At 36.6% G+C, this 576,716-nt stretch overlaps 3 protein-coding genes and 2 pseudogenes across 6 annotated transcripts; 3 read left to right on the forward strand and 2 right to left on the reverse strand.

The window, feature by feature from the left end:
* The first annotated feature begins 8,175 nt into the window (after positions 1 to 8,175).
* SMPX (small muscle protein X-linked) lies at positions 8,176 to 59,996 on the forward strand. Its single transcript, XM_037127688.2, has 5 exons — positions 8,176 to 8,398; positions 12,031 to 12,087; positions 24,811 to 24,897; positions 30,766 to 30,914; positions 59,564 to 59,996. Exons 2-4 carry the CDS (start codon positions 12,043 to 12,045, stop codon positions 30,898 to 30,900), a joined length of 267 nt encoding a protein of 88 aa, XP_036983583.1. The 5' UTR covers positions 8,176 to 8,398; positions 12,031 to 12,042; the 3' UTR covers positions 30,901 to 30,914; positions 59,564 to 59,996.
* LOC119037865 (uncharacterized) lies at positions 49,858 to 49,980 on the reverse strand (annotated as a pseudogene).
* A 51,216-nt stretch (positions 59,997 to 111,212) lies between the features above and the next one.
* Positions 111,213 to 114,193, forward strand: KLHL34 (kelch like family member 34). The gene has a single exon (XM_037127564.2). The coding sequence runs from the start codon at positions 111,221 to 111,223 to the stop codon at positions 113,177 to 113,179; it is 1,959 nt and encodes a 652-aa protein (XP_036983459.2). The 5' UTR covers positions 111,213 to 111,220; the 3' UTR covers positions 113,180 to 114,193.
* Positions 114,194 to 115,633: 1,440 nt separating this feature from the next.
* CNKSR2 (connector enhancer of kinase suppressor of Ras 2) lies at positions 115,634 to 429,044 on the reverse strand. 4 transcript variants are annotated; one of them, XM_037129063.2, is made up of 22 exons: positions 428,517 to 429,044; positions 373,462 to 373,625; positions 362,611 to 362,813; positions 348,336 to 348,423; positions 313,856 to 313,897; positions 287,894 to 288,013; positions 273,175 to 273,234; positions 268,935 to 269,003; positions 251,445 to 251,591; positions 241,447 to 241,580; positions 235,207 to 235,418; positions 217,740 to 217,829; positions 215,979 to 216,193; positions 191,943 to 191,991; positions 179,497 to 179,669; positions 175,778 to 175,851; positions 175,430 to 175,501; positions 169,455 to 169,522; positions 161,168 to 161,268; positions 158,208 to 158,763; positions 118,946 to 119,142; positions 115,634 to 116,672 (listed from the first exon to the last, which is right to left on the reverse strand). In XM_037129063.2, the coding sequence occupies exons 1-22, from the start codon at positions 428,578 to 428,580 to the stop codon at positions 116,457 to 116,459; spliced, it is 3,114 nt and encodes a 1,037-aa protein (XP_036984958.2). In that variant the 5' UTR covers positions 428,581 to 429,044; the 3' UTR covers positions 115,634 to 116,456. The 4 variants fall into 4 exon arrangements, with proteins under 4 accessions (XP_036984958.2, XP_036985085.2, XP_036985027.2 ...); XM_037129190.2 differs by lacking the exon at positions 251,445 to 251,591; XM_037129132.2 differs by lacking the exon at positions 217,740 to 217,829.
* Positions 429,045 to 468,276: 39,232 nt separating this feature from the next.
* LOC119037683 (uncharacterized) lies at positions 468,277 to 468,386 on the forward strand (annotated as a pseudogene).
* Positions 468,387 to 576,716: the final 108,330 nt, after the last annotated feature.

The raw sequence follows: 576,716 nt of genomic DNA on the forward strand, positions 1-576,716 counted from the left end.
ACCAAGACACACCATAATTAAAGTACCAAAGGTTAAGACAAAGAGAGAATGTTAAAATCAGCAAGAGGAAAGCAGCTGGTTACCTACAAGAGTGTTCCCACAAGACTGTTAGCTGATTTCTCAACTTTGTAGGCCAGAAGAGATTGGCAAGAAATATACAAAGTGATTACAATCAAGGACCTATAAGATTTCTCTACCCAGCAAAATTATCATTTAGAACAAAAGGACAGATAAAGAGCTTCCCAGGAAAAAAAGTAATTAGAGTTTATCACCATCAAGACAGTATTACAAGAAATATTAAAGAGTTTTGTTTAAGAAGGAGAAAAAAGAAAACAGATGAATAGTAAAATGGCAATAAATACATATCAACAATTATTTTCAATGCAAATGGATTAATTTCACCAATCAATAGATATATGGTGAAAGAATGAATAACAAAATAAGACTTAAATATGCTGTCTACAAGAGACTCACTTGAGATCAAAAGGCACACACAGACTAAAAGTAAAGGGATGGAAAGCAATATCTCACGAAAATGGAAAGAAAACAAGGCAGAAAAAAAAAAGCTGGGGAAGCAATACTTATACCAGACAAAATAGACTTTAAAACAAAGGCTATAACAAGAGACAAAGAAGGACACAGAAATTCCAATTCTGGGTATTTACTGGAAGAAACCCAAAACAATAAATTGAAAAGCCATGTACATTCATATGTTCACTGTAGCATTATTTACAATAGCCAAGATAAGGAAGTAACCTAAGTGTCCATCAATAGATAAAGAATAAGTGATGCCATATATAGAATGGAATATGACTCAGCCATAAAAAAGAATGAAATCACCCTGGCTGGTGTAGCTCAGTGGATTGAGCACTAGACTGTGAAGCAGAGGGTCGCTGGTTCGATTCTCAGTCAGGGCACATGCTTGGGTTGCAGGCCAGGTTCCCCAGTGTGGGGAGCACAAGAGGCAACCACACATTGATGTGTCTCTCCCTCTCTTTCTCTCTCCCTTCCCCTCTGCCTAAAAGTAAATTAATTAATTAATTAATTAAAAAAAAAGAATGAAATCTTGCCATCTGCAACAACATGAATGGACCTAGAGGGTATTGTGCTGAATGAAATAAGTCAGATAAAGACAAATTTCATATGATTTCATTTATATGTGGAGTCTAAAAACAAACAAAGAAGCAGGATAGAAACAGACTCATAGATACAGATAATAAACTGAAGGTTGCCAGATGGGAGGAAAGTGAGGAATTGGGTGAAAAAAGTGAAGGGATTTAGAAGCACAAATTTGTAGTCACAGGAATGTAAAGTACAGCATAGGGAATATAGCAAATAATATTGTAATAACTATGTACGATGCCAGGTGGGTACTAGATTTATTGGGGTGATCACTTTGTAATGTCTAATCATGGGGTTGTACACCTGAAAGTATTATTGTACATCAACTGTAATTTAAAAATAAAAAACAACAACAAAAAAGAAATGACTAATAAGAAACAGACAGGCTCAACATTGCAGTAATATAACTTTGTAAGGTTGTTTCAAATGAATTAGGCTTTTTAGAAACAAGATACCAAATGTAGTTCGGAACAACTTCACAGATGCCTATATGCCACAATGGATGGTGATGTTGGTGCAGACAATGGCCAATGTTCAGCCCAGATCCCCTCACATCCCCCTTTACTGCGCTCTCTGCTCCTGGACGCAATGGGCATTTTCTTCCAACACTTTGGCTCTCTTTTGGAGGCCTGAGCTAGTGCTTCTTGAGCATAACTTTCCAGCTGGTAAGGAGAGCTAAAAGCCCTGAGAATTTGTGCCCCTGGGCAGCCCTTAAACAATGACAGACAGGTGCTGGGGTATGACAGCCCCACTCCTTTGCCTGGATAAGAACAATTCTATGGCATAATTTATACTCCAGAGCTCCCCTGTGGGATCAGACGAAAGATTCCTTCTGTGGGACTTGAGATTGCACCTTTGTTCCCCAGTTTTTCTAGAAACATTTTCTTAATAAATCATGTATACACAAATCCTCATTTCAAGATCTACTTCTGGGAGAACACAACTGATGACAAATGTTCTTTAGAACCAACACCCCACCATATGCCCGGCAGTGAAGTGTCCAACCTCCACAGGGCCCTCAACACTGCAGGGAAGCATTTTTAGCTTTTCCCTGTTCTCTACACATGATTTTCCCTTTGAGACCCTCAGAAAAGTGAGGCAGACTATCCAGTGGCCTCTGTTCTCCCCATTCCTCTTCCCTCTGCCCCACAGACCTTCTTATAAACTCAGTTCTTCTTGGGAAGGTGCTACTCCTGCCACCGCCCCTCTCTTATTCTCTCCCTCATTCTTCTGTTTGTGTGTTTTCATATCGCTTATTCGTATTTATAATTATCTTGTTTATTTGTTCACTTAGCTGTTTCAGCCTGCACCCTGAACCGCCACCCTGTAAACTCTGGGGGCAGGAACAGGCCTATTCACTGTTTTCTCTCGTGATGCTAGAACAGGGCTGGCATTTTAGTAGACGCTCAGAACATTCAACTCAAACATATCCTCTGTGAAGCCCTCAGCACCAAGGGAGAGGTAGAGGCACCTTTCTCAGAATTCCTATAAGTGTGTGTATAGCACATAAAACCAATAACCATATTTTTATTTATGTGTTTGTTTCTTCCATCAGAACTTGTTGAGTAGGCTCCTAGAACACATATGTTTTTTAACTCATTTTTAAACCCTCAGTATCTAACACAGGGCCTAAATCATAGTAGGCACTTATTTAAAAAAGTGATGAATGATTGTGTGAAATAGTATTCTCAAGGGAAAGGGTGAATTTGCTAAATTTGGGAGTGACTAGAAGATGGATGCCAACAATTTCTCTGAGGACAAAAGAGCAGATACCATGTTTTTGGAAACAGAGGTCTGAATTAACTTCTGAGGCCAGAGAACTCCTTTATTTTGGGGAGGAATATACTTTAGGGGGAAAAAGTTGTTGAGCTACATAAAGGTGAAATAAGGTCGCTTTTTGAAATGGGAGGTTTGTAGGCCATGTGATGCTAAATTCTTCTAATTATGTAAAAGTTATTTTCCTTGTGGGTGGATATAAAACTCTGCAAATTACTTCTTCTTAGAAAAACTAGTCTTTTCCTCTCTGTGGGTCCTATGGAAGTAAGCTAAATTACAAAGGAGAGAGAGACATGGCTATTACATCATGGCCTAGGACCGGGGGCTAAGGAGAGAAGTGGGTTGGCTCATGTAATCACAGAAGGAAGTAAGTCATCACAGAGTATGCATTCCATGGGACAAATGTAACTTGTCACCTGCTCTTCTGCATTAAAAGCAAGCATGGATTTGTTCACAGTTATGGTGTTAAAGTTAAAATTTAACATAGAAGTAAATATTATGGGAAAATAAAGTGTTTTCATTGGTCATACCTTAGTGTTTTTTATAACTCTTTCTTCCTGGCTAATCATTCTTCATTTGTTAATTTTTCTTCTGTCTGTCACCATATACTTTTTTGGGGGAGGAGGTTATATGTTTACAGATAATGTTACAAATAATTATGTATTAATTTATTTAAACATTTTAATAATATGATTTATTTTACTCTCTACTCCAACTATAGGCAGATCTAGGGGAATAGAACCAAGCAAAGAGGAAGACAAAAGAAGCCTGTAATTTGGAGCTCATGATAACAGTCCTATCCATGAGGGCATTCAGGGATGGGGCAATGGGATGAGTAGCCTGGCTCTTGGTTGGCTTGTGCATTGTTGAACAAGGGAAACCCTGCAATTTGGAGCCTGCAGACCTGGATTAGGGTTTTGACTAGGACACTTCTTGAGCATGTGACTTGACCTTTTTTAGGATGTTTTGTTATTTATAAAATGGAGGTAAAAACATCTGCTTCATAAAGTGGTAGGGATAAAATGAGATTATGTGTGGGAAAGCATGTTTTCCACTATACACCTCTTTATGTATCTTGTCTACATAACTGCCATTCTCTGTCTTCTTTGCTACTCTACTCTATTCATCCCCTGCCATTTTAAAATTTTTCTTACCCTCCTTTGCAGCCATGAGGCCCAGTTCTAGCCAACAAGATATAAGGGGAATTCTGCTAGGACCAAGAAGAGGAAAGCCCCCTTTCTCACCATCATTACCATTTCTTATTTGAATACTGGTGGAAGATCTTGGTTTTTGGAGCTGCGGCAACCATATTGAGACTATGAGGTAAGATGCATGAGGGTAAAAGCTGACTGTTGACAGTGGCAAAGTAGAATTATTGGAAATTACTTGGGTCTTTTTGACTTCACAAAATTTGTGGACCAATCTGGAACTTCTTCCTTTCAAATTTCTGGGTGTGTGAAATGGTTAAATGACTTTACTGATGGAGCCACTGCTGGTTAGGTATTCTGTTACTTGCAACAAAATGCATCCTAACTGATATTATATATATAGTTCTTATGCAGTGATGTGCATGTGTGTGTGCTACCTTTAGGTCATTATGGTATAACAGGAGAGAGGGCTAAATATGAGAGTCAAAAGCTGGTGATAACTGGCTCTGAATTAACACTCTGAGCCTTGACTTACTGATCAATACAATGGGAATAATATCATTTAACCTGCAGAACTGTTGGGAGGACAAAATAAAATAATACAAATGAAAATGCTTTGCTAACAATGTATAAAAAAGGATATGAGCTTACTGGAGAGAATGGTAGACATGCTAGTATCTTAATCTTTTTAAACTGGGAATCAAGAGACACCATCTAGGGGTGGTAAACATACAACATCATACACCAAAAAACCATATAGTCTTATCAACCAATGTCACCCCAACAACTCAACAAAAGTTTTGCCTTTTTGTTGAATTTATTGGGATAACATTGGTCAACAAAATCATACAGGTTTCAGGTACACAACTCCACAACACACCACCAGCACACTGCACTGTGTGTTTACCATTCCAAGTCAAGTCTTGATCCATTGCCATTTATCCCAACTATACCCTCCGCCCCCTTCCCCCACCTCCACTATCACCACACTGTTGTCTGTGTTCATGAGTTTTTTTCTCTTTTTTTTCAGTCCCCCCACCCCACACCTAGTGCCTCCAGAGCTGCCAGCTTGCTCTCTGTGAGTCTGTCACTATTTTGCTTGTTAGTTCAGTTTGTTCATAGAGTCCACATATGAGTGAGATCATATGGTACTTGTCATTCTTTGACTGGTTTACTTCCCTTAGCATAAATAGGTTATTCTAAAAGTTAAAAATAGATTTTTCAGAAAAAATGTTTTGTAATTCAACAAGGGCTATACAGGGTGTGGAAAAAGTAAGTTTACAGTTGTTGATATGAAAAAGAATATAATAATAAGTCACAATACAAGAATAAACTCTGTTTTGTGTACTCACAACTGTAAACCTACTGTTGCCCACCCTGTGTAGACATCAGTTGTCATTACATATTTTCCTGCTGTTTGACTATAGTGGAGAGGGGATGAAGGCATGCAGATAGGAATGGCTTAAGTGAATTTTGTTTTTGTCAGAAACCCCCTACCTTGCCCCTCCTTCATGGTCCCCAGTGAAATATTACCAAATATCTCAAGCTGCCCCCTCAATGGCCAGTATCATCTAGCTCTCCATTTCCCATACTTAAAGACTGTTTGTTCCTTTTTCCTTCTCCTCCCATTTCGATCCTCCCAATAAATGGACTCAAGTTGTACCCATCCTCTTGGGTTTACTCATCACTCACGAATCTAGACCAATCCAGGTATACATTGTTTTGTGCCTGGGGTTTCCTCTATTATATGGGGGCCTTAAACTGATGAAGTAACAACAGTAGCAGAAATTTCAGGAGGTTATGTCTGGGGGTCAAGTTAAAGTACTTAGCTTGCTTGTGCTTCTGGGACACCCCAGTTGGAGGGCTCCTCAGCTCACAACTATTCCTTGCCCCTGGGAAGAACCTCATCCACAGATGTGCACCCCAGTGACCTCCTCTCTGCTGTGACCTAGCCCCTGGTCAGTAGTTGGGTGACTAAATCAGGCTGGGGCAATCAGAATCCTGGGATTTTTCAACCTGTAGTTGGAGAAATCAATTTGGCACTCTCTAGTGAGGTCTGAGTTCTCTGTTCTAGTTATTTCTGAGGCTGTCTGTACCCCCTGCCTTTCCTTTCCCAAGGAACCCCTTTTTCTTGGTTTGGGTTGCCTCAAACTCAGACATTAAGACAAGGACTTTGTTGCAGGTGGTCTATTTGGGTGCTGATCTCAGAGGACACAAGTGAGGGAGTGGGAGGTGAGACAGAGAAGGAGACAGTAAGGTATAATAATGAGCAGGTTCCTGCTGTGGGCAACTGGGCCTCAGTACTGATGGGGACTTCTGGGACACTGTAGACTACATCTCAGAATTATTCCACCAGAGAACAGTGAGACTTATCCTCAGCTTTCAGCCCCACTGGCTTGGGTTTGTCTCTGGGGGTACCTGTTCCCTAGTACTTATGATTCATGCCTGCAGCACACCCAGGTAATGTGCCTGGGAGATGAAGAAAGTGCCAATGCAGAGAAGGAGACAGATTCAGGCCCTGGACCTGTGAAGCTGGCAGTGTTCTAGGAACTGTCTTGGCTTAAACTAGTTCACTTTGGGTTTCTGTCACTTAGGACCAAAGAAGTCCTGATTATGTAGTTCACTTTCATTCTTCCCACAGAGGCAGCCATGCCCATGTAGGGCCAGCCCTGTGCACAAGGTGTTGCAGCCACGAGCACTTCCCTTGACAATGTACAACACCAGTAGCTATTGAGGAATGGTTAGGGACAAAAATGACTGTGGCAAAATTTATGGGCTGAGTGCAGGACAAGGGATCAGAAATGGCTCATTATTGTTGTTTGTCCATGGAGTGATGTGACCTGTTGTCTGGTGAAGACCTCTGAACATATAGAAGTAGCCTAACATTTGGAGAAATATTAAGGGGCTCATTATATTTTCTCCCCCAATGTGTAAATAACTCACTTTTGATGCCATGTGGTCTCGAAGTGTGCTGTCTAACCTAAATTTTGAAAACACAATTCTTTTAAATAGCACACAAATAGAACTTAATGGTAACTCTGAACTGAAACAAACCACAATTATTTATTGACCTCCTACACTACTAGAAAGCTGGTATTCTTTTTACCTACCTGAAAACAAGCAAATTGCTTCCATTTGAAATGCACTGAATTGCAGGGAACAAAAACCTGATTTCAGGGGGCTCATACAAATCTGTGACAGTTCAGTGGCTGACCATGTAGTCAGGGACTCAGACATGGAGTCACCTTCATCCAGTGGATGAATTACAAGCATGTTCACTCTGTTTAATCTTTTTACTAAAGGGAAATTCTATGCAAAGGAAATTTCAGAGACTGCTGAAGTAAAAAAGAAAGAGTTAAGCAGTATTAAAAGCAATGAATACAATAACCCCCCTAAAAACACACCTCAAAACAAAAAACAAAAACAAAAATGATGAGCATGCTCCTTAGCCAGGGCTGTATAAAAATGTTTTGCTTCATACCTGGTCCTCGCCTTTGTTTGAGTTAAAATCAATATTTTCTCTTTGTTTTGTTTTGTCTGCTCTCTTCTGTGCTCTGAGGTCAAAGTCATTGCCACCAGTAGAGGTGGTAAAGCAGAGAGAGCAAGGACTCTGGGCCTGGAACAACATGAGTTACTTGATCTGTGACCATTATTGACCTACAAACAGGGTGAGGTTTTATAGTTCAACATAATATTATAATTGTCATTATTTGGTGACTATTTATTGAGTGCTGAATATGAAAAACTTTAACAGGTCCTGAGTGACCAAGCTAGGACTCAAAGACTCTTTGATGGCTGTGCCCCTGCCAAGAAGCTCAGTGCCATGCTGCCCTTCTCCTATTCTTATTGAACGCTCCTCATCTTCTGGCCTCCAGGTAATAAAGCTAAAGATAGAAACTTTTCCTAGTTTTCAAACTTCACTGTGCCCCTTCAGAATACGTGAGAAAATGCAGCCAGCATCTTCTGGAAGATTAGGAGGGCAGTAAGATTCCATAGCCACCTTCCGGCTGACATTTGAGCCCTGCTTTCAGCACGGTCAAGCCTTTTGGAGGCAGCCAGCGTATGGCTTGTATCAAACTCTATATTTAGGAAGAACAACTGTGAGCTATGACAGGAATTCTCTTTAACACTTAGCCTTAAACTGAGTTTCCCTCCAGCCCACAGCCGGGAGCAGCTCTCAATCCCGGGTGAGGCACTGAACACTTGAGCTATTTCAGCCACATGCAAAGCATCAGAATTGAGATCGCAGCTCAGAGGACACCGGGCATCCCTTTCACCTTCTAAGGAACCTTGTATTCTTGCACCAGGCTGCCTGGGACTTTTCTTGGGCAGTAAACAAATACACAAAGCAGGTAAGTAGGACCCAGCTGGGGTGACTGGGCTTTTTGAAGGAAATTTCCTTGATACCTAACTGGTAGTGACTACTTAAATAACTTTGTAGGCTTGTAACCAGTGGGTGTAGCTTTCTTGTAAATTCACTGTTTATGGGTGATATTGCTGTTTCTGTTTTATAAACGGTGTGTGTGTATGTTTGAAAGAATATTGAACTAAAAGTAGTTTGTATTGATAGTGACAGTGAGAAAATTTCCATGGTTCAGGTATGATGACTGTGACTCTGAATATTATGTCATTTTGATTCTTATGGCCAGGTTATAGTCAGTCAGCCCTAGATTGATTGGGGCTGTAAACCTAGAAATTATCAGGAGAATTTGAGGCAGAGAAAAGCTATAATGCTAGCTCTTTGGTTTACCTAAATGCAATTATTGCCAGAGTTGTTCAAGTATACAGTTCAAGTTTAAAATGCTTTTCTCCTCTCCCTAAGTGCCAGACTTGGTCTCAGTGACAAAGTTCTATCAATGTACAGATCAATTAATACTCTAGACCTGTCTTTTCAAAAGTCCCACTTTTGTCCTAGTGTTCCCTGTACCCAGCAGGGTAGAAGACAACATTCCTGTCTCTTTGTGGGCACCAGGTTCTGAAATGTGGGAAAGCTAAGTGCCTCTTCTCTCTCAGCACATTTCAGGCAAAGTGAAAAAGGAGTTACTTTAGACAGCTGACCATCTTTCTACACCCTTCTCAGCATTATTTTTAGCTGCAGGATAGAAAATAATTCCCTTTGAGATTTCACTTTAGCCATTTAATTGACCTTTTAAGAGAACAAACAAAGCCCCTTCTCTGCAAATATTGATTGACTTTCTCCTCTGAATCCACTTTTATTAAATTAGTGATATTAATGTTGACAAATTTTAGTAAATGAAAGAGTCTTATTTAGATGTTTGATACTTGGTCCTGTCCAATGAAAAACCAGTAGAGACATTGTACATGAGTCAGCATGTAGACCATTAAAGGTGCTCAGTGACTCGCAGAACTGCCAGGAAAACTCAATTGTGCTAAACTAGCAAGCATTTTCACTATAGTATAGGCTTTCTAAAAGTCAATACACACTTCGTCAAACTTTCCGTGTTTCCAAATTTTAGCTAGAACCAGGAGACACAGTAAGAGAGTGCTGTAAAGAGTACCTCTTTGTATGAAAAGCAGTGGCCCCGGTGTGAGTGGAGTTGTGCATCTGAGGCATAGGTTTTGTTTTTGGTCCCAGGATGAGGCACGCAGATAAAGAAGGGAGATGCATTGTACACTCTGCATCCCTAACAGAGGTGAGCGCAGGGCCAGGGAAACAGCCAGGGAACACTGTCTATTTTTATTCATCAGTGTGCTTTGCCCTGATTTCTCTGCAAATAATGAGGACAGCAGGAACGGCTGCAGAACTGATTTACACAAATGTTATCTAGCCTGTTTGCTAGGAATGAGAGCTGGGATCTGACCAACTTTTCGGAATTGTCTCTATTGCAGATTGACATATATGTTAAGAAGAAATTCACATACAAATGAGATTATACCAAAGATATACAGAAGATAAGGCCCAAGGAATACCCATCTCTTAAGCTTAGAGGTCCACAAAATACAAAGCAATGCAGTTCAGTGGAAAACATAAAATCAGCCTAATTAAAAAAAAATCAATGCATTATAAATAGCACAATTATGTATTACCTGTTTTTTAACATTTCAGTGCTATTGTAATAACATAAAGAAATTCCCAAATCCTCACGTTTCAAATTGATCCTCAAGAAATTTTTTAAAGTTCCAAAGTGATATTAGTTAAACTTCAGTTGCACAGGCATAAAATACACTATATGCTAAGATATTTAATGTCTGTGCAAATTATTGCTTTGCATGACTTCTAATAACTTTTGAGGAGTGGAAACATTAAAAATCAAACTACCCAGCTTTTCCATTTGACATTGAGGTATGTGTCCTAGATCCACAAATTAAAAATCCTTCATTGACTCTTTGATGCTGCAGGAAAGACAGCAACCTATTTGAAATATGTTATAGAACAAAATTCATTCTTGATTGTTTAATTTGGTGCTGTTTAATTTTTTAACCATTTTGAAAACAATTCTACCTAGACCCTTATGCATGGAGGCTGTATTCTCTATATTACCAAAACGCTCAGGTGAAACTTAAAAAAAAAATCTCACTGTTTTCATATATGTGGCTCTAAAGACTATATAGTTGGATATAATAATTATAGATAGAAAAATATGTAATTACGTAACTTCTATAATAAAGCTTAAGACTTTGAAGATCTCAGAAATAGTAACTCTTCACAGAATTGTCAGATCTTTACTTCTAAAGTATTGAGGGGCATTATTACATCAATTCTTACTCTGCGCTTAAAGTTGTAGATCAGTATACAGTGGTCCTAAGAAGTCACTAGGTATGGGCAATGGCAATAAAACAACAAATATTTGTGTCATGCTTTATAGTTTACAAGGCATTTAGGGGAACCTTATGTCTGTCATTTTGATTCTTTTCACAACTTGTGAAGCAGGTAAATTTTTAGAAAGTGGAAATGGACCCAGAGATTTTGAGTGACTTAATCTAGATTACATGGGACTCATGGCCAACAGCAACACCGCTCTCTGGGTTCATTTCCTCCCCACTTAGCACATACCCTTACACCAATCAGTGGAGAAAAATCAGTCAACCCATTTTACAGATTTGGTTTAAAAAGCAGCATATTTTTAATTCACTGACTTTTTAACTTTTTCACTCGGTTTTGTCAACATTTAATAGACCAAGTAATAACACCACTGATACACAGTTGAGCTGTCCCTTGCCCCTCTGGTCCCTGTAAACCATAGTCACCATGTTCTCAGTCAGGTCCCATAGCTGAAAGAAAACCAAACTCCTTTGGGAAGGAAGCACTACTACCACGTCTTGAGTATCTGACATGGCCATGTAAGTCCTGTTTGCCTTCTGGGATTGTTTTGTTAAAAGAAAAGGAGGTGAGGCTTTCCAGCTGCCTGGTTTACAGAGTCTGGGCTTTGGACACACAGGGGGAGATGCAGCCTACTTCCTCACAGTGTTGCTCAGGTCACTGGGCAGGACATACACGTGCACAGCAAGCAGAGAGCATCGCAGTAAGAAGAATGAAGTACAGGACATTTCTTTTTGGATGTTCAACGGAGAGGGAGAGGAGGCGCTCTCAATTGACTGACGTGCAGCCCTGGCAACAACTAATTCAGATCAAAAGTTCAGTTTCAAGCGGAAAGCTTCCGAGGCCCCAAACAAAGGTGTTTTATTCCCACAGCCTCTTTGCTTTGCTGCTCTTGGCAGGGGGGCAGGAGGGCAGGGAAGGAGATGATAGCGGCTTTCAAGTTTCTGATGGCCTATCATTAGCATCAGGGGCGAGGCGTCTCAGCATTTCTGCTCCTGAATGATTTATCCGGGGCTCTCGTGTTCCCTCTCCCTGAGGCTTTAGGAAGGAGAGTCTCTAAGTAACTTAGGAAACTGAGACTGAAAGAATATATGGCCAGTGAAAGGGGTGACTGCCCAGTTGAATCATGACTTAAGTTCTAATTTATCAAGACTGAGAATCTGAATGCCGCCACCTCTAACAGTTTCTTACTTGTTTTTTTAGGAGTAAGACTGCATGAATATGTCGAAACAGCCAGTTTCCAATGTCAGAGCCATCCAGGTGAGTAGGCATATTTGTGTTTTAACATCAGCCCTGTGACTTCTAGCCTGTTTGCTTAATTAAATCAGACTTTTCGCAGTTGTTCGACCCTAACTCATGATTACCTTCAAGAAGAAAAGAAAGACTCATTGAAGGTGCAATTAAGAAAGGATATAAGGCTAGTAAGGTACAACTGAGAATGGAGAAACTACTTTTGTTTGTGCTGAATTGTAAGACATCGACAGTTTATGAATAAGAATTAAATGATCTAAAATGTAATGCATATACTTTTATGTCTAGAGTTTTAATATGCTCATTGATATGAAATAAGAAATACAATTTCCATTTTCATATCCAATTGAGTTTGTTGAGCCATCTGTTTAAAATACGCCTTTCTGTAAATAATACCCTTTTCTTGTCAAGCGTTCTTCCCAAGGCTTAGGTATTTATCTTTTAAAGTATGCTATTAAAAGCATACTCTTAAAGTATGCTATTGTGTCTCATCAAGCCCTCCCAGCAAACAAATGCTTTGGTTCTTTAAAGTGGCTTATGTATCACTCACAGAAAGGGGAGAGGGAAGCAGACATTTGGGAATGCAAATATAATTATAAAGATAACTTTCAATATTTGTTCTTACCAATTTGTTATTTCTCTTAAGGGCTCTGTTTTTAACTCTCCAATGGCTCCCACAGTGGGATGCTGGCCACACGCTTAAGTGTAAAATTCCATTTTTCCTTTCCATCAGCATGGAGCTGTTTGTGCTTTCTCTAAAGGAACTTTTAGACATTTTTTCCCTTGGACTTTTCTGAATACTTTGGAGCATGTGGTGGTTCCTGAATATTTTGGGTCTGATGCACCATCACGGTGGCATAAACATACTCATAAGCAAGTGATGGTGTTTTGGCAGAGTGTGTGTATGGCCAAGTTGTGGGGTTAGAAATCCTAGCATACATCAGTGGTAGAGGTAAGGGAAGGAACAGATCTACCTGTGGTTACTAATGCATAGCCTTAAATGGATGGGCCTCTTAAGTGGCAAGGTCTATAACAACCTCTGGAAATGTGTCACAGAACAAACTGCCAAAGAAGGATCTATTGGCAAGGATTCAACTTCACATGACCACATTTGGCCCTCTGTTGTCCACCTAGTGAGTCTGGGACATACCCTGACATTTGGATCATAGGAAAACAACTTTACCTACTATACTTCTCTGTCTCTGTTTCCACATCTGTAAAATGGGGATAATAATAGTACACACCACCTAGGGCTACTCATATAAGATACTTACAATAGCATAGTAAGCCTTCTTAAGTGTTAGCCATTGTTGAGGAATGTTCTATGTTAAAGTGATGAGAAGTAATACAATTTATTCACTGAATTTGAGGCCCCCCAAGATGCTAAGCATAAATTTCATTTTTATTTTGCAGGACACAAAAACATAGTAATCTCAGGCTGCCTTTGCTTCTCTTCCTATTAAAGCTAAAGTGTGTTATTTTTCTTCCTTAGTGCTTCCCTCAAATATACAGTGAAAATTCACCAGTGTTTTATCTATTAACTTTGACCTTGATATATTTTTAGGTCTGTAATATTCAAAATGTTGCTATTGACTGTTCTCAATAGCTGTTATACTGCATTTAAAAAATCTATCCACTCCACCAAGAAAGGCAATACAGTGGTTCCTTATGGATATGATATTGCCTCTTTCAATATATTTTATGCCACACAGAAACCTAATTTAATGTACCTTCAAATGAAATATTATTTTTGTGGTTAAATAGGAGCTTCACTATCTGATATTTTCCTTTTATCTTTGCATTAACCTAAAGTAGGGTCCATTAAATAAAATGTGAAAATGGTTATACTATATAAATGGTTTATAGTAGGAACATTATCTATGGTATTGTCTCATCTGGCACAACTAGAAACCCTAATGGATGAGGAGTGCCCTTGTTGTGTAAATACTACTTAAAGATTTTAAACATTCTATTCAACACAATACAGTTGTTTTTCCTTTTTATTAGTATCTTATCTCCAATTCAGTACAATTGTCATTTCCTGGGTGCATATTTTGTGCCAGGCACCATGCTAAGTGGATGCTATGCAAAGATGAATTGATCCCTGTGTTTGAGGAGCTCATAACCTCTGGGACTTACTAGCTGTGTGACTTTGGGAAAGTTGTTTATCCTCTTTGTGCCTTGGTTTCCTCATCTGTCAAGTGTGGAATTAATAACAATACCAATCTCATATGTTTGCTGTGAGGGTTAAATGAATTAATACATATAAATGCTTAGGCAGGTGCCTGTCTCATTGTAACTGCTTAATAACTATTAGTCGTTATTATCAATCATTATCATTGCCATTGTCATCATCATCATCTAGTTCAACAGTTCCTGAAGTGTATCTCTTGGAATAATAGTTTTATGGGATGTGGTTACTCAAAGGGTTCCGTGATAAAGTGTTTAGGAAATATTATGTTGAGCAAAGTTGAATAAGATCTTTACTGCACAATTTCTCAGAGTGCACAACTTGCTAATGTCTTTGTAGATTCCCAAAAAGGTATTAATGTGTGCAATGTTTTCTAAATACATTGAACATTTTTTATGAATACTTGCAGGTTAGTATTTTGCAGTGCAAACTTCTGGAAATAATGCTTAGATTTCTGTTTTGTCTGGATTGAATAAACCTTAGCCACTGTCAACCATACTTCCAACAGACCTTTACATAGCTAAATTACTTACTGCACCTATGTGCTCAGAGAACATGGAGCCAAATGGTTATAAATCTTTGCCTGACCACTCACCCAGTCTGTGATCTTATTTCGCCCTTAGTTTACCCTTCTGCAAAATGGGGACAATCGTACTACTTAATAAGATTGTTATAATGAATAAATAAAATAATGCATGGCAAGTGTCTAGTTTATAGTACACAGATTACTTAAGAGATGTCTTTTGTAACTATCCAAGTAATCCATGGAATGATATTGCTTCCTCTTCAACTTGTTCCATCTCCTCCAAGCTCCAGAATAAGAGGGAGGCCAGAACTAGGCCCATCCTTAGAGGAGGTGGACAGTTGTCTTTTGCATCCATGCTGAGGAAGAGTTGGTCTTTAGATTGTAAGGGCATTCTGTGTAATTCTACATTTCTTTTCTGTTGTATTAATGAAATCTCATTTATGCCAGGGGCATAAATATATCCATAAGAAGTTAGTTGATCTTTTCATAGCCTGGAGAGTGACTTTGTCTCCAAAGAAGCTAAGGATCTGTACCAGATATGGGTAAATCTTTTCTGTAAAGTACCAGAAAGTAAATATTTTGGTATTTGCAAAACATTGGGTCTCTGTTCCAACTACTCAACTCTGTGGGTATAGCACAAAAATGGCCATAGGCAATACATAAGTGAATGACTGTGGCTGTGTGCCAGTGAAATTTTATTTGCAGAAACAGGTGGCATGCTGGATTTGGTCCATAAGCTGTAGTTTGCTGACCCTGGTTCTGTACTCTCCAGGCTGTTAAACTCCACTGTTGTTGGGAATGGAGTCGCAACCAAGGTAACATCAGCATACTGGGCATAGTGGGTCTGATTCCTTCGGATGAATTTGACATGACAGGTGGTGAGGAAAGCTAGAGCTGCTGGGAAATTTAATGCCATCAACGATCTGCTTGGTGTTTCTCTAATGAGACCCAGTGACACTGGCCACTGGCAGCACCTGTCTGTCTTTCCCCTTCCTCCTGAATACACTTTATTTAAAAACCACCATGGACCTCCCCAGGGCCTTAGCCCACCCAGAGCCAACATTCTCTTTGTCGTCACTGGTCCTTTGTCTATACCACTGGTCAAAGTAAGCTGATTATTATTAGTTCTCTCCCATGAGATCTGAGAGCTTTGTGGTTAAATGGAAAAGAGTCCTGTGCCCTACTCTTAGCTCTGCCCTGTAACTTCACTCCCCTGGTCCTTGTGATCTGCATGACCTCTAAGCCTCTTTCCAGCTTTTAATAGTCTATGGACTTCATGAGAATAATTTCCTAGATTTATTATTAGGATGATAATAATAGTAAAAATTTCTTCAGGGTTTACTATGTACTTGGCACAGTGCGAATGGGATTTCTATGGATTCTAATAAAAGATTTAGAAAGGCACATACACACACGCACACACACACACACACACACACAAAACCCCACCCATGAACCAATCAACCAAACAAAAAAACCTCACCCAGGATCACACAACTTGTATGTAGGACAGTCAGGACAACACAAACTCAAGTTGTGTGATCCCAAAGCCCACATTTGGGTCTACCCTACAAAACTGTTTAGCCTCCTTACTTACCATCCCTGCCTTGGCACAGATAGTAAGGATAGGATAATCATAAACACTAAGGGTATTTAAGAGACAATGACCATTTTATGGATGATGGGTCTTTTCTTTTAAAGAGCTAAACTGACATTCAGAAAGTGTCAGCATTTCAGCAAAAAGGCTAATAGCCTACACTGATTAAAGTCATCTTAAATGTAAGTTGGCTAGGAATGAAAAGTACAAAGTGACTCAGTGACAAACACGGTCTTGAGGTACAAATGACGATAGATAGCCATGGAATTCCCACCACTCTGCTTAACTGACTCAATCAAGCTGTTTGTAAAACTAAACCTAACTCCTTTATCACATATTTTGAAGCAACAATTATATGAGTCCTGCGTCATTAAGTGAGCGTGCGGCTTCTTACCATGGAAGTTTTCCATTGTTACTCAGTCCGGGTGTAGAACAGAATAGCTTGATGTCCCACCATTTAGTACTTCTTTCCCTTCCCTGCCCATTATCACTGTTCTTCTACTCTCCATTGCCCAGGCCATAAAAGCTCCATGGACGAATAAAACAGCTTGACCTCCCCCCTCAAAAAATAACAGACAGGCTGTAGGGACTCTAAGTGTTTCCAGTCTAGGATTTCCACTTTTAGAAAGATTCCAGGGGTATTGCAATACTTAGTACAAAGAAACAGATTATCACCACCCATGGTTGGTCAGTTAACCCAATATATTAATTAAACTAAAAACGATAATAATGATATATACCTTTTAAAATATTTTATTTAAACTTAAAACATAAAAAATAAACTTCCCTTTGCCACTTGTTTTAATGTAGAGTCAAGGCCTTTTCTTTGAACATGCATCTACTGTTTCTTTCTTAGGTAAATTACTATAGTGCATTGTTTATGATTTCTAATGCTGGATTCTTTCAAGTGTAGCCAGAATGTGAATATAGCGGTCTTATTTTAGTGGTTCAGTACTAATTCCAGTGGTAATCTTTGCTGCTCTAAGCAGGACTTTATATTGGTGACATGAGATAAGCAGTCATGTACTGGCTGCTTATCTCATGTCATATAAAAGATGTCATTTTTTTGAGGCTGACATTCACACATACTTAAATATAATGTCTTCAACCAATTGTTCACATTATCTTAATAGCTGTATACTACCTTTTTGAAGTCTGCTTTTCCATGGATGACAAGACTACAGTCAAGTCATGGAGGAAATTATTGAAGAGAATAAAAAGTATTGAGAACAGAGGAAAAAAAAAAGAAAGAAAACCTCTCAGTATGAAATATCATGGGTGAAGAACAGTTATGTGAGTGGTAGTTTCTAAAGTTAAATCAGAAAGTTTTGTGTATTCTGGGTCCATTCCACATTTCAAGGATCTCTAAAGACAAAAAAGTTATATATTCTATTTATAGAACTTAGAAGAATTGATATATTCTATTTATATAGAATTTTATTTTAAAATAGGTTGGACTATAGTTTAGTTGGTGTATGTATATCTCTCTTAATTTAGTCTAATATATCAAATAAGAATCTCATTTTCTAATTGGTTATTGAGGAAACACACCTCTTTCTGCAAGTCTTCTGTGAAAGATGCTAGAAATCTCAAAAGGCCATATCCTGCTCCATTCAGAGAACTGGGACTGTAAGACTAGGAAAGCACAGAAAGAAATACTACAAAATGTAGCTCTATATGGTTGTCTCTGTCCACTTATTGGAGAATGACAAAGGGGAGGTTACAGATTCTGGCAGGAGCTGCTGCGGACATTTGAAAACTAAAGATAGAATCAGTTAGGGGGCGGTCATATGAAACAAATGTGCAAAGGGAGGAAACTCCAAAAGCCTTAGCACTAAAAGCAGAGACAGGGTGGGGAGATATGAGAACAATGGCCATGGAAAGAAAAGTGGGTTGGGATTGTCAGTACCCTGTGGCTGGGAGCTATCAGAATCCAACTCACTGGGGAAAGAAGATGTCATTCCATTGTACGTTATGCAGGAGTGGCTGTGGAGGGAATATTGTTGTTTCCAGAATCCTTGGGCTTGAAGCCTGGAGCCAAGCAGAACAATACAAATAATTAAGGGAGTAGTGGAATTAACTTACAGGGAATTCTTTCTGCTTTTCTTCACCTGGTGAGATCAAGTGTAGTATTCATTTCACATCAGATAGGTCTATTATCAGGGAACTGTATCCTGTTCTGGCAAAAGATATCTAGTAGATTTTTTCCATTCCCAACTTCGAGGATGTAACAAATTATGTAGAGCTTGGGAAAGCAATGCATTGGGTCTGCTGTGTTAGGGGCATATTTAAAAATATCTAAGATGAATAAACCTCAAGGAGGGAAAATAAATACAAAGAGATGCATTACAAAACAAAGAAACAATAAAAACAGAAGACTGCTTTGTTTACATTTGTACAGAGTCTATATAGAGAAGGAAGTCTAACCTTCTATCAACTCCAGGTCATCAATGTTAGAATTTTTCTGTGTTTGCTTATTCTCTCATAAAAAATAGCTCATATCCAAAACTAATTTTGAGTAGCAAACACCATAGCTAATTTGCAGGTGGAAAAATTGAATCATTGAGAGGTATTTTATTTGCATTCAAACAGAGCAAGTCAGTGAAAGAGATGAGAATATGACTCAATTGTCTGGAAGATGCAATAAAAACAGAGAACTACAAGTCTATGTATCAAATTGAAGTTAAAGGAATTATTCTTATGGATATAATTTAGTCTATAATTTGTCCCTCAAATATCACCACCCTACAATTATATTAATGAATCATCTCTAACCATTTATAAGCACTCCTCTGACACTCCCTTCAGATGTACGTTAATGATTGGATGCTCAACATGTTCTTAGGCTGCTTTGGATCCCGTCAATATTTGCTGTCAAAACTTATGTAGGTTCTTGTTTTCTTAAGTGATGCCTTAAAGGTGAAAATGCATCAAGTCAGTGAGTTAATGGCTCATTTTTCAACGTGGCTTTTCATTGACACCTATTCTGTGTGCCCCAGGCCATTCTCAAAGGGTAAGCCTGCAATTTTAGAGCAAGTTTAGAGAATTTTAGAGTGGCTAGAGCTTTGGTCAAGTGAAAAGAGCTCTTCAGAGAAGGTTGTGATAGAGTGAAAGTTCAATCTACAAGGTCAGGCATCTTTGCTTTGGAATCCTGGCTTTTCCTCAAACTGTGTGACCTCGAGAAACTCACCTAATCTCTTTAAGACTCAGTTTCTTCATCAGTAAAGTGAAGATGATAGCCCAAACCTCAGAACTTTGTTGTTAGGATGTAGGTGTTGTGATGACTAGGCGAAATATTGGGGTTTTGGGGTGAATTAGGTAGTTTGTGGTAGATGGGCATTCGAGGTGTAGTACTGTCCCAGAACCTCACCACCTGGTTAAGATGAAAGCTAGTTTCCAACTCAACTCTGCCACAACATAGACATTTGTTAAACACACATTCATTAGCAAGCAAGCAAGCAAGCAAGCAAGCAAGCAAGCAAGCAAGCAAGCAAAAAACCATTTATAGTCTGTTTCTGAGCTTGATGAAGCCCCGAAGTAGTCCAAATGACTGCCACCTTGCATAAAAGGTTCACGTGAGGCAGGTGGGGATTCTGTTGCCCTTAGTTGGCAGCAGCCAGCTGGAAATCCTCATATCAATGGCTGGAGGCAGGCCTATTTCAGGATCACTTCTTTTTTTTTTTTTTTTTTTTTTTTTTTTTTTTTAAATTTTTTTTATTGATTATGCCATTACATTTGCTCTATTCCCCCCTCCCTTCCCCTCCACCCTGTATACCCCTCCCCCACCATTTCCCCCTTTAGTTCATGAACATGTGTCTCAATTTCTTTAGATTCTGTATTTCCCCTACTATTCTTACCCTCCCCCTATGTATTTTCTATCTACTGTCTATGCTACTTATTTTCTGTACCTTCTTCCCCCTTCCCCTCCTCCCACTCCCCTGTTGCTAACCCTCCCTGTGATCTTCATTTCTATGGTTCTGCTCCTGATCTAGCTATCCTCTTAGTTTGCTTTTGTTTTAGGTGTGGTTCTTAATAACTGTGAGTTTGCTGTCCTTTCACTGTTCGTCTTTTTTATCTTCTTTTTCTTAGGTAAGTCCCTTTAACATTTCATATAATAAGGGCTTGGTGATGATGAACTCCTTGAATTTGGTCTTATCTGAGAAGCACTTTATCTGTCCTTCCATTCTAAATGAAAGTTTTGCTGGGTAGAGCAATCTTGGTTGTAGATCTTTGGTTTTCATGACTTGGAATACCTCTTTCCAGCCCCTTCTTGCCTGTAAGGTCTCTTTTGAGAAATCAGCTGACAGTCTGATGGGAACTCCTTTGTAGGTGACTGTCCCCTTAGCTCTTGCTGCTTCTAAGATTCTCTCCTTCATTTTAATCTTGGCTAATGTAATTACGATGTGCCTTGGTGTGTTCCTTCTTGAGTCCAACTTCTTTGGGACTCTCTGAGCTTCCTGGATTTCTCGGAAGTCTATTTCCTTTGCCATCTTGGGGAAATTCTCCTTTATTATTTGTTCAAATAATTTTTCAACTGGTGGTTGTGCCTTTCCCCCCTTCTGGTACCCCTATAATTCGGATGTTGGAACGTTTAAAGATGTCCTGGAGGTTCCTAATCTTCTCCTCATTTTTCTGAATTCTTATTTCTTCATTCCTTTCTGTTTGACCATTTTTTTCTTCCTTCTGGTTCTCTCCCTTGATTTGAGTCCCAATTTTCTTTCCATTACTATTGGAATCTTTTGTATCCCCATTCATTTCTATTAATTTAGCTTCCATATGTTTCTCTAATTTGTGGCTAAAGTCAACCAGTTCTGTAAGGATCCTTATAACCAGTGTTTTGAACTGTGCATCTGAAAGACTGGCTATTTCTTCATCACTTAGGTCTATCGGTTCTGGGGCTCTGAGTTGTCCTAGAGCCATTTTTGGTCTGTTCGCGCTGTTAAGTGAGCGGAGCGAAGCCTTAGTTGTTTACCAGGACGGGGCGACCCAGGTCGCTGGTTTGTGACGCTGTGTGTGGGGGCGGGGTCAGAGAGGGAGTACTGGCGTTCCTCTCCGCTAGCCCAGTGTTTCCAGTCACTCGGCACGCCTGGGGTTTATCCGATCGGAATTGCGTGAGCCTGCTGCCCTACGCCGGCTTCCCTTCTCACTGGCTTCTCCGCACGTAAATGCGCGCGACTGAGCGACCCACCGCGCCCCTTCTTTGTGCGCTCCGGCAGCCAGCTTGCTCGCAATTGCGCCCTCGATTCCCTGCGCGCACCGCGCACCGCCCCGGGAATTTTTTCTTGCTAACCTGCTCCGCTGCTGGCCTGGCTCCTCCTACCGGTCCAGCCGAGTATCTAGTTGTCCTTTGGACTCCGTATTGTCGATTTTCCGTGTGGCTTGGTTGTGACTGCTGTTAAAAATAGTTGTTCTTAGATTTGGTTGTGCACAGAGGCGAGGTGGATCCTCCATCTACGTCTCCATCTTGGCGGAAGTCAGGATCACTTCTTGAGCTCTGTCTCTGAACATGCAAGCTACAGGCAACAAATTCTTACATTCTGTTCAGCTGGGTTTCTCTAAAATATTTTAGCCAATTTCCGTATCTTAACTTACTCTTATTTCATGAATAAACATCATTTCTAATGCCTATTCCATTATTTCACTTGGTTTTTACATTTCTTCAACCATCAAGGCCTCGGGGGTTGGTGGAGATATGGTTAACAGAAGCACTCGAAGTAGCAATCCTAGGAATGTTGTCTTAGTGATATTTTGCCACCTAACCACCACAGGGAGATGAACTCCTAATTATAGCGATATCCTCAGAGTTACCATTTAAACCAAACTGCACATATATAAAATACCACACTGTCTATGCTAAAGTAGTTTAATACAAATTACAGACATTTTAACAATAGGCAGAGCAAATATTTTAAGTATATGTTAATACTCATCCACTTAGGGATAATCTCTTTCAATGGTTGTCAGATTGGCTCCCCAAGTTCCAAGCAACTGCTCATGGCCCAGGGCTTGGGGGAAGCAGATGGGCTTCTGGGTTCCCTACCACCTCATCCAGAGCAGCTTCACCTGAACCTAGTTTGCATTTTAGATGTTCTCACAATACTTTACTCGAAGGAAAGATTTCATGGCTAAAGGTTTGAAAACGATTAGTGAAGCCTAACATTCATATTAGAAATGAGGAAGATGAAAGCCAGAGCAGTTGGCACTTTTTCAAGTACAGATTATCTGTATAAATTCCTAGCATTGGGCTCTTTTCACTACCAAAAGCAGCCCATGTACCATGAAGAGGCTATGTCCATGGCTAAAATCAATCTCTGAGCAAGAAAAGGTGGTATTCTCATAGCATGTCTGTTACATTATCCTGGAGGACTTTCATATGTTCCTTTACTGAAAACTGCAACCTACTATAGAGATACACACTTGATTAAATGGATTAGTTTAACAATCAAATATTTCACAAATACTGTTAATTTGAACTCATCACTGGGGAGATGCCCTCTGTAGAAACTTAATGAATGGGTCAGTGTAGCGGTGATCTAACCAGTTAACTTTCTCCCAAATAGTCTCTATGTTGACTTTTCCTCTCTTTCATCCAAATTGTCTATAGTAATGGAAATAGTTATTGGTTCAATAGAGATCATGTTCTGTGGATCTTATTTGCATTGTTTGGATCTTATTTCAGGACCCTAATGATATTTCATCCAATCTGTGATAGTCAATTATAAAATACTACTATTTCATGTCCTGCTAAGAAATAAAACATTCTGATTAAAATTTTAAGATACATTTGCTATAAAGACACATTGTGATTTCAGAGATGTTAAAAGAGATGCATCTTGGAATTCATGAAGTATGCTACCATATTTGCCACTGTATAAAACATATTTCCCCTTATCTTATGCTTCCTCCTCCTTCCATTCTAGGACACCTGATATTTCCATTAAGCAGAGGAATAGCATAGAAGGATCAGCCTTAGGCTTTTCAAAATCCTTCCCTCCAAAATTGTGCTGCCCTTATATTTTACTTATATATATTACATTTTACTTATATATATTATATTTTACATATATATACATATATATTACTTTACATATATTGTACTTACTGATCAAAAATACTTTTTGGCTTCTAGGCCCTCAGAATGGTGATGTAACTCTTCTTAGCCGACACAAACACTTTGGAGCTGTTTCCTTTCTGTGGGGTCAGCATTATTCTAGCAAGGAAAGGAGTTCTAAAGCCCCTAGGTGGAAAAAGTCACTTCCTTTTCTCAGGAGCAGAATGGACCCAACAGCATGCTGCCTGGACATGGACACTGGATATTTCCTGTGTTTTGAGTTAAACATTCCTCTAGCAACAGAGCTCATATCAGGCACTTCGAAATGGACCTTACCACACTTCCTTATAATTTTGTTTGGTGTGGCACTAACATGATCCAAACTGTCATGAAGTAAAACATTTTACTCTTTGTTCAGGCATCATTTTCATGTATAACATCAAAGTGCAATTTCAACTTTTCAAGCACACATATCCAGTTACTCATAGGGCAACAAATGGTTCCTGTTAAGTGGCAAAAAATGTTCTACTGTAACAAAAGTTTTAATGCTTGTTTGTTACGAGTGATGCCCCTGCTTGAAGCTGTTTTTGGTCTTCATGAAACATTCTTACCTTTTAAAATCAAATGAAATAGGGACAAAATTCAAATTTACATATTTTCTTTCCCAAGTTCAAATTACTGTGTCAGTATATTCCTTGCATAATTTAATATTTAGCATAGTTCATATTTACTGGAAGGTATTTTTTAAGGCAGATGGAGATTAATATGTTATTTTAATGAAGAATGAAAATCTATAAACTGTGATACCAGTAAGCTTGACTTTCTAGTACTCTTTTTACACAATGGAGTGTTGGGAAGATGGAAGAAAGCTGTGAGTTATAGAGACTTCAGGAAGTGCTGTAAGCCCTAGGATGTGGAAAGGAGGAGGCAGTTCAGGAGGTGTGATAGCTCCCCTCCCATGGTAAATCTGAAGGAACCTGAAGGAGGGCTCAGGTGTAGGATGATTTCTGTGGATGCTATTTCCTTCTTTCCTATCATTATGTGTCCCTTCCTCACCCCACAGAGAGAATAATATTAAGCACCATAGGAGGGCAACAGCCAGAACAAACTCTCTTCAAATTCTTTCATCGAGTAGAGAATTGTAAAATCACTGCACAGACATAAGGATGAGTACCAGAAATTTGTAATAAATGGAAGTCAAATTTTCCTTTGCTTACTTTTGTAGTCATTACAGCAATTTCCTTGAGGTAAAAAGCTTTAAAGATGTACTTTTCAGATGCAGTTTTCCTCACAACAATTACTACCTCAAAGTATCATTACAATTTCTTACTTTTCTTGAGCTAAATCTTCCCTGTTTTCCTTTTTAGGCAAATATCAATATCCCAATGGGAGCCTTTCGGCCAGGAGCTGGGCAACCCCCGAGAAGAAAAGAATGTACCCCAGAAACGGAGGAGGTAAGGGCACTTAGTTGGTAGAGCTCAGCATTGTCTTTCTCCTAAAAAATCCTGACTAGTGTGGGACAGAAGCATGTCGAGGGCCAGCTCTCCAGGGCTCGGGAGGGCACAAATGGATGTGGGTCAAGGGGTCATCCCACAGTATATACATTCCTTTGATGTCTTGCTCAATCAGCCCTGAAGCACACTGCCCTTGCTTTCCTTCAGCCAAATTTAAGTGCCTGGCACAGTTACTTGAAGATGATGAGTTTAACATGTAGTTTGTTGCTTGACTGTGTGGTTGTGGTGCATGCATATTGGGGGTGGTGTAGCATAGCCTCTTAGATCCTCTTGGTCTGCAATAGCCTTTAGCTTGGTAAGTTTTAACTCCAAAGCTTTTATTGAACCAAACAGGATGCATTTAGTATAGCATCAGATGAATAATGAACCCCAGTGGAAGCACAGGTAATAAGTACATTAAATTACTTGTAGATTAAAGAAAAAGCTCCAATTTCTGCGTATTTCTTTGCAAAGGAGGACTTTGCAAGGGAGGCTATCAATTTCTGTATTTTTCCTCCCTCTAATTCTTTTTACCTTTCCTCCAAATACAAATACCTGGTCTTCTAAAATGGAGGCTAAAATTAATAATGAATACAATAAATACAGAAAAGTTCTTTCCTCAAATGTATATATTTCATCCCCAATTGTGACTTTTCTAATAAAACCTGGAAAGTCTGATTCATAATTAAGGTTTTGGAGCATGTCATTAGCACAAGGAACATGGAATTAAATAAAGCCATACAACATAGCAAACTGTGTTTTATCTTTTAAAAAAGGTAAAAAGGTGGTTTTACCTTTTGTAGGTGATATTTTTGGTAATTGTCTCAGAAGAAGACCTATCATCATTTCAAAGTTTTTGAATAAAACTTTGGTTATCCTTCATCTAACCTTTTTTCCTCCATAAATAATTCCTGACATGGTCCAGAGTTAGTGGTTCCAGCCTCATCAATAGAAGAATAATTTTTGAAGGATGAGATGGAATATTTGAGTGATATCTCAGGGTTCTGGAATTTCAGCAGTTAAGTCACCTTTAAGGAGCAAAATTTTGAGCATACAGGTTGAAAGGACTGAACCCTAACCTTTTTTTTATGCTGTGTAATAAATATCCAGCTCTGATACTGCCAACTTGGCCATCCAGTTAACTCATGATCATGAGCTCTCGCTCTGAGATTCTGGTCAAGTATTTCTGAGTCTATGTCCACAAAATATAATCCCCTCCATTTCTCAAAGGATCACTGTGAGGAGAGAGTTAGTGATCTGAGAGACATGGCACAGCCTAGCAAGTATTTAATAAATCATTGTTCAGTTGATCTGTTTATCCAATTTTCATGCAGGACTCCTGGGCCTATTATTTTGCATGTTGTAAGAAAAAGGCATGGGGAGGTAAAAGGACAGGCAGTTCAAGTCTTCCTATACCTGTAATTGGACTTTCCTCCTGTGCTTCCTCTAAAGCTGTGACTGTGACTTCCATGGCAATCATTTGGAAGGGAGATTGACCTTCTTTCCTCACTAAATTGACTGATGTAACAGTCATTTTGGAGGCTTACATTTCAGTGTCCCTCTGTGGTACAGATGGCCTTCTCCTCTCTGTGTCCCAGTTAGGGGCTTGAGGAAGCACTGCACTCTCACTCCTACCTTGTCCCCAATCTGATAGTTCAAGCACATTCTAAAATAGCCAAAAATGGATATAACCTGGTTTTTGAACTACTTTATCACCAGCCACATATACAAGTAGTCAACCAATATTTTTTACAGGATGGAGAAGAGTAAGGTACATACAGAAAGTCCAGGAGTATTTCATGAACTGAGCTTCACCTTTCTCCTGGGGCTCATGGGTTGGGAGGGTGGAATTAGGGGTTGTGTTCCCTAATGTGAGAGTAGAAATGATCTCTCAAGACTTGTAGGGTCTTAGGGAAGAGTGGAATCTAATGACTCAAGTTCTGGGCTGGGTCGTGGAATAAGTTTCTCATGGAAACAACACTGTAAGGGGAGAACTTAGGTGGCTTGGCTTGGCTACAAGGTGGGTTTAGTAGGATTTTGTGTGTTCACTTGAGGCCCTGGACACTTTTTCTCTTTTTGGGGAACATAGTTTGAATGGGAAAATGGAATCTGAATTCCAAAAAACATATAGTATGTTATTCCAAATAGCATACTTTTCACTGTTATCTAGTTTGCAAATTTGGAATTGCTTGCCCTCTTAGACTTGGGATTCGTTGTCTAGCCTTGCTTTATGATAATCACTGGATAAAGGAGAGATCATAACATACCATCTCTGAATAAAGAGGCTACCTATATCACAGCCGCCCCATCTCAACCCTGATACCATGTCAGCTGTGAAGAAAAGGATGTACCCCAGCAGGAAGCTAGGATGAATCTTTGGCTGGCTGACAAAGTCTGTGAGCACTGGCTGGGTCTCTAACCCCCCATTGTCTATGAGAGCCCTTTGCTCTGTTCAGAGACCTGGGGTGCACCCTCCATCCGGTTGGCCTAGCCAGAATTTGGCATCCGACAGAGAGACCTAACAGCCAAATCCTAATAAGCATGGCTGGTGTTTTCCATAAGACAAGGTACTTGCTTGCTTGAAGTGATTTTAAAGGTACTGACAAGCCCTACTGTGCCTCCCAAATCTCTCTTTTGAGTGAAATATCATCACTTTTAATCCATAAAATAGCATGCTGGGATTTTCTGTTAATTATTTCTCTCTCCATCTGGTCCCTTTACAAGATGCAAACATAGTATTTGATTCTGGTTTCACCACATCCTAGCTGTGTGGACATTGTGCCTCAGTTCCCTCAACTGTAGAATAGGGATAACAACAGTACCATATTTATAGGTTGATGTGAGGATTAAATGAGATAGTATGCATAACTTAGAACAGCTAGCAGTATAAGTGTTTGCTGTTATTATTAAGTCTTCAGTGTTTGAGAATGAAAGAGCACATCAGACTGCATTGCCCCATACAGGAGAGTTTATGAGAAAACCCAACAGGGCATCTGGTCTTAAAGTCCAGATAGTTGGAAAATGGTTCAGAATTGTACCAAATTTTATAAATACTCCATCACCCTCAAAGGGAATATATCCCTTGACAATAGCCATTCCTGAAAATGGAAATGGTCTGGGGCTGATAAGCCTTCTCTCTAATTCTTTTTATCTAAATCAAATATCTTCTATGTCCCTTCTCAATTCAATATCTACTTACGAAAAAAAGGAAAAAATGTACTTATAAGTGAAATGGAACCAACTGGAACCCTGTTTGTTCATGCCTTAATTTATTATAGTTCTTACAATAAAGTCATAGATTGCCATTATTTTTGAAAGATAAAAGATTCAGTTAAGAATATGCACCACCACTAATGCCTTTCCTGGAGTAATATCATAATATCTACTTATAATTTTCATTACATGTCACCTTACCAAATCAAGTGCTAAAAGTCTTACCTTGATAAATAAAAATCAGAGTGCACTGGTTTTAATAACTTGAGAGGAAGGTGACTAGTATTAAATATTATCATCCTATATCTGTGTATATTCACATAATAAACTTTTGCACATAGACACATAACTACACACATTGGCTTTAGGTGTTAAATGTGTCAATACAGCACATTTTGATATTACAAAGGCAGTGGAATGTGACTTACCTGGGAACTTAACAGAAGGAATTGGAAACATTTTTTTCTTCATGCTTCTTTACTAGGCTTTACCCACCTAAAAACCATGGGAACATTTATAAGTGAGAAAACATATTTCATTTCACTGCTACAGATATTAAAAAACCCAAATACTTCAGGGCCTTGTTTTCAAATTTTTTCAAAAGCTTAGCAAAGAAAATTTTAGAATACCTGGTCCTCCAAGTGGAGGTTTAGCAGCTTTAATTATGGCTTCTAAACCTGCATTTATAAATGATGAATGTGTATGCATGTCAAGGAAGCCAATCCTGTGGCTCTACATCAACCCAGGGGGAAAATAATTTCCAGATATTTACAACAGCCACAGTCTACACTGAATTACTTTGTCTTTTGGTACAGCTGATATGTTAGCTAGTTCATCAGCACTGTGCTAGAGTCAAAGAAAATGACTCTAGAAAAAAACCCGTGAGCCCTTAGTAGAATAACGGCAACTTAACATTTTAGATTTCTACTCCTCCACTACAATAAGCGATTTAAAAACATTTCCATAATGGACATGTCTACCAAGTAATTGGTTAGAGTTTGGGAAGGTTGAATACTTTGTTTCCCATTAGGGTCTAGACAATTTGAGAGCTGGATGTAGGAGCCAGATGGAGGCACAGCAGCAGCTTTAATATCCAAGTTACAGGGTTGCCTTGTTAGGCTGGCAACAAACACCCAGTTTCTTATTCCTTTTCCCTGGAACTGGATTGGTTCAATGAGTTGTTGGCAGAGCAGATGGAGGTCTGCCAATCTCATATCAGGACTGTGTTAGTTTGGGCACTCTAAGAAACAGACCCAAAGATGGGATTAGACATGCAAAATATTTATTGGGGAAACTACTTGTAAGGAAAATGGAGGGAGGGTTGTCAGACAGTGATGTGGGTGAAGAAGAGTAAGGCAGAGGGTTGGGCAGAAGCACCTCAGACAGTGCTGCTCTAAGGAAAATTCTCGAGCTGAAGTCCCTCCCAGAGGATTCCAAGTCTCCCAGGAATGGGCCCGCCTTAGGATCCTGTGGCACTCAGTCATTGGCCAAGAGCAGCCGTGGGAAGAGTGACCTCAGCGTGGTTTCAGGACAAAGCAGCTGTGGCCATCATTCAATTACCCTCCCAACAGAAAACTGATCTGAGAGGCGTGTTCTCCTGGCTGCCATGGGTGATCAAATGTTCCTCCAACTCTTTCCTTCCACAGCCGCAGAGAATACGCTCCTGACCTGTAGCTAATTGGAGGAAACAGCTAACAAGCAACTTTCTTCTGTAGTAATGAGTTATGGTCCTAGGAGCCACACACAGCAATTGATTTTATTGTCTTATAGTGACTGTTAATATGTGTATTTGGTGTATGTACATACTAACATAGATTTGTCACTATGGTATATTTTCAGGGTTAAGCAGCTAAAGGACAATCAACAAGCATGTGTGTGCCCTTCTGTATTTAGTGTTGAAGGAGCCACAAAAAGTATAGAATGTGGTCCTGCCTAAAAGTTGCAACAAAATAAAAACATAATGTGATAGGAAATTAAAATACTTTACAAAGTAGGAGGGAAGAGCTGGGCCTCCTCTGTCACTCCATCTTAGCCCACCTATAGTCAAAGAAGTTTCGCTTATATCAGTTTCAGTTTGTTTATGCTTCTCAGTTTGTTTATGCTTCTCAGTTTGTTTATGCTTATGCTTCTCAGAGATGTCACTGGAACAAGGGCTGGCTGCCAGTGCGGCCCCAAACAAAAATCTGACAACTCCTAGACTCAGTCATTGTTTGAGCCAGCTGTGCACTAACATTCTATAAATCTTTGCTGTTCAGGTATATGATGATCATATAGTGCCAAATTGAATTTGATCCTTGTAAGATGCATGTCTTGGAAACATGAATCCTTACAACTACTGGTAATTTTTATTGGTAATCAGACACTGAACAGTACTCTAGTGCTTTCTAAGTTACATAGAAATCGCTTGGTATCTTTTTCTAACTTTATTCTCCATTCATCTACAAACTTCAGGACATCTTTTTGAAACTCTGAGGGTGTCTTAACAGCATAAGAAAAAGTCACTCTGCTAGAATTACATTCCAGTATTATTCTTGCTTTCATTTTTTTCATGTCTATGACCCAGAGTGACCAAACTTCTTTTTCAGTGAGCTAAATCTCTCTTACCTTTCTCTTTAGGGTGCTCCTCCTACCTCAGATGAGGAGAAGAAGCCAATTCCAGGAGCGAAGAAACTTCCAGGGCCTGCAGTCAACCTGTCAGAGATCCAGAATATTAAAAGTGAACTGAAATATGTCCCCAAAGCTGAACAGTAGTTGGAAGGAAAAAGGTGAGTGAAAAACTCTTTTGTCTCAAAAAGATCACTAGGATGGTTTGAGGAAACCTTCCACTGAAAGAGTATGGAATTCTGAAGCCAGGGCCTTTAATTTAGACCAGTATTTCAGGTGCAGAGGTTTTCTGGCAGGTAAAACAAAACGTTGGGGCCTGTTTGATTGTGTAACCAGTCAGAGACCCAGTGAGGATGTTTGCCTGCCATCCCCTTTCTGGTCACCTTCTTATTTGGGGAAAGATAAGGTTGGAGAGGAAAGATGCATCAGAGGGAGTACTGAAGAACTTTTGATCTTGGGGTCCAGGGAGCCCTCCCTTATTTCATGCCTCAGTTTCCTCACCTACATGCCACTAAGAGCAGTGAGATATTTCTGAGTGGAGGATCAGAAGAGCAAGGAGCTGAGGAAGTTTAGAAATGTAAAGAGGGTGGAGACCAGGAGTTCAGGCCTTGAAATAAGTAACCCCTGTGTTTAAGAGGCAGACCAAGAGGACCCGATAATAATTCTAAATGTGGGTGAGGGAAGGGTAGGCCCAAAACTATATTTGCCACTTACCAAGGCACTGAAAACAGGGCCCATTGACCTTATTTTCATTTTAATTAGATTAGGTCAATAATGATGCCCTAGTGAGCATGCAGCTTTGTCCTGCATCTGCAGACCTGACACCTGCTGACTGGTTTGGGAATTCTGCCAGCAGGGGGCAGGTGGAATTGGCTCAAGTCATTTCCCTGTGTCTTATGAGAAAATGCCAGCAAATCTACATTATCCAACATTACTGGATCCCACGATGCACAGTGTATTGCATTTTAAGCAGAAGTTTAGGTTTAGAGGAGAGGAATGTATATGGGGAACATAAAACAGATATTTATCTTGCTGATTGTCCATTCATTTGTTTATGTACCCACTCACTCATTTATTCAACCAATATTTATTGTCTCCTGTGTGCTGAACACTAGAAACATTTAATCATTTACCATATGCCAGATACTGTGTGAAAAGCACTATATCCATTGTTCCTGTCAAGCCTCATGATACCCAATTATTGCACCCATTCCTGACACAAGTCTTAATAGAGAAACTGATTTCCCCATCTATCATATATCCTCAAAAGGGGTCTGACTTCAAAGTTAGTGCTATCACCTAGTACTTATTACACTGCTTCACCCCTTCTTCCCACTGCACTTTACAGAAGGATTCATACTCTTTGTGGGTGTTAGGGTGAGATCTTCAGACCATGTGGATGATGCAAGCGAGCACAGCAGTGGGGACCTGGTATGTCTTCTCTTGTAGAGATAATGAAGAACAGAATGTTCTGTGTCACGGCCCCATGAATAATGGCAGTGTTACTTGTAGCTTGTTTATTCAGGCTTACTAGGATATTTGCAACTTAGTTTTACTGAAATAATTTCTTTATACTGTATACAAATAGAGAAGCCATTTTAGGTTAAAATAACAAAACAGTATCTAGTGTTTTCAACACAGTTGCAAAAAAGAGTAAGAATAAAACACAGTGAATTGTATGACCATAGAAATGAATCACAGGAACTGGGCAAGGACATAGTGACATTAACAGGAACTGACCTGAAGTGTGGCTTATTATTATTTATGACAGAATGCAACCAACTGATGACTGAGCATCACTGTACTCAATCCTGCTTGTGTTGCCAACCTGAGATAAAATATTCTAATATCCCTGGGATGAACTATAAAACTTTCTTGTAAGAAAGCCTAGAGAAGGGAAATTAGCTTTTTGTAATATTTATTATCATCACCCAACCAAGGCTTTTCAGTTACACATGTGAATTTTTAATGTAAACTTTAAAGGGTTTTTGCTTTTATGAAATTCATGTTGACCTAAATTTAACTCCAGTTCCAGTTTCAGGAGAACTTGGTTTTGAAGATTCAAAGGAAACCTGTTTTAAAATTAGCTCCATGATGATCTTGTAGTGTCATCCAGCAACTGAGGATGATTTTGTAGCCTCAAATCTATGGTTACAGTAACAAAAAACAATATAAACTCAGTAAAATATATAAAACATACCAGAACAATGTTTTTTTGTCATTTGATTTTCTCAGAGAGGAATTTAGTGATTCTTCTCTCCTGAACATATTCTACTAATGCAAAACCATGTAGAGAGACCAACTTGTCCTTATTCTATAGGAATGTGAAAACAAGTTGTTAGGGTAATTGATCTGAGTGCCAAACGAGTACAGCATTGTCTTAAGCCAAGGAATAATTTTTATTTCTTGTAGGAGAAGCATTAAGCTGGTTTCCCTTTGACTCATCAATTCTTCTCCTGCAAATAAGTCAGATTTTGAGACTTCCATGGTGATGATTTATGGTCAGAGAAGGAGAACAATTCTTTACATTGATTGATTCAGTGGACCCATAAGCAATATATATCCTGTACCAGACATCATTTAGCCCTTTGCTGGTTGGATTGATTTTCCCCCTTCTTGGGCTACCACTTTGTCACCTATCCTCACCATCTATTGTGCAATGATTTGATCGTTCATTGTTTAAGGATTGAGTGAATAAATCCACAGTGCCAAACACTGAGAAAACTACAAGACTCAAGGCTCAAAGTCCAGATTATATCTATTACAGTTTTTTAAACATATAAGATGGAGCAGCGTCTCCTTCCAGCCAAGATCAGTGTCTCTTTTTAAGTGAGATTTTAGATTATTTCCATGCTCTGTGTCATGGCTAGAATTGCTTGTGGAAATCAGTTAAAAACATTATGGGGCAAGAACCAGAAACACCAATGGACTTGCCAGTTAGAAATCAGGACTCATGGCTTGTGGCAAAGGACTAATTGCCTGGACCCAATCAGGAACCAGAACTAGGAAACCTGGAGACAGCACACACTGAGTCAAGACCAAGAGACATAGGAGTATCCCGAATGGGGCCCGAATCCAGGCTGGAACAGGCACAGGGCAGGGAAGGAAGGGTGTTTCAGCCACATACCTCTCAGGATTCTCCTGGCTGTGATTTAAGGTGGTCAGATGGTGATTTAAACAAGTATAGATGAAGAAACAGTGTCAGTGGCAGTGTTGGAAAACCAAGAGCCCTCTGGTGCTCCCATGCTTGCTGTTTGTTGCATGATCAGGAATCCCTCATGTTTACCATCAGAAGCCACTGTCAACTTGTTTGCTTGTAGCTGCAGTAGATGCCACCTCAGACTTCATAAACAGGATTCTGGAGAACATGGAGAACTGCTAAGGGATGGTATCTAATAGACTCTGTGTCCACTTCTGCTCCCTCCCAACCTTCATAAGAGATGACGGGTAGCCAGTAAAGAACCTTTGTAACTAGCTTTTGTATCACAAACTGCTTCTTCATTCTGTGCTAAAATATACAGATGTCCAACTTGGTCTCTGCTGTCAGGATACTTAAGTCTTGGTATAAAAGTATAATAAAACACTTCAAAAAGTAGATAATTCAAGAAATAGGTAGCAGCTAAGTGATTCAAGATATCCCACAGCTGTTTATGACCCATTAACACATAAGTAGTTGAGCTAAAGAATGTTATGATTTAGGAGAGAAGGAACTCATAATGATTTGGGGTCAGGGATAATTTCAAGGAGGTGGTGCGTTTTAAACCCATTACCAAGGAGGTAATGGTTTTAAACACAGGCTCAGAGATAGCTTCTGGGTGTATGGTATATCCAGAGCATCTCTGATGGACCAGCTAGGTGAGACCAAACAGTTCCTCTAGGGCCATATTTAAACTGTTGGGGAAGAGCAAAACAACATGCCACATCCTGCCCTCATCATTTCTTCCCTTTTTCTAGTAGTAAAAGAATTCAGTGATAATAAATTGGAGAGGACCAAAATAAACATCAAAGTGGTAGCAATACAGTAATTACAGGCAAAATGATTAACCAAGATAAACTATAAGAACAGTTCTACAATTATCTTAATGAACATAAAAATAGCAGCAATTGAAAGCCTTGGGACTAATGAGGCACTAGAAAGAAATTGTCATTCTGAAGTTGCAAGAATTCCTCATCTGTGTACTTGGATGTTGTAGCATGGCCAAATGTTGTGTGGCAGCTAGACTTCTTGATTACGTACTAAACCATGGTTTCAGAAATTGCAACATTTTAGTGATTCTTAATAAATCACTTAGCTTTTGGTCATGTATAAAAGTGAAAATCTATGGAATTAATTGCCTTTAAGAACTGAGGAGAACTCATATTTTTGTATCGGGAATCCTTTTGAGGATACAGAGTGTGTATTGGATGATACTTTGAGAAACATTGCTATAGGTCAATAAGTGAGATTGAGTTGGAATGATCTACAACTCCTGTGTACCCACATGTAGTCCCATGCTCTCAAGTTAGTCTCTATTCCATACCCCACATTGGCCAATCAGCCTTCAATCTGTATTCTGTTTATCTGAAAAGAACCATTATAATGCCCTGTTGGGGAAGGTGTCCTTGTGTCCTCGAGCACTCTGCCCCATCCCTAGCATTTCCATTTATGCTATTACAATACTTACCACAGTGATGTATTGGTTTTCTTGTTTATATGTTCTTCATAATGCCAGAATATAGCTCCTTAAAGGCTGGGGAGACTCTTGAGCACAAAAGGTATATCAGTAGAATGTTACTGGTGCCTTGATCACAGCAAGTCTGATATCCCCAAGGAATGTGTTCTTGTAGACTCTCTAAGTACTTTTATTCTCAGGGATATTATTACTTCAAAGCAAGTCTAGCTTTTCTTTCAAGGGCTGAAGGTAAGCTTGTTGATCATGACCAGTAAAGAACTCAGAAGTTTGACTTTAATTCATTGATAATAATTTTATTCTTCTGGAAAAATAAAAAAATTATGGAAAGTGTCAAGTTTGACTCATATTCCTCAAAAGGGGATAAAAACCTGTAAAAGCATTTCATCATTTTGTTTTCAAGAATTTGACTTTATTTTTCAAAGAACATTTATGTCCAGATAAGACATATTTACCAACAAGTAATCCACAGAGATACCATCTCTGATCGAGGAGAGCTTACGGTGCTCATTATTCTTAAACATGCATCACCATTATTCCTGCTGATTCAAAGGCTAATTTTGAGAGTGTTGGCAGGAGGGCAAATTTATATACTCAGACACTTCATGAAAAGTGCACTTAGTACCTAACAACAGACCCCCAAAATACATTAAGTAAACTGACAGAATTCAAGGGAGAAATAGTCAATTCAACAATAATAGCAGGAGACTTTAATATCCCATTTTCAATAACAGATAGACCAACTAGAGAGAAGATCAACAGAAAAACTTTTAGTCTTTTTGGGCTGTGATAAGAGAATACCATAGACCTGATGGCTTATAAAGAACAAAAATTTATTTCTCACAGTTCCAGAGGCTGGGAAGTCCAATATCAAGGTTCTGGTAGGCCTGCTTCCTGGTTCATAGATAGCCAACTTCTCACTGTGTCCTTATATGGTGGAAGAGGCAAGGGAGCTTTCTGGGGTCTCTTTCATAAAGATACCTAAAGATCTGAACAGCTCTCTAAGGTCCCATCGCATTGGGGGTTAGGTCAAAATATGAATTTTGAGGTGACACAGACATTCAGTCTATAGCAGAAATAGAAGACCTGAACAACCACCCAACAATAGTGGAACACGCATTCTTCTCATATGCACATGGCATATTGTTCAGAACAGGCCATATGTTATTAGGCCATAAAGCAAGTCTCAGTAAATTTAAAAAGACTGAAATCATGCTGAGTACATTCTTAGATTAGAAAAGAATGAAATTAGAAGTCAATAACAGAAGGAAGTTTTGGGAAATTCACAAGTTGTGGAATTTAACACACTCCTGAATAACCAATGAACCAAAGAAGAAATCACAAGGGCAATCAGAGAATAGTTTAGAGACAAATGTAAATAAAAATACAACATACCAAAATTTGTGATATGCAGCAAAGGCAGTGTTTAGAGGCAAATTTACAGTTGTAAATGTCTCTATTTAAAAAAGAAGAAAGATCTCAAATCAACCAACCAACCAAATCAGTATGAGCAACAACTCCATATTTGGGAAACACACCCTTGATGATCCTAGAGTAAAAAAATCCATATCTATATAAATGACAGATGACTAAATTGATGTACAAATGAAAATATTATACTTTTCAAATGTTAAAATATTAAAAGTTTAAAACTCTACTCATATAAACATAACAATGTAATAGAAGCTCAGAAATTAAGTAATTGCCCATAAAGTCACATTTTAGCATAATATTCACTTAGCTTTCCTCCAGTCTTTTCCTCTGGGATTACATATGGGATGCAATACAACAAAATTGCTGACAATATGGGATCTAGAGTCATAAAGACTTGGTCTCATTACCATCTACCTTTGCAACTTTCAGCTCTACATCCCTATTCCTCATTTCACTAAAAAGCAGAAAATAGCATTTCCCTCACAGGGTACTTGTGAAGGATTAGGGAGATGTATTTTAAAAATTATATCCTAGCATAGCTCCTGGTATGGGGTAAATTTAAATACTCAGTAAATGGGAAGTGGTTCTCCTTTTACTTTTTTCTTACATAGCATGATTCATTGCACTTATATGGTTTCCTATCTTTTCTGCTTTACATTTGCTATAAAAGTATTTTTATGTTGCTTTGTAGCCTTCGGAATTAAGATGATTTATTTCTCATAGTCTTTGACTTATCATGATTTCATAACCTTTTCCTTCTGCCAGAAGATGGAGGACATATTTATTGTTTTCCACAGAACTAAACTTAAAAAAAGAAACTCAACAACTTCTCCAAATGTCTTCTCTGTGATTTGCTGGAAATTTTTTTGTTCTCAATTCTGAAATGCTCCCTGCTTTGACCCAATTATAGAAGCTCTATTCACTTTCCTCAAAGGAAATGTTTTTATGCTGAAATTTCCTACTCTCTAATGAAGCCACGCTTCTTTTGATTTGTGATGCTCTTTTTTTCCTGCTCCCCACTTGGTTGGGGTGAAGATGGGTTCTGCGGTGGTTCTGAACTATATCAAGGTTTTATTCATTTATTTTTCTGCCTAACAAAGTTGTTGTTCTAGGCTCTGGTTATAGGCTGTGTGGCCTTAAATATTCTTGAGGGTGACTGTGAGGGGCCTTTAAGCTGATTGTGGTAGTTGCTTTAAGAGCCTCTCCACAGCAAACCCACAAGCTACCCGGATGGTTTCAGGGGTAGTTGGACTTGCTAAGAGAACTTTTAGGGAGTACACTTGAGATCAGAGAAGTACATCTACTGCAGCCATCTTGGTAGAAGGCTGAGGTGACTCAGGACCCCAATCTGTCAAGCCTTGTGCACTGGCACATAGATTTCCATGGGTTAAAGGACATTTATGGCTGACACTTGCCCTGTACCCAGTGCAATGGAACTCATTGCCCTATCTCATTAGTTGGCAGTGGTGGGGGGAGGCAATGTCTGGAGACAACCTGAGGTTTCAGTTGTCACAACTAAGGGGAAATATGAGCTGCTATTGTCATCTAGTGGGGACACACCAGGGATGCTAGGAGATGACCCACAATGTGTAGGACAGCTCCCCACAACAAAAAAATATCTCGTCCCAAATGTCAGTAGTGCTGAGAGAAGGTAACCCTTATTTATCTACTTGAAAGGTTGATGTCAGGACCGACTTGTAAACTTTTCTTACCAAGCAATTAATGCATTGCATTTTACTGAAATCAAAACATTAATAAAAGAGAATAGTAATTAATTGCCCAATATTTAAAGTATCTTTACAGTAATCATAGAGTTAGAAGAAAGCACTCTAAAATATGATTCCTTTCTCAATTGGTAAACTAAATATACTTCTGGTATAAAGTCTATATGGAATATTCCTGGGTTAAAGTATTAGGCCTTAAACACAACTATTTTTGTAGGTTATATTTTATCTCAAATATTTCAGAAAGTAGTAGGTTACCTCTTCAGCTCATTAAGTCTTTAAAAATATTAACATTAAGCATTAGTAATCATCAGCACCAACATTGATTCCATCATATTATTGTCATCATTAGCATTGCCATTTAGTATATGCTCATGATATGCCAAAACACCTTGTCTTGCGTTTCACATATGTTACTTCATTTGCTCCTCATATCTACTTCATGGGGTATATACTATGATGCCCATTTCATTTATGGGGGACAGAAGGCCAAGAGAGTTTATATAACTTGACCAAGTTCACCCAGCTTGTAAATCAGAGAGATAAGATACAAACCATTATCTGTCACACTCCACAGTCAGTTCTTTCAATCACTATAAGCCATTGCATTAAAAAAAAATGTTCTTTTAGTTGAAGTCTCCCAGGCTTTGCAAATACTTCACTGTGTTAGGTCAGAGTAAAACAAGCAAAGGCTAAAGAGACTACAAAACTGTCACCTCCACAAAGAGGTGATACCACATCTCTGACGTGTTGGTTTATTGGTTCATTCATTTATTCATTCATTCAATCTTTCTTTCATGCATGCATTCGTTAATTCAATTAACATTTATTAAGCATAAAGTATGCACCAGGCAATGAGGATGCCAGTTTTGGGGATACACATATGAACAGGGTTCAATTGCAACACAGCATGGAAACACAAATAACTTGCTCTTTTTAAGAGTCTTGAAAAAGGGTTAATGACCTTAAATGTCAGAGAAAGCATGAAAGAGAGAGAGACGGAGAGAAAGGCAAAAGAAGAGAAGGAAAGGGAAAAAAGGGGGAGGAGAAGAGGAAAAGAGAAGAGCAGTGATTGTGGTAGTGCTAAGAGAGTGACAGGGACCTGGTCTGATGCTGACAAAACTGCAGCAGAGGAGCACCAGATCTCTGTAGAGCCCACCCTCGCTCTTGGGATGAGTGGGATGAGCGGGATGAGCGGGATGAGCGGGATGAGTAGGATGTGCGGCAAAGAGTGGGATGAGGGAGGGCTTGGCAGGCAGCTTTGTGTCATCATGAGACAGCCGTCTTCTACCCATGAAGCCTTTTCTCTCATTCCCACTCACGCTGTGTGCAGCCCACACAGCAAACCAGAGAAGTAAATTCCAAGCTGTCTAATAAGGCTTGGCAGCATCGTGACAATGCTGCTTGTTTGAACTCCTTCCACATGTTGTAGCATTTGAGAAGGAGAAGGAATCAGGAGGAGCAGATTGAGACTTGCACATTTCACTTGTATTCCCTTGCCACTGCTTCCTGCCTGTGAACTGATCATCCCACACCCTCTGGTTTAGGGCTTTATGCAGATGGTAAGGTGGTAGCTACTTTAATACCAGGCAGGATTGGTCAACTGGCTTCTCACTGAGGGAAATTTCTATTTAGCAGTCAACAGATTGGAATCCCTTTCATCCAGGCAGGTGGCACAAGGCTGCTCAGAACCCTGTATCTTGACTGTGGAAAAAACATCAGAAAACAAGCATATCCTACTGCCCCAAAGTCACTGGATACCTTCTGTAGAAAGGACAGTGACACTTCCTTCTATTCCAGAAGACCTGTTCTGACATGTAGCAGGCACAGCCAATTCCTTAACAAGTAATACATATTTTACTGCCTAGTTTTTGCCCGATTCCCCCTTTTGTATAGAAATGATAGCAATCATGGCTACCCTTTAGTTCCAAAGGCAACAATTAATTCCTGAAAACTTACCAAACAGGTTTATTAAATTCTGAGTGTTCAAACATACATTTCTTCAGCCTAAATTAATTTTTACTTCCTAATCATTTTGTACATGAGCAACTTGGAATTCACCTTGGGTGAATTAACCTTTTTCTTCATAAGGCAAAGTCACAGCATAAACTAGATTTGAATGGGAAGGATTAAAGTACTAGAATGAATTCACTCATTTAAGTGAACATCTGTGCACTCACTACATGCCAGGCACTATGAAATTAGAGGTAGGTGATATAGGTGATATAAAACAACCTCACTCAAGCACCTCATGGTCTAGCTGAGTGAGAATGTGAGAGAAGACATCAGTACATAATGCCTGCAGCAGGAATGAAGAAGAAACAAGACACAGCCTTTGGAATATAGGTGGTGAAGATTCTACATTGGATGTTGGAAAACAGATATTCCACTGAACAAAGGTTGAAGAGCATATACTGTAGAGGTGATTAAGGCACAGGATCATGTCCTGGCTTTCCTATTCCCCTGGTCTGTGATATGGCATAATTGCTGTTTCTTTTCCAAAAAAATGACAAAAAATACCCACCTCATAGGGGTAATTTTGTTCCCCATGCTAAGGGACATTTAGCAATGTTTGCAGACATATTTGGTTGTAACACCTTAGAGTGGGTACTACTGGCATCTAGTGGGTACAGGCCAGGGATGACACTAACACTTTACAATGCATATGACAGTGCCCACAGGAAATGCTGACAGTGCTGAATTCGAGAAACACCCACTTACATATTGTATTTAAAGTCCTCAGCACAGTGGTGCTATTATTTTTACTAATGATAGCATGTTACTATTGGAAGAAGCTTAATTTATGACAATGGATGTGCTGTATAGAGTGGACACACCTGTGCTCTGCTTCCACCTATGTCCTTGGACAGGTTCCTGACCCCTCTGAACCACATCTATAAATGAGAATGATTATACCAATCTTGATAGGGAGCCATAAAGAGAGTGAGTTGACTCAAATGGGGCACCTGGCATAAACTGGCATCCAAAAAGTGTTCATTCCCTTGGTTTTCCCCGTAACTTGCTGATGCCCTCTGCAAGGTGATACAAAACAACCCCATTCAAGGACCTCACGGTCTAGCTGAGTGAAGATGTGAGAGAGGCCTTTCTTCAAGGGCAGGGGTGGGTTGGTTTTGGAAGGAAATACTCTCTAAAGAATAGCTCTGCATGTTTCTCCATGGCATATGAAAACACTCACTGAAAATGAAAACCCACTGGACATCTATAAACGCTCCAATATCTGAATTATAGGGGTACCAGAAGGGGGAAAGACACAACCACCAGTGGAAAAACTATTTGAACAAATAATAAAAGAAAATTTCCCCAATCTGGCAAAGGAAATAGACTTCCAAGAAATCCAAGAAGCTCAGAGAGTACCAAAAAAGTTGGACTCAAGAAGAAACACACCAAGGCATATCATAATTACATTAGCCAAAATTAAAATGAAGGAAAGAATCCTGGAAGCAGCAAGAGGTAAGGGGACAATCACCTACAAAGGAGTCCCCATCAGGCTGTCAGCAGATTTCTCAAAAGAGACCTTACAGGCAAGAAGGGGCTGGAAAGAAATATTCCAAGTCATGAAATCTAAAGACCTACAACCAAGATTGCTCTACCCAGCAAAACTTTCATTTAGAATGGAAGGACAGATAAGGTGCTTCTCAGATAAGACCAAATTCAAGGAGTTCATCATCACCAAGCCCTTATTATATGAAATGTTAAAGGGACTTATCTAAGAAAAAGAAGTTAAAGAAACATGAACAGTGAAAGGACAACAAACTCACAGTTATTAACAACCACACCTAAAACGAAAGCAAACTAAAAGGACAGCTAGATCAGGAGTGGAAACATAGAAATGAAGATCTCAAGGAGGGTTAGCAACAGGGGAGTGGGAGGAGGAGACGGGGGGAGAAGGTACAGAAAACAAGTAGCATAGACAGTAGATAGAAAATAGATGGGGGGGCAAGAATAGTATGGGAAATATAGAACCTAAAGGACTTGAGACACATGGACATAAACTAAAGGGGGGTTATGGTGGGGTTGGGGGGGCAGGGTGGAGGGGAATGAAGGGGGGAATAGAACAACTGTAACAGCATAATTAATTAAAAAAAAATAAATAAATTTATTAAAAAAATAAAAATAAATAAAAAAAAGAAAATGAAAACCCACTAATTGTGCCTAATATGAGCTCACTGAAGCATTTGAAGCATCTGGGAAGATCTCTTCCTTAGTCACCACCTACCATGAATACTTTGAGCTTAAGTCAGTCAGTCGTGAGATGATTTCTGACCTGCAAGTATACTCTTTGTCCTGGAGGAGGCACTGCAGTCCCATTTTTCAAAACCTCCAGCAAAACCTGTTTCCAAAGAAAATCAGTAAGAAATATTTGGAGAGTCAAACTGCCATTCTCTCTTCCTATCATGGAAAAGTGAAACACCATTTCAGACACCATTTTACTGAGCATTTTGAATGGGCTCAATGGCCAAAAAGAGATACCTCACCTTTTTAGCAATCTTTTTGTGCACAGACTAAGTGCTACTTGAGAAACTAAAACAAGATCCACATTGATCAAAACATCCAGAAGGGCTATAGATGTCTTCTCTATGACATCTTGTCCTGGCTTATGCTCCATTCACACCCATTTTCTGGCTCTTACTCTCTGGAAGTACCTTCTCCCTCCTTCTGATGTTACTTAATTTGATAATTAAGTAATATCTGCTTTGCAATATACAGGTGTCAAAGAAGATGGTGACTTGGAGACTGTGAAATGGCCACTTAAGGGTGCATCATGAGCCAGGCAATGAGGCAACAGGCTTATTTGGAATTTTGTGGCAAAAAACCAAAATCATATCTAACTAGAGGCTAATCGTAGCATTAATATTAACAAGCTCTTACAGTTGATTTTACAAATTCTAAAATACTTCTGTGTTCATTCTCTTGAGGCTCACAGTAGTGGTCTGAGACAGGTAGGGCAGGAATTGAATTTGCAGTTCATTATTACGTGACTTCCAACTTCACACAGGGTGGAAGATTGTGAGATACCCTCATTTCCCTCCCCAGAAAAGTATTTAACACTAATTATTAATTAAGCCTTTAAGTCCATCTATAAAAATAGGTGCGTTCCCTTTTAATCAGAAAAGTGAAATCACCATACAGTCTATAGTGGTGCCAGGGCAGGCTTAATTATAACCTGTGCCATGGTCCAGAACTGAATGGATTCTGTTCAGCTCTGCTTCTACTGAGAATGGCTTTTCTTACTGACATAAAAAGATAGCTAGGATTAATCTACCCATTTCTATCTATAGATATATTACAAAGGAAATGTACTATCTCAAGTTACATCTCTATTTACTTTTTTCTTGCTGCTTAATTTTAAAAAATCATGCTGTGTCCTTTATACACATAAACATACCCCCCCCCCCACACACACTGATTTGATCCAGATTTGAAAATCAGGTTGAAATGTGTTAATTTCAGAAAGACCAGGTACCAAACAAATGTGTTTGGATAAAACTTCACTTTAAGATGCCCTAAAGGTCAAGTCTTCTGGAGATGAAAGCCCTCCATCATCACCAACAGCCAAGAAATGGCATCCCAGACTCCCCACAGAATCATATAGGAAGTTGACTGCCGGTTATCTGCTGGGACAAAGGGAGCCCGGAAGTCATTCTGAGCCAAATCCCATTAAATTATTTGCCAGTTATACATCTGCTTCCACTGCCAGGAGCAGGTCACGCCACCAACTGAGCTAGTCTCAGAGGCCTTGGCTGGCAGGGACTCTCAGTGCATGGGAAGAAGAGCCCACGATCCAGATGAGACAAAACAACTAATAATGTTAGGAGACAAACACAGATGGGAAATGCAACTGCATTAAAATGACCCCTGAACTTCCTCACCATCTTACTGCTATCCCTCCATGACTGACTGCAGATTCAGTTTTTCCTCCAGGTTGACACCCTTTCTCACTAGGTGACATTATGAAATGACATTATGTAATTGCTCCTGTACTTGGGATCAATATGCTGCAACCCTGTAGTTTTGGCTACAGTACTAACAAGGAACACTGTGCCTGGATACCCACATCACCACTGAAAATTGCACTAAACATGTAGGAATTAAAATGTCAAGAAACTTGAGTTAGAAACTTGCGTTAGGTAAAAATAAAGCTATCTCTATTAAAAATCAAAACAAGTTTATGAATATTGGCTGGCACTTCCAATCAACTGAGATCATTTCAGGTCCACATTATAGCATCCAACAGTATAGTTATTCCCTCAGGCTGGTTTTGCATGTCTCATCTGCCAATTTGAGAAGCAAGCTCATCCCTGTCTTTAACTGAGATTTTGATGAAAGTGGAGACAAGGCAGCACCAAGGACAGCATCCTGTGGGGTGGGAGCAGTGGAAACTCTAGGTTTGCCTACAGCATTGGTTCTTGAACTTTCTTGTGCATCAGCATCATCTCTAGAGGGCTTTCTGAAACTTAGACTGCTGTCTTCCCCCAGGATCAGAGTTTCTGATTCAGTAGGTCTGGGGTGCACCTGAGAATTTGCATTTCTGACAAGGTCCCAGGGGCTGATACTGCTGATTTGGGGGCCATACTTTGACACATACTGACCCAGAGCCATCAATGTAGATTGTTTAGGTCTGGACATTCAAAGTCCTCTAACTATCTCATCACCTGGCCCGCAGTTTTATAGCTATTTTCCAAAGGTATAGGGAGCAACTTGGTCAAATTTCCTTGCTGAAATTCAGATATATAAAGTATCAATGAGATAACAATTATTAATGTTTATAATAGTGCTTCCAAGGGTCAGACACTGTCCTAAGCACTTTACCTTGTGATTATTAAAGGAGTTAGTATACATCAGAGCTCAATTTTACAGGTGAGATAACTGAGGCACAAGAGAGGTTATGTGATGTCCCCTGAGGTGTCACAACTAGAGAGTGGCCCAGCCAGGTTTTGAATTTAAGCTGTCTGCCTCTTTAACCATTTTCCCAGGTTGACTGTTTATGTAGCAGGTAGGAAAAACTCCATGGGGTGAAATGTGGTATGTAAATTATGGGGACAATCCTAATATAATGGATGAAGAATTCTGCCAGTGACATTCTCAAGTTTCCTACCAGTCACTTAACTGTACCGATACAACATTAATTTCTGTAACTGTTTATTAGACTTCTACAGTTGAAAGGTTGGCAAACCAGTGCCCACAGGCCAAATGTAGGTCATCACATTTGTAAGAAATAATACAAAGAGATCCCTGGATGCAATGATTGGGAAGAAAGAAAAAGAACTATTTTTCTAATGTCTATGTAAATATTTCTAAGGAAAAACTTGCCAAATTTCAAATATATGCAGAGACCAAAAGCTGGGGTTGATAATCTCCATTCAAGTATACTGTTATAGATGTACAGATAGTGGAACACACACACACACACACACACACACACACACACACACACACACACCATTCTAAATTTGAACACTTTTCAAGTCCAGTACAAGGTAGGTCCAGGATAACAACTACTTGGCTGATTAATATGTAGCTGTATAGCTTTTCTCAACTATTATGACATAAGAACCGAAGCCAGTTTCTGAATAACTGAGTTGTCCAGACTTGGGCTTTGGATGAGGAAGGCTTATTTTTATTCTAGTTAACTTAGTCCTGGAGTCAGGCAGCAGCAAATTGCTGGATACAGTTACACCCATAGTCCTCAGCACTAACTGCACATTAGGACCACTTGGACCTACCTGAGTCCCACCTCTGAACACTGAATTCTTTGAGGGATGGGATAAGGACTTGGGTCAGAAGGACTGAGTTAAAGGATGTTTCTCAGATACAATGTGGACAAGCCAAAATGAAATCTTTCTTGCTTAGAAAAGTATTTCTTTGACTGAATTTCAAGGCTGTTAAGACAAAAATGTATAAATATGGAAAACAGTCAAGCATTCTTAGAAAATCATGTAGCATAGACTTATTTATTCAGAGGGTGATCCAGTGGTAAGCCACAACCTCTGTTTGGGATACAACATGGGGAAGAGATGCTAAGTTATCCAGACTGCCATATAAGTTGAGAACAATAGCCATATTAGGCTGAGAAGGAGATGAGGACACTCTGGTTCCCAGTAGTTAATATGTTGGACCTTGTCAGTGTTGTGATATGTGTCTAGCCACCAATATGTAGAGTCACATCCTCATAGGTCAGAGGACCATCAATGTCGGTTAGTCCAACCAAGACACAGACTAATAGGTCCTCTTTATACCCCCTGCCTTCCAAATATGCCCCCCTACCCTGGGGAGTCACTTAGGTTTGACCATGAACTCAGAGACTTTTAACTATTCCAATTTATCTCACTCTAAAAGCTACCAGGGCTGCTTTTTCACCCTTTGGAGGGACTCATTAAGTTGAGAGTCCAAGGAAGTCCCTATGCCATTGGAGTTTCTTTTAAACAGATCAGTCATTGGGTATAAACATAATATAATTTAATTTTTTAGTGTGATATGCCAAAGTGTAACTGATGGGTCAGCCAGCTATGTTGGCCTGCCCCCACAAAGCTGGATCCATGAGTTCTCAGGATGCCAGGTCTCTAGGATTTGACTACCTACCATTTTGAAAATGCCCCAGACCACATGGTCCTACCCCAAAGCTAGGATCTGGTTTTGGACATAAAGGAAATGCCAAGTTTTTATGATTCTGAGCAATGACACCCATTCATTAACAAAGTATAAGAGCTTGGTTTGGCCAAAGGCAACTGTATTAGTTATATATTACTATATAACAAACTATCCCAAATCTAGCAGCTTAAAATAATAATAAAATTATCTCAGAGTTTCTCTGGGTCAGGAATTCAGAAGTGGCTTGACTAAGACTGGAAGATCCGCTTTCAAGATGGTGTACTAATGCTGCTGGCTAGTTGGTGATGACTGTTGTCAGGAGGCTTTGGTGCATTCCCATGTAGTCCTCGCTATTGGGCTGCTTGAGTGCCCTCACAACATGGCAGCTGGCTTCTCTCAGAGCCAGTGATTCAAGATACAGTAAGACATAAGCCTTAATGGCTTTTATGACCTAGCTTTAGAAGTCACACTCTATCATTTCTGTGAAATGCTATTGATTACACAGGTCAGACCTACTCAGTGGTGGAGGGAACTATACAAGAATGTGAATACTAGGAGGTAAGACTAACTGGGGGCCATCTGGGAGGATGCCCACAATTGTAGCCTACCCCTCTTTTTTTTAATGGATGAGTAAATTGAGGTCCAGAGGAGTGAGGTTTGCCCAAAGTCAGAACCTTAACACGTCAATATGTGCTTTTCTTTTAACCCCACTGATCTTCACCATCCACAATTTCTAATATTTTTTAAACACCAAATGTTGTTTATCTCTGGGGAAGTTAGAAGGATTATCTCCAAATGTGAAGCCAGTTTCCTTAGCGTTTTTAACATAGGAAGCCTTCATAAACTAAACAACCTATAAGCAAAGTGCATACTTCTAACACTTGGGAAAGGTTTTTCTTCACCTGAGTAATTAAGGAACAAGGTGCTCCAAAAGGAGAGAAAAGAAGCAGAACCTCTTACAGAAGGCAAATACAGCATTTGAGGCATACATTTTAGCTTTTGCACAGTGTTCCCTCTCCCTGGCTTGTTGTGAGGGTAAAAACAAGGACCACAAGAAAAAAAGAAAACAAAAACCAAGGGAAAGAAAGAGTATCACCTAAAATCAAACCAATGCAAGGGCCACTCTCCTCAGAACTTGCTGTCTCATTAATCCCAAATGAAAGACAGTGAGATCCAGCCACAGGAGCTCCCTATGAGAAGCACAGAGTTGTTTTTGTTTTTCTGAAAACACTCATATGAGAAAATATGTGCATACCCACACAAAGACTTTATTTTATTTAATTTTTTTTTAGACAGAAGCAAAAGAAGGGAGAGAAACATCAATATGTAGTTGGCCTCTCACATGCTCCCTACTGGGGATCTGGCCTGCAACCCAGGCATGTGCCCTGACTGGGAATTGAAACCGATGACCCTTTGGTTCACAGGCCTGTACTCGATCCACTGAGCCACACCAGCCAGGGCCCACACAAAGATTTTTAAGCACAGAATTCAAAACTGTGATAAATATTCAGTTTTTAAAAAATATATCAGTTTTTTTCTTTTCAGGATCCTCTCTGAAACAGCTATCTTCTGAGAAAGGCAACAAGAAAGGAACCCCTTGTATATTCTCTTTCCCTTTTCAATCAGTTAGAAAATGACAATGCCTGTCATCTCTGATCAACATAACCAGTCAGGAGATATGATGACATTCTCCCTGCCTGACCTATTTTGTCTAATGGGCCCACTCCTTTGCCCTCTGACAAGCTAACTTCTCTCTTGAGTTCCATTTATAGCAGAGCTTTATTAATGGTTAAATCATTACAAATAAATCCATCTCCCTCCCAAGGTTTACTTCACTTGTTCAATAAATTAAACCATGAAATTGGACTGTCCATTTATGCTTTATTTAAGCTCATATTCCTCCTAGTCCACAAAATACTGCAAATTGACAGGTGAAAACAATATGAGTTCCCACTGCCTACCCATCAGTCTATGGTCACTTGCAATTTGTCTCATATTTAGTTGTCCAAGTAATGCTTGTGTGGCCTGTGGAAATTTTCCTAAGTCTCTCATGGTAGTTTAAGATCTGGAGCTGCAATGCTTCCGTGAGGAGCCCCTGGACCTTTGCTAATGGTTGAAGGGCCTCCTCTCTTAGTCCTCAGGCAACAGTCTTTGGTCAAGTGCTATGAATTTCTGATGTTTGACCCCTCTGCTTATCCTGAAAGGTTTGTAAACTCCATTTACCCACTATTCTTGTTGCTGCCACACAGGTGACCTCACTGAACAATTGGAGCATTAATGGCCCAAGCTGTCAAAGTGACTTGTGCACTTCACTTCTCAAAACCTGTTCTTCTTGTTTTTTAGTTGCCAGAGCCTGAAAGTCAACAGATCTTTCAAAAAAAGAAAACACAGAAGTGATGTCACTGCCCTGCTGAGCTTCCTTCAGTGGCTCCCCATTACCCTTAGGGCCTGAATTAATGGGCTCAGACTCACCGGTTTGTTCACATCTTACATTTCTCCCCACCCAGAGCATTCCTTGCTCCAACCCTAGTTAAATTCTCCCAGTTCATGGAGGTGCCACACTGGCACCAGGCTTTTACACATGCTCAGAATATTATTTTCCAATTTTTCCTCCCCTGCCTATTAGCTGGCTAACTCCTACCCATCATTTAGGTTTCACTTTTTTTCCATGTCCCCCATTCATAATACAGACCAGGCAAAGGGCCTGGGCTGAGGCATACATGGGGTGAGTTTACTCTGCCTCCTGTTTCTGTACAGAGGTCTCACTTTTAACACTATTTCAAAAAGCTTTTCCACAACCCCTTAAAGTAGAAGCTTCCTGTGTCTGTCCTATCACAGAAGTACCTATCACCATGGAGGAGTGGACTGTCATCACTTATTTTATTGTCTGCCTTTCCTTCTAGATATTCAGTCCCAGGAAGCAGGATAACTTGTCCACTGGTATGTCCACAGTGCCTAAAACATTTTCTGGCACATAATGCAACCAAAATAATATCAGGCATCTGGTTTCCATGTTTAAGATGATTTAAGCAGAGCCTTACATAAAAGAAGCAAATTGATAGCAAAAAAAATGGCCCAGAAAGGAATGTAAATCTTTACTTAAGAGATACATACATTGTACAACACTCAGTAAAACTACCTAAAAAGTCTCTTGATATCAGCCCAAGATTTCCTCATCCAAAACACAGCCCAAAGAATACTTTTCTGTATTCTTTTCCCCAAATCCAGTTATCTGCTGATGGCTGTAGCTCTTCTTCTGCAATTTCGACTGCATTTACTCCTTTCAATTCTTCTCTCCACCCATTTGGAGCTGCAGTATTCAACAGCTTCAGACCAAGATGACAAAGACTGAATTTTGCTTGGAAGGCAGAGTGGGATGAAGGGATATGTTGACTTATAAGCTTTTGGGGGGCTCTTTGTCCCAGAATAATAGTAATAATACATGTACATTTATTGAGTATTTACTGTGTAGGAGGCATCTTATTAAATGCTTTAATATGTTATCCTCACAACAATCCTGTGAGCCTGATACTATTATTTTTTTATACTTTAGAATATCACTTGCCACAGGTGACACAGCTCGGAAGTAGGAGAGCTGTGATCTGAAGGCAGAGTCTGTACTAAAATGTTTCCACAGCAGACACTCAGTAACATTACTTGAATGTATAGACAGGGTCCCACCTACGCAGCAGCTTGGAGACTGGCATGGCAAAGGGTATTATAGCAATTTCTGTGATGAACTGATCATAAGAACATGCTGAAGCCTTATTTCAAAGTTGCTTAAAGAAGCTTCAAAAAGCCAGTTCAAAACTTAGAATAGGAAATAAATGTGGTTAGGTAACATCAGTAGGCCAGGTATAAGTGGTCATTAAACTCTGTAACAAGGCTTATTTAGTGAGGCAGGTAAATCTAATTTCCCAGAAGGGACTCTTCATCTCATTAAAGATGATCAGAAAATGAATCATATGTTCTATGAGAAATGCTCCCCAGAAGGGACCATTCCTCACACCGGAACACACAGCTGTCCCAGCTAGGGTTTGGAATCATTTTCTTCCACTGAAGTATTTCTCAACCTCAGCACTATAGACATTTGTGCCAGATAACTTTTTGGAGTGGGGCTATCCTGGGTACTGCTGTAGAATGCTTACAGCAATCTAGCCCCTATGCAGAAGATGCTAGTGGCATCCCCTCTTCTGGTTGTGATAACAAAAAAATATCTCCAGATACTGCCAAATGTCCACCAAGGGGTAAAAACAGCACCCACTGCTCCCCACTGAGAACCACTGCTTGTTATAGACCCTTGATCCTCAAAGCATGGTCCGTGGATCAACAACAACATCCTTTTGCAGGTTTGCTAGAAATGCACAACCCCATGCCTACCCCCTGACCTCCTGAGTCATAATCTGCTGTTTAACAAGACATCTGACAAGCTCTTGCTTCTAGGCCAGTGGTTCTCAACTGTGGCCGCACATCAAAGGCCTGGGGGAAGTTTTAAAAAGAACACTGATTAAGAAAAATATTGATCCCAGAGCCAGAGACAGTGATGTCATTGGTTTGGGGCAGCCTGGGCTTTGGGAGTTCTAAAAACTCCCTAGGTGATTCTAATGTGCAGCCAATTTGAGCTCCTGTTCTGGGTGGTTAAAAAAATACCCCACAACATTGAGAGTGATTTACAGTAGCCTATAAACAAGACTCCACATTTTCCAGGTGATACTTCTTTCCTTTCCATGAACATCCTTCTTTTTTGATTTCCTATCACTTTTTAAAAATTTATTGATTTTTGAGAGAGGAGAGAGAAGAAGAAGAAGAAGAGAAGAAGGTGGGTGAAGAAGAAGAAGAAGAAGAGGAGGAGGAGGAGTTGATTCTTGCATGTGCCCTGACCAGGGATTGAACCTGTAACCTTGGCATATCAGGATAATGCTCCAAGCAACCAACTAAGCTACCTTCCCAGGGCAACCTGCTAATACTTTTAAGATGATAAAATTAAAGTTCTTTAATAATGGCTTCAAAAGTTAACATTTAGCTATAACCAACCCTTAAAATAATGGTTTGAGTGATTTGGGGAAAAATTGAAGTAATTGATTAAGCTTTCCCAGATAGCATTTTAAAGAAGAGCTACCAAAATCATCCCACAACCTTATATCCTAAGAATTCTAAAACATCAATTTCAAAGAACCTATGCACCACAATATTCATAGCAGCACAATTTACAATAGCCAAGAGTTGGAAGCAACCTAGGTGCCTGACAGTAAATGAATGGATCAAAAAATTGTGGTACATGTACACAATGGAATTCTATGCAGCAGAGAGAAAGAAGGAGCTACTACCCTTTGCAACAACATGGATAGAACTGGAAAGCATTATGCTGAGTGAAATAGGCCAGGTGTTGAAAGACAAATACCATATGATCTCACCTTTAACAGGAAGCTAAACAACAAAACAAACAAGCAAGCAGAAAAAAAAACCAAAGACATTGAAATAGAGAACCAGGGGACAGTGACCAGAAGGGAGAGGGAAGGGAATTTAAGGGGAAAAAGGGGGCGGGATTTGGAGGAACAAATAGGAGGGACACAGGGACGAGAACTAAGGGGGCTGGAAATGGGAGGGAGGGGGGGAGGACAGGGCGGGGGAGGCTGGGATGGGAGAAATGCACAAAAACTGTACTTGAAAAATAACTAAATACAACTTAAAAAAAAGAAAAAAATTGTTTTGCATGAAATGTACAATTATGTAAAGAGCCCATGCAAATTGGAAAGCAAAACACTAACACCTTAATAGATAAACATAAAGGAAATGAGCTCACAATTCTCAAAAGTGGATATGTAATTAGTAGAGAAGCATGAGAAAATGTACAGCTTCACTAGTAATCAAAGGGATGCTCAATGAAACAGAGTTATCAATTTTCCTCTTATAAAATTCATAGAGATGAGTGTGAAAATCATATGAAACAGACACTTGCTCATTCTCTCAACAGATATTGAATGTCCATTGTATAGCAAGTGCTATGTTGGCCTGGATGATGAGGGCATGAGGCTTTGTGAATGGAGAAGGGCTCAACCTCATAAGCCTTGGCAGAAGCCATCATAAAGAAAATGTTCCCGTGGAAAAGTTCTGTTCATTTATGATAGCACAGTTGATTAAGAACTTAGGTGTCCAATAAAAGGATTTGGTTAAGGTAAACTCTGGTGTATTCATCCGATAAAACAGACTATTTGTGATATTATGAATTATAAATGAAAAAGAATACAAACAGGAGAACACTGGAAAATGGTTCAGTGACTGAACAAAATTTTAAAAAATATTTTATTTATTTATTTTTAGAGAGAGGGGAGGGGAGTAAGAGAGGGAGAGAAACATCAATGTGGTTGCCTCTCATGGGCCCTGCAGTGGGGACCTGGCCTGCAACCCAGGCACGTGCCTTGACTGGGAACCGAACCAGCAACCTTTTGAGTTGCAGGCCAGCACTCAATCTGCTGAGCCAGGTCAGGGCTGATGGACTAAGTTTTGAAAATTCTACATGGTATCATCTCCACACCCAATGTTTAAAACTTTGAGGAGCCCTAAAAAAGACAGTTTATTTTTGCTTAACCTAGTATTTCTCAACTGATCTGACCATGGGAAGTTTTTTCCCCCTCCCCTCCCCACCCTTTCTTTCTAAAGTGAAACTTGTTTTATCATTTCTTGGAACTGATTTTTCTCAAGCAAAGAAACAAAATCTTGAGGATATGCTGGGATATACAATAGTATTTAAAAGCTATGTAAAAACAATAGCTTTACATAAGTATACACATATAAAAAATTAATCAAGCTGTTCACTTAAGATTTGTGCATTTTATTCTATAAACATTTAAAAGAACCCCTGCTAAAATTGAGGAAGATATGACATTTTTAAAAATTAAATTTTGGTATTCATTAGCTCAATGATAAGAATGTTAAGTCAAATTATCGACGCATTGCAGATGTATTTCACTGTATCACTTGTTCATGCAAGGTGACTCTAATGCCCTGTCAATATGTATAAATTACTTGTGCCTGCTTTATGCAAGTGTTGAGAGAGTTTACCGTAAGAGAAAGAGCTCCAGACAAGCTTTAAATCCTGGACCAGCCATTAACTAGCTATGTGACCTTGGACAAATAGCTCAACCCTCTGGATGTTAATTTCCAAATTTCTAAAATGAGGAGCAATACTAAAGCTCTAGTTCCATTCATCTTTGAAAATAGCTTTACAATTTTGGAATATTATAAAGCTTTATAGTTAGTTATAGCATTGCCTGATGCCAGGTTTTCATTGGATTCTAAGTCTTTGGGATACTCACTACCATCATTGTTACTATAAAATCAAACAAATGAACAAAGCCAATCAGCTGTAAGGTGATCACCATGGCAATATGCTTTCCAGGATGCCTTATTGGAGAGAGAGATAGGAAGACCTACGTTTCATAGGTTCTGTTAACTTTATATCAAGGAATTGGTTTTCCATTTGGATGTTCCAGAACCCTTGGCTGCCACAGACTGTTGCTAGACAGATTTAAGAGGAGGCTGTGTATTTTTGGTCTAAGCACCATTATCTTTAGGCCTTGAATGCACAGGCCTAACCAACTTAGATGGGTTTCACTAGCTTCCAAAACTTTGAGAACTTTATTTGTCACTTTGTCTACCTCTGGGTGTTATTCAGCTTTGCTTTGCTAAGGAATTCCTGGGTCAGTGTTTTCCCAGGGAAGCCAGTGGCCTCTTTAGAAACAGGGAGTTCTGTGCTCTGATGGATGGAGAGAAACTGACCACAAAACTAGGATCTGTCAGTGGTCTTGATTATGCCCCTTTTTCCAACAAGATCTCCCCAAATTCAATATTGTCTCAGTCACCAACCCCCAGCTTTGCCTTAATATCCAATGCAACAAATTTTCAATACAATAGAATTAAACCCCCTTTTGAACTTATTTTAATGAAATTTAACTTGGACATGCAACTTGCCTTTGCCTTAAAGTGACTTAGATTCTCCATGCCCAGCACATAATACTACTTGAATCTCAATTCTAGGTGCAGAATCCCCTCCCAACAAAGTCCTGCTCTTTGTGACTCTCACACCTTTCCTGCTTTTAGTAGGTATTTGTTGAAACATTTCAATTTTCACATTAGCCACCAAAAGGCTCCATGCACATAAAAGCCAATTTTGGGGGGGCCCTTTATAGTTTAAATAAAAGTGTTTAAAGTTTTTACTTAAGAGTTTTCTTCCTTTTACTTTCTGAGTGGCTATTTGGGATACCAGAAAGAGTTCTAAGTTTGGAGTTGCCTGGGTGCAGTTCTAGCTCTGCACTTTCTGTCTTCTGACCTTGGTGGGGGAGGTTCCACAGGAGCCTTATTTGTAGCTTACTCTGCTTTCCTCATCATGTGATCACGATGAGTGCGTGGGACAATGTGTGTGAATGTACTTCCTAAACTAGAGAGCTCTACAATTGCCTTCTAACAAACTCCAAAGCTCGAACCAGTCTGCTCTGTGTGCATGGCTGGCTGTTGCCTATGGAACTGGACAGAATATGAGGCATGACTTTTTCTCAACTGCTTTTAAGTGTCACTGTGTTTATGGCTCTATGATTTAGCACCACATAAGAGGAAATAATTATTGCACTGCCCCTGAGAGTCTGGTGGAAGGACCAAATGCAGACAAGTGTTGAGTGGAGTCTATTTCCTAAATGATATATGTGAGGCCATGGTGACTATGAGTAACCCAGCTATAAATGGGTCATGGCAAGGCATAAACATCACATGCTCCTCAGCCTGGACTTAGGGTAACATAGGCAGATATTGAATGTATCACCCTGGGACCAGCCAATGTGAGCCTTTCCTAAAGTAGAAGTGGGCCTTCTGTGTCTTTTTGTTTGGGGTAAAAAAGGTGTCTGGGATACCTGGAGAATGACTTTTCAGCATGGTGCCTTGCATTCCCCTTCAATCTCACAAATGTCCCCTATGGGAGAACAAGACACAGGAGAATAGCTGACAGCTGGTGTCTAGGCAGCACAGCAGTGTGGCCTGGGCTACTGCCCAACACACTTGCATTCCAACAACCCGACAAACAAGTGAGCTTTCCAGCCTGAACAATTTTAGCTCTGGATCCCTTCCCATTGTTCCCATTTCTAAATTTGAGTCCTGACCCAGGTCTCTGGATTCCTGGATTCTTGTATTTCAGTAACATACCACCATTCTGAGTACACACTGAGTCCCCACAAGGCCACGGAGAGAAATGCTAGTCCTCTGAGGAACTCTGCACTTCTGGAAGGACCCTATGTGACCTTATCCATCAGCGGTGTCCTGTATTCAAGGTTGCTGGGCCCTCTGGAATTTTATTGGGACCCTGGGAGGGACAGGGGAGCTAGGGGGTGGGTGCTGGGTGGTTTGCAGAAAGTGAACTGCAATTACTCCTCAATTCCCTCTGCTACCTCCTGCCTAGCTCCTTGTACAAGGAAGACTCAGGTTAAGTTTGCAGATTAAATGAGATAACAGTGTAAAGTCAGTAGTGGCATGCCTGGCACATAGTAGATATTCGAAACTGGCAACATCATCATCAGCTAGCTGTTCCTCCACCCTCATGCAGAGCACAGGCTGATGGCACTGTCCCAGCATCCCCCTCTTCAGCCAGGTTCCCAGGCTTCCCTTGGCTCATAAGCACAGTGAGAAAATGGGAAGAACACTGTTCCCTTAGGCCAGTATGGCATCAGGAATTCCATGCCTTTGTTTTTTCTGAATAATACAGAAAAAAAAACACCTCAGTGGTCTGGGCAAACTGGGTAAAAGTTTCTCTATGTTTTCAAAACTGTCTCGAAGTCAAAGAGATCAATCAGCTGAAGCAATCACGAGGAACTTCTTAGGGCTTTTAAACAGTCACTGAAAGGTCATTAGGACTGGCTCATCCTAAATTTCTCAGTATAGCCGTATAGCCGTAAATTTACTACCTGGGGTAGATGCATGGTGGTGAAAGTCCATATCAAAGCTGTTATAAAAATGGTTTCTACTTCTGAGCTGCAGATGGTGTTTCATACTCTGGTCACTTCTCGGAGAAAAATTATACCTCATAGAACATGCTTAAGTGACAATTTGCAATGAATCATCACCCCTCCCATGCTGCTCAGAGAAGCTGACGGAATGTCTTGGCTTTAAGGGCAGCTTGTCTTGGCCTCTCACTTAGCCCAACACTGGCCATATGTCACCCAGGACAGTGACCATAGCAATAAAATAGTTTGAGCACACACATAGCCATGATGGGGCTATGGCTGGGGCCTAGGACAGACTTGACAACATCATGGGGATGTAGCACATCAAATCAACACTCCTGATTTACTGCATCAGTGGCCCTTTGCTCATTCCTGCTGCCTCACATTGGAGGATGTGGATTTGGCTGTAACTACACCTCCAGTTCTTGTCCTATTCTCACTTCTCCAGTGGTCCAACTCATCAGCCCTCACACCCCTGCTATGTGTCAGGTGCTATGATAGGCAATGTAAAAATGAATAGGACATGTTCACACCCTTCAGAAGGTCACAGCCTAGTGGCAGGACAGCTATATCAGGAAAGCTATGAAGGAAAGAGATTATGCATATGGGCAAATAATTACAATGCAGCATGGAGGAGAACTTAGTCAAAAGTTATAACCAAACAGGGAGAGGCCTTAAGGTTCTTGTCATGTTACAGAAGCAGCAACTGACCAGCAAACTCAGTGCAGGGTGTATGAGAGAAAGTGGTCAGAGATGGGTCCACATGGTGGGCTGGAAAGAGGCTATGGAGTTGCTGTTCAACAAAATGCATTTCCCCTGGAATTTTGAACTGGGAAGGAGGTGGTATCTTGCTTCCTCTTGGTGATGGCATGGAGTAAAAAATGAGTTTCTAAAAAAAATGCTAGAGAAATGTATAAGAGCCTGTGCTGACTGCTGGTGATAATGTTTTCCAGTTCTGCAATCATTCCTTTCCCTCTAGTTTGAGAACCATCCAAACCTTCCCTGTTAATAGAGTGGAAGGAGCCTGAGTTAGGGCACCTGAGTTCAAATCCTACCTTTTATACTTACCAGCAATGCGACTTTGAGCTACTGACTTTGCTTTTTGAACATCTATGTGTTTTACCTCAACAATAAGTATAACACAAACTATATCACAACAATGCAGTCAAATGACACAATGGGCTTTGTAAAACCTAATGAAATATATAGGACAGCAAAGCTTCCTAAAAGACCTTTGCTGTAGAATTCTCCTAAGGGCTCAGTGGCCAAAACTGGGTCCCATTCTGCCCTGGCTATAAGGGAGCCCAGGAAGGCCAATACCAAAGACTGGTATTTGGTGACCAGTCTTTGTACTAAAGAGCAAGGAAAAAGGTGATTGTGGGTGGACATGGAGAGTGATGCCACAGTGTCTGCCACAGCAGGGGTAACCCATTTGTGGAGTTTTCTTTCTTCAGCCATTTGTAATAAAGAAATGTGAGAATTCCATTTCTTACAAAAGGTTCAACCGATTCACATAAGGAATCACACACAATGAATAGACTCCAAGTGAAAAGGGAAAACAAATGCATAAATAATGCCCAATGATCCCTGATTATCAGAGCTTTTAAAAGAAATGGCATACTAATTAGCTATTGCTGCATGACCAACCACCCTCAAATCCAATCGCTTAGAACAAAATCATTTCTTATTCTGGCTCATATGTTTGGGGCTCAGCCGATCTAGACTGAGATCAGTTATATATCTGTGGCAGCTGGGGGCTCTGCACTAGATGGTGCTTGGTTGGGACATGTTAGCCAGGGTGGTGCTGCTCCACATGTTTCTTGTTCTTCTTCTGGGATTGGCAGGCAAGCTTGGGCATACCCTGCTCATGGAAATGGCAGAGGCACAAAATAATAAACAAAAACATGTGATACCTATTGAGGGCTAGGCTCAGCACCAGCACAACATCACTCTGGCCTCATTCTGTTGGCTGAACAAGTCACATGGCCAAACTCAAGAGATGAGGAATTATTTCTACCCACAATAGCAAGATACTAAAAAGTGTCATGGCCATGGGGATGAATACAGGGAGGGGCGGAAAACTAGAGCCATGATTGCAAATTGACCACAGGCACCAAAGGTCTTTCAAGTCATAAAAATAAGGTGAGCATCATACTCTAATCCTTCAGAAGGAAGTCATTCTCATTTAGTTTGGAATTATTTAAATCAATAGAGCCAAAGTTCATGGTCACACTTTCTATTCATAGTTCACTTTACATTCATGAAATTGAGACATGAAATGTTCAAATTTGATTTTGACTTGTACCTATCATACTGATTTACAAGCTGCCCCTAAAAATATCTCATGAAAACTAAACCTATACTCCCTTTGGCTTCTCTTTTGCAGGCTTGATGTGAAGAATTGAAGAGGAAGACAATGGATTAAAATGAAAATAGCTCACTAAAAATTTTATATATTTGTATGAAGATTATGAACCTCCTGAATGCCCAAGACTCTAGCAGAAATGTCCTGTTTGTACATTTATATCTCTTCCTTCTAGTGGCTGCCCTTCTTACTTTTATTTATCCTCATGTTTGGCACCTTGCAGAACAGATAGTTCAAAAATTCACCTCTTGGAGGGTGTAGTTTTAAGAAGGGATATGATTTTATGAAGAGGGATATGGCAATATGCATAAAAGTGATTTTGGAAGCTCTCTAAGCTACTTCCCGCACTATTTTGGTCATTATTTGAAATGTATTTTAGCTCTTCACCTTCTAAATTATGTCAATAAACTTTTTATGAGTTCAAATAAATATGGAAGTAAATGTAAAATATGAATCAAGACTAAATTAATTTTTATATCTTTAGAGAGCTACATATTCCCCCACATGGAGAGACATGAGATAGCAGAGCCAAGCAAACCTCACATTGCCTAAGTGGGGGCTGCTCACTCTGAATTATTGGGTACCATGGGTAAAACTATAGTTGATTGATCACTGCAAATGAAGTTAACTATTGCCTGAGGAATCAGGCATCATTGATATTCCTCCTCCAAGGATAACCTTTATGGTGATTGCATTTTAATTCCATAGAGGCTCAGAAATTCCCTCTGCCCAGATGGGATACAGAGTTCATCACAAGATACAATAAAAAAGCTGAGGGATGGGAACAAAAGAGACAGATCATACCTTAGTTGTCCTAAGAAAGATGACCTGTGTCTTCTGCTGCTAATATGGAGAGTCTCTATTAAACTTAGTCAATGGCCAACATGGTCATAAACCAAAAGGAATCACTCATGCTCCTCTAGTCTTCTGATCTTCTCAGATAACCAGGCCAGTTCACGTGAAAAAGATTTGAGGGACTAGGTTCTCAGGATCATAGTATTTTAAACATAAGTGTGTCCCCTACCTGGTATACAGAGACCCAACACTATGACTTTTATCCTTTTCTCAGTGACTGCCATTAAAATAAATCATATGTACTTCTAAACATCCCAAGCAAAAATGAGTCTTTAACTTTTCTATTTCACAGAGAGCAGTTTCCCAAAGCAGGACTATCACTGCACACCTGTAACTGACTGCAAATTCAGCGGTGCCTGAAAGGTTCAGGTTTTTCTGAACAGCCACCCATCTAGTCATGGGTTCCAGACATCCTGCTGTGATATGGCTTAGCCTGGTGATCAAAATCTAATAAGATGTGCAGGGCAGGGAATATCAATCAGAACCAAATATGCCAGTCTGATCATCTATCAGCAGAGCAGGTTCTAAATACTAGAGCATTGGTTGCCTTGGGCCTTCCTGTGCCTTCCTGATGAGGGGAGTTGGGCAGGATTACAAAATTTACCTCAGTGTTCCCTTTGTTTACATATAGATAAATTGATATTCTGTTTCAAAATTAAATTCTGGTTTAATGCTATAAAAACTGTCCTATATTTTAATGCAGTCTTCCAAGTAAGATTTGCAGCATAATGCAGACCAGAATAATTAGACAAATTAAATGGACTTTTGAGAGTTTTGTATTTAATATGTATTTTTTGTTGACGTTAAGGCTCAGATTTACTGTGTATGGGATTTAACAAGTTCTGTAGCCTATCATTTGTTGGACAATACATATAATGTATGAAAAGACAGACTTTATTTTTAGTGAAGTCATAATTCTAAAAATTCATATTTCATGCAAAATGGCTCTTTAAAAACCCATACATCATGTTGAAACAGCCTGATTTTTCTTTAGGTTTGTAAACAACCAATTATTATGTAACTTTTATTTGAAGTAAAACAAGGTACAAGTAGTTGAAGCTTGATTAGGAGAGAGAGACAGAGTAAACTATAAACAACACTGGTTTGAGTATTTACAGTAAAGCATAAGGTACAACATCCAGTTTATAGCACATATGTTGCAACTGGTACCAACTTAAGACACTCCACTGACAGGTGAGGATCTGAAAAGAATACATGACCTGCCAGCATGTCACTAGGCAATACAACAATCATTCTACCCACACTGCCTGGCCACCTTCTCTGTGGCAGGCTGTGTGCTAAGTGCTGGGAGGAAAACAGCACATTTAGCTAGGCAATCACCTTCCTTCAAACACTCCCACCATCCCCTCCCCAGCATGGGATTTGTCTATCTTGTGCTTGAGGTACTGATGAAAGAAGGCCCCACAGAGTTCAGAACTGCATGGGCCATGTGAAAAGCTTCTTCTTTTGGAGCAGAGGCCATCTGGAATAAGCAAGGTTCTCCAGAATTTCTCAACCACTCATATTTTATGATCCTGATATTTTAAGAGCACAGATTGGAAGGTTTAGCTTTCCTCTTCCTGAGTAGGTGAATGATACAGGAGAATTTTAAAAGTTATGCTCAGGGCATGAGGGATGATAATTATCCAAATGCATCCCTCATTTTTCACTGGAGCAGTCAGAATTTATAAAAGTCCTCCCATTATGATCAGGTCCATATAAGGGCCACCACTAATTACAATGTTCCATCCTGTGAAACCCCCTCTCCTCCATTCTTGGGCCAATGTAGAATTAGCATCCTTTCTTTAAGATAAAACATAGAAAGGTTTATGGAGAAGAAACAGGACTCATTGGATTCAAGGACTACAGGTTGGTCAATTAAAACTAGTTCTCTTTGAAGACCCAGGACATTATCTCATTGCTTTGCAACCTTGAAATAGAAACTGCCTTTAATTTGGTAATTAATGCTCCCTTGGAATTTTTAACTTGATGCTTAATATTTGCATCAGTGTGGCCCACAGATAGTTCTTTGCCTCATAGACCATTAATGAAAAGTCTGTGCTTCTCCAAAGGTGAAGATTTATTGTCATGCCATTCAGACATGATCATCTGCTCAATCAACAGGCCATGCTCAGAGCAACCAGTAAGGATAATGTGACCTGCCACCAGCTTGTCACTAGGCAAAGAAAACCCTTAGAGTTCATAGGGTGAGTTTCTTTTTTCTCTAAGCAAATAGACACCTGCTTAGATCCCACACTGAAGGCAAATCACACTGTCAAAAATATGCAGATTATAAAACAGAGGATTCATCTATAAAATAAGATTACAGCCTTAAAAACACCATCACTGAAAAGTATTGTTCAGAGGAAGAAAAACAACCTCAATTAAGCGATAATTTTCATATTCTTGGCCTCATATCTTTCAACCCCAATGCTTGTTTATCTCAGGAGAAAAATACCTCCCGTAACATTTGACTTCTCTGCAAAATAATTCAGTGGCACCACTGACTATGAGAGACCATGCTATCAAAAGACCAAGGCTCTCTTTTTTTTATGACCAGCCCTTCCTTGGTTCAGTGAGTATATATTCAACATGCAGATTCCAGAAGGAAAGGGGATTTTCTCATTGGGCTTCAGATGCCTGCAGAGGAGCTGCAAAGCAAAAGCAGGTCTTGCACACTAAACTCTAATTTTCAAACCTGATAGCAAGTTGGGCAGAGTGATTGGGAGGAGGCACAGGCAGGATTTTACTCTGTTTGCATGTTGCTTCTATTCTTTAGATATACAGAATGAGGACTCTAGACTTCTCTGGAAACTATTCCCACTCCTTAACATTGCTCACACATCTGTGGTGCACTAGACAAGACAGGGTCCTGGAGGAATTTCTGTTCAGAGTAATTTTGGAACAGACCAACAATCAGTCCAATTGCCTACACAAGCCACACTGCCTTACAGCTAATAGCAGGATTCAAGCAAAAAAAAAAAAAGGGGGGGGCAGGGGGGGTTTTATGCTTTATTTATAGTTTTTGCTTTGCTTTGTTTTACCCTTTGTCTTCCGGCCCTGGTCATACATGGAAAGATTCTTGGGCTTAGGCACTCCTCACTTTCCTCACCTAGCCAGAGCGGAGTTTTTCTGCAATCATTGGGAAGCAATGGACATTTGAGGAAGCCAAGGATACATCTCAATGTCTAAGGGGCTGGATGCCCAGCAGGGCATGGACATTCCTATCAGTATTGGAAATTAGGCCTTGGTAACTGTCCTAAAATAATATGGGTGAATCCAACTTTATAATAATTTCTTTAAAATGGTACATTGCATTTATTTGATTTTGCAGGCAAGGAAATGGGCATAGCTCTTTCTAGTGCCTAAATATTACCTGTGCATAGACCAAGATGCATTAAACCTTAAAAAAACAAACAAAAACACCAAAAATACCCCACCCCAAACTTTTTTCCAAATTTAGACAATGATGGCTAAGAAGGAGAGGGTGGAACTCCATCTGGAGCCAAGGCAAATCATACACACATAGCATGGGGTATTTGGAAGGAGGAAATAGCCAGGAGAGATGTCCCTAAAAAGAGACCCACTGGACTTCAAACTCTGCAGTTAGATCCTAGTCAACTGCTGGGATCCCCAACCCATAGACTCAACATTTTGGCCCTATCTTACTTATTGCTTGCTTATTTCCCTAGACTTTTCTTGCAGTGTTTTATTTACCAGCTTGGGAAAGGAACCCCCCTCCCCATGTTGCTCTGGAACCTTTCTGTCAGGATAACTGGACTCTGGCTGTAGATATGCCATATTGATTGTGCCTTAATTGCCTTGGAGAGCGTGTTTCCACCAGAGGCTTACCAATATCTGCCACCCTGGAGTCATTTGTTCCATTTGGTCCTGGTTATAAAGGATAATGCCTATTGCTGGCTGGAAAATAAACCGTGGGAATTGGCATGTTTTTCAACAAGAGGTCATAGAGAACAACACTGGCAATGGCCCACTGTATCCCCCAGAACTTTCATTTAAAGGCCAAATAGAGGCAATGATCTCTAGCAGATGCACCATTAGGCGAGACCTAGATCTGAAAGCTTTGTTGATTCAGACACTCAGTAATTAAGTTGTGGGCCAGTGAGCACATTATCTGCAATCAAACATGTCCCTGATCAGTGATTAGACAAGCAAACATGTGACCTCATTGTCTCTGCAGAAGGATGGTTATGTAACAATCTCTTGGCCTCAAACATCATGGTTATTTGCCAACTTTTGATCCCAGTAAATATTTAAGCTGAAATCACTTGCTGTGCTTCTGGGAATTAGATTTTTAGGACAAGTGATTCTTCCTTGGGAGGTTTGATGCATTTGACCTAATTATTGATGTGCTGGGAACTCTACAGAGACCCAGACTCAAGGTGGGTGGGTCCATGAGAGGTAGGAGCTGCAAAAAATATCTGAGGGGCAATTCTGGATCACATGACTTTGCCCAAACAGAGACATGTCAAAGAATGTCTGTTTTTAAACTTCAGAGCTTTCTTGCTGCATAAAAGTTGGTAAACAGAAAGGTGTGTAGGAGGGAAGGTGGGAAGGAAGGGGGTAGAGACAGAGAGAGACAGAATGACAAAGAGAAAATGAGGGGGAGAGAGGGGAAGGGAGAGGAAGAGAGAAAGTACATTTGCTCTTAGAGCCTGTGGAGTCACTGAAGAAGATTCTGTGGCTTCTCTGTGTTCTGGCTGAGCAGGGTAAGCCTATCTGTTTCATGCATAATCAAACACTCATCATCTATTTTCTCCTGAAGGATAAGGAGGATGCACAAGGGCTTTCAAGTACATGTGGCCAGGCCATGAAGGGACGAAAAGATAATCTGGCTTGGAGTGACTGGAGTCATCTAAATGTCACATAGTCTTGATGCACATGTGACCTGGAACTGCCCTGGGTGACTCAGGCACCAGCCTTTTCTTAATCCCTTATTTGCTCTCCTTACTCCAGTGAGATTAACATAGCCACAGCCCACAGAACAGCTTAGCAGCCGTCCCGCCAGCACCATGGTTCTGCATGCAGTTAAGAGCTTGGTCTCTGAATTCAGACTGAGCTGCATGTAAATCCTGGCTGCTCTATTAGAAAGATGAACAATCACTTAAAGTGCTGTATTGTGCTTTTAAAACTAAACCTACAGCCAAATCAATAGGCAATGAGCCTTGATCTAGCATAGGGCCTGACATTATTGTAGGAGAGAATACTGCATCATGGAGTCTCTTCACCCAGACACTTTCAAAGCTGAGTTTTGATGAGTATGTTTGAGGGTCCTATTTGACAAGTATACTGAGAGCTAGGAAAAAATTACCAACAATGATTTAAAATAAATCTATATATCTAGTGATTTAAACCATAATTTTGACTTTATTTAAATCTCATATAATCCAGACTTCTCTGTGTAGATCAGAAGTAATGATTTAGGCAAATGTCCAGATAGTAAGCACATTAATAAGGTTTTTTGATTTTTTTGGTTGCTTCTGGTTTTCTTTTTCTTTTTTTCCCCAGAAGCAGACTCTGAGACTAGGATTCAAATAAAGATAGCTTGTTTTGGCAGAGAAGGAAACACCAGCATAGGACTAGGGAGGGGAGATAAAGGCAGGATGGCAGAGATTGTGACGTACTGACCACTATGAGTAACTGGAGTTCAATCCCGCAGAGGAAACTCTGGGAGTCTGAAGAAAAGACATACCCCAGAGTGATCCCAGCTCTATCGAAGGAGCTCGGGTATTTATGCACACCAATTCCTCTCCATCATTGATTGAGGGCTGCCTGCTGTACCAGCAGGCAAAGTGCACTTTGCAGGGGAAGCACCCCCCAAACCCAACAAAGAAATGTGGGGATTGGCAGATTGGAAGCTGTCTCATGTGTGCTGAAATATGGGAGCCAAGAGAACATGGATGAGGCACAGAGCCCTCACAGCTTCTGTGCACAAATGGCCAGAAAAATAAATAAATAAATAAATAAAGTTCTTATTGCAGTAGATCACAGACAAGTTTTCTTCTGAAGATGTGACTGGCTAAATATGCATTTTTACTTTAATTGAGGAAGTGAATCATCCTTACTATCTTCCCACTAAAAATAAGTGAGGGGCAAAACATTTGGATTTGGAAATGATATCTTTTTTTCTCCTACAAGAGTACCCACCCATTTTGAAACAGGGTTGGTGATGAAAATAATTTAAAAAACAGAAATTCATAGGATGTTCTATGTCAATTAATTTCACAAATAGTCTCCCCTCCTGCACATTTTCCAAATTACATTTTCAGCATAACGACATAGCAATAAAGCCAGGGAGGCATATATCTATCTATAGTAAATAAATATAGATCTATATAAATAAATGTGTAAATATATATATAAATATAGATAATACTACATGATTAGTATTACTTGTACTCCATATATAATTAGTGTACAAGATTATTATCACTATGAAGGCTTGTTTTAATTTTAAAATAGGTGTGTCCCTGGAAAACCAGTTAATCAGATCCAGATACCTCTTTTCTTAAAAGCAGCATATTTTCATGTATTAGAATTTTTTTAAAGCTGCAATGAAACTTCTTCATGGCTAAACTCTATGGCCCAAAGTCACTCTAGACTTCCTGTCAGAGTGACTATCTGTTGTTTTTTATAAGTCATTGCAAAACTGTACATGACTTGAGGTTTAGGTATCAGTTCAATAAGAAAGCATCCTTGAAAAATTGATAAAAAGAATGAAAGAGAAAAAGGACTTAAAGATAATGTGTAATCAATATCAATGATTTGGTAGACTGCTAGGTAGGCTCTGCAGTGAAAATAGAAAATGAGGTAATTACATCAAGAAAGAATAGCAAATGGAAGCATCAGCAATGGCAATGTGGTTAAGTAGATCATTATATGCTCTCCTGAGAAACCCCGAGATTGAAGGGTGGCAAGCAATTCTTTTCCTTTGGTTGGCTTCTGCACCATGATGACTTGGGGGTGATGAGAACACAGAAAAGGTAGAAGGCAGTTCCTCCACTGTAAAATGTAAAAGTGTCTTGAAAGTGGCAGAGAGAGCTAGGTGTCCTCCAATATTCATTCTTTCCCCCTTTCCCGAGTAATAAAACTTTAACCAGCTAACCAATTTAACCAAATCTAAATTTTAACCAGCTTTACATCCACTCCTTTTGCTGCTAATGGTGGCCTAGTAGGTAAATTCTAGCTAAGGTTCATTAAGCAAAAGCAGTGTTTATGATTCCTGCTAAGTATCCCTGAAGGCAGAGGTCAGCTACTTCTTTCTTCCCTTTTTCCTCTTTCCTTCTAGCTAGCTGAAATGCAGATGTAATGGTTGCAGCAGGAGTTGCTATCTTGGAACATGAGGTGAAAGCTGTGTGTTGCTAAGAGCCCATGTTCATAGAGCCACCACACTAGACTTGGACTGCCTACATTTCTGAGGGAGGAAAACAAAACTGCTTTCCTGTACTTTGGGGTTTTCATTATTCACAGCTGAACCTTACATTGACTAATATAAAGGCTATTCTTTCACAGAAATAAATATGGGATCCTGTGATTTATTTGTTGGAATAGATTTTCATTTCTGACCAACAACTGTACTCACTTCTTATATTTAAAGGTTCAGTCACTCTACATCTTCTGGCTTTCCCTCACAGAAACAACAGAGACTTACCTCCATGCAGAGATAGAGCTTGGGCACATGAATTAAAGTAGGCCATTTGAGTATGGGAAAAGGAGCAGTGGACAGTTGAAGTTTACTTAGAATTGACTCCGGATTGACAGTAGTGGCCTTCCCACTTAAACATAAGCAGTGCCCGAGGCAAGACTCAGTCACTATTAAGCAGCGGTATGCTGGTGTCCTTGGCAAACTTTTCTATGGCATGATTTGTTGATAGTTCTGTCATATTCACTATTCTCTTCAAGCTTCTTTTCAAGCCTGTTTCTCCAGCACTCCCACTGAATATGTGAATTATCCAAAATCTACTGCTTGCAGTCATAAACTTTGACTCATATAGGAATGCTATCTGGGCATGAGTTTCAACAAATAGCCTTAGGAAAATAGGAGCTATCTGGAATGAGTTATTTGTCCTAATTGGGACTGAAGGCAGTGTTAAGGGGAACATTCTGGGAGCCACCAGTAAGCCAGAAAAATTAAATAAAATAATCATCTATAATCACCCAGAATAATATACCCTTGGAAGATTCATTCCTTCTTGGACTACTACATCTCCCTTGGCAGGGTCAAGAGTAAAATACTCATTCATGAGGTGGGATCATTTGTCTCCTGGCAGAAAAGAAATGGCAAGCAGTCACTTCCTTCACCTCCCAACACACATGCCATCACTATTATCTGCCTTAAGACCACTAGGACTAATGTCATGTGTCTTAAACTCCCTTCATTCATCACAAGAAGCATAGCCCACCATGTCAAGAATCATAGCCCATCATAGCTTCAATTCCACATGGCTCTGCATAGCCCCTATTCAGTTCCCACTTCCCAGTTCTCCCTAACTACTTTGAAGTGCTTTCTGTACCCCTAATTGGTAATGGGCTCCCTAATATCAATATATTAGGAATACCTAAGAGTGAAAGAGGCCAGGAATCACTACTTCACCACCAGAAACAAGATGTTCGTGCCTACCAAAATGGGAATCAGAAGATTCTGAGCCACAGGGATCTTTAGCTGTAATGGATTGATCATGGATCACCAAGTCTGAAGATCCTAGGAAGTCTACTAAGGCCATATTTGATTTTTACAACAACAACAACAACAACAACAAAACTCCCTATCTTATTAACAGAGGTTTGACATGTGCCCAAAGGGGAAAAAAACTGAGTTCAGGCTTTTCACCCACTTTTAAAACCTGAGTCACCCTACTCACAGACTTTTGGGGACTGCTCTGTGTGACTTCAGAGACTGCAGCCCTACGAGAGCAGGCTCTGAAAGGGGCTAGTAAGTCTCCCTGGAAAACCAGGTAACACAGGTGGCAGTCATGACCATATTCTAACACCCAGGGTTCCCGTGGGAATCAGGCCTGATAAATACCTTGTATCCTTTGACACCTGCTCTGCTTTGCTTTGTATGGCTCTGTTGATGTAAACTGGATGTTTAAGTTCAAGGCATAAGGAGTAACTCCTTATCTCATGAAACACATCTTAAAGACCCTCCAGCATCAGCATGACTAACAGACCCTGACCTGTGACAGATCTCTGTGTTCCTTCAATTGTTACCTATAGATAATACCTGTTTTTGTATGACTATGGCCTTTTGACATTGATTGATGAGCTATGCATGTATGCGTACCAGTCCCAATAAAAGTCATTTGGGAGAAGGGGTTGGGACATTCCCCACTAGAGGGAATCACCAACCCCTTTCCTGTGGAAAAGCAAGATTGTATCTGGGACGATTTAGCTCTCATTTGAGGCAGACAGGAAGAATTCTGCAGGACAAAGTTCCTCCCACATCAGATGAAACCCCTTGAGTGAAGGGGAGGCTGTGTGATCCAAGAAAGGATCCTGCAAAGACTTTCCCCAAATACATCCTGGATCTTCCTTCTAGCTCTCATCAGAGAGACTCCATTATCTACTACAGTAAAGTACACTGCGAAAAGGGAAATATGTACATCTATGAGAGATTGTTGGACACTGGCTCTTTAATAACACTAGTTCTGAGGACCCTGAAAATTACTGTGGCCCACTAGCCAGATTGGTCAGATGATTAATGGAGATTAAACAGGAGTTCACTTCATGGTAAGGCCTGTGGAAAATGAACCCATCCCCACGTTGTTTCCTCAGTACCTCAGTATTGATGAGATATGTTCTCAGAAACTTGCTATGGCAGATCGTATTTTCCAAAATGGCTGCAACAATGTCATGATCCCAATGGTGTTCTAAAACATTGTGACTCTCCCAGTGAGAAATAGAGTGATTCCCCACCCCTTGAATCTGGAGGGCTCTGTGACTGCTTTGATCAACAGCACATGGCAAAGGGATATCGTGCCAGTTTTAAGTGTAACTAGCTGGGCACTTCCTGCCTCTTGGAAGGCAGCTGCCTAATAAAAAGAGCAACTACCTTGAGACCACCACACTGTGAGAATCCCATGCCAATATGAGATGCTACATAGAGAAAAACAGATGCAAGCTGATTTGACCAATTGGTTTGACAATGAGGATTGGCTTTTCTTTCTTCTTTTTTTTTGAAGTATATACTTTATTTTTTAATTTAATTATTGTTCAAGTACAGTTTTCTGTCTTTTACTCCCATCCCAGCCCACCCCCCCAGTGCTCCCCACCTCCCTACCATTTCCACCCCCTTAGTTGTTGTTCATGTGTCCTTTATACTTGTTCCTGCAAACCCTTCCCCTTTTCCCCTAAAATTCCCTCCCCTCTCCCCTCTGGTCACTGTCAGCCTGTTCTCTATTTCAGTGTATTTGATTATATTTTGCTTGCTTGTTTGTTTTGTTGTTTAGGTTCCTGTTAAAGGTGAGATCATATGGTATTTGTCTTTCATTGCCTGGCTTATTCTGATCCATGCTGTCACAAAGGGTTGGAGCTCCTTCTTTCTTTCTGCTGCATAGACTTTCATTGTGTAAATGTACCATAATTTTTGGATCCATTCACTCACTGATGGGCACCTAGGTTGCTTCCAGCACTTGGCTATTGTAAATTGTGCTTCTATGAACATTGGGGTGCATAGGTTCTTTTGGATTGGTGTTTCAGGGTTCTTAGGATATAATCCTGGCAGTGGAATTGCTGGGTCAAAAGGCAGGTCCATTTTTAGTTTTCTGAGAAAATTCCATACTGTTTTCCATCATGGTTGTACCAGTCTGCAATCCCACCAACAGTGAACTAGGGACACCATTTCCTCACACCCTCTCCAACATTTGTTGTTTGTTGCTTTGTTTATGATAGCCATTCTGACTGGTGTAAAGTGGTATCTCATTGTGGTTTTAATTTGCATCTCTCTGATAGCTAACAATATTGAGCATCTTTTCATGTGTCTCTGGATATTCTGTATGTCCTCCTTGGAGAAGTATCTGTTCAAGTCCTTTGTCCACTTTTTAATTAGGCTGCTTGTCTTCTTAGAGTGGAGTCATGTAAGTTCTTTGTATATTTTTGAGATGAAACCCTTGTCTGAGGTATCATTGGCAAATATGTTTTCCCATACAGTTGGTTCCTTTTTATTTTAATACTGTTCTCTTTAGCTGTGCAGAAGCTTTTAATTTGGATGAGATCCCATTTGTTTTTTCCTTTATGTCCCTTGCTCTAGGGCACATAGCAGTGCAAATGTTGCTGCGTGAAATATCTGAGATTTTTCTGCCAATGTTCTCCTCTAGGACTTTAATGGTTTCACAGCTTATATTTAAGTCTTTTATCCACTTTGAATTTATTTTGGTGTATGGTGTAAGTTGGTGCTAAAAGTAGTTCTTTATAAATAATGTCATAGTGACAAATACCTAAAAGTATTTGCTAAACTTTTCTAAGTATAAAGGCTGAATGACATGCAAGTAAAATTAATAGTTGTGCTGTAAGTCATAGGAATGTCTTCACAGTATTCTTTTGAAAATGGAGAAAGTAAATGATGCAAAGAGTAGATGGCAACTGATGTCTCAAATCATATAGTTCTAAATCTAAATCTTGGTTTTCAACAAAATTGAATCACCTATGAGCTTTTGTCAGTAGATCACTAACATTTAGCACATACTTGTAAAGATTTCAACAAATCGAGTGACATAGTATATATAGCAACATTCCTTCATTCCTACATACTTCTTTATGTAAGGTTTCTCAGTACTTAATTTATAACAATAAAAACTAGGAATAAATTGTTGAATGCTTGTTGAACCTTGCCTCATTTTAGCAATAAGTCATATTCATGCATGGATACCTGAATTTTAAAAAATTAACTCCATTCATATTACTAAGAAATGCTATGAGAAGCCCATGCCAATATGAGATGCTACATAGAGAAAGACAGAGTGAAATTACTTAGAAATTTCAAATAACATTTGTTTTTTATGTTTCATGATTATCAATATTTATATTTTAATGTTGTTTGTTGATTGTGTAGACATAATAACTGTAATAATTCAATCCATACAATATATTTAACAGTTGGAGATGAAATTTAAAATCTTAGTGTGTATGTGTGTGTATATATATGTGTGTATATATATATATATATATATATATATATTTACTGAGTATGGTAGAATATAAAATAAACTTGTAAAAATTACATATTTATTAGTCCAAAATCCTATATGAAAGTTAAAGTTCAGTCAGAGAAAAGATGTAAAGTTTATTAATGTTAAGTAGGAGCTTGTTTATATATTCTTTAAATATTAATGCCACATTTATAAGCATACTTCTGCAGCCAGCCAAGGTGGGGCTGAAGACAATGGGAACATGGAATGAGTGACCAGGAGGGATGTTGTAAATACCTTATCATCAGTTGCACAAACAAGGACTATAGCCTATACTCATATTCTTTTTCTCACCATATTGTGTATTTATTTACACATTTTAAGTTATTGCCCTTTCTTTCCTCTTCCTTTACTTCACTATTGTACACAGATTGTGTTGGACCTTAACAAGTGATGATGACAGTAATAGATTCCCCTCAGTTAGAAGAAGTGACTGAAGAAATATGGGGGGTTGTTTTCTTTGGGAATAGGGTAGATTTCAGTATTTGAAGTGGGGGCATTATACATGTATATATTTAAAATATACATTTTAGACATATGAGAAGATGGTTTTTCAGGGATGTTTGACAGCCAAAGGGCTGGAGAGATCCACCTTGCACCCTTTCCTATGTCTGGAGAATGGCCCACAGTGTAAGTCTTGGAGGGAAGAACAGTTCTGCCCCCTACCAAGGAAACTAAAATATGTGCTTTTCCCAACCCTTGGTGACTAAAATTTTTTTGTGTATTACCTAAACTAAGAAAAATTAAATCCTTCCACTTGGGATTCTGGATTTGGAGACAGAAATATGAAACAGTTTAGAATTCTTTGCAGCTACAGTAGCCAGCCTCCAGAGGTGACAGAGTTGTGGGCGGCATCTGCAGTTCAGAGGTTGCTTCTTTAATCAGCTCTTTTTATGATGTAATTTTAGCAGTGAATTGAAATGCCTGGCTAATTTTCAGAGCTGATTCTCCAACCTTCTTGTTAATTCTTTGAGCTGTTTCATAAATTATTGCAATAAATTCATTTTCTGCTTAAGGTAAGTAGAGTTGGTTTCTGTTGTTGGAGTTAATAAAACATGCCTAGAAGGAAGCCTTTTAAAGCATCATTCTGTGATTCTAGAACTCAGGCATTTCCTAATGAGACCCCTGGTTAGGAGCTAAAAATCTGTTGCTGGGAAATTGAGAAGACCATAAAGGCTGCAGATGCGCCAGCTGCTTAGCATAACATCCATGGGAAAAAAACAAGATAAGCTGCTCAAAAGTCCCTACTGTTCTCATAGGCCTATTACAGGAGAAAATCATCTTGATGATAGTTAAGCCTTTGTTCCAAACCATGCCTTTCATTTGACTTTTTTTTGCAATATTCATAGTTCTGTATCATACTTTTACAAGCCTGTCCAGGAATCACAATTTCTAACACCCACCAGCATTTCCATTTATTGTCTTTGAGGACTTTGTAGAAAGGAATATAATCCAAGTTGTCACCATCACAGCTCATCTTTGGAAAGTCAAAAGTTAGGTTAAATGTTCCAGGACTAAATTGACCACCAAAATCAACAGATTTTTCATCTCTCAATTTGCAGTTTGTGTTCAACAATGAAATTTAGTGTCATTAAAATTGTTTATCAATGGGATAATAACTCAAAACATGCCTTGGTAGATATATTAGTTTTATATGGCTACCTTTAAAAATTACTAAAAATTTAGCAGTTTAAAACAATACAAATTTGTCATTTCATAGTTCTTCATTTTAGAAATCTGGGTAAGCTCCCCTTGTTCTTCTCTTCCAGGTCTCACAAGGCTGATATCAAGGTGTTGGCTAGCCTGAGCTCTTTTCTTTTTTCAGGGTTTCTGGAGAAGAATCCCTTTTTGAGCTCATTCAGGTTGTTGGCAGAATCCAGTTCCTTGTAGTTAATAGGGTCTCAGGCCATTGCTGGCTGTGGGTGTCAGTCATTGTGCTTCCTCTTCTCTTCATTCCCGTGCTAGTGTGCAGAGTAATTCTTTGAGTCTCTGACTTTCCCTCTGCAGCATCTTCTCTGCCTCCAGCCAGAAAAGGTTCTCTGCTTTTAAGGACTCATATGTTAAGACAGAACCACCCAGAAAATCCAGCATAATCTCCCCATAAGACCTATAGCATTAATTATATCAGCAAAGCCTTTTTTTGCCATGTAATAGATTTATAGGTTCCAGGGATTAGGGCATATACATCTTTGGGGGGACATTCTGCCTACCACAGCAGTCCTGTCAGTCTTAGCCAAGAACCCTAAGACCAGATTTCCTACCAATTTTATTAAGTCTAGCTATGTGGGTTTCCAGGGGTACTTAGAAGACAATGACCATTTTAATTGACAGATTCTCAGGAAATTGCATTGTGATATGGACTGACTCCGGGTTTCTTCTCTTAGCCATGTGAAGACACAGCAAGAAGGTGGCCATCTCTATACCAGGAAGAGAGTTCTGACCAGGAACAGAATCAGCCAGTATGTTGATACTGGACTCCTTATCTTCAGAATTGCAAGCAAGAAATGTCTGTTGTTTAGGCCACCCAATCTATGGTATTTTGTTACAGCAGCCCAAACTGACTAAGATGGATAGCATTTTGTCTGCTATGTTGTGAAAGCAGAATCAATGAACTTTTCTTATTTAGCTAAAACAAAAAAGATGAATATGCTGAATTAAGCTTATAGAAGAGTGAAATACCTTTGCCTTCCAAGCCTTAGCTCACTCCTATTTCCCTGATGACCCAGAGCACAGTATCACCAGTGAAGGCAGCTGCAGCTGAAACCTTCATCCCCACTTGGAGACCTCTGACTCCAGGTGTCTCTTCCCACAGTCTCTGTAGAAGCACTTTGCACTGTGGATCCCTCTATCCATTAGCTCTGCAGGGTTCAAACTTTAATAGGCATCTGGGCACAATGGGTGCCTGCCCTGCTCACAGCAGTGAAAGGGAAAATGCCCTAAGGCAGTGCTTCTCCAACATCACTTTGCCAATACCCAGAGCTCTTGAAAAAAGTACCCATGCCCAGGCCCCTGCACCCAGAGATTCTGGTTCAATTGATACAGAGCAGGGCCCTAGTAGCTATATTTAAACACACACACACACACACACACACACACACACACACACACACACACACACACACATACACACAGCTTCTAGCTGCTTTTAATGTACATCCAGGGTCAAGAGAAGCACTGCTTTAAGACAAAGAGCTGCAGGTTGTCCTTGGGTGGCTCTGTTTAATAGATGACTAAATTCAAGCTGTCAGGAACTATGACATTATCCATGTTGAAAGAACAAGAGGAAAGGAATAATTGTCAAAGCCTGACATTTAGGCAGTGAGCACAAAATATCTTAACACTTCTGTTATTTTATATGCAACTCTGCTTCTCTTAAGAGGAGGCGTTGCCTGGGATAGAAACTCTGATGATGGACTGAGAATGGCCTGAACATAACTGAGGTAAGGAGACAGCAGAACACCTTGTTTGGCATGCAGAGGGCACTTCTGGGCCATCAGCTGGGAACTGGGCATTAATTAAGACAGGCTGACATAATGGAAAACTCATCAACTGTTGCCTCTGATGTCTGGTATAAAGTAGTTTAGTTAACCTTGTAAGGACTCACCCAGGCCACAAATGAGGGAAGCAATTCTTTTGTTACCAAACTTATTGAAAGAAAATTAGGAAGACGGTCTCAAAAATGATGATAATAATAATAGCTAATATATTTTGAGAATTAACTGCCATAACAATTTACTACAAACGTACAGGCCTGAGACAACAAAATGTATTATCTCACAGTTTTGTAGGTGAGGACTCTGGCACAGCTCCCACCAGGCTAAAATGAAAGTGTTGGCAGTGCTGGGTTCCAGAAGCTCTGGTTTCCAGAAGCTCTGGGGAGGAACCTTCTTGGAGCTTGTCAAGGTTAGAGGCAGAATTCAGTTCCCAGTGATTATAGGGCTGGTGGCCTGTTTCCTCAATGACTGTCAGCTGAGGCATTTCAAAGCTTTAAGGGCCTTCTGCATTCCTTGGTTCAAAACCCCCTTTCTCTGCCAATAAAGCCAGCAATGGCAAATCAAGTCCCTCAACACTTTGACTCTCTCCTGCGGCTTCTTCCATCATCATGTGTCTCTGACCACCTCTTCTACCTTCTCTTCCAATTTAAGGAACCAGGTGATTACACTGGGCCGATGTAGGAATCCAGCATGCTCTCCCTGTCTAAGGTCCATAACCTTAATTCCATCAGTGAAGTTCCTTTTGTCATTTAACGTCATACTTTCACAGATTGCAGGGAATAAGACATGAATATTTTCAGGTCACTGTTCTGCCTACCACGGAAATTAGCAGGTTTTCCTCCTACTTCTGTGATTAGTCATTTTCATTCTTTTAGCCCAGCTGCTCTTCGTCTAGTCCAATACCATGTTGTCTTTTCTTGGAGCTCAGTCCCACCCCCATTCCTCTTCCCTAAACTTTGTTTCCAGGTGACGTCTTCCATTCTCCAGGCCTTAAATAGTGTCTGTATGCAGCATTTCAAATTAATATCCTCTCTTCTGTGCCTCAGAATCTTTTGTGCAATGGCTTATGTATTTCATATGCATCTTCACAATTATTGAACTCTTGGTTTTCTTCCAACCCATTTCGAACTCTTCTTCCCCTCTGCCTAATGATAGCATCATTGCTTGTTTGATTACGCCCAGCACTTGGGAATTCATCCTATTTGGTTCCCTCTCCCTCATCCACTTAATCAATCTCCAAGCCCTGTTGTATCTCAAATCCTTTTTCACTTTCCCTTTACTGCATAGCCACAGTAACTACACTGAACCAGGCCACCCTGAGTTCATTAAATGCACCGCTCCTTGCTAGAGTGAAACAGATCTTTTACAAGGTTTAATTGGAAGTAGCAACATCACAATGCAAAGAGGTTATTTATGGATGGTAGAAATGTGGGTGGCTGGTATTTTCTTCTTGGCACTTTTTTGCACTTTAAACATTTCCATAGAAAACTTAAAACAAAATGTTCCATAAAAACAAAAACAAAATGTTACCTTCTCAGAACGGCTCTCCCTCCCTACATTAGTCTCTCTAATAGCATCTGTTATTTTCCTCTCTTCATCTTTATCACACTTTACAGTGGTTATACATTTTATTCATTTGCTGGTTTATTGTTTCTTTTGCTAGCTGTAAGGCCGTGAGTGCATTGCCATATTTATTGTGTTGATGACTATATATACCCAGACCTCAGGCCTATGCCTGATACAAAGTAAAGGTTTAATTGAACCAGGTATCCCTCATTATCTGAATTCTTTTTTGTCCAACTACTCATTACAATGACTTGCAGAAATGTTTATACCAGATTGTCTGAATCAAAAACCTGCTATTGCAAATTAGCAAGCAAACACCAGAAAGCCTGTGTAAGTTGTGAGTCCAGGTAAGAGAATGTGTACCGTATTACAGTTCTATCTCAGCTGCTTCCTGCTAAAAATACATGCTGTTTAAATGTATGCCATCAACAGGCAGGATCAGTGTTCCCAGACATTAAGTGAAAATGTCATCTTCTTGGAAAGTGGTACTCACTGAGCTTCATGTTCATCATCATTTGAACTTGAACATGAACATAAAGAAGAGGATCCATGTACTGATTCCTCAAAATAAATTGTAGCCACACCCTCAAAAACACTGCTGCAGTGAGTGTGATCATGAGATTGAAGGAATCATGGTGCTCCAGAAATGAAATGACAAGCCCTATCTTATGTTAGCTGGCGGCATATAACCTTAACCAAACAGAATATGAACAGATGCTCACTTTGAGAGCTTTTCTTCCCTTCACATTGTTTTATCCACAGCTTCAGATGACAGTTCAGAGCCACACCCACTTTGGGAGTCATGCATGCCGATCAGAGAAAGCTGTCCCCCAGTTCCTTGTATTTGGATTTGTAGATTGTGAGGCATCTATCTTTTCACTCAATCTTCCACTCGCCCCCAAACCCCAACCATGATTGAAGCTTCTATCTCTTTTCTCTGGCCAACAGACTGCTCAGACAACTCTTCCATTGATCAATAACTATTATTTGAAAATTAGGTAGTTGAGGTTTTAAATGTTTTTACATTATATAGGGATCCTTGCTAGATGGTTATAGAGGGCTTTGATAGTATTTCAGTAGTATTTGAAAAAACTGGTTGTGGTTTTTAGATGAGCTTCCTTTATCTGCATATTTGCTATCCAACATGTTTTCAGGAATAGACTAGATTCAGATAGCAATGAAGTTCTGCATTCATATAATGAATATTCAGAGTTTCAGAGGCATTAGCCAAGAATTCCTTCTAAGCATTAAGAGTCTGTCTGGTTGAAGACTTCCCCTTTTCATGCCTTGCTTGTAACTGCCTCATGACAGACATGTACATGGGCCAAAGGGGGAAAACCATGGGATGGCAGATAAAATACTTGGGGAAATATGCGGAGATTTTTTTAGAATGTTAACAAAAAAAAGAGGTCAAGGAAACACTGAGGGAAAAGTCAAGGCTATTTGGAATGTCAGCCTGAATTCTTATCCCAAAAAGTAATGATGGAGAGAGTATGGCAATTTGCAACCAGAAATGATATAAACCAGATTCTTCAAATAACTTATTTCTGCAACTCACCATTAACCACAGCCAGTCAAGGACAGGTCTAAAGGAAAACAGAGTACCACATGGCAACTTTCCATGCGCAGAAGCCATTAACAGAGTCTATATTCAAGCCTTCCATTTGTCACAGCAGTAATAATTCAGTCCACTGATTATGTTTAAAGGGAGTGAAACAACATAGAATGATCCAAGAAGAGAATTTCTTGTGGATACAGGTGATCTAGAAAATCAGCTTTACCTTTCTGTTCAAATACACAGAGTTCAAAACATGCACATGCTTTCCTTAACTCTGAGAAAAATCTCTCTAAGAATAAATTACAACTGCCTATCCAGCAAAGGTAAATTACATCTGGTCTGGAATACTCACAAAAGGACCCCAAATATGTAACACCATATACAGAGAATTTCAGGCAGAATAATGCTTTTTAATTAGGCATTTATAAGGCTTGGTCAGGGCATCTATTCCATCATCATATATGTAGCCCTGAATCATTTCAGAATCTACTCAGCATATACTGAGTTACTAGAAGGAACCAATATTAAGTAGCAGCTAGGAATGTGTGGCCAGAGGGGAAATAAAGGCAGGTCCCTCGCCATTACAGTATAACAAAGAACTTAACACAGGAGGCTAGAAGTAAAGGAAGACACATGTCACCAACTAACTCAGCAGTCCTGAGCTCAGTTTTATAAGATCGCCAGGTGTCCCGAGCATCACAAGCAAAACAGCACAGGAGGAGGGGAGAGTCCTTGAAACTGTGCTGAGGAAAGGGGCTCCTGTAACAATCTTACTAAGATTGCTGGGTGTCCCGAATGCCATAAGCAGGAATTTTACAGGAAGGCGGGTAGTCATTGAGATTCTATGCTGGGAAAGCAAGATTCTGTAACAATTTCACTAAGGCAAAGAACCTTTACTAACTGAGAAAGAAAGCCTTTGTAGCTGTACATTGTTCCCAAAGGGGGGTGGGAAGAAGAGGGAACCTAGGAGCCTGCTGAGGTACATAATCCTCCAACCCCAATAGCTGTCATACCTAGATTAGCTAAGTAGCCACTTATAGCCTCAGCTCAAGTGTATAGAATAAACTTAATAACAAACTACAAACAACTTTCTTTCCTTTATTTATGGGACATTTAGAATAGTGAGGTGCCTGCCTACAGCTTTGTGCTTGTATGTATTTCATAAATAAACTTGCTATCTTATTTCCATTATACATGTTAGTTTCTCACTTGAATTATTCTCTTGTGGATGAAGGCAAGGGAGAAAGGCCTCCTGACTTGGGTCTCTTTCTCCCCATTTATAACACCAAGTGTTACTTTACAGTGGAAATTATGCTGTTCAGCTACTGTACCAGTAGCTGTAAGGAATGAGGTAATGTGATACAATACTCTTTGTTTACCTGAAAAGTCTATTCATTCTAAGATTTCTGGATGTGGGTGGAGGTTAGTGCTGTCATAACAATTGAGGCCACATGTCTTGATATTAACACGTTATTTTTTCACTGGATATATTCAGTGGAGGCAGATGATTCCACAAAATTATTATATGAAACAATCCAATTCTTATTATAGAACATGATCACCATTTTGTTCTATTAAAGTAAAGCTAACTCTATTCATAAGCACAGAATTTTTCTATCTGCACAGTTGCCGCTTAAATTATTTCCCTTATTTGGAATATCTTCCACTTTTTCCTAAAAACAGGTACATCTTCTCTTTCAAATCCTTTTAAAACTTTTTCTTAAAATTTTCCCACAGTAAAGTTATTTGGTTTGGTTTTGTCAAAACATACTTATTCAGCATTCACCATGATGTGGGTGCTGAGCTGGATCCAATGATAGGCTAGATTGGGGGAGACAGATAATTTAGCAAGAGCCACAGGATGTAGTGACACTCAGATCTAAGCAGCACAGGGGCTCTGGGAGCACTTCAAAAATGCACTGAATTCCCTGGAGTCTAGGATTTCTACTGATGTCCCAGAGTGTTCTTAGAATCTATTCTGAAGATGAGACACCAAGTGCTCCACATTCTAAGGTCCAGAAATTTTCACAAGCTATGGACAGCTACCTGAGAACTTGGTTACAGACATCAGTTCAGACTTACTCTATCCCCCAAGTGTGCATAAGATAACCAAGAGTGAGAGATGTTGGGTTTTTTGGGGGGGTTAGCACAGTGCTCAGAAGGAGATGCTAGTTTCTGTCCTCTGTGTATATTGAAGCCAAGAGAATTACTTGAACACAAGTGTTGGCAGGAAATTTGGACTGACATTTCATCTCTGGTTGGACTAGCTAAGCTATTGGACTTATCAATCAGCCCCTGGCTTCCCTGAAAAAGAAAGAGCAAAGATAGCAGGAAAAAGGTGACAGGGCTAAAAAAGGACAGGGTAGTAGACCTGCTTGCTTATGTACAATTTAGGGTAAGAAACAATTTAGAGATTCCTGTGGGTTGACTAGACATCTTGGAAAGTAGCTGGGCTTTGAGCCATGTTTTTTCTGGTCTCCCTCACCAAAAGGGTGCCCTGCAGTAAGAGGCTTAAGGGGTACACTTTCCTGTGGTGGTGAGGGGTGGAAGTGAAAGTGGTTCAGATGAACACTGGTCTGCCAGGGTATGGAAAGTGCAGTGGGGGAGACCCACACTGGTCCTCTGAAGGACCCATATAATGTTGTCTGAGACTCAGCTTGAGAGGAGCCTACTAAAATGAGCAAATGTTGATGGCCTGCCAGTGCTGGCTAGAGAAGCAGGGAAAACCAAAGAAGAAGAATGTCACCTTAATCAATAAAAAGAAGGGATTCTTTCACCTTTCCTCTGCCCTAACAACTTGGAGAAATTAGTCTCTATAATAGCGAGGAAGGGAAAGTGTAATAAGAGACTATACACCATGCTGGGCATAGAGAAATCAAATAAATTTTAAATTGACCTTGAGATTGAAATTTGAGAATGAAGAGGACTAAATATTTAAGCTAAATGGAAATTGTTCTGATAATCAAAAGTGACTGGTCAAGATGTTTTAAGGAGAAGGGGGAGGTAGTAATTGGACAAAAACCAGAGAAATAGATACTCCTTAACAAACCAGCTCCATCTTTTAGAGGGCAAGGGGACACTTCTTATAGGAAGTGGTGCCTTGTGATAAGTGTTAGTGCTGCTTATTGATAATCCTGGGTTTTGTCTCTTTTGGCACTTGGAAAGATTTTACATTTCTATCCCCTTGATATTAGGCAGGGCCGTGGCCTGGTGACTATTTTGCCAATGGGTCGTGATTGCAATTGGCACTTGTCACTTCTAGGCCAGAACAAAATCTGGTTGGTGTGACTCAGCTCATCTTTCCCCTGTCTTCAGTGACTTTGGAAGCCCATGCTGACACACGTGAAGCCTTGAGTCTGTCCAAGGAGGAGCACTGCACTGGAAACAAACCCTCATTGCTTTAAGCTACTGAGATGGGATGTTTGTTACTGCAGCATGACCTACACTAACCTGGCTGATCCATAATTAACTGAGACCCCAAAGTCAGCTGTTGGAAGGAGGAAGTGAGAAGAGTGCTTCAAACAGTGGGGGGTACTATATGGGAAATCTAGGAGGCAAGAAAGAGAATGGTACATTCTGTGACCTGAGGAAAGTACATGGTGAGCATGGGTGGTTTGGAGAGTTGAGGCACCAGGAAACAGATTATAAATAACCTTGCCAGCTATATTTCAGAGTTTGGGAAATTTTTAGATCATGATTTCTGTAAGGGCCAGGCCACAATTTATCTTCCCCAATGAACTCACTGTGGTACAGTGTGGGACAAGCAGGCAGCAAATGCTGTAGATGACTTGGCTCCTAAATTGAATCCTAACATTCAGTTTTTTCATGCATAAAATTTTACTCCCCTTAGTAATTCTTTTTAGGGTTCAAGGAAGGGTATCAGAGGTATTTGAAAATTGGACATTAATAAACATAAAGTGGCTTGCCAACTAATAGCAACTTCATGAACATTTATCAAATGAATCAAAGCATGAATAAATAGCAGGCTGTTGTAATATAGCCACTAAGCTGAATGCATCTCTTGGTTTCACAAATACAAGTGGAGAAATCTCTATTATTTTGATTTTGATTAATGGCTCCAACACTGCTTATTAAAGCATGGTCCACATACTATATACATGCTCCAATAATTCATGAAGTTCATAAGAGATTAATAAACTACCCCACATCAACATCACCATACTTTTGCACAATTATATTGAATTGCTCATCACTGGAGTTGATATTTATAATTCCATCAGATTTCATATTCTGTTGACCTTCATACCCTGGTTTGTGAAATTACCTCATCCTCTAAACAAATATTAATGAGCAAGCTTTATTCCTTCAACCTGGAAGTATTACTCAAACCCACAAAAGCTAAAAATACAGAATTGGCCTTTTAAGTATCAGGAGCACCAGATGCAGGAAGAAAAAAAAAACATTAGGCCCATGGCTGAGAAAGTTTATATATATTTAAAAGTAGAAACTGGAAAGAAGAAAATGTCAAAAGATTGATTATTACACAAAGTTTCGTGATGCAAGTTGTTTGTGATGCTGCCCCTAAAACTTTTGACCCTGGAATCAATTTCTAAATCAATTCGAAACCAATCTCATCCAGAGTGCAACTCATACGTTCTCATTCAGAACAGGCTGGTATCTTTCCATTGTTCTCCAAACATCCTCCTGGGGATAATATTCCTAGATGTGGAAAAGGGAAGAAGGACAATGAAAAGATACCATTGTCTAGTCTTCTGCTCAGGATAGTTTTTAAGAGATAGTTATCTTCCCCATGGTTCAAACCAGTTACCCATGCGAATTCTTTGTGATTTTTTTCTTTAACTTTTTTAAAAAAGATTTTATTTATTTACCTTTAGAGGGGAAGGAGAGAAGGAGAGAAACATCAATGTATGGTTGCCTTTCATGCATCCCCTGCTGGGAACTGGCCTGCAGGTAACCAGCCTGCAACCCAGGCATGTGCCCTGACTGGGAATTGAACTGCGATTCTCTGGTTCGCAGACCTGTGCTTAATCCACTGAGCTACACCAGCCAGGGCCATAACTTTTAAAATGGAAATAATTAAAATATGTGCCAGGCTGAATAGCATAATGGACCCCCACACACCCAACCCTCAGCTTTACCATTATCAACTCATAGCTGATCTTATTGCATTTATACACCCATGCAGAGCTCCTTTCCCATAAAATTTTGAGGTGAATTCCATTTAATTTGTAAATATTTCAGAATGTAGAAGGTCCTTATTTTTGGATAAGAAATTCACCACTTTTCCTCCCAATTCTCTCAGATGGGGACAATAGCAAGTTACCTGGTGGTACCATTCAAAGAGTCTGCTCTTTGCAGGCTACTGTGAGGCACAAACCTTGTCGTACTACCCATGTGACCCATCTCAGGAACTCTATTCCTACTTGGTGGGCAGGAAAAATTATGACCCACATGCATCATTCAACCAGTCTCAGTACTCTGCTGGTCCATGGCCGAATCATTGTGGACCAAAATGCTTTTCATCAACTGCATGCTTTTATTTATTTTTCTCCCTAGGTGTATCTCTGTTATTGATTTAGCCTGAGAGCTTTCTGTGTATGGTTTCAGTCCTTAATGTATTGTGACTCATTTATGCTCTTGGAATCTTGGTCTATTTTTGGTTAACACCCATGAGATTTCCACAGGTGTTCTATAAAAGTCAATTAGGTCATGTTAATTAATAATTTAAAGGTCTCCCCCACTATCCAAAAGTAGACTATTCCTATGAAATCTTTCCTAAGTTGAAATGGTGTATAGCAAAGAAGCAATTACCATTAATTGATGTGGAATCATTTTGAGTATTCCCACACCCCCAAAATAATCTACCAAATCATGCCAAATAACACAAAAAGCTTAAAATAACATTAAAATATAGTAAGCGTGGGGATGGTATGATAAATACACAGTCTGTATGAAATAAAAATAATGTATGCATAGTGCAATTTCACTTTCCAGAACTGGGAAGACAGAGCATGCTGGAAGGCTGGGAGGTGGTGATGATGGTGTGTTAGGCTCAGTCACCAGAGGTTGGAATGTTGGAAGGTACAGGAAACTGGGGTATAGCAGAGAGAGGAACAGGGTCATCTATTAACATCTAGTCATCTAAATCCATCAGGGTAGGCAGGTCATTAATGCCTACACCTTCTTCCAGGTCTACCAGCCTTGAGGTCTAAGGTTGATTATCATCGTCTGCTATGGCTGATGTGAAAAGCTTGAAGTACAACAGTATGGTTGGCTGCTTAGTGCCAAACATTTTCCTATCATACATTTCTTTCTAGGCACTCAAAACATCCTGCAAACCTGCCTGTATAAAGTAGAATGTGACCTTTCAAAATTAAAGTCACACTTTTCTGCAATCACTGCAGGCAGCAATGTCAATTGTAGTGAAAATCTTACAAAAATGCTTCATGTTCAGTTCCTGGACAACTTAAGCCATCAATCCACTCAAGCAATATACTTTCCATTCTATCCATTATTAGATGCTAAGAGACCACTTTGCTACCTAACAGAATAGTCACCAATAGTAACTTTGGCAGCTTTCAAGATTCTTTCTCTCTGCGTGTAGATAGTATGAATAGTGGTCCCAGGCAGATTCATCACACACACAATGCCTTTATTTTATTCACTAACATAGAAATGCTTAATTACATCTAGTTTTATGCTAAGCCTAACACACTTACAAGCTTTCTTAGGCTTTTCTGAAACCTTAGGATGCATTTTGCTAACAGAGGCACAACATAAATTGAGATGAAGCACAGCTGCTCACAGACACAGTTCAAAGTGATGATGGCTGGATGCTTAGCTGCTGAGTATAGGTCTTGGAAAGGAACTTGGTAGCAGGTCCACTCTCACTGCTGGAGTGTGTGCTACTTCTATAACAGTTGGTTCACTGCAAAACAAATGCTGAACACTGTTTTAGCTTTTTAAAGCAAAAATCCTCTTCTGATTTCTTTTAGTTAGCAAAACAGGTACTGATGTAGGTATTTAATAAAAATGAAGTGCCATGAAGTGAACTTTTGAAGAGTGGGGGATATGTGTATTTAAGTTTGTTTTATCTCTACTGATTTATTCCTACTCATTTTAGCAATTAATGAGAAAGAAGTTTAAATTTGTGCAACGAAGATTATTGCTCTATCTCTACTTTTTGTTCTGTCAAGTTTTTTTTTATATATTTTAAAGCTATGTTACTAGAGATGCATTCATGTTTAGATCATTATGCTTTCTTGTTGTGATACTCTTTTTAAAAATTTTTTATTTACTTATTTTTTAGAGAGAGGGGAAGAGAGGGAGAAAGAAAGGGAGAGAAACATCATGTGGTTGCTTCTTGCACGCCCCCTACTGGGGACCTAGCTTGCAACCCAGGCATGTGCCCTGATTGGGAATCAAACTGGCGGCCCTTTCGTTCACAGGCTGGTGCTCAGTCAGCTAAGCCACACTAGCCAGGGTGTGATAATTCTTTTATAATTATGGATTGTCCTCTTTTTCTCTAGTAATAATTCTCTCCTTAAAGTCTATTGTCTGGCATTCATATGCCCAGGGAGTTTTCTTTTCAGTATATCTTTGTCATTCTTTTATTTTGAATTTTTCATATGGTACCAGTTTGTCCCATAAATGCTAAATTTGACCATTTGTTTAAGGAGGGGTTCATCATATCACTCTAGTGTAAAGATATATTTCCCCTTTGGAATTAATAAGTAATATGTGAGGTGATACTTTGAGATTATATGAATAACTTATTACCCAACAACATTTCACTCATTAGTTTTAGTGCCCATTGATGGCTTTTGCCTAAATTGATTATTACATTATTGGTTGTAAAATGCTGAGTTTTGAATTCATTCTGTATGTCTAAGCTGACATTCCTTTCTAAAGAAAAGCTCCCCTCTCACACCTTTATATATAGTATTACTGTGGACTCACTGATATCCTTTTGTTATAATCCATTAGCATCATTATTCATTGAGATCCTCAAATTATTCCAAATTTGGCCAGGGGGAATCCCTTTCAGCCCATGCCCTTGCTTTCTGCACCCCAGGGTGCTCAAGGCTCACTTTGTACCATCTGTGCCCCATGCCTGGAGTGAACCATTTCTCTAGGAGGGTGGTGGTCCTCATGGTGGTGTCCAGCAGTCACTAGTGCACAGGGTTTCCAAGGCTCAGGGGTAGCATTGATGATGTCTGTGAGGTTCCTGCATTGGGGTATGGTTTGGGGCATCTCCTGATTGCAGAGCCTCCTAAGCCTTATTTTCTGGCCCTACTGGGGTTTTCATGAGCTACCAAATGCCATTTCATCATTCCTTGTGCATTTAAATGAACCAGAGTGACTGTTGCTTGTACCCAAGAAACTTGACTGATACAAGTACCAAATGATTCACATAATAAGGCTGAACTTTATGTTCTTTGGGTGGCTGTGGATAATTCAGAGTGTATGTAGAAGCATAAAGTGATAATGGCTCCCAAGTGCAGACTCAATAAAAATGAATTTAATAGCACTTTTCAGTTCTGTGGTACTTTAAGCATCATCTTTAATACCCTGACATGTTTGAGAGACATGTTATTTTCTCACTTGAAAGATAGGAATTTGAAGTAAATGTTATAAGAACATGTATTAGAACTGAACTGTTTGAAGATAAAAGGTATACTGAAAACTCAAGTAAAAAAATAGAAAAATATACCCAAATAAAAAATTTTGGAAGTCACATCAAGAAGGTAAAGCAACAAGAGCATCTCAATGTTGCTATTAAAAGCTAGAACTGTCTTAATTGCTCTGACTGGCAATTTATCTGCAGAAATTTATACATTGAATAGCAATTCAATTCATGAAGCTATTCCAGCAATGATTTAAAAACCTGTAATGAGAATATGGTATGAAGAGTATGGAGTAAAAAGAAACAGATATAAATTACTGAGGTAGAATGTTAATTTTAAATAATGATGATTTGTCACAGCCAATTGAATAAAAATCTGAACTACATTAACTTTACTCTTTCTTTGTAAACTCCCTATAACTACTCTTGACATTCTGACATGCTTTGTCTTGGCTCAGTGATTTTCCATGAGAGTGAACTGCCTGGAGGTGGTGTGTGTTAGTATATGCTAATCCAAGTGTATTAGTTATTGCTTGGTATATAACAAATTACCACATGTGTTAGTGGCTTAAAACAACACACATTTATGATTTTACATTTTTTGTGCATCAGGAATGTGGGCATGGCCTCATGGTTTTTTATGAAGTTTCAATCAAGGTATTGGCAGGCCAGGGTTTGCAGTCTCTTCTGGATATGTGTTAGGGGAAGTGCACTCTGTGGTCAGAAGCAATCTGTTCCAGGTTGGCTGTTGCCTGAGGCTGCTCTCAGCATCTTCAACATGGCCACTTACTCCAAATTGCAAAGTGAAAAGCCCATAGATATTAGCAAGACATAAATCGCAATTATTTGTAACCTAATCATGAAAAGGAAATTCCATCACCTCTGCCATATTTTTGTGGTTAGAAGTAAGTCAGAGGTCCCACCCATAACTCAACGTCAGAGGATTGTACAAAGGCATACATACCAGGAGACAGGGAGCATTGAGGGCCATCACAGAAAGAAGCCTAGCACACCAAGGACACAGTTCTGAATGGAATGCTGGGACATTCCTTCAAAACTGGGATGTTTCCAGTAAGATGGAAAACAAGTCTTCAGAATACTGTGATCCAAAGTATCTGGGGCAGAGCAGTAATGGGGGAAAAGTGGGGACAACTGTAACTGAACATTAAAAATACAAAAAAATATTGTGATCCAAGGTATCTGAATCATTCTTCCTTGACTTTCTAAAAAGTGAGTGCTTTGGGGAACTGGGATTGCTGAACATTTTTGTTTATTTTTGAGGACAGATATTTCTTAAAACATACATTTACATAAGTCAATCATCATTTAAAAATAAATTAGTTTAGGATGAACACTTTGTTCATTCCAGGACCATATGTACAGGAAGATAGGGGAGAACAGAGAAATATCCTGGATTATGTTTTGCTGCATTGAAATATAAAATACTCATTAGCTTAAAAGCATTGCCACGGATCCTCCTGGGACTCCTTCCCACCATCCCACCACCCCATGTTGTGTTTTTTATTTTTATATTTTCCTGTTAACTAACACTTAAAATTTCTCCTGATGAAGGGCTTTGTACCTCATTAGGAACTTCTTTCATTAGGTAAATTCTTTGCTTTTACCCTTTGAAATATTCCACACACTTTTCCTAAGCCATGTTATGTTTTTCTTTTCTTTTATAATGTTATTTCTCTTTAAAGAGATAAGCCCTACTACTGTGAGTTATGGAAGGTGCCAGAAGGAAAGAAGGCTGGGACCTCCAAAATCTGGAAGGATGCTTTATCTGGTTGGGTGAGAAATGTAAGATACTAGTGGGGAGGGTGTCAGGGAAATAAGTTCTCCTCATCCTAGGGAATTGTCCCCACTCTATGACTAGCACACAAGGGGCCAGTGACAGGGGTGCTCAGGTGGCTAGAACTGGGGGCTTCAGGGACACATGGGAGAGGTTGGGAAGCACAGAGCCTGGGGTAGAAGCACCAGGAGCATCAGAAATTCATCTTAGGAGGAGCTCACTGAGGGTCAGTTGTAAGACTTCACAGCTCAGCTATCACAGAGTAGGATGAAAAGGCTGTAAACCACAAGTGAGAAAAGAATATTATAACCATCAGACACTGAAAAGTGGTGAAAGAGACATGTGACACTGTGTGAAGTATGAGTACTCTTATTGTTTCATATCAGGGAGTCAATACTGCCCCAAATTGGAAAAGGTAGTTAAAAATTCCAACTCTACTTCTGCCAAGATGGAGGCATAGGTGGATTTGCTGTGCCTTCTCACGCAACCAAGTTTAGAGACAACTAAATATTAGCAACAGAAAACACAGCCAGAACACGGAAAATTGAACTTTTTGGAAGTCCGTTAATAACAAATTCTTCAGCCTGACCGGTAAGGAGCGAAACCAGTGGCTGGTGAAGCGGGGTTGCACAGGAGGACTCCGTCAGACGGACTCAGGCGCGGAATCCAGACGCGCGGAATCCAGGCGCAGGGTTGGACCTAGTGAGCGACCCAGCCAGCGACCAGGCGAGCGACCGTGGGGGAGACAGCGGGGGAGCGGTGCTGCGTGTTGACTGTGGTCACGCATTTGTGCGCGGGCGGACGGGCGAGGGAGTGGGCGGTTGGACTGGGGCCGGGCGGGTCCCCTCGGGAAGTGGCAGTGGAGGGCGCCGCCATTTCCCTGCTCTGACCCCACCTCCACATACAGCGTCATAGCCCAGCGACTCTGAGTGGCCCGGCCCAGGTGAACCACCTAAGGCGCTGATCCTCACCCAGCTGTGAGTAACAGAGGGGGTCGCCATTTCCCCGCTCTGACCACGCCCCCACATATAGCGTCACAACCCAGCGACCTGGGAGTCCAAGGCTCTGTGCCTCACACTTAAAGGGCACGAACAGACCAAAAATGTCGCAAGAAGATCTCAAAGCCCCAGAGCCCATAGATCTAAGTGATGAAGAAATAGCAAAACTCTCAGACGCACAGTTTAAAACACTGGTCATCAGGATCCTCACAGAACTGGTTGATTATACCGACAAATTAGACAAATATATGAAGGCGAAACTAATTGAAATGAATGGAATTGCACAGGACACCAATAGCAATGAAAAGGAAACTGGGACTCAAATCAATGGAGTGGACCAGAAGAAAGCAAATAATGGCCAACCAGAAAAGAGTCAAGAAGCAAGAATTCAAAGAAATGAGGAGAGTCTTGGGAACCTCCAGGACATCTTTAAACGCTCCAACATCCGAATTATAGGGGTACCAGAAGGGGGAAAGGCACAGCCACCAGTGGAAAACGTATTTGAACAAATAATAAAAGGAGAATTTCCCCAATCTGGCAAAGGAAATAGACTTCCAGGAAATCCAGGAAGCTCAGAGAGTCCCAAAGAAGTTGGACCCAAGAAGGAACACACCAAGGTACATCATCATTACATTAGCCAAAATTAAAATGAAGGAGAGAATCCTAGAAGCAGCAAGAGAGAAGGGGACAGTCACCTACAAAGGAGTCCCCATCAGACTGTCAGCGGATTTCTCGAAAGAGACCTTACAGGCAAGAAGGGGCTGGAAAGAGGTATTCCAAGTCATGAAATCCAAAGACCTACAACCAAGATTGCTCTATCCAGCAAAACTTTCATTTAGAATGGAAGGACAGATAAGGTGCTTCTCAGATAAGATCAAATTCAAGGAGTTCATCATCACCAAGCCCTTATTATATGAAATGTTAAAGGGACTTATCTAAGAAAAAGAAGTTAAACATGAACAGTGAAAGGACAACAAACTCACAGTTATTAACAACCACACCTAAAACGAAAGCAAAGTAAAAGGACAGCTAGATCAGGAGTGGAACCATAGAAATGAAGATCTCAAGGAGGGTTAGCAACAGGGGGAGTGGGAGGAGGAGAAGGGGGGAGAAGGTACAGAAAATAAGTAGCACAGTAGACAGTAGATAGAAAATAGATGGGGGGGCAAGAATAGCATGGGAAATACAGAATCTAAAGGACTTGAGACACATGGTCATAAACTAAAGGGGGGGTAATGGTGGGGATTGGGGGGTAGGGTGGAGGGGAATGAAAGGGGGAATAGAACAACTGTAACAGCATAATCAATAAAATAAAAAAACAATAAAAAAATTCCAACTCTAACCACTTAATGATAGTTTGGAATCTTTTTTCTTAAACTCAAGAGTCTCTTAGGAAATAATATTGTGGTGAATAAATATTATAATATTAATGTTATTATTTAGAACTCTAATTCTTTTTCTAAGGAATTCTAAAGAATTTCTAAAGAATTCTAATTCTTTAGAGAAATTAGGAATTCTCTTAGGAAATAATATCATGGAGAATAAATATTTTTAGTTTCACTTTGATTTAGATTTTTTCCATGGTACTCAAGTAAAATTAAAAGTATCATTTAAATTAAAACCACATCGAACTATTTTATTCTTTTTAATTTTAATTTTAATTTTAATTGTTCAAGTACAGTTTTCTGCCTTTCGAACTATTTTATTTTTTAAAAAATATTTTATTTATTTATTTTTAGAGAGAGGAGAAGGGAAGGAAAAAGAGAGGGAGAGAAACATCAATGTGTGATTGCCTCTCATGTGTCCCCTACTGGGGACCTGGCTTGCAACCCAGGCATGTGCCCTGACTGGGAATCAAATCAGCAACCGTTTGCTTCACAGGCCAGTGCTCAATCCACTGAGCTACACCAGCCAGGGCTTATTCTTATTTTAATTAAGAAATAACATTTTCTTAAAAGTGTACCTGTTTGTATATGCTTATCTATCCACTTATCTTTTTGTATGACTCTAGGTTGTTGTCTGGAACTCTCCTGTCAGTGAAAATTGCTTCTGGATGGTGTTTTGTAGGTGAATGTCAACTCAACTTTGTACTTTTAAAAACTAATTGAATTCTTAAAAGTAAGCATATGTTATGTTGCCAAAAGAAGGCAAATTTTTCTTTAGGTAAGAAAAAATAAGAAAGACAAAGGGAAAGAAGTGAGGAGAGAGAGAGAGAGGGAAAGAACAATCTGGAAGTAAATTTGCCAAGATATTAACAGTTTATGCAGAATGCACAAATGTGGACAGTTTCTATTTTCTCCTTTACCCTTCCTTGTTTTGTTTTGTTTCAATTAAAAAAATAGTTGTGTGACTGTGTATGTGTGTGTATGTGGTCAAAGACATGGAAGCTTTTGATCTTTTCTTCTCCCAAAGGGCAATTGTGAAGAACAGGACCACTATTAAGAGAAGGGCTGTAAAATGTTTTTACTCTGCAAAAACAATTTTCATAATGAAAGGCTGGGAATGAGTCTATGACACAGCCTCCTTTAAACTATTTGTGCAAAATCCTGAGGGAGGCTATGGGTAAGTTTTATGGGACAGGAGTGTAAATAATTAACTGTTCAAGTGTTGCTTCTCATCGGTGAATCACACACTGGGTACATGACTCACTCAATATGCTTCCCCTGGCAAGCAGACAGCCACCTGAGGTATTAACCCAGTGAGGCTCCAAGGATTTGAGCATATTGACTTAGAACCAGTCATCCGGACATGCTTCTATTTACCTACGAAAATGCAGTGGCCTTAAGTTTTGTTTTTAAAGTTACCTTTTGGGGTTCATACCTATAAAAGTTGAACATATTCAGATGTAAGCCTTGTGTAAATTTTAAATATTCCTCTTGTAGAAACTAAGTAAATGTCAACTCAGAATTTTCTGGTATTGTAACATTTTCTTTGGAGAAATGTTAAGCTTATCATAAAAAAATTCTCATGAGAAGAAAAACCCAACCCTGTACTTTTTTGAAAGGCCACTGAATGGTGTGATGGGGCTTTTGGCTTCAAAAGATTTTAGGGCATAAGAATTGAGAAATAACTCCTTATTCATGTTTCCAGTTTAACATATCACTCCACTGTGGGAGAATAAATCAGTTCATAAATAAATAAAATGCATCAAACAAATAGAAATTTATATTGTAAGATCCCAGGATTCAAATCAAAGAAACAGCAGATTCGTTCATGATAACTAATTGAGGGCTGACTAAATGACCAAAATATTTGGAAATTTAAAATATCACCAGGAGAGGCACCAAGGAGCTCTAGTCTGGGAAGCCATCACTGCTATCATTTAATCAGAATGTTGGACCTGGAAGGGCCTCCAGCTGAATAACAAAGGATGAGAAGCTGCTCCTAGCTGCCAACAGAATGAAGACTTTGGACAGGCTGTCCTTTGAGCAAGGCCTTGTAGAAATCTTGGGTTTCCATATAATGGGCCATAAGTTTCCAAAGTATAGGAATACCTCTTATTTCCTATTTGGTGGAAGAAAGTGGTTGTGGCAATCCAGATATCTAGCAGTTTTGAGCAACTCAGTCTCAGCTTTAAATGCATGAAAAAGCAGTGAAGCAAGACACAACTGGATGGTTCTGGGGATGATTTCCTCCCTACTTGCAGGAGTTTAGGGATAATCTGGCTCAGTCAGTCTAGTTAGCTCAACAAAAGGATGGGCTGATACCAGCTACTGGGTCTGAAGGCTTCATCTTTCTTTCTTTTTTATATTTTATTGTTTATGCTATTACAGTTGTGCCACTTCCCCCCATTTGACCCCTTCCACCTAGCCTGCCCTCTACTTCCATAGTCAGTCCGCACACCATTGTCCATGTCCATGGATCTGAAGGCTTCCTCTTTCCAACAAGGCCACTCATCTACCCAGGAAGCTTCCACTATGTTACATAGTTGCATTAGTGTCCCCCAGCCTCCTGACCCAAGAAATACACTATGGGGGCATCCTGGGAAGGGAAGGACCCTGTCTACTTGAATGCTGGCCATGGTAAACGCTGGGATAATGCAAGTTTGGGGGGCCTGCACATGCTTTACTGCTCCTCTTTGATGCCTTTTCCCTCAATAAAAACTATTTTTTTATTGCACCATGTGTCACTAGTGGTGCGTGTCCTGACAATGGTCAGAAACTTGATTTTTACTTTTAGAGGTTCATCTCACATATACATTTATTCATACCATGAAGTAAATGGTGCTTATCCGAGTGTACGGCAATGTTCCATGTTCCCATCTAACAAAGCTTGCTTAAACTTATGGCCAGCCTATGTTCCATCTGATGGATAATCCAAGTAAAGCTGGTTAATGATGACCATGAGCAGCCTCAGGACTTGAAGCTTTCAAAGCTTTATTTCTTTTATCAGCACATTCCAGGCTGGTTGCTCACAAAAGTATGACCAGCTGAATTTTCCAAAAGTCTAGTCAAAGAAATGGTCTCTAAATATTATAATTACACTTTTAATTTTTCAGATTTGTTACAGTTATATAAAGGCACCATTCTTTCTATTATTGATTATATTTTTAATATACAATTTATAATTTTCTCTCCCAAATAAAAGGAATACTTGTCATTGTAGAGAATTTGGTATATGCAAAAAAATACAAAGAGAAAAAAATCCCTTTTAATACTTCCCTAGAATTAATCATCCTTTTCATTTTAATGTATATCTCTCTAGTCTTTTTTCCCCTAGCTTTTCTAGTGTGTGCAGATTTAATTAGAATAATACTATAATTACTTTTTTGTAGCCTGATTCTTTCATTTGATAATAATGTATATGGGCATTTTCTACATTATTAAACATTATTCTAAAACAATTTTAAGCACTGGATGATGTGACTCAGTGAATTGAGCACAAGCCTGCAAACCAAAAGGTCGCCAGTTTGATTTCCAGTCAGGGCACATGCTTGGGTTGCCCACCAGGTCCCCAGTATGGGGTGCGCAAGAGGCAACCACACACTGATGTTTCTCTCCTTCTCTTTCTCCTTCCCTTCCCCTCCCTCTAAAAATAAAGAAGTAAATCTTTAAAAAATAAAATAATTAAAAAAATTTGTCTAGTATTCTACCATTAGGATCTTTCTTGAATTTCACACATTTGAAAAAATGTTTATAAATAGTATGATAATAAACATCCTTATATGTAAATCTTGTAGACTCATCTGATTGTTTAATTCGATTAAAAGGGTATACATATCTATATACATTTACTTGAGAATATCCCCATTACATATGACTAAGGGAAAATTTTAGCTTCTAAATAGCACATTATATGATCTTACTCATGGAAAATTTCTTAACTTAAATTCACATGAATATGTATATGTTCTGTTAAGAAACAACCACCAGTGATGGTGATGGTTGTTACTGAAGGAAGGAGTTTCAGGTGTTTTTGCTTTCTTCATTATTTCTGTTTTGGTCAAAAGTTTGAAATTTCTATATGTTTGAAAAGAGATGGGAAATATTAACAACCCAGTTTATTTAAGGGGAAATTGTGATATGAGATCTGTCTGGAAAAAGTCCAGCCATTGTTAATTTGTTAATATAATGAGAATGGTTTGCATGACATTGATGTAACCTGGCAGACAAGGAGAGTGACTAGAAGGCACATGTACTGGAGTAAACAATGATAAATTCACTGTACTAGTCAGTGGGGGTGGTAGACGCTGTTGAGTGAGCATGTGTACTGTGTGGCCATCGCATTCAAAATGACTGAGCAAGTGGAGTAACAAATCTGCATCAAATTTTTTGTTAAGCTTGAACAGTCCTCCACAGAAACTATTCCAATGATTCAGAAGGCTGCAGCCATGGGCAACTGGTGGCAGGTTCATCCTGACAATGTACCCACTCATGCATCACATCTTGTGCAGATTTTTTGGCAAGACATCAAATCACCCAGGTGATTCAGTCCCACTATAGCCCAGATTTGGTGCTCTGTGACTTCTGGCTTTTCCCAAAACTAAAATCACCTTGAAAGGGAAGAAATGTCCAACCATCAGTGAGATTCAGGAGCATCTGAGAGGGCAGCTGATGGCGATTGGGAGAACTGTGTGATGTCCTGAGGTGCCTACTTTGAAGGGGACAGAGGTGTCATTGTCTTACATACAATGTTTCTTTATCTTGCATTTTCTTTGATAAATGTCTCTATTTTTTCTTGTACAGGGATGGATACCTTCTGGACAGACCTTATATGCTAGAAGAAATGCTAACAGTGTTTACTATATATTACTATGCAATAAGGCAATTTTAAGAAATGTTCCATGTCCATAATATGAACACTGAAATAGAGTGTCATTACCAGGCCACTACAGCTTCAAGTGAATCCTCCAATTTACAGCCACAGGCTTATATGATGTACTGTGTTTACAATGTCAATTTGTAAAAGTATTCTATGTTTACTCTCTATTAAACATCTATACTACTCAAACTTATTCCCCAAGGATTTGTTGCTAAAAGAAGTATTTTGCAAAATTCCTTTGTGCTTTTTAAAAAATTATTTCATTGTTCATGCTATTACAGTTGTCCCAAATTTCCCCCTTTGTCCCCCTCCACCCTGCCCCCTACTCCCTCAGGCAATCCTCACCCCATTGTCCATGTCCAGGGGTCATGCATATGTGTTCTTTGGCTACTCTATTCTCTGTGCAGTACTTTACATCCTCATGACTATTCTGAATACTACTCAGCAGAAAAAAGAAGGAACTCCTACCCTCATGACAGTATGGATGGAACTGGAGAGCATTATGCTAAGTGAAATAAGCCAGGTGGTGAAAGACAAATACCATATGAGCTCACCTATAACAGGAACCTAATGAACAAAATAAACTAATGAGCAAAATAGAATCATGGGCATGGAAACATGGAATAGACTGACAATGACCAGAGGAGAAAGGGGAGCATAGTGGTGGAAAGAATGGGAAGGGACTAGTTAGAGAACATGTGTGTGCTGTTTATTTTAATCAGAGAATATGATTGCAAGGATAATCTTACTTATTGTTGTTTTTCTTGTTACAGCACTCCCCAACACATTGTAGAATTCTACTCTAGGGGGCTCTGGAAACCTGAGTTCCAGGCTGCACACTGCCCCCAAGTAACTGTGAATAATTTTGAGAAAGTGTCATGAGGGGGATCCTGGGTAAAATCCCATGACATGGCATGAACCTACTGGTCCTTCCCATGTAATGATTTCTCCTTCATAGAGGAACATAAATTACCAATGAATGGTGGCTTAATAAGTTATACAGTACTAATCACTCCTTGCTGTTAAATACCATAGTTCAAGAGTAGCTCTATGCTTTTCTATAAGATATTTGTATATTTGGACTGAGGGAGAATGAACAACATAGGTAAACACCTCAATTAAAGTCATTTTTCTAGGTTCATGTATATTTCCCTGAGGTATTTAGGATATCTATGTTTATTTTTATAATGTACCAAGTGCTGTGATGAATGAACATGCTTCTCACCTATATACTTAGTCAGGCCCAATATACTTGTAGGATGAGAGAGCTGAAATTGAGAAGACATGTAAACTGTGCTAAGTTGAATGGCTTGAAAATGGTAGGGCCAGGAATTGAACTTGGGCATGTTGCTTCCAGAGCTCACACTTTTAACACTGTACTAAACGTATCTCTTTCTGCAGGTAAGAGATCTTGTATTTTGCCCACAGGGGTGAACTGCTGATATAGCCAACTGGTTGCTAGGCTCAGAGGAATAAGAAATACCAATGAGGGACCCTGGCTCGTGTAGCTCAATGTATTGAGTGCAGGCCTGAGAACCAGAGTATTGTGGTTCGATTCCCAGTCAGGGCACATGCCTGGGTTGCAGGCCAGTTCCCAGCAGGGGACCCATGAGAGGTAAACATACATTGATATTTCTCTCCTTCTCTCCTTCCCTTCCTCTCTAAAGATAAATAAATAAAATATTTAAAAAAAGAAATACCAATGAGGGATATAGGGACAGACTAGGATGAGAAGTCCCATTTGGATAGGAATATGTCCAGGGCTTGCCATTCTTCAGTAGCATTGTTCTACAATGTCCACCTGAAGGGTGGGGGTTGGAGGATACTGGTTGATCATTGCCCTAGTGGGTGGACAGAGAAGGAGTAAAAGTATGTTCCAACTGCCCTCACAGCACCTGTTAACTTGGTCCTGGAATTTATCTATTTACTGAGCTTTGGCCATTATAGCAGTATATCTGGGTCATTAGTGCCTAACCACGCAGCCACTCAGGACAAGTCTGCTCACTTCTTAGTGGACCACAGGTCTACCCTGCACTTGTTGTCAAGCTTTATCTGGGAAAAAGGTGTCTGATCTTCAGGATATCATCAATACCTGGGATTTCTGGAATCACAGATGTATCTGTCCAGTCTTCTCCTGGCACAGGAATGTTGGGCTCTTAGAGCCTTCTGAATTGTAAGCAGATGTCACTTACCTTCTGTTGCTCTAATGTCGGCAAAGTAGATGAAGTGACTTCACCACCCACACCCTTGGTTCTTTTTACCATTTTTTTGCCCACTTGTTTCTGGTGGGAATGCTTTCAGTACCAATATTCAACACCTGCATCTCCTTGCTGGCGGCCTGCCCCTGGCTGCTAGCACCTGCTATGCCTGTGTGAAGAGAGAGCTGGAGGTGTCTCCATGAGTAACTTTTGACCAGTGACTGACAGTCCAGGAGTAGCAACACTCTAGTCCCTGTAATCCTGATGGGTACAACTCTGAGAGGTGACTTCCACTGTCCCCAGAACTCCCTCAGAACCAAGCCCAAGTTATCTTCTCTGGGCATTGCTGGCTGCTGCATCCCTGCTTGGCCTCCTTCCCTTCCCTGGCCTTCTTTGCTTCTACTTTAGTGGTTTTTCCTGTAACACTTCCTAGAGAATTACTTCTATGCACTGGGAGTGCATTCAAAACTCGGATCATGTCTAAGTTTGCCCTGGTGTTTACTTTCTGCCAGACTCCTACATTTCTTCAGTCCAGTGCAGGCTCTGTCAGTCAGGGACTTATGTATAAAAATGCCTTGGAGGCTTCTCTGAGTATGAATGGGCAGGCCAAAGACACATTCAGGGAATAAGCAAGGATATGTGCATTTGCCACTTCTATTTACCATAGAATTGGAAGTTCTAGCTAGAGCAGTTAGGCGAAAAAATAAATAAAAGGCATCCAAATTGGAAAGAAAGAAGTAAAATTATTTGTATTCACAGATGACATGATCTAAAAGTCTAAAGATTGTACACATATACACATGCACATAGGTAGAACTAATAAATGCATCCAGCAAAACTGCAAGATATAAAATCAGTAGGCAAAAATCAGTTGCATTTCTGTATACTAACATCAAATAATCCAAAAAAAGAAATAAACAAAAACAATTTCACTTATAACAGCATTAAAAATAATAAAATACTTAGGAATGCACTAAGTTGGAAAAAGATTTGTACACTGAAAACTACAAAACACTGCGGAAAGAAACTAAATAAGACACAAATAAATAAAAAGACATCATGTGTTTGTGGATTAGAAGACTTAATATTATTAAAATGTCTATACAACCCAAAGCCATCTACAGATTCAGTGCAATTCCTACCAAAATCTCAGCCATGGTTATTGAAAAATAGAAAACTTTATCCTAGAATTCATATAGAATCTCAAGGGACCTCAAATAGCCAAAACAATTTTGAAAAAGAACAAAATTGGAAGGCTTACACTTCCAAACTCTAAAACTTACAACAAAGCTTCAGTAAAATCAAAATAGTGTGCCCCTGCCATACAGACAAACACATACACAATTGGAATGGAATAGAGAGCCCAGAAATAAGCCCTTGCATATATGGTCAAATGATATTTTTAGCAAGGGTGCCAAGACCATCCAATAGGGTGTAGATAATATTTTCAACAAATGGTACTGGTAGAAACCTGGATATTCACATGCAAAAGAATGAAGTTGGACCCTTATCTTATATCATATATAAAAAGTAACTAAAAATAGATCAAACACCTAAATGTAAGAGCTAAAATGATAAAACTCTTAGAGGAATACATAGGGGAAAATCTTCATGATTTTAGATTGTGGCATTAAAAGGCACTATTAACAGAGTAAAAGGCAACTCACAGAATGGAAAAGAATATTTTCTAATCATGTATCTGCTAAAGGATTTAATATTCTGAAATATAAAGTACACCTACAGCTCAACAACAACAAAAAGTCAAGCAACTCAATTCTAAAATGGGCAAAGGATTTGAATAGACATTTCTCCAAACAATATATAAATGGCCAATAAGCACGTGAAAAGATGCTCAACATTACTAATCATTAGACAGATGCAAACCAAAATCACAATGAGATACCACCTCATACCCACTAGGACGACTACTATGAAACAACAGAAAACAAGCGCTGTTGAGGATATGGAGAAACTGAAACACTTGTGCACCTCTTGGGGTGGATATAAAATGGTATAGCCACTGTAGAAAACAGTATGGTGGCTTCTCAAAAAATTAAACATGGGATTACCACATGATCCAGCAATTTCACTTCTAGTTATATACATAAAAGACCTGAAATTAAAGACTTGAAGAAATATTTGTACCTATGTTCATAGCAGCATTATTCACAACAGCCAAAAGGGGGAAACAACCCAAATGATCATAAGTGAATGATTGGACAAACAAAACATGGTCTATTCATACAATGGAATATTATTGATCCCTAAAAAAGAAGGAAAAACTGACATGCTACAACATGGGTAGACCTTGAGGACATTATATTAAGTGAAATAAGTTGACACAAAAGGATGAATAGTATGTGATTCCATTTATATGAGGTAACTGCAATAGTCAAATTCATAGAGACAGAAAGTGGAATAATGGCTGGCAAGAGATGGGCAGTTATTGTTTAATGGATAGAGAGTTTCTGTTTGAGATGACAAAAAAGTTCTGGAGATGGATGGTGGTGATGGTGGTACAACAATGTGAATGTATTTAGTGTCACTGAATGGTACACTTAAAACCTGTTGAAATGATAAATTTCAAGTTATGTATACTTTAAAACACATACACATATAACATTTTCAGATCTGGACAGGAAAAACTGCACAGGAAAAAAAGAAATTTGAAGTGTTCTGAATAATGAAATGGCATATATCAAAATATTTGGGGTTCTGGGAGCATACAGGGAGCAGTGGAGGTGACACAGAAGAGAAAGGAAGGAGATAGGGTAAGCAACATGGCATACTGGCCCCTGGAAGGTTGAGCCGACAGGTGGGCAATTTTAAAAACAGGAATAGCTATGGGTTATATCAGCTACTCTATGCTTTGCTTCTCTGTGCCTGTCCAACCCGTCTTCAGTAAAAGTTTTTGTAGTACCTGAGAGGTTGCATGAGGAATCAAGGGGCAGTATAAAGGCTTAGAAACTTTGTTTCATGTGTGGGTGGGTGCTAGGGGTAGAGCAGAGAACAACCCCAAGAGGCAAAGCATGAGTGAGAGATGAAAGCATCAGCAGAAGTAAGAATTGAAACAAGGAGTTCTAGGACAGTTGTAAGTTCCTTAAATTTACTAAAAGTTATTTGGGCAATATTGGGTATTCCCACCATCTTGGTGAGGGGGACTGGTGCCATGTTTACTGAACAATTAAAGGAAGCCGAAAGGTTCAGTGCCATCCAGGTGTCTAAGGTTGGTGTTATGCTTATGGCTTCTTGGGATGGTGGTGAGAAGCACTCCTACAGTGGGCAGGTTCTGGAAACACTGCTCTTGCCCATGTCCTCATATTCTGGTGGAATGTGTTCTTTGGAGGGTGATAGGGGAGAGCAGATCTGACTGCTTCAGTGGGAAATGTTTCCTGCTTAAAGTTCAACTGAGGCTTCCTGAGTGATTAGATTAAACACTTCTCAGAGAACTGTTACTTATCTAATGACCATTTCTTTCCCAATGACTGCACAGCTATCTCTTAGCACACGCTTTTGTAGAATATTTCTTAACAAATGGACAAATGCCACAAGATTTTTGAGGCTGTTAAGATTATTACTACCTTTAAGAAGATTACAAACAGATGGCAGCATATTATTCTGTAAATACCTCTCATTAGCAAAATTTTGCATAAAATTTTTCCCTGTTAATCACTAACCAGCATCATTAGAAAGGGGTTCTGAAAACAGCCTAAGTAATTGGCACAGTTAACATGTTGGCCATGTATCAGACACAGGGTAAGTTCAGGAGAGAATGTAATATTTCTACAGAAGAGTATTGCTGTTGTTTTAAAGCATCTGAAGTCCCAGGTTCTACAATTCCTTAAACAGGAATGGCTGATTGAAGAAATTTACTAACATCCCAAAGGGGTTTTATGATTTTCTCTTTGGTGGTGCTCAGAAGACACGTGTGAGCCACTTCCCAGTGTATTACTTGGTTAGTACTGTGAAGACATTTTGAAAGATGCATAAGAGATTCTAATGTTGATGTCACAGTGTTGTTTCATCCTTCTGCAGAAGTTCCAACCATTGAGCCATACTTTTGGTTGTCTGAACATCTCTGTAAATGGATGACAGCTGGTCCTTTGGGGTCAGATACTAAGAATTAATCCACTTCCTCATGGGCTGATTTGGACCTGGTGCAGGGTGACCTAAACTGACATGGTCTGATCCACTCTCCTCTGAGAAACAGGTCTGCCAGTCCCAGACTGGACCTCAGTGCCAGTCACTTGGGAGCTGGCACTAGATTCTTCTACTTAGGCAACTTATTGTCTAATGATGTTGGAGATGCAAAGACTTCATGAAAGGAATCAAGAAAGCTAAATTTCCTTGGAACTCTAGAAGACATATTGAAGCACCAACATGATGTGAACTCCGTTAAGGCTTTAGCTCTTCCAGGGCAGGGTCTCTGAGTGATTTGCTCATCACTGCATCCTCTGTGCCTAGCACATATCTAGAACACATTCATTTTTGAATGAATGAAATGAAATTCTACAAGTGGTTTTTGAACTTCAGGGCAGTGCTTTGCAAACCTTAGTGTGCATCAGAATATCCTAGAGTGCTTGATAAAACACAAATGGCTGGGTCCCTTAAATGTTTGATTCAGCTGCAGGCTAGGGACTGGGCCTGAAATTTACATTTCTAACAAGTTCTCAGGCAAGGCTGTTGCTGGTTAGCTGACCACAACTGTAAGTAGCAGTTCTTTAGAGTGAGAAGCACCTGGGAAGCTTGTTAATAAGGTTGACCCCTGCACTCAAGCCCAGAGATTCTGATTCAGTTGGTCTGGAGTGTGGCCCAGGAACCTGCATTTTAACCAACTCTGGAGATACTGGTGCTGGTTGTTTCCAAGCACATGGTCAGAACCACAAATGGTTTGCATCTCTTTTGTTGAGAATGGTATCAGAGTCCCCGAATACCCCTTTGGAAACTGAGTCAGGTGAAAATCTCAGTGGCAGCCAAACCCTAGCAAGCCACATGCATGAACACTGATGAAAGGGAGACCTTGAGTGTGAGCTCTTGCAGCATGAAGAAATGGACATGAGGCCATACCATGTAGGAAGCATAAATATTAGAAAAAAGCAGCTGGACACAGCTTCAAGTCATGTGAGGTGTGGATGGAAGGTGGAGGTGGGTTGGAGTAGTAGGTAGCCACCCATATGAGGTGGGGGGCATGACACCAAAGAACCAAATGGATCCCCCAGAACAAAGACTTTAGGTAAAGCTCACATTTAGATGGCACCTGCAGATGGACTTCAGGAGCCAGTGGCTTTTGAGCTGTGGCATGCTAAGTTTGAAAAGACCCTGGAATTCATTTAGGTCTCCACAAGAGCCCTGAAAGCCCCCAGGAGTGGAGGGAAAATGCCCTGCCTCAGCATCAGGCTGTCTTGACTTCCAGGCCCCTCTGCCACTGGGCACATAGTTATCCATATAGCACATCTGTTGTTCTCTGTACATATCTGCAAGTGGGTGATGGATGGCCTTTGCGGACATAACATGTGCCACCTCTTTCTGAGAAACTGGCCAGCTGTGTGTCTTGGTCTGAGTTCCCCAGAAGCGGGTAGGAATGCCTCCTGAGATGAGGATTCCAGTGAAAGTCATTTATTAGGAAGTGTTTCTAGAAGACATAGTTGTGTGTATGGAGGGTGAGACTGGGAAGGGAAGGGAAGGGGGTCAAGCAAGTGAATGACACTAAGCAAGGTTCCACAGAAAGTAACGATGGCTCATCCCATAGGGGAGCACCTGGAAAGGGAGCTGCCACTCTGCTTGTCAGTTGTTGGGTGAGGGTAGCCCCTGGGATTGCAGGTGCTTTTGCTTTTGTTCACATGCATAAACAAGGTGGGCTCCGGGGGCCTAGAGGTGTCTGCCCACAAGGGGACACAGGTGTTGTCTGCTCTGGGAATGAAAGTGACTGGTATCAATATGCACAGGTGGTGTTCTGACAGTGTGCTAAACTGTGTCACTTTGGGGGCCTTATCTTCTCCCAGCCTCAGTTAACTATTCTTGTGGCCTGCCACATTCTATTTCTACTTGTATGGTTTCTTTGAAGACTCTAAATTGCTAGAAGTTCCTTATATGTGCTATAGCAAAATTTCTCTTTGTATCATTTATGTACCAGTCCTGAGTGTATCCTCTGTGACCACAAGACCACCTCTGTCCACTTCTGAAAGTTGAAAATAGTGATCATTTAACCCTCAGGGGGTTCTTTTCTGTTAGCCTAGAACCTCCTGCCCCTTCCCCTGCTCCCTACATGTGAAAAAAAATGTTTCCAGACTCCACCACCCTTCTGGCTTGCCTCTCTGGGCATTTCCTCATTTATCCAAGAGCCTCTCAAAATGTGGTGTCCAAATAAGAAATTGAGGCTACAAGTACCATCTAATCTGAGTATTCAACCAGGTGTTGTTTGGGAAAATGTGTTGGTGACTAGTGACCTGCTATTAGTGATATCATGTTGTGGGGGTACAGAAGGTCAAACAAACCCACAATCTAGTTTTGTTAATATGACCAGTCATGTGACATGGGGCAAAGGCTAATAATTTTTTCCTATCTGAGTCTGCAACCTCTGACCTTTTGGAGCTAGTTAGCTGCCTCTTTTTTGGGGGGGAATGTTGACATGGCACCTGTACCGAGTCATTACCGAGGATAGGAAATTCAGAATGTAGCAGAAATTACTAACAATTCTCTGTTACACTTTTCAGTGCATCAGAACCACCAGGACAGCTTGTTAAATGGGCTCTACACTCAGAGTTTCTGATGTGGTAGGTTTGAAGTGAAGCCAAGAATTTACACTTCTTAAGAGATTCCCAGATGATACTGCAGGGGACCGCTGAGAACCACTGCTCTGTTAAATTTCCTGGCTTCTTACTGCTCTGGTGTTGAGTGTTCAGAAGGCTTTAGCCAAAGGAGGGAGAAGAAGGAAAAACATGTGTTGTGGGTACCTGAGCCAGGAACACTCATACATATATTACATAATTTTAACAATGCTATTGGTGTAGATCAGTATCCTCCTTTTTAAAACAATAATATGACACTCATAGGATTTAAGTCACCTACTTAAAGTCACATGGGGCAGATCTGAAATTTGAGCCCAGGTCTGGCTGACCCCAAAGCCCAGTCGTCACCTACCACTCTGCTCCTTAGGCTGTCAGCTGGGCCAAAATATCAAAATCATTCATGATTAAAACTCTCTCACCCCTTGAAACCCTTTTGCTTGAACTGTGTATCACAAAGAAAAAATACATTTCACATACATGAAAAAAGGTCTTGGAAGAGGGTGAAAATAACATGGGATTTGTTCTCTACCACATGTCTGTTATTGTTTGTAATAATATCTTCACAATTAGCTTACTTAATGTGTCAATTTCTAATAAAAGGCTCTACATGAAGGTCACCAGCGCCATGTGTTGGAAAGAAGCATAAAGGAGCCAGTAATGAGAGATGACAAAGAGTTGACCTGCCAAAAACTGTACCCTAAATAGCTAAAACAGGCATTTTAGAGTTTTATGGTTTTGAGAAAAAATCCCCAATGCTATTGTTATATACATATACTTTTGTTCCTCAAAAGTGTATTATGACATGGGTGAAGCTTGAAAACAGTATTGTAAGTCAAAGTCAGTCACAAAAGACCATGTATTTATTGTATGATTCCATTTATATGAAGTATTTAGAATCTTTAAAAATAAAAAGTAGATTCATGTTGTTTAGGGCTTGGGGGACTGGTAATGATAGTTAAAGGGTATGGGGTCTCTTTTTGAAGTGATGAAAATATTCCAGAGTTAGGCTCTGGTGATGGCTGTACAACACTGTAAATCTACTAAGAACTACTAAACAGTATACTTCAAATGGGTGAATTGTATGGTATGTGGATTATATCTCAATAAAGCTATTACCAAAAAATCGCATTTGCAAAAAATATTTTAAGTGCCCATTATACATGTACATTTGTATTTTTGGATTTTTTCAAGTCATACAATTATTTTAGAGCTGTGAACTATGGAATTTAGGGTTAGCTAGGTAGGGCCAATTCAGGGAAAGTGGAGTGCCATGGCAACCTACAAGTTCTTCTCTTATGTGGGGGTGAGGTGGGTGCTTGGAGGATTTTAGTTCTACGTTCTGTCACAGGAGGTACAGATATATGTAAGGGATCATTGACAGCAGGTCACAGTCCTGAGAAGGGGTGGGGGGTTCAGGATAAACTGTGGGGTCCCAAAAGCCATGCTAGAATGTGAAGCTGGGCCTTCAGCAGAAGCCCAGCCATACAAACTGAGGCATGGAGGGGCTGCTGGGGCACCCGGGGCCCTGTGTTTGACTGGGTGCTGAGAGCCATGTGGAGCTGGTCTAGGTAAAGGACTAGGGCTGCAGGGCAGCACCAAGTTGCAATGGTGGCTGGAGGAGGTGGTCTGGCCTTTTCAGAAGAGTTGATTCTACCTAGACTCCCCAGTTAAGGGCCACCCACAGCCACCCACTTGATTTCTAGGGATGCTAATTCAGGGGCTTTACCAGGATGTGTCTTCAACCCCTGCTGTGTGATGGGAAGAAAGAGAACCAGAGAGAAGGACTTAATTGTCCCAGTCAAGTTCCTCTTGACTCTTCACTCCTCCTACTGAAGTTTTCATTCCCTATGTCTGTTTAACTCAACATTACTTGAACCCAAGACCATGAGAGGGGCTAGAGATACAAAGACCAAGAAAAAGAGGATGGTAGTCTAAAGGGGGAGGGGAACTCTTAAAGATCATTTTCTTTTAAAAAATTTATTAATTTTTAGTGAGAGGGGAAGGGAGGGAGAAAGAGTGATAAATATCAATGTGAGAAACATTGATTGGTTGCCTCTCTCATGTGCCCCAACCAGGGATGGAACCAGAAATGTAGGTATGTGACTGGAAATTGAACCAGGACCTTTCTTTCTGTGGGACAAAGCCCAACTAAGCTACACTGGTCAGGGCAAAGATAATTTTCAACGTAATAATCAAATTTTGTCACATCTATACATCACCTTGCATTTAAGTTGGATTGTAGGGCCTGCCTTCTAGGGGACCCAACTTAAGACACACACTTACCACAACAACTAAAAAAGGGAGAGACTGAAATGGTATTCAACATACTTAATATTGCATAGAAATTAAAGTATCGATAATTTCCATAAACATTACTCAAAGGACAAGAATGTTCTTGGTTGAACTGACAGTTATATTTTCTAAACAAGACCTTGTAAACACATCCAATATGCAAATTTCTTCAGTTAACACAGTTGTTCATATCCTCAATGGCAAAACATTACGGTGCCATATTGGGCCAGCAATGAACATATACTTGTTATATAAAATTGGATTCTTGATGTCAAAGTTTAAAGTCCTCCCCAGCATCTTTATTCTCAAATGTGACATTTTGGATTCAACCTGAATGCATGGTGATGGACAGGTCTGATTTAATTTTTCAGTTAAAAATATGCTGTTTAAATAGATGTATTTACCTGGCTGGTGTAGCTCAGTGGATTGAGCGTGGGCTGTGAACCAAAGGGTTGCTGGTTCGATTCCCAGTCAGGGCACATGCCTGGGTTGCAGGCCAGGTCCTCAGTGGGGGCCACATGAGAGACAACCACACATTGATGTTTCTCTCCTCTTTCTCCCTCCCTTCCCCTCTTTCTAAAAAAATAATAAAGTAAAAAAATAGCTGTATTTAAACTTTATCACTTTGAAATTTGATTAGTAAATTGTGTTATACTATTTTTATCATACATGAAATCACATAATGTAGTGGGGTGGGGGAGGCCCTGGATACCAGTCCAGACTCTGTAACTCAACATTCAAGTCACCCAAACTGTATTCTCTCTGGGGCTCATCTGTCACATTTGTTTTAAACAAACAAACAAAAGAAATAGCAGAGTAAAGGGAGAGGATTTAGCTAAATGATCTCAACTATCCCTTATAGCAAAATTCTTTTGGGTTGAGTAAACGCCATTTAATTTCACCATACATATCTATGCACAGTGAACCAGACTGGTATTTTATTTTTGAACTACGAATGTTAGCACTTAAAAAAAAATCAACCATGAACCCATCTGTAGCTCTAACATTAGGAATTCAAATTGTAGTATATTTAGCCCCTGGAGTTTAAAGCAAGCCCTTAACCTGAGCCCCTGCCTGCATTTTATAATTTGGTTAATTTGTCATAAAGTAGTTTCATCTTTGACAAGAAGGCAAAATCATTTTACTAATATTTTTATGCACTTCCAGAATTACCTCTAACTGGAGACCTTGTGAGTACTGATGACATCTCAGGCAGAAATGATAGAATTTTATCCTTCCTTGGGCTTTTTTTTCTATGAAATATAACCCCAACTGTTAGAAATGCAAGTTATTTCAGGCACCCTCAAAAGGTTCGCTTAAAACCAACTGCCAGAGGGCTTGCATGACAAAATAGAAAAATTCATCCTAAATGAAAGCAAAACACAGAGTAGGCTCCAAATTGGCAAGAGAAGTTATAGTGATCATTTAGTTATTTAAGAGCAGAATGAAGGAGATGGATAAATGTTTTTCTAATGTCTCAAGATTGGGGTGGTTTTAGTCATTGTTTCTTTGCTGGGTGCATCTTACAAAAATATGTTTATGAGGAGGGGCCCTACAAATCTCCAGCCTGTATAGAGCTTTGCAACCTTACTGCCCATGATCTCGTTATGGCATTGGAGGTGTAGCAGGCTAAGTCATTAGATCAGAACCTGGAAAATCAGGGAGAGAAACTGGAACAAATTATTTTCTTAAAGCAAGTGGTTAATCAAAGGCAGAAAACTCGTCACCTAGAATTTCCTTGTCCACTCTGCCAAGGGATGGGCTGGTCTGGGTCCAAGAACAGGAAGGGAGAACTCAGCTGAAGTTGGGGAACAGAAATGGGGGCAAATTCCCAAATGCAGAATCTGAGGCAAAGGGGAAAGGCCTACAGTAAATGAGCATTCCTCAAGGCGAGTCCAGGTGAGGGGCGTGTTTACCTAGCGCCGCTGGCTGGAAGCCCGGATTCGCCTGGGCACTGTTCCTGCCAGTGGCTCCTCTGCACACAGCAGCCTCTTGGGTGTCAGCGAGAAAAATCGCAGCTTAATCCCCGCTCCCGCTGGATTAATTAGGGCCTCCTTAAAACAGAAAGTTGGGCGCCGGAGGCTTCTTTCCTGGAATACCGGGTGGTCGACACTCCTCCAGCTCAGTCAGACGCCCCTCGCCAGGCACTATTAGACACAGGGTCCTGGGAGACTTGAGCACCTCTCCCTAACCTCAGCCGGGTCCCTGGACCTCCTGGTGATCAGAGTCTCTCCGGGTCAACGGAGTCAGGTTCCAGGCTCGGCCACTTTCCTCCTGTGTCCCAGCCCTCAGTTCGGGGCTAGTGGCCGGGTTGAGGGGCGGGGCGCACAGGGGAGGCAGAGGCTGCGCGCTATTCCTGTCGCTGTGAGCTACTCGCTTGTTATGTGCAGCACCCAATCATGCCTCCGACCGGCCGCGTTGACCCGCACCCCCCCCGCCCTAATCCCCCAGGCTTTGATTTGATCCTCCGCGCAGAATAAGCTCACCACCACCAGCCCCGTAGCCAGTTGTCTCAGGCCCTCGCGGGTGCCCGCAGAATCCGTCATCCTTGTCCACCCTCCGGAGGTCAGAGCCCTCGTTTCATACTCCCGGGACGCCCCCAGGCAGGCTACATCTGCGCGTCTCCGCCGTCGGAGATCCAGCACCCCCGGGAGTCGGTCTACACGCAAGTTGGCCCTTCCAGGTGATGGTACGAGGCCTCTGCAGCCTCTGGCGCACAGGTGTGGGCTCCCCAAACTGGGACGGCGAGGGGGCTTTGAGCAAGGTGCTGGCAACCTCCGCAGCCGCAGAAACCAAACCTTGCACCCCCTCGGAAGACTCCAAACACCGCGCCCTCCACTACCAGGGGCTTCTGGAAGCCGTTCCCCGAACGAATTGGCTCTGAAAGGAACACTCGGACCTGTGCACCTGGATGAAGGAGCCCTCCAATTTAAGCTGAGCAGGGGGAAAAAATGGGCCTCTGCTTGGGCCCCTGAGTCTCGTGCATACTGCCTGAAGATGCCTCCTGAGGCGCCTGGCTGGCCCCATCCCCTGCCAGGCCCCTTCTAGCCCTGGGCATCATGAGTTACTTCCTGTCTTACTGCAAAGCTCATGGCGGCGCTCTGCTCACCGGCTACCAGGCCCTGCGCGCTGAGGGCTTCCTGTGCGACGTCACTTTGGAGGCCGAGGGCACCAAGTTCCCGGCGCACAGGTCTCTCTTGGCTTGTTCCAGCGACTATTTCAGGGCCCTGTTCAAGAGCCACACCCAGGAATCCCGGGCACACGTGATCCACCTGCACGTGCCATCGGCGGCTGGCCTGCAGCGTCTGCTGGACTTTATCTACACCGCCTGGTTGCCGCTCTCTATGGACACTGTAGAAGATACACTGGAGGCCGCCAGCTACCTGCAGGTCACCGAGGCCCTGGGATTGTGCGGCAGCTACCTGCAACGCTTGCTGGACCCTGAGAACTGTTGCTTCGCCGCCAACGTGGCGATGCGTTTCGGTCTGGCGCATACACTAGACGCAGCTGAGCGCTATATCGTGCGTCACCTGCAGGAGCTGTTGGCTCGGGGTGCGGACCCCGTGGGACTGCTGGAGCTTAACCCTGCCTCACTGAGGGCCGTGCTGGGTGCTCCCGACTTAGCGCGGGTACCAGAGGCCCAGCTGCTGGGCCTGGCGCTGGCCTGGCTGCGACAGGAACCCAAGGCCGAACGCCTGGCCCACTGCACTGCGCTGCTGGAGCGCGTCCGCTTCGGCCTGGTGCCTGCCGAAGTGCTGCGGCGCGTGTACTCGGGCTCCGGCCTCGAGCTGCCTGCTCGTGTCAAAGGCCTCATCATCCAGGCCCTCAACTACCACACGGCGCCCTCCCGCCAGCCGCTTGTGCAGGGCGAGCAGACCAGTGTCAGGAGCCCGCAAACCCGCATCTTATTGGTCGGGGGACGCAGAGCCCGGGAGGCAGTGACAGAAGAGGCTGCAGTCCCCCAGGGAGCAGCCAGGGGCAGGGGCGCCATAGTGGTGCCAGAGGAGGAGGAAGAGGAGCAGTTGCAGGAGGAGGAAGAGGAGGAGGAGGAGGACGTGGAGTGGGAGCTCACCCAGGACGTGGTGGCTTTCGATGTGTACAATCATCGCTGGCGAAGCCTCACGAGGCTCCCCGAACCACTACTGGGGCACAGTGTGTGCGTTGCGGGCAACTTCCTGTTCGTCCTGGGCGGGGAGAGCCCTTCCCAAGGCGCCTCGTCTCCCCAGTCCGATGGCCCGCGGGCAGTCACCGGTCAAGTACACCGTTACGACCCACGCTTCCACACTTGGACGACGGTGCCCGCTATGCGGGAAGCGCGGGCCCACTTTTGGTGTGGCGCTGTGGGTGAGGGGCTGCTGGCCGTCGGGGGCCTGGGCCCGGGCGGCGAGGCTCTGGCCTCGGTGGAGATGTACGACTTGCGCCGGGACCGCTGGACTGAGGCTGGGGTGCTGCCACGGGCCCTGCACGGTCACGCAGGGGCTGTCGGGGACCGCGGTGTGGTGTACATCTCCGGGGGCAAGTCAGGGAGAGGCGAGGGCGGAGCGAGCAGCCTCAAGGAGTTGTACTCCCTGGGCCCCGGGGAGCGGTCCTGGAGCAAAAGAGCGCCAATGGGCACCGCCCGCTTTGGGCACCACATGGCTGCACTTCGCGGCGCGGTGTTTGCCTTTCTGGGACGCTATGAGCCCTTCTCTGAGATTGAACGCTACGACCCCGGTACTGACCAATGGACTCGGCTGCGGCCGCTGCCCTACGACCGCTTCTGCTATGGGCTGGCAGTGGTGGAGGAGACAGCGCTGCTGCTGGGGGGCGTCAAGTGGCGGGACTCGCGCCAGGTGCCTACCCGCAATGTGGTAGGCTATGACCTCGACCTGGACCGCTGGGAGGACATCAGCTGTGCGCTGCCCTGGGCCTGGAGTGGCCTGCAGTGCGCAGTGCTGCAGCTGGCTGAGGGTGGGGACGAGGAGAGGGCGGGAGAGAGCAGAGAGGCTCCAGATTTAGTGTTGGGCTTAATGGGTTAGAGCAGTCTCGGAGCAACTGTGGGCTTTTCCTAAGAACAAGACTGGGAACTGAGTGGCTTCTGAAGGTTAACGAGGCAATGAGGGTCAAACAGGCACTTTTCCCTTTAAGCTGAGAAAGGAAGACAGCAGGGGTCAAATAGAAGGATACATGAATCAGCTTCAGTGAGCTGGGGAGTTGTAGAAATTCTCATTGCTGGGCTAGAGATGGACTTCCAAAAATAAAATATGACCTTATTTTCCTTCACATTGTTAAAGTGTTTCCCTAGGTGCTAAACAGTGATTACATTTGTGCCAAACAAATGGCCAAAAAATACACTATAAGAAGTTATACACAAGACCCAGAAAATTATTAGCTATAAAGGCTGTAATAAATAGTCCTAGAAGACAGCATTATCTGAATAAATAGTGAAGGAAAAGTGCCTTGGTTAAATAGCATGAAATCATTGTAAGGAGAAGTATGACTTTATGGTCCAGAATCATGGTTCTATTCTGGTTTAATATAAATTTGGAGCATGAAAGGGGAAAAGATCTCTAAGAAACACCTTTAATTTTTTAATAAAAATAACCTGGGCTAAGTTTTTCTGTCTCTCATCCTTACTTACCCCTTGTCTGCATTTTCCCTGACTTTAGGCAGCACACTGCTTTTAAGTTATATTTCAGCAACTTAGCCATAATAATCAGTCTTGTTGGTTAAGTGGAATATCTAACAAAAACAAAATCCTATTTCTTTTATCCTCATTAAATATTCATTCTGCAGACATGCTGTAGGTTACATTAAAAGAAATACAGACTTATTTTTGGTGGCTCCTGTCTCCCCCAACTTTCCCAAAGAGTCACACAGAAAGGAAAGAGGAGTAAGTGAAATGTTCAAGTTCGCAAGGGAAATGGGAAACCAGCTTGATTCTACAGGGACTCAGAGAAGATGCTTGTACACTGAACAGGTGCTTCTTCTGGGTTGTACCACTAATGGAGTAGCAAAGTTAGAACCTGTAAGGAGGGATGGTGGCTGTGTGACTGCATCACAAAGACATGTGGCAAGGACTCTGCATGAATAAAGTAGGTGCTTTATAAGAATTCGTTAAGAGCTGAATTTATTTGACTTCAGTTTACAGTGTTGCCCCTCTCCTAGATTTGAAACTAATGCAATAAAATGTACAGATATATAGTGTTAAAAGGTCTCTTTCATGCTAGGCTAGCCACAAGTCTTTTAAAATTCATTAGTTTAATTTTTACCCTTTAAAACAACAGAGCAGACTTTACAAAAGGAAAAGCTGCTTAGTAGCAACACAGTTAGTCTTTCCATCAACTGCTTGCTGTTTACAGGGCAAAACCTGGCCACTGTATCCATGACACATCCATCAGGTACAGATATTTTTAAATGAATGTACACATTTGGTCTAGTAAACATCAACAAGTCTAAATACCTTTAACAAGCACACTTCATTTTAGGACAAGAGGATCTTTTGTTTGTTGTTTTTTTTTTACATATACAAAATCCCACAAATTTAATGTGCATCAATATCCATGCAGTAAATAAATGTTTTTACAAATAGTTTTTTTAAATGATAAAAATATTACACTGGACCCAAAATTCCATACAAACATTAATACGTGTTTCTCATCCATTTTGAGTAAATATAGGATTACTGAAAATGTGCTGTAGAAAGGCCACTTTCCTGTACAGTTGTGCAAAGTCTGCAAAACGATAGTGTTTCAATGGTGGTTTCAAAAGGAAAGAAAAAGATCCCCGCTGTGGAGTTCTTACTTTCTCCTCGACAGCAAAAATATTCACTGGCATGTGTCTGAACTTTTAGAGATGAAAGTACATTCACTGAGCTGTACAGGCAACAGTATAAAGCTGATTAGAAGTAGAGTTTAGGATATAGAATAGTAAAGGAGGGTCCCTTCCTCCTCCTAAAAAAAAACAGCAAATTGTGACTTGTACATTACGCAGCCAGACACTAAAAAGCAGCACAGTCATTATCATGCTGTGATCACTTTCAAAAACGAGATGCTTATAAGTGGAAATATATGAAGAGGACTTTCCCATAGACTTCACCCCTCTATAGAACAATTCATGAAGTCAGGGAAAACCTCTATAAATGGTTTCTCTCATACAAATCAATGTAAAAGATCTATGAATGACCATCATCCTCTTGCTCCTCAGGAGAGAGGTACATTTTTATGTTTCAACATTGTTTTCTATATTATAACACACATCAGCCTATAACTAAACATATTTTATTTCCCTGCCTGAAGTATAATTACATGAGTTTAATTAATGGGCTAGCAGGAAAATTGGAAACTAATTGGAAAGTTGATTCATTCCAGTTTATACCTTGTACTTTTTCTAAGAGTTGGAGTTTAAAAACATGAGTTTGGGCTGAACTTTATTTATATATATATATATATATATATATATATATATATATATATATATTCTTTTAGCTGCCTTTCTGGGTGAGTTAAGTGTGTTTTAAAAAATTCACTCTCAAATTCCTCTGTACACAATCAGCATATCATCACTACAAAAATAAAGGAAGATTTAAACCAAGAAAATAAAGCAGCTCTATCTTCAATTTTGGTCTTAGTTACAAAAACATCTTACAAAGCTTTGCCCTGATACACCATTAAGTGTCCCCATAGATTTGGAATAGTATTCCCATTAACCAGCTTTCACAAGTTAATAGACTATTAAGACGAATATTAGATACCTGACTTCTCTTATGTTGATGCTTTTCTATTTTGCTTAACTCTTGTAGGCGCATCTACATTTCACAAAAATAAAACTACAGCATTAAACTTTGTGCAATGTTTAAGAAAATTCTTAGAACATTTTAATAAATATAAAAAAGGTTTAAATTCTTTCCCACCCACAAGGATATCTGCACCTGAAAAACTGTGATTTACTTTTGAAGTCTTGTTTATATAAAATTAACTTAAAGGGAGAAAAGATGACCGTAGGTAGAAAACTGCCATTTTGTGTTTTTTCTACTTGAAGACCACTTGTCTTCAGAATAGTCTGCAAAAGTTAATTTTAAGTCATTGAAGACAGTTGATTTTGCACATGGTAAACATAAACTGAGCACTAATTGCATATAAAATATACAAATGCTCATTAAAGACAATAGTATTATGACCATACATGGTTTGTTTCATATAGTTTGGTAACACTGAAGTATAGCTTATCAAGTGCCCCACACATTGATATAAAAACTACCTTATATACTTGTTCAAAGTACCAGAAGATACCAGATGGCCTGAAGGCAGAATACACTTACACATGGGTTTCAATGTATGAATGGGTATGTGTTAGAGAGGAAGTGATTACATCTACCTCAGAAGAAATATTTAATGGGTCATTTGAGGTGGTGGTTTGACAGATATCCAAGAAAAGATCAAGGTACATCTGCTTCCATTGTTGGAATTCTTTAGATGTCAAGTCTGGATTGTCTAGGACTTTGTCGATAATGGCTACTTCCCCTTCTCTGGCCTGAAAAGCAAAGGATTCAATGGTTAAGGTGTGGGCAATGTATTGTTTAAATTTAAAATAAAAAGTTAATAGGCAAAAAATAAGCCTATCAGCAATGGCTCTGGTATATCCAAACTCAGCTATTTAGATTCAAATCCTAGTGTATGTTTTTCTACCCCCAAGGTATGCTTTGTATTGTCCATGTTGTACTTTTTTTTTTCTCATTTACTATTTCTACCTATGGAAACCTTCCTCATTCTTTAAGATCCAGTTCAAATGCCTCTCATTTATTGAAGCCTTCCTTCATCAGTTGGAAAAAAAATTCTCTCTTTCATAACATTTTATCACTGCCATTGAGTGGACTTACCATATTCTGCCTTGAATTACATTTACAATGTCCTTTCTCTCCTGATAGGTGGTCAGTACCTGTCCTTAATGGATCCAAGGAAGGGACAGGGAAATCTAGGGAATGTTCTGCAGGAAGTGGGGAGGCATACTTCTGGGCTAGCCAGACTTGAAAGGGAAAAGCAGTCATGTGCTGAAGCATTTGTTCTGGCCCCTGGGACCAGACAGAGTTATTGGAGTTTGAACAAAGGATGTTTTGAGTCACCCTGTGCTTGTTGAAGGGCCTATTACAATTCCAGGAATGACACACACCCAAAGGTTGCTTGGGCAGTTGTCCTTCCCTAATGGGATATCTCCATTTCCTATTAATTTCCCACACTAAAAGTATGGGGTTCTAGACTTTGTTATTTTTACCAGTGAGGGGCATTTCTTTTTTGTTTTTTTTCTTTTTTTAAAATTAAATTTACTGGGGTGGCATTGGTTAATAAGATCATATAGGTTTCAAATGTACATTTCTATGACACATGATCTGTATGTTGCATTGTGTACTCACCACCCAAAGTTAAATCATCTTCTAAGGCACATTTCTTTACAGTGATTTTTGTCCTTCTTTGCCTCAGAGAGTAGAGCATCACATGCCTGGTAACATAGCTACTCATTGAATGGAACATACTCTTTGCTACTGGAAGGAAACTTTTTTTGGAAGCCACAGAACATAAAAGATAGGGGCAAGGGGCTGAAAAAGAGGGGGACAGGGGCAGGTCTTTAAAATATGTGAGTCTGACCTGTTTCAAAATGCCTGCCTGCTATCCCAACCAAGAGTTTGCACCTGAATGTGGGGGTGCAGGGTGGGGGCCTGTTAGGTGAGAGGGTAAAGATATCTTTGGAGTAAGTTTGGTCACCAGAATTATTCTTAGGAATATTATAGCTCTTTTTAAAATTCTGGTCTTAGTTACCAAAAGGCCATTAGGTTGTCCCATAAATTTGAAATAGTATTTGCATGAATACCAACTGACAGCCTTTTGACTGAAAACTTGACCACCTGCCAAGGAAAATGTTTTTCAAATAATCTATTTTCTATTTTATCTTTTTGGTACTCATTTATGTTTCAAAATCACAAAACCTCAGCACCATACTATGAATGTGAAATACTTCCCTAAGGAGCCCTTTGCCCTTTTGCTCAGTAGGATAATTCTTTTCTGTTTTTGATTTTTCAGGAGTGTGAGGCCTGCTTGCAGGAGAGTTTCTGTGGCAGACCCTCTCCCTGCCAGCCACAGACAGGGAGGGAGGGCACTCACTTTTCTACCTCCCTGGATTTCTTGCTCCTCAGCTCCCCTTTCCTCTCCACCTCCTCACCAATCTGGGAGTGGCATAACAACAAGACCACAAAGAGTGAGCACTTGTAGAAATGTATAATAGGAAAGTAACATGTGAATTGGGAACTAATAGTGTAAACAGAACAATTATAACATTTCTACATGGAGCAGGAATCACTGTGGCTTCACTCTAAACGCACTTCAGGAAATAGTCCTAAAATATCGCAAATCCTTTTAGCACCCACTACTGCATTTTGCATGCATGCTGTGTTCTTCTAATAACTATATTACTTACACTACATGGCACATTTGTCTTAGGAAAATGAAAGATTGAGTAATAATACCAGCCTTGCATTTTTGGAAAAAATATTGATTACATCCTGTTTTCTTCTTGAACTAAGTCACATAAAATTTAGTCAGTGCTTTGAGATGTTAATGAGAAGTTAAAATTATTTCCTCTTTACCAGTTCACTTATTATGCTACAGGAACAACTCAGCTCTATGTTTTTTCTGTTTACATATCCTGCCCAACCCACCCCCTCCCACCCCATTTTGTACTCCTTCTGGTAATTGCCTTTGAATTTAGGAATGAATCTCTTGAACACAAATATCTCCTTCCATTTCCTATCTTACCTTTAAAGTGCTTTTGAGAATTCTCAGCCTGTGTAGTTTTTCATTCATCACAGGATCATTGCATCTCTTTATAAATGATAGCTTGTACTCCATTTTGGTTGAAATGCGATGTTCTCCCAGTGGTGACAGACTGGCTTGCTCCAGTGCCCTGTATAAATCTTGCAATGAGTCTCCTAACTTTTCTTCCCCACTTTCACCTGCAATGTCCAAAAAGAGAGATAAATGAATCCAGTGTAATAAACGTGTATTTGACACTCTAAAAATCTACTAAAAACCTACTAAAAATCATCTAAAAAAGCAAGATAATAAACAATTGGAAAGACACTCTATTACATTTTTAAAAGCCAACAAACCCACAGCTGCTAGTTTTACTTGGTAAGATTAGCTACAGGCAGGCAGCCAATCGTTTTAGAATAATCAAATAATAAGATGCTTTGATTAACAACATATTCTCTTAGTAGCAAATCTCTGTAAATATTTTGAGTCCATTAAGTTAAAAGAATTAGAGTACAAAGGTACACAACACAGAAACAATCCTGCACATAATATTATAAAACACTAATAAATATCCTTTATCATTATATTGGTAAGCATAGAAGTGCTGATTAGTGAGAGCTCTCCTAGTTTAGCAATAAACTGACTTTTTACATTTTTTCAGGCTTCAAAAAATGGAATGGCATTCATTGAAATCTATTTGATTATACAAATCTTCCTATAGTGTGCCTTTTAGGTTTCATATGAGTGCTATAATAATGCCCATCACATTGTAAATATACTAAATGATCATAAATTATCAATAATAATAATGTTCTAATTAATCAAATATGGGAATATGTTTATATGAAAATTAAGGAGAAATCTGGCATATACTAAGAGAAGCTACTTAGCATTTGTAAGACCTGGGAAGAAAACACTCCAATGAAATATTTTTGAGAAAAAAAAATCTTAAAGAGTGGTTCAGTAAAGGACCTTAGATCTTTTGAAGAAGTCAAACTCCCATCTGGTTCTTTAAGTGCCTGAATATTGGTATCATACCTTTCTCAACAATAATAAACAAAAATGGACTTGGATTTTACTTTCAGATAGGATTAGGGCTATAAACATGTTTCCATCATCTCCATTAATAGAGAGCCAGAGTCCCATTTGAGGAGTACTCATTGTATTGGCTCAAGGAGTAAATATGGAATGTGGTTTATTCTATCATAGTCCATGTGAATATTTTAGGATTTCTGACATAGTTCAAAAAGACTCTCTAATTGGCAATAATAGTAAATATTTATACGTGCCACACAATAGGGTAAATGCTTAATAATGGTCATAATCTCATTTAACCCTTACAACAAAGCTAGGAGTAGATCTATTTGATTTTAATTTTACAGCAGGGGAGCACCTTGTTCAAGGCCACAGTATCTAGGGGAGCTAGAATTCCAACTAGGCACTGTAACTCCAGAATTAATGATTTTAACAAAAATTTGATACTACCAATTTTGTCAATAATCATTTGAGCTGTGCATTTAACAAGTGTTCATGGATTTGTGAGACTCCCTTAAAATGCAGCATTCTTAAAAACTTTTTAGAGTTTACCTAAAACCACCCCCAAAGCCCACAAACACAGTGCCTTAACTTAAAGGGATCGCCTTTATTTAGTATTAAAACGCAGCTTCATTTAAGTTTCATATTCAATTTTTCGCTCTGATACTGAGGTTAGCAACTATTGGTAGGTATGATAATTGAGTCCTTCCATTAGAAAGTTCCTTGTTATCATCAATATATGCTATTACTAATTTCATGAATTTTAACTTCCTAATCATGTGTCTACTTTAGAACTATAATCTAAAAATACAACAATCCCTTTAAATAACAGCTTTAAACTTTTCTGTTGGTTCATCTTTGAATGTTGGCAACACCTGGAGGATTTTGAGGAATGGATGAATGGAGAACTGTAAAAAGGAGACACTGCTTTGTGGGTTAAGAGCAAGAATGAAATGGGATAGTGAATTTTAATTGAGAATCGTTTGGAGCCAGGAAGGCACAAAATCATAAGGTCATTCAGAGTTCCTAAATGGAGTTGTAAAAACAGGAATACATTTGAACAGCATAATTCCATTTCATAAAATCATAGGCCAGGAAAGGACCTCTAAAATTATTTAGCAGTTATTCTTTTAGCCTCAAGGCAAGACTACATCTAAAACTTGATGTAATTTCATAGAGCAGAGAGTGACAAATAAATGGGAGGCCTACATGTGAATTATAGTAGTTTAGGTATTAGGTTTTCTAATGTATCATTAGTTTTGCAGTTTTTGAAATAAGGTGAAGAAAAAAGGGATTCAGATTATAGTTGTAAGATTTATGGGAGCAGAGTGTTTTTACATAGTAAATTTTCATTTTACAAATAACCTTCCATACTATCTAAAGCTGTAGGGAGTATATACTTTGTTTTAAAAACATTCTTACCAAGTTTTATTTCTCCCAGTTCTTAAAGTTTGTGGAATACTGGGCCAGATGATTTTTTATGAAGTTTCAATGTAATTTTACTTTTAAAAGTATACATAAAGATTTAATATAAAAGTGATAAACAAAGCTATTAAATAAATAAAAACTGACAGTTCCCCCCTCTTGTTCTTGCCATTAAGAGGGAATGAAGGCATTCAACCAAAGGACAACATAATTCTATAAAGAATCTGCTTTGACAGCTGTAAGAATAATTGAATATAGATTTATCTCTGGGCAGCACATATGAACAAGAAATCACAATGAGACAGAACACAGAAACATTTCCTAATAATGAAATAGTGTAGCTCCTAGTAGAGATAAGTAAGGCACCCCCCAACCTCTACACATCAGACACATATACATCACAAGACACAGCAGTGGGATGAGGAAGGATGAGGGATTGACATGCCAGGCTACCACAGGATGCTACCAACACTTTAAGACTGGACAAAGAATCCTTTAATTTTCAAAGGGGGGGTGAGGGGCAAAGTCACATTATAAATCTGAATCACTGTGCTCAACAGTCAAAACAACAGAGAACTCAACATTCAAGACAAAAACAGACCTTTATTTTCTTTTATAATTTTCAATTGGTTTCCTTGATTTTTTTTTCTCAGATGAATACCAATTAAGTCAATTGGTGCTACTGTCGCAACTGAAAATACGACAGCACCTTTATCTTCTTCTCTTTTTGCCTTCTTCTGCTTTTTCTCCTTCTCACTTCTCTTCTGGTTTCTCTTTAAACCCTTGCTTTTCTTCTAGAAGAGGCTTGCTTTAGAAGAGCAGGCAAGCACTTGGTGAAGTCTGCTTCCTGATTGACTTTCTTTCAACATGCCATTGGAGCACTGGCGGAATACCAGCTCTTTTGCAATTTGAATGAATTTCTGAAAGTTGGCAAAGTGTAGAAGACCACATGGAAACCAGAGGACATATTTAGGAACCTTCAGTGATTCCTAATGAGGAAGTGTATTGCTGCTACAATAAACTTTTAATTGGTATCTAATTGAGGAATTCTGGGCTTTTGCACAAATAAATCCCCTCCCACATTATATTTATGTTTATAACATGTAAATTAGTTCTGCGTCAGCTGATAAACTTTTCCAATTGTATTAAAGCAAAGAGAACATATGGAATTTTCTTTACTACATTAAATTTCATTGACTGATAGATGTGAGTATCACGAAGGAGTTATTTATAAATTAACTTCTGTGCCAAGGGAGGGTCATTTATGGCTGTGTCATACATGGCAGAGGCAAAAGAAGACCCTCTATTGCTTCATCGATACTCTAGCTACACTATGAACTACTGTGATCCTATTCCTATGCAGTGAGCACAACAGCTGATTGTTTAGTACTTTCAGGTTGCATATGCCCTCCATGTAGTGATAAAGAAAAGGTCAAAGAAAAGATTAGCTAATGCAAAATAATAGTTTGTTGGAACTTTCTTGCAAATGGATTATTCGCAGATGATAATACATTTCTCAAATACCAAAAGGTCTTCAGTTGACGTATTTTCTTACATTCATGCTCAGTGGTTTCCAAACTTTTTGATTGTGTACACTTATCAGTTAAAAACACTACTGCTTCTGATAACTTATATACACGTAATTATTCTACATTAATAGATATGCATGTTATAGAACAGAGACAGAAAACAAATTTGAAGAAAATGAGCTATACCACCTGAGGAGAAATTCCAGTTTTTTTCTTCCTGTGCCTCATTGGCCCTGTGTACACCCTCCTTCAAAGACCTAGACTGTGACTTTCGTTGAGCAGAAAACCCCTGCTCTCCTTTCCATTTCCCATTCTTCTATCTGGCATGGTGCCTCATGCACCCAAGGTTTAAACTGAGTGGTAGTTCTCTCTACTTTGTACACACAGTACTCCAAAGAGGGCTCCCTGTCAGTGACCATGCAATATTTATGACAGTCTATTGTACAATTTTGCTCATGTTCTTTTGGAGAAGACTAAGGATAGCAGAACACAAACTTGGTGACTCAAAATTTCATTCTGGTGTCCTTCCCATTTCCCCATGACTGTGATGGCAGTGTTGAAAGATAGCAAAAAATGGAAAGAAAACAAAACAAGTATACCAACTGGTCTTGTGAAGAATCAAGCCAACAATGGATAATCAGTTTTGGTATATGTTTTGGAAGGGAACTGTGCTTTTTTATAATTGGATAATGATGTCTTCCTGGAAACAGTTGTTTCTTCCACAACACAGCTGGGTAATGAGCACAGAAAGCTGGGAAAGGCTAAGTCACAAGGGGGAGAGAAGGCTGGACATAGTAGCATTAGTCACCAGTCAAATGTGAGAGGCATTCGTTCTTGTACAACCACAGAAGGCTTCCAGGCTAACGGTGTCACGTATGTGGAGCACTATTCTTGTCATGAAGGTCAATTAAACATTTGCATTGAAACAACGGGAATATTTTTTGTGAATACTAATTTACTAGCACACCACGATGAATAACTTCTTTTTATGTAAGGTGACAATTAAACTTTTAATGGGTTTAATGTAGATAGGTTGACTGTTTATAGGTTTTATGCTAAAGATGTCTGTGTATCAGGAATTTAAACTGTACTTTGAGTTGTCTTATAATTAAATGTTACCTGTCTTAATTCTTGTTTTTATATAAGTCAGCTAGACAGCTGTGTCTAGCATTGTAAAGCTGGGGGGGAGAGCAGTTGGTTATATCATAGAAAAGTATAAGATTTTAAAAGCTGGATTTTACTCATTGCTTTGTAATCAACTACCATTTTCATAATTTAAAGTAATTTTTTGTCTTAGTCAAAATAACGGTAATTCTCTACTAATTAATTTTAGTGAGAAAAAACCCTTCTTTTAAAAGTCAGCTTAAGTGAATCCACCAGTATTGCTAAGTGTATTTTTAAATAACAGGTGAAATCTATCCCTGTATAAGAATGACTTTGTGCTTCACCAAAATCAAGTACAGCCCATACTAGTGTCTGTCAGTTCCTTCTGCAGAACAGTAAAGCTTACTTCTATAAAGATGTGACAAAGAGACAGAGTTTGAGTTTATTCTGTACTTCATTCTCTAAGCATGTCATTTCTGCCAAATTATGTGGTTTCATGCCACAATATATGGTAGTGATTGAATTTCCAGGGTACTACAGTAGTTTTTATGATTAATAGTTCAGATGGCAAAATGTTGGTATCCTTGGCATTGATTTATTGACCCAAAGGATAGGTTCTTTGAAGGACAACCACAGATATAAATGACTGATTCTACATCTACCCACAGAATTTAGAAAATTTAACTAATAGAGACATGCAGGTTGAGGTATCTAATCCTTAGACAAGAATTCATAAAGGGGGCAGTTTTAGGATCAAAGCTAAGAGATGATTATGTTTAAAAGTCAATGTGGAGTCAACATAGACCTTAATTCAAAAAAATTCTTCATATCATAAAATTTTGCTATAATAAACAGGGAGAATGACCCAAGATGATTCCACTAATATTAAATACCAACAGAATGCTTTTTGATGGATTTCAACATACCAGAACCATCATTTTTATATATACTTAAAAAAACACATTAAAACGGTTAGAGCACAGAGGCAGTTGTAAGGCAGATCAATGTGATTTTTATTCACAACACAAATTCCATTTGTGAGAAAAAAGCAAATATTACTGCTCTTTAGAAAGATATTTACTATCAAGCATACTTAGCAAATTATTTAGCTATCTAAAAAGATCTGATACCAATTGGTCATATTTTTATTTTTAAGTAATTTATATTTTTACAGGTATTCACATTATGCAATACCACACACTGCGGCGACAGGAAGAAAAAAACATTTCCAAATACAATGTTATATTATCTGTTCATTGCACAGTATGAAATATCCATTAATTAGCATTGAAATTATTACAGAGTACTTTATCCAACTAAATAAAGGAAATTTCACATCCACTACAGAAGAAAAATAAGCAATATTGAGCCATAAGGGACCCAGTTACATAGTATTAAATAATATCTGAAGCTAGTTTGAAAGACATCCAGACAAAATACTTTTTCAAAAGTGAAAACCACAGCCTATAGATTCCAAAAATTTTACAGAAAAGAATAGCTCATGCCTGTCCTATGAGGCAACACCATTTGTATACAAGTGCCAAGAAATAAGGAAAAGTTAGGATATTAGCTGAGGAATCTAATAAAGCCTGGCGTGAGGAATCTTTTTCATTAGTGTCACCAAAAGCAGTCTCTGTGTTGTACCTGAATACACTTTATAATAGAATAACAGTAAATTTCAGAGCAGGTTATGTATACCTTGCCTTAATAGATTACACTTAATTTTAGTACAATACAGCATGTCAAATTTTAAAAATGCAAAATACACTTAACACACAGAATTTGCTTCCTCTGCTTTGCCTTAAAGAGCCACCAAAGAGTCCATTAAAAACCCAGGGTTTCCTAGTGATCAGAGCTGATCCCTCTCTTTTCCTGGTGTCAGGAGAACACAACTGAGGTGTCACCACACAGAGCCCTTCCCAGTCAATACCCTTCCCCTTCTGTTCTCCCACAGAAATGGCAGTTTTCTGTCACTGTTTTCCATCTTGATTGGCTTTGATCTTATGCTAGTTCCAGTGTAGAAAGCTCGCATTCTTCTTAAGAGTGGCCTGCCCCTCTTAATATCCCTTTAGGGAGGCCCCAATCCAAAACACTTGATGATCTAAGCTTTTTAAAAGTCTGTTTCCTGTTATAAACAGCAAGGACGAGGCCATTTTAGTTGCTTGCAAGAGGTTGATGTTGAGTATGCCGTGCCGACTCTCTCCGATCTAAATTCTCTAAACATTAGCTTATCAATCTGTGAGTCCAATGGGTTGAGTGCCAACAGAAGTGGATCCGATTTGGCATGGAGAGGTTCTACCAACTCTCGCAGTGTATTAGCCTAATATGATAAAGCAGTGATACAATATGATGAAAGACCTGCGAGTGCCATTATTTTTAAAGCATATTAGTATTTGTATTAGAAATACCATCATGCACTACCCATGAAGAGAAAAGAGAAAAACTATGGCTAGAATTGCATATGGTTTCAATACCATCATGTCTTTCTGTTGGCATGCAAGTCTATTTGGCCATAAATGGGACACTTTTTGTTTTAAGCTTGGTTATTTAGAAATGCCAATCTTATGTATACAAAATAATACACAGCTCAGATACATCTTTCCCACCTCTATACTTTTTTAATGCAAATCTTTAATTTTAATGAGAAAATTTTGTTAAAAGTATTCTCCATTCACATGTAAAATGATCAGTCTTTCAAAAAAATTAAACTGTATTTATATACACGATCTTTCCTCAAATTCATCCAGTGAAGAATTATGAGGAAAAGTCTTCTGGTCTACCTTCTTAGTACACTAATATACATTTGTTATCATGTGCTAATCAGTGAGATAGCAGAGCCCAGCTACAATGATTCCAATGAGGAGGCCAAATGCTGACTAACACAAAGTAAAGAGAAATGAAAAGCTCTAACAGGGTAAATGTGATGAAAGGGTGACTTTGTAACTGAACATAACCCACATGCCATGGAATTAAGAAAGCAGAAGAGACTAAAATTTCTGAAACACCTGGGAAACTAAGAACAATGGGATAAAATAAACTGTAGTTTCTTTTAGTTCATTTTATTTTGGATTTTGAGGAATCTAAATATTGTCATCAGGCACAAGCTGTCTTTCTGGCCTAGGGCAGATTTTTATCTGCAACACCTTGTAATACCTTTTGAGTTATATTAGGTAAGAAAGTATATTGTTCATTACTACCTCTCTTAGAAAATGGAAAGAGTATCTAGCAAACAGGATGCAGCATAGTTCAGAAACCAGAATTTTTGTTTATCACATCATACTGTTGTTCTTTTATAGAAAAGAAGCTAGGAACTAAATAATATTCATATGTAAGTCAAATGAAACAAAAGACAATATTTAATTTTAAAGGAAATAATAATACTGGAATGGTAGTTCTGGCTTCTACCACTTTGTTTCATAAGGGTCATGGAATTTCAAATAACAAAATCACAGACAATCTAACCTTAGGCACAAGGCCATTTCTAAGTTTGAACTTTTTCTAATTTATCTATGCAATTCAAACACCTTGTAAATTGTTGTAATGAACACACCCTTCATTTCCCCTCAGAAAAAAAAGTTACACGAGTAGTTTAATTTCTAGTGTACTTAGCCCATACTAAACCTGAACTAGAGCCCTGGAAATCAAGTAACATTTAATTACATTTAGTATGTTGTTTCTTCTATAAGATTGCTGAATTTGATCTTTGAGCTTTCTAAGTAGGCACTGTGAACAAAGCTTACCCCTGAGTTTAAAAAAAATTATGGAGAAGAAGTGATCAATGAGATTAAATGGTGGCAGACATGTTCAAGGAATATTGTGGGAATTTGATATCTTTATGAATCTTGTGATCAATGAATGTGTGGAGATGGCAACTAGTAGGTTACAGAACAATATTGGAATAGTGGTAATATGAGGAAGTAGTATCATCATTTTAGAAACATTGGGACAAGGATAAAGAATGGCTATGTTCACCAGAGAAATCAACTGCGTCACATGTCCCCTCTCCACAGCACTTGTTTTACTGCAATATACAAATCGAGTCATGTACATTTTCATACTGAACTTTTATTTCATAAATAAACTTTTGTATAGATAAATAAAAAAAAAGATTGCTGAATTCTACTCTAAGAGATAGGAAGCACCTCCTCAGGTGAGTACCTTGCCAGAGTGCAGGATGGTGGGGGAGGACTGTTATTTCAAAATGACTACAGTTAGTTCTCAAACTATATATACAGGGTGGGGCAAAAGTAGGGTTACAACTGCTGGTATAGAAAATAATACAATAATTCATAAGTAATAATTCAAGAACAAACTATTTTGTATACTCACAACTGTAAACCTACTTTTGCCCCACCCTGTATTAGTATAAGAGAAGGTAACTTCCTAGGGCAAAGTGTCTCTTCAACTAGTAATGCTCAGCACCACTGGCTACCAAATCTTAGGGGTGGGGGTCTGCTTGTTAAACACAAATTTCTGAACCCTACCTCTAAGCCACTGATTTAGGATTTCTGGTTATGGAACTCAGGAATCTGCATTGTAAGCAAGCAACCTGGGTGATTCTTGTCCCCAGTACAGTTTGGGACCTGCTTCAGGCCAGTCACATCAGGACAGGCTACACCTTGGGTAGAGCTGGTTGGAATGATGCCATTTTTTTGTACTATAGTATACTGGTACTTTATAAGTCAGAAGCCTGTAGTTGGGCATATCACATAGCATTTTATTTTTAGTTCTGTCACCAGTATAACATTGTATTACACATTTCAAATAACTTCAAGGTTTTTGCCTAGGAGTCTAATGGTTATAGTCTATGGAGAATACAGCAAAATGAAAGAGTCCTTGGCAAACTGCTTGGATAAATTCTTTGAAGTTATACTTTTATGTAGTATTAAATAGTTCCTCTTTATTCTTGAGGCAAACAAAATTATTTATTAATATAAAAATTATAAAGATACTTGCAGACTCATACTCATTAAATCAACTGTATGTATTGGTGTGTGCATTGGCAGACCATGAGGGTCAGATATGATGGAGTAGTATATGGTTAATCTATATGAAATCTCTAAAACACAAAAGAAACCTGCTTCATAATGACACTGTTCCAGGAAAGCCTGTCTTTGTCTTCTTTTGTGAGTCTCATATTTATGTCTTACTTTTTGTAAGTCCCTTTCTGGTTCTCAACATTCTTCTTTTCTCTACTTTTGTGTTTTTGTTGCACTTTCTTGCTCTTGACAACTTCATTTATCCGCACACAAATAGTCAAAATACTCAAATCAGTTGAATTATTTATTATAATGACAAACTAATTTTATCCCTGTTTTTTTAAGAACAAGTGTAAATTGCACATTCCTTTAAACAAACCTTAAATTACACAGGTTTTGACTGTTTTCTTTTGTCCAATATTCTAACTATAAAAATATTCCCTACTTCGTGCTATCAATATAAACTTCACTATTTACCAAGCCTGTAATCAACTGTATTTTGAAACAACAGTTATGCTACCTCCAAGAAAATCAGCAATGTTTTTATTTGGTGTGCTACTTAACAAATATTTATTGAGCTTTCACTCATCACTGAAACCTCTGATTGTGAGGCTACCAACCCAGCTCGATAAAAAGAAACAGATCCTGTTTCTTTGTTATTAAACCCCTTGAAATATGAATGATGAACCCAGATATAATGCCATGTTGAGTCTAGGATGACTTATTCCAGGGTGGATCCATTTTCTATGCTAGGTCTTCATAGATGGAATCTATGAAAGATATGTTTAGGAGTGTGTCTCTTTCCATTTTTGTTTTATGAATTTAAAAATCTCCCCACTAAGGATCACTCAAATAATAAGCAGAAATAGAGGTTCTATAAATGTAATCAGGCTTCCAATAATGTACCTGCTAGGAATAGCTGATGATCCTAAATCAAAAGCCTGAGAGTTATATTTATAGGATAAGGATGGAAGGACCAATATTTGCAAGAGAATAATTGAGTTTGAATATAAAATAGGTGAAAAAAATCTTCCTTAATGAATGAAAGAGAAGAAAATGTGTGAAAATGAAATTAAGAAGTCCTTCAGCCAGAATAGCACTTTGAAAGATTCCTATTTCTGTCCAAGTTCTAAGAGAAAACTTTATTCCATTATTCATTTCCATTACCAGTGAGCTTGAGGGCAAATTTAAGGGCAAATCCACTGACTCCTGGTCTTGAACTGCTTGCAGATAACAAAGGTCACCAATAATGAACATTCAAGCCTATCAAAAGTAACATTTGCTCCATGGCTGGTGTAGCTCAGTGGACTGAGCCCAGGCCTTTGAACCAGAGGATGGTGGTTCGATTCGCAGTTGGGGCACATGCCTGAGTTGCGGGCCAGTTCCCAGCAGGGGACGCACGAGATGTGACCATACATTGATATTTCTCTCCCTCTCTCCTTCCCTTCCCCTTTAAAGATAAATAAATAAAATATTTTTTAAAAAAAGTAACATTTGCATAGCTCATGGGAGAACAGACTGTTTTGTGTGCTTTAAAAAAAGTATCTGTATAACATCATTTTCTGGAGACTCCCCTTCTTCTAATGTATGTGTTCATATTTAAGTTTTTCTTTTTTAAAAATAGGAATATCTAACACCATGGATAGTCAGCAGTGATAATTATTTTTCTCAGTGTAAGTACTGAAAACAGTGGGCTAATACTTTGGTTCAGAATGTTAGGACCAAGAGAGAAATTTGTTAATTGTGGTTTGGGTAGTATCTGTCTGAATTTTAAGTGCCTATTTTCTTGTAAAGTTTGAGTTATCAGATTTTTAAAATTTTCTTGTTTCCATATTTTAAAATTTAATACCATAAGGGAAAGGAATTGACAAGTCTTTATTTTTATTTTATGAATGAGGAATAATATTTTCATGTTATTCTTTTTCAAAATAAAATGGTAGATAGTAAAAAGTAATACACTTTGTACCTATACTTACACACTTATGGAGATCTTTAATTAGCAATTCTAGGTAAAGTAAAATATTTGATGGATCTAACCACAGGCAAAACAGATAGGGAAATACTGTTTCCAGATAATTAGAATGTTCTTCTAAATTGCCGAATCACAATTCCATCCTCTGTGTATAATTCACAGAAGAAAGTATTTCTTTATGATAGTAGTATCTCATCGTAATGTACCTACTGCTATACTCTGAACTTAGAGTGCCTTTAGGATTTAATTAGTTATTCTGAGTATATCATACACTCTGGCTTTTTCTATCTGCATTAAAAACCACTATTCTGAAATAAGGGCACACCTACAGTATACTTTAAAAGAAGCTTATATATTAGCAACAATTAAAAAGGTCTTTTATATTTAATAGTTACAGAAGAACATTATATATTAATACAATTTGCCATCAGTTTATTTTCAATTAAGTGCCTATAGATATTTCAGAAAAATGTACTATGGAATTTTGCCACCTTATATTATCATCTCAAATGTCACCATTCTGAATTTAAAGTAGAAAATGAGAGGAATTCATTTTTATAGACATGCCTGTTTAATAAGGACTTAATGGGTACCTATAGGTATATATACTCTATCAAATATAGGGATAAATATACAAATATGATAGTCTGACCTAAATGAGTTCATGGTATAGTTGTACAACCCCTTCCCCAATTTCTAGCTTAAAATTGTGTATTTAAGAATTGTCATTAAAATAAAGCTCTACTTTAAGTACAAACTATATATGTATATATATGCACACAGATATATGAGCACATAGATTCAATTATATAACTAAAATGTAATTATACAATTACCCTAATAATGTATATTATATGTAATTATACTATATGTAATTACACTAATGTTATGACTATATTCATTTTAATTAAACATACATAGAAAGTAAAAATATTTGAAATTTATAGCAAATTCAAAGACAGAGTGAACGTATATATGTGAGTATGTATGAAATATAAAACAGCTGAGTTATGATGCTTACAGTAGACTTTAAAACTGAAGGGGATCATGATATGCCACCCCAAAACATGCCACTCTCATATAAGGATTATTATGAGCTGAAGTTAATTAAAAAGCAGCCAACATAGATCTTTGGCTGTTCTCCTATCTGCCTAAAAGCAGAACATTAATTTCCCCTTCTGATGGTGTTCCTCCTCTCCTCTTCCACACTAGAAGAACAAACCTTATCACTGGATACAGAAAGCTGACATCAATATGTGTCAGCACAAGCAAACATTATTAAAATAACCCTTATCTTGTGTTAGTTTCTCACACATATCTACTTTTCCACAATTTATTGCCCTAGAAGCCCAACTTCCTTTTCCTTTATCTTGTCATTTCTCTGCAATTTATTGCTTTTTGTGAAAATGGTATTTAAGGCTCCAGGTCTAAGCACTTCTTTGGGTCTTAATTTCTTTTTTTATGAAGGACTCTGTGTATGTAAATGTTAAAATATTAATGTAGAATAAAATTCACATGCCTTTTCTCCTGTTACTCTTTTGTCAACTTAATTTGTAGGCCCCAGCCAAAGAACCTAACAGGCCAGAGGAAGTTTTTTCCTTTCCTACAAAACATTTAAATCATCTCAAACCACTTCATCATAATTCATCCCTATTGTTAAACATTTCATAAGAATATTTTGAGATTATTAACAAAAGAATCATATCAAACTCCCATGAGATAACCTTACTAAAAAATATAACAATTCCTGGTAAATTTTTCTTTGAGCAACATGGATAGAAAGCAGTTTAATAGAAGAATTGGTTGTTGTTCCAAACTATTTTATGATTAATAACTACTTATTTTATTTTTTTAAAGATTTTATTTATTTATCTTTAGAGAGGAAGGGAAGGAGAGAGGGAGAGAAATATCAATGAATGGTTGCCTCTCATGAGTCCCTTGCTTGGGAACTGGCCTGCAACGCAGGCATGTACCCTGACTGGGAATCGAACCGTGATCCTCTGGTTCGCAGGCCTGTGCTCAATCCACTGAGCTACACCAGCCAGGGCAGAATAACTACTTATTTTAAAATAATCTCTTTAAAATTCTTATTTCCAAATGAAATACATACCAAATTAACATAGCTAAAGTATGAGATATTAACACACTATAGGAAATAGACTTTTTTATATCCACTAATACTTTGGACATCAACAATGCATATTTTAAATTTAGCACTCTCACCTCTGTTACCACCTTACATAATTATATTTAAATGATATAATTAAATAGATCACATTTTGTCTGGATGATAATTGGTGTGAAGTAACTCAGTGATGAGAACTGCCATTGGGGTAAACAGGTATATCATATGTGACACAACACTTCATCTGTGACTATGTCTGGTCTGCCAAAATGAAAAGGCAAATTGGGACTATATCTCACTTGTTTTCTTCACTATTTCTTTCAATGGGTTCTTTGGCCCTTTCAACATTACTAGGACATTCTCTTTCCTATATGATATGTGTTCTAAAAAGCAGTTCCAATCTTATATGAACCTTAAACCACCTATGGAACTATATGGTAAAAATGATTTTACTTCCATGACCTGAGAGATTTAATGTGCCCATTGCACTTGACTTGAATTATCCAAACTGGATATTCTACTGCAATAACAGATAAGGGTATTTGTACTTGGGGAGTTGGGGTTATAAAAATAAATTTAATATGTCATCAAAACCTACTCATAGTAAACAAAGGACTTTGCTCTATGTCCTGTGTCAAGTTACTGATCAGCAAAAATGACCTGTGATAGTGAATTTTGATGCTATGCAAATTTTGCTTTTACTTCATAGTTTCTTTAGTAAGTAGACAGTCAATGGCACAACTTTTTAGTTCTTGAAAATGTGATCTACAATAAAGACATATTTCACCCTGGATGGTGTGGCTTAGTGGATTGAGTGCCAGCCTGTGAACCAAAAGGGCTGCTGGTTCGATTCCCAGTCAGGGCACATGCTTGGGTTGCAGGTCAGGTCCAGTAGCGGGCATGTGAGAGGCAACCAGACATTGATGCTTCTCTCTCTCTTTCTCCCTTCCTTCCCTCTGTCTAAAAATAAATGAATAAAATCTTATAAAATATTTAATAAAATAAAATAAAGACATTTCAAATTAACAGTAACAGATCTTCATGAACTTTTCTTCTGTAGAGTCATCCCTATTTTTATTCTAAATTCATATAGTATCCTCAAATACTGTCACTCTGATTTTGGTGGAATTACTGTTTAAAAATATCATTCATTATTAGCTTTAGTAACATGATATCCCTCCAGATGAAATGAGGGGAAAACAAAAGTATCGATCTGCAAAAGTGAATGAAATAATACACACTTTCGACAAGAATACAACAGTGGGCATGTGGACTGAGAGTAGAGTAAGAAAAGGAGTGATTCTTGTACTTAAAATTTAAAGGTGTTATTTCCTCTCATGCTTTAACATCATTTATGATTGTAGAAGCTTGAAATGAACTTCTGCTACTTCTGGCTGAGCTTACAGTATTACAAAAATACGATATTGACTTTCTCCCTTCAATAACTTCTAAATGTTAATGCCTTATTAGTAACCTTCTTGGCATATCAACATGACATTTGGTATCATTTGCTCATTAACTCTGGCAAGGATGACCTGTTTTGAGGGCATTGCCAACTGAATTTCTTAGCAATAAGGACAACAAAAATACCTCCCCTAGCAAAGCAATGCTAAGAAAGGTAAAAAGAAAATTTAAAGCCCTGGCTGGTATAGCTCAGTGGATTGAGCGCGGGCCTGCGAACCAGACAATTGAGGTTCGATTCCCAGTCAGGGCACATGCCTGGGTTGCAGGCTGGTTCCCTGCAGGCCAATTCCCAGCAGGGGATGCACGAAGGGCAACCATACATTGATGTTTCTCTTCCTCTCTCCTTCCCTTCCCCTCTAAAGATAAATAAATAAAATCTTAAAAAAAAATAAAATAAAAATAAAAAGAAAATTTAAGAGACATTTTTAAGAACCAAAATTGTACCTTAAGTGTTACTTATTAGAATTAATATTTTTATTTACTTTAAATTTGTTAGAAATCTCTCACTTTAATAACATTTTCATATTGTCTTATTTTTCAATCTGTAATTACATCATAGACTATTCTCATAAATCTGCATTGTTAAAGTCATCTGCATATTATAATATTCAAATTATTACAATTTTAGGTATTTTAAATGTATTATATATATGACAAGAAGAAAAATTTGGTAAAAATAACTATAAAACCATGTGTGTTAGAAATATAGCATGGATGTAAGCAAGCATCCATGTTCACAAAAACTTAGAAGTTAGAATAATAAGTATTCATGTTCAATCTTAGCTGTTTTGAAATTATTGGCTATTATATTTTGGAACAGCAAACTCATCTTGCATCTGGGATGGAAAACTATGGAATCTCAGAACATATGAAGAATATATTAAAAATAGCCTATTATTTGAGTTTCATTTTTTCCCCTCCTGACAATTTGTATAGCAGTCTCCTTTTATTCTTTATTTTTGTTTTTAGGAGTATTTTGTTGTATTTATTTATTTGTGATTTATTTATTTACTGTTGCTCAATTACAGTTGTACCCGTTTTTCTCCATTGCTCTCCCCTGCCCTGTCCACCCTGCTCCCACACTCAGTCCTTGGCCCTATTGTCCCTATCCATGGGTCTTTTGTACAAGTTCCTTTACTTGACCCTTCCCATTGTTTCCCCTATTATCTCCCTCCCTCTTCCCCTCTGATCACTGTCAGTCTGTTCTACCCTTCACAACAACATGGATGTAACTGGAGAGCATAATGCTAAGTGAAATAAGGCAGGCAATGAAAGACAAATACCATATGATCTCTCTTATAAGTGGAATCTAACCAATAAAACAAACCAGTGAGCAAAATAGAACCAGAGATTTGGAAATAAAGCACTGTCTGCTTAAAGAAAGTTTTACTAAAGAGAGCTATGCTGACTCTCAATGTTCTATAGAAAAAATACAAACAACTTTATAGCTACTGCAAAAGGTTTCTAGATATATGTGTTTTACATTTAGTGTCACATGTTGAATTTCACACTCACCAGTGTAATTACAGAAAACTAGAATCATATAGGAACTTCATTAGGGCAAGAATTCATTTTGCAAAATTCAGATGTTTGAAATGTCAGAAGGTTCTCTGTATGACAAACTTAATTTGTATTCAAATATAGCAATGAATTGCCAACTTCCTGCTACTAAACAAAACACAAAATTCCAATTCTATTAATTTTTGTCCATTTGTAAATTAAGTTACAGCAACTTCATGGTGCTTATTCATAATAGCCTTTAAAAATCAAGGACAATTCCATATTTCATTGAAGTCAGGCATTTTGGAACTCCTAGTGTATTTGTGTTAAAAAAGGACTATGCTGACTTCTCCAGAGTGAAAAAGCACAATCATTAAACTAGAGATATAAATTTGTAAGGCTATGCAAATCAGAAAATAAATCTGAGATTCTTAATTCCATGTAAGAGTTCTTTATAATTTCTTTTGACTGGTGCCATTTGTGTGTGTGGGGGGCAGTCAGGGGCAAACAATGGTAACAGCTATGGTATAATTAGTACTTCCATAACAAACACGAACATGAAGAATCTTGTAGAGCTTTTGCTTTTTTACATACTGATATATATGAACACATTACTACCACAACAAAATAAAATTTAAAAAAGGAACTCATTAGAGTCCAGTTGTACCGGTGTTTATGATCTTCCACAGATAACTCATCAGCTATAACTGGATTTATAGTTATGATGAAGGTTCTAGAATAACTTTTCTCATACTGATTTTATTGTGAGCAAGTGCAGAACTAATCTAAAAGACACTAATATTAGATTTTAAAAATTTAGATAATCCCATATTAGAATTAAAAGCAATATTTTAAGACCACTGTGAAGTGCACACTAAATTTGTTTAGTACTGTTTAGGAAAACTGTGATACAATTTGAAATGAAACATTACTCCATAGTGATTGACTATGCAGAGTATACACCATATACCCAAAACCAGAACCTGACCAAGAAAAATGTCATGATGACATTTCCTTTCCTCCTTATTTTATTGTAAATCTTCAGCACAGCACTAAAAAGCCTGTTTTCTTTGTGGAAAATGAATAAATACTTCAAAAGCAGAAGCGGGGACTCTTCTTTAACAAAACAATACACTTTAATTCAAGGCCTTAGTTTTAGCCATACTAAGGATGGTTTCAGGTCTTAGTTGTGTGGGCCGGTCTGGTCTCCATGGTAATGAAAAAGTCAGCTTGGGAAGGGCAACAAACTGTGGTACATTGCTCCCTCTAGAAACAGATAAGATGAAATCAAATGCAGCTTCTGTATTTAGCATCAACAAAGCAAGAAGCTCCAGTGAGCTGGTACCATACCTTAGGAGTTGCCATGGCAATTTCCTAAGAAAGGTGGGTTGCAGATACCCACATCAATTACTACTAAAATGTCAAATCAAAAGCCAGAATACATGAATTAAAAGTAATAATTTATTCACTAGTTCTGAACTTGGTTTTCTTAAATAGGATCTAGGAGTTTAATAGCAGCATTACTGTTTTTACAAAATTCATACAATCTATTTTACTTTCCACTATATAAAGTGCTTTTACATGAGATATCTTGAAAGAAGATGCAGAAAATGTGAGAATTTCACTAGAGTTTACTTTGGTAATGAACTTTCATTTCACAGTACATATTGCATAACACAAGTGAGAAATTTGAAGTTGGAAACAGATGAAAGTGTAAATGTTGCATTCTTAAATAGTTCCGTTCAGGGAACATGAATCCACTTTTCAGATCTGTTAAAGGTGGTAGGAAGTAATGTTTTATCAGGAGAGAAAACACAGTCACCCACAATACATCAGATTTAGCAACTGTGAGTAGGAACTGGGAAGATCAGTGGCATCTCTCATTTTACTTCTAAATCTGTTGCTTTTCTATATCCTAAAATATTAAAAATAAATAAACCGAGCATTTAGCTAATAGAAAAAAGGCAAAAAGATTTGGGCTGTTTCAAAGAAGATGGATAAAGTGGGACTTGGATGGAAAATGTAAAATAATAACTTTGGCTACCACATGAAATACTTTTCAAATTGATCTCAAGATATTCTTAGGTTAGAGCTTTTTAAAAAAAGTACCAATATTAACTTGGCACAAATTAGCTATAAAAAGAATCATGTTAAAGTATAAAATACTAAGAGAGAATTCTGACTCAAGTGATGAAAGTGTTTCACTCTGTATATATCATGGTACATAGTTTTGGGACACTGGTTAATTACAATTGAAAAGTACACTAATTACAATTTTTAATAATAAAAAATAAAGTGGTGTGCAGATTTTTGCTTTACTTGATAAAGCATATTAGTGGTGATCTTGACCTGCTATTATAAAACTAAAAATTTTAGTTTCCTTTATATAGATTTAATATATATAAAGAAAAAGGAAACATTTTTTGCTAAATTTTAACCTGAATTAAAGTGTTAGATCTGAGGGGGCAATATGTGATTGAGAGCATCCACTCTGCTAACAGACTATTTTAGTCTGATATTCCTATCTGCTATTAACTAGTTGGGAGTCCTACATCATGTTATTTAAACTAAGTTTCCTCATCTACAACATAAGGATAATAGTATTTACTTCTTAGAGTTGTGAGGACTAAATAGTCATATTATGCCAGGATTTTAGAATAGTGCCTTAGAAAAGTCAGCAGTCACTTAACAAGTTAGCTATTATTTGCAGTAGATTAATGTGTTCAATAAACCTACAAGATTTAAACAAGATGCACCATACTATAGGTGTGTTGGCTTTTCCTTAGGGAAGGCAATTCTAAAAAAGTATCTTCTCTCTATATATGAGAAAAGAATGAAAGATTCAGATTTATGGGCATGCCTGGCTTTGCAGATTGTATCTCAAGTCCAGACTATGTAACATCTTTATAGAAAATATAAATCACCAAAATGTCTTTTATTCAACAGACAGGTATAGTCCATAGGAAAGATAAAAAATTTTCCTAACAGTATGGATTTTTCTCAGAAAAATAAAAATCGACCTGCCTTTTGACCCAGCAATTCCACTGCTAGGATTATATCCTAAGAATCCTAAAACATCAATATCAAAGAACCTATCCACCACAATGTTCATAGCAGCACAATTTACAATAGCCAAGAGTTGGAAGCAACCTAGGTGCCCATCAGTAAATGAATGGATCCAAAAATTGTGGTACATATACACAATGGAATTCTATGCTGCAGAGAGAAAGAAGGAGCTACTACCCTTTGCAACAACATGGATGGAACTGGAAAGCATTATGCTGAGTGAAATAGGCCAGGTGCTGAAAGACAAATACCATATGATCTCACCTTTAACAGGAAGCTAAACAACAAAACAAACAAGTAAGCAGAAAAAAAAAACCCAAAAAAACAAAGACACTGAAATAGAGAACAAGGGGATAGTGACCAGAGGGGAGAAGGAAGGGAAGTTAAGGGGAAAAAGGGGGAGGGATTTGGAGGAACAAATAGGAAGGACACAGGGACGAGAACTAAGGGGGGGGGAGGAAATGGGAGGGAGGTGGGGAGCAAGGGGCAGGGGAGGCTGGGATGGGAAAAATAGACAAAAAACTGTACTTGAAAAATAACTAAATAAAATTAAAAAAAAAAATTTTCCTGAGACAATAGTGAAAGTAAAAGGATAAATACATTTAATTCAATCATTTGCTACAGAATGTCCTTGAAATCATATTTAAAATTATTTTATTAAAAAACTGACCAGTTAATGATGCTGTAAACTTGACTGAAATTGTTGAGATTTACTTTAGAATGGAGGTAGCAAGTTAAAACATCTTCAATTTTTACTTTCTTATAATTTATGTTCATTGAATATATTTCACTAATCAATTAAAATATATAATAAATTATTAATATAAATTGGCTTTATTTTCCATATCAATGGGTGTTTCCCTCTTGCCATTAGATAGCTTATTTTATACACTAATGTGGCAAAGTGTTTTGAAGCTTTTTCTTAAAAATACAAACATAAATAGGGATATTGAAGAGTTGTTTTGAAATATAAGTACCTTCTGTGTTGTAATCTTGCTGTAAAATCCAAAAACATCACATATTTCTTCTTGTCATCATGTTACCTCTGAAGGCTTACAGCTCTTCCTGATTACTGCTTTCTCTCCTATCTCTCCCACTATGTCTAATCTTTGATCTCATCAAGAACATAGCACCCCCCTGAATTCACTTCCTTTCCAATCTACACCACTGACTAGACCCCTCAATTCCCTTGCCTTCTTGCATATGAACAACACGTACCCTTTCCAATATTCAATCTTCTGCTTTCTTATTCTTGCCTGACCTCTGAGCATTACTAGAGAAAACTGCATATCCATGATGGTTGGTGCTGCTCTAAATTTGTGTTTTCTATCTTTTGGTCATTCAGGAGTCATTCAGGACTATTTGGCAGACCTCTTATTAGTATGTGGTTAGCTCAATTTCCAACTGCCCATTGAGAGTGTTGCAAACTTCCATTAAACTCTTCAAGACCCTTCTCTACCTGTGGAACTTCCTTTGAGTAGATAACTTTTTGTCTCCACATTTGCAGAGAGGATAAAACACCTCTCATCTGAACTGCTGAAATAGTTTTCTAACTGGTCTCCTTATTTCACTTGTACTCCCACACCAATACATCTTCTATGCTGCCATCACGATGACCTTTCTGAAACTTACATCTGAATATGTCACCTTCCTGCTGAGAGATCTAGAGGCTCTCCATCATGAGGTTTTAAAAAATTTTTTGATACAATCCAAACTTCTGAATATGGAATGCTAGGACCCTCGTATTTTAGTTGTAGCATAGTTTTTTTGTCTCACCCTTACCTATCTATTGTTCTAATTTCTATAAATTATTCTTTGTTTTTTTTCCACTTTTGCCCTTGCTGATGCTATTTTTACCACATAGAATGTAACTTCTTTTCTTTTGATCCTGGTGAAATTTTGCTTTTCCAGCTTAAATGGCTATAAGCCTTGTCTGATTTCACAAGGTGGAAAAAATCAAGATCTTTTAAGTGCTTTTGTGAAACTTAGCATATTCATCTTTTAAGACATTTCATATGCTGCACATTTGTTGCAAATAAATTACATTTGTATGTTTTTCTTTTCAATTAGATGACGAGCTTATTGATTCTGTGATTTCTAAAAATATTTTTTTAGCACTTAGGGTATTGTGTACTCAGGAATTTGTGGCTGCTCCATAAATATCACCTGAATTGAATTAAATTACTAAAATATATTTTACTTTAATGTCTAAGTATATTAGCTCCAAGCTGAACATGGAATAAAGAATTCTATTAAACTAAATAAAATGCATTGCCTCACTAGATTTTTTTTAGTAAGACCTACTCTAAGTCTTTGACTTGAAATATGTGGTAGAGGGGGGAACCTTAGGAACTTAAGTCACTGAGGTCAAAGAATGTTATTTATGGCACTGCTAGGTCAAAGAAGAATGATCTAGACCTTATATGAAGTGATAGTCTATCCACTGCTAAAGGGTGTTTTCTTTGCTGTAGATTGCCAAGTTAATAAATATAGCCTATAAACATACTGTCTAAAGGTCTTCTATTCACAGAGGCAGAGTAGAAGGAACTATTGCAAAAAAAAATCTGATCACCTTGCTACCTTGGGGAGTTGTTGGAAGGGTTGAAGCCAAATTGCTTGATATGGTTTTATTGCTATACCTAAAATTTAGTCCTTTAAGTAGATTTTATGCCCTGGCTGGTGTGACTTAGTGGATTGAAGTCCAGCCTGTGAAGCAAAGGGTCACTGGTTCAATTCTCAGTGAAGGTACATGCCTGGGTTGCAGGCCAGGTCCCTTATTGGGGGCTCATGAGTGGGTACCACACATTGCTGTTTTCCTCCCTTTCTTTCTCTCTCCCTCCCCCTCTCTCTAAAAATAAATCAACAAAATGTTTAAAAAATAACTAAAGGGATATTTCCTCAACTTAAAAAAAGATTTTAAATGACTAGGTTTCTGTACCACATGGATTGGGCAAAATATATACCATTATGACATAACCACTTGTTACTATTTTAACATTTAGAAATGCCATATTACATATACATTAATCTCTGTATTTCCATAAAATATTGAAAAAGTAACACAGTAGTAAAATTTTACCCAAATATTTGAATGATTTACCCATTTGTTTATTCCTTTTAAAACTTTTATAACATAACATGCTTTTAATAATCTATTTTGAAAACTGAGTTAAGATTGTTTTAATGCTAAATAAGCATTCCCCAATCACTAAAAATATCTGATTTCTTATGATATCAGTGGATCAATTAAGTGGGTTTTCATTCCATTAGAGGCAATTATAACATGGGAATTAGTATTCTCTCCTTTTCTCAAATCTAATGACATATCAACTTGCATTTAATTGGGCAATAAGCACCTGAATTATGAGCTATTGGGGGTAATATAGAAGTATATCAGATATCTGCAACATAAGATAACCTCTGATTTTAGAAATTGAGCAATGAATAGAATAAAAGCTTAGTCAGGTAGATAAACTGATACATCATAATTCCACTTGGGAAAAACCAATGGAATAAATCATGATAGAAAATTTAAGAGCAGCCTATTCCTTTTCAAATCAGAAAAGGATTCCACATTGCTCCTCATCTTTTAGCCATAAGAATGATAAACTTTATAAGAACAATTATTAATAGACAAAAACTACTTGAAAAATAACTAAATAAAATTAATAAAAAATAAATAAACAAAAACAAACAAAAAAGAACAATTATCACTTTAAGTACACTAATCTCAGTTGCAAATACAATAAAATGTTATTGAGTTTTTAGTCATTGGTCAGATATATGACCTGCTGAAACATCTGGTTTATGATTGTTTTAGTATTTTACCTTTAGAATGATAAACAAGTCCCACTTAGCAAGCTTTTGATGAATGCCAAAAAAAAACAAAACAAAACAACCTCAACAAACTGTGTTATGCCTTTTTTCCTTTTTTTCTTTTTTTAAAACTTAAGACACAGAATGAAATAGAATAGCTCCATATTTTGTGAAAAAATTGTATTAACTGACTTAAAGTTCTTAGTCAATGCCGATTATCTCAATTTACCAAAAAGATAGCTCTGAATATTAGTAATGCATGGGACTTCCTCATACATTTCAGAAACTGAAGGCTGATTTGATGCCACCAGCAGAAATATTATTGATACTTGAAAAGTGAGTCATTCAAATAATTTGGCTGTCTCATTATCATTGTTGGGGTGTATCTATTAAACTCTAAAAACCTGACAGTCATTTATAAACTCACCATTCAATATAATAGCTGGAATTGCTAAATTTTACCTGAAATTATAGAATAGTTATTCTATTCTCTTTTTTTATTCTCTGTATTATAATTGATCAGAAACCAATTTGTGGATAGTTGTGTCTTTCTTCTTCCAACAGTATGCAGTATTTTATAAGCTATAAGCCCTCAAAATAGTTTTATTTAATATTTAAGTAGTCTTGGTTCCATGACAATGAATTACATACTATATACCTTGTTGATTACACACATGCTCAGTGACCCATACTCAAGTTGCTTTTTGAAGAGCTAAATCAAGTTTGTTGGTTTGTTTGTTTTTACCATTAGCTAGGTTAGTCATTCAGCTGGGACAGGTGTATCACTAGCTATGTGTAAAAATCTCATGGAATATGGACAATGCAGTTCAACACTACTTTTCATTAAATCATACATTATACAATCATTCAATGTATTATCTAAAAATCATAAATAAAGAACACCTTCAAGAAATATCCTTGTTTTTTATAGACTGGCAGCACATATCTAGCACTGGATAGCAAGATAATCTAATAAACGGAAGTACTCAAATGCTATGCCATAAGCTTTTTAGGGCAGAAATTGGTAGTACAGTTTTTAGAAAATATTAACACCATTATTTTATATAAAAGGGCTTAATATGAACAGATTTGAATGCAACTTGTTTCTATAATTTAAAGTTATAATTTATAGGGAATGTGAGTTGGGTTATAGTGTAGAAATAATAGTTCTTAGGAACCACTGAAAGCAGTTGATCAAGGAATATGGCTAATCAGGAAGAGGACTCTGGTCTAAAAATAAGTTAATAGACATCTTTGGTATTCTTATTTCCCTACCCATACTAGATTCTGTAAACAGCTAACCTCTGTATGATTCTAATATTCTATCCTGGCACATTCAGGTATTTACTGAAGGATGCGAAAACAAATGATTAAAAATCTTGCAAACTGTTCTAATGAAGTCACCTAATTTCTATAGCTTCAGTTTTCTTATTATTTGCAGTATAAAAGCTGGCAGATCAGTTTCTATAAAACTTTATAAAAATGAAATAATATAACATGATATAAACTGAGCTCTAACTGTTCTTGTCATCAATATACTAACTATAGGATTTAACATGTTAGAATGAGATTAATTCATGTAAGTAACTGCTGTGTGCATTAAAACCCTGATAATTTCATGTCTCAAAAGTATAAAGAAATGAGTAAAAATCTATGTAGGATCTAATATTGAACAACAGAGAAGAATCAAGTGGCACTCTAGACATGAAGAGGACTGGAAGAAATTCTGTAACTTAGTTTATGTTTTTGTAGTGGTGAGGAGAGAAAGGATACAGTCAGATATGTACTCTATATTAAAAACATGATTTTAAACTTCAGATAGACAAATACAATTTTTCAATGATCAATAGTTTTTTAAATAAAATATCTGTAAAAGAAATGTTAAGTGTCCTAATGAATGAGGGAAAGGAGATGCAGCTGAAGTCAAGATAGTCACAAGAACGTTCCTTACCAAAAGCTTTACCTTAAGCAGGACTTTTACAAAAGATGGAATAAGAGGCCACTAGGAATTAAGAAGGAGAAAATAATACCAATTGCTAGTAGGTAGAGTTCCAGGAAAGCAAATGTTCAGCTGATGCTTGTGAAAAAACTAAATATAGATTATCAAACAAATTTTAATGACAAAAGAAAGTGGAAATGTATGGCTTCAATATCTTAGGCTTTTTACTGGAAGGAGAAAAGTCTTCATACTAGGAAGCTAAAAAATAAATACTTCTCAATATAAGGAACTACTAAGATCCACTTTGTGGTCTCTTTGAAGTAGTAGATTAGTCTTAGGAATTGATGAATTTTTTGGAAATTAGCTTAGGGTGACTGTCAGAATGTCTTAAGTCTTATTGTTTAAAGCAACTTCTCTTATTCAAAAAACAACAACAATAACAACAACAAAAATAAAAACAAAAGATAGCATGGATTCTACAGAAAACACAATGATGAACCTGATATAGGTACATAGCAAAGTTTTAGAATAAATTATGATTGAGAGGAGTTTTATTTTTAAATTTCAACTGAAGGATCAACATGGATTCAATACAAATTAAACATTTTAAACTGATTTTTCCTGGACAGTATCTCTAGGTTGGGAGACAAGAAGAAAGCCATTGGCAGTGCGTCTTGCATATGATGAAATTTTGTGCAATATCCTTATGAATAATATCTTTATGTAATATCAATTGAATGATAGTACTATTAGGTGAATCCAGAGGAAGACTTTGGATGATTGGATAAAATTTCAGATCAAATGCTGCAAAGCTCTGTCATTGCTCCTTTTTTGCTTTAAAATGTTTTTTTAAAATGTTCTTTCCTTAATCAATAAAGCATCAAAAACAGAAAGGAGGCTTAGAACATTAGAGGGTATTCAACAACAGGAGGGATGGTTAACATCATAGATGATAAAAAAGATTGTGAACTTTCTTAGCAGAATTAAATAGTGGGGGTGAAATCTGAGAAGTTAAACTTTAACAGAAATAAATATAAATACTTGCATTTAGGTTAAGACATAAAGTAAATAAGTGTGGGATGCTATTTATGACTTAGTAACATTAAAGCATTATAGGAGCCAACAGTGAGTAGGTTAAACTAATGATATAATTATGTAAACAAAAGTATGGTGTCCAGATCACTGTAATAGTTCCATCACACTTGCCATAAGTACACTAAAAAGAAATAAGATGTACAGAGGAGGGTAACCAGGGCAGTGAGTTATCTAGAACTCATGTCATAGGTATAAAGTTAGGGTAATTATATGCATCCAGATCAGAAATCAGACAACACAAATTATGTTTGATAACACAATTCCATTATATAGTTCTAGACCTGTACACTGTGCAGGGAACTACGGTGAGAGCAAAGGTGAGGTCTTTTTATGCTGAAGAGAACTGTAAAACTTTAGAGTTAGAAGAAGCTGTCAAGTTCAACTTTCCTGCTAGCTCAGGAAGCCCTGACTGGTAGCTGGTTTCAGGCCCTTCTTAAACACTGAGTAACCAGGAGTCCACTAAACTTACAGGGTCATTTATTCCACTCATGGGCAAATGCAAACATTGGACTGTTTTCCCTCATATCAATCTAAAATCAGCCTCCTTCTATCTATTACATCCTCTGAAACTTTAAAGACTATCCTATCCCTCCTCTACATGTCAGCCTTTCAAATACTTGCTCTGTATTTTTTCTAATTTGCAATGTCAAGATGCATAAGTCAAAATTTATAAGAAGTCAGCTTTTGTACCCAATGTAAGAAAGAACTTTTAAACTAGAGTTGTACAACATGGAATGCTCTGTCTTTGTGGGCAGTAAGGTCTGAGTCCCTAAAATATTCAAGCAGAGTCTCAATAACCACTTTTCAAATATATAAAAGGTATTTCTATATTAGATGAGAAGGTGAATATTTAAAACTCTAAGTTCAATGGTGAGATGGCTAATTATTATGCACCATTACATATAGCATAGCACATATTACATGCCTACTTGAATAAAAAATAATTTGTCTATTAAATGAATTCTTTTAAAAAAGATTTTATTTATTTATTTTTAGAGAGATGGGAAGGAGGGAGAAAAAGAGGGAATGAAACATCAGTGTATGGTGGCCTCTAGCACATCCCACAAGGGGGATAAGGCCTGCAACCCAGGCATGTGCCCTGACTGGGAATCAAACCAGCAGCCCTTTGGTTCCCAGGCCCTTCGCTCAGTCCACTGAGCTACACCAGCCAGGGTTATTAAATGAATTCTTTATGTTAATATAAATAATTAAAATGGCTTTTATAGTATTTACCACTATAAACCACTCAAGTAATATACAAAAAAGAAGAAAAAGGTGTTATACATTCAAAGAAGCATTCAAAATTAAGATTAACTTCTTGATTAGTTATTCAATAAAGCTATTTGGCATTAGTACATAATTAGAATGGTAAACACCTTTCCAATCTTTAGTGCTGAGGCACAATCCTTCTAATTAGATTAATAAAAGATCATGACTGCTTAGGACCTAAGATGCTAAATAAAAAAATTGCTGCCCAGCAGCTACATAGAGTGTGAGAAGATAATAGAGTACCCTGTGAGAGGTGGGGCTTATTACTGTCAGGATTGGCAGAGGTTTTTTTATTAAAGCCACACTGATTCCAAGCTGTTCCCCCTCTCTTCTTTTTAGGGAATGCATGAGAAACCTTGTGTGTTTGTATTATTAAAGAACAATCAGAAAACAGCTGAGATGGTTGGAGGAAAAGGTAGAAAGCTTAAGTTTAGTCATGGTTGAAGTTATAGCTATTTTCTCTCACCAAGAATTTTAAAGTGAATGATTGCATACATTTCCTAAGTTACAAAGTAGACTTTGAATTATTCCAACAACAATAACAATTTAAGGAAAATATGATAGCTAAAGGAACCGATAAAATAATGGATAAAAAATCTGGAGGTCTTAAATTAATAGATGTTAGGCATCAAGACAATATAGTCTGTGAATGATTTATCAGAAGAGAAAGAGCATAATATCAGAATCAAAAGCATAGAAGACTAGGGATTATAAATGTGCAAAAGCCCTCATGCACTGTGGGTGGGAATGCAGACTGGTGCAGCTACTGTGGAAAATAGTATGGAATTTCCTCAGAAAACTAAAAATGGAACAGCCTTTTGACCCAGCAATTCTGCTGCTGTAATTATACCCTGAGTCCTGAAACACCAATCCAAAAGGAACTATGCACCCCAAAGTTCATAACAGCACAATTTACAATAGTCATGTGCTGGAGGCAACCTAAGTGCCCATCAGTAAATGAGTGGATCAAAAACCTGTAGTACATTTACACAATGGAATACTATGCAGCCAAGAGAAAGAAGGAGCTCCTACACCTTGTGACAGCATAGATGCAACTGCAGAGCATTATGCTAAGTGAAATGAGCCAGGCGGTGAAAGACAAATACCATATAATCTCACCTATAACTGGACCCTAATCAACAAAACAACCAAGCCAGCAAAAAAGAGCCAGAGACAGTGAAATTAAGAACAAATGGACAGTAACCAGAGGGGAGATGGGAGGGGATAATCGGGGGAACGGGGGAAGGGTTTTCAGGAACAACTATAAAGGACACATGGACAAAACCAAGGGTGGATAGAATCAGGGGAGGGAGGTATCAATGGCTGGGGTGGGGGGGGAAGATGTGGAGGGGAAAGGCAGAAAACTGTACTTGAACAATAATAAAATTCAAAAGTAATAAAAAATAAAAATGAATAAATGTGAAAAAGTGTAAAATTCTTTAAAATGTTAAGGCTAAAACTTCCCTAAAGTAGACATTCAAAATACAGTGTAATTTTCTGTATTTGACACTTTGCTAGTATCAATTGTTTTTCAGATAACTAAATTAAATATTAGTTGTACTATAAAATTAGGGACATCTCAATCACCAACAAAATATTAATCTATGGTCAGTACATTAAATCAATATAATAGTATGGCCAATATTATGTTATATTTAACATAGATTAGTATTTCTTTGATGATTGAGAAGATGCTTCCTAATTTTCTAGTAGAAATCAATTAAGATTATTACACATCTGATTTGTGTTAATCAGTACAGCTGAGTAAAGAGAATGCATTCCCCCAACCATTATTTCGAAAAAATGAGCCAAATCAGAAATAGCTTTAAAAGTGATCTCATCTGATTCTAGTAAGTTTCATAAATTTTGCAGAAGTCATAGTGCCCTAAAATAAATGTAATTTCTTCTGTAATCTCTCAAGGAATAATTTTTATAATATTATAAGTTGGTTAGTACAGAAAATTATTGGTACAAGGTAGAAAAGATGCTGTAGACTTTGATTTATTTGGTGTTTCATGTTATCAGACAGAAATATTTTTAGTATTTCTCAAAGAAAATTTACAATTTTTTATTGTGAGTGGACTTACAAAAGAGCTAGATACTCTTAACATGTAGTAAATAAATAATATCTATTGAGTAAATAAATCTGAGTGAATGAATACATGCTTAGAACTAACTGGATTATATATTGGTACAGCAAATCAAAAGTACAATATGGAGGCTTAGTTCACATTTTAGTAGTTTAAGTGTAGACAGTGAAATGTTAGGGAATCCATGACTAAGAATGTTAAAGAATTTATAGCTCTGAAATAAACCAATAAATTTAATAACTGAGCCTTATTTTGAAGTATTCTACAATTTCTGTGAAATAACTCAGGAAGTTTATTTTATTGGCATACTTTGTATTTGTAATAGAAACAAATATATATAAAATTGTCATATTGCATTCCTGAGACAAGAATCTTCTAGAACTTCTCAAGTATGATGTTTAAATATTAAAATATTTCATGGCCAACTGTCACTTTTGCACTTAAAATATATAGTAATGGGCATTTTTTCTTATTGGATGACATATTAGTGAGAGTATTTTACATTAAAGGAAAAATTTCAGCTTATAATACCTTGAGCTATTAAGACCAAATAATAGGGTTAAGATCTGCCTATAGCTAAACATAGGAAAATCTGAGGGGCCAAAAGAATGGAACTTGTGAGAACATTGCAAAAAATAAATAAGGGAGATGGTTTAGTAGAAGGTTTAATGTTTTTTTTAACTTGAAGTAAAAACACAGGTAAACTCTGACCACCAGATAGAGCAGTTCTGAAGTTGACCCCTGAATTCCACATTCTTGCTTGTGGTTTTTAGCTGTATGTCTCTGGCTTACCTGTTTTCATCATAGAGCTTTGAAATAAGCTGTCATTATTGATATACCTCCATAAAGAAGGTTGGCCAAAAGCCATATGGCACCAAGGTAGGTAAGGAGCTTCTGATGTGTATGGATGTGTGTGGCAGGTATAAGTGTGCATGTACATCCTTTGTCATTTCTTCCCATATTTCTCCTTCTACCATTTTTGGAAGGATCAACAGGTCACTGTTGCATTTTCATGGTAATATATGGTGGGATTAGGTTGGGTTCTGAGGTGATGTGCAAGTTATCTCACAAGACTGTTGCTTATATTATAAACTGAGTTCACATAAAAACACTGCAGAGGAAAATAGTTAGCTGAAAACCAACTAAACCGTATCATGCCTCTCTACTTCACATAGAGTTACAGGAAAAAGATTTATGAGGAAAACAAATTCATACAATAATTATATTTTAAAACTTTAATTTTAAACAGGAGTTATTTCTACAGAGTAAGAAGAGAAGGTTGCTTTTAATGTTCATCATTGTTTTATGTCTGTCTGTCTGTCTGTATTTGTTTAGCAATAAGCAAGTTAATACTTTTCTTTTTTATTTAATTGTTGTTCAAGTACAGTTTTCTGTCTTTTACTCCCATCCCAGCCCACCCCCGTGCTCCCCACCTCCCTCCCATTTCCACCCCCCTTAGCTGTTGTCCATGTGTCCTTTATAACTAGTTCCTGTAAATCCTTCCCCTTTTTCCCCCGAAATTCCCTCCCCTCTCCCCTCTGGTTGCTGTCCTCCTGTTCTCTATTTCAGTGTCTTTGTTTTCAAGCAAGTAAATACTTTTCAATTAAACAACAAAAGAAAAACATATAGGAAAATTAAAAAACTTCCAACAAATGTTTTATGGTATAATCCTATTATGTTTTAAGCTAGCATCTTCTGGTAATTGGTAACCATACAAAGTGGATTTAAAATGTAGAGGGAAAAAAGGAGACATTTGTGATTTCAACTTTCTCTGGCAAGGGTGACTAAGGTAAAAGGAGACAGAACATAAGACAGGTCACCATAAAATAAGCTAGATAGTGCTCCATTGAGAAATTGACAATATGCTGTTAATGATCTGAAGAAAATTGGTTTTCTTTTTTGATGTGTGAAAACAGTAACAAGTAATAATGTAGCTGAATCCAATCATCTTTCTTGGTAAAACAAATGGTAAATCATAATTTGCATTTTTATACTGGTGAAGCTTTTGTCATCCTTTTATGTGAGCTTTAGTTCTTATCTGGCCACATGTGCTATGCAACTTTGTAGCACCTAGAATTCATTCTTTTGCCTTTAAATGTAGCTTCATTACTTATTGACATTCCTGAGACTATTTTCCTGGCTGATACAGGGCTACCGGTTATTCAGTGAAGTACAGGTTGGAATTTCAACATGTTTTACACATGAATCAGGGTGAAACTAGGTGATGGGTGACTTCCAGTGCAGCTAACCTCCTTCTACAGGCTGCAGATTTTTGTAGGAAAAACGACTGCCTAGGGGTGCTAGAAGATATGGTTTCTAATAATGAACTAGTTATCTCACATGTCATATTCTTGTGGACTTCATATTTCCAATGGGGGTGAAACAGGCAGGAAGAGAAGGGTTTCAACAATAGAGAAGGTGACTGTAAATGAATAATAATACAAAGAGCAGCAATTCTAGTTAATAGCATCCTAACTTTCTGGTGCGCAGCATAAAAAGGGCATGCTGAGCACATGTAGTCTTGTCCTTTCCTTCACCAAACACTCCAAATGAAGAATTTTACAATGTTTTGATTTCTGTGTTATGTCACACAATTCATAAAACAATAACTTTAGCTTTACTATTATATAATTAATAAAATGGAAAACAATTTGTGGCAAGATGGTTAGCTACTATTTATTCATTCATTCATTCACTCATTTACACACTCATCCATTCATCCAATAATGCCTGGCCTACGATAGACCATGTACTATCTTAGGCACTGGGTGTGCAAGATGGGAATAAAATCTCTTTTAAGAAACTTATATTTTGGTGGGTAGAGATAAAAAGCAAGTCAGTAGAAAATATTTGATGCTATACTCATAGTGATAAGGCTGTGAAGACTATAAAACAGAGTAGCATACCACAGGATGAATGATGGTGGTGGTGGGGAGACATCTTGGTCAGACTGGGTTGTCAGGGTAGAACTCTGAGGAAAAAATATTTGAACTGATACTTGCATGGCAAGACCTAGAAATACATATTTCAGTAAATATATATAATAAGGCTAGTGCTATTTGGAATACAAGGTTTCTTTTGAGTTCCTAAATGTCTAATATTAAAAAAAGGAGTAGTGAGTGATAAGAATATGAAATGAGGTACGTTTTTATTCTAGCCCCTGGAATATGGCTAATATATTATGTTGAAACATAAAAAATTGCTGATATGTCATCATTTTGACCTACAAAAACAGCTGAAACTGAACAAAGTTAGGTCATATAGTCAGGTAAATGTTATTTAGTGAGGTTTGCCAGGACCAATTCACTATTCAAGTATTATAATTGCTTTCTTTGCCTAAATTTAAATCTGCATAAAATCTACACAAGTCACATAATTATAAAACAGTTTTTGGATAGACTTACAGTGTGTCAGATATGGAAACTAAGCGTCTTTTGGCATTACCTTATTTAATCTTCATCCAATCTCATCAATACTGATACCACGTGATTTAACAATGAAGACATTGAGGTCTAGAGGTGTTAAACAACTTGATCAGTCATACTGCTTGCAAGTAGTAGAGTGACAACGCAAGGATTTGAACTAAGGAACATCTCCACAGATTGTATTCTAAGTTCTGATCATTTAGTGTTTATAGGAAAACATGCTCATTCATTTCAAAAATCAACAGTAATTATATCTAACTAGCTACATATTCGGTTACATAATATTTATCCCCATTTAGATATCTAGCATTTTGTTAATGCCAAGACTTAAATGGTAGGATGTGATCCGGGGTATGTGTTTGCATATATATTTTTTCAAAGAGTGAAACACTGTTTGAACAAATCATTTGAGGATGTAATCTATATAACAAAAGGGATATCATGTAGATAAACAGTCTGGTGCATTTCTCTTCTTTATGATCTCAGAAACAAATCCAGGTTAGTCTAAACTATTCATAATCATTCCATCTCCCTTGCAATTTAGCCATGGGCATGTAGTAGAACCTTGGCCAATGGAATCTGGAGCTGAGTGCTGGAAGGATCCAGGAAATTTTTCTTTCTTCTAAAATTTTTTTATTTAATTATTTTTCAACTACAGTATTCTGTCTTTTACTCCCATCAATTTTTCTTGATATTACTAAAAAGACTAAAGATAGAGCCTGTCTTTGGCCTTTTGGATGCTATCTTATAAGAAGTGATGCTTGGAGCTCTTGTCATTACAGAAAAGTTAATTGAGATTCCTGACACTTCAGAGCCATTCAGTTCACACCAGAACAACCTCACATCTGAATTTTCTATAAACTAAGATAGCTTTTTCTTATTATTTAAGCCCTCCCCCAAAATAAGGAAGGTGTGATTAAAAATCCAACCTATAATCAATATCAGAATTATGGCTAGACTCTATATTTAACCTTTAGTGTTTTATATCTAACAGTCTTTCTTCAAAATCAGGAAATAAGGTATTAATAGAATATTTGTTTAGTACTTTATAGATTTTCTGTGTTCTTTATTTATATGTATTTGTTACAGAACCAGCCCAGAATGGTGCCCTTAAACTTAACAAAAGTGGTGTATTTAAGGTTCTCTGTTATTCTTTCTTGAACTTTAATGAATGCCTTTGTATTTACAATCCTTATATATCTTTTCCACTTATTACCTTTAGAACCAAACTATAATTTAAGATATTATTGGTTATTATACTGTTCTAAATTCTCTGTGTTTGCGCATAACTTATCTTGACAATAAATTAAGACCATAAAAAGTACTTAAAATTATTCTTTATTTTCAACTTGCTCCTTTTTTTCTTTAACACAATTTCATACTTTAGTAGTATCTTCCCCTTGCCCACACACTTCCTACCTGAATATTCTTAAAAACAAAATTCATGGCTTTTAGAAACTCTTCAGGAAATTACTCTAGGACTCTTTAAAATGATTGAAGAAGATTAGTCTTTTTCTGTTCTGAATTGGTAGTCATTATCCAGCCTGTCTGCTAGATAATTTAAGTTATTAGGCTACTCAGTTGTAATGGTGTGCAAAGAGTTTTAGACTCAAAAGAATAACTTTAAAATGTGTTTCTCAGCTGATTTCATTTTGAAAGCATCAATAAAAATCTTGACCAGATAACCTGAACTGTATTATAGTTACAAGGAAATACATTTTATCTACCTTCTCGCCCCCAAAAACCTGCTAGGTTTTGCTTTAGATTTCTAAGACCAAGCTAATAAATGTGTAAATTAAGTGAGGATACTGCTAAGTTATTTCCAAGACAATCAAAAAGAGAACATGATAACTTTATTGAGTATATGGAGGCACTGAGAATGTATGGCTAGTAAAGAATACTCTTATAAATGGGCCATGAGGGAAATTAGCAGGATCAAGCGATGACATTTTTGAAAACCTCATTTAAATTTCCTATGGCAAAGAAAAAAAAGCTATTTCAAGCAGACTTCAAGCTGCATTAACTGAAACAGTATTTTAGTGTTATGGCAGATGACTTCTGAGTGAAATATATCTTCATATTTCCCCCACACTTTTATGATTTACACTCCTTAAAACTTGCATAGGCTGACATAATTTATAATTTAATTTAACTGAAGTATTATAAGTCCCATAGCTCAGTAAGCTTCACAACTGCTAATTGGGATAATAGGAAATTACTTGTCTTCTCCTAAATGCCAGTGAAGTAGGTCAGGATAATTAATATGCAAGCTGACTTTTCAGTCAAAGGAAAACAAGACAAGTCTCATCTGTGTACTTTTAGTACCATCCATTTTAGACTAAAATGAGTTCAACCTGAGAAAAAAATCAGTATGACTCAAATGAATTTCAAAAGAAGACAAAAGGTAGTCCAATCACGAGAATACACTGACGTCTGTTCTAAAGAAGGCTAAATTCACACTTCATAAGCAGGACCAAATTGAACATATAGGTCACAGATTTAGGTACACCTCGCTTTTTAGATTGCTTTGAAAACTCATAAACACTGTATAATGTATGTTATATAAAGTTAAAATAAATATAAATGATAAAAAGGGGGTTGGTTGATGACATAATTCTTTACCTTTAAAGCAGAAAATAGACTGCATTTTCATGTTTTCTTCCATTATTCTTTCTGCCTACACTCCTGACACTTCCTGTTTTTGACTTCTTGGCACCTAAGAAAAATGTTTGGAGCTGGAGACTTGAAACTTAGTTCCTCTGCAGGTCTGTACCTGATTAGTGTTAATTTACTTTAGTAGAATGCTGGCCTCGAGCAGGACAGTTAGAAACAAATGGCTTTTGAACTTTGATTCTAACAAGCATGGTTGCCTGCTGACCTGTGCAGTACATACTGAGTGCTCTGTATTGGAGGGTGTGCCATACATCTGAGGCTGATGGAATGGCCATGGCTTCTTCCCCTGGAATGAGTTTTACTCTGTTATTAAAACACCAAGCAGCTTGGTTTGAATAAGCGGCCTAAAATATTTACTCCTACTGGTCAGCCCAGGGCAGTGATGAACATGACACCCCCTATGTATACCTTAGAGATTCTTTTGAAAACACGGATTTTATAGATGACATTTCCCAACTGAAGCACTCGTCAAATTGTATACTTCTAAATATTTCAAATAGTAATACAAAAAAGCATCATTAGGGAGGCAGATATACATTCCATTAAATAAGAAGCACCTTCTATGCAAGCATGAAAAGCAGTGTTCTGTTGAGAACAGTTTGAAGGACACTGAAACATCAAGTGACAAGATTTATGGAAAAATACCAAGACAGAAATGGGGCCCTGAAAGATAATACAAGGCCACCTTTAGTGAAGCAGGGTTGACTGAAGTAGCATGGACTGCCCCACAATATTGAACCAGAAAGTTCAAATGTGTAATACCAAATTTATGGACAGACTTCCTGGGGCTGTTCTGCCTCATCACAATTATTCCACAAAGAGAGAGCCCACTGAAAAAAGATGGAAAGTAGTAGTGAATAACTTCCCACTTAACTTATTTGGGAGCCTGAAGAAGAAAAAGCCACTGACTTACGAGGGTGTCTATATGATTAAAAGAAATCAAATCAACAAACAGCAAAAGAAAAAGAGACACTAGGAGAAACAAAACTGAAAGCCATGCACCTAAAGATGCTCTATGGGCCACTGGAGCCTGATGGAATGGTGACCACAGGGCCTGGGGTTTCCTTTCAGGTTCTAGTCTAGCACATGCTTTCTGCTTTGTAGAACTGAACAAACCTGACATAGTTAGAGTAGTTGTATAGTACCTGGATGACAGTTGAAATGAAGTTTTTAACTCATCTTTAGATAAATTTTACAAAACAACTTAATACTTTAGATAATCATATTAAAAATATATTATCATGTTTGCCAGAACTCCTACAGAGGCCTAACATAGTTCCTAGATATTTTTTCCACAAGACTTCCATAATCTCTAATTAATGTGAATGTTGACAGGGCTTGGCAGGTAACAGATGGTAATTGTCTTTCCTGCACCAACAGTATACCTTTACAATGCTCCTCACAAAGATTATGGCTAAAATGTAATTTATATAGAAGCTGGTTTAACCTATGAATTTTATTGTAAGCAACTCATATTTTGATTATATGAGTCATAATTTAATTCCCATTAAGTAATGCAAGGAAGATCCATACCATTAAAGGAAGTTTACTATATTTTCTTGTTAATAATTGCCAAAGGACCCTCATTTGAAATGAGCCAAACTTAACATTGACAGGAGGCTCTTGGCCAGCTGGTAACCTGTGAGCTTTGACTTGTTTTCAGTTGTAATGAAGTACTTCCACAAATTTACCCTGTAATCAAAGTCTCATATACTCACAAAATGGGATGAAGGGTCCAGTCTGTTTGCATTATTAAAAAATACTGGTATAATGCCCTAGCAGGGCCAAACCAGGAACTGTGTTTCCAGCAACATTAGCTCAAGTCATTTGCACTAACTGACCTAGACCTTATTTTGAATAAAGAGATATAAACAGTTTTATCCTAATTCTTCTATACATTATTTTTGTATTTAACATTCAACATTTATAGGCAGACCTAGATTTTCTTTTTAAATAAAATAACTGAATTATAATTGCTTCCTTAAGCTAGCCTGGGTTTCTGAACTGGTATATCACATTGGTTATAAAGAGCTGCTTGGTATGGCATGGTGGATAAAGAACTTGATAACTAGTAAACATATTCTTAATTCCAACAAGCTAGAGGGTTAGTTAATTGACTTGTCTTTCTTAAGATTTGATTCCCATAAGTTGAATTTTGTAATCCATATACATACTAAAAAAGTAAATGGATGGTTTCTAGACAATATATTGGGGTATTTGAAGTTGGTAGAAATATTACATGAATTTTCTTCTTGGAAAAACTCTGGGAATTTTAAGTTGTATATGTGTCCGTGTGTGTGTGTGTGTGTGTGTGTGTGTGTGTGTGTGTGTATTCACTTACTTTTCAACCAAGGTTCTGCTAACACCCTCCTTGAAAGCATATATAGTTTCTTAACCCAAACTCAGGGGGTAATAATTGTTGACCAAAGGGATGATGTATGCAAGTGAGAAGAAAGTGGCTAAGAGGAGGGAGAAAAGGAAATGAATAGCATTAACCTTAAAAGGCTAATGGGTAATTGGAGGGAAAAGTTATTTGCTCTAGCTATGGGTATCCTGGGATAGAAGTTTCATTACTCATCTTTTTCCCCAAGTTACTTAAGTTCTGAAAGTAGGATGCCAAGGGATAGCTAACTTCCTATGCAGCAAGACCATTATTTTAAGAGAAAAAGAGAAACAAAATTCTATATTTTTAAAATAAGAAGTCTGAAAAGGTTAGGACTCTGTGTACACAGGCTAAGAATCTCCATCAATATACTTACTTTTGTCTCCTATGTTTTCCCCTGCTGCCTCCCCTTCCTCCTCCTCCTCCTCCTCCTCCTCCTCCTCTTCCTCCACCTCTGGGGGCTGCACGTCATCCTGCGGGTCACAGGCACTAACCGGCGCATTCAGACAGCAGTGGTTGAACCCGCTATCTCGAGGCAGAGTAAAACTTCGAGGCTTGCCCCCATTTCCATTTAACACTTGCATCCTGTCGCTCTCGGCTAATGGGTAAGGCCCATAGTGATCCTGTAGGTGGCATTTCTGAGTCGGAAGGGTGGACTGCCGCCTGTGCTCTGGGGATATGGCCGCGGAGTCAGAGAAGACAGAATCCTCCAGGGGCAGAGTCTGAAGATAGTGTAATCCAGAGCTTGTCAGGGGCGTCTCAATTAAATCCTGCCAGGAGCGGCGCTGGCTGGCTGTCTTGCGAATGGGGGACACTGCACTGCTCCCAGTCACTTCCTGACGAAACTCCTCATGAGAAGACTGAGACTGAGAGGTCTCTGTGGAGGACAGCCGGCTGTGTTTTGCTTCCACATAAGGACTGGCACAACTCATCTGTGAAAAGGAGCCTCTGATGAACCTCTACAGAAATAAAGGGCCACTTCTAGCACTAAGAAACATTTAATTTCCACCTGGTAACATTTGCTAGTTGAGAGTTAATGACTAGTCAAGTTTTCAAGTATCTCAAAGTTAGGCCCCAGCTGACATTTTATGAGATTGAGATACAGATGTATTGAAATGCAGCTATACCAGGTCCTCATGAAAAATCTCACATCTTAATACAGATGTTTACAACAACAAAGTACAAGAAAATGTGAGCACTTATGTAAGAACTATCCAGGAACTAAACAAATAATTGTAGGTTTTTAAATCTGTACTTAATTGAAATCCTGAAGTTGCCAAATTCCTGTTCCCACAGTTTATGGAGCTTGAGGATGATAGTAAGGAGAGAGAGGCTTTGGGATGTGAAAACAAAATGTCTGTGATCAGACAGAACCCTTCCTGTTTTTCACAGGCAAATTTCTGCTTCTATGGGTGCCAAGGAAAAGCTTCATAGCCTTGTGAATTCCATGGCGTTTTTTAGAGACTTAAAAATGTAGGTAGCATGAGATAATAGCCTGATGGGGATTAGCATTTGCTTTAAGTACAGGCACTTCAGAGTATATAAACACAAAAGAAATATGGAATATATTTATCTCTGGAATTTAAATCTTGGAAATATACGTTACAGTGAAAAGCACAACCAAGCAAAGGGACTACTGGTATGAACTGAATGCTGTAGAAAACTTGCAGCCATCACTCCTGAGACAAGCCTTACTCTTGCATTGGGGGCTAACAGACCAGAGCAAGCTCAGATTAGAAAGCCAGCTCAGGCTCTCTATTGGCAGGAGAAGCCAGATTTGTTCAATGTGATTATCGCAAATGGGGCTGAGGACAAGCCTGGCTGAAGGGAAAGTGCATTCTGCCCCTCCAAGTAAAAGAGAAGTTATGTGGCATTTTCTGTGGGTGGTTTATCTTCTTGCGTGTTAATAACAACATGACTAGTTTCCTTCTTAAAATTCACAGGTTGTTATGAATAAATGGCTGTTTGGTTAAGGTGCACTTTCCCTTTCTTCCTCTTATATAAATATTTTAAAGAAATTGTTCAGACCCTGATGTTTTAGGGAAGATATGATAAAAACTGTATCTTGTCACTGACTTCATTATTTCATTTCTATAGCTTGTCCTTGCATTCTGTCATACTCGGTGACCTTCAGCATTTATAAAAGAAATGTGCATACAGATAGGGACAGTTCTGCAATTTTTCAATTTTTCTCTTATTCTCCTTAGGTAACAGATGTTGTCTTGAAATATTTTATTTAAAATATGGCTTTCCTCTTAGTTATTAGCCAAAAGTACCCACTCATTTATTTAAGAAACATTTATTAAACACTTAATAAGTACGTGCCACTGCTGAACTAGACCAAGAAATGTGTAGATGAATAGACTGCTCAGAAAAAATTCACAATCCAGACCAGCAAGTTGTGCGCAGGCTCGAGTACTCCGATTTAATTTATTTGCACTGGGCCTGAACATCTGCATTTTTAAAACATTTCAGAGGTGATTCTTATCTACAGCCAAAGCTGAGAAGGCCAAGGCCTAGAATTATATCAATATCTCGCACAGCACCTTTCTTATTAAAAATCCCCTGAAATAATATGGAGGTGGAATTAGGTTTGCTGTTGTCACCTAAATCCAGCTTCCATTTTCTATGTGAAAGACTCAGTTCCAAGACAAGCAGAGTTGACTTTCATGGCACCATGACCATGCAATATATTGTCTAAGGTGGAACACTACTCAGATACTCTCACTAATTTCGTTGGGAAATGGGCATAAAGTGAGATAGTCCCAAGTAAATCAGAAGAGTTGTTTACCCTATTAAAAGATCAAAGTATAGTTTGTGCAAAGAATAATTTACCTAAGTTTGAAAGGTCTGGAGTACCATATAAACATGTACCTTAAACCAGACCCTTGACTGTCTCAAAGCTACATGTCAAAACATGGGCAATACAGATATAACCTTTATTTTATGAGTTGATTCTAAAGGATATAGGAATGAACTTTATTAGTATGAAATAGATAAGGTCAATTTATATAGCTTTTTCTGTGAAAACATTTTTCATTGCTCTTTTCACAAAAGCTACTGTGATACAAACAATATGTTTTGTATATTTGCTTAATAAACCCCATCAGATATTTATTATGCATGGAATCTGTGGTTACTATTTCCCTTGATTAAATATTGTTTACATACTTCATATTTGCCACTTGTAGCTTTTAGACTCCCTATTTTCTTTCCCCCTAAGAAACTGAGGGCTGACATGCAATTCAGCACATATCTTTTTTTTTAACAAGCAAAGTGAGGTTGTAGGTCAAGGAATCTGATGCTGTGTTAAGTACATTCCCACTCACAACTTACAGAGGGAGGCCGTGGGTATGTATCATAGGGTGGTGGAGGGCTGTCCTGTTTGGGTGTAGATGGAGTATCTGCTTCTTCCTTGTCACTCTCACTCCAGTAATCTGAAAGTTCACACATATGGACACATCAACATTCTGTTAATGTTTCTAGACATATTTTCAAGAACATATAATACCAGCTAACAAAAGGAAATTTAAATTCCACTCCTACACCCTGCTTCCCAGTACCCACTATCCCAGGCCCACCAATTTTTATTTTCAGCTAGGTCTTGAGGATGATGGAAGTGTACAAATACCCAATTTCACCCCCTTTTTAAGGCAAGAAATTATATATGACCACAATTTTAAAGAGTTAAGAAAAAGACACTGCATAAGCCAAAGCAAGTTTAGGGTGTTTGAGGTTCCAGAGCAAATTATCTGCAGCTTCAATTAATGAATGATGTCACATGATGCCGCTTCAAGATGTATCATTTTATCCTGAAGAAAAACAATGAATATATTGCTGTAGATGCCTACAGATATAAACACTTCCAAAAATAATGTCCTCAATTCTCTTTTTTGGCTTCAATTCACTAGTTATCTAACAATCACTGTTTCTAGAGTCATGCTGGCATAAATCTCTGTAACACCATACTCCCACCTCTACTTTGAAACACATGGCAAATCTGAATTTTGCCAACTGTAAAAGGGCATATCTGCTGATGTGGGCTGCAAGTCACAAACTTCTAAAGATACCTTAAAGGGTAGAAAATGTAAGCTGCTAGACAAACTGACTTGGCTGATCAGGCAAGACGAAAGGGGAAAAACCCTGAGAGATACATAAGATGAGTAAATAAAATACAGTAAAAAGGCCAATACTCAGAATCTGTTCCACTAATAATACTTCAAGTACCCTATCACTGCTGGGTTAATTCTTTGTGTTATTTACATGGCAAAAGCCAGAAGTGTTATACATATTCATTTCAGATTATAAAAGAAGAGAAAAGGTATTAAAACAAAAGTTTCCTTATTATTATGAAAATCTAAATCAGAAAAGAACCATCAGAAAGCTTAACTAATATTGAGATTTTGGTGAAAAAACCATGGCATATATATTTTTCAAGACCCCCCTCCACCCAGAAATTCCCATATTGTACTATTTCTATGTATTTTCTTTGTGCTGCTGATCAATATTAATAAGTACAGCTAAAATATATTAGGGATTTTAACTATATGCCGAATAGAAATTAGCAGAAGTAGATTTTGAACTAAGAGCTTGTGTTGCTCTAAATCTCAGAGGGCTATGTCACTGGGACTCTTTTGTAATGACACAGGGGGAATGTTTAATGTCACATATATCCAGAATCCTTTAAAATTTTTTTATTGATTATGCCATTACAGTTGTTCTATTCCCCCCTTCATTCCCCTCCATCCTGCACACCCCTCCCCCACCATTTACCCCCCTTTCGTTTATGCCCACGTGTCTCAAGTTCTTTAGATTCTATATTTCCCCTACTATTCTTGCCCTCCCCCCTACCTATTTTCTATCTACTGTCTATGCTACTTATTTTCTGTACCTTCTCCCCCCTTCTCCTCCTCCCACTCCCCTGTTGCTAACCCTCCATGTGATCTTCATTTCTATGCTTCACTTCTGATCTAGCTGTCCTTTTAGTTTGCTTTTGTTTTAGGTGTGGTTGTTGATAACTGTGAGTTTGCTGTCCTTTCACTGTTCATCTTTTTTATCTTCTTTTTCGTAGGTAAGTCCCTTTAACATTTCATATAATAAGGGCTTGGTGATGATGAACTCCTTGAATTTGATCTTATCTGAGAAGCACTTTATCTGTCCTTCCATTCTAAATGAAAGTTTCACTGGATAGAGCAATCTTGGTTGTAGGTCTTTGGATTTCATGACTTGGAATACGTCTTTCCAGCCCCTTCTTGCCTATAAGGTCTCTTTTGAGAAATCAGCTGACAATCTGATGGGAACTCCTTTGTAGGTGACTGTCCCCTTATCTCTTGCTGTTTCTAGGATTCTCTCCTTCATTTTAATTTTGGCTAATGTAATGATGATGTGCCTTGGTGTGTTCGTTCTTGGGTCCAACTTCTTAGGGACTCTGTGCTTCCTGAATTTCCTGGAAGTCTATTTTCTTTGCCAGATTGGGGAAATTCTCCTTTGTTATTTGTTCAAATAAGTGTTCCATTTGTTGCTCTTCCTCTTCCCCTTCTGGTACCCCTATAATTCAGGTGTTGGAGCGTTTAGAGATGTCTTGGAGGTTCCTAAGCCTCTCTTCATTTTTTTGAATTCTTGTTTCTTCATATTTTTCTGTTTGGTCATTTTTTAATTCCTTCTGGTCCACTCCCTTGATTTGAGTCCCAGTTTCCTTTCCATTACTATTGGTTTACTGTGGATTTCCTTTCATTTTAATTAGTTTAGCATTCATATGTTCCTCTAATTTGTGACTAAAATCACCAGGTCTGTGAGCATCCTGATCACCAGTGTTTTGAACTTTGCATCTGATAGGTTGGCAATTTCTTGGTCACTTAGAGTTACCAGCTCTGGGTCTTTGAGTTCTTCTTGAGCCATGTTTTGGTCTGTTGTGCTTGTTACATATGAGGAGCGGAGCCTTAGGTGTTCACCAGGGTGGGGCCACCCAGGTTGCTGGGTTGTGACGCTGTATGTGGGGGCGGGGTCAAAGAGGGGCACTAGTGATGCCCTCTGCTGCTTCCCTCCTCTGGGGCCTGCGCGGTCTGTCTCACTGCTCGCTCCTTTGCTGGTTTATCTGCACGTGAATGTGAGACCGAGGTCAGCCTGCCATCTTGCACCCTCTCTGGGTCCGCCTGTCGCTACCCCACACCTGGGATCCACCCATGGCTGCCTTCGTGCTTGGGTTGGTCCAGGGGATCTTTCCTGCCCGACCTTGCTCTTCTGCTGGCTTTGCCCCTCTTACCGGTCTGTCTGAATGGTTTGTTATTGTTGGACTTCCGTGTAGTTCAATTTAATGTGGTTTGGCTGTGTTTTTGTTGCTAAAACTTTGTTTTTAAAATTGGTTGTGCAAGAAGGTACAGTGTTTCCACCTATGCCTCCATCTTGGTGGAAGTTCTTACATATATCCACAATCCTTTAAGCCCCCTCTTTCTGCTGTTCTGTAACTCTGGCTATTGTGAATAGAAATTCCTTAGCAATGGAGGTTATTATATTTAGGCCTAAAAATACAAGGACTCTGGAAATTCTATTTCTAATGTAATTGTTCCCTTTGAGTAAACCATAAGCAAAGACTAGTTAGTACAAATTTGATGTCTGGTTTTTACATTGGATCAAGCCGGTGATGGCTAGTATATTAAGCCTCCTGCAAATGTGAACTGACATAGTTGCCCAGACCAGAGATGGACCCAGCAAACACTGGTAAGAAAAGCATGAGCAATATACTCAAACAGATGTAGGTTCAATTCTTGGCCATGACACTTAATCATTTATATGCTTGTGATGGTTACTTAACCTCTCTGAGTCTGTTTTGTCATCTATAAAAGGGAGCTAACAATAACTGCCTTTCAGAGTTGTGTGTATGCGAAGGTACTAAATAAGGTAACATATATCAAGAGACTTTGCTCTGGTCTGTGTGGCTCAGTGGTTTGGAGCACTGTCCCATAAACAGAAAGGTTGTTGATTTGATTCCCAGTCAGGGCACATGCAACAAATAGCAACTCATTGACGTTTCTCACTCACATTGATGTTTTTCTCCCTCCCTTCCCCTCTCTCTAAAATCAATAAGCATGTCCTTAGGTGAGGATTAAAAAATAAATTTTAAAAAGAGACTCTGCACCTTGAAATCACTCAATAAATATTAGTTAGGAGCCCTGGTCCTCTTTGTAGGTAGCATGCCAAGACAGTCTGACCCAGCTCACATAGGACATAAATGCCTGGTGTTCAAACTTCTCACACATTAGTTTTTTTCTTATAGCAATTTCTAGCAATGAAAAGTGAATTCTTGAGCTCTGGGGCCTGCAATGAGTACTTTTGTGGAAACTTGAAATACTATTGGGAAGTCACTGCTGAAGGTGAAGGGATTGAGCTTGCCGAGATCACTCTGTTTTTACCTTTCCTACTATTCCCAGAAACTGGCACCTCTGTTGAGCTTCTCTTTTACCTTTGCATTAATACCTTGGGGTCTCAAGGAGTCAGCACCTCTAGTGGTCCTTATTGGCACATGGAAAAGGAAATGATCACCATTGTACCAAGGTTTCTATAGCTATCACTACAAGCGACATATTTGGGAGAGTCTTTTTCTCCTTTTTTTCCTAAGCTAAATTAGAAACAATTTTAGCTCACTATCTGATGTAATTCTTAGTCTATTAAAAAGCACCACCAATCTAAAGTTTTCTTGGGTTGCCTAAGAAAAGACTGAAATGTCACTTTGCAGATTAATTTCATTGCTCATACTAAGCTGTGTGTCTTTGAGAGAGCAGTGCTAGAGAACAGGCTCCGCAGAAAATTTAGTCAGGCTTTTTTGGGTTCATGTGGAAAATTACAAGCATATTGTTGCTCAGAAGCTGAAACCAGTCTGATTTTCATTCTAAGAGCAAATTAATTTTTTAGCTCTCTATTTAGAGAAAAATAAATGGATACTTTGAATGTCTCTTATAGTGAATTCAATTTTATAAGTAACTAATTATGAATAAACAGTGCCATCAATAGAACAGGAAAATTTCCACTTCTCATTTTGATACAAAAGTTAATTTGAAAAGAATTGACTTTTTCATCTAGAACTACCAAGTAAACACAATATATTTCATTCATTTTTATGTAATTAAAGCTCTAAAAAGACGTAATATGTGATTGAAAATAATGTTATGAATGTCTGACTTGAAGCTGGAAAGATATAGAAAAATGACTAGCAGATAATTAGCCAAATTGTGATCTTGGTGTAATTTAATATAACCCTGTTTTCTCTAAGTACAATGATGAATAATGAAAGAGAACCTCACATTCTTTATATTTCTGTAGTTAATGACAGTAATTCATTAAACTTTTACTTAAGTCAATGGAAGAGTCACTTCTAAGTTGCACTGAGCATTTAAATAGATAACAGTGTTTTGCAATTATTCCTTTGCATAATTATGACATATTCCCAATCCTCAAACAGCTATATTTTGAATAAACTTAAACTTTGGTACTCAAAAGTATCAAATAACTTTAAAGAAGTATGGTTTAGACACACATATTCACTAGTTTTCTATATAGAATACTATGAGACCTACTCATGCAAAGGTAGGAGGTCTATGCTTCTGATCTATGTTAGAGTACCTGAGGAATGTACACTCTAGGTAGAAATCCTAATTATTTCAGATTCCAGTTGTACTATATTAACAAGAGAGATTTGAGTTGTAACTATTACCTTCTGGCTTATGATTGTCTACCATACTCCAGTAGACACTAAAATATTTACTCACACAAGAGAACAGGGCAGCAGGAATCCATGGAATGAATACTTTTTAGAGCCTGCATGTATAATACAACTTACCAGTTCTTTCATCCCTAATGAAATTTGGTCATATATACAAAATACAAAGGAAAAATCACTAAATCAAGAACATGCTCAACTTCAAAGTAATGCCTAGTGATAAAATATAGAAGTTAAGCCTAGAACTCTAGCCCTCCATATTCACACAAATTGACTTTTTTTAAAGATTTATTTTCCCATCAGTACATTGACCATACTTCTCATTCTTACATCTTAAAAAGATAAGAAGTAAATCTGTATGTACCTTCAAAGAACAGTTTTTTGCCTTTTAAAGAAATTTGAAAAGGAAGGCTTGCATTTTTTAGCATTCTCACCACAATTATAGGCCTATAAATTAAGTTGAAGCATGAAGGTGGGGAGTAAACATTTTTAAAATTTACTTCAATTTGTATTTTTTGAATTTATTGAATGACATTGCTTAAAAAATTACATAGGTTTCAGGTGTACATTTCTACAATATATCCTCTGTATGCTGTATTGTGTATTCACCACCCCCAAGTGAAGTGTTCTTCCATCATCATTTATCCCCTTTTTACCCTCTTCTACTTCTCCCACTCCCCTTGCCCCCTGGTAATCACCACACTGTTGTCTGTGTGGAATAAACTTTTAACAATGAAGTAAGTGGCTCATTAAGTGGCCTGACATTCATAGTCTGGCTGGGGTTTGCCTGTGCACACTGATTTAATTAAGATGGCTTCCACGTTATTTGTGGAAGTATCCATGCTGGTTCCACCACAGGAATGTTTTATTTTGTTACTTCCTTGACTCCACATTTTTCTCATCCTGTGCGAACCTTAGATAATTGAGCAAACATAAAGCCTTTCCCCACTCTACATCTGGAAGGAATCTCTCCATTCTCAAACCCATGAACCTTGATTTGTACCTCCTTACATTCCACTTTCCGTATTTTACTAAGAGTATATTTTCCACTAAAATTTAACATAACTTCAGGTAGGACAGGTACTTATTTTGACTTGATATAATTAGAGTGCTAGCTGAAGGCCTTACATAGAAATACTTATTATTGGATCAAATATCTTCTCTCTCTCTCCATTGCTGACTTTATGTGAGGCTCACTGATCACTTTCTCCAGCAAGTGTTTCTTCATTAATACTGTCTCTCAAGCTTTAAAAAAAACATCAAGCTTTAAAAAAAATGCACCTACTTAGTAAATTTTTAAAATCAGTTTCACATTATACAAAAATTACTACTGATTTACTTTATGCTGCTCTTTAATTTTTCTTAAGCAATTTCAAGTGTATTTTTGAGATCCTCAACAAGATGATGAATTCCCATTGGCAGGAAACATGTTTAGCTATTTCTTTGAAATTTCCTGCCCTATCTCCTCACCCTGAACCTCTCCACCTACCTCTCCATTCACTCACCCTATGGCCAGAGCTTTGTAAATTATGGCCTGCAGGCCAATGAGGCACTCTGCATGTTTTTATAGGGCCTGTGAATCAAGAATGGTTATTACATTTTTCAATGGTTAAAAAAGGAAAAGAAGAATATTTTTAAAAAAATGATATGAAATCAAATCCTGGCATCCATAAATAAAGCTTGATTGGACCTCAGCTGTGCCTCTTTACGAGTTCAGAGTTGTTTTCCTGCTGCAACAGCAGAGTTGAGTAGTTGCAACAGAACCCTTATGGCCTGCAAAGCCTAAAAAATTTACTATTTGGCTCTATACAGAAAGTTTGCTGACCCCAATAAACATTTGCTGACAAATCAGTTTTAGGATCCGGTTATTTCCTTTAGCTCTCTCTAACCTTTAGTTTTTAGATGTTTTAAAAAGCTTTGGCTGTGGTTTATACTATGAGAGGAAACAGAAGGATTTTAGAATCTCCATATCAACAGACACGTTATGCCCACTGGATACACAACTATGTTTGTATGTGTATCAATTTGTGAAATTCTTTCAACTTTAGGTCTCAAAATTTTTCAAAAAACTATTCATACTTCCAAGTGATGTACAGTAAAAACTCTTTGGGAAATGTGACGCCACTTCAGAATGGTGACCACAGCTTTTGTTCAGATTTTAATTCTGCATCATGATACTGTTTTTCATAAATCTGAGGTCAATACCAAGGCAAGTTCCATAAACAGTTACATAGTAATAGAATTAAAAATCAAAACAAAATAAGATAATTTATTGAGGAAGGGATCTTTCATTTGAGCTCTTAGCATAAAAGGCTACTTAAATGTCTATGAGACTACTAAAGAGAAAAAAACAACTCACCACCAAGGACCTAGAATTGGGTCAATATATAGAACCAATTAAAGACTTTCAAGTTTTTGAGATTTTTTTACTCCCATAGGAAAAAGACTGAGGGAGTTGGCAACAAACACAAGAAAACTTCACATTAGCTGTTCCAAAAAATTTGAGTTTATTCCCTATCTGTTTAATTTATTAAACTTTACCTATAAGATACTATGGTTTGTATCCGGAGTACCCAGATGACAAATAACCATAAACTAACACATGCATTTTCTCTCAAGTGATAACAGTAAATCACTGTATAAAATAACAACAAGAAAAAAGAAGTATAACACAATTATAAAAAAAGTATTCTTCCCTGGATGGTGTAGTTCAGTGGATTGAGTGCTGGCCTGCCAACCAAAGTGTCTCCAGTTTGACTCCTACTCAGGGCACAGGCCTGGGTTGCAGGCCAGGTGTTCAGTAGGAGGGAGTTCAAGAGGCAACCACACATTGATGTTTCTCTCCCTTTCTCCCTCCTTTCCCCTCTTAAAAATAAATAAATAAAATCTTTTAAAAAAGTATTATTTTACCTTGTTCTTGCTTAATCCTCTCTCTTTCTGCATAACCTGCAGTCAGCATATTAATTCTGTTAAGCCATCTAAAAAAACCAAATATTAAAATCAGAAACATTGCAACATAATTTCTTATACTTCTTAGAAATATCTATTTTTAATATGCCTAAGAATATATGAATAATCCTACATAAAAATTGTGTTCTTTGCTACTCTTGGCACATGGAGACTCCAATGAGCTAAAATTTGCTGTATTAAAAATTGCTCCCACACCAAAAAGTATCTATTTTAATAGAAAAGTCTTGGGCAAACCTGTTAACATCTGTAACATAAAGGGTTTGAGATGGACAAAACCCTATAAACTCTATTATTCCAATGTAGAAGCATTCCAACTAGTTCTGTTGTTTTATTTCTTCAGAACAAATGCTCCTTTAGAGATATTTAAATAATATCAGATATAATTTGTCCTGATAAGGGAAAAGGTTGTGGACCTTGCCTGCCAAATAAGTTTTATCATGAAATACTAGTGCTGATGAGGCTATTTTAAGTTTAATGATCCACATAGAAACACATCTTGGGAGTACTTAGGAAATTTGTCTGTAAATACAAGGGTATTAGGTTTTCCAAAGACAAAACAAGCATATACAAATTTAACCTCTGTTGAGATCCCCAAAATTTATCTCCATGAACAACAGTAACTTAAAAATAAATCTTAGTTCTCCCCTCTTTGAGAAGTGCTGTTTTCATCAATATTTGGGACCGCCTGAAGTAAACCCCTGTTTCAATCTCCATCTTTTGTAACACCGGGTCTTTCCCTGTGCTCATTATTTCAACTGTTTCTACTACATGACGTTGATAAGTCACAAAATCTTTAAACTGATTTGATAATTTCCCATTGCTCAGTATGACCTATGACCCATATACTTTCCAAAATCAGATATTAAGGAATATCTGATTCTAAATAGATATAAAAAGCTAGTTCACTTTCTAAACTAGCTTGAGTAAGTTTGGAACCACTAATATAGTTAACATCATTCAAGTGTGTAATAAGCTTATTGAGATGCATTTTTTAAAGAAAAGGTTGTGTTTGAGAACTTTTTCTCCAAAGAGCTTAGCTCGTCTGTTAAATGGAAGATGACATTCTTTGAAATGACTCATATGTTTCATCATTTATGCCAGCTGGTGTTAACTGTGCATCAGATACTTAGAATATCTTGAAAAGGGAGGAAAGTTGTGTCTCTAATAAGCAAAAATCACATCCATGGAAATTGAAGCTTTTTTTTTAAAGAGTAAGTCACTTAAAGCCAAATTTTATTTTGAGGAAATTTATTATGTTATTATTGCCTTAAGTATGTTTGGGAGGTGAAGAAGAGACTGGAGCCAATGGAATCAAATAAAGATTGATAGAATGAATTCAGTACCATGGTATATACACACACAGTTCAGAAAATTATAAACTATAAGTCAAAATGTGAACATCATGACAAATAACCTTTTAAAATGACTTAATCATTAGTAAAAGGTCAAAATTAAAACTAGTCAGTAGGTCATCTGTAGTAACTAAGGGTTTGAATTTGTACTACAAGGCAAATCTTAGCACTCTAGAGAAAGAATGCTATGGTTCCTTTTGGATGAAAATAATGATAACAGTATGAGAGGACTATTTATTATTTAGTTTTAATTCAATACACCATATTTACTAATTTTAAAAATATCACTAAAATTTCATTTTATCAGACATCCAAAGTACAATGAGGTCTTGATGAAATGAGTCAGGAAACTAAAGAAGTGGCTTCCTTATTTTTCAATTCAACAACATTTATTAAGTATCTACTATCTGTTGAATAATGAGTCATGTTTTGGGGGTACAAAATGAATGACATAAGTTGAGCCTTCAGTGAGCTACAGAATTGCTAAATTTCATAAGACAATTGGAAACTTAAACTACTTTTATGAAGAAAAATCTGTTCATACTAAACACTCTTTAGAAAAGTGTGTAGATATACTCAGGGCACTGCACATAGGCATGATAAACTGAGCAGTATGCAAATGTTGGTGCAGTATTAAACTTGTCCTTAAGACCTCATCTAGAAGATGCTAACCTATATACACTTGCTGTAGTTATGATTTGGTATTTATAGGCTCTTATGAACAGCACATATATATTCATTAAGTAAATCAAGAAATGTTTATTCAGGGCCTATGTGTGCCAGGTATTGCTTAGGCACTGAGGAAACAGATAACAAAATAAAGCATTTGCTTTCATGATGTTTATATCTTAAGAGGGAGACAGACAATAAGCAGGGATACAAATAAACCTATGTTAAGTAGTAGCAAGTATATTAAAAAACAAGGTAAAAAATAGAATGGTAAAGGTGCCAGGGATCGAAAGAGGCTGTTTTAAAATAAGGTGGTCTGGGTACAATGCTGAATTTAGGATATTTTCAAACATTGATGGGGATGTTCTTTATATTAGGTCTAAATTCAGTCAGTAACTTATTGTATTACCAATTCATTAAAACGGGAAGATATAGGTAAGGGGATATTAGACCCTCACTGAGCAATCCAATGAGGTTGTCAATAAGTGACAGAGAATACTGTATTGAGAAAAAAAAAAGAATATGAACCATGGGAAAAATGTAGAAATAATAATCACCAAATAGAAGTTAATGAGCCCTCTCAAGTACAAGGGCATATGTGCTGACATGAGGAGAAATATATAAGCCAAATGAATTCAGTTAAGAAGTCTCAAAACTGAGAAACATGATGATTCGTTTTATTTCCACAGATCTCACACAAAGTGGAAAATTTAAAAAAATGTTTCAATACTCATTTCTAAGGAGGGAAGAGATGGATGGTGGTGGGGTGCTTAAAAGTATTTTTGCAAATTATCTCACAATCAAATTTATCTTGATCAAAACACAAAAGGTGAGATTTTAATATTCAATGAGTATATATATGAGGTCTGTCCAGAAAAAGTCCAGCCATTGTTAATAAAACAAGATTGGTTTGTGTGACATTGATGTAATCTGGCAGCCATGGTGAGTGGACTGGAATGCACATGCATGAACAAAGATGACTTCACTGAACTAGTCATTGGGGGCAGTAGATACTGTTGAGTGAGCATGTGTACTGTATGGCAATCACATTCAAAATGACTGAGTAAGTAGAACAATGATATTACCTCATATTTTGTGTTAAGTTTGAACATTCCTCTGATGAAACTATTCTGATGATTCAGAAGGCTGTATCTATGGGCAATTGGTGATTGGCAGCTTCATCATGATAATGTGCCCACTCATGTATCATGTCTTATGCAGAGTTTTTTGGAAAAACATCAAATCTCCCAGGTGACTCAGCATCACTACAGCCCAGATTTGGCACCCTGTGATTTCTGGCTTTTCCCAAAACTAAAATCACCTTTGAAAGGGAAGAGATTTCAGATCATTGATGAGATTAAGGAAAATATAACAAGGCCTCTGATGGTGACTGGGAGAACTGTGTGAGGTCCCAAGGTGCCTACTTTGAAGAAGACTGAGGCATCATTGTCCTATGTACAATGTTTCTTGTATCTTTTATCCTCTTCAGTAAATGTCTCTATTTTTCATATCACATGGCTGGATACTTTCTGGACAGACCTTTGTGTGTATATACATGCATTTGGGTATATGTGTACATAAGTATATATGACTATATGTGTATGTGTGTGCGTGTATATGTGTGTGTAGATATACACAGAGATTTTATAGATGAAAATTAAGGATTACTTTTTCATTCCAACTACTAGATCCTAACACAAATAGCACTATATATTTTAAATACATATGATAATGCTTTAGAAATTATTAAGTAAGATAAAGCATATATTTACTATAATTATGTAATTAATAATTATTATACATATATCATCTCTTGAAGACTTAGGTACGTGCCTTTAAAAGAGTACATATAGAATGAACAAACGAAGCAACACCCAAGTCATCTTGTTGTTATGTGACAATTAATTTATTGAATAAAGTTGTTGGAGGGTGTCTTTCCCCATCACTAATCTTTTGTGAATGTTTCTAGTACTGACTCTCCCATTTCTTTAACAAGTAATTTAAAAAAACTTGCCTAATGAAAGTAAACATCAGGAATATGCTTATAAAAAAAGCAAAGCAAAAAGTTTATTATACTTACATATGTAAAAAAGATGCAGTATTTCAGAACAATTTAATTCTGCCTGAAATGTGTGATGTGGAGATACTATATTTGATCAGATTCATTTTTCCTTTGACCCATTGCTTAGAAAAAGTAAAATAATGTAACACATGGGTTTGGTTTAGCTTCTGTGGTATCCTGAAGCAGATACATGCATAGAAGCATTGGGAAGGAGTAGTGACATCACATACTTCTGCAGTTATTGCTAAAACAGGGTAGGGGATGCAGACCAAGAATGACTTTTTAGTTCATAAAAGTGCGTTTTTGAACAGGCCAATTCATATATAAGAATTTGAATAGCCTAAGAGTACCCTGATTAGCATGTATCATGAATGATTAAATTGCACTAAATCTTAGATGTAGGTGACTGTGTTCAAGTGTATCCATCCTGTAACATAGGATATTTTCTTATACACTGCTTATTTTCAGTTTGGTCATAATGTAAACCCTTCATATTTATTCCAAGGGCATTGAGCTCAACAAATGGTAAGATGGATAGTGAGTAACTAGAAAAGTAGAAGACAGAACTATAAAAACAAAAACTAAAATAACACAGCCCCATCCCCATGTCATGTGAACAAGAAGAAAGAATGGTAACATATTAATCAAGACAATATTATGGAAACTACATGGAAGGCTCATTTCTTTTATCAATAATAAAATATTTTTATCAACTATCCTTAACATCTTTCCTTGATATTTCCTTGTACTCATAGACTTGCTTTGGAAAAACCATGTTGTATTTTCAAGTGTCAAAGAACAATATTAATGAGACTCTAAATTATACTCCCTAAAATAAAGAAAAATTGACAGATGGAAAAGAAAGCACATTAAGTGTTCATTTATTGTGTTAAACTGAATTTATGAAGCTGCACAACGTTATGGTTAAAATATTTGGGTACTAATTTTTTTGAGATACACAAAGAAAGGTATGTAAAGTAAGAGCTCAAAGTATATAAAAGGCATCTATATGCTAGCAAACACTTTATAGCACTTACAGTGTAGGAGGCCTTTATGTGTGCTTATCTGCTCCTCACAAAAGTCCTATGGGTGAAGATGGTTATTATCTCCATTTTAATTTTTAATTAATTAACTAATTAATTAATTTTATTATCTCCACTTTTATCGGCAGGTTATGTATGTAATATACTGTGTCTAGCGAAGACCTATAAAAGGGAAAATTTTGCATCTTGAATATAATTTTTAGAAATCTAGAAAAGGGAGAAGGGAAAGAAAGGAAAGGAAGAAAGGATCACATTCATAAGCTAAAGTATAAGCACAAATCAGAATTTTGCAAATGATAGAAAATATACATAGAGAGATATTCTCAGAGCCACCAAATAACCATGTGGCCATCTAATCATTTGGCTATACAATGGTGTCTAGAGACACAAGAAAAGTGACAGAAAGAAATACTAACTTTGCTTAGGTCTGAATTATTGAGATGGGTGTTCTGTCATCAATACTCAGCTGGAAAAAATCAGCTTTTTTGTGGGTATCTTTTCTTCCCCATATGAAAATAAATTTGAAGACATTTTCTTGAACCTTTAAAAAAACCTTTCTTTTAGTTTGTGGGTTTTTCTGGGGGGTCTATATATGGATTCTGGCACATTTTTGGTAAACTTGACGTCAATGAGTTTACTTTGATTTTTTAAAATGCTGTTCTTTAAAATTATGTATGGCTACATTTTATTTTAAACTGATCAATCTAGAAACTTCAGTGACATTCTCTAGGCATTAATGTAAAGTATGTATTAACTTTCTAAGTACTTCAAAATTTAAGTACACTTTACCTGTTCATATCATCAAGATGCTCGGCAGCAAAATAAAAGCTTTTGATTTTAGGATGACAGGCTTTGAATGCACTGCAAAAGAAAAAAATGCATTTATTTTATTGCAAATTGGGAAATAGATTAGAATGAAATCATTTTTATGGGTAAAACTACCTGAACCTGAGTTCACACACATAATGCTTCTGCCATAATGACAGAAATCAGTAAAAAAATCCAATTTTCTGCCCACAAAATGCTTTCTTATTACCTCAATTTGAAAGCATTAGACAAGTAACCTACAATTTAAAGCTAGAAAAAATTTTAAAGTATTCCCTTTTATCCCCCCCCCCCCAAATAAAATCAACTTACTATTTCTTGCGGCATTCACTGGCTCTATCAATTTTAAATTCAGGCAGACTGATGAATCCTTCTGCTTTTTCATCCTAAAGAAGTAACACTCTTGTTTAGGATATTATGTAAAATGGTTTGAAGCTCGTACTATATAATTAATGCTTTAAATATCTATACTAGTAAATGTGTCCATTCATTCCTTAAATATGACATTTTAGAGATTAAAATTCCACTTTATTGGCTATATTTCATTAAATTGAAGGTATATTTTGAATATTTAGAGTAACACAAATGAAAATATGTATAGAAAAATCCTTTCTACATTAAAATGTTGATAGAAAATTCTTTAATTCTCAAAGTGAAACATGTTTTGTAATTTTCTTTTTTTAAAATATATTTTATTGATTATGCTATTACAGTTGTCCTATTCCCCCCTTCATTCCCCTCCACACCCCTCCCCCACCATTCCCCCCTTTAGTTTATGTCCATGTGTCTCAAGTTCTTTAGATTCTGTATTTCCCATACTATTCTTGCCCTCCCCCCTAACTATTTTCTACCTACCATCTATGCTACTTATTCTTTGTACCTTCTCTCCCCTTCTCCTCCTCCCACTCCCCTGTTGCTAACCCTCCATGTGATCTTCATTTCTATGGTTCTGCTCCTGATCTAGCTGTCCTCTTAGTTTGCTTTTGTTTTAGGTGTGGTTGTTAATAACTGTGAGCTTGCTGTCCTTTCACTGTTCATATTTTTATCTTCTTTTTCTTAGATAAGAAGTTGGACCCAAGAAGGAACACACCAAGGCACATCATAATTACATTAGCCAAGAAAAATATGAAGGGGAGAATCCTAGAAGCAGCAAGAGATAAGGGGACAGTCACCTACAAAGGAGTTCCCATCAGACTGTCAGCTGATTTCTCAAAAGAGACCTTGCAGGCAAGAAGGGGCTGGAAAGAAGTATTCCAAATCATGAATGAAATCCAAAGACCTACAACCAAGATTGCTCTATCCAGCAAAGCTTTCATTTAGAATGGAAGGACAGATAAAGTGCTTCCAAGATAAGGTCAAATTCAAGGAGTTCATTATCACCAAGCCCTTATTATATGAAATGTTAGAGGGACTTATGCATGTTTTGTAATTTTCTAATCTGAATGTTTATACACTTTTATAACATATAAAATAATTTTAGTCTACATTTGAAATTCACAATTTTCTGTTATTTTTAATGCTTAGATATAATATATAGGGGAGTTTACTATCTCATTTCTTTTCCTGCCTCCAAAATATCTATCAAACCTGAATTAAATAATTATTTTGTATAGTCAAGATTTCACAAATGAAATAGATTATTTTAATCTTCAGATATCTGATTTGGTATATATGCTATATATAAAGGTTACTTTTCACTTAAAATTAAATGAGATAAATAAAATCCTCCTATCTCTAATGAGGGATGAAAAGCAAGATAGAAGAATTATCCAAAATCTTACATTAGATACACATTATGTAAAGTATTCTAAAACTGACTTTAGCTAAATCCTTTCATTATTATTGTCCCTTTCATGCTCATGACCAAGCTCCTCGACCTGTGCTGTACTGATGGCTTCTTATATTTCAAGTTCAAGTGAGATTGAATGCCCATTTGCTAATATCAAAGAGAATACAGAGCCATTATAAATTAATTTACTGTGTGTATGTATATATGTAAAACAACAAAAATTTGATATTCTTTATAGTAGCTAACATGTTTGTGTTATTAAAAACAGTATAATAATTTTTTCAATATATGAGTTTTGTTCTTCCAATCTTAGGGTAAATACAATGGTCTCAAATCTCTTACTCAACTTTGATTTCCCTTGTTACCATGATGCCTTTAATTTAAAATGTTTAAATTTTGAACCATTTAAAACATTGCGGGTGTAGTTATTATGTTCCCATAATGAAGAGATGAGGGACTTTCACATTTAGCCTAAAAATGTCACACTAGGGTATTTTTTGCAATGTATACTGTGGAATTTTTCACTCACCTCTCATAAGGCTAATAGAGTAACAATAACTCTCTGATGGAAACTTTTAGCTAGTATTCAATAAAAAGAGGCCACAGTTTTTTGATCACTTAAACTGTGAAAGATAGAATATAATTTAGCATACAACAGACAAATCTACAAGTGACCTTAAAATAAAAGCAGACAAAGAGAACAGTATATTTTGATAATGCTTGATTGGCATACTAAGTGTATACATACACTAAATGAAAACATAGGTAAAATTATTGTTTGTTTACTACACCTAAAATAAGACACATGATCCCTGATAGGCCTGTGAACTAAAGGTTCATAGGTTTGATTCCCAGTCAGGGTGCATGCCTGGGTTGCAGGCCAGTACCCCAGTAGGGGGTGAGTGAAAGGCAACCACACATTGATGTTTATCTCCTTCTCTTTTGCCCTCCCTTACCCTCTCTCTAAAAATAAATAAATAAATAAGACACATGAAATTATGTGATTGCCAGAAAAAATATCAAAAGTAAATAACCAAATCCTTCTGTATAGGTAATACAGATATTTATATTAAATACTACAATAGTAACTCAATGAAATTAGATGTGAATTTGAAAAATATTACTAATAGTATATGTTTATTGAGTACTTAGTATGTACCAGGCATTGGTATTAAATGCATTATTCATTTTATCCATGTAACAACCCAGTGAGCTAGGTACATTTATTATTCCCTTTTTTGCAGACATGGAAAATGAGGCATAGTACTTCAGGCAGTGTTAAGAATCCTTTCTTAAACATAACCTAACATAAAATAAAATAAGAACATAATAGCTTGTCTAGGGAACACAAAATTCTCTATAGATGTTATAATCATAAGCGTAATAATGTTAAATTATATTTCAAAAATTAATCTTCAAATGCAAATTGAATGTCATAACATAATATTGATATTATTCATATAAGACTATTTAGCTGGTATCTTGCATTAAGCCATGTACATTTTTTGAGAGAAAACGTTAACAATAGATATATTGTTAAAATACACTTAACATGATCTGATAGATGGCTATGGCAAAGGAATCAAAGGAAATGTAGTGTAAAGGGAATAACAAGTAAGGGATACTCTTGTGTATCTGTTGTGATATGTGATAGATTATGACATATTACTCTGGAAAAAGTATGCTAACTGCAAATGAAATAAAATCACAAGAAAAATTTAAGTGTATTATATACACCCTACTCCCCAATTGTGCCAAATGAAATGAAACTTGCAGATTTTCACAACTAGTCTATTAGTTCGTTTTTTAAAAAAATTGAAATAAGGTCTAGTGATAGTAATTCTCTAAAATCTCTAAAGGACTTCTCCCCCTAAAACAGAACAAAATTAAAAACTTTAAACAAAAACAAGACATTTAAAAATCTATATCAAATTTCCATATATAATATTTTAAATTAAGCTACTGTTCTAACTGCCTTGGTATTTTTAATTAGATATATAAAATTTTATTTTATTTGTGTTTCAGATATGTTGCTACATTAGAATAAATGATACAACTATATTAACAGAATGCCCATATACAAACATTTTAAAAGTTTTAAATATTTTTCTTGTGAAAAATAACTAGCAAAAATCTTCTGAATTAGCCTTTAGATGATTACATGATTTTATAAGTCTCAAAAGGATGATTCTTTTGGTTAAAGATAAAGAATGGATGGGAAAACAAAATGTGCTTGTCTTACCTCCTCATTAATATACCAATATAGAGATGCATCCTTAAGGACAAACCAATATTTCTTCCATTTCTGCGAAAAATAACTCTTTGCATCTTTCTTTTTCCAAAGCCAGCCCTCACAGTCACCACGGCCAAGATCTTTGCAAGAAATTCGTCTTTTGCTCTTGCCAGCTATAGGACCTAAAGATAATAACAGTGGGTAAAAATGTTCTTTGAATTTTATAAACATGCAGAGGTAGAAGACTGATTTATAGATCACAACAAATCAGTCTGGGTTCCTAACCTTAAAAATTCCTGTTTATAATTTAGAAAAATATGGAAATCTTTAATATCATTTTTCCCATCTAAGTGACATACAATTTAATCGCAAGTGTGTAATCAGATTCAAGATGGAAGTGGAATAGGTGGAAGTCACACTCACCCCTCCCTCCTGGGGTGTAATTCATATCAGAATCACAACTAAATTACAGAACAAGCAACCTGAATAAACAATGGAAGTCTAGCTGAACAGAAGTCTTTTTAAAGCATATTTTATTGATTATCCTATTACAGTTTTCCCAATTTTTCCACCTTTATCCTCCTCTATCCCTGCACCCCCCAACCCTCCAGCATTCCCGCCCCTAGTTCATGTCCAAGGGTTGTACATATAAATTCTTTGGCTTCTCTGTTTCCTATACTATTCTTTACTTCTCCCCATCTATTTGATGCCTACCAGTTATACTTCTTATTCCCTGTACTTCCCCCCATTCTTCCCCTCCCCTTCCCCACTGAAATGTCCATTTCAATTCTGTTCCATGTGATGTCCATTTCTCTGACTCTATTCCTGTTCTAGTTGTTTGCTTAGTTTTTGTTTTCATTTTTTTTAAATTCAGTTGTTGATAGTTGTGAGTTGTTGTCATTTTACTGTTCCTAGTTTTGATCTTCTTTTTCTTAGATAAGTCCTTTTAACATTTCATATAATAAGGGCTTGGTGATGATGAATTCCTTGAATTTGATCTTATCTGAGAAGCACTTTATCTGCCCATCCATTATAAATGATAGCTTTGCTGGAGAGAGTCATCTTGGATGTAGGTCCTTGCCTTTCATGACTTCAAATACATCTTTCCAGCCCTTCTTGCCTGTAAGGTCTCTCTTGAGAAATCAGCTGATAGCCTTATGGGCACTCCTTTGTAGGTAACTGTCTTCTTTCCTCTTGCTGCTTTTAAGATTCTCTCTTTCTCTTTAATGTTGGGTAACTTAATGATGACGTGCCTTGGTGTGTTCCTTTTTGGGTCCAGTTTCTTTGGGATTCTCTGGGTTTCCTGGACTTCCTGGAAGTCTATTTCCTTCCCAGATTGGGGAAGTTTTCCTTCACTATTTTTTCAAATAAGTTTTCAACTTCTTTCTCTTGTTCTCCTTCTGGTACCCCTACGATTCTGATGTTATAGCATTTAAAATTGTCCCCAAGTTTCCTAAGTCTCTTCTCATTTTTAAAAATTTTTGTTTCTTCATTCTGTTCTAGTTGGATGTTTATTTTTTCCTTTTGTTCCAAATTGTTAATTTGAGTCCTGGTTTCCTTCCCTTCACTGTTGGTTCCCTGCATATTTTGCTTTATTTCACTCTGAGTAGCCTTCATTTGTTCCTTCATTTTGCAACCGAGTTCAATCAGTTCTGTGCGCATCCTGATTACCAGTGTTTTCAACTCTGCATCAGACAGGTTGGCTATTTCCTCATTGCTTAGCTCTTTTTCTGGAGTTTTTATCTGTTCTTTCATTTGGGCCATATTTCTTTATCTCCATGCACCTGTTTTATTGTAAGGGGGTGGAGCCTTTGGTATTCACCCAGGTGAGGCAACCCTTTTTGCTACATTGGAGCGCTGTCTGTGGGGGAGGGGCTAGAGAGGGAACAATGCTGTTGGCTTGCTCCGCTCTAGCCCCACTTTCCAATGAACTCTCTCATGTGAGACTGGGAGTTTCTCCTGTCTTGGCAACCCCCGCAGTAGCTTTGAGTCTTTACAGCTAGCTTTGAGTCTTTAGTTTCCCACTCAGCCAGCCCTACCTTGCCCACACAGTCCACTGACTTGCTGAGCATCCTCTCTGCTTGGCTGCCCAATTCTACCCTCTTACTGGTTTGTGTGAATGTTTCTTTAACTCATTGGTTGTCCATGGAGTTTGATTTTCTGGCACTTCTGGTTGTTTATTGTTTTTAAATTGATTCTTATCCTTCTTTTGATTGTGCAAGGAAGTGCAGCATTTCTACCTATGTCTCCATTGTGGCCAGAACTCTCTTAACAGAAGTCTTATAAATAAATAAAGATTTATAGTAGAAGCCATACTGAGGCAGATAGTAAGGGAACAGGTGTAAAAAGGGCTGGCCCTGCACCTACATGCGGCATTTGAGAATCAGGAGGGATAGCTCAGCTGCATAAGTTCCTCCTGAGAAATAACGGGTCTTAACCCCATGCCTGGCTCCTCAGCCTACAACACCAATGCAGAAAAGAAGGGCCTAAATATATGATGTGAAAATCAGCATAGATTTCATCTGCCAGCGTGAGACCTGAGGCTGCTAGAAATCCAAGCACACTCTTAAAGAGTCAGCACACAAAATCTCATTCATAGCCACTAACCCTGGGCAGATCTACCTAATACACAGGAACAAATAACAAAGAGGCAGCCAAAGTGAGGACACAAATAAACATGCTGCAAATGAAAGAGCTGAAGGTACACCCAGAAAAAGAACTAAAAGAAATGGAGGCAAGCGATCTACTTGGTACAGTTTTCAAAACAATAGTTAATGAAGAAGCTCAAGAAATTTAGGTAAAGAATGGATGAATTCAGTGAGAACTTACAGAGATAGTAAGCATAAAAAGGTATATAGAAAAAATTAAAAGGACCAGTCAAGAATGAAGAATACAATATATGAAATAAAGAGTATACTAGGAGGACTCAACAGCAGGTTAAATAAAGCAGATAATCAAATCAGCAATTTGAAAGACAAGGTAGCAGAGAACAACCAACCAGAACAGTAAGAAGAAAAAAGAATTTAAAAAATGATAGCTAAAGGACCAGTGAGACAACATGAAGTGTAGCAACATGTGCATCACAGTGCCAGCAGCAGAAGAGAGAGAGAGGGCATGGGATTAAGCACCTATTTGAAAAGATAATGACTGAAAACTTTCCTAACCAGGTGAAGAAAAAGACACACAGGTCAGGAGGTACAGAATCCCAAATAAGATGAAAGCAAAGAAGCTCACATCAAGACACATCATAATTAAAATGGCAAAGGTTAAAGATAAAGAGAGAATCTTAAAAGCATCAAGAGACAGGCAGTTACTTATAATAGAGCTTCCATAAGACTGTAATCTGATTTTCAAATAGAAACACTTCAGGTAAGAAGGGATGGGATTGGCATGAAATACTCAAAAAGATGAGAAGCAAGGACCTACAACCAAGACTATTTTATCCAGCAAGGCTATCATTTTAAAATGATAGAGAAATAAAGAGCTCCCAAGACAAGAAAAAACTAAAGGAGTTCATCACCATCAAACTAGTATTGGAAGAAATGCTAAAGGTTCTTTTTTAAGAGGAAGAAAAAAAGAGGAAAATACATATGTATGTTTATTATATGAACATACATATAATAAAATGGCAAAAAATATGTACCTATCAATAATCACATTATATGTAAATAGATTTAAAGCTTCAATCAAAAGGCACAGGGTAGCTGAAAGCATAAAAAAACAAGACCTATATATATGCTGTCTATAAGGGACCCACCTCAGAATAAAAGACACACACAGGCTAAAAGTAAAGGGATGAAAAAAATATATTTCATGCAAATGGAAAGGAGAAAAAGCTGGGGTAGCAATACTTACGTCTGACAAAATAGACTTTATAACAAAGTCTATAGTAAGAAATAAAGAAGGATACTACATAATGATAAAGATGTCCAAAAAGTCCAAAAAGATGATAGGTATAGCCCTTGTAAACTTGTATGTACCCAACATAGAAGCACCAAAATATTTAAGGCAAATATTGATGGACATAAGGGGAGAGATCAACAGTAATACAGTCATAGTACAGGATTCCAACAACACATTGACATCAATGGATAAATATTCAAGAGAAATAATAAGCAATAAGCAGTAGCTTTAAATGACATACTAGGCCAGATTAACTTTTTTCTTTTTTTATTGAATATGCCATTACATTTGTTCTCTTCCCTCCATTCCCCTCCCCCCTGCACACCCCTCCCCCACCATTCCCCCCTTTAGTTCACGAATACGTGTCTCAAGTTCTTTAGATTCTGTATTTCCCCTACTACTCTTACCCTCCCCTATTTTCTATCTACTGTCTATGCTACTTATTTTCTGTACCTTCTCCCCCCCTTCTCCTCCTCCCACTCCCCTGTTGCTAACCCTCCATGTGATCTTCATTTCTATGGTTCTGCTCCTGATCTAGCTGTCCTCTTAGTTTGCTTTTGTTTTAGGTGTGGTCGTTAATAACTGTGAGTTTGCTGTCCTTTCACTGTTCATCTTTTTTGTCTTCTTTTTCTTAGGTAAGTCCCTTTAACATTTCATATAATAAGGGCTTGGTGATGATGAACTCCTTGAACTTGACCTTATCTGAGAAGCACTTTATCTGTCCTTCCATTCTAAATGAAAGTTTTGCTGGATAGAGCAATCTTGGTTGTAGGTCTTTGGATTTCATGACTTGGAATACCTCTTTCCAGCCCCTTCTTGCCTGGAAGGTCTCTTTTGAGAAATCCACTGACAGTCTGATGGGAACTCCTTCGTAGGTGACTGTCCCCTTAGCTCTTGCTGCTTCTAGCATTCTCTCCTTCATTTTAATCTTGGCTAATGTAATGATGATGTGCCTTGGTGTGTTCCTTCTTGGGTCCAACTTCTTTGGTACTCTCTGAGCTTCCTGGATTTCCTGGAAGTCTATTTCCTTTGCCAGATTGGGGAAATTCTCCTTTATTATTTGTTCAAATAAGTTTTCCACTCGTGATTGTTCCTTTTCCCCTTCTGGTACCCGTATAATTAGAATGTTGGAACGTTTAAAGATGTCCTGGAGGTTCCTAAGCCTCTCCTCATTTTTTTGAATTCTTGTTTCTTCATTCTTTTCTGTTTGGTCATTTTTTCCTTCCTTCTGGTCTACTCCCTTGATTTGAGTCCCAGTTTCCTTTCCATTACTATTGGTTTCCTGTGCATTTCCCTTCATTTCAATTAGTTTAGCCTTCATATGTTCCTCTAATTTGTGACTAAAATCAACCAGTTCTGTGAGCATCCTGATCACCAGTGTTTTGAACTGTGCATCTGAAAGTTTGGCTATTTCTTCATCACTTAGATTTATTGGCTCTGGGGCTCTGAGTTGTTCTTGAGACATGTTTTTTATCTGTTTGTGCCGGTTACGTATGAGGAGCGGAGCTATAGTTGTTTACCAGGGCTGGGCCACCCAGGTTGCTGATTTGTGACACTGTATGTGGGGGCGGGGTCAGAGAGGGAGCAATGGCGGTCCTCTCTGTTCGCCCAGTCCGTCCCACCGCTCGCCCCTGCCTGTTTATCTGAGCGGAAATGTGTGAGCCCACCTATTCACTGGTTTATCTGCACCCAAATGCTCCACCGACCACAGACAGCCAGCGGCGCCTCTTCCCTGTGTCCACCCGTAGCTAGCCCTTACCTGGGATCCACGCCTTTTGCTGCTTGCGCACCACCCCGGTCGAGGATCTTTTTGGCCAACCTGCTCCGCTGCTGGTTTTGCCCCTCTTACCGGTTTAGCTGAGCATTTCGTTGTTTTCTGACTCTGTATTGTTGATTTTCTGTGTGTTTGGTTGCGTTTATTGTTGTTAAAACTTTGTTGTTTTTAGATTTCGTTGTGCACAGACGCAAGGTGTTTCCACCTATGCCTCCATCTTGGCGGAAGTCTAGGCCAGATTAACTTAATGGATATTTTGAGAGCATTTCATCCCAAAGCAGCAGAATACACATTCTTTTCAAGTGTATATGGAACATTCAAAGCAGCAGAATACACATTCTTTTTAAGTGTATATGGAACATTTTCTAGGATAGACCACACAATAGGCCACAAAACAAGTCTCCCTAAGTTTAAAAAGATTGAAATCATATTAAGCATCTTCTTAGACTCAATAGTATAAAACTAGAAATTAATTACAAGAAAAAACTGAAGAGCACACAAACAGATGAAGGCTAAATAACATGTTACTAAACAATAAATGGGTTAAAGATGAAATCAAGGAAAAAAATCAAAAGATACCTTGAGACAGATGAAAATGAACACACAATGAAGCCCAATTTATGGGACACAGTGAAAGAAATCCTGAAAGGGAAATTTATAGCAATATAGGCCTCCTCAAGAAACGAGAAAAGTCACAAATGAACAATCTTACCTTACACCTAAAGAAACTAAAAAAATAAATAAATAAAACGAAGCCCAAAGTGAGTAGAAAGAAGTAAATAGTAAGCATAAGAGCAGAAATAGTCTTACAATGCAAAAAAAAAATGAAACTAATAGTTGGTTCTTTGAAAAGACAAATAAGATAGATAAACCTTTAACAAGACTTATCAAAAAAAGAGGACCCAAATAAATAAAATAATTAATGAAAAAGGAGAGGTAACAACTGACACCACAGACATACAAAGGATTATAAAAATATTAGAAACTATCACGTGCAAACAAATTTCACAATCTGGAAGAAATAGATATATTCCTAGAAACATACAATCTCCCCAAACTGAATCAAGAAGAAACAGAAAATCTGAACAGACCAATTATAACAAAGGAAATCAAAGCAATAACAATGAACTCCTAATAAACTAAAGTCCTAGACCAAATGGCTTCACAGGTGAATTTTACTAAACATTGAAAGAGTAACTAACATCCACCCTTCTCAAACTGTTCATAAAAAAATTCAAAATGAGGGAGACTCCCAAACTCAGTATCTTAATTCCCCAAACAGAAAAATATACTAGAAGAAAAAGAAAATTATAGGCCAATATCCATACTGAGCTTAGATGCATAAATCCTCAGCAAAATATTAGCTAACCGAATTCAGCAATATATTAAAAAGATCATACGCCATGACAAAGTGGGATTTATTCTTGGGATGCAAGCTCGATTCAATATACCCAAGTCAACCAATATTATATACCACATAAACAAACTGAAGAATAAAAATCACATGATCATATCAACAGATGCAGAAAATGCAATGCATTGAGAAAAATCTAGTACCTATTTATAATAAAAACTCCTAGCCTAGTGGAAATAGAGGGAACATACCTCAACATAATGAAGGCCATATATGACAAACCCACAGATAATATCATACTCAATGGGGAAAAACTAAAACCATTTCCCTTAAGATTAGGAGCAAAACAGGAATGTCCGCTTTCACCACTCTTATTCAGCATAGCACTGGAAGTCCTATCCATAGCAATCAGACAAGAAAAAAAGAGGCATCCAAGTTGAAAAGGAAGAAGTAAGACTGCCATTATTTGCAGATAACAGGGTACTGTATATAAATAACCCTAAAATGTCCACCAAAAACTACCAGAACTGATGAGTTCAGTCAAGTACCAGGATACAAAATAAATATTCAGATATTATTGTATTTAACTTTTTAATTTTTGATTGTTGTTCATGTACAGTTGCCTCCATTCCCTGCTGCCACTCCTCAGCCCCTCATCCCTCTCCACCCTACCCTCTTTGACTTTGTCCATGTGTCCTTTATACATGTTCCTTGATGACTTTTCCCATATTTTCCCCCATTATACCTCTCCCCCCTCTCCTCTGGTTACTGTCAATTGATTTTTTTCAATGTCTTTGGTTATATTTTGCTTGTTTGTTTGTTTTCTCAATTAGGTTCCCAATCCAAAAGAACCTATGTACCCCAATGTTCATAGCAGCACAATCTTCAATAGCCAAGTGAGGGAAGCAACCTAAGTGCCCATCAGTAAATGAATGGATCAAAAAACTATGGTACATTTATACAATGGAATACTACACAGCAGAAAGAAAGAAGGAGTCCCTACCCTTTGCGACAGCATGGATGGATCTGGAGAGCATTATGCTAAGTGAAATAAGACAGGCAGTGAAAAACAAATGCCATATTTTATCATCTGTAAGTGGAAACTAATCAAGAAAACAAATAAGCAAGCAAAACATAACTGGAGACATTTTTATGCACCAGTAATATAGTATCGGAAAGGGTAACTAGGAAGACAATCCCACTTACAATTGTATCAAGAACATCTAGGAATAAATTTAACCAAGGATGTAAAAGATCTGTACTCAGAAAATTATAAAACAACAAAGGAAGATACAAATAAATGGAAATATATACCAGGTCAGAATTAACATAATTAAAATGTCCTTACTACCCAAAGCAATCTATGGATTCAATGCAATTCCTATAAAAATACCAATGGAATTTTTTTTACTAGCACTAGAACACATAATCCAAAAATTTATATGAAACCACAAAAGACCTGACATAGCCACAGCACTCTTGAGAAAGAAGAACTAAGTTGAAGATATCACACTACCTGATATCAAACTATAGTACAAGGCTGTAGTACTGAAAATAGCATGGTACTGGCATATAACACACATGCATTAGATCAATGGAACAGAATACAGAGCCCAGAAATCAATCCACAACTACAAGGTCAATTGATCCATGACAAAGGAGGCAAGGACAAAGACAGTGTATTCAGTAAATGGTGCTGAGAAAATTGAACAGATACATGTGAAAAATGTAAATAGAACACCTTCTTACATAAGATACAAGAATAAACTCAAAGTGGATTAAAAACTTAAATGTAAGACTCCAAACCATAAAACTCGTAGAGTAAAGCATAGCCAGTAAAATCTCTGACATTTCCTTTAGTAATATATATATTTTTTGACATCTCTTCAGGCTAGGGAAACAAAAGAAAACTAAACAAATGGGACTACTCCAAACTAAAAAGTTTTTGAAAAGCAAAAGAAACCACCAACAAAATGCAAAGATAACCTCCTGAATGGGAGAGGATGATATGTCAATGATACATCTGATAAGAAGTGAATATTCAAAAATTATAAAGAACCTACATAACTCAATACTGAAAAAATACTAACGATCCAATTAAAAATTGGCAGAGAACTTGAACAGACATTTTTACAAAGAGGACATACAGATGGCCAATAGACATATTGAAAGATGTACAACATTACTTATCATCATAGAAATGCAAATTAAAACAACTGTGAAATATTACTTCATGCCCGCCAGAATGGGTGTCATCAATAAATCAACAAACAAGTGTTACAGAGGATGTGAAGTAAAGGAAACTCTTATGCACTGTTGGGAATGAAAATTGGTATAGTTGCTATAGAAAATAGTATAGAAGTTCCTCAAAAAATTAAAAATGGACCTGCCTTATGACCCAGAGAGTCTACTTCTATATATACAGGGTCCAGCACAAATAATGCTCCTTTTTTATTACAAAATCTTTTATCACAAAATCATAAGCACATAATTCTGTAACATAACAATATCACACTTAAGCACACCATATGACATTTTATTTTTTAAATATATTTTATTGATTATGCCATTACAGTTGTCCCATTTCCCCCTTCATTCCCCTCCACCCTGCACCCCCCACCATCCCCCCCTTTAGTTTATGTCCATGTATCACGAGTTGTTTAGATTCTATTTTACCATACTATTCTTGCCCTTCCCCCTATCTATTTTCTACCTATCGTCTATGCTACTTATTATCTGTACCTTCTCCCCCCTTCTCCTTCTCCCACTCCCCTGTTGCTAACCCTCCATATGATCTCCATTTCTATGGTTCTGCTCCTGATCTAGCTGTCCTCTTAGTTTGCTTTTGTTTTAGGTGTGGTCGTTAATAACTGTGAGTTTGCTGTCCTTCCGGTGTTCCTATTTTTTATCTTCTCTTTCTTAGGTAAGTCCCTTTAACATTTCATATAATAAGGGCTTGGTGATGATGAACTCCTTGAATTCGATCTTATCTGAGAAGTACTTTATCTGCCCTTCCATTCTAAATGAAAGCTTTGCTGGGTAGAGCAATCTTGGTTGTAGGTCTTTGGATTTCATGACTTGGAATACTTTCCAGCCCCTTCTTGCCTGTAAGGTCTCTTTTGAGAAATCAGCTGACAGTCTGATGGGAACTCCTTTGTAGGTGACTGTCCCCTTCTCTCTTGCTGCTTCTAGGATTCTCTCCTTCATTTTAATCTTGGCTAATATAATGATGATGTGCCTTGGTGTGTTCCTTCTGGGGTCCAACTTCTTTGGGACTCTCTGAGCTTCCTGGATTTCCTGGAAGTCTATTGCCTTTGCCAGACTGAGATACTTCTCCTTTATTATTTGTTGAAGTAAGTTTTCCATTTGTTGTTCTTCCTCTTCCCCTTCTGGTACCCCTATAATTTGGATGTTGGCATGTTTAAAGATGTTGGCATGTTTAAAGATGTTGGCATGTTTAAAGATGTCCTGGAGCTTCCTAAGCCTCTCTTAATTTTTTTTGAATTCTTCTTTTTTCATTCTTTTCTGTTTGGTTGTTTCTTTCTTCCTTCTGGTCCACTCCATTGATTTGAGTCCCAGTTTCCTTTTCCATCTCTATTGGTTTCCTGTGCATTTCCCTTCATTTCACTTAATTTAGCCTTTATTTGTTCATTAATTTGTGATGAAAATCCACCAGTTCTGTGAGCATCCTGATCACCAGTGTTTTGAACTGTGTATTTGATAGGTTGGCTATCTCTTGGTCACTTAGAAGTATTGGCTCTGGGGCTTTGAGCTCTTCTTCTTCAGCCATAATGTTTTGGTCAGGTCTTGCCTGTTACGTATGAGGGGTGGAGCCTTAGGTGTTCACCAGGGTGGGGCAACCCAGTTGCTGGGTTGTGAGGCTGTATGTGGGGGCGGGGTCAGAGAAGGGCAATAGTGGTCCCCTCTGCTGCTTCCTGCAAGGCGCTGAGGCCTGTGTGGTCTGTCTCACTGCTTGCTCCTTTGCCTGGTTTATCTGCGCATGAATGTGTGACCAAGGTCAGCCTGCCATCCTTGCGCCCTCACTGGGTCTGCCCATTGCCACCCCACACCTGGGATCTGCCAACCACCGCCTGTGTGCCTGGGTTGGTCTGGCCACTGTTTTCCTGTGCAACCTGTCTCCACCAGCCGCTGACTCTGCCGCTCTTACAGGTCTGGCTGAAAGGTTCATTGTTGTAGGACTTCCATACAGTTCAATTTTCTGTCTGTTTTGGTTGTGTTTTTGTTACTAAATCTTTGTTGTCTTTAAACTTGGTTGTGCGAGGAGGCACAATGTTTCCACCCTACACCTCTATCTTGGCCGGAACCATATGACATTTTAGATGAAATGTTCAAATTAAAAGTATAAATTATTACACCCATGTTATTACCCTACCAACCACACTTAAGCAGGCATTTCTTCTGCCAGAGCCCGTATATCAGAAGAAATCCAAGACACTGATTCAAAATATTGTAATATATCTACTCCTATGTTCATTACTGTATTATTTACAGTAGTTCAGATATGGAAGCAACACAAGTGGCCATCAATAGAGGAGTGGATAAAAAAAGTTGATATATATATATATATATATATATATATATATATATATATAACTAGAACTAGAGGATATTATGCTAAGTGAAATAAGTCAGTCAGAGAAAGACAAATACCATATGATTTCATGTATGGGGTGGGAAAATAGTAGGTTTACAGTTATGCTGTGATTTTTTTGAGTTAATAAAGCTATTGTAATCATTGTAACCCACATATCTTTTTCCAGATACACAACTGTATATGGAAACAATACACAATTTGTAAACCAAATTTTGCCCCCTTGTATATTTGAAATCTAAAGTCAAAATGAATGAAGAAACACAATAGGAACAGACTCATAGATACAAAGAACAGACTGATAATTGCTGGAGGGGAGGTGGTTGAGGGCCTGGGAAGATGAAAGGATTAAGAACTTCTGATTGATAGTCACAAAATAGTCCCAGGAATGTAAAGTACAACATAGGTAATGTAGTGAATAATATGAACTATGTATGGTGCCAGGTGGGTGCTTGAAATGTTGGGGAATCATTCTGTAAAATATGTGATTATGTGACCACTATGCTGTATACCTGACACTAACACAAAATAATATTGAATGTAAACTGTGATTGAAAAATAAAATTAAATAAATTATATAAAAAAGAAGTTTGAAGGCCTGGTCTCAAAGCATGTTGAGACCATTTTTTGGTAAAAGATGCCTTGTATCACAATTGACTTGAAGGAGAAGCAGGGCTCTGCAGTGTTTGCTAGAGGGCTGTGCTCTTCTATACCACATTGGTTTCAGTCAAGAGAGGATTGGTGAAATGTCCTGGTGATCATCACAGTGCAAACCAAGCAGGTAGGTGTTTCATTTCATTCCCATTTCTTACCTTTGTTTTTCTTCTTTGATTTATGCTGCAGAGAGGACTGCTGAAATGTCTGAAATCAAAGATAAGGAAGAATGTTATCTGATAGGGTGCCATGTGGAATATCATCATGGTATGCAGAACTCTCAAGACCTGAATGATAACTCTGAAATCTGGTTGGAGAAACTATTTTCTTTTTCCAAAGTCTCAAAAAAAATCATATATATCATGCTGCTCAACTTTCTAATCTCCTGGGAAGCAGGAGAGGATATTATTTTTGTCTTTATTTTGTACCAGAGAAATCTGGGCACAAAACAATAGTAAAACTAAGCACGCATATGCACAATCCTACTTTGTACCTGTTAAAGGAGTTTATTGTGCTTTCTCAAGCAATATCTCATTTGGTTCTCAGAAAAATCTTATTAAGTAGGCAGGCAAGTATGATTTCTTTTTGTTCCTTAGAAGTTCATTCTATTACATACACCACTATCACCTTTTGATCTCTTAGGTACCCCTCCTCTGCCACTAAATATTTCAGCACTTGGATCATTATTTTCATCTCACATCCACTTCTCTTATTAGTATTGGTGACTAATCTTCATGTAGGGGATGTCAGAACCTTGGGCTCCTCAGTCCCTCATCTCCAATGATCTTTATTTCTCCAATCCTTAGCTACCCATTACCATGATCATGTGCTTTCTAAAGTATACTCCAACCACTGCCTACACTCTCTATGTCTTACATAATGCTTTCAACTCAGCAATTTTTAAAAAGTCTTCCTTTGAGGTGTCCAATTCATTGACCTCACCGCCCTTTGGTGCCTTTATTTCTCTTCTTCCACTTGGTTTCCATAGGATATCATTATAATTATTCCCTTGATTCATGCTCCCAGCACCATACTCACCTGGTTAAACAACCATCTCAGTTAAGCCTATCTTTACTCCATGTTAAGTGATGCAACAGTTTAATGTCTTAATAGAAAATCCCACAACTGCATTGAATGGTCTAGCCTTCAATTAATGACTCTAAATCACTGGTTCCAATCAGATAGTCTAGTAAGCTATATTGTTCATCGGTGTAAATAAGGTTAATTAGGTTCATATAATTAGCTAGTTAGTATGGTACAGAGATAGCATGTGTAATTTTAATTCATAGATAATCCTTTAAAATGAATTTTAGGCAACAGGTTCTTTTCTTTTACAAAGATATATCTATAAGAGGCAACAGGATTTTGTTTACATAAAATTCACTGTGTTGGCTTTATAGAATACATTTGTATTCTGTGACATAACTTTCTTATTTAGCATCTTTGCTCATAAAATAACAGAATAATATTATTACATAATAGTTTTCTTGTGTTCGTATATGATTAACACAATTTTCATGAATATAATATTCTGAATGGATACCATTCCTAAAGATAGGGATTAGATAATTTGCTGCCATATGGTGTGATCCAGAAAGAATCACCCAAGTGTCAAAGCAAGTGTCAAGTGTCTGTGTGTGCACATGCCTGTGTGTGTGTATAATTTTGAAGGACTCAAGACCACAAAAATTCACTTTGGAGAGAAAGCATAAAAGATAAAACACACACTGTGCTGATTATCTCGAGTGTACTTTGCTTGAAAATAATAACTCAAATAATAACTCAGGCTATTGTGCTTACATATAGTTAATTTACATATAGTTATTTTCCCTAAATTGTTTGGCTGTAAAATTACTGATTGGGTTTCTTTTTTTCTTTTGTGTTTCCACAAGTAATCATTATAATTTTACAGCTTATTATTTTTAAAAATGACAAAGATGGGGGTGGTGTGTTTTTAGGAAGCTACATGGATAACAGACAGCTTGAAAGAATTGAGTTATATAATATAACTCCTATGCTTCTTGTGTGCTATTCTTTAGAACCTAAAGGTCTACTTTAAACTCTACACAAAAACATATTTTATGCTCTCCAGGCTTTTTTGCTTAACAAGATTATCTTTTCTTTCCCTATAAATATATTGTCATACTGATTGTGATGGCAGAGTATAAGAAGTACACATATTGTTGAAGTCTAAGAACTTCTAGGAACACAATACAGATTTACCCATCATTCAAGGAAGCAAAGCCTCAGATGCCTTTTGTAAATATCATAAATATTACAACACAATTATTTTTAAGAGAGATTTCATTACTTTTCTAAGTAATGTAACATTTCCTAAAATGAAAGTTATAACTGAATTATATTAATTATAATCATGTAAGTGAATTATATGCTTTGAAAGTAACAGCAAAAGTAGTGAAAGCTACAGTCAAGGAAATAGGTCTTTATACAGAAAAGTTACTATAGGAGGTCTGAAACTGCTATCTTAGAAGGACCTGTCTGCAGGGTGACATCCCTTGGCTGACATCTGGGAACTTGGCTGGTAAAGAGTTCCCTATACCGACATGAGGCTCCCCTAAGTGATAAGCTGGTTTTGCCCACCTGGGGAACTAAACACCTGTTTTCTTTTGGGGGGGTCTAGTATTTTTATAGTTGGTAGGCAAGGGGTTCTTATGTAATCAATCCAATAACATCTTTGGATGCTGTTTTTTTTCAATGGGCTTCCCTGGGCAGAGACAATTGACATATGTGAATGCAGTTTTGCTGCTGTGGGGAGAATGTACTCTGTGTGACCATATGTGCATGCACGCACATGACAGAACTTAGAGCATAAGTTCATATTGTTTATTGATGATCAAAAATACTTTCCTTTGATAAGCATTTATGAAGGTAAATTCCATCTAAAATGTAGTTTTATTTTATATCCTAAATAATAATTCAATAAAATCTAATGAATTCATATCATTAACCAGGACTTCTGGGCTGAGCTGTATAGGCTGACTGACTAAACAGATTTTATACAAAACTGAACTAATGTTACCAGCCTTCAAACAAATCTGCTCCTCTCCTAGTCTTTTATACCTTAGTAAATGGTAATTCCATCTTCCCCCTTCCCACAGGCTTATATTCAGAGTACATCTTGGAGTAAACCTACCCTTTTCTGTCTATTACACCTCATAAGCAATCCACCAGCAAGCTGTATCAGCTCCATCTTCAAAATATGTTTACAATATGATTTTTTTTACTACCTATACTACTAGCACCTTGGTCTAAACTATCATCATCCCTTATCTGCATTACTGAAATATTTCCTCACTGTTCTTCCTACTTCTGCTTTTACCTCCTTTGTTTTTAAGATAAGAGACAGGATAATCCCTTAAAAATATGGTTTGAATAATATTATTTCTCTACAAGAATTCTTTTTTTTAAGCTCTAAAAAATATGAACTCTTTATTCTCAACCTTTGCATACACTTGCCAGGTAAGAGAAATCAGAAACTGTCAGCATACCTAAAATTCTTTAACGTTTGACACTTCCAATATCTGTTGGCAACATCCCCAAGATGATGTCAGCTCCTCGTACAGTACAGAGCATTTAATACTCCCCCGGAGCATCTCACTCACTCTGCACGAATTCTTCAGTGGCTTCTCATCTCACTTTGAATCAAGGCTCAAACCTTCCCAATGATCTTGAAGGCCCTGTATAACTGCCCCCTGTTATCTTTGCCTCTTGTCCCTACCCTTACTAACTTTGCTTCAGCTACAGTTGCTATTTCTAGATCATGCCAATTATAGTACCATCTTAGGTTCTTTTACCATTGCTATTCCTTCTGTCTGAAGTGACATTTGCCCAGATATTGTTTTGGCTTCCTCCCTTACCTCCCTCAGGTCATTACTCAAATGCTTCCTTTTTAGTAAATTCTTCTCAGACTTCCCTATCTAAAATTGTTATCCTCATTGCCCTGAACACTTCCTGTTTTATTTTCCTGCTTTATTTCTCTCCTCAGTATTTGGCATTTTCAAAAGTACTTATATTTCTTGTGTATTACCTGGCATTCCCTCCAAATATAAATGCATGAAAGAAGAGGAATTCTGTCTATTTTATACACTGTTTTATCTTCTGCCTAGAATTGGGCCTAGCTCAGAAGAGATGCTCAAGAAATACTGGTTGAATGAATATAAGTTAAGTAAACCATCAGTAAAGAACATAGGATGTAGCCGTTTTTTTTAACCTGAAGAAGTCCTTCAGCAGACAACAAATAAGTTAGGTATCTTTTCTCCAGTAATGCATTTACAGAATATTACTGAAAACTCTGTTCTATATTAGGCCATTTCTTTGGGTGGATAATAAAAAGTTCCTTTTTTATCGAACCCCCCCCCCCGTAGCATTACTTGCATTGGGATTGTCTTAGTGAACTTGACAGTTTAAATTTGAATTCAAGATGGGCTGGCTAAAGTACATTAAATGTATGTCAAAAGATAATTATGCAGATAATTATATGATGAATTATGAATGGATGTGTTGAAATCATAATTCTGTCCTCAAAAATAGAATGTGCTAAAATAAAGGGCCATTATGAAAGTATTGTTGATCCTCTTGTTAACTATGGTGATGCATGCAATGGTATTCTGTTTGGCTATAAATGATCCCTTTTTCAGACATTTGCCTGAAAAGACCATTTGTCTTTCATTTTGTCCACAGATGTTCTGTTCAAACTTCATTCCCCCCTCTTCTGAATGGGGATGTATGGGGGAGGGTAATTTGGGTCATTCTTATCCTGAAACTTTCAGAAGCACTTATTTTAATTGTGGAACAAAATGACAGTTTCTGTGTTACATTTTGAAAGCTCAGCTACTATTAAATTCTTCTCAAGTTGCAAATTGCGACACTTATGGGAAAATTTGCAATCAAAATACTCTCTTGTTGCAATATAGCAACTTCCTCTTACTGTAATTTTCTGCGAAGTTCCAAGATTTCTTCAGTGACTAGTCAAACCAATTGCTTATTTCTTACACATTAGAAAAGAAGGTGATTAGCATTTGAAACACTTGGGAAAAATGATGGTTACTTTCACATATTTAATTTTTTAATAAACAAATAAACAAAAAGCCTTTGAAATTTAAATATTTCACAAAGGAATGTATTTTGCCTTACTTTCTAATTATTGTATGTCAGCAGAAGAAAAATCTAAACATGAGCAAGTAACATAAGTAAGATGCTAATGGAAATAAATATTAAATCAAGAAATCTTCCATTTATAAGAACTAACAGCACAGAATTGAACAAGTTTGCTGTTGGTGGTGGCATTGCCCATTCTGTTGCATGAGAAACTCTGAGCTCAGGGTTGTGAAGATAAGGCACTGCATTTGCACGGGGTCTTTCAGTACAGTGAGGAGAGGTTGCTTTGGATTCTGTCAATAAAGTTAACCTGTGTTATACTGAAAATGGCTCCATACACACTAAAAAATAAATAAGCATGTTTTTAAAAACAATAAGCATGATAATTAGTAGCAAATAAGAAGAAAAAGGCAATATTTGAGGAGAATTTAGAGAAGGTCAATTAGACTCATTAGGTTGGACAGAGTCAATTTTTCATCAAAATAATATTATGCAGATTAGATTTTAAAGGAAGGAGGTGATTGAATTTCGTACAGGATCCCATAAGGTGATTTCTTTTTTCCTATGCAGTAGTAAAGTGTGAAGAAGAGGAGGGAGTAGTGGGGAGTAGCTGGGAAGGGTAACAAGAATCACCCTTCTTGGGAAACAGGAACTCTCATTCTTGGATAATAATTATTGTTTACTGAGGGCTTATGGGTCAGACACAGTACCAGACACTTTATATCAGTTATTAATCTTAATCCTTACAGTACATCCCTAAGGTAGTTAACATTAACTCCATTTTAAAGAAGCAACAAACTGAGATACAGAATATATAACTTGCTGAGGACCACACAGGTAGTGGTAGAGTCAAAATTGAAACCCAGGTTTGCCAATCCCAAAACCAGTTCTTCTACCTACTCTGTAATACTGTCTCCCAAGGAATTATTCTGTAGTCATAGTAACAATGCGAAAAAAAAACTGCTCTGACACAAAGACATACATTAATGCAAACCTCTCATGATACATAACTACATTGCTGTGTGAAAAGAAAGGATTCTATAAAACAGAAAGATATTAATTATAACACTTTATATTAATGGAGATAATTCAAACCAGTAACATCTTAAGAAGCTCAAATTTTCATGCTTTTTAAATTTTATTTTAATTAGAAAGTTATATTGATTTGTGGGTTAAAAATGATTTGCAGGTTTTTGGACAACTATTAATTATAATATCTTCATGAGAGGAAAGCACACGTTAGCATTTTAATTTTGCAAATATGATAGAAACTAAGGTACAGAAAAGTAATAAGGCTCAGCCAAGGAGGACAAGGATGGAACTACAATCACATTTCATTCCAAACCTATTAAGAGTGTTAATTGAACTCAGTGCAATTAAAAAACTCTATGTCAATACGGATGAGGAAATCAGTGATCCAAATAAGGCAAGCCTGCCCCTCCACTAATTCTTTACACAGGAGAAATCTTTTGGAGCTGATTCACTGTGTTATGCAATTTTTCACCTGATACTCTGCTGATTATTATGTAATGTCTTAAAAATTATATGGTTTGTGTTCTCAACTGGTTTTTAACTGCTGCATTAGTTCCTACAAAGGCAGAACCATCTGCTCAGCTCACTACTTTATACTCAGCTCCTAGCACAGGACCTGATATGTAATAATCTGTTGAAAGCATGAAGTGGTTACTGACCACCTATGTGTGCAGGACACTGAGGATATGAGTTATGGCATCTCACATGCAATCTGTCAGTGCCTCCTGTCCACTCTCCCTTTAAAACATACCCAGACTCCAACCCCCTCTCACCACTTTCACTTTAGCACCCGGGGCTAGGCTGCTATCATCTCTCACTTGAACTGACCAAACCCTATCTTGTCTCCCTCCTTTCACACTTACCTCTAGTCTTTCTGCTCTATTTTCAATATATCAGCTAGAGTGATAGACTTCAAATGTTTATGTTTCAGCAAAAAGGGAATGCACAGTACTGCAGAGAAACACTGTAATAGGAGTCAGGAGACATGACTTCTATTTCTCTTTATTTCAGTCCATATTCCAGCTCTATTACCGTGGTCAAGTCAACAAACTACTCGACCTCAATTTCCTTGTCTGCAAGATCAGGGGTTTGGACCAGATGCTCTTAGACATAGAGGACTAACTGTACATGATCATGACAGAAAGATGAAGGGGAAAATGGCTAGTCGCCAATGAACATTCAATTATTGATGTTTTAGGAATTATGTATACCCATAATCAGTGTCACTCTTAACACTGAATGGTAAATTATTTATTGAAAGATTTATTGAAAGTTTATGTTTAAGCTCCAGTGCATATAGAAACAACTTATCCACAGCCATATTAGATACACCTATTTGGGGGTGCTTGATTAATGTGTACAATTAATATAGATTTTGCACATAGAAGCAGAAAGTTCAAATACATGAAAAGCAGAACTAGGGCAGTTCCAGCTCCTGTCACTTTTGTCACCACATCTGGGTGTCAGAGAAATCAGTGTAGGCTTGCCCATCTTTTGTGACAAAAAAAAGTTTATGGCCAGAAATAAGTTGAGAGAACCAGAGTTGCCTCTGAAAGGCGACTCCATGATAAGGAAATAAATTATATGTAAAAGAAAACAGAAAAAAATATAAAAATAATCACCTCTAATGAAGAATGCACAATCCTAAGAATCTCAAATGGAGTCACTGTATATGACATGAGAATTTTCTCAGCAATGATATGACTAAACCATAACTATTAAAATTCTCTGGCCATTGGATTAATAACTTTATTTAAAAGAATTTAAAACTGAACAGCTTTTGGTTACCTTTATTTTCAGGTCTGTTGCTGTGATATAATGGACATATTTTCTCATCATGGAATTTTTACCATGTCAGTGTAATTTGTTCCAAGAATGGTAGCTTTTATCTAAATACATTTATGACCAAGGGTATGTTCATATCAAGCTCTTACAGAATGGACAAATGATTGCTTCTCCAAGACAACCACTTGAAATGGTTTTTTATGTGCTTGTTTTGCTGCAGTTTTCTTGATACAGAGATATTTTTTCTTAACAGAAAAATCTCTCAAAGGGAATATTGGATAAAAATAAAAGTTAAGTTTAGAAAGTTTTAAATGTCATTATATGCAATTCATTTTATAATAAAATAATGAGATAGAGATAAACGATATTCTTCCTTCTCTTCCACACTGAAACATCTAGTAGGACATGATTTTAAGACTAAAAAAAGCAAAATTAGTTTTATCTAACAGAAGGGAAAAAAGGACATGATAGGAATATTTTTTTAATTCTGTATTTGCAGGAAAAATCAAATCATTATGTTGTCAATTTAGAGGGCATTTTCCCTATTTTTCTCTGCAGTGCCACATTCATCTTGTAAATGAGAAAACTGAGTAAGAGAAAGAAAGCAGTTTATACAAGCTCAGATGTGAAAAATAAGATTTATGCAGGGCCTGATGTTTGCAGCCACTTCTCCAGAACTGGTTGCCTCAAATGCACTTAGTTTTAGTTGGGCTTGTTCTCATCCCACTGCTGAGGGCATTTTGGTACTGTGGTTGGAGGAAGGATACTATGAATATTGGTGTACCACCATAGTGCCAGACACTGTACCAGATACTTTATATACACTGTCATTACAGGGAGCCAAAGCTTTTACCCAATTACAAAATTATACATGGGGGCGCAAAGGATTAGAAAATACAGTATCTTCAAAAATATTTTTATACAAAACAAGCAGATTTTGTATGACTATTTCTTGTAGCAGATGTCTAATAAAAAATAAGAACATGATGCTACAATGCAACTAAGTAAAGGACATTCAACAATTACCTAAGGCAACATTGTCTACATATACCGCCTTCTGGCGTTTTTCCTTAGGCAGAACATATGAAGAAATTCCTTAAAGACTTTAAACGTGTTTTATTAAGTAGAAATCTCTTAGGTATTAATAAATTATATACTTTATCTTAATTATTACTTATATTAGTCAATGTTCTTATTGAAGATCAAAGACAATTTTAAGTTATATGTTTTGGTAAATTAAGTAAGTAGGCTATAGGGATGATATCTTCATATGGGTGGGCTGTATTTGAGTCAACTCCAGATTTATAATTTAGAATTTTTCACTTTACTATTGATCCTCATACAGAAAATCACTAGAGAATTTTTAAGCAGGTTTGACCTGGTAGGCACCTCAAGTGCCCACAGAAAAGGAAGCCTCAGTGTGGTGGTTTCCTACTGTGTCAACTGAGCAAAGCTGTAACAATATATCTCAGAACTCCCTTCCCTACACACTTCTAGTTAGGGTTTGCCACAATGGAACTTTGTGTGAATTTTGGAGAATATAAGTGAAGCAGCATCTCTTATGCTCTGAAGGACATTGCAGGGTGTCAGTGCTGCTGCAGCAGCTCACACCCATTGTCACTTTTCTGGTGGCTTGTCTCTTTTGTATGGGCCGATAGCTGAGTTTGCAACTCCTCTAAGTCCTGTACAAGGAGCCTGTGAATCTCCATGGTGGAGGGCTCCAGCGTCACTGAAGTTGGAGACAGAGTTCCACTTTGTGCTTGTGGGTTCTAGATTGTCTTGCTCCCCCTGACTTCACGTCCAGATTTTCTTCATGACCACTGGCTCTGCAGAGGCATCTTCACTAGTTTTTCAATTGACTATTAACTAGTCTTTTATTCCATGTCACTTAGGGCTTCTGTTTTCCTGATTAAACCCTAACCAATATATTCATTAATACCCATTGAGGATATGTGTTTTAGTGCTAGAAGGCACCTTCAATTGCTTACTGAGAAGCAAATTCCCTTCCATGTAAATAAATTAATTTCTTTTCAACATGGTGTTAAGAATAATCATTTGCCCAGTATAGTGGAAAACTTCATACACAATGTATGATTTGATTCTGAAATAGCAGGTGAGGTATTATTATCTTCTTTTTATGCATGAGAAAATGAGGTTCAGAAACATGTCTAGGCTCTAGACTTAAAGCTCATGTTCTAGAACTACAACATTATTCTTGGCCATCTAGATAACAACCTTAGAAAAGACAATTCTCTTCTTTAATGTTGAGCCCTTTTTACCTGGATGTAGTTACATACAACAACCATTGTCTCTTGAGGCCACTCCAAATTAATGATTAATAAAAGAATACAAGAGAAGATAGCTTATTCTCTAGTTTCCTAAGGCAGGAAAGCTTTAATTTAGTTAATCTAAAACCATTTGCATTTAAAGAAAGACAGAAAACTGTACTTGAACAATAATTAAATTAAAAAATGCTTAAAACAGAGAAAAAAGAATAGGGATCGAAACACTGATCTTTCTCAGTGTTCTGTATTATTTTGTGTTCAACTATTAGGATCCTGTTTTTGGCTTAGCCTGATACTTGTAGTAATTTTAAGACACAGACTTAGCAGTATCATTTAAAATCGAGACTCTAGATTGAGCTCATGCACTGTTTCAACGAACTTTGGTTGGTTGCTATCTGAGCCAAAAACCAATGAAGGGTCCACAAAGGTTGTAAACAATTTAACACTGTCATTGGAAAGTTCTCTTTAAGAAACTAGAGTATAAAGTAGTCAAAGATTGTGACTGAAACTTCATTCTCACATAAGATCTGGGCCAAGAGACCCAAACATATAGTTTATTAAGAGGAGTCTTTGGATGAGATCTGCGTATATACAGCAGATTATATTAGGCTTCTACTTATGTGAAATTTAGAGGATGGTATCAAGGGGATAATATATTCTAGGAATTTGAGTAAAGAAAGTAGTTTGATAAGTTATGGCCCTTCAATGAGAAGAACCTTTAAGAATTCTAGAATAAAATAATTTTACTTGAAGTTTTATTAAACTTGAGATGTTTCATTAAATGAGGTACTTGTGGCAAGGTAATATGGATCCAATGAGTAAGGAGAGAAAGAGGCGTCTTGCCAACAAAATTTGAGAAAGTTTTCTGAGGCTATAAAGAATGGGGAAGGCCCTGGCTGGTGTAGCTCAGTGGACTGACTGCTGATCTGCAAATGTAAGGGTCACCAGTTCAATTTCCAGTCAGGGTACATGCCTAGGTTGCAGGCCAGATCTCCAGTAGGGGGCGTGAGAGGCAACCATACATCGATGTTTCTCTCCCTCTCTTCTTCCCTTCCCCTCTCGACAAAAATAAATACATAAAATCTTAAAAAAAAAAACAACGGGGAGGGTTTCTTTAACCTCTCTGCTTTAATTTGACTTTTCAGAGAGGTATGTCCAAAAAATATTTTATAATGATTGATCTTAGCAACGAAACCAAGGATCTGTCACTGGAATTTGTTTTATTTTATTTTCTCAAAGGCAACAAGTAATTTGTAATTGGTTTTAAATTGAATACATTTCAACCTAATAAATTCCTAATTAAATTCTCCTTTGTCCTGTTTTGAATGATGTATCATTAAATAAGCCAGATTTTTTGTTTTGCTTCCTGGCAGCCATTATTTAAGTAGGAACTAGCAGAATGAGACCCACCTTTGTTCAAACATCAAACTGAAAGGACTGGCTTTAGTTTATCAATAATCTATTTTATAAAGTGTGACCAGAAATCTTTCTCAAAAGTGAAGGTATGTTAATCTTTTTATTCTGTTTGTACATATGATGCTTTATTCAAATTCAAAATTTATAAAAGTTTTCAAATATTGAAACAATATTTTGGTAATTAATAAAATTTATGAAGTTAATCAGTCTCTTAGGAGTTCCATTATGTCACAAGTCCCGTACATTAATCTTTTACAGGCTGCCAAGACTTTACCAGAACCACAGAACATAATAACAAAAATCAAATGCATTACTTATGCACTCAACCAATACTGGTGGTATAGGTTTGATTCTTTTTTCAGTGCTTCTATACTTATTTTTAGAAGTCTGTTATTGATTAAATTCCTTTTAATTGTTATCTAGATCATCTACTTGATCTTTGGAGAGTTTTCGTAGCTTGTGGGATTTGAGGAATTAGTCCATTTTATTTAAACTGTTAAACTTATTTGCACAGAGTAGTTCATAGTATTTACCTTAATCTTCTAACATCTATAGAGTCTGTAGTGATAACCCCTTTTATTCTTTTTTTTCGCTTTTCTTTTCTTTTATTTTTTCATGATTTGTAGTATAAACTTTACTTATATTTTATTTTATTTAGTTATTTTTCAAGCACAGTTTTTTTGTCTATTTCTCCCATCCCAGCCTCCCCCACCCCGTGCTCCCCACCTCCCTCCCATGTCCACCCCCCTTCGTTCTCATCCCTGTGTCCTTCCTATTTGTTCCTCCAAATCCCTCCCCCTTTTTCCCCTTAACTTCCCTTCCCTCTCCCCTCTGGTCACTGTCCCCTTGTTCTCTATTTCAGTGTCTTTGGTTTTTTTTTCCCTGCTTGCTTGTTTGTTTTGTTGTTTAGCTTCCTGTTAAAGGTGAGATCATATGGTACTCGTCTTTCAACACCTGGCCTATTTCACTCAGCATAATACTTTCCAGTTCCATCCATGTCGTTGCAAAGGGTAGTAGCTCCTTCTTTTTCTCTGCTGCATAGAATTCCATTGTGTATATGTACCACAATTTTTTGATCCATTCGTTTACTGATGGGCACCTAGGTTGCTTCCAGCTCTTGGCTATTGTAAATTGTGCTGCTATGAACATTGTGGTGCATAGGTTCTTTGATATTGATGTTTTAGGATTCTTAGAATATAATCTTAGCAGTGCAATTGTTGGGTCAAAAGGCAGGTCGATTTTTATTTTTCTGAGAAAATTCCATACTGTTTTCCATAATGGTTGTACCAGTCTGCAATCCCACCAACAGTGAACTAAGGACCCCTTTTCCCCACAACCTCTCCAACATTTCTTGTTTGTTGCTTTGTTTATGATGGCCATCCTGACTGGTGTAAGGTGGTATCTCATTGCGGTTTTAATTTGCATCTCTCTGATAGCTAATGATATTGAGCATCTCTTCATGTGTCTCTGGATGTTCTGTATGTCGTCCTTGGAGAAGTGTCTGTTCAAGTCCTTTTCCCATTTTTTAATTGGGTTGGGTGTCTTCTTAGAGTGGAGTCGTGTAAGTTCTTTGTATATTTTGGAGATTAAACCTTTGCCTGAGGTATTATTGGCAAATATGTTTTCCCATACAGTTGGTTGTCTTGCTAATTTAATACTGTTTTCTTTAGCCACACAGAAGCTTTTTATTTTGATGAGATCCCATTTGTTTATTCTTTGCTCTAGGGGACATATCAGTAAAAAAGTTGCTGCATGAAATATCTGAGACTTTCTTGCCGATGTTCTCCTCTAGGACTTTAATGGTGTCATGGCTTATATTTAAGTCTTTTATCCACCTTGAATTTATTTTGGTATATGGTATAATTTGGTGCTCGTTTCATTTTTTTTGCATGTAGCTTTCCAGTTCTCCCAACACCATTTGTTGAAGAGGCTATCTTTACTCCATTTTATGTTACTGCCCCCTTTGTCAAATATTAATTGACTGTAGAGAGTTGGGTTCATTTCTGGGCTCTCTGTTCTGTTCCATTGGTCTATGTGCCTGTTTTTATGCCAGTACCAGGCTGTTTTGATTACAGTGGCCTTGTAATACAGTTTGATATCAGGTATTGTGATCCCTCCTACTTTGTTCTTCTTTCTCAAAAGTGCAACTGCTATTCGGGGACATTTATGGTTCCATATAAATTTTTGAAGTGTTCTATGTCTGTGAAATATGCCATTGGTACTTTAATAGGTATTGCATTGAATCTGTATATTGCTTTGGGTAATATGGACATTTTGATGATGTTAATTCTTCCAATCCATGAACAAGGTATATGTTTCCATTTTTTTGTGTCTTCTTTGATTTCTTTCTTCATGGCTGTGTAGTTTTCTGCATACAGGTTTTTTACCTCCTTAGTTAGGTTTATTTCCAGATATTTTATTTTTGTTTTTGCTATATCGAATGGGATTTTTTCCTTGATTTCTGCTTCTGCTGATTCATTGTTGGTATAAAAAATGCCTTTGATTTCTGGATATTGACTTTGTAACCTGCTGTTTTGCCAAATTAATTAATTAGTTCGAGCAGTTTTTTGGTAGAGGCTATAGGATTTTCCATGTACACTATCATGTCATCTGCAAACAGTGACAGTTTTGCTTCCTCTTTTCCTATTTGAATGCCTTTTATTTCCTTTTCTTGCCCAATCACTGTGGCTAAAACTTCCAATAATATATTGAATAGAAGTGGTGAAAGTGGGCATCCTTGTCTTGTTCCTGATCTTTATGGAAAAGCTTTTAGTTTTTGCCCATTGAGTATGATATTGGCTGCAGGTCTCTCATATATGGCCTTTATCATATTGAGAAATGCTCGCTGTATTCCCACTTTGCTGAGTGTTTTTATCATAAATGGGTGTTGTACCTTATGGAAAGCTTTTTCCACATCTATTGATATGATCATGTGGTTTTTGTCTTTGCTTTTGTTTATGTGATGTATTACATTTACCAATTTGGGAATACTGAACCATCCTTGCATCCCCTGGGATGAATCCCACTTGGTCATGGTGTATGATCTTTTGGATATATTGTTGGATGGGATTTGCCAATATTTTGTTGCAGATTTTAGCATCTATGTTCATCAGTGATATTGGCCTGAAGTTTTCTTTCTTTGTTGTGTCTCTATCTGGTTTTGGAATTAAGATGATGCTGGCTTCATAAAAAGAATTTGGGAGTTTTCCATCCTTCTGGATTGTTTGAAATAGTCTGTGGAGAATAGGGGTTAGCTCTTCCTTAAATGCTTTGTAGAATTCTCCTGTGAAACTATCTGGTCCAGGGCTTTTGTGTGATGGGAGTTTTTTTGATTACTGCTTCAATTTCTTTTGCTGTTATTGGTGTGTTTAGATTTTCTGCTTCTTTTTCACTGAGTTTTGGAAGATTGTATTTTTCTAGAAATGTGTCCATTTCCTCTAAGTTTTCAAATTTCTTGGCATACAGTTTTCATAGTAATTTCTTATAATCCCTTCTATTTCTGTGGTATCAGTTGTAATCTCTCCTCTTTCATTTCTGATTGTGTTTATTTGGGTCTTCTCTCTTCTTTTCTTGATGAGCCTAGTTAAAGGCTTGTCTATTTTGTTTATCTTCTCAAAGAACCAACTCCTGGATTCATTGATCCTTAAAATTGTGCTTTTAGTTTCTATGTCATTTAATTCTGCTCTAATCTTGGTTATTTCCTTCCTTCTGCTTGCTCTGGGCTGTCTTTGTTGTTGTTCCTCGAGTTCTTGCAGGCGTAGGGTTAGGTTGTTTGTTTGAAATGTTTCTATCTTCTTTAGGTAGGCCTGTATTGCTATAAACTTCCCTCTCAGGACTGCCTTCCCTGTGTCCCGTAAGTTTTGGGTTGTTGTGAGATAATTTTCATTTGTTTCCAGAAATGTTTTGATTTCTTCCCTAATTTCATTCTTGCCCAATTCGTTGTTTAATAGCATACAATTCAGTCTCCATGATTTTGGGTGCTTTGGGTTTTTTCCTTTGGGGTTGGTTTCCAACTTCAGTCCCTTGTGGTCAGAGAAGATGCTTGGTATGATTTCAATTTTTTTGATTTTTTTGAGGCTTGTTTTGTGACCTATCATGTGGTCTATCTTTGAAAATGTTCCATGTGCATTTGAAAAGAATGTGTATTTAGCTTCTTTGGGATGAAGGGCTCTATATATATCAGTTAAGGGCTTGGTGATGATGAACTCCTTGAATTTGATCTTATCTGAGAAGCACTTTATCTGTCCTTCCATTCTAAATGAAAGTTTTGCTGGATAGAGCAATCTTGGTTGTAGGTCTTTGGATTTCATGACTTGGAATACCTCTTTCCAGCCCCTTCTTGCCTGTAAGGTCTCTTTAGAGAAATCAGCTGACAGTCTGATGGGAACTCCTTTGTAGATGACTGTCCCCTTATCTCTTGCTGCTTCTAGGATTCTCTCCTTCATTTTAATCTTGGCTAATGTAATTATGATGTGCCTTGGTGTGTTTCTTCTTGGGTCCAACTTCTTTGGGACTCTCTGAGCTTCCTGGATTTCCTGGAAGTCTATTTCCTTTGCCATCTTGGGGAAATTCTCCTTTATTATTTGTTCAAATAAGTTTTCCATTTGTTGCTTTTCCTGTTCCACTTCTGGTACCCCTGTAATTTGGGTGTTGGAGCGTTTAGAGATGTCCTGGAAGTTCCTAAGCCTCTCCTAATTTTTTTGAATTCTTGTTTCTTCACTCTTTTCTGTTTGGCCATTATTTGCTTTCTTCTGGTCCACTCCATTGATTTGAGTCCCAGTTTCCTTTTCATCGCTATTGGTTTCCTGTGCAATTCCATTCATTCAATTAGTTTCGCCTTCATATGTTTCTCTAATTTGTGGCTATAATCAACCAGTTCTGTGAGCATCCTGATCACCAGTGTTTTAAACTGTTTTGCTATTTCTTCATCGCTTAGATTTATAGGCTCTGGGGCTTTGAGATCTTGAGCCGTTTTTGGTCTGTTTGTGCCCTTTAAGTGTGAGGAGTGGAGCCTTGGACTCCCAGGTCTCTGGGTTGTGACCCTGTATGTGGAGGTGGGGTCAGAATGGAAATGGCGGCGCCCTCCGGTGCTGCTGGCTGCGGGGACCCGCTGGGTCCCATCCAATTGCCCACTCCCTCGCTTGTCTATCCGTGCAGGAATGCGTGACCACAGTCAACCCTCAGCCCTGCTCCCTTGCTATTTCCCCATGGTTGCTCACTCAGTTGCTCACTAGGTCCAACCCTGCACCTGGATTCTGCTCGCCTGAGTCTGTCTGACGGAGTTTTCCTGTGCTACCCCGCTCTGCCAGCTGCTGGTTTCGCCCCTCTTACTGGTCAGGCTGAAGAATTTGTTGTTAACAGACTTCTGAAAAGTTCAATTTTCTGTGTTCTGGATGTGTTTTCTGTTGCTAATATTTAGTTGTCTCTAAACTGGTTGTGTGAGAAAGCACAGAGTCTCCACCTATGCCTCCATCTTGGCAGAAGTCCCTTTTATTCTTGATATTTGTAAATTGAGTCTCCTTTCTTACCTTTGTCTGCATTGCCAGAGGTTTATCAATTTCTTCTTTGATTTTTCAAACCCCCCCCCCCACAGCTTTTGGTTTGATTTTTCTCTATTGTTTTTGTTTTCTAATTTCATTGATCTTTGTTGTTTATTATCTTTTTTCTGCTTGCTGATTTTTGTTGTTCTTTTCCTGATTTCTTCAGGTGGGAGTTTAGATTATTGATTTGATATCTTCCCCCTTTTCTAATATAGGCATTTAGTGATATAAATTTTCTCCTAACCATATATTGTATTCTCATCTTCATTAAGTTCAATTTTCCTTAGGTCTTCCTCTTTTATTTATAGATTATTTATAAGTGTGTTCTTTAGTTTACAAGTGGTTGGAGACTTTTTTGGTATCTTTTATCTATTTCTAATTTGATTACATTATGACCAGAGAACATGTATTCTGCTGTTGGGAGTCAGATACTGTTTGTGGGTAGTCAAGTAGTTGTTCAGGACTTCTATATCTTCATTGAGTTTTTGTTTAGTGACTCCAAAGATTACTGAGGGAGGGGTATTGAAGTCCCCAACTATAACTGTAGATCTGTCAATTTCTACTTTTAGTTCTTTTGGACTTTTTGCCCTTTTCCTGGTCCTTGGGCTAAAGACAGCAGGCTTTCTTTGGGTTCTATTTTGTTTGGTTGTGGGCTTCTCTAGCACCTGGGCCAGAGTATATAGCAAGCAAGAAAAAAAGCCAGGAAACTCACTGCTAGGTTATTTTTCAGCTGTGAAGGTCCTTGGCCTGCCTGCCTTCTTCATCTACCTTTCAGGGTCTTCTGGTAGGTGTCATGTCTTGTCCAGGTTTGTTGTTGTTGCTGTTATTGTGATTAGGAGGAAAAATAAAATGGAATGTGTGTTCTACCTTACCCAGAACTATAAGTTTGTATTTTTGAATGTTTAAACCCCTCAAAAGTATTTCTATCTTTAACCCTCTAGTCTAGGCAGTTCAAATATCAGTACGCCAGTTGGTGGTAAATAGGAAAAGTGAAGGTGGGTATTGCTAGTAGTTGATTCGTTTAAAAAATCTTCATAAGTATGGAGGCAAAAATAACTATTAGTATAAATAGGTCAGGAAACACAAGTGAATTTCCCTCCTAGACCTCTTCATGAATTAGCATTCCATAAAGTGTTTCATTTGTATAGGCAAGTAAAGCCAAGATTTCCTTTCTTCTTTTTTAAAACCACTTATCTATATCTAGGGCAGTAGATCTCAACAAATTTTGATTGTCTTCCCCTAAGATAGGCCAACAGATTCTATAATCCATTTGTACCCACTTTTCAATGGAAGTATAATTCAGTGATACCAGGAGAGTATGACTGTGCAAGAACAGTTGGGTATGGATGATTGATAATATCATCTTTAGAAAATTGTGGGTAATGTGAATCACAGTATGCTATAAGGTAAAGCAGGGAACATAAGCCAAACTAAAATCAACAATGATGAAATCTAACAGTAATATATAATTAAAAAAACCCACAACTGAAAACAACAGGTAACTGAAAAATATCCTGAAGCTGTATCAACATAGCATTCCTCCTGAAAACCATGGGAACCGAAACCATATACTGTCATGCTTGTGCAATAGGAGCACAACCACATTGTTAGATGCATGGATATCAGGCTTCATGGAAAAAAAGTGAATTGGAATATTCAGTAAATCCTGCCAATAAATTATTTTATGGTTATTCAATTTTTTATCTTTTAAAATTATGTAGTAAAATACAACCAGAGGCATTGAAAAAAAGAAGAAACTGACAGTAACCAGAGTGAAGTGGGGAGAGGGGATAATACGGGAAAGGCCATCAAGGAATATGTATGAAAGGCACATGGACAAAGCCAAAGGGGGTAGATTTGAGAGTGGGAGGCAGGGATGGGTAGAGTGGGAGGCAGGGATGGGTAGGGTGGGGGAGTTGGTGGGGAGAAATGGAGACCACTGTACTTGACTAACAATGAAAAAACTAATTTGTTTAAAAAATAATTTAGTAGGCTACTATTTAGCATTGTTTAGTCATAAGAGAGAAAGAAACTCTGTTAAATTATGTGTCATTTGCCAATAAGAATCAAAGAAAGGACTTCCATTTCTACATCAAGCCTCAGTGACCAGGAGGTTTTAGCCAAAGATAGCCCCTGATTTGAGAATCACTGCTCTAGTAAAGTGGCTCAATGGGAAACACTTTTCACAGTCCAGACTGGTTCCCTGTAGGGCTTTGCCAATGCTATTATGAATTTGGCATTAACACTCTAGAAATAATAAAATCATCCACAGAAATCAGAGAGAATATAAACAAAAACAAATACAATGATATTTAGAATGGATGTCTAGCATGTCTGCATGCTTGGTGGTGAGGAGAAAGATCATAATCACATTGTTCTGTGACTGTCATCCAGGTGAATGAAGTAAAAATGTGGAGATAGTAGTTGCTATGAACAATTGATAGCTCAGAGATGGCTTCCTAGCCACTACAATGAACTGTCCTTTGGTCTTAGTTTCATTGATGCTGAAACAATGCATCTAAGTCAGGGAGCTCTTAGACAAACCAAAATTTATCACTGCAGATAAACTTAATTATAAACGTTCATATGCTGACATTATAACATTTTCATCTTTATGTTAGTAATAGTTCTGTCTTCTCTAACAGATGGTATAATCCTTATGAACAGAAATGGCTATATTCATCTAAAAATGTGGATTTTGCAGCTGGTCTGCCTGGACTTCTAAATCTTTATTATTATTAATATTAAAGATTCTATTTATTTATTTTAGACAGTGGGGAAGGGAGGGAGAGAGGGAGAGAAGCATCAATGTGTGGTTGCCTCTCATGAGCCCCCTACTGGGGACCTGACCTGGCCAGCAACCCAGGCATATGTCCTGACTTGGAATTGAACCTGTGACCCTTTGGTTCTCAAGGCGATGCTCAATCCACTGAGCCACACCAGCCAGGGCTAAATCTTCTTTATTATTATATAAACATTTCTACTATAATTGCTAAGAGGAATGAGTCAAACACTAAAGCCAAACTGTATTTTTGTTGCTTTGTGTATTTTTATTGGGCTGCTTTCCAAAACAGATTAATGGGTATTATAATCTAGGTCTGCCTATAAGGAACACCCTACATATATATACATACACACATGCACAACTTTAGTAAATTGTTTAAGGGTATTTAATGCTGGTATAATTCTGCCATTAAATTCAACTACATTTTCTCTAAATTTGAACTCATTTGAACTCATTTGAATTTGAACTCAGACCACATGGAGACAGTATTACAGCAGATATCACCCATGCAACTCAGTACTTAATCTTCATAGTTCTCCTCCAGTAAATCTTATTCTATTAAAATTGCCTGAGTTATCCAAATAAATAATTGAATTGGTAAGAATGAAGATTAGTTATTCATCATGAAGATGATGGGAATACATATGATATTGTTCTTGTCCTTCAGGAACTTTAACATAAAGAAAATTTTTTCCTTTTCCTTTTTATTTTTAATATTTTATTTATTTATTTATTTTTAGAAAGGGGAAAGAGAGGGACAGAAACATCAATGTGTGTTTGCCTCTTGCTCCCCCCTCACCGGGGACCTGGCCTGCAACCCAGGCTTGTGCCCTGAATGAGAATTGAACTGGCGACCCTTTGGGTGCAGGTTGGCAATGCATTGAGCCAGGGCTGAATTTTTTTTATTTTTAAATAAGCATATGTAAACAATAAAAAATAGTAAACAGGAATTCCTGTGAAATGTAAGAAGCAATCACTTAGGTGTACATTGTTTTGCCTCTGAGGTTCAGGCAATTCTAACTACAGTACTGTAGTCTCAGCAATAGATCATGCTGAATAACTACTTGTGCTCTATAACACCAGAAGCTCTGTATGTTTTTCCAAACTTCATAAAAAATAGTAACAGAGAAAAAGATAAATCTGGGTAGAAATCAGTCCAGGTACTGAAGATGTTATTAAAATAAATCTATGAAGGCACATGCTTCTTGAAGTCAAGCTTTTTCAAAATTCATTCATTTAGTACATGCACGGCATACCAGGGTAGAGCATGGGAAGATCACTGGGGTAGGTGACTTGGGTTGTAGTCCTTACTCTTACACCTTTTTTTCCTTTTTTTGCAGCACAACTTTGGGTAGATTGCTTAATCTTTCTGAATTTGAGTTTTGTTATTTACAAAGATGGTTGTTGTGAGGTTCAAAAGACACAACAAATATGGAAACTCCCTTGATAACTGGGAAAGTACTAAGCAAGGTAAGGTCCACAAGAGAATTGAGAGTCTAGTAAAAAACCCACCAAAGAATGTTCTTGTTTTGAACACTGGTTAGAAACATCTAACATGTAAATTGGGGCTAACAATTCTTTTTCTTTTAAACCAGAGATTAGAGTTAGAAAGTGTCCAGCCTTCTGCTGTGGGATTATAAGGTCACTGTTAAATGGGAAGAGTACTCCCATCATTAGTAGCATTCCTTACTCTGTCCTGTTCTTCTGTCAAAAAATCAGTTGGAATAATTAACCATCTGGGAAATACCATATTGCACGTTCAGGATACATTAATTAAAGTAGGAGGCAAAAGTAGACCCTCTGATTTCTTTCCTGGAATAAACTTGTAGAAGTAAAGTTGCTAGACCAGGTTCTTGATACATGTAACTACATAATACTGCTTAGGAAGGTGGTAACAATTTCTACTCCTAGAAAATCTTACAATCTTTCTGATTACCAGTTTGACTCACCTTTTACTATCTTACATAATTTAATAACTCGAAATCTTCAAGACTCATTTCTCTCTTTTCCTTCCTCACAGTACTCTACTGGATATGCATGAAAGGATAGCACAGGCTAAGTGTTTAAATGCTTCTGCAATGGTTTACCGCTCCTCTTAGGATAAATCCAAACTTTAATAGTTTATACACTCTGGGTAAAGTGGCCTCTTGTTCCCTCTTCAGCCCCATCTTTCACCACCAACTTCTCTCAAACAAGCCAACTGGCTCTTATCTTTAGATTTCGTTCAAGCTATTACTTGTGACTGGAACACCAGATTTTACAGAGAGCTCAGTGTTCAGACAGCATTTCTGACTAGTGATAGTAAAAATGTCCCCTTTCATACAACTAAGAATATTGATTTCAGACTGACTGCAAATACCTGTGGAAAAACCAATAATTTGATTTTTCAGCCATTCAGGTTTTGATGTGGAGCAGGTTTTGATATGGGCACTGTACTCTTGAAGAGGAAGAGTCTTGGGGTGTATGTCACTGGGGATAGAGGAAGGTAGAGAATGAACTCTTATGAGTGTGAAGTACACTCCTGCTTCAACCCAAATAAATAAAAATATTTTTATACATTCTAGTTTTATGAAAGCTATAGAACAAGTATATGACTTTTAAAATTTACTAAGAAAAGCAACTCAAGTATAAGTTATTAATGTTTCATATTTTTTATACCTAAATGATACACTTCTACAGCAGTGACAGACTAAATTTTTTGATCCTCTCAGCTAATACACAATTGTTCTAATTACTTAAAAAGTGTAGTGAATGTTTCTCAAGGGCTCCTAATAAGGAGACATAGTTCCATTGGTACAACAAACTCACTTTTAACCAAAATGATAAGCATGAGTTGTTTTTGTGATTTAATGTTCTGGTTAACAAGATTTTCAGCTCCTATACTGCCATTGTCCTCATCATCCTCTGGCCAGGCATAATGGCCCTGCCTTTGGTCTTATACCTCTTGATCAATGCTCTGCATCAGAGAGATAAACAGGCTTCTCTCATTGTGCAAGCCCCTAGTTCAAAATTCTTCAATAACTCTTCATCACTGCAGGAAAGTGCTTAAGTAGTTTATTATAGAATCCCTGATCTAAGCTCACCTACCTCTCTAGGTCCATCTACTGTCCCTTTCTCACATACTTTCTTTTTAAAAACTATTTTATGTATTTATCTTTAGATGGGAAGAGAAGGAGAGAGGGAGAGAAGTATCAATGTGTGGTTGCCTCTTGTGCGTCCCCTGCTGGGAACTGGCCTACAACCCAGGCATGTGCCCTGACTGGGAATCAAACCGCAATCCTCTGGTTCGCAGGCCCGTGCTCAATCCACTGAGCTACACCAGCCAGGACTTCTCACATACTTTCCTTAAATTTTATTGAATCCTCCCCTGAGGACATGGTTACTAATTTTAGAGAGAGGGGAAGAGAGGGAGAGACAGGGAGAGAAACATCAACGTCAGAGAGAAACATTGATTGGTTGCCTCTCCTCTGTGCCCTGACTGGAAATCGAACCCACAACCTTTCCTTTTATGAGACAATGCTCCAACCAATTGAACCATATCAGACAGGGTGCTTTCCTTCAATTTTTACAAACCACTCATTCTTAGCCATGTGCAGTCTCTAGAATATTCCATAGTCTCACACATTGTGGCACAACTCCACATGTCTTCCCACAATACTGTTACTCATCTTCCACTCTTCATCCAAAGGATCCCCATTCTAAAGACTTTTCCCACTTCCCTAGCTAAGGTCATCCTTCTCCCATGTTCCTCCTATATTTATTGTACCCATCCATTACAATAGTCAAAATATATTGAGACTCTTGGAGTACCTTTCCTTCCATATAATGGGCTGCTATGTCTTCCCATTTTTCCCTTGAGCACTATGCTCCAAGTCTAGTAGTTTATAATTTTTAATAAAATCATAAATACATTAAATATCCTATCTTTAATGTGGAATTTTATAGCTACTTATTTGTAGTTATTATTCCACTGATAATTAGTTATTATTCTCAAATAATTCTATGCATATTATGTTATTTCATAAAAAATCTAACCAGCTATGGCATATGAACTCATTGAACATATAAACTGAAGAACAAATCAATAAACCATTGTGTGTTTTAAGGACAAGAAACTCTAAGCTTAGGATCTTTTGTCAAAATATAGCAACAAGATAAAAATAAATAATCTGGAATTCAGCCAAAAAAGTCTCTGAATCAAAGCTGTATTACAGAGTCTGAAATTTTACTTACATGATATAGTGTGGTCTCTGGCACAGGTGTGCCCATGATGTCTTGTCTCAATGTATCCATTTGCAAACTGGGTAGCAATGAATAGTGGGTCGGGCTATTACTCTTATCTCCCTTCTTTTTAGACTTCTTCCCCGTGTCTTTTTTGCTGTTTCTCTGAAACATGTATTCTTCTTGAGCAATTTTTTCATTGCTCATGTATCGGAGTAGAGAGTTTTCTATATAAAAAGAGATAAATACACCAATATAAATATGCAAATATTCCAAATTTACTATTTCCTAATTGTGCTATTAAATTTCATTTCAGAAAAATAACTTGATTTAATTTATAAAATAGCTATGTAGTAAAAAACAGAGGACCTTATTATTTGGGACCATAGGGCAATAAGAAATAGAAAACATAAAAATTATTATCTCCAAGTTTTATCTCTTAACCAACTATATCAGAGTCACTTGCAGAACCTAAAGCAGAAGCTCCCCCAGGGGAATTCTGCTAAAAGTTGATGAGAAACACAAATCTATGGCAGGCTAGGTAGCATCCTTGAAGAAATCAAAGTCCACATTATAAAACAATAGAAAGGAAACTTAGTTTATAAAATCTATGCTTAAATTCATAGCCAGCACTTAGTACTTCATAAGGCTTCCCCCCACCCCAAGATGTCACTATCCTATGAAGTTCCAGAGAGTGACTCAGAGATGGCATATGATAAGCATTTTGCTTTTTATATTTTTCTTGATTACTTCTATAAGGCAAGTGAAGTTAGAAACTGAAGTTAAAAAATGGAATGAATACATAGATGTAAAGAAATCTGTCCAAGTTCCTGTATTTAGCAACATTTTCAGCAATGCCTGCTCCATAAAACAAGTGTTAAGAAGACTAATGAAGCAGATATTCATGGTTGCTTATCCCTGTGTGGTCTGTGGATTTGTGTAGCAATGAAATATATTCTGTACATCAGACAGAACAGACAAATGGGTCAAACATACTCTGATGAAGGTTTGTGAGCTTAGTTTTTATGAATAATTTTTGCTTTGTTTGGATTTGTTTTATTTTTCTTCTACAACTTTATGGCTCTTGATCTCAGAAAGTGGAAGTAGCAGCATGACCCACTGGGCCCCCCATATCTACACTTGGTTGAATACATTTAGTAGTGTGACTTTCAGTTGTCCTCTTTACTGCTCACCTCAATGCAGGATAAGTGAACATAAAAACTTACTTTTGGTAGATACTTCAAGTGTAGCCCACCCCCAGTAAGAAGATAACCCTGAACAGCAAACAGAAGAGAAAAAAGAGCAAAGCAGATTTTTTCCATTTCTATATGGTTTTCATTAGAGTCACTGGCCCAGTTTCCATTACTTTTTATCCATATGCTCACTGATCATTTTAAGGCTGTATTAACATAAAAGTGGTGAGGCTGCATCGCGGACTAATGGGGACTGATCACAAACTCTATTTACTAAACTTTTATGCAGTTTCACACTTCTGACCTTGTTTTCCAAATGTTAACTTTCAAATAACAATCAGATATTCATTTTCACACTGCACTTATCTACCCTGAATGCCTTAGGAGGCATTCAGAGAAGATATCTACTTAATAACAGATCAAGATCATCAAATATTGGTCTGAGTCTGTTTGGGTGTACCATTACATTAATGAGAGAATTAAAATTTTCTACTGAAGCCATAACATCCTATTTAAAGAACATTTAAATTTGCTTTTTGTTCCAACAACCCAGCCTACACTGAAATTCTAGAACACTTACCTCTTCTACTATCTCTCTTCATCTTATTTGGATCTTCATAGTCCCCCACCCAATTATATTCCACTGGCATAGAAATAGGTCGTAGCTTGCCTAAACACAGAGAACAAAATTCACATCACATTGTTTTTCTTCCCCATGTCCGCTTAAACTTACACTGATTTTTAGCTACAGTCTGCAAAACACACTCAATCATATGCAACATTATGGTTGGCATTTGTGTAGATGAAAAATGTGTGTGTTTTGAGCCAGAAGGTGAAACTGCCTGTGGCAATTGGCCAGGTGATAATTCAAACATAAGGTACTTTTTGTAAATAATAAAGAATAGCCTAGGTTTGCTCTCTAGGGCAGACTTTGGAGGTGGTCCTTTACAAAGAAGATCATTATTTTAGTGAATTTTACTTCATTTTCAGTAACTGGATCTCTATCTTATTCCCCAATGCCCTCCTGTCTATATATTGATAGCCGATCTCCAACATAGTAGCTCCTTGTATTTAACCTGCATTCTAGGACATTAACCCATTGTTTCATACCAGGACACCACAGTACTAACTTCCCATCTTCGCTGCCTCCTAACTCCTAATACTTTTTGGATGCTCTCATGCTTCAACATTATACCTGGATTCTCTTTCGAAACTTATAGCTGGGTCTGCCCCAAATGTCTCTTGTTATTGTGAATAAATAAGTTTAGTTTTCAGATCCAACTATTCACTGCTTTGGCCTGTCCCATTTCCCTCTGGGTCTGTAGTCTTATTAAACAACATTTAATTTCACAAGAACTTATGGCATAGACTTCAAGGATATCTTTTTGGCGAGGCTACAGTGTATTATTTTTGATCAACTCGAAATCCTGAAGCATAAAACAGTGAAAAGAATTATACAAAAGTTTAAGAATTATATCTAGCACAATATGTGGCATACAGTAGTTGCTTAAAAATTTTTGAATTGATAAAGCAAAGAGTCACACAGGCCTGGATGATAATAATAATGATGATAATTATGATAATGATGATCATGTTAATGACACTAACATATATATCATTTACCATATGTCACATAATGTCTAAGGGTTTTATAAGTACTAACTTGTTTAATTCTCATAATTATGGAAAATATACTATCATTATCCTCATTTTGTTAGATAAAGAAACTGAGGTAGGTTATGTAACTTGCCCAAAGACACTCAGTTGGTAAGTGTGCAGTACCAGGATTCAAACTCAGTCATTCAAATACCACTTCTGCCTTAATTCTTGGTGACCTCAATACTCAGCTTCCAATATTCTGGCCTCACAGTTTCTCATTTATCCATTCCTGTAGTCATATACTTAATCTTATAATCTGCAAAGGTTGTAATCCCTCCCTATATCCCGTTTTCCAACTACCACCTTCTACATTTCTAGCATACCCTTATAGACATCCGACTATTCTTCCTCCTTTAATCACAAATCTTCCCACCTTCCAACACCTCTAGGTCACTGTATGTCTTCATTTCCCTCCTTGCCCAACTAAATTTCATAATCAATTACTATAACCATTCCATATATCTAAAAAGATTCTACTAGAAGACTTCTAATTCTGTTCTAAAGGAAATTTGCCTGCCTTATGGCTTTTTAAAAAAAGTATTTATTTATTTTTAGAGAGAGGAGAAGGGAGGGAGAAACAGAAGGAGAGACACATCAATGTGTGGTGGGTTGCCTCTTGTGTGCCCCCCACTGGGGACCTGGCCTGCAACCCAGGCATGTGCCCTGACTGGGAATCAAACTGGAGACCCTTTGATTTGTAGCCTGTGCTCAATTCCCTGAGCTACACCAGCCAGGGCCAAACTTATGGCTTTTTATTATGTACACTGATACAGTTTACTTAGTATATTTTGCTAAGCACTTTGAAAATATGGCAATGCACTAAACATGATAAAATAATTAATGAGCCAAAACAGGCAGTGTTTATTTAATGGCTTCCTTTCAAGACATGTAAACAACTTTATAAACAATTACCTAAGATTCTAAAATTCTCATGGAGTAGATCTTTACACTTTTGCAGAGCAAATTTGGGTGAGTTGATGCAGGTCCATATATTCTGCCCAATGAGAAAAGGGGGAAGGGTTTTAGGAAAGGTCCCGTTTTCTCATGTCTATTCAACTTTTTTACACAATCAGTCCTCTGGATTTTCAGTGTTGTGCATGCTGTATTTTCAAACATTTCTTTGGAATCTGGTTTCAAAAATAAACTCCATTCAGCAGTTAACAGCTCTAACACTGTTTCTACATGTCACAAAGAAAACCTTTGAAAAGTGAGCTATTCAATAAATAAGCCATTATTTTTACTTGCTCTATATGTTATATATACATATATACATACATAAACTAACTTGATACTTTTTGAATAATTGGTTGGTTGTTTGGAGTCAAATATGTGCACAAAACAATAAGAAAAGTATTTCACACAGAATAGAAAATACATAATTGTACTCATTGTATTTTGGTCTATCTTCTCTGAGATTCTCATGGATCTAAGGTATTGAGACATGTAATTCAGGCTTTGATATGTCTGTGTACATCAGTAACCATAGGAAAAATTTGTGGAAGGTTTAAAAACTGACTTTTCATGGGATAGTTTTTTAAAACAGAGGTATGCTATACTACTAATACAAAATTGAGGAAAATACATTCAATTAGACAAAAATAACATAAAAGTTTTAATTAAAGTTTACATTTGGAGGACATCAAGTTTTTACCTTTACTAGTTATAAAGTTATGAATTTAGCAATGTAAATCAAAATAAGTGTTTTGATAGCCAAGAGTTGGAAGCAACCTAGGAGCCCGACAGTAAATGAATGGATCAAAAAATTGTGGTACATATACACAATGGAATTCTATGTAGCAGAGAGAAAGAAGGAGCTACTACCCTTTGCAACAACATGGATGGAACTGGAAAGCATTATGCTGAGTGAAATAGGCCAGGTGTTGAAAGACAAATACCATATGATCTCACCTTTAACCATATGATCTCACCTTTAAGGAAGCTAAATAACAAAATAAACAAGCAAGCAGAAAAAAAAAACAAAGACACTGAAATAGAGAACAAGGGGACAGTGACCAGAGGAGAGAAGGAAGGGAAGTTAAGGGGGAAAAAGGGGAGGGATTTGGAGGAACAAATAGGAAGGACACAGGGACGAGAACTAAGGGGGGTGGAAATGGGAGGTAGGTGGGGAGCAAGGGGCGGGGGAGGCTGGGATGGGAGAAATAGACAAAAAACTGTACTTAAAAATAACTAAATTAAAAAAAATGAGAAAAAAAGAAATATATATAAATATATGTATACATACACATGCTTAACGGCCTATAAGTATGTAAGTATATGTGTGCATGTACGTACATATAATATGTATTATATAAAATTTCTGTAGCACCATTGAATCATTTTAATTATGGCAATAGTTGTAGACAAATTACATAACTGTACAGTAAAATTAATCTAATAATCAATTATACAATTTAATTATTAAAAATAAGTGTTTTAAAAATTAAAGTGCATGTTTGTTTAGTTATAACATAATGTTGCTTATAAGTATTGCTCATTTTATAAATTTTTCATTGTAATAAAATATCAAAACAAACTTAAAACAGTTAAAGTAATAATACAAGTAACATTCTGATATAAATAGTAGTCATTGGTGGATTAAAAAATAGACAATGGCTTAAATTATTTCTAATACCAAATACACAGACCTTTGCAGCTTGGAAATGTGTGCTACTGAATGTATTTAGCAGCATTTTAATTTCATAAGATAGCAAAGTTCAAATGGAAAAGGAACTTCGTGGTTTGATGCTGTAGTGTTGTTGGTAAAAAAAGAGTACTATACATATTATTGTTAGATTTAAATAAAATGTACACTATTAATAACACATGCTAAGTGTTTTTAAGACATTAAATAAACACATGTGGCTCATTCCAGTTTAAATATGCATAATCTAATAATATATCTCTGAAAATTAATCTGGAAAATTTAAAGATGTTTCTCTAGGTAGTAACACTATTTCATGATAAAAACTTATAATAGTCAAGAATATAGTAAAAAATAAAAGGCCCTTAAAATTTTGCTGAGCATTTCCTTTCAAAGTAATTTTTATTCCTCTAAGCATAAAGCATTTATTAGCTATTGAATTCATTTGATGACCTATCATAAGTCTTGTGATATCTCTGTGCTAGTGCTTCATGGTTAAACTATTATTTTGTTACTATATTTAAAACATTTTTAAATTTATTTTAATTGTTGTTCAAGTAGAGTTTTCTGCCTTTTACTCCCATCCCAGCGCACCCTCCCAGTGCTGCCCACTTCCCTCCCATTTCTACCCTCCTTAGTTTTTGTCCATGTGTCCTTTATACTAGTTCCTCTGAACCCTTCTTTCACTTTTCCCCTGAAATTCCCTCCCCCCTCCCCTTGGTCCCTGTCAGCCTGTTATCTATTTCAGTGTATTTGATTATATTTTGCTTGCTTGTTTGTTTTGTTGTTTAGGTTCCTGTTAAAGGTGAGATCATATGGTATTTGTCTTTCACCACCTGGCTTATTTTACTCAGCATGATGCTTTCCAGTTCCATCCATGCTGTTGCAAAGGGTAGGAGCTCCTTCTTTCTTTCTGATGCACAGAATTCCATTGTGTAAATGTACCATAATTTTTGGATCCATTCATTCACTGATGGGCACCTAGGTTGCTTCCAGCTCTTGGCTATTGTAAATTGTGCTTCTATGAACATTGGGGTGCATAGGTTCTTTTGGATTGGTGTTTCAGGGTTCTTAGGATATAATCCTAGCAGTGGAATTGCCAAGTCAAAAGGCAGGTCCATTTTTAGTTTTCTGACAAAACAAACAAGCAAGCAGAAAAAAAAAAACCCCAAAAAACAAAGACACTGAAATAGAGAACAAGGGGATAGTGACCAGAGGGGAGAAGGAAGGGAAGTTAAGGGGAAAAAGGGGGGGAGGGATTTGGAGGAACAAATAGGAAGGACACAGGGATGAGAACTAAGGGGGGTGGAAATGGGAGGGAGGTGGGGAGCAAGGGGCGGGGGAGGCTGGGATGGGAAAAATAGACAAAAAACTGTACTTGAAAAATAACTAAATAAAATTAAAATTAAAAAAAAAAAGAAAATACCATACTGTTTTCCATAGTGGTTGTACCAGTCTGCAATCCCACCAACAATGAACTAGGGTCCCCTTTTCCCCACAACCTCTCCAACATTTGTTTGTTGCTTTGTTTATGATGGCCATCCTGACTGGTGTAAGGTGGTATCGCATTGTGGTTTTAATTTGCATCTCTCTGATAGCTAATGATATTGAGCATCTCTTCATGTGTCTGGATCCTCTGTATGTCCTTCTTGGAGAAATGACTGTTCAAGTCCTTTGCCCACTTTTTAATTGGGTTGCTTGTCTTCTTAGAGTAGAGTCATGTAAGTTCTTTGTATATTTTTGAGATGAAACCCTTGTCTGAGGTATCACTGGAAAATATGTTTTCCCATACAGTTCGTTCTCTTTTTATTTTAATACTGTTTTCTTTAGCCATGCAGAAGCTTTTCATTTTGATCAGATCCCATTTGTTTATTCTTTCCTTTATGTCCCTTGCTCTAGGGGACATATCAGTAAAAATGTTACTGCGCGAAATATCTGAGATTCTCCTGCCAATGCTCTCCTCTAGGACTTTAATGGTGTCACGGCTTATGTTTAAATCTTTTATCCCCCTTGAATTTATTTTGGTATATAGTGTAAGTTGGTGCTCAAGTTTATTGTTACTACATTTTTATATTTGTTGCACATCTGCAGCTTTCTAACTGGGATCTCCATAGAGGCACGAATTGTGTGTTGTTTTTCTTACTGTATTCTAATAAATACAGTAGAGGTAAAAGATGAGTATTGTTTGATTTTGTTTGAATTTTATTCTGATATTGATGGCAAGTTGTTTCTTTATTATAAACTATATACAGGGTTGGGAAAAAGGTTTACAGTTGTATAAAATAATAATTAATAACTAATATGAACAATACAAGACTAAACTGTGTTTCATGTACTCACGACTGTAAACCTACTTTTGCCCCTCCTTGTATAGCTGTAATTAAACACAAATAGAATAGTAAATGTAATTTTAAGAATATTGACAATGATTGACAATGACAATATTATAATGATATGCCTAAAATACTGTTTTAATGTATAATTGCTATTTTTTAATACTAGTATTCAGAATTGCTTGAAAATAAACATTTCCTTAGATAATATAGCATCTTTGGTGCTATTACAATTCCATTTGGCAGAGTTAATTGCCAACTCTCCTGAGCTCCCTTAGTTCTTTCCTAGTGCCTTTGGTATATATGATCCTCATTATACTGTATTGTATCTTTCTGTTTATAGGTTTTTCTACTTTTTTTGCAGAAACCAGTTGTTATATCTTTGTTATGAATGTTCCTGGCAAAGACTGTGACCCAGAAGTTGTCCATTAAATTTATTTTGAATGCTTCAATAGAAAGATGCTAGATGTTAGAGATATCCCAAATTTCTAGGTTGTTCACTGGATCCTAGTCCCTATTAGTCATTTAAGGGTACATCTTGCTCAATCTTCCCTTCTTTCTCCTGTAGCATCAATGATTCTCATTAGCATACAAACATGCTGTAATTTCTCCTATCTGAAATAAAAACAAACAATTCTCTTCATCCCTAAACCACCATCCAACTACCAGCATATGTCTTTGCTCCCCTCTACAGAAAAATGCCTAAAAGCCTAATTTATATTCTCAATCTCCTTCCTCTTCTCCTCCTCCTCTCTTTTTTCTGGATTTATTGAGGTATAATTGACAAAAAATGTCATATATTAAGTTTGTACATAATTTTTACAGTACACAATGTGATTTTATACACATACACATTGTGAAATGATTACCACAACAAGTCAAGACAGCCTTCACCTCACATAGTAACCTTTTTGTGTGTGTATATGTGTGGTAAGAACACTTAATTTTTACTCCTCTAAGAAAATTTCAAGTATACAATAGAAAGCATTAGGGGGGGTTCCTAAAAATTAAAAGTAGACCTATCATCTGACCTAGCAACCCTACTTCTGGGTACATGTCCAAAGGAAATGAAATTAGTATCTCAGAGAAATATCTGCACTCCCATGCTCACTGCAGTACTATTCACAATAGCTAAGATATGGAAACAATCTGTGTCCATCAATGTAAGAATGGATAAAGAAAATGTGGTATATGTAAATAATGGAATAGTATTTAGCCAAAAAGAAGAAAGTCCTGCCATATGTGAAAAAGTGGAAGACCCTGCAGGACATCATGCTAGGTGAAATAAGCCCAACACAGAACAACAAATACTGTATGAGCTCACTTATATGTGAAATCTCCTCCTCTCTCCTGAACCTTTTCCAGTTAGGCTTTTCCCCCCACAACTTCACCAAAATCGTTACTATCAAGGTCATTACTGCCCCCCTGTTGCTAAATCACACAGGTAGTTCTCATAACCCTTGAGTGTTTTTTATTTATTTGCAGGATTTCACACAGAAAACTACTTCCTTCTTGAAACACTCTCTTAACCAGGCACCCAGGACACTGTCATCCTTTGCCTTTCCTGTCCTCTTCTTAAATTCATATACATCCTTCAGAACTAAGTAAAAATGTCATTACCACAGGACACTCTCCTTGACCTCTTATTCTTTGTTGGGTTTCTCTGTACTTGTTTGCAATGTAGTTTTTCTTCATAGCATGCCAATTATAATAAAAAGTGTATATTAAACTAATTGCTTAATTTCACAAGGGGAGAGAAATTTCTGTTGTTTGCTGTGGTATCTCCAGCACTTAGCATAGTGTCTTAAACATAGTAACTGCTCAATATTTGTTGACTGATTACTCATTAAGAAAGTAAACAGGGAAACTTCCTCATACAACGGAACAAAAAAGTGCAAGCTATGCTACCAGTTTCTATTTTCATAGTTTCCTTTTCCTTCCTTCCTGTCAACTTTCTGTTTTCCTCCTTCTAACTTTTACCTTCATTCCTCTCCCTCCCTCACTTACTTCTAAGGTGGTAGGTCAACCTGACCAACCTTCTACATTTTTTTTCTAACAAACTGAACAACAATAAAATAATTAAAAAAATTGAGCCTTAGAAATCTATTTCGTAATCAAGTCAGAACTAGAATTGTCTCCTGATTTTTTATATAGAAATATTCCTATATTAAGCTACCTATGACTACTGAATAGGTCCTGACTGTTGAATACTACTGAATTGCTGCCCTTTTCAATTGTATCCTTTTAAAAAACTGTCTCCCCAAACATGGTAAAATCATTAAGTTTCTGGGAGATAAACAGCATCTGAGAAACAATCTCTTCTGTTACAGTTGCCAAGGGTTGAAAAAGACTGCAGAGAAATGTCTTAAATTTGACATATCCTTTAATGCTCACAAAAAAGCTTTCTCTCCAGTCTAAGAAGAAAAAATATATACACATACACACATATACACATCTGTTCTGAATAATTTAGCCAATATTTTTATGAAAATGAGTGTAGTAAGGAATGTTAAGCTATAAGCATGCCACATACACCCATCAAACTTCCAACATTCCAGACAGAAAAATTACTTTCAGATGGTTGACTACATTTCTAGAAAAACATCTCAAGGTTATTTAAGGTACTGCACCACATATTTAAGACTGAATTAAATGAAAAGTCGTTTTTTTAAAGGACAAAGGCAACAGGAAATGTATCTTGAATTAATAAAATAAGTAAGAATGGGCATTTTTGATCTTTATGGCCATATTTTAAAAACTGCTACAACTGGGTTGTGAATTTTCCCGTTGCTTTCTAAAAGTGTTCTAGACTTTAAATGAGAAATAACATAAAAAGTTGTTGAATGGGAAAATTTTGAACTGCATCAGAAATTAAATGGACCTGGAGATCATGATGATAAGTGAAATAAGCCAGTCAGAGAAAGACAAGTACCATATGATTTCACTCATATGTGGAATCTAATGTACAAAATAAACAAAACAGAAACAGACTCATAGATAACATTATTGACAGCTGTCAGAGGGGAGGGGTTATGGAGGAGGGTGAAAAAGGTGAAGGGATTAAGCAAAAAAAACAAAAACAAAACTCATAGACACAGACAACAGTATGAAGATTACCAGAGAGGAAGTGGTTGGGGGAGGTAGAAGAAGGTAAAGAGGGGATAAGTGGTGATGGAAGGAGACTTGACCTGAAGTGGTGAACACAGAATACAATATACAGATGATGTGTTATAGAACTGTACACCTGAAACCTATATAATCTTATTAACCAAGGTCACCCCAATAAATTCAATAATGAATAAATAAATAATTATATGAAACTTTTAATATTTGATCCCATGACTAATTATATTTTGAATTGAACTATCTTTTGTAAACACTCTACCAAGAGAACAAATCTGCAACACATATTGTAGTATGGAAAGACAAGTTTTTCTTAGCTGAAATATTGCCACTATGCATAGAGATAATCCTACATTAGAGGGCTGTGGGAGGACTGAGAAGGCTTGAGATGATTTAAATACTATCTAAGCAGCAAAAAGAGTTCTAGGTCCTCCTCTAGTGGGTGATAAAATGAACCATGCTAATGTACTTTTGCCCCTTGGTGTGCTCAGCAATAGATGTGGACAAGAAAGATTACATGGGCATGTAAATATTATTTGGTTAAAAATATCCTGTTTTCAAGTTAGATAACTACAAATTAATGCAATCTGTTTTTTTAAAATCTTAGTAAAGCAGTGTCTTGATAATTTTACCAACTTATGGAAAGCAGTCATCCTTTCTAATGAAAAGTAAAAAACATAAGGATTAAGACTTTCAGTTGAAATAAACTAAATAATATCTTGTAATAACTTTAGAATTCCTTCCCCATATTTTTGTCTTTGGGATCATGTTAGTGTTTGAAGCTAGCAAGAATGGTAGAGATGAAAAACTTAAAACACCCCAAAGTTAATTTCTCAGGATTTCACTGATAATCAGTGTTGGAGTCTGCCCAGGAATACACAGATTTCCAACTTTCTATCCCATCAATTTGACTCAGTGATGAATTCAAGACCATTACATTTACAGAAAAATCCAATTTACTTTTCTTCAAAAATAATTCTATGACATATATCATTACTGTTTTTTTCTGTTTAACTGTCCTCCCACTCAGTTTGCAACTATTGCAAAAAAAATTCTTAAAGGTTAGCTGAATAGCTAATGGAGGATTAGAACAGAAACTGTGGATGTAACTTTGTATTCGTTGTCCATCCCTTAACAAAGATGGGAAACAAATTGGTTTGACATGATGTGTTACTTCTAAAATGACACTAGGTTGTCATACATATACTTTTAAGTGGCTGTATATTGTTTTAATTCTTTGCCTTACAGTCTTTAATCATTAAAGTAATCAGTGTGCAATTTTTAGTCATCTCTTCTTTAACAAGATTAGATGTAACACTTGACATTTCCTATCCTCGGGAATTTATTTCTTCCATGATTTCTGGCAAATTGTTTTGCAGTGATACCAGTAGTTCTATAGGAGCCTGGAGTATAGAACACCATGTGTAAATTTTTCCAGTTAGTATTTATTACTTCAATTGGGACTTTTATCACAAATAGATTTACTCTAGAAAATGCTTTTCTGCAAGATAAAATGAAGATGACATTTAACAAGCTGCCTGTTGGGGCAGGCTTCAATTTAAAAATAGACATTTTCCAAAATGCTTATCTGTAAGACAGTTGATTGGAACTTGAATTACAAAGAAAACTTATCATTGGTATATGGGTCTTTAAAAGAAGCTGCAAAAGTCTATCTCAGCATTTTCCAAAATATTCCTTCAAGTAGTAGTTTCATTGAAAGGCTAATAAGTATTTTATGACCAAAACCAAAAAAGAATCAATGTACAAATACATTTGGGAAACAATAAGCTAAACTAAATTCAATAAGACTTTCAAACCCTTTAGTATGCTAGTGTGCACTTATTAATCTCCAAGAGGGGCATAAAATATGCATGCCTTCTCAATCTCATTTAACCACACAATCTCTTCCTCTCACAGATTCTCTTTCAGAATAAATAATCTGAAGAACGTATTTGGGAAAATGCTAGCTTATTTATACTAATTGTAATTTGAGAGCTAACACTAACCACTCTATTTAAATTTTACCTAGCTTCCATTTATTACATTTTTTCCATAGAGGAAAATGCATTCTGATTTCAACTAGGGACAATGGGTCCCCTCCTGTTCCAGGGTTTGTCATGATTAGGTTTTCTATTATAGAGCAGGGTAGGTCATCCTAGACACTCACAACCTTATGCTACTTCTGCCCATAGAATATGCTAAGTGTGACTAGAAGTAGGTCTATCTTCCAGGGCAATACTTTCCTAGATTCTTTGAATATAAACAAAAGAGAAGTTGGCTCTATGTCATACAAGGGCTCTTAAATTTTCTAGTCATATGTACATGTTTCTGCATTCAATTTGTCTGCTATTCATTCTTCTTAAATTAGCTAGGGTTTCTCAAGAATAGCACTATTTTTGACTGAATCAATCTTTATTGTTGGGAGCTGTCCTGTGCAATGTAGGATGTTTAAATGACATCCTGGCAGAGGCCATCCCACTAGATGCCAGTGGCAGCCCTACCCCCAGTTATAATAACTACAAATGTCATCGGAAATTGCCAATTGTGCTCTACGGGACAATACTAACCCCTGTCGAAAACCACTGAGTGGTTCCCATTCTTAGCTTTCCCACTTTGTCTTTAAGGGAAGCACCATTTCACCTAGCTCATATCTTTCTGTTGATTAATTTATTTGAAGAGTTTCTTTTTTTCTTCAGATAGCTGCATCAGTTTTGTTGATTTGGTTTGCTAATCTTTCCACTTTGTCCCCATATAATACTCTGGAACTTTATCAAAAGTTCTTTTTCTTTCTCAATCTTACTGCTCACTATATGGTATCATCAATTTTTTTTCAGGGTGATCTCTTCTTGCCAGGTTTCATTTCTTTGAGGGACTCCAATTACTTTATTTATATTACATATTACTCTCTCCCCTCCTCTCTTTAGCAACTAATCTTGAACTTGAACAATGTGTAGGGTCTGGATTGTTTTCAGAATTCTGATGCTATAAGGTTGTAACAAGGCCCTTCTGCCCAGCGTATGAGCTAGTAATTTCCATAATGGAACTTTAAAAAAAGACTTGTATCAAGGCAGTTTCTAGTGTTATTAGCTGTTTGAATTCTCTTCCTTTTCAAAACCAAACCAAAGGGACAAACACTATTCATATTTACATTAATTAATATGATTTGAATGGCTGGTTACTGGGTAGGTAGGGGGGCCAAACCAAGGGGATACTTTTAGATCTTTGTCCTTTACTAAGCTCCTCCATAGGAGAGGAAGAAGTGTTTATTTGATCCATCAGCATTTGATAATCTTTTACACATTTTTATTTATGAGCAGCAGTAGTTTATTATGGCATTTGGGTACCATTTCTTGAGTGCTTTCTGTGAAGCAAGAACAGTGTTGTCATTAACATACATTATATCTCACTTATATCTCACTTAATAGTGTTCTCATAAAAACACTATGAGTAGTACTGCCATCCCATTTTACAGATAAGGAAACAAAAACATAATGAGGTTAAGGCTTGAGTTCAAGGTCAATCAGTTATTAAAGGTCAAGCTGTGACACCAAATTCAGGTCTATGTGACCTCAAAACTCATGCTCTGCTATTTCTATCAGTAAAATTATGCAAATTAAGAAAGAGTGCCTTCCCTAGGTGATTACTCTAATTTTCACATTAGGAACAGACTATTTTCTATTTCTATGCCAAACTTTTGCTGAACTACTTTCCATCAAATACATGGTCCCTTATCACCATCACCATGATTTCAAAATTAGTTTGTGAAGCTAAGCAACATGCAGTCTTTAAGAAATATAGTAAAAAGAATAGAATTCCTAATAAGTATAGCACATATCTCATATTTCTACATTTATGATTCACTAATTTAAATTTCTATGGTTAGTCACTAATTTAAATTTCTATGGTTAGTTCTGCTTTGGAAGTGGTATATTTTATTTGAACACAGAAATTTTCTATGGTTAGAATCCTATTTTCTATTCTCTTCAGCATAACTGATAAATGACAGCTGAACTTTTACCTGAGAAGGAGGAGAACTTATATTAAAAATCACAGGAAAGAGAGCAGTTTCATTTCAGAGATAAATAAGTGTGAATGTATTACATATATTTGATACATTAAGAAATGTTTGAAATAATGCTATTAATTATAATTTAACTGCCCAAAAGATCGAATAAAGTTTTAAGGCAAAAGAAAGGAGCCTTGACTGGTGTGGTTCAGTGGGTTGGGCATTGGTCCACAGACTGAAAGGCTGCAGTTTGATTCCCAGTGAGGGCACATGCCTGAGTTGCAGGCCAGGTCCCAGTTGGGCGGGCGGGGGTGCAAAAGGCAACCAATCAATGTTTCTCTTGCACATCACTGTTTCTCTCCCTCTCTTTCTTTCTTACTTCCCCTCTCTCTAAAAATAAATAAAAAATATTTTTAAAAAGAAAGATGTTGAAGTATGATAATATAATCTAGACCCTACAGACAATATCCTCACCTCACATTGATAAAATTCACTTTACAGTATCACTGTCCATAGACCCTGCATATGTTGCTGTAAGTCATTTCAAGCCATTTGCTACTCATATGGAAAGATGGGGCAGAGTACATGATTATTTAGTGGAAAATGTTCAGGTATAATAAAGAAATTAATTTGTCACAATGCACAAGGTGCACAAATAACATCTACAAGGAGCATTTCTAAAATGCTGGCTTTCTGCCCTGGCTGGGTAGCTCAGTTGGGGAGAGCATCATATGATACATCAAGGTCTCCAATCAGGGTGCATACCGGAATCAACCAATAATTATATAAATAAGTGGAACAAGAAATTGGTGTTTCTCCCTCTCTCTCTCTCTCTCACTCTTTCCCTAAAATAAGTAAATAAAAGATAAAAACATAAAATAGTGGCTTCTCATGTATTCATGTGCATTTTTTGTGAGGTCTTGAATTTTCAATAAATCAGAAAACTTCTGGAGTCCTTTAAACCAATACTATTCTGTGATATTATTGTAAAAATATGTTTTCTTCTTATTCTTATAAAATATGACTACTCATGGCTACAAAGGGATTCAGCCAAGTATGTATACCTTTTAGGATGTTTTTAAGCATAGAAATGTGCTATTATGGAATAGCAAGGGCAAGCAATGCCTGACAATGAAAAGGGAAAGCTAATGGAAATATTACCATACTGAAAGGTTGCCAAGCAACTAATCTCATCAAATTCAAACCTTTGCCTTTGAAACCTGAGCAGATGAAACCAAATAAAGTGATTTAATGCTATAATTTCTCCCCTTTTTATTGTCACATTAAAGTTTCTTTTTTATTGAACTGTTTATTCATCCCACCTTATCCTTCAAAGAATTAAAAATGGCTGATCATATTATTATTATTTACATGTGAAGATCTTTAAGTTTATTTTTCCAGCTTCACTGAGTATAATTGAGAAATAAAATGTATATATTTAAGGTGTACTATGTGAGGATTTGATATGTGCATCTCTTCTGAAATGATTACCACAATTAAGCTATTTAACATATCCATCACTTCATACAGTTACCCTCTTTTTTGTGGTGAAAACGGTTAAGATCTATTCTCTTAGCAACATTAAAGTTTCTATGTAACAATAACAACAGCACAAATAAATACATAGCACATATTGGGCACTTTCTAGGCAATTTATACTGTGCTATCTTTAAATTCTCACAAAATGTCTATGAGGCAGATAGTAGCATCTTCACTTAACAAATGAGAGAACTGAGCCCTAGAAGAACATCCCTGAGCCACACTGGAATAATTACAAGGCAGATAGGATTGCCAAGTATGGCTGATATGAAAGCCAATGCTAGGAACCACAAATCTAGGTTGCTTCCCCTACTATATTTGTGTTTCCAGAAATTATTCTTCTCTACCTTTTTAGGAAAGTAAAACCTATTTTATGCTCTCTGGTTTAAAAAGGAAATAACACATTGATCCTAGTTTTACTCCTCAATTTAGCCATCTTTTCCTAAGGTCTGTCAAGGCCACGTCTATGTAGATGCATATTTATTATAATGCCAGTGAATATCAAACGACATACATAAGAACATATAAAATTAGACCTAGTTCTTTTTGCTTGAAGTCAAATGTTTGAATTTGGAAAGAGTAATACAATTTTTGGAAATTGTTTTCCTATAATTTAGTAAATTATTTTCATCACATTTAGTTAGCTAGTACCACTGGTAGAATCAACAAATATCCATGGGTACTTAATGCCCAGCTCTACCACTAACTAGTTGGGTAGTTATTTAACCCATCTGTAAAATAAGGATTCCATCAGTTTCTACTTCATAGGGTTGTTATAAACATTGAATAGGTTCATGACTTTTTAAAACTTACAATAGTTCTTGGTGTATAGAAAAGCTCAACATGTATTATTATGACTAAGAACTAAGTTGAACATTGTAAAGCTAAATGATTTATATATTGCATTTTCAGGTATCATGCAAGTGCTAACACGTTAAATTACTGTCATTTCCAGAAAATATCAATTGTGAACTTTTTTGTACTTGAGTTTAATGTAGCAAATACATTAAACTGCTAGTTACCTGAAATGACCTTCAGATTGCGCCAGGAAATGTCTACTGAAGAATCTATAAATATCTCCATTGAAGGTTAAGATTATATTTCAGGTTCAAAAGTTAAAAAAAAACCTTTCAGGATCGAAAGTAAAATAACTATTTATTTTACTTCCTTGTCTGTCTTTCAAGCATACATACATTTATTTTCTCCTAAGTTGTTTAGAAAATACATGAAATATTTATAGGATATCTATATTTTCTAAAATTTAATAGTATTCTGTTGTATTAGGAGAAATATGATTTGTTTAAACTGTAGTCTGAAGGGAGTAACATATTTTTATAATGCTATCAGTAAACTATCTGGTGACTACAATTTTCTCTTAAATTAGACATTCTTATGTTCTTAAAATAAGTAGAAAATAGCCAGAAAATTCTGGGACATAAAAAAAGAAGAGTTGATATATATTAGTGACTATGTAATAATAGATATCCAGTAAGTACTTGTGGAATGAATGAATAAAAATAAATAATCTTATATGATGGGGCAGGGGTAGGGATAATAAAGATGGCAGGCTTCTATACAGTAAAGGTTTAAAATATAGTGGGGGAAAAAGCAAAGCTGCATATATATTCAAATTATGACAGTTCAAAATAAGTGCTATCAGAGTGGTATACTTGAGAAGCTATGTTATAAAATATCATTGTGTATTCTTATGATAGAAAAGCACATTCAGAGAATAACACAAAGGAAGATAAGCATGGTTCCTATTCTTCAGAATCATTTTGAGCAAATGTTTTCATTAATGATTATTACTGAAGAGCTGTAAGGAAATAGGGCATGTGTATTAAAGTAAGTGATTACCAATCTTTTGGGACCAAAGGGGAAGGCATTTGGCCATGGTGGACAAATAAGTGGGACAGGTGGCAAGAAAAAGTTACAAATAACTTTCCTTCTGCTCAGCTCCCACTGATTGAATCTGGACTAACTAGCAAGGATTATGTCCTTCCCCAAGTATAAGTTCTTCACAAAAAATGATTAGTTCGAAAACTGGAAAGGGAGTATTCATTCTTGCAATAGGACAAGAAACTTTATTTACTACTTTAACTTTAGGCATCTTTCTCTGCCAAAATTTCAGATACACTATAGTAGTGTTAAGTGTTTGTGACTGGGTTACTTTCTTGATCATGCATGCAAAAATAAGACTCAGAGCTGAAAACCACCTTAGGGACATGGTCACTCTAGGTCTCTACCTTTAAATACAACTTGTCCTTCCTGTTTAAAATCTACTTCCAGTCAAGTTTTGCAGCTTGTTAAAAAATACAAATATCTAGATGAGATTTCCCCCAGAAAAGCCTATCTAAAGATTTTTAATCCCAGAGAAATAGGGAGATAATTTCATTTTAAATAAGCCATGTTAACAGCAGGTTTTCATTTTTAAAAAAGGAAAACAAAACCTTGGATTATTCCAATTTGTCCACATCTGACATACAAAAATTTTGTGATGCAGAAAAGGTTTCCATACATCATTAATGAGCTAAAATGCTACCTACTATAATTGCTTACCTCTACAAGATTTAGAATAATTTTCAATTGCATGCCTCACATTGTCGAGATTTCACTTAGAAGCACATGACACAGATCAATTATAAAATACAAAGCTATCAGGTAATTTTTATAACTCAAAAGACTATAAAAAGAAATTGAAATTCACATTCCAGACATGTTCTTCGGTCACCTTAAGAACTCTTACCATAAGTTGGGGTACTTTCTCGTCTTCCTTGACTACTTGATCTTCCTTTTTCATATTCATAGCAATACAAGACAGTATCTTCCTCGACAATATTAAACCTCTTTCGATATTCCTGATCCAGAAATGAATTTGGTGATTCAGATCCCTTATGAACTGGCTTGCCCACCATATGTCCTCTGAGGTCTTCACAAGGAAGGTTTCCTTTCTCATCCCTAAAGACAGGATGAAGAAAGATGTAGGAAAGAAAGTGTTAGGGTGGTAAGATGACTAAGAGGGTCTAAAATAATAATAATAATAATAATAATAATAATAATAATAATAATAATATCTTTCCCACATAATTATCTTCTATCTTTCCAAACTTTGAGGTTAATAGTGCAATTTTTAACTATTCCTATTTTGTAAAAAAGAGATGCAGAGGCTCAGAGAGGTTAAATGAACACAGCTAAGAAATCACACAGTTAGACATGGGTAATGGATCTTTGAACTCCTGCTCTAGTCCATTTTCATTGCACTATGTCATATAAAGGAAATCACCTTAGCACATAAATTGCTTTTAGTGTTCAATACAGTAAGTAAATATTAACAATCTAACTTTCTTTTGTCAGTGTACCTAATTGAATTCATGATAATATTTGCACTGCTTAAAAACAAATGTGTTTAAGAACTAACAACTCTGTAAGAATACTGTGGTCTTAAGAACCAGATTAATTCTAAATAAAGTCACATTGTAAGAATGCCAAACAGCTTGTTATTAATTTAAAATAAACCTTGATGAAGGGAATTACTCTGAGTATTTAAACTCCATGTATCTCTTTTAATAGTAAAAATATATATTCACAGAATTCATTCCAAATAGATATATCAAAATCTCATTAAATATTGGCAACATTTCTATAGGAGGGAGTGGAGAAACCTGATAAAATATGGAGTTTAAGGAGGGTATTTAATATGATGGCAGGTTATTAACCAATGTCACCTCAATAAGTTTAATTAAGAAGCTAGGTATAAAGCAATGTTTGTGCTATGCTCTTTTTATTTATTAATTTATTAATTAATTTATGTCTTTTTAGAGAGGGAAGAAGGGAGGGAGAAAGAAAGGGAGAGAAATACTGATGCACACACGCGATATACATCAACCGGTTGCCTCTCACACACCCCAATCTGGGATCTGGTGCGAAACCCAGGCATGTGCTCTGATTGGGAATTAAACCTGTGACCTTCCAGGTCTCAGGTGGGCACTCAATCCACTAAGCCACACCAGCCAGGGCTAAAGATTTTTTTCCCCTTTTCTTTTTGTAAGAAGGTTGAAGGGGAATATTAATGTGAATACACAGTTTTGTTTATATTTTCAAGAGGAAATAATGGAAAGATAAAGCAATACCAATAAAAACTGATTTCTGTGGGGGAGGAAAGAGGGAAAGTAGATAGGGCATGGATTAAAACATTTGCTTTAATACAGTTTTGAATTTGGAGTCATGCAAATGGTTTACATAATTGAAATTCAATCAAAAAGAAAAATAAGATCATGGCAATTTGATTATTTTCTTTTATATAATTCTAAAAAGAAAATTCTCTAATAATTTATGGGATCCCTAAAACTTACTCACATATAGTATCACTCACACAGCCCATCTGATTGGGCCCATAATAAGTGGTATTTTGGTAGAAACATTCCATTTAGGGTTTGTAATACTGAACCTTGTTTATATTATATGTTTCACTGAGCAGCTATACAATTTTTGTTAGAAAAGCTTGTCTTTTAGAATAGGACTATAAATATAAATAAAATGTTCCTTTCCTTGTGGATCATTAATTTTATATCTTCTTAATTCTTAATTGTTTCCAGTTTTACACTAAAAAGGCCATGAATGCTATGAAAGCAGATAAAATTTAAATTTATGTCAAGTGCCAAGACTTGAAATCTTAAATAAACAGAATACATTCAATTTTAATAATACAGATAAAATAACAGATTTTTAAATCGACATCTTGCACCGTATAAGATGGTGACACACTTATAAATTGAATGTCATTTATAAAATATGAGTTTCCGTTCAGCAAATAATTATACTTCTATACTAGAGTATACTATACTTCTATATCTGTATGCAAATATTTAGATCAGGTTTGTCCCAAAGAAGGAAACTATATTCCTAGTATTTGAAATATATAGAAAAGAGTAAACCATATTCTCAAGACTTACTGAATCAGTAAGTTTTCTTAAATATTTAACACATCACAAGGTGAACTGGCCATTTACATTACCATTCACTCTTTTATTTTTTATAATAAAGTATTGCTTATTACCTAATTGTAACATATAGCTTAGTTCTTAGACAACATAAAGAAAATAAATAAATATAAAATCCAGGCAGAATTTTATTTTTGGGTAGCTTAAGTTTTTTTCTGCACCAATTGCCTGGTATTGTTATTATCGATAGTCCTCTATCAAAAGAAATTGACACTGCAATTAGCTTAGAAATAGCCCTAACAAACTCATGGAGCTGGAAAGTTATACCTATCTATAAATGGGCAGACTTCTCTATCAGGCTTGTGACATAACTGTTTATGCAGCTTGAGATCAGAGGATGATTCAACCCTAGTTAATTTACCACTTTCTATTTATATGCGTACTCTTTGTGGCAAAACTAATTGGAAGGGCTGGTATTACTCTATAACCATAATAAAGAGGGGCCTTATAGCAACAAGGAAGATTTATTAAACATGTCTGTATGTAATTCACTTAAATAAAGTTGAATTAAGAAAAGTACAAACTAAAAACAGACTGCAGAAAATTAACTGATACATGTATTGCATATATAAATATGTGTGCCTGTATGTATATTCATATCACGAGCCTCTGAATAACTCAATGTACTAATTCATTTTGCTGAAAAAATTAAAACACTTTTTCTTAATGTTATCTGTCTGTACATGCATATAATCTGTATTTTTTGCTCTAAAAAGGATTTGATAAAATTGAAAAGTTAGAGTACTGCTTTAGTGGACTTTAATGGCTCATTGTAAAATCCATTAAGAGAAATTAGTGCTTAAACTTCACAATTCTGCAAAGACCTATAAATTCTTGATTTTTATTTTATAAAAAGAAATCTGGGAATTTAAGGGGAAAAATGGGGAGGGATTTTGAGGAACAAGTATGAAAGACACAGGGATGAGGACTGGGGGAAGGGAATGGGAGAGAGGGGGGAGACAGGGCGGGGGGGCTTGGATGGGAGAAATAGACAAAAAATGTACTTGAAAAATAACTAAATAAAAATTAAAAAAAAAGAAATCTGGTTAAGTGTTAAAATGAACTATAGGGTTTAATAATGGAACTTTATGTAGTCATAAGACATATACTAAAAACTGACAGAATTTCACTCAATATACATGAGTATTTCTCTTTTAGAGGTAAAGCCACTTTTGCACCCACAATTTTTTCTGGGATAATTGTGTTCAAATAATCACAAGAAAAAATTCTACCTATTTGACAACTAGGCCTACCTTTTTAAGTTTTTTGTTTTAAGACGAGAAAGTTTTTATTATTCAAATCAACACTAAAATGCCTATCCTGCACAAACAAAAATTTTAGTATAGAAAAAATGTTTTGATGAATTAAATTAGGTGAACCACAATCATAATAAAAATGAGAAAATGAAATAAAGAACTACCAAGTTTGTAGCTATAAAGTATAAAGGACACATGGACAACAACTAAGGGGGGTGGAAATAGGAGGGAGGTGGGGAGCACTGGGGGGTGGGGCTGGGATGGGAGAAATAGATAGAAAACTGTAACTTGAACAACAATTAAAATAAGTAAATTTAAAAAATAATGACAAACAAGCAAGCAAAATATAACCAAAGACACTGAAATAGAGAACAGGCAGACAGGGACCAGAGGGGAGAGTGGAGGGAATTTCAGGGGAAAAGGGGAAGAAGGGTTTACAGGAACTAGTATAAAGGACACATGGATAACAACTAAGGGGGGTGGAAATGGGAGGGAGGTGGGGAGCACTGGGGGGTGTGGGCTGGGATGAGAGTAAAAGACAGAAAACTGTACTTGAACAACAATTAAATAAAAAAAGGAATGACAAGTGCAGAAACTTTTGTGACTTCAGAAGTTTTTTATAACTTCAAGTCAAACCAGAAATTGCACATAATTGATACAAGGTGGTGCTAAAAAGGTACTTTAATGCATGGATTGTCCTTACTATGCTATATAAAATGATTGTGTGACTGGATAACTAATAATTTGCCTCAAAATATATTTAGAATATTCTGTTAAGTTACACACTAGACTACAAATCAATTAAAATGAGATAATACACTCTAATTATGAATTTTACTGAAAAGCATGGAGCTTTCAAAGATATTAACAAAATAAGTACCACTATGGTGATGCTTCAATCTCTTACATTCTCTAGTTTTTTTTACCAGTATGTTCAACTTTTTAATTGATTTCAATATACTTCCTTAATCATATTTATACCATACTTAGGAGAGAGGACTGGATCATTTTCCTCTTTTGTCTTCTTAAGTGTATTAAGAAGTGTATTTTAAATACTTCCTGTCTAGGAAACATGTTCTTTTAAACAAGTTCCTCCCTAGCCAAGAGAAAAAAGAAAGAACATTTAAACTCTGCAGAGATTTGATAAAAAAATAATCTTCTGATGCTTATTTGTACACATAGCCTTTTGAATGTGGCTTCTTAGTCATTTTCAGTAAAATAAAAATCTTTCCTATTTGAAACACACATGATTTTATTGTTTCTCATGCAAGAGCAATTTAGAAAGTCAGACACTATCTTAATAGAATTAAAATACACCTTGTGTTTGATTAGGATATCAGATAGACTTTCAAATCTGATTGTAAATTTAACATTAAGACTGTAACTTATATATTAGAAATATGGCTGAAATGCCAGCATAGTAAATATCTTATCATAAACTACTTCTCCACAGCTACATTTAATTCTCAAGAATATGAAGTAAAATGTTTATAAAACTGACAGGAGTTTTATTACTAAATGCCAACGCAGTATTTACAGATATGCCATGTTGTCATGTAGCATTTAGATCGTAAAAATGTCAGTACCATCATATCTAATAGAATGAAACATTAGATATACTAAAGAACAGTAAAAATTAATAGAAAAAAGGTATTTTAGTTCTTTTATATAACAAAAAATTAATATTAACTATGGCCTGAAAACAAGACATCTTTATTATTATTTTTGAATGACTGCACAACTAACTTAAAAAGTGAATCAAATTCTTTGTGATTGGTATTAATTATCCCCACTCAGTACTAGTCCTTTTCCATAATTTTTGTATTCCAGAAAGCTGGATACCTGTATGTTTTTAGACAAAATCATTACAGCACCAAATTCTATTCTTCCACATCTGCCAAGAATTTCAAGTAGGAATTTGGAAATGAAATGGGGGTAAATCATCAAGAAATCTAGGACATAGACTTTAAAGGCAAGTCATTTTCTTGCAAACTCTCTCTACTTTCTTATAGAAACATTAATGAACCAAATCAAGTGGAAACTGAAGACAGAGGACTGACTATCAGGGGGAAAAACACTCATTATCCAAAAAACCCCTCCCTTACTACATACATTTAAAAATTATAAAAGTTATGTATAACTTCCTCTTTTTGAAAAAAAAAAAAAGTATGAGAATCTTCAGAGCAACCTGAGATTTCCAGGGGCTTCTTCACCAAATAGTCTCACTTATTTTTTACTTATTAAAAATAATCCTAATTTTTACTTAATAGTACTTTCCTATCCTTTCCTATTGTAGAGATGTTTATATTTTATTTTTAAAAGGTTTTACTTATTTATTTTTAGAGAGAGGAGAAGGAATGGAAAAAGACAGGAAGAGAAACATCAATATGTGCTTACCTGTCACGTGCCCCCAACGGGGGACCCGGCCCACAACCCCCGCATGGGCTCTGACTGGGAATCAAACTGGTGACCTTTTGGTTCACAGGCTGGCAGTGCATTCACTGAGCCACACCAGCTAGGGTTTTATAAAATATTTAATCATACTATTTAGAACATATTAATTAGTTATTAAGCAAAGTGCATTTTCTATAATGCATGGTTTTCCACAACGTGTTCAGAATTTCCAACTGAGAAACTATATCCCTTAAGAATTTGCTTCACAGTTTACATGCAATTCGGTTAGTCTTTGGATAGAAGCTGCCTAGAACAAAAAGATGGTTAGTTTTATACCTGGGAATATATGGTTCTGCAGGAGGAGGGGGAATGTAGAGATCCTGGAGGGCAGAACTGTCTCTTTTGGTGGGTGTACTGATGGTGCTGGAAGGCGTGGCAATGCTGCTTGTGGGACTTCTAGGTATAAGAGGCTGGTTAAAATGAAAAAGAAAATACATACACACACAAACAACACACAAAACAACAACAACAACGACACATAGTTATCATTTTAAAGTGATCTATTTCTGCAAAGTTTTTGAGCTTGGCTGAAATCAAGAAGTATGTTATTTTCCACATGCATATTCCTTTGAATCTCCAAAACCAGATTAATTTATTACTTTAGAGGTTTCCACTTGGTTCTCAACTCACCTTATTCTATGGTATAATCACATAAAAGCTATTTATATAGTACCATGAAGTGTTTCATAATGGGAAGATTTATCTGATCGTCAAAAACTGATTTAAATGCAATTTGCTTTGTTAGAATCTCACCTTTGAAATAAAGATAATAAAGAGTAACTTTCAAAAGAATTAGCTCATTCCCATCCTGAGTGATATACAAGAAAGATCAGGTCTTTGTTCCAAAAGATATACCATACTCCTAAGTTAGCAGAATGTCACAAATTCTCAGAAAAGGTTACAGGAATGGAGCATGAAAGGCCAATAACGAGAGAATATAGTCTAGAAAAAAGTTGTTTTTTTTGTAAGTATAAACATAACTATCTTCTCAAAGTCGTTTTATGGTACATCTTCAAAAGTATAATAATTAGTGTGACATATCATTTCATCTTTCATAAGCACACACATTTGTCATTGTTTAAAATAATCCTTAGTTGTCTATCTATAGATCTCATTTTCAAGCCTGTATTTAAGTATGACATAAATGTTTTAAAAATTGAGATGGTATATATACTAAATGGAGCAACATATCAGGATGCATTAACTTAAGAGCACTTCCAAATCTGAGCTTCACAGTGTTCGAAATGATCTTGTGGTTCAAGAAATTATCCTAAAGTAAAACTAAACTTCACAAATTTCATGTTTATTGTACAGGTATTGTTGATTAGTGAAATATAAAATAATATTAAAAATAAGCATTTTAGTGTAATTGCAAACACAAAAATAATGATTACGAAATGAGCTGTACCTTCAAATGACAAGATGTTGCCATTTTAGCCAGCATGGAAACAATTTAGCATAACTATATAGACCCACAATTCTATTACTTTAACACATATTGCTGGACACTCAAAAATGGCACATTACAATTATTTTATATTGTGACAATACTTTTGAACAGGTAAACAAGATATCTTTAAAAAACTAAGCATAAATACAATGTACAATATAGGTCACTAGGGTAGTCTACATAGTTTATGACAGTGCACCGTTTTTACCTTCCTGCTATCCAGCTCACTTTAATAGTTTGAAATCACACAACCCACCAAAATGACAGATAATGTTTAATCTACATGAAATAGTAATTAAAGAAAGAAGTGAAAAAATTCAATAATTTATTTTGGGACTCTATAATATGCTATCTCATATGATATAAAAAGTCAGAACATATATATGTTGACAAATTTTGAAATACTATGAAAATATGAAGTAAAGACTATTATATTTAACTATGCTGATTTTGGAATAGTGTCTGTCCAGTGTGTCTTTTTGAAACAAAAATCTTGGCAATCGGAAATCCTGAGATTATATAGATAGTAAGGGGTCACCTGTATGAATGAATACCATGAAGTCTGAGGAAATAAAGAATTGTATTCTAGGAATGTATTACATGCCTCTACAGCAGATCTTAGAATGACGTGTTCTTTAGATCAAGTATTTAGACTTACTATGTATGTATAGTCATTGTGATGTGACTCTTTTTATAACTGTTTTCCTCTCTGTCAGGAAATCTTGGTATTAAATATAAGTCCAACCAAAATTTCATCATTATAGAAATGTAAAGAAAACATTCATTACATAATACTTTACTTTCCAAAACTTGCCAACAGATGCACTATAAGAGAAACTCATATTTAGTTGCTTTCTAAATGCTCTAATATCTCTTATTCTAATCTCTCTCTCTTATTTTAAAATATCCTAATACTATCAGTGAACTTGAGACAGAAGTTCTAAAAACATAAGCAGTAGAAAAAATAATGTAACAAAATTTTATTCACTTTCTTTTAGGGTCATTATTTCTATTTTGAAGACTTCTCTCCTTTTGTATTGTAATCTATAGAACTGAAGGCTTTTTTGGGGTTATTACTAACCCCCCTCAAACAAAGGAGAAAGGAGGAAAAGAAGTAGGAATCAATAGTTACAAGTATATTTAAACACCCCTGGCATGTAAGGTAAGCATCAACAGAGGTTTGTAATCTGCTTGGACTATTACCAGAATTGTCTACATAGGGTACTTATGCCTTTCCCCTTCAAGAAAATCAAAATATTAGCCTTGTCAACTTCCTTCAAATTACTATTTTTCATAGGTTACTACTTTCAGCAAGGAGTTGCTATTAGTGTTATTAGTTGATATGATTAGCTAAATTGGCAAATATTAGAAGAAAAAACTCCCAATATATTTAAACAGATAGCAGATTTGATTGTGCCAACCTGTTCAATTAATTGAACTGGTGGAAAAAAACAACTTGCTCTTTCAGAGGAAAAAAAATTAGTCCATGCTGTTGTTTAATTAAACTGGCTAGTTATTTTGTTAACTAGAAAGTCATACAAAACATTTCAACTGGTTTATCATACATACATAATCTAGCCAATCAGTATGCCCCGTACCAAGTAAAATGCTTGGTAAATATTAAATATGTTCAGTACAGTTTTGTCTACTAATTGTATTATTTTGTCAAGCTAATCCAAGCTAAAAAGTAAACACTCTTCTTGAGAATCTCACTTAAAAAGAGACATTAAACAATGGAGAAATAAGTATGGTAAAGTAGAAGATCCAAGGCAAAATGGAATTAGCTACTTAGCCCAAAAGAAAGTCTTTGTAATAATATGAAATTATACTCTGTTAAGAATTTTTCTAACTTTGGACAAAAATTGAAAGAGTACAGAATTAAATGACTAAAAGGATGAAAAAAGTATTTAAAAAACACTAGAAAGATAGGCAAAATTTGACTAAATCAAGTACAGAATAAATAGTGCTATTAGATAAAATTAGCAGTAAGAAATTCCAAGTTGTAACAAGTGGCATTAAAATCACATCTACCACCCATAACCATTTAAGTGAGTGAAAATAAACCTGGTGACAAATAAAGCTTCCCTCTAACCAAAATGGTGTTTTCTCAGCATTCAATTCAAATTTTAATAGGCATATTCCTTAGTTTCAGCAAAATGTCTAAATATGTAAGTATAATAATGCAGAAGGATAGCTTCTATCTGGGCAACATTTACTTTCAACACTTGAAACATAGTATAAGAAAAGCAGTTCCCATTGTACCATAAAGAATTCTTAACTTTCCAAAAAAAGGTAGAAATAAACGTAATTTTTTTATCTTGCCATTTTAATTCTTTCTCTTATATTGGTAAAGTCTGTATGGGACGAGAATTAACTATCATCATGTATGGATAAAAGTATATGGATAAAATACAAATGTGTTAAAAGCCTATCTGTTACTGGAGTAAGCATGGAGCTTCAGTATAACTTGATCCACTATGGTACACAATCAAGTTTGACATGGATCCCATTTTGTGTTCTATACAAAGGGTTTTATTTCCAGGAAGGACCTTGTCATAACATTTACTTTTCAGATCTAAATTGTCCTACTGACATAAAGCTTTCCTTCCATATTCAATGAGGCTCCAACAGGGAAGATGCATTTGTTTATATGCTGTTACTCTTTTGAAAGAAGCCTATGAGGTATTTTTGGGGGCATTGGCATGCATCTTTTGAAATATTCAAATCCTAAATAAAATGATTGTATGCATCTCTTCAAATGCTCATTTATAATGTTATGCCAATTAATGGTAACTTACTACTGACAGAAGGACTAGGAAATCTACTAGGTAAAATGTATACATACATTTTCATATTGTCAGTTTGAACTATATAAATACTTTCAAATTGTATCTCACAATATGATATGGCACAAATCTTCCTTTGAATCATGAATGATGCCTTAGTAATAATATCCTACTCATCCAGATTAAACATCATTGGAAGATTGTGATTATTGTAGAATAAAATTTTCAGCTTTTGTAAGGTATTTTCCTTGTGTCCCCAGTTCTACATCTCTAAGGTAATTAAGCACATCTGGAAGATACCAATGTACTTCTGAAAGCCGTAAGGTCTTAAGGACTACTGCAAAAGAACTTCCATACTAAAGAAACTACAACTGACACTGAAGTTTTACTTGAAACAGTTTACATGTTATAAGAACTTTGGCAAGTATATCTTAATTTAGTTGTCCCTTTGTCTGGTGAATGACCCACCATTCAAAGAGCTATGGAAAGTCATGATGAAATCAATGACATAAAGACAGCCCCAACATTAAAATTAAGACAGTGAAAAAAAAATTAAGACAGTGTATTACATTTTATGTAGTTATTTCTAAAATTCATTTATGTAGTTATCTCTAATGCAAAGATCACAAAGAGCTTGCTGTGCCTTCCAGGGGGAAATATCCATTGAAATATGAATGATCACATCATGTATAACACCTGGACATTTATTTTACTCACTCTTAGGAATAAGCACAGACTCAAATGCATCACGATACCTCATTATACTAGCACGAAACATTCACACAAGTCCTTACTCAGTTCCAAACACATTTTTATTGTAATTCCCAACACAAGTATCAGGATATTGTTTTATGTTAGCAACTGGCTTCTTAATCATCTAAACAAACAAACACTTCAGAGAAAATGTATTCTGGATTTTGGGAGGTAAGATGTTGCATACAATCTTGTAAGTGTCTTGACCATATAAAGAGTGTTAGATTTAATTTGGAAAATTATTGGGAATGCTTTTTCCTGGGTAAGTTTTTAAGTAGTAAATCATTTGAAGAGAACTTAAGAGAAACACACATATTCAAAATTCTCTCAGTCATTTTTCCATAGATTTTTCTAGGATACAAATTTATATAAACAAAAAAGCCCTATTTTATAAGCATGTAGTCTTCCCTTTCCTATCAGACTACCATGAAAACAACATTTTTTTTTCTGAACACGGATTTGATCAGGAAACTGTATCTGTATACATTAAAAATAGACATGTGTGCATAAAAATGCATATAGTTACACAATATACAACTAATAGAGACTTCAGAGACACATGACAAAATGGCTTTTTCCACTGAATTGTCATATTTTGCACACTGTACTGAGACTACCACTAGTGTGTCTGTCCTTGTGCTCACCAGTCTTATTGGCATAGTTAATAATGCAACATTAAAACTAGGCTTCCAGTTGTTTCAAATTACATTCAAGCTCAACTTTTAGGATGGTAAAGAAAGAGTGGGAAACTAAAGATAAAACAAATAAAAATAATTTTTGTGGCCTGTGTCAACATTTAGCAAGCATTTGGCTGAAAACACAAGTGTGATTAAGATCCTTTAATTAATTTGCTTAAACATTGGTGAACAAAAATTTGGTATAACAATTGTTTGCAGCTATTTATTGATTTGAGCATGTAAAACATAATTATTTTTGCCTGAGTCAGCACAATTACATATTTAGTTTACATTTATTTTTTCTAGTGTTCTAATATGTTATCAACCTCTTCAAAACATGCTTTTAAAACAAAACTTTCAAAAACATAAACTTTGTTAACCAATGGTTTTTACAGTCACCCCGACCATAACTTTGATATTAAAATAAATTTTACTATTGCTTATGCTTTTTGATTTTTACAGAATGACTTCAACCATTAATATCTATATTTGAAATATAACAAAATCAATTAGTGTTCTTCAGTTACTATACCAGTTGATAGACTAAATCAACTGCTGTAATTATTTGCTTTCTAATTTCATTCTCCGCTCAAAGTTAAATATCCTGTAAAAATGCTAAGCAATAAAATTTTAAATGAAAACACAAAACCACACAAAAAACTATAACAAAATACAAGATTTATGGACTAGGATACAGTTTAAGAACATAAGTCTAATGATACAGTTTGATGTTATTTTATATAAAAATGAATTTAATGAAATCTATATCAGTAAGTTGAATTCCAGCATTATTTTTTTGTGGTCATTTCTGAGATCCATTCTCACCAAAAATACTGTGGTCTTAATGTTTTAAAATATTGTTGATTCCCAGTGATGATTTCAATCACCATTATTGTCAGTGTCCAGCTATACATGTCTTTTAAGAAGGAAATTACACTACCCATTGATATTTGTGACCTACATACTAATTTAAAACCACAAACATCAAAAAATATACCTTGAGTTTTCTCCATAGTTGCTTGAAATATATTCATTGAATTAGAAGAACTTGACCATAAGCAATCACCCTCCTTACCAAAATCCAGGACCTTAGTAGAGGGTGCTACTAAGGACATGGTTTTAAAAATACCTTTCAAAAATGGAATTCCTGGTTTACTTTCTTAGAATAAAAGATACCATCTTAGGTAACACATTGCTACTATTTGTAAATGGATGCAGATGACAACAGAACTCAATTCCAGATTAAATATGCTTGTAGTATTTGACTCAGGTATCTTGCAATTCTATTGTAAAATGTTTGAGACATCAAGAATTTAACAAAAGAACTGCCAAATTTCATGAAATGTACTAATGAAATTGCTCTGTGAGCATGAAGCTGAATTGTATGCTTTTGTTTATTTGGGTATAATTCCATGAATGATTTTCCAAAGAAATTCCAAATCAAAATTCATCATTATAGCTGATTAATAACAGAATTATCTTCTAAACATATATTTAAAAATAAAGATTCTTTCATTAAAACATGTGCTATTCCTTAATTTTCTACCTTAGGTTAGATAAGGTTATGTTTTATCTATGTAGGTACAAATTATTTTCTTGTTAGTTTAAAAAATAATCCTTAAGTTAGAATACAGTTGTTTATTTTAAGATGCATATACTAGTGTCTACCTCTATGCTACAAGATTTTGCCATTTTTTATCTGAAAATGCTAGTAGGTAAATATAACCTGGTATAGCATAAAAAATGAAATGAATATACTGAATGAGATAAATGCCACAAACTATTTACTTTTGTAACCTCTACTTCAAATAATTATTACTAGACTACTGGTATACCCTATGAAAAAAGAAATGACCTAATGTCTAATTCTTTGGGTTTGAACACTGAATATTTACATTTATATGAGTTAATGGGCATTTAGCTCTAACATATTTGTACACATACCAGAAGCAAGGATACAATAAGAATGATACTTGTGTCTGCAGAGAGTTAAGCACTTTTTTCCACATCCAAAGTCATTTCTTAGCCACTAGGAAAACTATGTGGCCTTAGGCAAACTTGCAAAAGAATCCAAGACCACCTGCAAGACTTTCATCCCACTATTTCTTTGAATTTTCCCCCTCTGGAGACAGTCTATGTTCCATCTCCAGATCTTGGCACCCTCAGGTTTTGTCCATCTTTGGTTGTATCAAAATCTATATTCTATAAAAATTCTGGCCAGATAGTTTCCATTACACTTCCAGCATCTTTGAGTTTTGGCACAGGCTAAAGCCTTAAGATCAAGAAAGAACTCTGATAACGCAATTTCAGGTCTTCAAAATATATTCCACAGAGATCTGGTGGTGCTGGTATATGTTAGAGGACTTAACCATTGCCCTTACTCCTAATATCTTGTTTTAACACCACTAGGAAATATTTAGTTGTAGTGTCACCTAAAAAATCATTAAAATAAAAAATCCCCAATACTCTTCCTTTTGCTCTGTAAAAAGCCAAGTTCTGAAGTAATTTTTAAAGTAGTTGAAAGCAGCTATCTCCCCTGACCCCAAAAGGTATTGCTTATCTATAAGGGGTTGAGCTTAGACAATACATATCAAGTGAAGTAAATTCAGTTGAAATAACAAAATTTTTTAAATGTCAATACATATAAGCACTTATATAAATGCTGACTTTCTCTTATCTGATTTAAACATTCTTAAAAACTAAACCTTCAAATATACTCAGAATAACTGAAGAGGAAATGAAGAGTAATTATAATTAGTGATCTGATGAGGCACATTTCTTGGCATTTGGGAACGGACCTAGAAACAGTGCCTTGAAAGTCTATTATAATTCTATTATAAGTAAGAAATGATCTGAGGTCATTAAAAAAAATTAAAGCCTTTATTCTCCAGCTTTGAATACACATACGAAATATATGTGTAGCAGAAAAGAAATGTTGGCCTTTCAATAATTTTAGGATTTTATATAAAAGTCATTCTTAAATGGGCACTGCCATTATCCTAATTCTCCAGTGTGAGCTTGTGCAAAAGAATCTAAAAAGGGGACCAAATTAACAATTTACTTTCTAGAGATATTCCCTTAGCATTCGTGGATCAACAAGAAGCTAATGTCTTTGTGGCATTCGATGTGAAATAGAAGAGACTAGAGAAAAAAATTTAAATTTAACTATACATATATTGAGAAGAAAACCTAAAAGCCAAAAGAATGGGCCTCTTCTTCAGGATTCCAAACTCTCAAATGTTGAAGAAGGATCATTAGGGAAGACATACCAATAGAAAACTACAGATTGGAACAGCAAAGCAACTTATAATACAGCAAGAAAATAAAATGATGTGATGGTAAAGTCAGATCTATTAATCTATGGGTTAATGAGTCAAACATTGAACTCTAAACTTTAATTACCATGAAAAATCTTTAATAATAAACATATTGCAAGTCAAATGTATTTGGACATATTAATACAGTTTTACATATATTCTTTTGAAAATTAGAAAGTTTCACATTAAAAATTTAAAGACCTTAATGTTAGAACATTTTATGTTTTATGTTATTTATGTATAATGCAGATTTAAGCCAATAAGTAGTAAAGTTTTAAATAATTAGCAATCATTATAATTGACAAGGCATTTCTGTGTAATGGAGAATTTAGGATTTTAGGAAAGAAAATCTAAGAATGGTATAAGGCACTAATGTAGAACTTAATAACAACTTACACAGCAGTGATAACAATGGTATTTTTATATATTACTTTTCTTTTTAATATGAATGGGCAGCGTTCTATTTCAATTGGCAATTTAAATGTTTAAAAATTAGCCTTCTAAGAAAGGTAACAGTCTCCTATTTTAAAAATTCAGTTTTTATGAAGGACAAATTTTTTCTATGATGTGTTTAAAGATTATATCCTGGCTGAAATGGAAGAAAATGTATGGCTTCCTTGTCTTTGATCAACCAGAATTGTAAATTTATAACTTCCTAGATAATTCAGCTTCTTAATGAATATAATTTATCAACCCCAGAGTAATATTTAGAGTGATGTTTCATGGTGAAAAAGATGCAGAAATTCTAATGTAACAATTTGTCTATTTTTTCCACCCTAGAGAATGGAAAAAAGAAAAATGATCAGTCAGAAAGAATGTAGTTGGTCCATTTTAATTACTGTCTAAAACTTCTTTTATCTACTGTTCCTAAATAACTATTATAATGTTATGACCTCATTTAAAAGATTTCTATGAACTATCATCCAGTTTCTCCAAGAAGTATATGTGAGTATAACTTTAAATAGATTATATAAAAAATGAAATCTCTCATTTTTATTTCTGTCCATATTTTGGTTTGAAATAACTTGTGGTTTGTTTGGAATTATGCTTTTAAATGTTTACAAATTAAGGCCAAGTTCTTTATTATTTGGGCTTTAGTTACAGTAACTTTCATATGTCATCACAATTAAGCCTATTAGGATAAGCTGTGAAGAAATCATTTCACAAACAAATTTTCAAAAGCATACAAGGTTAATCCATATGCTGCTGAGATGAGGCACAATAAAGAAGCATTACTGAGATAATCTATGGCTAAAATGATGGTGTATGACTTATGATTAAGCTTCATTACCTGCAGAGCAAGGGGCTTCCATCTCATATTTTTCAGTAAAGCTGGTGCTGAGGTAAGCATGCTCTGAGGTCGCTTTTTCAAAGTTAAGATAACACCACTCGGGTCCTCTCGTAGTGCATTCACCAAATTTTTCAACTGCCACCCCACCTGGTAACCAGCAAAATCATTACAATAAAATTGAGGTACAGTATTCAAAGATTTAATGTTTTCCCCCTTTAATAAGATAAGTTAAAAATGAAAATCATATAATTGGTGTACCATCCTACCAATTGTCAGGAGATATATACTTAAGAAAAAATTTATCTTTGAATTGATTAACCATTTTATTGCATTAGAGTCCATATCATTACTAGATCAGCTAATGGACATTTACCACATCAGAGACTAAAACGGTATCCTACCAATGGAGTAATTTAGAATGTAAAGAAATTATGTCATCATTAATGCTGTGCAAGGTCTAGATCCAAGCTCTGTTCATAAGTACAATTTTAAAATCCACATGCCTGAAAACAAGGATTTGGCAATGTCCTGAGCTTATGAACTACACATGCTTTCTCATCACCATCTTTTAGAGATATGTAGTACAAGTGTCCATAAATTAGAGTGACATTACACTACCAATAGCTGGTACTGACACACCAAGGTAACACTCTGATGCATGGAAGATAGCATCAGTAAAATAAACCTTTTACCATGCTCTAAGATAGGATAAAAAATGATAAGGTAATACTACTCCAATGCAGCAGCTATTGAAAATGTGTTTCAAACCACTCTATAAACTTAAAATATAATGTGTGGTATTTAATGAAGCCATTGTACCTGAATATCACCTCAAAACATACTGTATAATTAAACTGAAGTTCTTGATAAATGTTCTAAAACCTGGCTCAACTGTTATCCATTAAATTATTTCAGTCATCGTCTTTTTTAATATTTTGAACATAGACTAATTTGTTAGTTTGCTTTTAGGATAGACTAATTATGCAGTTATCAAGTAACTGAAGTTACTGAACTATGCTTTAAAGAAAGACACTCAAAATACCTAGTATTTCAAGGATAAAAAATACATTTAACATTTAAAAGAAAGAAACTGAGCACAGCTCTAATGTAGTAGATTTTGTCCATGACGTGCTATATAAATGCACCAGGTCAAAATTTATCCTAGGTTACAAGGAGGATTTAGCAAATGCTCTTAACAGTAATCTAGTTTCTTGCTACGCAATCAAGTGAACAGGAATGGGTGTTTTTGTCTGTTACTCATGTTTTTGCCTGGGAGATAATGCTCAAGCTGCAAAGAGTGAGCACTTCACCAAGAGAAGCACAGATCCCCAAAGACTATGATGAAGAAGCACTCTGAACCACAGCCACTGTAGAATAATGGGAAACTTTGGTTTATATAATGAATGATCATTCCTTTAAACTCTACTATAGCTGAATTGAATGATGGTGAAGAGAAAGAGTTAGGACAAAAAAGAAGCGAGATGTTATAATGTTTAAACTTCAAGGTTTCTCAGATATGAATCAAAATGATCATTAAGGTACTTGCCTAATATGAATAAGAAGCTGCCAATTTTTAAAGAAAGTCACATTAATGCAGATCAACTAAAGTAATGGAATTGATTGAATGTCTTGCCATTATATTTAAGTGGGATTATTATATGCCCAAGGGTATATTACATTAATTCTGATTAGTCTTGTAGCTAAGTAGTGTTCTTATAGATACTTCTATAAGCCAAGAGTCAAAGTGAAGTGAATTTAAACCAAATTATTCATTTTGCTTGCCAAAAAATAACAATGTGAAGCAGATTTTGAATTCCAGATTTGAAGGGAGAAAATAAATTGTTTAAGCAAAGATTTTGTGAATTTATTAATGATAACCATATTTTGTCATTTATTGAAATAGTAGCTAACTACATGAAAGCAGTCAATAAGATGACCATATTTTTCTTTCAGCACTATTCTTATTTTTAAAATTAATTAATTAATTTTCTAGAGAGAGGGGAAACAAGGGAGAAAGAGAGGAAGAGAAACACCAATGCTACAGAGAAACATCAGTCGGCTGTCTCTCCCATGTGCCCCAATGAGGGATTGAACCCACAACCCAGGCATGTGCCCTAACCTAGAATGGAACCAGTGACCTCTTGCTTTGCAGGATGATGCTCAACCAACTGAGCCACACTGAGCTCAGCATTCCTATTCTTGATGAATTACACATTGATTTCTATCCATCAATTTCTTTAATTTATTCTATGATATAATCGTTGTGACTAGTTACAAAAATGTTAAGGCTAGACGGTGTCTTCCTGTGTAATGTTCAGTGCAATTTGTTTACCCTATTCCTTCACACTTTTCTATGCTCTTTTTGACACACAATTCCAAAAAACAGATTTTTTTCTATGAGAAAGTGGAATTGTTTTTGGGGTGAAAAGTAATAATTTGGTTAGACTTTAATTTTATAGCTGAATGTTATTCAATGGCAGAAAATTATATAATTTTACTACTTTTAATTAGCCTCCCAACTCTCACTGAGATAGCATTAGCAATATTTAAAACAAAGTAAGCAAATGTATATCAAGATACATATGAAGTATATATCTAAGGCTCCCGAATTCTACTTCTACTACTACCATAAGGAAATGATTGCATAAAAGCACAGAGATGTGTCACATATATGTAGCAGTCCTATTTAAACCAATGACGTAAATTATGTAAATGTCCATTAATAAGGGCTATTAAAATTGTTGTGTGGAAAAATTAAGTTCCAAAATAGCAACTTTAATTAAATTCCACTTTTGTAAAAAATTATATATAGAAAACATAGGGTTTTAATATAGGGTTAATATCCCAAATATGTAAAGAGCTCACTCAACTCAACACCAAACAATCCAGTTAAAAACAGGCTGACGGGGACCAGAGGGGAGAGGGGAGGGAATTTCAGGGGGAAAGGGGAAGAAGGGTTTACAGGAACAAGTATAAAGGATACATGGACAAAAACTATGGGGGGTGGAAATGGGAGGGAGGTGGGGAGCACTGGGGGTGGGTGGGCTGGGATGGGAGTAAAAGACAGAAAACTGTACTTGAACCACAATTAAAATAAATAAATTTTAAAAAAATCAGCAAAGAACCTGAACAGAAACCTCTCCCAAGAAGACATACAAATGGCCAACAGGTATATGGAAAGATGCTCAACTTCACTAGCTATTAGGGAAATGCAAATCAAAACTACAATATGATACTACCTTACACCTGTTAGAAAGACCATTATCAACAGGACAAGTAATAACAAGTGTTGGAGAGGTTGTAGAGAAAAAGGAACACTCATTCACTGCTGGTAGGAATGTAAGCTTATACTGCCACTGTGGAAATCAGTATGAAGGCTCTTCAAAAAATTAACAATAGCATTACCACACCCAGAAATTCCTCTCCTGGGTATCTACTTGAAAAACTTGGAAACATGTATTCCTAAAGATGCATGCACCCCTATGTTCATTGCAGCACTCTTCATGGTAGCCAAGACGTGAAGACAACCAAAGTGACCTTTGAGAGAGGATTAGATAAAGAAGATGTGGTACTTATATACAATGGAATACTACTCAACCATAATAAAAGAAGAAAAACTTTTTTTGTCATTTGCAACAACATGGATGAACTTGAAAATATTATGCTAAGTGAAATAAGTCAGTCAGAAAAAGCTAAGAACCATAAGATTTCATTCATGAGTGGGATATAAAACTGAAACTTATGGACACATACAACAGTGTGATGGTTAGCAGAGGAGAGGGAGTTGAGGGTTGAGGGTAGAGGGGGCCTAATATATGTTGATGGAATATGGTTTATCTTTGGGTGGTGGGCACACAGTGCAATATACAGATGGTGTATCATAGAAATCTATACTTGAAACCCATATGATTTTACTAACCAGTTATGCCAATAAAGTTAATAAAAATAAAATAAAAATAATTGTTTTATAAACCTGACTGCATTATTTTAGCTTCAGTGAAGGTGATACAAATTCTCAAAAATAAAAAAGAAAGCAAAGAAAGATATAGAACACCATAAGTGGTTACATTAAAGGCGAGTAAAGAATACAATATGTATTTTCTTTTTTATAATTTTATTTTTGAACTTTTGGCAATAAACATGAGTTATTTTTATAAACAACAAAATTAATAAGTGAACTTATTCCTGAGTAGTAATATTCCAATTAGAAAATCATGAATTTTATGAATTACCTACTTGGGACTGTATGCTACTGATTGAAAATTTCCATAAAATGTCAGAACCAGAAAGATGTTATTTAAAACAGTAAAAGGTAGTGATGGGGAAATCATATCTGTCCTGTGTATTATATTTATTGATGATAATAAAAACAAATTTATTATTCACTTATGCTCAGTAACTCAAGAGGTATATTAGCTATTGATTTTTGATTCAATGAATGATGTCAGTAGATATCTAAGTGTTAAGTCAGGTTCACATAAAAATTATTGGATGAGAATAAAGCTGATTGAGTAATTCAGACTTTGTGTAACATTTTTTATTGCTCTTCAGTTACAATTGTTCCAATTGTTCCCCCGTTGCTCTCCCCTGCCCTGCCCACCCCCCCCCGCCAGCTCCCTCAGTCAATCCCAGTACTTGTATCAGCATAAACAGCAACCAGACCTCATGCCTCTTATTCAGATCGTTGTTTTTTCCTTAGACCTTTCTCAAACTTCCTAATTTGGATCATTTTTTCATTAGTTTCTGTCTTCTCTACTACATATAATTCTTAACAATTGTCCCCATTTATTGGATTGCGTCATGTTCTATTCAGTGGCAAATATGATATGGTCCCAGAGTTCCAGGAAAAATGATTCCCAGCTCTAGTTCTGTGATATCCTAACATACCTTCAGCCATATAATGAAGTGTAGAGAATTCTTGAAATTAATTTATTTTTCTTTAAATGTTATTGAGATAGTTATGGCTGACAGATTATAGCTGGGCTTGAGTAGATGGTATGATAAAGTGAGAGAAATAGGTGTTATAAAGTTAAGATAGTTGAGAGCCTCCATTTAGGAGCTAAATGTAATGGTATACCCATGTCAAAAATAAGTAAAATATATCAATGCATGTTAATAATCTTTCAAGATTAGCTTTCAATTTTCTCATTATAGTTTCTGGCTATAATTTTTAAATATTAGGCATGATAGACTTGAATTAGAAAGCATGGGAAAGTGTTCTGTAATAGTAATAAAAATGATTTTAAAGTAGTCTTTATATTGGCTACAATGAAAATCTTTCTGTATTAGGAAATAGAGGGAGCTTTGAAAGAAGGAAGAAAGTATTCTAGTGGACATTAATATAGGAGTATAATCCACTAGTATGGGAAGGAATTAAATAAGTAAAAAATCTTAAGAGCTAATGGTTGTGGATATATATGAAAAATTAATAACCAAAGATCCCAAAAAGGAATCAGTTAATTTATGAAATAGTGAGCTTGACAACAAAAAAAGTTTCAGTATTATTGCACAGGCTAAATGATTAGGTTTCCATAGTCATAATACATTCTAACTCTAATGTACAGAATGGGTAGGAAAATGCAAGCACATGCTATGACAACATATTAGCTTAAGTAAAGGAATGTGGTCCTGGTGCATCTCTGATTAATGTCCTCCATCTTTTCTTTCTCACAACCAATAATTGTAAGCATTTGCTCTGTGCTAGGTATTAGATCCCTTTCTAATATTTCACGTGGTCTTCTTAAAACAATCCCTTCTCTTCCCAGAGCTTCTGCTAAGAACTTTCTGCATGTGACTCTCAAATTTTCCTAACCCACCTTGCTTCCTATAAAGAACTCTAGTGACATATTTCCAACAGTTTAATTCATCTACATTAATAACTACTGAATAATAAAGTCCCAATAATTCACTATACTAGATCTTGGTATCTATATTACATTCCTCTTATTTATATGTATCTTCATTCTTACAACAGCCGAATGAGGTAAACTATTAAACCCAATTTACATGTGAAGAAACTGAAGCAAAAAAAGATTAAGTTTTCTTGCTCAAGATTACAAATATAGTTAGCAGAAAGGACAGAATTCACATTCAAGTCTGCCTGATTCTAAAGCACAAAGCACTATGAGAGCAAGCATCCTGCCCTAAATATCCCACTGGTAGTTCAAACGAATATAATACTTTAAAGTCAAACTCTATCCCCACTCTCATTCAACAGCAGCAACAACAAAAAGTTCCCTATTACCTTTTCCAGTTTGGAGTTTGGACTCACCTATGACTGCCCCTCCTTTTGGTTAGGAAGAATAGATCCTAGCCACTAATGCCTCTTCTCACTGCCTTAGTTTTGGTTTGGGTACCTGATTGCTAGACTTAGAACAGGGTACTAACTGGTCTTTCCATTTCCACTCTTGCAGTTCCAAAAGACCACCACAGTGTAAGTGGTCCCTTTTAAGCCAGCTAAAAAAATCAATTCTTCAAAAAGGTCTTTCATCAATATGGCCATAGCTGTCTCCTATTCTTTCTTTCTTAAAACAATTATTTTTTAGACAGAGAAGAAGGGAGGGAGAAAGAAAGGGAGAGTAATATCAATGTGTGGTTGTTGCTAACATGCCCACCAGGGACTTGGCCCACAACCTAGGCATGTGCCTTGACTGGGAATCAAACCAGTGACCCTTTGGTTTGCAGGCCAGTGCTCAGTCCATTAAGCCACACCAGTCAGAGCTGTTTTTTCTTTCTAATGTGGTTCTCAAACTTTAGCGTGTGTTAGATTCACCTGAGGACTTGTTAAAACATAGATTGCTGTTTGAACCTCCAGAATTTTTCATCTAATAGGCCTGAGGTGAGACCCTATAATTTGTATGCTTTTTTTCACAAGTTAGTGATTCTGATGCTACTGGCTGGGAACCACATTTTGAGAACTACTGAACATATATGATGTATATCTTGTAGGCAATGACTCACTCCTGTCTAGGATATTTTTGGTGTTTAATATGTGAACATCAGGCATTATAATTTTAAAAATCAGTAAGTCCTATGTGTCTTCCATGCACTATGGATAATATGGTGCATGCAGCACAGTCTGCACCTTGTTATTGAGCAGGGGGAGAGATGAGCAGGTAGATAAACATTTACAATAAAGTGAGAGAAGTATCTCAACAGGGTGAATACAGGGTACAACTGGATCCCTCAACAAGGGCATCTAACTGATCCTTGAGAGTTCAGGGAAGGTTTCATAATAGTCTAAGCTGAATTTTTTAGGAGTTAGCTGAAGGGGATGTGGAGGATGAGGGAGTAAAGAAAGCCTTGAGAGAGAGTAACACTAGTCTGAACAAACTGCAGTAGTTCAGTATGAGTGGAAGTGTTGGTAGAATAAGTATAATATATGTTCTCCTCAAATGCTGTACAGTTACTGTCAACAATGTCTTTGCAAAAGCAGTCTTCCTTCTGCTTGCAATTCTTCTCCTATCTATAAAATCTTACTTATCCATAATGCCTCATATTATATGCAATATCCATCATCAAGCCTCTTGCAGCTAGAGCCATATTTTCCTCATGTGAATCTCATAGCACATCGTATTTCTCTAGTGGCATTTTTTTCACACACTGTTTCTTGTTAAACATATACTTTTCCTCACCCTCAACTCCACTCCACCCACCATCACAAACTGAATTTTGAAGGTTCTTTTTATTTTTTGGAGAATAAAAACTGATTCTTATTACTCTGGTTAAACCTGCAATCAATAAGCTGCCTTAAAATGGTAGACACATTATTTGTTAATAACTTGACTACTGAGATGATATGGAGACATGAGAATGTACATGTTTCAGAGACAATATAGTGCCTTAGAATGCAAAGGGAGTTTAGTTTTGTATGTAACACCAATATTTATTATTAAATTTTTCTGTAAATGTAATATAATTGATTTTAAATTGATGCTAAAGTTATAACAGACATTCTTTACTCCAAATTACCAAATAAACTTTCTCATAAGTGAATATTTTTAAAAACAGTGTATATATCTTGAATACTTCAGACTTAAATGAGAGAGTTGTGATTATGACAAGAAATATAAAAGTGGATATAGTTTCTATTTGTCAAAGAAAAATTCTGCTTTATTATATATATTACATAAACACTGTTAAAATTTTTCCCCAGAAAAAATTTTGCAGTGCTTCTAAATAGTCCAAATTTCTCTCTCTAAATATTTAATAAAATATATTCATTCACATTGCATTCATGGGCTAGAATAAACCTTTAAAAAACCACCTATGTACTTACATACATTATGTCTTATTAGTTATAGATAATATATTTGCTATGTATGTTGAACTACTAATGATACCTTCCTTATCATCCAAGGTAGCAAAAGTCAGTGTCTCTAAGCAGTTATTAGTTTATCACTTATTAGTTTACATGTAATCACCAACTTATACACTAAAATTTATTTTATATACAATACAACTGGATTAAAATTTCTCAATAAAATCTTTAGGGTTACCCCAAGTCTTAAAAGCCAAAGGGATTCTGCTTCCTTGCAGAACAAGGAATTAACTTTTTGATCAGGCTGAAGCAGACACCAGAGGTTCCCAGGTAAAGGGTAATATAAGTGGGCTGGTCCTTGGACAATGATTTCCTGGATTAGATGCAGAAGAGGCTTTTTGGGTTGGTGCTGAAGAGATGCGAGACTTCCTTTCCTCTTGGTACACAGAGGGAAGTTGTCTCTGACCCCTTGAGGACTCTCCCTAGCCCACCTGATTTCCAAATAACAGCTGGTGAATTATTTGACCAACATATGAAAGGAATCTCTATTTTATGGTTCCAAGTAGACAAAGTTATAAATAAGCATAAAGGTAAGAATTTAAGCCTTTGAACCCAAACTCTCTTCACCTTAGTCACAATTGTATTTGGAGTTACAAGAAATCATCTCTTTACCTGAAGGGAGGAAGATAGGACATTTCTTAAAATATTTTCAGAGTTATTATCCTTCACAAGACAAAGTATCAGATTCATTAACATTTACACACTCTTCTATGTATTCACACACTCTTACTCATAAGTCGTAATTTATAAACGATACCTCTTCACAAAGGAAATTACAGAGACTTGAGGTGTGTCTATATGAATGTCTGATGATGATTCATACTATACACAAATGTCCTTCTGCTCTTTTCAAAAGCACTGAAGAGACTTAGTTTAATATACAACCCATCACACTGTGACTAATGATACTGTGCCAAAAAATTTGGTACTGAGATACTTATTAGTTATGTTTCTTCGCATTACTAAAAAGTTATTGAAGTATCCAATGAAGTCAACATTTATACTGACGACTGCCTCTTTCTTTAGCAAAACAAGTTATGTGGAAGAAATGTCATATGTTATAAAGATTTCAGTAGTAATGAATTTTGATACACAATATCTTTAAAAGATCTTAGAACTACTAAATTTTGAGTACCAATCTACAGACCTCAGCAGACTTAAATTAAATTTTTCCCACAAAATGCGAATGAGAACATCTTAAAATATTACCCTATAGTTTATTTGGAGATATCCTAATTTTGTTATTCCACAATCATTTATTTACTGAACAGAAATAGAGAATTACCCATGGTTTAAATATAAAGAAATACAAGCTGAAAGGTATGCATTTGGTTAAGTAAACATATGCAAAAAAGTGATTTTAAATTCCAGCAAAGTAATTTAAATAGGTAAGGCAGAGTATTCAGAGATGTCCCAAAGTGTCTCTATATTAAATAAAGCCTTAGTATTGACATTTTTACATATATGATTAGCAGAGATTATCCTAGGAAATGATAAAGGAACATGCATTTGCAAAGAAATATGGACGTTAAAAGTTTTATTTTCATTACAAAAAATTCCATAATTTTACATCTTTATTCATTGAGCCACTTTTCATTTTATAGCCTCCTTAACTTTAAAAGGCATTTATCCAGTGAAATAAGAATCCATCAGAGAATTTTTAGGCCTTTTTGAAATGTGGCTTAATTTTACAGTAAAACCTGGATGAGGCTGATCTATGCACAATTTGAATTTACATGTTTTAGTAATTAATACATCCATGTGAATTTCATAGGTAGTCACATACATAATGTATGTGTGTATTATATTTAAAGAGAAAGCAGCGAGGACATAATTTCTCAATGCTAAAAATGGATAGGGAATCCAAGAGAGAAAGCAGACTTGAACACTACAAGAAGCTAGTATTTTTTCACTTATTGCATAATATCTTTCTGGAGCCTTTTCTCCATAACCAAGAAGTTCTGAGGGTCAAATCAAAATTTTCTGAAGGACTCATGAGGAAGCTTATGGAAGGAAGAAGATAGTAATCATAATTTTTTTCTTTAAGTTTTATGAATCACCCACATAATTTTCACCAAGGTGATACATTTCCATATCCTATTACTCACATTATCTCCTGTTACCTATTACTTATAGTAACTGCAGCCTTTGTATTACTTATGTCTATGCATCTGTCTCAAGCTGATTAAAAAACTGTGGGTATAGTTTAGTATCTTTCACACAAGCTCTTTTTCCCTTCTGCCATTTCAATAAGACATTTAGTAATGTTGCAATCTCTGAAGACAAAGGTTTATTTTTGGGGCTTCATGGTTTACATTTATATATGGTATAGAAAACTAAATAGAATTCAATTTTATTTTTCTTTCATCATCATTCATCGTGTCTTTTAACTGCTCCAAAAGATAAAATTGATGAGTCTGAAAGCCTCTGCTAGGGAGATGTAGGAGGAAGACAATTACATCAGAGTGAAAGGCTGCAGGAGCAAATCTTTGATCATACCACAGAATCTTATTCCCCAACAACCAAAATAAATAAGGTTTTAAAAGAACCATAACAATACAGCCTTTAACAAAAATTTTATAAAGATAGTTACATGGGTTAAATTTTAAAAACAATTTTGGGTTTGCATATATTTGGAAATTATTACATTTCAGCCATTCCTTCCTGTAGTTCATTTTTGTTCTTCTTGCAAAATTATTAGAAATATGTGTATTTTAAAATAAAAAGTAGAGTCCTGGTCACCAAAGCTAAGGGATGAAACAAAGCATTGGTAGATAAAAAACCTTTCAGGAACAACTATAAAGGACATACAGACAAAGACAAGGGCGGATGGGATCAGGGGATGGCTGGGGTGTGGAGGGAATAGTGGTGGGGGGTTGGAATGCAGACAACTATACTTGAACAACAATAAAAAATGAAAAAACTATAAAAAATAAGTCTATAGTTCCTATTAATAAGAATTCTGAGAGAGAATAAAGAAAACATTTATATTTATTTTCAAAATCATGCTTAAATTTAATTTAAGAATACAAATTAAAAAATAACTAAAAAAATAACCAAAACCCTAGTATTCACAAAGGGAGCATGCTTAAAAGTTTACAACTTTTTGTTATGAATAATCTTTATAATTTCAAGTAATGTTAGACATTTAACAAGGATATGTTTATTGGAGAATATTCACAAATATTGCAATAAAGTCTGTATTTATCAAAGCAAAACCAAAGCATATGTATATATATAGCTAAATAACATTCTAAATCTATCTTAATAAAAATTTTAGTTTATGAACTTCCATAATGACTATACTTTCACTATAGAAGTTATATTTAAAAATCATTTTGCCAGAAATATAACAACTTAGACAAAAAAGGTAACTCAATGTCCACTGTAAATGGGGCTGTAGTAAACTCTGCCATTTGTTCCAATTAAAAAAAAAAAGCCCTTGGTGCCCAGTATTGAGGTTAACCAGGTGAAAGGAAATGTAAAAGTAATCAGTGGCTACATTACCTAAAATTTCAGCCACCATGCTGATCAGAATGTTAATTTAGTGGATGAAGCCTATATTAGAATCCTAGGGCTAAATAACATAAAAAGAAGTTAAATATTTAAGATTTTGTTTGAATTTCCTATTCCATGGTTCTCTAAGGTACCATGGAAGTCTGAGGGGTACCATAATTTCTCTTTCATGTAATTATCTTCATCAGGCAGTCAAATGTTATCTACTAATTGGATCCCCTTCCCTCAGACAGAAAGTAGATGAGACAATTAAGACTAGCCGATTTTTGCCTTTTTGGTAAGGGTAGGAAAAGGGTTGCAGTTATGGATACTGACTTGCATACTTAATAAGCTGATGTAGGTAAGAATATCAGCCAATAGATACATATTAAATGCATAAAACAATCACTTGTGAGGAAACCTTTAAAAATTTTCATATAAAATAACTAGATCATATTAAATGTATAAGGCTACTGAAACATGTTGTCTAATAATAAATACAACTCTGAGTAACCATTTTAAAATGCAATTTCTCTTTTCCTGGGGAAGCTAGTAAGGACTACATAAATATAAAAAAAATCATGATGCAGAGATCTGCAGAGAAAATAAATTGGTTAATAGAAAGTTACCATTATTAAGTCATCATACAACTTAATCTCCTTTATATAAAACCTTAAGATAATAAATTTTAGTTTGGTAACAGAAAAATCATAAAATATTATACCAGATAATAAACTAATTGATTTTCCTAGGCAAAAAATATAGTTTATATCAATATATGGTACTTCAAAGCCAGTTTCTACACATTTCCATAGAATCTACAATGTTCAAGTAAAGTAAAAGAAAAAAATTATGATCATTTCATAAAGTACTCACTATATAAGGTAAAATTTGAAATAAAATATTACTATGAGTAACTAAAATTTATGATTCATTGTTTCATTTTTCCCTTTTAAAAGAGACCAATTCACTTGCTCTTCTAGAATACCAATTTCTTAGAATCCTAACAGAATTATTTTAGGGTATTATCAAAACTACTTATTAAGCAATATGGTAAACATCATGTTACTACAATTAATCTCTGTGTACTAACTACAGCAACCTCTTGTGTTTACCAGAATAAGATGTAAGGTGCATCAGAAATACTGCTATTTGAGGTCTCAGTTTTCAATATTTTTGTATGAAGAATTATAAGATACTTTCTCCTTTGAGAAAGGAGAACAGAAGAAGGCAAGAATGAAAAAAACTGAAGAGAAACAGTTAAGCAAGAAATGATGAAGGTGTTAAAGGAAAAGGGAAGAAAATTAAGTTAGAAGAAAAATCTGAAAAACAAAGATGACAATTTGGTAAATTAAAAAGAGAGAGAGACAGCACCTTTGGGGTTAGCCAATATCATGCTATTGATTCCACTCAAAGGGCTACTCCTGCTGATGTCTAGGACTAGGGTTGTGGGGTGAGAGGGAAGGGAAAGGAGAGCTGGGCTTTAATGGGTCACCACACTCTCCATCTATTTCGATTATGTTGACTTTCCCTTTAATCAATACTTTACTGTCCGGGGGTTGAAGGAATAAGAGGGAGAGGACAGAGTCAAAAATGGAAGACTAGAGTGAGAATAAAGGAGACACCTTTGAGAATTATATAAATGAAGTTAGAATAACCCTTCCAGATGACATAATAGTCCTTTAATTTGTTCCTTCCAACACCCTTCACCTCATTCCCTCTGCCACCACCAGTTTAACACTTGCTAAACAATGTTCACTATTGGGGAGTTATGAGAGCCACTAGCTTATAGCACTCATCTTCCATCTCTCACTAATCAATGTCCAGCATCCTATTTGCTGCAGTCTATCTTCTTTTTAACTATCCCAACCCAGTTATTTTCCATTTCAGTAGCCTTTATAGCCACATCCATGAAACAATTTTTTGACAGAATGTAATCACCAGGTTCCAGAAGACCTTTCAAAATAATAAGAATATTTTAAAATATTTACACGAAATAAAATGAAATTTTTCCAAATGCTGGATCAAACCATCACATATCCCACTCTTTTCAACTGATAGTCCTATGAAGAAAATATCTGTTTTTAAAGCTTTAGAACACACATCAAAAAAGAGGATTAACATGAAATGTAACAAATTTATTAGGAATATGCCTAAATAGATAACTATAAATATTAAATAGTCTCATCAACTAAAAAGCATGTTAAAAGTGCATCATGAGGGCAGAGTTGCTGAGTCTCCCAGAGAGAGAGAGATGTAGTGACAGATGAAGTGGAAAAAATCTTGGGAGATTCCAGCAGCCTTTGAGGAGTTGGATCTTCACTGGCAGGGAAGACATGCAATAGGACTCAGTCTGCTGTGCTTGGATGTTCATGATTTTTTCTTCTTCCTACCTGGCAGCCACAGTTTCTCAGCCACAGAAGTATGGTCATTTGAAAAGCTTAAAAGCCACTTACAATAAAAAATATAGCAACATGAAGAAGGACATAAAACTTCCACTTTCATTTTAAATAAGAAAATATACTTTTTTAAAAAAAGCAAACTCAGAACACACACATCTAATTGTACATCTTGAAGATATACCATACTAGCAATCTCAAAAAATAGTACTTGAATTCATCTGTGATTCATTCAACTTTCTCAGACTCATAGGGAAAAAAATTCAAATTGCTTTTCTAGATATTTAAAAATAAGAATAGTTATCAGATTTTATTTTGTACATTGCTACCTATAACAGAAAATTTTTAAATTACAGAAAAATACTAACTACTCACTGGGCTAACAGCATTCAAAATAAAAGACTAAATATTACTCTTTTCATTATTGAGTCTAAATTGTTATAGAATTTACTAACACTATCTCACTATTTTGATCAATTACTGGATTAAAATATTGATTTTGTATTTCAAATATATTAAGCCATAGTTTAATGTAATTATTATATCATAACCAACCTGGTAATAAATGTAGGGATATAAGGGGTAATTGTAGACTACAAATAATTTACACTTGTTTGAACTAATTTATCTACCTATCAAATCTTTCATAGTAACAAAACCCAGGAAAATTCTATTTCACTACCTCTGTATACTGTGTAGAACACAATTAAAATTACTAAACAGACCACAATGCACACTACAGCAAGAAAAAGAGGGCATAGTCAGCTGCATTTTATAAAATGCACCATTTTTGCACAAATATGCCTCTCACTTGAACACAAAGATCTGGTAATTGATCACAATATTAAGGAAGACTAGTGTCATGGAATTCAACATATTTTCCTGTAAGAGATTGCCTTTATTATTATCTAAAATCAATTTGTAGGTTCTAGTAGCAGTCTGTCAAGAAACTGGACTCCAATGGGCCCAACTATTGTAGCAAGTAAAAGGAAGAAAAAAGGAGGTCGAAAGTTAATTTTTATTGAGCCACTACTGTGTGCCTGGCATTGTGATAGCTTTTTACATATCTTATTTATCTGAAGGAAAGGAGTGAAAAAGTTAAATTTCAACCCCATTTCTAATTTTAATTCTACTGATCCTACCTCTATTATGTAAATTCTCACTCCCTTTCCTTTTCTCTTATCCTTGGCCCCACTTAATCTCTCACTGAATCCTGAGATGACTTACATGATTGTTAGAATTCTTTCCCTTTTGGTTGATAATTTTATCACTTGAGTTTGGGGAGGGAGTAAAATGAAACTAAAGTAAGAGCATGGGCCTTAGACTTAGAGAGCTTGGTGTTGTAGGTTAAGTTAAATTATCACTCTAAGTCTCAATTTCCACATATACTTCTTTGTAGGATCACTGTAAGGAATAAATGACATAAAATAAATAAAGTGCTTAACATTATCCTTGGCACACTATAAGAACTTAGCAAGTGTTGGCTATAATTTTCATTATAAAAAAAGTAAAATGGATGCTTCACTAGTTACCATAACTCACTTAAAGCCATAAGTCAATTTCAGAGCAAAAACTGGAAGCAAGTTTCCCCATCATTATTCTGTGTAGTTTTCAATATTTTAGAATATTCCTGTGATGTAAAGATATATTTATATATTCTCACAGTACTTAAATATTATCAATAGATATAGATTCATTAGCTCATTTGTAGCTTTTAAAGACTTTTATATTCATTTGATAAGTATCAGAATCTTTGCTCTACAAAAAGTATCCTTTAAACAGGTTATTTTTCATTAGAGACTAATTTCTATCCTTTTAGAATTGACCAACTGGAAATTGGTCCATCTATCCAACAGATGTCATGTTTGTTAAGGTCATGTTGGAGAAATAGAAGCAACTTGAACACTAGAAGAGGGAGAAACTGACTGTCTAATGAAGCAGCTGCTTTAGCACACTATCCAAATCCTCATCTTAGGGGATAAGAAACTTTATTCTGGACAACCACTTTGTACAGTTCCTAGTGATGAGAACTTAATCATCATCAAAACTGTCATAGTGTGCAAAGGCTTTTTTTGATTAACATTCTGCATTAATTCCTATTAACCTTATACTCACATGTTTAATTTTTTAATTTATATTAACTTCTATTCACTTAGATAATGAACTCATTGAAGAAATACCACAACTTTAATTATCAGTGTTCAGCAGCCTCCCCAAAATATCACAAACTTTTCAGTTTATTCAAAGCCAAAATTAAAATGACTTCTGCCTTAAGATCAGTAATCAGAGAAGGATCAGACTTTTCACATAAGTCTTCTAACCCCTAGACTTTGGCCTTTCTATTTAAAATTTCTTCTACGATTGGAACATGCAAAAGCAAATTTAGTTAAAGCTAAAACAGAAAATAATTACTCATGCTAAAAAATTAGTGAGCTCTAAAAATATTTACTGCAACAAAACTATTTTTGTCAAATGAGGATTATTAATAATAAGATTATTTTACCTTCATTTTTAAACAATATACTCTATTTGGGTACAGATATGAGTACAAAGTGAATCAACTGAGATAGAAAATAGTCTAAAATAAAAATCATGTGATGTTCACTTTCTAAATTTGAGATTAAGAAAAATAACCCTTGAAAATCTGCCACAGGCACAGAATGCTATCATTCTTAGCCTAGAAAGGGATTCATGAGGTTCATAAAGCAAGAAAATTTGATGAACTTATTTAGTTCAGCACAATAGTTTTAAAACTAACACTGCAGTCCTCTTTTGGGAAATGAACAGCTAATTCAGCTACTACATATTAATTAAAAAAAATGAACATTCAAAATAATCAATATACCAGATAATTTAATGAACAGATCAGTCTTAAAGTATATGAATGCTGTTAAAAAACACATTAACTAGGTAATTCAATAATTTATAAAATAAAACTTAAAATTTATATCAAGAAAATGATGAATTTGTATGCATCGTGACTTTAATTTATATTCCAAATTATTATCCCAGTTCATGGGGTACATAATTTTACCTTGTAGCTGTCCATATAGAAATGCATATGTAACCTCAGTCACCACCCAAATTCCTCACGTTCTTTTAAAACTATGCCTTACATTCCATCAAATAATTAAGAGAATAGTTATTCAATTATTTTTTAAAAGGTTATTCAACTATTTTCTACACAAACAGGCATTTTATTTCATTGATTTTTTCACACTTTAGGAAATGTTTATATTAGTTCCTCCCACTGACTCAGAAGGTAATTATACATACCACAGTCTGATGATTAACTTGAATCACTTCATCACCAGCATGGATTTTTTTGCACCGATCTGCAGGTGACTAAATGTAACATAAAGGAAATGATAAAGAACAAATTTTGTCAGTCATCTCTTCTCTTGAAACACTATAATAAGTTCACCTCTTTAAATTAGATCAATAATTTAATTATCATGTTCTAGGAATTAAGCTAACAAAAGATTACTAGCTTTTAATATACTGTTTGCATTCTATGTATAACTAATGATGGAAAGTAGAAACACAAATATATATTTGTGTTATAAAAGACCAGCATGTTTCTGAGAGCATAAAGGGAAAATAATAATTGGTATTAACCAGTGCAAACTTTATACAGGCAACCCTAGTAGGCTCTACTGGGCAAATGGTTCAAAAATGCAATTCAAAACATTATCTTTTTAAACTTTGATCCTTTCTATTTAAAGTAAATAATTCACATTCACTTTAGCAAATAAATATTTCAAGTATATGCTTATGATCAGCATTAGAACTCTGTCAACTGATAATTAAATCACTAGTTTATTTCATTATTAATATCATGGATTCTGAATAACTTAGAAAACCAAGTTAAAAGTTACATTATGTAACATTCTCTATCTAAATGTCTAATTATAAGAACATCCCATTTCTTATGTTTCATACAGTATATTATATTGGCAAACAAAACTACATGAAATAAAACTAAAATGCCTGCATTTCCACAAGAGGTGACAATTTCATCACTTTTTAAAAATTCTCATAAGACTAAAAGCAAAAGTAAACAAGCAAAAAACAACTTTGATAAATTAATGTGACAAGTTTATGAAGTCTTTAGAAAACTAAAATGAGATCTGAGATAGAAATTTTATAATATTATAGGCATGGGTAATTAACTTAAAATACTATTTTTTATTTTCCTTTAGTGACTACTGATTATTGATTATACATATTGCAATGTGTATGACTCTTTTTTTTTAGATTTTATTTATTTATCTTTAGAGGGGAAGGGAAGGAGAGAGGGAGAGAAACACCAATGTATGGTTGCCTTTCGTGCGTCCCCTGCTGGGAACTGGCCTGCAGGGAACCGGCCTGCAACCCAAGCATGTGCCCTGGCAATGTGTATGACTCTTGAATGTACAGAAAATGTGTTTTAATGAAAAATATACTTGTGCACTCATGTGTGTTAATTTCTCAATCAAATACAACTATAAATACTGTAATGTTTATTCATTAGTATCTACTGAAAGCTAATGAAGAATGATATGGTGATGGAATTGTAAAGTAAAATGCTGCATTTGAGACCTTGGAATAGGATTTACTTTAAAAGTGATTTCTCATTCGTTTATTTTCTTATCCATTTCCAATTTCCAATTATTTCAAAAACAAAGAAGTCAAAACAATATTAACTTCAATTTTAACAAATTTTAAAATCCACAAAAGTTACTTGCCATAGACTACAATTCAAGACGAGGTGATGTCATATGGAATTCCAGTTTGAAGTAGTAACACAAGTATACTATTAAAAGGATAATTCATCTAGGATATTAACCCAACCCTAAGAATGATGTCATAACAAGAAAAGATTGTATTTCTTTTATAGCATCTTTAGGAGGTGGGTATATTTTAATAAATTAGACAAGTACCATATAAGAATTCTAAAAAGTTTGCAAATCATTACTTTAATAAAGCCATAACTATAGAGTCAGTCCTTGTGCTATTTGGCTCACAGTTGATGTTTTTAAAGGATGGTATGAAATAAAAATATCTCATTGTGGTTTTAATTTGCATCTCTCTGAAGGCTAGTGATGCTGAGCATCTTTTCTTTTTGTCTCTGGGCCCTCTGTATGTCCTCCTTGGAGAAGTGTCTGTTCAAGTCCTTTGCCCATTAAAAAAATTTTTTTTGTCTTTCTGGAGAAAATGGAGACAAGTATACTTGAATAACAATAAAAAAAAGAAACAAAACTGTCCCTGGTTGGTGTAGCTCAGTGGATTAAATGCTGGCTTGTGAACTAAAGGGGTTCATTTCCAAGCCAGGGCACATGCCTGGGTTGCAGGCCAGGTCTCCAGTAGGGGGCACATGAGAGACAACCACACATTGATGTTTCCGTCCCTCTCTTCCCTTCTGTCTACAAATAAATAGAGAAAATCTTAAAAAAAAGAAACTGAGCAGAAAAAAGTAAAAATATCAAGCCAATGGCTCTAGTCATGAAGTAAAAGAAAGTGATAGTTGATACATAAAATTAAAAGTATCTGAAATGACTTTTTGTAGCAGTAAGTAAAAAGGGGACTAAGTCTTACAAATTATAGACTTCTAGTTTTAAAAGGAAATGTAAAGATCATTTTGTCTAAGCCCCACATCTTCCGTATGAGAAAACTAAGAAACTAAGGCACAGCAAAGCAAAATAACTTAGCCACTTTAGTGAGTAGCTTTACTAAGACTCAACACAGATCTCCTAATGACAAATGACTGAGGCTACCAAAAATAGTAAAATATCTTGAAGAAAAAGGAACTAAGTGATGGACTATTAATATTTGGTTCATATCTGAACTACTAACAGAATCAATCTTTCTTTGATAACTTGTCCATTTATCAGATATTATTGAGTAATTAATATGATCAAAGCATAGAGGTCAACTTTTTTTACACAACAGACCATATAGGAATGAAGTTCCTTCCAATTCTTCAAGATACAGTTCAAAATCACAATTTTTGTGATTCCTTCTCTGATTTCACTTGGTAGTATTTACTATTCTTTCCTTTGTCCATCTATGCGAATTTCACAGCCTGTTTACACAGATAAATGCCTACTTGTACTCTGTAGAAGCAACAAGTTAATTTAACTTTTAAATTCTTTCAATACCTAGCCCCCTGCCTGAAACAGAAAATATGAACAAATGTCTGTTAAAATGAATGAATAAATGAATGATCGGAAGGATATATAAATATATGAGAATGATCAATCAATGAAAGTTTATGGTTTAAAGTATGTCACTGCATTTATAACATTAAATAGTTCACGATATTAATTTAAATGATATTCTTGATCTCACATACCTCTCATATTTAATGCCAAATGTGAAGTCAGTACAGCAACCCAACTATAACATATTATTATGTGTTTCATCATTCTTAGAAACCAAGAGAAGTTGGGGGGAATCAGGAAATATTTAAAGTAATAGTAGAATTAGATGACAATGTTAATTTTTAAAAAGAAAATGCTAGTAAAATGGTAAGGTCAATAATACCTTAAGATTAACTAATTCCACCTCAGTTTTCTTTGAAAGAACACAGCAAAAACATGCACGCTGTCAGAATTTCTAAAAGAATAACATTCAAAGATCTGCACCTCGTTAAAAGAGTAAGAAGAAAATCTGTGACCAACCCAATGCAGAAATAATGATTTATTATAATATTCAAATCTATTATAATGATAGTATTAATGCCCAATACAATGACTTATATTTATGTAACTTTACAGCAGTCGTTCACATTTATTAACTTGTTTGATTTTTCACAACAACCTAGTGAGGTATGTAGTGCAGATGGTTTATCTCCAATTTATAGATTAGGAAACTGAATTAATGAGAGGGTAAGTGACTTGCCAAAAATGACACTGTTATTAAGTGGCAGAACTGCTTGTAGTACTGGGGCCCTGGGACTCATTCTGACCCACTGCTTGCAATAGTTCTCACAGGCTGCTCTCCAGAGTTTTTGATTCAGTAGGTATGGGGTGGGACCTGAGAATTTGCATCTCTAACAAGTTCCCAAGGGAAGCTGATCCTGCTAGTCCAGGGAGGCCCTCACTGAAAACCACTGAGTTATACCAGGCTGCCTCCACTAAATTAAGCTGAATTACACAGAAAGTATTCTGAAAACATGACTTATCTGATGTTTCTTTCTTATGTGAGCTAACTTTCTTAACATAAACTATTTGACAGATGGAAGTAGAGTATTTTAGATGTCACAGTAATTTGTCATGAACCAGAAAATACTTAACAAAAACAAATCTCTGCCTGCAAACAGAAAACATCTGATTTACTTGAAGTAAATTGCTATTCTAAACTAAATAAACTGATTGAAATTCTCCCTAAACCAGCTGTTACTAACTTAATATATTTCCAGTTTTATCTCCTAATTAGTTCATACTCTCAGAAGTCAACTGTAATTATGTGAGATATATAAGGTTGTTTAACAATAAAAGAAAAAAAACATTATTTGAAATGTTACAACACTTACATTTTCTGTAGTTCCAGTAATTACGTGGAGGCCATCATATGTTGATTTAATATACATACCCTAAGAAAAAGACAGCATCACAAAAAAAGTGAAGCAACTGGAATATTTCCAGGTATATTTACAAAAAAATTACTCTATCAAATTACTTGGTTAGATTTTTTTAAATTTTATTTTTAAATTACAATTTATATTCAATATTATTCTGTATTAGTTTCAGGGGTACAGAATAGCAGTTAGACAATCATATTCTTTGCAAATTATTTCTTCCAATATTTCAAGTACCCACCTGACACCACACATAGTTATTACAATAGTGTTGAACCGTATCAAACTAAAATTGCCACATCCCCCAGGAATGAGTCTATGACTCAATAATGCTATCTTTAAACTGGTAAGAAATTCTTATCTGAATTTTCTGGGTTCTAATGTTTGCCTGAAGAAAGCTGTACATGGCTTAATCAAATAACTACTTAGTAAGCGAACTGCCTATAAAACTTGTAAAATGCAGCTTCATAATGCAATACTCTGAAGAAAGAACACACCTCATCCCTCAAAATCCACACTATAGGTTCTGTGGCAAAATAAAAATTACAATGAAAAATTCAAACACTGGTATGCAGTTAGCTTATTATACTTGATATATATTATACAATAATAAGTAGGCTTCTACAGAGCCACTTCAATTACAACTAACTAGATACAGAAGAGTGACAAAACACTGTTTTTTTTTTAAATTTTATTTAGTTATTTTTCAAGTACAGTTTTTTGTCTATTTTTCCCATCCCAGCCTCCCCTGCCCCTTGCTCCCCACCTCCCTCCCATTTCCTCCCCCCACCCCTTAGTTCTCGTCCCTGTGTCCTTCCTATTTGTTCCTCCAAATCCCTCCCCCTTTTTGCCCTTAACTTCCCTTCCTTCTCCCCTCTGGTCACTATCCCCTTGTTCTCTATTTCAGTGTCTTTGTTTTTTGGGGTTTTTTTCTGCTTACTTGTTTGTTTTGTTGTTTAGCTTCCTGTTAAAGGTGAGATCATATGGTATTTGTCTTTCAGCACCTGGCCTATTTCACTCAGCATAATGCTTTCCAGTTCCATCCATGTTGTTGCAAAGGGTAGTAGCTCCTTCTTTCTCTCTGCAGCATAGAATTCCATTGTGTATATGTACCACAATTTTTGGATCCATTCATTTACTGATGGGCACCTAGGTTGCTTCCAACTCTTGGCTATTGTAAATTGTGCTGCTATGAACATTGTGGTGCATAGGTTCTTTGATATTGATGTTTTAGGATTCTTAGGATATAATCCTAGCAGTGGAATTGCTGGGTCAAAAGGCAGGTCAATTTTTATTTTTCTGAGAAAAATCCATACTGTTTTCCAGTATGGTTGTACCAGTCTGCACTCCCACCAACAGTGAACTAAGGACCCCTTTTCCCCACAACCCCTCCAACATTTGTTGTTTGTTGCTTTGTTTATGATAGCCATCCTGACTGGTGTAAAGTGGTATCTCATTGTGGTTTTAATTTGCATCTCTCTGATAGCTAATGATATTGAGCATCTCTTCATGTGTCTCTGAATGTTCTGTATGTCCTCCTTGGAGAAGTGTTTGTTCAAGTCCTTTTCCCATTTTCTAATTGGGTTGGGTGTCTTCTTAGAGTGGAGTCGTGTAAGTTCTTTGTATATTTTAGAGATTAAACCTTTGTCTGAGGTATCATTGGCAAATATGTTTTCCCATACAGTTGGTTGTCTTGCTAATTTAATACTGTTTTCTTTAGCCATGCAGAAGCTTTTTATTTTGATGAGATCCCATTTGTTTATTCTTTCCTTTACATTCCTTGCTCTAGGGGACATATCAGTAAAGAAGTTGCTGCGTGAAATATCTGAGATTTTCTTGCCAATGTTCTCCTCTAGGACTTTAATGGTGTTATGACTTACATTTAAGTCTTTTATCCACCTTGAATTTATTTTGGTGTATGGTGTAAGTCTGTGCTCAAGTTTCATTTTTTTGCATGTAGCTGTCCAGTTCTCCCAACACCATTTGTTGAAGAGGCTATCTTTACTCCATTTTATGTTACTGCCCCCTTTGTCGAATATTAATTGACTGTAGAGAGTTGGGTTGATTTCTGGGCTCTCTGTTCTGTTCCATTGGTCTATGTGCCTGTTTTTATGCCAGTACCAGGCTGTTTTGATTACAGTGGCCTTGTAATACAGTTTGATATCAGGTATTGTGATCCCCCCTACTTTGTTCTTCTTTCTCAAAAGAGCAGCTGCTATTCGAGCTCGTTTATGGTTCCATATAAATTTTCGAAGTGTTTGTTCTATGTCTGTGAAATATGCCATTGGTACTTTAATAGGTATTGCATTGAATCTGTATATTGCTTTGGGTAGTATGGACATTTTGATAATGTTAATTCTTCCAATCCATGAACAAGGTATATGTTTCCATTTGTTTGTGTCTTCCTTGATTTCGTTCTTCAGGGCTGTGTAGTTTTCTGCATACAGGTTTTTTACCTCCTTGGTTAGGTTTATTCCCAGATATTTTATTTTTCTTTTTGCTATATCAAATGGGATTTTTCTCTTTATTTCTGCTTCTGCTGATTCACTGTTGGTATACAAAAATGCCTTTGATTTCTGGATATTGACTTTATAACCAGCTGTTTTGCCAAACTCATCAATTAGTTTGAGGAGTTTTTGGGTAGAGTCTATAGGATTTTCCATGTACACTATCATGTCATCTGCAAACAGTGACAGTTTTGTTTCCTCCTTTCCTATTTGGATGCCTTTTATTTCCTTTTCTTGCCTGATCGCTGTGGCTAAAACTTCCAATACTATATTGAATAGAAGTGGTGAAAGTGGACAACCTTGTCTTGTTCCTGATCTTAGTGGAAAAGCTTTTAGTTTTTTCCCGTTGAGTATGATATTGGCTGTAGGTCTCTCATATATGGCCTTTATTATTTTGAGAAATGCTCCTTGTATTCCCACTTTGCTGAGTGTTTTTATCATAAATGGGTGTTGTACCTTATCGAAAGCTTTTTCTGCATCTATTGATATGATCATGTGATTTTTGTCTTTGCTTTTGTTTATATGATGTATTAAAAACACTGTTAATGTAAACTGTTTTTCTCCTGGTATTTTGTGGGATCCTACATTTTCTGCCTTTATTTCTTATTGATGAAATTTTAATAATTATATACAATACTTTCCAATAAAGAGGATGAGATTCCATTTTCCATTTAAATAAAGCCATTTTTGAAAAACTTCACTGAACTGTAAAGATTATCCAAAAATCCTGAAACTGAGATGATTACAGCAAACAAAACCTTTAAATTATGGATAGTCATAGGACTTAAAAGAGCTTTACCTATAAAAGTGCTTTGCATTGAAAAATATTGATTTGAAAAATAAAAAATACTAATTTTAATGAATTTGAAGTCTGAAATATAAGGGACTTAACATAACCAACAATATCATTTCAGAAAAAGCATACATGTAAGCACTTATGTTAGAAAGTTATTATAATGTTAATTTCCCATACCCTTATGTTAGTTATATATTTAGATACTGGAATATACACGTATTTTCATTGAAAATAAGTACAAAATATAAACAGGAAGCAGTAAAGTTCATGGTATGGAATTATTAAAAGTCATCATGTAGGTTTTAATTCTGAAAAATCATTTCAATAATGTCACTGTGTCTAAAATGTTGGTATCAGTCCCCCAAATGGCAAAGCCTTGATCTCTAATATGAAACAAAATGAATGTAATTTTAAAAAAATTATTTATTTATTTATTTATCTTTAGAGGGGAAGGGAAGGAGAGAGGGAGAGAAACATCAATGTATGGTTGCCTCTCGTGCGTCCCCCAGTGGGAACTGGCCTGCAACCCAGATACGTGCCCTGATTGGGAATTGAACTGAGATCCTCTGGTTTGCAGGCCCATGCTCAATCCACTGAGCTGCACCAGCCAGGGCTGAATGTAATTTTAAAAGATGTTTACTTACCTGTGAACTTTAGTTTCTTAAAGGGAAGTTCATTACTATGTAAAATAAATTACCTCAACACAAGTGCAAATAGAAATTCATTAAGAAATTAGCTAATAGTCTTTTGCTATGACCATATGGTAATATTCAAGCTTACATTGGTGACAAGTGTATAACATACCTTTGAAGTTGATATTTATTCCAGTATTTACTGGAAGGTAAATATAATGGTGCTATTATAGAACTCAGAAAAGACAAGATTCTTGAAATCATTCCCCTTCACTACCCATGGGAATTAACAAAATGACATTAGTAAAGGATCTTAAAGTATATTTGTGATAGCTAAACACTGAATTTTGTTTTAGTTTTGTATGTAGAATGATTGTGAGAAAATAAAGTGGAAAAGGACAGTGAAAAAACAATAGATATTGCTTGGACATACAAAACAATCATCACTCATTATTTGTCACCATCATCACTAATATCTACTTGTTATAACATGGCAGGGACTATTTTAAGTTTTTACATTTAAAATAGAAACGATCATTACTTCTGTTTTAGAAATAAGGAAATAGGTAAAGAAAGGTTAGGGAGTCTGCCTAAGGTGGTACAGCCAGTTTCCAAGCCCAGGCAGTCTGACTCCAGACCATAATCTCAACACTAGGATCCTGACTTATTGATTTATTAACAGGTGAGTTGTACACCTTCACTTATCAGAATATTTAGCAACTATAGATATTAAAGCCAAATGTTCACTATTTAACATCTATTTGAAAATACTAAGAACTCTTTAGCACACATGTACTATGTGCAGTGCATGTATAGAGTAACTGAGATTTAATATTTTACAAATTTACTTTAATCACCTATCTCTTTTGACAACCATAAGCTAAAGCTTATTATATTGCCCTCACAATTCTTTCAACACTGTGCATTACTGATTATGGATTAAGGAGTTTGACAAGAGGTCTAAATAATCTCATAAATGATTAGATCATAAAGTCTAGTATCTTAAGAGAAAGGTTTAGAAAAGACATTATAATTATTGGCACAATAAAAACTTCTGGAGATAATCTAGTTATGACTCTGGAGATAAAATCTGGGTGTAACTATACCAGGAACTTTTAAAATGGCAGTTGTAAACTAAAGCAAGTATGTATTAGTTATAGGAAGAGAATTGCATCATTACTTATACATAATTAAATGTTATATAATATATTAAAGCTACTTTTTCAAATGGTTGAAAAAGCAACCATTTGAAAGCAACCATTTTTTCAAATGGTTGAAAAATGTTTAAATGCTTAAATAAAGAAGAATCTAGCTATGTATGCAGAATTCAATTCTAGCAACTTTGTAGTTATGAGCAGTAGAATAGAAATAAAGCACATTTTAACTTTTATTAAAATTTGTTATTGTTGTTCAAGTATGGTTGTCTCCATTTTTCCCACCACTTCCCCCCACCCCAGCCATCCCCAATTCCCACCCTTGGTCCTACACCCATTTGGTTTTGTCCATGTGTCCTTCATACATGTTCCTGAAAACATTCTTAAAATGCACAAAGAATGAATACATTTTCTTTCTTGCAATATTTCCACTTTTAAGTTCAACAAATCATTTTCTGCAACTGCTTTTTTTTAATAGGTGGGATAAATGGTGATAGAGACTTGACTTGGGTGGTGAGCACACAATATAGTGTACAGGTGATGTGTTGTAGGACTGAGCACCTGAAACCTGTAAGCTTTTTTTAAAGGTTTTATTTATTTATCTTTAGAAGGGAAGGGAAGGAGAGAGGGAGAGAAGTATCAATGTATGGTTGCCTCTCATGTGTCCCCTGCCTTGAACTGGCCTGCAACCCAGGCATGTGCCCTGACTGGGAATCGAACCTCGATTCTTTGGTTCACAGGCCCGTACTCAATCCACTGAACTACACCAGCCAGGGCTGAAACCTGTAAGATTTTGTTAACCAGTGTTACTCCAATAAACTTAAAGAAGAAAAAAAATAACAAAGCTAACTTATTTATCCTTTTGATCGTCCTCTGGTAGTACTAATGAGAAAAATATCCAAAAGTCAGGGGCCAAAAGAAAGAGAAGAAACAAATTGCTTGGATGACCTTTGAACCAATCAACTTTTTTAAAAATTAATTTATTTTATTTTATTGATTATGCCATTACAGTTGTTCTATTCCCCCCTTCAGTCCCCTCCACCCTGCCCACCCCCTCCCCCACCATTCCCCTCCTTTAGTTTATGACCACGTGTCTCAAGTTCTTTAGATTCTATATTTCCCATACTATTCTTACCCTACCCCTATCTATTTTCTATCTACGGTCTATGCTACTTATTTATTTATTTTTTAATTTAAATTAAAAAATTTTTTTATTTAGTTATTTTTCAAGTACAGTTTTCTGTTTGTTTCTCCCATCCCAGCCCACCCTGCCCCATGCACCCCACCTCCCTCCCATTTCCACCTCCCTTAGTTTTTGTCCATGTGTCCTTTATACTTGTTTCTCTAAATCCCTCCCATTTTCCCCCTTAAATTCCCTCCCCTTTCCCCTCTGCTCGCAGTCCCCTTGTTATCTATTTCAGTGTCTTTGTTTTTACTTTGCTTGCTTGTCTGTTTTGTTGTTTAGCTTCCTGTTAAAGGTGAGATCATATGGTATTTGTCTTTTACTGCCTGGCTTATTTCACTCAGCATAATGCTTTCCAGTTCCATCCATATTGTTGCAAAGGGTAGTAGTTCCTTCTTTCTCTCTGCTGCATAGAATTCCATTGTGTATATGTACCACAATTTTTTGATCCACTCATTTACTCATGGGCACCTAGGTTGCTAGGTTGATGGGTACCTAGCTCTTGGCTATTGTGAATTGTGCTGCTATGAACATTATGGTGTATAAGTTCTTTGAAATTGATGTTTCGGGGTTCTTAGGATATAATCCTAGCAGTGGAATTGCTGGATCAAAAGGCAGGTCAATTTTTATTTTTCTGAGAAAATTCCATACGGTTTTCCATAATGGTTGTACCAGTCTGCACTCCCACCAACAGTGAACTAAGGTCCCCTTTTCCCCACAACCTCTCCAACATTTGTTGTTAGTTGCTTTGTTTATGATAGCCATCCTGACTGGTGTAAAGTGATATCTCATTGTGGTTTTGATTCGCATCTCTCTGATAGCTATATGCTACTTATTTTCTGTACCTTCTTCCCCTTCTATTCCTCCTACCCCCCTGTTGCTAACCCTCCATGTGATCTTCATTTCTATGGTTCTGCTCCTGATCTAGCTGTCCTCTTAGTTTGCTTTCGTTTTACGTGTGGTCGTTAATAACTGTGAGTTTGCTGTCCTTTCACTGTTCATCTTTTTTATCTTCTCTTTCTTAGATAAGTCCCTTTAACATTTCATATAATAAGGGCTTGGTGATGATGAACTCCTTGAACTTGACCTTCTCTGAGAAGTGCTTTATCTGCCCTTCCATTATAAATGAACGCTTTGCTAGATAGAGTAATCTTGGATGTAGGTCTTTGGTTTTCATGACTTGGAATACCTCTTTCCAGCCCTTTCTTGCCTGTAAGGTCTCTTTTGAGAAATCAGTTGACAGTTTGATGGGAACTCCTTTGTAGGTGACTGTCCCCTTATCTCTTGCTGCTTCTAGGATTTTCTTCTTCATTTTAATCTTGGCTAATGTAATTATGATATGCCTTGGTGTGTTCCTTCTTGGGTCCAACTTCTTTGGGACTCTCTGAGCTTCCTGCATTTCCTGGAAGTCTATTTCCTTTGCCAGAATGGGGAAGTTCTCCTTTATTATTTGTTCAAATAAGTTTTCCACTTGTGGCTGTTCTTCTTCCCCTTCTGGTACCCCTGTAATTTGGATGTTAGAGCATTTAAAGATGTCCTGGCGGTTCCTAAGCCTCTCCTCCTTTTTTTGAGTTCTTGTTTCTTCATATTTTTCTGTTCGGTCATTTTTTTTCCGCCTTCTGGTCCACTCCTTTGATTTGAGTCCCAGTTTCCTCTCCATCACTATTGCTTTCCTGTGTATTTCCCTTCATTTCAATTAGTTTAGCCTTCATACGTTCCTCTAACTTGTGGCTAAAATCAACAAGTTCTGTGAGCATCCTGATCACCAGTGTTTTGAACTGTGCCTCTGATAGGTTGGCAATTTCTTGTTTGCTTAGATTTATGGGCTCTGGGGCTCTGAGTTCTTCTGGAGCCATGTTTTGATCTGTTCGTGTCTGTTACATGTGAGGAGAGGAGCCTTAAGTGTTCACCAGGGTGGGGCTACCCAGGTTGCTGGGATATGATGCTGTATGTGGGGGCGGGGTCAGAGAGGGAGCAGTAGCGGTCCCTCTGCTGCTTCTCACCCCTGGGGCCTGTGCAGTCTGTCTCACTGCTAGCTCCTTCGTTGGTTTATCTGTGCACGGTCAGCCAGCCGCCTTGGGCCTTCAGTGGGTCTGCCCATCACTACCCCACACCTGGGATTTGCCCCCAGCTGCCCGGGTCGGGGAATCTTCCTTGCCCAACCTGCTCTGCTGCTGGCTCCGCCCCTCTTACCGGTCCAGCTGAGTGGCTTGTTGCTTCCCGACTCTCCGTACTTTTCAATCCTCTGTGGTTTGGCTGTATTTATTATTGTTAAAACTTTATTGTTTTTAGATTTGGTTGTGCAAGAAGGCAAAGTGTCTCCACCTACACCTCCATCTTGGAGGAAGTTGAACCAATCAACTTCTCAGTAATGAAGAGTTCACAGAACTACATCCGATCACTTGTTCACCTCTTAGAAAGGGTCGAATAGCAAAAGGACATACACATATCATTCAAATGGCTTTTTCTGGAAGTGAGACAAATTTGGGTCTCCATTTCATTGAAATATTTATTCTTCTTTTTCTAACACCAATTAATTAATTCTGGAGCTGACTTGAACAGCTCCTTCTCTCCAGCTCAGCTTGCCAAAATGATGTTTGCTTTACTCTGTCTCTGAATGTTGGTTAACCAATAAAAGCCAAAGAAACCTCACAGTCAAGTTAATGAAATAAGGCATATTTGGAGATGGTCCAAGTGTCTAAATAGCATAAGAACTCTCTGAGACTAAGAGGCTTCCCCAAGGATGCTCACTGCCCTCAGCCCTTTATTTTCTATTCAAGTCATCTCTTGGCTCTGATCTAGTTAGATATGTTTAGCTCTCATTTTCTGTCTTTAATTTTCTGCTAATTGTTGTTGTTTAAAAGCATTTTAGAAACTAGGTTCATATTTTTATCATAGTTAAGCATATTTCTCAGCATTCCTTACAATGCTCAGGACTTGCAATTCTAAAAAATCCTAGGGGATTTGATTAATTAGGTAGAAAGGTGATTAACAATTAATAAGTTTATCAGTGGAAGAACAAAGCAGGTACCTTTTGCCTGTAATAGATGTTCTGTTTTGAAAGTGGCAGAAGACCTTCTGCGGATGTTTTGAAGCTAATTAAACTTCATTAAAGCTTGGTATTTTCCCACTTCTTTCCATTTCTCTCCTTTGTTTACCATTTTATACAACCCCTATGACTAAGCACAAGATAAATGTTACACAAATCCTCACATCTATTCAACTGAGTAAACCTAATTAAAAGTTGTCTAATTTTAAAAATGATACCGTGTATAAATCATGTAAATTTTCTATTTAGTCATCTCCCCTTTAACATAAACCATACAAAGTAATTTTGTGTTAACTTTTATGAAAATACAAAATTTAAACTTTTTCTTTTCTTCCTTCTGAAATATCTTCCCAGTGAAGTACTGCTGACTGTCCTTTAAAAAATCTCTTTAGATAGGTCCAGTTTTAAAGTCATTCTCCTAAACTTCTCACATCCCCATTTAGCGATTCCAAATTTAAATATGGGGTAATGGGACAAGCTTTGTTCAGATGAACTTCATTTAAATTTACTTGGACTTAAACCCTGTCTCTATTATATATGGCCTACCTGTGATACAGGGCAAAGTGATAAAGATATGTGATTCAATTTTATCATTTGCAAAAACGAGAAAATTAATACCTACTCTACAGAATTGTGAGAAAAATAACTGGAAAATGGCAAGAGCTCATTTATTCTCTTCTCTTTTAGCTCTTTTCCAGACGAACTGAATTTGCTTCTTGGCATTTTAAAAAATTATTTATTTATTTTTATAGATTATGCCATTACAGTTGTTCTATTTCCTCCTTCATTCCCCTCCACCCTACCCCCCCATCCCCACCATTACCCCCCTTTAGTTTATGACCATGTGTCGCAAGTTCTTTAGATTCTGTATTTCCCATACTATTCTTGCCCCCCATCTATTTTCTATCTACTGTCTATGCTACTTATTTTCTGTACCTTCTCCCCCCTTCTCCTCCTCCCACTCCCCTGTTGCTAACCCTCCTTGAGATCTTCATTTCTATGTTTCCACTCCTGATCTAGCTGTCCTTTTAGTTTGCTTTTGTTTTAGGTGTGGTTGTTAATAACTGTGAGTTTGCTGTCCTTTCACTGTTCATCTTTTTTATCTTCTTTTTCTTAGGTAAGTCCCTTTAACATTTCATATAATAAGGGCTTGGTGATGATGAACTCCTTGAATTTGATCTTATCTGAGAAGCACTTTATCTGTCCTTCCATTCTAAATGAAAGTTTTGCTGGATAGAGTAATCTTGGTTGTAGGTCTTTGGATTTCATGACTTGGAATACCTCTTTCCAGCCCCTTCTTGTCTGTAAGGTCTCTTTTGAGAAATCAGCTGACAGTCTGATGGGAACTCCTTTGTAGGTGACTGTCCCCTTATCTCTTGCTGCTTCTAGGATTCTCTCCTTCATTTTAATTTTGGCTAATGTAATGATGATGTGCCTTGGTGTGTTCCTTCTTGGGTCCAACTTCTTTGGGACTCTCTGAGCTTCCTGGATTTCCTGGAAGTCTATTTCCTTTGCCAGATTGGGGAAATTCTCCTTTATTATTTGTTCAAATAAGTTTTCCACTGGTGGCTGTGCCTTTCCCCCTTCTGGTACCCCTATAATTCGGATGTTGGAACGTTTAAAGATGCCCTGGAGGTTCCTAAGCCTCTCCTCCTTTTTTTGAATTCTTGTTTCTTCATCCTTTTCTGTTTGGCCATTATTTGCTTTCTTCTGGTCCACTCCATTGATTTGAGTCCCAGTTTCCTTTTCATGGCTGTTGGTTTCCTGTGCAATTCCATTCATTTCAATTAGTTTCATCTTCATATGTTTCTCTAATTTGTGGCTATAATCAACCAGTTCTGTGAGGATCCTGATGACCAGTGTTTTAAACTGTGAGTCTGAGAGTTTTGCTATTTCTTCATCGCTTAGATTTATAGGCTCTGGGGCTTTGAGTTCTTCTTGAGCCATTTTTGTTCTGTTCGTGCCCATTAAGTAGGAGAAGGGGAGCTTAAGACTCCCAGGTCACTGGGTTGTGACGCTGTATGTGGGGGCATGGTCAGAGCAGGGAAATGGTGGCCCCCTCTGCTGTTTCTTGCTGCTGGGTGAGGAGCAGAGCCTCAGGTGGTTCACCAGGGCAGGGCCACTTAGGTCGCTGGGTTATGACGCTACATGTGGAGGCGGGGTCAGAGCGGGGAAATGGCGGCACCCTCTGCTGCCGCTTGCCACTGGAGCCTGCCGGGTCCCTTCCAATTGCCCACTCCCTCACTTGTCTATCCACGCACGGATGTGAGACTACAGTCAACCCGCAGCCCTGCTCCCTTGCTGTTTCCCCGTGGTCGCTCGCTGAGTTGCCCACCAGGTCCAACCCTGCGCCTGGATTCCACGTGCCTGAGTTTGTCTGATGGAGTTTTCCTGTGAAATCCTGCTCCTCCAGCTGCTGGTTCCACCCCTCTTACCGGTCAGGCTGAAGAATTTGTTGTTAACGGACTTCCGAAAAGTTCAATTTTCTGTGTTCTGGCTGTGTTTTCTGTTGCTAATATTTAGTTGTCTCTAAACTTCGTTGTGTGAGGAAGCACGGCGTATCCACCTATGCCTCCATCTTGTCAGAAGTCTGCTTCTTGGCATTTTATACTTATGCTTATTCTAAAGAACAGGCCTAGGTTTACCTTTTTTAAATTAGAGAAGTAAAGAGCTATAACTTCATTTAAAAATCAATATTTTGTAAAGTCCATTAATTAGCATTGTGTTGACTCACTTCACATAGCAATCCCCCCTCCACCATGATTTTGGTAGAAATTAGAGGGAGAAAAACAAGTCTTTGTTCTCAGATCAATACCATCCTTAAAACTGCAGACTCAATTAGAGGGAGCATTGAAGATGATCTAGTTCATCCTTCCTGCTCCCAAAGGTTTAAAAATGAATGGAGAAAGGCCAAAGAAGTTAAATTTACTACCCCAACCTCCTCCAGGTCACACTCACAACAGTATTTATTTAAGTGATTTGTATCCAGGTGTCCTGATTCCTAGTGTACTATAACATAGTAATTAGTTCATAATTTCCCACTGTATAAATTTCCTTACAGAGGTTCCTTTCCTTCACAACAACTGAAAGGGGAGATGTAGAAAAGACAAATCTTTAATACTATAGGTTGAAAGATGTTTTAAATTAAAATGGGCTAAAAGGAATAGTAAGAATTTAAAATCATAAATATTACTTAAAATATGTAAATGTTACACATAAACTCTTAAAACTAATCAATTTTATATAAAACACATGGTTACAATAATGACATGCTTGCTCGCTATGTCTGATATGCTGATTTCCATCCTCTCAGGAAGATACCAGTAAAAACAACAAAAGCCCAAGGAACCATGGTTACCTAAAAGTAATTTTTCAAATATTAGAAGAAAAGATGGCTTCAAACTGAAAAATCATTGGTGGCCAATGAAGGGTTTGGCTAAGGAGTGGTAAAGTCCAGCCATTGTTAATATAACAAGAGCAGTTTGTGTTACATTGATATAACCTGGCAGCCAAGGAGAGTGGACTGGAATGTTGATGCATGAACAATGACGACTTCACTCTACTAGTCAGTGGGGGTGGTAGATGGCCTTGAGTGAACATGTGTACTGTGTGGCTGTGGCATTCAAAATGACTGAGTAGAGCAATGGATCTGCATCAAATTTTGAGTGAAGCTTGAACATCCCTCTGTGAAAACTATTCAGATGATTCTGAAGGTCACAGTTATGGGCAACTGGTGACTGGCTGCTTCATCACACAACATGCCTGCTAACCTGTCACATCCCATGCAGAGTTTTTTTGCAAAACATCAAAGCACCCAGGTGACTCAGCTCCCTGCAGCTCAGACTTGGTGCCCTGTGACTTCTGGCTTTTCCCAAACTAAAATCACCTTTGAAAGGAAAGAGATATCAGACCATCAATGAGATTCAGGAAAATCTCATCAGGCAGCTGATGGTGATTGGGAGAAGTGTGTGAGGTCCCAAGGTGCCTACTTTGAAGGGGACTGAGGTGTCATTGTCCTATGTATAATGTTTCTTGTATCTTCTTCAATAAATGCCTCTAATTTTCATATTACATGGCTGGATACCTCCTGGACAGACCTCATATATTTAATTGAAGAATTAACACCACATAAAAATGTAAACCTGCTTAGAGATCTTGAATAACATATAATCTGAATTAAATTATTAATGCCAATTTCTAAGATATCTTAAAAAATTTTTTTATTGTTGTTCAAGTACATTTGTCTCCATTTTCACCCCTCCAGGGTCCCTGGACCCACCTATCCCTGCCTCCCACCCTTAAGCCCACCCCATTTGGCTTTGTCCATGTTCCCTTTATACATGCTCCGTGATGGTCCTTCCCTTATTTTCCCCCATTATCTCTCTCTTTCCTCTCCTCTGGTCACTGTCAGTTTGTTCTTTATTTCCATGTTTCTGGTTCTATTTTGTTTGTTTGTTTGTTTTGTTGATTAGGTTCTATTTACAGGTAAGACCATATGGTATTTGTCTTTCACTGTCTGGCTTATTTCACTCCTATTTTCTAAAATATCATTAATTGCATCCTTAGAAAATTGATCTACAAGGAGAAATTAGAAATTCTGTAGCACCAACCTAACATGCAGTAGTTGTGTAAGATGTTCTCCAGCTAGTTCCTTGCTTTTTATAAATCTGTCTTAAAACTGGCAGCAGATCTTTTGTATGTGTCATTTGTTTCTCCCTCATTAATACTGACTTTGTATGCTTTCTTTCTATAGGCTTAACAAAGAGACATTCTCCCTTGGGTTACATTTGGAAGCAATACAATTTTTAATAAGGTGAACAAAATACAGATATAACCTTTATTATACATAATTAAAAATACACCTCATGGATGTTAGCCTAGTTTTTGGAAGATCCACCAGCTTGTTCACCCTTATAGGAAATAGTGGATGTTAGTTATAAAGAATATCACATTTGTTTACTTTAATCACCTTAAGGGAATAGAGGCCTGTTAAAACCAGAACAAACCAAAGTAAAATAAACAAAACACCCACTCTCATGGGTATTCTTATAAAACCCTTAACTTAAACTTCCTTTAAACCTAAGGAACTTTTGCAGGAGACGAAAGAATGCAACAAAAGCTAAATTATTAACAAAGTAAACAGGGTAATTCAGAAATCACCAAGTTTAATTGTCTTTCATTTTCATTTATCCTCTTATGATAAAATGCCACTACCTTAGCTCCTTTAGAAAAAAATACCAAAATGTTCAAAGTTTGTTAAAATTCATGGATTCCCAATTTCAGAGGCTGCTTTGCCCACAACTTTGGCTATCTGTTGATGGATGGTGACTTTGATAAGCATGATATATCTTACCAGCCCTTCACTTGGTTTGATATTTGCTAGCTGAATCACTTCCAGGTGGGCTGACTGTGAAACCAGAGGATCTGATGACAGGGATATGATGTGGTCACAGACTCCAGAAAGAGTCTTACACTGAAAGCAAAAATTAAAAAAATTATAATAAATAAATGTTATAAGTAACACATAAATCATATTTAGTTACAACTTTTTTTACAAGAAAAAACAAAAGAAACTAGTAGTAGTTGGTATTTTATTCTATAAAATCTATATTAAAAAGGTATTTGGGTGAAAAATTATTCATTCACACAACACACCTATATTCTAAATTATGGATACAAGAATTAGACATGAAATATTCAAGAAAGTCATGGGTATGTGCTAGTTCCATTATTTGATTCATCAGACCTAAAATAAAATGATTTTTCTAAACAACCTGAGAACTTCTTGATAACAACCATTGGATTGAATTGAATTCAGTAATTTAAAAAACTTGCTGTCTTTTACTTCATGATCAGAATCCTTAAAAAAAATTCAGCCAAGGTCCAGGGAAGATGAGTTTCCCAAATATGCTTCATGAACTCCTCCTACTTACTCATCTACACTTGCCTACTCAAGGTTATCTTTGTATAAAGTTTTCTACATCCTCCAGGCAAAATTTGGCACTCCCTCAATCTTGCATTCCCAGCATTTTATGAAGAGTCTAAAATTCTATGATAATTGCATTCTGAAGCCCTGTTGAAGTAGGGATCATGTTCTACTCATCTCTGACTTTTTGTCCACTCCTACATACTATCCACACTAGGTAGACAACTCCTAGAACAACATATAAATATGAGTTGAATAAACTGAAGAGCAAATGAGCTTTAACAATTAGAGTGGCTTGACTGAGGAGAGAAAGCTAAGGCTTTATTTAGACCAAATCTATTCATACTGATATAGAACAAAATATTTAAAACAGGGTATATCCACAATAGTATGATCAAGGCTTAGATATTTAAACTCATGAAAAAGTGGATTATGAGAGGAGAAATCTTGAAATATAGTCCTAAAATATGCTGGCCCTTAGATGTTTCATAGACACTCACTCATTGTATTTAAAGAAGCCTGGTGTTGCCCTGGCCATGTGGCTTAGTTGGTTGGAGTGTCACCTTGTACACCAAAAGATTGTGAATTTGATCCCTGGTCAGGGCACATACCTAGGTTGTGGGTTCCATCCCTAGTATGGACACTTACAGGAAGCAATCGATTGATGTTGCTCTCTCGAATCAATATTTTTCCTTGTCTCTCTTTTTCTCCCCCTCCCTCCCTCACTCCTCTCTCTCTTTAAAATCAAAAAATACATTCTCAGGTGAGGATAAAGAAAAACAGCCTGGTGTCCATCATTTGAGTGTTTTTTTTTTTTTTGACCCACTGTAGGTGGAGGTATTCTTTTGTAGCAATTAAGGTGTTATTTTCTATCCACCTCCAACATGTACATTTATTCTGTGACTACTACATTACCTTATTTTAAGGGAGACAATTTATTCTGCCTGGTCAGGGTAAGCACTCTCTTTTTTATTTACTGCATTCTGTACTTGGTCCATGGTCTCAGTCTCTTCAGGGTTTATCTTCATCACATGACACAGACTGCTAGGCTAAATTTCTCTCCTTGTTTGTACTCTTGCTTTTCCATCTGCCTTTCAAGACTGCACTTTTATTGTGGATATCCGTCTCTAAAGACAGACATCAACTGGCACAGTGGCAATACCCAGGAAAAGAACCTGAGCTTTGTATGAAGACAGGCGTGGGCAATCACCACACTGCCAGTTACTTGCTGTGTGGCCATGACCAAGTTATTTTATATCCTTGAGGCTCAGTTTCCTCATGCGGAAAATGGGGTAATAAAAATTACTTTCTATGGCTTATATGGCAAATGAGGATAATTTATTTAAAAAGGAGTCAGGAATTACAGCCAAGATGGAGGCGTAGGTAGATACACTGTGCCTCCTCACGCAACCAAAAGAAAAACAACAATTTAAAAAACAAAAAACCTCCCCCAGAATTGCCAGAAAAGCAAAGTGTATGGAAGTCCAACAACCAAGAAGTTAAAGAAACATTCATCCCGATGGTAGAAGGGGTGGAGACAGGCAGCTAAGGCAGAGAGTACATGTGGCAAGGTGGCGGCTGGAGGACCTAGCGGGTGAGGCAGCAGATGGCAGACCAGGCGAGGTGGTGGCTGGCAGACTGGGTGGTCCAACATTTGCAAGAGGATAAACAGGGAGGAAAAACTGGGGAGCGAGACAGACCATGCAACCTAGGGTTCCAGTGCGGGAAAATAAAGCCTCAAAACCTCTGACTGAAAACACCTGTGGGGGTTGAGGCAGCAGTGGGAGAAACTCCCAGTCTTACTGGAGAGTTTGTTGGAGAGACCCACAAGGTACTAGAATGTACACAAACACACCCAGCCTGGAATCAGCACCAGAAAGGCCCAATTTGCTTGTGGGTAGTGGAGGAAGTGACTGAAAGCTGGCAGAGAGCAGAACAGGTGGCATTGTTCCCTCCCGGACCCCTCTCTCACATACAGCACCACAACACAGAGACATGAGTTGCCTCACCCTGACAAATACCTAAGGCTCCACCCCTTACTACATAACAGGTGCACAGAGACAAAAAAGTTGGCCCAAATTAAAGAAAACATCAAAGCTCCAGAAAAAATACAACTAAGTGATGAAGAGATAGCCAACCTATCAGATGTAGAGTTCGAAACACTGGTAATCAGGATGCTCACTTAAATGAGTGAGTATGGTTACAAAATAGAGGAAAAAGTGAAGGCTATGAAAAGTGAATTAAAGGAAAATGCACAGAAAACCAACAGTGACAGGAAAGAAACTGGGACTCAAATCAATGGTTTGTACCAGAAGGAAGAAATAAACATTCAACCTGAACAGAATGAACACATAAGAATTAAAAAAAAAAATGAAGAAAAGCTTAGGAACCTCCAGGGCAACTTTAAATGTTTCTACATCTGAATCTTAGGGGTGCCAGAAGGAGAAGAGGAAGAGCAAGAAAATGGAAACTTATTTGAACAAATAATGAACGAGAATTTCCCCAATCTGGCAAAGGAAATAGACTTCCAGGAAGTCCAGGAAGCCCTGAGAGTCCCAAAGAAGTTGGACCCAAGGAAGCACACTCCAAGGCACATCATAATTACATTACCCAAGATTAAAGCTAAGGAATTTTAAAAGCAGCAAGTGAAAAGGAGATGGTTACCTACAAAGGAGTTCCTATAAGGCTATCAGCTGATTTCTCAAAAGAGACTTTACAGGCAAGAAGGGGCTGGAAAGAAGTATTTGAAGTAATGAAGGGCAAGGACCTCCATCCAAGATTGCTCTATCCAGCAAAGCTTTCATTTACAATGGAAGGGCAGATAAAGTGCTTCCCAGACAAGGTCAAGTTAAAGGAATGCATAGGTTCTTTGAGATTGATGTTTTAGGATTCTTAGGATATAATCCCAGCAGTGGAATTGCTGGGTCAAAAGGCAGGTCGATTTTTATTTTTCTGAGAAAATTCCATACTGTTTTCCATAATGGTTGTACCAGTCTGCACTCCCACCAACAGTGAACTAAGGACCCTTTTTCCCCACAACCCCTCCAACATTTGTTGTTTGTTGCTTTGTTTATGATAGCCATCCTGACTGGTGTAAAGTGGTATCTCATTGTGGTTTTAATTTGCATCTCTCTGATAGCTAATGATATTGAGCATCTCTTCATGTGTCTCTGAATGTTCTGTATGTCCTCCTTGGAGAAGTGTTTGTTCAAGTCCTTTTCCCATTTTCTAATTGGGTTGGGTGTCTTCTTAGAGTGGAGTCGTGTAAACAGCACAATTTACAATAGCCAAGAGTTGGAAGCAACCTAGGTGCCCATCAGTAAATGAATGGATCAAAAAATTGTGGTACATATACACAATGGAATTCTATGCAGCAGAGAGAAAGAAGGAGCTACTACCCTTTGCAACAACATGGATGGAACTGGAAAGCATTATGCTGAGTGAAATAAGCCAGGGGTTGAAAGACAAATACCATATGATCTCACCTTTAACAGGAAGCTAAACAACAAAACAAACAAACAAGCAGAAAAAAAAACAAACAAAAAACAAAGACACTGAAATAGAGAACAAGGGATAGTGACCAGAGGGGAGAAGGAAGGGAAGTTAAGGGGAAAATGGGAGAGGGATTTGGAGGAACAAATAGGAAGGACACAGGGACGAGAACTAAGGGGGGTGGAAATGGGAGGGAGGTGGGGAGCAAGGGGTGGGGGAGGCTGGGATGGGAAAAAATAGACAAAAAACTGTACTTGAAAAATAACTAAATAAAATTAAAAAAAAGTTAAAGGAATGCATCATCCCCAAGCCCTTATTATATGAAATGTTAAAGAGACTTATCTAAGAAAAAGAAGAAGATAAAAATATGAACAGTAAAATGACAAGAAACTCACAATGATCAACAACCGAACCTAAAAAAAACAAACACAAACTAACCAAACAACTAGAACAGGAACAGAACCAGAGAAATGGAGATCACATGGAGGGTTATCAGTGGGGAGGGGGAGGGGTGGAATGGGGGACAAGGTATAGGGAATAAGAATCATAAATGGTAGGTACAAAATAGGGGGTGGTTAAGAATGGTACAGGAAATGGAGAAGCCAAAGAACTTATATATATGACCCATGGACATGAACTAAGGGGGAGGGGAATGCTGGTGGCAGGGGAGGTACAGGGCAGAGGGGGAGAAAAATGGGACAACTGTAATAGTATAATCAATAAATTGTATTAAAAATAAAATAAAATAAAAGGAGTCTTATACGGCTCATATGAAAAGACACTAATAAATGTTTATCCTCTCCCTATTGTTTTCTCTACTTTCCAAAAACTCAATTGTTATTTCTGGGATGAATTGTTTCATTATTCTTAAGTTCACAACCTTGTTGATCATACAATGACCAGCAATCACACTGCATGGTCATGATGGCAAGTTCACAGGTCTTTTTCCTTTTTTCATGTTCAAGTCTCAGTGCTCTCAGATACAAATTATCCTGAAGAGTTAACTGGAGTGCCAACAGGAACACCTACTTCTCTCACCCAAACAGGGGAGCCTCAAGGGCCAGCTTCATGAGGGTGTGACCTGTGCAGTAGCACAAGGTCTTGCAATTAGTACAGTGGTATGCTGTTGCCATCTTGGAATTCTTGTTTTTGAACAAGGGTCTGGAAGTTTTCATTTTGCACTGGGTCTCATATATTATGTAGCTCATCCTGGGATCCCAGTCTTGGTATAGCATTTTTTTAAACTCCTCTTGAAAATATTCATCAGTAGCTACAGGAAAAGGGGCAGAATGGTTCCACTTTACATATAAAAATTGGCTGCAGTTCACATTGCTGCTCTTTGACAGGAAGATAAACACATTTGGGCAGATTTAAATCTTCTAACTATTCGTTTCCTCCCATATGTGGTTATATCTTTATTCTTGTTTTCTGTTTATCTCAAAGGGGGAGATAACATTAATTCTGAAGGGTTTCTATATAAGGATACTTAATAAGGATTGCATAATAATCTGAAAGTTAACTAAACTTGTATGCTCTACAGGACCCTTTCTGGTTTCTACAAATTGAAGTATATTTCAAGAGTCCAATGTATCAATAAATGGGAAGGTAATGGAGGTATATAAATGGTTTAACATGTGTGCATTACAACAGTCAGGGCCTCATATGACACACTGGTGATGAGCAATACTAGCTCTCTTACTCATACACTAGAAGCGCTTAGAAATCGGATAGAAGGAAAAAAGGCAGAAATAATAGACTGTAGACATTTTAACAAAAAAGAAAATTCCACTTAAATCCACTGTGTTTAGTTGAAAATCGTTTTTTTCAGATTCCTTTCCTTAAGTAATTCTGTTTGCCAAATACCGGGTATGTGCTAGGTCTGCTGGGAATACAAAAGATGTGTCAAACGTTGACTTTACCAGCAAAGCTATCAGAATTTACTAAAGATTTTGGAAAATAATAATGGAAAGACTTAGAAAAGAAATTCCATTAGAACCTTACTGCCTATTTCAGGGATTATGCACTGGGATCTTTTATATTGCAGCATTTGGCAACTGACTAAATAAGCCAATTACAAGGGGTATATAATGGCCTGGCTTTTTATGCTAATTCTACAGTTATTACTGTAGCATGCATCAATCCACTGCAGAAAACCATGTTAAAAAGAGGGTACAGGAGGGATAAATGGTGATGGAAGGAGACTTGACTTGGGGTGGTGAACACAGAATACAATATACAGATGATGTATTATAGAATTGTACACCTGAAATCTATATAATTTTACTAACTGATGTCACCCTAATAAATGCAATAAAAAGACTACAATGGCAAAGTTTTAGGGACATCATTTACCATATTCTTATAAAAAGTAAATTTGTTCGCAGTGAAGCCATGCGATATTATGTTATCATTTTAAAAGAAAGTAGACTTCCGCCAAGATGAAGGTGTAGGTGGAAGCACTGCACCTTCTCACACAACCAAGTTTAAAAACAATAAAGTTTTAGCAACAAAAATGCAGCCAAACCACAGAAAACTGAACTACATGGAAGTCTGACAACAATGAACCCTTCAGCCAAACTGGTAAGAGGAGCAGAGCCAGCAGCAGAGCGGGGTTGGGCAGGAAAGATCCACCTGACCAACTGGGGCCCGTGACCCAAGAGTGCCAGCAGCTGTAGGCGGATCCCAGGTGTGCAGAAGCGGGCTGACCCACTGAGGGCGAAAGGCAGTGGACCCACTGAGGGCTGATTGCGGTCACACATTTGCACGCAGATAAATCGGTGAAGGAGTGAGCAGTGAGACGGACTGCACAGGTCCCAGCAACAGGAAGCAGCAGAGGGAACCACCATTGTCCCTCTCTGACCCATCCCCACATACAGTGTCACAAACCAGCAACCTGGGTGGCCCCGCTCTGGTGAACAATGAAGGCTCCGCTCCTCATAGGTAACAGGCATGAACAGATCAAAACATGGCTCAAGAACAACTCAGAGCCCCAGAGCCTATAAATCTAAGTGATGAAGAAATACCCAAACTTTCAGATGCACAGTTCAAAACACTGGTGATCAGGATCCTCACAGAACTGGTTGATTATAGCCACAAATTAGAGAAACATATGAAGATGAAACTAATTGAAATGAATGGAATTGCACAGGAAACCAACAGCCATGAAAAGGAAACTGGGACTCAAATCAATGGAGTGGACCAGAAGAAAGCAAATAATGGCCAAACAGAAAAGGATGAAGAAACAAGAATTCAAAAAAAGGAGGAGAGGCTTAGGAACCTCCAGGGCATCTTTAAACGTTCCAACATCCAAATTATAGGGGTACCAGAAGGGGGAAAGGCACAGCCACCAGTGGAAAACTTATTTGAACAAATAATAAAGGAGAATTTCCCCAATCTGGCAAAGGAAATAGACTTCCAGGAAATCCAGGAAGCTCAGAGAGTCCCAAAGAAGTTGGACCCAAGAAGGAACACACCAAGGCACATCATCATTACATTAGCCAAAATTAAAATGAAGGAGAGAATCCTAGAAGCAGCAAGAGATAAGGGGACAGTCACCTACAAAGGAGTTCCCATCAGACTGTCAGCTGATTTCTCTAAAGAGACCTTACAGGCAAGAAGGGGCTGGAAAGAGGTATTCCAAGTCATGAAATCCAAAGACCTACAACCAAGATTACTCTATCCAGCACAGTTTTCATTTAGAATGGAAGGACAGATAAAGTGCTTCTCAGATAAGATCAAATTCAAGGAGTTCATCATCACCAAGCCCTTATTATATGAAATGTTAAAGGGACTTACCTAAGAAAAAGAAGATAAAAAAGATGAACAGTGAAAGGACAGCAAACTCACAGTTATTAACAACCATACCTAAAACAAAAGCAAACTAAGAGGAAAGCTAGATCAGGAGCAGAACCATAGAAATGAAGATCACATGGAGGGTTAGCAACAGGGGAGTAGGAGGAGGAGAAGGGGGAACAAGATACAGAAAATAAGTAGCATAGATGGTAGGTAGAAAATAGATAGGGGGAGGGCAAGAATAGTATGGAAAATATAGAATCTAAAGAACTTGAGACACGTGGTCATAAACTAAGGGGGGAATGGTGGGGGAGGGGGTGTGCAGGGTGGAGGGGAATGAAGGGGGGAAATAGAACAACTGTAATGGCATAATTAATAAAATATATTAAAAAAAGAAAAGAAAAATAAAAGTATTATCTATTGCTACTTAATAGTGTATTCTAGAAAAAGAAAATTAACAAGGAAAAAATATATTTTTAATAATTTATTTATTTTAATTGTTGTTCAAGTATAAATTTTTATTGTTGTAAATGAACATCAGTACTATAGAGCACCTACCATGTATGTAGCACAATGCTAAATACTTCATATTCATCATCTTACTTATTCTTATAACAACTTCCTGAAATAGGTATTATTGCTAGTTTAGCAGATGAGAAAGCAAGGCTAAAAAAACAGAACAAGGTCACTGCCTTGATAGAAGTAGAACTTGAATTCTTAATCATTATGCTTACCATCTTTTATTTTGATCCTTACATCTCAACTTGTTGCTGATGAATTTCATTTTCTATTGTTATAAATTTATGTCTGTGTTAAATGGATATTATATAACACATTTAAACTACATACTGTAATGGAATAAAGTGAAATATTAGCCTGCAAACATTTCACTTTAGAATGCAGTTTAGGTAAGGAGTAGTAGAACTGAGACTGTGAAGGACATTCTGGGGAAACTTAAAGCGATTAGCAGCGAAAGGACCACTCTATTCTAGATAGAAGATGACTAATAACTGCTAGTATAAAGGGGATTTTTCTGCTATTGTTGCAATATTTATACCAAAGGATTTTACATTTTATTTAGCTTTAGTTCTAAAAACAGAAGAAAAGTTTGAATCTAAAATTAAAGCCTAGTAAATAATATGCCTTTAATAATGCTAAAGGGAACATAAAAGGGCAATGGATATCATAAATGATCCTCTGGATTCTGCTGTAATCTACCTAAGGTGGCAAAAAAAGAATTAGTGACTGAATAGAAGTTACAGATAGGGTTAGCTCTGACTGTTAAGAACCTTTTAAAACAGAAGTGTGTCATGGGTTGGGTTTAGTGGTATTATGAGTTTTTTCTCCAGTTGTTTACATTAATTTAAAATAAAAATTAATATAATTAATACAGCATATTCTCAGAATGAGATGGAAAGTTTTCATATTTCATTCTATATATAGACATATTTTATATCTATTTGAATATGTGTGCATGGTTGGTTCATCTAAATGTAAAAGTTCTAAAGGGGAAAAAGATCTGAGGATAGCATGTTTAGTATAAAATAAATAATGATTTTGAAACAGTTCTAAAAGCAACATTTAGTCACTATGGAGATTAAGAAAAACAGCAACCCTACATTAATATATTAGCTACAGATAGCATCCTTTCATTATCTCTGAACAGCAATCTTTCATTATCACTGAATTTCTCAGATAATACTTTTTACTTTTTAAATTAATATGTGAATTTCAACTATTATGTTTTTTAAATAGTATAATTCAGTTTATAAATTACACAGCTTTGCGCTAATTTAAGATGATATTTGCATTATATTTGCTGAAGAGGAGAGACTTTTTTTTCTAAAATATTATGTGTTTATTCTAATATTAAATATTAAGAACTCTAAGTGATATAAGCCTCATTCGGAAATATAGTATTCTTAGTATCTTTTAGTATCTTAGTACTTGCCAGATCTCTGTGGATGTAGCAATAGTATACCTTTGATTATGATGGTTCACTATTTAAACTGGTATTCCAAAATATTATTCTATATACATGTCCCCCAATATGAGAAGAATTTCTTGCTCATATAAATAAAGGAAATTGATAAAGAAAAAAATTTAAACTTTAAAACTAATATAATAGAATAAAATTTTAATTTTAATCCAATGTGAAAATTATATCAGTATACAGAAAACACTAAGTTTTAAATACCTTCAGAAAACAACTGAAGTTGCAAATAAATAAAGATCATATGAATTTTTCTACCAAAGCCTAGAAAACTCTGAAATCCCTTTATGTTTCAAATTCTGATGGTGAGGGGAAAAAACAGAATAAAACAATTAGCAAGTTGAAAAGAAACTACTACCTCCACCATTCCCACCGCTGTCACTATCACCTCTGCCAGCAGCCACAGGCACCACAACCACCACTACTTCATTAAGCCATTCATTCATTCAACACTCACAAAGTATCTGCTACACCATTCAAATGCCAGCTATTATGTTCAAGGATTTCAAAACCTGGGAGTGTATTCCTGGTGGCACATTTGTCTTTGTCTTTGACATCACTGACATTAAGTATGTAGCCCTTGTGTACCTGATAATAGAAAAGAAACAATAACACTTCAAAATAATCATCATCTAGGAATGATGAGGTCAGTACTGACCAGTGAGAAACCATGGGTCCCAAATGTGTACCTACATCAATGAGCAAGAAGTGGACCCTTGAAACTTGTAACTTACTTCCAACTACTGCCCTTAGACATCTTGGTCTGATTTGAAGGTGGGACAAGTGACTCCACCCTTACATTGATTTCTCAGAGGGAAACAGTCAGTGGGAAACCAGAGCTAGATCTGGGAAAAAAATCCCCATTCTATTTGCTTGCTCTCTCAGAGGCAGGAAACAGAGCAAGGTACGTTTGCAGTGAGTCCCCAGCCAGACGAAAGGGGACTCATTAGAGGGCATGCTCCTTTCTGGGCTCAAAATTAACAAGGGTCTAGACATATCAGTGGCTCAACTAAAATGTAGGTTGCTAGGAAGATTATTTCATTTAACTTCAGGTTCAAATAGCAGGAGTGAAGCAGTTCATTATAATTGTATGAGCTTCTGGAAAATCTAGGCACTATATATACAGTTTATGGGCAAATAGGGAACAAAAAGCAGAGACCTGGGAGCAATGTCTTCCCTTATAGCTGAGAAATTCAAAGTTGCCATCTGTGCTTTTATGGAGAAAAGAGCTAAACACATTGTGTTGGTTATGAATTTGTTGGCTCCTACTGCCATATACACCATTCAGTGCTTGCTCTGTTAATGGACAGGGCTCTTCAAGCATTTCTGCTTTACAGTGAGCCTAATGTTAAATTTTTTCTCAGTAGAGGGAGCTAGAGGGACATTGCAGGGGGAAGGAGGCCTCTTCTCCTACGTCCCCTGCACAGTGTTTTGCTTTTTCTTGCTCCTGCTGAATGATGTACAGTGATGCATGTGTGTGGGGAATCCAGTGGTTCCTAGACCATGCAGTCCTTCAGTGACCTTGCAGCATCAGCCTGGGCTCACTGACCACTATCCTGTGAAGCTCTGTCTCATACCCACAGCTTCATCCCACTTGTTCTGTGAGCTTGCCCACCAGCATCACTTGTCAATATCCTAGAAGGTTGTTTCCTGCTTGCCTGGCAACTATGGACCAGCTCTGACTTACACAACCCAGTGAAGCTGCAACCCTACTGCTCCAGTGAGTTCTGACATCAGCCTAGGGAATAGTGTCCTGCCTTAGGTACAGTCCTAGGGCATGCTTTACATCTGTGTAGGAATTCTTCTATCATAGTTTAATAATTATTTAGATCAAACTTCCTTTGTTATTTTGTGATTTCTGTCTTCATATTAATTCAATTACTTTATTGAAGAAATCTTTACATTTACAGTGACTATAAATGTAGTTTTAAAAAAGTCCATAGTGCCCTGGCTGGTGTAGCTCAGTGGATTGAGCACGGGCCTGCGAACCAGACAATTGAGGTTCGATTCCTGGTCAGGGCACATTCCTGGGTTGCAGGCCAGTTCCCTGAAGGCCAATTCCCAACAGGGGACGCACAAAAGGCAGCCATACATTGATGTTTCTCTCCCTCTCTCCTTCCCTTTCCCTCTAAAGATAAATAAATAAAATCTGTAAAAAAAAAGTCCATAGTGTCTTTGATTACATGAAGAATGGCCTCACAGTAACCAGAGAGAAGGTAGGAGGGGATAAAGGGGGGAAAGGATTTCAGGAACAACTATAAAGGATGCATGGACAAAACCAAGGGTGGGTGGAATCAGGGGAGGGAGGTGGGGATGGCTGGGGTGCACGGAAAATGCAGACAACTGCACTTGAACAACAATTAAAAAAATAAATATATAAAAAAGAACGGTCTTAGATGAAGACAGTCCTTCAATTAATGTGAACACGCTGTTTTTCTGATTTTGTGAGTTAGTCACCAAAGAATTATGGCATTTACCCCTTAAAAACCACAAGTGTTTCAATCCCTCAACTTAATCAGAGAGGTTAATTTACTTTGTGAACAGCTTGGTAAGTGACAAAATAGGGTTAGGACACCAAGTCTTTTTAACTCTTGAATTGGTGCACTTTCTACTACATTACTGTTGCCTCTGACTCCCCAACAAAAACAAATGCTCTATAAGAACAAGGACTGTACTCTCAGAGTCAGTATGAATATAAAAGAATTTAACAAGACATAATGTGTTTAGCAAATGTAATGTTAGCGAGAACACCAACTTACTTATAGTCTAACCAAATCATAGTAGACACACTAAAAACAGATTATTTCAATTCCTTATGTGTGACCACATTCCCTTTAGTATATATGCATCCTTTTTTTCATCCCAGAAGAGACAAACATTTTCTACCTCCATCATACTCTATCTGGATTTCTTCTTTCTTGCATAGGATATTGATTTTGGAGAAGTTAGTTAAAATAATTTATAAGGCAATTAACCACCAAAGTGTCAAGATATGAAGATAATATAAAACAACACAAAAAGCCAATGCCTATTTCAGTAATAGTGTTAGCACCCTTTTTAGGTTGACCACAAAGACAGTGAAGGGGCCCAAGATAGAAGGGTGACTTCATCTATAAAACCAAAGAAACATGTTAATGCTTTTAATGTACAAAACTCAGTATTATAATTCATATTTTAATGAGACTGACCACAGTTTGTATGCAACAGTTACAACCAAAATATCAACTGTACCAAAAAAATTCAATTTGCAATGGCCCAAGACCACAGCTCTAAGAGTGTAGCTATAATTGACAAAGCTGCATTTTTACAGCATCAGAGACCTTCTGCAAAACAATGTAAAATTATTTTATGAAGAGAGTACCACTTTATTAGAGTACCACTGTTTTCAAGAAATCACTAAAGTTAAAGTATTAACATGATTAGTTTTATTGTATATTATGGAACATGGTGCTACTTCTATCTTCAAGGCTTGGGATAATTAGGAGAGGAAAGCTATGTTACATCAATGATTTGAAATAAGATGGTGTGGCAGAGTCTAAAATGAGCTCTTCATTTTCTCCTTCATCTTCTTTCTCTTACACCTAACTACTGGTTCTGTGCAGTTTTAGCCATTTCTAGTTTACAAAGCAGAGAAGGCACAGTAATATCAGCCTAGATGAAGTTTAGTGATAAAGAACTCATATATTAAAAAAAATTGCATAGAATTTTTATGAAATAAAACAAACAGTTAACATGATAAAATAAGCCTAATTCATGATCAAATCTAAATAAGTAAAGAAGAAAAATAGCCTGGAGAGAAAAGAGTGAGAAGAGAGAACATTTATGAGCATGCCCTGTAAAGTAGTATGCAAATAAAACATAATACTAAAACAGTAAAATAGGCAGTCGCTGTATTTATTTCTCCCAATACCTTTATTAAAATGATGGGGGTAAACTGGTAGTACACAGCAAGTGCCATATACAAGACTATCACTATACAAGACTAAACTGCTGATTATTGTAAAAGGTGTACCTGAACTTAGTACAATCTGATTTAAATATTTTGACTTTAATGATCATATTTGTCCTGGGATTTCTATGAGTTTATTGAAGCAAACAAGTATTCCAGGCTCACCAATGAGAGCAGCAGGGCTGTGACAAGGAGAGTTAGTCTGCTAAAGCACAGGTCTGAAAAGGCTCCTTGGGAGTGTTTCTCCACATTCAAAGACTGTGCTGAATGTTGGGAGTGAGGCAATAGTAGAGTACAGAACTGAAGAGAACTCCAGATTCTCTATAATGGATTTTCTATATAAAACAAAGCTCTGAGCAGAGCAAAACCAGATGGGCTGCAACCCATGCCAGGGAATGTGTAACAAGGACAAAGCCTAACGGAGACAGAAACATCAGATCAATAGAGATGAAATATATTAGTATTTATCATTAGTCAACAATCACTCATATGTAGAGTATGTTGATTATCTGCATTTTCTTTTGTCCTTTATGGTTACACTCAGTTGTCTGTTCCATTACTTTTAATGACAAATTCCAAGGAAACCCAAGCTATTGTCTCCTTTTTTCATTCTTACATTTCATGCTAACAGATATCTCTGTCCACTACTGCAACCAATCAACCCTCCTTTTCTACACAGCTTTTTGGTCCTTAGAATCTACTACTTTCTAATTTTAAGCATAAACAACTCTAATTTTTAAGATAAGGACCGTAAACTGGAAATCTGCCCTAGGGATTGTTCAAGTCACTCTTAACTATTTCACCATTGTATAACATAAAATCACCCATTAAAAGTCATCGGAATTATAATTATACTAAAATAAATGTGTACTTTTAAATTTTTCATGATAAAAGCAAGGCAAACTAAAGAAAACTGGGAAGATATTTGAAACAAACCCAAAAATAAGATATTATCTTACCAAGCAAATGCAATAAATATTAATATAGAGTATTTCCTTTTTTCAATTTTCAACTGTGATGATTTATTCTGTGTTTATAATGGTTTTAATCTGGTTTTTACTTAACATTGTCATTTAGAATCATTCCTTTAACATTGACACATAAATATTTCAGATGTTCATAAATATACTTTGTCCATAAATTATATATTCACAAATAAAATTTCAAATAATAACTATGAATAGTAAATATTTCAGCATGTGAATGTACCACACATTACTGAAGCATTACTTTATATTTCCTATTTTTCATTATTTATATAATATTACTAAAAACACATTTTATATAAAACAGTATTGTGCTTTGGAATTTATTTTTAGACTAGTTTCCCAACATGGCATAGGAATATGAACTCTGCAGCCAGATTCCCTGAGTTAAAATCCCATCTTAAATCTTTGCTAGCTGTGTCACTTCGGGAATGCTATCTAACCTCTTTGTGCCTCAGTTTCCTCATCTGTAAACTGGAGATGACAGTAATAATACCTATATCATAAGGATGTTATGAGGACCAAATGAGTAAGTTAATATAGAACACTTAAAATAGTGCTTGAGGTATATTGTAAATTCTATGTAAATGTTAGTATTAATGTTTCTGAGCCTTGAAATACATTCATTAACACTTAAAAGGTTTTATGAATGCATATGCTTAGCAGTAAGGTATGTCCATTGTCATTTTATCAGATTTTTACCAGCATTTGGATATTTTTAGTGAGTGCTAATTGTGTGTGTGTGTTTGTTTATGGACTGATAGGTGAAAACTTGTATTTCATTATTGTTTTATACAAAAATCCTTGTTTTCTGAGAATAATTGCCACTGGAAAGTAGTGGTAGTTTTTGTGATTTAATTTAGGGATGTGGAGCTTGTCTCCTACAAAAATATATAAACCTAATAAAATTTGCATTATCATTTTGATTTATCATTAACAACCCTCATCTTGAAAATAGTAGTTAATGCTCAATTTATTTTTATTTCTTACCATCTGTTACATACTTGATGTTTGTGTCCTTCCCCCTTACCAATTTATATACTGAAACTTAATCCTGGATATGATGATATTTGAAAGTGATTTCAAATATCACTTTTGAAGTGATATTTGGAGCTTTTGAGAGGTGATTAGGTCCTCAGGATAGGCCATCTTGAATGGGACTAGTGTCCTTAGCTAGAGAATCCCCTAGCTCCTTCAACCATGTGAGGACCTTCTATGAACCAGGAAACAGGTCCTCACTACACATGAAATGCGCCTGCACTCTTATCTTGGACTGTCCAGCCTCCAGAACTGTCAGAAATGTTTGTTGTTTAAACCACTCAGTCTACAGGATTTCTGTTATAGCAGCATGAACTACGACATCATCTCATCTGGTTGTGTTTCCTCTCCTGTCTTTTGCTACAATAAATTTCCAATTCTAGAACTAATGTTTTACTTCATTTACTTGGTAAACAAATACATTTCAAATACATTTTTTAAAAGAATACATTAGTGACCTTGCTGATGTAAAATATCTTTCTGTTGCTTTTACACATGAATAATTCAGTTATATATAAACATTTTTGGTCATTATTTTTCTTCAAAGGATTATGGATTTTGTTCTATTGTCTTCTGGTAGTTATGGTTTCAGAGCAGATAGCTGAATACAATCTAGCCTTTGTTTCTTTGAAGTCAAAACCTCTCATTTCTTCTTGCCATTGGTTTAATGAATGTAGTTGCTCCTTACCATACCAACTGTAAAATTTTACAAAAAATATCTTGAAATTGTTACCTTTCCAATACATTTTCTGACTTTGCTGAGTAATCAAAATTTCACAATTTCCATTCCTAAATTATTCTATTATATCTTTGTTTCCTATTGCTTTCTTCCTCAGAAAATAACAATTATTTGAAGGTGTGTTAACTTTAATTGATTCTCTACAGTTATTATCTTTCATTTTTTAAAATTTTTATTAATTTACTAACTATGTGGATATCATTAAAGTTTACCTTGTGTCTCACTGTTTTAATTTTCTGGTCTATCCAGTTTGCTTCTTACTGCTTTCAGTGTGGTTAAATTTCTATTTACATATACTTAGTTTTATAGATTGTTTTCCTAATTAATTTTATGCTGTTTATAGTGGCCTTATCTTCTTTCTAGGATGTCATTCTATTTTAATACAAACAATGTTCTTATGATTCTTACTGAGAGCATTAAACAGATGTTATGAATAAACTGACTTCATGGAGAAGGATTTTCTTCTAATATATGAGAATATTTCCTTTGCTCTTTCCCATCCTTTTTCTTTACTCATCCTTAAATAGAGATCTGTTTCAGGAAAATGCACACTTTACAACTGTCCTAAGCTATTAGAGCTTGCCCAGGTGTTGAAGAATACCTTGATGCTTCTTTTACCCATGGAATTCCTAGGATATAGCAGGTTTTCGTAACTGGTAAGCTCTCCTTCTTCTTGAAAATTGCCTTCTCTCCCATCCAGACAAAACAAACATACAGGGATTGAGTCTGAGATGAGACAGACAGTTCATTTTCCGATGATATTCTAGAGCATATCTCAAGCTACTGTAATATCTACTCAGTTGTATGAGTGCACATAGCCAAGTACTATAGAAATAGGAGACCATTCATACTAACTTGCAATTTATGATTCTAAATAAGTTATATAAAAACTGAGGCTTTTCATTTTCTGGAGCATATCAGGAAGGAAATGAAATAATCAAATAAATATCAAAAAGAATGATAAACTATTAAACTTAGATGATATTAATATCCTCATTTTACACATTAAGAACAAAGTTTCTTACAAATATTGAATCATGTTGTACACCTGGAACTAATATAATGTTATATGCTAATTATATCTCAACAAAAAGTAAAAAAAATAAAATTGTTAACATTTACCTTAAAAAAGAACAAAATTGGAACTTCTAACCAAGATGGAGGTATAGGTAGGAACATTTCACGTCCTTGCACAACCACAAGAAGAATTACAACTAAACTCAAAACAATACCCAGAACTTTCAGAAAACTGAACTGTATGGAAGTCCAACAACCAAGGATGTAAAGAAGCTACATTCATCCGGATAGGCTGGAGGGGAAGAGACATGGAGTTGGGCGGACAGGCAAGGAGGCAGTGTGGCAGGAGAGGCAGTGGTTGTGGACCAGGAGGTCCCACATTATGCTGAGTACAGCAACAATATAAAGGAAGAAATGAAGACTACACTAAGTGAAATAAAGAAAAATCCACAGGGACCAACAGTAATTGGAAGAAAGCTGGGATTCAAATCAATGATTGGGAATGTTGGAAGAAATAAACATTCAACCAAAACAGAAAGAAGAAACAAGAATTTTAAAAAATGAATACAGTCTAAGAAGACTCTGGGACATCTCCAAAAGTGCCAACATCCCAATCATAGGGATTCCAGAAAGAAAAGAGAAAGAGCAAGAAGTTGAAAACTTTTAGAAAAAGTAATAAAAGAAAACGTCCCCAATTTAGTGAAGGAAACAGACATAAAGTCTAGGAAGCTCAGAGGGTCCCAAACAAGTTGGACTCAAGAAGGCTCACAACAAGACACATCATAATTAAAATGCCGAAGGTTAAAAGTAAAGAGAGAATCTTAAAAGCAATAAGAGAGAGTGGGATGCTGGGAAGATGGCGACGGAGTAGGATGGAGCTGATGCTAGCTCCTGTACTCATGGGTGAAAATCCTGGCGGATCTATAGAGAAACAGCACAATAAACCATCGGTTACCCAGCATTTATGAAATTAAAAGACCAGAGATTGTGACCGACGCTGAAACACCAGACAGCAGCAGAGTCAGCTACTGGAGCTGGGACATACGCAGCCCCTGTGCCGATGCCATAGCTACCGGCCTGGGCAACAGAAGAGTCAGTTGCAGGAGCTGGGACACTGGAGGTCCCTGTGACGCCGCCTGGGCACCGGGGAGCCAGCTACGGGGAGCCAGGACATTCTCAGGTCCAGTGCCACTTCCATAGTGACGGGACTGGATGCCAGGGAGTCAGGTAAGGGAGCCGGGACATTCTTGGCCCCTGTGCCGCTGCCGTAGTAACGGGCCTGGGCGCTTGAGGAGGCGGCTACTAGAGCTGGGACACTCAGCAGTTGTAGGCGACCAACGCAGGGACCAGTGGAGGACCAGCGTGAGAGTAGGTAGAGATGGAGAACATCAAGAAACTTCGAGTCTGCACCACTGAACTTCACAAGGATCATACCACAGAAGTTCACACCATAAACCCAGAACAGATCAATTTTAGAAGCTGAGACTAACAAGAAGAGTCTCAAACAATGGGAAGACAAAGAAACAATCCCCAAATGAAAGAAAAAGCAGAAACTTCAGAAAGAATGTTAGATGAAATAGAGGCTAATCAACTATCACATAGTGAATTCAAAGCACTGGTTATTACGAAGTTCAAAGAGCTCACAGTGAACTACCAGAAACTACAGGGGAACTACAATGATCTCTCTGCAAACTACATCAACATGAAAAAGGAAATGGAAACTATCAGCAAGGGACAAGAGGAAATGAAGAATACAATTTCTGAATTGAAGAACACAGTAGAAAGTTTCAAAAGTAGGATAGATGAAGCAGAGGGTAAAATTAGTGAGTTGGAGGACAAGGTAGAAAGCATCTCACAGAAAGAGCAAGAAAATGAAAAGAGGCTCAGAAAGAATGAAGAGGGATTAAGAGAAATGCAAGACAATATGAAACGTAATAATATCCGAATAATAGGAATACCAGAAGGAGAAGAAGAATAAGGGATAGAAAACGTACTTGAAAGAGTAAAGAGAGAAAATTTCCCTAATTTGATAAGAGAAAAAGTCAAACAAATCCAGGAATCACAGAGAGTCCCAATCAAGAGGAACCCAAGGAGGCCCACTTCAAGAACATCATCATTAAAATGGCAAAATTCAAAGACAAAGAGAGAATCTTAAAGGCAGCAAGGGAGAAAAAAGAAATAACATACAAGGGAGCCCCAATAAGGTTAGCTACTGACTTCTCAATGGAAACACTTCAAGCAAGAAGAGAATGGCAAGATATATTCCAAGTAATGAGAACCAGAGGCCTTCAACCAAGGCTACTTTACCCAGCAAGGCTCTCAATCAAGATAGAAGGCCAAATAAAGAGCTTCCAAGACAAAAGAAGTCTAAAAGAATATGCCTCCACCAAACCAGCTCTACGAGAAATACTAAAAGGACTGCTTTAAGGGAAGGAAGGATAAGAGGGAGACAGAGAGGAACACAGGTACAAAAATGGCAATGAATAAGTACCTATCAATAATAACCTTAAACGTAAATGGATTAAATGCTCCAATCAAAAAACACAGAATAGCTGAATGGATAAGAAAGCATGACCCACACATATGCTACCTACAAGAGACCCACCTCAGGACAAAAGACCATCATAGACTAAAAGTGAAAGGCTGGAAACAAATTTTCCAAGCAAACGGACAAGAAAAAAAAGCTGGGGTAGCCATTCTCATATCAGAAAAAATAGACTTCAAAAAAAGGGCCATAAAGAGACACCCAGAAGGTCACTTCATTATACTCAAGGGAAGAATCCACCAAGAAGACATTAACATTGTAAACATATATGCACCAAACATACGGGCACCCAAATGTATCAAGAAAATCTTAGAGCACTTCAAGAAAGATATTGACAGCAACACAATTATAGTAGGGGATTTTCACACCCCACTATCAAAAATGAACAGATCATCCAAACAAAATATCAACAAAGATATTGCGGCATTAAACAACACCCTAGATGAAATGGACTTAACTGATATATATAGAGTCCTTCATTCCAAAAAAGCTAAATACACATTCTTTTCAAATGCACATGGAACATTTTCAAAGATAGACCACATGATAGGACACAAAACGAGCCTCAACAAATTCAAGAAAATTGAAATCATACCAAGCATCTTCTCTGACCACAAGGGACTGAAATTGGAAACCAACCCCAAAGGAAAAAACCCAAAGCACCCCAAATTATGGAGACTGAAGGGTATGCTATTAAACAACGAATGGATCAAGAATGAAATTAGGGAAGAAATCAAAACGTTTCTGGAAACAAATGAAAATTATCTCACAACAACCCAAAACTTATGGGACACAGCGAAGGCAGTCCTGAGAGGGAAGTTCATAGCAATACAGGCCTACCTAAAGAAGATAGAAACATTTCAAACAAACAACCTAACCCTGCGCCTGCAAGAACTCGAGGAACAACAAGAAAGACAGCCCAGAGCAAGCAGAAGGAAGGAAATAACCAAGATTAGAGCAGAATTAAATGACATAGAAACTAAAAGCACAATTCTAAGGATCAATGAATCCAGGATTTGGTTCTTTGAGAAGATAAACAAAATAGACAAGACTTTAAGTAGGCTCATCAAGAAAAGAAGAGAGAGGACTCAAACACAATTAGAAATGAAAGAGGAGAGATTACAACCGATACCACAGAAATAGAAGAGATTGTAAGAAATTACAATGAGGAACTGTATGCCAAGAATGTTGAAAACCTAGGGGAAATGAACACATTTCTAGAAAAATACAATCTTCCAAAACTCAGTGAAAAAGAAGCAGAAAATCTAAATACACCAATAACAGCAAAAGAAATTGAAGCAGTAATCAAAAAACTCCCATCACACAAAAGCCCTGGACCAGATGGTTTCACAGGAGAATTCTACAAAGCATTTAAAGAAGAGCTAACCCCTATTCTCCACAGACTATTCCAAACAATCCAGAAGGATGGAAAACTCCCAAATTCTTTTTATGAAGCCAGCATCATCTTAATTCCAAAACCAGATAGAGACACAACAAAGAAAGAAAACTTCAGGCCAATATCGCTGATGAACATAGACACTAAAATCCTCAACAAAATATTGGCAAATCGCATCCAACAATATATCAGAAAGATCATACACCATGACAAAGTGGGTTTCATCCCAGGGATGCAAGGATGGTTCAACATTCACAAATCAGTAAATGTAATACATCACATAGACAAAAGCAAAGACAAAATCCGCATGATCATATCAATAGATGCGGAAAAAGCTTTTGACAAGGTACAACACTTGTTTATGATAAAAACACTCAGCAAAGTGGGAATAGAGGGAGCATTCCTCAATATAATAAAGGCCATATATGAGAGACCTACAGCCAACATCATACTCAATGGGCAAAAACTAAAAGCTTTTCCACTAAGAACAGGAACAAGACAAGGATGTCCACTTTCACCACTTCTATTCAATATAGTATTGGAAGTTTTAGCCACAGCAATCAGGCAGGAAAAGGAAATAAAAGGCATCCAAATAGGAAAAGAGGAAGCAAAACTGTCACTGTTTGCAGATGACATGATAGTGTACATGGAAAATCCTATAGACTCTACCCAAAAACTGCTCAAACTAATTAATGAATTTGGCAAAACAGCTGGTTACAAAGTCAATATCCAGAAATCAAAGGCATTTTTGTATACAAACAATGAATCAGCAGAAGCAGAAATCAAGGATAAAATCCCATTCGATATAGCAGAAAGAAAAATAAAATATCTGGGAATAAACCTAACCAAGGAGGTAAAAGACCTGTATGCAGAAAACTACACAGCACTGAAGAAAGAAATCAGGGAAGACACAAACAAATGGAAACATATACCTTGTTCATGGATTGGAAGAATTAACATCATCAAAATGTCCATACTACTCAAAGCAATATACAGATTCAATGCAATACCTATTAAAGTACCAATGGCGTATTTCACAGACATAGAACAAACACTTAAAAAATTTATATGGAATCATAAGCGAGCCCAAATAGCAGCTGCTCTTTTGAGAAAGAAGAACAAAGTAGGAGGGATCACAATACCTGATATGAAACTGTATTACAAAGCCACTGTAATCAAAACAGCCTGGTACTGGCATAAAAACAGGCACATAGACCAATGGAACAGAACAGAGAGCCCAGAAATCAACCCAACTCTCTACAGTCAATTAATATTTGACAAGGGGGCAGTAACATAAAATGGAGTAAAGATAGCCTCTTGAGCAAATGGTGTTGGGAGAACTGGACAGCTACGTGCAAAAAAATGAATCTTGAGCACACACTTACACCATACACCAAAATAAATTCAAGGTGGATAAAAGACTTAAATATAAGCCGTGACACCATTAAAGTCCTAGAGGAGAACATTGGCAAGAAAATCTCAGATATTCCACGCAGCAACATTTTTACGGATATGTCCCCTAGAGCAAGGAATATAAAGGAAAGAATAAACAAATGGGATCTCATCAAAATAAAAAGCTTCTGCATGGCTAAAGAAAACAGTGTTAAATTAAAAACACAACCAACTGTATGGGAAAACATATTTGCCAATGATACCTCAGACAAAGGTTTAATCTCCAAAATATACAAAGAACTTACACAACTCCACTCTAGGAAGACATCGAACCCAATTAAGAAAATGGGAAAAGGACTTGAACAGACACTTCTCTAAAGAGGACATACAGAACATCCAGAGACACATGAAGAGATGCTCAATATCGTTAGCTATCAGAGAGATGCAAATTAAAACCACAATGAGATTCCACTTTACACCAGTCAGGATGGCTATCATAAACAAAGCAAGAAACAACAAAGGTTGCAGAGGGTGTGGGGAAAAGGGGTCCTTAGTTCACTGTTGGTGGGATTGCATACTGGTACAACCATTATGGAAAACAGTATGGAATTTTCTCAGAAAAATAAAAATCGACCTGCCTTTTGACCCAGCCATTCCACTGCTAGGATTATATCCTAAGAATCCTAAAACATCAATATCAAAGAACCTATGCACCACAATGTACATAGCAGCACAATTTACAATAGCCAAGAGATGGAAGCAACTTAGGTGCCCGTCAGTAAATGAATGGATCAAAAAATTGTGGCACATATACACAATGGAATTCTATGCAGCAGAGAGAAAGAAGGAGCTACTACCTTTTGCAACAACATGGATGGGACTGGAAAGCATTATGCTGAGTGATATAGGCCAGGTGCTGAATGACAAATATATGATCTCACCTTTAACAGGAAGCTAAACAACAAAACAAACAAGGAAGCAGAAAAAAAAACAAAACCAAACCAAATACACTGAAATAGAGAACAAGGGGACAGTGACCAGAGGCGAGAGAGAAGGGAAGTTAAGGGGAAAAAGGGGGAGGGATTTGGAGGAACAAATAGGAAGGACACAGGGACGAGAACTAGGGGTGGAAATGGGAGGGAGGTGGGGAGCAAGGGGTGGGGGAGGCTGAGATGGGAGAAATAGACAAAAAAACTGTACTTGAAAAATAACTAAATAAAATTAATTAAAATAAAATAAAAAATAATTTAAAAAAGCAATAAGAGAAAAGCAGACAGTTACCCACAAAAGAGTTCCCAAAGACTATCAGCTGATTTCTCAAAAGAAACTTAATGCAGGCAAGATGGGACTGGCAAGAAGTATTCCAAATCATGAAAGGCAAGGACCTACATCCAAGATTACTCTACCCTGGAAAGCTGTCATTTAGAATGGAAGGGCAGATAAAGTGATTCTGAAAGAACGTAAAGCCAAAGGAGTTAATCATCACCAAAATGATGTCAAAGGGACTTATTTAAGGAAAAAGAAGATAAAAACCATGGACATTAAAAAGGCAATAAATTTACAATTGTCAACAATGGAATCTAAACACACACACACACACACACACACACACACACACACACATATGCACCAAGCAAAAAACCAAAACAAGAACAGAATCATAGATATGGAGATCATTTGGAGGATTATCAGCTGGCAGGGGAAAGGGAGAGAATGGGTGAAAAGGTACAGTGAACAAGAAGCATAATTGGTAGGTACAAAATAGACAGGGGGATGTTAAGAATCGTATAGGAAGTAGAGAAGCCAAAGAACTTATATGCACAGCCCATGGACATGAATTAAAGGGGGGACTGCTGGACGAAAGGGGTGTACTAGGTGGAGGGGGGCAAAGAGGGAAAAATTGGGACAACTGTAATGGCATAATCAATAAAATATACTTAAAAAGGACAAAAATCTCAGAAAGTTAAATCACTTTACTAAGGTTGCTAAGATAGAATGTGGTAAACTAGGATTTTGATATAGTTCTTAAGATTCTAAGTGATTTCTTTTATACTACAGAAAATCTAAAAGCATATTTTTTGAAAATTTTATTTTAAAGGAAGTATTCCAGAATTATATACCAAATGGTATAGTATACTATTTTATTATTTAAAAAATATTAATTTTTATTGTGAGAAGAGTAACACAAAAGTGTACAACCTCCTAATGAAGGCTGGATCACCATTACATAAAAAGGCCAACAAGTGAAATGAAATGAAAATACAAGTACTTTCTGAGCTGAATTGGCTGGTTAATGCCATACACTGTCTTGATCATGATCAAAGAGAATCTTTCAATTACCACTAGCTGGAATGCAAAAGTGCCAATATAAATATATTGCATTCATTTCTAAACTTCTTTAGTGTTATTATATATGCTTACACTCATTTCTATTTTTTTCATTTCTAATAGAGGTGAAATACTTATTAGGGCAGATGAGCAATAGCTAAGAAATGGATTTACAAAGAAAATCAGACAAATGTTCATTAACAAGAAAGAATATGCCTTTCTACAAAGTATAATGTACTTTTACTCCATTGCTGGTAATAAAATATCTGCAGTCATTAATTGATTAAACAAATATTGCCAAATTAAAATTTGGAAGCTTGTTTTGTGAGGATAGAATCAGAGCAAAGGCAGTTTGATTGTTTTATGAGTTATTTCTCCCAAATGATGATAGAGGGGAATTACCCTTGTTATACAACCAAATACTTTCCTTCGATCTCTTGTCATAAATCAACCATGAAGAATTTTGATTTCAAATTCTCTTTTCTCTAGATTCTTAATTTTACTCTATTTCAACCATGCTACATCTTACAATCTTAAATATTGTATTATATGTTTATTCTGATGTAATAGAATGATTATAACTAATATAACTTGTTTTGATTCTTTTGTACTTCTACGAAATATACAGGGCTCACTTTTTTATAAGCTATAGCTTTTCAGTAATTATTAGTTAAAGAAAGACATTTTCCAAAGAAGATGAAAATAAATCCAAGTATACTTACCACATGAAGAATTTTATTCTCAGTTTCATATACAGTACAATCCTAAAAAAATAAGCACAGACATTAGTTTTGAGAAAAATCAAGCATTCATCCTAAATACCTGCTTAAGAATTGTACTACAATTTGAAAAAGTCTTGACAATTGAAACAGAAGCAGCAATACTGAGAAAAAAATCTGGAATACTATATGGCAACATATGCATAATGGTTACTCTAATGGTCAGTTACATGACCATTATTCTCATTTTTGCTTAAACGTGTTTTCTATTTTAACTAATTTTATTTATTTTTTCTGAATATAATGCCTTTATTCTTCTTTATTGTTTTTCAATTACAGTTGTACCAATTTTCCCCTACTGCTCTCCCCTGCCCTGCCTACCCCCGCCCCAGCTCCCAAAGCCAATCCCCACCCTGTTGTCCACATCCATGGGTCCTTTATACATGTCCCTTGACTTGTCCCTTCCCCTTCTTTCCCCCATTTTAAACACATAAAAAATGACAATTTTTATTAAATAAGTGTAAAAACAAACATTGGAAAATTTTTTTAACCATTCTATCTAAAGTTTTACATGTGATAAATGTATTTTTGTTGAAACATTTCCAACATTTAATATGATAATTCATTATAGATTGGGACATTAAGAGAAACACTAATATTTATTTCAATAGTTATATTAAAATATCAAAAATACTTTTATATTTTAATTATTATAAGATATTAAATATGCTTTACATTATGCATTGAAAATCGGTACATGCTGCAAATAAACACCAAGTTTATTGTTCTTGCCTACATTTGAGTCCCTGAAATTATTTTTAAAATTATTTTTACAAAATCACCATTGTCTCTTTACTTTCAATTGCTACACTTATAATAAGCTGTAATGTAGCAGAGTGATCTTTGCTTAGAAGGTTTGCATTCCTATGGTTCAGTTTTCTCAAGGAATTTATGAAATGGGAATTTATGAAATCTAGTCAAGGAGTTGTGAGGATTAAATGAGAAAATGAGATAAATGGCTTAGCACAGTATCTGGCATACAGTAATAATAAATATACATTTTAACTATGAAGTATTGCTCTGCATCTGAAAAAATTTAAACTAATTATTTTTACTTCAAAATAAAATTAATTAATTATATTTGGCTATATCATTTTGAAAAAATATCCATATTCCACCATACTGCGTATTTCAAGGAATAACAGTCTTTTTTCACTTTTCCCTGAACTTAATTCTAACAAAAAGGAATCTTGCTTAGCATAGTTTTTCATAATGCCATTTCACCACAATACCGTGTCAGAAGATGTACATATTCTTATCAAGGGCAGAATTTTTAAAGTTTAATTTAGGTCTGATTCATTTCACAAACTAATAAAAATACTTAAGGACTGGGTCTTGCTATACTGAGGGCTCCTGTGCCAAAGAAGAAGTTTGTTACAAATATAGTCATATCTATGTCTATATTCCTACATAAAGTCAACTCTTAATAATTAAGTATGAATTATGTATAGTTGAGCCAAGATGTAGATAAAAGTTATATTTGTAAAGTGCATTTTCACTGCCATCTGAATTTGAAGGGTCTAATTTTAAAAAAATTAACTTCAAACAAAATTACATCAAGAGGAGATAATTTGGAAAAAGCTGGGCAGGTGTCCAGTTTCCCTATGCTTTCTTTACAGCTTGCTACAGCTGTAATGGATGCAAGTTTCATTATTTACCTTCCTTCTTAGAATTGGAGAATATGAGTAAATGTTTAAACTTCAAAGGGATTCTCAAGGAAAAAAGTAAATATGCTCTAAATGTATATCCTGCTAGTGATATAATGCTCACAACAGAATATTTCAAGTCTCTTAATTTTTAAAAGATTTAATTAATTTATTGATTTCTAGAGAAAGGGGAGGGGAGGGAGGAAGAGAGAAACAGAAACATCAGTGTGTGGTTGCCTCTAGCACACCCCCAACTAGGGACCTGGCCAGCATCCCAGGCATGTGCCCTGACTGGGAATGGAACTGGCGACCCTCTGGATTGAAGTCCATGCTCAGTCCACTGAGCCATACCAGCTAAGGCTCAAGTCTCTTTAAAATATAATACTTTACTTGCACATCTCTAGCATAATATAACCAAAAGAACTGTGTAACAAAATATTATGCTATTTTCAGCAATCGTATAGTTTATTGGTAGTAGTGGTGTTATTCTGTTGTTTTGTTAAAAGTGTTGTATTTTATAAGATGAAGCAAATGAACGATTATGTGATACTATCATTTTATCACTCTTGCTATCATTGGTAAGTAATTTTAGCATGGGAGAAAGCAGACTCATATATAAGAAGTAAAAACCTTATGAGCACGGGCCTATGAACCAGAGTATCGTGGTTTGATCCCCAGTCAGGGCACGTGCTTGGGTTGCAGGCCAGTTCCCAGTGGGGTATGCACAAGAGGCAACCATACACTGATATTTCTATCCTTCTCTCCTTCCCTTCCCCTCTGAAGATAAATAAATAAATCTTAAAAAAAAAGAAGTAAAAACCTTAGTCTCTTGATGTCTTATGTATGTATATACATACGTCTGTTTTTCTTAGTTCTGCCTACTGAAAAGGCATAAAAACAATGATTAATCTAGTAATAAATTAACCTTATTTGCCATTTCCCAGGCCTTCTTGGAAAATGGCTGATTCCAGATCTGGTATAGGAAATGTACAAGATGAGCTTGGATTATATTGTGCACAAGATAGAAAGAAGTTATTAAAGACTATGAGGATTGTGTGAGTAGGACTGAGAAGTCAATATAAAGAAATTCTCACTGGTCAAAGATAGAGCAATTTGAGCATCTAAAAGGATAACTGGAATGGATGAAATAGTAAATATTATTAAATGTTAAAGATATTAATATGATGCTAAATTTTAAATATATGAAATAGGTCCAAATAAATAGTTTAGTAATATTGACTATATTGAATGAATTGGACAATATATAATGGATGAATTTTATTCTTAATTCAACAAATATTTATCAACTGTGCTAAGGATGCAATAAAACATGGCCCCTTACCTAGGGAAGAGAAGTTTAAGGAGATAAATGTTGACACAAATAAGTTTAAATACGTAGAATTTCAAAGTCTTCATGCAGTTTTAAGTTTTAATAACTTTAGAAATGCCACAAAAGTATACAAATCAACATGTGAAGGGTCAATTATTTAAATTTAAAAAATGTTTATTTGTATTTTTTTATTGTTGTTCAAGTACAGTTGTCTTCATTTCCTCCCCACCACTACCCCCCCCCCGCCCAACCCACCCCCACCTCCCACTCTCCATGTTATTCTCCTTTGGCTGTGTCCCCCTCCTCCTGTTATCCCCATCCCCCCTCCTCTCTGATTACTGTCAGTTTGTTCTTAGTTTCAATGTCTCTGGTTGTATTTTGCTTGCTTGTTTGTTGGGTTAATTTTTCATTAAAATTCAACATGGCCACTGTGCTGTGCCATACATGACTCAAGTCAAATTTCAAGCTTTGGAAAAACGTTCATCAGCTGCTGGCCCTCAGTAACAAAAAGACTGCATTTGTAATCCTAACCTTACCATTACTGAAAGAATGAAGTGCTAATGCATACTTGAAAATTTTGACATGACCCCATTAGACAAAGTCTAAGGGAGATACATCAGTTGACTGAGGTGGCTGAGTTTTTCCAGCAGTCTAAAAAACTGTCACATCCAAATGTTAAAATTAAAAACTTACTATTTGATATAAACAAACCAATTTAAAAAATAAATTGATATGATTTATTCAATTTGATGTTTGTAGCATATTTGTACATGGGAAGTTATTAAAATTTGAATCTGCACTAAGACTTTTAGAATACCCACTGTTACTCTAATAAAGGCAGGATCACAGAGCTAGGGTTACAGAGGAGGAAAGAACCAGCTCTGTCTTTAAAAAATTCCAGAAATTTTGCTTTTAATTGGGTCTTGGAAAGAATAGGTCTTTAGGCAAAAAAGCCATTATTACAAAAGCAATGGAACTACACTCAAACACAGCTACTATAGCAATTTTCAAGATATGTAAGAATCACTTGGAAAGTGGGTCAAATTGCAAATTCTCAGGTTTGTCTCCAGAAATACAGATTTAGTAGATTCACAGTGGGGGTCCCCAAGATGATTCTGATAAAGATGTTATTTTGAGACATATTCAATCCTTAAATCTATTTTATAGGACATCATGTTATAGAAGAGTTCCAAACCAAATGGAACCAAAAATGATCAGATATATATAATCCATAAAACAGTAAATGGATTTAACAATAGTATCAGTTGGTTCACCCTAAACAGTTCTCAGCTCCTTCTGCAGAGCTATGTGTTTCAATTTACATTCATCCAATTTATTGATTGGGATTTTTTCTTTTAATAAACTTATTTCTTTCTTTAATAGCTTACTACTTTGAATAAGTGCTTGTACTTGATTGTACTTCTATTTTTTTCAGCCAGATTGCCCTGCTCATTACTGAAAGCCACAGGCTTTCATAAAGGGCAAGACATAAGCAATTGAAAACCAACAAAACAGAAAAACAAAAAGTACATATTAACCTGCTATTTTGTATTAGGAAGAATAGAAACTAAATGACTGTGTTCTATTTAGTGAAGATATAATTTTGTGGAGTTCCTTTTTATCACGCTAAATATTTAAAAAGCCCTAGGTACTTTGGGGGATTCATGTTATTAGGAAGTCATTTCCATCAAAATGTTATTTTAAAATATTTTCTTCTCAAGTGTGAATTTTATTAATATTTATGGCCAAATCTTTCCCCAAAAGATCATACCCCAAGTTTTAAAAAGAAAATGGCAGTAAATATGGAGAAATCTACATTTTATGAACCTATTCATGCTATGGAAAGGTACACTTCTGATGTTCTACTTATTTTTAGGTTAGGATTAAATTAAGATTTTTAAAATTGGATTTAGAGCTATGCCACTATATACTCCCAGGAGTTCTTTTCAGTAGTTCATGCTGTCTTTTACTGTACATGCAAAAAACACTGTATTATTTCTTTATTTTTTCCATATAATGCTTCTAAAAAGCATGTGATGTACATTTAAATGCACTAAGTTCTTAATAGGACAATATTTATAAAAATGAGGAGTGTTTCTTCAATTTTGATCACTTTTCTTAAAAAAGTAAGTATGCACATAAACCCACAGATGAGGTATACACACACAGATGATCATAATCAATTACCTTTTCTGTGAAACAATGATGCAATTGCTATACTGAGGAGAATAGAAAGAAAAATTTCTATCCTATATGTTATTATTGATGCTCCATACTTTGGCAACAAGTCTTAGGCACTTGAGTGTCATAAAGCTCAATACAAGTAATATTACTTATCAACTGATAAATAATAGTTATCAGTACATAGTACAACTTAAGAACAGCACATAGATTATTAACACTGAATGCACAGAGTGAAGAAAATTGTGTATGTCTAATGTAATATACAACTATATTTCATGGAACTTTATAATTATAAGTGCTATATAAATTTCACTTCTAGTATATATTATAGTATAGCTGTACAAATAATATGAAAATATTGTTCAGCTTCCGAGTAATATTTAGATGATTCACCTATGTAATCCTTTGATAATGGTATCTTCACACTGAATACTTCACACGTTCACTTAGTAAGCTATGAAAATACCTTCATATGGTTATGAAATTAAATCCCATAATGAGTTAGTGTTATATTCTCATTCATTCATTCATTCATTCACTCACTCAAGTCACAATTCCATTTTCCAAAAAGATTTTTTTGGCATCTTCTAAATACAAATCACTGTCACTCAGTACTGGGTGATCAAAGATAAATTAAATTTGGTCCTTTACCATCATTATTTCATTATATAGTAGAGGAGAAAACATACAAGGTAGACAAGATAAACACCAACAGAATATCTCATTAAAAAGAGACAAATTCTGACTTGTTAACTCTGGAGTGACCTTATGAAAGACATGATATTTTAGCTGGCATTAAAGAGCTTTTAAATCTGAAAATTTGGGGTCCATGAAAAAGGACTATTTTAGATTGTACAAACACATGAATAAAGGTACAATCAGAAGTAAGGAGACCATTTGGCAAGAACATCAGATAAGTAGAGTGAATGTAGTGGGAAAGAAAGTTTAGAAAATAATGTGGGGTCATATTGTGTAAAGCTACCAATACTAGGCTGAAGAAATTTTTGTTTTAAAGTGAATAAGAATTTTATTTTTTTGTAACAATCCATTTTGAAGCCCCTTTCCCCCAGGGTAACAAAAACTTATCTCAGTCAATTGACAATTTCTTGTGACTTTACTTCAGGAGGGTGAAAGTCAGTATGGCTTACCTAGTGCGTGGCTGTTGTGTAACAGCAATGTGAATGGCATGTGTGTTAGGGGGTGGGTGGGAGTGGAGTTCAATCTCTGGTCTAGCTAACAACTCCCATAGCTATCTCTTGTTCCTTTTCTTATGGTTCCTTTCCTTTTGTTCTTTTCCTTTAGTTACAAAAGTAACTTTGATGCCATGTCTCAGATAGGGTAACTGCAAAGCTACGTTATCACCTGAAACACGCCATGTAGACATTTCATCTCAAAGGAAGATGGAGGAGTGTGCACTTTACTGATACAAGAGAGTGCTCACAGATGTCTGAATATGGAAAGTATGTGACTGAATATATGTTTTATGAAAACGATGAAGAAGCAATTGTGGATTTGGAAGGGAGGAAAACTGGAGGCAAGGAGATCAGTCAGAATATTCTTTCAGTTGAAAATGTGCATGTCATCAAGGCTTGCATTGAGGTTATGAAGGTAGAAGGGGAGATAAGAAGAGGTGGATGACACAAATACAGCCATGAATGAGATAACTGAGTGACTGATTCATTAGATACAGAGAATCATGGGGAGGGAAAAGTTAAATGTGTTCTAGGGATTCAAGGCTCAGCAAATGAATGAATGACATAGTAGAGATGGTAGGAGGAGAGAATTTGGAAAGAATAGAATAATTTTGGGCATGTGAAATTAGAAATGGCTGAGACACTGGATGTATTATTAAAAGCTGTATAGCAAGCAGCTTTTAAACCTCAATTTGATCTAAAATACAGCCAGATCTTGGAGATATTTACATTAAAGTGACCATTAAAGGGACAAGAAAAAACTTCAACATATTCATTTAAAAAGAATAAGTATTGGACAGCTAGATCAGGAGTGAACCATAGAAATGAAGATCACATGGAAGATTAGCAACAGGGGAGTGGGAGAAGGAGAAGGGGGGAGAAGGTACAGAAAATAAGTAGCATAGACAGTAGGTAGAAAATAGATAGGGGAGAGGGTAAGAACAGTAGGGGAAATACAGAATCTAAAGAACTTGAGACACGTGTTCATGAACTAAAGGGGGGGAATGGTGGGGGAGGGGTGTGCAGGGTGGAGGGGAATGAAGGGGGAAAATAGAACAAATGTAATGGCATAATCAATAAAAAAAAAAGAATAAGTATTGTGCCCTGGCTGGTGTAGCTCAGTGGATTGAGCACGGGCCTGTGAAGCAAAGGGTCTTCAGTTTGATTCTCAGTCAGGGCACATGCCTGAGTTGCAGGCCAGGTCCCCAGTAGGGGACACATGAGAGGCAACCACACATTGATGTTTCTTTCACTCTCTTTCTCCTTCCCTTCCCCTCTCTCTAAAAATAAATAAATAAATAAATAAATAAATAAATAAATAAATATTTTTACAAAAAGAATAAGTATTGTGAGACGATAGCTGAGGACAGGAGCTCTAACAATACTTGTGTTTATGGACCAAAAGAAGTAGAAGTTAGTTGCATGGCCAGAAGTAAATGGAGAAAGTGGTGTTTCAGAGACATATCTAATAATAGCAATAATAGAGTTACAATAATATGCTCTATTTCTGTGCTGCCTAATTGGATAGTCATTAGACACATGTGGCTATTGAGCATTAGAAATGTGGCTAGTGCAAATAGGAAGCAATTTGCAATTTTACTTAATGTTAATTAATTTAAATTTACATTTCAATTGCCACATGAAACTAGTAGTTACCATGTTAAACAGCAGCACAGGTCTAGAGAACTACACTATAGTCTATCCAACAGTTACAGAATGGTTAGACGTTTAGCAAGCATTTCAAACAAATAACACTAAAAGCAGTATCTGAGAAGAAAATGAAGGGATTTTGTTTCTAGTTATTAACCAGATGCTTCATTTTTTTCCTTCTGCAAAGAGCAGATTTCAATACATTATGACATCCATAGTAGCAAAACAGTACAATGAAACCAATTTTCTCTGGAAGGATAATAGATGGAAAAGAACCATGAAGAGATAGATACTCAAAGTACCAATCACAGAGTTGTGTGGGCATAGACAGCAGTGCCAGGGATAAAACATTTGCAATGGATGGAAGGTAACATCCAAACTAAATTTATATTCATCAAAGACTGAAAGCTGCCTGAATATATCGAATGCAAAGAACGTCCACAGTGAATACACAGGTGCCGGCATTCTTCTCGAATATGAAATCAAAATGCCCTTGTTTGACTCTAAATTCACATATACAAATGTCCTTGACAAACAAGTTAGAGTTAGGATCACCTCACAAATACTTTCTTGGCAAATCCATCATCAGTTTGACTGACTCAATGACCACAAACTTATTAGTGGTCCTGCTGTTTTGGGAATGAGAAGAGGAAGCATTATAGTATCTACTGAAATTTAAAAATGACCATTTTTTAAAAGAACAGGTTAAGATTTTCATTACATTAAATAAGGTTATGAATTATAACATAAAATGAGTAATAAAGAATGGGATGAGAATGTGGGTGGGCATGATCTTAATGGCTGGTAGTCTCTGTGTTGCTGAACAGTCATATTACTCTAAACCTTGCATCTTACTCCTGTTCAGAATTCCACTCCAGTTATTCATCAGAAAATTATCTAAACTAAAACACCCATTTGGCTCTAATCACTCCAGTCTTCCAGTTGAAAGTGAAAGATTTATGGCCCAATAGTTGAATGGATATGGAAACCAGTTTTTTTTTAGCATGTTAGAGAGACTTGGGGGTACAGGCAGAAGTGAGGCTGGTTGCTTTTTCAGCATCCAAATGGCTCTGTAACATATCCAAAACCACTGAGTTTTTTCACGATTGAACTGTTAAAATGGGATAAAAAGTAAAAATATCAAGTCAAGGTACAAATAACCAGAAAAGTCATTAGAGTGAGACTGTGATCCCTGTAAGTTTAATAGCTTTATTTTCATGACTGAAAGAGTCAGTGAGCCAATCACCATTATGAACTAAATATGTTTATTCTGTGGCTTGAATCAATACCTAAATGGTTTTGAATGGCCCATCTCATAAATAACTGTACACATTTTATTTATATATGTATGTATGTATGTATGTATGTATTTATTTAATTTTAAAACTAATCTTGAATTTTATTTTTATTTTTATTTATTTTTATCTTTTAATTTTTATTTGAAAATAACATTTTATTGTTGTTCAAGTATAGTTATCTTCATTTCCCCCCTACCGTTCCCCTGCCCCACCCATCCCCCATCCCACCCTCAGCCCTACCCCCTTTGGCTTTGTCCATGGGTCCTTTACACACGTTCCTTGATGGCCCTTCCCCTTCGTTCCCCCATTACCCCCTTTTCCCCTCTCCTCTGGTTACTGTCAGTTTGTTCTTTATTTCAATGTCTCTGGTTTGGTTCCATTAGTTACCTATTTGGTAGTCTCTCCCATTAGATTGTGAATATTTTGAAAGAAGAAACTCTATATTCAGCTGTACTGTCTCTTTAAATTCTCAAGGTGCCTTGTGCATTCTATTAATATAATCTGAATTTATCAATTATTATATTTTATTCCATTGATTCTCTATTTTCACTTTCTTTTTTATTTTTTTATTTAGTTATTTTTCAAGTACAGTTTTTGTCTATTTCTCCCATCCCAGCCGCCCCCCGCCCCGTGTTCCCCACCTCTCTCCCATTTCCACCCCCCCTAGCTCTCGTCCCTGCATCCTTCATATTTGTTCCTCTAAATCCCTCCCCCATTCCCCTTTAAATTCCCTTCCCTCTCCCCTCTGGTCACTGTCCTCTTGTTCTCTATTTCAGTGTCTTGGTTTTTATTCTGCTTGCTTGTTTGTTTTGTTGTTTAGCTTCATGTTAAAGGTGAGATCATATAGTATTTGTCTTTCAACATCTGGCCTATTTCACTCAGCATAATGCTTTCCAGTTCCATCCATGTTGTTGCAAAGGGTAGGAGCTCCTTCTTTCTCTCTGCTGCATAGAATTCCATTGTATATATGTACCACAATTTTTTGATCCATTCATTTACTGTCGGGCACCTAGGTTGCTTCCATCTCTTGGCTATTGTAAATTGTGCTGCTATGAACATTGGGGTGCATAGGTTCTTTGAAATTGATGTTTTAGGATTCTTAGGATATAATCCTAGCAGTGGAATTGCTGGGTCAAAAGGCAGGTCGATTTTTATTTTTCTGAGAAAATTCCATACTGTTTCAGTTTCTTTTTATGAAAAGGATTTTATTTATTTTTAGAGAGGTGAAGGGAGAGAGAAAGAGAGGGAGAGAAACATCAATGGGTGGTTGCCTCTCACACACCCCATACTGGGACCTGGCCCACAACCCAGGCATGTGCCCTGGCTCCAAATCAAATGGACAACCCTCTGGTTTGCAGGCCAGCACTCAGTCCACTGAGTCACACCAGCCAGGGCTATTTTCAGTTTCAATTATAAACATTTTTGATTGGTTTTACAGATAAGGTATAAAAATGACACTTTTAAAACCATATTTCAAAAAATTCTAATTGCTGAATAAACTAGAACAATACATTTAGTTTCTTCACACTTGTATTTTGTACAAAGATAAACAGAGTTTCATAGTTTTAAAATAATTTTAAATGTGAGTTTGCTCTTAAACTTGATCTACATGTTCTCAGCAGGTATTTTCAACATAAATAATTGGAACTTTCTCTGTGTAAAGGTTCATAATATGTAAAAGATATCAAGAATTTTATATTCATAGAATGAAGCTAATGGTTCTTCATAATACAAAGCCTCTCTAGCTTCCAGGTATTCAAGTTACTTATTGTAATGACCATCTAATATACCACAAGGGAAAAAATGAAATCTGTAAAGTATGTGATTGTCTAACCACTATACTGTAAACCTGAAACTAATACAAAATAGTATTGAATGTAAACTGTGACTGAAAAATAAAATTAAAAAAAAGAAAACCTATAGGGTCTAAGTGATGGGAGATACTTTTTCCCTTTTGACAAATTAAAGCAAAGAGTTCAAAGATAAATACCATGCCCCATTATAAAAAATGTAAATTAAACATTAATTCTTCAATTCAAAATCGTGCATTTGGCTGCCAGAAAATTTGTGGAAGTTATGGTATATTTGAAACACATTCCAAGTAGCAGTTAAAAATTTCTCACGCCATATATCTTTGTCCTTTTTATCTGTTCAGATTGCATTTTCTTGGACAAAAATGGACCTATTTCTTTTCTGTCACTGTGTGGGACATTTGAAAAGTACCATTTATACTCAGACACAATGAATATTTTAAGATCACTGATAATGAAAAGATACTTATATTCTATAAATACTAAATTGTCCAGATAATAGTAGTAGCTTAAATCTAGGCTTAATTTGGTAGACCTTCAAAAGAAACATGACACAGAATCGATACCATTTAAGGTTTCCTGGTAGCAACACTGAGAGACTATAAGACAGAATTTTAAGCTTTCAAAAATTTCAAGAGATCTTCTCCCTTCCCCCAAACCTACCATCCATATTCCAGTCAATTATACTTAAAAATACCAAGACACATATGAACACAAATGCACTACTAAGGGGAGAGAAGAAATTCTTCAAACTTAATCTTTATGAAGGTATTTTTTATATTTACAATTTTTCTACATAATTTAATATTATTGCCTCCTTCCTTATGTTCAGATAAACATTGCTGTCTTTAAAATTCAAGTATAATGTTATACTAGAATTTTTAATGGATTCATGGCTGTGGCAAATTTGTATTATGATGTATCAGTATATGAGGTCTGTCAGAAAAAGTTCAGCTATTGTTAATATAACAAGAATGGTTTGCATGACATTGATGTAACCTGGAAGCCAAGGAGAGTGAACTGGAATGTACATGGGTGAATAATGACAACTTTGATGTACCAGTCAGTGGGGACAGTAGATGTGATGAGAGAGCACATGTGCTGTGTGGCTGTGCATTCATTTTTCCCTTTTTTTGTCTTATTGTTGTTCAACCCCCATTTACCCTCACTCTCCCATGCCCCTTCCACCCCCACCTTTCACCCTCAATCCAACCCCCCCACCATTGGCTTTGTCCATGGGTCCTTTATATTTGTTCCTTGACAACCAACTGAGTAAGTAGAGCAATGAATCTGCATTAAATTTTGCATTAAACTTGAACATTCCTCAGCAGAAACTATTTGGATGATTCAGAAGGCCACAGATATGAGTAACTGGTTATTGGCAGCTTCATCATGACAGCACACCTGCTCATGCATCATGTCTCATTCTGAGTTTTTTTGTGAAACATCAAATAACCCAGGTGACTCAGCCACCCCCCACCACCCAAAAACCCAGATTTGGTACCATGTGACTTCTGGCTTTCCCAAAACTAAAATCACCTTAGAAACAGAAGAGATTTAAAACTGTTGGTGAGATTCAGGAAAATATGACAGGGAAGCTGATAGCAGCTGGGAGAATTTTGTGAGGTCCCAAGGTGCCTACTTTGAAGGAGACTGAGGCATGATTGTCCTGTGTACCATGTTTCTTGTATTTTGTATCTTCTTCAATACATGTCTCTATTTTTCACATTACATGGATGGATACCCTCTGGAAAGACCTTGTACACTTTCCTTTTACCTTCCAAGGAAGGTAAAAGGAAACTTCCTTGAGCCACTAAAGTCAGCTATGGATATGTGACTTACTTTGTCCAGTGAAATGTAAGCAGAAGTGCTGCTCCATTTCTATGCATAAACTTTAAGAACCAGAGCACAGTTCACCATGCTCTCTTTTCCCTCTTCCATGGTGATCAGCAGTGCTTGATAAAAGGTTATTCTGGGTTTTGAAGTGAGGAGGATGTGGAGCAGAATTACAGTAACCCAGGGTGGATATGAAGCATGAGCACTGAACATGAGTGTCATTACAAGCCACTAATATTTTCAGGTTGTTTGTTACTGTAGTATAATATAATTTACTTAACTGATACAATCCTCCACCAAATACAAACAGAAAAAATAGAACACACATGCAAATGAAGAACTAACCAATGCAGAATTTAATGTGATAAGTATTGATGAATTTTATATGCTGTATCTCTTTATTTTAGGAAATGTGAGTGCTGTTTTTCAGAGGTGCTATGTCACTCCTCACACACTGTAATTCACAATCAACCTTAGCATTCTGCTACTTTGATGCAAATCTAGTATTTTCCCATCTTGTATTTATAGACAAATTTTACCTCTATTTCTTATGTCTAGTTTATGTTCACTTGTCCTAATTACTTAATTCTGACCTTCATCAACCTGCCTCTGTGAATTATAATTTTAGTCCATTATTTTACTTGTTTTATGGCCCATCTGAATTACCTATCTGATGTTGGTGGTCATCCTGACCCAACTGGAGAGGCCTTGGTTATTAAAAACTTACTTTGTCAGCAGAGGTAAAATACCTTAGAAAATCAGTGTCTATAACTAGTAACTCTATTCTTTGGTTTGTCATCTTATGTAGGCATAAAAATCCAAGCCATAGATTTTTGTAAAGATTTAATGATACAATACATGTAAAGCATAATATGATTAATAATGAATACTAAAAGTAAGTAAATTATCATTATTCCTTCTTGTTTTACTAACTCTATTTCCTGCCTCTATTGACACCATATTAATTTCTAGCACTGGGTTTCCCCTTATTACAAATATACAATGACCATTTTTTATTAATAACATATTTGATGTTTCAAAGAAGAAGTCTAATCTTTTGGGATATGAATTTATGGCACAGATAGACTATAAACAACTGATAATTAGTTGTAAATTCTAAACTTTAGCTTCCATTATAAATGTGAAGGCTCTGGACTGATAACACTTATCAGTAGTTCAGCCTCCTGATCCACAGTTCTCAACCATTCAGCCTATGGTAAAGTATGCGTAATACATATTTTTAACAAGCTTCTCCAGATGAATCATAGTGCATGGACCATGCCTTGGGAAACACTGTTCTTGATCACATATATTTCCTTTCCACCTTGCGCTCATCTCATACTAAATCAGTAAAGTATGAGTACAGCACAATGGTCATCAACTTTGACTCCATACTAGAATCAATGGAGGCATCATTTAAAAAACACTAATGTGCTGTCCCAATTCAGAGAGTCTAAATTAATGGATCTTGGATGCGGCCCAGGTATCAGTGTTTTTAAAAAGCTCTGCACTTGATTTAAGGTAAAGCCAAACTTGAGGAGCAATGAGCAGAAAGTACTGCAAACTAAATCAAAGATCCATGACTGGATCTAAGGCCCAGTCATGTTACTTACTGATTTTGTCACTTTCCCTCTCTGAAATTCTGCTTACTCACTTACAAAATTGAGATTTTGACATTTGGTCTACTCAATTCACCTGATTGTTGTGAGGAACAAATCTGATAACATGTTGTAAAAGTACTCTGCCAACCTCAAAATAATGATATTATTCCTGCTTATGAACTTTATATAGCCATTTTTTGCTAATAGTTTTTAATGTCATTAGAAATATGGTTTATCCATATGATATGGTTTGAGGAAGGGGTTACAAAGGTGAATAGAATAGCTCAGAGCAGAATATATTTATTCTACAAGGCAGTTCAGAATCCTTTTGAGGGGATAGGGCATGAGAAAATTTGTGTAGATAGTTTAAATGGAAAGAAACAGGAAGCCTAGTGAGGTGTTTCATGGGGAGAGGAGGGCTGTGGAAAACTGGGACATTAAAAAGGAAATTAATAGTTATGGTATTAATAACTGCTGAATAAACACTGGGCTAGGCATTTCAAAAGCCATTTAAAAACTTTGCACTTAAATAGGAGCAAACCACATAAGAAAATATTTACAGAGCAAGAACTAAAAAGGTACCTAACCAGACCTTTTGATTTCCCCCCTTAGGTACTTTTATAATGCCCACTCTGGTATTGTATAGTCGAATATCATAATATTCTAAATTTCTTTATGTTTCAGGATTCCAAATTTGGTAGCAGGTCAAAACTGGAAATTTTAAGCTATATAAAAAAGTATTTAAATGATACTCAGAAATAAAAACATGGATTTATTTGGGGAGGGTGGGAAGCAGATTGGACAGCAATGGGGACCTTTTCTAATTCCAAAACCAGCCCCCCTCTCCTGTGAGCCTCTGGTCCTCTCCACAGTAATTTTCCTCTCCTAGTAATTTCAAGAATTAATAGAGGGAATGTGAAGAAGCAGCATTAAAGTTTAAATGACCAATTTTGTATTTGTTATACCTGAATTTCATGAATTTTGAAAAATTAGTATTTTCTGTTTACTTCTCTTGTAGGTCTTCATCAGCATCAGAGTGAGTTACAGCAGCTACATTTAATATCTGTTGATTTTCATATCTGCTTCTGCATTCAATCGGTTGAAATATATTGTTAGGTTCAAGTATATGAAGAGAATATGGTCTCCCACTGATATGTTGTTGAAAAAATATTTTAAGAGCTTTTTCAGATAATTATGAATATTTTTCTTTATAATACTACACCAAAACTTGAGAAGTAGAAATTTGCTTAATGTTAGTTACAGTGTAGAATCAGATACCTTTGTCCCCTGTTACATTACATTCTATTGACCTAAAAAATAAATTTGGTAACATTTTTGGGGTGAAATTTTAAGGGGATAATGAATCATTTCCTTTTATCAGCAAACTTATTTTCCAAACACTAGAGACACAGAAGTACATGAAGCATATACATGCCTTCACCAAGTGTCCCACAGCACACATATCCTTAAATGGATTGGCGTTACCTTTGGCTCAATTTCCTAAAAAAGAATAATCAAAATACACTACAAATGGTAGCATATCAGGGACTCTCTTCTGAAGTTTATTTTATCATCATAACAGTTAAGAAACACAAATCCCATCTTTTTATGTCTGTTTCCATATACGTAATATAGCAGTAATGGTAAAAGCTCTATTTTTTTAGGGTCTTTGTGAAAAAATTTTGAAAGCCTCTTGAAAGGTGAACTGCATAGTAAGACAGTAAGATAAAAATACAGTAATTCAGAGAGTAGAAAAATAATGAAAGCACATTACATAAATAAACAATAAAACTTTGAGAACAGGATGTGGTACAATTGTAAAGATGAGCATGCGCATCCTATATAATCCAGCAATTATGCTCCCATGTACTTCTATATACTTAAATATAGGTATATATCCAAATGTCTGTGGTCAGGAGAATGGATAAACATACTGGAGTACATACAATTAAGTATTATATGAAGTTAAAGTAGGGTGGTGAATGCAAAACACAATACACAAATGATGCATTATAGAATGGTACACCTGAAACCTTTATGCTTATTAACCAATGTCACCCCAATAAATTCAACAAAAAAGAAAGTGAATGAAGTAACTGAACAAAACATGAAGGAATTCAGAAACACAATATCAAATGAAAAAAGTAATATGCAGATTGATACTATTTATATAAAGTTCAAGGACAATACAATTAAATGAGATGTTTAGAAAAGTATATGAAACTATTTAAGAAAAAGATGAAATAATAGACTCCTCACAAAGAGGCAGGGTGATGAAATGGGTGACAAGCCCAACTTTAAAACAATATTGGTAATGTTCTAGTTATTAAATTAGATGGCAGATTCATGAGTATAATCATGCTTCAAAACATGTATTATACTGTGTATGTATATATATAATATTACATAAATTTTGAAATGTAATGTACTGAAGAAAACAGATATCTGAGCAATAGTATTTTGACATTTGGTAAAGATTTTTTCACTTTATTTTTTTTTATTGTTGTTCAAGTATAGTTGTCTCCATTTTTACCCTACTATGGCTCCCCACCCTCCCCAACCTTGCCTCCCACCCTTGATCCTTCCTCCCTTTGGCTTTATCCACGTGTCTTTTATACATGTTCCTTGATGGACCTTCCTCTATTTTCCCCCATTATCCCTCTCCCTCCTCCCCTCTGGTTACTGTCAGTTCATTCTTGATTAGTACTGTATAATATGCAGTACATCTAGTTCTTCTGTTACTAATGGTGGTATTATCTACATCTTTAAAAGTGTTTTGGCAGGAAGCTCAGAAAACATGCAAAATAGTCTAGGTTTGTAAAAGAATAAACCTGTGAAAACAATCTATTTCAGCATTTGTGTACAATATATAGTAAACTTTTTAAGATTTTATTTATTTATCTTCAGAGGGGAAGGGAAGGAGAGAGGGAGAGAAATATCAATGTATAGTTGCCTCTCCTGCATTCCCTGCTGGGAACTGGCCTGCAACCCAGGCATGTGCCCTGACTGGGAATCGAACTGCGGTTGTTTGGTTTGCAGGTCCGCACTCAATCCACTGAGCTACACCAGCCAGGGCTACTTTTAAGTTTTTATTAACCACTCATGCCAGTGACATAAATTTGGAAAAATAATAAATTATTATGTCTCAATGTTCTAAATAGTGCTAACGTAAAATCTTAATTAGCATGTAATAATTCCATCACCCATATTTTCCTTTTCATTTTGAGGTTACATAAAATTTGCAGCTACCAATATAATTTTATTTTTTTATACCAATATTGAGAATTTCTGTGTGTGTATGGGTTTATATCAATTCTCATTATAATGCTATATTCTAGGCCTTTGGAGCAATTTAGGCATCACATATAGTCTCAGCTTTGCTAATTCTATAAATTTTTAGTTTTACATTTATCTTTAGAAAAATAGTGTTCATGTTATCTGGGTACTATGTCTAGTAGTTCATATCTAACTTCTGATTTACCATATTAAGATTATATAGAAAAGTTTTAAAAGATCTTGGTTTTGCTTCTTCATGATCAACCTAAAGCAGCTGAAGAAACAAAGAATTAAGTATCTGAATTACACATATATTGTCTGTTTAAATATAAAGCAAAAAAAAGAGAATCACCTTTCATATTGCTTTCAACAGGTATGCTAAGTAATATAATTCATATTGTTTAAAAATTACATATAAAGCTTGCCCTGGTTTTTGGTCTGAAATGCCCCAGTTTCAATCCCAAGAGTCCAGCCCAGTTTTCAGGTCACCTATAATGTCTGATTCAGGGAGTTTGTTTAGACACTAACTCCCATAATATAGAAAAAATAGTATTTAAAGTTGTTCTACAGATGAATGAAAGACTATCTTGGATAGGCTTTTGTATGTTTTAATACTACCTAAACCACAGAATATGTTCTGCTAACCCCAGGATAATTTATAGCTATACTTTAGAACTTTACATGAATGTAACTACCACTAGAATCTTAATATCCATTTTATAATATACATTCTGTATGACTAAATATTATGCACTGGTCTTTTAGTTTTAAACATTTTGAGTTTTCCATTTTTAAATCTAGGTTATTTGCATATGTAAATAGGGACATCAAGTTCACAGGTAATCAAAATTAATTTCTGCATTACATTTGAACATGGATGTTTAAAAATATCCTCCAAAATATACAGCACAGTGATGAGTTTGCATTAAAATATAAAGAATTATTATATAAAGAATTAAAATATAAAAAATATAAAGAAAAATATAAATAAAAGAATACCCCAAATTCAATAAAATATATTTTTAAAAAATCAATCATTTTATAAGCAGGTCATTCTTCATTGCCACTAACTACAAAAATTAAGTGGAGCATCACTCCTTTACATTTTTTTGTGGAGTAAAAACCTAGCTGAGTTTAGTTTCCAAAGACATTTTTGTCATATAGGGTAACTAGAATTGCCATTTATTAAGCACCCACTAAATACCAGGTTATCAGCTAGACCAATTACAATATTCACAGCAACCCCACAATAATCAAACAAAGTAGTGATCCACTTTTCCTAATAAAGAGTATTACAGATAAATAATTTGTCCATGTTTATACATTGTCAAAAAGCAGAGCCAGGAACATGAATTTGAATCTACTTTATGTCAAAGTCCACAACATTTTGCCTTAAAATTAAGAGTAAATGATATAAAATTTCAACTAAGAATATTAAGAAAGTACTATTCATATAGAAGAAGTATAATAAAGTAAAATATAATAGCTATTGTCAATACAATTATAGGCCAAAATTTCTTGCTGAATCCTTAATGAAACTTTAAACATCACTTTTAAGCTATCCATTTTTATAAAATTCTGTAATCTTTTAAATTTTTATTTTTATAACATCTACAAATATGCTCTCTAAGAATGTATAACACAAATACCAATTCAATAAGTCCTAGAGAAGCTCTTGTTTTCTCTCTGGTGTTTACTTTGAGTAAATAACCATCTGGTTAAGATAAAACAGGTTAGATTATATTCAAGGAGAAATACATTTTTAAAAGGGTCATTTATATTTTTATTTAAAAAGAATATTTATAGTATAGTTAATAAATTCTTTATATTTATTTATTTGTATTTAAAATGGGATAAAGGTAACAAAAGTGAAAGCATATGCATAATTTAAAGGACACTGTCTACCAAAAATAAACATCTCCAGTATTAATCTTTGAAGAAATATTTTTCAATTTTATAGAATAAAGATTTAAAAAAGAAACAATATATGTAATATGTAAATATGGCACAAAATCAAACAAATGAACAGTGAAAATGCCAGAATAACAACTTAATGACATTTACTTTAGGAAAGATGAAAGTGGTACCAGTTGTTTCCGGTGCTTAGGTTTCAATGAGTGTAACTATTCTTTACAGTTTACATTTTTTTAATTAATGAGAATTATTGCTTTATAATAGTTTTTAAAGGATAAAAACTTAATTTGAATTGTGCCATAAAAATTTTAATTACTATGGCATAATACTAAATGAAAAAGGCCAAACTTAAAATATGTGTGTGTATGTACATGAAAGTGGATGAAATAAAATAGGCAAGATGATATTAGGGGTTTTCCTTGGGTAAAAGGATTACAAGCAAGGTTCGTTTTTCTTTGCATCCTCTAAATTTTTCTATAAAGCAGATTTTATGACTTTTATAACCTAACAGTAGAAAAATTAGAGTAAAAAATGAGCTACATACAAATCTTTATACTGATGCATACAATAGGCCAGGACCATAAAAACTTCCTTTTAACATCTAAATGAACTTGCAGTTCTTGGCAGTGATAATCAAAGTTAAGATTTTTTCAACAGTAAATGATGTTTCTTCAAATTATAAAGGACATATGGACAATAACAAGGGGGATGGAATTGGGGGAGGGAGACTGGGAGGGCTGGGGTGGTGGGGAGGGTGGGGGAAAGGCAGAAAACTATACTTGAACAACAATGAAAACAACTTTTTAAAAATAAAATAAATTTAAAAATTAGATGTTGGGGAAGCAAAGTGTTGACTATGCAGTAGGCAAAAATTACACTCAACATAGATTGATGTTTTAAGAAAAGGTCTTTAGAATTTGTTTTTTCTTTGCACTTTCTCCTCAAAAGTTATTTTTCAAAAATCTTAATGGAAAAGACTAGTGTTCTCCCCCCCTTTTAACTTCCACCTGGGGATGGTAAAGGAAAGCAATATATTTTGAACACTATTCAGAAAACTAGTGATACTCAAGTATATGGAAAAAATGGATCTAAAAAGGTTGAAAAATGAGCAAGCCCATAGAAAAACAGAAAGACATTTTAATTCACACAATTTAAAGGGGACCATTTCAGGTAAAAGTATATTGTCAGACCTAAATCTTGAAAGAAGTTTTTACTCTGTATTTAACATGTCAAAATATGATTTAAAATGTTTCATATGTTGAAATTTTTCTCTAAGCATGTAATTAAGATTTCACTGTATATGCAGCTGGAGAAAACTAACACTTAATGGAGGGGGAAAACATATGTACAATAAAGTTGTTATTCTAATCTCTTTTATGTAGTCTCTATTTCTCATCAATTTTATAAATAATATTTTCTCATTTTTCACTTCACACTTGCAAATCACTGTAATACATTGAATTTTGTTCTACAATAATATATACAATTATTTGCTTATAGATGGAAGAAGAAATTACATGGTTTGCTCAAGGTGAAATAATCATGAAGCAAGAAGGCTAACCTCAAGTCTTTCAATACTATGTTCTTACAATCTCCCTTGCCCCAAGTGTTCTAAGTTCCACTAAAGCTTTTTTTTAAATTTTATTTAGTTATTTTTCAAGTACAGTTTTTTGTCTATTTTTCCCATCCCAGCCTCCCCCACCCCTTGCTCCCCACCTCCCTCCCATTTCCACCCCCCTTAGTTCTCGTCCCTGTGTCCTTCCTATTTGTTCCTCCAAATCCCTCCCCCTTTTTCCCCCTTAACTTCCCTTCCTTCTCCCCTCTGGTCACTATCCCCTTGTTCTCTATTTCAGTGTCTAAAGCTTTTATCTTGCAAATGCATACTTTTGCGCCCATTTCTTTACTGGTGACCATCTAAGTAAATACTTTTGTGTTTGAAGTGGAAAATATAAAAATGGTACAGTAGGAATAATTTTAGGTTAAGCTGATAACCATTAGGGCAGGCATCATGGTAATTATTTCAATGCTGACAAGAAATGTGTGGGCACCTGTCACATTTTTCTGATTCAGTTGCTGACAGTGCTCTAAATGAAGCTTCAGTTCTTTATGAGAATTCTTTCCATTTAAGATTTTAAAATCAATTTTTTTCTCAAATGTATTATTATACCCAATGTTATGTGTGGAGGAAAGTGTTGGGTGGGGGCATCTCTTTAAAAGACTTCAAATATAACTATCTAAACCCATCGGAATTGGAAATAAGTAAAACAGAGTAGATTAAATAAATTCCTCAAAATGGAGCTTGTTAAAAGGAATTTACATTATCTTTCCCCTCAACCATTTGCATTACTTTAAATATAAGCAGCCAATATCGAGAAGCACTTTCAACTTACTTTGTAGTACCACCTCTTTGAGTTAAGATTGGAAAAAATGCTATTGGTGACAGTTTATTTTTAGATATTGATCATCTCATCTTGCTGCAAAGGGAATAAAAATAATTAAAGTTGAGTGAAGAATAATTTGAAGTACAGCATATTTCAAAGTATAACCATCACCATAACTGCTCAGATGAGATTTCTTGAAAGCCTGGTAATAAAAGCACGCCCTAGATATTTTTTAATCTACACTTTGTTAATTCAAACTGGCCTCTTTTACTGGTAGCTAAGCTTAATTCCCATTTTCAGATATTGCATACAATTCCAAGTGAATGCAGTGACTAGCATGTATATAATGGCTGAATGAGACTATTAGATGCGCACTGTTTGTAAACTATGTAATTTACTTTAAACTATAATAAGTAGTTGTCTATGCTGTGCTCTTTCATCAAAGTAATATTTTTTAATATACACTGTATTATTTTTTGTTTTCCTGATAACTCAAATTTATTTAAAAAATTTGGAAAATACAGAAAAGTAGGGTCTAAACAAAAGAAAGTCACCCACAGCTCATTATCAAGAAAGAAACACAACTATTTTATTTCATTATTTTATCTATCATCCTAATTTCTGTATATTTTTGTGTTAAAAATTTAATAGACTTTATTTTTAGCCCTGACCAGTGTGGCTCAGTTGGTTGGTGTGTCATCCCAGAAAGTGAATGGTCGCCAGTTTGATTCCTGGTTAGGGCACATGTCTGTGTTGTGGATTCATCCCCCTGGTCGAGGTGCACAGAAGAGGCAACTGACTGATGTTTCTCTCTTACATCAGTGTTTCTATCCCTCTCTTTCTCCCTTCTTTCCCCTCTCTATAAGAATAAATAAATAAAATCTTAAACAATTAATTGTCTTTATTTTTTTAGAGAACTTTTAGGTTCACAGAAAAATTGAGAAGGTATGGAAATCTCCCATGTACCCTCTTCCCTCACACGTGCGTATCCTCTTTCCTATTAATAGATAGCAATAGACCATAGAGCTCAGAAAAACTCTGTACCAAAGATAGGACACTATATGAATAGAAAAACAATAGATTATTTAAGAGATAATGTACAAACATTAATACATCATGCCTATATTAAAGTTTCTTCTAAAAGATGTTTTGTTAGCAATATATATTTGTATAGTGTTTTAGTTTTGTTCACTTCATTCTAGCATTGGAAAATGGTTATGAAGATCAAAACTCCCATTTTAACTAATGAACAAACCTGAGATGTAAAGTAATGGGTATCTCTGGATATCTCTGGTGTTCTTACATGAACAGCAAAGGCAGAATTATAGCTTTCACAGAGGAGGTGAAAGAAAAATAAATAACAATTCAAGTATTCAATTCCAAATTTTTCTTGGAAGAGTACAAACAACAGGTGCTAACCACAGGGGATAATTAGGGCTCAGGTCAACATATTTTAGCAAGTATGTAATGAGAACCAACTACATATGAAAATTAATAAGACACTGGTCCTATCTTCAAGGAGTTTACAATCTAAAGGAAGTCAGATCAATATTATTCACTGCAGAATACTGTTGTAGATGAGATGTGAAATGCTATGTAAAGTAAGTTTAAGGGATTTCTACCTCAGCCCACACCACAAAGAATTATAGCTAATAAGTCAATGACAGGAACAAAATACAATCATGAAAATAATGGAAAAGTATGGAGAAAAAAGGAAAGAGGAAAGAAAAAATAACTGATTATATTAAATACAATCGGTACAAATAGTTGCTTGGTTAAAGTTTCATGAATGAGGTAGCATTTCCTAGAGGCCTTAAACATGGGACATAATGTTTTAAATTAATTTATTTAATTGCTGTTCAATATACTTTTCTGTCTTTTACTCCCATCCCAGCCCACCCCCCAGTGCTCCCCATTTCCCTCCCATTTCCACCCCCCTTAGTTATTGTCTATGTGTCCTTTATACTAGCTCCTCTAAATCCCTCTCCTTTTTCCCCTGAAATTCCCTCCCCTACGGTCACTGTCCATAATTTTAACAGGTAAGGATAAAAAGATATATGGGGCATGTTCTGAGGAGACCTCACAAGATAAAAAGATGACAATGAAAAATCTATTTTATGAACAATAAGTCATTGACATAAACTAGAGTACAACTGAGATACATGGGAGTACTGAAACATAAAACTGAAATAATGTTAGGACTATATTTTTGAGCCCTTTGACTTTCAAAGGGAGAAGTTTGCAATCAAATACAAAATTAGTGGAACATTACTGAAAGTGACAAAATTGGAGCAGGGCTTTGAAATGTCTAGTCTGAAAGTGATTGATTCTATAATTATAAGTAGATTAAATCAGGATGCCATAAATATATTATTTTTAAAGATTTTACTCATTTATTTTTAGAGAGAGGTGAAAGGAAGGAGAAAGAGGGGGAGAGATACATGGATTAGTTGTCTCTTGCACCCCCCCATCCAGGGACCTGGCTTACAACCAAGGCATATGCCCTGACCCATAATCAAACTGGTAACCTTTCAGTTTGCAGTACAACACCCAACCCACGGAGCCACAGCAATCTGGGCGAAGATATTCTTTACTAAGAGAAACTTCATCTTATATATCCTTTAAGGTATGACAGAAAAGACCTAAAGTAGATGAATTAAGATATCAAGTTAGGCAGAATTTGGGATGGATTAAGCAAAGCAAGACAAGAACCAAGCACACCCATGTATAGAGGTTTTTGTTTGAAGCATCTTAAAGGTGACATGTGAAACAGGAAATGTTATGGGAAAATGATAATGAAGTAGAAGAAACTGCAATAAATATTATGAGCTACTAAATAAAAAAAAACAGAAACAGGTAGTGTTAGAGCAAAATGCCCTAGGAAGGGTAACATATCCTCTTCAAAACGGAGTATGCAGTGGGTGGAGGATATTGGAATATTTCAATATCTGGAGTAATTTCATGTTTGGTCAAGACAGAATGTACTTAAAAGTTCAACCTGTAAAAGCATCTCTTTCTATTTTATCTAATGTTTCCTGATCTGTAATAGAGAAACTTAAACTCATTATGTCTTGAAGCAAGATTCCTAAAGAGAATGTCGAGTCAAATAATGTAGCTGTTAAAAGGTGCTGTTGAGAGCACACACAAAACTATAGAGCAACATCAGAATGGCATGTGTCTTCTATGAAGTACTTGTCAGTAGATGTTCCTACATTCTGGAAACAAAAACTGAATCACTTGTTATAATATGTTAGGTTTTTTAAATAGTGGAATGGGTGTTCTAATCATATCTGATACAAATGCCACTTCTACCAGTATACATTTCTCCACATAAAATCTTAATTCACTGAAAATAATTTTGGCTATTCTTCTTTTTTAAAAATATTTATTTATTTTTAGAGAGAGGGGACAGGAAGGAGAAAGAGAGGGAGAGAAACATCAATGTGTGGTTCCCTCTCATGTGTCCCCCACTGGGGACCTGGCCTGCAACCCACGCATGTGCCCTGACTGGGGATCAAATTGACAACCCTTTGCTTCACAGGCCAGTGCTCAATCCTCTGAGCTACACCAGCCAGGGCTTGGCTATTCTTCTTAATGTAACATCTGAAGATGAGAGTGACAAAAGTTTGTTCAGGAACTCTTGAGTTCTAAACATGGAAAACTCCATTTCTCTCTTTTTAAAAAGAATTTATTGAATTTATTGGGGTGACATTGGTTAACTCTGTTTCTGATCTCATTCTATACAAAAAGGGTAAAAGAAAAGTAACTTTTTTCCCAAAATCACTTTGTTTAACCCATCTTGATATGGGAAAATATTAGGTATGTATGAATTAAGTGAAAATGAATACAATTGTATACTCTCCTTCAAGATCTTCAAGAAATATTATCATAGTTGCCATTTAGAATTGCAGTCTTGGTTTATATGGTAACCAAGAGTTGGCCAATTATTCAAAAGTAAACCTTAAACTGGCCATCCAGATCCAGATGTTTGGAAGAGACACAAGAAAAACACCTGCTTTCTGTCATAATTATTCTTGGAAATGAAGTTATTTTGTAAGTTTAACATGAGATGGATTGCATTCTCATGGAACTGACAATAAGTATGAGCTTCTCAGGTATGAAAAGTTGAGAAAATTTAAAAAAAACATAAAATATACTGAAGCATTTAAATCTATATTAATAAAATTTCTTATTTGAGAAAATACAAGCAATACAAGAAACTCTTAATTATTACTGGTGATAAAAGACAGTGAATAGAAGGATAAACTAAATCACTAATTCCCCAATAATCTTTGTATTATCACATTTTACCCTCTGCTTTTCCTGTTTCTGTATCATTGGATAGGTTAGCAAATAATGGCACCCTAACACCACCAGCAAGAGACTGACATCAGTCTGACACAGAGTGGTGGCTGCAGGTCTCAAATCTCTCAGATGTGTTTTTTGTTTTTAGATTTAAATAAATGTTTGTAGGATAGTACTAGCTGATTAACCTCTCTACCATTTCTCCATATCTTATGCCAAGCTTGGTACATTTTTATATTAGTTTTTCTACTTCTGAAGGCATTTGAATTGGGGATCCCTGACTTAAAAAACATTCAAAGTATAATCAATAAAAATAAATAAATAATTTTTAAAAATCAGGTAATGTAAGAGGTTCGTGTAAGTGTTTAAGGTTGTTGTGTACATTTGTTTGTATGTTTACCTATATAAGTGAAACTAATAACTGTACTAATAAAAAATAATAGTATCTAGAGGAAAAGTCTCAGATTGTTATCCAAATGGGATAATTCAGAGGGACATCCAAGATGGCTGCAGAGTAGCTGGAAGCCCCGTTCACTTGCTCCCAGATCTGGACTAGTCTTGCAGCTAAACCACAGAACACTCAACTCGGAAATCCAGCAGAGAGTGAGTGAGAGTGCGTGCGCATGAATGGTTACTTAGATGACAGTGTGGAGAGTGTGTGAGTGAGCAAGAGCCTGCCCACCTGCAGGGCACCTGGTAGCAGGTAGCCTGGGCTCTCCAAGTGGAGCAACTGCTGCCACTGCTGTCCAACCTGGCACTTTTGAATGTGCAGATTCAGGGTAGCTGAGAATTGGCTCAGGAGCTGCGAGCTCCAGGGGTGGAAAGATGGCTGGGGATGTGCTGACTCCAGAAACAGCACTGTGGGAGCAGGTCCACCCAAGGCTGAAAATCTCTGGAGAGAGAGGGGACAACAGCCTTTCACTGCCCCATGTTATGGTATCACTGCAGGACTTCCCAATGTCATCCATTGAAAGATCCAGAGAGAAAACTATATCTAAAACTTTCGGAGACTCTGATGGGTGGTGGCCAACCCTCACTGAGAGACTCTGATTTTGGGGAGGGGGAGTGCGTGGAGAACAGGCCCCATAGGGCTTGGTGCTACAGCATGGGGGCCATACAAAAACCCTTTTAAAAGAGGAGCTGAGGCAAGACTTGGCAGGGACTCAGTGCTTGTGTGCACATGTGCACGTGTGCATATGCACAGCGGCTCTGCTAACAAAGAACTCAGAGGGATAGAGTCACACTGAAGAGACTGTGGGACTCAACCCAGCACGACTGGAACTGTTGAGGAGTGGAGAAATCAAGTCTGAGGCTTCTGCAAGAGAGCAGCAAGCTGGGGACTGGATGGCCAGGAACTGAATGCCTGAGACTTGCTGCAGCCAGTCAGATCCCCTCAGACAGGTGAGCCCAATGCCCACCTTCACGCTGCAGGATTATAGGCTCTGTAGATCAGTGAGGCCAGGCTCAGTAACATCCTCCTGGGTACATTTCCACAGGGGAAAAGAGAAAAAGCTCTGAAAGGGCCCTTTACCAGACACTACAAGCTACACTGTTCCTTGGGCCCTGATCCACTAAACCCAGCAGAGCAAAGAGATTAGAGACAGGTGCAACAAGGCGGGTTCAGGGCCCTGCTCAGCCTCAGCATCTAGATAGAGTTGCTGTCAGCACCAAGCAGGAAAGACTGCCCCTTTTACACAGATTGGCCCCTCACAGGAAATGGACAGCTAATTCACCAGAAACCGTACTTTATTGGAAAGAATCTGGAACAGACCAAGATGTGTGGTGAGAGGACGATGAAAACATGCCCACCATCTTCCCTGAAGACTGATTAATGTCCCTCTTGGAGTGATCCAGGGTTTCCACCCTCCTGATCACACCAGAGGCCTGCTCTGGAGGCAGGTGAAGGAGGCACTGGCAATCCTCTCAGGTTGTTAAACGAACCACTCGTGGGACCTGGCCTGATGGAAAGCAGGTGGAGCAGAGGAGGAGATCCATTCAAATCTGAAGGATACAGCCACAGACTGTGTATTGCTTGCAGTCTTGAACAGGCTGCCTAGGACTAGACTAGGACACCATCTGACATTACCAGGGGTGGATCCAGAAAGACAGTGGCAAGCACTAGTTTCTACTGAGATGAATTCCATCATGCTCTTCTCCATGATTTGGACTATTTGCTCTCCTGCATAGCTTTTTAATATTCACTTATTTTCCTTCAAGTTTGTGCCCATTATGTCACTAGTTTTTATATTTCAGCTTATTTCAAATCTCAAATTTTGCTCTTCTCTTCTCTTACTCCATTCTACCTTCTTCCTTCCTCTTCATACTTCTGTGTTACATTTTATTATTTTCTTGCTACAACTGGATTCTATTCCACATTCTTAGTATTCCCCCGCCAGCCTTTGAAAATCATTTTTCTTTTTTTTTTTGGTGTGACTTCTTTTATTTATTTTTTCTTTTTTAAAAAATATATTTTATAGACCTGGCTGGCGTAGCTCAGTGGATTGAGTGCGGGCCTGCGAACCAGACGATCCTGGTTCGATTCCCCGTCAGGGCACATGCCTGGGTTGCAGGCCAGTTCCCAGCAGGGGCCAGTTCCCAGCAAGGGATGCACCAGAAGCAACCATACATTGATATTTATCTCCTTCTCTCCTTCCCTTCCCTTCTAAAGATAAATAAATTTAAAAAATTAAAAAAAATTTTATTAATTATGCCATTACAGTTGTTCTATTTCCCCCTTCATTCCCCTCCACCCTGCACACCCCTTCCCCCACCATTCCCACCCCTTTAGTTTATGACCATGTGTCTCAAGTTCTTTAGATTCTATATTTCCCATACTATTCTTGCCCTCCCCCCTATCTATTTTCTACCTACCATCTATGCTACTTATTTTCTGTACCTTCTCCCCCCTCCTCCTTCTCCCACTCCCCTGTTGCTAACCCCACATACAGCGTCACAAACCAGCGACCTGGGTGGCCCTGCTCTGGTGAACAATGAAGGCTCTGCTCCTCATATGTAACAGGCATGAACAGATTAAAACATGGCTCAAGAACAACTCAGAGCCCCAGAGCCCATAAATGGAAGCGATGAAGAAATAGCCAAACTTTCAGATGCGCAGTTCAAAACACTGGTGATCAGGATGCTCACAAAACTGGTTGATTTTAGTCACAAATTAGAGGAACATATGGAAGCTAAACTAATTGAAATGATGGGAAATACACAGGAAACTAATAGTAACAGAAAGGAAACTGGGACTCAAATCAAAGGAGTGGACCAGAAGGAGGAAAAAAATGATCAAACAGAAAAGGATGAAGAAACAAGAATTCAAAAAAAAATGAGGAGAGGCTTAGGAACCTTCAGGACATCTTTAAACATTCAAAATCATTTTTCTTGTCATTAGTCACCTCACTATCTTTGTCCTGTTCTTAAAATACCCTTATTCTCTGTCCAGCTTTATGATTTTTGCTCACTGGTTGTGGATATGGTTGTTGTTGCATTTCTTCAATTTTATTTCTAGATCTCTTTTTTTTGTATTTCAAATTTTACTGTTTCCCCTCTCCTACTCCATTTTGCTCTACTCATGCCCTGTTTTTTGTTTTAAAATTTCCACATCTTAGCCTGGTGTTCATTCCTCACTCTTAGTATTCCTTCTCCCTCTATCCTCTCAAAATCACTTTTCTTTCCTCTAGACATCTCTTAAGCTTTTATTTCTTTCTTGTTTCCCTCTTATTCCCATCCCACATATATCAATTTTTTTAAAAAAATTTAAAGATTTTGTTTATTTATTTTTAGGGAGAAGGGAAGGGAAGGAGAGAGGGAGAGAAACATCAATGTGTGGTTGCCTCTCACGTGCCCCCTACCTGGAATCTGGCCTGAAACCCAGACATGTGCCCTGATGGGGAATCAAACTGGCAACCCTTTGGTTCTCAGCCCACGCTCACTCCACTGAGCCACACCAGCCAGGGCCCACATATATCAATTTTTGATCATTTGTTGTTGATATTGTGTGGTGGATCTTTTCCTCAAATGTGGTTCATATTTTTCTCACTAAATATTTTTAAATTTTTGTTTAAACCTAATACTATATGCTTCCCTTCACTTACTCCATTCTGCCTTCTTCCCTCCCTTTTTTATTTATGATCTAAATTTTGTTTTCTTTCTTTCTTTGTCTTGTTTCTATTCTCTTCTCTTATTATTTCTCCTCTCTCTACCCTGTCAAAATAATTTTTCTTTCAGCCAGTCATCTCATGTTCTATTTTCCTTTCTTAAAATAGTCTTAATCTCTTTACACCTTTATTAATATTTGCTCATTTGCTGTTTATAGTGTGGTGGTGGGTGGGGGTTATTTTTGCAAGTGTGGGTTTATCTCCTGGGTTGTTGGGTTTGTCCTGGCAGCACCTTTACAATAGCATACAAGACATTGTGGGTGGAATGATCCTCAGATCAGCCAGCTGGAGGGAAGGACCCACCAAAGAATGACCCAACGACAACCAAAACCGAATTACAACCAGAGAGCCCACAAAAACAGCATAAAGGGCATCCCATGAGCATCAGTCTCAGATCGAGGAGACTGTACCATTGTGTTGTACACAGGTCTCCTACCACAGAATGTCACACCAAGAAGACGGAGAGTCAAAGCAGATCAATCTAATAGGCAGAAACAAATAAGAAGAGTCACATAAAAAGGGGAGAAAAAGAAACAACCCATAATCAAAAGAAAGGAGGTATCCCCCAAAAAGAGTGCTAAATGAAATTGAGGCAAGCAAACTATCAGACACTGAGTTCAAAATAATGGTTACAAGAATGCTCCAGGAGCTCATTGAGAACTACAAGGAACTCCTTGGAAGCTATAAGGAACTTACTGTGAATCACATGACATGAAAAAGGACACAGAAACTATCAGTAAGAGCCAGGAGGAAATAAAAAATACAATATATGAAGTAAAGAATACATTAGAAGGAGTTAAAAGCAGGCTGGATGAACCAGAGGATCAAATCAGTGAATTGGAAGGAAGAAAAAAAAATTCCTAGACAGAGCAAAAAAGTGAAAAAAGATGCAAAATAATGAAGAGGGTTTAAGGGAGCTGCAGGACAACATGAAACATAATAATACTTGTATAACAGGGATACCACAAGAAAAGAATCATGGGATAGAAAACCTGTTTGAAAAAGTAATGACAGAAAACTTCCCTAACTTGATGAGATAAAAAGTCATGCAAGTCCAGGAATCACAGAGGGTTCCAATTAAGAAGAACCCAAAGAGGCCCACTCCAGGACATATCATAATTAAAATGGCAAAATTCAAAAACAAAGACAGAATTTTAAAAGCAAGAAGGAAGAAAGAGCTGGTAATATAAAAGGAAGCTCCTATAAGGCTATCAGTTGGTTACTCAACAGAAACACTACAAGCCAGTAGGGAATGGCAAGAAGTATTCCAAGTGATGAAAAGCAAAGGCCTGCACCCTAGACTGGTCTACTCAGAAAAGCTCTCATTTAAAATTGAAGGCAAAGTAAGGAACTTTCCAGACAATAGAAGGCTTAAAGTATACACTTCCACCAAACCAGCAGTACAAGAGATTCTAAAGGGACTACTTTAAGACAATGAAGTGAAAGAGTGAGAGAGAGAGAGGAACACAGGTACAAAGGGGGAAAATGGCAATAGTAAGTACCTATCAATAATAACCTCACACTCAACATAATTCTTAAATGAGCAAAAACTAAAAGCTATTCCCTTAGGATCTGGAACAAGACAAGTGTGTCTGCTTTTACCACTTTTATTCAACATAGTACTAGAAGTTCTATCAAAGCAATCAGACAAGAAGAAGACAAAAAAGGCATTCAAATAAGAAAGAAGGAAGTAAAATTCTCACTATTTGCAGATGACATGATAGTGTATACAGAAAACCCTATAAGCTCCACCAAAAAACTATTCGATGTAATAAATTAAGTTGGCAAAATAGCTAAATGCAAAGTAAATATGCAGAAATTGAAGGCATTATTGAATACCAACAATGAAATATCAGAAACAGAAACGAGGAAAAATCCCATTTACTCTAACAAAAACAACAAGAACAATAAAGTACCTAACAACAAACTTAACCAAGGAGGTAAAAGACCTGTACATGGAAAACTACAGAACACTGACGAAAGAAATTAAGCAAGATACAAATAAATGGGACCATATACTGTTTCATGGGTTTGAGTACGACCAAGAGATAGCCAACCTATCAGATGCACAGTTCAAAGCTCTGGTGATCAGGATTCTCACAGAATTGGTTGACTTTGGCTGCAAATTATATTAAAAAAATGAAGGGTATGCTAAGTGAAATGAGGATGAAGGAAAATGCACAGGGAACCAATACTGATGGGAAGGAAGCTGGGACTCAAATCAATGGAGTGAACCAGAAGGAAGAAAAAAACAACCAAACAGAAAACAATGAAGAAACAAGAATTCGAAAAGATGAGGAGAGGTTGAGGAACCTCCGGGACATCTTTAAACATTCCAACATCCAAATTATAGGGGTACCAGAAGGGGAAGAGGAAGAGCAACAAGTGGAAAACTTATTTGAACAAATAATAAAGGAGAACTTCCCCAATCTGACAAAGGCAACAGACTTCCAGGAAATCCAGGAAGCTCAGAGAGTCCCAAAGAAGTTGGACCCAAGAAGGAACACACCAAGGCACATCATCATTACATTAGCCAAGATTAAAATGAAGGAGAGAATCCTAGAAGCAGCAAGAGAGAAGGAGAGAGTTACCTACAAAGGAGTTCCCATCAGACTGTCAGCTGATTTCTCAAAAGAGACCTTGCAGGTAAGAAGGGGCTGGAAAGAAGTATTCCAAGTCATGAAAGGCAAGAACCTACATCCAAGATTGCTCTATCCAGCAAAGCTTTCATTTAGAATGGAAGGGCAGATAAAGTGCTTCTCAGGTAAGGTCAAATTAAAAGAGTTCATTATCACCAGGCCCTTATTTCATGAAATGTTAAAGGGACTGACCTAAGAAAAAGAAGATAAAAAACATATATAGTAAAATGACAGCAAACTCACAGTTATTAACAACCACACCTAAAACAAAAACAGAAACAACCTAAGCAAATAACTAGAACAGGAACAGAACCACAGAAATGGAGATCACATGGAGGATTAGCAACAGGGGAGTGGGAAGAGGAGAGAGGGGGAAAGGTACAGAGAATAAACAGCATAGATGGTAGGTAGAAAATATACAGGGGGAGGGCAAGAATAGTATGGGAAATGTAGAAGCTAAAGAACTAATGGCACATGGACATGAACTAAAGGTGGGGAATGTGGGTGGGAGAGGGCATGCAGGGTGGAGGGGAATGAAGTGGGAAAATAGGACAACTGTAATAGCATAGTCAATAAAATAAGCAAACAACCAATAAACAAATGAGCAAAACAGAACCAAAGTCATGGAAACATGGAACAGACTGACAGTGACCAGAGGGAAGGGGGGAGGGATAATGGGGGAAAGAAGGGGAAGGGATTAGTCAAGGAACATGTATGAATAACTCATGGACATGGACAACAGGGTAGGGATTGACTATGGGAGCAGGGGGTAGCTGGAGCCGTGGAGAACAATGGGGTGAAAATTGGGACGACTGTAATAGAACAGCAACAAAATACAAAAAAAATTAAGTTACCTTGAATTTTGAAAAAAACAAATGAGGCAATTTCATTTTATGAAAGGCATTATAGTCAACCCCCCTAAAAGTGTGAAGCTAACAGACTTATGATCTTATAATGATGCTTCTAGAAGTTCATTTTAATTTTATATCTTCCAGTGAATATAATCTTTGTTTATTGGGCTATATGAATAGTTTCCCAATGAATTATTACATATTTGGTTTCTTTAGAACCATTTGTCTTTTACTGAGAAACTCCCAAACCAGTATCTTAAAACTCTTGGTAAATAGGAATACTTATCACTGATTGAATATGAAAGAGCTAATGAATTAACAGAAGGAAAGTTTGTCTGTTAATACCTGTTGCACGATTGTTGTCAATTCCAAGCAGAGCTGTATGACATTATTCCTTGTAACTGAATAGTCTGTGACAGCAGCAAATGGTGACCTATAAAGCAAAAACAAAAACTGTGATTAATAGGAATAATTTTTGATATGTTCTAAAAAGTACAATAACCTAAAATAAGATTTTTAGTAATATGAAATAAATTGTTTATAGTGATAAAATATTTAGGACATAGTTATAAATTGAGGGAGATTCTTGGAAAAAATTATATTCAAGAAACATGTTTGTTTTTTCATCAAATTTCTCTCTTTTTTTAGTTCTTAATATTTAGAATTTCTTTGGTACTTCTTACAAGGTCTCTTTACTACATCTAAAACAAATCAACCAAAAAAGGAGTATATTAGGCAAAAACAACATTTTAATTTACTTTCAAATGAAGTGAATATTTTGAGTATGGTATCTTTTTGAAATATTCACAATTAAGGGCTAGTAGTGATAACTAACACCTACTGAGGACTTACTATGTGCCAGTTACTATTCTAAATGCTTTACATGTACTAAATAATTTTCACAACAACTCTTGTAAGATAGGCACTATTGTTATTCCCATTTTACAGATGAGAACCCTGAGGTAGAAAAAGGGTTAAGTGACAAATAATACATGCTGAAGGTAGTATTCATACCCTGGAAGCCTGACTCCAGAGGTCACCACACATGTAGTTAAACAATAAGCTACTGCCTTGATGAACTCACGTAGATTTTATCTTGTACTAAACCAATTATATGTCACTTCACACTCTTTTAAGAACAAGTTGATACACAAATAATAAATGCATGCTGGTATAAGGCTATATTTTCAAGACTGTTATAGACAGCAGCAGTGTTTCCTAGCAAGTGTTTTGCCGCCAAATGAATTCACAATGGCTTTACATTACTCCTTATCCTCTCTCTTGTTCTGTGAATGCCAGTCAGGTTTTTGTGAGGCCAAAACTTACAGAATTTGAGAGGCCCTGTTTACAGAAAACAAACAAAATCACAAATATAAAAGAAGTTATGGAGGGAAAATGTTAGTCATATTACTGGAATCTTAATCTATTAATCTCTCTTTAGGCAATTTAATAGAAACACTTAAAATAGAACTCTTTTGTGGTTATGAACTGATTTTTTAAAGGATTTTATTTATTTTTAGAGAGAGGGGAAGGGAGGGAGAAAGAGAGGGAGAGAAACATTGATTTGTTGCCTCCCACACTTCCCCAACTGAGGACCTGGCCCACAACCCAGGCATGTGCCCTAACTGGGAATTGAACTGGTGACCTTTTGCTTTTGTGGGATGACACCCAACCAAGTGAGCCACACCAGTCAGGGCAACAACTGAATATAACACTCTTCTAGAAAACTCTACAACTCAAGCACCTCCCACTGTTACAAATGTCCATATAAGAGAGAGGTCCTTTATTGGTTATATACTTTTAAAACAGATTTTTTCATTTATATTTTTTAAATTTTTGGTCATTCTAATATCTATGAAGTGGCAAATCACCACAAATTTAATTCGAATTTCCCCAGTAGTTATATATATTTTCCATATAGATGTTATATATTTTCTATATCTAATAGTTATCAATATTCCTCTAACAAATTTCCATTCAATAATGATGGTGAACATCTTCATTTGCATATCTACTATGCATATACACTCTTTAGTGAAATATCTGCTCAAGCCCTATGCCCATTTTCTATTTGGATTCTTGGTAATTTTACTATTCAGTTTAGGGAGTTCTAAATATATTCTTTATGCAAGTCCTTCATGAAATAAGTGATCTATAGTATTCCTTCTCAGCCAATGACTTGGCTTTTGATCTTCTCAAAGAGGATCTTTAGGCAATCAAAGGTTTTTAATGAATTTATCCATAATTTCTTTTCTGGTGTTATATATAAGAAATCCTCACCTTAAGGTAAGTCAATTTTTCTTTTAACATTTTATAATTTTGTTTTATAAATTTAGATCTATGATTCATTTTAGTCATCTTTTATATAAGTTATGAGATTTGGGTCAAGGTTTACTTTTTTCCTAAGCCTGTCCAAGTGTTCCACCAGAATTTGTTGAAAGAATGTCCATTCTCCACTGAATTGCTTTTGCTCCTTTGTCAAAAATCAGCTAACCATACTTATAAAGGTATAGTTTTGAATTTTCTATGTGTCTATCCTGCTACCAATACCACAGTTTCGATTACTGAAGTTATATAATATGTAAAATCAGGTAAATTAATTTCTTTTCCTAACTATCCTAGTTCCTTTGCTTTTTAGTTTAAATTTTAGAATCAAATTGTATATAGCTATAAACAATCATGCTGGAATTTTTATGTGGATTTCTTTAAACCTATAGGGAGATTTGAGGAGAACTGGCATCTTTACTAAGCTGAGTCTTTTAATACATGAATACAGTATGCATCTCCACTTATTTAGGTCTTGTTTGATTTCATACATGTTTTATAGTTTTCATTTACAGATCCTTCAGAAATTTTGCTAAATTTATATGTAGGCATCTCATTATTTTTGGAGTTACTATAAATTATAGTATGCTTTTAATTTTGCTGTCCAATTTTTCATTGCTAGAATATAGGAATATCATTAATTTTTGTGTATAGACTTTGTATCCTACATTTTGCAAAATTTCCTTACTAGTTCTAAAAGACATCATATATATATATATATATATATATATATATATATATAATCTTAGAACTTTCTCTTTTTTGGTAATTCAGTTTTAATTTATTTTCATGATATTTTCTTTGTGGTCCAGATATATCAAAATGCAAACAAAATTAACTTTCCATTTTATATATATATATATATCAGGGACTAGCACTAAAATGTTTTTCAAACTGCAAATGAGTTACACAAATGAAATATCAAACGGAGATCCAGTTATCAAAACAAAAGCACTCAACATATTAAAAGTTCACAATTATTTGTTTAGAGTTCATAAAAAGTCAGCTTGATTTAAAGAACTATTGCAGAGATTTGAATAGATCGTTAATTTATAAAAATTAAAGAACTTGAAACAAATATTAAAAAGAAATGTATGCCTTTATTAGAATGGTGTTAGCATTTAAATAAGTGAAATTTGGTAATCAAATTACTTATTTTTTAATAAGAAATGACACTACAGAAGTGCAATACAGGTTCAACAGTTTTGTCTTTATTTTTCCTTTAAAGCAACAAACAGAAGGCGAGTAATCAGAAAGCACTACTAGGTATCAGTTCATTCAAGATACTAACTTCTTAGTCCCAAAAGCACTTGCAAAGAAAACCATTGGGACAGCACAGGGGGATGGAACTAATAACTGGAATCCCATGAGCATGTGTGTATGTCAGTATCTTAGAATTTGCTACATACAGACATACATTATCTGCAAGTAGGGAAAGATTTACTTTTTTCCTTTCCAATCTCTGTTTTTTATTTCTTTTTCTTGCCTACTACACCAAATACTACTTCCTACACATTATTACATAGTAAGAGTGAGAGTACACAGCCTAATCTTTTCCCCAATCTTGGGAGGAAAATGTTCAACCTTCCACAATGAAGTATAGTGTTAGCCATTGCTTTTTATACATGCTTTTTATCAGTTGAGGTATTACCACTTTATTTCTATGTTGCTGAGAATTTCTCTAATTGGGTATAGATTCCACCAAATGTTTTTTTACAATAATGAAAGGATCATATGATATTTGTTCACAAGCCCATTGATGTGGTGGAATATACTGATTTATTTCCAAGTGTTGAAGCAGCCTAGCATACCTGGAATAAATCCCACTTAATCTTTGTGAAAAATTCTATTTATATGCAGTTGAATATGATTTACCAATATTCTGTCAAAGATTTTAACATGTAAGTTCATTAGAAATAAACTTCCAGTCAAGATGGATGCATAGGTAGACATACTTCACCTCCTCACACAACCGTAAGAAGGAAAATTTCTTCTTTTTTATGGCCAAGTAGTATTCCATTGTGAAAATGTCCCATAGTTGTTTTATCCACTCATCTACTGATAGACACTTGGGCTGCTTCCCTATCTTGGCAATTGTAAATAATGCTGCAATGAATAGATTTCTGCTCCTTTATCATTATTATTTTCTCTCTTCTGCTTGCTTTGGGCTTATTTTGCTATTATTTTCTATTTTCTTTTTTTATATTTAGTTATTTTTCAAGTACAGTTTTTTGTCTATTTCTCCCATCCCAGCACCTCCCCATCCCGTGCTCCCCACTTCCCTCCCATCTCCACCCCCCCTAGCTCTCGTCCCTGTGTCCTTCCTATTTGTTCCTCCAAATCCCTCCCCCCTTCCCCCTTAAATTCCCTTCCCTCTCCCCTCTGGTCACTGTCCTCTTGTTCTCTATTTCAGTGTCTTGGTTTTTATTCTGCTTGCTTGTTCGTTTTGTTGTTTAGCTTCCTGTTAAAGGTGAAATCATATGGTAACATAAAATGGAGTAAAGATAGCCTCTTCAACAAATGGTGTTGGGAGAACTGGACAGCTACGTGCAAAAAAATGAAACTTGAGCACACACTTACACCATACACCAAAATAAATTCAAGGTGGATAAAAGACTTAAATATAAGCCATGACATTAGTAAAGTCCTAGAGGAGAACATTGGCAAGAAAATCTCAGATATTCCACGCAGCAACATTTTTATGGATATGTCCCCTAGAGCAAGGAATATAAAGGAAAGAATAAACAAATGGGGTCTCATCAAAATAAAAAGCTTCTGCATGGCTAAAGAAAACAGTATTAAATTAAAAAGACAACCAACTGAATGGGAAAATATATTTGCCAATGATACCTCAGACAAAGGTTTAATCTCCAAAATATACAAAGAACTTACATAACTCCACTCTAAGAAGACAGCCAACCCAATTAAAAAATGGGAAAAGGACTTGAACAGACACTTCTCCAAGGAGGACATACAGAATATCCAGAGACACATGAAGAGATGTTCAATATCGTTAGCTATCAGAGAGATGCAAATTAAAACCACAATGAGATACCACTTTACACCAGTCAGGATGGCTATCATAAACAAAGCAACAAACAACAAATGTTGGAGAGGTTGTGGAGAAAAGGGGTCCTTAGTTCACTGTTGGTGGGATTGCAGACTGGTATTTTCTATTTTCTTAAGTTTTATTTTGTTGTAAGAATACTTAACATGCGATTTACCCTCTTAACAAAATGTTAAGTGTACAAGGCAGTTCTGTTTACTATAGGTACACTCTACAACAGATCTCTAGAACACATTAATCTTGCTTAACTGAAACTTTATGCCAGTTGATCAGTGAATATTTTCTATTTTCTTGAGATGGAAGGTTAAATAATTAATTTGAGATTTTTTTCTGATATAAGTATTTTGTGCTATAAATTTCCTTTTCAGCACTGTTTTAGTTGTGTGCCACAAAAATTATTTGTTTTATTTTCATTCTGTTTAATGTACTTATTTTTATTTCCCTTTAGGCTTCCTTTTTTATCCATGGATTAAGAAGTATGTTATTTGAATTCTAGTTTCATTCCATTACCGTTAAAGAAGACTTCTGATTTTAATTCTTTTACATATATTGAAGTTTGTTTTATGATGCAGGTCTATCTTGGTGAATGTTCTATAGGCACTTGAAAAGAATTTGCATTCTGCTGTTGTTGGGTCAAATGCTCTAAAAATGTCAATTACAACATGTTGTTTGATGGTGTTGTTCATCAGTTCTAATTCTTACTGATTTTCTGTCTAGTAGTTTTACCATTTTTTGAGAAAGTGGAGATGAAGTAGCTAACTATGAATGTATATATGTCTCTTCTAGTTCAGTCAGTTGTTGTTTCATGTACTTGGAAGTTCTGTTGCTTGGTATATACAACTTATCAGCCATATTTTTTCCTCTTTGAGTTGTCATATAACTATCTAATACATTTTGGTGCTTTTTCTTTCAATTTAAATGTAATATTCACATAATACACATTGACCCTCAGCTTCTCATAATCTGTTTGTAAGTATTTTTCCTAGTTTGTCTTCGGTCTTATACTTTGTCATGTTTTTAAGTTTTATGTAGTCAAATTCAAATAGTGTATTTCTTTTATTTTAATCTTAATAAGTTGAATGTAGAAGTCACTTTTATTTATATTTTCTATGATTTTTCTTATGAATTTATGTTTCCAACTTAAGTAAATAATACACCTAAAATGATTTTAGTGATCAGGCAGTGTACTAACATTATTTATTTTCCAAAAGCTTAACTAAGTGCTACAGTACCACTTATTAAATTACCCTTTCTTTTTCTGGTGATTCTAACATTGCTTCTAAATGACTCTATATACCACAGTCTATTGTAAACAGTCTAATAATCTGCTTATTTCTATTCCAACACTCAGTATATTTTAATATGTATATACTAGTATCATTTTTATATATTACTAAAACAGAAGACATTATGAATTCAAATAAAGTTAATAATAAAAATATATGCAATTAATCTATGATGTTAGTTGAACAAAGTAACCCATTTAATTTTAAATAGGACCAGCTTGAAAAATCTATCTTAATGGAAATAAAGAACAAACTGATAGTAACCGGCGGGGGAAGGAGGATAATGGAAGAAAGAAGGGGATGGGTCAAGTCAAGGAACACGTATAAAGGACCCATGGACAAAGACAATGGTGAGGGGTGGGGATGATTGAATGTGGAAGGGGGGAATATAGGGCAGGGGAAAGTAATGGAAGAAAATGGGGACAACTGTAATTGAATAACATTTTAAAAAATCTACCTTGCTGGAAGATTTCTAAACCTGAATTGTAGAAATGGTTGCATACCTCTATCTAAATTTACTAAAACTCATTAAACTATATACTTGAAATGAGTATATTTTACAGAATGCAAATCAGGCTCCTATGAAACTATTTTTTAAATGATATACAATATAAGCACTTCTAAGAAAAATCATTAATTGGAAATATTACCCGAAGACCATTTTTTTGCTGTATTGAAGCATAAAAAACTCAATTTAATTAAGAATTTAAAAATGTTTCTGGCATTCATAGAAGGTTTGCATGTCTAGGTTTGAAATGGTAAAAGTCTGTTAGTAAAATCTAAAAACTTCATTCAAGAATGATGAAATGAAATACAGCATGAATTTTCCCATGAATACTTAAAAGATTCTCATTTGTTCTTCAAAATATACCAAAAGAAGAATACACTGATGATTGAATACCTATTGCAAACTGAATTCTAAAGCATATTTATCCACTTTCCTGACTGTTAATATTTCAAGTAGAACAAGCTTCTTACTCAACATTAAATGTCAAGAAGACTGGGAAAAATTAAAGCATGTACTAAGAAAACACTTGATTTTACCTTGTAGTTTTCATGTAAAGTTTTCATTTTAAAGACAAATCATACACAATCATGCAAGAACCATTCTTAGCCAACAGATATTATTTTTTAGTGTGGCAATTTTGGCTATATTTGTACATTTAAAAAGCTGACAGTGTTCCAATCTCTGTGAATTACCAAAGATGATCACTCAGTCATGACTTCATGATCATCTGTGAAATAAAGAAATAAATCTTTACAGAAGAACTGAACATAATCAGCTTTAAAAACGAAGCAAAATAAAGAGAGGAATTTATTCTTAACTGTAAGAAAAACTCAAGCTGGAGCTCAGGCTACTTACAAAAAGAATACAGTGACTTTAAGTAAAGAAAATTAAATTCCATTAGTAAATGAATTAATGATAAAACTATGGGACATTTATATAGCGGAATACTACTTGGCCATAAAAAAAGAGGATTTTATCCTTTGTGACAGTATGGATGGACCTGGAGAACATTATGCTAAGTGAAATAAGGCAGTCGGAGAAAGACAAATATCATATGATTTCACTTACATATGTAAAATCTAATGAACAAATTGAACTAATAAGCAAACTAGAGACAGACTCAAAGAGAACAGGATGACAACCAAGAGTGGGGAGGGGAGGGGTGGGATCAAGGAAAAAAGACTCGTGGGCATGGACAACAGAGTGGTGATTGTGGGGTTGAGGAAGGTTAAGAATAATATAAGAAATGGAGAAGCCAAAGAAGTTATATGTATGACCCATGGACATGAACTAAGAGGGGGGATGCTGTAAGGGGTACTGGGTAGAGCAGGATAAAAGGGAGAAAAAAGAATGGGACAACTGTAATAGCATAATCAATAAAACCCTTGATTCATCAATAAAAGGCTGTTACGGAAACTATCCTACTTAGTTCTTAAAAGTTAAGCAATTTTCTCAAATCACATTGATAATACAATGCTTATACCTCTTTCAGTGTAAAGGTTTATGGTCATATAAGAAATTATCCTTTGTACGCTTGCAAACAAAAGCATTACATTTATGGAAAGGTTACTGATGGTTAAGAAATACTAAGCAAATTAGAACCTAATAAGGAAAGATAAAATGTAAAGAAATTAAGAAAACTGGAAAGGCCTTATGGTTTCTCATCAATGCTTAACCTAAAGGGCAATTTGTAACTAGAGATGCCCAGTAAGAGCAGTGAGCATATGAGAGGAAATAAGACCCAACAACAATGAGCTGTAGTATCTAAGAAGGGATTAGTTCAATCATTGTCTTAGATAAGACAAAAGACTTCACAAAAATCTAATTTTTTTTTCTCAAAGGAAAATTTTTTTCTTTGGTACCTGTTAAAGAAGAAACAACAGACCAGAAATGGAGTCACTTGAGCTAAGTCCCATATCAACAAACCAGCAAATGGCGACTTCAGCCTCTCCCAGGAGTGAAATTTTAAACCAATTACCTGAAATTTTTCTGATCAACACTAGTGAGGTAATCTGTCAGATAAGACCCCTAAAGTCCCTGGACCCTGTGGGAAGGTGACCTTTTCTGAAATAATCCTTTTGTTTTTCATTTCCTCCCCAACTTCTGCCTATAGGGGTCTTTCATTTTGTACAGCTCCTCTGAAGTCCCTGCTGCTTGCTCAGTGGGATGCTGCCCAATTCATAAACTGTTCAATGAAAACAATTACATCTTCAAATTTATTTAGTTGAATTTCTTAACATGCCCTGACTTTTATGTCTTAAACACTTTAAAGGTTTTCAGCAATATAAAAAGATATCTCATTAATCCCTTCAAAATAGAATGGTATTGAAAGGTATTTCAGGAACAATCAGAATTAGGAGTTTATGCTAAAAGTAAGAGGAAAGGATAGACTTTCACTATAAATAGCAAAATAAACTTCTATAAATAATACTTTTGAACATCCTTAATGACGTTACTGTACAACATTATATATAAAGTGATCTGTAAACTTCCAAGTATAGACCAATTTGGCAAAGACATATAACACTGCAAGAAAGATAAAGGTGTAAAAAATAGCAAAATGCAGTTTAAAAATAGATAAGTAAACCATGCATTGGAAATAAACAGTAGACCTACCAACTGTGATTCATCTCTGAGGCGTTTCCTCTGGGCAAGTCTGCTGTTTTACTCAAGTTAATATTTTAAATTGGAGGAGAAAAGAAAATCTGTTGGACTTAGATTTTGTTTTTGTTAAGAAATGTAAGAAACTGGTATTTGAAAATAAATCTTATTTGAATGGAAGCTCCATGGAAATTGGAGTTTTACCAATTGTAAACATTTTCCCCTAGCATCCTACCTCTTAAGCCTTAAACATTCAAGTCTTTCAATGATATTAAAAGATATTTTATTGATTTTTTCAAAGTAGAATAAGAAATAAACTTTCTTTCTTTTAGATTTTATCTATTTAGTTTTAAAGAGAGGGGAAGGGAAGGAGAAAGAGAGGGAGAGAAACATCAATGTGTGGTTGCCTCTCAAGCATCCTCCACTGGGGATCTGGACCACAACCCAGGCATGTGCCCTGACTGGGAATCGGACCAGCAACCGTTTGGTTCACAGGCCTGTGCTCAATTTACTGAGCTACATCAGCCAGGGCAAGAAATAAACTTTCAATAAATAAAAATTCTACATAGGCCCTGGCTGCTGTAGCTCAGTGGATTGAGTGCAGGCCTGTGAACCAGAGGATCAGTTTGATTCCCAGTCAGGGCACATGCCTGGGTTGCAGGCCAGTTCCCAGCAGGGGACCCACGAGAGGCAACCATACATTGATATTTATCTCCTTCTCTCCTTCCCTTCACCTCTAAAGATACATAAATAAAATCTTTAAAAAAATTCTACATAGCAATTTGAATTATGAAGGACAAAACCAGAAAAATGGTACTCTGTAGAATTTGAAGAGAAATACCAAAATGCAAATAAATGCTTATATATGCTTCATTCCTAAGGATCACGTCCTCAAAATCCTTAAGAATTAGTCAGCATTCAATAGAAGATGTAGCATGAAAAAGGAACATGTTAAAGAAAAAATAAGAAGGACTTTGGTATCAGACAAAAATAGATTCAAATTATAATTTTCATACTAGATGAATGACTTTAGGCAAGTTACTTAAGATTTTATATATAAAATGGGGATAATGAAACCTGCTTTGTGAGATTTCAGTGAATTGACATACGTAAAGTATCCAGTTCAGTATCCACAGTTAAAGATTTTTGCATATTTTCTTTCCCTTTCTCCCCTTTTAAGTGACATAAAATAAAAATTGCAATAAAACCCTATCATACTGCTGTCCACACAAGTTCTCTCCAAAATGTAATAAACTTTTAATGCCAAAAACTTATCACTTTTTTAAAAATAAGCCAGTTGTTTTGCATTAAAATAACCATATTTAACTGACAGAATTATACCATATTATATAGCAAAAGAATAAACTAAGGTTATAGTCAATACTTGATTGCAGTGACCATTTTAAACACTCCATATTAAAGCAAATCTATACTGACAAACTAAAATATTAAGAATTTTTGGTGAACATCATGGCTATGGAACTTTACTTAAGTTCTAAGTTCTTCAAAAGCAAACAAATATAAAAAATAGACAAAACATATTCTTAACCTCGTATGAAGAGAGCATAAAGATAGATTAATTCTGTTCTAGAACTTAAAATAAAACATGTCCTGGATAGTGTGGCTGAGTGCACTGAGCATTGGCTTGTGAACCAAAGGGTCGCCAGTTCAATTCTCATTCAGGGCACATTCCTGCATTGCAGGCCAGGTCCCCATTATGGGGTATGTGAAAGGCAACCACACATTGATGTTTCTCTCCCTTTCTTTCTTTCTCCCTTCCCCTCTGTCTAAAATAAATAAATACAATCTTTAAAAACAACAAAAAATTAACTAAATTCATCTAGAGAAGGGTAAGGGACAAATTATGATTCTGCAAGTCATTAACTAGCTAGTTTTATTAGTGTTTATCCTTTGAGTTTACATAAAGGGAATTAAATTGTATATATGCCTTTTATATAGCTGTTGTGAACAAAGTCAATGAATTATAGAATATTAGTGCTTAGAAGAGAACTTCAAATTCTGTAGATCTTATATCCTTAATCTAAAAAAATAAAAATAAAAACAAAGGTTAAGTTCAAGGTTACCCAGGGCTTGAGGCAGAGATGAAACTCAACCCTTTATCAACTCACTGCTCTTTATATTACTTAAATACATCCCTGCAGGATGTTTTTCAGCAGGAATTCATACTAATGGTTATGGGGAACACTGCTTTTTTGGCTTTTATAACATCGATGAATGTGTTATGTTTACTGTGTAGTTTGTAGGACACAATGAAACAGGATGGCATGTGGAGTATTGTCTTGTTCATTTGCTGCTACCTAAAAACATTTTTTTCATTGAAAGGATTACAAATTTAGGTTAAATACATACTAAAAATTGGTACTGGAACATACTAACAATTGCTAATGAAAGTCTGAGCTGTGTGTCAGGAAAACGAACAGCCTGAACATCTCACCTGGCACAGTTATAGATAAAATTGTACTACATTTAAATTGATCTTGAGACCCTCTGAAATGTATATTGGCCAAAGAGCAGTTAAGAAAATTGTACAAGTCATGGCAAGAGGAGGAAACCAAGTCAAGCTCCCAAATATAGAAGTAGCACTCATCATTTGCCTCTGATCTGTTCTATTACCTCTAAAACATTAAGAATCTATGAAAAGGGGAAGTTAATATGATTCAAAAATCTCCTGAATAACAAAGCATCTCACAGAAAAATTTCTTCAAAGAGGAGTTCCCACTTACCTTTAACTTACAACGAATTCATATATTCTAGAATTCATGTTTAAGTAAAAACACTAAACTGATGCTGGTAAAGTCCCACACTTTCAGTTCTTACCCTAATTATTCTCAAAGCAGCATTTGACCCTACTGATCACTTCCTTTTTCCCCCTAAAACTCTTTGCTGACATCTTAAATGTCCCTTTATACACATACACACATAGAAATTATGTGAGGTGATGAATGTTTTAACTAATCTTATTGTGGTAATCATTTTGCAAATCAAATGTGTATCAAAATATTACATTGAACACCTTAAACCTACACAATGTTATCTGTGAATTTTATCTAAATAAAATTGAAAAACTAAATAAACACTGAAATCTTATATATAAACAAAATAAATGAACAAAGGAACAAACAGAAACCCTTTTACTGCCTTTGCTTCCCTGAAACCACTCTCAACTGGTTCTCTCCTGCCTCTCTAGTTATGTCTTGTTATTTTCTTCCATACCTGAACTTCTAATCATCCTTCAGTTGTGGGTGTCCAGAGAGCTCATTCCTCATCTTAGCTCTCTTAATTCACTAAAAAACATTTATTGAGCACCCACTATAGGAACTCTTCTGAATAACTGAGATATCACTGAACGAAACAGATGAAAATCCCTACTGTGTTCAAGTATACATAACATAAAGAATAGTCAGACAAAAACATTAAAAATAATACATAAGTAAATTATGTAGTGTGTTAAAAGGATTTAAGTGTTGCAGAAAATAAATAATATAGAGTAAGAAGAATCTATAACTCTCCTTAGACCACCAAATTGATATAACTATGACTTTAACAATTACCTATATTTTAACTATCCCCAAATTTCTATCAACCATATATCTATTATGAGCAGCAATACTATAAAGATTTTCTCCCTTTAATATTCTCCAGCCATCACAATTTATAATGCCTGACACTCAACTCAATACTTGTCTTCCACCATAACCTGTTTCTCTTATCTTGATAGTAGCACTACCATCCACTGGTTCAGCCAAGTCAGATACCTTTTATTTAATATCTCCTTTTTGGTCTCTAGATCTTACTTGTCAACAACTCTTATTTATCTATACAAATATCTCCAATATTCTTCCATCCTCACTGTGGCTTCTCTAATTAATTACAAATCTCAATAAATAGCAGTGGAGAGGATCAATTCTACCTATAGTCAGATGTCTGGATTTAATCCTGGCTCCACCACTTACTTGCCATTTGGTTTTGAACTTAACCTCTGTAAGTGCTAGTTTTCCTGCCCTTAAAAAAAGACAACCCTTCTGTGGTTATTTTATTGAGTGTGGCTGGAGGTATTAACATCAGAATCACCAACAGTAGCAGCAGCATGAATCGTTTCTAAAACACTCTCTTATGTGGTTTTCCTTTTTCTAACCTTACTCTTCTCAAATCTTTCCCAGCACTGCAGACCAAGTGATATTCAAAATTCACAGATCTGAACACGATGACCCTAAATAGTTCTCCATTGCCTTCAGCATTAAGTCCAAATTCCTTAGCATGACAAAGAATTTTTTCTTTTTTTTCCATCTTCATCTTTCCTTTTAAAAACTTAAACTATTAAAAGCATTATTATACAAAAGTTAGCTTGGAGCTGAAGTTTTCTGTGAAAGATCTTCAGAATATAAAGTTCAGCTTTCTTTTTTCAATTTCCAAAAAGTCTCAGTTGAGGATTTTTAAGTTATCACAAGGTTGTCTTTTTTGCCAACAAGTATGTATTTCATTTTTATGGTCAAAATACTAAGTGGCATTTGATTTAATTTTTCACTGTGATGTGATATAACACAAAATAAGCATTTTGAGAACCTTTGCCTTCTATTGGAAGGCAAACAAATGATTTAAATTATTTCTTCAGGTTTTTGTCACATTTCATCTTCCTATGAAACAAACATAAAATACCCACTGATTGACTTCATGGATTGCTATGTGTGTGTTTGCATGTATTTTTGTATGTGTCTCTACCTGTCCAATCCTTTTACAAGAAAACATGAAATAATGTCATATTAAAAGTAGTATTCAAGAAGAATTACTTATAAAACATTGGCAAGATTTTACCTGTCCAACCAGGCAAGAAGACTCTTAGCTGCTCCAATCAGATCCACAACTGAAGTCAGAAAATCATTTGGCAATTTTCGACTGGTTCTCCCATCATAATGGCCACTCCTTCTCCTCCCTGTTATAAAATTTTGTAGATTTTTGGCAGATGCATTCAACTTGTGAGAAAGGGTTTTTAGATTTTCTGTTTCCAAGCCATAATTCTGAATTGTAAAAAAGAGAGAACAATATACTTAAAGTCAATATTTCATTCATTCATTAAAATATTTACTAAGTACTTTAGTATGTATAGGCAATCGAACTAGTCTTAAAAGTCACAAATGAATTAAAGTGGGATTCCTGGCCTACCATAACCCACAGTCAAATGAGGATTTGTGAAAATGCCAGAGAAATTACAATATAGTGTGTTAAGTATTAATATGAACATGGAAAGATGAGGGCATTATATCTTGAAATTATATCACCTAAGACAGAAAGATTATAGGGATTCATAAGTTTTTTTAACCCAAACCTAAGTTCATTTATTTGTGAAATTCATTATTGTCGACAATTATTTTTAAGTATCTATTAGCATGTGCATAGTCATGACTGCAGGTACTAGGAAAAATTCTGCTTCCTCAAACAACGCAACAAAAAAAGAAGCAAGAGATAGACTGTAATATACTTTTTTCCATGTCCTCTCTATAATGACTCACAGAGTTTCTTTTATAATATGGTTCCAGGAAATATTCTGCTTCCTTAGGCAAACCAATATACTTTCTCCTTTTTATAATACAAATTATGAAATTAAATTTATTTTTATTTTAGTCCTGGTTGCATTAGCTCACAGTCAAATGTGAAATACATCTAAGGTAACCATATTGACTTTTTGGTATGTGTATTTGTTTTCTTTTTCCCTTAGTCTTGCTTTTAAATTTCTAATAATGTTTATTATTTTACCCAAAATATTTTGTCTACCATTGTTTCAGAAAGGGTTATAAGAATAAATGCAAATAAGCTTTTCTGTTATATTCATTATCAAAATATTATAGGATTCCTTCAAGCAAACTGTAGGAAAAGATTTTTTAAGTTACAATTAAATTTTAAAACAGCTAATTATAAGTTGTAAAACACCTCTAAGAAAGAATGATTAACCTGATCAAAGGATGACCTTGGTGAAACTATTTAGCAATATATACGTTACTGTACTGTAAAATTAAAAGTATTATCACTTCATAGAAAATTGTAAGACCCAAAGAATATTAAATAGCCTCTCGGGCACAAACAAATGCTAAGTGTGATTTACCCTCCTTTTATAGTTGAGGACATTGAGGCACAGAAGGTTTTCTTGTTTGCTTAAAGAGCTCAGAGCTTAGAGCTCAGTTCAGAATGGGACAAGTCACCAGGCTGCCTGGTGACAACAAAGGAAGCAAAATGGATGATAAAATATTGAGGGAGTGAAAAGGGAGGCAAATAACACATGAATTTAGCTATATTATTAAGCCAACAACCATTTGGTATCTAGTTTACATATAATTTAGGTTAATGCTTTTCTATAGTAATTTAAGAAAAAAAGAGCACGTGGAGGAGATAAAAGAAAGAACTAGAGAGGGTGTAGAAGCCTAATTATTAAATACCCTATTATGTTAATTAAGTATGTTACCATTAAAGATTTAATAGTGATAAAAGTCTAATTATTCTTGCTGAGAATTTATATTTTTTTATTAAAAGAACACTCTTTTTTTTGGAGCCACGGATTTGTTTTTTAAATCATAGTATATTAAATTTTCACTACTTAATTTAAATTGCAATATTCTTCCCTCAAGTTAAAACATTAGGCTTATGCAAATAAAACAACATTCTACTCAACTTCTGTTGCATCTGAGCATGGATTATCTGTGAAACCTTGGAGAGATTTTATTTTCTGCAGTTTGTCACTATATTAAAAAGAAAATCCTTTTATAAATTTATAAAAGATTCTAATGACTAGACAAAACAATTTGTAGTTATATCAAGTAGATGTAAATATGACCTCTGTCCATAAAAAGCCCAGCTATTATTAATATAATGAGAATGATTTGCCTGACATTGATATAACCTGGCAACCAAGAAGAGTGGACTGGAATGTGTATGCATGAACAATGACAACTTCACTGTACTAGTCAGTGGGGGTGGTAGGCATCAATGAGTGAGCATGTGACTAGACAGAACAATTTGTAGTTTTATCAATTAAATGTAGTATATCTGAAGTCTGTAAAAATATTTTCAGAATTTTTTTCTTGTGTTAAAGTATTTTCCCTGAAGTATAGCAGTGTTTGCCCTTTTCATTTTTGTGTATTAATGAATTTAATGAGGAAATGTTTTTTATTTTTTAATTTAATTATTGTTCAAGTACAGTTTTTTGTCTTTTACTCCCACCCCAGCCCACCCCCACAGTGCTCCCCACCTCCCTCCCATTTCCACCCCTGCTAGTTTTTGTCCATGTGTCCTTCACACTTGTTCCTATGAGTCCTTTCTCTTTTCGCCTGAAATTCCCTCCCCTCTCTCCTCTGGTCACTGTCAGCCTGTTCCATATGTCAGTGTTTTTGGTTATATCTTGCTTGCTTATTTGTTTTGTTGTTTAGCTTCCTGTTAAAGGTGAGATCATATGGTATTTGTCTTTGATTGCCTGGCTTATTTCACTCAGCATAATGCTTTCCAGTTCCATCCATGCTGTTGCAAAGGACAGGAGCTCCTTCTTTCTTTCTGCTGCATAGAATTCCATTGTGTATATGAACCATAATTTTTTGATCCTTTCATTTACTGACGGGCACCTAGGTTGCTTCCAGCTCTTGGCTATTGTAAATTGTGCTGCTATGAGCATTGGGATGCATAGGTTCTTTTGGATTGGTATTTTAGGGTTCTTAGGATACAGTCCCAGCACTGGAATTGCTGGGTCATAAGGCAGGTCCATTTTTAGTTTTCTTAGAAAATTCCATACTTTTTTCCATAGTGGTTGTACCAGTCTGCAATCCCGCCAACAGTGAACTAGGGTCCCCTTTTCCCCACAACCTCTCCAACATTTGTTGTTTGTTGCTTTGTTTATGATGGCCATTTTGACCACTGTAAAGTGGTATCTCATTGTGGTTTTAATTTGCATCTCTCTAGGAAATGTTTATTTATAATCAAATTATAATAATTTTTTAGAGAAGCTCAAATTATAATTGGTTATTAGAGAGGAATCTAATCATTCAACCAGGTAATTGTTTCCCCCTGTAGCCACACCCTCCATAAAAGATTAATTTTTTGATAGGTTATATATATCTATCTATGTAAGCATCTCAAATATTTTACTATAAAATATAAAATAATTTTATAGCAATAATATAGGTTTTCTTATAAATAAAAATCTAAAGGCAAACTAGAAAATACTTTGAAGCCTCTCGAACTTAAAATAATACTAAAACTATTTTTAATGTAACTCAAGAATTAGGAACTAGAAAAATCTCCTGGACAAAACCTGGAAGGGTACCCTGAGAAGGCCTCCAAACTTGGGAACCTACTGAAAAAAATATCCTATGTGGAGTATAGGTAGGAAATGAAGAAGACATGAATATGGAGGCAAGAAGAGACAAAAGATATGTAGTAGTACTTCCAGCCAAGATGGAGGCGTAGGTAGACATACGGTGCCTCCTCGCACAACCAAAATAAGGATAATAACAATTTAGAAACAAAATAACAACCAGAACTGACAGAAAATTGAACTATATGGAAGCGGGACAACCAAGGAGTTAAAACAGATACATTCATCCAGACGAGTAGGTGGGGTGGAGTCAGGCAGCTGAGGGGAGAGGGATTGTGGTACAAAAGCAACGGCACCAGGCACGCAAGGCACCCCGGCATGCAAGACGGTAGTGGGTGGACCCTGGGCACACAGGCGGCAGCTGCCAGACCCCAGGTGCAGGGTGGCAATGGGAAGACCCAGCGAGGCGGCAATTATGAAGCAAGGCACTGCATGCGAGGTGGCTGACTGACTGGGCAGTCCCACATTTGCCCACAGATAGACCAAGCGAAACTGGGGAGCGAGCCAGACCGTGCAACCCAAGGTCTCAGTGCGGGGAAATAAAGCCTCAAAACACCAATAAAGAACACCTGTGGGGATTGAGGCTCAGGGACATACTACCAGCCTCACAGGAGAGTTCATTGGAGAGAACCACAGGGTCCTAGAATGTACTCAAGTCCACCCACATGGGAATCAGCACCAAAAGGGCTCAGTTTGCTTGAGGGAAGCGGCAAAAGGAACTGAAACCTGATAAAGAGCTGAGCAAGCACTATTGTCCCCTCTTGGACCCCACCCCCACATATAGCATCACAACCCAGCGATTTGGGTTGCCCCATTCCGGTGGGCACCTAAGTCTCTGCCCCTCATACATAACAGGTGTGACAACACACACACACACACACACACACACACACACACACAAATGGCCCAAATACAACTAAAAAATGAACTGATAGCCAACCTATCAGATGCACAGTTCAAAGCTCTGGTGATCAGGATTCTCACAGAATTGGTTGACTTTGGTTGCAAATTAGATTAAAAAAATGAAGGGTATGCTAAGTGAAGTGAAGGATGAAGGAAAATGCACAGGGAACCAATAGTGATGGGAAGGAAACTGGGACTCACATCAATGGAATGGACCAGAAGGAAGAAAAAAACAACCAAACAGAAAACAATGAAGAAACAAGAATTCGAAAAGATGAGGAGAGGTTGAGGAACCTCCAGGACATCTTTAAACATTCCAACATCCAAATTATAGGGGTACCAGAAGGGGAAGAGGAAGAGCAATGAGTGGAAAACTTATTTGAACAAATAATAAAGGAGAACTTCCCCAATCTGACAAAGGCAACAGACTTCCAGGAAATCCAGGAAGCTCAGAGAGTCCCAAAGAAGTTGGACCCAAGGAGGAACACACCAAGGCACATCATCATTACATTAGCCAAGATTGAAATGAAGGAGAGAATCCTAGAAGCAGCAAGAGAGGAGAGAGTTACTGTTAGGGGCTAAGGGAAATAGTCTTAAGAAAACTAAGTTGTTTGTTCAACCTTAGCTGCTTGCTCAAGCTTGGGTGGGGGGACTGCACCCCCACCCCCGGGCAAATGTTCCAGGAAGTTAAGCAGATAGCTTCTTGGAACATCCGTTAGGGGGGGGGAAATTTTTACCCCTAGCATGAGCCCCTAGGCCAATGGCTAACCTGAGCAGGAGCTGTTCATGAGCCCTGCCAGCCAATCATCAGCAAGATCACGAGCCCTAGCATAAGCCCCTGAGCCAGTAGCTAACTGCCACCTTTTGCTTCTGGAAGTTGCTTGCTTGCTCACTTCTATAAGAACCCTAGCCTGTAAGCGTTAGGCGCGACTCTCATTTGCAGCCATTTTGGCACTCGTGTGTCTCCGGAGGCACCCTGAGAGTTCGCCCCGGCGCAGGTAAAAACTTTGAAACTTTGGCCAATAAAACACCTCTGACTACCCAGCAGTTTCCGACCCTTCTTGCTCGCAAGGACGGGATGTAACATTACCTACAAAGGAGTTCCCATTAGACTGTCAGCTGATTTCTCAAAAGAGACCTTGCAGGCAAGAAGGGGCTGGAAAGTATTCCAAGTCATGAAATCCTAAGACCTACATCTAAGATTGCTCAATCCAGCAAAGCTTTTATTTAGAATGGAAGGACAGATAAAGTGCTTCTCAGATAAGATCAAATTCAAGGAGTTCGTCATCACCAAGCCCTTATTATATGAAATGTTAAAGGGACTTACCTAAGAAAAAGAAGATAAAAAAGATGAGCAGTGAAAGGACAGCAAACTCACAGTTATTAACAACCACACCTAAAACAAAAGCAAACTAAGGACAGCTAGATCAGGAGTGAACCATAGAAATGAAGATCACATGGAGGGTTAGCAACAGGAGAGTGGAAAGGGGAGAGAGGGGGGAAAAAGTACAGAAAATAAGCAGCATAGACAGTGGGTAGAAAATAGACAGGGGGAGGGAAAGAATAGTATGGGAAATGTAGAAGCTAAAGAACTAATGACACATGTACATGAACTAAAGCGGGGGAATGTGGGTGGGAGGGGGTGTAGGGTGGAGGGGAATGAAAGGGGGAAATGGGACAACTGTAATAGCATAATCAATAAAATATATTTTCAAAAAACCCTACAACCTCACAGATAGAACAGAATGCAGGTTACTGGAGGGGATTGCAGAGGGTCGCACATGAGTGAGGGGAGGAGGCTAGACTTGTGGTGAGCACACAGAGGATAATTAAAAAAAGATATGTAGTAGAAAATAGAGAGGGAAATTCTTAAAACTCACCCTAGTTAACAAATTTAAGTGAATTGATAATTCAAAAGCATTTTTTAAATTCAAGAAGAGTTATAAAAGTGGGTTAGAAGCTAATCTGCATATAAAGGCTTTTTTTGTGGTGCTATTTTAAGAAAAGGGATGAATTAAGTGATCTCTAGAGTTAATTTTGTCATCACAATTCTCAATTGTAAGTACCTCAAAATAAATTACTGTCAACACAAGTATCTTCTTTTTATTTCTTTCATGAAAGGTGATGGTTTGTTGTGACTCACTAAGTCACCAGTAAATCACATTCCCTTGCCTACCACATAAAAAAGAGTTAAGTAAATGAAGCAACCCTCTGTATTTGGCCAGAGGTATGTACTACCTGAACTCTGTAAAAATGTAGGTTTATTCATTACAGGCTGGCTTTCACTGGACATGCATGGGAAAACTAGGCATTACTGTTCTTACAGAAAGGACTACATCAAGAAAACACAAGCTTGGACATACAATGTACTCAGCTATTTTCTTTGTGTTATATTATCTATTTGTTCAAATACTTGGCCAATAACATGTTTGCCAGGAATCAATTTTAACTCTAGATTAATTCAACACGGCCAGTGTAATGTTAAGGAACTGGTGCTAAGTTCATACTGTTCTTCTCTTTCAATTATATGCATGCAAAACACACAAAAGAGATAAAGGAACACACTTAATATTTTAGAAAATCGAGGTGGCTATATCTTCACTAGTGGCAAATTCTCCTTAAACACATAACTAAACCCCTCAATACTGGTACTACATATTTTATAATGTCAATGCTATTGTATTCAGAGCTCTTCATTTGAACATAGCATATAGCAGGTGTTTAGGTTTTATAATACACTGCTTTATAAATGAGTAAGTTCTAAAAGGATTGCTCTAAGGAAGTTTTTTTAAGAAACAACTTGGATAAGTGAACCAAGCAATTATGGTGCAAAGAAACAAATCCTAGCAACTGCAGACATCAATATTTTCCTGCAAAATGCCTATTATATGAAAATTACATGAAGAATGAAAACAGTTTTTCTCTTGTCATAAATGATTCATTATAGTCCCCAATAAAAAGTGTGTTGTCAGACAGAAATTAAGGGCTATACATTAAACTCTCTATATTTTATCTATGCTTTACTCTTTCAGTTAGTATACTGTGCTCACTTTTTAAGCATATTAAATGATTGCATAACACCTTGAAAGAGTTACTAAACCTCCAAATCATGAACAAGTTAATTCTTTCTAGAATAACAGGATATAAAGAATATAGATGGTAATTAATAAATGTATATTTGAATGTATGAACAAGTTGCTAAATAGACCTTTTGTTTTCATCAGCTGCCATACATTTATTCTGCAGCAGGAATAACTTTAAGACATAGCAGATGAAAATATTACAAAGCTTAAAATAAAGAAAGGAATTTGATAATTACTCTGTGTCTTATACTAAGAACAGAATCTTCAGAGTCAGAGGCTGTGTAAGCAAGAGAAAAAGTAACAGTTCTCTGGAGAAAGGCAGAGAAATTCATGCAATAACATAACATTAATTTAATATCCTCTATGTGCTAAGCACTGGACAGGAAGTGTACTGGAGGACCAAACAATCTAAGCAAAGATTTCATATAATGTGTTATGAAGTATAAGTTACCTTTCTTCCCATCACCTCCTACTACACTAGCCAAATCAAAATTCTCATTTCCCTCTGAACACACTATACTCTTCCACGAGTGTCTTTAGATATGATACCTCTTCTGCTTAAATAAATTCTCCCCAACTTTTTTGTTTGGTGAACATCTTATTCATCCTGAAAGTCCCAATGCAAACAAACCCCACATACACTTTCTGAATCCCTCTGTAGTGTTTATCATTTCCTTATGCACTCGCCTGGGATTATCTTTAAATCAAATTATCTTTTTTCTTGTGTTCAAAATTCAAGAATATTTTATTATTTCTCCAAGTAAATGAAGTGACATTTTACAGCTTCTTTTATTGTTGACACTATTACATATGTGGCGAGTTGGGAGAACTGGATAAAAGCACATAAAGAGATTAGCCAAAGAACATATATGCCTAGCCCTTGGGCACAGGCAGTGGTGTGGTGAAAGCCATGGGAGGAGGGTGGAGATGGGCAAGGGTGGGTGGAATCTATATTATTTTAATGACTACTGTCTCCTTTATTAGACTGCATACATCTTGAGAGCACAGACTATGCCTTTTTCATCTTTGTATTCCCTTTGGTAGCACTGTTTTAATATGAATATGTAAAAGTTGAAAGAATAAATAAATACAGTAAATGTAAAGAAAACGACATAGGCCAATAGAGACATTACAGTATCAAAGAGACAAGACATGGTTCCCCATTCCTAATAGCAGAACTTCTGGTCTAGTCACCTGAGCTTGTTGATGAGGGATCTCACCTCCTCATTTTATAATGGAATAGAGAAATAAATCAGAATTCACAGCTCAGTAATTTAATTTATATTCACTGGAAAACATCTGTTGCATAAACTGGAAGATATCTGCACTTTGAAATTGCTAATGTATAACCACTAGGAAGCAGTGAAAAGGAAGTTTAATATTTGATCTCTCTGGGGAATGTGAGCAATTTATTGCTAAATAAACACAAAAGAATGAATTTAATGTTTTGATTTATTTTTTTTCTGCGTTAACTTCCAGAACAGCTCAACCACATAATGAAGTTTTCCCAGAAAATGATGTAACACTACAGTGCTTAAACCACAACTGCAGAACGATTAAAACTCAGCATGTGAAGGGATCTGCCATAGCTCCATGGCTCAAACATCAAAATGGTCTAGACATATGTCTTTGATGTCATCCTTTTAAGTAAGTTTAGGTCAGCAGAGCTTGTTCATGGGCCAAACTCCAAAGCCTACAGGTCCAGACTCTTTGTAGAGTCTGGAATCACCAATCTTTCCTTATTTAAACTGGCCATGTAGGAGTCTAGCGCTTGCGTGGTTCGTCTATGTGGAGCACTGCTTATGAGACATACACCCTGGACTTCAAACTCTGACACACCTAACTATTGATGTTATAGAAGATGTGGCAAATAGGACTGCTAGATTAGTTGCTATTTTCCAAGATGTTTCTATTGCACCTTCATTGACATTCTGACTCAGTTTTGGAGAGTAGTATGCAAAACACTGTGGACCTTTAACTTACCCCAAGTACTGGTTTATTTTGGGCATGATTTCTGTGACTTCATTCATATAAGGGATAGAGTATACATGTGTGTTCTGGTCAGAATTTACTTCTCTTATCTCAGGAATAGGGAAATAAAATGATCCCCAAACTAGTATGTGAAAAATGTTATTGAGTCTCTTTCATTACCACTTTCAAAAAAAATTTATTCAGCATCCATTCTTGGTAGGCATTTGTACTACACACTGGGTGTTCAATAAGTCACTTTTCCCACATAGTTTATAGTCTAGTGAAAGGAATAGATATTAAACTGATAAACATACACATAAATATATAATTACAAGATGAAATAGGGTTAAAAAAGAGATTAACAATAGGGGGTTAATTTTAGATCAGACAAGGGTGAGGGAGTGATCAGGAAATATCTGAGGAAATGACAAAGTAAAACTGAAATATTTGTGTGAGAAGTGCTATTCAACCAATATGGTATCAGATTCTACTCTTAGAAACTGCTTTCAGACAGGTCTTTTTTTTCTTGCTTATTCTATTAGCTTTTTGTTAAATTTGATGACATCACTGATATTCCTTAATGAAAACAATACCATTAGTTTTGCCACAACTCTTTTATAGTTGTCTTCACTCTACTGTGACTACTCTATAAGCAGTGTCTGCAGCCTTCTCTTCTTCCTACTCAGCTCGAGTGTCAAGCCTTGTCTTTTTTTTTATATTCTGCAGGATCTCTTTGGATGATCTCTTCTCTATCGATTCAATCCCCATATCCTTGATACTCCAAAATCTATAGCTTCAGCAACTTCTGAAGTACAAATTCATTGATTTATCTTGTCTAATTAGGCATTGCTCTTTCAACATACAAAAGTAATCATACAAGGTGCAATATTCATTGGATGTACACATAAAGAACATATAAATAATTTAATTATTTTAAGAGTGATTTTTCTAAAATAGGATGGTTATTTATGATCCTAAACCAAAAATTTTATAAGGGAATTGATTTTATAATTGATTATGTGCAACTGGATATCCTAAATGCAGCTATGAAAATTCCTTTGGTGACCTCCAACTTAATTTTTTCAAGTAGCTAAATATAATGTCACAAATTATAAATCTCTTTAATTCGTATAATCTCTTTGGCACTGTATAATATAGCAAATTCAATGAAGGAGGAAAATATCACATAAAGTTGGTTGAGAATTAGGGTTTTTTTCTACTTGCATTTAAATTAGTTTTAAGAAGAGAAGGAAAGAAGGAAGGAAACAAAAAGAGAAGAAATAAAAAAATTAAAAGGGAGAAAAAAACAAGAAAAAAAAGAAGTTTCCCTTCCTGCCAGTTTTAGGTACTTACCAGTGCACACAGAAGGTCAACTGCTTCCAAGATCAGTTCCTGATGGCCAATGCGGCTGACCCCCAGATCTTCCAGCTCCTGATGTGTAATGCGCAGCAGCTGGTCCCCACTGATCTTCTCCCTCTCAAAGTTCTTAATATACTGCTGCAAACAGTCATCAAGACCTACAAAAGAAAAATATGGAAGACCAGAATAAAAGAAAAGTTGAACCAAACAAAAAGAAAAAATAAAACAAGAAAAGCATCGCACACAAGAATAAATTCAAAACGGATCGAAAACTTAAATGTTGGGCCCAAAACTATAAAAATTCTAAAAGAAAACATAGACAGTATAATCTTGAATATTGCCTGTAGAAATTTTTTATCAGATATATTTCCTCCAGACAAGGGAAACAAAAGAAAAATAAACAAATGGGACTACATCAAACTAAAATGTTTTTGCACAGCAAAGGAAATCATCAACAGAATAAAAACACAACCCACAGAATGGGGGAACATATCTACCAATACATCTGATAAGGGGTTAATATCCAAAATTTATAAAGTACTTACAAAACTCAACACTAAAAACAAACAACCAATTAGAAAATTGGCAAAGGACCTGAATAGACAGTTCTCCAAGGAGGACATACAGGTGGCCAGTAGACATATGAAAAGATGCCCAATGTCACTAATCATCAGGGCAATGTAAATTAAAATCACTATGAGATATTACTCATACCTGTCATAATGGCTACAATTAAATAAATCAACAAACAAAAAGTGCTGGTGAGGATGTGTAGAAAGGGGAACCCTTTTGCCTTGTTGGTGGGAATGCAGACTGGTGCAGACATTGTGGAAAGCAATATGGAAATACTTCAAAAAATTAAAAATGGATCTGCCTTTTGACTCAGTGATCCCACTTCTGGGAATATGTCCTAAGGAACCCAAAACACTAATTTGAAAGAACATAAGCATCCCTATGTACATTGAAGTGTTATTTATAATTGCCAAGATATGGAAGCAGTACAAGTGTCCACCAGTAGATGAGTGAATGAAACAACTATGGGACATTTACACAGTGGAATTCTACTTGGCCATTAAAAAAGAAAAAAGAAAAATTTACCCTTTGCAACGGTATGAATGGACATGGAGGACATCATGCTAAGTGAAATAAGCCAGTCAGAGAAAGATAAATATCATATGATTTCACTCATATGTGGAATCTAGTGAACTGAACTAATAAGCAAAATGGAGACAGACTCATAGATGGAGAGCAGATGGCAGCTAGTGTAGGGGGGAAATTAGCAGGTGGAGGGGTTGAGCAAAAAGGACAAAGGACTCATGGACACAGACGAGAGTGTGGTAATTGCTAGAGGGAGAGGAGAATAGCGGGACTAATTGGTAATGGGAAAAATACAATAAATATTAAACTTAAAAAAGTAAACATAACAAGTAAATTTTGATCCATACTCTAAACGTCACAAATTTACCATGAAAAAAATTGTGCACTTGTGCTTTATTTATTGTGCACTATATATTTTTTAAATTTTTATTTAGTTATTTTTCAAGTGCAGTTTTCTGTTTATTTTATTTAATTGATAACATTAAATAAAGTATACACTATTTTATCTAAGACTGTGTATTAAAACAGTAGAAAAGGATTGAAATCATTACGACAACATGTCTCTGACTTTTTCAGTAAATTATACTGCTTTCTACCATCTGCAAAAATGAGGAATGAACCAAAAATCATGGATCTAAAAAGAGTTTCTAAAAATAATGAAACATTTACAAAATGATGACATTTGTGAGATATTCTAAGGATGCACAAATTTTCAGGATATCAATGATACTACAGAAGAAAGATGAAATAAAATGAATAAATACACTGTCATGTGGGAGATATAGAATATGCAAATTATTATATTTAATGTTCAAAATCTTAAAATCCTTCCCTTACTGGTGTGGCTTATTGGGTTGAGCATTGTCCGGCAAACAAAAGTTGCTGGTTCAATTCCAGGTCAGGGAACATGCCTGAGTTGCAGACCAGGTCCCCGACCAGGTTGGGGGCGTGCAGGAGGCAAGGGATCAATGTTTCTCTCACACATTGATGTTTCTCTCCCTCTCCTTTCTTTCTTCCTACTCTATAAAATAGAAGTGAATAAAATCTTTTAAACAAATCTTAAAAACCTACTTAAAATGGGTGTTAGAGGATGTGTATTGATACTCCAGGAAATTTTACTTTATACATCATTCTGTACATAACACATGTACTCTTATCTAAAAATAGAACACCCTAATATACACCCTAATAGTAAAAACATAAAAATCTTAATTCATTCATTAGAGGTCTGTTGCCATCACTATTTACTGTAAAGAACAAAGATCGGCATATGTGAATTTGTGAGTACTTGTGTCCCTTCTGCAAGATAAGGTTAGGAAATTGAAACAAACATGCATCAATCCAATATCCTTTTGCTTCCTCAAATACAGGAATAATTCAAGGCAAAAGATCTTACATTTAAGCTAGTTTTCAGTCCCTTTTTTCACTGACACCGCTTTTTTTTCCAAATCATTAATGACCAATAACACCATATTTAACTGCCTCATTTCCAACCTCATTCTCCCTAAGAAGGGAGAATTCTCCCTAATTCCCCCTAATTTATTTCTCAATTTGTACCACTGGGTTTTTTTTTTTTTTTTTGCAGTCTCAGAACCATCTCGAATGACTCCCTAATTTAATCTCTTATCTTGTCAGTTAGTGAGAAACATTTCCTCATTCAAAATAGCTCTTGCTTTGCCCTTTCATTTCTGATCTCACTGTCACCAGCTTAGTCATGCTGTACAGTCTGCTGTGATGCCTACGTGCTCCTCCTGACATGAGTCTGCCCAGTCTATCACTGTCACATCTCTAAGTATGCTCTTTGATTGAGTCACTTCCTGATTCAAAAACTTCAATGACTCCTCCTGCCAAAATGTTAAAATTCAAAAATCTTTATTTTTTTTTAACTTTTAAGGCTTTTTTTGTGTGTGTGTGGGCAGGGAGGGAGTCTTGTATTTCAGTGTCAAGTAGCATTCAGGTATTAATTGTGACATCTACTATAGACAATAAAGCATTTTCTATAATAAAAACAACCAGAAGGCATATATAACCATGCTTTTCTTATATACATAGGAGAATGTATGATAAATAATCTAGCAAAGGCAATTTGTATTTAAGATCTAGTGGTACTTCCTAAACCATTTAAAAATGATAAAATTCAGTAGCATTTCAACAATAGGTAAATTTTACTGTATTCTAATTATTGGAAAATGGGCTGACCCATGTAAATGTACAGGCTATTTAGATACCCAGAATATTAATAAATCAAATTCCTGAATAATTTGAGAAAAATTATATTGTGCTATAGAACCTATGTAGTTAAAATTTTCTTTAACAATTCCCACATAGTTTTGGGATGATATAGCCATATAAACTCTTGATTTAATTCAGACAAGAGTTAGCCATCACTCTGCTTTTTACTATACTCAGCTTTACATTTTGTTGAACCAAAAAAAAGTTTTCTTCAAACTATCTATGTCACTAGACAATTCTAAATTCTAATAAAAACAGACAATATCTGGTTTAACAAGTGAGATATAATGTGAAAAAAGAACAACAGTTAAGGGGAAAAAGGGGGAGGGATTTGGAGGAACAAATAGGAAGGACACAGGGATGAGAACTAAGGGGGGTGGAAATGAGAGGGAGGTGGGGAGCAAGGGGCGGGGGAGGCTGGGATGGGAAAAATAGACAAAAAACTGTACTTGAAGAATAGCATGGGAAATATAGAATCTAAAGGACTTGAGACACATGGTCATAAACTAATGGGGGGTAATGGTGGGGATGGGGGGTAGGGTGGAGGGGAATGAAGGGGGGAATAGAACAACTGTAACAGCATAATCAATAAAAAAATTTAAAAAAAGAAAATTCATAAATTAAATGGTATTATGCAATAAAAAAACAACAAACTGTGGGGCATCCATACTATGGAATACTATTTAGCAATAAAAAGGAACTATAGATATATACAAAAACTTGGATAGATCTCAAAGGTGCTATGCTGAGAGAAAATGGCCAATATGAAAGAAGCTATACTGAATGATTCATTTATACTACATATTGAAAAAGGCAAAACAATACCAACAGAAAACAGATCACTAGTTACCCGGGACTAGGAATATAAAGAGGTTGTGACTATAAACAAGCAGGAGGGAATTTTGGGGGTAATGAAACTGTTTTGTACCCCAACTGTGGTGTTGGTTACATAAATCTAAACATATATTGAAACTCATAAAACTGTTAACATCTAAAAAGTCAATTTTATTCCATTAAAATAAAGAATAAAATTTTAAAAATTACAAATGAATTATAGGTTATATAACACTTGGAAAATACTATTAAACTAAAAATTTCCTTCTGAAATTATTTTATCATAGTGTTTGACATAAAGGACCCAGAGGTCAGGGAAAATTAGTTTACAGCATTCCATTCAGAAACTCTTTATTAAGTACCTATTAAGTTTGGGGCTATGTGCACTAATGCATTTAACTACTTTTGAAAAGACTCCTTCACCCTGCTGATTGGCAAAGCTCAGAGGCTATAAACAGAATTCTATCCGAGAAAGTATTTATGATGTAGAGTGAGCAGATTGGTGCATGCAGTAGGAAACCGATTACAGCCCTGTGGCCTCCAGAAGATTTACTGGAAGGCCAAGCCCTACTATACCTATCATTACCATTTCTACTAGTTTCAGATCTAATTTTTTTCTCTAACAATTTAATGTTGCCTTTAAGACAGAGAAAAAGAAAAACCTTGTTCCACTTTGCAAAACAATTCAGCCTCCCTACAATCTGTTACTGGTTCTATGTTTTAAACCAGAGTAAATTTTATCTGGTTTAAAATTCCACTCTCCTATTAAATGACCAAAAGAAAACAAATGTAAGAAGGAAAATTATATCAGCACTGAAACTAGGAGACAGTGCCAACCACAGAGCAGATAACATTCAATGTTAAAAAGTAAAAAAAGTACCAGAGAGAACTGTGTTCCGTATCAAAACAAAGCCAGAAACAGTAAAGAAAAAGACAGACAGATTTGTCTACATAAAATTAAGTGTTCGTTATGACATATCAAATCAGAATATTCACAAAAAGTACTTACAATATATCCAGTGATATACTATATCAAGGCCAACTAAAGAGGGCAAAGTAATCCACAGACACACTATTGAATTTGTTTAACACTGCTCAATTTTAAAATACCGATATATGGTAATATGAGGTGGCAACCTTTAAAAAGCAGTGGCACATTGCACAAAACAATGTTGTGATGGTTTCATAATTTTGTAATTTTTATAATTTTGTATGCAGAACATGGCAAATCAGCTGATCAGTTTTTCTCAAAGTGATTTTTCATGACAGCTCACAAAAATTTTAAATACTCTTTAAAAATAATATAATCACTAAATATTATATATAATTATTCTACATGTCCATATTTTAATTTTTAAAACAAAGCCTAAAGTGATTTTAATCATGTTTAATAAACAAAGACTGTTTGCTATTATCATGGAGCTTAATGCTATTATATACTTAAGAATTCATATACAATATTTTCCAAAGACCATACTTTCTCTCCCAAATTAAAGTTCAATTGCAGTAACAATTTTAACTAAAACTGAAATTGTTTTCTCTTTGCAAGTCTTCACAGTCCTTACTATTTTATTCACAGAAAAACAACTTTAATATAAATCATAGTTAGACCAAGCATGAAGAGTCATTTGCAAACCTGGGGATTAGTGATGTCTTTCATTTTACCACTTAATAGATGATCAGTTTTTTGTTTGTTTGTTTAAGGAAGCTTAAGAACATGTAAGGTTTTCATGTTTTTTTGTTTTGTTTTCTTTTTTTAATTAATTTATTTTTTATTGATTATGCCATTGCAGTTGTTCTATTCCCCCCCTTCATTCCCCTCTACCCTACCTCCCTGTCCCCATTACCCCCCCTTTAGTTTATGACCATGTGTGGCAAGTTCTTTAGATTCTATATTTCCCATACTATTCTTGCCCTCCCCCTATCTATTTTCTATCTACTGTCTATGCTACTTATTTTCTGTACCTTCTCCCCCCTTCTCCTCCTCCCACTCCCCTGTTGCTAACCCTCCTTGAGATCTTCATTTCTATGTTTCCACTCCTGATCTAGCTGTCCTTTTAGTTTGCTTTTGTTTTAGGTGTGGTTGTTAATAACTGTGAGTTTGTTGTCCTTTCACTGTTCATGTTTCTTTAACTTCTTTTTCTTCGATAAGTCCCTTTAACATTTCATATAATAAGGGCTTGGTGATGATGAACTCCTTGAATTTGATCTTATCTGAGAAGCACTTTATCTGTCCTTCCATTCTAAATGAAAACTTTGCTGGATAGAGCAATCTTGGTTGTAGGTCTTTAGATTTCATGACTTGGAATACTTCTTTCCAGCCCCTTCTTGCCTGTAAGGTCTCTTTTGAGAAATCAGCTGACAGTCTGATGGGGACTCCTTTGTAGGTGACTGTCCCCTTTTCTCTTGCTGCTTCTAGGATTCTCTCCTTCATTTTAATTTTGGCTAATGTAATGATGATGTGCCTCGGTGTGTTCCTTCTTGGGTCCAACTTCTTTGGGACTCTCTGAGCTTCCTGGATTTCCTGGAAGTCTATTTCCTTTGCCAGATTGGGGAAATTCTCCTTTATTATTTGTTCAAATAAGTTTTCCACTGGTGGCTGTTCCTTTCCCTCTTCTGGTACCCCTATAATTTGGATGTTGGAGCGTTTAAAGATGTCCTGGAAGTTCCTAAGACTCTCCTCATTTTTTTGAATTCTTGCTTCTTGACTCTTTTCTGTTTGGCCATTATTTGCTTTCTTCTGGTCCACTCCATTGATTTGAGTCCCAGTTTCCTTTTCATCGCTATTGGTTCCCTGTGTAATTCCATTCATTTCAATGAGTTTCGCCTTCATATGTTTGTCTAATTTGTGGCTATAATCAACCAGTTCTGTGAGCATCCTGATGACCAGTGTTTTAAACTGTGCGTCTGAGAGTTTTGCTATTTCTTCATCGCTTAGATTTATAGGCTCTGGGGCTTTGAGACCTTCTTGAGCCATTTTTGGTCTGTTCTTGCCCTTTAAGTGTGAGGAGCTGAGCCTTGGACTCCCAGGTCGCTGGGTTATGATGCTGTATGTGGAGGCAGGGTCAGAGTGGGGAAATGGCGGCATCTTCCACTGCTGCTTGCCGTGGGGACCCGCTGGGTCCCGGTCCAATAGCCCACTCCCTCGCTTGTCTATTTGCGCACCAATGCTAGACCACAGTCAACCTGCAGCCCTGCTCCCTCGCTGTTTCCCCGAGGTTGCTCGCTGGGTCTCTCACTAGGTCCAACCCTGTGCCTGGATTCTATGGGCCTGAGTCCATCTGACCAAGTTTTCCTGTGCAACCCCGCTCCACCAGCTGCTGGTTTCACCCCTTACCGGTCAGGCCGAAGAATTTGTTGTTAACAGACCTCCGAAAAGTTCAATTTTCTGTGTTCTGGCTGTGTTTTCTGTTGCTAATATTTAGTTGTCTCTAAACTTGGTTGTGTGAGAAGGCACCGCATCTTCATCTATGCCTCCATCTTGGTGGAAGTCCAGTTTTCATCTTTTATTCTCCCATTCAAGGACCTCCAAATTCAGGCCCTACCCTATATTTCTACCATTATCAGTCAGACGTTCATATACCCTAAAAAGTAACTTAACTTGAATAACTCAACTTTTTACTTAATGTGATCATTACTATTATCCAGAACACCCTTTTCATATATTTAGTTGCTGAAATCCTGTCTTGTCTTGCACATGGAATCAGATGGACCTCTCTTCTCTTAACATCTATGGATTTTTACACTCGATGGTATTTATTACCTGAGCTCTTTCTTTAAAATCTTTGCATTAATATCTTATTCCCCCATAAACTTTAGAGTCCTAAAGGATAGCATCATGAACTCCTCCACACAGCACTGTGTACAGTAGGCACCTGACACATATTCAGTCATTTCTTCATTTAATCAATAGCTAATGAGGTGATCACTATGCACTAGACACTGGGAATCAAATGCATAGCAAAAACGGACATGGTCATTGACTTTATGGAGTTTATACTACTATGTTGAAGACAACCATTAATCATTCAATTGCGAAAATAGATGTATAAATACAAGATGTGATGACTGCTATGGAGGAAAAATACAGTGTGCTATGAAAGACAAAAATGGAGACTTAGTGTCTACTGATGTGGAAATCAGGAATGGAAGGCTTAATTGAAGAATCGATGATGGTACTATGATCAATAAGCTCAACTGTTAACTAGGCAAAGATGAGGAGTAGAGAGGGAATAATATACCAAAGAAACAACATATGCAAAGATTCTCTGCTGCAAAAGGAACAGTATACATTTGAAAAACTGACAGAAGTCTGTGTGACTGAAATGCAGAGATGAGGAAGACATCAGAGCAGGATGGGATTAAAAGATGGGTCAGGAGTGAGATGATGCAGGGTCTTGTAGGCCATGTTCAGAATCCTGGCTGGGAACCTGAGAGAAATGAGACGGTACTGAGGGACTGGAAATAGATAGCATGGAGACTATTATACTAAGTGAAATAAGCCAGGCAATGAAAGACAAATACCATATGAGCTCAGTTATAAATGGAATCTAAGGAACAAAATAAACTAATGAGCAAAATAGAATCAGAAGCACAGAAACAAGAAACAGACTGACAGCTGCCAGTGGGGAGGGAGGGTGGGACTGGCTGAAAGAAAGTGAAGGGATTAGACAAAGACTATATATGCATCACCCATGGCCATGAACAACAATGTGGGGATTGACTGTGAGAAGGGGGCTTACGGAAGGAGGGCAAAGGGAGAAATTGGGACAACTGTAGTTGCATAAACAATACTTTTTTAAAAAAATAAGTGTTCTGTGAACATTACTCCAGCTGTAGTATGTAAATTAATTGAAGGCTGCCAAAAAGGAGGCATATTGGGTAGCATTTGAAGTAATTTAGGTATAAAATGCTGATAGCTTATCCTGGGATAAAGGCAGGAAAGGAAAAGAAGAGACAGATTGGGAAGAAGATAAAATGTACAGGACTTGGTGTTGGATTGGATGTATAAGGTAGAGGAGGCCATGGGAAGGAAGATGATGCGTATATTTCTAAATCACAGAAATGAAAAAATAGTGACATTACTCACAGACAACAGAAACACCAAAAGAGAAGTGATTTCTTTCCTTTTGAACATACTAGGATTATAGTTCCTTTGTTTGAGGCAGCCAGGGAGCAATGTTGAGTAGTCAAAATTAAGGTCTGCTCTGGAAACATATTTGAAAGTCACTGATACACAGGTAAAATATTGAAGCCACAACTGTTACTGAGTCTGCCTAGGGAATATGAATAAAGAGAGGATTTAGAACCGAACCTTAAAAACTACAAAATGTAAATGCTTTGGTAGAAACAAACCTGCAAAGAAAACTGAGGAAGTGCAGACAGAGAGAAATGGAACTAAAACTTGTAAGATTAGGTAACATGGTAAGTGTACACAGTAAGTAACTGACTGGCAAAGCAAGAATTAAAACCTAATCCCAGAGGATTCTGAAGCCCAATCTGTTTTGACAACATCAGACTATTTCAAGACTGAAAAACAGAATTCTTAACAATAAATTGGATTTACATGTTTGCAAAAAGAAAGGGATAAATGGAGCTGATAGAAACATACAGTTATTAAAATGAAGAAGAGATAATATAGGAAAATGGTTAATAAAAATCACATTCTTCCAGACCTATGAGAAAAAATATTACTTAAGCCTGCCAAGGACTGAATTTCATGCTAGCATATGCTGATGAATTGAATACAGTGCAGGGTACCTGGTCAGCATTCTACTGGAAGCCACATTCAAATGAATGAAAGGGGAAACACTGCAAATAGTTTTTATGTATCACTGAAACTAATACAATACATGCTGTCTTGAGAACTCCTCTTATGTTATTCAATGCCATACTTCAGTTACCACCTTCTACAAGTATGCATTTGCTCTTTAACAAAGAGTATATGATTTCTTTTCATAAGAACCCCAAGCAAACCAAATAAAACAAAAAAGGAAGAACATTTTTGAAGCTTATTCTCATTTACTCTGTCTTAATTTCTTTTAGAAAATGCTAAACTGGCCATAGCATTTCATCATTTTCAATTGAAGAGTTGATGCTAATTAACAATAATCCTTTCCATTTATTTATTGTGCTCACTGTATGCCAACCAGCATTTAAAGTGCTTCACAGATATTTTCTCATTTAATCCTTAGAAGAATCTGAGGAATTACATATCATTATCTTGATTTTACATATAATAAAATTGAGATTTAGAGACCATGCCCAGGATCCCACTACTTAACAAATAGTAAGGAAAGGTCTAAATCCAAGTCCCTCTGATACCACATCCCTGCCCTTTAAACCTCCATTAAATTAGAAGGAGTGGAAAAGGGGTGAAAAGATTGTTCCCAAATTGACCATCTGGATCACACCAAAAGTCATGCCAAAAACATTTTTCTGTTTAAAATTTTAAAGACATTAAAATATTAAAAAATAATTTTAAACACATTGTTTTAAAATACATTTGCCATATTTAAAGCAAGCTTTATATCAAAAGGGATTTAAGGCCCCGGCTGGTGTGACTCAGTGGACTAAGTGCCAACCTGCAAACCAAAGGGTCACCAGTTTGATTCCCAGTCAGGGCACATGCCTGGGTTGTGGGCCAGACCTCCAGTGTGGGGTGCATGAGAGGCAACCACTCACTGATGTTTCTCTCCCTCTCTCCCTCTCTCTAAAATATAAAAGAAAAATTTAAAAATGTTTTAAAAAGGGATTTAAGTACACTATTTACATATATACAATCAGATAAAACTTAGCATGATAGCACAAGTTGAAGGAGGAAAAATATAATTAAGGGGAAATACAGTTAGTGCTAAATGAGGACACAGAAACAATGGGAAAATACAATAAAAAATCCATACCAATGAAGAATATTAGACTTACTAAAGTGTGGAAGAAGCTAGAACAATGACTGTTAATGATCTAGAAGCTAATGCAGAAGAAAACAGGATCAGTTAAAAACATTCATACTTGACTTGAGGTGGTCAACACAATACAATAGACAGATGATGTACTATAGAATTGTATACCTGAACCCATGTAATTTTAATAACTAAGGTCACCCCCAAAATTCAATAAAAAATAAAAACTTAACTTTGAAAAATAATTAAAAAACAAAACAAAAAAAGAAATATATAAAGAAAAGCAAGCCAGTTTTTCAGAGAAACCCACCCATTCCTGGCATTAAAGGCAGAAAAAAAGATTTCTCCTGGGAAGAAATCCTTGTGTGATGTAATGAAAACCATCCTCAATAATTAAAAGTTGTCATTGTACTATTTCTTACAGCAATGCTGAGATATATTTTTCAAAAAATTACATCGTATATCAAATAATAACTGGTTAACATGAAGTCAGGAAAATATTTATATTTACTGGTTTTAAAGCTGTTATAATTTATCAAAAGATATTATAATTGTATAGAGAAAATAGCTTACAGGGTTTCTCTTTTATAATTGTAAAAAATGAATGGGTGGTTGTATTTGAATCATCTTTGGAAATTAATAGTTTGCCAACAAGTGCCTAAAATATGTTGGGGTTACACAATACATGTTAACTTAATTTAATGACAATTTAAAATGAAAGACTCCTCTGTCATTCTCATCTTGAAATGTATATTTACAGACTTTTGACTTAAAAAAGTACAAGTCATAAGCAAAAGAAGAAAAATAAATTGAACTTCATCAAAATTAAACACTTTTGCTCATCAAAGGACACTATAAATAAAATGAGAAGGTAACCCACAGAATGGGAGAAAATATTTGTAAATCATAAATATGACAAGGGATTAATATCCAGAATATATAAAGAACTCCTGTAACCCAACAACAAAAAAACCAAATAACTTGATTTTAAAAATGGCAAAAGACTTGAACGGACATTTCTCAAAAGAAGATGTACAAAGGGTCATAAGCACATGAAAAAGTAAACATCATTAACCATTAGGGAAATGCAAGTCAAAATCACAATAAGATACCATCTCATCCTCATTAGGATAGTTACTATTCAAAGAAAAAATAAAAAGAAAATATAAAACATAAAATGAGTGTTGGCAAGGTTGTGCATAAATTGGAACCTTTGTGCAATGTTAGCAGAAATGCAAAATGTTACATGCAGTAGGAAAAACAGTATGGTAGTAACTAAAAAATTAAAAATAGAATGACCATATTACTTAACAATTCCACTTTTGAATATGGATCCAAAAGAATTAAAGTAAGGTCACAAAAATATATCTGTACACTCATGTTCATAGCCGCATTGTTCACAATAGCCAGAAGGTGTCCACTGAGAGACAAAGGTACAAACAACATGCGGTATGCAATTGAATGCTATTCAGCTTTTAGGAGGAAATTCTTACTCAAGCTAAAATGTGGATGAACCCTAAGGACATTATGCTATGTGAAATAAACCAGCCACAAAAGGACATAAAGTATATGATTCCACTTATATGAGGTCCCTAGAGTAGTGAAATTCATAAAGATGGAAAGTAGAATAGTAGTTGCCAGGGACTAAGGGATGGCAGAAATGAAGAGTTAGTGGTTAATGGGTACAGAGTTTAGGTTTTGTAAGGTGAAAACAGTTCTATGGATGGATGGTTGTGATGGTAACACGATGTGAATATTTAACAGCACTGAACTTTACACTTAAAAATGGTGAAGATAGTAAATTTGATGTTATGTGCACTTTATAATTAAACATTTTAATAGTGAAAATGATAGATTTTATGTGACGCACATTTTACTACAAGAAAAAAGTACGAGTCAATGGGTTAATTTTAAATAGCCTAACGGTGCTACTTTCAAATATTAATAATTATATTTAAGCATTTGGGGAGGTATACGAAAGCCACAACTGTAAGTTACTATTTTATATCTGACTACTATATGTCCATGTGAAATCAAATTTGTCTAATAGAAACACAATTTTCCTTTTATTGACTACAAAGAAACCATAAAAGGCAATGATTTACTAAATTCAGTAAATCTTACATGGAATTCATCAATGTAATATCTAACCCGAGTTAATTAATTTATCACAAAAATGTAATTTGCCTAATCACAATGGGACTTAATATAGCTGCCATCACTTTTAATAATTTCGTTTAACATCTAAACAATATTTATTGGGTATAAGACATGTCAAAATTGTTCCAGCAATGTGAAAATGTTATTAAAAATTGTACATTAGATATACCAAGAGGGGAAAAATTATATTCAAGTGCCATGCAAATAAATTTTAAGGAAATAGTAGCACAAGAATAATCATTCATCTTTGTCTGCATGCAGGGAGCTATTCCCTTCTTCAGGGAGGACATGCCTATGAACACGAGGGAGCTGTCTCCCATGGTGGGTGAGGGAGACAATCCTTGAGTCATATCACTGAAAAGGGCAAAACTTGTTGATCCAACTTTACTTCTGGAGATACATTCAATCTTGGCTTATCTCAGTCCCAGGCTTCACTTACTACTCTTGATTTCTTCAGATTTAAACTTGGTTCTTAAATCAATAACTATCTGTTCCTTATTCTTTCATTACAGTCTATACTCCTATATGATTTTTCTCTGACCAACTAGCTTGTTGAGCTTAAGAATCCCTCTCTCTCTGTCCCTAATATTAGGATCCCCACCCTACTGCATTTCCAATTCCTGATACCAACTTCCACTTATTCATTCAACAAACATTTATTAAAGGCCTATTTATGAGCTAGGCATTATTTTAAGGAGTATGAACAAAAAGCTGAGCAGAAATAGACATGGTCCCTGCCTTCAAGGAGCTAATAGCCTGCTGGGAAAAAAACACATTAAGTTGAGAATCACACAGGCAACTCTATTAAACCCAGTATTAAACCTAATCTCAATACATCTCCGATAATCCTTCCCTAACACAAAACAAACTGCATTCAACATTTCCTATTCACTTTTTGGAACCTCTTCCATTGCTAAACACACACACACACACACACACACACACACACACACACCTCTACTAAAAATGAATGTTAGCATTATTAACTATTCAATAATTTTACAGGGTTAAGAAAAAAACCCTGTGGTGTTTTTAAATTTTTATGACTACTAAAACAGTTTCTTAAATATTAGGCCCAATTTAGTTTTCAGTTAACATGTATTTTCCATGTAATGTTTATATCACTCAGTTTTACTGAATATCAAAATTAAAGCTAGTACTTTTGGCCATTTAAAACAAAGTTAAAATATATTCATAAGGATTTATTTTCAAGATAAAAAGGATTCTACATTTTTTCCACAGCCATTTCTGGATTGTCTAAGAAAAACTTCAGTGATGATATATTAAATTTTATATTTGTTTTCTTTCATGCATCAGGATCAATATATAATAGCATATAATTATATTAAAATTCAAATATTTTTATTAGCCTATGATGTAAGTTTTACTTGACTTAGGAATATAGGCTTTTTGTAGGAGCTAATTTTTTCTCTCTAAAATTAATTAGACCTCTTCAAAATAATTCTTTAGAAAAATTTTTTTATTTTACCACAAAAATAATTCTCTTTTCAGGCAATTTATAGGAAGACTGCACCCCTATGTTCATTGCAGTGTTATTTATAATAACCAAAATATGGAAACCAAATAATTCTAATATAACTCCAAACAATGTCAGTTTTCCATTGCTTCTCCAAACTTCATGTGCATACAAAACATCTGGGTATCTGATTAAACTGGAGATTCTAACTCAGTTGGTCTGGTGTGGGGCCTGAGGTTTTATATTTCTAATAAGCTCACAAGTAAAAATGGACATTACTAGAGCAATGCTTATCAGTGGCAAAAAGAGACTTGATTTTTTCCACCAAGCTGTGAGGTCGTTATCAAGTAGGACAATAATGAAGACTAGTTATACAAATAAATAAACAGAAGTAGGCCTGTGTTGCTATGTATCTAATCATGTCCTTTATGGGCTTAGCAGTCCCAATTAGGAAATATATCTGTAATAATACTCAAGGATCAAAAATAGTCATTATAAAATTTTAAACCTCAAAGGATCAAATTTTTCATAGTATAAGCTAGAGAAATTATTTTAACTAAAAGCTATGCCAAACTAATTGTAATTATGCTGATTTGAATAAATCCCTAATTGCATGTTTTAAGGATAGGTATTTAGAAAAATTCCTAATTTTCTAAAATGTGAAGTTATGGAGGAATTCATCAGCCTAAACAAGCAATAATAATTAAATTCTTTGCAATACTGTTATCATCTCAGCAGAGAGGACTCATGGCAAGGCAGTAGCTGGGGGATGGCTATTTCCCCCATTTGAGTGCAGATAAACTGGGAGGAACTACTGGGAAGTGAGTCAAACTGTGCAACCTGGGGTTCCAGTGAGGGGAAACTAAAGCCTCAAAACCTCTGGCTGTAAAAACCCATGGAGTTTGTTGCAGTGGGAAGTCTCCCAGCCTCATAGCAGAGTCCGTTGGAGAGACCCACAGGGTCCTAGAACATATACAAGCTCACCCACCCAGCAATCAGCACCCGAAAGGGCAAAATCTTCTTGTGGGAAACTAGGGAAGTGACATAAAGTAGGGCGAGAGAAGAGCAAGCTTGTAAGCAAGCAGCATTGTTTCCTCTCTCACCCATCCCCACAGACAGCACCACAACACAGGGAAGTGGGTTGCCTCACCCTGACAAATACCTAAGTCTCCTCCCCTTATAACATAAGAGCTGTGCAGAAACAAAGAAATATGGCCCAAATAAAATAAGAGATCAAAGTTCCAGAAAAAGAACTAAGTCATGAGGAGATAGTCAAACTATCAGATGCAGAGTTCAAAACACTGGTAATTAGGATGCTCACAGAAATGATTGAGCTTGGTCGCAAAACGAAGGCTATACAAAGTGAAATAAAAAAAATATACAGGGAAGCAACAGTGAAGGGAAGGAAACCAGGACTCAAATCAATAATTTGGAACAAAAGGAAGAAATAAACATTCAACTGTAACAGAATAAACAAACAAGAATTCAGAAAAAATGAGGAGAGGCTTAGGAATCTCCAGAACAACTTTAAATGTTCCAACATCCAAATCATAGGGGTGCCAGAAGATGAACAAGAAATTGAAAACTTATTGGAATAGATAATGAAGGAAAACTTCCCCAATTGGTGAAGGAAGTAGACTTCCAGGGAGTCCAGAAAGCCCAGAGTCCCAAAGAAATTGGACCCAAGGAAGAACATACAAAGGCACATCATAATTACATTACCTGAGATTAAAGATAAAGAGAGAATCTTAAAAGCAGGAAGAAAAAAGGAGAGAGTTACCTACAAAGAAGTTCCCATCAGACTGTCAGCTGGTTTCTCAAAAGAAACCTTGCAGACAAGAAGGGGCTGGAAAGAAGTATTCAATGTCATGAAAGGCAAGGACCTACATCCAAGATGACTCTATCCAGCGAAGCTATCCTAGATTAGAAGGGCAGATAAAGTGCTTCCCAGGCAAGGTCAAGTTCAAGGAGTTCATCATCACCAAGCCCTTATTATATGAAATGTTAAAGGGACTTATCTAAGAAAAAGAAGATAAAAACTAGGAACAGTAAAATGACAGCAAACTCACAACTATCAACAACCAAACCTAAAAAAACAAAAACAACCTAAGCAAACAACTAGAACAGGAACAGAATCACAGAAATGGAGAACACATGGAGGGTTATTAGTGGGGAGAAGAGGGGAGAATGGGGGAAAAGGTACAGGGAATAAGAAGCATAATTGGTAGGCACAAGGTAGACAGCGGGAGGCTAAGAACAGTATAAGAAATGGAGAAGCCAAAGAACTTTTATGTACAACCCATGGAAATGAACTAAGGAGGGGGGTAATGCTACAGAGTGGGCAGGTGCAGAGTGGAGGGGGGTAAAGGAAAGAAAAACTGGGACAACTGTAATAGCATAATCAATAAAATATACTCTAAGAAAACAATACTGTTACCACCAATCATTAAAGAGCACAGTGAATTTCTTCAAAAAAAAAAAAAAGAAAAAGAAACCACAAAGAATACAAACTCATTTCCCTATCATTAATTATTTCTCGAAGAGCTCCTAAAACATGAGACTCTTCTAATATTTCTCATAATTCCCCTCTGCTCAGTACAATTATGATAGCATTCTACTTCAATCACTGTCTGTTAAGAAAGTGGAGTTTCTCCTCTTGCCAATCGAAATGGAAAAGGGTGTCAGTAAGCACTGCTTCCCCTTTTTTTCCCCTCCAGATGCCAAATTCCTACCTGTGACTCAGAATCAGAAATACTGTAAAATTAAAAAGAAAGAGGAAAAAGTTCTACAGAGATGCTTATGAATCAGAGGGGTGGGGAGAGGAAAAGGGTGAGGAAGAGAGGAAAGGAGGAGGAAATAAGAGCCTTTGTTAATGCTGTGTCAAAGAAATAATTCGATTAAATCCAATTTTTAAAATCTGACACTCCTTACTGAAGAGAAAATATCACTTCTCTAGTCACAAATTAACCGCCATAATATTTTACCAGATTGCAAGTGCTTGCCAGGAATTTAAGAATTAACTTTCAGATGACATTTACAAAGATCCAAGTCATAATTTAATCATAGATTAATATTGTTGTGGACCCAACAGTTAATGGAACTTAATATTCTCTTGATTTTCCTGATTAAATTACTGCTCAAAAGCCTAGTTTCACAAACGGCAGTTCATAAGATAAAGATATACAAACATCACCTTCACTCAGTTCTCAGAATTTAAAAATTGTCTCATGCCAAATATAATTTAAGATTACTGGATACTGACATCATAAGACAATTTTTTGGTTACTTTCACAAGACACAAAAAATAAACAAACAATCAGCTCTTCTAGAGAAAGGACACCAAGCAAGAGGGAAAAGGGAAAAAAAAACAAACCAGAATGTGGGGTTTGGGGAGGTTAGGGGAAGGGCCATGACTGAACACATGTAATGACTTTATATTATGCAAAGTGCTACCCAAAAACTTCTGAGCATAGCCCAGCAAGAGCTTATTCACTCACCCTCCTATGAGACTTTGGTCACTGCCTGAAAGCAGCTGTGCAAACAATCTTTTAGCAACCTTTTATTTCAATTCGGTCCCAAATCTTTCCATTGGTAAATTCTCAGTGAAAAGACCTGAGATATGCAGTATTTGCATACATATGACTATACTTCTATGGACTGCAACACAAGTCTATACCCAAGACAGCTGTAAATCAACCTGTAAAAGGAACCAAACACTTACCAAGAGTTATCTTGAGTAGCCACAGCATAACAGCTGTTTCCTGTACTGTTCTGCAAATATTATAAATATAAAAAGTAAAACTAACTGTGATAAGCATTACAAATAATCCTGGTGAAAGCTACAGAAATATTGGCAGACATTTCTAAATGTATATGAGAAAGATTCATATTGTCTTTGTATTTTAATTTTACAGTAGTCAAAATTGTTCCTTCCCCAAAGGCAATAGTTCACTACTCACAACTTTTAACAGAAGATCACTGAATTCAAGACATTTTTCCAGAAATGAAAAAAATTTTGAAGGAACCTAGAGTGAATACAATTTTTTTATTTTAAGAAAATATGAAATACATTAAAATATGTAATGATCCAAGAAAACCTACAATTACTTTTTAGGGTCAGCAGCCTCCTAAAAAACATGGTCTCTTTGGTATAACATCACAGAGAAAAAGTCACTTTGGAAGAGTGTATTTGCTTGGATTCACAAAGGCAACTTTACATTCTTAATATTTTGGACACCTATAGTTATGATCAAGGCACATTGATCGTGAATTCCTAGTGCTATAATCCAAAAAAGAATCTGAAATGGAATATTGCATTCCTATTCAAAATTCAGTCATGTCACCCTAGTAAAGTTTTATGTATAAAAAGAGCTGATTTCATTGCTTTTCATTGCAATCCCAAATCTTGTCAAAAACAAGGAGAAAAACAATCAAAATTACTTCTTCTTGAGTAGGAGGGTTCTGCAGTTGGTGATAATCCTGGTAAAAATACAGTAATAAGAAAAAAAGAAAAACTAAAAAGTGATAAAACCCAGCATAGGAAACAAAATACAATTAATCTGGAGAAACTGCCCCTTTCTGGAAGGAAACATGGCTCCTGTGTGTCTATGATAACTACCCCAATGCTTGACTATGGCATCTGTGCTCCAACACATACAAGTATAGTCTAGCCTCAAGGTTAACTAGTCCAAACTTGGGGAGTTAATGGATACATAAATTAGAAGCATTTTTTCTGGGGGCATTTCTTCTGGAATAAGATTTCTTTTTCTTTTCTTCCTTTTCCTTCTTTCCTATCTTCCTGTCTTTCCTTTCTCTCTCTTTCTTTCTGTTGTTCTATTACAGTTTTCCCAAATCCCCCCATGGCTCTCCCCTTCCCTGCTTACCCCCAGCCCCCTAGCTCCCACAGTCAATCCCCACCTCATTGCCCATGTACATGGGTCCCTTATACCTGTTCCTTGACTAGACCCTCCCTCTTCTTTCCCACCTAATTCCTCTCCCCCCTTCCCTCTAGTCACTGTCAGTGTGTTCCTTGTTTCCATGTCTCTGGTTCTATTTTGCTCCTTTGTTTTATTCACTGTCTTCCACTTATAATGAGATCATAGCAGCGCTATTTACTGTAGCCAAGTGCTAGAAACAGCCTAAATGCCCATATTTACTAATAAGTGACTTAAAAAAAACTGTGGTACATTTACACAATGGAATATTATACAGCAGAAAGAAAGAAGGAACTCCTATATTTCATGACAGCATGGAGGGATCTGGAGAGCATTATGCTAAGTGAAATAAGCCAGGCGGCAAAAGACAAGATTTATTTCTTGATCCTGCATTTCCACCTCCTAGTAATTTTTCATAGTCAAGAATGTTGACTCCAGTTTTACATTTGCTTAAAAATACATTACTACTCTTAGATTTACTCTAGAAATAAAAGTTCTTATCCATGTTCCACAAGTAAAATTCTTGGCAGAGTCCATCAAATGGTTAAAGAGTAGTGTTACAATATAACTATGACTTAGTAAAGCTATAAAATCAGAAAATGTTACAGAATCAACTGGAACAGAATCAAGGAAATTTTAATTTATGGCTCTTACACAGTTTGAATATTAAGAAAAAATAAGAGGAGGATGTGGAGTAAAGGGAATCCTCATGTACTGTTGATGGGAATGCAGACTGGTGCAGCCAGTACTGAAAATTTCCTCACTATGAAGTTTCCTCAAAAAAGTTAAAAATGGAACTGCCTATGACCCAGCTATTCCACTTTTGGGTATACAAGGTCTGTCCAGAAAGTACCAGCCACACAATATGAAAAATAGAGACGTATATTGAAGATGATTCCAGATACAAGAAACATTGTACATAGGACAATGACACCTCAGTCCCCTTCAAAATAGACACCTTGGGACCTCACACAGTTCTCCCAATTGCCATCAGCTGCCTTGTCATATTTTTCCCGAATCTTTTTTTTAAAGATTTTTATTTTTATTTATCTTTAGAGGGGAAGGGAAGGAGAGAGGAGGAGAAACATGAATGTATGGTTGCCTCTTGTGTGTGCCCCACTGGGAACTGGCCTGCAACCCGGGCATGTGCCCTGACTGGGAATCAAACTGCGATCGTGTGGTTTGCAGGCCCGCGCTCAATCCACTGAGCTACACTAGCCAGGGCTTCCTGAATCTTATAGAAAGTCTGAAATCTCTTCTGTTTCAAAGCTGATTTTAGTTTTGGGAAAAGCCAGAAGTCACAGGGCACCAAATATGGGCTGTAGCGGGGCAGAGTCACCTAGGTGATTTGATGTTTCCCAAAAAACCTCTGCATGAGAAAAACGCTGCATAAGACATGATGCGTAAGTGGGCACATTTATTGTGATGAAGCTGCCAATCACCAGTTGCAGCCTTCTGAATCATCCAAATAGTTTCCACGGAGGAATGTTCGAGGTTAGTGCAAAGTTTGATGCAGATCTATTGCTCTACTCACTCAGTCATTTTGAATGAGTGGGCCACACAGTACATGTACTCACTCAACAGCATCTACCACCTCCACTGATTAGTACAGTGAAGTCACCATTGTTCATCCATGCACATTCCAGCCCACTCTCCTCATCTGACAGTTTATATCGATGTGGTGCAAACCATTCTCATTATATTAACAATGGCTGAACTTTTTCCTGACAGACGTCATATATCCAAAGAAAACCAAAACACTAATTTGAAAGGATATATGCACCCCATGTTCACGGCAGTGTTATGTACAATAGCCAAGTTATGAAAGCAATCCAAGTGCTCATCAACATATGAATGGATAAAAAGTGGTGGTACATATACAATGGATTATTACTCATCCATAAAAAAGAATGCAACATAATGAAGGGTCCTAGAATGTATTATGTTAAGTGAAATATGTCAGTCAGAGAAAGACCAATGTCATATGATTTCACTCATATTTTAAGTCTAAAGAGCAAAATAAATAAACAAACAAAATAGAAACAGACTCATATGTACAAAGAACAGACTGATGGTTGCCAGAAGGGAGGGAGTTTTGGGGCTGCGTGAGAAAGGTGAAAGGATTAAGAAGTACAAATTGGTAGTCACAAAATAGTCCTGGGGCCCTGGCTGGGTAGCTCAGTTGGTTGAAGTGTTTTTATGATTCACCAAGGTTGTGGGGTTTGGTCCCTGGTCAGGACACATACAAGAGTCAATCAATGAATATATAACTAAATGGAATGACAAATTGATGTGCTCTTTCTCTCTCTTTCATCAATAAATTTGAAAAAATAGTTATTGGGATGTAGAGTGGAGCATAGGGAACACAGTCAATAATATTATAATAACTATGCATAGTGTCAGTTAGTTACCTGATATATGGGGGGACCACTTATGAGGTATATGATTATCTGACCTCTATGCTATACAACTGAAACTAATACAAAATAGTGTTGAATGTAAACTCTAGTTGAAAAATAAAATTTAAAAAAGAAATCAAATATGCTAGAACGACAAAAGCAAAAAGATAAATTAGAGAACAACACAGATAATACCTTTTGCTTTTTAAAAACAGACCTTACATTAGCAATAGGACTAATATTTCTTGCACATCTGGAAGACCTCAAAAGACTGCAAACTTGTATTTCAAATCAATATTTATATAAACTGAAAACATAACATTGACTCTCCTACTACTATCTCTTCTCTTCTTGACACAAAGAAAGGGAGAAGGAGATTAGAAACCATGGGATATTCTGGTTCAGCTGGGAATAGTCAAATGGTCTTACCTCTCCACTTCATTATTTTTGGTGGCTTGCTTTATGAATTTCCAGAAGAATATAAAAAACAGTTTTCAGGAAATTTGTAAATAATAATGGGGGAAATAGTAAAGTGCTTTAATGTCCAAATAATTAAAATGTTAATGACATCACTACATATAAATAAACCGATATCAGCTCAAAGTTGATTTAAACTTTTTACAGCTAAAATTATATTTTTATTATAAAACTGAAAGCAAGTTACTTTATAAATGAAGTTACTAAGTGAAAATATGTAAAAAATCATTCTCAACATAAATTTGCTTCCTCTAGAGGACAAGAAGCTAAATCCTCAGGCCGGAGAGACCACTAATGATCACTTCCTTAAACTAACTTTTCTAAACCAATTGTTAGGATTTATAAAAATATGGAATATTTATACATAATTACAAATATAAAAGTTACTATATCAATTGACCAGACCTTATTACATTCAGAAACACACTTAGAACATGCAGAACCATTTGATCACCATAGCCCTGGGTGGTGTAGCTCAGTGGATTGAGTGCTGGCCTGCGGACCAAAGGGTTGCTGGTTTGATTCCCAGTCAGGGCACATGCCTGGGTTGTGCACCAGGTCCCCAGTAGGGAGCACGCAAGAGGCAACCACACACTGATGTTTCTCTACCTCTCTTTCTCCCTCCCTTCCTGTCTCTAAAAATAAATAGTATTTTTTAAACATTCAAGAAAAAATCATATGATCAACATAAAAGTGAATCTCAAGAAGCATTCTCATTAAGTTCAAGACTTCAATATTGAGCAATGGCCTTGGTCAACACAAAAAAACAAGCTATAAAAAGTAAGAGTTACCAATATTAAGAGAAAATGTTATTAACACATGCATCATATGATTTTATACTTAAAAATTCAAGAAAATAAACTGAAACACTGTAAGACTAATAAGCAAATTAATTAAAGTGGCCAAATACAAGAGCAGTATACATGAACTTCCCTCTACATAGCAAAGACAATCAGAAAATGTAATGAAAAAATTCCATTCAAAATGACAGTATAGGACTTAAGCCCTAGAATGGAAAAATACTGGGTAGCCAGGAAGCCAAGTTAAGACCAGGTGGCCAGAAGGAATGCTGGATATGCTGACCACAAGAATGTAACCACCCCTGCACTCCTTACTCAAAAACGCAGAGGTAGCTAATTTTATCTCCCTTTTAAATGCCTGCTCCCTTGCAGATGTTGAAACTACTGGCCAGCATGCACAGTTGATGTAGGTTTGACCACTATACAACCTTCCTGACATAGTGGTAGTGAGCTACACCACCATCTTGACCCCAGAGAGCAGTCATGAACATAGTCACTAGTAAAGGAAGTCACTGGACCGTGAAATGAAAAGTTCCACATGACTGCCTTTTCCAAAAAGCCTGTCTTTTCTTGCAATTTTCCCCAAGCTTATAAAAGCATCCAAGCAGAGCCAGCCCCAGACAGCCTAGACTACCCTCCTTTCTTTCCTCTGTGCTTTCTCCTTTGTGCTTGAGTATATGCTTAATAAAATCTGTCTGTAAATTTCTCTCTGGTTTCCCCTTGATTTCTATATTGGTGAACCCAAGAACCCCAATGCCAGTTACAACCATAGAAATAATAAAAACTACCTGGGAATAAACTTAAGAAATGTAGAAGACATGTTTTAAACAGGTATCAAATTTCACTGAAGAATTAAAAAAGATCCAAGTAAATGAAGAGGGGGATACATACATTCCTGGATGAGAACACTTAATAGTGGATAGATATTAATTTTCTTCAAATTAATCTATAAATTCAATTCAATGCTAGTCAAAATCTTAATGGGATTTTTTTTGTGTGTGTGTGTGTGTGTGTGTGTGTGTCTATAACTGAGTAAGAGAGAGAGAGAAACTTGACAAACTGAACCTAAATTTCATATGAAAGGAAAAATAAACAATAACCAGTAAATATTTGAAAAAGCATAACACATTCGGGGGGGTTGGCTTGCAGTTCAGATAGCAAACATTCTATAAAGAAACATTAATTCAAAAGTGCATTGAAGGACAAATACCATATGATCTCACCTTTGACAGGAAGCTAAAGAATAAAACAAACAAGCAAACAGAATAAAAACAAAGACACTGAAATAGAGAACAAGTGGGCAGCGACCAGAGGGGAGAGGAAAGGGAACTCAAGGGGAAAAAGGGGGAGGGATTTTGAGGAACAAGTATGAAAGACACAGAGATGAGGACTGGGGGGGGAATGGGAGGGAGGGGGGAGACCGGGCGGGGGGGTACGGTGGGATGGGAGAAATAGATTAAAAAAAAATGTACTTGAAAAGTAACTAAATAAAATAATATTAAAAAAAAAAAAACAAAAGTGCACTGAAATGGAACATAAATGAACCAAAAAAGTGTAACCCAAAAACACTTGTATCTGTGTTAATTTTAGTTTACCCAATTGAGGTTTATTGTTTTAATTTTTCATAAAATTGGCATTTTAAATAACTGGGCAGAAAAGACAGACTATTCAATAAGTTGTATTAGACCTACTGGTCATCCATTTGGGAAAATATAAAGTCAGACCCTTTACTTTATATTGGATATATTTTACTTTAAAAACAATCGTTCATATTGAAAAGCTAAATTAAGGTTTAGAAAATGAATGTAGGGGAACAAAATATGGGCAAATATTTAAGGAGAATGGGATAGAAAAGAACTTCCTAAGCAAGATACAACACTGAGTAGCCATAGGAGAAAAATGACATATATGGCTACATTAAAATTTAAATATTTTTCTGATAAAAGTCAAGTGACATTTTCAAACTACTCACATGAGCCCTAGCTTCTGATAAAAATCTCATTTTCCTTTTTACTCCCTTTACTCCTTTAAGAAACTAGGCTGTAGTGAGCCTCTGTTTTTTTTTTTTATAGAATTGTTACATTTCTTGCATATGTATCCTAGAATCAATCTTTTTTCTTTTTTTTTTATTTTTTTAAAGATTTTATTTATTTATCTTTAGAGAGGAAGGGAAGGAGAGAGGGAGAGAAACATCAATGTATGGTTGCCTTTCATGCATCCCCTGCTGGGAACTGGCCTGCAGGGAACTTGCCTGCAACCCAGGCATGTGCCCTGACTGGGAATCAAACCGCGATTGTCTGGTTCGCAGGCCCGCGCTCAATCCACTGAGCTAAACCAGCCAGGGCTTCAATCTTTTTTCTTTTAAATCAAATTCTGTGAAAGGTTAGTAATCAGATGCCCTGATTCTTTCAACTATGTAAGCTATTTGTGCATTCTGGTTTATATTATGTAAATGTTGCTTCATATTTCTATTTATGAATATCAAAATCGCAGTGAAAGATCCTATGTGGAATAGTATGTTACAAAATGCTATTTTCTGGAAGCAGTTATTTAAAATGTACCACAGCTTTACCCTTTGTTCTGACAAGTATTGGAATATACTTGTCAAATATTATATATAACCAAATAAAAATATATAGACTTCTACCTTTCAGAAGTATGGTTTTTAATGGTTAGAACAGGATTATCCAAGGTATGGGCTGCATAATCAGAAATTTATGTATGAGTAGGTTGAGATCAGTGGTCCATTCTCAGCAGTCTTTTTTTTTCAACATTTATATATTTTATGAAGCGATCACCATGAAAAGTTTAGTAACCATCTGTCACCATACTAAATTTTTTGGCTAAGCAAATAATTTTTTTTCAAGTACAGTTTTTTTTGTCTATTTCTCCCATCCCAGCCTCCCCTGCCCCTTGCTCCCCACCTCCCTCCCATTTCCACCCCCCTTAGTTCTCATCCCTGTGTCCTTCCTATTTATTCCTCCAAATCCCTCCCCCTTTTTCCCCTTAACTTCCCTTCCCTCTGATTATGTACTTCATAATCAGCAGTCTTGATTCTGACTCAAATGTAAACCAAGTTGTTATGGGATTTTTATATTTATTTTCATGGTCTTAATAATCTTTTATTTTCCTTCAGTTTCACTATGTAATTTCAGTGAGGTTAAATTGGAGGGGCTCAAAAAAGTGATTATTTACTGTTGATTACAGTAATAAATTGTCTGTATCCTACTGGCACAGTACCTGGTGCTAAAAATAAGTGTTTCAACCAAGGCTACAAAGATATGTCCCTAAAGTACTCTTTTCTAGTTTCCACTATGAACTTTGCATGCATTATTCCCCTCTTCAACACACACTACAATCTTCTTTTGTAAGTAGTGTTGTTGGTGGTGATAATAATAGCCAAAGTTTATTTAAAATACATTTTGATACTAAATATTGAAGACTGAGGTATGTCTTTTCATAGATTACTTCATTTAGAGCTTAATACTTTATTTTATTTTTTTAGAGCTTAATAATTTAAAGTAGGTGTTGTTCCCTCATTGTATAAAAAAAGAAAATGGAAGTTAAAAGGGTTTATTATGTGCTCAAATCCATTCAACCAATAAACAGCAGGCTGAGTTTTAAATCTAGGTATATTTGGCCTCAAATACAGGTGGATTTGGCTTTAAAGCCCACATTTTTCTCATTGTAACATACTGATTACTGGAGTAGTTTGTGCAATATAGGGATCACTGCAGCAGATCACTGGACCAGATAAATGGAGGTGGTTAGTTATACAATGGTGATAGTGGACAGGGCTGAGTGGAGTTCAAATTACTGTGATTAAATAATACAAAAATTCTGACAAATTAATTAGAATGGGTATATATTAATCACCTTAAGGAAATAACTGCACTATTCTTCCAGAGTTTTATGGTAGACTCCAACACTCAGAGTGACTTTCAAAAATACCTAATTATATAGCAACATGTCATCATTTCCTATAAATAACTAAACAACCCAGAAATACAGATAAATACAAATAAAAATATTACCCAAACATACAGAATTAGCTATTATAATTAGAAAATTATGTGTTTCAAGTAAGACTACAAAGAGATGTCTCTAAAAAATTTTCTTTCATTCAAAGAATATACTATTAACCTTCATATAAATATATATATAAGGTGTAACAAGAATGTACATTCAAAAAGAAGCCATCCAATTAAAGGTTTTGTTTCCTTTTATAAGGTACTAATTTTAACCATACTGACCTTGATAATCATATTACTTAAACACTTGAAAATAGCATTATGGACTTCTGGCCAAGATGGAGGCATAAGTAAATATACTTTGCCTCCTTGCACAACCAAAAGAAGGCCAAAAGCAAATTTAAAAACAAAACTATCCAGGAACAAGTATAAAGGACATATGGACAATAACAAGGGGGGGTGGTAACGGGAAGGAGGTGGAGAGGACTGGGGGGTTGGGTTGGGATGAGGGTAAAAGGCAAAAAATTGTACTTGAACAGCAAATAAAATATAAAAACAAAAAATACAAAACCACCCAGAACTGTCAGAAAATTGAACTGTATCGAAGCCCAACAACCAAGGTGTTCAAGAAGAAACATTCATCCAGACTAGCCTGGAGACAAAGAAATATGGCCCACATGAAAGAACAGATCAAAGCTCCAAAAATAGAACTAAGGGATGAAGAGATAGCCAACCTACCAGATGCAGAGTTCAAAACACTGGTAATCAAGATGCTCACAGAAATGGCTGAGTTTGGTCACAAAATAGAGGAAAAAGTGAAGGCTATGCAAAATGAAGTAAAGGAAAAAGTGCAGGGAACCAACAGTGAAGGAAAGGAAATCAGGACTCAAATCAACAATTTGGAACAGAAGGAAGAAATAAATACCCAACCAGAACAGTATGAAGAAACAAGAATTCAAAAAAATGAGGAGAGGCTTAGAAATTTCCAGGACAACTTTAAAAGTTCCAACATCTGAATCATGGGGTACCAGAAGGAGAAGAGGAAGAGCAAGAAATTGAAAAATTATTTGAGTAAATAATGAAGGAGAACTCCAGCAATCTGGCAAAGGAAATAGACTTCCACTAAGTCCAGAAAACTCACAGTCCCAAAGAACTTGGACCTAAGGAAGCACACACCAACGCACATCATAATTACATTATCCAAGATTAATGATAAGGAGAGAATCATAAAAGCAGCAAGAGAAAAGGAGATGGTTACCTACAAAGGAGTGCCCATAAGAGTATCATCTGACTTCTCAAAAAAACCCTTGCAGGCAAGAAGGGGCTGGAAAATATTCCAAGTCATGAAAGGCAAGGACCTACATCCAAGATGACTCTAACCAGCAAAGCTTTCATTTACAATGGAAGGGCAGATAAAGTGCTTCCCAGGTAAGGTCAAGTTAGAGAAGTACATTATCACCAAGCCCTTATTAAATGAAGTGTTAAAGGGACTTATCTAAGAAAAAGAAGATCAAAACTAGGAACAGTAAAATGAAAACAAACTCACAAGTATGAACAACTGAACCTAAAAAAAACAAAAACAAAAACAAAAGCAAACCAAGCAAACAACTAGAACAGGAACAGAATCACAGAAATGGAGATCAGATGGAGGGAGAGGGGGAGAATGTGGGAAAAGGTACAGGGAATAAAAAGCATAAGTGGTAGGTACAAAATATACAGGGGGAGATTAAGAATAGTATAGGAAATTGAGAAACCAAAGAATTTATGTGTACGACCCATGGACATGAACTAAGGGTGGGGGAAATGCTAATGGGAGTGGGGGTGCAGGACAAAGGGAAATGAAGGGCAGAAAAATTGTCAACTGTAATAGCATAATCAATAAAATATACTTAAAATATAAAAAATAAAATAGCGTTTATGATTTAAAGTTCTTTTTGGATAGGTAGAAATGGACAGTTGCCCTGGGTGCACATTTTGTTGGTATTTATCAGGACAGTGAACACAATTTTCTAATATTGTATTACTGTTCTGCATAATTGCATAAGTACTTTAGATACACATGTAAATTAGAAGCACAGCAAATATCTAGGCTGAATTAATAGTTGTGTAACTACTGCTGGTTAGGACAAACATTAAGGGTAATATTCCCATATTTTCTGGGCTGTAAAGACTGGTCAATCATTTTTAAGATTTTTTAAAAAGATTTATTTATTTTTAGAGAGAGGGGAAGGGTGGGAGAAAGGAGGAGAAAAACATCAATGTGTGGTTGCCTCTTGCACACCCTCTACTGGGAACCTGGCCCACAACCCATGCATGTACCTTGACTGGGAATAGAACCAGTGACCATTTGGTTTGCAGGCTGGCACTCAAGCCACTGAGTTATACCAGCCAGGGATGGTTTACTCATTTTTAAAATATAGAAACAACCCTCAATTCCTTAGCTGTTTAATGTCTAAGGTGCTTTAGTTTTACCACATCGAGTTATAAAATAAATTTAGTTAAGTCAAAAACAATTAGAAATTTGTGAAACAAACATAACTAAAGTAAGAATTCAAAAGCACTGATCAAAATAAGTCATATATTTCAGTTTAATTTTTCCTGGGACTTAGACATTTGAGAAACATTCCAGTAACAGCATGTGCCAGTTTGCCATTTGTCATGGAACATGAAGAGTCCAAGTTGCTGCCAATGATGTGAACTTTTCCTACTGGCCCCAGCAGTATGACTCAGTGCTTGTCCTGGGGTGACCAGAATTCTTAAAGGGGCAGGAAAAGTGTTATTCCATTTTTGACAGCAATTATCAAAAAATGTGCATAATGCCGCAGTTCATTCTCAAGTGATTAAGTTACATAATATTGCCTTTCTTAAAGAATGACAAATTTAAAAAGACAATACCTAAAATTTAAGATGCAGAAGAAGGTATTCCTAAAGGGCAGTAAATGCCATCAGAAAGAAATTCAGAAATTCAGAATAGAAAACATACAATAATGGCATTTCAGTGGTGAAAGTACTTTATATTTTCATCTAGTTATTGAATACTTAGCACACATAATACAAGAGACCTACACATATTAAACGTTAAAAATCCATAATATTTTTGCTTCCATTGTGTTAAATATTTTTTATTTATTTAGCCAATTCTCCCTATTTGGAAACCATATATTTATTAAAAAATAATTATCAAAAATCTCACTATGGTCATGTAATTTATTTACTTTATCAAGCCACTAGCAAATGCAGATATCACACAGCTTTAGTTACTCTAATTTTTTTTAATTTTTATTTTATTGATTATGCCATTACAGTTGTTCTATTCCCCCCTTCATTCCCCTCCACCCTGCACACCCCACCCCACCATTCCCTCCCTTTAGTTTATGACCACGTGTCTCAAGTTCTTTAGATTCTATATTTCCCATACTATTCTTGCCCTCCCCCTATCTATTTTCTACCTACCATCTATGCTACTTATTTTCTGTACCTTCTCCCCCCTTCTCCTTCTCCCAATTCCTTGTTGCTAACCCTCCACGTGATCTTCATTTCTATGGCTCACTCCTGATCTAGCTGTCTTCTTAGTTTCCTTTTGTTTTAGGTGTGGTTGTTGATAACTGTGAGTTTGCTGTCCTTTCACTGTTCATATTTTTTATCTTCTTTTTCTTAGATAAGTCCCTTTAACATTTCATATAATAAGGGCTTGGTGATGATGAACTCCTTGAATTTGATCTTATCTGAGAAGCACTTTATCTGCCCTTCCATTCTAAGTGAAAACTTTGCTGGATAAATCAATCTTGGATGTAGGTCTTTGGTTTTCATGACTTGGAATACCTCTTTCCAGCCCCTTCTTGCCTGTAAGGTCTCTTTTGAGAAATCCGCTGACAGTCTGATGGAAACTCCTTTGTAGGTGACTGTCCCCTTCTCTCTTGCTGCTTCTAGGATTCTCTCCTTCATTTTAATAAATAAATAATTCTTTTCAATCAGAGATTCCAAATGTTGAGGATTTAACATAGAGACCCAGGAATGTTGAAAAGAGAAAAGAATGAGAATAATACAAATGATACAATATCTACTTATAGAAGGATATTGTTTAAATGTAAAGGAGGACATCACAGTAAGTAAGCTCTATGAACAAATTTTAATACAATCCATTGCCCTTGATCTTTGAAACACTTTTTTGATATACCAAAGACAGCTATTTGTATTTAGTAGGGACCAAACTGTTCTAATATACAGGGTGGGGCAAAAGTAGATTTACAGTTGTGAGTATACAAAACAGAGTTTATTCTTGTACTATAATTAATTTATTAATTATTGTGTTATTTATTTATATCATACCCATGCAAACTGTAAACTTACTTTTGCCCACCCTGTATTAATTTCTGTGGTGTAAATGAGGTTACTTAAATACAGTAATAAAGACAACAATAAAGACATACAATAAAGACAATTAAAGAATATAGGGTCAAACTTATTCCACATTTAGAGTCTTAGATGAATATATGTTGGTCATAATTAAAATGGCAAATTATTAAAATAAGTTTATTGCAATAGATTATTCAGCACAGAAAATCACTTATTCAGCTCTAAATGGACCTCAGAATCTATTGTGTTAGGATTAGGATTTAATCCTGTTGCACTGGACCACACCAACAATCTGCAAAACCTTAGAAAATGATATTTAAAATCACTGAGTCACAGCACGCAGAAATTAGAAAACCATCAGAAGTCTTTCTGGCAATTAACAGCATTGTAACTCCTATAAATGGAGTTTGGCACTCTCAGAATCTTATATTTGATTATGATAAAATAAAATCTAAACTAAACATTCTTAATGAGGGGATTATTCTACAAAGTAGGCTTATCACATGTGTTAATCAAGACCTGCTCTAGCTTTGACAGCAGTGATCAAAAGAATTTATTCTTGTGTTGCTAATAGAGATGTCCTAATAACAATGAAAAGATCTATGTAATATACTATTTCTGAGCTTTCATATATTGCAAGGGTGTCAAACTCATTTTTACTGGGGGCCACATCAGCCTCTTAGTTGCCTTCAAAGGACCGAATGTAACTTTAGGACTGCATAAATGTAACTACTCCTTAACAGTTAAGTGAGAGCTCGGTGCTGCCACCTGGTAGAAACAAGGTGCAGGGCCGGATAAAACAAGGTGTAGGGCCAGATTTGGCCCACAGGCCTTATGTTTGCCATTTGTGATATATCGGGCTCTTTGTCATACTAACTTTGCTACTAGAAAGATACATAAATTTGGTCCTTTAATGTCTTTTGGCTCAGTTCCTTATAGGTAATATGATGGCACAGGACCAAGAGATTTTGAAAAGTTTTTTCTGATTTTAACTTTCTATCAGTTCATCTCACAGAGAACAAGAGTATCAAAAGAAACCAAGCATCTTCTTTTTATAAAAGAAATGTTAAAAACTGTTTTGACTAATGTGTTTCAATAACAGAAACAAGAACCATATTTGCATTTCAAACTTGCCTATCAAGCATAATTAAAACCACAAACGTTAAATGCCTGTAAAAAAGCTAAAAATTTAGCTAAGAACTTAAGAGATATACTTGTACTACATCTATAATATGAATCTGTTAGATGCATTTGCCCATATCCTGAAGTTACTTATAGAACTGTTATATTACACAGACCCTGATTTTATTATTTAAGTTATAAAGAAATATATTTTTATTTTCTTTTAAAATATTTTACTGAATTTATTGGAGTTACATCAGTTAATAACATTATATAGGTTTCAAGCATACAATTCTGCAACATATCATCTGTAAAGTGTACCATGTGTTCACTATCCCAAAGTCAATACTCCTTCTTGACTTTGCCAAGAAGTCATTTATTGCCACTTTAAACTCTTCTACTCCCCCACCACACTTTCCTGCTGCTAAATCACCATACTGTCGTCTCTGAGGTTGTTTTGTTTTGTATTGCTTTGCTTAATCACTTCATCAATTTCACTCAGCTCCCCCTCCCCAAATCCCTATCCTGGAATAGCTGTTAGTCTATTTCATCTATCCATGACTCTATTTTTATTTTGTTCTTCTGTTTAGTTTGTTCATTATATTCCACATGAGTGAAATCTTATGGTATTTGTCTTTCTTGGACTAACATTTTCACTTAGCATAATGCTCTCCAGGTCCATCCATGCTGTCACAAAAGGTAAGATTTCCTTCTTTTTTTTCCATGGTGAGTAGTATCCCATTGTGTAAATTTACAGCTTTTTTATTCACTTATCTACTTATGGGTATTTGGAATGCTTGCAAATCTTGGATATTATAAATAATGCTGCAATAAACATAGGGGTGCATAGATTCTTTCAAATTAGTGTTTTGGGTTTCTTTGGATATATTCTCAGAAGTGGAATTGCTGGGTCATGAGGCAGTTTCATTTTAATGTTTTGAGGAAACTCCAAACTGCCTTCCACAGTGGCTACATCAATCTGCATTAGCACCAACAGTGCAGAAGGGTTCCCTTTTCTCCACACCTTTGCCAATATGTTGTTTGTTGATATATAGATGATGGCCATTCTGACAGGTGTGAGGTAATATTTCATTGTGGCTTTGATTTGCATTTCTTTGATGATTAGTGATGTTGAGCATCTTTTCATACATCTGTTGGCCATTTGTATCTCCTCTTTGGAGAAGTGTCTATTCAGGTCCTTTGTCCATTTTAAAAAAATTGGATTGTTTGCTATTTTAGTACTGTTATATATATTATTTATAAATTTTGAATATTAACCCTGTATCAGATGTACCATTAGTGAATATGTTCTCCCATTCAGTAGGTTGTCTTTTCATTTTCTTAATGGTTTCCTTTGATATGCAAAACTTTACAATTATATCCATATTTATATCTATCTACTCATCTATATTCTCAAGGGGAAGACAGAGAAAGAGCGTGAGGAATTAGACTATCCAGGGGGTAGAATTATTGTCTCAAAGGCTGGCTTGCTAACTTGTAAGTTAAAGTTTTTGGTGGCAAAAGTTGTAAAAAGGAGGGTATAAGAATATAGATAGATTTGTAACCTAATGTCTTAGGAATTTGCCAACAAAAATTTATAAAAGTAATCTGGCCCTGATGGTCTACACTTGGGGGATTCAGATTTACCTAAAACATTAAACATATACCTTATGCTTTTGTTATATAGCAAGTTGTTACATAAAGCACATGAAGTTTTATGCCTGGCATTTAATTTTTAGGATAGAATAAAATTAAACTTTCTAAAAATTCAGACGGTCCAACTTTCCCTAGGAGTCGTTAATTTAGATATGAAGAAAATCAAGAATAGCCATCATGCATCACTTCTAAACCAAATATGAGAATGAAAAAATTAGAATCAAAGAATCTTAGGGTAATGCTCTCCAGTTGCATTCATGCTGTCACAAAGGGTAGGAGTTCCTTCTTTCTTTCTGCTGCGTAGAATTCCATTGTGTAAATGTACCACAGTTTTTTGATCCTCTCCTTTACTGATAGACACTTAGGTTGCTTCTAGCACTTGGCTATTGTAAATAATGCTGTTGTGAATACTGCGATGTACAGGTTCTTCTGGACTGGTGAGTGAAATGAGCTAGGTGGTGAAAGACAAATATCATATGATCTCATCTATAAGTGGAACCTAATCAACAAAACAAGCAAGCAAGCAAAATAGAACCAGAGACATGGAAATTATGAACAAACACAGTAATTAAAGGGGAGGTTGGAGGGCATATGGGGGAAAGGGGAGATGGGTTTTCAAGAACATGTATAAAAAGCACATGGACAAAACCAAACGGGAGTAAGATCAAGGGTGGGAAGTGGAGATGTTTGAGAGGAGAGTAGTGGGGGGGAAATGGAGACAAGTGTACTTGAACAACAATATAAAAAAAGTTAAAAAAGGAATCTTAGAGTTTCAAAAGACAACATATCACCCAACTTTCTTTCTTTAGATTTTATTTATTTATCTTTAGAAAGCAAGGGAAGGAGAGAGGGAGAGAGAGAGAGAGGGAGAGAGGGAGAGTAATATCAATGTATGGCTGCCTCTCGTGCATCCCCTGCTGGGAACTGGCCTGCAACCCAGGCATGTGCCCTGACTGGGAATTGAACCGCAGTTGTTTGGTTCGCAGGCCCATAATCAATCCACTGAGCTATACCAGCCAGGGCACCCAACTTTCTTTTACAGCAAAAGATTAAGAAATCTAAATTACTAACCCTATGTTAACTGATGGAAGTAAAGCTGTCTCGGCCACCTGATTTTTCAAAAAAGCTTTCATTTAGTTTACAATTTATATGATTAAAAAATGAGTTATAAATGACTCAGGGCCAAACTATCCCCACCCCAAGAAATCCAAAGTTTGAATGAAAGAATAAAATCTGGCATGTTGTTGTCCCCTGTCATTTAGAAATATATCAATATAAAAAAGATGGAGGAAGTAGCAATGACAACAAAATCATGGTGAAAGATATTTCTTAAAAGCTTTAAAATCAACATTGTTACATTGTTATAATGATTAAAATGAGCTCTTAATCAACTGTCATATTTTAAAAGTTCTTCTACCAAATTTTATATGCGAGTTGACATCAGTTACACAAGTGCACCAATGTTGGATAGATAATTTGTCCAAAGAAAATACAAATGTAGGTCGAAATGTAATACCTAATGAAAAACAAAACTGCAGGTAATTTTTAAAAAATGCCAGCATATTAGCCTTTGGAAAGTACACTTTCCAACAACCATTCCATACAACATGGGAACTAAATGGTAGGTTTAGTGCTTCTCAATTGTCCTCAATTAAAATACCACTTGTGACACAAGAATAAGAAAAGGCATTGTTCTGCCAGTGATTCTCTTCTTTTCAGTGACCCAAATGCAATGAATTGTTTCATTTGTATTTCACAATTGTTTCTCCTATGAAAAGTCAATACATTCTTACCACTTAAATGGACCTCTAGTGCTTACAAGTGCCTGTCATTTTCACTGCACAGATTCAGTGTTTAATCATTTTGATTATCATGTACATGATTTTTATGATAAAACTCTTATCTTCTGACAAAGCCTGAGAAATGAAATTTCAATAATCATGAACCTTTTCGTAAAATGATGCTGAGAAGTACGAGGAAATATGATATACAAGGTCTACCACTGAGATGAAGTGTTTATCTGCCTCAGACTTTGTTAGGAATGGCAGAGCCATCAACCTTATGACCTTTGTATTGAGTTCCCTGGCATGCAGAATGAGAGATACCGTTCTAATAATTAGACAGATCCTTTAAGTCAAATAGGGAAAAAAATGGTCTGAAGATAAATGGGTCAATAAAGCTGTTAAAGACAGAAGCAAGTACACAGATGATGGAAGCTAATAAGAGGGAAAGAGTTCTCAAGAGAGAGCCAGCCACCTGAAATTTATACTCCAGATACATTTTTAAATCAATATAACCTTCTTTGTATACCATGTCTTAAGGAAAACATATGCATTTTATCTTTAAATTGGAATACTTAAAAATCATTTTCCATAAAGATCATTTAAAAATCCTGTTCAGTAATTAATAAACTATTATTTTGCCAGTGCGAAAATGCTACTCCATTTCCACCTGGGCTATAGCTTGACTAGTTCCATAGGAAGCACATATTCCTAAATCCCTATTTTTAGACAAAGATACTAAGGGTTTGAGAATTGAAGAGTTGAGTTTAACACACATAGCAAATATAGGACACAACTGAGGTAGGGACCACAACTGGAGAGACTTCTAATTCCAACTCAATACTACAGATCATTTCTGTTGCTTTCTACATACAATGCTTCCTACCAGATATTTGTCTCTTTAATCTTTTTTATTCATCTGTATGAAATATAGAGGTGGAAGAAGAGAGGGGTAGGATAGGGAAGTGTTTTGGCATGACTACTGGTGATAAAGATGTTCTCAACAGCATTAAAAGGCATTATCTGGCATTTTTACTTGGGACAGTAAAATGCTAAATTCATGGCAGCTTACAAATAGTGGTTACTATACAAGATTACCCTTAGTTAACTTCACTAAAGAACTTGTGTCCATCTGCATTCTGAAGAGGCTTCCAAGTCTACTTCTTGCCATCTGTATTTCATAATACAAATCACAAAATTTGCTTCTGACATTCTGTTTTTAATTATTAGAAAACTGTATTATTGCAATAGCTAGTCATCCTAAACATGTATAATTTTCTTAAGAAAATGTCATTGGAAAGTGGTAAAAATAACTTCAATCTAAATATTACCCACCTATTCTGGGACAGACTCTATCCTAGAATAGATATTGGAGAATCTTGAAAAGTCAAACCGTCGTTTCCAGTCACATATTCAAAGATAGTTTCAAATCCTTGATATTTAATCTATAATCTCCAAAGGTTTTTTGTTATCAGCATAGAAATTTATTTGAATTCAAAATAATATGGTTCTATTTTAACCCACTATATTCTTCATTCATATGCAGACACTTTACAAAAAAAGAATGTCCGCAGGTTGTTTTTTGAAGATTTCTTCAAATGTAAAGCATTCTTACCTTACTAAAACAAAACAAAACAGAAAAATGAAACAATCTCTACTTCATTCCTGTGAGCACAGCTTAAAAATACTTTGTAGAAAAAGCAGAAGCACTTCATAGAGAACACATTAATGCAATCTATGCTGGTATTCACAGAACATAAAGTGAAAAAAAGAAAACGACATTTAGCAGCAAGCCAGGGAGACAATTCTGACATTCACATCATCATCAGCAGAACTTCATACTTTTATAGAGGTAGATTAATAACAAAGAATGAAGTTGAAATCGTGATAATCATAGCATTTAAATTTGTTGTGGTAAAGAAATGTTGGGTTAATGCATTAAATTCCTAGTCACAGTTTTATGTGCTTATTATTAAATATCGTTCCTTTTATAATTTTCACTCCAGTAAACTAGAAAACAAAAAAGATCTTATCCCAAAAGATACAGGAATAAAGTCCAAGTATTTAAGTAGCCCTGTTTTGAAATCTAATATAATTTCTTGGAGATGTGAACAAAGGAGAACTTTAGTTATAACCATACTCATATACAAACTCAGCTACTAAACATATTACATGACCCCATAATACAATGAAAAAAAGGGCGTTACATTTAATGACAAAAAGAAAAGTGTTTTCTTGCAGAAAAGGTCATTTAGTTATCTTCAATTTCAGCATATGTACCCCAGGCAAATATGTATCCTAAGTAAATGTGTGTATACATTTATATACACCTTTATATACTCAGCTGAATATCAATTATTATAAAGCCCAACATTTGTTCATTAAAAACATGTTCATGGCTTAACGTTCCAATACAGTATATGCAGGAAACAAAAACTACCATTAGGAGTGTTGTCAGTCAGGCTTTGTTAACAAGATTTAGAACAGCACACTCTCTGTCCAAGAGTTTAACTGCAAATCTGTTAGTAGTGAAGTAAAACAAGGAGATGGAGCTAACTTTTGGTGTTCTCCATCCTATCGCATGAATATTGTTCTCTTTTCTTTTTCTAGTTAAATGTGGGAAGCATATTTTTAATTTTAAAATGTTGTGTTTTAAAGTTAATGAGAAAATACTGGCCTTAACTGCCATGTTAGATCATTTTGCCTTGACAGATATGTTTAGAACACTTCATCCAAAAACTGCACTTTGACATTTTTCCTAGCGCAGGTGAAATATTTTCAAAATAGATAACTTGCAAAATGACAAAACAAAACTAAAAAAATTCAAAATACTTGAAATTATATCAATATTGTTTTCTGAACACAGTGGTTAACTAAAATTCAAGTATAGGTAAAACAAACAAAAAATTATACATCATGCTTCTAAACAACCAATACATCAAAGAAGATAAATTTTATTTTTTGTAATTCTATAATTTAATTTTTTAAAAATTATTTTATTGTTGTTCAATTACAGTTGTCTGCATTTTCCCCCTATCCTTCTTACCCCACCCCCTCCAAACCCACCTCCCTCCCTTGCTTCCACCCTCCCCCTTGGTTTTGTCCATGTGTCCTTTACAGTAGTTCCTGAAAACCCTTATCCCCATTGTTCCCTCTCTCCTCCCCTCTGGTTATTGTTAGAGTGTTCTTAATTTCAATGTCTCTGGTTATATTTTGTTTGCTTTTTTCTTTTGTTGATTATGTTCCAGTTAAAGATGAGATCATATGGTATTTGTCCCTTACCACCAGGCTTATTTAGCATAATGCTCTGCAGTTCCATCCATGCTGTTGTAAAGGGTAGTAGCTTCTTGTTTCTCTCTGCTGTGTAGTATTCCATTGTGTAAATGTACCATAGTTTTTTGATCTACTTATTTACTGATGGGCACTTAGGTTGCTTCCAGCACTTGGCTATTTGTAAACTGTTTTCTTAATTACATTTTTTGATTAGCGAAATGTTAAAAATGTATTCAAGTGAAAGATTAATTTCAGTGGAAGGAAAACCAGGCATATGATTCATTCGATTTTATTTTTGAATAAAAGTGATTTTATTCAAAATTATTTTTTTCACATTGTGAAGAGCATGAGGTTTACACAGCAGAGATAAGGCAGAAGGGTTCTTGATGCTTGGACAGGGCTAGTATTGCTCCTGGGAACATTTTGAGAATTGTGAGGAGTTTGGGGTTGCTGAATAATTGCTAGATCTATGGATACAACAGTTCCACACTGAAGAACTGCATGTATCCCATGTGACTTTTTGTCTGTATTTGAGAAGCCTTTATTAACACATAAAGGCAAACCAAAGCTATTTCATATATGAGATATTGCTTATATTTTGGAATTACCAAATTTGAAATAAACTCTAATTTTTTATTTAAATAAACTTATTTGAGAATAATTTTAGATCCACAAGAAAGTCGCAAAAATAGTAAAGATAGTTCCTGTATAACTCTCATCCATACTCTATTATTAACAGCTCACATTACTATGATGAATTTGTCACAATTAAGGAACCAACACTGCAATATTGCTAATAACTAAACTTTATAGATCATTTGCATTTCAATAGTTTTTTTCCTAATGTGATTTTTCTGTCAAAGGATTCTATCCTGAACACTGTAACACAAATACCATAATCATCATATCTCTTTTGCTGCCTCTGGGCCATGATTTTTCTCATATTTTCCTTGTTTTTGATGATCTTGAAAGTTTGGAGGAGCACTGGACAGATGTTTTTATAAAATGTCCTAATTTGGGTTTATCTAATGGTTTTTCTCATGCTTAGAGTGAAGTTATAGGTTTTGGGCAGGAGGATCACCTAGGTGAAGTGCCATTCTCTTCACTTCATATTGAGGGTACATGCTATCAACATGTTTATCCACTGATGATGCAAACCCTCATCACCTGGACAGTGTAGTGATCACTAGATTTCGCCACTGTAAAGCTGTTCCCCCTTCCCACTCTACTCTTTGGAAACAAGTAATTAAGTGCAGCCTACAATCAAGGGGTGGAGAGTTAAGTGCCATCTCCATGAGAAAGGATTATCTACATAAATTATTTCAAATTCTCTGTTGGGAGATTCTTTCTTTCTTTCAACATTTATTCACATCAGTATGGACTTGTGGATATTTATCTTATACATTGAGTTATAACCCTATACCACTTTTGTTGCTCATATTGATCCAGCTTTAGCCTTTGAGAGCTCTTTCATAATGGCTGCCAAGTCTTTAACATGCCCTCTTTGAGCACTTCCTTACTTTCTGGCACTACAAGGTGCTCCAGATTAATTTTAAGTAATCCCTCTCCAGTTCTAGAATCTGCCATTTCTCCAAAAAGCTATGGTTCCTTCCCACGTGACTTTTAATAAATTCCTCAACAGGAATTATTAGGATGCCATATCAAATGAGACTAGTCTGTACTACTCCTAATAATACTCATTTTTTTATTCTAGTGTGCATCAGTTCATCTACTCTTCCATTTTCTTATAGCTATATAGAATACATTCTGAATTTACTGCTTTTCCTAAATACAGATATGCTCCTTATAAATAAGCAAAAATATCAATTCATCTTTTCTAGTATAGTCATACTGAGCACTTACTATAGAAACCCATTTTATTTTTATAAGTTATTTTCCCTTGTTATTACAATATGAGTATTACAGGGATTTTGTAAAAATTTGTGAGTAGGTAGGTTATATTATCTATTTTATTTCAGGAAACATTACATAATGTCTGTTACATAAAGGTGGAATTGAGTCACAAAGGTTCAATGTAGGAATAAAAGAATAAGGTAGACTACAATGTGTGGACTTTATTTGGGCCTAGATTTAAGGGGAAAAACTGTAAATATGTTTATGACATTTATGAAACTAGATATTTGAAATTTTAGATATTTAAGGATATTAAGGAATTAATTTTGGTGTGATAATAATGTTGTAACAGTGAGTCTGTGATGTATGAGAGGGGACCTCACAAAAAAAAGGAATTACCTTGAGGGTGTGCCCTTTATAGTATAGGCTTCCCCTACTAAGTGCATGTTCTAGGAACCCATCTGTATCAGTGTACCAGCTGGCATTGATGTCAGAAGCTGTGTTCAGCTTCAGTGAAAAAAATTTTGAAGACTCAAAAATTTGCCCATTTCATCATCGGTGATTTATGAGCACACCTGCCCAGACCACATTGAGTATTCAGCAGTTAGTGACAAAAAATGGCATGACCCCCATGCCCCACACTCCCTATTCACCAGATCTCACTCCAAGTGACTTTTTTTTTGTTTCCCCAGGTGAAAAATGTGCTCAAAGGGAAATGTTTTGCTGATGTGGAAGAAGGGAAATAAAAAATGGCAGAAACACTAAAAATCATTAAAATCAGAGTTCAAAAATGGTTTTTAACAGTGGAAAAAAACATCTCAATAGGTATACTGCATCAAATGGAGAGTACTTTGAAGGTCACTGGAGTTTAAACATGTAAGAATAAATTCACAATTTTCATGAATAAATTCTGCTTTTTGGAGGTCCCCCTATATCTTTTGAAGTATTTTATTAATTTAAATATTTTATTGTTTCTCTTATTACAATTGTCTGAATTTCCCCCCTTTGTCCCCCTCCACCGAGCTCACCCCCTACTCCCATAGTCAATTCCTACATTATCGTCCATGTCCATGGGTCACATGTATGTGTTTTTTGATTAATCCCTTCACCACCCTTGAACCAGTACCCACTTCCCCCCTCCCCTCTTGCAGCTATCAGTCTGTTCCATGTTTCTATGCATCTGGTTCTGTTTTGCTCATTAGTTTATTTTATTCATTAGATTACACTTATAAGTGAGATCATATGGTATTTTTATTTCACCCACTGCCTTATTTCACTTAGCATAATACTCTACAGTTCCATTTATGCTGTTGCAAAAGGTAAGAATTCCTTCTTTTTAACTGCTGCATACTATTCCACTATGTAAAATACAGTCTTCCTTTTTTTTTTAGAGATATATACCAGCCATTATTTGTGTGATATCATTACTGGGTTTTAGTAGGGATAAAAATGTTACTAGATCCCAAGGTACCATCCTGCTGTATTTATTTTCTGTGTGTTGGTTACAAGCATAAGAATAAGCTGGCAAAGCAGCCTCATTTGAAAAAAATCAAAATTAGAAACCATTTCCTTTAAACATTAACTTACACACATCATGAAGATGGAGATTCATGCTATTATCATATTTAAAAGTCTGTCTCTTACCAGACAACTTATTAATATACGATGTCAACAATTATTTCAAGGAAAGTAATAAAATTCTCTAAAATATCTTCAAACAAAATTAAATTTAATTCATATGGATTTTAAAAGACAATAAATGCATTAGAAGAGAAAAAGTGCTTTATATAATCAGACAATGCTAAGGCAACTTCAAAATAGTTGATAATTAGCATAGTTCACATTCGTTTTTAATGTCTATTTTCCTGGGTATTGTGGTACCTTCCATGCAAAGTGAGACTTCAACTCATTCTCTCCACAAATAAAGAACAATTTAAGTTGTTTTCAAACATTTAGAATTTCCAGTCTAAATAAAACTCACCTAAATTCTATTAAAAGAAAACAAAGGGAAATAGAAAATATAATTTTTGTGTTTTTACTCAGAATGCTAGAATATATACATATTTAAGATACACATGCAAAACCATGTGTATTATTTTTGATATGTATAATGCAGATGGAGTTACACCTATCATTACCATTTTGTAAGTACTCAGCTGATCAAAAATCTCTGGCTCAACTTGACCACTCTATATTTTGCATTTATATCAAAAGTTTTTTTAGCTGATAATGATTAAATTTACTCTAGCACTTAAGTTCCTTTTGTTATTCACTATGGTATTTTACTTTGGGAGACATTATATAGTGTCTGTTACATAAAGGTAATATTGGGTCCCAAAAGATCAATGCAGGGAAAAAAATAAGGTACACTACAATGTGTGGACTTTATTTGGATCCCAATTTAAGGGGAAAAAACAGTAAAAGTGTTAATGGCATTTATGAGATTACAAATTTGAATAATTATGATAATTTGAACTTTATGATTAAAGTATTTCCAAATAAAACAAAAACAATTTGAAGGTAGCACTTACTATTTGGTAGGTAGGTAAGGGTTTCAACACTATAGGAATGCACTGAACAAATTCTGCTATTCAAAGAAACACTAATGAAATACAGATAGTGGTACTATAGCTCCTAAGTAAATCTGAACAAAAGAATGTAACAGAATCAATTATTTCTACTAAAATGTATGCTGTTTATGAACATCTATTATCAAGCACATGTACTTTTATTGGCAGCCCTTTTAGAACCAAACATCTCATCCCTGGGTTGGTGGTGGCAGTGGTCTAAAGTAGATCTTTTGTCTAAATCTAGACTAAGCTGAGGAGAACATTAAACTCCTGGGGTTCACATCAAAGTAAGAAAGATATCCCCAAGACTATAGTGATATGTAGCATCTTTGTCACTGGCTAAAGTCCTATTCTGAGTGGAAACAGCTCACCATAACACATTCCCCCACCCCCAGTGGCTGAAAGGACCCAAGATGTGCCCATCTTAGCACGCACTAGGGAAGGTTGGTCTGATGGGGAGGACATTCACATCTTTGAAAGTATTCCCAGGATTCCTCTCATGTCACATCTACCCCTGGTAGAAAAAGACAAGGTGGAAATATTTTATATATTCTGGAATCAGTTAGAAATATTTCAAATTCTGTTTCTTCCACTTACTATTTATTCATTCTTTAAAATATTTATTGAACACCTGTTCAATAAATATTTGGGTATATAGGACAAGTCACTCAAGGTTTCTAAGCAAAAGTTTCTTCATTTGTAAAATAGAGAATAACTCCAACCTTTCAGGGTTAGGATAGTAATAAAATAATGTAGGGAAAGCACATAGAACATTACTTGGTATATAGTAAGCATTCAACAAATATTATCTATTATTCTATCTCTGAAGATTACCAACAGAATGCAACCTCTTTACCAATTAAAAAGAAAGCTGACATTTATCATGTACTATGTGACAGACATCATTTTAAGTGTACCACAACTCTATGAGGTAGTTAACATCACCACCCATATTGCACAAAAATGAGAAAACCTGGCAAGTTCCTTAAACTCTCCCTCACTAATATCACACAGCTAGGAAGTAATGGACCTTGGATATAAGTAACCCACGCATCTGATTCCAAGGTGTTTTTTTTTTTTTTTACCATATTCTATATGGCATCAATTTTTAAAGGATAGAAAATTCAGGACTTTTTTAAAAGTCTAATTTGAAGATAATTATGTACAAACTAAGGTGTGTTCTTCATCCATAAAAGTATAAATCCAATCCAGTAGGGAAAAAAAGAGTTGGTATCAAACCTAATTTCATCACAGAACAGCTGTAGAATCTCTGTTGAGCTGCTTGACGTCTCTGTACTTTACCTGTAAAAAGCTGTACTAACTGTTTCTTATCTCACTGTTAAGGATTACTAATAATAGATGTAAAGTGAATGAGATATTTTCAACTTAGGTGAATGAGGGAAAGAACCAAGCTATATCACGAATGTTTGCAAAAATATTCCAAAAATCAAAAATCATGATTCTAAGTGTGCAGAAATTCTAACTAAAAATACTACTCATTTCTAGCTAGCATATTTACAGTACAGAAATGGCTCCGGGCAAAGTCAATTTCTTTCCAACCTTGTCTGCATTATTGGACTGATCAATATACCCTTGCCTCCCATATTTAAAGAGTAAACTTCAATTGCACCCTACTGAAATGATCACAAATCCCAAATAAAACAGGATCCAAATTAACTTGTTTTTAAAAATATTTTATTTCTTTTTTTTTATTTTTAGAGAGAGGGGAAAGGAAGGAGAAAGAGAGGGAGAGAAACATCAATGTGTGGTTGCCTCTCACATGGCCCCTACTGGGGACCAGGCCTGCAACCCAGGCATATGCCCTGACTGGCATATGAATTGTGGCAACTGAACCGTGGCAATCAAACCATGACCCTTTGGTTCGCAGCCTGTGCTCAATCCACTGAGCTACACCAGCCAGGGCTTGTTTTTACCATAAATATACTTAACGTATCTTGTCTAGGGATACACTAGAAAGAAAAAATTATCTGGCCTTAAATATTCCATAGAACGAGCTTCTCTGTGTGTGACAATTCAATATCAAACTGAAAACCTATTGTCTGACAGCTACAAGGCAAGGGAGCAGCCTTTTACATAAGGAAACCTCTGCCACTGATTTAATGAAACACTGATGCCAACAGAGACTGCCACAAAACTCACACCAGGGTGCCATATGGAGGGAAATGGGAAAGGAGCACCTAGGTTTGCCATCCACATTAGCTCTACACCACACTGAACTTGGTCTGTGCATGGGCTCCAGCAAATAGGGAGGAAAACTAGCAACCAGACTACATGTCTGTTTTAAGCACCATTAGCAAATACTTTTGGTGCTGCAATACTTTTGATATGTTTTTAATAACCTAGTGGCTTATTTTGAAAACCAAATATAACGAATTCACAAACTTAAAATATGAATTTTCTTCTCAGCCAGGGAAAAATAAACTCCCATATACACATATGAAACATACCAAAATTATAACAAGAATTCAGCTAATGTTGTTGAAATTAATCCTTCAGCATAATTACTTGTGGCAAGTATTTTTAAAGGTCTTTATTAATATATTACATTATAAGTCTCACACAAATGACTGGAAAATATTCTTTCATAATGTGGTAAACAAGTTGAAAAAACGAAAACCCAGGATTTAACCCAGCCTCCCACTAATTTTTTTGGAAGACATTACTTGAGAAAACATATTACAAGCCCATTTTAAAAATAGCAGATGTAGCTGAAACAAAACAAAAAGTTCAAATAAACAGAAAAAATAATATTGGGCAACACTTTAAAAGCAACTTACAACATGGTTTTTTCTTATCTATTGTGTTATCAGAAGACTATTCAACTCATCTAATAAGACTAATTTCCAAGAACATTGATGTCAAGTAAATATAAATGTTCCAAGAATATTAATGTCAAGTAAATATATTTACTTGACATAAATATAATGTCAAGTAAACAGACAAGTGTGCTATAGTTGATATTAGTTATATAACATTTTTATTGTGGTAAATTATAATGCATTAATGCTGTTGTGAGTTTTGGTTTATTTAATAAATTTTGGTTCTTAAAACAATTTTTGTGACAAAATATTCAACAGATGAACACAGAAACCTAAAACAGCAGTTATTTTACTTTAGTAATTTAAATTCACATTTTTATGCAAATACCTGCAACCCTTTCCTAAATTTTCAAGAGTAAGATTAAGAAAATAAAAACTTCTGTTAGAATTAATAATTGTAACTTAAATTAAATAAGAAACTAAATAATCTTTAAAGTACAAAAATTTCTCTCATACTGAACAGTTTTGTAATTCAAATCAGGGCACAACTGCAATCCACGCTTTTGCAGTACTAGCTAGACTATTCAAGCCTGGAAGTATTATTTTATTAAGAGTTAACAGACTGGCATACATATGTTATGGTTTTCACTTATTGTAGTTTATACTTTAATTATTCTAAATTGGAGGGGGAACAAGCTTTATTAGAAAAATATCTATAACTTGCCTACTACTGATTATCCAGAAGCATGTAATTCACTAAATCCACAAGAGGCACCTGTATTCAACAGGTTAACACAATAACTCTCTACATGGGTTCTTAACAAGTGTTCTTACAAAACTAGCCCAAATAAATTAATATTTAGCTTAAAAATTAAATTTATTTTTAAAATCAGATGGATAAATGGCAAATTATATAAGAAATGCTTATTTGAGATGTATCTTTAAATATCTTATTTTTATGTCTGTTAATAAAAATTTCACATCAGTATTAAACATGAGATAATGGTTCTCATTAAGCTAAAGGATTATTTTCACATTATATCTTCCAGGTTAACAAGATATTTTCTTCTCACAGGAGAAAAGTACATCTTAATTCTTATAAGAGCTTGTTTTTGTACTTTTATAAAAGGATAAATTTAAGGCACTTTATCAATTTTAAGCTACCATGCATTCCAAAATATATAGAATTCTTTCATTTTATTTACTTTTAGAGTTCTTCTAAAAACATCAAAATGAAGAAACAATTAGAAAATTTGTCTGGAAGAATATATGGTAAATGCTCAAGAAAAGGGATATGTTTTAATTTTGAAACTAATATTTGTCTATTGTGTTGGCCTTTTAAATATCGGTAAGTACTACTTATAGTATAATATTTATGGCATAAACACAGAAATGTTACGAATTCATTGACATTATTAATATTTCTTAACAAAATGAATCTAAACCATGATTTAGATAACTGAATTGGCTAGAGTAATACAACTGTGAAATATGGATAAAGCAACCCTACTTCCACTGTGTCTGGCACACAATGTACAACTTGGCACTGAAGTATATCCATTAGAGCATTATAAGAGACTTTATATGCATTGTCATTTAGGAAAGCAGATTTGCTGATAGACAAGAAATCTGTGGGTAAATTTATGTACTCCATCAACCAAGAAATATTTCCTGAATGCCTACTTTTCACCATATACTTTCTTTTGCCTTGTTATGCAAAAAAGAAATGGTACCTGCCTCATTGAGAAACAATGCTAATTAATGTAAAAAATAAAACTAGCAAAAATGATAAATACATGGCACTAGGAGAGCACATAACTGAGGATTTGATGTGTCTTTCGGAATCCGATGGCTTTTCTGAGGCAGTGAAGGAGAGGCTGGAGATCTAAAGGATGAGTAGGATCTTAACTGGGTAAAGAACAAAGGTGAGAAAGAACATATCAAGTGCAAAGGCCTAGTGCTGGGCAAACAGAAAGAAGGCCAGTGTAGCTTACCTCACAGGCAATAGCCAAATCTTCAAGCATCTTATCAGCCATTTTAAGGACTTTGATCTTTATCCTAAAAGCAGTGAGAAGCCATTCAATTTTTTAAGCTAATGGGGGTGAGAATTGAAAAAACAGGGTCAGATGAGAATCATTCTCAAGAAGTTCACCCCTGACTACAGGTTTATGGATCAAACAGAGTAAAATGCTATAACTATGATGACCTTGGCTGAAAAGATATTTTGCTATTTGCAATAGGAGAAAAAGAGAAAGCAGACTACATTAATTTTACCTTTTTTAAACCCAACCACCACTTCTCAAACTCTTCCACTGATGTATCCATAATCATGAAGGGACTCATCACTCTGGGAGGTCTGGGCAATGCAGCTTTATAAACAGCCTGCTGCAAGCCTAAAATTCCTGTTAAGCCTCTGGTCTCATCTTTTAAATCATGCCAGTTTTGCTTTCTACAACATGAACATAATATCTATGTTTGTTTTAATATAAGAATAATGTTTTAAAATACTTGGCAAAAATCAACTCTGGCTTCTTTTGATATTTTGGCTTCCACAACCATAGAAATGTACCATTTTAGGGCGCACCGGCCTATGGTTTGTATGAATAACGTGAATCCACTCACTGAATGTTATTTGACACTGTGATCCTATATTGAAGACTACATTTGCTGTTCTTTAGCCAGAAACTAAACCATGAAAAAAATTTTTTAAATTAAAAACTTTAGACTACATTTTTCAAATTATGTAACTTCCCTTTCCCTTCCCCATTATAAATCAGTCCAGATGATCCACCCTTCTAGTACTTTATAGAGGCTAATCCTTCACCTTTCTTATAAGCCTTATGTGTGAGGTGCTATAGAGAAGTCACATAGAAAGCTGTAAGTCATTAAGAACAAATTATTTCGTAATCTGAAGTCATTCTGCTACAAATGAAAATGATCATTTATCATTGGTTTAAGAACAGCATCAATATTTTAAAAGCTATATTCATTCTGCATATAAGAACTTTGATCAGTAAAATTCTAAATATCCAACAACATAATGTTAATGATGTAATTAATCTTCAAAAGACTCATTTTAACATTATTTCTAAATTATTCCTGAGAAACAGATTTGAAACAGCTGTACCAATTCAATACACATTCTTTGTGGGCTTATTTTTGGCAGCCAAAGTTTTATAATGTGGTATTTATTTAAAGTCAGGACATGATGAGAGTTTTATTGTCTTTGTGAAATGCAGATTTGTTCTTGTACTTTTGTGCCACCTACTCATGGCTCCTCCCTCACTTTCCCACTACTGCCCACCTCTCTTCTTCAGCCAAACAAACCTAGACACAATCTCTGTGGTTAATCACCCCATCACAATTCTAGAGTCTCTTGCTGTGCCTCTACATTTAGAATATGCCCCTCTTATAATATGGCTTAATTAAATTGCTTAAACAGTTGCTAAAACCTCACCTTCCAAATGGATTCCTTCCTGACTTACTAAAATCATCATCTTTACCTTCCACTGGTGCTTGTATACATATGAAACTTTAAAATTTACCAAATGTGCTAGTTGATGCATGTCTCTGTCTTGGCATAGGTTTATCAATGCCACTGCCATCCCTTGGGAGACTGATTTCCCCAAAGCAGGGAATAATTTATTTAAAATAATCCACTAAAACATTTCCATAAAGAAGTACTGAGTAAATAATATATATAAGGACCTGAATACATATACATAAATATATCTTTTTCCTAATCTGCACTAAATCATAAGTGTTAATTTAAAGAGCAAATGTTAATGACATTATAAATAAGTGATATTTCTTGTGAACTAAACTCTACATGTAGAAAAGGTAAATTTTATCTTCATGTGAAATAACAGAATTCCCACTCCAAAAATGTCAAGTCCAAAGTAGGTGATTATTGGTGACTATCTAGTCACATTGCAATTGAGAAAAAAAGAAGTGGTAGGGACAATTTGATAATTTTTTCTTGCAGTGTATAATCAAGTTCCTGCAAAAATTATTTTTGATCTCTGTCTCAAGAATGTTTAACTAAAAATTTTGACATTTTCCTTTATCTAATTAGATATATGTCAACCTCAGCTCTGGGTTCTATGAGGAGGAAAAATTACTAAAAAGCACTGTACCTGCCAAAACCTTTTTACCTTATCAGATATATTCTCTTTTGCACCATTTAACTTTTATACAAAATAGACCTTACTTCATAACTGCATATTCCTCTTTTTAGGGTTATATGCAAAACATTGTTTTTATCTTTGCTTTTTATGACTAAAATAATGTATTTCATTGTCTACTTTCTTCCTTTTTTTGTATTTCATCTATCCTCAAGATGGCTGAGTCATCAGGACAGAAATTAGAAGTCAGTGAACACTTCTTAAAGAAAATGGTTTCTAGTAAACAGGAAAGAGCAAAACAGTTAATCATGAGATGGTTTGAGAAGAGGCTATCCATAAAATTTAGATTACTTTAGGAATCACAATAATGCAAGAATGGATGAAGCTAAATCACAGGGACCATAAGAGAAGAGCAGCAAAGCAGGGCCTGTTGGTTGACTCTGAAAAAATAATTCCATTTTATTTGATCCAGAATGGGATTGAGGTCACTGGGAAAATGTCATGGAAGGATCTGGCCCTAGAAAATAACTTTATCTTAGTCATGTGGATATTTTGAAAGATTTTCAAAGTTGGCAAGGCTGTGGAGAATAAAACTGGAATTACTGGGTGTGACATGGACAAGGAAAATTAATAATAAAATTAATAAATTGGAGCCTTAAAGTGTTCAGACATTTTCTGCTATATTTCAGAGGGCAAAACGTAGACTCAAACAACTGCAGATTGTGACATATTTCCAGGCCCTGCAAGTGAATATACAGGAGCTGAAAAATAATTTTAAAGTAATAGACTGAGCAAAGATTAGAAAGTTATTGGCCTACTTTTCTACCTATAGCTTTTTTTAAATAACTGCCTTGCTTTTATGTACTGTAAAAAAATTTTATGTTTTAAAATTTGGTCAAAACTTTAAGAGTACTGAATGTAATTTCCAATTGGAAAAAAAGTCAGTTTTAAAAGTTAAATGATTTTTATTTTCTCAAAAATATTTTTGTAAAATTTTTTTCAGGTCTATAAAATATTTTCAAATAGCCTGAAGTACCATCAGAGTGATCTAGAATATAACAGTTTATTTTACTGACTCATGAGGAGTTCATATATTTACTGTAACTAACACTGACACTGTGTCACATCAAATTTTCATTGTCAACAGAAAATTTAGTGAGTACTGTATTTTATAAATAGTGGAGTTGGGGTGAGCAAAAATGCAAGCATTTCCTATACCAATAATTCCTTTACCAATAATTAATATGTAGATTTAATATTTGTGTTTCCCTCAAATATATTTAATGAAAAGAGACAGATAAAAATGAATTGCAATGTATAAATGATCCCGCATAAATAACCTTGAATATATGCTACTAAAGCTTTATAATCCTGTCAGTCTGTGTTTTCCCCTTCATTTGCCTCTCTCCTTACTGAGTTTCTATACCACTTCTATAAATTGTGTGGAAGCATAAATATATGGCCATTCTATTCTTACGTGTTTAATGGTTCTTTTTCTTTTTAGTAAAGAGAAAACTACCCTAAAAAGAGCATAAAGCATGTACCTTACTATATAGAGTTATAACTATGAGTGGGACGAGTTGAAAACATATGTAATAAGCTTTAAATATTAAGGGTGATGAAACTGTCACCCTGAAGAACATTGCTCTGAAAAACTCCCACCATGTTGCAGTTGTTCAAAATTTTTTTAGTACTGCCTTTATAACACTATACAGTATACAACACTAAATGAGGTTTAGCCATTCCAAAGCTACAGCCTAAATTAGTTGACTTTTAAATGTTATTGCATCTGAGGAAAGGGTGACAAGTAGTTTTTAAATGTGTTTTGTAAAATCTATTTAGGGAAAAGTATAGAGAGGGAAAAATTAATTAGTCAACAGTATAAGTTCCAAGTTGAGGAAATGTTCCTTCCATCCAACAATTTTTAATTGTATTTTCTGATAATACATCAAATCAAATTTATATGAAGATTATAGAAATTTCATCAGTAAGCATTTTGGACTTGAAATATACACATAATGACATCAGTTATTCTCTTCCTATCTAATGTATACAAGGATATACAAATTCCATCTTGGCAACCTCACTGACCTTTTCAAATAGTTCTAAAATGCGTCACCAACAGGTATGAAAATCAGTTATTCAACTTGAATACAGCAGTCATTTAAAACCACAGCTAACAATGTTAGTATAACTTCAAAGAAGCTGCATTTTAGGCTGGAGAGCTTTTTAAAGGACGATTGTACTGGAACACTAATTATGTGTGTCAGAATATGTGCATCATATGTCCTACTTGGTTCAATGGACTTAAACTGTAGAGACAGGGGAAGCTGCAAGAATGCACTGGGAGGGTAGGAGGTGAAGAAGATGGAGTATGCAACACTCTCTATAAGCATCATGGGAATTTGAGAGAGGTAGTCTTGAAGGTAATCTGACTCCCATGGAGGCAAGACAGCTTTGTTTTGAGAATTTCAGTAACAGACTCAAACTAAAGCAATCTTTTAGGCAAATTCAAAGAAAGGGTTTAAATTAACCATTCCTGCTTCTTGCATATACCCTCCTCTTTCTTCCATGACTGAGAAACTGAGAAACAGATGTTTGTCTGTATCTGAGAAGGGGTGGGGGTTGGTGGCTGGTGGGATTCTAGGAAAACAGAATTTCAATAGCACATAGGAAAAGAGAAGAAGAAACAGAAAAAGATGAGCCACTGCAGGACTTTGTCTTAGTCATGGCACCCATGGCACCTTAGCACAATGCACCGCACACAGGGGAGCAGTCAATAAATAATGAATTCGATTTAATCCAATACACTCTCATTTGTACTGTGCTTTGCAGTTACAAAGCACTTTCCACATATTAGAAAAGGAAAACATGAAGTAAATGAGGGATAAATGGGCATATAAGGGAATAGAAGGGAAGCAAATGGATAATGGAAAATCCACAAGAATAAGCAAGAAGCTAAAAAGGTCTGGAAAAAGAGAGAGGGGAAAAAAAAAGAATGAGTTTCTCCCTATCTTTCTCAATCACTTCCAATCATCCCCACCTTTCATTCTAAAGTAACTGGATCTTGGAAAGTCTGCCCACAAAGCATGCCCTGAGAAGGGACTCCCTCATTTTGGAAGGTGCATTTTTCACAAATGATAAGCCTTTAGTCCCTGACTAATGTAATTTGTTTGTGCCTAGGAATAACCATGAGCAAAGCTGCAATCTCCCAAGTGTGTACAGGAATAATTTATTCAGTCCCACTCACCCCGTATCAGTATTCCCAAAATCTTAGGAATCTGAGGGATGGGAGGTGGGGGAGCAGTGGTCATGAGAAGGGGGGGGTCCTCTACAGGCCCCTTAACTCAGACAACAGAGGGAGATAGTGAGGCAGGAAAGCCCAAGGACTAGAGAAAAGCTCATGACTGCAACTAGGAGGGCCAGCGTCTCTAAGTATGGTTTTTAGAAACTGCCAGGGAAAAGAGGGGGAGAGACTTCAAGATGGAAGAAATGAGGAATTTGAATGCACATCACCTTACACCTAGGGTCGAGCCCCCAGCAAAAGCCCTGAGGTCCAAAGCCTCAACTGGCTAGAGAAGGGAGGCAAAGGACGCAGGGGATGCGCTGGAGGGAGCCCACCAGCGCTGATGCTGTCCCAGGGGAGCACGTTTCCCTCTCCCCAAAGTAGAGCATCCCCCGAGCATCCTCAAACCAATCTGGAGTAGAGAGGTTGCTTCCCGATCCAAACTGGGGCGGCCGCATCCTGACCCCATTATGTGGGCTTAAAAGTTGCCAGGAGAGTTGGAGCTGGTAGGGGCAGCCGCCGTGGGGGCGTCAGGTTCCGAAGGAACAAAGGGGCTCGGGAAGGGGCGACCAGCGGAGCAGGTCCCTTGGGGGGTCCTCCCTAAAGGAAGAGACAAGGGTCGTCACGGCCTCCCGGCCTGGGGGCGCCAAGAGGAACAAGAAAGCGAGCAAGATGCGCCTGGATTGCGCTGGGATACCGCTGCCTGGTTTCCAGCCTCCTATCCTCCCGCGCTCTCCGCGCCCCTCTCCAGCTCTGGAGCAATCGGCTGGAGACAATAGGAGACCCGGATCCCAAGCCCCTACGGCCCCGGAGGACCCCCACTGTCTCCGCCTCCCCGCCCTGCGCACCACGATGGGTGGGCGGAAACCCCGAGGCGGGTTCGGAGGTGGTGGACTCCCTTTCCTTCTGCATGCCGGGACCCCGCAACCCAGGGCCGCCTAGCCTCTGCACAGCGGGCATTACCTTTCATCCAGTCCACTACTTGACTCGGAGACCATTTGCTCACCGGTTCCATGATCAGAGCCATGGGCACGGGATCGGTTCCGCTCGGGGTGCAGAGCCCAGACACAAAACGAACTCAGCAGCCCAAGCCGCCCTCAGGTGGGGTCCCTTGCTGGGCGGGCAGCTCGGAGAAAGCAGCTTTTGTGTATCGGGTTTCTCGGCTGCAGCGTCTCTTACACACGGCGTGCAGCTGCGGTGGGAGCGGTGATCAGGAGGGAAACGCCCCGGGGTCTCAGCTCCTCTTGGTCCCCGGTGAAGCACTGGCTGCTCCACCACTCCGTTGAGGTCTCCGTCTCTTCAGGGCTTCAGTTCATGGCTTGCACTGCCAAGGGTCGTGAAGCTAAGCTAAAAAGCCGCCACCGCCGCGAACCCGCAGCCAACTTGCCCGCTCGCCTCGCGCGCGGGAGTGAAGCCCCAGCACGACAAGCTGCCTGGCGGAAATGACGAGGGGCCTCCTGCCACCCAAAATATCTCTCTGCAGCCCTCGGGTGCGAGGCGCGCGCTCCACGAGCCCCCCTCCCGCTCACCGCCGCCCGCCCGCTCGCTCGCTCGCTGCCGCGCGGTCCCGCCCCCGGGGCGAACTGCAGGCGCGCGAAGCGCGTGCGCGTGCGTGCTCCTGCACGAGGCCCGGGACCCGGGTCGGCTAGTCAGTTAGGCAGGTGCGGGCGGTTCGCGTTCCCGCCCCGCGGGCCGCCCCGGGACAGAGGCGCTCGAGGAGCGCGTGCGCAGCGTCGGCTGCGCCGGCTGCGCAAGCCTGAGCTCAGGTCAGTCAGGTGTCTGCTGCGGGAGCGCAGTCCCGAAGGGCCTCGGAGCTGACGCGACGGCAGCGGGATGGGCTGCCCACCAGTTGCTGAGGCAGCTATGGAGGTACCTGCGGCTCAGCCGACGAGGGGTGGGGGACCCTGCTAAGCGCCGGGTTACAGCTGGAGCCCCGACTTTCCTGGCTCTTGTCCTCCCCGCTGCTGAGTGAGCTTCCGAGATGGTTCCCGAGGCTCTCCGCACGCCTTTGGAAGAGGCGTGGAATGCCTGCCGCGGACTGCTGCTGGGCTCTGCCAGCCAGAAAAACAGCGATGACGAGGCGGGAGGGCCGGTTCGTGGTGCCTCAGACCTGCTGGTGCGGTCTTGATATCGAGACAGGTCGGGCCCACGTGCCTTTTGAAGGGTTCTGAGTCGTGTTTTCGGCCAACTCCTCCAACGCTGAGAGCGCCCAGTACTTCTTTTAGAGGATGTCCTTTTGTTTTCAGATATTCTTATATAAGAACTGAAGGGGAACACTGGGATGTAAAATGAGTGACAAATTGAAAACAACGTGATTCTTCAAAACTTATGTACTTCACATAACACAGCTTACTTATATAGGTTGTAATAAAAGTTCACATAACGAGGCTTCCCTTTAAACCACAAATAATCCTAGAAACTATATGTACAAACTGTCTCCCGCCATATAGATATTTTCTCTTTGTCATTGTTAAATAGCTCTGTTGAATAAGCAGGACCTCATTTTATTTCTACAACCATTTAAATAATGTCAGTAGGTTTTGCCAGTTCCTGCAGTAACCCATTTTTTCTTAAGTTCAATTGCATGAGATACATAACTGCCACTTTTCTCAGCTGGCATGAATTGACGTACCCCCCCCATCTCACCCCCACACAAAGAACTGAAACCAAAGTAGTTAAATTTGTTTTGTTGTTGTTTTCAGGCTAGTGATACAAACCAAGTAAAACTTAAGATGGCCTATCTGTAGACTTGCTTAGTTTTCTAATAATCCAAACTTAAAAGTATATGACAAATTCTGTGTGTTTCAAAAAATGTATTTAGTTTTAGAGAGAGGGGAAGGGAGGGGGAAAGAGATGGGAACATGGTCTATCTCACACTCCCAAGTCAGGGCATTGAACCAGTGACCTTTTGGCTTGCAGGACCATACCCAACCCACTGAACAACAGCAGTCAGGGCAGTATATGGCAATTTTTGGAAGGAAGCTTAGAAATTATCTAGACAAGTCTATGCTCATAGGATATAGGCATAGTGTATTTCTTAATCTTGGTTATAGTTGTGATTTCCAATTTTTTCTTGGCTAACCAGACATGTAGGGTATTTTGGAGTGCTAACATTGAAACTGAGTCTCAGAACATTGCATCAATATTTCTTTCTCTTTTTTTTCAAAGATTTTATTTATGTATTTTTAGAGAGGTGGGAAGGGAAAGAGAAAGAAGAGAGAAACGTCAATGTGTGGTTGCCTCTCATCTGCCCCCCACTGGGGACCTGGCCCACGACTCAGGCATGTGCCCTGACTGGGAATTGAACCGGCAACCCTTTGGTTGAGCCCATGCTCAGTCCACTGAGCTATATCAGCCAGGGCTGCATCAGTATTTCTAGAAAAGATAATTTCCAGCATTAGTAATTTATAAAGTAGTTTTATGTTCAGAAATGCAATGGAATGGATGCATTTTGAGTCATTAGAGGTTTCAGTCATAGGGAGATGTTAAAAGTAATTTTATCAAAATAATGCTGTTAATAATAATGATGATACTTATTAAGCACTGTGCTAAGTACTTTACACACATTCTCAAAACAGTTCTATCACTAAAGACATTTTACAGATGAGAAAACCTTGGTTATCATATTCAGCTCCTATCCCCAGAACCTATTACACATGGTTAAAAATGTTGAATAAGCTAATGAGTATGACTTAAAACTTAAGTAATTTATCTGAGGCCATTACATGTGATTTTAATACCACATTAAGGTGATTTGAGGATATGAGCTTTTAAAACTAGTGAGAAGGGTTTGTATCAGTGTCACAAAAAGAACAATACTTTGGAGGGGGAGGACCCATTGAATATTATCAGAAAGTTAACTACAAGGGAGTCTGAGAGTCACTATGAGTGTTTCTGACCATACCTAACCAGCCATGTAGGAAGTGATCAAATTTGGCTGAAACACCAAACTGCGTATCCTGACTTGGCTAGCATGACAAGCAATGAGACTTTTCATCATACTACTAGCAAGTTTAAGAAGAGATGTTTGCATAATGAATGGAATGTCAATAAAAACAAATGCCAAAGAACAGGATACAGTAAAAATATAAAGATGTGTATTTGAAGAAAACACCAGTGCCAAAGAAGATGTGGAAAAAAAAAAAGAGAAAGAGGATTTTGAGGAACACCCTAGATCAGAATTAAGTTGTATATATTCTCTTGTTTATGTTACAATAGGTAATTTATTTAGTCTACTCAATTGAGATAACTATAAAAAATCTAAAACCTAAGAATGACTGAGCCAAAATGTGGATGTGGAGTTATACTATCTAACGGAATTCGCCAAGACCATAGGTATTTGCCCTAAACTCTTCTCCTTGAGGTTTTTCCTACAAAACATGCAAAAATAAAAATAAAAAAGTTGTCTTTGGTTTTGACAATATAATTGGCATTATTTTGCTTAATTTGTTCAGAACATAACTAGCTTTTCACTCTAACATTCTTTTTTTTTACCTTTTTTTGAATCCTCACCTGAGGATATGTTTATTGATTTTATAGATAGAGGAAGAGAGAGAGAGAGGAAGGAAGGAAAAAAGGGAGGAAAGAAGAAGGAAAGGGAGAGAGAGAGAAGGAGAAAGAAAGAGAAAGGAACAAAAGAAAGGCAGAAAGGCTGAAGGAAGGAAGGGAGGGAGGAAGGAAGGGGAAAGAAATGTGAGAAAGAAACATTGATTAGCTGCCTCCCATATGCGCCCCAATAGGGGACAGAACCCACAACCCAGGTATGTGCCTGACCAAGAATTGAACTTACAGACTTTTTGGTTATGGGACAACATTCCAACCAACTGAGCCACTCAGCCAGGGCTCACTGTAATATTCTTGATTTGGGGGAAATAAATATAAAAGGATTAAATCACCATTACCTTCACACTTTTATTCTTAACTGCAGATGACAGGTAAATCTTTCCTGTATTTTCTTTCCATAACTTTGCAAATAAACTAGCTTTTATATTATTTTGTCTATTATTTAAAATGTTAATGTCTTGCCCCATTTTTAAAGTATAATACAATGTGATTATATACAAACTTTGGCAGCTTATTTTTGCCCCATTTTTATAAGAGCAGTATAGCATGATTATATGCAAATTTTGGCCCCACTTTAGTTTTGCCTTTTCTTAATGCACAATACAGTCTGAAAGATTAGAGGTAAAGGTATGTTGTTATAAAATACATATCAAAACATAACACACTAAATGATATGATGTCACACATACTTCAACCATCTAGATATAAAAGCCAAAATGATTTTTTTGAAAGCTGACTTTGGGGGGAAGCAGGGAGAGGAAAAATATTAAATTAATTACATTATTAGAGACATAAAATTTGTGAGGTGTTTGCAACCATATCAAAATAAACAACTTTAATCATCTTTTAATTTAGTTATTATAGTTTTGTCCTTTTCATTCTCCCCCTAGATTTCAATAAAAATTAAAGTCTGTTGACCAAAATACTTCCATTTAAGATTTTATAGTATATGTAATGAGATTCAGTACTTCAGATGTGGAATTTACAAAGGTCCTGTGATTGGTGTTCAGTGGATCTCTTAGGGATTTGGTCAGATAGGGAGGAGCATTCCATTGGAACAAGGACCTTCAAGACTTTTTCTTTTTGGGGCCAAAGATAAGAGTACATAATATGGATGTTTCCTTTGGAGCTGCAAAATGAATATCTCTAACCTCCACATTTTCCAACATAATTTATTTTATAGGGTCCTTCATCTTCATTTTATATTTGTTCTGCTAAGAAGCTTGCTCTGCATCAGACCTCAGAGTTGCTATGAAAGATATATTTTAATATTTTAAAATTATTTAACATTTAGACAAAGTGTCTTGCAGAGTTCTGGTGATTTTCCCAATTTGGTTAGATGGGGTTTTTTTTTTTTTTTTTTTTTGCTATAGCTATCTGTTTAGTTTTCTTGCGTTTTTAATGAGCAATATTTTGTCAAAAATTATTTTTCTCTCTTTTATCTTTCATGCTTGAGTGATTAGTAAGTAGTGACAAGACAGAAAAGAGTTATGAGGGTAGTCAATGTCCTAAAACAGAGGAAAGGATAGGAGACCTCTTTTTTTCCCCACTTAGTTTTGCCCAGACCTTTCCTATAATTTTAAAAGCAGGTGTTCTATGATGGACAAGTTGTATATCTCATTCAGAAACATTAGCTAAGAAATTGTGATAAGCCTAGTAGTGATAAAGACAAGTTATTCTCAAGACAATATGTAAAACTTGTTTCAGAGAAAGTTTAGCAAAATTTCTGGAACAATGTCTTTATTTCCTTGCAGTGTAATTCAACTAACAGCTAGGAGTAAAGAACCAAAGCCTCTGATGTATCCGATAACAAGATAGTAATCTGTCTATGCCCTCAATAGTCATAGAAGCAAGTAGAAAGAGAACTTTAACTATAGACCTTTAAATATAAAGAGGCCTTTAACTATAGGGCCTTTAGTGTATGGCTCTGGACCAAACCTCACTTTAGATTATCAGGGAAAAGCACCCAGAGACTATAATTAAATTAATAGAATCCTTTCTTTGCTGCTCTGCCTCCAGGGTAAACTGTATTAAATCAAGTGATGTTCTTTCCAGACCAAGATTCACAGCATTCATTTCTGGGTGAAGAAAAATTGGCTCAAGTTGATGTTATCCCAATGGGGTTTTAAAGGGCTCCTTCCAGGTATTCCCTGCTGTATTAATCACAGTCTAATAAAAATCCCAAAGCTCACCTAGATTAGGAAATCTAATTTTCTTAATACGTGAAGCCCTAGCCCATCAGGGAATTTTCTGGTGCACTTAACAGCCATTAATGCAGAACATATAAACTTATTATTCAACAAACATTTTGAATGCTACCAATGTGTTTGCTGAAGTTGTATCCTTCGATCGGAAAAATTAGCTTGATTTTGTGGCTCCAGAGAGGACCATGATGCTCATATACTGGTAGAGGAAATAGAAACATTCACAGTTAATTTAATAGGACAATGTGTTAAATGCAATAGATGTTTTCAGTACTATGTGCAGAGAAGTACCTAACAGCTAGGGAAAGACTATATAGAGGGAACAATGCCTGTTTTAGGTCTTAAAGGATGACAGCTAAGCAATAATGCAGAAAAGAACTTATAGGCAGAAGGAAAGTGTGAGCAGAGTGACAGAGGACTATGAAGAGGTACCTACCTGGATGGCTGGAGTTGAAAAGCAAAGAAGTGACTTAAAACTAGGTAGGAGGGATTGGCGACAGCCAGATCAGGGGTGGGAAGAATCAAACTAAAAGATAACCAAAAATATAGGAGCCATTGAAGAATTTTAAGCAGTGAAATGACTTGGTCATATTTGTATATTTAAGTTTTATATTGACTAGCAGTCACAGAGAGCATAAATTTGAGAGGGAGAGGGGGGAGAGGGTGTCAGTTTGAAGAATGTGGCAATAGACCAGTAAAGAGGTGACTTGGATCAGAAATAGTGCAGTAGAGGTGGGGGTAGAGAGAAGGGAATGGATTGAATAAATACAGGGGTGGGCAAAAGTAGGTTAATAATAATAAATAATACAATAAATAAAACAAGAATAAACTCAGTTTTGCATACTCACAACTGTAAACCTACTTTTGCCCACTCCTGTATTCAGGAGAACTTGGTGATTGATTAGAAATGAGAGGTTAGGAAAAGAGTAATATCAAGAATAATTCCCAGGATACTAGCTTGGGTGAATGGATAAATTATTTCTTCTACATCTAAAATAAGATATAGAAGGAACAGATTTGGGAGAGGGAGGTACTCTGAGATATTAGTTCTGTTTTGGACATTATAAATGTGAAGATACCTGTGGAATAGCTGAGAAGGGATTTCCATCTGCATTCACATATAGGGATGTGAAGTTTTGTATGTGTTGAAGATATGGATTTGAGAGTCACTACTGAAACAGGAATATGAACAAGACAGGGAGAGTGTGAGATGCCCATGAAGAAAGCCCACAGAAGAGAAACAGAAAATAAGTAAATTATAAGAAGAGCTAAAAGAATGTCAAGGTAGCTTAGTTAAAAAAAAGAATTTCAGTTGGGAAGGAGTGGAAAATTGTGTGAAGCAGAAAAATTATGTTGTTCCAGTAAGAACTGAGAAGAAAAATCTGGTGATTTTGTCTATTTGGATTTCCTTCATGGCCTTATTAAGATCTGTGAAAGAACTGGACTTAGAATGTAGAGACCTGACAGATAGAGCATTAACCTTTATACAAGTTGATTTTCCTTCTATCCCACCTCACAGCCCACCTTTGTGTATAGCTTATTCAGATGGGTCCACGACGAATGATAATGGTTCTCCAATATACCACTACTTGCATAATCTTCTGATGTAATTGCAGATACTCATGATCACCTCTACTCTTATTATACTTTTACCACTTATAGAATTATGGCACCTTTTAAAGTAGGCTGTCTTTGAAATCCTTCCCTTCTCATCAGATTGTGGAACAGCTTTGCCATGGCACTCTGGTAATCTTACACATCTCTATATAGGCCAGGTAGGCAAGGCTCAACTGCAGTCTGACACATCTTACAAAAATACCCTGTGATCTTTTCTGGAACATAGCAAGACAGTCTTGTGAGGAGCTATCCCAAGTCCGTTTCTCATCTGCCATCCCAATTCTAGTGAGGCACTTTCCCCCTCACCCCAGCTTGAAATAACAGCTTCAGTCTATAGAACTGTTCAGCTATAGTTTATAGTTGGCTCCTCAATGACAGTGATATACCACTTATATCATCTATCATCTGGCTCCTTCAGTTCAATATCACCCTATAGGTCTAGAAAGGCGAGAGTTGACACAATCTTTTTATTCCATTGTTGTTGTTTTTTAAAATAAATAATAGACTTTCTAAATCCATCTGGGGTTGTTTTTGCCTTACTGGTTGAATCTATGGAAGTATGATAAGCCAAGCTAGCAGCTGCCACCATGCTGCTGCTTCAGTAGTACTTGACTACTTGGCACAGATCTGACCTACCAAGTCCATAAATACTCTCAAAAGAAGTGAACTCTGCTAAACCTCTGGCTGGATAAACTGGGCCAGACCAGCTCTGCCTAATAAATCATCAATAGTAGCAGTAGAAAATTTATTTTAAATTTGAAAAGACTCTGTTTATGCTAATAATCATTGGGGCTCCCTAAGATAACCCCATAATTTAAAAATGCCTGTGTTAATATTGCAAATTAAAAACAAAACCTTGAGCTAAACTCTTTCTTCTAAGATTTAATATTATTTATTTACAAAGCACCTAGATTTGAGGGTATTTCCTTATTAAAGATGTTAGGTTCATTGTCATCTGAACACCTAGCAGTCTTACTTGGTAGTGGCAAATATGAATTGAAAAACTTGATGCTAGATCAGTTCAGAGGTCCTGTTTATAAGTTAATTGGTATATCTCTGTAGATCAAAAAGTATAAATGTGAGAATACTTAATGTAGGAGACTAATTGCTTAATCCTTGACTGATAATTGACTACAGAGGAATAAAGATGGGGAGTGGGATAAGAACATCACTTTCTTTCTCCATATATTTGTCTTTTTTTTTTCAAATGGGTCTTATTTACTTCTAGGAAGATTGGCAAATTGAGGATGCTCATACCAAGTGGAACAAATCAGATATTCCTACTGACCAGGAATTGAATCCAGAAATAGAGAGAAGCATGTAAGTTTGCCACTGCTTCTTGACATATTCTTGATTTTGAAAAGAAACTTAGTTATTTTGGTGATCTAAGTAAAAAATATTTTGTTTAGTTTCTCTTATGAACTATTTAAAATATTTGGTAGCCCAATGCAAGCTATCATTTATTGATTTTTCAACATGAGCATCTATTTTGTATAGGTTCTGTGCTACACGTGTAAAACATGGTTGTTATCCTGAACCCCTGTACACACAAAAAAGAATACAAATAAATATTTTCCACATAATGTAGCAAGTGAAATGACAGAGACATACAAAAATATTTGGGGCATTTCACAGTATGAGAATATGAATGCCTACCAAATGAATAAATAAGCATTTTCTAGATTATAAGGTAGAAATGTAAATTTTACATTATATAATATTTGTCTCCATTTTTTCATTCAATACAGATTTATTAAATGGTTACTGTATACCAGAGATCATGGATAAACTAGTGAAGACAATGAGTATGGCCCCTGACATTATGGAGCTTATAATCATTTGGGAAACATATATATGTAAGTGTGTGTGTTATTTATATATATTATGCATATATACATTATATATATGCACACACATATATGTATATGTTCAAATAATCAAAAGTACTGGAATAAAATATACAAAATGTAGAGATAGAGAACAATTGGAATAGGGGAGGGGTGGAAACTTCTTAATGTATTGAGAGACAATTTTCTTGAGTAGGTGACTTTGGGGTACAATCTTAAAGATATAAGAAGGCTACAGTCATGCAGAGACCACAATGGCCCATTTAAGAGAGAAGTAAAAGCATATATGAAGTCTCTGGGGCAATAAATAATTTGAGGTGATTGAGTAATAGAAAGGAAATCAGTGTGACTGAAACATAGTGAATGGGTAAGAGCATGAAAAAGACTAGAGAAATAGGGTAGAATTGGAGAAAATGGGTCTTGTGAGTCCATGTGGAAACTAGATTGGAGTACAGTGAAAAGCCATTAAGACTTGTAAGCAGGTAGAAAAATGATTTGATTTACATTTTTAAATTAAAGATGGGGGATTACACTCTAGAAAGATCAACTAGAAATACCTTTCCTTATTCCTCCCACTAAATACAACTAAATCCCCTGAACATTATATATAAGACAACATAAGAAGACTTTGAAAGGCAGAGAGAAGAAAGTAGACCAGTAAGGGAACTCAGACCCAAGGACTGACACAGTTGTGAGTTCCCTAGGCTTTTTATTTTTTCCTCATATATCACAGACTTAGAGCTGAAGAAGCCAGCAATGTGGAAACACCAAAGACACAGAAAAAAAACGTCCCAAGAAAAACTTGTTCTCTCTAGCTAAGTGACCAGGAAAGGGGCAACCTAGCACAGCAGAAAACATTGAGGTTATAACCAAACCACTCCTGTGTAACAGTTCAGAGAAAACCCCCACCTATGCCTGAAAAAGCAGAGTAGCAAGTCTAGATTTCTACCTTTGCCAGGCTGTAGCAACACCTCTGCCATGGTGGTATCAGAGAAGGCCAAGTAGAAACTTGTATTTTCATCATTGCCAGGCAGTAATACCCTTCCCCTTTCCAGAGTCAGTGGAGCCTAGAATGCTATCTCTACCCAGCAATAATGGAGTCTTCCCTTCTCCTCTGGAGTGGTATCAGAGGAGTCTGTGGAGAGTCAAGAGTTTGATCATTGCCTAGCAGTAATGAGACCACCTCCCACCCTATGATGTCAGCAGAAACCAAATGATGAGTCTAAGTAATAAAACATTTCTACCTCTCCCAACCTTGAGGTATTAGTGGAATCCTGTAGGAAAATAAGAACTCTGACCATGGCCAAGCACTATGAGAAGCCCCACCCTCCAGTGTCAATAAAGGCTGAATAAGGAACCTAGGGTTTTATCACATGTGGCTGAAAGAAGACAGCACCCCAACTTCCTCTGCTGGAGTGGTGTCACACTAAAAGGAAAAAGTTTACAAAAGATCCAGAGGCTCATAACACAGTAATCAAAATGTCCAGATTTTTTAATGGAAATTTACTTAAACTAAGAACCAGGATGATCTCAAACTGATTGAAAAAAGACAATCAATAGATGCCAACAAGATGAAAGAAATGTCAGAATTACCTGACTCTAGACAACTGTACTTGTACAACAATAAAAAAGTTAAAAAAAGATTTTAAAGCAGGCATCATAAAATGCTTTAATGAACAATTACAAACACACTTGAAACATGGAAAAAAAAACCCCAGAAAATCTCAGCAAATAAATAGAAGACACAAAGAAGAAACAGAGTGGGGAACTTCCGGGTAGGATGAAGGCATAGGTAGATGCACTTTGCCTCCTTGCACAACCAAACTAAGGACAATAAAAATTAAAAAAAAAAAAAACAAAACAGAACTGCCAGAAAATCAAACTGTATGGAAGCCCAACAACCAAGGAGTTAAAAAAAATTCATCTTGGCTGGTGTGGCTCAGTAGACTGAGTGCTGGTCTATGAATCAAAGGCTCACTGGTTCAATTCCCAGTCAGGGGAAATGCCTGGATTGTGGGCCAGGTTTCCAGTGGGGGAGGTGAGAGGCAACTGCACATTGATGTTTCTTTCTCTCTCTCTTTTCCCCCTCTCTAAAAACAAAATCTTTTTTAAAAAGTTATTAAAAAGAAGAAACATACATACAGACTATACCACAATGCAGTGATATAGGTTGCCCCACCCTGGCGAATACCTAGGGCTCTCCCCCTTACTATGTAACAGGCATGTGGAGACAAAAAAAGGTCCAAATGAAAAAAACAGATCAAAGCTCCAGAAAAAATACACCTAAGTGATGAAGAGATAGCCAACCTATCAGATGCACAGTTCAAAACATTGGTAATCAGCATGCTCACAGAATTGGCTGAATATGGTCCCAAAATAGAGGAAAAAGTGAAGGCTATGAAAAGTGAAATAAAGGAAAATGTACAGGGAACCAACAGTGAAGGGAAGGAAACCAGGACTCAAATCAATAATTTGGAATAGGAGGAAGAAATAAACATTCAACAAGAATTTAAAAAATGAAGATAGGCTTAGGAACCTCCAGAACAAATTTAAGCATTCCAACATCCAAATCATAGGGGTTCCAGAAGGAGAAGAGAAAGAGCAAGAAATTGAAAACTTATTTGAAAAACTGATGAAGGAGAACTTCCCTGATCTGGCAAAGGAAATAGACTTCTACAAAGTCCAGAAAGCTCAGAAAGTCCCAAAGAAGTTGGACCCAAGGAAGCACACACCAAGGTACATATAATTACATTATCTAAGATTAAAGATGAGGAGATAATCTTAAAAGCAACAGAAGAATAGGAGACACTTGCCTACAAAGGCGTTCCCATAAGACTATCAGCTGATTTCTCTAAAGAAACCTTGCAGGCAAAAAAGGGCTAGAAAGAAGTAATTGAAGTCATGAAAGGCAAGGACCTACATCCAAGATGACTCTATCCAGCAAAGATATAATTTAGAATGGGAGGGCAGATAAAGTGCTTCCCAGATAAGGTCAAGTTCAAAGAATTCATCATCACCAAGCCCTTATTATATGAAATGTTAAAGGGACTTGTCTAAGAAAAAGAAGATGGTCAAAACTATGAACAGTAAAATGACAACAAACTCACAACTATCATCAACTGAACCTAAAAAAAAAAATCCAAAACAAAAACAAACTAAGTGAACAACTACAACAGGAACAGAATCACAGAAATGGAGATCACATGGAGGGTTATCAGTGGGGAGGGGAAACGAGAATGGGCAAAAAAGGTACAGGGACTAAGAAGCATAAATGGTCAGCATAAAATAGATGGAGGTTAAGAATAGTATAGGAAATGAAGAAGCCCTAAGAATTTATATGTATGACTCATGGACGTGGACTAAGGAGGAGGAATTCTGGTGGGAGAGGTAGTGCAGGGCAGTGGGGTAAATTATAGAGCAATAAGACTGAATGACTAAATGAAGGACAACTGAACCAGGATTATTATAGCCAAGGATTTATAGGAGCTACATGGAGACTGGTAAGAAGGGTAGTGACACAGAGAGGGCTGGCCCCTGCACTCAGATGCAGTGGCTAATAAGCTGGAGGGATACTTTGGTTGCAAAAGCCTCCCCTGAGGAGCACAGAGTCTCGGCTCCACACTGGGGCTCCTAACCCAGAGTATCAGGGCCAGGAAGTGGAGCCTGCATACCACCTGGCAATGAAAAACAGTGGGGACTCTGTCCACTGAGAAGAGGAGGGAGTCTGCTAGAATCCTCGGTGCTCTGCTAAAGGACCAACACACAGGAGCTTGCTCTCAGGAAATCACTTGGAACTCCAGTAGAAGGAAGGCAACTCAGGGAATATAGGAGTCATAAAAAGAAGACCTGGGTGGCATGGGCCCAAAGAGAGATCGGGAGGGTCAGCTACTGAGGTCCCAGTCCTGAGTCAATATTCCACACTGCCCTCAGGCACCATCTCCACAGGGTCAGGCACTCCTATTCTTATAGCACCAACCTGGGGAATGCACTAACCCAGTTCTCTAACTACTGGCAGCACCACCCTGATAAGCTTGAGTCCAGCAAAAAAGACTGGTGGCTGCACCCAACAGGGACCTTTGGTGTGCTCTTTCTCTGGAAAAACTATAGGCAGCCCCTCAAGCAGACATTAAATTCTGAGGCTTTGGAACAGGGGCTACTCTTTCCTGCCTAACTGTAAAGTCAACCCCAAAAGGAGACTTTTTGTCCTTTCTTTCTAAGTCCCTGTGGCCCAGTCCTGCTGAGGTCAGGTGCGTAGGACCAAAGGAACACCACTCAGAGTTGGAACTTTTGGAGAGTGTTTCCCTCAGAGGCTTTGGTCCAGGGCTCAAGCAAGCATGGCTAGGCAGCTAAGGGGAAGCATAGAGTTTGATCCCTTCCCCCGAGTTTGGCCAGCACCACCCTCAATGGAGGGCTGTATTGATCTGTTTTCCTTAATTTCAGTGACACCTCCCTACTCAGCTGACTTCGGCAGTGCCTGCCCCCAACTTGAATTAGTGGTCTGCTCCCCCTGGGGAAGCTAGTGTTGGAGACTCTAGCAGAGAATGACTGGAATGGCTCTGGAGTTGAGGCCACATTCCCCTCACTGCCTGACTACACTGCCCCCAAGTAGGGGGCTCACTAGCCCCATCCTCCTGACCTGATTATCCCACACTACTGAGCTTGTACCATCTGAAGGGCAAATGGGGGCATAGTTAGCTTATACCCACTCTACAGTCTTTTTCAAAAGGCTTTGAGGAAGTCCAGGCAACCTCAGGGGGTACAAGAGTACCCAACAGGTCAATCTGACCTCAGAGAGTGTTGGGTCTTTTATTGATCTCCCCTTAATGCAGAGCTATAGGAAGCTGCCCCTTGTATACAGCACAGCCCCTCCCCCACATACCCAGGTCCAGTAGACACAGCCACAATCTGTGAATAGAATGGAAGTTCCAGACAAGTAGCTCAAGACACAATGTCTGATACCAGCCTGCACCAGAACATCATTCAAGTAGGCCCAGAATCAACACAACCATTGATGGGTTTCAAGCCTCACCAGAGCTCTACCCAACTAGTCACACAAATGGCACAGCCAAAGGGAGACTCTAGCAGGCACTAGAACCTACCTGGAACAATTCTGCCTTGGGGTCGGGGGGCAGCCCCTGAATAGCAACTTATACACATTGTACAAAGTCTATCCTTATAGTCAGCCAACCTGAGAGTTAACTCCACCTTCAAATGAGCCAACAGCATTGAAGACTCAACTACAATGGGAGGAGGCACACAACCCTCACAAGAAACATTTCTGGAACACCCAGGTCAAGTGATTTGGAAAATTGCACCACTGAGACCCACAAGGCATCTACAGAAGTCCTGATCACAAGCTCGGGAGTCATAGATGATCTACTTAATACACAGAGTCAAACACAAAAAGGCAGAGAAAATGAAGAGACAAAGAAATATGCCCCAAATTAAAAAAAAAGACAAATCCCCAGAAAAAGGATGAAATGAAATGGAAGCAACCAAAATACCAGATACACATCTTATAACAACAGTTGTAAGGATGGTCAAGAACTTTAGGGGAAGAATGGATGATCTCAGTGAGAACTTAAAGAAAGGGATAGTAAGCATTAAAAAGGACATAGAAACCATAAAAAAGGACCAGTCAGAAATAAAGAATACAATATCTGAAACAAAGAATACACTAGAAGGAATCAATAGCAGGTTAGATGAAGCAGAGGATGAAATAAGTGATTTAGAGGACAAGATAACAGTAAGCACCCAAGCAGAGCAACAAGAAGTAAAGAGAATTTTTAAAAAATAAGGAAAGTTCAAGGGACCCCTGGAACAACATTAAGCACAATAACCTCCACATCCTAGGGGTGCCAGAAGGAGAAGATAGTGTGGAAGGGATCAAGAACCTGTTTGAAGAAATAATGGCTAAAAATTTCTGTAGCCTGATGAAGGAAAAGGTCATAGAAGCACAGAGAATCCCTATCAAGATGAACCCAAAGAAGCCCACACCAAAATACATCATAATTCAAGTGGCAAAGGTTACAGACAGAATCTTACAAGCAGCAAGAGAAAGACAATTAGTTACCTATAAGAGGGCTCCCATAAGTTTGTCATCTGATTTCTCAGCAGAAACACTTCAGGCTAGAAGGGATTGGCATGAAACATCCAAAGTAATGAAAACCAAGAACCTACTCTATTCAGCAAAGCTATCATTTAAAATTGAGGGTGAAATAAAGAGCTTCTCAGACAAGACAAAACAAAACAAAACAAAAAAAAAAACAAAAACTCATGCTAAAGAAGTTCATTACCACCAAACCAGTATTGCAAGAAATGTTAAGGGGCCTAATTTAAGAAGAAGAATGAAGAAAAGAAATATAGAGAGATAGAAGCATAGATATGAAGAATAAATTGGCAATAAGTATCAATAATAACTTTAAATGTGAATGTATTAAATGTTCCAATCAAAAGACATAGGGTAGCTGAATGGTTAAGAAAATATGACACATATATATGATGTCTACAAGAGACCTACTTCGGAACAAAAGATATACAGACTGAAAGTGAAGAAATGGAAAAAAAACATTCCGTGCAAGTGGAAACAAACAAACAAAAAGTGACATAGCAATACTTTATATCAGATAAAATAGACTTCAAAACACTGCCTGGCTTATTTCACTTAACATAAGCTTTCCAGTTCCATCCATGCTGTGGCAAAGGGTAGGAGCTCCTTTCTTTCTGCTGCATAGAATTCCATTGTGTAAATATACCATAGTTTTTTGATCCACTCATTTACTGATGGACATCTAGGTTGCTTCCAGCACTTGGCTATTGTAAATTGTGCTGCTTTGAACATTGGGGTGCATAGGTTCTTTTGGATTGGTGTTTCAGGGTTCTTAGGATATAATCCTAGCAGTGGAATTGCTGGGTCAAAAGGCAGGTCCATTCTTAGTTTTCTGAGAAAATTCCATATTGTTTTCCATTTCACCTTTAACAGGAACCTAAACAACAAAACAAACAAACAAGCAAAATATAACCAAAGACACTGATATTGAGAACAGGCTGACAGTGACCAGATGGGAAGCGTGGGGGGAATTTCAGGGGAAAAAGGGAAGGGTTTACAGGAACAAGTATAAGGGACACATGGACAACAGCTAAGGGGGGTGGAAATGGGAGGGAGGTGGGAGGGCTGGGAGGGTGGGCTGGGATGGGAGTAAAAGACAGAAAACTGTACTTGAACAACAATTAAATAACATTTAAAAAATTGATATTAAAGATTTGTTGTTCTGATACAATGATTCTTATGGTACCAGATGTTCTGAAATTTGGAAATCATAATCTGAGGCTTTCCATCTTCAGGTATTAATTTGAATATGCTAATTCAAAAGGCAAAGTTAAGGATATTTTCAGTGGCAAAGTTCAATTTTTATTGAAGTAAATTTCCTCATCAAAGTTATCTCATAGAGCAGCTGCATAATTATATTGTTATGACATATGAAAATAAATTTCATATAAAATTATAAGAAAAATCAGAGGATTGCCAGAACATATAAAATTACAAAGCAATATGATGTACTTAGAGAGCTGAGTTAGGAGTGAGAGTTGGGCCTTCTGTTTAAACTTCAAGTTCAAGGTTTTACAATATTGAGCAAATCATATAACCTCACTAAACCTCAGTATTGTCATCTGCAATATGGTGATTCCCATCTCTTAGAACTGTCATGAGGCACAAATTAAAAAGTATATTCAAAATCACTGTAAAGTATACAAATATAAGCTAATATTATTCAAATTGTATAGAATTTACAGCACAGACTTTTAAATATTCTCCAAATTGGTAACACTTTTTTTTTTAGGAAAACTTTGATAGTAAAAATTTATTTGAAGCCATGTCTGCCTGGTAAGCTTGATGCTACAATTAGCTAATACTGTCTTTGGTTAAGGAAAAAATAGTTATAAAATAGACATTTTAAAAAGGATGACACAAAATTACTTAAGGCAAAGTTTAAAAAGTTCCTAAAATGTTTTGAATTACATCAGATTTAAAAAATGACTATATATAGAGGGCTTGACAGTAATTGATTATATTTATTTGGTTGTGTTTTTAAAAAATGTTTATCTTCATTTTAATAATGTTTCCATATAAGCTCCTATGTTATTCTATCTTAAGTCTATATGTTTGCTTTAAGATAATACTCTAGAAAAGTTTAAAGTAGAGCAAAAATAATCAAGTAAATTTATATTTGTAAAATGAGACATATAAAATATTCTGTTATGTCATGCAATTTTCCTCATGTGGATATGGAAAGGTAAATAAAAGTTCAACTTTTGTAAATTATTCCTTTTGTCAGAATTATGATTAAGGATAGGAAGGGGAAGCCAGGGAATGAGGGCAAAAATGTTTTATTACTGAAGTACCTTCGCTATCAACATATGTAAATGAGTACCTGCATAAAAAATTGGCTTAATAGTTCAACCTTGCCTTTGTTCTCTATATATGGAAATGTACTTTTTGTGGAATGAATGAAAGCTAACTATGGTTCAAGGTTTGCCATCGTAACCTAGATACCTGTAGTTTCTACACAACGTTGTCAGCATCTTCACATGGAAGAATGAGGCAGAGGTCATAAATTTATTGCATGTATTTTTCTCGGAAAAATATTGTGCCATGCTTAGAAAATATACAACTTTACTTCCTTAACAGCACAATTGCTGGTCTGTATAATCTCATGGGAAAAAAAAGACTGAATGTATGCAAAATTTATTCCTGAACGGAACGATGAGGTAGCCAAAGAAAGATAAGGAAGATGATAGCATTAACTAAATCCAACATTTGGTTTAAAAGTACTGTTCAGATATTCTGTTAGGTACCTATTGTGATCTTAGTTTGGAGGAAGATGCATTGTTCTCCTATATGCAGTGTGTTTCTCTCTCTTTTTTTTTAAGAATTTTATTTATTTACTTTTAGAGGGGAGGGGAAGGAGAGAGGGAGAGAAATATCAATGTATGGTTGCTTCTGGTGCACCCCTTGCTGGGAACTGGCCCTGCTGGGAACTGGCCTGCAATCCACGAATGTGCCCTGACTGGGAATTGTGTGTTTCTCTTTGATCATAGCTTTTCATATTGTTTGGTAACTCAGTTTTTCTTGGACCACTAGGATATAAATATGTGAAAATGGCAAGCCAGTCAGTCTCTTTCAAAAACTGTTAGTAACAGAAATGTTTTGTTAAGATGCAGTGTACTTAATTTTTGGAATGAAAAATATACTTGGGCTCTGATGGGATCCTTTGGAAGTTTGGTTCAACAGTCATGCAAAAATGGGAAATCTGTTAATACTAACTTATCTGGTTTCATAAATCATAAAACAAGCCACCTAAAACAAACATTCATACGGATTTCTGTGTGAATTTGAAAAAGATGACCTCAACTGATACCTGCCATTTATACAATTGTGTTTTGCATTTAATTTTAATACCTCAGAGAATTAAACTATTTGCCAGCACTTTAGTTGTGTTTCTTAGAAATTGGTTTCTCTAGATTTAATATAGCTGCCACTATCACTGTAGGGTAGGAAATATAATTTTCCCACTACCCTTCTGAGTTCTTAGTTGAGATCCTTGTAACCAAAGATAGAGTAATAAAAGAGGTGGCTTTAGAATTCAGGACTAAATATCACTTTAACAGGGAAAGGGAAGGAAGTTGTTGGCCTCATAGGAGAAAGCGAATGATTTTTAGGAAAGTTGAATATGGGCCCTTAAAAGAATAGATGGAAGTTATGATAGTTTCTAACAAAGTTTATCTGGGAGTGGTGTGGACTTCTAGTCTATCCTGTGTTGAGTCACTGTTCTCTGGTAAATAGAACTCCTGGGGAGGGGATTTATGACAGTTGAGTTCTTTTTGGAGGATTTATCTTTAGGCATATAAGGTAAGATCAGAGAAAAATCTCTCACTGTATTTGCTACTTAAAAGTAGCAAGTGGAAGGATTAAGCAAAGAGGAAAAAGGACTCATTGATGTGGACAACAGTGTGGTGATTGCTAGGGTCAGGGTTTATAAAGGGACTAAATGGTAATGGAAAAATGCAATAAAGATTAAAAAAATAAAATTGCTTTCAGCTAAAAATAATCAATATAACAAGCAACACATCTTATGGTGGCAATTTTGCTATCTTGTGTCACTTTACATATTATTCTATAGTCAAGGCCTAGGGAAAAAAATCAAGATTGGTAGAGAGTATCAAAAGCTCAAAATAAGTGTAACATGTATCAAATTTTCCCCATAAACTGGTTAGAAAAATATTCTCTAACAAAGAAATTTATGACAATTTGGCTTTGCTTTAATGACCTTTCTTTTTCTAATGAAAGTAATCAAAACCTATGTTCCTGAGTTCAGCAATACCTAATGACTTCCTCAGATATGGACTTCAGCTAAGCTCTTACCTTCAAATGGTTTAGAAGGACAAATATAATCAGTGGTAATTTGAATTGGAGTGGGTTCATTTATCAGGTAGAAAACTTTAGTTGCATAGATTTGTGATTGAATGCAATGAGTGAATTCATATGCCTGAAATCCAAGCAACATATGTGGCCAAAACATTTTGCTGTTCAAGAGAACTGAGAGTTAGTGTAGTGACACATTATTAGCATCTATGAGCAAAAGAAGGTTTGATTATTTTAGGAAAAAAACTTGTTGCCATAGAATCAGCATTCAAGAAAAATTTGTAACTAACTATAGAGGTACTTAGAAGATTTTTCCGGGAAAAAAAAAGCAAAATCATTAAAGTAGAAGGCCAGCCTCCCAGACTGTTGTTTGTCACAATGAAACCAAATGCAAGGGATTATTGAAACAGATGAAATCACCTTGCAGTCTGCACCTCCCTCAGTTTTTATCATATAAATGTTTTTATATGATAAATAAAGGAGGCACTTGTACACAGATAATTGTTAGTGAAAAATATTCCTGGTAGTTGACCCAAACCTTCAATTCAGTGTTAAGGTGTTGGAGAAATCAAGAATATAGTTTTCAATGAGTACATATCCCCCAGGCTGCAAAAACTCAGTTGTGATAGCAATGTGAGATGCTGGAACTGAAAAAGAGACATTAGTGGAAAAAATTGGTGAATTTTTAAAAAATAAACATAGAATGCTTTTTAATTTGAATAGTTTCATTGAAGTTAAATGACAGTCAAAAATGTTTTCATGAAAACATTTTTGTTTTCATGAATGAAAGAGTAGAATGAAATTGTCACTAAATTTTAATGTGAACATGAGATCAAAGGGAATTATGAACTGCCTAAACATATTTAACTCTTTGTTTGATTCCAATAATTATCAGTTTCTCTTTTTAACATTTTGTTTTTGGAATTCAAATTAAATTCTCAGTTCCTAATATATATATTATCCTGCTGTAATTCTTATTGAATTCTAAAGTGCTATACAAATGCTCTAAATTTTATTTATTTTACTTAAATTTTTAAATTTAATTATTTTTCAACTACAGTATTCTGTCTTTTACTCCCATCCCAGCCCACCCCCAAATTTTGAATGAAGTTTGTAGTTTAGTTAATAATAGTATACCAATGTTAATTTCCTATTCTTCATAATCAAACTGTGGTTATGTAAAATGTTAACTTAGGAAAAGCCAAGTGAGGGATAACAGATACAAAGGTACATTGTGTACTACTTTTGCAACTTTTCTGTAAATTTAACATAGGCACATACAAAAAGAGAAGCTTTTCTTTTTGTATAACTAAATGTGATTTCTAACTCAAGTGCCCAGAAAATTTTATTTCATGAAATAAAAACTATCTCTATCTCAGAAAGTTTTATTTAGTCATAACCAGTAAAGTTGGTCATCTTTGTGATTTTTCTTAAGGAAATTCATGGGTTTTGTCTTCTCTCCCTCCCTGAAGATATAAGGCTGTTTAAATATTTATTATACTAAATATTGAAAAATTTCCATAGTGTGGGCATATCTATATTATGTTTAATTTGATTATGTCCTAAACTGACATCCCTGGTAATGTAATTCCTATCAAATCCCTGGGCCTATCCTCTGCATGCTGACATCTGCTAAAATCAAACTATATTTCTTACTACATTCTTGGATGTATATTCTTCTAGTTTGTTGGTCTTTAGTATCACCTAAAGACCAACAGACTGTGGATCTCTTGCAGGCTCATTATTTATTTTTTTAGCTACTATTTAATTCTCCAGGAACTTTTCATGATGTCCCACTGAAAATTCAGGGGGTTTTCTCTGGCCCTCTCCAATATGGGCAAACAATAGCTTGTAATGGTTTGGAGGACTTTTCTTAAAGGTTTGCTATCTCCAGGATTCTTTATAGTCTCTCAAATACTCACTTTCAAAGTAGGATTCTATTAGCACCTTGAGTGAAGGACAAACCCACTCTACCGCCACTACATCTTGTTTTCTCTCTTTAGATTTTTCTACCTACCTTGCCCTACAGTTCTAAGGCTTTCATTTATTCTGGGGAGGAGAAACTTTTCTTTTCTTTTCTTTTCTTTTCTTTTCTTTTCTTTTCTTTTCTTTTCTTTTCTTTTCTTTTCTTTTCTTTTCTTTTTCCTTCCTTCCTTCCTTCCTTCCTTCCTTCCTTCCTTCCTTCCTTCCTTCCTTCCTTCCTTTGTCTTTCTTTCTTTCTTTCTTTCTTTCTTTCTTTCTTTCTTTCTTTCTTTCTTTCTTTCTTTCTTTCTTTCTTTCTTTCTTTCTTTCTTTCTTTCTTTCTCTCTCTCTCTCTCTCCTTCCTTCCTTCCTTCCTTCCTTCCTCCCTCCCCTCCCCCCTCCCCTCCCTCCCCTCCCTCCCCTCCCCTCCCCTCCCCTCCCCCTCCCCTCCCCTCCCTCCCTCCCCTCCCCTCCCCTCCCCTTCCCTTCCCTTCCCTTCCCTTCCCTTCCCTTTCCTTTCTTTTCTTTCTTACTGTTGTTTGAATGCAGTTGTCTCCATTTTCCTGCCACCACTTTGCCCAACCCCACCCTCAGTCCTTCCCCCCTTTGGCTTTGTCCATGTGTCCTTTATACAGGTTCCTTGATGACCCGTCCCCTTCTTCCCCCCATTATCCCTCTCCCCCCTCCTCTCTGGTTACTGTCAGTTTGTTCTTTATTTCAGTGTCTCTGGTTATATTTTGCTTGCTTATTTGTTTTGTTGATTAGGTTCCACTTATAAGGTGAGATCATAAACTTCTTTAGACAGTACAATTTCTAAGTTTTTTAGTCTTCTATGTGAATGTTGACATTTTCATTGAAGTACAATTTAGATACAGCTAAATACTCTGTGTCTACTGTCCAGCTTTGACAAATACATAAATGTTTATAACCCATACCATATTAAGACCCAAACATTTGCATAACCACAGAAAGTTCCCTTATGCCCCATCTCAGTGAATATCCCCCACAGTAACCATGATCTAATTTTAAATACCATAAGTTACTAGTTTTGTACATTCCAAAATTTTACATAAATGAAATTATATAGTATGTATTTTTTGTGTCCTGCTTCTTTCACTCAGTATAATGTTTTTTGAAGTTTATGCATATTGAGGCATGGATCTGTTTCTTTTTGAAAAATCCCTGAAAAAGATATAATAGGAATATATTATGTTTAATTTACTTATTTAATTAATGAGCTGAAAGGCACATATTTGTTATTTAGTTTTACTCTATGAGCTTAGCTGATCAATTTTGGTCTTTTTGTGGTATCTTAATTTATATCCAAGAATGAAATTATTTCTTATAACTTTGTACATGTAGGAAATTAGGGTGGAATCTTTTGATGGTTCATAATGTGACCATTGTCTATGAACCAATTAAAGGCTGAGTGTTGATTCTTCTATCATTATATATATTTCTGAAATATTGAGAAATAAAAAAGGTTTTAAGCACTTGTCAGATAAAATATAGAGAAGCAGCATATTGATGTCAGCTACAACAAAATATTGGGAGCCACTTGACTGATAAGCTTCTGTCATACTAATATCTTGCACATATAAGCATTAAAATGGTTACCACTAAAGTTACACATACTCATGTTTGGGAGGACTCCAGCCAGCTTCACTGGAAGACTCTACCTTCACTAGATCCTTCAGCACCTTCTAGAAATCAATTTTATATATCCTAATAACATCAAATATTAAAACCTCTAGTCCTCATTTCAGGTTCTTTACAAAATTGGTGAATTTTAAAATTCATTTTTAAATTAAAAAATTAGTGGTCAATAGATTGGCTTGCTTCCTTCATAGAAAAAATAGTTTAGCCCACCATGAACAGTTTTTCTAAATATTCCTAACCCTATCAGTACATTAAAGGTCAAAAGACATACTAACTTCCAAAAATATGCAGGAAAATAATTTGGTAAAATTAAATATTCCATCCATTAGAAAACCTCTAGTAAAGTACAAACAGAAAATGTCTTCTTAAAATAACTTTGGGAGAACTGTTATTTCTAGCAAGATGTGATAGCTTGATTCCTTCCAGATCCTCACTCTTACAACAAGAACAACAAAGTCCTGGACATAACAAAACAATCATAGAGAGACTCTGAAAAGTAGAACAAAGAAGGCTGACAGTTTAGTTACCTTGTGAATTGAGAAAAGACATTGATGAATTCCCTGCATTTCCCTGTTGCCTTCTATATATCCTGGACAGGACATGACAGAAGCCTCCAACCCAGAACTCTCAACAGGGAAAGACAAAAATGTTCCAAAAAAGTCAGTTTTTACTCTCTAGCCAAAGGACCAGGAAAAGTGTGGCCTACGAACAAAAAATATTTTTCTCAATACCCCTTCTACATCAGACAAATAGCAAGGGAAAAAGTACACCTCATCTACCATGATTTCTGTGGCATTCTACTTGGCGCAAGTGTCACTCAGATTTTTCCACTAGGTGGTATCAACAATCTGAGTGGGGATCTGAAGCAGGCAGCAGCAGTTATCTGATTGCCCTGTAGAGGTAGTAATGATTGGGTCAAGTGGACAGCTGATGTTCCCCATTTCCTGGTAGAAGCAGGTGGTGCTCTGATTACCCTACCTGGGTACTGTTGGTTGGGCTGAATGAGAAGAGGACCTATCATTTGGAGTAGAGTAGGCAGTGCTAAGATTCCCCCAATAGGGTAGTTTCAGTGGTGTTCAGAAGTGAGTGAAGCCCATTGTACTAGCAGATTTAGACTTAACACGGTGGTGAGAGGTGGGGCTTGTCACTACTAGCTTTATCCCCTACCCCATGTCGTAGGGCTCAGTGAGAAACTGAGCCTCCATTCTACCTGGGATCAGTGAGACTGAATAAGGTAGTACAAGTCAGGGCTTGTTAACACTCTGCTTCCCATCTACCTCTTGTGTCAGCAAGGCCAATGCAGAGCTGAATTTCCAAACTCACCAGTAGCAATGAGACTGAATGATATGGTGCTAAGCAAGCCTAGACAGTACTTCTGTTCCTTTACTTCTAGTGTCAAAGAGGTCTATTAGGAAGCTGAGCCTGTATACACCTGCCAATGTTCTACTTTCATTGGGAAGGTGTCTGTAGGACTGAAGGATGAGCTGACTTTGTATCTCACCTATATGCAATGAGGCAGTGTGAATCATTGCCCTACTTTTCCCAGTAGTATCAGCACAACCTAGCAGGAAGCACAACATATACACTACCTGGTATGGGAGCTACACCTCAACAGGTAGACTACCTGATAAGATGAAGATTAACTAGGATCTATAGTCTCACAACACAATTTCCAAAACGTCAAAGATATAATAAAAAATCAGTCAGCATAGCAAGAACCAGGAAAATAATAATGAATGAGACTAAAATTAATCGATGTCAACATAATCTATGTCGACCAAATTAGTTGTTAGAATTATCTGATAACATTTTTAAAGCAGATATCATAAAAATGTTTTAATAATTAATTATGAATAATCTTGAAATATTGAAGATCTCACCAAACAAAAAGAAGCTGTTATAAAAAACTAAGATTATAGAAGTAAAAATACAATAATCAAAATGAAAAATTCACTCCGTGGCTCAATAATAGAGATAATAGATATAGAATTAGTGAACTACACTACAAGTCAGTAGAATTTACCCAATATGAGCATCAAAAAAATAGATTTAAAAAAATTAAACAGTCTCAAGGACCTATGGGACAATAGCAAAAGAGAACACTTTTTATCATCAGAGTTACAAAAAGAGAGCAGAGATAGTGGGACTAAAATAGAGTCATGTGCCACCTAACATTTTGGTCAAAAATAGACAACACAGCCCTGGCTGGTGTAGCTCAGTGGATTGAGCACAGGCCTGTGAACCAGACAATCACGGTTCGATACCCAGTCAGGGCACATGCCTGGGTTGCAGACCAGTTCCCTGCAGGCCAATTCCCAGCAGGGGACGCATGAAAGGCAACCATACATTGATGTTTCTCTCCCTCTCTCCTTCCCTTCCCCTCTAAAGATAAATAAATAAAATCTTTAAAAAAAATAGACAACATATACCACAATGATCCCATAAAATATAATGGAGCTTAAAAATCTCTATCACCTAGTGACATTGTAGCTATTGTAACATTATTATGCATTGCATTACTCACATGTCTGTGATACTTGTGTAAACAAACCTACTATGCTGCCAGTCATATAAAAGTGTACCACATATAATTAGATATTATGCATAATACTTGAAAATAAAAGTAAAAACTATATTACTGATTTATGTTTTTACTATACTATACTTTTAACCATTATTTTATAGTGTATTCTTTGTACTTAAATTAAAAAAGTTTGCTGGAAGACACTATGTTATGCTGGCCACAGCCTTATACACCTTGTGTTTAGTGCATTTCACAATTGCACAATTTTATCTTGTACTTGATTTAATCTTGTATTGTTTTGTACAGTAGCATGCTGTACACTTTTATAGCCTAGGACTAATAGACTTAATTGCATAGCCTAAGTGTGGAGTAGGCTATATAATCTAGGTTTGTATAAGTACACTATACGGTCTTGCACAACAACAAAATTGCCTAATGATGCATTTCTTAGAACATATCCTTGCCGTTAAGTGGTGCATGACTGTGTTATTCCAAGGAATAATGCTTGAAAATGATCCTAATTTGGCAAAAGAAATACTCCTACATATTCAAGAAGCTGAGCAAGTCTCAAATTAAAAAATCCAAAGAAATTCATGCCATGACAAATAATTAAACTTCTGAAAACTACAAAGAAAAAAACTTGAAAGAATCCAGAGAGAAATGCTGCATTATTTATAGACAGCAGATTTGTCAACTGAAATTATGGAGGTCAGGAGTAAGTGGCACAACATTTTTCAAGCACTGAATTAAAAAGAACTTTCAACAGCAAGTTCTGTATCTGAAAAAGTTTTTTAAGGAATGAAGGGGCAATAAAATCATTCTGGGACGAAGGAAAATTAAGATAATTATTTGCTAGCAAATCTGTTTTAAAATGGCTAAAATAACTTCACTAATCAGTAAGATGATGATAATAGAAGGTGAGGAACTTCAGAGTTGAAAGAAAATTGCGATGTGTAAAAATAGGGAGACATAGAATAGATTATTCTCCTCATGAGTTTTTAAAATCACATTTGAAAATTAAAGCAAAAATTATAACGCCAGGGTGCTGTGTGCTTAACATATATTAAGGATATACTTTAAACATATGTATTTTAAAGTGGTGAAGATAAAGCAACCTGAATTGAAATCACATTTTAAACTTAAAGTGGTAAAAAGTTGAAACCAGAACATTGTGATGTTACCTATATATGTTACAATGCTTACAGCAGCTACTAAGAAAACTATATAGCCCTGGCTGGTATGGCTCAGTGGATTGAGTACCAGCCTACAAACCAAAGGGTTGCTGGTTTGATTCCAGGTCAGGGCATATGCCTGGGTTGTGGACCAGATTCCCAATAGGGAGCACTCAAGAGGCGAACACACGTTGATGTTTCCCTCTATTTCTCCCTCCCTTACTGTCTCTATAAAATTAATAAATAAAATCTTTTTTAAAAATTTAAAAGAAAACTATATAAAGAAATGTGTTTACAAACACTATAAATTTATTAGGGGAGGATCTATAAAAATGTTTCAATATCCTCCTGGGAAGTGAGAAAATAGAAGAAGAGGAATTAGAAATAGAGAAAACAAACAGAAAACAAATACTAAAATGGCTAACTTAAGCCATAGCATATCAATAATTAACTTAAATGTAAATTGTCTATGTACATCAATTAAAAGAAATTCATAGAATGGCTTAAATATTGCCAAAATCCTCTTCCAGTTATTGGTCCAACATGTAGAGAAATTGGAAGTTGTCATTCCCATCCTTAAAAGAAAACTGAAGAAACTGGAAATCTGCAACCTTTCTTAGATCTATCAGATAACTGAAGTCAGAGGGCAAAGCACAGTCCCCAATATTGTAGAGACAGGTAAATACAGAAAATAAGAGCTTTCTTATTTGCTACTATGATCAGAAACTACAGCTGGAGCCTGGTAAGAACACATAAGGATAATTGACAAATTGGAGGAGACTGGGCATGGAATAGCTAGCTTGAGATAAAAACTCATAGGGACTCAGCCTTAGGGGGCACTCATACTTTCATGACATATCTTCAGGAGCCCAACGATTTTCTCATGGTGAAGATTAGAGAAAAATCCCCTCTTGCTTTTGGCAAGGGGAGGGAAAAACTAGTAATTATTTTGAAATATGCCCAGAGCATTCTGTTCTCATTAACAAAGAACTGTTCTCAAGAGAAACTATTTTACCAGATCCTAATCCACATTGAATTTATCTGAGCCTAACCAATGTAGAAGAAGGGAATACCCACCTCCAGTCCCCTTTAGCCTTCCTATTTCAATTAAGGAAGTGAAAAGTAGCTGAGAAGCACTCACAAAGGTTGTAAATAGGCCAAGTAAAGGATAAAGATTTATTTAATAGGAATAAATAATGCTTCTCCTTTCCCCACATCTTTCTATAACATTAATAGGGCTTCTGCATAATAATAGGGGAATATAGCTAAAAAACACTGCAAATTTGGGGCTTTTTTAAAGAAGGAAACTCAAAGATAATAAAGAAGAGAAGAGGAGACAAGGACACTGGAGGAAATCTTAGCTTCCCACATTTACAGTTACAGGAAAATTAAACCCAACCTAACTCCTAAACAGGTAAAAATAAAACTTCACACCAAAGACTTATTTACTTGTATGTCAGTTCCTTTTCTAATACATTTTGTCTTGTTTTCAACAACAACAACAACAATGAAAAAACAAGACATTCTAAAAGGCAAAACAAAACATAAATAAAAACAAGAATTAGACCAAGTATAAGAAGCAGACTCAGCAATGGCAGAAATTTTGGAATTATTACAGTGAGACTTTAAAATAAAATAACAATTGTTAATATCCTAAGGGCTGTAAAGGAAAAGTGGGGAACGTGCAAGAAAAAAATAGATAATATAAACAGAGAGTTGGAGACATTAAGAAAGAATAAAAAAGGAAATTGCTAGAAATCACAAATACAGTAACAAAAATAAAGAATACCTTTGTTGGATTCATCAATAGACTGGACATAGCAGAGGAAAAAAATTAGTGAGTTTAACATATATATCAATAGCAAACTTCCGAAACTGAATATATTGGGTGGTTGTAGCTAATGGATAACTGAAGTAAATGACAGTAATGTAATAGGGATGAGAGGGAGGAATCGGTGATACAATGGTATAAGGCATCTATACTACCTGAGAAGTGTATCATGTTATTCAAAAGTGTACTTGGGTTAATTGTAAAAGTGTATTTCAAACTCAAAGGCAACCACTAACAATTCAATTCTGAGGCTGTCAGTGTGCATAAAATAATAGGACCCAACTATATCACAAAATGCAGAAAAAGAGAAAGAGTTCAAGACAAAATAGGAATGAATAACATGAATAACAAATAGAACACAATAACAAACATGTTAGATAAAAAAATAATTGCTTTGGCCCTGGCTGGTGTGGCTTGAATACCAGCTTGCCAACTAAAAGGTTGCCAGTTCAATCCCTAGTCAGGGTGTATGCCTGGGTTGTGGGCCAAGTCCCCAGGGATCATGGAAGAGGCAACCAATCAATGTATCTCTTGCACATCGACGTTTCTCTCCAGCTCCTCTCTCCTTTCCTCTCACTCTTAAAAATAAATGAACCAAAACATTAAAATTAAAACAACTGGAAATTTATTTTAAAATAATCGCTTTTAACATCACTGGTCTAAATGCGTCAATTAAGATACAAACATTTTTCAAAGTGGACCAAAAATCTACAATAGCCAAGAGCTGGAAGCAACCTAGGTGCCCATCAGTAAATGAATGGATCAAAAAATTATGGTACATATACACAATGAAATTCTATGCAGCAGAGAGAAAGAAGGAGCTCTTACCCTTTGGAACCTCGTGGATGGAACTGGAAAGCATTATGCTGAGTGAAATAAGCCAGGCAGTGAAAGACAAATACCATATGATCTCACCTTTAACTGGAAGGTAAACAACAAAACAAACAAGCAAGCAAAATAAAAACAATGACACTGAAATAGAGAACAGGCGGACAGCGACCAGAGGGGAGAGGGGAGGGAATTTCAGGGGGAAAAGGGGAAGTATTTACAGGAACTAGTATAAAGGACACATGGACAACAGCTAAGGGGGGTGGAAATGGGAGGGAGGTGGGGAGCACGGGGGGTGGGCTGGGATGGGAGTAAAAAACAGAATACTGTACTTGAAAAAGAATTAAATTTAAAAAATTAAAAAATAAGCCAGCTGTATTAAATAAAAGAAATACCATATGGGGGGGGGAGCTCTCTGACCCCTGCCTTATTGGGTTTTTATGGAGGCTTCATTACATGGGCATGACTGATTAAATAATTGACCATTGGCGGTTGAACTAAATCTTCAGTCCCTTTTCCTTCCCTGGAGTTGGGAGTGAGGGTGAGGGTGGGGGTGTGGGACGACAAATTTCAACCCTCTAATCACACAGTTAATACCTCTGGTGACCAGTCCCCATCCTCAGGTGACTTAGAGGCATTACAACAGTCACCTAATTAATGTAACAAAATATACCTTCCCATAGGAAATTCCCATAGGTAATTCCAAGAACTTTAGGAGCTCTGTGACAGAATAGGGAGATGAAGACAGAGTATGTATATATTTCTTGTTATAAATCATATTACTCCTCTATAGATGGAAATATACATCATGTCCATAGATTGGAAGACTTGAAAGTGTTAAGATGTCAATTCTCCACCAGTGGATCTATAGATTCAACAAAATCTCAATCAAAACACCAGCAGTTATTTTGTAAACAACAAAATTTATATTGAAAGGCAAAGTAGCTGGAATAGCCAAAGCAGTTTTTTTTAAAGGAATAATATTGAATAGATCACCACTACCTGATTTTAACACTTAGTACAAAAGCTAATCAAGAAAGTATGGTATTCAGTGACAGAAAAAAAAGAAGAAAGTATGGTATTGGTGAAATGGTAGACACATAAATCAGTGGAACAGAACAGAGTCCAGAAATAGACCCTCACAACTACAACCAACTGATTTTTTTTTCCAACTGATTTTTGAAAAAGGTGCAAAGGCATTCATTTGAGGATGGAGAATTATGTCAATAAATGGTGTTGGAACAATATAACATCCATGTGCTTAAAAACAACAACAACAACAATAACAATAACAATAACAATAACAAAAACAACAAAAACGCTTGCCCTAAATCTCACATCTTATGGAAAAATTAAAGCTAAAGGTAAAATTGATAACTAAGCAATTTCTGGAAGGAAATAAAAGGAAAAGTATTGTGATGTTGGATTAGGCAAAGAGTTCTTAGATATGGCACCAAAAGAACAATTTATGAAAAACAATTGGACTGCCATTTTTCTTTCTCTTCTTACATAAACCTCTAAAAAGTTTAATTCATTTCTACTTCTTCACCCATCATTTATCAACAAAGCAAATGTAATCAGCTTTCTGCTTTTATACACTACTGAAAATTCATATCAAACACGAGGACATTTTTAGTTTTTTCCAATTGAGCCTTTTTACTGCCTGTTGATGATTTCCCCCTTGAAATTCCTTTCTTGTTGTCTTTCATGATACTATTCATTTTAACACTTTCTGTGTTCTCCCCTCAGCTCTACTGTCATAGTTTCAATGGCAAAAAACATCATGAAGGGATACTTACATATTTAACTCTCTGATATATAATTGCAATCAGATGTCTCAGCATTATCTCAAATTCCATGTATTAACACTCTTCTTATATTTTCCTCAAATCTCCTCATCTTTTTTATTCTGTAACTCCTTGTAAGCAGTACAATCACTTATTTGCCCCAGTTAGAAAGCTGGTAGTCTCTCCCTTACATCTCACATTTCACTAGTCACCAAACCCTACTAAATATTTCTGTAAATCACCTTCTTTTTTCTAAGCTCAACCCCTCAATATTTCACCTAGATAGACTATTGTAATACAGTACTGTGTTCTCTACGTTCAATAATATACTCCAGAAATTAATCCTCATCCCAATTCAAATGATCTATCTAAAGTGCAAATCTAACCCTGTAATTACTTTACTTAAAACTCTTCAAGTGCTCTCTTTACTTCTAAATTCCATAATATGGAAAAGTTGGCTCTCTGTTATCTAGCTCCTGCTTGTCTTTTCTACTATCTTCTTCCACTCCTGTCTTCATTATGCTTCAGTGATACACAAATGTTTACATTTCTTCCCATACATGTTGTCATTTCCATTCTTTATGTTTTTGCTCAGGCCATTCTTTCTGTCTGACTTCTACTCATTCTTGAAGTCTCAGCTTAGGAAACCTTCCATGAACCCCCTGAATTGGAATAAGTGCATTCTCTCTGCTGTCCCATAATACCCTGTGGTATAACTGTCTTTCATGGTAGGAATGTTTTTGATCAACTAGATTGTGTAGGATTTTAAGACTTGCATTTATCTCTAATTCATTCTTTATTTTTATTTTTTATTGATTATGCTGTTACAGTTGTTCTATTCCCCCCTTCATTCCCCTCCACCCTACCCCCCATCCCCACCATTACCCCCCCTTTAGTTTATGACCATGTGTCTCAAGTCCTTTAGATTCTATATTTCCTCTACTATTCTTGTCCCCCCATCTATTTTCTATCTACTGTCTACGCTACTTATTTTCTGTACCTTCTCCCCCCTTCTCCTCCTCCCACTCCCCTGTTGCTAACCCTCCATGAGATCTTCATTTCTATGTTTCCACTCCTGATCTAGCTGTCCTCTTAGTTTGCTTTTATTTTAGGTGTGGCTTGTTAAGAACTGTGAGTTTGTTGTCCTTTCACTGTTCATGTTTCTTTAACTTCTTTTTCTTAGCTAAGTCCCTTTAACATTTCATATAATAAGGGCTTGGTGATGATGAACTCCTTGAATTTGATCTTATCTGAGAAGCACTTTATCTGTCCTTCCATTCTAAATGAAAGTTTTGCTGGATAGAGCAATCTTGGTTGTAGGTCTTTGGATTTCATGACTTGGAATACCTCTTTCCAGCCCCTTCTTGCCTGTAAGGTCTCTTTTGAGAAATCAGCTGACAGTCTGATGGGGACTCCTTTGTAGGTGACTGTCCCCTTAGCTCTTGCTGCTTCTAGGATTCTCTTCTTCATTTTAATTTTGGCTAATGTAATTATGATGTGCCTTGGTGTGTTCCTCCTTGGGTCCAACTTCTTTGGGACTCTCTGAGCTTCCTGGATTTCCTGGAAGTCTATTTCCTTTGCCAGATTGGGGAAATTCTCCTTTATTATTTGTTCAAATAAGTTTTCCACTGGTGGCTGTTCCTTTTCCCCTTCTGGTACCCCTATAATTTGGATGTTGGAGTGTTTAAAGATGTCCTGGAAGTTCCTAAGACTCTCCTCATTTCTTTGAATTCTTGCTTCTTGACTCTTTTCTGTTTGGCCATTATTTGCTTTCTTCTGGTCCACTCCATTGATTTGAGTCCCAGTTTCCTTTTCATTGCTATTGGTGTCCTGTGCAATTCCATTCATTTCAATTAGTTTCGCCTTCATATATTTGTCTAATTTGTGGCTATAATCAACCAGTTCTGTGAGGATCCTGATGACCAGTGTTTTAAACTGTGCATCTGAGAGTTTTGCTATTTCTTCATCGCTTAGATCTATGGGCTTTGGGGCTTTGAGATCTTCTTGCGACATTTTTGGTTTGTTCGCGCCCTTTAAGTGTGAGAAGCGGCGCCTTGGACTCCCAGGTTGCTGGGTTGTGATGCTGTATGTGGGGGCGTGGTCAGAGCGGGGAAATGGTGACCCCCTCTGCTGTTTCTCACAGCTGGGTGAAGATCAGCGCCTTAGGTGGTTCACCTGGGCCGGGCCACTCAGAGTCGCTGGGTTATGACGCTGGTCGCTCGCTTGCTCGCTCGCTTGCTCACTAGGTCCAACCCTGCGCCTGGATTCCGTGTCTGGATTCAGCACCTGAGTCTGTCTGACCAAGTTTTCCTGTGCAACTCCGCTTCACCAGCCGCTGGTTTCGCCCCTTACCGGTCAGGCTGAAGAATTTGTTGTTAACGGACTTCCGAAAAGTTCAATTTTCTGTGTTCTGGCTGTGTTTCTGTTGCTAATATTTAGTTGTCTCTAAACTTGGTTGTGTGAGAAGGCACGGCACATCCACCTATGCCTCCATCTTGGCGGAAGTTCTCTAATTCATTCTGGTTTCCACCACATTTAGCATGCTACCTGCTATTCAGTGAATGTTTATCAAATGCATTGAATGAGTGGCTGTTGATTTTCATTCTTTGAAGCTGATTTCATCAAAGTAACTAGCTGACTGCTAAACAACTTTATTCTATGATAAGTCTCATTTCTTGGATGTTAAAGAGTATAAAGCATGGTGTACTGGTTTTGAAATAAACTACTATTCCAAAATATAGTACGGGCAAGAACTCAACTAAAAAAGTATTTTGACTTTCTATATATTTTTCCATGAACTTGTTTTTGCAACCTGGCCAAATAACTGGTAATGCTGCATTGGTAATAGAATTGTCCTGAAGTTTAAGTGATCCACTGTATAAACCAACATTTATTAAATACACAGTCTAAGAGCTGAGAGTACAAAGAAAAATAAGACTAATTCTCAAAGGAGATCACACTTCCTGGAACTAAAGAGAAATGAGCAAATAATTTGGAAGAGTGTCTTATTTTGGCTATGGTGTAGGGAGGCAGAGTTGATGGATATTCTTCTTTCTGTAAGTCTGTTTAGCATCAATCTGTTTGTAGCTACAGACTCACCACAACAAATTAATGCATTGATCAGAAGGAAAATAGCCAGGGACTATGATAGGTAAGGAAAAAAATTTAAATTGCTACTGGGAAAACAGAAACAAACAAAACACAAAAAACAAAAACATAAACCAAGAACAAAAACAGGTTATCCTAAATGAAAAACAATCTGAATGAGCATGAATTACAGATAGTGAGTCAGTAACCATCACCTTTGTAGATGAAGGACAGTTCCTGATTTACCAGTGATAGTTGTGGTAAAGAAGTACTTGTTTTGGCTGGGTATCTCGTTGGTTAGAGTATTGACCCAATACATCAAGCAAAGTTGCAGGTTTGAGCCCTGGTCAGGACACATACCAATGAATCCATAAATAAATGGAACATCAAATTGACTTTTCTCTCTGTCAAATCAATTTTTTTAAAGTGTTTGTTTTACTATTAAAGGCCCTGAACTAAACTATTAATAGAGTCTCTAGTTTGGACTTTTGAGGAGCATGAGTTATTTTCTAGGGTTGAATCAGTTATCATAAACTCCATGTACAAGAAGTCGAGAAGATGGATAATTCTTCCGCTCTCTTCTCTTTTTCTAAAAGACAATTATTCAGCTCTGTCACCAGGCATCACATTTCTCTTTCAATTAGGTCAAGTCATCTCTGCAGAACAACCAAAACACATGTTCATTCATTTTGCCAATAAGCTTGTAGAACAGTTGCATAATCTTTTCATTGTCTATTCTGTTTTAATTTGAAGAAAAATTATTATATACCAGCCAATTCTTCCCATTAAAAGGCATTTATTTAAACAATATGATTTGTGCAATATCGATTTGTCCTCATCAGACAGGCAATTTGATTTGTGATGCGATCTTTTTATTAGATCAAGCAACCAACTTGAAAATTTTCATTACTTAGTTCCAGGGTTCTTTAAAAACCTACCCCCCTTCTGTATATGATATGCATAATAAAATTTTAGTGAAATCTCTTTTTAAGAAAAGGAAGGTTTAGTTTTGGTAACCACCAGCTCCCCTACCTCCTATATGTAAATGTTAGAGTTAAATCCCTAATTGATGCCCAATTCCAAATACCTATGCCAGTATATCAGAGTGTTACATATTTCCTCCTCACTTGTCCTCCAAATGAACTGTTTTCTCACCACTTTTCTTAATAACCACTTCTCATTTATAGAATGTTTTATGTTTTTCTAATCACTCATAATTTTCTATACAAAGAATTTAGAGAATGATATATTTTAAAAATATTTAAAAAATAGATAATATATTCAGATAGTATAGAATTCAAATGGTACTAAAGAGTATGGTGAAGATCTTTGTATATTTTGGAGATTATACCCTTGTCTGAGGTATTGTTGGCAAATATGTTTTCCCGTACAGTTGGTCCTCTTTTTATTTTAATACTGTTTTCTTTAGCTGTGCAAAAGCTTTTAATTTTGATGAGATCTGGTTTATTCTTTTCTTTATGTCCCTTGCTCTAGGGGACATATCAGTAAAAAAGTTGCTGTGTGACTCCACTCTAAGAAGACAAGCAACCCAATTAAAAAGTGTGCAAAGGACTTGAACAGATATTTCTCCAAGGAGGACATACAGAAGATCCAGAGACACATGAAAAGATGCTCAATATCACTAGCTATCAGAGAGATGCAAGTTAAAAACACAATGAGATACCACTTTACACTGGTCAGAATGGCCATCATAAACAAAGCAACAAACAACAAGTATTGGAGAGGTTGTGGAGAAAAGGGGACCCTAATCTATTATTGGTGGGATTGAAGACTGGTACAACCACTGTGGAAAAAAGCATGGAATTTTCTCAGAACACTAAAAATGAATATGACTTTTGACCCAGCAATTCCACTGTTAGGAGTATATCCTACGAACCCTAAAACACCAATCCCAAAGAACCTATGCACCCCAATGCTCCTAGTAGCACAATTTACAATAGCCAAGAGTTGGAAGCAACCTAGGTGCCCATCAGTAAATGAATGGATCAAAAAATTATGGTACATATACACAATGGAATTCTATGCATCAGAAAGAAAGGAGCTCTTACCCTTTGGAACCTCGTGGATGGAACTGGAAAGCATTATGCTGAGTGAAATAAGCCAGGCAGTGAAAGACAAATACCATATGATCTCACCTTTAACAGGAAGCTAAACAACAAAACAAACAAGCAAGCAGAATAAAAACAAAGACACTGAAACAGAGAACAGGGGGACAGTGACCAGAGGGGAGGGAATTTCAGGAGAAAAATGGGAAGGATTTACAGAAACTAGTATAAAGGACACATGGACAACAACTAAGGGGGGTGGAAATGGGAGCAAGGTGGGGAGCACTGGGGGGAGTGGGCTGGGATGGGAGTAAAAGACAGAAAACTGTACTTGAATAATAATTAAATTTAAAAAATTTAAAAAAAAGAGTATGGTGAAGAGCAAGTGTCTCTCTAACCCTTCGCCAGCCACCCAATTTCCTTCCTCAGAGATAATTGCTAATATTAGTTATTTGTTTCCCTCTAGAGAAATGCATGTATGAGTACATAGATATAAAAATACATCATGGAATTTTATTTTATTTTTAATTTTTATTATTATTTTAAATTGAGGTATAATTGGTATGTAATATCCTATTTGTTTCAGGTATACATGATAGGGACATGTTATTTATACATAGTATGAAATGATCACTACAATCAGTCAAGTTACCATCTTTAACCATGCAAAGTTATGCAATTATTATTGACTGTATTCCATATGATATATATCATCATGAAATTTTTTTAGTAAGTGTTAGAAATAATATGTCACAGTGTCTTTTCTCATCTATCTTCTATTTTTTTAATTTATTTATTTAGTTGTCGTTCAAGTACAGTTTTCTGTCTTTTACTCCCATCCCAGTCCACCCTCCCCCATGCCCCCCACCTCCCTCTTGGCTATTGTAAAGTGTGCTGCTATGAACATGGGGGTACATAGATTCTTTGGATTTATGTTTCAGGGTTCTTAGGATACAGTCCTAGCAATGGTATTGATGGGTCAAAAGGCAGATCCATTTTTAGTTTTCTGAGGAAATTCCATAGTGTTTTCCATAATGGTTGTACCAGTCTGCAACCCCACCAAGGATGGATTGGGGTCCCCTTTTCTCCACATCCTCTCCATCACTTGTTTGTTGCTTTGTTTATGGTGGCCATTCTGACGAGTGTGAAGTGGTATCTCATTGTGTTTTTAATTTGCATCTCTCTGACGACTAGTGATATTGAGCATCTTTTCATGTGTCTCTGGATCTTCTGTATGTACTCCTTAGAGAAGTGTCTGTTCAAGTCCTTTTCCCATTTTTTAATTGGGTTGGTTGTCTTCTTAGAGTGGAGTCGTGTAAGTTCTTTGTATATTTTGAAGATTAAACCCTTGTCTGAGGTATCATTGGCAAATATGTTTTCACATACAGTTGGTTCTATTTTTATTTTAATACAGTTTTCTTTCTATCTTCTATTACTCAGTTGAATATAGGACATTTCTTCCATTAGATTAACAGTTTTTCAGGATTAGGTAGAATAGTCTTACTCATCTGTCTATTTTTAATGTTATATTTTGCCATTGTAGGAAATATGTATTCAATTAACACTGGGAGAGTTTAGACAAAAAAAAAAAACACCCTTTATTTTCCAGAAATGTTTGTCAAGGAAGGTCAAGTCATGTAAGATAGTGGCTACATATTTGCCCAGTCTATGGTAGATATAGTGATGATAGAAGACTGCATTTACAATTGGCATCTGTTTTCCTGTCTGTATTCCCACTGTTCTTATGCTATTTCAGGTCCTTATTATACCTCACTTTAAGTATGGTATCCCCCTCATTCTTCCCCCATTCTTCTTTCTATCAGCTAAGTCTCCCCAGAATTCCCCATATATTGCTGTCAAGTTATTTTCCTAAATCCACAGCTTTAATCATCGTACTACATAAACCTATGTCTAAATTCCAAAGGCTCCTCCTGTCTACCAATGTAAAGTTCAAACTAATTTGTTCAGCCACCCACTTGCAAGATTACTTCAAATTAAATTTTTAGTGTTATCTCTAGGACTTATGTACCTACTTCCATCAAATGGGACTACCACATTTTCAATAAACAAAAGTTGGTAAAGTCTAGTATTATATGAGATGATATGGTGTATTTTTCAAGAGTATGAATCTCTCTCATGGACAAATAGTATTTTTATAATTTCTAGTTTAATTTTAAGTGCCCAATTTTTCTTTATTATTTAATTTAATTTTTTTCAATTATAGTTTACGTTGAGCATTATTTTGTATTAATTCCAGGTGTACAGCATAGTGGTTAGACAATCATATACTTTACAAAGTGATCCCCTGATATTTCAAGTACCCACCTGGCACCATACATAATTGATGTTATTTACTATATTCCCTATGCTTTACTTTACATACCCATGACTGTTTTGTAACTACCAATTTGTAGTTCTTAATCTAGTCACCTTTTTATCTAGCCTACCAACCCCTCTCCACTCTGGCAACCATCAGTGTATTCTCTGCATTTATGAGTCTATTTCTGTTTTGTTTGTTCATTAATTTTGTTCTTTAGATTCCACATATACAGGAGATCATATAGTATTTGTCTTTCATGGCTGAGAATATTCATACACACACACACACATATACCTATACACACACACCACAGCTTTACTATCCACTTGTCTATAACAGGTATTTGGGTTGCTTCCAGGTCTTGACTATTGTAAATAATACTGCAATGAACATAGGGGTGCATATATCCTTTCAAATTAGTGTTTTGGGTTCCTTTGTATAAATACTCAGATCAAAAGGCAGTTCCATTTTTAGGTTTTTGAGGAACTTTCATACCGTTTTTCATAGTGGTTGCACAAACCTGCATTCCCACAGACAGTGCACAAGGATTCCCTTTCTCCACATCCTCCCCAGCACTGTTGTTTGTTGACTTATTGTTGACAGTCATTCTGACAGGTATGAGGTGATATCTCATTGTAGTTTTCATTTGCATTTCTCTGATGATTAGTGATGTCTATTAGCCATATAGATATATGTCCTCTTTGGAGATGTATCTATTCAAGTGTTCTGCCCAGGTTTTAATTGGATTACTTTTCTTGGTTTTGAGTGGTATGAGTTCTTTATACATTTTGGATATTAACCCCTTATCAGATGTATCATTACAAATATGTTCTATTGCTTCTCAGCCTTTTGGCTAAGATCAAGTATAATATCTGTTCTTATCAGCAACTATGTTCTTCCATTTAGTAGATTGTCTTTTAATTTTTGTTAATGTTTACCTTTGCTGTGCAAAAAAATTTTTTTCTGGTGTAGTCCTATTTTTTTCTTTTGTTTTCCTTGCCCAAGGAGATATGTCAGAAAAAAATATTGCAAAAAGAAATGTCAGTGATTTTACTTTTGCATTGTTCTTATCTTCCTAAGGTCTAGCTTGGATATCAGTGTCATTGATGGAAATGGATAATCTTGGTTCAGGAAATCCCAATAATGTTTTTTGACTTCTCAGAATTAGAAAGTCAGCCAAAGCATTCATTATAAAATCATCCATTTGGTTTCATAGCTGATTTAAAATTTGGATTTAATGTACATATTCTGAGCCAGAAGATATGCTCAGTATTATTGCAATTTTCATTTATATTGATTATTGCTTATTTAAACTCTTTCAGTTTCTGATTTACAGTTAAGTCAGACTATATACTGAATATCACAAAATTGGCACATCTCTTAGTATAACTAAAATCAGTCATATTAAGAAGGCTTCTTACTTATTTTAACAGAATATCAAACTATACAGCCACAAATTAAAATGGTGCAGTAGCATAGCTGTGAAATACATGACATCAACAGAGAAAGAAATCTGGGTTGTAGTGTTTAGACATGTAGAAATGGTTTTGTTTGCTAGCTTGCTTGTTTGGGTATAGAATTCTATACTGGATTATTTAAAATATACATAAAAACAGAATTTAGCTGTTGTTTCTGTCTTTACTTCATTGCTTGTCACACTGCAGTGTTTCAAGTATATAAACACATGTATAGTTTAAAATTAAATTATAACTGAGACACTGAAGGACATTCTTTATATAAACTGGGCAAAGAAAAAAGGTTTGTCAAGTGTCCCTCACCTCCTCCCAAATATGGTCCCTACCACACACTCTTGAAAACAATGACCATGATTATCATTCAGTTTAAAGGACAAGACAAAATACCCAGTTCTTAGAACTGGGTATTTTGGAATGAATTAACAGTATCACAGGAAGAAAGCTTTACCTTTGACAGTGAAGGAAGGATTCAGTGTTTCAAACTAGCAAAGGAGAAAGTAACTCTAAGCACAAACTATTTTTATTTCCAATCCCTAGACCCCTCACCATAGAAAAAAACATTTGAAGAACATACATTTGTCAGCAAAGTAATTGCCATTTGGTTGACAAGGTAATTCCCCTCTCAGGCAAAATTTGAAAGTCATTTTGTGCTAAAGTAATTAAAAATTAACAGATATGTTAATCTTCTTTATTTAAACACAACAGATAATTATCAGCTTCATTTTTCCCCCTTGGAGATCTCCTTCCTGGACCCACTGTCCCTCTTCCTTATTGGCAGTTTTCTGGGTTTGCTTCTAGGTCCTCTCTTGAAAATTCCCTTTACCATCAACCTGGAAATTTCCTTCATTCTTCTCTTGTGTGGAGTCATTTCTTTCCTGAAACTCATGCTTTCCTCTTTTTTGGTTTATTCCTCTTTTGGTGGTGCACACCATCTAGTAGGTTTTAGATAACAGGGACCTGAGAAGCACATTTTTAAATAGTATTTACCTCTCTGAAAATGCCTACATATAACTGTCAAATGAGATTGGCTTTTTATAGAATTTTAAGTTGGAATTTTTTTTCCAGAATTTTGAAGGCAATGTCTTCGTCTGGCTTACATTGTTGTTTTAAGTGCAATGACATTCTAATTTCAACCTTTTGTAAATGCACTGTCTTTTTTTCTCTGGAAGCTTTTAGAATTATCCTCTTACTCCCTGTGTTCTGAAATTTCATTATAATGTTGTTCTGATACAGGTCTCTTATTCATTGTGTTGAGTGCTTCTTGGGTCCTTGTAGAAACTCGTGGGAAATTTTCTTTGATTATTTCTTCAACCATTTTTCTCTTCTGCTTTTTTTCCTTCTCTCTGTATCTTCTAATTCTCAGATAGTAGACCTCTATAATGAATCTAATTTTCTTGCCTTTTCTGTGGCTTATTTATTTTTATATATTTTTCCCCCTAGATTTCCTCAACTCCGTTTTCTGATTCTTCTATTCGTATTTTCCATTAAGTAAATAGGATTTTTATCCATGCCTCCCAAAATTAACTTTCAACATATACAATCTTATATATTATTAAATTATAGTAACACTTAATCAGATACTTTATATTTTAATCTTTACTTTTTAAAAAGATTTTATTTGTTTATTTTCACAGAGAAGGGAAGGGAGGGAGCAAGATGGGAAGGGAAACATCAATATGTGGTTGCTTCTCACACACTCCCTACTGCAGACCTAGTCCACAACCCAGGCATGTGTCCTGACTGAGAATTGAACCAGTGACCCTTTGGTTGGCAGGCAGTCACTCAGTCCATGGAGCCACACCAGCCAGGGCTAACCTTAACTTCTGATTGCAAAAGTAGTGCATGCTAGATTTTAAAAAACCTCAAAGAAAACCAGGAATATACATAATAGAAACTGAGACTCTAATCCCATTACCCAGTAAGAAACCCTTTTAATATTTTTATATGAAACTTAAATGTGTATGTGTATGTATAGACACACCATAGATACTATTTTGTGAGACAGAAACAATGTCTTAGATATTTTCAAAATCTCGATTTTTATTTATTTATTTATTTATTTATTTAAAGATTTTATTTATTTACCTTTAGAGGGAAAGGAAAGGAGAGAGGGAGAGAAACATCAATGTATGGTTGCCTTTCGTGCATCCCCTGCTGGGAAGTGGCCTGCAGGGAACTGGCCTGCAACCCAGGCACGTGCCCTGACTGGGAATCGAACCGCGATTGTCTGGTTCGCAGGCCCGCGCTCAATCCACTGAGCTACACCAGCCAGGGTAAAATCTCGATTTTTAAAACGACTGTGCAATATTACATTTGTGGATGTTCCATTACTTACCTTTTTTCTTTCTTTAAAAAAATTTTATTTAGTTATTTTTCAAGTACAGTTTTCTGTCTATTTCTCCCATTCCAGCCCACCCCTCCCCGTGCTCCCCACCCTCTCCCATTTCTACCCCCCTTAGTTCTTGTCCCTGTGTCCTTCATACTTGTTCCTCCAAATCCCTTCCCCTTTTTTCCCCTTAAATTCCCTCCCCTCTCCCCTTTGGTCACTGTCCCCTTGTTCTCTATTTCAGTGTCTTTGTTTTTATTCTGCTTGCTTGTTTGTTTTGTTGTTGTTTAGCTTCCTGTTAAAGGTGAGATCATATGGTATTTGTCTTTCAACACCTGGCCTATTTCACTCAGCATAATGCTTTCCAGTTCCAATCCATGTTGTTGCAAAGGGTAGTAGCTCCTTCTTTCTCTCTGCTGCATAGAATTGCTTACTTAACTTTTTTTTATTTTTTTTTACTTTTTAAAAATTTATTGATTATGCCATTTTGTTATTGAAGGTTATTTGAGATTTTAGTTATTTTTTGGTATACAAAAATTTTGCAGTGAAAATCCATGTACATATCTCTTTGTATACTTGTATAATTTTATCTGTGAGATAATACTCTAGAATTACTATAAGTGTGGTCATTGTTTAAAGTATTTGTTTTTCAACTATGGAACATTTGCACAATGAAATACTACTTGGTTATAAAAAATAAGAAAATTTTACCCTTTGCAACAGTATGGATGGCCCTGGAGAACATTATACTGAGTGAAATAAGCCAGTCAGAGAAAGACAAACACCATACAATTTCACTCATATGTGGAATGTAATGAACAAGATAAACTAACAAGGAAAATGGAGACAGACTCTCAGATGGAAAGCAGGATGTATAGCTAAGGGAGGAGGAGGTTAGGGGTAGAGAGATTGAGCAAAAAGAGAAAGGACTCATGGATAGGGACAACAGGGTGGTGATTGCTGGGAAGAAGGGGCATAAGGGGACTAAATGATAGTGGAAAAATACAATAAAGATTAAAAAATAATTTTAAAATAAAGTATTTGTTTATTAAATTGACCATATACTTACAGGGTGTCAGAAAAATTACTTTTTCTTCTATAATCAGCATCGTACTTACTTCTGATCTCTTACTAAACAGCAAGCAGTTGCAATAATTACCATCTTAATTGATTATTAATTGATTGCAGAGCATACAGAATGTATATAAATAAAGGTAAAGGCAGAACAAATAAGCCATGGCATGACCAGCTTATTATTCTAGTGGTATTAACTTCGTTATGAAACATCTCCCCATTTAGATGCTTCATCAGCCTAGAAATAAAACTCAATGAGTTGTCAAGAGAATGGGAGTAGGAATTGCCTATTTCCCAGATTACTCCCAAAGAAAGGATGTGCCAAAAGTTGGGAATCATTTCTTTGTGATTTTTTAGAAAGCTTGCTTTTTTCAGGGTATTAAGGTACCACTCATGGACCAAAGGTTGTTGAATCCAGGAAATCCTGGTCTAACTTAGGGATTTTCAGATAGATAACATTCTACACTCATGCCAGGAACTTGAGTTCTTGTTAAACTATTTTTCCATTTCTAAAATATGTGTAAAGTGCTAAAGTAGTTATAGGTATTATTTGAGAAACAACTAATGGATATTGTTGCCAGCATGCTGAAAGAATAATGAGCTATAGAAACCCAAATAAATTTATAAATAAGTAAATTTCTGCTAATTTAGACTTTGTTGTCTTTATAATGTATGAAACAGTCAACTATTTAAGAATATGTTTTTTCTTCAGCACTTAGTATTGTATGATAGTTTTCAATAATGGTCATTGTCATTCAGGCCCAGTATGACAAGCTGGCTTAGAAGAACCAAGAGGAGGTAGACAAATACTGGCCCAGTTGGACTGAGGAGAGCACCACAGTGATCACCTCACAGACAACTGAGATAGGCACTGTTGAGATGACATTCATAGAGCTGAGATGAATAGTCAGTCTTTGGAAATTGACCTGAACTCAGTGAAAAATCTAAAGGCCAATTTGATGAACAGCTTGAGGGAGGTAGAGATGTCCTATGCCATGCAGATGGAACAACTCAATGGGGTCCTGCTGCACCTGGAGTTAGAGCTGGCCCAGGCCCGGGCAGAGAGGCAGCACCAGGCCCAGGAGTGTGAACATCAAGGTCAAGCTGGAGGCTGAGATTGCCACTTACCACCACCTGCTGGAAGAACGGGAAGACTTTAATGCTGTTGATACCCTGAACAAGAGCCACTCCTTACAAACCACCCAAAAGACCATGACCTGAAGGATTGTGGATGGCAAAGTAATGTCTAAGGCCAATGACACCAAAGTTTTGAGGCATTAGAGGCAGCAGAAGTGGGGTATCCCTTAGCAGGGTAAGAGGCCAATAAAAAGTTCAGAGTTCATTGAAAAAAATAATGGTTATTGTTATACACTTATTGTGGTATTTAGAAACATATTTGAGAATAATTAAGCTTAAGAAGTTAAAGAAAACTTTCAGAATCCTATTTAATATCAATCAAATTACATATAGTAGGTAGTAAGTTTTGGAAGTAGAATTCATAGGAGGTGATAATGACTGAAAATATGTATAGATACCACAATGCTTATTAGTTACAATCAGTGTATTGTTAGGGAAAAAGATTATTTTGGAGCATGTTTCTTACATCTTCAGGATGATGACCTAAAAATACCCAAATGTCCCATCTTGTCTCTGCCAGAGAAAAGGTACTATACAGTTTCTTGGGTTTGGGGACTGAGCCCTTTGGCTATTTCTTTACCTGACCATTTTCTTCATTTAGAAGAAATGACCTAAATCATTGTCATCCCATGGTTATTTGTCACTCTTACATAACGATCTAAAAAAAAATCTCATTTTTACTCCTTGCTGACATGTACCTTGTTTGCCTCTCTGTAGAGCTCAAAGACCCAAGTTTAGGCTCTGGTCTGCTACTGACTTCTTTTAGTCACTTTAACTCTCCAGGCTTTACTGCCTTTATCTCTATACTAAAACATTTAAATAAAATAATCATTATGGAATCTTGTAGCTTTATATTTTGAGATTATAAAAATGTCAATTTCTCCATAACCCTTCAATGGCTTTCTACAGCACTATAAATGAAGTCAAAATCTCTTTCCTGTAAAGTCCATAAGGCCTTACATGATCAGCTCTGCCTCTGTCTCCTACTTCCATTTCATCCTGCTATCCTGTGCTTGCTGCAAGCCAGCTGTATCCACTTCCTATCCTTTTAAAGATCAGCTCAAATATTATCTTCTCAGAAAGATTTCCCTTGACCTCTTTATTTAATTAAGCCACCACATGGAAGTTATTCTGGCACTATCATATTACCTAATAAATCTCTCTCAAGCTCTTTATCACAAGCAGTTATTAGCTTTGTTTGTTTTTCCTCATGCCAGATTAGTATGCTAGCTCCATGGAATGGTACCTGGTTTATGTTATTTATCCCTGTATCTTCAGTGCCAGTACAGTTCCTCAAATTCAAAAGATGTTAAAAAATACTTGCTAAATGTTTATTGTTGGAAAGAGACTGATAAGGGTAGAAATGATATATGAACAAAGAAGTGGGGGCCAAAAGAGGTCCTATGGTATATTGTGATGTTTACAATTATAAATGAAACCCTGTGGTCTACTTATAACAACCACACAGCCAAACAGTCAATCTAAATTGATGTCCTGGGTAGGTCTGGTATAAATCATAGGAAAAATATTGCAATATTTGATGGCTTTTTCTCAGGAAGATAGTCCTGTTGAGAAGACTAAGAATGCCTTAGTGTACTTATAGGTCCCCATTGTTCTCCAACAAGGGTTTTCTTCTTTACCTCTTCTCAGATTAAACTCCAGAGATAATAATATTAGGAAATCTAAACTGAAGTAGACCCTAGGACAATTTCAGGGAAGAAAGAATCAGGGTGAGGGTTGGATATTAAATAGTTTAGTAGGTAGCTTTTTGTTATTGCTGTTTTTACAATAGTACTGGTGTTTAAGGCAGAGAAAAACTACTGGGAAAAAAAACAGAATTTAGGATTTAATCAAGTGTCTATCTGATTTAACCAAAATCCTAGAGAGAAACAGTTTAGTACCTTTTTTCAAAAGTAATAAAAGCAAATTAATTTATATAAAAAGAACATATATATTAGGATCTCAGAGACCCAAGTTTATGCTATGCTCTTAATTATTTCAACTTATTAGACCATAGTATTCTTATGTATAATGATAATATAAAAAATAATCATGGCCTCTTCCAGTTTAATATTTTGTGATTTTATGATATTAATCAAATACTGATATGTGAACCATGATCTTTGCTTTTTAAAAATTCATCCCTTGAAACTATTTTGGAATGAGGAAGTATAGTGTCAGAACTCATAATGGAGCTGAATATTTAGATAAAAGTTAGAGACCACATTGTGTACATATTCTTTATAACACTTAACACATAGTAGGCCCCAATTCTTTGGGTGCTATAATAGAATCGGCTTCAAGTTATATATAGCTTATTTAGGCCTATCCAACCTGTTATGATAGAATGCCTTTGGATAAGTATATTTTACCCTAAAAGCATACCTACCACATGGGCAATGTATAACTAAAATAAGATAATGATATCCTACTTATTAGAAACAGAACTAACTGGCTACTGGCAATAGCTGGATTCATCCTCAGGAAGAAGGTCTTTTTCCTTTTTCCCTAGATACTCAACAAGAAGAGTTATACTTTAGTGTTGCTTTTGTCACTGTCTACACTTATATGGATAAATATGATTGACTGTTATGAAAATCACATCACAGCTACATGTTTCTACTTTGAACAAAGTGACCTTTCTCATTCACATTCACCTGCTGTCCTCCATATGTCACAGAGGAATCAACCACCAAGTGAGAAATGAGTCATCTATTAAAAGAAAATGCAGCCTGATAAGACCCATTCTTCTTCTTTTTTAAGGTTTTGTTTATTTATTTTTTAGACAGAGGGGAAGGGAGGGAGAAAAAGAATCGATGTGTGAGGTGTGTGAGAGAAACATCAATTTGTTACCTCTAGCAGGCTCCCAACCAGGGACCTGCCCCACAACCCAGGCATGTGCCCTGACCTGGAATCCAACTGGTGACCTTTCATTTTGCAGGACAATGCCCAACCCACTGAGCTACACCAGTGAGGGCAAGCCCCATTCTTCTTTTACTTAACTCACATTAGCTTGCAAATTCAACTATAGTGACTAGGTGAGCTTGTTTACTCAGGCAACATATGCAGATGAATCTAATTTTATAATGCTTTATGTAAATAAGTCATGTTCATCAAGAAGCACCACAAACTTTTAAATGCTTTGTGTTATACCTGAGATAAACAGCATACTCACCACATGCCTATCCACAGAGGAACCATGTTGTGGTAGCAGTTGGAAGACAGAGGCAGCATAGTTGAAAAAAAAATCCCTAAACTACAAGGATGAACTGCAGAGCTAAAGCAGTCCTGAGAACATGATATATACAAATATGATATGGCTACATAGTGATTTATAGATTTTAAAGTTATTTTTCATATTTATTCTCTCATTTGAATCTCATTAGCTGCTGAGTTAGCAGGATAGGCATTGTGATTATTTTTTAGAGACGAAACAAGTGTTTTGCTTTTCTTAGACACTTAATCAGTGGTAAATAAAAGTGGGTGCACATTTGGAAATTTACTGATATGTTTACTTTATAACATAATTTAAAAGATCACCACTAATTTATTTTCTATATATCTGGGTAGAAGGATGCTGGCCAAAAGCAAATAAATTTTGACACTGAATTTTTAGGCAGCATGTCATTATAAAAGTAGATTTGGCTCTTTTGGTATTCTCATTTAAAAAGTATAATATTAGAATTTTGGGTTGGCTATATAAATGCTTTATTACAGGAATAAAAGATTGCTGTATGAAAGTTGTGTAATACTGTATTTTATTGTTTATTTTGAGTATTTATGTGACACCTGCTCATCTTGATTTAAAAGTTTACATTTTACTTAGCATTCCTCTCATGCCCACATAAGTTTAAAATGAATGCAAGCATGGTATGGGGCATAAGCTATTTAAAAGTAAACTATTTCTCATTGGAGTGAAATTAGGTCATGGGATTTATGGCAGCCATCAATTCAATGAAATGGTGCCTTCTTACTGTATCTTTGAATCATTCCTTTTTTAAAATGTTAATATTTCCATTATCCATGCCTATTTCCATGTACTAGCTGCTAATCTATTCCACAAAAGGGAAATAGTTTTCAACTTCCTCTGATTTTAGAAGGCACAATTTCTTATATATCAGTTTTTGAACAACAATGATCAATATTTATTGTAGTGAAATCAATATTCTGATTTATTTTCCATAGTTAATTAGGACCAATTATTTATATTCTGCTAATAAAAATTCAGTTTTTTAAATTCAAAACAAACATTACCACCTTTCTTTTATCATTTGTAAGTAGCTGTCTGGCATAATAATGATATTTTAAATTGGATGAAAATCTCAGAGAGTAATAAGACACCTAAATTTGTTAGTATTTCTTATATTGTAATGAAATAGTCATAATGACAGGCCTCCACATTCTTTTTACATTCATTAGATCACTTTGGCCTTATATTGTATGAAGAAATAACCATCATCAAAATATTGCCTCTTACTCAGTGTGAAAAATGTAATTTAATTCAATCAAGCAAGTATCGAGAGTGCTAAGGGAATGGGATGTATCTATTTTGTAAAGACAGTAGAAACGTCCTCTGTGCTGTAGCCAGGAATGCTCCATCCAGAGATGGTCCGAGAGACTAAAGAGAAGACTCAGGAAAACATATGATTTTAGCAGCTTAATGAAAGAGCAGAGCCTTTACTTAGGGAACTATAATTATAAAAACCTATAATCATCCTGCTATATCAGGATTGGGAATTCTTAGCACCTCACAGTAATTATCTAGGAGTATGAAAGAGCTAAGAACACCTGGAGGTTCCAAGAAGGTGCATGACCTGAGACAGGGTCAGCTACATGGGTGTGGGACCTGTGCACTTGCACAGGGCCCTGAGCTCAGAATAGCCCTGTGCTTAGTTTAATGCTCTGCCTTTTCTTTCTTGAGGCACTTCATAATTTCTGAACAAGGGGCCCCACAATTTTTTTGCTTTGGATCCCACAAATATGTAGCCAGTCCTGACCTGAGGCCACCTGAAAGAATAACTTTTGGTTGAGGTAGATGGTTAGGTAGTGTGAAAAATACCCCTGCTAGCAGCTTTGCCAGTAAGACATTGAATAAAACTATCGATTAGACAGCCTGTGTAGACTGGGTTCTCCTAGTGTGGAAATATTGATTTGGAGAATAATGAACATTTTTGGAGGACTTGTAAGGAGGGAAGGCAAAAATAAGGGTTTCCAGGAACAACTGTAAAGGACACATGGACAAAACCAAGGTGGGGTGGAAGCAGAGGATGGAGGAGGGGATGACTTGGGTGGGGGGGAGTCTTGGGGGGTAAATGAAGACGACTATAGTTGAACAACAATAAAATAATAAAAATAAAGAAAAATATAAATAAGAAGGGGATGGATGTTTCTTTTCTTTTGATACCTTGTGTCCTACATTGATGAAATAAAGAACAAACTGACAGTAACCAGAGGGGAGGGGGGAGGGGTATAACAGGAGCAAAAAGGGGAAGAGTCATCAAGGAATATGGATAAAAGGCCCATGTACAAAGCCAAAGGGGGGTGGGATTGAGGGTGGGGTGGGGGAGAGTGGTGGTAGGAAAATGAAGACAACTGTACTTGAATAATAATTAAAAAAATAGATTTCCCAACTGGCTTTCTACATCAACATTCTCCAAACATTTCTCATTGCTCACTCATCATTATAAAAACCGTTAAACATGAATCTCCCTAATACAGATTTATTAGATTAAAACTTACATATTGTATGTATTACTATAAAATTGTGTTATGTGTCAGCATTGTCAAATAGAAATACAGTATGGGCCACATATAAGAGCCACCTGTGTAATATTAAATTTCCTAGTAGCCAAATTAAAAAATAAAAAGAAACAAGTGGAATTAATTTTAATAATGTGTTTTAACTAAGCTTATATATAAAAATATAATTTGAACACATCAATATCAATTATAAAGAGACCTTTTACATTTTTAAATACCAAGTCTTTGAAATCTGGTGTATATTTTAAACTTTTAGCATCTTAATTCTGGCTAGCTATGTTTTAAGTGTTCAATAATCACCTGTGGCTAATGACTACAGTATTTGATAATACAGTTTTATATATTTTAAAACATATAAATGCAAATTAAAGATGTACAAAAATAAATATAAAACAATGTTCCAAATTCTAATATTTCCCTCCCATGTTTTAGTGGGTGGCCTTGTAAATCCTCTGGGATATGTGAATCATACGTTGAAAGGTAGTGGTCTAGATTACATGATTGGATTTATCATTTTCTAAGTATGACAGTTCCGATAGAGAAAGTTTTTTATGTCATGGTTTGGCATTAATTCAAGTACTTACATGCACACATTTACTTCAAAAGAAGGGAACATGGAACCTATTCTTGCTGGGAGGATTTTCAATTTTCTCATTTAACAAGAGTGTATGGGATGAGATATACAGTATTTTAGCAGCCATCTTTGGAAAATACAGTCTGCCACAATCTATTTTGTTTCCCATTTTTTAAAATTTTATTGTTTTTCAAGTACAGTTGTCTGCCTACCCCCCCTCCTCGATTTCTCACCAACACCATTCCAGCTATCCCCAACTCCCTCCCCTGATTTCAGCCCCCTTGGTTTTGTCCATGTGTCCTTTATAGTTGTTCCTGAAGTCCCTTCCCCCCTTTTTCCCATTATCCCCTCCCACCTCCCCTCTGGTTACTGTCAGTTTGTTCTTAATTTCTATTTTTCTGGTTCTATTTTGCTTGCTTGATTGTTTTGTTGATTAGGTTCCGCTTAAATATGAGATCATATGGTATTTATCTCTCATCACCTGGCTTATTTCACTTAGCATAATGCTCTCCAGTTCCATCCATGCTCTTGTGAAGAGTAGGAGCTCCTTCTTTCTTTCTACTGTATAGTCCATTGTGTAAATGTACCATTGTTTTTTGATCCATTCATTTACTGATAGGCACTTAGGTTGCTTTCAGCTCTTGGCTATTGTAAATTGTGCTCCTATGAACACTGGAGTGCATAGGTTCTTTTGGATTGGTGTTTCAGGGTTCTTAGGATACAATCCCAGCTGTGGAATTGCCTGGCCAAAAGGCAGTTCCATTTTTAATTTTCTGAAGAAATTCATCCTGTTTTCCACGGTGGCCGCACCAGTCTGCTATCCCACCAAGAGCACGTAGTGGTTCCCTTTTCTCCACATCCTCTCCAACATTTGTTTGTTGACTTGCATATGATGGCCATTCTCACCAGTGTGAAATATCTCATTGTGGTTTTAATTTGCATCTCTTTGCTGGCTAGTTATGCTGAGGGCCTTTTCATATATCTCTGGACCCTTTGTATGTCCTCCTTAGAGAAGTGTCTGTTCAAGTCCTTTGCCTATTTTTTAATTGGATTGTTTGTTTTCCTAGAGTAGAGTAGTGTGAGTTCCTTATAATATTTGGAGATTAAACCCTTGTCTGAGGTATCATTGGAAAATATGTTTTCCCATACAGTTGGTTCTCTTTTTATTTTAATACTGTTTTCTTCAGCCATGCAGAAGCTTTTAATTTTTTTTGATGAGATCCCATTTGTTTATTCTTTCCTTTATGTCCCTTGCTCGAGGGGACATATCAGTAAATATGTTGCTGTGTGAAATATCTGAGATTTTCCTGCCAATGTTCTCCTCTAGGATTTTAATGGTGTCATGGCTTATTTTAAGTCTTTTATCCACCTTGAATTTATTTTAGTGTATGGTGTAAGTTGGTGCTCGAGTTTCATTTTTTTGCATGTAGCTGTCCAGTTCTCCCAACACCATTTGTTGAAGAGGCTATTTTTACCCCATTTTATGTTGCTGTCCCCTTTGTTGAATATTAATTGACCATAGAGACTTGGGTTTATTTCTGGGCTCTCTGTTCTGTTCCATTGGTCTATGTGCATGTTTTTATGCCAGTACCAGGCTGATTTGATTATAGTGACCTTGTAATACAGTTTGGTATCAGGTATTGTGATTCCTCCTACTTTGTTCTTCTTTCTCAAAAGTGCAGCTGCTATTCGGGGTCATTTATGTTTCCATATAAATTTTTGAAGTGTTTGTTCTATGTCTGTGTAGGAGGAAGTACCAAAGTACTTCATTGGTACTTTAATAGGTATTGCATTGAATCTGTATATTGCTTTGAGTAGTATGGATATTTTGATGATGTTAATTCTTCCAATCCATAAACATGGTATATGTTTCCATTTGTTTGTGTCTTCCTTGATTTCTTTCTTCAGTGTTGTGTAATTTTCTGCATACAGGTCTTTTACCTCCTTGGTTAGGTTTATTCCTAGGTATTTTATTTTTCTTTTTGCTATATCAAATGGGATTTTTTCCTTGATTTCTGCTTCTGCTGTTTCATTGTTGGTATACAAAAATGCCTTTGACTTATGGATATTGACTTTGTATCACTCTCTTTTGCCAAATTCATTTATTAGGTTGAGCAGTTTTTGGGTAGAGTTTATAGGATTTTCCATGTAACACTATCATGTCATCTGCAGAGCTGTGACACCATTAAAGTCCTAGAGGAGAACATTGCCAAGTAAATCTCAGATATTTCATGCAGCAACATTTTTATTGATATGTCCCCTAGAGCAAGGGACATAAAGGAAAGAATGAACAAATGGGACTTCATCAAAATAAAAAGCTTCTGCACGGCTAAAGAAAACAGTATTAAAATAAAAAGAGAACCAACTGTATGGGAAAACCTATTTGCCAATGATACCTCAGACATGGGTTTAATGTCCAAAATATACAAAGAACTTACACGACTCCACTCTAAGAAGAAAAACAACCCAATTAAAAAGTGTGCAAAGGACTTGAACAGACATTTCTCCAAGGAGGACATACAGAGGATCCAGAGACACATGAAAAGATGCTCAATATCACTAGCTATCAGAGAGATGCAAATTAAAAACACAATGAGATACCACTTCACACTCGTCAGAATGGCCATCATAAACAAAGCAACAAACAACAAGTGTTAGAGAGGTTGTGGAGAAAAAGGGACCCTAATCCATTGTTTGTGGGATTGCAGGCTGGTACAACCACTATGGAAAACAGTATGGAATTTTCTCATAAAACTAAAAACGGACCTCCCTTTTGACCCAGCAATTCCACTGCTAGGTTTATATACTAAGAACCCTAAAACATAAATTAAAAAACCCTATGCACCCCCATGTTCATAGCAGCACAATTTACAATAGCCAAGAGCTGGAAGCAACCTAGGTGCCCATCAGTAAATGAATGGATCAAAAAATTATGGTACATATACACAGTAGAATTTTATACAACAGAAATAAAAAAGAAGCTCCTACCTTTTGCAACAGCATGGATGGAATTGGAAAGCATTATGCTGAGTGAAATAATCCAGGTGTTGAAAGACAAATACCATATGATCTCACCTTTAGCAGGAAGCTAAACAACAAAACAAACAACCAAGCAAAATATAACCAAAGACACTGAAATAGAGAAGAGGTGGACAATGACCAGAGGGGAGAGGGGAGGGAATTTCAGGGGAAAATGGGAAGGGTTTACAGGAACTAGTATAAAGGACACATGGACAACAACTAAGGATGGTGGAAATGGGAGGGAGGTGGGGGGCATGGGGGGTGGGCTGGGATGGGAGTAAGAGACAGAAAACTGTACTTGAAAAACAATTAAATAAAAAAATTGCTTTGGAGGACTTCCGCCAAGATGGAGGTGTAGGTGGAAACACCTTGCGTCCTCGACCAACCAAATCTAAAAATAATAAAGTTTTAACAACCATAAATGCAACCAAACCACACAGAAAATCGACAATACGGAGTCCAAAAACAATGAAACGCTCAGCTAAAATGGCACAAACAGATAAAAACATGGCTCAAGAACAACTCAGAGCCCCAGAGCCAATAAATCTAAGCGATGAAGAAATAGCCAAACTTTCAGATGCACAGTTCAAAACACTGGTGATCAGGATCCTCACAGAACTGGTTGATTTTAGTCACAAATTAGAGGAACATATGAAGGCTAAACTAATTTAAATGAATGGCAATGCACAAGAAACCAGTAGTAATGGAAAGGAAACTGGGACTCAAATTAAAGGAGTGGAGCAGAAGGAAGGAAAAAAATGACCAAACAGAAAAGAATGAAGAAACAAGAATTCAAAAAAATGAGGAGAGGCATAGGAACCTCCAGGCCATCTTTAAATGCTCCAACATTCGAATTATAGGGGTACCAGAAGGGGAAGAGGAACAGTCACTAGTGGAAAACTTATTTGAACAAATAATAAAACAGAACTTCCCCAGTCTGGCAAAGGAAATAGACTTCCCGGAAATCCAGGAAGCTCAGAGAGTCCCAAAGAAGTTGGACCCAAGAAGGAACACACCAAGGCACATCATTATTACATTAGCCAAGATTAAAATGAAGGAGAGAATTCTTGAAGCAGCAAGAGATAAGGGGACAGTCACCTACAAAGGAGTTCCCATCAGACTGTCAGCTGATTTCTCAAAAGAAACCTTATAGGCAAGAAGGGGCTGCAAAGAAGTATTCCAAGTCATGAAAGGCAAGGACCTACATCCAAGATTGCTCTATCCAGCAAAGCTTTCCTTTAGAATGGAAGGGCAGATAAAGTACTTCTCAGTTCAAGGAGTTCATCATCACCAAACCATTATTATATGAAATGTTAAAGGGACTTACCTAAGAAAAAGAAGATAAAAAAGATGAACAGTGAAAGGACAACAAACTCACAGTTATTAACAACCACACCTAAAACAAAAGCAAATTAAGAGGACAGCTAGATCAGGAGTGAACCATAGAAATGAAGATCACATGGAGGATTAGCAACAGGGGAGTGGGAGAAGGAGAAGGGGGGAGCAGGTACAGAAAATAAGTAGCGTAGACAGTAGATATAAAATAGATAGGGGGAGGGCAAGAATAGTATGGGAAATATAGAATCTAAAGAACTTGAGACATGTGTTCATGAACTAAAGGGGGGAGATTAGTGGGGGAGGGGTGTGCAGGGTGGAGGGGAATGGAGGGAGGGGAAATAGAACAAATGTAATGGCATAATCAATAAAAAAGAAAAGAAAAAAATTGCTTTGTTATTGTGGCAACAATCTATACAGTTTGAGGAAACCATAACACCATCTCCTGTCCTGTCTAACCCTGCATAAGCTCTCAGCATAAAATATATCCATAAAATTTCTAGCAGTTGGAAACATGCATAACTTAGAGTTATTGCATAATGGTGGAACATTAGCAACTCACCAACAAATTGAAGTATTTGTTTTTATTAATATTACATTTAATGAAATACATCCATGTCAGATTTTTTAAAACAAAGATAGAAAGAGATATATAAAACATTGTAGTTCTTTGGCCTGAATTATTTTAGTAAAATGAGTTGTTATTGATAGTCAGAAAGAAAATGTGTATTATCTATAGCTGTGAAGAATATTTTATTATGCTGACAGGATTGCTTTGGCTTTGAGAAAAGTATCTTTCAAATAATTTACTTTAAATATGTCATTAAATATAGTTGGTAAATAGAGGTGAGTTGTAGATTTTGTTTAATGAAATAGGTATCAGTCTTGACTGTATGTTGGAATCACTTGGGGAGTTTTTTTATCCTAATTCCCAAGCCACTCCCCAAATTATCTACATTTTAATCACTGCTGTAGATATTTTTAATCTCCCCAGGTGTTGCTTCCAATGTACAGCCAGAATCGTGATGCCTTTCTCAATCTCTGAATTTATTTATTTGATCCTTATTCTTTTTTTCCTGAGCATGTGATTATATAGGAACTCCAATGATACATACTCCTCCAATTCTTTCTGTTCTTTTGGTTATTTATGTGTACAAACATTTGTTAAGATGGCATAATTCTTGTTTGTAAAGTGGATGAAGACATAAGTTACATATAAAGACATACAAATATATATGGGTACTCTATTTTATTTTTATAAAATCCATTATTTATTTTATGACAAAGCTGAGACTCCTTAGGCAATAATTATTATCTGAACCTTATATCTTTGGCCTGGGTTCATATATAATCAGAGAACAACAAATAAGCAGAGAAACTAAGTAATAGAAATTGAAGTGACACATGCAAGCAGTTCAATATATTCTATTCAATGGTATTTTTGTGGCATGAAGTTTCATTTAAAAGTGTTGGCTTTGGACACTCTTTGGAGTTTTTTAATTTTTTTTAGGATTCTACTGAATTTCTGAAAATGTCATACCATTCTACTAAGAACTTGAAAAATGTATGAGAAACTAATGTGCTGATATGTGGGCTTTTAATGACATTGTTACATGTACATATACTGTTGTCTTCTCTCTATTTCTAGTTAAGAAATTAGGGTACAAATTGGTGTAACTAGGAGAATAAACCCCTTGAAAGGACAAATAAAGATTATTAATTTTTATTTCCCTACCACTCATTGCTTCACATTTGATCTAGAAAACAGTAATAAATTTAGCTGATGTAGAGGAAGATAATTTGGGGGGGACCCAAATAGGGTGAATCAGATAAAATATGGATGCTTTATTCCCAAAGCAATGATCTTTCTTTTTAAAATTTTTATTGATTATGACATTATAGTTGTTCTATTCCCCCCTTTATTCCCTTCTACCCTGAACCCTCCTCCACCTCCAGTCCCCCCTTTAGTTTATGTCCATGTGTCACAAGTTCTTTAGATTCTATATTTCCCATACTATTCTTGCCCTCCCCTCTATCTATTTTCTACCTACTGTCTATGCTACTTATTCTCTATACCTTCTCCCCACTTCTCCTCCCACTCCCCTGTTGCTAATCCTCCATGTGATCTTCATTTCTATGGTTCCACTCCTGATCTAGCTGTCCTCTTGGTTTGCTTTTGTTTTAGGTGTGGTTGTTAATAACTGTGAGTTTGCTGTCCTTTTACTGTCACTTTCACTTAGAATGGAAGACCAGATAAAGTTCTCAGATAAGATCAAATTCAAGGAGTTCATCATCACCAAGCCCTTATTATATGAAATGTTAAATGGACTTATCTAAGAAAAAGAAGATAAAAAATATGAACAATGAAAGGACACCAAAGCAATGATCTTAATCCAGAGGATCACAGAACTTAAATATTCAGTAAGGAAGAAACAGGACCTCTTCAGAGAAAGGAAAAATAGTCATATACAACATTCAATAGCAAATGAATAGAAGGAATGAAAGGAGAAAGCAGAGAGTATACTCTGTTAAATGCTCATGTTATTGTGGAATGAGTTATCTTTTGGACAAAATGCATATTAGCTCTTGGTTTTTCTGAAAGGCTTTTTAACATATAATGATTAAAACTAAGATGTGAGTAAGATAATAATGGCTTAGAGAAAGGAAAGTGTGGAGAAAATGATTGAAATTGAGAAGCATTTTGTAGAAAGCATATTTGGGAGATAAAAATTCTTGACGTTTGAATTCATGAACTTGAGGATAGTCTAGACACTTATGAGTACTGCTTCATTAAATTTGATTTCACAAATTTATAATGCTAAATTATTAATCAAGAATCAATATTGACTATGCATCATTTCTAAAGAGATAGAGGAAAATAAACAGCAGGATGGCATAGAGAAGGGGTTCTCAAACCTATCAAAATCAGTGCTTCCTTTTTATAACAAATACTTTTGTAGGCCTTATTTATTACCCTGAAATTAAATTCATACATAATATAACCTACCTATACAGATATCTAAATTGTAATATAAAAGAGAAGTGAAAGTAATTTATAATAAATGTGTTTCAGTGATACATATTGTATAGCATGTAATGTGTTTCAATAATGTTTTATTATATATAGTTTGCATAGAAACATGTAATTTATAATGTTTTAATATGCACTTGGTTATGACTGCACTTTAACATGATGTCCACTGCTTGCATCCATTTATTATAATTAGTGTGAATACAGCAGCTTTGGCTGCAGACCAATATAGGTGCATTGTATTGGTAACTCAAATACATATGCAGCTTTGCCTCAGGGATATGGTTTTTCTGAAAGGTGAACAACTCTTGGTAAAATCCCCCCAAAAACTCATGAAACAAATACAATCTTCCTTTGATTTATATAGTGGTTGCATTTCTAGAAAATTCCATGCAAATTAACACCTTGACATGGAGTTAAGTTCTAGGTGTAAACACTTATAAATGGGGTTTTATCTTTATGAATGCTGTCTGGCAAGACATTAGAAATTCATGTGGAATATAGAATACTTTTTTTGTATATCAGTGCCCTCCTCATTGTAAGATATTTTTAAATATTTTTATTAAATTTATTGGGATGACATGGGTTAATAAGATTATATAAGTTTTAAGTATACAATATTACAATACATCATCTGAATATTGCATTGATTTTTAAAATATTTTTGATTCATGGTTGGTTGAATCCATGGATGCAGAACCCACAAATACAGAGGACTGAGTATATATGTAAGTCATATTATAGTCCTGCACAGCTTAAACTTACACAGTGCTGTATGCCTATTATACCTTAAGAAGATTGGAGAAAAGATACCCCCCCTTCTTCTCTTTTCCACCCAGTTCCTCAGAACAAATGTGTCACTTATCTGCTTAACCTAGGGTCATTCTAGGAGCTGGGCACAGTCAAGAATGAAGTCAAGAATGCAGCAAGCAGTTCTTGCTTTCCTGGAGCTGACTTTCTGTTATAATGTACTTATGGCCAGCAGGATTTTGGACCACTGAGTAAGCCATATCCTGAATACACTCTTTTAGGGAACAATAGTTCTTAGGACCTACTTCTGCCTGTGTGAACCACATATTTCATGAACACTCACTAACACTCATATTTAATGAGCTACACATTTCTCCCTCTGTAGGCAATTAAATCACAGGAAAATGAAGCTTCCGTTAGGTAGGAAAGGTGGGAGCTCCTACCTGTTTATTTCTGACAACAGAACCAAAGGACAGCAGGCATGAATATAATTATCCCAGCTGGCATGCATCTGAAGACTTGGCCTCAGTGGTGAGGATTAACAACTCTGTTGACTTCACTGTAAGGCATTTATCATCCCTGGCCTGCCAAATGTCAGTACCATCTCCAAATAATTGTGAAAATTAAAAACTCTTTCTCAAGTTTCCAAAATGCTTCTTATTGGTAGTCATGACCTTGTGGAGTGTTGGGAGTCAACTACAGACTTCAGCCAAAATTTTGTGCTACCTCTTACACTAACATTCTATGATTTAGGGCAATTCATTACATCTTTTTAAATCTTAGTTGAGAAACTGGGGAGCAGCAAATGCAACTAGGGATGCAGAAAGGTTAGTTTGCATTTCAAGATGGAAAAAGACTCTTCTGGGGAATGTATCAGTGATATAGCAGCTTTCAAGACTTCTAAGCTGCTAGTGCTTTTGAGGAATTTTGTTCAATAATCTTCTGGGGCTCAGATCTCATTGTTCACATGGCTCACATGGTTCAAATTTTTCTTTCCTTTTTTTTGTGACTCTTGATATATTAGACCACTCAGTTCTTTAAAAAATGGCATGGTTTGAAAACCCTCAGTGGTTCTCATCTCCTCATACTACCTGATCCACATTCCCTACCCCAAACTGTAAGTATTCTTACTAGATCTCCAAGCCAGAGCCTCTTCTCACTTTACACCTTGTAAGCATTGAGATATCAGCACAGAATGTTTGATCAGGCCTTCTGAGTCTAGGCAGGGAGAAAGAATAAAGAAGTCATTGGAACTGATAGCACATTTCCAAAACTCAGATTCTCACTCTTCAACAAGAAGGTGAAAAGTAAAATACCTTCACCTTATATTGGAGTATTACTAGTTGCACTTACTTTTTTTCTTTTTATAGGAGTAAGCAGAAGTGATAGATAGTATTATTTGTTTATTGTCATTCCCTCCCTGCCCTTGCCATGGATCCCCCATGTACAGAATGTACTTTCTCAATCTACTAGTATTTGGTTTGTTCATATGATTTGCTTTAACCAATGAAATATGGGCAGAACTAATAGTATAACAGTTTTCAGTTATAGACCTTAAAGAAACATGGAAAATTTCTGCCAGCCCTCTTGCAAAGCTATCCTCTGTCATGAAAAACATGTGCATTGTTGAACAGCTTTTGGTTTCAGAATCAAGAGATGGTCAAAATTGACATGGAGCTAGTCGTAGACTGGACCCAAACTAGGCAAGCCCAGTTAAGTTCATTTGACCAACAGCTGACCTGCAGCCTGTAAGAGAAATAAATATTTGTGGTTGTAAACCACTGAAAATTGGAGAGGAAAGTGTAGGGAATAGTTTGGTTGAGTAGCATTAATATAGTAAACCTGGCCAATACAGCAGACCAGTTTCATTGTAGGTGCCTCACAATGTCATGAAGGAAGACACCACACATTCATTTGTGGTCAACAGCCAGGTTTTCCCCCTTGAAAAAGAAGTGCTGACTTGGTGATTCAGTATGGTACTTAAGTTTTTTGGCAAGCATTGGGGATCAGGTAGTAAGAAGATATGAGTACCACTGCGTTTTTCTAGCCTAGATGTTCTCAAGAGATGGGGTAGTATAATAAAGCAAGAGTCATGTGAAAAAAATTTGTACTGTATCAAGGGTAACACTTGAGAATGATACGATCTGAGCCACCCAAAATTTTCTGTAGGTTCCCCTAAAACTTTAGTCACTAAGAATTCTTGAAGCAGCTAGGTGAATGACATCTTCTCAAGTCTCTTAACACTTTAAAATTTAAGCGAATGCTTCCTATGTCAATTTTTAATTGACTATAAAGGTGTGGGTTTACTTCTGGGCTCTTTATTCTGTTCCATTGAATTATGTGTCTATTTTTATGCCAGTACCATTCTGTTTTAATTACTATGGCTTTATAATATAGTTTGATATTAGGTAGCATGATTCCTCCAACTTTGTTCTTCTTTCTCAAGATTGCCTTTGCTATTTAGGACCTTCTGTGGTTCTGTACAAATTTTTGAAATATTTGGTCTACTTCTGTGAGATACGTCATTGATATCTTAATAGGAATTGTACAGAATCTATAGATTGCTTTGGATAGCATAAACATTTTAATGATGTTAATTCTTCCTATCCATGAACACAGTATGTGCTTCTACTTATTTGTATCTTCTTTAGTATCTTTCTTTAGTGTCTTACAATTTTCTGAGTATAGGTCTTTTACATCCTTGGTTACATTTATTCCTAGGTATTTTATTCTTTTTGAAGCAATTGTGAATGTCATTGGAAAAGCCTTATGACAGAGTGATTCCACTTTTTGGAATTTATCCAAAGAAACCTGAAACATTAATTCAAAAGAACATAAACACTCCTATGTTCATTGCCGTGCTATTTACAATTGCCAAGATAGGGGAGCGGCCCAAATGTCCATCAGTAGATGAATAGATGAAACAACTCTGAGACATTTACACAATGATATACTACTTGGCCATAAAAGAGAAGAAAATTTTACCCTTTGCTACGGCATGGATGGACCTAGAGAACATAATTCTAAGTGAAATAAGCCAATCACAGAAAGACAAATACCATGTAATTTTACTCACATGTATAATCTAATGAACAAACTGAACTAACATGCAAAGTAGAGACAAAGCCATAGATAGAGAATGGGATGACAGTTATGGGGGAGTTAGGGGGTGCAGAGATCAAGCAAAAAGAATAAAGGACTCATGGACATGGACAACAGTGTGGTGATTGCAGTGGGAAGGGAGCATAAGAGTGATAGATGGTAATGCAAAAATACAATAAAAATAAATTTTAAAAATTTAATGGAATGAATGAAAAAGAATTTAGAAGGAAATGGTTAGGAATAGCACTAAAATGACACTCCATATGTCTGAAAAAATTGAGGGGAAAAATCTTAAGTAGATACAAGCAGTTTGGTATGAATTGTAATGGAGCCTGTATTGGAGAGATGCTTTAAAGTTAATTAGCACTTGGAGACTTGGTAATGAAACCTGAACAGTTATGTTGGAATGAGGAGCATCATTTACACAGCTGAAGGGAATGCTTGGATTGCCAATTGAAGTTACCATGGAGAATGTTATTAAATTAAGCCTAATAATGAAGGAATGGGGTGAAACATCATCAACTGTATTTTCATCAACATTTCAAATTTCATAGGATCGTAGAATATTTTCAGGCTGGAAGGAACCTTGGGATTTGGTGTAATGCTTTGATTTTTACCAAGAAATTGATATGCAAAAAGATTGAGTATTGCTCAAACTCATACAAGCAGATTTGACACTAGAGTTGGGGATTCTGAATCTACTGCCTTTTTCATGTTTTGTTCTTTGTCTTTTTTATTCTAAATTTCAGTCATGGAATCAAATTGTCCTAGGAAAAAAGACAAATAAAAATAAAAATTTTCTTAAAACTACTGCCTTATCTTTTCCTTGAAAGTTTGATATTTTGCTGAGTGAGTATGGGCAATTGAATTAGATCCTTCCTTACTTTCTACTTTAACAAGGTATTTGAAGATATTTTTCCTTCTACTACTATTACTTGGAAATTATAGTACTTCAAAGCTTTATGTACATTTCACTTCCTAGAGGAGGTGCTAGCAAAATACAAGTGGCAAAACAAGAGTTTTTAGAGTCCTAAGGATATATACCAATATAAATACAGGTCTCTGTTTAAGGTAGGATAAGGAATATCTAGATTATTTCCTGCTTGCACTCAGTGGATTTTGTGTGTTTTTTTTTATTGAAAATTTTCAATGAGATAATTGTAGATCACCTGCAGTTGTCAGAACATTACAGAGAAATCTGGTATACACTTTACCTAATTTCCTCAAATGATAACATCTTATAAAACTATAGTACATTATCACACAGGATACTGACATTGATATACTATATCAATATAGTTCAGATTCTCCAGTTTTACCAGTATTCCTGTGTAAATGTATATTTAATTCTATATAATTTTATCACATATGCTCACACATCGACTATTATAGTCAAGAAAAGACAGTTCTGTCACTACAAGGATCCCTTGTGTTGCCCACCTCCCTTTCCCCACCTAGCCTTCATCCTGATGCTTAGTCTGTTCTCCATTTCTATAATTTTGTTGTTTGAAAATGTTATAATAATGGAATTATGCATCATATAACCTTTTAGGATTGGCGTTTTTTCATTTAGCATAATTCCCTGAAAATTCATCACGGTTTTGTGTATCAATACTTCCTTCCTTCCTGTTGCTGAGTAGTATTCCATTGAACAGATATACAATAGTTTGTTTGATCACTTAACTAGTAAAAGACATCTGGGCTGTTTCCAGTTGTTGGTTTTTATGAATAAAACTACTATGAACATTTGTGTATAGGTTTTTATATGAGCAAAAGTTTTTATTTCTCTAGATAAATACCAAGAGTGTAGTTGCTGGCTTGTTTTGTGATTATATAATTTTGGATTTTAAACAATTTGCCCATCTGTTTTCCAGAGTGGTTGTACCATTTTACATTCTCGCCAACAATGTGTGAGTAATCCACTTTCATTTTATTATTTATTATTATTTTTATTGTTGTTCAATTACAATTGTCCCCATTTTCCCCCATTACTCTCCTCTGTTCTACACACTCCCACCTCCCACATTCAGTTCTCCCCACCTCCTATTGTCTCTGTCCATGGGTCCTTTATACTTGTTCCTCAACTTGACCCTTCCCTTCTTTCCCATTACCTACTCACCCTCCCCTCTGGTCACTGTCAGTTTGTTCTTTATTTTCATGTCTCTGGTTCTATTTTGCTCACTTGTTTCTTTTGTTAATTAGGTTCCAGTTATAGGTATTTGTCTTTTACTACCTGGCTTATTTCACTTAGCATAATACTTTCCAGTTCCATCCATGCTGTTGCAAAGAGTAGGAGTTCTTTCTTTCTACTGTGTAAATGTGTCATAGTTTTTTGATCCTCTCATTTACTGATGGGCACTTAGACTGTTTCCAGATCTTGGCTATTGTAAATAACACTGCTATGAACATCGGGGTGCATAGGTACTTTTTAATAGGAGTTTCAGGATTCTTAGGGTATAATTTCAGCAGTGAGATCACTGGATAAAAAGGCAGTTCAATTTTTAATTTTCTGAGGAAATTCCATACTGTTTTCCACAGTGACTGCACCAGTTTGCATTCCCACAAACAGTATACTGGGGTTCCCTTTTCTCCACAACTTCATGAGCACTCGTTGTTTGTTGATTTCTTTATGATGGCCATTCTGACTGGTGTAAAGTGATATCTCATTGTGGTTTTAACTTGCATATTTCTGATAGCTAGTGATGCTGAGCATCCTTTCATGTGTCTATGGGACTTCTGTATATCCTTCCTCCTTGGAGAGGTGCCTGTTCAGGTTCTTTGCCCATTTTTGAAGTGAATTGCTTGTTTTCCTGGTGTGGAGTCATGTGAGTTTTCTTTTTAAGTATATTTTATTGGTTATGCTGTTACAACCTTCCCAATCTTTCCCCCTTTATCTCTGCTCTGCCATGCACCCCCAAACCCTCCAGCATCCCCCATTAGTTCATGTCCATGGGCTGTACATGTAACTTCTTTGAATTCTCTGTTTCCTCTATCATTTTTGATGACTCCCTATCTACTTTATGCCTACTAATTATGCTTCTTCTTCCCTGTACCTTTTCCCCCCTATTCCTCCCTTCCCCACTGAAAACCCTCCATGTGATGTCCATATCTCTGATTATGTTCCTGTTCTGGTTCTTTGCTTAGTTTTGTTTTCATTGTCTTTTTTTTTTTTTTAGGTTCATTTGTGGATAATTGTGAGTTTGTTGTCATTTTACTGTTCATAGTTTTTTATCTTAAATTTCTTAGTTAAGTCCCTTTAACATTTCATATAATAAGGGCTTGGTGATGATGAACTCCTTGAACTTGACCTTATCTGGGAAGCACTTTATCTGCCCTCCCATTCTAAATGATAGCTTTGCTAGATAGAGTCATCTTGGATGTAGGTCCTTGCCTTTCATGACTTCAAATACTTCTTTCCAGCCCCTTCTTGCCTATAAGGTTTCTTTTGAGAAATCAGCTGATAGTCCTATGGTAACTCCTTTGTAGGTAAGTCTCCTTTTCTCTTGCTGCTTTTAAGATTCTCTCTTATCTTTAATCTTGGGTAACTTAATGATGATGTGCCTTGGTGTGTTCCTCTTTGGGTCCAGCTTCTTTGGGACTCTCTGGGCTTCCTGGACTTACTGGAATTCTATTTCCTTCCCAGATTGGGGAAGTTTTCCTTCATTATTTGTTCAAATAAGTTTTCAATTTCTTGCTCTTGTTCTTCTCCTTCTGGCATCCCTATAATTCAGATATTGGAACAATTCAAATTGTTCCAGAGGTTCATGAGCCTCTCTTCATTTTTTTGAATTCTTGTTTCTTCATTCTGTTCCAGTTGGACATTTATTTTTTCCTTTTGTTCCAAGCTGTTGCTTTGAGTCCTGGTTTCCTTCCTGTCACTATTGGTTCCCTGAATATTTTGCTTTATTTCACTTTGGGTAGCCTTCATTTATTTTTTCCTTTTGCCACCAAGCTCAATCATTTCTGTGAGCATTTTGATTACCAGGCCTTTAAACTCTCCAACAGATAGGTTGGCTATCTCCTCATTGCTTACCTCTCTTTCTGGAGTTTTGCCCTGTTATTTCTTTTGGCCCATATTACTTTGTCTTGGCACACCACTCTGGTTGGTCTGGTTGATTGTTTCTTTAATTCCTTGGTTGTCAGAGTTCCATGCAGTTTGATTTCCTGGCACTTCTGGTTGTTTATTGATTTTAGATTGGTTGTTATACTCTTTTTGGTTGTGTGAAGAAGTGAAGGGTTTCTACCTATGCCTCCATCTTGGCTGGAACTCATGTGACTTCTTTGTATATGTTGGAGATCAAATCCTATCCAACATATCATTGGAAAATATTTTTTCCTGTATGGTTGGTTCCCTTTTCATTTTGCTGATGTTTTCTTTACCCATATAGAAGCTTTTCAATTCTATGTAGTCCTATTTGTTTATTCTTTCCTTTATGTCCCTTGCTCTAGGGGGCATATCAGTGAAAATATTGCTGCATGGAATATCTGAGATTTTCCTGCCTATGTTCTCCTCTAGGACTTTTATGGTGTTGTAACTTATATTTAGGTCTTTTATCCATCTTCAGTTTATTTTTGTGTATGGTGAAAGTTGGTGGCCAACTTTCATTTTTTTTTGCAATTAGCTGTCCAAAAATCATATGATCTCACCTATAAGTGGAACCTGATCAAGAAAACAAATAGGCAAGCAAAATATAACCAGAGACATTTAAATAAAGAACAAACTGACTGTAACTAGAGGGGAGAGGGAGATTATGGCAAAAAAAACAGGGGGAAGGGTCATCAAGGAACATGTTTAAGGGACACATGGTCAAAGCCAAAGGAAGTAGGATCAAGGGTGGGAGGTGGGGGTATGGGGGTTGGGAGAGTTGTGGGGGAGAAGTGGAGATAATTATACTTGAACAACAATAAAATATTAAAAATCTTACTGTATTTTTAAATTTTATATTTTCATTTTGTTATTTTACAATTTTTTTGCAGAGATTTTCTTCTTTTTTTCCAAAGGAATTTGTAATTTTTGAAACATTTTTTATGATGGCTGTTTTAAAATATTTCTCTGATAATTCCAACATTTGACTTGTTCTGATGTTGGTGTCAGTTGGTCGTCTTTTCCTATGTAAGTTTGGTTTTCTTACCTATTGGAATTTTGTATGATTTTACATTGAGTATAGGACATTTTGATATTATGTCAGGAGATTCAAAGTTTTATTTAAATATTTTAGCAGTCAGACACCTTATTTAGGTTAAGCACACAGTTATTAGTTTACTTTTATGGGCTTTGGTTTTAATGGGTTTAACCTCCAGAGCTTTGTAGTAATTTGTTCTGTTCAGTTTATCTGGTGCCACCTGGGGAATCCCAGCTGGTCTCTGCTGGTGCTTCCTGAGGAGGTAGAGCATTTTCCCAGGTAGAGTTGTCAGTTTCTCTTGATGGGATGAGAAGAGTCAGTTTCAAGCTTGTGGGGATAAAGAGGCTTTCCAGGTTTGGCTACTTTCTGTGGCACGATCTGTCTTGGTTCTACCTGGCTGGCCTAATACATTTTTATAAATTTTTCAAGTTGCTTGATTCATTTTTTCCTTTATTAATTTATTTATTAAAAATATATGGAGAAGTCAATATAAACTAGTGTCTGTCATTCTTGTGATTCTCCAGTTGTTGACAAATAAGAATTCTTTTTTTCATGATTTTTATTGCATTTTTACATTACTATTTAGTCCCCTAATATCCCTTTCCCCAGTGCAATCACCACACTGTTGTCCATGTCCATGAATCCTTTTTCCTTTTTGCTCTATATTGGACATTTACACAATGGAATACTACTTGGCCATAAAAAAGAAGAAAGTTTTACTCTTTGCAATGATATGGACAGACCTGGGGAACATTATGCCAAGTGGAATAAGCCAGTCAGAGAAAGACAAATACCATATAATGTTACTCATATGTGGAATCTAATGAACAAACTGAACTAACAAGCAAGATAGAGACAGAGTTGTAGATGGAGAGCAGATGGCAGCTAGTCAGGATAATTAGGGGGTGGAGGGATTGAGGAAAATCTTAATTATTGAAATAGTTATGGGAATGTAAGGTCTTACTTTATTTTTCAGAGCTGTAACCAAGTAAGTAATGTAACAGAAACATTTGACTCAAGATTATTACTCAATTATATGTTTAGATTCCTTGTTTTACACTATTAGTTTAGGCATCAATTTGTCTTTTAGTGGATATTATTATAGAAAATCCTCATCTTTTGAGATGATACTCAAGCTTTTCTGATTCCTGCTAGGTTTGTTTTGTTGTTTTATTATGCATTTGATACTATTTTGATTCCAAAAATGGCCCTAATCCTCCCCTCTTCCTTGCATTCATAACTTCTGCACTGTTATTCTCTTGCTCCTCCCATTGAGAGATGGAGCCTATATAATTACCCTTTAAATCTGGGTTGGCTTCATGACTTGCCATGGTCATTGAGATGCAGTGGAATGGCAGTGAGCCAGTTTCAAGCTCAGTGCTCAGGAGCCCTTATTCACTTCTTGTTCTTTCACTCCTCTGAGAACTATCAATGAATATCCAAGAGCTATCTTTGGCTAGGCTGCTGGAGGATGAATGAGAACAGGGAGCAGTAATAAGTGGTTTCCACTTAAACTACTTTCATAGACCATAGACATCAGGCCTGCAAGTTGACTACATGTTTATCTCATCCATTAAACATGAACTTTCGGAGAGTTGGGACTATTCATTTCATATCCTTTGAGTCTGTGGAAGTTTTGAGTGCATAAAAAGCAGGAAAATGCTAATAGAAAGTGTAACTAAGCAAATGATCAACATTGACAAGATGAAGACCAACGGGGTGAAAAAATTGTTGCACTATGACAATTTATTGTCAATATAATAGTAAGTTTAGTCAAACAAAATAATGTTTAATTATGTGATTAAACTGTGAGAATGAAATAAATATTTTTTTCAACTAGATTGAATTGACATATGGTTCTTTTTTTAGAAAGACTTAATTAGAATTAAGGAAACACCATCTCTTATTTTTCCAAAGAATGTGTAGTTTTCCTTAAACAATATCTGAAAATTAGTGGGAGATAAAGAAAAAGTATTATTTAGCCTTGATTTAATGAAAAGACTTTGATTGGAAAATTCTTTTAGCTTTTATATTATGCTTTTTGGTTTGTTTATTTTTAAATGTATAATAATTAGCTAATCTTGACAATATTCTTGTGAATGTCAAGAGCTATTAACCACATTGCACAGCTAAGCAAAGTACTTAAACACAAATTAAAAGTCTTAGTAATACAAAGACTACTTAGAAAGGAAGGCCTTGATGCTTTGTCATGATATGAGAAAAGACAGAAGGTGTTGTCAGTTTTCTTAGAAAATTGCCAGTGGACACTTTCATTGCACTGTATTTTTCTTATGACAGGACTTAATTTTTTACTTACTTTTTTTCAGGAACAGTTCTAGATAATTTCAGCGGTAGAAGATTATAATTTGGTGGGTGGCTGCTGAGACCTTTTTACTGCAGTGAAAGAAAAAGGGTGATAAGAAGTCATAACATACTAATAAAGGGTTTAAGGATAACCAAGGGGTAGAAAAGTTGGAGAGAATTTTTTTCATCATAGCTCTTTTCCATGCATTCCATAATCTCTATATTTATTGTGTTCTCTGAAGTGTAGTGCTACATGTGTAATTAAGAATGGGTTCTATGTATGCTATCTACTTGCAAACATGTGTTTGCTTCCATGGCAACAGTAAAGGAACCAGCAGAAGACACTCTCTGATTAATGTAATTACACAGCAAGCTGTATAATACCCTTAAACACCATTTATATCTGCATGAAGAAAACATTAAAATGGGTATTATGTTCAGCAAGTTAACATCCTCAGATTCTTTAGGATCATGTGATTTTTATGTCATGGTTAAGATAATGTTTATCTTGTACATTCAAGATCATAGCCTAGGAATAGCTATGTTCCTCAGAATAAGTGTCAGAATTGAGTGCCAGGTATGGGGCAGAGGCTATTTAGGCCTGCAAATGTTACAACAATGTGCATGGTATGATCCCAGCTGTTAAAGACCTTATAGTCTGATACACCTAGATTATTACCCAGTAAATAAGATTTTTTAAAGCCTGGAATGTTCCAGTTAAAGGTGAGATCATATGGTATTTGTCTTTCAGCACCTGGCCTATTTCACTCAGCATAATGCTTTCCATTTCCATCCATGTTGTTGCAAAGGTAGTAGCTCCTTCTTTCTCTCTGCAGCATAGAATTCCATTGTGTGTATGTACCACAATTTTTTGATCCATTCATTTACTGATGGCCACCTAGGTTGCTTCCATCTCTTGGCTATTGTAAATTGTGCTGCTATGAACATTGTGGTGCATAGGTTCTTTGATATTGATGTTTTAGGATTCTTAGGATATAATCCCAGCAGTGGAATTGTAAGGAATGTAGTCTATAATATTGTAATAACTGCATATAATTCCAGTGGATACTAGAATTATGAGAGATCACTTTACAAACTATATGTGACTGCTATGCTATACATCTGAAACTAACATAAAATAATGTTAAATGTCAACTAATTAATAAAATACACATTTTCAGTAGGAAAAAAAAGCCTGGAATGTTGCACTAGACTGGAGAAACACTTATTTCTTCTGAGTTGTCAGGTACATTGTATCAGGCAGAATCTCTGCTGGAAACAGATGGCACACTCAATTTGGGTAATGGTAAAGGTATTATTTACAAGATATGGGCAGGGTATAGGGAAAACACAGAATTAGTGGAATACCTCAGGAAATAGTCACAGCAAAGTATCATCACCACTGAAGGGGCAAAGGAAGAGAGCAGTAGCTGGAACCGAGGCAGTAACATGGATTGTGTAGCAGAAATTGTGATTTTCCATTGAGGTGGCCAGCCATAATGGGCAATTCTGCAAGGAGAGTCAGAAGAGTAAATATCCTGACCTTTCTTTTTCACTGCCCTCAGATTTTCTGCTGATGTTCCTTTCATTGTCTGAATGTAAAGAAGTCAGAGCATGAGGAAACCCATTGATGTAATTTACATAGTTTAGTCTCCCAGAACACAAAACAGGTAGAGAAGAGTGGAGAGTGAATTTGGGGAGTGATCTGGAGAAGGTAAATGAAGGATATTCAGTATGTATATAAATATATATGCATACTTACTAAAGGCACACACACACATTTCCCAGATACACATATCTATATAGCCAAACATTTATGCCTGAATGTGGCATTTGTTAATATATCCTCTTTTTTTTTCCTGAACATGTCTCCAGACACTTTAATTAATTAATTAAAAATATTTTATTTGCTTATTTTCTTTTAGAGAGGGGAAGGGAGGGAGAGAGGGAGGAAAACATTAATGTGTGCTTGCCTCACATATGCCCTGTATTGGGGACCTGGCCCATGACCCAGGGATGTGCCCTGATTGGGAATCGAACCAGCAACCTTTTGCTTTGCAGGCCAGCACTCAGCCACTGAGCCACACCAGCCAGGGTTCCAGACATTTTTATTTAAAAAATATTCATGAGATATAAGATAATTTCTGCCTACAGCAACCTTTATTAGAGGCTGAGTTAATTTTTAGATGAGAATGAAATGCCAATACATGTGACCCTATGAATTATTTTTCTCCTTAAGTGGCACAAGGACTGAATTATTTATAGGCTAGATGGTTATCACCAGACATTTCTAGACCATATCCCCAGGAAAGTATGATACTATCAGAAGAAATTTGAAATGGGAATTAGGAGATAACCATTCAACAAAGAATTTTGAACATGTATTGAGTTCCTGAGTTTGCTTTGTTGACTCAGTTAAAGTCAGGTACCAGGACAAAATCACAGAACATGAAGACAGAAAGACAGGTTGGGATGTCTTTTCCATGTGGCAACATGCTTCATGCCTTGGTTCTGGTGGTGGCTGGGTCTCTCCATAACTACAGCTTCTGCTTGATTTGTCTTCCTCCATGGTTTCATCTCTCACTGGTGTCTGCAATGCTATTTCTTGCCTTATACCCTTCAATCATAAAGTCAGTAATGACTTTCAGTTATAATTTATCTCTGAATGCCTCAGCCCTCCTTGTTGTTTCCCTTAAACCTACTCGTACATCTGTAAGTAGTCCTTTATTAAAATCTCCTCATGAAATCATCTAAGTAGAATTATATATCCTTGCCAGATTCCTGAATGGCACACTTCTTTCTTTCCTTTGAAATCAGGAAGTTACTAAGTTTATTAGGAAAACATATCTAGAAGAGTCTACTAATCAGTTTCAACCTGCTTTTCTTTCTCTGAAAGCTTTAGTGCAGTGCTTGAACATGCTTAGGTTTAATTCATACCCAGTGAGATTTGGAAATGCTTATCAGTGGAGACTTGATTACTAAATACAAACTGTCCTCATTATGTAATGAATAATTTTGCTTTTACAGATGATAAAATGTGTTCTTTTGGAAGATATTTGATAGTGTTAAAAGTAAAATACAATAAAACATGTGCCATGTTTGTGCAAAGCCATTCAGTTAAGCTTAGTTCAATGGTAGAGTATAAGATGGAGAATGGATTGGAAGTTAAAAATTTTTTCTTTTTTTATTGTTCAACTACTGTTGTCTTCATTCCCCCCCCACCATTCTCCCCTGCCCCATCCACCCCTACCTCCCATACTCAATCCTCCCCCCTCCCCATTGTCTTTGTCCATGGGTCCTTTATCCACGGTCCTCGATGACCCTTCCCCTTCTTTCCCTGTTATCCACATCCCTGTTCCCCTCTGTTACTGTCAGTTTGTTCTTTATGTCAATGTCTGGTTATATTTTGCTCACTTGTTTGTTTTGTTGATTAGGTTCCACTTGTAGGTGAGATCATATGGTGTTTGTCTTTCACCATCTGCCTTATTTCACTTAGTATAATGCCCTCCAGTTCTATTCATGCTGTCACGAAGGGTAGGGCCTCCTTCATTCTTTCTGCTGTGTAGTATTCCATTGTGTAAATGTACCACAGTTTTTTGATGCACTCATTTACTGATGGGCACTCTTGGCTATTGTAAATAGCACTGCTATGAACATTGGGGTGCATAAGTTCTTTTGAATTTGTGATTAAGGATTCCTTTTCCCATTAAAAATTGCCACAAACTACAATGCAGTTGAAAAGTAGATATAAGTGACTGTATTCCTGATACAGGAATGGAAACTTTGTGTCAGGAAATGAGGCTCCTCTTCTGTTCTTAGTCAGGGGTCTTAGTACCAAGAAAAAAGACTTTTCCCTCCTCTGTATAATTTGTAATAGTGATGCAAACACAGCTGCTTGAGTGTGTTGTTGGCAGTAGGTTTCTCATATCTGATCTTTATTATGTTGAGGTATGCTCCCTCTTCTCCCATTTTGCTTAGTGTTTATATCATAAATGAGTGCTGTACCTTATCAAGTGCTTTTTTTCCAGCATCTATAGATATGATCAAGTGATTTTGTCTTTCATTTTGTTTATGTGATTTATTAAGGTATTTTTAGTTTTGCCTATTTTTGAACTTTAAATATATGAAATCATACCTCATAATGTTTTTTTGCAACTTCCTTCATTCTGTGATTATTATGTTTCGGAGATTCACCTATGTTTTGATGTGTAACTCTAGATGATTCTTTTTTACTACTCTATAGTATTCCATTGTATTTATCACCATAATTTATTTATCCATTTTACTATTGAAGAACATTTGCATTACTTAAGTTTTTGATCATATGAGAGCACATTTCCTCCTATAAACTTGTATGCCTTCTGATGCACATGTGCAAGAGTTTATCTAGATTAGCCCATTCATTTAATTTTGGAATTTTTTTCATAATGAATTTTTTTAATCCCTCTCTCTCAGTTATTGAAAAAAATCAAACACTTAAATAATAGTAAAGTTACAGAAGATTTGAAAAAATATTAACAAGCTTGATCTAACAGTTATTGAACCCTTCCTCCAACAGTTAGATGTTATTCATTCTTCTCAATCCCATGTTAAGCTATTACAAAAATTGACCACATATTAAAAAGGCCATAAATCAAGTCTCTGTAAAGTTCAGGAAATGTATATGAAATAGTTCACATTTTCTAATTACAATACAATTAACTCAAAAACACCCAAAGCAAACAAAACACTTTTAAAATGTACATTACCATTTTAAAAAATTTTATTTAGTTACTTTTCACAATTTTTATTTAAAAATTTAAACCTACAGAGAATTTGCAAAAATAAATGAAGATATATTCATAACTGTTATTTTTGCTGAATCATTTGCAAGGAAGTTATAGAAATGATATCGCTTTACCTCTAAATACTTCAGCATGTGTATCCCCAAAATAAAACATTCTTTTATATAACTATGACACAATTATCCATTTTGGGACATCTATTATTGATATAATAGTATTATCCTATGTAACCATCTCATTCAAATTTTTTGAATTGTGTTATTGATGTCCTATAGAGCATTTTTTTTTCTGATCCAGGGTCATTTGTTGCATTTATTTGTCAAGTCTATTTAATCTAGAATGATTGTTCAGACTGACTTACTTTCACAATATTTTTTTTGATGAGTAGAAGCCACTTGTTTTGTAGACTATTCCTTAATTTGAACTTAATAACTATTTCCTCATGATTAAAATTAGCTTCTTTCTTTTTAAATTCTCTCCTTTTTAAAATTCTCTCCAAGTTTAAATTTTATGTGTAAAATATCTCTAACAGAGTCCTCTTAATGCCTTCTCAAGTTATATAAAACTCAAAATCAGCTGTAGATGTATAATTGACAGTGGGTAGTTCTAAGTTAGTATCATTCTTGTTGACATGATAGAGTGGAGAATAAAAAGGAACAAAATGATTTTTTATGGTAGATTTCAATTTTAGATTTTTACACGTGCTAAATGATTTAATTTTCTGGAGGACCCTGATTAAGAATATGTTCCTATGGTATAAAATACTATATGGGTCCTAACATAGTGGCTACCTCATACACAGCAAATGGACCAGAAATGGAAGCACATACAACAGCTTTCTAATGCAGCAGCCAACTTTATCTTTTATCAAACCTGAGATCATTTCCTTCCCAGCACTACTATTACCCTGAGAGTTTGAATTTACTCACATTTGCTAATTTGAAGTGTCATCCTGTTCAGGGAGTTTTGTTCTTAATTTGCTATGTATGGTATCTAAACTATTAGCTACATTTTAATTTAACACATATTTACTTAGTATCTACTATGTGACAAATTATGTCAGGAACTAAGGGAAAGTGATGAAAATTCAGTGTCTTTCCCCTTCAAGGGTTCATGGTTCAATAGGGGTGTGATATCTATACAATTGATAGTAAAGTGAGATAAGCACTTTAACAGCATTATGAATAAAGTATGGTAGAAGCACAGAATAGGAAACAACTAACTCTTCTGGAGGAGCATCAGGGTTGACTTTTGAGCTAAATCTTTAAAGATGATAGGAGATCCCTATATGGAGAAAAACAGAGAGACTATGTGGTAGGCACAATTCTAGATACTTTGGGGGAAGTCTTATTCAAATTAAAAAAACAGAAATATAAACTATAATAAGAGACAGCTTGCCTGCCAGTTCTACTGTTCTATAAGTACAAAGTGCAATGAAAGGGCTGAGATGATGAGATTAATCATAATGGGGAGGAATTAATGTGTCCATTTTGGCTTTCATGACTACATGCAACATTCCTGTACAAAAATCTCTTTTTGTGTAGTTCTAAATAAAACATAGGTGAGTAAGGACTTCTGGCCAATATGGAGGCAAAGGTATATACACTTTGCCTCCTCATACAACCTGAAGAAGGACAACAATAAATTTTGAAATAAAAAATATTGAGAGCTGCCAAAAAATCAAACTGTATGGAAGTTTGACAACCAAGGAGTTAAAGAAGAAACATTCATCCAGATGAGTACGAGGGGCAGAGATGGGGCAGCTGGGGTGAGAGGACTCACATCAAGGCAGTGCCTAGAGGACTGGGGCAGGAGAGGTGGTGCTGGCGGACCGGGTGGTCCCACATTTGTGTGCAGATAAACTGTGAGGAACAACTGGGGAGCAAAACAGACCACACAACCCAGGGTTCCAGCACAGGGAAATAAAGCCTCAAAACCTCTGACTGAGAAAACCTGTGAGGGTTGCAGTGGTAGGAGAAACTGCCAGACTAAAAGGAAAGTTTGTTGGAGAGACCCACACGGTCCTAGAATGTACACAAAACCACTCAACTGGGAATCTGGAAGCACCCAATTTGCTTGTGGGTAGTGGAGAAAGTGACTGAAAGCTGGCCAAGAGCCAAGCAAGTGGCATTGTTCCCTCTTGGACCCCTCCCTCACATACAGCACCACAACACATTGATGTGGGTTGCCTCACCCTGGAAAATAACCAAGGCTCTGCCCCTTACTATATAAGGCTCAAAGAGACCAAAAAAAATATTGCCCAAATGAAAGAACAGATCAAAGCTCCAGAAACAAATATGACTAAGAGATGAAGAGATAGCCAACCTCTCACATAAATAAAACAGAGTTCAAAACACTGGTAATCAGGATGCTCACAGAAACAGTTCAGTATGGTCTCAAAATAGAGGAAGAAGTGAGGACTATGCAAAGTGAAATGAAGGAAAATGTACAGGGAACTGACATTGATGAGAAGGAAACCAGGACTCAAATCAATGTTTTGGAACAGAAGGAAGGAACAAACCTTCAAACAGAACAGATTAAGAAACAAGATTTTTTTTTTTTAAATGAGGAGAGGCTTAGGAACCTCCAGGACAACTTTAAATGTTCCAACATCTGAATCATATGGGTGCCAGGAGGAGAATAAGAAGAGTGAGAAATTGAAAAGTCATTTGAACAAATAATGAAGAACTTCCCTAATTTGGCAAAGGAAATAGACTTCCAGGAAGTCCAGGAAGCCCAGAGAGTCCCAAAGAAGCTGGACCCAAAGAGGAACACACCAAGGCACATCATCATTAAGTTACCCAAGATTAAAGATAAGAGAGAATCTTAAAAGCAGCAAGAGAAAAGGAGACTTACCTACAAAGGAGTTACCATAGGACTATCAGCTGATTTCTCAAAAGAAACCTTATAGGCAAGAAGGGGCTGGAAAGAAGTATTTGAAGTCATGAAAGGCTAGGACCTACATCCAAGATGACTATCTAGCAAAGCTACCATTTAGAATGGGAGGGCAGATAAAGTGCTTCCCAGATAAGGTCAAGTTCGAGGAGTTCATCATCACCAAGCCCTTATTATGTGAAACTTTAAAGGAACTTATCTAAGAAAAAGAAAATTAAAAAATATGAACAGTAAAATGACAATAAGGTCACATCTATCAACAACTTAATTTAAAAATACAAAAATGAACTAAGCAAACAACTAGAACAGGAGCAGATTCACAGAAATGGAAATCACATGGAGAGTTAACAGTCAGGACGGCTAGCAGGGAGAATGGGGGAAAAGGCAGATGGAATAAAAAGCATAAATGGTAGGTATAAAATAGACAGAGGAGGTTGAGAATAGTATGGGAAAGGGAGAAGCCAAAGAACTTATATGTATGACCCATGGGCATGAACTAAGGTTGGGGGAATGCTAGGAGAGTGGGTACAGGGCAGAGAGGAATAAAAGAGAGAAAAAAGGAGACAACTGGAATAGCATAATTAATAACATATATTTTTTAAAAAGAAAAAGAATAGGTCAGTAAATTCCCTCAATGAAAGCTTACCAGAAAGAAAAACTCTACTTAGATTGCAGGATATTAAAAAGTTCATCAGTTCTATATTTTGTTATGTGGGAAATACTCAGTGAATGTCTCCCTCCATTAACTTGGCATAGATAGATAGCATCAATCCTAAGAATTCAATGAAAAGTCCAGTGAGGGAGTGTTATTTATAGTCCACTAAGATAACAACATATTATTATGTTTTTGTCAGGTTCAATAGAGACAACTATAGGCCTTGATTACTTTGAAAATCATTCAGACCCAATAATTACTCTTTCTTTTTTATTTTCATTGAATTTATTGGGGTGACACTCGTTAACAAATTACACAGGTTTCAGGTACATAATTCCACAACACATCATCTGTATACTGTACTGTGTGTTTACCACCCCAAGTCAAATATCCGTCCATCATCATTTATCACCCCTAGACCCTCCTCCACCTCCCTCCCTCCCTCCAGGCCCCCACAATCACCACACTGTTATCCATGTTCATGAGCATGTGTTATCTCTCTCTCTTTCTGTCTCTCTCTCTCCCCCCTCAATGTACTGTCTATTTTATAAATAAGTCAGATTGCTCACTTTGGGCTCAATCTCTCATTTTCCTCTTATAAGTGCCTAATCATAGTCTATGAATAATTTTCTTTTTTAATATACTGTATCGATTATGCCATTATAGTTGTCCCATTTCCACCTTCATTCCCCTCCACCCTGCAGACCAAGCCCCCATTCCTCTCCTTTAGTTCATGTTCATGTGTCGCAAGTTCTTTAGCTTCTACATTTCCCATATTATTCTTGCCCTCCACCTCTCTATTTTCTACCTACCGTCTATGCTATTTATTCTATGTACCTTCTCCCCCCTTCTCCTCCTCCCACTTCCCTGTTGCTAACGCTCCATGTGATCTCCATTTCTGTGGTTCTGCTCCTGATATAGCTGTCCTCTTAGTTTGCTTTTGTTTTAGGTGTGGTTCTTAATAACTGTGAGTTTGCTGTCCTTTCACTGTTCATCTTTTTTATCTTCTCTTTCTTAGGTAAGTCCCTTTAACATTTCATATAATAAGGGCTTGATGATGATGAACTCCTTGAACTTGACCTTACCTGAGAAGCACTTTATGTGCCCTTCCATTCTAAATGAAAGCCTTGCTGGATAGAGAAATCTAGAGCAACCAACAATCTTAGTTGTAGGTCTTTGGATTTCATGACTTGGAATACCTCTTTCCAGCCCCTTCTTGCCTGTAGGGTCTCTTTTGAGAAATCAGCTGACAGTCTGATGGGAACTCCTTTGTAGGTGACTGTCCCCTTCTCTCTTGCTGCTTCTAGGATTCTCTCCTTCATTTTAATCTTGGCTAATATAATGATGATGTGCCTTTGTGTTTCTTCTTGGGTCCAACTTCCTTGGGACTCTCTGAGCTTCCTGGATTTTCTGGAAGTCTATTACCTTTGCCAGATTGGGGAAGTTCTCCTTTATTATTTGTTCATATGCGTTTTCCACTTGTTGCTCTTCCTCTACCCATCTGGTACCCCTATAATGCAGATGTTGGAATGTTTAAAGATGCCCTGAAGGTTCCTAAGCCTCTCCTAATTTTTTTGAATTTTTGTTTCTTCATTGTTTTCTGTTTGGTTGTTTTTTTCTTCCTTCTGATCCACTCCATTAATTTGAGTCCCAGTTTCCTTCCCATCACTATTGGTTCCTTGTGCATTTTGCTTCATTTCTTTTAGTGAAGCCTTCATTTTTTCATCAAATTTGTGACCAAAATCAACCAGTTCTGTGAGCATCCTGATCACCAGTGTTTTGAACTGTGCATACAATAGGTTTGTCGTTTAAAAGTATTGACTCTGGGGCTTTGAGTTGTTCTGCTTGAGCCATAATGTTTTGGTCTGTTCACACCTGTTACATATGAGGAGCAAAAGCTTGGTTGTATACCAGGGTGGCTTAACCCAGTCACTGGGTTGTGACTGGGGGTGGGGTCAGAGGGAGCAATGGTGTTTTTTCTGCTCTCTCTCACATTTCAGTCTCTTCTGTTGCTTCCCACAAGCAAATAGGGCCCCTCTGGTGCTGGTTCCTGGGTGGGTGAGCTTGTGTACATTCTAGGACCCTGTGGATCTCTCCAGTGAACTTTCCTGTGAGGCTGGGAGCCTCTCCCGGGACCTCAACCCCCGAAAGTTTTTCTAATCAGTGCTTGTAGGCTTTATTTCCCAGCACTGGGGCCCTGTGTTGCACAGTCTGTCTCCCTGTCCTTTTCTTTTTTACCTAGTTTATCTGCACGTGGATGTGTGACCGCGGTCAGCCAGCTGCCTTGTGCCCTCAGTGGGTCTGCCCATTGCCACCCCATGCCTGGGATCTGCCACCCACAGCTTGCATGCCTGTGTTTGTCCGGCAGCCACTGCTTTTCTCTGCCTGGACCTCTCTCCACTGGCTGCCAACTCTGCCCTTCTTACTGGTCTGGATGAATGGTTCATTGTTGTCAGACTTCAGTACAGTTCAATTTTCTGTCTGTTTTGGTTGTGTTTTTGTTTTGAAATCTTTGTTGTCCTTAAAGTTGGTTGTGCAAGGAGGTGCAGTGTTTCCACCTACGCCTCCATCTTGGCTGGAAGTTCCCATAATCTATTAATAATTTTCAAGGTCTAAAAATCTACTTTGAGATGACTTTAAATTTCTGTGCTAAAAGGAACTTTCTTCCTGGTTAATAATACCTTATTCAGTTAGAGTTTGGGAGTATAGTCAAAATGTATTTACACAGAGTTGACTGATTTATATGTATTTTTCTATGTATTCATCCACTGATACACCCATGAATTCTTTCATTATCCATCCATCCATGCATATATTATCAGCCCATCTATTTATGTATTCATTAATCTTTGGCAAATACTAGTGTGCATAGAGAGCTATCCTCAGGTTGTAGCATATCTAGAAGAATAATCTGATCCTATTTGGGGCAATCATACATTATTCAGAGTAGATCAAAGAGATGGCCTTCCTGGCCAGTGCTAAAAACCACCCCTGTTTTTATATAAAATTTCAATAATCTAGCCTTTCCATCATCAAAGCAAAGTGGGCTAAACCCTCTTCTTCCCTTTCATATGCATTCTTGAAACTGCATGCTACCATTTTTGACATTTTGTCCTCAATTGTTTCCCTTAATATTCATTATAAACTCATTTGACCTGAATAAAAATGTATGAAGTGAGGGTGCAGCACAGTGTTTACCTTCCCACTACCAAGTCTCTGAGTGAACTATACACCTTCATTTATTTTTTCATAAGTATTTACAGAGCTCTTAGGCCTAGGGGCACTGATAGGAGCAAGCTGGTCTCTGCTTTGAAGGACTCCAAATTCTAATAGAGGAAACCCAGCTTTGATAGACTTATTCTCAGAGGATATTATGAGAGCAGAGAGAAAAATGGTTGTGACTGAGGAGACTAAGTTTGCAGAAAGAGTAATTGGCCTGGCAAAAAAAAGGAGAATAAACAAAACTTAATATCCCCTTATAAAATTCATAGTGGTGCAAGAAAGCACAGGAGTTAAACTAGTAGATATGCATGACAAGATTATATTCTGAAATATTATCCTGTGTTTCTTTCCTTACTATCCTACTGTGCATACTAGTCCTCCATTAAAATATGGTAAGGGTATTACTAACAGATTCTGCCAGAACAGAATTTTCAGAAGTGACCAGGATTTTATGCTACAATCCTCCCACTCTCTCCCCTTTCCTTTCTTTTCCATTTTTTTTTTACCAGTGGGCAGCTCTTAATCAATGACTGATGGAATGAGAGGATAAATATTCCAATTCCCTTGCCCCTTGAAGCAGAACACCTTGAGGAATGACCTTCATTGTCTCCAGGAATAGATTCTGGTATAGAGTGAAAGTTACCTTCTGCAGGATATTGCTTTATATTACATCCTATCTTGGCCTCTTTCCTTTTTAAATTATACTTCATTGCTGCCACACTGGCCTTTTAGGGAAATATGTGTTAGTAAATTACTTTTACACAAATTCTTATCTCAAGGTATGCTTCTGCATATCCAACATAGGAAAATATTCTATACTTATTGCTCTCAGGATATAGTTACCGATCAGCTTTTCAGGTTTAAAACAGCATTTTAAAATGCAGGTCGATTTTTATTTTTCTGAGAAAATTCCATACTGTTTTCCATAATGGTTGTACCAGTCTATAATCCCACCAACAGTGAACTAAGGTCTCCTTTTTCCCACAACCTCTCCAACATTTGTTGTTTGTTGCTTTCTTTATTATAGCCATCCTGACTGGTGTAAAGTGGTATCTCATTGTGGTTTTAATTTGCATCTCTCTGATAGCTAACGATATTGAGCATCTCTTCATGTGTCTCTGGATGTTCTGTATGTCCTCCTTGGAGAAGTGTCTTTTCAAGTCCTTTTCCCATTTTTTAATTGGGTTAGATGTCTTCTTAGAGTGGAGTCCTGTAAGTTCTTTGTATATTTTGGAGATTAAACCTTTGTCTGAGGTATCATTGGCTAATATGTTTTCCCATACAGTTGGTTGTCTTTTTAATTTAATACTGTTTTCTTTAGCCATGCAGAAGCTTTTTATTTTGATGAGATCCTATTTGTTAATTCCACTGCTAGGATTATACCCCAAGAATCCTAAAACATCAATTTCAAAGAACCTATGCACCACGATGTTCATAGCAGCACAATTTACAATAGCCAAGAGTTGGAAGCAACCTAGGTGTCCATCAGTAAATGAATGGATCAAAAAATTGTGGTACATATACACAATGGAATTCTATGCAGCAGAGAGGAAGAAGGAGCTACTACCCTTTGCAACAACATGGATGGAACTGGAAAGCATTATGCTGAGTGAAATAGGCCAGGCATTGAAGGACAAATACCATATGATCTCACCTTTAACAGGAAGCTAAACAATAAAACAAACAATCAAACAGAATAAAAACAAAGACACTGAAGTAGAGAACAAGGGGGCAGCAACCAGAGGGGAGAGAGAAGGGAATTTAAGGGGAAAAATGGGGAGGGATTTTGAGGAACAAGTATGAAAGACACAGGGATGAGGACTGGGGGAAGGGAATGGGAGAGAGGGGGGAGACAGGGCGGCAGGGGGCTGGGATGGGAAAAATAGACAAAAAATGTATTTGAAAAATAACTAAATAAAAATTAAAAAAAAATAAAACAGCATTTTAGAAACTCCCAGAAGAGATAATAATGTTGAGAGTTAAAATTTTTGAATTGCAAGAATAGTATCAAGAGTCAGAGCCCTAAAGGATTCAGGACACAAAGTTTAAGGCATCAATAAAAGTCATGAAAAATACAAAATCACTCAAATCAGATTTTCCCATCCGCTTACAGTAGTGTTCTCACAAGCTGGTGTTAAGGAAAGGAGAATCATGAGATGCTAATATTAAAGTAGACCTTGATGTGTATCCCTGAGAATGGATATTCAAGACCCCACCCCAGGCTCCTGAGAAGAATGCAGAAGGAACTGAGTTGAGAGAGGGTAAAATATTTGGGAGAGTCATGGAAAGGAGAATACAGATTGATAAGCATGTACCTGACAGAGACTAGAGGGAAATGTGGGTACCTCAGAATTTACTAGCAGCTAGAAGGTAAAGACTGTAGATAAATGGAGCCTTACTTGTCTCAGTGGATGCCATCTTGGATAGATTATGACACCTGAGTATCATTCACACAGTGGGACATCATGGCTTTTTTCTTGGTGTGTAGCAGAAAATTTTTGTTTCCCATACAATACACAAACATATTGAAGAGAAGAAAGGATGATGCATAACTTTGAAGAAGATTCCTATAAAGAAGAACCTATAATTCTACAAAGGGAAGTGAAAGCTTCCCTGAAAGTATTGGGATACTAATAGGATTATTTTGAATCAAAAAGACTAAATCAGTTAAAATCCTAACAAAGATATATTAACGAATATGGAAAAAACAACAACAAAAAAGGTTACAGACTGGAAACATTCAATATACATCACAATATTCAAGAAAGGAGATGCCAAGGAGTGCAGATAGGACCATTGCTCTAATTTTCCACTCAAGTAAAATGATGCTCAAGGTGATACAACAAATGCCAGGTACTCAAGCTGGATTCAGAAAAAAAAAAAAGGCACCCAAGATCTAACTGTGAGCATTTATTGGGTACTGGAGTGCTCCAAAGAATTTCAGCAAAAGGTTAGTCTATGCTTATAGACTACAGTAAAGCCTTTGACTGCATCAGTCATGAAAAGGCACGGGTTGCTCTAAAAGAAATGGACATTCCTCAGCATTTGATTGGTCTACTGCATAATCTATATTATGAGCAAAAAGCCACTGTCCAGACAGAATATGAAGATACAGAATGGTTTCCTATAAGCAAAGGTGTAAGAAAAGTGTGCATTTTGTCTCCCTATTTATTTAATTGATATACAGAACATATCATCCACAAAACTGGACTAGAGTCAGAGGAAGGAAGATTGAAAATTGGTGGAAGGAATATCAATAACTTAAGATATGCAGATGACAACATCTTACTGGCAGAAAGTAGGAATGATCTGAAACAACTACTAATAAAATTGAAATAAGGAAGTGCCAAAATAGGACTACATTTCAACATCAATAACACAAAAGTCATTACTACATAAGAAATGCAGAACTTTAACACAGACAATTAAGACATCGAAATTGCTAAGATTTTCCTTACGTTGGTTTAATCATCAATTCAAATGGAAACGATAGCCCAGAAATCAAGAAAAGACTGAGACTCAGAAAGGCAACAATGGAAGAATTAGAAAAGATCACCAAGAGGAAAGATGTGTCACTAGAGACTAAGGCTAAGGCCATCTGGGCCCTCATATTCCCAATTACTATGTATGAATGTGAAAGTTAGTGAAGAAGGCTGATAGGGGAAAAAATGGTTCATTTGAAATGTGGTGTTGGAGGAAAGCCGTAAGGATACATACCCTGGACCACCAGAAAGATGGACAAATAGATCCTAGGGAAAACTAAGCCTGAAACATTGCTGGGGGGCAAAATGGCAAAACTGAAGCTGTCCTACTTTGGGCATATCATGGGAAGGTAGTTTTCTTTGCAAGAGACAACAATGCTGGGCAAAATAGAAGGCAGCAGAAAAATATGAAGACCAAATATGAAATATATTGATTTAAAAAACCATATCCATGAGTATACAGGAAATTAGAAGGGTTGTTGAAGACAGGACATTGTGGACATCACTCATTCATAGGGTCACCAGGAGTTGAAGCTGACTCAATGTCACATAACACATACCACTTTCCTTCTTTTGACTATTCTTCGATATTAGCCACAACTCTGATGGACATTTCTGCATACTCTCAGCAAAGTGCCCCAGGCATGCACCCACATTTTATACTTTACTGTCTTAGGACTTTTCCTCAAGATGTAGGGATTTGCTCAACAGGCACTCAGGGTACTCAAGAAGTACAAAGCAGTTAATGCCCCAGGGGGAATTCTCAACTATTGAGGAGTGCAAGTTGGAGGATAAATGCTCCTGCATCCTTTTCTTCAGAGACAATTAAGAGTCACATTCTATCCAGTTCTAAAGGAGCCATATACAAATAGAGCCTCATTTACCCACATTTCAATAACAAACTCTTTTTAAAAAATAGTTTTATTTATTTATTTTGAGAGAGGGGGGAAAGGAGGGAGAAAGAGAGGGAGAGAGACATCAATGTGTGGTTGCCTTTTATGCACCCCCTACTTGGGACTTGGCCTGCAGCCAGGCATGTGCTCTGACTGGGAATTGAACCAGCAACCCTTTGGTTCCTAGGTCGACACTCAATCTACTAAGCCACACCAGCCAGGGCTCAATAACAAACTCTTTACTGTTTTTTTCTTCTTCCGTGTCTCACTTGTTTTGCTTTCTCATTCTTGTTTCCAAAGTTTATTTCTCATGTAAACTACAAGAATTCCATTCCTAATCCCAGATGCTGTTTTTAGGGTAACTAAAACTAAGACATGTAGAAAACTAGTAAGGGAAGAAATCTTATTTGAGAAAACCCTAAATTGATTGACTTACCTTAAATTAACCAAGTCTAACTTTTGTCTATCAATAGAATGCAGTTTCAAGATAAGAATTTAGTTCAGTTATAGAGAAATAAAGTTATATTTTTGCCTATCCTGATTCAAAATATATAATTATCTTCTCCACTATACACACTAGTTATGGTCACTGGCAAGCCCATTATCTCTTTTTGGGGGAATCATCCACCTCAAATCTCAAATGCATCTTGGCAAAGAGTAGCCACTTAATGGACTGGGAATGAGCACATGGTCCAAGGGTTGCCAATCCTGGTTGGTTGGATGGTAAACTATGAGGAGATTTGTGGCCAAAAACTGTACCTAAAAAAGCAGTAACAATTTAATGGGTTAATCATAGGCTCTACCTCTGGCATGTGAGCAGGAATAAGGGAAAGTATTAGTCAATTGGTAATAGAGATTAAGAGATACAGAAAGAGAAGGAAGGGATGAAAAAATAATGGTGAAACACTATTACAAAGTGCCATGGAATCTTGCCATTTAAGGGTTGACCAAATGGCTTGATGCCTTAGGTCCTGAAATACAGCTACTCCTGTTTTTTTTGTGAGATTCTTTTCTCCTGCATTAACATAAAGTTTTTCAATAAATCCTGACTACTTTAGATAGCTGGATTAAGTTTCTGTTTCCTGTAATCTAAAGAGTCTAACAAACCTGTGTTCAATAAATCTAAGTAGTTCAGTAGTGGACTGAAGTAACATTCAAGAGGCAAGAGCAGAGACTTAAGCAGAGTCAAAATAACTATAGTGAAAATAATAGAGATGATGAAGAATCTTTTTTCTTTTTTTAATTTATTTTTTATTGATTATGCCATTACAGTTGTTCTATTCCCCCCATTCCCCTCCACCCTACCCCCCATCTCCACCATTACCCCCCTTTAGTTTATGACCATGTGTCTCAAGTTCTTTAGATTCTATATTTCCCATACTATTCTTGCCTCCCCATCTATTTTCTATCTACTGTCTATGCTACTTATTTTCTGTACCTTCTCCCCCTTCTCCTCCTCCCACTCCCCTGTTGCTAACCCTCCTTGAGATCTTCATTTCTATGTTTCCACTCCTGATCTAGTTGTCCTTTTAGTTTGCTTTTGTTTTAGGTGTGGTTCTTAATATCTGTGAGTTTGCTGTCCTTTCACTGTTCATCTTTTTTATCTTCTTTTTCTTAGGTAAGTCCCTTTAACATTTCATATAATAAGGGCTTGGTGATGATGAACTCCTTGAATTTGATCTTATGTGAGAAGCACTTTATCTGTCCTTCCATTCTAAATGAAAGTTTTGCTGGATAGAGCAATCTTAGTTGTAGGTCTTTGGATTTCATGACTTGGAATACCTCTTCCCAGCCCTTCTTGCCTGTAAGGTCTCTTTTGAGAAATCAGCTGACAGTCTGATGGGAACTCCTTTGTAGGTGACTGTCCTCTTCTCTCTTGCTGTTTCTAGGATTCTCTCCTTCATTTTAATCTTGGCTAATGTAATGATGATGTGCCTTGGTGTGTTCCTTCTTGGGTCCAACTTCTTTGGGACTCTCTGAGCTTCCTGGATTTCCTGGAAGTCTATTTCCTTTGCCAGATTGGGGAAATTCTCCTTTATTATTTGTTCAAATAAGTTTTCCACTGGTGGCTGTTCCTTTTCCCCTTCTGGTACCCCCTATAATTTGGATGTTGGAGTGTTTAAAGATGTCCTGGATGTTCCTAAGACTCTCCCTCATTTTTTTTGAATTCTTGCTTCTTGACTCTTTTCTGTTTGGCCATTATTTGCTTTCTTCTGGTCCACTCCATTGATTTGAGTCCCAGTTTCCTTTTCATGGCTGTTGGTTTCCTGTGCAATTCCATTCATTTTAATTAGTTTTGCTTTCATATGTTTGTCTAATTTGTGGCTATAATCAACCAGTTCTGTGAGGATCCTGATCACCAGTGTTTTAAACTGTGCGTCTGAGAGTTTTGCTATTTCTTCATCGCTTAGATTTATGGGCTCTGGGGCTTTGAGATCTTCTTGAGCCATTTTTGGTCTGTTCGCACCTGTTAAGTATGAGGAGCGGAACCTTGGACTCCCAGGTCTCTGGGTTATGACGCTATATGTGGAGGCAGGGTCAGAGCCAGGAAATGGCGGTGCACTCCGCTGCCTCTCGCCTCCGGGACCCACTGGGTCCCATCCAATCACCCACTCCCTCGCTTGTCTATCCGCACACGAATGCGTGACCACAGTCAACCCAAAGCCCTGCTCTCTCGCTGTTTCCCCGAGTTCGCTCGCTGGGTCTCTCACTAGGTCCAACCCTGCGCCTGGATTCCACATGCCTGAGTCCATCTGACCATCTGACCGAGTTTTCCTCTGCTACCCCACTCCACCAGCTGCTGGTTTCGCCCCTCTTACCGGTCAGGCTGAAGAATTTGTTGTTAACAGACTTCCAAAATGTTCAATTTTCTGTGTTCTGGCTGTGTTTTCTGTTGCTAATATTTAGTTGTCTCTAAACTCAGTTGTGTGAGAAAGCACAACGTCTCCACCTATGCCTCCATCTTGGTGGAAAAGATGATGAAGGATCTTAAACAAAGGAATGTTTTCCTCCTAATTCCCAAACACCGAATTGGAAGTTGGCAAGACTGAAAGTGGAGAGAATATTTTGGATTCTTTTTCTATAATCAGGTCAAGAAACAAGGAAGGCCTGAAGTTGAAGTTATGACATGTTTGAATGGGAAAATTATGAGATTAATTTTAGGCTCTCTGAGTTTGAAGTTTTTCTGGTGTATTCATATGAGATGTCTAGAGGCTGTTGGATTGTGGGTATGAAACACAGGGTAGATATCTGGGCTGGTGACATAGACATTAGTGATTAGCATTGGTGAATTCCATGACTAAAAATAGGACCTTACAAAAAGGTTATTCAGAATGAAAGGAGAAGAGAAAAGCATGTGGATTCAAGGGGGCAGCAAAATCTAAAGGGGAGGGAAGAGATGGGGGCATTTACAAAGCATATTAATGAGTTGCCAGATAAGTAGGGAGTATGAGGTGCTTTGTTATATAGCAAGTAAGAGGCAAACAGAACTTACATAAACAGATAAATTTTAAAGAGGACCATAAAAAATAGCCAATCTGCCTGCATTGATGAAATGCTTGTACTAACCAGTGTAACTATACAGTGGTAAGCAATAAGACACTCCAACCCCTACTGAATGGAGAACTGCAGTAACCACAAACTGAGAAGGAAAGGGAGCTTTTAAAAAACTCTCTGCATCACAGCTGCAAGAGAGGACTGCATTGCAAGGCATAGCTGTTAAACATAGCAGCTGTTGGACAGGGCTGCCAAAAATCTTAAGGGTGCACTTTGAACAATAGCTTGAGGAGAACAGTGTTTCTGAGAAGCAGGGTAGAGAACCAAGCAACTCTGGAAAAACTGGTCAGAGCAGCAAATCCAAAAGCCATTTTCACATTTGAATCTTGGCCACATAGTGGTCATTTCCACCCCCCAAACATTCATGCAAATGAGCATGAGGAGATAGTTATCAGTATTTGAAACAGTACTTTGAATGTGAACATTCATTATGCATTTTTCATTAGTATAGTGGTGCTCCACATTACCTTATCCACACTTTTTTGTATTTTTTAACTGATAAAATAAATAGCACAGACTAAAATGAGTCAAAACTGTTTTTGAGGAATTAGGTAAGTATTAGGGATATTCTGGGAACTGGGTCAGAAATGGTCTGTTACAGGAATTCCAGTCTTCAGTGATATTAGGCTATAAGAGGGAACCTCAATGACATTAGGTGACCTTCAGTGACATTTGGCTATTTGCCCATCTCTTCATCCTTTTTGAATTTGCCACTAAGTCTTTTGTAAGGCTAAGGATTAATTTTTATCTTTTAATAGACTTTATCCATTTATTTTTAGAGAGGAAGGGAATAAGAGAGGGAGAGAAACAGTGTGTGATTGCCTCTCATGCACCCCCTTCTGGGGACTTGGCCTTGAACCCAGGCACATGCCCTGACTGGTAATCAAACCAGTGACCCTGACACTGAAATAGAGAACAAGGGGATAGTGACCAGAGGGGAGAAGGAAGGGAAGTTAAGGGGAAAAAGGGGGAGGGATTTGGAGGAACAAATAGGAAGGACACAGGGACGAGAACTAAGGGGGGTGGAAATGGGAGGGAGGTGGGGAGCAAGGGGCGGGGGAGGCTGGGATGGGAAAAATAGACAAAAAACTGTACTTGAAAAATAACTAAATAAAATTTTAAAAAATTTAAAAAATAAAATAAGATAAAAATAAAAAAATAAAAACCAGTGACCCTTTGGTTCACAGGCCAGTACTCAATCCACTGAGCCACACCAGTCAGGGCTAGGGATTAATTTCCAAAGGGCAAGTCTTTGTCCCCATGTTGACATAACTAGGCTAGGCTTTCTTTGAGTTCATTTAATGGTAGATTTCACACACTTAAAAGTCTGTTTGAGGTAGAGTGGGGAATCAGGTTGTTTCATCTGTTCACACCTTTCCATCTTATGCTGTTGGTATGAGGAACTATCTTGTAAATTCACTACTTGCTTATCCTAATTATAGGATATTATAGAGGACTATTGTTTCTAAAAATTTACTGAATTTAGAGCTTTATGCCTCTTTGCCTTCTTTTTGATATGTTTGCTTTCCTGATTAACTTACAAGAGCATTTTCAAGGTTCTTTTATGCCTTTTCGAAGTGTTGCACATGCATTACACCCTGCACCTAATATCATTAACTGCTGTTTTAATTGCTGGAGACTGAGTGAGAAATGGGCTTCTGTGAGACCTGGCAACATAGTGGATATTCAAATATGAAGTGCATGCAAGCACTTGGTAGTGATGAGCTGGACATAGTGAACAATTAGGTTGACTGCCTAGGTGACTCAGCTGCAGGCTGGGCTCCCTATGAAGTAGACTCTTAGAGAGAGTTAGCATGTAGGAGGTATATTGGGAAGTGCTCTACAGATCAACACCTGGAGGGTAAGGGGAGAAAGCATACCGTGCAGAGGGAGAAGTTGGATATAAACTTCTCGGTCTTAAGCACTATCCCAAAAGAGGCTTCTACCAACTTCATGGGGAACTGAAAGTGGGACAATCCTTTGGATTGCTCAGCATTACAACAAAGGGACTATATCTTTGTATTTCTCCATTTTGCTCATTGGATGCAGGTTGCCCCTGGGAAAGACACTTGACCATAAGTGAAGCAGGTCTTTCCAACCAAGGGTAATTTCTGGAGAGGGCTGACAGTGGAGGACTATCACTTGGCTACATTACCAGAAGCTGAGGGATCTAGATGGCAAAGCACTGTATCTGCTTTACTCAGAATGGATCCAAGTTCCCATTTTCAAGTTTGTGCCAGATCTGGTTGACACATTTGACCTGAGAACAAGTGCTTGGTAGGAAAGGGGAAGCAAGGCAGTTGCTGTCCCTGACTACATTCTTTAAATACTTGTCAAGATATAGATATAAATTGAAAAGATATTAGAGGAAACAGTTTGAAATGTCTGATTGAAATACCAGTGTTCAGATCATGAGATGAATGGAGAAGGTAGCCAAAGGGTGGTGCCTCATGTATGAATGTTATGTAAAGGTGATCCTTTAAAAAAGGAGAGGTGAGACGACATGTACAAAAGAATGATGGCATGGAAGCCAAGGTAAGAGGTAGTTTTAAGAAGGAAAGTGATCCACAGTATCAAATTTCAAGCAAGAAACTAATCAAGAATAGGGTGGGGTGGAAATGGAGACATCTGTAATAGTGTCAAAAATAAAAAAATAAAGAAAAAAGTAAAAAGGAACTAAAAATGTCAAAAGGCTTAGAAGTAGGCAGACAGTGGTCACTTAGGGCAAAATCATTTCAGATGAATGGTTGGGGCAGAAGTCAGATTGCAGGGGATTAAAAGGTGGGTATAAAATTGGGAAGGAGTATCATGAGAGAAAATAACTTTTCTTTTTCAGAATACACAAGGGAATAAAATGTGGGCCCATTACTGTATTGAGATTTTGGACTATGGAAAGCTTGCTTTGGAAAATCAGATTGAAGTGAACATGAGTTATAGACTGAGAGGAAGGAACTAAGGGAAAAGAAAAGTTGGAGATAAATACAGTTAATGATTAGTGATGAGTTTGGTCCTGAAGCTAATGGGAGGCAATGCAATCCATGACACACAAGTCAGAGTTAGGTTTGGATGGTGAAGTAATATCCTACTTCAGAGACAAAAGAAAAAGAGGTAAATGTAATTGCTTTTAAATATTCATGAATGATAACACAATAACCTCTTATTTATTAAAGAATAAGTAAGAAAGAGTGTCACACAGCAAGGACAGCCTTTAGCTCATAAGAAACCTGTATGGATGTCTCATAGTTCCTTAAATTTATTTAATAAGTAGATGGCTTATTTAGGATTTTAATTGAGGTATGTACATTTATCATCCGTGTGCTTAGCTGGAATATCATTTATTAATAATATTATAGACAGTAACCAGAGGGGTGGAGCAAGGAAGATAACAATGCAAAGAAGGGGAAGGGTTGTCAAGGAACATGTATAAAGGACCCATGGACAAAGTCAAAGTGGGGTAGGATTGAAGGTGGAATGGGGGGGCCAGTGGGGTAGGGGAGAGTGTTGATGGGAAAGTAGAGACAAGTGTATTTGAACAACAATTTAAAAAAAGAAATGAGGCAGACAAAAAAATAATTTAAAGAAGGAACCATTTTAAGCAATGCCTTAGACTGGCAACTATAATGTAAACATAAGGTTTATTAAGAAAATGGCCCTAGGCAGTTCCAGATACTGAGATGACCTTGTTCTTTTCCATGTGATTCCGTAACTCCAGTCTCAGCTGACTGGCCTGTGGACAACATCCATCTATAAAGCAGCCAAACTACAGGCTTTCTAGTGGTCTAATGGCTTAGAGATCCTTGTGGTCCTAGTGGCCTGTGTGAACATTGTTCAACAGGGGTGATAGTGATGCATTGAATCAATTTAATCTTCTTCAGGTAACTGGAGTAAGAAACAAAAGGAAAGAGCAAGCAAATTGTTGGTAGAAGCACTAGCTGAAAGATATACAAAAGCTGATAGTAGAGGCCCTGAGGCAACTTGACTGTGAAAGACTCATGGATGAGAGGGATCAAGGAATAAGGAGGAGCTGGAACGCAAACAGAGAAGAGGGTCAAGTTAGTGAAATTTTAAGGTTTTGGTCCTAGCTCACAAACTTAGTGACTAGTGAAACCTGAATCAGAGCACTACTTAGTGTTTTTTCTTTCTGTTTCTGTAGCAAATGAATGCCTTTGACTATCCTCACAGTACTTTACAAATCTGGATGTGACTCAGAATCAACTGAGAAACTTTTGAAAATACATAACTGATCCCTGGGCCTGACTTTTGGAAATTCTTTTCCACTAAGTCTGTCTGTGGCACTTTGTGTCTGTACATTTGATAAGCTCCACAGGTGATTCTGATGTGGGAGGTCAACTGATGTGTGTCTGGGAATCACTTTCCCAGAACATAGCTCTGTGCCCAAATGCTGTTAGTAACTCATTTTAAATTCAGGCCCAGGAAGACTTCATTGTTACTATGGTGACAGAACAAGCATTAACAGGAATATTTATATTACTAAGGTTGGAGATGAAGGGAATTGCATTACCTGTGTAGCAATTACTTCTAGGGTTGGGTTTGTACCAAACCTAGAAGCTCCTGTTTAGAAAGCAGATCATGCATTCCTTCACTGAATCTTAACAAAATGACTAAGCTTGAGCTTCCATTGCATTTTTGTGATTTTTCACATCTTTGTAAGCATATGTGTACATAGAAAACTTTTTTCAAAAGTGTCCTCCAGAAACTGAAGTCTTGTTTGGAATTCATGGCACATATAGGGGGCACATCAGAAAATGGCCTATGCATATGGAAGATATTTATTTAAAGAATAGGGTATTTGAATAATAGATTTTTTATTTTAGGCATTTTCCCTGTGTCTTTTATATCTGCATACCTACACAGCACAGTCATAATTCAATACATCTATTGATTGATTCATTCATTGATTGAGTAGAACCTTAGGGCAAATTCATGGTAGTCTTTTATTTTCATCTCCTTTTCACCAATATCCTTCACTCTTCTTTCTTCACCTCCAGTTAAAGTAGAAAGTTAATAAACCAGTATATTATAATTTGGAGACCTCCAAGTAGTCCTTCAAATCTCCCAAGTAAGGCATGTCTTCTCAATGGAGGTAGCATTACATCCAAGGGAACACAAAACAGTTCTCGGTGGAGCAAAAAATATCATAGATATTATAATGATTTGTGGCCCCACAGAGGGCCACACAGTACACAAACAGATATAAAGTTAATCTGTAGTATTAAAATTCATGGTGCGTGGAGGTTATTTGGAAAAAGCATATGTATAAAGACTCCTTAGGTGGGGTGTGATAACACAAAAAGGTTGAGAAACACTGGTTTTAAGGATTCTCCAAAATCCTGGCCGCCTAGTATCTGGGCTTTGTCTTGGCAGGCAGATTGCTATGAGAATTTTCAGTGGTGGATTGGCATAGTGAGTCAGAGAGGAGGGCTGGCTCCCTAGCTAGTCATTAAAGCCTCCCCAGGTAGTATCACATTAGCAGCCAAGTGTTCTGTTTGAAAAGTACTCGAGGAGTTAGCACTCTTTGGAGAAGCCTGAAGAATTTAATGTAATGAACAAGATTTCAAAGGATGGTTGGACTTTTTTAGATGGAGGCTCCTCATTCAGTTCTAGAACAGGAAATGGGAATCAACTGATACTTATGGAGGCATTACAGTAGTAATGTCGAAGAGGCAACTTGTTAATGAGTTATTCAAAATGTTATTTACCCAGAGATGCTTCAAGCAATGGAAGAGAGCCAAAAGCCTAGAAATAAATTAACCCAAACATCATGACTCAGTTGAATATATTGAGTCCAAAAGTCATTAATACAGCAGAAATAATGCACCTAGATAGTGCTTAGAATAATTCCTGTCCAAAACCTTTTTCCCAATGGAGTACTTATTTGATTATTAGGTAACTACATGATCTAGAGTTAAGTGAACATTTTGTCAAATAATTGACTTTTTGTATTCAGAACCAATTGTGTTGAAATGAACAATGCATTAAAGTTATAAATACTGCATAAACAGTAAAACTTGAGGGAAAACAAAAAGAAATTAAAGATTAAGTTACAAATATGTTTGAGTTTTCAAAAATGTGTTAATGGAGATTCAGAATTACACACTAATTTCCTACAACAGGTTATTTTTCTTCATGTATGTCCCAATGTGTGCTCTGGGATGCATCTTAACTATAGATTATTGCTCTTATAATACAGAATATTACTGATTATATACAGGTAGATCTCATATTGTGAGTTCAGTTCCAGATCACCACAATAAAGTGAGTATCACAATAGAGTGAGATGTAATTCTTTTGCTGGTGGAGGGTCTTGACTTCAATTTGTAAAACAAAGGAATGTCTGTGAAGTGCAATAAAGTAAAACACAATAAAATGAGGTATGCCTGTATATTACTTAAACTATTATATTCATAGTACAGTACATGCTGTATTAATCTTGCCTTTTGCATTATGATATGATAAAGTCTTGGCATTATCATTAAAGCAATGACCAAAAACATCCAATGATGATGAAGCAAGGCTTCTAGGCTGAATGACTTACAGGTGCCCCTTTTATGTCCCATATTCTTGTGTCATTCTACTCTGAGCCCGGAGAGGCTGACTTTTGTACACTGCCTCAGCAGGCTCCCTTGCCCTTTGCCTTCCAGTCTGACCAATAGGAGAAACCTGCAAGAAATAGAAAGGTGGGAGGAATAAGAAGAGGGTGTTTTTACCCTGGCTCCCTTTCTACCTATCACCAGGATTTTTTGCTTTCCTCTAACTGAAGTCCATGGCTATCTCCATATGGACACTCTCCTAGTTTCTAGTAATGGCTCCCTCCCCTTATGTTTTCAGGCCTCATACTCCCTCATGTTGTTAGCCCTGAGGCACTGCAGTAGCCCATGTTACTTTTTCTAAACTCTGACCACACCTTTATAAATGGTTCAAAACTTAAATTCCCTTTTAATACCCTATTTAAGTGTGCCATCTCTTTCTATAGGAACATGTACTGACACCACTTTATATCTTATAGTGGACTATAAGATTATGTCCACTCATTGACCTTTTGTTGTATTATGCCATCTACGAGCTAATTTCCTAGAGAAGGACATTTGACTTTCTAAGAGCTAGGTATCAGTAAATGAATTAGTTATAGCCCAGCTGTGAAGGCTGGACTATTATGCAAAGGCAAACACTGCTGTAATTAGGAAAACTACATGCCATTCTATGCCATTTAAGACAAATTGAGGGACCCATTAACTGTGAAGAAGGGCTGTTGGTAATACATACTTTTTTACCTTCAATTTGAGACAAGCAGAATAAATAATGGACACTTGGAAGGTACTATGAAAACACTGGATCCCAGAGAGTTTTGCTTCTATTACTGAGAAAGGTAACAAAATTAGTTTTCTGTGGACACCAAATAATTTTTATTACTTCCCTTAAGCCAGAATTAACAATTTGGAGTGGTTCAACATTGTCTTAAAATATCTCAAACTTGGTATGGACTTATAAAGCAATATGCATGTCTATCAATATGCAAGTTTTCAAATACAGAAAATACAGTAAAAGTTTATTTATTTGCACATATAGATAGTTCTAAAGCTAACAGACTAATGATAATTCAGGTTTGCTGTTATCCTGAAAAGTATACATGGGACTACCACTGACTGTCTCCACTAATAAATATTAAGTAATAAATTTCAGAGCAAAGGGAACTTAGAAAATTGTCATCAATTCATATTTGGAAATCCTTTAACTCAGCTTTGCTCCACAGGAAACTGAGAGGGCATTGGGTTTTCACTTTATGCCTTCTTTTTTGTAATCAGATTTATCTAAAGCTAGTAGCCAAATGCATTTTAACCATCAACATTATTACTCTTCTTTTTTTTTTTAAAAAGGAAAATTAAATGTGCATTTTTCAATAGTTAGAATAGTGATTTGTTGACATCCTCTAAACATCTTATTATAGAGAGCTCTATAAAAAGATCTTTGGCACAGGCAAAGGCAGATCTATCGGACAGATGTACCTCTTACTTATGCTAGAATTCCTCTAGGGTCATATATGTCTACATAAGGCAGATGGCTTAATAATTACTTCTGAAGAGTTTACGAAGACCAGCCATTCAAGGTCAGTGGGGGTGCTGGAAATTTCCATATTGATGAATGCATTCCACACTAGAAATATGGGCACAGAGAGAGATTGTCCTTATTTGCCCCCCCCCAGCTGGGCCTAGCTTACTGTGGATACTTGATGAAGATTAATATTAATTGAGGTGGAAATTAAGTGAAACTGAACTCACAATGAGGGAGAAGGACAAGGACTTGAGGGCATGTTATCAATTGACATGCAATAGGTTATCCTTTTTTCCCTAGAACCCTAGAAGAAATATAGATTCAAGACATAGACATTTCCCCCTACTGGCAGCTCCATCTGGCATCCATGTAAAGAGGCATGTAATGCAACATTATATTTTGTACTGATACAGAATCTGGCACTAGATTTCCATGGAGGTTAAGTTAGTGGAGAAGCCCTCCAAGTGGACTCCCACCGATAGAGTGGCAAAGAGCCTTTGCTAATCTTTTCTCGTCTCTATGGGTTTAGCCCTTAGAATTATGGGACCAAGCCACAACTCAGCATGCAAAAACCATAATAATGATGATTTCATCTCAGGCTGTTTGTAGAACTCTGACTTCCCTGTGGAGTACGCGAGTTAGGGGAAAGACAGGTTACATAACAGGGAGAAGTAAATACAGATTGGCTGGCTGTGCAGTATCTGTGATTTCCATTGGTATGAGTAGAAAAATTTTTTTCTGTGAAGAAAAGCAAGAGAGTCTTTTTGATTTATGCCATTTTGGCAGTTTGTGCTGAAGTTTTTTCTAACACTCAAAGTAGTATACTGTCACATTTTTCCCCCAAAGGCAAAAAGCATTGTACACCCTCCTTCCCTTCTTCCCTCCATCCGTCCCTCCCTCCTTCCCCCCTCCCTTCATTCCTTCATTCCTTCTCCCCTCTTTCTCCCCCTCTCTTCAACTGATTCTTGGGTATGTTGTGTGATATATAGGTTTCTATAATGTTTTTATTGTATAGCCACATTTTTTCCTGTTGTCCTATATTTTACATGATAACATTTTGACAATCCTTAAGCATGTTTTATAGCCATTTATTAATAAATTATATTGTCCCAGCTGACCCTTACTCAATGTGTTGAAACATGTAGACTCATCTAACTATCCATTTTGTGATGATTCCAGTGGGGCATTTAAGCTCCCATCCTACCCCCATTCTATGATGTTACCATACAAATAATAATTTAAAAAGTTTGACTCATAAAAGGTATAGAAATTCTTAATTTAAATATAATCATCCAGGTTTATAAATAATATATATCTTATTATTTGTAAAGTAAAAAAGGAAATATTTTAATTCATCCAGTCACCTGGATTATTCAAATGAAAAACCTGTCTTGGAGGTGACAAGGAACTTTCTGACCACAAGCTAATTAATCATCTAGGATAATAATATCTTAGTGATTTACCAAGTTGTATTAAGAACGTTCTATTTGTTTTAAATGGTTGGTTTTACAGACAAGGGAGAATGACTACTTGAGAACCTGAGAATTGATTTAGCATTGAGGCAATTTACTCTGAGGAAATCAGAACTGAAGTGAGTCTGATCTCAAGCATCAGATACTTTAATAGTTCATTTTCACCCCCATCAATTACATGAGGCATATTTTTCCAAAGGTGATCTCTGAAAAAGAAACAAATAAATAATTAAAAAACTCTAGCAGTTCTCCATGATTTGAAATCAAGGACATCCATACCAGGATGGCTCTCAATCTATTTTCTTTACATTGTGGATGGCTGTGCACTATGCAATAATTTAGTTCTGAATAGACTATATCATTTAGCTTTCATGGGGGATTAATTTGTTCCATGCTTTGGAATAATATTAAGCTGTGTTTTTCCCATCTGTGCCTGTGAATATGGACCAAGGATTCAATGGAAAAGTGCCTAGATATTTGATTGAAGTAAATCTTCTATATGTTGGGTACACATTTAAAGCTCATATAAGAGAGAAAATTAGCATAATGACCAATCTGGTATGTCTGTAATCCTTAAGGATATGCATAGACAGATATAGTGGATCTTTTCACACATGTATTTCAAAGACATGTTCCAAACTGAACTCATTACCCCACCTCCCTCCAAGAAAGCCTATAATCCCTAATGCTACTACCATTTGTCCAGTTAGCTAATCTGAATATTAGGAATCATTCCAATATTCTTTCTTTGCCTCACTGATTGAGCTCAGACTTGTTGATGTTTTCTAAAATCCATTTCTTAAAAATTCCTGAGTGTGGAAGTAGACATTTTTTCTTCCTGTGACTGTGATCCTAAATACTAGTGAATGGAATATGTATGGATGTATTATAAGCTATTTTGTGGCCAAAGCTTTTAATATGAGAGTGTGACAGTATGGTGATTACAAGAAGGAAACAGGGTGAGGAGGTAGAAGGTAGTAAAGGGGGGATAAATGATGATGGAAGTGGTGAACACATGATACAATGTACAGATGATATAATAAAATTGTACACCTGAAACCAGTATAATTTTATTAGCCAATGTTACTGTAATAAATCCAATAAAAATAAAGTAATATTATCTTAGGAATAAAATATAAAATTATGGTGTATCCCTTTCACACTTTCTCTCCCTTTCTGCTGATTATCACAAGGTTCTAAAGGATAGTAGAACCAACAGGTGAAAGGAGCCCAGATTATCAAAATTACCAAATGAAGGAGAGCCTCCAGCTGACAAGGAGCATCTTCCTTGGACAGTGATGTGAGCAAGAAAGAAATTTTTATGTTGTTTGAGCTGTTATTTTTAACCAGGCCTATATGTTACTGCAGCTTAGCCTACCTAACTGTTACACTGCTATTCCAAAGTTAGTCAATTCTGTCTTGTAGATAGCTATTGAATTCTTTGCATCACCTCTAGCCCAACTGCCCTTTCTTTTATGTAGGTTCTCATTCTTCTTAGGCTTAGGCTCTACAGTAGTCCCAAATTAATTTCCTGGCCTGTGTTTGGACTTAATTCCCTTCAAAGCATTATCATAAACTATGTCAATAATTATCTTTCTACGGTATTAAATGGGAAAACATTCTGGGCTTGAAAACTGCTCACTGATCCCCATGATATATATTAAAAGTTGTACACCTATAGCATAGCACTGAAGGTTCTTTATAGTAATTTCTCTGCCTTCTCTTCTGGTTATATACCTTTTGCCTCAACATTACTGTATACCCTGGGATCTACCTACACTGATGTGTTTTGACTTCTAGGAATATGCTTGTGCTGCTCCTTCTCCCCCAAATGTCATTTTTCCCTCTGCTCTATCCTTTAGTCTATAAGAGCCAGTTATAAATATCTTACTGCTTCCACTCTTGAGGAGAAAGAGTATTACTGTTGTCACCAAGGTATGTAACTGCCCCATAGCTGTACTTTTTGAGCTCCTCAAAACTGAAACTCCATTCACATAAAGTAATTAGTGAATAATAAAATTTGCATCAAAGATTTCAAAGGGTATTTGTAGGAGAGGGCTTTCAGTTCGCAACATGTTACAGACATTTAAATGTTTCCATTCAATGCTTTGATTCTTCCCAATTTTTTTTTCAGGCACTCCAAATAGTCAGAGGCTTAATCTCCTTGACCATCCCCCACCTCCAGGAAACTCCCAAACTTGTTCTTATTTAATATGTAGTGACCCTCTCTCATTTGTGATGGAACTTGAACAATTTGAAAATTATTTCTGCATCACAGTGGGCTTATCAAAGCCTCTTTTAATAAAACTGTCATTTCCTTACAAAGATGTTCTCATACCACCTGCTCATAATATTAAATGCTTTCTCACATAATTAATATGTACTGTTCAAGTTTGGGAGCAACCTGAGACATGTTATGCAAAGAATGGTACTTTAGAAATAGAACACTGTTGGGACAAATACTTTTGTTCTTCTTTAGGAATATCAAAAACAACCCCAACAATCTTTCTCTCTTTTTCTTCCAATACTACTGTGGCTTCTATTACTATTATCTCAGTATTAGCAATTGCCAACATTTAATGAGCTCTTACAGTATTATATTTTTATAGTAACCAATAGATGTAAAGTGATATCTCATTGTGGTTTTGATTTGCATTTCCCTAATGATTAGTGTGGTGTTGAGCATCTTTTCATATGCTTATTGGCCATTTGTGTATCTACTTTAGAGAAATTACTTAAGTCTTTTGTTCCTTTTTAAATTTGTATATTTGTTATTGCTGTTGAATTGTAGGAACTCCTTATATATTCTGGATATTAATTACTTATCAGATATACAATGTAAAAATATTTTGTCCCATTATGTGGGTTGCATTTTCACTTTGCTGATTGTGTCCTTTGATGCACAGAAGTTTTACTTTTGATGTCATCCTAGAAGATTATTTTGAACATAGAATTCTATATACATCTAAAACATAAATCATTTATGAAGGCAAAATAAAGATATTTTAGATTTGCAGAGGTTCAGATAATTTTCCATTCTGGAAATACTTATCTGAGTCTGTTTCAATGCAACAGGAAGTTGGGAAGAGAGAGCTCCTAAGAAGCAGTAAAACAGTATAGGGTTATACAAAAAGAACCCCCCAGGATCAAGCAGGATATAGTAGACCCAGAAAGTAATAGTATGGTAAAAAAAATATCTTAGTGGTATGGTGATAAAGGTATATATCTTTCCGGTCATTAAGAAAAAAAAAGAGACTTCTGCCAAGATGGAGGCATAGGTGGCGACGCCTTGCTTTCTCCCACGACCAAGTTGAGAGACAACAAAATATTAGCAACAGAAAACACAGCCAGAACACAGAAAATTGAACTTTTCAAAAGTCTGATAACAACCAATTCTTCAGCCTAATGGATAAGAGGGGCGAAGCCAGCAGCTGGTGGAGCGGGGTTGCACAGGAAAACTCAGATGGACTCAGGCGCGTGGATCCCAGGTGTGGGGTTGCAACAGGCGGACCCAGTGAGTGACCCAGTGAGCGAGCCAGTGAGCAACCAGCATACCCAGAGAGGGTGCAGGGCGGCTGGTTGACTGTGGTCCCGCATTGGTACGCAGATAGACCAGCAAGGGAGTAGGCGGTGAGACTATGGACTGAGCAGGCCCCATCAGTGAGAGGCAGCAGAGGGGGCCTCCATTTCCCCACTCTGACCGCCCCCCCCCAAATACAGCATTACAACTCAGCAACCTCAGTGGCCCTGCCCTGGTGAACAACTAAGGCCCCGCTTCCCATAATTAACGGGCGCGAACAGACCAAAAATGGCTCAAGAAGATCTCAAAGCCCCAGAGCCCATAAATCTAAGCGACGAAGAAATAGCAAAACTTTCAGATGCACAGTTCAAAACACTGGTGATCAGGATGCTCACAGAACTGGTTGAATATAGTCACAAATTAGAGGAACATATGAAGGCTAAACTAATTGAAATGAAGGGAATTGCACAGGAAACCAATAGCAATGAAAAGGAAACTGGGACTCAAATCAAGGGAGTGAACCAGAAGAAAGCAAATAATGGCCAAACAGGAAAATATGAAGAAACAAGAATTCAAAAAAAAAAATGAGAAGAGACTTAGGAACCTCTAGGACATCCTTAAATGCTCCAACATCCGAATTATAGGGGTACCAGAAGGGGGAAAGGCACAGCCACCAGTGGAAAACTTATTTGAACAAATAATAAAGGAGAACTTACCCAATCTGGCAAAGGAAATAGACTTCCAGGAAATCCAGGAAGCTCAGAGAGTCCCAAAGAAGTTGGACCCAAGAAGGAACACACCAAGGCACATCATCATTACATTAGCCAAGATTAAAATGAAGGAGAGAATCCTAGAAGCAGCAAGAGCTAAGAGGACAGTCACCTACAAAGGAATTCCCATCAGACTGTCAGTGGATTTCTCAAAAGAGACCTTACAGGCAAGAAGGGGCTGGAAAGAGGTATTCCAAGTCATGAAATCCAAAGACCTACAACCAAGATTGCTCTATCCAGCAAAACTTTCATTTAGAATGGAAGGGCAGATAAAGTGCTTCTCAGATAAGATCAAATTCAAGAAGTTCATCATCACCAAGCCCTTATTATATGAAATGTTAAAGGGACTTACCTAAGAAAAAGAAGATAAAAAATATGAACAGTGAAGGGACAGCAAACTCACAGTTATTAACAACCACACCTAAAATAAAAGCAAACTAAAAGGACAGCTAGATCAGGAGTGGAACCATAGAAATGAAGATCTCAAGGAGGGTTAGCAACAGGGGAGTGGGAGGAGGAGAAGGGGGGAGAAGGTACAGAAAATAAGTAGCATAGGGGGTAGGTAGAAAATAGATAGGGGGAGGGCAAAAATAGTATGGGAAATATAGAATCTAAAGAACTTGAGACATGTGGTCATAAACTAAAGGGAGGGAATGGTGGGGGAGGGGGTGTGCCGGGTGGAGGGGAATGGAGGGAGGGGAAATAGAACAACTGTAATGGCATAATTAATAAAATATATTTTAAAAAAGTCTCTAGAAAAATATGCATAAGATAGTCATTAACACAAATGCCAAGCAAACTAATATATGATTTGATTTTGAACAATTGATACAGTGTAACAAGAGAGAACTAATTCAATCTTGGCAATGGGAGCAGTGGCATAGGTTGTAAATGACAATGTTTTTGTGCTATATTCAGTGTCATTTTTCTACAGGCATGCACCTTGATTCACAAGGAAATAAGATTTACATTAATGAAAAAGAAGTACAAATTAGTTACATAACATTCATGGGGATATATAGCATAAGGAATATAGCCAATAACATTGTAATAACTGTGTATGGTATCAGATGGATACTTGACTTTTTGGAGTGATCGATGTCTAATCATACCTAAAACTAATGTACATTATACACTGAGTATAACTGAAAAATAAAAAATATTAAAGAAAAAAAAAGTAAAGAGCCCTGGCTGGTGTAGCTCAGTGGATTGAGCGTGGGCCTGCGAACCAGACAATCACGGTTCAATTCCCAGTCAGGGCACATGCCAGGGTTGCAGGCAGGTTCCGTGCAGGCCAGTTCCCAGCAGGGGACGCACGAAAGGCAACCATACATTGATGTTTCTCTCCCTCTCTCCTTCCCTTCCCCTCTAAAGATAAATAAATAAAATCTTTAAAAAAAATTAAAAATCAGGATGATTTAAAAAAAAAAAGAAAAAAAAGTAAAGAGATTTTAACTGGCTCTTTTGGCCAGCATCATGTCATTGTGAACTTGATTATAGTAATGATATAGCTGACAGAGGGCTAGGGGGTGGAGGTGAAATGGGAGGTGGGGACAAATGTAAAAAAGGCTATGTTGTGGAAGTCAATATATATACCATGTAAAGTACCTGGATTAGTAAGTGGAGGTTTAGCTGCATTATAAATTTCAATAGCAGCCCTGGGGGTTAGCTTAGTTGGTTAGAGTGTCCTTTTCACATGCCAAGGTTGCCAGTTTGATCCCTGGTCAGGGCATATATATGACACAACCAATGGATTCATAAGTAAGTGGAACAACAAATTGGTGTTTCTCTCTCTCTCCCCCCTCTTCCTCTTCTTCTTCCTCTCTCCAATCAATAAATAAAAATATTTAAATTACAATGGCAATCCATAGGGAAATTAAAACTAAAATATAATTATTAAAAGATAAAAAGGAGAGAGATTTCTTGTTAAAATTTTTCATTTTCAGTATTGGAATGTTAATGATTTGATTGGTTAAAATATAGAGATAGAAGGTATAATTTATAACTGCATTCATCAAAGTTATTTTATAAACTACCTGAATTAAATTTACCCACAGCAGTTTTCTAAAATTCCTATTCCTTGGGTACACCCCAGATGTTTTTTGAGTGAGGCTCAGTAATCTGTATTTTAGGCAAGCAGCAAGTTTTTCAGGTAATTGTGTACACAGAAATTGGAGAACCACTGATTTGAATAATGGAAGTAACCGCACAAAAAAAAAAATCTGTTTTTTAAGCAAGCAGCAGGCTTTTCAGGTAATTGTGGCATACACAGAAATTGGAGAGCCACTAATTTAGAATAATGGAAGTGGCCACAAAAAAAATAAGAATAAAAACTGTCCATTAAATTGGAAATGAGGATTTAGGGGGTGGCACAAATTTAGAAAGGAGAAACACTTTAAGCTTTCCGTTTATTTCCTTCTGTATGGCTTGAGTTTTTATTTCTGTATGTAAATGTTATATTTGTAACTAGAAAGTAAATCAGGTCGGGAGTTGGTAGTGTCTTTACTGAACTCCTTCATGTCATCCCTAGTTTAGTAAGAGACATGGAAACCATTCAAGATAAGCCCAGTATATGTTCATCAGTCCTGACTCTAAATCATCTTTGGAATCTGGTTGCTATCTACTATTAATGATAATACTTGTATCCTTTTAGTTATCTGTTAGTTATACCTGCAATAAAAATATGAGAGATATATAGAGAAATTTATACAATTATCTGAAATATACGCTGAGTGTAGATGCTAGGTAAAATAATTTGTTTTGTTCCCATAAACTCCTGAGAATCCACACAAACTCACCCTTACTTCTATGCCCTCTGCCCCTTTCACCTCACTCAGAGTCTCTCAATTTCTCTACCTGTCTGCCCTCCTCCCACGTTTTTGGTTCTATCCTCAAAGGTAACTTCAGAGTATTGAAGTTACTCTGGAGTAACTCTGTACTGTGTAACTCTGGAGAAGGACTTTAATTTCTTTGTGTTCTTTAGAACAAAATATTGTAAGACAAGTTTTTTTTCTGCTATTGACATTATATAATGTTCTAATTTCTGTGTTTTACCTAACTAAAACAGTTTCTACCTCTTTACTTCATTTTACTAAGGCTCCCATCCCATCCTGTGTTGTAACAATAAGAGATTCCATGTGTTGAGTGTTGACTCTATGCCAGGCACCGTTTCAGATGATTTGCAAGCACTATTTCCCTTAATCCTCACTCAGACTTATGGAGTAAAACAATTAGTTTTATCTTACAGATGAGATAACTAGGTTTTGAGGGGGTTAGTGATTTACACAAAACTACACAGCTAGAAAGTTTCAGATACATGCTAGAAATTCAAGTCTGTCAACAAAACCCAAGTTTTTCACCCAAGTTCTTCAACAACATTCTGTTTCTGTTAGTCCCTATTAGACCACTCACCATACATGTAGGCATCCCCATATCTTCCATCCCAATTCAGATTTTATCTCATAGAGATATATGTGGCTCAAGGCCAGCATCATTCCGGAACTTGAAATGCCACCATGAAGGCATTAGATATCTTTCATTAGAGTGCAAGTGTGGGACTCCTTCCTTTTCCATCTCCAAAATGAAGTTATAGGAACATATGAAACTGCTCCAGATTTCAAGAGACATAGGTCTGGTGTGGTAATTTGAGCAAGAATTTTGGATTCACACAGACTTCAATTTAAATCCCAGCTTAATCATTTATTTTGTGACCCTGAGCAAGTTGCATAAGCTACCTGAGCTTCCTATACCTCTTGTGTAAAGTGAGATAATACTGTTATGTTTAACTTAAGGAACTATTGTGAAGTAAAGTCATGTAAAGCTCCTAATATGATGGTTTCTCAATGGTAATTATTGTTCTTGTTAGAATCATCATCATTATTATCATCACAGTCACCATTGCTAATTCAGCAGGAGATTTCTTTTTTCAAAGGTTTATTTAGTTATAACTTACATACCATAAATTTACCCATTTTGGTACATTATATTATTAATATTTAAAACTATGGTAAAATATATATCTAACAAAATTTGACATTTTAACTATTTTAAGTATACAGTTCTGTAGTATTATGTTTACAATGTTGTGCAACCTTCACCACTATCTATTTCCAAAATTTCTTTGTCATTCCAAACAGAAACTCTGAAACCATTAAGCAGTAACTCACTGTTCACCCCTTCCTCCATCCCCTGTTAACCTTAAGCTACTTTCTGCTTCTATGAAGTCCTATTCTAGATACCTTATATAAGTGGAACAATACAGTATTTACCCTTTTGTGTTTGGCTTATTTCATCTTACATGTTTTCAAGGTTCATCCATGTTGTAGAACATATCAGTATGTCATTCCTTTTTCAGGCTGAATAATACTCCATTGTATGGATATATTACATTTTGTTTGTTCATTCACCTGTTGATGGACATTTCAGTTGTTTCTGTCTTTTGACTATTGTTGATATATTGTTGATAATGCTGTAGTTAACATTAGCATATAAGTATCTCTTTGAATCCCTGCTTTCAATTCCTTTGGATATATAGCTAGAAATGGCATTGCTGGGTCATATGATAATTCTATGTTTAGCTTTTTGAGGAACTACAAAACTGTTTTCCATATCATTTGCATGATCTTACATTGCCACCAGCAATTTACAAGTATTCCAACTTTTCCACTTCTTCTTTCACACTTGTCATTATTATTATTATTATTATTATTATTATTATTTTGCTAGCATGATGGATATTAAGTGGTTCAGCAGCCACTTTCTAACCTGGGATCCCTTATGAGTGTGAAATGTGACTAAGACACTAGACAATAGATATGTACCATACTTTTGAATACTGTGCTAAATTCTCAGTTCTAAAGAGATTTGGTAGAATTTTTCTATAATCTCTAGACAAAAAAAGATAGTATTCCTGTGTCTACAAGATTTTTGGAGAGCAATTTTTTTGCCAAGAAGGTGATTTCATTTGCAAGGTTTTCAGTAGGTTACAAGTATTTATAATCACAACAATTAAATAAGCTTTACAGATGAAGTCCAGTACAGTAACACAATAGGCAACCACATTTAAAAAAATTGATTTCAGACATTGGATAGAGGTTTGTGGAATTGGTAATTGAAACATATGATTTGGGGACTTCCGCCAAGATGAAGGCATAGGTGGATATACCGTGCCTTCTCACACAACCAAGTTTAGAGACAACTAAATATTAGCAAAGGAAAACACAGCCAGAACACGGAAAATTGAACTTTTCGGAAGTCCGTTAACAACAAATTCTTCAGCCTGACCAGTAAGGGGCGAAACCAGCGGCTGGTGAAGCGGGATTGCACAGGAGGTCTCGGTCAGCCGGACTCAGGCACGGAATCCAGACGCGGAATCCAGGCGCAGGGTTGGACCTAGTGAGTGACCGAGCGAGCCACCAGGCGAGCGACCGCGGGGGAGACAGCGGGGGAGCGGTGCTGCGTGTTGACTATGGTCGCCCATTTGTGCGTGGGCAGACAGGCGAGGGAGTGGGCGGTTGGACCAGGGCCTGGCGGGTCCCCCCCCCCCCGGCTTGCAGCAGTGCAGGGCACCGCCATTTCCCCGCTCTGACCACGCCCCCACATACAGCTTCACAACCCAGCGACCTAGGAGTGCAAGGCACCGCTTCTCACACTTAAAGGGCCAGAACAGACCAAAAATGTCACAGGATCTCAAAGCCTCACAGCCCATAGATCTAAGTGATGAAGAAATAGCAAAACTCTCAGACGCACAGTTTAAAACACTGGTCATCAGGATCCTCACAGAACTGGTTGATTATACCGACAAATTAGACAAATATATGAAGGCGAAACTAATTGAAATGAATGGAATTGCACAGGACACCAATAGCAATGAAAAGGAAACTGGGACTCAAATCAATGGAGTGGACCAGAAGAAAGCAAATAATGGCCAAACAGAAAAGAGTCAAGAAGCAAGAATTCAAAGAAATGAGGAGAGGCTTAGGAACCTCCAGGACATCTTTAAACGCTCCAACATCCTAATTATAGGGGTACCAGAAGGGGGAAAGGCACAGCCACCAGTGGAAAACTTATTTGAACAAATAATAAAGGAGAATTTCCCCAATCTGGCAAAGGAAATAGACTTCCAGGAAATCCAGGAAGCTCAGAGAGTCCCAAAGAAGTTGGACCCAAGAAGGAACACACCAAGGCACATCATCATTACATTAGCCAAAATTAAAATGAAGGAGAGAATCCTAGAAGCAGCAAGAGAGAAGGGGACAGTCACCTACAAAGGAGTCCCCATCAGACTGTCAGCAGATTTCTTCAAAAGAGACCTTACAGGCAAGAAGGGGCTGGAAAGAGGTATTCCAAGTCATGAAATCCAAAGACCTACAACCAAGATTGCTCTATCCAGCAAAACTTTCATTTAGAATGGAAGGGCAGATAAAGTGCTTCTCAGATAAGATCAAATTCAAGGAGTTCATCATCACCAAGCTCTTATTATATGAAATGTTAAAGGGACTTACCTAAGAAAAAGAAGTTAAAAAAACATGAACAGTGAAAGGGCAGCAAACTCACAGTTATTAACAACCACACCTAAAACAAAAGCAAACTAAAAGGACAGCTAGATCAGGAGTGGAACCATAGAAATGAAGATCTCAAGGAGGGTCAGCAACAGGGGAGTGGGAGGAGGAGAAGGGGGGAGAAGGTACAAAAAATAATTAGCATAAATGGTAGGTAGAAAATAGACAGGGGGGAGGGCAAGAATAGTATGGGAAATATAGAATCTAAAGGACTTGAGACACATGGTCATAAACTAAAGGGGGGGTAATGGTGGGGATGGGGGGGTAGGGTGGAGGGGAATGAAGGGGGGAATAGAACAACTGTAACAGCATAATCAATAAAAAAAGAAAAAACTTAATTTAAAAAATAAATAAAAAATAAAAAAATAAAAATCTCTCTCAAAAAAAAAAAAGAAACATATGATTTGTATAGAGACAAGCTTATGATAACAGTGGCTGGAAGAATACCTGAAGCAACATCAAGGTGACCCACTACATACTTAATGAGGATTCACAATATAGCAAAAAAAAATTCAAGTATGTTACTGTGATATCAGATGGAACAGAAGCTTTCTCTTATCTTCTTTTACCTTTAGGTATTATTCTTGGTTTGTAATGCTGAAGGTACATGCCACTCTGTGTGGATATATTGGGCTGACTTCATGTCAAATCTATGTTTGTGTTCTCTTGGCACAAAGAAAGTGGAAAATAGTGATTCAGGATGTACTTGAGTCTTAAAAAGAATAAAAGAATAGTCACTACAGCCATAAAAGTTGTAACATTTTCTTGTCTGCCAATATGGTGTGAACTGAGGATACTCTTCCCTAGTGATTTCTAACAGCACTGGCAAAATATCTGCTTTTGTGAAGTTAGATGTTTATTTTTTTTCTAAGTACTTGGCTATGGTTAAACACACATAGATACACAAGCTAACACACAGAGCTAATCTGTCAAATACTGTGTAAAGCCTTGTGAGTGAACTTAATCTGATTCAATAAGCAGAAGTGTTTACATAGAGCTTTCGCATAAAGCTAATATCTTGATTTGGGAGGTGGTACAAACTAGTTGTTTTTTTGGTTATTTTTGAGCACCAACTTAGGATCTAGAGAAACCTGGCTCTACCACTTTGATATATGACTCTGAACAAGAGTATAAATTTATTTGTCTCAATTTTCTCATCTGAATATAAAGATCATGACATCTATATCATAATATGATTGTGGAGATTTTATGAGTCAGTATCTGTAATGTGCTTAGTATTATGCCCCAAAGATTCTCTGCCTTAGTAATAAATTAACTAATGTTTGTGAACTCTTATTATAATGGCCTAATAAACAGTACCTATTAACAGAACTTTATATGCATAAGAAACACTTGTCAAATATTTTCTTAGTAGACATGGACTGAATATTTATTTTATATAAGTATAAAACAGTAATAAATATAATGATAAGAAAACCTAGCTATGGCAACCTGAGGAATAATTTATTGCTATGAGAGACTGGATAGGAAGAAATGTTTCACTCCAATAAGATGAGAGCCACCCAAAAATGTAATGAATTAACTCTGGAATCTAAGCATTTTCTGGAATGCTTTTAAGTATAGGCAATGACCAGTTAGTGAAAACATTGTAGAAGATATTTAAACATAAATGGCCGCCAAGTTCTCTTCCAGTTCTGAGAGTCAGTACTTCATTCCCATTCCCACTAATCCCTTGACATCAACAGTGGCTTTCCCATCATTCATCAACAGAACAGTAGGTTCATAAAACTTTACCCCTAAACCTTCCTTTAGAATAGTTGCAGAAAGAACTAGACTCAATTTTGTTCTAATTGGTGGAGACTAGACTCCCTTGGGCTCCTTGAATGTCAGGTATAACTTGATCTGTTTTCTTTCTATTGAAAAGGGGTTGTGTTTACTTCCTTTTCTAAGCTGAGTTTCTAAACCCTTGATAAGTGGATGAAATATGGTTCTACTGCTAAGGAAATGAGGTGAAAACACCCACGCAATAATCATTCCTTTCTTTCTAGCCTGGCTGATATAAGCCAAAAGAAAAACAGAAAAATATCAAGTTAAAATTCTTTCAAGGATAAGCAACCTTGGGGGCTGTGTTATCCTTCCTAGTTTTGCGATAGACAGAATGGCTGATGTAATGATAATTTGCAGTTAGATTAAGAAGTATAGAGATGCTTCTGTATTTGTGTTATCAAAATAATAACACAAAGCTAATTAACTTTTAGGAGCTTTATGGTTTCAGAGGAAGGTATAATTTTCATTTTCATCAGAAGCAAAAATTTGTTATTGTTTTGGCTAACATTCCAACATTTCTTTTTAGGCCCCTTATTAAAACAAACGTTTTAGAGCAATTTATTTTTTGTTTATTGTTTTTGTTGGGCACTGTGTCCAAAAGAATAAGATGCAGCCCTGATTCTCAGGATCGTAGAAGTAGTCTAGTACTTAGGAATCAAGGTGTTGTAGGCATACAATTTAGGTTTCAGTCTTGGAGTACCACATATTTTCTGTGTAATCTTGAATAATATCATTTACTTCTTTGAGCATCAGTTTCCTCATCTATAAAGTGGTGATAATAATTGTTCTAGCTGTTATTATAAATTAAGTAATATATGTATAATGCTTAGACCTGTGTCTCAAACATAGTATATGCTTAATAAGAGCTGGCTATTATTAGTGCCATTGTTTTTATAATTATCATTACCACTACTACTAGAGTTTCTGAGAAGTAAGTTGTCCAGAATGGTCAAGAAGTAGGGTTTGAAGTTTTACTTTTTTTTTAATGTTTTTATTGATTATGCTGTTACAGTTGTTCTATTCCCCCCTTCATTCCCCTCCACCCTACCCCCCCATCCTCACCATTACCCTCCCTTTAGTTTATGACCATGTGTCTCAAGTCCTTTAGATTCTATATTTCCCATACTATTCTTGCCCCCCATCTGTTTTCTATCTACTGTCTATGCTACTTATTTTCTGTACCTTCTCCCCTCATCTCCTCCTCCCACTCCCCTGTTGCTAACCCTCCTTGAGATCTTCATTTCTATGTTTCCACTCCTGATCTAGCTGTCCTTTTAGTTTGCTTTCGTTTTAGGTGTGGTTGTTAATAACTGTGAGTTTGTTGTCCTTTCACTGATCATGTTTCTTTAACTTCTTTTTCTTAGGTAAGTCCCTTTAACATTTCATATAATAAGGGCTTGGTGATGATGAACTCCTTGAATTTGATCTTATCTGAGAAGCACCTTATCTGCCCTTCCATTCTAAATGAAAATTTTGCTGGATAGAGCAATCTTGGTTGTAGGTCTTTGGATTTCATGACTTGGAATACCTCTTTCCAGCCCCTTCTTGCCTGTAAGGTCTCTTTTGAAGAAATCTGCTGACAGTCTGATGGGGACTCCTTTGTAGGTGACTGTCCCCTTCTCTCTTGCTGCTTCTAGGATTCTCTCCTTCATTTTAATTTTGGCTAATGTAATGATGTTGTGCCTTGGTGTGTTCCTTCTTGGGTCCAACTTCTTTGGGACTCTCTGAGCTTCCTGGATTTCCTGGAAGTCTATTTCCTTTGCCAGATTGGGGAAATTCTCCTTTATTATTTGTTCAAATAAGTTTTCCACTGGTGGCTGTGCCTTTCCCCCTTCTGGTACCCCTATAATTAGGATGTTGGAGCGTTTAAAGATGTCCTGGAGGTTCCTAAGCCTCTCCTCATTTCTTTGAATTCTTGCTTCTTGACTCTTTCTGTTTGGCCATTATTTGCTTTCTTCTGGTCCACTCCATTGATTTGAGTCCCAGTTTCCTTTTCATTGCTATTGGTGTCCTGTGCAATTCCATTCATTTCAATTAGTTTCGCCTTCATATATTTGTCTAATTTGTCGGTATAATCAACCAGTTCTGTGAGGATCCTGATGACCAGTGTTTTAAACTGTGCGTCTGAGAGTTTTGCTATTTCTTCATCGCTTAGATCTATGGGCTGTGGGGCTTTGAGATCCTGTGACATTTTTGGTCTGTTCTGGCCCTTTAAGTGTGAGAAGCGGTGCCTTGCACTCCTAGGTCGCTGGGTTGTGAAGCTGTATGTGGGGGCGTGGTCAGAGCGGGGAAATGGCCGAGCCCTCTACTGCCGATTGCCGCGGGGACCCGCCCGGCCCTGGTCCAACCGCCTACTCCCTCGCCTGTCTTCTCGCGCACAAATGGGTGACCATAGTCAACACGCAGCACCGCTTCCCCGCTGTCTTCTCCGCGGTCGCTCACTAGGTCCAACCCTGCGCCTGGATTCCGTGCGTCTGGATTCTGCGCCTGAGTCCGTCTGACCGAGTCCTCCTGTGCAACTCCTCACCAGGCGCTGGTTTCGCCCCTTACCGGTCAGGCTGAAGAATTTGTTGTTAACGGACTTCCGAAAAGTTCAATTTTCCGTGTTCTGGCTGTGTTTTCCTTTGCTAATATTTAGTTGTCTCTAAACTTGGTTGTGTGAGAAGGCACCGCACATCCACCTATGCCTCCATCTTGGCGGAAGTCCTACTTTTTAAAATTTAATTATTTTTCAAGTACAGGTTTCTGTCTTTTATGCCCATCCCAGCCCATCCCCCCCAGTGCTCCCCACTTCCCTCCCATTTCCATCCCCCTTAGCTGTTGTCCATGTGTCCTTTATACTAGGTCCTCCAAATCCCTCCCCCTTTTCCCCCTGAAATTCCCTCCCCTCTCCCCTCTGGTCGCTGTCCCCCTGTTCTCAATTTCAGTGGCATTGTTTTTATTTTGCTTGCTTGTTTGTTTTGTTGTTTAGCTTCCTGTTAAAGGTGAGATCATATGGTATTTGTCTTTCAACACCTGGCTTATTTCACTCAGCATAATGCTTTCTAGTTCCAACCATGATGATGTAAGTGGTAGGAGCTCTCTCTCTCTTTCTTTCTTTTTCTTTCTTTCTTTCTTCTTTCTTTCTTTCTTTCTTTCTTTCTTTCTTTCTTTCTTTCTTTCTTTCTTTCTTTCTTTCTTTCTTCTCTTTCTTTCCTTTCTTTCTTTCTTTCTTTCTCTCTCTCTCTCTCTTTCTTTCTTTCTTTCTTTCTTTCTTTCTTTCTTTCTTTCTTTCTTTCTTTCTTTCTCTTTCTTCTGTGTAGAATTCCATTGTGTATATGTACCATAATTTTTTGATCCGTTCATTTACTGACAGGCACCTAGGTTACTTCCACCTCTTGGCTATTGTAAATTGGGAGCTGGAATTTGCTCTGTTCTACTCTGTTGCCATCGTCTCTCCTGAAGTTTTTTCTTAAAGATGGGAAATTTTTTATTTAGGTTGAAAGCAGAAGGTGATGGGAGAAAAATAAATAAATTCCCATAGATATAAATATACATAGTTGTTGTCAGGAGTAGCCTGATTGGAGAAGTGGATGTCTTAGTGGGAAGCAATGTCTGATTATTAATTTTGGGTTTCACTATGGAAGCTTAAGTATCAAGATATTGGCTTTAGTTTTGGTTTCACATGTCCTTTCTGTTCCAGTGTCCACCACTTTTAACTTAATTCAACACCCAATATTAATTCCTATGTTCAGAAGATAATTTAATTGGTTGGCCCAGCATGGGCCATGTGTCCATCTGTGGCCAGGTGTTTGAGTCAAGGGGCATATTGAGTTGAAGATTAAGAAGTAAGGCAATGGTTATGAATAAGAGATGTCATTTTGCTTACATATCTGGGTTGGAGATGAAGCAGGCTACCATGAGCTATGAGCAACTTGAGTTGAGACTTTGTTTTATTTATCATGGTCTTCTGGTATTTTGCATTATAGTAGGCACCCAAAGAAATGTTTACTGCATTGAACAGATACTTGAAAAGAAGGAATATATTTAGAAATTCTCTATCTCCTTGATCTACTTCACACTATAGGTACACAGCCAAACCTCTGCACTAGTTTCACACTCAAAAACTAATGTCACTTAAACTGCTTGAGTGGTCAAGAAAGCCTAGGCCACGTGTACAAGTGCTTTACAATTACTTTTTTTAAGGGAGCAGTCCATACAATTTATAAGTTCTAGCTTTCAAATTTTCAATTTTTCTTTGAGTTTTAGTACTAAATATCAAGGATTTTTTGTATAGTCATATAAGGCTTAAGAAGAGTCATGTTTGCTTAAGCATGAAATAATTTAGTTTGCTCATTTTTTAATTCATTCCGTTTTTACTCCTCTGGTAATTTATGATTGAAATAGTTTATGAATTAGTTAGATGTCAAGACATCAGACATGAAGTCTGTTTTAAAAAAGACAATAAATAAACGTTCTGATTTATAAAAACCTTGCCAAATTTTAACACCCCTTCTAGTTTATCCTAAGTAAAAAACAAGCATCTACAAACTTTTAAATGATTTATTTTTATTTCTCTCAAATTTATATGTCATTTGTCATTCTCCATTATCTAATTATTGGACTGTGATGGTATCACACTTCCATAATGGAGTATGTTTTGAGAGGCCTTTTGAATGATGGAGGTATGAAAATTTCAAAGGTGTTCATTAAATTCAGCTAAAGGCAGGGAAAAAAGATATGAGCCATGATCCTCAAAGCCCAACTGGTTTCATGTATTCTAAATTTAATTCACAGTCCCATGACTTCATCACTTTTTATTTGTTTAAAAGTATCCTATTCATAGACTCAATCATCTTATTAAGATCTATAAAACATTTTTCATACTTTGACTCCACTACTGAAACACACTTTCTTTTTGCCTATAAAAGCTGGCACCATCTCAGTCCTAAAAAAAGAAAATTCATCTTTAAAGAAATTTTCATTGGCAAATTTGAACACTTTGAGGTTTTTGCTACAAATATTTTAAACATTTTAAAACTTAAATTTTATTCTGAATCGTTTAAGGCCCTGAATTGCTAAGTAAAATATTATATCATGCTTTTTCAAATATGCATTTTGTATTTTAGGGATTGTGATATTATACCTATATAGAAACCCCAATTCAATGTTTTTTTACTTTAACTTTTGGCCAGGCCGTCACTCTCTGCTCTTGGTCCCAATGGTTTTTTGTGAGTGACTTAATTGAAAGCCTGCCCTTGGATGTGCTTTGCCTTTTGAACATATTGACAGGAGCATTCTGGAATGAACCAAATGCACTATCTTAATGCAGGTCTGTAACTTCTTCCCTCTCCTCATAGCTCTACAGTGATAAAGCAACCACCAATATTTTGAGTGACCTTCTGTGCTCACAGTTCCCATCTGTTGTGGCCTGAAATTACCATCTAAGTTCTTGCCATGTGAGGATCTTCAGGGTGCCCCTTGATCCATCAACCAAACATAAGCAGTTATACAAATAGCACACAATTTCAAAGGCAGATGAGTTATAGAATCAGGCTCCATTTGCCCATTCTTTTACTGTGTTTTAAAACTAAGCTCTTCCTGTCTACTGCCCTCTGACAGAGGCCTTTTTTAAATTCTAGCAAACCTGATCCCAACCACTTGCCAGCAAAGTTTAAGTCTGTTGATACTAATACTGAAGTGCATCTAACACCAAGCTTTTTATGAGCAATAGGTATTGCCACCTTCAGATCAAGTTCTTTCCTTAAAAATTTTTTTTCTTGATTATAATCATGGCATGTATCTATTGTGGAAATTTTGGAAAATACATAAAAGAATAAGGAAGAAAGGAAGGAAACTTACTTAAAAGTCAATACCTATGGATAATCTGCATTAATCTATTATCGTATTTTCTTTCAAATTTGAGGTTTTACTCTGCACATAATTTTTATCACTTTATTTAATAAACACTTAGTATATGGTACTTTATTCATTCATCCAATATTGAACATTGTACATATAGGTGTCAGTTATTCAGAATGATAACTGTGGAAATATTAATTTGTTTATTTCCTTATGCTAGGTATCCATATTCACCTTTTAAGTTCTTTTTTTAAACAATTTTTTTAATTATCCAAAACAGTGAAAATAGAGAATTAAAAACTGAACACCATATTTTTGTCTACTACGTCCAGCTCCCCAGAACAATAGGTTCTATTTTCCCCCTTCATTCCCCCCTACCCTGCACACCTCTCCCCCACCCTTACCCCCTTTAGTTTATGACCACATGTCTCAAGTTCTTTAGATTCTATATTTCCCATACTCTTCTTGCCCTCCCCCTGTCTATTTTCTACCTACTGTCTATGCTACTTATTTTCTGTACCTTCTCCCCGCTTCTCCTTCGCCCACTCCTCTGTTGCTAACCCTCCATGTGATCTTCATTTCTATGTTTCCACTCCTGATCTAGCTGTCCTCTTAGTTTGCTTTTATTTTAGGTGTGGTTGTTAATAACTGTGAGTTTGCTGTCCCTTCACTGTTCATATTTTTTATCTTCTTTTTCTTAGGTAAGTCCCTTTAACATTTCATATAATAAGGGCTTGGAGACGATGAACTTCTTGAATTTGATCTTATCTGAGAAGCACCTTATCTGCCCTTCCATTCTAAATGAAAGTTTTGCTGGATAGAGCAATCTTGGTTGTAGATCTTTGGATTTCATGACTTGGAATACTTCCTTCCAGCCCCTTCTTGCCTGTAAGGAGGTCTCTTTTGAGAAATCAGCTGACAGTCTGAATGGAATTCCTTTGTAGGTGACTGTCCCCTTATCTTTTGCTGCTTCTAGGATTCTCTCCTTCATTTTAATTTTGGCTAATGTAATGATGATGTGCCTTGGTGTGTTCCTTCTTGGGTCCAACTTCTTTGGGACTCTGAGCTTCCTGAATTTCCTGGAAGTCTATTTCCTTTGCCAGATTGGGTAAGTTCTCCTTTATTATTTGTTCAAATAAGTTTTCCACTGGTGGCTGTGCCTTTCCCCCTTCTGGTACCCCTATAATTCGGATGTTGGAGCATTTAAAGATGTCCTGGAGGTTCCTAGGCCTCTCCTCATTTTTTTGAATTCTTGTTTCTTCATATTTTCCTGTTTGGCCATTATTTGCTTTCTTCTGGTCCACTCCATTGATTTGAGTCCCATACTCCTTTTCATTACTATTGGTATCCTTTGCATTACCATTTATTTCAATTAGTTTAGCTTTCATATGTTCCTCTAATTTGTGACTAAAATCAACCAGTTCTGTGAGCATCCTGATCACCAGTGTTTTGAACTGTGCATCTGAAAGTTTTGCTATTTGTTCATCACTTAGATTTATGAGCTCTGGGGCTTTGAGATCTTCTTGAGCCATTTTTGGTTTGCTCGTGCCTGTTAATTATGAGGAGCGGAGCCTTAGTTGTTCACCAGGGTGGGGCCACTCAGGTCCCTGGTTTGTGATGCCGTATGTGGGGGCGGGGTCAGAGAGGACAATGGGGTTCCCCTCTGCCGCTTCCTGCTGCTGGGGCCTGCGTGGTCCTTCTCACCACCGTTAGCTCCTTCACCGGTTTATCTGAGCACGAATGTGTGACCCCGGTCCGCCTTCAGTGGGTCCACCCTCAGTGGGTCCTCCTCCTTGTGCCCTCAGTGGATCCGCCCTCTTCTCCACACCTGGGATCCACCCAAGGCTGCTGGTGCACCTGGGTTGCGCATGCAGGTTGTTCTGGTGGATCTTTCCTGCCCGACCCTGCTCTGCTGCTGGCTCTGCCCCTCTTACTGGTTTGGCTGAAGGGTTCGTTGTTGTCAGACTTCCACGTAGTTCAATTTTCTGTGGTTTGGCTGCGTTTTTGTTGCTAAAACTTTGTGGGTTTTAAACTTGGTTGTGTGAGAAGGCACAGTGCTTCCCCCTATGCCTCCATCTTGGCGGAAGTCTTTAAGTTTTTAACAGTGCCTCAAATTGCTTTTTAAGAAAGCTTAGTCCCACCTATATGCTATTTTTATAGGTGAAAAATTATATCTTACTATTCCATTTTCTTTTTATTTAAAATTTAGTTAGTATAAAGACAATTGTGGCCCTGGCTGGTGTAGCTCAGTGGATTGAGCACGGGCCTGTGAACCAAAAGATCATGGTTCGATTCCCAGTCAGGGCACATGCCTGGGTTGCAGGCCAGTTCCCAGCAGGGGCCAGTTCCCAGCAGGGGATGCACCAGAAGCAACCATACATTGGTATTTCTCTCCTTCTTCCCTTCCCTTCTAAAGATAAATAAATTAAATTTAAAAAGATAATTGTGGATGCAAATAAAGAGGGAAAGAGGAGAAAGAATGGTGAGTGTGATTTTCATGCTCTAGCCATGGAGAAAGGCTAGTGTCCTTGGCTTCCACTACCACCTTCTCTGAGGTCTTTTCTGGGGGCAAGGTGCTGGCTGCAAAGAGAGACTTCTGTGTAAGAAGACTTCTTCAAGTGGAATAAAATCAAAATTCACATTTTATAAACACTCTTCAGTTTATTAAGTCTCTTCATATCAATTGTCATATATTTTTAAATAAATCTTCTAAGGATGGTGTCTTATGAAGATACGAGAATCTATGTTCCTATGTTTCTTGGGCCCTCCATTTCCCCTAGTCTCTCTGGTCATGGAAGTATTTGAAGTTGGCAAGTAACAGGTTATGTCCTCAAAATCTAACTCCAAAAATTATACTCTTTCTGTTTACCACAGTCCCTATTGCTAAGGCAGGTGTACTGAAAAGAACTTCAGTGTCAGGGCCCCTCAAACATGTTGGTCCTTTCTAAGGCCCTGTGCCTAATTTTGTATTTGTAGTTTTGTAACCTTTTTCTTAAAGAGTGTTTCCAAATTGTTTAAGCATCATGGCTCCACAAAACCCCCTGTTCCACAGATAGGACATTAGGAGCATAAATATAGCTGCAAGGAGTTTGAGGGTAGGAGAAAGCAGTTAGAAACTCTAAGGTTGGAGCAGAGCAGGCAAAATATTGTTAGAGCGTGGACTTTGAAATTGGTAATGCCAAATCTGTAACCCCACCACCACCACACACACACATACAGCAGTCTTACTACTCTCCTCCTCTGAGGCAAAGACAATAATTTTCCTCAGAAAGATGTTGGGTCATTGGCCTCCTCAGAGACAAAACTTAACTGATGAGTCCAAAGTACTGATTCAGGGACCTTGACCCAAGGTCTGCTTCCTGGCAGGCAGGAAGCATTGACCAAGTTGAGGACCTGATAAAGAGGGCACAGTTGAGGCCAGATTGAAGTGATGTAAAAGAAAATGAATCTTAGTGTTTATGAGTTTGAGGAAGTACAGTATATACAATGTGGGTCCTTTATCTCAAATTATAAATTAATTAGACATTGTATTAAAGACTTTATACCCAACATAATAGGTTACCTATTTTGCCTTGGTTGAATTGGCTTAGTTTCACCTCCAACTGGGCTGCCATCTGTGGTCAGAGATATCAGTCAGGGGTTCTCAACTTTTATTTTTTGGTGCCTTGAGTCCCTTTGACTTAAGGTGAAGCCTATCAACCCCTTTCTTAGAATAATATTTGTTTTGAAATGTGTAAAATAAATTATGCAGGATTACAAAGCAAACCAATTATACTAAAATATAGTTATAAAAATACTTATAAAACAAGTCTGTTAGGTAGTGTTTCTTTATTAATATGTTGAAAACCAAGATCCAGTAGTGAGTCTGTAAGCTGTCACATTTTTTTAAAGATTTTATTTATTTATCTTTAGAGGGGAAGGAAAGGAGAAAGGGAGAGGAATATCATGTATGGTTGCCTCTCGTGTGTCCCCCTCTGGGAACTGGGCTGCAACCCAGGCATGTGCCCTGACTGGGAATCGAACCGCAATACTCTGGTTCACAGGCCCACGCTCAATCCACTGAGCTACACCAGCCAGGTGTAAGCTGTCACATTTTAATGTACTGATGAGCATAAACAATATTTGGTATGTCCCCAACAATTGTACTGTGATATGAAAATATGTGATTTCTATTGATGACCAAGTCACAGGTACAACTAATACTAGTGTGGTTTGTTGCTTACATTCATATTTGAATGGAATACTAAATTAATAAATATAAAAAATATGCAATCTTTATTATATTTTTCGATTACCGTTTAGATCCCTTATATCCCCCTCTCCCCCACAATCACCACATCGTTGTCCATGTCCATGAGTCCTTTTTCTTTTTTGTTAGTTTCTCCACCCGCTAACTTCCTCACCACTAGTTGTCATCTGTTCTCATTTAGAGGTTTATTATGTTCTCAAAACCCCTGAATATTATACACAGATCTATACTGACCAGTACAGATGTGATCAATTTTCTAGCTTGGGGTAGATATAAAAGCTCCTGTTATGGGTTAAATTGTGTATCCCTCAAATTTATATGTTGACATTGAGTCTCTAGTATTTTAGAAAGTGGATATATTTGGAAATAGGACCTTTAAGGGGTAATAAGTTACCAGCAATTCCACTGTTGGGATTACATCCTAGGAGCCCTGAAACACCAATCCAAAAGAACCTAGGCACCCCAATGTTCATAGCAGCACAATTTACAATAGCCAAATGCTGGAAGCAACCTAAGTGCCCATCAGTAAATGAGTGGATCTAAAAACTATGATACTTTTACACAATGGAATACTATGCACTGGAGAGAAACAAGGAGCTCTTGCCTGTTGTGACAGCATGGAAGGAACTGGAAAGCATTATGCTAAGTGAAATAAGCCAGGCAGTGAGGGACAAATACCATATGATCTCACCTTTAACTGGAACATAAGCAACAAAAGAAAGAATCAAATAAAATATAACCAGAGACATTGAAATTATGATAGCCAGAGGGGAGGGGAGAGGAAACAATGGGAGGGAAGTGTTTTCAGGAACTACTGTAAAGGACACATGGACAAAGCCAAGGGGGAGAGTAGAAGCAAGGGAGGGAGGTGGGTTTGGCTGGGGTGGGGGGAAAATGCAGACAACTATAATTGAACAACAATAAAATAATTTTTAAAAAAAGAGGTAATAAGTTAAAAGGAAGTCATATAAGTGGGTCCTAATCCAATATTATTGCATTCCTTATAAGAAGAGGAAATTTAGACACAGATAAACATAGAGGAAAAACCATTTGAAAATACTGGAAGAAGATGGTCATCTCCAAGCCAAGGAGAGAGATTAGAATAAAACCAACCATGCTGACACCTTAATCTCAGCCTTCTAGCTTCCAGAATTCTGATGAAATAACTTTCTGTTGTTTATTCCACTGAGACTGTAGTACTTTGTTATGGCAGCCCTTGCAAACTAATACAGAGGCTGAGTCATTCCCAACAGAGTAGAAAAACTGCATCACTCTCCCAGGTGAGCAGAGGGTAGGGAATCTTAGAGTTTCAGAGGGAGGGAGAGCATGTGTGAAGACCTAGAGGCAAAAGGGGGCTGAACAGTGTAGCTGAACAATTGAGTGAGAAAGGTAGGAGTAAGGGCTGAAATATTGATGTAAGGAAACTATATGAGGCCAATTTATGGGGCAAGACTTTATCTAGATATCTGGGAAGCCTAACAGACCTAGAACTTTTATATATTGTGGAGTAGTCAAAATCTAATCAACTAAAAGATAGCACCCAGATTAATAAATATCTTGATAGACTGAGCTATAACTGAACTATAACATTTAACAGTAGTAGTGATGCTGAAATTGTGACATTATGAAGCATTTTATAGCATTCCAAACTTTTTCACATGCATTAACTTTCTGACCCAACTGTGTGAGATACAAAGTACTATAAGCAATCTTATTACTATACAGATGAGGAAATTGAAGTTTCCTAAAGTTATGAAGCTCCAGTGTAATTCAGAAAACAGATTTGATAATTACAAGATGAAGAAAAACTGGATCAATATTAATAGCAGTCATTAGGAAGTGAACACTCGATTTTATGAAGTAAAAACTAAAATAGCTGATCACAGCTCTAAATATGAAATGGACTTTAAGACAGCCGTCCAACTTTAGGTTGCATTAATGACAATATAATGTCTAGATCTATACTGTCCAATATGGAAGCCACTAGCCTCCTGTGGCTAATTAAATTTAAATAGATTAAAATAAGTTAAATTAAACATTCAATTCCTCAGCAACACCAGCTACATTCCAAGTGTTCAGTAGCCACATGCGACTAGTGGCTACCATACCCAACAGTGTAGATATACAACATTTTTCTCATCACAGAAAATTCTATTGGAAAGTACTGGTCTATATCAAAGTAATAGTCCAGTGAGCAGTTAGAAAATATTGGGTGTAATGTATTCAGTTTAATGTGACATGGTGGTATCTAAGTGGTGTGTATCAAAAAAGACGAGATCCAGGACTGTGAATGATCTGGAGATCATGTCAACTACAAAGAGTAGTTTAAAGTAATTGAAAGTTGTCTGGAGAAGAGATGACAAAGGGAAAAATATGTGATCTTCACATATAATTTTTAAAAGGTACAATTTATTGAGCTCCTGTTATGAGGAACTAGATCTGTTTCTGGTGCTTAATGTTTAATATCTGTAATTGTAGCAACTTGGCAAGATGATTTTTTCACTCCATTTTGTATATGAGAAAAATAAGGTCAACTAATTAGTAAGAGATAGAGATGGGACTTGAACCTGTGGCTTTTCCACTAAATGCTGTGTAGTATTACAGCATATGTAAAAATATTTAACTTATTTTATGATATTTTGGAGGGTGGAACTGTAATCAGTGGTGGAAGTTGCAGGAAGGTTTATTTTACTTAATCTATGAAAGAATTTCATAGCAATAATAGTGATTCACCAATGGATTTGGGAACCTTAGGTGAGTGTCTCTGAAAGTATTAAGGCAGTGAATCATAACCCATTGCAGAGAAGACTTTGTATGTTGTCCGAAAGTTTTACTAGATGACTCTAAGATTCCTTCCAATACCAACAGTTTTTATAATAGTTCGATAATATTACATAATAAAATTTGTAATTATTTAATGCCATATCTTACTGCCATTGGCAATGAGCAGACTTTTTTGCCACTGAAAACTATTTTCAAAGCAACCAAAATCAAAAGAGATTGATTTGTTTTTATCAAAATATTTTATTATCTATTTATACCCACAGAAAATAGTATGAAATAATGTATCAATCTTGCCGAACAGAAACCCTGTACTCATTAAACAATGACTCCCCATTCCTCCCTTCTCCCAGACTCTTATAACCTCTATTCTACTTTCTGTTTCTATGATTTTCCTATTGTAGGTACCTCAAATAAATGGAATTCTATAATATTTGTCCTTTTCTCACTTGTTTTTGTCAGTTACCACAATATTTTTTAAATTAAATTATAAGACTTCTTTCTTTATTTTAATTGTTGTTCAAGTAGAGTTTTCTGTCTTTTACTCCCATCCCAGTCCACCAACCCATCCCTCCCCCCTCCCTCCCATTTCCACCCCCCTAGTTTTTGTCCTTGTGTCTTTTATACTTGTTCCTGTAAACCCTTTCCCCTTTCCCCTGAAATTCCCTCCCCTCTCCCCTCTGGTCCCTGTCACCCTGTTCTCTATTTCAGTGTCTTTAGTCATATTTCCTTGTTTGATTATTTTGTTGTTTAGCTTCCTGTTAAAGGTGAGATCATATGGTACTTGTCCCTCACCTTCTGGCTTATCTTGCTTAGCATAATGCTTGTCCCTGGCTTATTTCACTTAGCATATTGCTTTCCAGTTCCATCCATGCTGTTGCAAAGAGTAGGAGCTCCTTCTTTCTTTCTGCTGCATAGAATTCCATTGTGTAAATGTACCATAGTTTTTGCATCCATTCATTTACTGATCGGCACCTAGGTTGTTTCCAGCACTTGGCTATTGTAAATTGTGCTGCTATGAACATTGGGGTGCATAGGTTCTTTTGGATTGGTGTTTCAGGGTTCTTAGGGTATAGTCCTAGCAGTGGAATTGCTGGGTCAAAAGGCAAATCCATTTTTAGTTTTCTGAGAAAATTCCATACTGTTTCCCATAGTGATTACACAAGTCTGCAATCCCATCAACAGTGCAGTAGAGTCCCCTTTTCTCCACAACCTTTCCAACACTTGTTTGTTGCTTTGTTTATGATGGCCATTCTGAATGGTGTAAAGTGGTATCTCATTGTGATTTTAACTTGCATCTCTCTGATAGCTAGCGATATTGAGCATCTTTTCATGTGTCTCTGGATCCTCTGTATGTCCTCCTTGGAGAAGTGTCTGTTCAAGTCCTTTGCCCATTTTTTAATTGGGTTGCTTGTTTTCTTAGTGTGAAGTCATGTAAGGTCTTCATATTTTGGAAATTAAACCCTTGTCTGAGGTATCATTGGCAAATATGTTTTCCTGTACAGTTGGTTGTCTTTTTATCTTAATGCTGTTTTCTTTAGCCATGCAGAATCTTTTTATTTTGATGAGATCCCATTTGTTTATTCTTTCCTTTATGTCCCTTGCTCTAGGGGACATATCAGTAAAAATGTTGCTGTGTGAAATATCTGAGATTTTCTTGTCAGTGTTCTCCTCTAGGACTTTAATGGTGTTGTGGCTAAGTCTTTTATCCACCTTGAATTTATTTTTGCAGTTAGCACAATATTGTAAAGGTTCATTCATGTGGTAGCATGTCTCAGAACTCCATTCCTAAGCATTCTTGTATACATCTTTTGGGGAACACATGTATTTATTCCTATTGGGTTCCACCTAGGAATGGGATTGCTGGGTCATATAGTCCAATGTTTTCCCAATGCTAGTGCAGTGTGCTTCACTTCTCTTGTGACTTACACTCTCTCCTTTATTCTTTTTTTCCCCTTCTACTTACACTCATCTCAATGCTCCTCCAGTATGAGGAATTCTTCCTATTATTCTATCTCCTTTTTAGCATACTGAGTCATTGTTGTCATTGTTCTTCTTCTCCTTTAATCTTATATACAGTTTAACAAAAACCAATAAAATTAGCATCATACAGGTATTTCTTAGCTGAAGAAACAGAATGTTAGCAGTAACTTGAAAACCCCTATATGCTACTCCCTAATCATGTCTTCCTTCTCTTCCTCACAAAGATAACTACTATCCTGAATGTATTAATCATTCCCTTTTGCTGCACATACATATATCCCTAAACAACCTATTTGGTTTTGCCTGTACTTGAACAAGGCAGGGTAGCTGGAACATTTATTGTTTTCTACCTATCACTTGTTACTAATGGGCTGTCCCCAGGTAATGTCAATTCCCAGGCCTTGCCTACTCTCTGGAAACAGGAAAAAGGAGGAGAATAGCCTGAGAGTAGTCCTCAGACCTAGAGCTGTTGGGAGGAAAGACACACTGGGGGAGAGTGAGTGTTGAAATGATAAAGGAATTAAGTGGACAGAGATAGAGTCTGCTTTATCTGTTGACTATGATAGCTACCTAAGAGAGTCTTCCTGGCTTGGTTTCTCTCCTATAAAATCCCCTTTCAACTCGAAATTACTCATTCAGATATTCAACAAATATTTATTGAATACTTATGACATGCCAGAAATGATCCTTACCTGGTAGATCTTATACTTTAGCAGGGCAGACTCTAGATGAATAATTACAGCTAGCATGCATGGTATGAAATAAAATGATGCTCAAAATCGCTAGCTATCAGAGAGATGCAAATTAAAACCACAATGAGATACCACTTTACATCAGTCAGAATGGCTATCATAAACAAAGCAACAAATAACAAATGTTGGAGAGGTTGTGGGGAAAAGGGGACCCTAGTTCACTGTTGGTGGGATTGCAGTTATGGAAAACAGTGTGGAATTTTCTAAGAAAACTAAAAATGGACCTGCCTTTTGACCCAGCAATTCCACTGCTAGGACTATACCCTAAGAACCCCGAAACACCAATCCAAAAGAACCTATGCACCCCAATGTTCATAGCAGCACAATTTACAATAGCTAAGAGCTGCAAGCAACCTACGTGCCCATCAGTAAACGAATGGATGCAAAAACTATGGTACATTTACACAATGGAATTCTATGCAGCAGAAAGAAAGAAGGAGCTCCTACCCTTTGCAACAGCATGAAGGAAACTGGAAAGCATTATGCCGAGTGGAATAAGCCAGGCAGTGAAAGACAAATACCATATGATCTCACCTTTAACAGGAAGCTAAACAACAAAACAAACAAGCAAGCAAAATATAACCAAAGACACTGAAATAGAGAACAGGGTGACAGGGACTAGAGGGGAGAGGGGAGGGAATTTCAGGGGAAAACGGGAAGGATTCACAGGAACAAGTATAAAGGACACATAGACAAAAACTAACAGGGGTGGAAATGGGAGGGAGGGGGGAGGGATGGGTTGGTGGGCTGGGATGGGAGTAAAAGACAGGAAACTGTACTTGAACAATAATTAAATTTAAAAAAAGAGTAAAAATAATTATTTTTTTATCCTAATGACTTTAAAAAAATGTAAAATCAGGGTATAATGGGATCATGTGTCCAGTGAAAGCCCACCCAAATGCTTCATTGTAGTCCTGAAGGAGTTGTCTAGCCAGAAGATTAGAGGAAGGGGGCAGGTAGGGAATTGAAAAGGGATATTTCAAAGAACAAAATACCAGTTCATGCTATGGTTCTCTGGGGGAACATTTCTCAAGAACTGTGTCACCAAAAACTTATGAAATGGTTTGTACTAGAATGAGCTTTGAGAAATAATTGGGAAGTTCATCAAAACTTCAGAGATCTGAATGAGGAACAGGGGCAGAAGCATCATCAGCTTGAGCAATGTTTGAGAAACTTCTTTTCCCTGTTGTGGAAAAGGTATTATTAATGGAATACTCTGTGTATTGGGATGATTTTCATGTATATCAAAACCTATATGCTTTGGCCAGTGCCTGAAATGTGGCCTGTTGAAACCAGAAAAGATGAATTACCAAATTAATTATTTAGGGATCTGGTCACTGGTATAATCACTTCTGATCAGTTCTTGATTTGAAACCACAACTTTTTTCTCTATTAGAATCATCAGTATCTGTTATTGAATATATTTAGATTTCAACATGAATGTATGGATTCACATATTTATGTGCCAAGTCAGAGATGGAAGCTTATGTAAATTTGAATATACTAAATTCATGTCAAAGTAAATAGCATTGCTTAGATTATAAATGTACATCTGTATGTGAGCTCAGTAGCACCCCAAAGTTCCTCATTTCCTTGTCCTATCACTCAGTCAGGCTTGGCAGTCCCCAGCTCTAGGTAAATTTTCTCACTTTCTCAAAATTCACAAATATTATTTAAGAATGTCATGTAACCCTAATGATTAATTACACTTGATATTCATTTCATATGATCTCAAGTGAATGTTCTTCAATTCCTTTGTTTTTACTCCTTTATCCCATTCCTTACAGTCAATTTTCTAATCCCATGCTTTCACTCTTTTAAGGTCCCTCCAATTACTTTCCCACCAACCTATCTCATCCCTTGCCAACACATATACACACAAAATCCTTTCCTTTTTTATTAAAAGAAAAAGTTTTCTTTACTTTCCAAAAGTTAACCTTTCTTTCTTTTTGAGCATTGAATTTAATCTCCAGGATGTCAACCCTCTCCCTTTTATCTGCAATTCTCACTTCTCATGAGCTCTTTCCTCTCAGCCTACAGATATTCTCATTGTTCTTTATCCTTCCAAAGCATTTTCTCAACCTATAAGCCTCCTAGGTGGCTACCTACCTATCAAATTCCTTTTACCTCCATAGTTATTACTGTAAGAATAGTCTACACTTACTTTCTCTCTGCACACTTCCAATTCACTTTTCCACCGCCTAGAAATTCGTGTCTCTCTAACTTGTTCTCATTGCAGTGTTCCCTGTCAATACTTCACTTCAGCACTAGTGGCCTCTGTAGCCTGACTTCCATCTCACTCTTCAAGCCATTTTACTTCTCTGCTGAAATAGCACCTACCACAGTGGTTTTCAACGGTAGCTGCACATTGGAACTACCTGGGAAGCTTGTAAAAGTCCTAATTCCCAGGTCACATCTCAAGCTAATTATGTTGAAAGCTCTGGAGGTGGGACCCAGGTATTAGCAGTTTTTATATCTCTAAATGTTTCCAATGTGCAGCCAAAATTGAGAACCCCTGCACTAAGGTCTTCTGTTTGTCTTCTGTGCTGAAGTCTTTTACTAAATCTCCTGGCATTGAGGCAGTATGATGTTGGAATCAGACAAATCTGAGTTTGAATTCTGGTGACACCACCTATTATTCATTTGACTTTCAGAAAGGTTTTTAATTAATATCTATGCATCTAATTTCCTCATCTCTAAGTCCAGATAACAATACCTAACTCAGATTTTGTAAATATTAAATGAGTTAGCTTATGCAAGATAATTGGCTCATAGTAGGCCCTCAGGATATGTGCTTTCTATGGCTCTCTGGCTGCCCCTTCCCTTCTCTCACATGTGCTCAGTCAGTGTTCTTGTTCCATCCTCTCCCCAAAACAATGTCTTTTCCTCCATCTTTACTCAGTACCTGTGTTTTCTCTCTTAGCTTAAATTTTCATTCCTAGCCAAATGATTCCTCTGTTTAGTTCTTTGGGCTGACTTTCCTTCTGTGCTGTGTGCTCATTTTCCAAGTCTGGGTAAGATATCTTCTGATGTTTGTCTGCAGCACCTAAGGTTGTAACATTTCAAATGACAGAAACTGACTCCTATGGATTTCAGCAGAAAAGCAACATACTGAAAAGATATTGGCTCTCTCCCAGCATCCTTGGGAAAGTTGTAAAACCAGGTTGAAAAATAGACAAGACTCTAAGGAAGTTTCATAGCTGGGCCTCTGGACAAAAACACTGAGCAAAACTGCTAAATGCTAGATCCTACCACTGCCATCACATCTAAAAGAATTCTCTCCTGGCCTTACATTTTTGTATCACCTACTCTAGATTCAAACCCCAGGGCAGGCATGTCTTTCTGGCCAAAGCTAGTCTTACAACTGTATCCTAGCAGCAAGTGAGGCAGGAAAACAAATGTTTTTTTTTTTTTTTTTTCTGTAGTGGGAAGTGGGCTCTATCTTCTAATAAGACTTACACAGTGGGAAAGTCCCCAGTGTGGGATGAGCATTCAAAAATGGCAAATGCCCACTACAATATCCTATAAAGACCTCAAAGTTAATATGCCCAACGTATATGAATTCCACTCTACCCATCCCTGCCCACATTGGGCTTGCCAGTTGGTTTCCTTATTCAGTAATGATATCACAGTTCTCTGATATTTCTTGAGCAATTTCCATACTCTATGGATTTGCCTTTTCTCTTCTTTAGTCTAGATCCTTCTTCTTCAACCTTCTACATCTGTATCTACCTGTACCAAATGTGTATAATGGGAGATTTCTCATCCTTTATGACTTATCTTTAAAAATACCTCCTCCATGGGCCTTCTTTTCTAATCTCTTAACCAGGATGACCTTTTCCTCCTTCATGCTCCTGCAGCACTAAATTTTGCACTTATCTGCTTATATGTGACTCACCCTTGCTATACTATTAACTCTGAAATAGTGATACATTCTATTCTATTTGTCTTTGTTTCTTCATTACCTAAACCCAATGCCTTGTACTTAATGTCATTCAAAATATGTTGAAGTTAGTTAAAATGCTTCATGATAAAGTTATACATATCACCAAATCAAAGACACCACTGAATGAATATAAGCTGCATTGTTGTTTTATGTGCTGCTAAAAAGTAAAAAACTAGAATATATCAGTGAGTGTAAGATGCATCCTGATCTCTTAGATTTAAATTTTTTTAATTTCACCTTAAAACTAAAACAATACAGTAGTTATCACTGTGGTTTAATAGCAATAGAATTTATTCCATAGAGTCATTAGTTATGGATAATTTGCAGTATATTAAAAACAGAAACAATTATTTTGGGGTAAATTCTCTCAAATCCTATAGCATAAATACTCACACTAATCCACTTATGCTTCATTAATTTTTGATGCTTATGCATTTGACAAATGTCTTTTTTGTTGTCAGAGATATTTTCTTTAAGTATTATGCTATTTATAGTATTTTGGTATTTTTTTATGTATTATGGCTTGGATCTAAAATTTATGAGGCTTCATTTAAATTATACGATTAAATGCCAGGGTTCTGATGCTTGAGAAGGTAGTTATTTTATTTGTTTTCATTTCTTCCTCCCCTCTCTAATCTGATGTTCTTGCAGGAGCTTGGGAAAGAAGCACAGGGTTCATGACTCCTGACCTAGTATGAGGGCAGGCATTGAAGAAGAGAGGAGTCTCTGTAGAAGTAAGTGGCTAGACATAGGGAAGTTCTAGTGAGGGTAAATTTCCTAAGAGAAATTACCTTACCAAGAGACCCACAAATAGTGTATATATAGTGTTTTACAGGCAAAAAGAAAATGTTGCTTAGAGTGGAATCTGTTGCTTCTTACTTGGTTTGGCTTGAATTGCTCTCGATCATGCCTCTGACAGCCCCAGTTGCACACAGATGATAAGAGTTACACAGATATTTTAGCTCAATTTATCAAGAGCACTGAAACGGGAAAGAGATGAATGAATGGTGGTGATATATTCATTGAAATGTTTTTTAAAAAATATTCTATAGCTGTGTGGTTTTGCTTTAAAAATTATGGACTAATGGACATATTTTCAATTTAATGTTCTCCTTTTCCTTTTCCTTCCCCGCTGCCCAGCCCCCTTTCCCTGGGCCATATCAAATCCATTCTACTTTTTGCTGTGTAAATAAGGCAGCAGCTCACACAGAATTCCTCTCCTCCTGAGGTGGGTAAGGGAATTTATCAACCTTATGTCCATCCCATCCCCCTTCCCTCCCACACAGATACTTAAAATAACTGCAGAGTCATTGTACCAGAGGCTCCATCAGCCAGCAGGGTTTCATAACAAGGCAAGTGAGGAACAGGCTCTTCTGGGTGAAAATGTATCTTTGCTGCTTATATTTTGTTTAAACACAGACGTTTTTGTCATTTAAAGAACCTGAGGCTAGTCTGAAGCATGGTTCACTTGAAGGTTTCAGTGAATGTGCTCTATGGATATATTAGCAAAAGCTCATTTAGCCAAAATGCCATATAAGTTTTGGGAAGCTTTAAAAAAAAAGCTCCCTTCCATTTTTTAAGACAGATGTTCCCTAAAAATATTGACATTTTATTTCATTATTTAAATTCAACTGCAAGTATCTGGATCCTAAGACTGACATTTATTTTGCCTGATTTATCCTTCACCAGAAAGAAAACATTAAAGATCACTCCATACTATCACGAGCAGCTTTCACAAGGGTAATAACTGTTGACTTCTTAAATTTGGGAGTAATTTGTTCCTTACATAACAGAATATTTCAGAAAGCACCAGAGTACAGGAGAGAGTTTGCTTGTCAAAAACAAGGCTTTTAGTATGGGAATAAATTATTTAAATCACATTGCCTTCACAAGCCCAGAGGGCAAAGCTGAGGAGGTACAAACTTGGGGAATGAATGAGATTTAAGGTCCGTAGACTTCAGTTAGAAAACATCTTGAATGCAATCTCTTATTTTGGGAGTGTTAAACTCTGATTTATGGTTAACGTGTAAGAGTTCATGTGATTTGATAGTTTCAGTCCTGGGACTGCAATGTCTTCAAAGAAGTCTATAGACTAGTGTTTCTCCAAGTATAGACATGGACCAGCAGCATCAGCCTCACATGGGAACTTGTTGGAAATCCAAATTCTCAGTCTCTACCCTGACCTGACATGATGAATAAAAAATTCTGAGGACGGGGCTCAGCAGTTGGTATTTTAACAAGGCCTCCAGAGGATTCTGATCTATGTTAAAGTTTAAGAACTACTGGTCTAAGACAATGGTCCTGTCTGAATAATTTTCCTAAAGAATATATCTTTTCTCCCCCATATTGATGATTTATAACTGGCTTATTTGGTAAATGACCTTCTTGTCAATTCTTGTCTAATATAGCTACAAACAAGTACATTTGAAAATAGTCAAGTACATGAAATTTAAAGTGATCCTTATAAGTGACAGTAGAAAGCCTACTTACTGTTCTGGTATACATTGTTCTAACACTGGTCAATTTCAAAAATAAATTATTTGGAAAACCTAAGGCAAGGGTACAAATTATAATCTTAAGCACCCAGGAAGATGGAGGCCTTCCTAAAATGTACCACTCCCACACATACAGTTTATCCTTCACCATCTGTGCCTTTGTATCTAATGTTCCCTTTCCCTGGAATGCCATTTCTCTTGTCTTACCTGCCTTATTCCTACTCCTTCAGACCTGAGGAGGCCCTTTCTCAACCCCTAAACTAACACCTGGTCCTTAGATTGCCCATAACTTGTAACAACATGCAGTTTTACAATTGTTTTCTTGTTTGTATATGCACTAGCTTAGATGCTACTTGAGTGAAGGGTTGTCTTTAGTAACTATACCTCAGTACCTAGCATATTACCTGGCTCAGAGTGAGGCTTAATGATATATGGATTCAGCCCTGGCTGGTGTAGCTCAGTGGATTGAGCGTGGGCCTCTGAACCAAAGTGTCATTGGTTCAGTTCCCAATCAGGGCATATGCCTGGGTTGCAGGCCAAGTTCCCAGTAGGGGGGAGCATGAGAGGCAACCACACACTGATGTTTCCCTCCCTCTCTCCTTCCCTTCCCCTCTCTCTAAAAAATAAATAAATAAAATATTTTAAAAATATTTAGATTAAATGTCTGGATTAAAAAACACTGGCCCCATATACAAGCAACTTGTCAGTGTTCAGAAAGAAATTAAAATGTTAACTATGCTTTCAGATATCACCTGTGTAAGATAATCTCTCTCTTCGTTTAGTTTTAGTTTGTCTTCATTAAAGAATAAAACAGTCCAGGGATTATATCAGCAGTGTACCACGTTTTATGTATCCGATTCAAAAGATATGAATGTGGGGTTAATAGACTCCTAGAAGAGCTAATTTCAAAGGACTTTTTTTTTGAAGAACTGTCACACACTCTGTTGTTTCATTTTATAGAACTGTATTCATCAACCTCAGGCTAAATGTTTGTATCAGGAATGCTCCACATTTTTAAACAGTGAGAAAGGTAATGACTTTCAAAAGGATGTTGAAGGCAGAGATATGGTCCTTATACCTAGTAAAGTGATTGAATGGATGAAGGCTTAATGCTAATTATTTGGAAGCCTGATAAAATTCAGGGAAAATCTCATTAGTCTAATAGAGGCAAAATAAAAAGGATAAGCACAGTTAAATGAAACAAATTAGTGAAATGATGTGAATGAACACAAAGGGCTAGGTGTCCAGACTCTGTTATTTGACTACTAAATGGGTTGGGGAAAACTGCTATTGTGAATAGTTAGAAATAATTTGCACAGTGAATTCCAAAATATTCACAAGTCAATATCACAGTTCCAGTTTGTTTATTTGGTCCTTCAGTTCTAGTAGATTAGAAGACACCTTTCTTTTTCCTCTGTCTTGTTTGTGTCCAAATGTGTGTGAACTAATTGGCAAAATGGGCATTTTTTTCCAGTTCACTTAACACAAGTACTAATGGGTAGGAAGAATAGGTTACTCATCTCTGAGGTCATTTTGGAAAATATGCTCTTAAAAAATCTAAGACAAGTTTTAGAAAGTTGTTTGTAATCCTTTCCTGAAAGAACAGCGTTGGTCTAAAAGATGGCATGCAGTGGGAAGCAGCCTGGACGTCATGGTGCTAGCACACCTAGGGACTAAAGCTATAATTATAATACTTCCAGCTCTTTATTGCCAATATTCTTGGGTGATAAACTTGGAGAAGCAGATGGAGGAATAAGTGATTGTGTTTGAAGGAAAAAGTTCTTATATGAATGCCTAATATTAAAGCTAGGACTTGTATTCGGAAGCCTAAGAATGGTTCAAGTACTCTTTTGTGTATGTTAGGACACCACTTGGAGAACTTGTCTTGTTCATTAAGGGACAGACTTTTCTTATTCAATCTCTTCTGAGAGGCAAAATAATGTCTTAGCCCCCTACATCAGAACTAGAGAAAGGTAAAGATTTATCAAAAGACTGTTTATTAATTTGGAAATAAGTATACCAAATCAGGAAATTTCATTGGATAGGAATACCCCAGCCAGCAAAGGCAAATGTTGGCCTTAGCTAGATTTCACTGGCAGGCCAACTGGTCACTGCTACCACATTTTTTCTCTTATGCCCATCTCCTCTTGGTAAATTAGAATATAAACCTGCTCATGAAAGTCAGGAGTCACTATGTGTTCATCAGGGTCATATCCCACACTCTTCCTCACACTCTAACCTAGACATACCAGAGGTTTAGGGGTTGAAAATTTAGCACAATGTTTTGACCTGGGTCCTTATGTAATATATTGAAACATAGACACAAAGATTTACATAGGGAGTTGAGGTTTATGTATTAGTTATCAAAGAACAGGTGACAGGGTAAATTAGTACTTTCAGGGTAAGGGAGATGAAATGTTACTTACTTTCAATTGCCCTAAATGTGTGATATCATCAAAAACTTATTACTAAGTGCCTTTAAAATAAAAAAAAATATTTGTACAGTCTGTCAAATCAAATGGGTTTATTATTTAGGACTTGATTTTTTCCAAAACACAGAAGCTCAATGACTTCAATGAAATTAGAATTTGACTCATTCCATAGTCTAACCTGTCTGGTACAATATAAATGCATTTTCTTTTTAAAAAGAAAGGTGCCTTCTAATCTACTAGAACAGAAGGACCAAATAAAGAAACTGGAACTGTGATATCGACTTGTGAATATTTTGGAATTCAGCATTGTTTTCTTTGATAGGTTTATTCCTTCAGCTCTTTGGAGTTTAATTGGGGTCTTCCGTATAAACCATGGACAGCTTTGGGAAATGTAGCTATTATTTATAGAACACCACAAGCCTGAACTGTATCTTTTGTTTTGTTTTGTTTTTTTTCTCCCCCCCTCCCATTTTCACCCCCCTTAGTTGTTGTCCATTTGTCCTTAATACTAGTTCCTGTAAATACTTCCCCTTTTCCCCTGAAAATCCCTCCCCTCTGGTCACTGTCTGCCTGTTCTGTATTTCAGTGTCTTTGGTTATATTTTGCTTGCTTGTTTGTTTTGTTGTTTAGCTTCCTGTTAAAGGTGAGATCATATAGTATTTGTCTTTCAACACCTGGCTTATTTCACTCAGTATAATGCTTTCCAGTTCCATCCATGCTGTTGCAAAGTGTAGGAGCTCCTTCTTTCTTTCTGCTGCATAGAATTCCATTGTATAAATGTACCATAATTTTTGGATCCATTCATTCACTGATGGGCACCTAGGTTGCTTCCAACTCTTGGCTATTGTAAATTGTGCTGCTATGAACATTGTGGTGCATAGGTTCTTTGAAATTGATGTTTCAGGATTCTTAGGATATAATCCTAGCAGTGGAATTGCTGGGTCAAAAGGCAGGTTGATTTTTATTTTTCTGAGAAAAGTCCATACTGTTTTCCATAATGGTTGTGCCAGTCTTTTAAAAAATATTTTATTTATTTATCTTTAGAGGGGAAGGGAAGGAGAGAGGGAAAGAAACATCAATGTATGGTTGCCTCTCATGAGTCCCCTGCTGGGAACTGGCCTGCAACCCAGGCATGTGCCCTGACTGGGAATTGAACCGTGATCATGTGGTTTGCAGGCCCACACTCAATCCACTGAGCTACACCAGCCAGGGCATGGTTGTACCAGTCTTAATCCCGCCACAGTGCAGTGGGGTCCTCTTTTCTCCACAACCTCTCCAACACTTGTTTGTTACTTTGTTTATGATAGCCATTCTGACTGGTGTAAAGTGATATCTCATTGTGGTTTTAATTTGCATCTCTTTGATAGATAGTGATATTGAGCATCTTTTCATGTGTCTCTGGATCCTCTGTATGTCCTCCTTGGAGAAGTGTCTGTTCAAGTCTTTGCCCATTTTTTAATTGAGTTGCTTGTCTTCTTAGAGTGGAGTTGTGTAAGTTCTTTGTATATTTTGGAGATTAAACCCTTGTCTGAGTTATCATTGGCAAATATGTTTTCCCATACAGTTGGTTCTCTTTTTATTTTAATACTGGTTTTTTTAGCCGTGCAAAAGCTTTTAATTTTGATGAGATATTGCTTGTTTATTCTTTCCTTTATGTCCCTTCCTCTAGGGGACATATCAGTAAAAATGTTGCTGTGTGAAATATCTGAGATTTTCTTGCCAATGTTTTCCTCTAGGACTTTAATGGTGTTGTGGCTTATATTTAAGTCTTTTATCCACCTTGAATTTATTTTAGTATATAGTGTAAGTTGGAGCTCAAGTTTCATTTTTTTTGGATGTAGCTGTGCAGTTCTCGCAACACCATTTGTTGAATAGGCTATTTTTAGTCCATTTTATGTTGCTGTCCTCTTTGTCAAATATTAATTGACTGTAGAGACTTGGTTTATTTCTGGGCTCTCTGTTTTGTTCCATTGGTCTATGTGCCTGTTTTTTTGTTTTGTTTTGTTTTTTATGTGCCTGTTTTTATGCCAGTACCAAGCTGTTTTGATTACAGTGGCCTTGTAATACAGTTTGGTATCAGGTATTATGACCCCCTCCTACCTTGTTCTTCTTTCAAAATTGCAGCTACTATTTGGGGTTGTTTATGATTCCATGTAAATTTTTTAAGAATATATTTTATTAATTATGCCATTACAGTTGTCCCATTCCCCCATTCATTCCCTTCTACCCTGCACACCCCCCACCATTACCCCCTGTTAGTTTATGTCCATGTGTCACAAGTTCTTTAGATTCTATATTTCCCATACTATTCTTGCCCTCCCCACTGTCTATTTTCTACCTACTGTCTATGCTATTTATTTTCTGTACCTTCTCCCCCCTTCTCCTTCTCTCACTTCCCTGTTGCTAACCCTCCATGTGATCTCCATTTCTATGGTTCCACTCCTGATCTAGCTGTCCTCTTAGTTTGCTTTTGTTTTAGGTGTAGTTGTTAATACTGAGCTTGCTGTCCTTTCACTGTTCATATTTTTATCTTCTCTTTCTTAGATAAGTCCCTTTAACATTTCACATAATAATGACTTGCTGATGATCAACTCCTTGAATTTGACCTTACCTGAGAAACACTTTATCTGTCCTTCCATTCTAAATGAAAGCTTTGCTGGATAAATCAATCTTGGATGTAGGTCTTTGGTTTTCATGACTTGGAATACTTCTTTCCAGCCCCTTCTTGCCTGTAAGGTTTCCCTTGAGAAATCAGCTGACAGTCTGATGGGAACTCCTTTGTAGGTGACTGTCCCCTTGTCTCTTGCTGCTTCTAGAATTCTCTCCTTCATTTTAATCTTGGGTAATGTAATGATGATGTGCCTTGGTGTGTTTCTTCTTGGGTTCACCTTCTTTGGGACTCTCTGAGCTTCCTGGACTTCCTGGAAGTCTATTTTCTTTGCCAGATTTAGGGAGTTCTCCTTTATTATTTGTTCATATAAGTTTTCCACTTGTTGCTGTTCCTCTTCTCCTTCTGGTACCCCTATAATTCAGATGTTGGAACATTCAAAGATGTCCTGGAGGTTCCTAAGCCTCTCCTAATTTTTTTGAATTCTTATTTCTTCATTCTTTTCTGGTTGGATGTTGCTTTCTTCCTTCTGGTCCACTCCCTTGATTTGAGTTTCTGTTTCCTTTCCATTACTATTGGTTTCCTGTGCATTTCCTTTCATTTCAATTAGTTTAGCTTCCATATGTTCCTCTAATTTGTGACTAAAATCAACCAGTTCTGTGAGCATCCTGATCACCAGTATTTTGAACTGTGCATCTGATAGGTTGGCTATCTCTTGGTTGTTTAGAAGTATTGGCTCTGGGGCTTTCAGCTGTTCTTCTTGAGCCATAATGTTTTGGTCTGTTCACGTCTGTTCCATATGAGGTGGGGAGCCTTAGGTGTTCACCAGGGCGGGGCAACCCAGTTGCTGAGCTGTGACGCTGCATGTGGGGGTGGGATTAGAGGGGGGCAATGGCGTTTGTTCCACTCTCTCTGGGATTGCAGTCTCCTCTGCTTCTTCCCGCAAGCAAACCAGGCCCCTCTGGTGCTGGTTCCTGGATGTGTGCACTTGTGCACCCTCCAGGACCCTGTGAGTCTCTCCAACAAACTCTCTGTGAGCCTAAGAGCTTCTCCTGGCACCTCGACCCTGAAACTTTTTTTAATTGGTGCTTTTAGGCTTTAATTCCTGTCTCTGGGGTCCTAGTACTGTGGTCTGTCTCACTGCTCGCTCCTTTGCCTGGTTTATCTACGCAGAAATGTGTGACCGTGGTCAGCCAGCTGCCTTGTGCCCTCACTGGGTCTGCCTGTTGCCACCCCACACCTGGGATCTCCCAACCTTCACCTGTGTGCCTGGGTTGGTCTGGCCACTTTTTCCTGCCTGACACCACCTAGCCAGCAGCTGACTCTGCCCCTCTTACTGGTCTGGCTGAACAGTTCGTTGTTGTTGGACTTCCAAGCAGTTCAAATTTCTGTCTGTTTTGGTTTCGTTTTTGTTACTAAAACTTTGTTGTCTTTAAACTTGGTTGTGCGAGGAGGCACAATATTTCCACCTCCACCTCCATCTTGGCCAGAAGTCCCCATGTAAAATTTTGAAGTGTTTGTTCTATGTCTGCGGAGTATGTCATTGGTACTTTAATAGGTATTACATTGAATGTGTAAATTGCTTTTGGGTAGTATGGACATTTTGATGATGTTAATTCTTCCAAACCATGAACATGGTATATGTTGCCATTTGTTTGTGTCTTCCTTGATGTTTTTCTTCAGTATTGTATAGTTTTCTGAGTACAGGTCTTTTACCCCCTTGGTTAGGTTTATTCCTAGGTATTTTATTTTTCTTTTTGCTATATCAAATGGGATTTTTTTCTTGATTTCTGCTTCTGATGTTTCATTGTTGGTATACAATGATTTCTGGATATTGACTTTGTATCCTGCTGTTTTGCCAAATTCATTTATTAGGTCGAGCCGTTTTGGGGTAGAGTCTATTAGATTTTCCATGTACACTATCATGTCATCTGCAAACAGTGACAGTTTGTTTCCTCCTTTCTGATTTAGATGCCTTTTATTTCTTTTTTTGTCTGATCACTGTGGCTAAAACTTCCAATACTATATTGAATAGAAGTGGTGAAAGTGGACATCCTTGTCTTGTTCCTGATCTTAGTGGAAAAGCTTTTAGTTTTTGCCCATTGAGTATGATGTTGGCTGTAGGTCTCTCATATATGGCCTGTATTATATTGAGGAATGCTCCCTCCATTCCCACTATGCTGAGTGTTTTTATCATGAATGAGTGTTGTACCTTATCAAAAGGTTTTTCTGTATCTACTGATATGATCATGTGATTTTTGTCTTTGCTTTTGTTTTTATGATGTATTACATTTACTGATTTGTGAATATTGAACCATCCTTGCATCCCTGGGATGAATCCCACTTGGTCATGGTGTATGATCTTTTTAATGTATTGTCGAATGTGGTTTGGCAATATTTTCTTGAGGATTTTAGTGTCTATGTTCATCAGCAATATTGGCCTGAGGTTTTCTTTCTTTGTTGTGTCTTTATCTAGTTTTAGGATTAGGATGATGCTGGCTTCATAAAAAGAGTTTGGGAGTCTTCCATCACCTTGGATTTTTTGGACTAATCTGTGAAGAATAGGGGTTAGCTATTTCTTAAATGCTTTGTAGAATTCTCCTGTGAAACCATCTGGTCCAGGGATTTTGTTCTTCAAGAAATTTTTGATTACTGTTCATCTGCTGTTATTGGTCTGTTCAGGCTTTCTGCTTCTTCTTCATTGAGTTTTGGATGATTATATTTTTCTAGAAATGTGTCCATTTCCCCTAAGTTTTCAACTTTCTTGGCATACAGTTCTCCATAGTAATTTCTTACAATCCTTTGTATTTCTGTGGGGTCAGTTTTAATCTCTCCTCTTTCATTTCTGATTGTGTTTATTTGGGTCCTCTCTCTTCTTTTCTTGATGAGCCTCTTAAAAGCTTGTCTATTTTCTTTATCTTTTCAGAAAACCAGCTCCCGGATTCATTGATTTTGAGAATTGTGCTTTTAGTCTCTATGTCATTTAATTTTGCTCTGATCTTTGTTATTTCCTTCCTTCTGCTTGCTCTGGGCTGTCTTTGTTGTTTTTCCTCGCGTTCTTGTAGGCATAGGGTTAGGTTGTTTGTTTGAAATGTTTCTATCTTTTTTAGGTAGGCCTGTATTGCTATAAACTTCCCTCTCAGGACTGCCTTTGCTGTGTCCCATAAGTTTTGGGTTGTCGTGAGTACATTTTCATTTGTTTCCAGAAACTTTTTAATCTTCGCTAATTTCATTCTTCACCAATTTGTTGTTTAATAACATGCTATTGAAAGTCCCTATGATTTTGAATGTTTGGGGTCTTTTCTCTTGGGTTTGGTTTCCAGTTTCAGTCCCTTGTGGTCAGAGAGAATGCTTGGTATGATTTCCATTTTCTTTTATTTGTTGAGGCTCGTTTTGTGTCCCATCATGTGGTCTATCTTTGAAAATGTTCCATGCACATTTGAAAAGAATATGTATTTAGCTTCTTTGGGATGACGGGTTCTATATGTATCAGTTAAGTCCATTTCATCTAGGGTATTGTTCAATGCCACAATATCTTTGTTGATATTTTGTTTGGAAGATCTGTCCATTTTTGATAGTGGGGTGTTAAAATCCCCTACTATAATTGTGTTGTTGTCAATATCTTTCTTGAAGTGCTCTAAGATTTTCTTGATATATTTGGGTGCCCCTATGTTTGGTGCATATATGTTTACAATGTTAATGTCTTCTTGGTGGATTCTTCCCTTGAGTATTATGAAGTGACCTTCTGGGTCTCTCTTTATGGTCCTTTTCTTCAAGTCTATTTTGTCTGATATGAGTATTGCTATCTTGGCTTATTTTTCCTTTTCATGTGCTTGAAAAATTTGTTTCCAGTCTTTCACTTTTAGATGTGTTGGTCTTTTGTCCTCAGGCGGGTCTCTTGTAGGCAGCATATGTGTGGGTCATACTTTCTTATCCATGCAGCTATTCTGTGTCATCTGTTGATTGGAGCATTTAATCCATTTATGTTTAAGGTTATTATTGATAGGTACTTATTCATTGCCATTTTTGTACCTGTGTTCCTCTCTGTCTCTCTCTTTTCCTTCCTTTCCTTAAAGCAGTCATTTTAGCATCTCTTACAGAGCTGGTTTGGTGGAGGCAAATTCTTTTAGACTTCTTTTGTCTTGGAAGCTCTTTATTTGGCCTTCTTTTGTGATTGAGAGTCTTGCTGGGCAAAGTGTCCTTGTTTGCAGGCCTCTGGTTCTCATTACTTGCAGTATTTCTTGCTATTCTCTTTTTGCTTGGAGCGTTTCCATTGAGAACTCAGCAGCTAAACTTATTGGGGCTCCCTTGTATGTTACTTCTTGTTTCTCCCTTGCTACCTTTAAGATTATCTGTCTTGGAATTTTGCCATTTTAATGAGGATGTGTCTTGAAGTTAGCCTCTTTGGGTTCCTCTTGACTGGGACTCTCTGTGATTCCTGGATTTGTGTGACTTTTTCTCTCATCAAATTAGGGAAGTTTTCCCTCATTATTGTTTCAAATAGGTTTTCTATCCCTTCTTCTTCTTCCTCTTCTGGTATCCCTATTATCTGGATATTATTACATTTCATATTATCTTGCATTTCTCTTAATCCCTCTTCTTTGTTTCTGAGCCTCTGTTCCTTTTCTTGCTATTTCTGGGAGTTTTTTTCTAGTTTGTCATCCAACTAGCTGATCTGATCTTCTGCTTCATCGATCCTGCTTTTGAATTCTTCCATTGTGTTCTTCAGTTCAGAAATTGTATTCTTCATTTCCACTTGGCCCTTGTTGATAGTTTCTTTTTTTTTTTCATGTTGATATAGTTTGCCGTTTGTTCATTGTAATTCACCTGTAGTTTCTGGTAGCTCATTGTGAGCTCTTTGAACTTCCTGATAACCAGTGCTTTGAATTCAATATCTGATAGCTGACTTGCCTCTGTTTTATCTAGCATTCTTTTTGAGGCTTCCTTTTTTCCTTTCATTTGGGGGTTGTTTCTTTGTCTTCCCATTGTTTGTGAGATTGTTCTTGTTAGCTTCAGTTTCTTTAATTTATTTGTTGTGGCTTCTTGGGTTTATGGTGTGAACTTCTGTAGTATAATACCTGTGAGATTCAGTGGTGTAGTCTCCTCGATCTCCTCAGCTCAGTGGTCTTGGGCTGTTCTTTACATTGGCTCTGAGTTTGTCTTTGGGTTTAGGTTGTTTTGGGGTCTTTCTTTCTCGGGTCTTTCCCACCAGCTGGTGAAGTGATGGTCCCTCTCTCCACCACCTGTTTTAATTTGTTGTGTTGGTGAGGGTGGGTTGTGTTGAAGCTAGTTCTTCTGTGTCTACAGGGTTTTGAGGATTCTCTTTTGCTCTTGTTCAATTGTTTGCACTGGGTAGTTCCTCCACTGTTTAGTTGTATTTCCAGATAGGTTTTGGATTGACGTTTGTGTGGTTTCTACTCTTTCCTTCACCTTCTTCTGTTGTTATCTGTTGGTGGTTCCTTTGTTGTTGGGTTTCCTCTTCCAGTGGGTATTCTGGTGTTCACTGCTTCCACCTACTCTTTTTTTTTGTGATCAGTTGGAAGGGAAGGCAAAATGGTTCATGACAGCAGAAGAGTATTCTATGATATTTACAGTAGCAGCCAGTAGAGAACAGATAGGAGATCCTTTGGGTATGTATAGTGTTAACTGTAATCTTCAACCCAACTAGCCACTTTTTAGAAAGGATGGAAAGAAGATAAGGCTCTTGTTGGGGAGGGAAGGTTTGCGAATTGGATCTAAAAAGCAGTGAGGTTGTGGGAGGTCAGATTCTGAGGTAAGGTGAGAATAAAGGATGGTAAATAGGTGTAGTGTGAGAGAGAATAGAGGTAACCACTACAGTATTATAGTTCAGGAAACAATGAAGTGAGCTGAGATCTTGGAGGGGTGTTGTGTAGTATTTACAGTAGTATGGAATAGCTATTATTTACAATAATATTAGCGCAACAATCATATGACAGAATCTATGAGATACCAGTAATAGGGAGCATTGGACCTTCAATAGTGTGTTTGTTGATGGAGCACAGGTGAAATAAAGGACAGTAAATTAGTAATAGACTATGAATGAGAGGACGGGAAATTTGTCAAATGATACAATATATCCATTCAAGGCAAAGAAGACTATACAGAAAGAGGAGGAATAAAGAGATTCTATTAAGATAAAAATGTAAGAATAATGAATAATAATAATAATAATAATACAAATATGCAGTAACTTGTAGTTTCTCTGCTATAGCAAAGTGAAATTTGTCTCTCTGTCTCTTCTGTTAGGATGCCCCCTGTTTGGGTCCAACTCTGATCTTTTCACAGTTCCAAGTTTTTTGTCTCACTTGTGGGGGGAAGAAAAAAAAACCCAAAAAAGAGATAGCAGAAGGGAGAGAAAAGCAGTAAGTTTGGAAAGAAAGAAAGAAAGAAGGAATAAAACAAGAAAGAAGGAAAGAGAGGAAAAGGTATTGAAATATAAAAACAATAATAAAGTTAAAAAAATAAAAGATTACTTAAAAAAAAACACACAAAAACCTCCTCTTGTTGGTTTCCATCTGGCCAAACAGGTTTTTCTGGTCTCACTGGCTGCAGCAGGCTGAGGGGCGATTGGTGTGGCCTTTCTCCCTTCTCGTGTACTCAGCCAGTCTCAGGAGCACTCTCCCAAGGTGCAGATTGGTGACTCTCCCCAGTGCCCCACCAATGGAATCCAGGTACTTTTTTAGAGACTTTTTCTCCGGGAGTCACCACCCAGGTCTGGGGTGCGGGCACATGGGCCTGGCCAGGCTTCTCAGGTCCCTCAGGCTTGGGCACAAACCTTTCCCTGTGCTATGGGGAAATGCAAGGACAACTCTCAGTTCTCCGAAGCTGGTTACCAGAGACTCCATGGGTGATCAAGGCCCCCTTGTTTGCTTCCTTGTGCCCATTCCTGTCTCTGACACTTCAAGCAAACAGGTCTCTCCCGGTATTTTTCAAACTGCTCCTGGCTGGGTAGCGAAGTAGCTGATGACCCTGCTCTCTTCCAAGGACCTAGCTGCCAGCCCTTGGCTCCTAAAGAGTCCGTGGCAGACCCAGCCTGGGCCCCTGGTGCCCAGCAGAGGCAGAGGTCATGGCCTGTGGCCTCTGCACTGGTCCCTCAGACCTTATTGACCTGCAGCCTTTTCCTTACAGTCTGGTCTTTCAGTGTCTGCTCCAATTTCTGGACTCCTATTTTCCAATATGCTGGGGCACTGTTGGCTGTTTGCTCTGTTCCACTGCAGATGGCCCAGGTTTTTCTCCCATGCTTGGGGGGAAGCGGGATCCTCTTTGTCCTACTCTGCTGCCATCTTCCCCATTTTCCTCTCGTTTTTTTCTTTATTGTTGTAATACATCACATAAACAGAAGGAAAGGCAAAAATCACATGATCTATTAATAGATGCAGAAAAAACATTTGATAAGATATAGCACCCATTTATGATAAATATACTGTACTTTCAATTGAGCTTAAATTGGACTGAATCTCTCATACTACCAGCTCTGGGTTCCTTTCTGAGGAAGGTGAAGACTCACTGCATTGTTTTTCCCCTGTTTTTGTAATGTTAGGAAATGAAAATAATCTCTAAAATGCATTTTGATTTAATGAAAGAGGTGGGAGAAGAAGAAACAAGGTAAAATAATGTATTCTTGAGCTTTTTATCTCTAAGAAAATGCAGTACAACTCAGAACGAAATTGTTACAACAGGTTCCTATGTGAGCTGTTCACAAGGAAAACTGGAGATAAGAGAGCAGCAGCCAAACACCCAGCTATGAGAGTGTTTTCTTTTGGAAAGTCCGGAAGGCCAAGGGGAAAAGTGGGTTATATAGAGATATGAAATATGTTTGTGCAGATGGGGGATGAAATCTCTATGAAGAACAAGAAAATAGCATTAGGCTGCAGGCATATCAGATAAGTAAGACAGTGTATTCATAAGAGGATGAAAAGGAAAAGAGAATCATGAAGAAGGAAGCACCAAGAGAAGAGGTAGGCAAGGAGGAGGAGGTAATGGCGAACCTTTCCCACAGTGTGCATTTGTGAATATAAAGACATTTTTATCATCAGTACAGGAGAACATCCTCTATGGGGTCAGAGGTAAGATAGCATGTGTTTTTTACACACAGAGATAGGCCCTGGATCATGGCAGGCCTCCAGTTAGAAAGTTCTAGTTGGATATCACCACGTACACCTGAATGGGACTGTCAGGCAGGACTGGAATGAGTTGAGGAGCAGAAAGGGACTTAAGACCACCAAGCCTGAAGACTTAGCTCTGTTATGGCAAAGAGTTTCCTTGATCCCTGTTGAAAAAAAAAGTTTTTTTTAAGATTATATTTATTTGTTTTTAGAGGGATGGGGAGAAAAACATCGATGTGTGAGAGATAAATTGATTGGTTGCTTCTCCCATGCCCCCAGTTGGGGATGTGGCCCACAACCTAGGCATGTGCCCTGACTGAGGATGGAACTGCCTATCTTTCAGTTTGAGGGATGGTGTCAAACCCACTGAACCACACCAGTTAGGGTGCCATTGAAAAAATTTTTATGAGCCTCTAAATATTGCTCATTTTCCAAGAGTGTCCATGAAATACTATAACAAAAGTTTTGTAACTAATCCGTCTGATATGAGGCTCTAGAGAAACCTTAACAAATATCCATTTGGGAGAGAATGAAGATTAAAAATTATGCTCAGGGTCTTAATTAAATGTAACGTTAATTTTATAAAATCAAGGTTTTAAATATGAAACCTGGACTTGTAATTATAGCTGACTTAGGAAAACATTGCACCTTGCTTTCTATGAAGCAGGATGATTATCATAGCCCTCTTTCATCCTTACCTTTCCCACCCCCAAATATGCATGCTTGTTGCAGTGAGGAGACTTTGGGCATCCTGCACAGCTTTTTAAGTGAGCAAACTTTCAGAGCAGGCTTTGGAGGAGGAAATCCCATAAGCTTCTCATATATCATTACTAAAAATTGGACCCGAAGTTTACCACAATTATTTGTTCACATTTTTCTTCTTCCCTTCTTCTCTCCTTCCATTGATCCCTTCTCCAGACCTACAGAATCAGGATCTCTAATGGTACATCCCAGAGATTTGGGTTTTGTAAATACTCTAATTATACTGATGCCATAAGGCCAGCACTGGTCTGTGACCATCCTTAGAGGTTTTCAATGTTCACAGCCATTTCAAAACAGGATCTTCCTTTTGTGTAGGTGGCAGAGTAATCCTGGATAATTCCAATGGTGGGAGCAAGAGCACTCCTCTCCTGTATCTTTAGGTTGACTTTTAAAATGCATTAAAAAATGTACTTGAAAAGTAACTAAATAAAATTTAATATTAAAATAAAGAAATAAATAAAATAAAATGCATTTGGCAGTGGATAAGACCTTTCAATCAATGCCAAGTAAACAGGTTTCCTTTTTCTTCTTTTGTTATGCCTAAGGTGTAAATTATTCATACAAGATTATTTAGTAAGAACAGGTGAGTTGGGGGAAGTGAGAAGGCACCTGATTTACAA

Source organism: Artibeus jamaicensis, unplaced genomic scaffold, assembly GCF_021234435.1.
Source record: "Artibeus jamaicensis isolate MK-2021 breed Jamaican fruit bat unplaced genomic scaffold, CSHL_Jam_final scaffold_1283, whole genome shotgun sequence".
In the NCBI taxonomy this organism is placed as follows: Eukaryota; Metazoa; Chordata; class Mammalia; order Chiroptera; family Phyllostomidae; genus Artibeus; species Artibeus jamaicensis.

Coding starts and splice junctions, on each gene's coding strand:
- SMPX (XM_037127688.2), top strand. CDS start 12,043: ATGAATATGTCGAAACAGCCAGTTTCCAATGTCAGAGCCATCCAG. Junction 12,088..24,810: donor CCAATGTCAGAGCCATCCAG/GTGAGTAGGCAT, acceptor TTTCCTTTTTAG/GCAAATATCAATATCCCAAT. Junction 24,898..30,765: donor GTACCCCAGAAACGGAGGAG/GTAAGGGCACTT, acceptor CTTTCTCTTTAG/GGTGCTCCTCCTACCTCAGA.
- KLHL34 (XM_037127564.2), top strand. CDS start 111,221: ATGAGTTACTTCCTGTCTTACTGCAAAGCTCATGGCGGCGCTCTGCTC.
- CNKSR2 (XM_037129063.2), bottom strand. CDS start 428,580: ATGGCTCTGATCATGGAACCGGTGAGCAAATGGTCTCCGAGTCAAGTA. Junction 269,004..273,174: donor TTACTGGAACTACAGAAAAT/GTAAGTGTTGTA, acceptor TGTTACATTTAG/TCACCTGCAGATCGGTGCAA. Junction 119,143..158,207: donor GGAAAACATAGGAGACAAAA/GTAAGTATATTG, acceptor TGGACATTGCAG/GTGAAAGTGGGGAAGAAAAG.